This window comes from Natator depressus, chromosome 11 (assembly GCF_965152275.1).
Source record: "Natator depressus isolate rNatDep1 chromosome 11, rNatDep2.hap1, whole genome shotgun sequence".
NCBI lineage: Eukaryota > Metazoa > Chordata > Testudines > Cheloniidae > Natator > Natator depressus.
The window spans coordinates 55,140,282-55,641,985 of NC_134244.1; the positions used below are offsets into that span (position 1 = coordinate 55,140,282).

Here is a 501,704-nt window from a genome sequence, read left to right on the forward strand (position 1 = left end):
TTTTCAGGCTGGTACAGCCCTCTCTTTTTGCAAAGACTGTCATCAACAAAATGGGGAAATAATTTGGAACAACTGAGAGAATGCAGGAATAATTGTTCAACAACAGACTGTAAATCATGCAAAATCTTGTAACTTGGCTCTTATTCACAAGAGCTAACTAGTGATTGGACATTTTTTTTCAACTGCTTATTACACTGAGTAGGACTTATATGAATAACACTAAGTGACTTGCTTGAGTAAATATTACTCACTGTGAAGTAATGGTTGCAGAACTGGCCCCATTATATGTAATCAATAATTCCTGATACAGTGTGCCAGACAACGTACTATGTCAGGTAGTCAGAAGAACCTTGGATCTTGCTGGATCTTGGCAGTTCCGCTAGATTTCCCAGAAAGAGGAATCCCAGGTTTCTTCAGCACCCATCTTGAAGGTGAAGTGAAGGACCCTCAGTGCAGCTGATAATGAGTATATTAAATAACAAATGCACACCTTGGTGTTCTCACTAGTAAAACATGCAATAAAAACTAAACTTGGAACCTAATAACCTACACTGGATTTTGGCAAGAATAATGATGCAAACTAACATGCCTACTCTTGCAAAAGATTGCAAATAGCCATTTATAGTCAGAACTTTGATCTTGCATCCAAAAAAGACATTTCCAGTGGCAAAGTACTCTCTCTTAAAAACATGCTGGGGCATTGCTGTAGGACAGGCTCAGAGTATGTCATGGGATGCCACTGAATTACCAGTGCTTCTTTCTGCAGCAGGATTCTCCTGGGAATTCTCCCAAAACTTACTTAAATTTAATAAACTAAGAACTAACAGGAAAACGGCTCAAGGCTGTATGGCTACTGCCACTAACTAGTGTCAAGTCAAGCAAGCTCCTCTGCTGAATAGCTACTGTGACGACCTTTTGCTGCAAGGAAAAAGACCTCAATAGTGATGAGAGGCAGTGTGGTCTAGTGGAGTGAGAGGAAAGGCTTAATCCGAGCTCTGTCACTGACTCCTTCTGTGGCCTTTGTCAAGTCATGCAGACCAAAGTTTTCAGACTTGGATTACTAAATCTAGGGGTGTTGATTGTCCCAAGCTCCCAGTGTGGGAGCTGCAGATTCTCAGCTGCATTCTCTGAAAATCATTTAGGCCCCTACAAGTGGATTTTTTAGGTGGCTAGTTTTATACATGTACGCTTGAAAAGTTTGGCTTGAACCTCTTTGCCTCAGTTCCCACATCTATACAATGGAATAGTATGAAACAGGATTTACTTGGCATTTTAATAAGCATTAAAACGATTTACCTAACACTTGCCCCAATGAATACACCACACTACAGTGGCTGAGACCTAGAAACCAAACTTCTTTGAATGTGTCCCCTGCATAACTTTACTAAATGTTGGCAGCTAAGTACAGACCCCAACAAAAAACGCTTGAGTGGATAAGGGGTTCGGTGGGGGGAAGAGTGAAGGGAGGAAAAGGAGTGGTGGAACCATGGGTGGAGGGGGAATAGAAAAAAAAAGAGGAAAAGGTAGAGGAAAGACAATGACCCAGAAGGGGATAGATAAGTGTGAGTTACAAATGTAAGGGGACTGTTGCCCCCTTACTAACATTCAGTGGGGGTGTTTTAGTTGCTAGCTCCAGTACTCAAAGGGGAAGGGTTGATGGGGAATCAGGACCCTATGACTGACAGTCCCCAGGAATAATGGGGAGAGGTCAATGCTCCAGGTCAGCCTGAATGACAGGGTGGGCAGGCTAATCAGGGAGTCAGGAGGCCAGGGAGGTCCCGTCCTCCGTGTGAGCTGGAATTGCCTGGGTCAGACAGAGTGGGGCCAAGCTAAGGAGAAAGCAGGGGCCCAAGCTGAGCTGGGGAGCAGAGCTGTGCCTGATCCAGAGGGACCAGAAGAGCAGACCCTGTCCTGGGAGCTGAGCTGCAGCCCCAAAGCCAGAGGCACAGCCCAGTGAGAGCAGACTTGCCCTGGGAGGAGAGCTGCAGCAACCAGAGCCAGAGGGGCCAGAAAAGCAGCCCACGAAGCAGGTCAGTGCTGGGAGCAGAGTCACAGAAGCAGCCTGCAGAGCAGACCTGTCCTGGGAGCAGAGCTGCAGCACCCAGAGTCAGAGGGGCCAGAGAAACAGCCCAGGGAGCTAGAGGCAGGGCAGAGCGGAGCTGGAGCTGAGGCTGGAGCAGTCTGGAGCCGGGTGTCGGGAGCAGCTGGGGAGAGCGAGGGGGGACCCTGGGCAGTGGGCCCAAAACAGGGAGACGCCTCAGCCAGGAGGCTCTGCAGGCCAGGCTCGAAGGGGGATTGGTAACCCCGACAGGGCGGGGGCAACGCTGGGAAGAAGGGCCCTGCCACCTAGAGCCTGTGGCCACCACCAGAGCAAGTGTCCAACCCACAGCATCCCTGCAGCACAGCCAGGGCCTGAGAAGAAGGCCTGGGACTTACAAGGAACAGAGTGTGAACTGCCCTGACATTCCAGAGACGCTGTTTGTGATGTTCCCTGCCACAGAAGTGGGTTGATGTGTTTCCTTTAACCTTTCCCATTTCCCCTTATTCTTTTTAAAATTAATTGTTGATTAAATAACTTGCATTTGCTTAAAATTGTATGTAATGGTCAGTGGGTCAGAGAAGTGCCCAGTGCAGAGAGAGTACCCCGGAGTGGGGACACCCTAGCCCCTGTCCTGGGTGACAGTAGCAGGGTTGGGGGTCGAGCCCCCCAGGAATCCTGGGCCCAGCCTTGTTGGGGTTACGAGGACTCTGCCAGACAGGAGAGTGGAAGGGAGTCCTCAAGGGCAGGGAGGCCACTGGGTAAAGGAAGTGGGAGCGAGGACTCGGATCCTTTTGCTAGCCCACTCCACCGGGGTAGTGCAGAAGCCAGGAAAGTTCCCCACAATAGCAGGACTGTTCCCCCGCTTACACAAAGAACATTGTAGTGGAGTCAATAGAAAAAGACCAACTTAGAGCTAATGGGGGGCGTGTGAAGTTAGGGTGACCAGACAGCAAGTGTGAAAAATTGGTGGGGGGTAATAAGAGCCTATATAAGAAAAAGACCCCAAAATTGGGACTGCCCCTATAAAATCGGGACATCTGCTCACCCTAGGAAGAGTGGTGAGGAACAAGGAGAATGGGGTGAATGTAAAAAGATAAAAATATGAGATGGGGGAGAAGCTGTTACTCTTCAAGGAAACGATAGGAAATAGGAGGGAGGGTGAAGGAAGAAACATGGAAACAGAAGAACATTTTAATATAATTTTGGGCATCTATCACTATCGTACCTAAGCACTATAGCAAGAAAGGTAACAGTACAGTGGAAGAACTCTGAAAACCACATGGAAATTTACAAAATGCAAAGATCTTGGGTTTTATTCACTGGAATGTTTATGTATACATTTGGTTATTTCATTCAGAGGTAAAGTCAGTTTGGTAGAAACTTGCAGGGTTGTGTGCTGATATTCGGCTAAACAGCCCATTAAAGTTAATGAGAGTCAAACAACTAAATCTCTTTGTACTAAAATATTGAACGCCTACCCCTGAAAGTCTAACTGCTGTCACAGATCTACTTAAAATTTTTCCCCTGCTCATATGATTAATCCACTGGTTTAAACTAATTTGGTATTCTAAAAGAGCAGTTTGCATAGAATAATTGCTCAGTATTCTTGCCTCTGTGCATGCAGGTATATCACCCTTTTCTGTAGTCAAAAATGCTGTGTCATTTTTAAAAAACTGCAAGGTCAAACTCCGGGGGGTTCTCATCTCTTGTAGTGTTAGCCATTATAAAGCAAAAGCAGATTGCCAGTTTCTTGATACATTAATTTTCTTTACTGTTGTGGTCTTAAGGCCTGTCCTTGTGATTTTTTTTTTTAAACACAAAAAAATTCCTGTTGTGTTCTTGCTATTCATTCCTTGTGCCAGGGGAAATAAAATGCCACAGGCATGTTTCCCATCAGTATATCCTTACCTGGGGGATGCACCCTGGGTGACTAATTGCAGGCCTCTTTCAAGTAGTGCAGTTCTACATTAATTACAACAACGCTTGCTTTCAAATAAAAGAGCTACTGGATACTTTTGTTGTTTTTTATTACACATTAAAATAGTTTGGCTGGATCAGATTAAGCCTGCAATCTTTAGCTTTCATAAAAACAGAATTCTCTTCACAGGTATTTCTTCAGACAAGTCACTGAAACTGAAGAATTTTACAGGTAACCTTCAGAATAATGTAAACAGATGGCTTCCAGTACTAGAGTATTGGGCTACATGGTGCTATGCTGGACCAGCTTCTATGCCTTTTTTTAATTTGTGGATTAACGTCTGCACTGTCCTATCTTAATAGAGACCACTCCAAACTTTTCTTCTCTCTTTTCAGTGGATCTGTATCAGGACCAGGAATGGAATGTTTTTGTGTTTTTGTCCTCTCTGGGTTGGGGTTTTATTGGAGGGTTCTGAGTTTAACTCAAACTGATACTTGCTTGGAAAAACTCTAGCTGAAGTGTTTCCATTGCAACTCAACATTTCCAAGGCTATCTTCATAAGTAAAAAGGCTAGAAACTTTTTTAAATGAAAATTGAGATTCTGATTCATGTTTCTAGATCCCCTAATTTAGGAGGGGAAAGCTAGTTCTCTTTGCAATTTCTTTGTCCAACTAAATAGAATTCAACACAAGCTGCTAAGTAAAAGTAAAATTGGCTGATTGGACTGAAAAGTGTTTAAGGGCTAGAAAAGCATGTGCTTTGCTTCAGTATAGTGAATAGTTCCATGAGACTGCTCAAATTAAGCACATATGTAAGAGTTTTCAGGATTGGGACCTAACTCTCTCAGTAGGTATATGTGTATAAAAAATTTAAAAACATAATCTTAAATATCTTCCACTACCGTCTAATTTAGGATATTCAAATCAGACACTAAAATAAAGGAAAGAGGGAGAGTCAGCTGTGTTCCTCACTTACTTAATTGTATATACTAAATCTCTAGGAGATCTAGGACATCCTTGTAATCTTTGCCTTACACATTATTAATATACCCCAAAACGATTCTTGCATATTTTTGTATCATAAATACAAAATCATGCAAAGGAAGCAATCATACAAGTACTGATCCAAAGCCCACTAATGTTCCTAGAAAGACTCCAGTTGACGTCAGCTGGCATGTAGCTTGGTCTTTAGGCCTTCCTGCATTGGGGAACATCTCTTCTACAGTTTGCCTGCCAACAAAGTAAATGTAACCATAGCAAAATGTACCAAATCCTTTATCACCCTGCATTAATAGTATGTGTTTGCACCATTTATCAGAGTAGACGGTTTGTGCACTGATTTATATAAAAACAAATGGCAGCTGATTAACAGAAAAGAACTGCACTGTCACTTCCTGTGTGAGAATGTTTTTTCCATTGATCTTCAGTTGATGATTATGGTGGTACAAATTGTATCATGAAAGCAATCTGAAACCATATTAGGGGCTTCTGTAAAAAGACTATAAAATATGACCTAGAACAGCCAGACTTTAGCTTCCAACCATGTCTCTCCTAAAATGAGATCATAACTGCATATCATGAGAATAATTAAGACGATTAGCCCTTAAGAATGGTTTTGTAATGAGGGAAGTATAATTGGGTTCAGTTAACTGAACAAATCCAATTTAATTAAAAAATCAGTTGCGTCCGTTTTGAAGAAAAGAAAATGCCTGTATTTCAAATAAAATAACAAAACCCAGATTTGTCTATGTTTACTGAGTTGCTTTTAGTATTTATTGCTAAGGAAGCAAAATATACATCCTGTACACATAGGATACCTAACATGCATAGCTGGAAGTGATCCCACTAATCCTATTTTGTAAAGTGCACAGCTTGTTCAACAGACGCACAAAGAATATTGTTAGCGTAGCTGAGCTAATTAACCTGTAATTAGCTTGGTTTTCAATAGTCGAGGTATAAAAGCTAGGAAAAATGTAACTCCCTTGGCTTTTAAAGACTCAACATATTTCCCTCCAATGCAGAAGACAAGTTATTTGGTCCAATACATAAAGTCATTCACCACAAGGATGTAATACCTATAAAATTTAGATTTTGCTATGACAGGGATTAGTTTACACAGTGTATAACAAGGAACGCTGCACCTCACCTACACACCTTGCCAATGGCTTGTACTGAGGACTTATAGCACAGGAGCCGCAAAACAGCCGCTGGAATTCACAAAGGTAGAAATGTTACAGAGGAAAACTTTGGTGGCATTCTTGGTCTCAAGAATGTTCCATTTTACAAGCTGGTACTAAGCAAATGTTGTCACCTGTACTCTATTCAACTTAGTCTCCATCCTAATGGCCACTATCACCCTATAACTGAGAGAAGTTGGTGCCTCCCAATATGACAGCTAAATGGTTGTGGAGATTGCAATCGTAGTGAATTACACCGGGTTGCATGTTTCAGAGTAACAGCCGTGTTAGTCTGTATTTGCAAAAAGAAAAGGAGGACTTGTGGCACCTTAGAGACGAACCAATTTATTTGAGCATAAGCTTTCGTGAGCTACAGCTCACTTCATCGGACTGGGTTGCATGAAACTAGATTACTAAGTAAATGGTCTGTGATCTGTGTGTTTGTTTGCTTCTCCTTGTACCCCAAATGGTATCGAATCAACTTCTGTGGCACTTCTGAAGGTGAAAGATGGCAGTCTCATCTGTATGCTTGACCTATACACAGGCTTGTGTATTAATCTTTCTCCTCCTTATTTGAGGACAGAGTTCAGATTTCTCCTAGATAGCTAATAGGTATATAATGGGAACTAACAATTTTCCTTCTACTACAACTGCTGAGCAAACAGTTAGCAGTTGGACAATGAAATGATGACGGATGAGGCATAATAAACGTCAACAGAATTCTTAACTAAGTCCAGTTGCAGAGCCAGACTTTGTCCTTGCACCCACCCATTGTGATAATGTAAAATAATTGGACAGGGTAACTGTAACTGAGGGTGGAATTTGATCCGTGGTTATTAGTGCAGGAACCACAGGGAACTCAGCTTGATTTTTTTCACACTTTCAGGTTGAATTTGTGCCACTATCAGAAAGGGGGGGGGGGATATTTTCATTTGCAAACTGAGACAAAAACATGGAAACCCCAGAGGCCATTTTTAGAGGATCATGTTCCAGACTAGACCTCCATTTTTACAATTACTATGGACTTGCTAGGAATATATACTATAGGAACCAATCCTTTAGTAGTGGGAACCAGACTAGATGACCATCTAATACATTTCTTTCAACTCTATTATTATTATAATTTATTATATTTATTTTATTAATTCAGTAAATTTGCAAGTCCTGCTGAGCAACAAGATGCAATCTCCTCTTTGTAGCTTATGTAAGCTGGGTGTTGAAATTTCAAATTTGACTGAGATAGTATGCAACCCAGTTAGTAAATTACACAGTAGCTAAAACTGAAGTACTTAATTTAGCAGTTGGTATAAGTAGTTTGTTGCTTGGTCAGAAAAGGGTGTAATTTACTTTGTAAAATTGGCAATTTGATCAGTAAAGATCTGCTGGGTGATCCATACACTTATACATTCTTTCTGAAGTAGTGAAGTACGTAGTTGAATCAATGAAGTGTACATAATTGTGATGAATCAGAGAGATGCTGTTATTTCTAATAGCACATCATAGCCATTTGTCACACAATTCATACATTCAGAGATGAGGGCATATGTTCAGAAGTAGCTCAGAAAAAAAACAACTAAACTATATTAATGTCTCTTGAACACCTGTTCTATGGAGTGATTTTACAACTTAAAGCACACAGTAAGCAATGTGACACTGCAGGCACAGTGGAGGAAGCATTAAGTACCCAAATCTAATCCCACAACATTACAAATGCTAAAAAAATACAGTAGATTTTATTAGACTTTTTTAGACCATAATTTTAAGTCCCCTGGCAGGCCGGGCCAGTTTGTTTACCTGCCGCGTCCGCAGGTTTGGCTGATCACAGCTCTCAATGGCCGCGGTTCGCCGCGGTTCACCGCTCCAGGCCAATGGGGGCTGTGGGAAGTGGCGCGGGCCGAGGGATGTGCTGGCCGCCACTTCCCGCAACCCCCTTGGCCTGGAACGGTGAACCGCAGCCAGGGGGAGCTGCGATCAGCCGAACCTGCGGACGCTGCAGGTAAACAAACCGTCCCGGCCCACCAGTGGCTTTCCCTAATGGGCCGCGTGCCAAAGGTTGCCCACCCCTGAAATAACTACATATTATTTAGGCCAAAGCATTCTGTGCTTCCAATAGGAGCAGGAGTGGGACTTTATTCTGAAATTCCATTTTCTGTGATTGTGGGGAAGACATTTCAGAAGCACCTAAAAGTAGATCGGAACGAAAAAGTTTTGTTGGTATAGCTATGTCAGTTAGGGGTGTGATTTTTTTTAAATTCCCACCCTGCATACACCCCAACATAGCTATGCCAGTAAAAGCCCAAGTGTACATGCAATTATATCTGTATAAAAGTGCTTATGCTGGTATAGCTTACGCTGGTTGAGGGAATCATATTGTCATACGGATACAACTGAATCTATATTAGGAGGATTTTGCGGGTTTAGCTATACTGGTATAACTATACCAGCAAAACCCTATTAGTGCAAACTAGGCCTGAGTCCTGTGTTCAGAAGTGACATAGAAGCCCAAGTCATTTTTAAGTGCTTTTGAAATTTTATCCTTTGCCGACCATGCCGAACTTTGTCCAGACATGTGCCTGGTGTGATAAATTTGAAGAGCACCAAGAGCATAATTTCACCAGTAATATCTGAGTAACTCTGATGGAAATTAAACCACACAAAGAATGTAGGGTGTGATTCAGATCTTAAATTCACCAGAGTCTTTCCAGTAACTTCCTTGGGCTTTGAATCGGGTCCTTAATTACAAAGATAAGTAGAATGACCTTAATTTTTCCTGTACAGAGCATTGCCAATGATTTACATACTAGATAAATAAAATCTAATTTGCCCAGATATGTTTTAAAGAAAGTCTTACCAAAAAAATTAAATATGACTAAGATTTAAAGTACTTCTAAAGCTGACTTTTCACACTAACTTATTTTCTTGAAGTATCATGACTTTCTTTCAACCAGTAATATCTGAACATTACTCTTCTTTTCCTGTTCATTTCTGACATCCTTCTCCAAATTCCCTTGTGTAGTTTTTATCTCATATATGCATTTTTTTTAAATCCATTCCCATTCATCTAATTTTCCTCTCCATCTTTTCAGTAAGTAAGTATTCCAGAATAATTACTTCTCCCCTCACTTGCATTTCCTTTATCATCTTTTACTTGGTTCCTTCCACTGACATTTCTTAGCATTGTCAATTATTGTCCTCATTCTGTTTTGACCACTCTCATTCTCTATATTCTTTTTATTATGCTCTGACTCTTCCATTTTGCACACTCATGTATGTTACAAGTGCAGATGTGTTGAAGAAGCAATTGTCCCTAAATTGCTGAAAGCATTAGGCTGGGATTTAACCAACAGACTTTCTATTAAAGGAAGAATGGGAGTGTAGGCTAGTAGACAAAGCATGAGACTGAAAGTCAGAAATTCCAGGATATAATCGTATCTCATCACTGATTTGATGTGACTTTTGACAAGCCACCTCGACTTTCTGTGCTTCTGCTACCCCACCTATAAAATAGGTGTGATAATCTTAGCATTCATCACATGGGTGCTGTGATCCTTCATTGTTTATCTGTATAAAGCTTTGAGACTTGCAGATGGACCTTTTTATAAAATGCAAATAATTATTCATAAAGCAAATAGGAATGATGAAGCCACTGCATGCAGTACTGGGAAAAAAATTAGGTGTAAATGTTTGTACAATGGCCTATCTAATAAAAATAATAGTGACTTCTGCTCTTTTGAGTACGAAATTGTGCTAAACTATTTATTTTCCTCCTCCTCCTTTCTCATCTTTGGTTTTAAGTCATTTTTTACCTCCTCTGCGTTTGCATGTGTCATCTTCAGAAATGGCAGTGACAGAGTTGACTCTCTACTTCATCTGGTGGAAAGACAAACAATGATAATGTAGTTAATGTTGTTTGTTGTAGAGACATGGGCACCTCTGCCTCTAGTAATATGAAGTTCTGATTGATGAGATTGGTAATGGGTTCATTTTAAAGCTAAGGTAGACAAAAGAGCTTCTTGAATTTTTTGGGGGTGACAATGGATTCTGTTCCAAAGGATGAGGATGCACCAAAATGTACTCTTGTATCAGAACTCTAATTTCTATTAATACATTACTTTATTCCAGGAAATGACCTAGACTATGGGGCAGTTACTGGGTAATTCTGAGACTGCAGTCTGTGGAGGCTCACCCATCTGGAAAGGGAAAGGGAGAGGTTCTACTTCTGACACTTTGGGATATGGCCATGAACATTTCTTGTTAACAAACCTTTAACTTCTTCAGTGGTTATAATTTCCACTTTTCTCTACAGTTGGGCTAGAGATCTTTTCAGACTATTTTGACTACCAATGAGAAACTGATTTTGAACAGAATGGAGGGTTTTTTTTCCAGTCCATTTCCCACCCAGTCGTGCCTTCTTGGCTTGAGAAATAGCAATGCTTGTATCGTGCTTCTGACTGGACATTTTCCATAATACCTGTAGGGACTGGTCAGGTTTCTTTAGTTAGTCATGGTTTAGTAGAACTATTCATGAGAGTGTCCTGTTTAGTACTAGCTTATGTCACTTATGCCTTGATTCCGCATTCATATGTGGGTAGGTGAGTCCTTAGTCACTGCAGTTCCATGCAGGAGCAAGGTCCACCTGTCCAGCTCTGGTTGGAGGATAAAGGGCCACAGTCTTTACTGAGTGGATGTCCCTCTTCTTGCATAAGGGAAGAGGGGAACAGGCCTATATGGGAATAGGATGAGGAGTTCTGCTCCACCATGCTCTTATCCTTAAGCAAGTGAAGGCTCTTCCATGCATACTCCACACATGTGGGGCTCTCTGGCTGCATCAACACTGAGATTTTATTAAATCCACCATAGCGACAGCAACTTCCCAAGTCTTCTAAGAGATGCAATATTGAGAGAATGTTAGGGGTGGGAATCGTGAGGGTGTGTTTGGGAGAGACATATGCCCGTGACAAAAGAATGTGACCGTTCCCTTAACAGTCTGAAGATTTCCAAACTGTACAATAACTTCCCTCAAAGCCTGAGAGACACAAACTACTCCATAGCTCAGGTCATCTTCCAAATTTGATCACATGCATCAAATGAGTCACATTGTACAGTGTTCTCAACAGCTTTCTTCCTGGCATTCTTCAGACTCATAAATAGTCTCCAAAGCTTCATAGTAATGTTGTTTCAACATATCTGCCATCCACCTTTCCAAAAAATAAATTAAAAAGCAAAAAGCTTCTTGACGTTGCTCATTCCCTCAGGCACTCTTCTCTGTTCTGGATTACTTTCCATTTTCTCTCTCTCCAGCTGAAGCTTTTATTTTCCCATGATTAAAGCAGTGAAAATATAATGAGGTGTCATTTCTAGTTCTTTAATTTTGTTTTTAATTGCTCTGAAAGAATCTTGAGTTGCATCAAGGCTATTGTGAAGCAAGCCCATACCATACCTCTTAATTGTGTTTCTGAAGCTGAGCACTCCTGCGTGCCAGTCCTGAGATGTTTATACTTCAGCCAAGTCCTGAAATGTTTCTGTAGTCAAAGAACTTCCCAGCAAATAAATAAATAAAATAAAATTTTTAACCAGAGTAGCATTCCTGCCCAGTGTAACTTCAGACTCTAACACCGGACAGCCAGCAGAATTTTACAAAGTCAAGTCTGCAGAAATAAAATGAAGCCACGGCAGTGGCTCTGAGCATCTGATCACCAGTTTGTACATTGGTGCCATTTAAAATGTTTTAATCTTTTTTTTTTTTAAATGGGTATACATCGACACAGCCCTACAACATGAATTACATGCAGGAAAGTGAATACAGTGATCCCAGAGGGCACTGCCACCAAGGTGGGGGTTGCAGGTTACTTGAGCTTTGAAGCAGCCCATGGAGAATTGCCAAATATCGTGCCCGTAAACCCCACCATCCAACCCCAGGAAATATGGCGCCTGACTACTGAAACCACCAAGATGCCCTCCAGCATCTTAAATCTACAGTTTCCACCCTACAGAGCACCATGACTGAAACTGAGAACACTACAAGCTCTATCCAGGTAAATGAAGCAGAACACAGAATTTCTGAAATGGAAGATGATTTCAAAGAAAACAAATTGGAGGTTTATGAAAAACTATAATCCTATTAAGACCAAGCTAAAAATCTCGAAAAGCCACTCATGACAATGTAACGTCAGGAGTGCGGGGTGTCCCTGAGGGAATAGAAAAGTAAAGCCTCTGAATTTGCCTCTAAACTGCTAACTAAGATTTGCCAGTAGATTTTTGTTTTGATACAGAATGGGCACACCAGACACTGGCCCCCAAGCCACCTCCAGGAGGTCAGCCTAGAGCATTGATTGTGAAGTTCCTGAATTTTACCACTAAGGAGCTTTTATTGCAGAAATCCAGAGGGGAAAAGGAGCTGTTATGGAAGAACCAGAAACTAAAATACTGCTCTTTCAAGATTATCCCCATGTTTTGGTCCCAATGAGGTCAGCTTTTAATCAAGCAAAACAATTCGCCAGGAAGATGGACTTGACGTATTTTATTAAATACGTGGCTGTGCTCCGTATTAAGAATGGTGAGAAGGTAGTATCATTCAGTTCCCCTCAGGAGCCAGAAAAATACCTCAAAAATCTGTAAACTCATCCCTCACATCTGTGGAATGATCCAACTCTGTGGAATTTTATGTATTCCTCTCTGAGATCTGATATGGCTGCTTTAAACAAGCATGCGCTCTCTCTCGCGCGCTCTTTCTCTCTCTCAGATTGATGGGTTACAGGGTTATCTATTTACTTCCTGTTGCCTTAACGCATGGGAAAGGAGCATCAATGTAAATATCTATCATTAGACTGGTAATTATATATCACTGCTTTATTAAATTGTGGTCCTTATGGACTAATGTATGAATGTTCTTTTGGCATCAGGGATCCTAGAAATCCATTTCTACCAGGAAAAAATGCAGAGTTTGCCTTTTTACAGAGAGTCTTTAGTTTTTACATTTTTGTGAAAAAATAAAAACACGCATTAACTAAATTTTACTCAAAGTGCCAATGTCATTTATTCAATGTGCGCAACTTCCTCTTCTTGTGGTTGATTTTTGAATGCGCTTTAAATTTACAGTGGAACCCCATTTATCCGATCTAATTGGGGCCGGGACCAGATAAGAAAATAAAAAATTGGGATAATCTGGAGAATTGGCAAAGAGCTTTCTATCCTTTATTTTAAGATTGGCGAGGAGGGGGCTCAGGCCGCAGTTGCCCAAGCCCCAGCCACCTGGAACTGACCACCTGAGCTCACTGCTGTCAGCCCCAGGTGGCTGGTGGTTCAGTTAATATGGAGAGCCAGATAATGAAGGCTTGGATAAACAGGGTTCTATTGTATATCAATAAAACATTGTGATCAACTAATATTGTGGCTAGGGAAACTAAAGTTCAGCGTTACATTTCAATCACAGAAAAATGTGGATTTTTATGTTTTTTTAATCAGAGAATTTTGAGGGGGCTTTATCATGGAAAACAAGGATGCTTGGTGATTACTATAATTGTAATGCTTGGGGGCCCCAAGGGCTGTGAGGATCTCCAACTTTCACCAGATTCAGCCAACCCCTCTGGGTGTCAAGTGTATCTTTTTAGACTGTTTTTAACAGATTCTCCTTTTTGATTGTATGGTACTAATGTGTATTTCTCTCTCCACTATCTTTTCCAGTTTGTTTTTTCACTTATTTAATTCCTCTTTCTGCCCCCTCCTGTTACCGTCCCATGCTGGGAGTTTCCTTCTCACTCCTCTAGAATATGTACTGAAAAGTGGACACCCTACCCCAGGATTGTATAATTTTTGCTGCTTAGATAGGTAAGAACTGTATGCTGCTCTGGGAATTTGCAATTTTCTCACTTCAGAAAAAGAAACTTTATATTTTATTGGGTATACTTTAACAATGATGACTGAGATAATTAAATGTGTCTCTTGGAATAAAAAAAGGTTTTAATAACCCTATTTAAAGAGAAAATATATACTCTGCTTTAAAAAGAGAATGTTGATATTCCCATGCCCTAGGAGACAGATCTGTCAGAACTTGAAGCTTGTAAACTGAATAGAGATTGGGTAGGCCTCTCCAATTTCTAGTTGATTTACTTCTAAAGCAAGGGGTATTGCTATATTAATACATAAAAAGTTGAATGTTAATATTTTGAGCACAACGTCTGACAGTGATGGCAGATTTACTGTTCTCAAGGCTGAAATTGGCAATCCTATAATCATCTTTGCCAATCTCTGTGGGACAAACTAGGATGATCCCAATTTTTTTTCTAGTATAAATGACATGGGCCACCATCCCATTATTATAGCTGGAGACTTTAACAAAACTCTAGACCCAGTCCTTGATAAATCTTCTCCATCTCCATATAAAAACACACATACTGATCAGGTACTTCATATATACATGGCTGATTTAGGCTTACAAGATGTGTGGAGACTGAGTAATCCTACAACCAGAGACTATAAGGTTTTTGGTTTTTTTCTGCAGCTCATTCAACCAGTTCAAGATTGGACTATTTCTTAGTGTCACAAGACTTGATCAATTCTGTCACTGTTTGTGGCATTGGTACATTTGTTATATCTGACTGTGCTCCTATACATATGTCTTGTATGCACCCCCAACTAAAATGTGGAGATTAAATATCTCTGCCATTTGATACATCATTTGTTAACTCTATCGAGCAGGAGTCAGAACTTTTTTTTTTTTTTTTTTTAAGAAACAAATGCTCCCACCACTTTATCAGCTGCCACATTTTGGGAAGTCTTTAAAGCCTTCATCAAAGGCCCTATTATCTCTTATGCCACCTTTAAAAAGAAATGGGGAGAACATAGAATTGATACCCTTTTGAAGGCCTTGGAAGTAGACTGCCCCCTCCCCAGAGAAACTCAGAACCTTCATCAATCTAAGATATGAAATCAACAAACTTCTGTCCCAAATAACTGAGTTTGTTTATTCTGTTTGAATCAAAACTACTGGGAATCTGGCAAGAGAGCTGGCAACTGTTGGCATACAGACGTAAGCAAAAGTGTAACAGAAATAAGATAGCTGCTATTTGGTAAACAATTTATTGCTTGGATTAAGCTTTTGTACTCGACGTTACCAATGGTTGAGCTTTTATACTCGACATTACCACCCCATTTCCATTACAGAGAGGTATGAAGTAGGGCTGCCCGCCTTCTCCTCATCTGTTTGATTTAGCTCTAGAACATTTAGTCATTGCCATCCAAGCAAATCAACATATTCATAGTATCAGGGTGAGCCAAACAGAACAAAATTATGCTTAATGCGGATGATGCTCTTGTATTTATATCTAAGCCTGAGGTTACCATTCCTAACTTTCTAGCCACTATTAATAAGTTTGGACTCCCCTCAGGGTATAAAATTAATTATGGTAAATCAGAAGTCTTAGGCATTAACAAAAATGCCCCCAAAGGCCTTTTCTCAAACTGGGACTTTGAATGGCAATACTCTGATATGAAATATTTAGGAATACTGATTCCCCAAAAAATATTGGGGAATATATATCTCTAAGAGAAATATAGAACCAATTATTGCCTAAGTGGCTAACAATTTGGGGAGATGGAGTTCAACCTTTAGTTTGTGGGGTACAATTAATATATTGAAAATGAGTGTCCTTCCCAGAGGTCTTGCTATTTTTATTCCTCAAGCTTATTTTAAGAAATTCAATAGTATTTTCAGAATGTTCATTTGGGGCACAGTAAGAAATCAGACTGGCTATGCATAAATTACAGCTCCTCCTATCTGTGGGAGGATTTCATTTTCCCTACTCGGAAGATTATCATATCTCCTTTTTGTTAAGCCAGACATCTTTGTGACTAATAGCTATGAACACACAGACCCCACCCTGGGTTCAAATTGAATGAGAACTGATACACCCTGTCCCCTTTCAGGCATTGTAGCATCAAATTATTATAGACTTGATGGCTCCAGTGAGCTTCCATAATAACAGCTGTGAGGCAAGCTTGGTCAAACTTTAGAATCCATCCATTCTTCCATGTAGAGTTGGGCCTTCCTGTAGAGCCAGTTGGTCCTGTTGAGAAGCTGGATATGAGTCAGCAGTGTGCCCTCGTTGCCAAGAAGGCCATTGGCATATTGGGCTGTATTAGCAGGAGCATTGCCAGCAGATCGAGGGAACTGATTATTCCCCTCTATTCGGCACCGGTGAGGCCACACCTGGAGTATTGTGTCCAGTTTTGGTCCCCCCACTACAGAAGGGATGTGGACAAATTGGAGAGAGTCCCCAGTGGAGGGCAGCTAATTGACAATTGACCGGATGTACTGGGAGCTCCAGAACTTCAAGCTGAAAAACCTTGCTTGCTGCCTGTTGCTCGGCATGAGTGACACTGCAAACGCTCTGTGCACAGATTGTCCAAGTCTGCCTTCCCTCTACTTGTGTTATGGGAGGAGAGCATCGGGCCTAATGTTGCTCACTCCCCCTCTCTTAGTCCCTTTGGCACAGTTATCAAGCCTTTGACCTGCCTCTCGCATACCAAAGCACAGAAGAGGTGGATAGGCTTTGCCATTAGACACAGTTTCAGTTCTCTGCTGAAAGGCACTGCTACTGCAGGAAGACACCACACTGATATAGCGGGGAATTCAGTTACTCTCTGAACATGGTAACTGTGTCTGGCTAGCGTTCCTTTTCTAACAAAGAAATCACTGCTGGAGTTCAAAACCTGTCTTGACTGAAATCTGGAAAAGCACCTTTTTTTCTTTCTTTCTTTTTTTTTTAAAAGTGTACCACTCAGTCCAAAAATAAAACCAAAACATTCCAGTAGACTTTCAATAGTCTGCTCTGATGCCCATACAAACCTGTTTTCTGCTTCCCTTGCAGCAAGAATTCGCTAAACAAAGACTATTTTGTTAATGATGCTAGTGCCCCAACCAGGCTCAGGTGTTATGTAACTTAGTCATTATTAACCAAAACCAGCTATGTGAACTCCAGATTAATTGAAAACACAGGAGCCTGATCCAATGTCCACTAACATCATAGGAAAGAATCCCAGTAACTTCAGTGGACATTGGATCAGGCCAAAGGGAAGCAAAACAATGATCACCACAGGCGAAAACAAATTTTTGTGGACATGAGGAGGAAATTCTTGTGTATTTCTAAGACTGTATTAAAGTCAATGAAAAATCACTTTTTTTTAATTGACAGTATCCTTTTAAATGTGTGCAATGAGAGATGCTTTAGAAATGAAAACATAATAAATTTTCAGAGACATGAAATAGTAGACAGTGCTGCCACTAATTTTCATTAATACATTGACTGTTGAAATCAATTCTAAAATAGATTAATGGATTGCAGAATTTGTACCCCCACTGTGTAAGAGAACATAGCTATTTATCTGTACGAATATAGATTACAATGTGAGTGTTTCTCAGGTTGATACCAGCAAAGTTGCAAATGAGGTATGGCATCACATATTGTTGACCACTGTAGCCACTCTGCAAAGGCCAGGAACTTGCCAGCACAACAACTGATAACATAAAATATTACAGTCAAAGGGGACAGAATCTAATAACGAGCTGAAGATGTCTAATTAGGTTTGACTGAGCTAAATACTTTCTAAGCACGTCTTCTTGTGCTCTAGCTATAAAGTTGTCCTCAGGGCATAGTTTGCTTTCTGCTCCTGCTGTTCCGTCTTAATATGCTAAACCTCTGCCCCTAAACTCATTAGAATATTTTATTTCCTGGGTATAAAACACTTGATCCACTTATTTCTATGCAGGACCATCCACTTTGTGATGATAACATATCAGTATTGGATGCAGTGTGGTGTCTTTTTTTTTTTTTAACAAAAAAAAGGATAGAAACAATTTTGACTGTGATGTATAATAGGGTGTTCAATTTTGTCCCATAAAAAGGAAATTGTACAAGTATATCCTTTTAGTTGTGGGTTGGCCTCAAGAAAAGAGGTTTCTAATGGCTGTTCTGGCACTTGGTGGCGGGGAGGGCGGGACAAGAGTTTGTTACAACTATAATTAGAACAGGAAAACAGAAAGTGCCTCTGAACAAACAGCTCTGAAGATGTAAATTTAGAACCATAACATTTAGACCCAGATTGAATTTTTTCCCAAGTTAAAGGAGTTTTCAGATTCCAGGTTTTGGTGTAGTCAGTTATTGGTAGAGAGGTGAACTGTGAAAGTTAGATTTGCATCTGGTTTCTGAATTTCATATAAATTCATAGTTGTTCAGGTCTAGGTTTTGGGGTTTTAGCCCAAGTCTTCTGTAAATGGCTATGATGTTGTTTTCCTCTCGCATGAAAAATGGAATAAAAAATATTGGAGTTAAAAACAGACTTATCAAGGGATCTTACCAAGGTACGACTGAAGTGGTGTGATCTAAAGTCTGCTATGAAAATGAAACTATATGTCCATTATCAAGTCACAGTAATTCTTTTGTTCTATGGAGGCTAAATTGATCCCTGGTGTGGACCAGTATTGCTAAACTATTACCCCTGGAGCAAGAAAACTGAACATGCTATAATAGAAAAGCTATATGGCTATATAGTGGTTTTCATCTAAGAATTAGAAGGAGGAAAGAGAACTTGGTTGAGTCTGTTCCTTTGGCTATCTTTTAAAGAAAAAAAATCTCAAAAACAAATATAAATAGACAACTTTATCACCAAAAAAACTTTTCCAACTAGATATGGGAGAAGCCCTTGATGGTTTGAGTTTTGTAAAACTACCTAGAAGTTTTTATTAGGGCTGTAACTATTATGACTTATGAATCAATCAGCAAATACAGGCAAATCAAATAGTTAATGATGCTTTTTAAGGGCAGATACAATCCTTGGTTTCTGGCAGTATCTACCCTACATATAACTCTGGAACAAATTCTGACTTCCTTTGAAAGTAATGGAACACTATGCTGCTTTATGCTGATATATTTAATGGAATTTTTCTTTAATAGGCTGCAGAACTTAAATCTGATCCAAAATGCTTCACACATTTTAAAAAAGCCAAGCTTAGGGTATGTCTCCACTGGCAGAGTTACAGCGCTGGCACTTACATCGTCTCTCAGAGAGCGCTGAAGGGAAACCGCTGTTGTGTGTTCACACTTGTCAGCTGCCTGCGCAATTGTTGGATCATATTAAAGAAGTTCTGTATTAAAATCACAAATGAGTTTGATTCCCCATAGTTTAAATTCCAGGGTATTACTAATTAAGAGGTCTCTTGGGTTTTGGTACTGTTTCTCTCCCTCTATGTGTGAAACTTGCAAGCCGCTAATTGTGTTAGTACATTCTAAGACAGAGTCTGTTCTCAAAGCAATTCACAGAGACTCAAAGCAATACTCTAACAACAGAAACAGCACCCAGAGACTCCTCGCCCTTTTGTTGTATTAACAATTGTGATTAAAATAGAGATAGAGGATGTATGTGGATGGATGCTTGGTGTGGATAATAACTGAATGATCAGGGAGGTGCCAGCCTAAGAATCCAGTGTCCATCGGCTGAAGAAGGCGTCAAGTGGAAATAACCAGAGGACCCCCGGAGGGCAGACTGGAATCCACCCAACAGCCTCAAGAATGGGAGAACCAAAGAACAAGATAACATCTAGCAGCACGGAGCCGTCAGGAATGTGCCATCTGCTGATTGATTCAGCAACAGCATGATGAAGCAATTCCCACAGACTGGCCTAGGAAGAAATTCCTATAAAAAGAGACTCTAAAAAGTGAGAACTTTGGGGTCTGATTCTGCAAACCAACTTCCAGGAGCATCAGATGAGCATCTGACAAGGCCCTGCTCCCTCCTCATGTCCAGGCCACCTGGCCAGTGGCTTGGCATGAGCAACTCTAAGGCTGGTAACTATGATAACAACCTTGCAGAACCTGTGTGTGTGTGTGTGTGTGTATGAATGAATGAATGAATGTGTGAATAAATATGAGATTGAATGGAATGTTATAGCTATAACTAACTGCTAACTATGATGACAACCTTGCAGAACCTCTGTGTGTGTGTGTGTGTGTGTATGAATGAATGTGTGAATAAATATGAGATTGAATGGAATGTTATAGCTGTAACTAACTGCTTACTACGATTCTTTCTGTATTCACAATAAATGTGGTATTTTGCCTTTTTCCCTTTAATAAGATCCTGCTGGTTTTTAATTTATTGGTACAACATTTTGGTGGAGAATTGCGAAAGGGGGAATATTGGTAAAAAACCTCAGTTATTGTAAATATTGGTGTGCACACCGCCAGCTCTAGTGAGCTAGGCATTTCTATTAGGTTAACCAGACCTGCTGGCCTCCGAGAAGGTAGCAGGGGACCTGCTGGCCTCCGAGAAGGTAGCAGGAAAAACAGATTAAACCAGACCTGCTGGCCTCCGAGAAGGTAGCAGGGGACCTGCTGGCCTCCGAGAAGGTAGCAGGAAAAACAGATTAAACCAGACCTGCTGGCCTCCGAGAAGGTAGCAGGGGACCTGCTGGCCTCCGAGAAGGTAGCAGGGGACCTGCTGGCCTCCGAGAAGGTAGCAGGGAAGAACAGATTAAACTAGACCTGCTGGCCTCCGAGAAGGTAGCAGGGAACCTGCTGGCCTCCGAGAAGGTAGCAGGGGAGAACAGGTTAACCGGACCGGCTGGCCTCCGAGAAGGTAGCAGGGAGAAATAGGTTAACCAGACCTGCTGGCCTCCGGGAAGGTAGCAGGGGACCTGCTGGCCTCCGGGAAGGTAGCAGGGGAAAAACGCATAGATTAAGCTATGATTTCAGAATCTAGGCTGTGTCACTTGCTAAGTAATACCAGCAGTGACAAAGAGATTGAAATATCCATGTTAAGATGTTTAAAAGAAAACAGGGTAAGCCAGTACCAGAGGGAGGAATGGAGTCAGAAGGAACTCCAACCTCACCTTTTGTTAAAGAAATTACACCTTTTAAACAAAACCTTCAAAAATTTGGGCACAGTCCTTGGACTAAACAAGCCCTAGCTGATCTCTGCACTATTTCGGACCTAGAGGATAGATTGGCTCAGTATATCCTCATATACAAACCTTCTAGTGCTGCCAAAAGAGATGCAGCAGCAATTTGGTTGTTGTGGGAGGCATGTAAGGATTCTTCCCTCCGCTTGTCTTCATGTAAAGAGGAAAAGGCACAAACGGAAAAGGGAGCAGACAATTGGAAGGTGCTGGCTACAAATACCCAAAGCCAGCTGAAAATAGTGAAAGAGGCACTCCAGGAATACAAAAAGAGTGAAAAAGTTAACTCTGCAGAGGCTGGAGGGAGGCAGGTAAAGGGGGAGAAGGTCCTATGTATGGCACCCCCAGGCATAATTATAAAGAGAAAGAGTAAAAAAAAAAGTTAACTCTGCAGAGGCTGGAGGGAATTAAGCAGCTAAACTTTGTGAAAATGTTAAAAAGAAAAAAAAAGTGTTAGAGAAAGAGCATTCTTGGTTTCTTTGCAGCCATTCTGAGGGAAAAATGGGCCCTTTTCCAAAGGAATGTCTGTAAATTAGCCAGGCAAAAATAAACTGATTAAAATCATTTGACTGGACAATTTAGTCAAATTTGCTAAAAGAACATAAGAGGGTTCTATTGGAACTTAACTGCCTCAAATGTATAAAGGGAATGTAAGATGTAAAAAAACAGAGCAACGTGGAAGGGATGTTAAAGAAAAGAAAATGTGTATGTATCTATCTGTGTGTGTGTAAATATGTAAAGTTCTAAGGACCAGTTGGTTTTGTTTTTGTTTTAAATAATGCCACTAAAAATCCATTTGACTCTTTAATTCAAAGTTGCAAAACTGACAGACCTTTTTGCTAGACACAGGTAATTAGTGCTGTTTGGCTTTGGGATTTGGCATTTAACCCTTAAAAAGGTAACTCAATGCTTTACAAAATTTAAAATGTTTTTAAGTTGTGGCTGCAGCAGGGCAGTCAAAATCTGGAGAATAGAAAAAAAATTGGATTATTTTTGTTTGGTTGGTTGGTTTTTGTTTGTTTGTTTGATTTTGTAACAAAATAGCAGATGAAAAAAAATAAATAAATACGAAATTTAAAAAAGACAGTGGCCCTCTGAAGCAACAGCAGGGGTGAGGTGCACAAAACAAAAAGAAGCAATGTTAGAAACACTGAGTCTTAAAATGGCTCTGAGTAATCAGACTGTCACTTTGATAAAGGTACATGAAAACTCTGTAAGCAAAAAAAAAAGAAATAGTTACACCTTATGTAAAAATTGATATGGATAATGTTATAGAAGTTAAACTATGGAAGGAATGTGCATTTGCCCCAGAACATGCGCAGGGTATATTGTAGAAGGGGCAAAAGAAATGCAAACATACCATGCTACTTAATTAAAATGCTATTAGGGCTCCAAAGGGAGCCACAATAGGTTGGGTTTTCTTTTTCAGATTGCTGTGTGTTTTGGAAGCAGAAGTTAAAAGTAATCAAAACTCTGGTGAAAGCTGATTGTGTCCCTTTTAAGATAGAGTCTCTGAGCTGCTGATGGCTTTAAATCCAAAAGCAGGAAGCTTCTGTGAAAATGCAAATTACCTAAATGATAAAGGAAGGAAAGAACTAGCAGCACAAAGGAGCTGCAGATAAAGGACACACCTGGTCAGCAAACAAATTGCCTAAATAAAAGGCATGGGATAACAAGATAATTTTAATAAATTTAATGATAATAAGTATCCCTGTAACAACGTATAGTGTGTATGATTTTTGGAAAAACCCTTTAAGGTCGTATGGTAATGATGCTTCTCAGTTATTACCTGTAAATAAAACTTAAAGCTTAACACAGCAGGAAAAACATTATAAACTTGGTCTGCTGTATAAGAAGGAAAACTCAGGGATTTAATGACTAAACAGTGGGATAATTTCCCCATAACCCTTAAAAGATAAAAGCCATTGAAACCTGGCCCACCTATAGAACAAAAACAGGAAAATGTGGGGGCAATTCCTCTGTTTTGCCTGCAATCAGCAAGGGTATTTGTAAAAGAAATATTTTAAGCAATAATCTGCCACCCCAAAAAGGGGTAGAAACATGTTCTTTTTGTCTTTCAGAAAATCAGGAAAAGCTGATGCCAGCTGAAAAGCAACCCAATACCATGAATCTACTGTCACAATAGAAATTGTGTTTTGTGTTCTATGTTTTGTCTTGTTGCTAGCACTGTTGTGTGTTTAAAAAAAAAAAATACTAAAGACCTGCAGGTACTTAAAAATAAATTAAGCTCTCTGACCCAGCTACAGGACAGCCTGACACAAAAACAAGTACATGCCAATGTAGACTTGGTCCAAATTGGTCTGGGTAACCTAAAAGCCCGATGGAATCTTTGGCAATGGCTTAATACTACCACATGGCTTATGCATAAGAAAAAAAAAAAATATTAGAAATAGGAAACCACACAGCCATAGCTATGGGGTGCACTGAAATGCAGATACTTGCACTAGCTACTTTGGAACACGAAATGTTCTGGGTCATATTGGGAAATATTAAGGGTTTGATGCATTTGTTAAAACAAAGAAAGAGATCATTGTTTGACACTTATCAATATGAATGGATGCAATATGTTTCCAGTATTGTAAAACCAGACTTGTTAATGGGAGAAATTGTTGTCAAAATTGCACACCAACGGTCCCTGGAGGCAAAGGTATGGAAAGTTAGCCCACTTCCCATATTACACATGGGATCCTTCTGGCTACCCCAAACCTCGAGCCAATGGGCTGGGGAGGGAGGGAAGCTATTGGACACTAGAGGTTGTATCGAATGGACTCCTCAAAAGTGGGTGTGCCTCACCTTGCCTGTTGCCCCAGAACCTTGTAGTAAAGATACATCACTAGGATCATGTATGTGGGATGAATTGGAATCACAAACTCAAATTGCCTCACGGTACCTTCTCTTGAATAGGCTACATAGAAAGTGACACTGACGATTATAAATCTTAGTGTCAAAAGGGGGATTATGTTGGATCATATTAAAGAAGTTCTGTATTAAAATCACAAATGAGTTTGATTCCCCATAGTTTAAATTCCAGGGTATTACTAATTAAGAGGTCTCTTGGGTTTTGGTACTGTTTCTCTCCCTCTATGTGTGAAACTTGCAAGCCGCTAATTGTGTTAGTACATTCTAAGACAGAGTCTGTTCTCAAAGCAATTCACAGAGACTCAAAGCAATACTCTAACAACAGAAACAGCACCCAGAGACTCCTCGCCCTTTTGTTGTATTAACAATTGTGATTAAAATAGAGATAGAGGATGTATGTGGATGGATGCTTGGTGTGGATAATAACTGAATGATCAGGGAGGTGCCAGCCTAAGAATCCAGTGTCCATCGGCTGAAGAAGGCGTCAAGTGGAAATAACCAGAGGACCCCCGGAGGGCAGACTGGAATCCACCCAACAGCCTCAAGAATGGGAGAACCAAAGAACAAGATAACATCTAGCAGCACGGAGCCGTCAGGAATGTGCCATCTGCTGATTGATTCAGCAACAGCATGATGAAGCAATTCCCACAGACTGGCCTAGGAAGAAATTCCTATAAAAAGAGACTCTAAAAAGTGAGAACTTTGGGGTCTGATTCTGCAAACCAACTTCCAGGAGCATCAGATGAGCATCTGACAAGGCCCTGCTCCCTCCTCATGTCCAGGCCACCTGGCCAGTGGCTTGGCATGAGCAACTCTAAGGCTGGTAACTATGATAACAACCTTGCAGAACCTGTGTGTGTGTGTGTGTGTGTATGAATGAATGAATGAATGTGTGAATAAATATGAGATTGAATGGAATGTTATAGCTATAACTAACTGCTAACTATGATGACAACCTTGCAGAACCTCTGTGTGTGTGTGTGTGTGTGTGTATGAATGAATGTGTGAATAAATATGAGATTGAATGGAATGTTATAGCTGTAACTAACTGCTTACTACGATTCTTTCTGTATTCACAATAAATGTGGTATTTTGCCTTTTTCCCTTTAATAAGATCCTGCTGGTTTTTAATTTATTGGTACAACACAATAGCATGTTCACACTTGTGGCACTAGCAGCGGTATTCGGAGTGGTTCACTCTGGGCAGCTACCCCACAGAGCATCTCTTCCTCTTCTGCCGCTAAGAGTTGTGGGAAGGCGGAGGGCGTGGCAGGGCATCCTGGGTCCTGTTCCAATGCCCCATGATGCATTGCTTCGCATCCCAGCAGTCCCTGTGCTTCCGTCTGCATTTGGCACCATCTTTCAGTGGTTTGTGTACTGCGCGCTGTGCCTCTTTGGGCTGCAGGAATGGATCCCGCACTGTTGACCTGCCATTAGAGAAGTACGTGGTGATTGCACTGTGGAAGCTGGCTACTCCAGACTGCTACCGATCGGTTCATAACCAGTTTGGAGTGGGAAAGTCAACCGCTGGACTCTTGATGATGGAACTGTGCAAGACCATTAATCGCATCCTGCCCGTGACTCTGGGCAAAGTGCGTGACATTGTGGATGGCTTTGTACAAATGGGTTTCCCTAACTGCGGAGGGGCAATAGATGGCGCGCATATTCCAATTCTGGCACCAGACCACCTAGCCACCAAGTACATTAATCGGAAGAGGTATTTCTCTATGGTTGTTCTCCAGGCGCTTGTGGATCACTGTGGGCATTTCATGGCCATTAACGCAGGCTCTTCCGGAAAGGTGCATGATGCGTGCATCTTTCAGAACACTGGCCTGTTCAGGAAGCTGCAAGCAGGGACTTTCTTCCCAGACCAGAAGATCACCATAGGGGAAGTCAAAAAGCCCATTGTGATCTTGGGAGATCCTGCCTACCCCTTAAAGCCATGGCTTATGAAGCCATACACAGGGCACCTTGACAGCAGCAAGGAACGGTTCAACAACAGGCTGAGCAAGTGCAGAATGACTGTTGAGTGTGCTTTTGGCCATTTAAGGCCCGCTGGCACTGCCTATATGGGAGGTTGAACCTGGCCAATGACAAAATTCCTATGCTTATAGCCGCGTGCTGTACGCTCGATAATATTTGTAAAGGGAAGGGTAAAAGTTTCACTCAGGGCTGGACCGCGGAGGCTCAGCACCTGGAGGCTGAATTTCAACAGCCAGAGCCCAGAGCTATTAGAGGGGCGCAGCGCCAGGCCATAAGGATCAGGGATGCCTTGAGGCAACAATTTGAAGCTGAAAGCCACTAATATTTGTTGCTATGCTCGGGAGTGCAGTGCTTGTAATGCTACGAGGTGATTGTGATTCGTGCAGATGATGCACTAAGAAGGTTTAAGAAAATTGCCTGTTGCTTTGCAGACCTCTGTTTGCTTTCAGTTAATAGAATAAAGATGGCTTTCAAACCAATGCATTTCTTTTATTAAAAAACAACAACCGAGGGAGGGAGACAAACAAAGAAACATCAGCACTGAGGGGGATAGGGGAAGAGAAGGTTCCAGGAGGAGGTGGGTGTGATGTGGTTGACATGAACTGTGACTGTATAGATCATTGCTGCAACCAGGGTCCTATGGTTGCACCAGGTCTTGTGCAGAGGAGGGCAAGTGGGGTGTCTATGGAAAGGCTGTAGTTTTCTGGTTATGATTATGCTGTCTGTATGTGTGTATTATTTTTGTATTTGAAGTTATGAATATTGGCTATCTACTTGTATCTCAATGTGTTTGATTCTAAGTAGCCTCAGTGAAGCATTTGGTTAGCTTCTTGAGAAAGGTCTAGTCTCAGTAAGTGCCCAGTCAAGAAACACTTAACTGACAATGGACTTTGGGACACACCAATTCACATCTGAGCTTTCCTGGGAACGTTCAAACTAACATGTAAACAATGGCATCGGCCTGCAAAAAGCTGAATCATTCACAGACATGTGACTTGCCCAGGTGGCTACAAACTCCATCTTGTTGCTGTGACTTCGTACAGAACAAAGGGGTTTCCGCCCACAAGTGAGAAAATATAAAAGGCCCTGGAAGCCTCTCCATTTTGTCTTCAGCTGGCTTAAGAGATGGCCTCTCCACCCCCAAGAGATGCCTAAAAGAAACTGGAACAAAGGACAGTAACTACGGAGGTGTGAGTGATTGCTGGACCCAGACTAGGAAGGAGTCCAGTCTGTGAAAGAAGCTGACTGGAACATCTCTAAGGGTGAGATTTACCTGTATGCAGTTTCTTAATGTATTAGGCTTAGACTTGCATGTTTTGTTTCATTTTGTTTGGTAACTTACTTTGTTCTGTCTGTTATTACTTGGAACCACTTAAATCCTGCTTTTTATATTTAATAAAATCACTTTTTGCTTATTAATTAACCCAGAGTAAGTAATCGATACCTGGGGGAGGAAACAGCTGTGCATATCTTTCTGTCAGTGTTATAGAGGGCGGACAATTTATGAGTTTACCCTGTATAAGCTTTATACAGAGTAAAACGGATTTATTTGGGGTTTGGACCCTATTGGGAACTGGGTATCTGGGTGCTGGAGACCGGGGTACCTGCTAAGTGGTTTTCAGTTAAAGCCTGCAGCTTTGTGGGATGTGGTTCAGACCTGGGTCTGTATTGCAGCAGGCTAGCGTGTCTGGCTCAACAAGACAGGGTTCTGAAGTCCCAAGCCGGCAGGGAAAATAGGCTCAGAGGTAGTCTCAGCACATCAGGTGACGGTCCTAAAGGGGTCTTTGTGACCAAATGTGTCACAATGGAGGGGTGGGGGGTCCCGGAACGATTTAAGATTTGTGTATGTCCAGGGACCATATCCAACCTTCTCCTTTGGAGTACAGTGCAGCTGGTACTGTACTTCAGCAGGGCTAAACTGCAGAGGGACGGATGTAGAGTGCAGTGGGTGGTGGGAGTCCGCAGTGCTGGACTGTGACAGGGGAGGAGTGGAATGCTGCGGGTACAGACTGGAATCAGGAGGTTGATAAGAGTGTGTTGGCGGTGTCCATTTTACGGAAGCTGTTTGCAACACACAGATCACTGATTTAGTGATTTAAAACACAGCCACTATTCACATACCTGTCACTAACTGGCTGACCCAATGCAAGCACACATGAGCCCCAAGACCCCCAAAATGGTGAGTAGCCACAGGAGCAGGGGAAATCAGTGTTCCAGGACCGTACTGTACACTGGACATGTGGCTCTTGGGGAGAGCCAGCACTGTAGGGGTGGCCTTATAATCATTCCTGTCCCTACATTTTCCACAGGCTGTGTTCATTAAGGAAACAGGTTTCAGAGCAGTAGTCATATTAGTATGTATCAGCAAAAAGAACAAGGAGGACTTGTGGCACCTTAGAGACTAACTCATTTATTTGAGCATAAGCTTTCATGGGCTAAAGCCCACTTCATCAGATGCATGCAGTGGAAACCACAGTAGGAAGATTATACATACATACATATACATATACACACACACACAGAGAGAACATGAAAAAATGGGGGTTGCCATACCAACTCTAATGAGAGAAATCGATTAAGGTGGGCTATTATCAGCAGGAGAAAAAAAACTTTTGTATGATAATCAGGATGGCGCATGTCAAACAGTTGACAAGAAGGTGTAAGTAACAGGAGGGGGAAATTAGCATGGGGAAATTGTTTTTAGTTTGTGTAATGACTCATACACTCCCAGTCTTTATTCAAGCCTAATTTAATGGTGTCCACTTTGCAAATTAATTCCAGTTCTGCAGTTTCTCGTTGGAGTCTGTTTTTGACGTTTTTTTATTGAATAATTGTGACTTTTAGGTCTGTAATTGAGTGTCCAGGGAGGTTGACGTGTTCTCTGACTGGTTTTTAAATGTTATAATTCTTGACGTCTGATTTGTGTCCATTTATTCTTTTGTGTAGAGACTGTCTGGTTTGGCCAATGTACATGGCAGAGGGGCATTGCTGACATGATGGCATATATCACATTGGTAGATGTGCAGGTGAACGAACCTCTGATAGTGTGGCTGATGGGATTAGGTCCTATGATGGTGTTCCTTGAATAGATATGTGGACAGAGTTGGCAACAGGCTTTGTTGCAAGGATAGGTTCCTGGGTTAGTGTTTTTGTTGTGTGGTTGCTGGTGAGTATTTGCTTCAGGTTGGGGGGCTGTCTGTAAGCAAGGACTGGCTTGTCTCCCAAGATCTGTGAGAGTGAGGGGTCGTCCTTCAGGATAGGTTGTAGATCCTTGATGCTGCGCTGGAGAGGTTTTAGTTGGGGGCTGAAGGTAACGGCTAGTGGCGTTCTGTTACTTTCTTTGTTGGGCCTGTCCTGTAGTAGGTGACTTCTGGGTACTCTTCTGGCTCTATCAATCTGTTTCTTCACTTCAGCAGGTGGGTATTGTAGTTGTAAGAATGCTTGATAGAGATCTTGTAGGTGTTTGTCTCCATCTGAGGGGTTGGAGCAAATGCTGTTGTATCTTACAGCTTGGCTGTAGACAATGGATCGTGTGGTGTGGTCTGGATGAAAGTTGGAGGCATGTAGGTAAGTATAGCTGTCAGTAGGTTTCCCGTACAGGGTGGTGTTTATGTGACCACCGCTTATTAACAGTGTGTAGTGTCCAGCAAGTGGATCTCTTGTGTGGACTAATCCAGGCTGAGGTTGATGGTGGGATGGAAATTGTTGAAATCATGGTCGAATTCCTCAAGGGCTTCTTTTCCCTGGGTCCAGATGATGAAGATGTCATCAATGTAGTGCAAGTAGAGTAGAGGCATTAGGGGACGAGAGCTGAGGAACCGTTGTTCTAAGTCAGCCATAAAAATGTTAGCATGCTGTGGGGCCATGCGGGTACCCATAGCAGTGCCACTGACTTGAAGGTATACATTCTCCCCAAATGTGAAATAGTTGTGGGTGAGGACAAAGTCACAAAGTTCAGCCACCAGGTTTGTCGTGACATTATCGGGGATACTGTTCCTGATGGCTTGTAGCCCATCTTTGTGTGGAATGTTGGTGTAGAGGGCTTCTACATCCAGAGCGGCCAGGATGGTGTTTTCTGGAAGATCACCAGTGGATTGTAGTTTCCTCAGGAAGTCAGTGGTGTCTCGAAGATAGCTAGGACTGACTCCAACGAGAAACTGCAGAACTGGAATTAATTTGCAAACTGGACACCATTAAATTAGGCTTGAATAAAGACTGGGAGTGGATGAGTCATTACACAAACTAAAAACAATTTCCCCATGCTAATTTCCCCCCTGTTGTTACTCACACCTTCTTGTCAACTGTTTGAAATGGGCCATCCTGATTATCACTACAAAAGTTTTTTTTCTCCTGCCAATAGCCCACCTTAATCGATTACTGTCATTAGAGTTAGTATGGCAACCCCCATTTTTTCATGTTCTCTGTGTATATATATCTTCCTACTGTAGTTTCCACTACATGCATCTGATGAAGTGGGCTTTAGCCCAGGAAAGCTTATGCTCAGATAAATGTGTTAGTCTATAAGGTGCCACAAGTACTCCTCCTTCTTTTTTCATTATGGAAGATATCTCGCTGCTGAGGGTGAGCAGGGAATCAAGGGAGGGTCTTGGCACGGAAAAGTTACCCTTAATGGGGCAAGAAACAAATCAGCTCTGCCAAAGAACCTGTGGTGGTGGATTGCCCAGTATCTCCATGAGAGTTTCCTGGAGATCTCTGAGGCAGATTCCCATGAAATGAGGGAGTCAATCAACACCCTGTTTCGCCGCTCAGACTAGGCATGTGATGGTACACGCATCATACAGACATAAGCCTGCTTTCTGCACCCCTCCTGCCAACCAACAACTCACTTCAGCAATTCCCAAAAGCAAAGCCACTTACCAGGGGCCTCCTCTTCTGTTTGCACTTCGCCAAGATCTGACAGCTCTGACTGGCTAGCCTGCTCCATGGTAGAGAAGAGCTCCTGGCTGCATGTATCTCTGACCTCCGAATCGTCCTCTGCTTCCCCCTCCCCCTCACATCTTCTTCCAAAATTTCCTCCTCCTGGCTCGCTCCACTCACAACCAGCACGCGAGCCACCAAAGTATCCACAGTGGACTTCGCGGTGGAGGTGGGGTTGCCACCAAGTATCGCGTCCAGCTCTTTGTAGAACCAGCAGGTTGCGGGCGCAGCACAGGAGCAGCGGTTTGCCTCCTGCGCCTTGTGGTAGGTGTTCCACAGCTCCTTCACTTTTCATTGTGTCCCGGTCATGGCCCCTTTTTGTCATGCATCATGGAATCTGTCCGTAAGCATCATAATTCCTACGGCTGGAGCGCAGCTGGGACTGCACCGCCTCCTCTCCCCAAATGCCGATGAGGTCCAGCAGCTCAGCATTGCTTCCAGCTGGGGATCGCCTGGTGTATGGAGCAGGCTTGGCTACCTGGAAAGATGCGCTGGGACCACTGCACGCATCACTGAGCAAACGGGAGGGGGACTTTCAAAATTCCCAAGGAATTTAAGGGGTGAGAATGATGGTCACCTGAGGGCAGGGCAGTAGAGTTCAAACCCATGACCAGAGAGGCAAGAACAGGCATTGTGAGACACCTCCCGGAGGCCAATCACAGCGCTGTAATCGACCACGGTGTCTACACTGGAACTGCGCAGAAAGCTGTATGCCTCTCGTCAGGGTGTTGGGTTTTTGTTTGTTTGTTTGTTTTGTTTTTTTTACAGCACTGCAACTGTGCAGTTTCTGCGTGCTAAGTGGCTTGGCAATGTGTATACCTCGGGAGTTACAACTCAGAAAGCTTCTTTACTGCGCAGAAACTTGCCAGTGTAAACAAGTCCTTAGAAAAAAAAAACTTCAGCCATACAAAGATAGGATCTATAGAAAAACAGCAAGCCTTTTAATGACAGATGGCTGTTGTCTTGTTTAGTGAATCTCCTCTTTGTATTTTTTCCACTTACTTGTATTGGTTTTTGTATCAATACAAAAGGGCTGTTGAAACAGTCAACTTTACCTGTAGCTTGTCTAAATTTAACTTGGGACCTGCTCCAAACTCCATTGAAGTCAGTGGGTGTCTTTCCATTGACTTCAATGGACCTGGGATCAGTCCCTTGGTCCCCTGCAGTCACCATACACCCACATAATATTTAGGAATTCTGATAGATTTCAGGAAGGATTAAAGATTAAAATGTAATATGAAAACACAAAAATTGATCAATCTGGTGCCTTAGTTCATAACAAGTTCTACTTGTAGCAAAATTTTGTAAAAATCAGATTTATGGTGCTTTGGAAATAATTGTTTGAAGTATTGTAGCCATGTAGGCCCAAGAATATTAGAGAGACAAGGTGGGTACAGTAATATTTTTTTATTGGACCAGCTTCTGTTGGTGAAAAAGACAAAGCTCTTGAGCTTACACAGAGTTCTTCTTCAGGCCTGGGAAAGGTACTTGGTATTAGCTAAATACAAGGTGGAATAGATTGTTTAGCATATGTAGTTAACACACATTCCAAGAGACCATTAAAGGTGAAGTGTACAGTTAACACCTCCCTCAGTCAAAGGACAAAAAATGGGGGTTAGTGGATTGCAGGTTGTTATAATAAGCATAAATGCAGTGTCTCCAGTCCATTATTTTTAGTGTCTAGCACGTTATGAATGTAAATTCTCAGGCTCCTATTTTGAAGGTGTTGAGCAGGTTTTTCTTTAAGGACAAGGACTGAGAGATCAGCTATGTAATGATCACATTGTCAAGAATGTTTTCCCATGGGTGATATGGTGATATGTTTTTGTTTTTTATTTTTCTGTCTGAGTTCGTTCAAGAAAGAATGCGCATGATGTTAGAGGCCAAGATTTTTCAAAACTGAATGCTCAAACTTAGGCACTTCCCATTGAGGTGTTGGCCCCAGAAATTAAGCATATAGAACATGTATCAACTCTTGGCCTTGACCTGAGATTTCCTGTCAAGCTCAGTCTTCTATAGAATAGTGAGTGTTCTTTTTCTTATTTGGTTTAAGAGTTCACCACCATATCTCCCAATAGTGCATGTGACAGAGTCTGAAATTCAGGAAGGGGTTTAAGCTTATGCCGAACTTCAAACATGTGAATAGTCATGGTGTCTTGAATGGGATTGTTCACATACTTAGTCAATGGGACTATTTGCGTGCTTAATGTCTGGTACATGCTTAAGTACCTTCCGGAATTTAAGCCTGAATGAGGGTCTGTATAGTATTCCTTTACAAACCTGCTTGATCCTCATTTTCAAGGAAAAACTGAAACCAGACAGATTTTCACTGGGGCTTACTCAGAAACCACTGGAAATGACTGTTTCCAAATAATGGAAACCAAATAATCATTTCCCACATCCTCTTGGAACTTTGGTCAGCAGACTGATTTTCCTGAGTTGTATTTATGGCTCGTCGTTAGCTGAACAAGGTTTTGCCTCCACTAGTGAAAATCAGTTTAAGGATTTTTAACAGATCGGCTAAGTGGAGATTTTCTTTCCATCCTAGAGAGTTTATAAATTTTCAGTACATTGGGGAAAAAAATCTATTTCACTACTGTAGTTATTTCAAAATAGCATTAGGGGAAAAAATTACCATGCCAGCTTCCAACCATCATCTTCACTCTCACTGACATTTTTTTAAACAAAGGCAGGTGTCCAAAGTCGAAATAATTATCCAAAAATGTTCTAATAGTCAGCTTTTGTGGGGGGGGTGGGGTGGGGAGGGGAGGTTTGTGGTGTCTACTCTGTCCTTGCTAAAATATGACAGAGGAAAACTGAAGAAAAACATTTTTGCCTCCGGTCTTTCTAACCCTCGATTAACAAAGGTTTTGTAAGAAATGAGTTCCAAGACAAACTTCTTTGGGGTTAAAACTTGGCATATACAAATTTTAAGAAAAGTACAGAATCAAGCTATTATGGAGAACTGAGAGGGAATTAACTGTAATGACACTGCTGGGGACCATTGTAGTGTATGACTATATAACTTTTTTGAGTAGGACAGTTTTCTAAAGCCTCCTTGACATTCTGTGAAAATTTAATAATCTTCTTGGATTTTAATTTTAATATTATTAAAGTATTTATAATGTACCCCTCACTGTACCTGGGGGTACTTTATGTAGGTTAGAATGGTACCAAACAGCTTCTTAAGGACAGAAAGTATATCCTTTGTTCCCCTCTGCAGCAGTGAGGACATCTTCTCTGAGAGGATCTACGGGAACAGATAGTTAATAGATTCAGAGGCTTGCAGTGGGAAGATTGAAGAGGGAGAGGTGGCTTACTTACTTAATTTCACTTAGCCCTTATCTACAATCTCCTGCCATTGCTACCACTGCTTCAGCTCCACTATTGGGAGTGCAAGTATAGACAAGAAAGACACCACTAGACCCTTCCTAAAAATGGATTAAGTTGAGTTCAGAAATACATCGGACAGGACTGAATTGCAGAGACGGTGGTCTTGTTATTGGGAGCACTTTCCTACCTACTTCTCCACGAATCTCCCCATTGGCACATATAGCCAATGTATTTCTTCAGGGTGCAGTTTGCTGTGGGGAGGCATAGTGGGAGAGACAGGCTTTGAGACAATGCGGCCTACCATCAATCATTCTTTTCCCCACTGTTTTACTAAGGTTCTTGGAGTTCGAGTGACAGTAACCAGAACCCCGAGTTTCCACGCACTTCCCACCCCGGCTCCCGACAAACAATACAGATATAATATGCCAACTTTCTCTCCTCTGCCTAAAAGGTGGACAGTTATAACTTGCACTTGCTGGTGGTTCCAAATGACTTTCTGCATTAGACCCTGTCCAAGCACATTGCAATAAGCTAACCTCACGTTAATAAAGGCACATGGATGAACCTGGCAAAAAAAAAAAAAAATGCACGCTAGATTCGTCAACTGAAGGTGAAAGATTGTTTCTGGCTGTTGCTATCTGGGGATCCAGATATGTGTATCAGGATCCCAAGAACATGAACTACTTTGACAATAGGCAGATAGGCATGCTTCCTTTAAGTTCTTGAAGATGTTCACCCCACCATTTCCTCAGTTTTACCAGACTGAGCCTAAATTTAAGTGCCTTTCATGTGCATGTCCGTCTCTGTATATCTGCCAGACATTGGGAAAGCGGGATCTACTGAGGGAGAGGCAGAGCTGAGTATTGGTATTGTCTGCATTTGGATTGGATGTAACCCATAGCTATTTGCAGCCTTCTCTAACAGCTTCACTAATATGCTGAACTAGTGACATGGCAGGACTGAACCCTGTGTGATTCCATAGCTATGGAATCACATAGCATAGGTCAAGGCATGTTAATCTTGCATCAACCTATTTATGCATGTCTGCAGCCAAATTTCTCTCCCCCCTGATATAAGTGCCCCATTTTGGCAACACAGTAAAACCACCTCCCTGAACAGCATTGAGTCATGGTCAATGTACTGTGGTTGACACAGGGCAGGTGGAGAGACACTACGTGACCTATGTTGAACCTAGCAATCCTCCAGCAGCTGTCCCACAATGCCTGACACTGACAGCTCGGTCACAGTTGTGAATTACAGTGCCCAAGGGTCATGGAGACTGGAAGGTTCAACCCCCCTCTTCAAAACAACCTGGTGTATTTTTGAAATGCCTTTCCCTGGCTGCCCAAGTTGGTGAACACACCTAGCAGCTCTCTCCTGTTGTGTGCAGCTGCCCAACTGACCATGCCAGCTACACACTCCAGATGTGCGCCTGCCTGGAGTAGACTGGAGATATCGGATCTCCTGGGCCTGTGAGGAGAAGAGGCTGTGCAGGCACAGCTACGGACCAGCTGTAGAAACATGGACCTCCTTGGAAGGATTACACAGGGGATGCAGGTGAAGGGGTATGACAGGGATCAGCAGCGGTGCTGTGTGAAAGCAAAGAAACTGCAGAGGCAAACTACAAGGCCAAGGAGGCCAACAGTGTTGAGCCACAGACGTACTGCTATTATGACGAGCTACATGCCTTACTTGGTGGAAATCCCACCAGCACCCGTCACACCATTGTGTCTGCCTCAGTGAAGCCTGCGGCACAGACCCCTGCCATAAACAGCAAGACGGAAGGGGGGCGGTGTGGGTATGCTGCAAGCCAGGACCTGTTCAAGATTCCGCCACAGTCTAGCCGGTCCTTCCAGCCAAACATGGATAAACCAATGCAGGAAAGGAACCTCAGTAAGCGTATGTTTGTATTTTCCCTTCCAATGTTTAAATATAAAGACGGTGCTGGCCCATCCCAAGTTACCAAAGACACCTATATCGATTTTTCATTGTTTTATTCAGTGAGATCCTGCAAGCCAGTGCTGCTTCGAGCTGCAAACAAAGTGCCCTGTGGGCCAACGTGGCAGACAACATGGAGAGGGATAGAGAGGACAGGAGAAAATGGAGAAAGACTCAAGAATCCCATCCGGAAAAGGAGAGAGAGATGCACCAGGACATAACGGGACTTCTCGGGCAGCAAACAAGCTGAAGATTCTAGTTGACTTGTGTAGGTCCAACAATCACAGACTCACCACCCTTTCCAATTCCTGGACAACTCCCTGGTGGCAGCTCCCTACACCACCCAACAATCCACTTGGCAACATGGGTCACATCCATACCCCTACCACTCCATGCCGCAGATAGGAAGGACAACCACAGATGAACTATGTGAGGAAACGATATACACTGATCTACAAGAGGCACAGTTGGCGTATATGTAGCCAAAATGGACTGTAACTGACAGAACTGTTGCTGTGTTTCTAAATGTAAAGCTCTCTTGGAAGTTTGTATTGTCCTTTTTTATTTCTCCCCACTGCTTTTGTCAGTCAATAAAATTCCATATTTTGAAAATAAATTAATTTTTATTAGGTCACCACACATACTGCAGACTGCGTAGCCGTATTCAAAGCACCCAGTACTTGTACACGTTTAGCACCACAGAACTCAGAGGTTCAGGAAAACCCCGTCTTATATGTAAATGTACAGTTAGCATTACATAATTCATCATTTCAGTGAAAGCAGTGTAATAGTTACAAATGTACAGTACAACAGAATGAGTCCCCCGGGGTCACTACTGGCATTTCAATATCATCAACAGGAATCTGGCCGTCTTGAAAGAATGTCCCTGCTTGCAGCTTTCTGAACAGTCCCGTGTTGTTAAAGATCCAAGTGTCATATACCTTCTCTGACTAGCCCACACCAATATTGGTGAAGGATCCCTGTGATCCACCAAGGCTTCCATAACCATAGAAAAGTAGCCCTTTCTGTTGATGTTCTCTATAGTAAGGTGGGCTAGTGCCAAAATAGGCATATGCATGCCATCTATTGCCCCTGGAGTTCGGGAACTCCATTGCTGCAAATCCATCCACTATGTTGCAAAAAGTCACAGTCCAACATAGCAGGACACAATTAATGGCACTACACACTTGCATGACAACATCCTCCACTGTGAATTTTCCAGTTCCAAGATCATTTCTGGCATTCGTGACTGGTGGCGTTCTGGCATTGCAAGCTTCCAGAGTGCGATCGCCGCTCACTTCCCTAGTGTCAATACAGCTCTCATTCTAGTGTCCATGTGCTGGAGGGCTGGGGCAAGCTCTGCACACAGATCCGGGAGCATGGCCTTTCGCGTCCGAAAGTCCTGCAGCTGTTGCTCATCATCCCAAACTTACATTCCTGTAAGTACAGAGCTCTGCAGGCTTCTGTACTTCTGTCAGAGATGACAGACACTGAACAGCGCCCTGCAAGTTTGTGGGATCTTAAAAATTAAAAAAAATATTATGGGATATGCATGGCATTATGGGATGGAGAAAGTTACATGCTGGGAACTTGACCCTTAGCACCCAGACATCCCTCGGTAAGTTATCTGTATCCCACAACATATTGCCTAAACTACCCAGAAGGTACTGCGTCGGAGCATGGTACTTGGCACACTGGGATTCTTGTGCACCACACTTTGCATCAACACAAGCATTCCTGGTGAGTACACGCAGCATTTACACAAGCAGCCAAGTATGCGTGCACAAGTGATGCACTAACTTTGGCAGCTCTTTGCTGATATCACTTGCATTGATCAGTTTGTGATGTAGGCGTGGCCTATGAAAGAGTGTTGATATAGTCATATCTGCATGGATGTCTGACCTCTATCTTCTGCCCACAGGAGACTAATGACCAAAATGAACGTTGTTTCTGTGTTGTGTTATTCTGAAACATGAGTGGCATTCAAAAAACTGAAGACTCTCACTCATTTTCTTTTATTTAAAAACAAAAACTCTACTTTTTCAAGGCTAAACTTTAGATGAAATTTAAAACTTTCTGCATAAATTCCTGGAAAAAATTTGCCACTGCCTATTCCCAATAGCTGGCAGTTACACACTGCAATCAACTCAAGTCTCAAAAAGTTAGAACTGCTGTGAAGCAATTTTAACGAATGATCTTCTGTTTAAAAAACAAAAAAAAACCCAAAAAACCTGGCTTCACTTTTACCATGATATTGTTTTACTAGCTCAAGGTTCAAATTAAACGTAACAAAAAAGCTGTTGACACAACTCCTTCAAATACAGTCAGTTACAGAAGGAGCTGCCTAGATAGCAAACATTCCAATGGAGGGAGGTGACTTTATGGGGCAGTGCAGTTCCCTGTAATCCAAGGAGGTAGAAGGAAAGAGAGAATGAGGCCGGCCTCCTGAGCAGTTAAGTCTATATTCATGAAGTCTATATTCATACAGCTATGTAAGTGGATTGAGCCCTTCTGTATGCCTGAATGTTAATATCAGGGACATGCAAAAGTCTGATTCACAAGCCTGTAGTTATTTTCTGACTCACTGCATCTAAGGAGCTGCAGAAACAAGTCTGTTTCTGTCTAAGCAATGATAGTCACAGTATTGTTAACATCTTCTATGTTCTCATTTTAAGGCAAGTAGAATAGTTTTATAATGATAACAAATGTAACTCTTGACAAGACTCCATTTCATTCCAGCTGTTTCTCTATTGCTTTTATAAAAACTATGGAATAGGCATAGCCTAAAAATTAATTTTAACAAATAAAACAAGCTATTGCTATCTAAACTAAATACATTAGTGTAATTGGAAATGAGCTCAAGCTGAACTTCAGGATCTGAATCTTGGGAGGATGTTTTCAGAATCTATATAGTGATCCATGTCTGAATTTGACAATGGGCTGAACCAATGTGTGCACAGGCAGGGGACCACATGACCTCCATTGTGGTTGAAGGCAATCGCCATTTATAAAATGGTTGTCTATAATGTTCCTCTTCTAAACTTACTTTAAACAAGGCAGTAAGTCCTGACTTCTAGTTTAGTTTGAACATCTGTTTTGTTTTAGGAAACAACATCTAGAAACCTACTGTTCTCTCCTTCCATTCATCATATGTTCATTCACTAAAGTATATCACCTTGTCCTTCAGAAATCAATTATCAGCATTTTAGTGAACTGGAAATTCAGCAGATTAGGCTTTGAACTGTGTGCTTGAATTTCATTTGCAATTAACAAAGAGGCATTGTTTCTAACAAAGTTAACATTAACACCTTTAATCATAAAAATGATTCTATGCACTGTTTCTGGAAAGGTAAACCCCTCAAAAAGTAAGGCCAAGATTTAAAAAAATAAAATAAAAATACAGGTGTGTCACAGTAAGCTCCTAACGCACTATTTAGACCTTTTAAATAATCACAAGTTTTCAAAAGTGTTGAATGCCCAGCAGCTTTCACCAAGGTCAATGGAAACTGCTGGGTGTTGAGCACTCTTGGAAATCAGGCTACTTATGTAGGTTCAGAAATATGGATTTACTAGCTTAACAATGAGGCACATATTTCTAAACAAATCTGGGGCTAAAGAAATTATGTAAATCCATGCCAATTTCCTTAGGAATGTAAAATGGGAAAATTATATGTTGAGTTCAGGATCCTGACGCAGGGAAGAAAGGTAAGCAGCAGGATACGGACCCTGGACTTCAGGAAAGCAGACTTCGACTCCCTCAGGGAACAGATGGCCAGGATCCCCTGGGGGACTAACATGAAGGGGAAGGGAGTCCAGGAGAGCTGGCTGTATTTCAAGGAATCCCTGTTGAGGTTACAGGGACAAACCATCCCGATGAGTCGAAAGAATAGTAAACATGGCAAGCGACCAGCTTGGCTTAATGGTGAAATCCTAGCGGATCTTAAACATAAAAAAGAAGCTTACAAGAAGTGGAAGGTTGGACATATGACCAGGGAAGAGTATAAAAATATTGCTCGGGCATGTAGGAAAGATATAAGGAGGGCCAAATCGCACCTGGAGCTGCAGCTAGCAAGAGATGTCAAGAGTAACAAGAAGGGTTTCTTCAGGTATGTTGGCAACAAGAAGAAAGCCAAGGAAAGTGTGGGCCCCTTACTGAATGAGGGAGGCAACCTAGTGACAGAGGATGTGGAAAAAGCTAATGTACTCAATGCTTTTTTTGCCTCTGTTTTCACTAACAAGGTCAGCTCCCAGACTGCTGCGCTGGGCATCACAGAATGGGGAAGAGATGGCCAGCCCTCTGTGGAGATAGAGGTGGTTAGGGACTATTTAGAAAAGCTGGACGTGCACAAGTCCATGGGGCCGGACGAGTTACATCCGAGAGTGCTGAAGGAATTGGCGGCTGTGATTGCAGAGCCCTTGGCCATTATCTTTGAAAACTCGTGGCGAACGGGGGAAGTCCCGGATGACTGGAAAAAGGCTAATGTAGTGCCAATCTTTAAAAAAGGGAAGAAGGAGGATCCTGGGAACTACAGGCCGGTCAGCCTCACCTCAGTCCCTGGAAAAATCATGGAGCAGGTCCTCAAAGAATCAATCCTGAAGCACTTACATGAGAGGAAAGTGATCAGGAACAGTCAGCATGGATTCACCAAGGGAAGGTCATGCCTGACTAATCTAATCGCCTTTTATGATGAGATTACTGGTTCTGTGGATGAAGGGAAAGCAGTGGATGTATTGTTTCTTGACTTTAGCAAAGCTTTTGACACGGTCTCCCACAGTATTCTTGTCAGCAAGTTAAGGAAGTATGGGCTAGATGAATGTACTGTAAGGTGGGTAGAAAGCTGGCTAGATTGTCGGGCTCAACGGGTAGTGATCAATGGCTCCATGTCTAGTTGGCAGCCGGTGTCAAGTGGAGTGCCCCAGGGGTCGGTCCTGGGGCCGGTTTTGTTCAATATCTTCATAAATGATCTGGAGGATGGTGTGGATTGCACTCTCAGCAAATTTGCAGATGATACTAAACTGGGAGGAGTGGTAGATACGCTGGAGGGGAGGGATAGGATACAGAAGGACCTAGACAAATTGGAGGATTGGGCCAAAAGAAATCTGATGAGGTTCAATAAGGATAAGTGCAGGGTCCTGCACTTAGGATGGAAGAATCCAATGCACCGCTACAGACTGGGGACCGAATGGCTAGGCAGCAGTTCTGCGGAAAAGGACCTAGGGGTGACAGTGGACGAGAAGCTGGATATGAGTCAACAGTGTGCCCTTGTTGCCAAGAAGGCCAATGGCATTTTGGGATGTATAAGTAGGGGCATAGCGAGCAGATCGAGGGACGTGATCGTTCCCCTCTATTCGACACTGGTGAGGCCTCATCTGGAGTACTGTGTCCAGTTTTGGGCCCCACACTACAAGAAGGATGTGGATAAATTGGAGAGAGTCCAGCGAAGGGCAACAAAAATGATTAGGGGTCTAGAGCACATGACTTATGAAGAGAGGCTGAGGGAGCTGGGATTGTTTAGTCTGCAGAAGAGAAGAATGAGGGGGGATTTGATAGCTGCTTTCAACTACCTGAAAGGGGGTTCCAAAGAGGATGGCTCTAGACTGTTCTCAATGGTAGCAGATGACAGAACGAGGAGTAATGGTCTCAAGTTGCAATGGGGGAGGTTTAGATTGGATATTAGGAAAAACTTTTTCACTAAGAGGGCGGTGAAACACTGGAATGCGTTACCTAGGGAGGTGGTAGAATCTCCTTCCTTAGAGGTTTTTAAGGTCAGGCTTGACAAAGCCCTGGCTGGGATGATTTAACTGGGAATTGGTCCTGCTTCGAGCAGGGGGTTGGACTAGATGACCTTCTGGGGTCCCTTCCAACCCTGATATTCTATGATTCTATGATTCTAAGTGTTATGCAGAGATGCTCTTTACACATTTAAAATAAATGCATCTGCCACAAATGTTACAAGGACCATATATGTTTATTAAAAGATGACACCATAAAGATTAACCACCCTCCTACCCAAAGCCCTGAAATTTGCTACCACTTGGCAAAGGGGCAGTAGTATTTATAGTAGTAGTAATTTTCAGTCTCAAATTACCTCTCTTAACATTTGTACAGCTTTTCTGGTGTCCATTCAGGAATGCAAAACTATTAGACTATTATATTTCTCTCATTTAACATATTTTCCCTAAGATTTGGAATGCAATGTTTTTACCAATATGTAGTGTAAGTCTGGCTGATTTTATCTTCTTGAAAAGCCTCATGATGATTTCAGCAGAACTGCTACTGAAAAAAATTATTACTCAGTTACACAAAGGCTAAAATCAGGCATGAAGCTTTGTTCTTGGTTGACTTTTATGAAGAGATAAGTACTGAATTAAAGGAGGGAAGATTACAGGGGGGACATGGAGGTAGAGGGAAAGAAGATAAATGGTGTGAATGAAATGAGTAGGTGGTTTCAGCCAAGTTCCTTGTGGACAAGTGTTCACAGCATAATTGACATCATTATTAGCAGTCTCAGAGGACAAGCTAAGAATTGATACTCATCCATATGTACCTGTAATAGGGATCAGCAACCTTTGGCCCGCGGCCCACCAAGGTAAGCCAGCACATCCCTTGGCCCGTGCCGCTTCCCGCTGCCCCCATTGGCATGGAGTGGCGAACCGCAGCCAGTGGGAGCTGCAGTCGGCCAAACCTGCAGATGCAGCAGGCAAACAAACCAGCCTGGCGGGCTGCGTGCCAAAGGTTGCTGATCCCTGATCTGTAACATCCTTAACTCCTTTCTGTCTATTCTCTCTGTCTTTATCCTAGTAAGCTGGTGGTTCTACCTCATTTTCTTTCAGCTAAATGTTTGAGGCAGGAGGGCTTGGACAAAAAAAAAAACTTCTGCAAACATAACTCTGTCTCCTTCCTCAGCTCAACATTTTCAACCCTGGCATCAGCCTGGACCCTGAACTTTGCTTCGTTTCCCACATCTCCGAAACCTTCAGATTTACCATTTGTCAACTTCACCATTGTAGAAATCCTTCTGCATGCCTTCATCTTTTCTTGACTTAATTGTTGCAACTCCTTTCTATGGCAGCCCCAAAAGTCACCTCTCCGCCTTGACATCTCAGGAAAAATATGTGCCTATACCTCCTGCCATCCTTAAGCAACTCTACTAACACCGCATTCATTTGAGGAACCAATTCAAAACTGCCTCTTAATTTCCTAAAATGCTCTGTGGACTTGCTCTCACTTGCTGCACAAACTTTTGGTGTTGTAATGGAGTGTTTTACTCCCTTAAGGACTAGGGGGTGTGAGGCCAGCCAGCCCTGCTCATTTATCAGACCCAGCTGGGAAGGGAGAAGGTTAATATAAAAGCAAGCAAGTGGCTAAATTGAGGGGGAGCAGAAGGAGAGAGAAGGGCTCCTGTGAGGAGGAGGAGAAGAAAAAAACGAAAACTGAAGGTAAGTTTATGGCCTCCTTTGGCAATGAAAGAGACAAAGAGAAAAGCCTCATAGTGGGCAGAGGAACTGCTTCTTGTTTTGATGTTTTGCCTAAGTTTTATGTTGAATAAAATTGTGTCTTTAAGGAGACATAGGCCTGTTAGTCCTTTCTGGGTTGGGAAAACAAGCCAGGAGTTTAAAGGCCTTATTCACCCATGTGGTGTTTCAGTTTTACACCACTATAGCTCACTGATTTCAATGGAGTTTTATGCCAGGACAGCTCCATTGAGATCAGTGAGTTATAGAGGTGTCAAACTGCAATGGTGAAACATGCCTCTCATTTCTCTAATCTCGCCCCCACTCTGGCTGCTCATCTAGCTCTGGCCTTATTCCTGTCTTTCTACATAATCTCATTGCTGTCTTTCCAGTTAACAAGCCCTTCATTTTATTTCAAACTTAAATTATCATTGTTCTCCTTAGTTTATCACTCTTAACTTCCCTCACCTTCTGGCATTCTTAAACTCCTAACTATTCTCTAACCTGCAAAGTGTTTGGGGATATTTTACGTGAGGCAATGTTATGCAAAACATTGTTCTAGGGTGGTGGTTTTAATTAAAGATGAGGGAAATGTTGCTGTGCCCTAACACTGATTATCTTGATAATCCTCTTTGTTCTCTTTTGTTTATTTCTTACAGAGCTTAGACTCTAGTAGGCCTTTCTTTTATGGGGAGCTATATAGAGTTACAGTAGGAATATATGGGGAAAATGTAGGAATGTTAGACTGCTTCACAACATTTCAGGGCTACGTCCAAACAGCTTTGGTAATGGACACTTGGATCCTCTACAGGCCTGCAGACTGGTGCTTCAGCCAGCAACTCAGCCTGGATATGCATTTTTCATCTTTCTACAGGTGTGTGCTCTGCCACATCCTACAACTCTAAAGGCACAGGACATACTGTGTGTTACTGCAGAGAGTCCATATTAGCTAATGCTGCTTCTCCTTCCCAACATGGTACGCTTGAGGTGGGTTTTCAGGGCAGCCAGTAACTAGGGAAGCAGCAGCAGCCCAGTTCCCAGCTGCCCACAATAGAAGAATTGCATGAGTTGAAATTTGCCATTTCACTTACACATTATATAACAAGGGTGGAGGCAACATGGGACTTAGCCCCAGGAGCATAGTTAAAACCAGTTTTAGAAGAGCTGTGATTTTATTACTCAGTAAAGGATGAATGATTTAATTATATATAAAGGCTACCAATTGCCAGTTATTAAAAGTTTGCAAGGACGTGGACCAACTTGTAGGATTCTAGCATTCATAGTCTAACCACTCTAGATTTTGCCCATTTATTCTTTCCAATTACTCTGTAGTTTCTCAGTTTAAAGGACAGAATCAATAAAACTTTGTATTCATACTCTCTTCTCAAATACAATAAAGTTACTCAGTATATAAACAGATTAGGTTAAAAGACAACATTTTCTTTCCACAGAGGAATCACTCCAGTTAGCTTTCGAAGTACATTTCTAGAACTCTAATGTAATTTCCAGTCTGCCCTATCCAGCTAGCTAACACAGCCTTGGCCCGGCAGAAAATACCCAGTAACTATTGACACCTAGCTACTGCTGCACTCAGAACTCCTACAGACATCAGTGCAGAATTGGGCCTTGTGAGTGTCTTATCACAACACGTCCTGCATGGAGTCCAGTCCAGTGAGGTGTTCAATGCTCACGATTCCCATTGATTTCTCGGCACCGATTGGTTGGGCACTCAAAGAAAAGATGCTCATGGGATGCCTCATCCTGCTCCCACTGTCATCAATGGGCTGGGGGTTGCCATTGACTTAAACAGGAGCAGGGTCAGGCTGACTTTTATATATAGATGGTGCAAACTCGTATCTATCTATGCATGCCATTTTATGTTCACATGGATGTAATCAGAATGGAAAGCCAACACAGCAGAAACTTCTCATTAGGGAGATTGAAAGAAAATCCTAATGATTAGACTGTTCCAAAACTGAACCTAGAAGGTACCTAAGTGTATCTGAACCCTACTTTTTCTCTCTTGTCATTGGAAGTTAGTCTTAAACTAACTAGGTGACAACAGCCAGGCACTAGTCATATAAACTTGCCATAGTTGTGCAGGAAACATACTAAAGAAGTTGCTTCTGTAACTTTTGTGATTTTTTTTTTCTATGCTTAAAGAGGAAAAACAGGTACTTTCCATATAGAGTTACTTTGTATTTGATTTAGGGGAGACAAAACAAATGTGTCTGAGAGAAATTTGGGTGTGGGTCTCTTTTCTCATTCTGTATGATCCTGTATCTTGAATCCTGTGACAGTCCTGATGCTAGCAAAATGTATGTCTCCTAAAGTCCAATAAAAGCAAATTTGTAGTTACATTAGGCAAATGGGATATGAAAAACAACAAAAAAATAATTTAACAAAATAAAGTTAGCTCAGTGAGAAGATTCCTGTTCACATACTACGTCCAATCCCACTTACAAATAATGGCTAGCCCTGCAAACTCAAACTGGGTTCTTTTCAGCTTGCATATAACAAAGGCTCTGTAGCACAAATTAGTTCCTCAGTTACATCTGTGTATCCTTAAATCTTCACTGGAGTTTGCACAAGTAACTGATTGGAACATAGTAAATAATTCTGCTGAGGGACAAAATAGAATACAATCTGAAGCTCACTCAGTTTAGCAGGGCTAATAGAACTAAAAAGCAGCAAAAACATAATTTTGTCACTATAGTGAACAGATCTGACTCTGAATATGCGTGGGGAGTAAATTGTTGAAGGTGCCACTTTTACATAGTCACTTTTCAGAGTAGAATTTCACTTAAAAACTGATCACCAATAAGCCTACTACCTCCGAGGCTCTCACAATAATATCTGGGTAATTCCCAAAAAGGTCACCAGACACAGGTCTGTGTATGGCCCTCTCCAACTTTATCCCCGTCATTGTCCATTTCTTTGATGTCCCCTAGACTGAAAGTTTACAACCACTTGTGCAAGTAGTCAAGCTTCACGCTAGAGATTGTACACCCTGAAAGCCTCCCACCTACATGTTTCAGAGAAGCAGCCGTGTTAGTCTGTATTCGCAAAAAGAAAAGGAGTACTAGTGGCACCTTAGAGACTAACCAATTTATTTGAGCATAAAGCTTTCGTGAGCTACAGCTCACTTCATCGGATGCACACCTACATGAAAATTTTTAAGGGGACTCCCTACCTACCCTGTATCCAGTGTCCTCTCCCAGCATCATTCCCATCCTGTACATTGTGAAACAGTGTGCGTCACACTGCCTCAGTGAATGTTAGGAAGTGTAAATAAAACAACAGACCAGATACAACAGAAAATATATAGAAAGAAAACTGGAAATCTTATACTAGAACAGCATATTTCCAGCTACAGGCCAAGAAATTATTCAGTAGGGAAGAGGGAATGCTTTATATGCTATCCTCTGCTACGCTACTGATCAGCTATTGTCTACTTACTTCTGAGCCAAAGCTCTTTTAACAGATGATCAAGCATTTTACTAAATTCCTCTTCATGCTTGGCCAGTGTGGCTTGAGAAGGCTACAGAAGCGTTACCCATGTTTATTCATTTCCTTGAGCTTAAACCTGCCAGAGGACGTCTCTATGAAACTCTCTAACACAGTGGCTCTCAACTTTTCCAGACTACTATACCCCTTTCAGGAGTCTGATCTGTCTTGCATACCCCCAAGTTTCACCTCACTTAAAAATGACTTGCTTACAAAATCAGACGTAAAAATACAAGTGTCAAAAGCACACTATTAGTGAAAAATTGCTTACTTTTCATTTTTACTATATAGTTACAAAATAAATCGGAATATAAATATTGTACTTGCATTTCAATGTATAGTGTGTATATACAGCAGTATAAACAAGTCATTGTCTGTATGAAATTTTAGTTTGTACTGACTTAGCTAGTGCTTTTTATGTAGCCTGCTGTAAAACTAGGCAATTATCTAGATGAATTGATGTACCCCTTGGAAGACCGCTGCATACACCCCCAGGGTACATATACCCTGGTTGAGAACCACTGCTCTAGCAGGCTGGTTGACAGTGACTTACAGAAATTAAATATGTCTCTGACTTCTGGCTCAGTCTGTCACAATGAATAAAATACAACCAAAGATGTTTGTACAATTATTGTAAGTGTAGGAAAGGGCATGGGAATAGAAACAAAGAACTAATGTCGTATTTTATTTGAAAAAAGTATTCAATAGTTGTAAAAGGAAATAAGCGAAGGAGCAGACAGAAAATGAGAAGGAACAAAAGAAGCATAGGAAGAAAATTTTGTAACACCAAAATCCAAACTGTTTAGACTGCAACTGGTCATCTCTCATGTAAGCAAATCACAAAATTATTACAGTAAAATAAAAGTCAAATTTTATAGAAACAGATAACATTGCTTCTCAACTGCTATATATTTTCATTTAATGCTCTAAGAACATAAGAACGGCCATACTGGGTCAGACCAATGGTCCACCTAGCCCACTGTCTGTCAATGGCCATTCCCTCTGAAGCATCTGGCATTGAACAGAGCAATTTTGATTGATCCATCCCCTTTTGTCCAGACCAAGCTTCTGGCAGTTGGAGTTTTAGGGACACCTGGAGCATGGGGTTGCGTCTCTGATAATCTTGGCTATTAGCTATCGATGGACCTATGCTCCATGAACTTATCTAATTTTTTTTTTAACCTAGTTATACTTTTGGCCTTCACAACATCCTCTGGCAATGAGTTCCGCAGGTTGACTTTCCGTTGTGTGAAGCAGTAGTTCCTTATGTTTGTTTTTAAACCTGATGCCTATTGATTTCTTTGGATGACCCTTAGTTCTTTTGTTATGTGAAAAGGTAAATAACACTTCCCTATTCACTTCTCCATACCATTCATGATTGTATAGACCCCTATCATATTCCCCCTTTGTCATCTCCTTTTCATTCCAGACTGAACATCCCAGTTTTTTTAATTTCTCCCCAAATGGAAACTGTTCCATACCCCTAATAATTTCTGTTGTCCTTCTCTGCACCTTTTCCAATTTTAATATATCTTTTTTGAGATGTGGTGACCAGAATCACATGCTGAATCCAAGGTGTGGGTGTACTGTGGCTTTATGTAGTGGCATTATGAAATACTGTATTCTGTTTTAATATCTCTCTTTCCTAATAGTTCCTAACATTCTGTTAACTTTTTTGACTGCCGCTGCACACTGAGTGCTTGTAGGACTTAATGCTTTGGTTTCTCAGTTTCTCTGCCCCAATCAGCATTATGTAGCCATTGTTCAACATCTGGTCAGTGTTCTGCGTCATCCTCATTGAATCCAGGAAGTCTGGGATACATGTTTACATGTGACTATATACAAGAAAAATTAGCTTCCTTATAGTAAGGTAGTTACCTGATAACAAAATCTAATTTTATAAATCAATATCCAATACAAAACTACACACTCATTTATGAAGACTGGAGTTTTAGTTAATGAACACATTTGTTACAAGATATGTAGCTGAATTAAATTTCTTCCTACTACTCTATAGCAGGTGTATCCTTATGGCACTTAAAATATTAAGTGATGTGCGTAACATTTTGAGGGGGAAAATAAAAATGTATTCAATTAAAATGAAATTTTAAATTTTCTCTTTTTCTAAATGGCAAGCCTATTTTCAGTGGCTTTTCCCATCTTTTTTTCACCCTTAGACTTTTGGCTAGGTTGCCAGGTTTCTCTTAAAATCAGTTTTCTGTTTTGTTTTTTTCAATAATGTCTTTTTAGTTTTGTTTTTCTATCTGATTTCTATAGACCACACTTTTAGAAAAGCCTCTATGCAGCCTCTAAGGCTCCAAGTGTGCATATATATATTTTAAACAAATGAGTAATACCACTGACTTCAGCTTATGTGCATATTTTTCCCCCCTCAAAATTATCTGCATATTTATTGCTTAATGTTTGATGATAAAATTGTAATCATTGACTTCCATGGGACTATTTGCATGTTTAAGGATAAGCATGTACTTAAATGTTTGCCAGATCAGGGTCTAGTTTTACATGCATGATCACATGGCTATGCAGTGATGCACATGTTGTCCATTATGTGTCATAAATTAGAGGCCTACAGATGAAATCCTGGCCTCATTGAAGTCAATGAAAAGCAAAACTCCCATTGACTTCAATGGGGCCAGGATTTCACCCCATCTTTTAAAAATGTAGCCCTATGTCTGCAAGAATGTCTGGGTCTAAATTCCCCTAAACTTTGATGTGTGTATTTAAAATCCTGATCCACATTTAACAATTTGGGTCAGTCTTTCCAACAAGATCATTTTCTTTTTAACTGTTTTTTTCATATAGTCTTAAAAGTTTAAACTTGATTTAACCTTATATTGCAAGAAATGGAAGAGATTTAATTTTTAAAGATTTCTATGGTGGATCACTCTATGCTTTGATCCTTGGGTGCCTCTGGAGGCCTATATCCTTTGTGCTATTATCATCATTACTATTCATGTAATTATCACTCCTAATTTAAATGGAGAAGTTTTTAGTGGCTACTGTATCAGTGTTTGCCACCTGACTTCTTACTACATGTGTACCACGAACAGCATTATGTATTAGTACCTTCACTGTTAAAAGGAATACAAAAAAATAAACCCACTGGAAAGGACAGAGTGTAATCAAATTAGCTTACAGTTCCAGTTTTGTGTAAGTAAGGATGTACTGCACAGTTCCTGCTTTCTTTCCTAACTTGATTCCCTCAGTAACCAAGGAAAAGAAACAGTAGAGAGAGTGAGTTTGTGAAGCTTTTGAATTTTTAATAAATCTTATTTGCATCCATTTTTAAATGAATGTAAAAAATCCAACAAGCCTTGGATGGTCAATCCTTTATGTCTGCTGACCAATGTCATTTCCAGTTTCAGTCCAAAGTGTGGCATCTCTTGCTTTTAAAATAGCTGTTTGGGACTTAAGCTGCTTTGAATTCACTTAAAACAGCACTTTGAAAAAATCTTTCTAGTCGTGTGTAATGGGTGTGAACAGATTAGAAAGTTTCTTTTCAAGCCACTCAGGATGAACCAAGCTGCTTTAAAGGTGACATATGCTTTAGCCAAACACCAACTGAGCTCAATACAGAGTTAAGTGCGTGAAACTGAATGACCTGTGACATACAGGAGATCAAATGATTTAATGGTCCCCTCTGGCCTTAAAAGCTATGAATGTGTGTTTAGAAACTGCTTGTAGTTAAATTGGTGCAACCTCTTACTGTGATGGCAGTCATACTAGTATAGAGGTGCATAAGCTTATATGGGGTAAATCTGTGACACTATACTATACCCGTATAGGCTCTCCCCTTTATATCAGTGTAAATACCTTCACAGGGAGTTGCACCAATTTAATACATCAGTTAAACTGCTACAGCTAAATCAGTACAAAACTGGTTGCAGACCATCCCTTAAAAAAGAAAGGACCTGTCCACATTTGGTATATTTGTTTCAATTTACCTAATAGCAGCTTTGACCTGTCATGATTTTTTCTTTTTTTTTAATAAGAATGCTTGATGACCTGGACTTTAACTGGAAAAGCAACCATACCCAGACAAAAAATTAATCTTGCAATCACATACACATTGCAAATACCGAGTTATTGCCCAGTAACAAATTTTAATATCAGGTAGCAGATATAGGACTCCATTCTGCATTCCCTACTGTCAATGGGAATTTTGGTTGCAGAAGGACTGTAAAACAGTTTAATATCTATGCAATATTTAAATTAAATTTTCACAAAAGGACCAAATATTCTGCTGGTGCAAAAGGGCAAAACTTCATTTAAGGCTACTGAGCTGTACAACTGTACCCCAGCACACAAGAGTGTGATGCAGAGTTGCAGTGAGAAGCACAAATTAAGGGAGCCCGGTGCTGTGGCTTGAACGGGTCTCCAGTAAAACCTGTCGAAGGTGACACTACTCTCCTATTCAAAGTACAGAAAAGCAGAAGTTGCAGCCGTTTAATTTAAATGGATTGAACAACCCGATCTGCCAGATTAAAACAGCACTTTAGGGTCGCCACTCGGGCCGGGGTAAGGCCAAATCGCGGCACGCCAGGTTTAAAGTGATGTGTGAGTATCTCCCCCCCCCCAAGCGGCACCAGTTCAACCACCTTCGTTTAAAACCTCCCATTTTGCTGAACTCGGGCCGCAGACCAGGCGAAACTGAAACCCAGCCCCGGCGAAGGCGCCCGGCTGCGGGGAAGGCCGCAGCCTGGGTGGCGCTGCCCCGGGGGCAGGCGGGCGCCTCGCGACGCTCCGTCCCGCTCTCTAGCCCCTTCGCGCGGCGCCCAACCCCAGCGTCCCTCCTGCGGGCAGAGGGGGCTGGGTACGTTCTCTCCCGCCCCCCCCCCCGCGCGGCTGTACGGGGCCTGCGGGTCCCTCTCCCCGCCGGGGCCGCGCGGGGGGTCTCGCGCGCCCTGCCCGGGGGGCGCGGCACATGTGCCGCCCCCAGCAGGCGCGCCCGCCCCGCAACAGGGCGCCCTCCGGGCAGCGCAGCATCCGGCGGAGTTGCCAGACGGCGCATGCGCTTCTGCCTCCTGAGCAAACGGGCGATGAGCTCAGATGCCGAGGGGAGGGGGGGGGGGGAGAGAATAGAGGGTGTGCTACGCCGTTTACGTAGAAGGGGGCGGGGCGGGGGCCCGCATTGGCTAGGCCGAGCCGACAAGGTGGTTGCCTAGCCTATGCGCATGGTTGGTAGCCGTGTGAGTGCAGAGCGCGGCTGGCTCGGCGTAAGTGTTTTTGGTGAATGGCGTAGCAGGGGCGGCCGCAGCGGAGGAGGAGGCGCCCCGGCGGTTTGGTACCGAGCGGAGAGGGAGATGCACACGGCACTCGAGTGAGGTAGCTATAAAACCCCATTTGTTTACATTCCCTCCCCCACACAACCGGCCGGCGCTGCCGCGAAGGCGGCGGCCAGGCCCCGGGCCGGCTGGGGGGCGGGGGGCTAGCGGCCACCGTCCCTGCGCGGGCTACAGAGCCGCATATGGGGGGCACCGAGGCGGCCGCTGCCTCATCACGTGGCGGCGGCGGGGCCGGCGTAGTGAAGGGGCTTGCGGGGGGGCGCCGCTCTATTGAGTCTGTCCCAAACTGCTTCCGGCCGCAGTGCGGACTCCCCCTCATGCAAACGCCCCCCCCCCCCAGTTGCGGCCCGGGAACCCCCCTCCCCTGGCCCAGTGCAGCCGCCGCCGCCGCAGCCGCCCGGTAAGGGGGGGAGGGGGCTTCACAAAAGGCCTCTCCCTGGAGGCACCGGGCTGGCCGCTCTGATGTCGTGGCAAGGCTGAGCGCGGTTTCTCACCGCTGTGAATTGCCGCCCCAGGGGCTGTCTCGGGGGAAGGGCACCAGGCTCAGCTTTGCAAGCTGTAGTCACCAGGGTTGGGGAGGCTCCCAAATGGGGCTGAAACCCCAAGCGCTCCCTGCACACCCCGGAGCAATAAACCCAGCTTCCAGCCGGGGCTTCATGGGGGTGACTGGCCTGGGTGGGCCTCTTCCCTGGGGAACAAACGTTTGCTGTTGGCCTCCAGGCTGCATGCCCGTTTCCCTATGCTCCCAGCTCTACAGCCAGGTGTGCATAATAAACGTACATCACCATAGCTATGTTTTTCGGGGGTGTGAAAAATCCACATTCCTGAGTGTCACAGTTACATCAACCTAACCTCGGGTGTAGACAGCACTATGTAAAGGAGAGAGCTTCTCTTGCCGATATAGCTACTGCCTCTGGTGGAGATGGATTATAGGAACAGGAGATGCTTTCCCATCTACATATAGCATCTTCACTAACGTGCTGCAGCTGTGCCAGTGAAATGTTTTTAATTGTAGACCTGCTCTAAATTAGTGTGTATATTAGGCCTTCCCAACCAGCCATCATTATGTCTCATTTGCAGTACGTGCTTTGAAGGACTACCTTCCTTAGAATTATATAGAAGGGAACACTATTTTGGAGTCTGAGTTGGTGAAACTTAAGTATCATATCTAGGTCATGTTTATTTGGGGGGGAATGATGAAGTGGGTGGGGTGTATACTTTTCAGTTTAATATTCTTGGTTTGCTCTGTTGGGGAAATTTCTTATCATGAGGTGCATCTCAGGTAAATTATGTGTAACTTTGAACAGAGTCAAAAAAGCAAGATCTAAGTGGTACTGTTGAAGGTGAGGGAAACTTGGTTGGTCACTGTCACTGAGACAGCTTCTGAAAAATCACCCAGTCACAAGCGGTATACAGGAAAGAAAAATAAGGTTAAGTTGATACAGCAATTAAACACCTATTGCTAGCCTTCCACCTCACAGGGTCCCTGAGCTGCAGCCCAAGCCTGAGACAAGCTCTGTGTGGCTTGAAAGCTTGTTTCTTTCACCAACAGGAGTTGGTCCAATAAAAGATACCTCACCCACCTCGTCTCTCTAATATTCTGGGACCAACATGGCTACAACTACACTACATACAACTTTTAGAAAATGGTTAAAGGCTTTCCATTTTTCAGTGCCTGAACTGGTTCTTCTTGAAGCAGTACTCCCTGATAAAAAGAAAAGGAGTACTTGTGGCACCTTAGAGACTAACCAATTTATTTAAGCATAAGCTTTCTTGAGCTACAGCTCACTTCATCGGATGCATACTGTGGAAAGTGTAGAAGATCTTTTTATATACACACAAAGCATGAAAAAATACCTCCTCCCACCCCACTCTCCTGCTGGTAATAGCTTATCTAAAGTGATCACTCTCCTTACAATGTATATGATAATCAAGTTGGGCCATTTCCAGCACAAATCCAGGTTTTCTCTCCCCCCCGCCCCCCCCACCCAACTGTATTTTGCGAATATAGACTAACACGGCTGATACTCTCTGATAGTAAATCATGTTGAGATGCTGTGTGGGATACAAGTCTTTTAATAGTCTCTTCTCCCCCCCCCCTTTTTTTTTGTCTTCTCAGTTCTATCATTCTCAGCTATTTTGTCTGTGCAGCTCTTTTCTCACCTCTCCGTTCTATAACTCTTCCCAAAATGCTGCTCAAGTTAAGATAGGTACAGTTTTAGCTTCTAACACTACAAACGCTTCACACATCTAACCTAAATAACTACTCTTGTGTAATAATTACTCATAGTAGAACACCGTGGACTTGTCTACGCCACACAGCTTTTAGTGACAAGACTGTGTCGATGCAGCCTTGTCGCTAAACGTTGGCGTGTGTGCCGACAAAATACTTCTAGCCCTGAGAGCGGCTTTTGCTTTGTCAGCAGGACAGCGCTCCTGCCGACAAAGCCGCGTTCACACTGCCACTTGCCACAGAAAAACTTTTATCTTTCGGGGGTGGAGGGGCGCTTTTTAAAGTACCCATGAAAGACAAAAGTTTTGTCGACAACTTGGCAGTGTAGACAAGCCCTATGCCATGCTTTTTCCATGTGAGAGCGGCAGCCCGAAATAAGCACTGAAAAATACATATTGAAGGCACCTGGTTAGTGTTTAGGAGTTGAGAATTAGTTGGTCTTTCAACTGACATTAGTGGTTCAAAGGCAGTGTATGCTTTTTAATTTTTTTAAAAAATGTTCTTTTTGGGGCTACCATGCAGAATAATTAATGTGATACAAGATGATTAAAAATAGATAATATTACATTTGCAAAGTGAGTACACTCATTAGACTATCCAAGGAATTTTTTTCATTAATAGGTTCTCTTTTGGAGACAATAAGAGGTTGCCAAAGGAATGGCTTCTAATTTAAAAAGATTTAATTGTGTATCCTTGGAAAACCGGTTGATTTGGTTGATTTCTTTTGGGGGAAAGGAGAAGGGAGGAGGATAAATAAAACATACCACTCTAATCCCCAAAAAGGACTTCTAACTTGTTTTGTATAATTGTTAGTGTGTGAAATATTAGTCTAAAAGGAATGCTAATGTAAGAAAACTTTCTGAATTAATTAATTCATCCATGAGAATTGTCAAAGAACAAATGTAGCAGAATGGGTAGCACTTTCTCATTAACAAATTTGTTTTGAAATAGATGTCCTTGTCCAAAATATTTTTTAAATGTTATTGAATCTTAAGCCTTGTTGTTAGAACTTTAATTTTTATTTAGTCTCCTTGGTCAAACAATGCAACTATGTACTTTTGGAAGAATGAGTAGAAAAAACCCTGAAAACTGTGTGTAGATTTTCTTCTGTAAATCAGGGGTTCTCGACCCGGGGGTTGGGACCCTTCAAGGGGTCGCGAGCTTATTACATGGTGCGGGGGGGATGTCGAGAGCTGTCAGCCTTCACTCCAAACCCCGCTTTTCCTCCAGCATTTATAATGGTGTTAAATATATGAAAAAGTGTTTTTATTTAGGGGAGGTCACACTCAGAGGCTTGCTTTGTGAAAGGAGTCACCAGTACAAAAGTTTGAGACCCACTGCTGTAAATCATACATAGTTTACTTAGTTCATGTAGCTCATGTGGGTTTTTGGTAGGGGAAAGTACTTCAGTGTCTATGGAAGGTGGATGCAGTAGGTAACTAGTATCCCATCTACCAGAGTACTAAAAATAATTTAACATGGAAGTGTAAACCAGCAGGTGAACACGTTTTTAAGCTTACACAATGCTCTTCTTCAGGTTTGGGCAGTCTGAAGAAGAGCTCTGTGCAAGCTCAAAAGCTTGTCTCTTTCACCAACAGAAGTTGGTCTAGTAAAAGATAGTACCTCACCCACTTTCTCTCTCTAGCATTGTGGTACCAACATGGCTACAACAATGCTGCAAACAACCAATACGATGCTGTCAGCTCACATTTGGCCTACAACTTATATTTAACGGGAGAAAAAAAACTCTTAGGAAACAGAAGGCATTTAGGGATCCATTAGAAATGTACTTGCAAATGTGTTTTTAAAAAAGTCTAGTTCTGATGGTGCCCCTTAATCTACTGTAATACCTGGAAGAAACCCATGCTAATCAGTAGTCTTGAACCCAAATGAGTGTGGCTTGGATAAAAAGTATACCTTTTTCAGTATGGTGTCTTGGAAAAGGTTTCAGCAACAGAATATTGGGCCACATGTGGTAGCTAGTCCCCAAGTATAAATAGTTCATTCCCTTGGTATTTTATAGGAAATACAAATAATATATAAACAGATATTCCTAGTCAAACTGCAGAAAACCATAAATTGAGAAATGGGGGAGTCGGGCGGGGGGGAGCAAATCCAACTAACATGCATGTACAGGAATAATAGTAGTGGGTACTTTCTGTCTGATGCAGACTTAACGTGTGGATTTGGCCAAGTGAGGCAAGCAGTCACATTTAATACTTTAAATTGAATATCCGTGCATAGTTGTCTGGCTAGGCAGTATAAATTGGAGAAAATTCTGTAATATCTGGGGTTGAAACGTCATTTGGTTACATTTACTTTGATTGTCCAAATGGCTATAATGTGGTTAGCCCTAACTGTGCCTAAGAAAGATGGATTTGCAATATTCGCCTCAATTTCCGTATCTGTAAAAGGGAGATAATATCTACTGAAAGAATGACAGTGGCTGATAGGTTACAAAGTACTCTAAACGTGAAAAGAGGTATACATGTGAAATTTTTGTAAGACAATAGGAGAATGGTGTACATAAAAATAATCTGTTTTTGTGCTATTTTGCTCAATCTGAGTCATTAAATTTAATCTCCCATTTCAGTTTGCCTGTGACTGAAAATATGGGAGCCTAAATATCTTTAGCTGTCTTTTGGGGAGTAGTGAAAACATTAGCATAGGGACGAGAAGCAAATATTATTTTCTTTTCTATAGTAACTTTAACCATGCAGAAAGTATTTTCATACTTCCACAATTGTCTGGCACTTTCCTATAACAAGTATTCAGAATTCTCAAAGGAGATTACCCCTGCCCCCTTTCTCTTAACATCCTTGAGAATGTCAGTAATGTTGCAAAGAAGAAAAAGAAATTGCCAGTACTCCTGATTTGTGTTTTCTTTTTATAACATGTTTTCACAGAATCAAACTTCAGGGACAAAGGGAAACTCTTCCTTCGGTTTTAAGAATCCTTTCTGTGTGGAAGCTGTTAATGTGCACTGCTCCTGCTGTGGAAGGCCAATGTAACTTGTGTGTTTTATTTTGCAGAGTCCAACTCAGCTTTTAAAAACTTGTCCCTTAAATTTAGTTACCAGCGTATAGGGAGCATTCATCATGTTTTCTTGTTATAGTATTTGTCACAACAAAAAGTTCATATCCAATTAACACTTATTAATCTGTAGGTGAAAGGCCGCAAGCAATATCTAAGGATTCAAAAAGAGAGAGGAAAAGGTCTTATATAGTTAATGTAGAAATTTGTTTGTTCTTTTTCAAACTATAGCTGAGATTTTATATAAAGTGTACCCCGGGTCTTCAATATGGTGCCAGTTCCTGAACAAAGCACTTACTTGAAGCTATTGAAAAAAACAACAACAACAAAAACAAGTGTTGAGGTACCACTTAACAAAAGATGCCAGCAACGATGCGGCCTGAAGCATGTATCTGCCAAAGGAGAAGAGCTCTTTCATTCAGAGGCTTAGGTCACGTCTTCACTAGCAATATTAAAGTGCTGCCGCGGCAGCGCTTTAACATGGCTTGTGTAGTGGCGGGATAGCGCTGGGAGAGAGCGCTATAAAAAATCCACGTCCATGAGGGGAATAGCTACTGATGCTGGGGCACTGTCTACACTGTCACTTTACAGCACTGAACATTGCAGCACTCAGGGGTGTTTTTTCACACCCCTGAGCAAGAAAGTTGTAGCGCTGTAAAGTGCCAGTGCAGACAAGCCCTTAGAGAAATGATTTTGACTCCATACTGAGATTCTACTTTCGTGTGTGTGTTTCTTTTTCATATGGAGCTAGTCTGTAGTATGAATAAAATCAGGGGTGTGAAAGGAGAAAATGGTTCTTATAACAGCAGCATTTTTATCTTTTGTTTTTTAACGGGCATCTTCTAGGTCACATTTGCTTTAACCACATTATGTGATAATCAAGATGGGAAAAATCTACTAGACCTCTAAAAACCAGAAGCCAACGGAAGACTGGAAGGAGAAACCCCAGTGCCTCTCCCCTAGCTTCTGGAAGGGAGACTCAGTGGGATTGTTTGCAGGCTGGTGTATCTGGTCCATGCCCAATCTTGGTTTATAAGGGGCCTGACTAGATTTGGAACTCATTCTCTCTTCTCCGTTTACTAGCTGCTGCATTAGCCCTCTAAACCCCACCTCTCCATGTCCCATGTCTTTCCTTCTGACCCCCGCCTGCTGTAAAGGAGGAGGAACTACTCCAGCTTTCCTCCAGCTACTGGAAAAGAATGGTGAGTTTTAGGCTATGGCAATACTACAGCGTATATCGGCATAATTTATGTCACTCGGGGGTGAATAAACCACCCCGCTGAGCAACATAAGTAACACCAACATAAGTGATTGTGTGCACAGCGCCATATCGGAGGGCCGATATAGCTTCTGCAGTTCACGGGGGTGGTTTTATTATGCCAATGGGAGAGAGTGCTTCAGTCAGTATAGATCATCTTTACCAGATGAGGTGCAGCTGCAGCAGCACTGTACCTGTAGACATGCCCTTAGTCTTCCTCCTGCTATCACTTTTAATGTCTCTGCTAAAAGAAAAGGAGTACTTGTGGCACTTTAGAGACTAACAAATTTATTTGAGCAGAAGCTTTCGTGAGCTTCATCATCCGATGCAGTGAGCTGTAGCTCACCAAAGCTTATGCTCAAATAAATTGGTTAGTCTCTAAGGTGCCACAAGTACTCCTTTTCTTTTAGCAAATACAGACTAACACGGCTGCTACTCTGAAAAATGTCTTTGCTGTGGCTCATAGCTTTCAGAGGAGCAGTACCACGACGCTGAAGAGAATGAGTCCAGTTTTACTGAGGCAAAACAAAAAAAACCTGAAGCTATCTTAGTTTATCTTGTACCTTTCACTCTGCTGCTTCTTGAAAAACCATGAACATAAAAGTAGAGAGAATTTTCTGCCACTGCTGGGAATTCTTTTGGATGAAGGGAGTGGAGAAAGCAGACTCCCAGAACAGTTTGGGAGCAGCAGCAAAGTAAAGCTAACAGGCCCTTGTCAATTTCACTGCTGCTTTTCAGAATTTTTCAGCTATTGTGAATCTAATGAGAAAATCTGCAGGATCATTCTATTACTAATGGCTCCGCCTACTTCCCAGCGAAAGCTTTTTATTGTCACTGCCTAGTGAATGCATTTTTAGTGTCTATGCTTTAGATAATATGTGCTGTGTTTTGTATTGACACTTATACCTTCTTAACGTTAAGCAAAGTAAAAAAAATGATTTTAAAGATGTTTAAAACATATTAAACACTCTCAAACTAGGAAAATCAGTTTGGGCTAGAACTGTGTAACTCACAAAAAGAAAAGGAGTACTTGTGGCACCTTAGAGACTAACCAATTTATTTGAGCATGAGCTTTCGTGAGCTACAGCTCACTTCATCGGATGCATACTGTGGAAACTGCAGAAGACATTATATACACAGAGACCATGAAACAATACCTCCTCCCACCCCACTCTCCTGCTGGTAATAGCTTATCTAAAGTGATCATCAAGTTGGGCCATTTCCAGCACAAATTCAGGTTTTCTCACCCTCCACCCCCATACACACACAAACTCACTCTCCTGCTGGTAATAGCTCATCCAAAGTGACCACTCTCCCTACAATGTGCATGATAATCAAGGTGGGCCATTTCCAGCACAAATCCAGGTGATTGTTCCTTTATGTTGTGCCTCCGTAACCTTTCAGCTGCAAACTGTTCTTCAGGGACAAAGCTCAAGATCTTTAAATGGTGGGGAGACTTTTTTTTTTTTAACTAGTCATAACTGATATTTGTTTGCTAATCTAGGTGATCTGAAATCTAATGGTCACATTTTACTGGAAGTTGATGAATGACTATGCCTATGTCCAAAATATGTGACTGACTCACTCTGTTAGTTGAAATATTTCTAGACTTTTTTTGTGCCCAGTTGTAAGGTTACAATATCCTCCTAGATCTTTTTAAATAATTAAAAGTAAATATGTGGGGATTTTATTTATATAGAAGTCCAATAGCTTGTATAAAAATAGGTGCTTCAACGGAGGCCTGATGTCAGATTTTAGTCCAGGTTATAGACACTTCAAAAATAGAGATTATAGTGGAAACTGTGAGAGATCCTAACTGTTGCTGCTGGCAAATGCTACTAACTAAATGCTAAAAACGTGAAGTCCACATTGACCCTGTCATCATGTGAATGTGCAGTGATCACCCAACTTTCAGTAGTTATGTAAACAGAGCTCTGTTAGCCTTTCATTCAGGGCTACAGTGCTATGGTCACTACTGAATGGATTAAAATAATCATATGAGTTATGCATGATAACTGGAAATGTAATCTGATGTACTGCTGATAATTGATGAGTATCTAATAAATTAATAATTGATGAGTATCTAATAAATAGCTTTTCCCTATAGTAGATCTAATTGGCGATGATAGTGCATGTAGTCATTTTTAGTATTGATAGTCCAACCTATATGTAGCATAAAGAAAATGTAACATGCTTTAAATAAAATTAAAGCAGTCTTTAACAGAGATGTAAATAGAATGACCAAATTCAGTTTGTGATTTTTTTTTTTTATTTTATTTTTTTTTTTTTTTGAGAGCAGCATTAATGGGTCATCTTAATACTGGTTTTTCATTTGAAGTGGAGCTAAATAGTGCCATTCATCCAATGCTGTCTGGTTATGAAGTTGCTCATAATGGTAGCAGTATGTCTGTTCTACAGCTGTGAATGTATTAATTAGCAGTCTTCTCTACAGGGCAAGTATCCTACACATACAGCTGTATGTCTGTGATGGTGGCTGGTAGACAATCCTCTAGATCTACTTGGCTGACAGTGCCAAACAGTGGCACTTCCTCATTTCATACTGAATGCAAACTAAACCAAAAAAGCTTCATTAAATGCTTAAACTGAGTACTCTACATCTAGGTTTTTAATAATTTTTTTTATAACCTAAAAACCCTACCTATGAATTTAGTCCTGGAGGGTGCCAGATTGACAGTCGTGGAAAGAGAATTCTTCTACTTACTGCTCTCTTAACGCACCTGAGCAGTGATCTGTAGGGGGACCACTTGTAGGGGTAAAAGGATAATTCAGTATCCTACCATCCTAATTATTGGCCTCTGCTTAACACTTAATTAGTATGCTAGCTAGTTTCAGTTCCAATGGCTGTGTTTTGTGATGTGGACAGCTTGCCTCACTAGATTTTTATGCTAAAATATAGTTCACTTATTTCATATACAGTATGATACATTGGGGACATCTGTGACACAGCAGTTAAACACCTGTGGATGGCCTAGGGCTTGTGCTGTGGGCTGTAAAGTAAATGTGTACATGTTTGGACTGGAGCTTGAACTCTGGGACTCCACGAGAGGGAGGGTCCTAGAGCACAGGCTCCAGTCTAAGCCTGAATGTTTATGCTGTAGTTTTTAGCCCTGCAAGCCTGAGTTAGCTGACCCGGGCCAGTCCCAGCTGTCAGTGAGTCTCTTACTCCAATCTAGACTACCTGTAGACGAAAGACTTTCGTTCACTACTAACCTGGGCTGTATTTGAAGTACTAGTAGTTATTTAGAGGAGGCTCTATATTTTGTTCAGCAGTCTTTGGATTATTCATTTGTCCTTTACTCTCATTTACTTTTACATATCTTCATTGAAGTGAATGGAATCTGTATGCATAGACAATGACAGAAATTAGTTGTTAATGATGATCTGCCCTTAGCTAACATCTAAATGTTTGTGAATATATTGTACATTTGATTATTTTGTTCACATTTTCATCACAGGGAAACTCTCTTACTTAGTTCTTGTATTGAGACTGATTGCCATAGCATGAGGGGAATGTACATAAAATAAGACAAAATATATTGTGCTACTAGAATTCATAGACTCTTAGTCAAGAGGAAGGTATATGCATTTCTGACTCTTGAAGTATAAAAATCTAAAGTACCAAAAGAGGTTCATTTTTTGTTTAGTGGATTCATGGCACAATGCTTATGTCAAGTGACTTCACTGAGCACATGATATGTTTGAATAAAGCAGAGAGGAATGTGTAAAAGTGTTTATGATGCTTGGAATTAAGAAACTGCATGAATGCTCTTAGTGGGATGAGTTATGGTAAGGGGATATTTTAAGACTTTTAAAAATGACAGTAGCTGCAGCTAATTATTGTGAATTATATACTTGAAAATAAGTGTTTTTATTTTGTACTTATATAATTAAATTAGTGGTTTAAAATGATTGTATTACACCAGAAGTAAGTGGTTCTAGTTAAATATTGTAAAAATATTTTAGTTGTCTTCAAAATACATTCTTTGACTTCTGGCACTCTTTTTCAGGATTTCCAGTGCCAAAGGGCTACTTATGTTGATTTAACATTTTTCTTATAAGAGAGCAAAGAATTTATGGTACTTTTAATCTTTGGACAGGAATATTGGCTCATAAAGTAATAAAACTTAATCATTCATTAAGGGGCACTAATTTTTTGTATGGTGTGTAGAATGTTTTGTTTTGTTTTTTAAGTTCGTGCTTTCCTGTTATTACATATTAAAATTGAACTAGGAAAGTAACTCCAAAAATGCAGTTGTGCTTAAGACAACATACTACTATTACATTTTCAATCTAGTAGTAAAATTGAAATATACAAAGTGTCATTTCCTCGGAGAGTGTTTTGGCAGCATCTACAAAGGAATTGTACAGAAATTTAGATTACTCTTTTATTCTAACTTGATTAGTTTAAATTCACAATATAGGTTTGAAATTACCTTCTAAGGCAAGGTGTTAATTACATTTTATAACAAGGGGATTCTCAAAGGGAGATAGTTATTTCAGTTCAAGGAAGCAGACATATACCTAGCTGTGTGTCAGATAAATATTATACAAATACACAAGGGCCAGAACAATTATGGGATTGTTACTTAATTTTGGTCAGTATCATTTATGTAATCTTGTACTTTACAGTAACTTCCAGTAGTGATGGAAGAACACCATGATGATCCCTGATGTATTATGCTTTTCACTGAGTACACTTTCCAACCTTAGTCCACATATGCTTTTGGATGGGTGGGTAAGGGGGCGGTGGAGAAGGATGTTTGAATTTCTGATGCCTTCAACAAATACTTTCCTTTGACTGCCTGGTAATGACCAAAGTATTGTCCAAGAAATTTTCTCCTGCTACCATCTACTCCGAAAGGTAACTGTTTTTTAATACCGAATTTACTTTATCTGTAAAGGTGCAATCTAAATGATGCAGAAAATACAAGCAGCTTAACTGAGAATTTCTTAATATTTAAATCATTAATGAGAAAATATGAGACAGCAAGAGAACCTGAGGTGTCCTTTGTCTCCTATTATTTTTTACACTTTGTACTTAACACACTGTTACATTGGCTGAAGATATGATAATCTGCTAGGCATGTGAAATTTACTAAAAATAGTAGTCCAACCGTAACATAATTATCTAGGGCATCAGGTTATGGGATTTTTCCAGGCCTTGGAGTTAAAGTTCCATTGAGAACTAAGGTGTCAGTAGCTAGACTTTTGCTGTTTCTACTCCAAATAGATGACCTATGCAGAGGGACAGGTTGTAACTTTAATCTGGCAGTGACGCAGACTGAGGAGAGGGACAAATTATTTCAGTGAACAGATAGCACAAAAAGTTAATGAAGTGGCTCTGTGATAGGATGAGTAGAATAAAATAACCTATTGTGCACTTTAATACGTATAGAAATCAGAAAATATGGGTGTGGTACTCTCAGGAGCTGAGCACCTCCTACAACATGTTAAGCATCTTCGGCACCAGTGGTAGTTGAGAGAGCTCAGCATTTCTCAGGGTCAGACTGTAATATCACTTATATGTAATAATTAGACTAAACTTTAGATGTGTGTGTGGACTTATATTAAGAAGATTCTTTATGTGCAACGTTTGATAGCATCATAAAGATTGAACACAGGGCAGATTGATTGATTTAAATCAAAGCAATTTACATTACCAGTTTTTATTGTGATTTAAATCACCAGGCAGGAAACCTTGATTTACATAATGAGTTTTAATCATGTTTTACATTTGTACGTTTTAATTATTTTCCTAAAGGAAAGCTAATTCTCATTGATAATCATTAAAACATGTTGATTTGCAGCTAAATATAACCATTACATTAAATTTGGTGGTGCTTTTTGCCAGCCATGAGGATTCACGTTTATTTAAACAGTTATGTAATTTAACATACGTTGATTCAGATTCCTAATTTTTACATTTTTTATTATTTTCAAAGATGGTGAATAATGTGGTGGTTAATTTTTTTAGTTGTGATTAGTGTCAAGCTCTATTTGGATGGAAACACAAATTCAATTAAAATGCACAGAAGCATTTTAATTTTTATTAAATGAGCTGGAAACATCAGAAAAAACTTTATCAAAATGTGCTTTGTATTTAAAATTAAATAAAGGAAATATTGCCAGTAGTTAGTGAATTGAACTGATTATTTCTGATCAATGCCCTTAAGATTTTAAAACTAGTAAATCTCATCCTTTCACACTTAGGCAGGGCTGCACTTGCAGTTGTAGAGCGCTGGGAGTTAAACCAGCCTTGGGAGAACACAGCAGGGAAAACGCTGCCGAGTGTTTACACTCTCAGCTGGAAGCGCACTGGCGTGGCCAGATTAGCAGCTCTTGCAACGCCACAAAGGGCAGTGCGTTGTGATAGCTGTCCCACCATCCAAGTGGCTGCAATGTGCTTTTCAAATGCGGGGGGTGGGCTGGATTGTGACAGGGAGTGTGTTGTATGTATGTGGAGGGAGAGAGAGAGTGGGTTTTTGAGGGGCTGAGAGCGTGTCAGCATGCTGTCTTGTAAGTTCAGACAGCAGCAGGATCCCCCCCCCCCCCCCCGCCTATCACTCACTCAAAGCAAGCAGCATTCCTCAGTAATGGTTCCTTTGTCCTGGAGCAGATAAGCAGCCAGCTGTCAGAAATGGAGCTTTAAAAGGGCATATCCGCATTCCTACAGCGAGTTCAAAACAATGACAAGAGTGGCCACTTGACTTAAGGGGATTATGAGACTTTCCAGAGGTCAGTTAGAGCGCAGTAATGCAACACCTCGTTCACACTGGCGCCGTGGCGCTCCAGCGGAGGCGCAGCAAACGTTATTCCACTCAGGTTGAGCACCAGCAGTGCTGTAGCCGCGGAGTCAGAGCGCTCTACGTGCCTTGCCAGTGTGGTGGACGGGTAGGGAGCTAGAGTGCCCGGGGCTCCTTTATTGTGCTGTAACTTGCTGTAACTCGCAAGTGTAGCCAAGCCCTTAGTTTTTATGCGTAGATTGGAAGAAGAAAAAAGACTTTTTCTCCTTTTTCAACTCCAAATTGATTTCTTAACTTGAGTGAACTAGTCAACTGAACTAGTTGAATAAACTGAAATGAAGAAAATATTCTCTGTGCACCTGTAGAAGAGGTTACCACTGTAGAAAGTTGGTTTAGCACTTCAACAAACTCTGGTTTCAGGTGCGTAGCCAGTGACTTCACCATTTTCGTGGTTTGACTTTCTTTAAAACTTGGCAGCAACTATGTACTACGTGATTTTTTTGTATTTAATTTAAATGATTTTAATAGATGTAGGCCTTAACATGGGTTGTCAACTTCAAACCTAATTTTAATAGGCTTATTTTTTTTAAATAAATCTATATTTAATTTAAGTAAAAAAAAAAAGTTATCAGTTGTTACAGTTTAACCCATTGATTTAAAACACTTCTAAAGATGATTTGCAAATGCATCTGACACACAAGAGAACTGCAGAAAAGTGTGGTATGCGCTAAACAAGGGAAAATAATTAAGGGACAAAAAATAAACAGAAAAACCCTTCCTGTTTTTTTTAAAAGAAGGTCCATGAGATCCAGGCCTTTCTGATTTGCTGTTTGCTACTTGGAAAGATCTTTTCTGTTGTCTGTTATCATTAAACTGTAGCAGAGAAGAGTCTACCTATGGAATAATAAAAAAGTTTAGAATAATAGAAAGCAGTTCATGTTAAAGTTCTGGAATTCTTAAATATTTTGTGTTTAAAAAAGCTTTCAAATTATGCAATATTGTAATAAATAGCACACATGCCACTTAAGTTATGGTCAGACTCCAGCCTTCACGAAGTTTCATGATCAGTATGACATCAATGAAGAGCTTACAGGGATCTCTTTCAAAGCAGGAACTTGGTGATCCATAGGGGAAGTGATATGAAAGCTAAAAGATAAGGCAGGGTTTTAAACATGGCAAATTTATAGAATATGCCTCTGAAAGCTCCTGCTCACTTGGGATATTTTTGCTATGCTAACACATTTGACTTGTTTTTTAAATAATCTTGCCAATTATCTATCTTTAAAAAGAAGGAAATGAACTACTCATTGTACATGTTAGTTACAACATGTCTTGATGTTCTGCTGAAACAAAAATCCTTGAATTGTCGGGTTTAAATTTCTGTCCAAAATTGTCAGGCACAGTCTGTTATCAGTACCTATTCAGTTGTCATTGACTAAAATTATTAATGCCAGGCTTTGCACTGGGAACCACTGCCTGGTACTGTCAAAGTATTCGAGACTTAGTGGACAGTTGTCTTTCCCTATAGAACTGGATTGAGCCACTAATAAAATTGTATGAAAACAGACTAGAGATTTCATCTGGCCTTGGAGTAGGAGACAAAATCATGCAAAGTTGAGAAGGCCCCCAAAGTGCAAAATAATGACTGAAGGAGGGAAGAGACAGAGTTAAGTGGCTCCGGGAGTAGAAGAGGAAATATTTCTATGTATATCTTAGTATCACAGTCTCAGAAAGGCAATTAGCATGATGACATGGAATTACTTCAGCAGGTAGCCTTGGGGAACCAAAATCCTTTAAAAACGTGATCATAGTGAAGGGAGAGGCAGTTCATATCTGGCCTTTGTACTCTTATCAGGGAGTGCTACCAGAAGCAGAAAATGAATATACAGAATTACAGTATAAGCCAGCCACTTACAGTGGATCAAATTACATGCAGAAGACTAGTCTAGAATAGATGCATCTGATTATCTTACAGTTATCTTTCCAAATTGATCATATAAGCTAATGAATCATGATTAAGTCTACAATTTAGTCACAGGTATTTTTAGTAAAAGTCAAGGACAGGTCACAGGCAATAACCAAAAAGTCTAAAAATACGCGTAACTAAATCTTAGGTGCTGCGGGGGGAGGAAGGGGTGTGGTACTCCGGTAGTCACTGCTGCTTATGTGTGTGGAGGCACCCCAGGGCCCCATTACCCGGGCCAGCTCTAGGCACCAGCCTAGCAAGCAGGTGCCTGGGGCGGCAAACGGGAAAGGGCGGCACTGAGGCGGCTTTCGGCGGTACGGCAACTCCTCCACTTCTCTCTTCAGCAGCATTTTCCTTCGCCGCTTGGGACAGCAAAAAGGGTAGAGCCAGCCCTGCCCGCCACCACTGCACCAGGCAGGGGGCAGCCCGAGGCTCTACCGCCACTGCTCCTGGACCCGGTGCTCCGGGGCAGCACCTGGGACCAGTTGCCTGGGACCGCTGGAGCAGCTGCCAGTACGGCTGGTCCCAGGGCCACCCCAGCTGCTCTGGCGGCCCTGGGGTCAGCCACAGTGCAGCTGCAGAAGTCATGGAGTCCGTGACCTCTGTGAAAGACTCGCAGCATTAATCACAATGCAATGTCTAACTTGCTTTCTCCAACCAATCATGATGTGTGTCAATAGAATGGTACAGTAACGTGGTGATGGGCCCATGGGAAGTGCACGTAGGTAGTTGCATAGTTAAAGGAACGCTTAACTTGAATGTTTTTAAATTGACCAATAACTGCTCTGTTAGGATTTTTCCCAATCTATTTTTAAAAGAAAATTCTTTTTAAAAATGTGTGCAAGTTTCCTGCTTCACTGTTGTGTTTATAGGGTTCATTTCAGAAAGGGAGATACTGACTATACAGGGAAAATCATTGAAATTCGCCAGACCCAAAGTGCTCACATGTGCACAAAATAAACACACTGAAGAATAGAGTTTGCCATCTTTTTGCTACAGTAATCCTGTGTAATATAAGTAACTATAGTAGATATAACATTTTCAGATGATGACTTTCCAGTTTCCCTTCAAAGTGCTGTGTTCTGTAACTGAATATGGCAAGAACTAATGCTTGAGTGAAGTTGCACTTGCATTGTGGGTGTGTAGGGGCAAAGAACTGAGGCCAGAATAAACACTTGCCTCATATAGTTCTCGTAACAATCCTAAAATGGTAACCATAAAGCTTTTTTAAATAATCTTCACTAAAATAAAGCTAGGAAGAGCGAAGATATTTTACAGTAATCATATGGTTCTGGAGGTTGTCAGATATTGAGGTCTCAGTTGAAATGAGTTGTGATTGATAAAGGTTTGCTACGCAACTATTGTAATTACTGTCTCACACTACTCAGAGGAGCTCCAGGATGAAATAGTGTGACTCTTGTAGGTTGTAAGTCATAGGCCTGGATGGCAGTGTGTGAGGAGGCTTTTTCACTACTTTGATCACCTGTAGAGAAGAAAGATGGCCCAGTAGTTATGATTAGGGTGGTAGTCTGGGATTTAGGAGACCCAAGTTCAATTCTTTGCTCTGCCTAAAATTTCCTGTGATTTTAAGCAAGTCGGCTTCAGTTCCTCATCTGTAAAATGGGGATAATACTACATCCTATCCCCACAGGGGTGCTGTGAGGATAAATACATTAAAAAGACTGAGGCACTCAATACTATGATCATAAAGGCCATACAAGTATCTAAAATGATGGCTTTAAAGCGAATCTCAAAATATGTGATGGTGTTACCTTTTTTAAAAAGGTAGTACAATAGAACCTTAGAGTTATGAATACCTCAGGAATTGAGATTGTTCGTAACTCTGAACAAAACATTACTCGTTCAAAAGTTTACAACTGAATGTTGACTTAATATAGCTTTGAAACTTTACTATGCAGAAAAATGCTGCTTTTAACCATCTTTATTTAAATAAAACAAGGACAGAAACAGTTTCCTTACTCTGTCAAATTTTCTTATAAACTCTCCTTTTATTTTTAGTAGTTTACATTTAACACAGTACTGTACTATATTTGTCTTTTTTTTTTTTTTTTTTTGGTCTCTGCTGCTGCCTGATTGTGTAGTTCCAGTTCCAAATGAGGTGTGTGGTTGACCGGTCAGTTCGTAACTCTAGTGTTGTAACTCTGAGGTTCTGTTGTATATCTGTTGGGGCAATGAGGTAGTAGTGGTGGCTATAGCTTGTACCCTTTAATTTGGAAACAGATATATATTTATACACCATAATTGTTAGGAACTTGCTAGATCAAGGCCTAAAGTCCCATTTTCAAAAGTGATTTTTTGCACGTAGGATCCTGAAGTCATTTTTGAAAAATTTTCCTGAAGTCATTGGCGCTAATCACTTGCTTAAGTGCTTAGATGGATCAGAGCCTTACTGTCTTGTATAACTGGACATAAAATTTATTTAGCACTTACTATCTGTAAGTCTTGTGATAGATATATTTGAAGATTTTGTTAGAGTTTCTTACTCTTAAACTGCAGCAACAGAGGCATGTAAGAATTAAACACACATCCAAGACAATGCTGCCTTTCAGCCTATTTTTTTCCATGAAATAATTAAACATGTGCAACAGTTCCCGCTACTGATAAGAAAATAAAAATATCTCCATTACTTTTTATGGTTAGTGGCAACATTCACGAGTCTAGTTTAGCATTGAGAAAAAACTCTTTTCTATCATCTAGGGTAGGAAAACCCAATCAGATAATCATTCTGAAGTGACCATCTAACTCAAGGAACTGCTTTAATCTGTATTGCTCTGTTAATTCAGACAAATTACTTAGTTTTATTACACTGGAAAAACAATATTATTTACAGCACATATGTTTTTATGGTTCACATTCTTAAATAACACATGAGCACTAAGCTTTTGATAGAGCATTATTAGACAATAGAATATTGACACTTTACACTTCCGAATGTTTCAACACTACAGGGCTAAAAAAAGTATGCTTCCAAACACCATATGTAAATTGTCTCCCAAGTATTTTCCTAAGTAAATAAATATTCTTTTCTCACTTCACCAATTATTTCACCCTCTACACGTTTTTCACTGACACCTCCTACTTTTTATCTTAAGCTAAAATGTTAGCAAAATAGCTGTTCCAGAAAATTGTAACTTTTTAGCTCCTCAGTTACACTTCCAAGTCCATCTGCACAGAACCCACATTTGCCATACCAAATGGATAATTATGTCGGAAAATACTAATTTGTGGATGTAAATGTTGCTGAAGCCTGCTCAAAATTTTCTTTTCTGGTAGCTGGCTTTACTCTTCTTAAATTTTAGAGGTGGTGAGGTTATCTGGTGATTGGTGTGCTGTAAAAACAAGGTAAGTGCTAGATACCCAAATGGTGTAGCTCCATCAAATGACCTAGGGTTTGTTTTTGTTTTTGTTTGGAGCGGGGGATGTTCCCACAGTAAAGGGTAGGAAACTGCAAACTTCACTTTTTCTTATCTGAAAGTAGGAGTGCTCTATTAGGATCTAGAAATTTGACTAATTCTAAGAGAAATAATTCTGGTCTGCTGGACAATATTGTGACAGTTTTAACAGCAGTAATAGTACCTGTTTTACAGTACTCCTAACGTGATCTTTGGGGCCTTTCAGAACTCTTGGTTATAATTTTACCAATTATCTATATATAGGAATTCATAAATGAGCCTCGGAGTGGCGTTGTTTCTAGAGGAAGCTGGTAATAAGACCAACCCCATAAATTGTCCTTTTAATGACTCTTGCGCAGTGCACATGTTGCTGGTTATATATGGAAGACTTTGAGACTCTAATGATCAATCAATATGCACAGCTGCTAGTGGAAGAAAGAACTTGAAACAATCAAAAACATAGCTTGCAGTTATTGTGTTTGAGTATCGCTCTAAGGGGGTCATATACTCGGATTAATTATGGGTAATTTTTAGATAGCTGGGGTAGTTTTCTTTAATTAAAATAAATTTTAACAGCTATATGTAGTGATTTGGGCTAACAGATTGCTATCTGGGTTCATTTAAGATCAGTTTTCTGTGTGCTGGAACACTTTGCCTTTCGAATACTTCACAGTTTAATCTTTTTAAATGTTCATGGCATGTTTAGTTATGCATAAATGCTTCCTACATGTTCTAGGTCAGGGGTCTCAAACTCAAATGACCACGAGGGCCACAGGAGGACTAGTGCATTGGCCCAAGGGCTGCATCACTGACACACACACCCCTGCTCCCGCCCTGCCCCCACTCCACCCCTTCCCTGCCCCCATTCTAACCCCTCCCCAAAGTCCCCACCCCAACCCCACCTAACACGTTATCACTTGTTACATTCCCGTACTCCAGTATAGGTGATGGAAACCAAATTTTGTTTTCTTCTGAACCTATTTTAGTTTGTCAGCCTGAATCATAAGTTGTAATTGTGCAGTCAGTGTTAACATTGTATCTGTTTTGGAGGTGCTCAAGGACTCAGACAGGAACTCCCCATTGAGCCCTCTTAACCCTATTCTGTCTCCCAATCTGTTCTCCCTGTCCTCCTCCTCCCCCCATCTTGTGCCTTTGTACTCCTGGGGAGATTTGCAGACCAGTTTGTCAATTTTCCATGTTGGAATAAGCTGTGTGTACAGACAAACCCCTCCATCGCATTGAAAGGTGTTAGAATTTATACATACTTTAGTATTCTAGTATTTTATATATATGAACACATGACTATTGTGTGGAGCATATAGAAGCTGGGATCTGAGCATATTTTCTTTGATAAAAATAGGGCCTGATGGTAAAAACAAAATAATTTGAGAGCTGCTGCTGTAAATAGACTGAAAATTTGGAACAGAATAGATAGACATGTTTTTATGCTTGGGAGTTGTAAGCTCCTCTCTCCTATGTATTGAGACATCTACGTACTTATATAATTAATTCATTAGGAGTTGTTTGTTTTTCAGTTGAGTATTTATTGATCCTGATTTTAAATAATTTTATGGTGGCTAATGCCAGGTGCTGGAACTTCAGAAATGAAGCAGATTGACATGGGTGATTTGGTGAGGTTATATTGGCTTTAAGTTATGATCACAGGTCGCTTAAACTGTTTATCCTCTCAAAAAAAGGTACCAGTCAATACTAACCACTACTGTTAGAGATGCATGACTTGCATTTGAAAGGAATGTACTAGTAGCACTGTATGTGATGATCACATGAAAAAAGATCACAAGGCTGGCGAAAGGATTATGATCATGCTTTAGACATGAATTTCCTTGTAGGAATATTTTAGTCTTGATCACATTTTAAAGAAAAGGGAGAGTTTTGATGTCCCTTTGCTTTACTAGATAGACTGACTCTGATTGTAAACAAAAAAATTCTGATCTCAAAGAGCCTTCAGCATTAATAGATTTAAACATGCTATCCTTTGTTAGACATTCTCTTCAGTTGTATATTAAATTTTCAAAACAAATAATTATTGAGGAATTCGTATTTATTTTTGCAAAGATTCCAGCTTAAGCAGAATGTGATTGCCCACCTCTTTCACAGATTGGAGAAACGTGAGAGCCCATCTTTCCTTATCCTCCAGTCCCTCCATTGGCTTCCTGCCTGCCTTTGCTGCTTGTTCAAGACCTTGGATCTAATCTTCAAATTTAACAGGTCTTGACTACATTAGCGGGATTCGGGCTGAGCTTCAGTTGGTATAAATCCATTTACGTCAATTGACCTATGCTGATTTACCTCACCTGAGGATCTAGACCATTCTGATACACTTGTGCTTCTCTGGCTCAAAGCAGATTACAAAGTCCAGAATGAAGCATGTGAGAGCCAGAGATAAAGCTTTCTTGGTTAAAGGGTTACAAGTGTGAAATCAGCGTCTAAAGGAAATCACAGTAACACAAAATGTGACCATGCTATAAGGCCTTCCTCTTTGACAAAACCTTTCCACTATACCCAGAATGACATTTATAACAGCTTATTTCTTCCTCACCACCTTCGCTCCCCAAAAGAATACCCCAAGCAGAGCTTTCTGTAAATGGAGAGGGTAGAAGAGCCAAAGAAGCCTGCTAGAGGCATCACTTTTGCCAGTATCTTAACCTGAGAAAGTGCTTGGACATTATGATGGTGGACACTAATACAAAACCTTAAATAGATGAGTGTATATATAGGGTAGTAATGACACTTTTAAATGATTCTATGAGTCAGAAAGTTGGCTATGTGAAAATTACCCATCTTATTGATTGATCTGACCTCTGTGGGTCAAATTGGTCTCAGTGCAGGAGTGGGGTGTGAAGACAGATTGTTCCTCTCTAAGGGTTGCTGGAGGTGGTTCTGGGTATTTGACCAGATGACTAAAAAATTGACAGGCATTTGATTAAATGACAGAGCATATTGTCATTCTAGACAGGTGATGGAACAGATGTTTTATAAAAATCCAGCTACAATTTATTATGAAGTTCTAACCAAAATTTTATTGGAACCAAAATCTGGAATCCCATTCTAATGCAGAAGCGTCTTCCTCACTTCTAAACCCAGAGCTAATGGGAGCTCTCGTGAGGTTGAATCTTCACCTTTCACGTCTGTGGGGTTGGGAAGGGGGTAGGAATGAGCTTTTTCAGGGATTTCTGTGCACATGCATGCTCTGCAGTAGGCCACCAGAATATCTTCAGGGTTTGCTGCTCTGGCAGGGCATGTCTTTATGTTCTGCAACTAGATGATGGAAAGCTCAACTGTCAGGACTCCTGTTTGCAAAACTCCTTCTGTGGGTATGGAAGCTTCCAGCACTACTTTTCCTTTCTTAGCACAAGGCAGAACAGAAGATGAGAGAGGTTCTGTTACTCTAATCCTCATCTAGGACCCAGTCCTTCACAGTCAGGAAAGTTTCAAAGCTTTGTATATAAAATGTCACTTCATGCTGAGTCCCTTATCTCAGGGACTTCTGTGTCAGTGCTACAAGGCTCATACCAAGGTTTATCAGGGTCACCGGGCTAAATTATTCTGTGGGCACTATCAAGTAAAATTATCACTGTGGTTGCATACAGCTTTGTATCTTTGTGCTGGTGGGTGCCCCATATCTCCTCATAAATGACAGTGAAACATATCCTGTGATGGAAGGTGCTATGGTATAGATGTGCATTCATAAATATGTGCAATATAATTACCGTTTTTGTCATTTACCATTATTTAAATGCAGATATTTTTCTTAACCTCATCACTGTATGGATGTTATAAACACTTTGAATTTCTGCTATGAGTTTTCAAGGAGCCTACCTTTTTATAGGCTATGCAAATATAAATACATGAGTGGAGGCTTTTATAGAAAATACTAGAGGGTGTGGTTGTGTGTGGGTTTTTTGTTTTTTTAGTTCAGAATTTTATTGATTTAAAGTTTTTTTTAATCAAAGATAAGATTTACATACAGTTACAGAGATGGTTGCATTGGAAATATTTAAATAGCGCTTTTTTTTCTTCATTTTAAGTGTTTTCTTTTGTGTTTCTCATAGGAAACAGAGATGAAGGTACACATGCACACAAAATTTTGCCTCATTTGTTTGCTGACATTTATCTTTCATCAGTGCAATCATTGCCATGAAGATGGACATGACCATAGCGCTGAAGAGAGCCATGTACACAACCATAATGACTATCAGATCTCAGAGGCACCATATCTCCAGAATGGAGGAGCGGAATCTGCACCAAGTAAACTTTCAGTGCTGGAAGCTGAAAATGAACAAAAATACTACATTCAAAAACTTTTTGACCATTATGGTCAAAATGGAAGATTGTCATTTTTTGGTCTCGAAAAACTGCTAACAAGTCTTGGTCTTGGAGAGTTAAAAGTAGTGGAGATTAATCATGAGGATATTGGCCATGATCATGTTTCCCACTTGGATGCTTTAGAAGTACAAGAAGGAAAGCATTTTCATTCTCATAACCATCCTCATTCTCGTAGCCACTCAGGTCCAGAAAACCAAACTGTGAATGGTGTATCTACAAAGAGAAACCATAAATGTGACCCTGAAAAAGACACAGTAGAGTCATCTGTGAAACCTGCCATTAAGCGTGTTCGTGACAACAATCGTCGCCACCACCATCAGCGTCATCTGCATCATCACCTTGACCCTAATGGTACTACTCATACTCATAACGATTCAGTCACTCAGAGTGAACATGGAGAGCCAAGCCATGAACCTTCAACAGAGACAAACACTACCCAGGAACAACCTGAGAGAAAACTACAGAAACATAAGAAGAGACAAAAGGGAAAGAAATTCAGTGAGACATCAGTAGATACTGCACAAGGTTTTGCTCAAGACCATGATCCAGGTGATCAATATGAGCACAATCATGTTCATAAACATGATCATGTACACGATGCATCTCACTCACATGTACACGTTCACGAACATGATAATGACCAAGCCACCGGTCATGGACACCAAGATCCTAATCCGGGTAATGAGGATGGGCATCGCCATACCAGCAAGCGTGAAGCTCCTCATAAACGGATTAGTGTAAGAAAACATGCTATCTTTTCAACGCATAGTCACAAGGATCACAGTGAGGATGAACATCAGCATGAAGAGGTGAGTCTAAACCAGAACTGGTATGCACACAATTGTTATTGTGATACCATAAGAAGAGTAGTACTCACAGATAAAACTAGTACTAATAAATGGGTATGACTGTTATACACAATCTAAGTAACAGTATAAAAGCACTAAGAAGTTTACTACTACAGTTTTAGCCCAACTCCATGATTTTCCATCCCGTTTTGTCTTTACTCTGTATCTCCTCTGTCTCCACATTGATGAGATGCTTCAAATATCCTAAATGCTAAGTATATTGCACTTCATATATTTAGAATTATTTTTTCTTACACAGATTTCATAAGTATCATTTTACAGTTTTGCACGTCTTCCTGAATCTCTTGCATCTTTAATGATTTTCAAAGACCTTTTTGATGTTGAAAAAATCTCTCTCTCCTCTACGTGTCCCCAACTTCAATCTTTATGGTCATAAACTATGATGATGAAGTGAAGTAGATGTGTCACTAAATAAAAGTCTAGCTTCTATATTATGTACTGTATAGTTGTCTCTTCATACTTCTACCCATTTTCATTTTTGCTTCTTTACCTCTCTCTAAAGGCTATTATCTCTTCCATTCCCATTTAATCCTCAATGTTAATCTTTGTCCCTTAACTTTCAAAAAAAGGATAGTGTGTTTTATTGATTTAAAGTACTAAACAGAACAATGCAATATATTGGACTGTATAATCAATTTTAGGATTACATTTAAAGTGAAAACACCAAACACGTGCAGCAGGGAGTTGAGAAATGATGGGATTCTTATTTCAGGGTTATCCTCTCTTCCCCATGGCAGGCATTGTTTGTACTGCTGTTTTTCATTAATCTTCCCATGTAATTGAAAAATATGACATTTATTGGCAGTGACATTAAGTACTACTGAACACTGGAGGCTGTATATTATATATAGTTTCACAGCCTCTTTTTTTATTTTATTATTTTTCCTGGTTTAGTGTACACCCGTGTTTCAAAGGTGACAAGTTATTGGTCAACATTTCTCCCTTTTCTGTGCAAACCTTCAGAATGAATTTCTAAGCAGCAGACAAACTCTTTAATTTTCTACAGCTGCATATATTCTTCAGTGAAATCACTATTACATGTTTAATTTGTTGCATAAATTGCTTTCAGTGTTTAAATGTCACTCAGCTACTGCGGTACTATGGTCTTGGAACCAACTCTCCAATATCTCCTGACTTGTTTACGTACCTGTGCCCAGCATTGCTGTATCAGATTGACAGAAGACTTTGTATTGAGCATTATGATGATTTGCTGGTTGAAGACTTGAAGAAAGATAAAAGTGAAGCAGCTACAAATAAGGATAAAATAGGTGCATCAGGTAAGATAGTCTTCATAGGCTGTTAAAGAATGTTTTGTCTCTGTTATTTATTTTATTTGTATTATCGTAGTGCCTACGAGCCCTGGTCATGGACCAGGACCCCGTTGTGCTAAGTGCTATACAAACTCAGAAAAAAGACAAATCCGTACATCGGGAATTCAGTGGGTTTTTTAAATTATTAGTAGTGTTTCATTTTATTTGAATATTGATTCATAAGACTTAAGGTAGATTTCACAGTAAAAGAATGGTTGAAACTTGTTAACTGATCTTGTTTTGTAAATGAAAATTGAGATAAATACACTTTCAGACTTAGGGGAAGTAGCAGTTGAGAGGAAATGTGGCTGGAGTGCAGCTGTGTTCTCTTGCTGCCATGATAAACTGTTGAGCCCCCCCACCTCCCCAATATACTCTCATATCGGGGCACGAGGGTACCTAGGACACGTGTGGTCCGGTGGACACTGCTGATGGGAAAATCTCTGATCAGTAGCGTACAGGCGCAGTCACACCCTGATGTGGTGCGCGCATAGGGACACACATCTCAAAGAACTTCAGGTACTGTACAAGGAAATTAACCTCTCCTTCCACTTCAGTTCTAGCGTTGATCTTATTTTGCAAAATCAACAATTTTGGTGCAGCAAGATAGGAGAATTTAATTGAGGGTTTCTGGTTACAGTTTATACTTCTGTGATTTAATATAATTTCACAGTATCAAAATAAAATTTTTCCTTTAATTTCACTGCTGCTGTTTTTGTAATACATGTTAGAGAATTCCCCAATGAGATTCCTCAGCGGCATTTTTTTTAATTCTTCATTTTATCTTGAGGGGGAAAAAAAATATAGGCTTTTCTTCCCTTTTTTTGAAGTTAAGCTAAATAGCCTTTTTCTCATGGGTTTTAAAAGTAATCTGTTTTGATATCCTGACAAGGATTGTATTTTTAATTAGGGCTTACTGTGGCCATTATCCATGTAGTCTAATGGAACTGTAGTGTCTCTAGTAGGCATAATTATTATTTAAAAAAACTTGGGGAAAATTGTTTTGCTTTGAAAATAAAGATATTGTCAGAGTCACAGGGCCTGGGCTACAGACATGCCAGATCTCGCAAATTGATCACGAGAGTCGCAATTTCTGTGTAAAATTAAGAGCTAGTCTACACTGGCAATGCTAAAGCGCTGCCGCAGGAGTGTTTTAACGTGCCTTGTGCGGTCGCGGCGCAGTGCTGGGAGAGAAAACCACCTCAATGGGGGGCGTAGCTCCCAGCGCTGGGAGCGCTGTTTCCAGTGGCGCTTTACAGCGCCTCAACTTGCTGCGCTCAGGAGTGTGTTTTCACATCTCAGATGTCAGAATTAAATCCTAACATTTGAGAATGAGGCTTAATTTTACTTAGAAATACTGTCAGCCACCCTGGGCATGGCAACGGTTCCTGCTGTCAGTTTCCAGGGCTTTCTCAGTGAGCATGGGGTGGTGGGGCCAGGCTCCTGCTGTCAAGCCCCCGGCGACTTCTCCCCTACCAGCCTGGGAAGTGAGAGAGGAGACCCCACTGCAGCCTTCCCAGGCTTGGGGAAGATGAAGGACCCTAAGAAGTAGAGGTGAGGCCGGGAAGGCTGTACTACGGCAGGGGAGGCTGTATTGATGATAGATTCTGAGCAGATGGGTAAGTGCTGGGAGGGTGAACTGCGGGTGGTGAGTCGCTAGGGTAGGGAGGCTGAACCGATGGGGTGGTGATAGGGGCTGGGGGACTGAACTGGGGGGGGTTGGGTGGGGACAGAACTGATGGGATCTGTGGGACAGAATTATTTGCTGGCAGGAGACAAATGTGGGGGTGAGAGCTCCTGCAGCAGGGGCCAAAATCACCTTATACAGTACATGGGGAGTGGGCAACGCTAATTGTCACGTGCACACACCCTGGGGATGGGCAAGGGGAGCTCAAAAATCAATAGACTGACCTAAAAAAACAAATGTCATGATCTTTGGGCCAATCTCTTGATTTTTGGGGGTCCAACTCATGATTTTCAATCTCTTGAAGTTGGCAATACTGGGTCTATGTCCCAGCTGGTAACCAGTCTCTTGGGAGCAACCTTCTAGCAGGCCTGACCCAAAGGACCCACACAGGTTCCACGGGGCAGGCCCAGGGCCTCCAAGACTGGGCCTTTGGCACCAGCCACTCTATGGCTCTCTGCAGCAAATCCAGCCAAGCCATAATCCTGTGGGAGGTTTTGTATTGTACCCCTCAGTATTTGCAACTACACAGGTCACCTTTCCAGAACAAGGTAGCCATTTTATTAGTCACCTGGCCACAGAATCTGAAAGTCCTTAGGTTAGCACAGAGAGGCAAAAGTTAAGCTGTAGTCCATCCTGGCCAGCCCAGTGCCATGGTGACGCAGCCAACCTGTAAAGGACTCCATTTCTGGCTCGCTCCCTCTGTCTCCCTTTGTCTCCTCAGGTCTGTGCCTCTGAGTTCCTCCAAAAGGGCTGCCCTTTTCCAGTCACCTCATGCCTTGTTCTCCAACTCAGTTTGTATATCCCACCTGCTGGGGTTTCTTCTTTTTAGGTGTTCATTGTTCAGTCCTTTGGGGCTTTCCTTTGTCATGCTGGACTCTGTTGATTTGGGTTGGTTTGAGTTCTTTAATGACCCTCTTCATTCCACCCAGACAGCAAGGTGACATCAACACACTTACTGTCTTCTGTGCTGTTCTAGGGGCAGTGTTAACACTTTTGCACCCACATCGTAGCAATGCAGAGGGAAACAGAGGCACGTGTAGGATTCTTAAAAGTGTTACAGATTATTCCCACTTTGTCACAGTTACAAGTAGTGAATATTGGTTAGTAGTTTGCAGGTGCTTATTAGCATGGTAGAAAAAATCAGGCTTGTATTAATTATGTCCTGATAGATGTTGTTAATTGTTGGGAAGAGTGCCCTTCTAGTCATTATTTTTAATGACTGCAGCATCATTAAGAAACATTTACTTGTTCTATATAAATCTCCCATAGTGACACAGCTACTACCTCATTAACTTGGTTCAAAGATTGCTGTAAACCAAATGCTATACGGTGGGTGTGGTAGTAGATTGTTTCACAGGGTAGGCTCATTTTAGTCAGAGTTGACCCTAGCTTAATTCTCAAGAGGGTTTGTGAAAAGGCCGCTAAGCATTTTCTACCAATTACAATGTTGAAACAGTGTAGAAAACTGTCATCTTATACATGCTTTGAGCCAAGCTAATTAGAAAGCTTCCACAGATGAGCGCTTCTTTTTGAAAGTATTTTCTATTTCAATAATGAGAGAGGGAGCTGATGAATAACTAAGTTTGAAGACCTTTCCCGTTTTGAGTGACCTAATTTGCAAAATAAGTGAAGCTCATTGCAGACATTTAGCACTTCTTATGGCATCTGATATCTTAAGTATAAATAAAACATTTGCCAGTTGAATGTAATGGCCTGTGAATTGCTGGTTTGGGGTTGTCTGAAAACAAACTCCTTGTTTGTAAAACTGTTTGGCCTTGAGGCAGGGCAGCTTGATTAGATAAAGATGTATGTTCTTTATCTGTAGTAAATCCATTTATGTTATCCCACTAATTAGAGTTAAGTTTTACCAGATGGTATGGTGGCTGGTACCTTTATGAATAAATACATAAAGCACAAAATAAGAAATCTTCAGTACTTAGGGATAACTTTATTCTGTAGGTAAAGAGTAATAGGTTTTGTACTGAAATAAATCCCTGTCATAATTACATTTAGCTAAACTGATATAAACATTCTGAAAGTGATACAAATATGTGCCCAGTATGCAGGGATACACTGTTGTTTTTTTAAACTGTTTAGCCAAATATCTGAAAAGAATGTATAGACAAGTCCTTACTATGCTATTTTTAAGTTACAGTGAATGGTCCTCATTAGGGTTGATTTCAGAGGGTTTTTTAGTTAACTGAGCATTAAAAACTTCAATGGACTGTACTATAGGGACAGGTGGAGGGACAAGTGTGCCCCGTCCCCTCTTGGGGTGGGGCGGGGTAATTACTTCCCCGAGGTCATGTCCTTACAACCAGCCTTTTGTCTTGTGGTGGTGAGGACTAAGTGAAAAAGTCAATATGGCCGCTCTCCTCTCAAGGTTGGGTGGCCCAGTGGCCAGAGTCAACTACAGTGGTCCTTGCGTTCAGGGCAGCGCGGCCTAGTGGCCAGAGGCAATATCACAGCCTCCAGACACGGGGCAGAACATTTCCTTCTGTCCCCATATTCCTAGTCCCGTCTTTCCATCTTTGTTCCCTCCCTAAAATGTAATCAGGTGTGGTATGCTTTTAGTTAAAAGATTAATTTAGGAGGGGCTGGGATTCCTCTCAGTTTGAACAAAGTGGAACAAAAATGTATCAGGTTTCAGAGTGATAGCCATGTTAGTCTGTATCAGCAAAAACAATGAGGAGTCCTTGTGGTACCTTACAGACTAACAAATTTATTTGGGCATAAGCTTTTGTGGGCTAAAACCCACTTCAGATGCATGGAGTAAAAAATACAGTAAGCAGTGTGTGTGTGTGTGTGTGTGTGTGTGTGTTATACCAATAAAATAAAAACCAGCAGGATCTTATTAAAGGGGAAAAGGCAAAATACCACATTTATTGTGAATACAGAAAGAATGATAGTAAGCAGTTATAGCTATAACATTCCATTCAATTTCATATTTATTCACACATTCATTCATACACACACACACACACACAGGTTCTGCAAGGTTGTTATCTTAGTTGCCAGCCTTAGAGTTGCTCATGCCAAGCCACTGGCTAAGTGGCCTGGACATGAGGAGGGAGCAGGGCCTTTTCAGATGCTCGTCTGATGCTCCTGGAAGTTGGTTTGCAGAATGAGACCCCAAAGTTCTCACTTTCTAGAGTCTGTTTTTATAGGAATTTCTTCCTATGCCAATCTATGGGAATTGCTTCATCATGCTGTTGCTGAATCAATCAGCAGATAGCACATTCCTGACGGCTCCGTGCTGCTAGATGTTATCTTGTTCTTTGGTTCTCCCATTCTTGAGGCTGTTGGGTGGATTCCAGTCTGCCCTCCGGGGGTCCTCTGGTTATTTCCACTTGACGCCTTCTTCAGCCCATGGATACTGGATTCTTAGGCTGGCACCTCCCTGATCATTCAGTTATTACCCACACCAAGCATCCATCCACATACATCCTCTATCTCTATTTTAATCACAATTGTTAATACAACAAAAGGGCGGGGAGTCTCTGGGTGCTGTTTCTGTTGTTACAGAGTATTGCTTTGAGTCTCTCTCTGTATGAATTGCTTTGAGAACAGACTCTGTCTTAGAATGTACTAACGCAATTAGCAGCTTGCAGGTTTCACACACAGAGGGAGAGAAACAGTACCAAAAACCAAGAGACCTCTTAATTAGTAGTACCCTGGAATTTAAACTATGGGGAATCAAACTCATTTGTGATTTTAATACAGAGCTTCTTTAATATGATCCAACATAATGTGTGTGTGTGTGTGTGTGTGTGTGTGTGTGTGTGTGTGTCTATATATATATATATATATGACACACACACACACGCACATACAGCACATGAAAAGATGGGAGTTGCCTTACTAAGTGGTGGGTCAGTGCTAATGAGGCCAATTCAGTTAAGGTGGAAGTGGCCTGTTCTCAACAGTTGACAAGAAGGGATGAATATCAAGAGTGGGAAAATTACTTTTGTCGTGCTAACGAGGCCAATGCAATCCAGGTGGACGTCGGCCATTTCCGCTTCCAGTCTATATTCAGGCCTAATTTGATGGTGTCCAGTTTGCAAATTAATTCCAGTTGTGCAGTTTCTCATTGGAGTCTGTTTTTGACTTTTTTTTTGTTGAAGAATTGCCACTTTTAAGTCTTGTTGTTGAGTGTCCAGGGAGATTGAAGTGCTCTCCTACTCGTTTTTGGATGTTACAATTCTTGATGTCTGATTTGTGTCCATTTATTCTTTTGCGTAGAGACTGTCTGGTTTTATATATATATGATGGCATATATCACATTGGTAGATGTGCAGGTGAACGAGCCCTTAATGGTGTGGCTGATGCAGATGGTGTCCCTTGAATAGATATGCAGACAGAGTTGACAGCTGGGTTTGTTGCAGGGATTGATTCCTGGGTTAGTGTTTTTGTTGTGTGGTGTGTAGTTGCTGGTGAGTATTTGCTTCATGTTGGGGGGCTGTCTGTAAGCGAGGACTGGCCTGTCTCCCAAGGTCTGTGAGAGTGAGGAATCGTCCTTCAGGATAGGTTGTAGATCCTTGATGCTGCGCTGGAGAGGTTTTAGTTGGGGGCTGAAGGTGACGGCTACTGGTGTTCTGTTACTTTCTTTGTTGGGCCTATCCTGTAGTAGGTGACTTCTGGGTACCCTTCTGATTCTGTCAATCTGTCACTAATTCTGGGGATAGATCTTTTTTAACCTACAGGTGAGGAGAGGGGTTAGGGAGTCAAAGGGTATAATTCCCTTAAAAGCAAATTTCCATTTCAACAATTTAATGACCCCATTTTCTTTCTTTTTTTTATTTTTATTTTTTTCAGTACTTTTGTCTTATGTACATCTTGAACAGTGGCTCTCAAACTTTTTTACTCTTGACCCCTTTCACATAGCAAGTCTCTGAGTGCAACCCCCCTTATAAATTTAAAAACACTTTTTTATATATTTAACACCATTATAAATGCTGGAGGCAAAGCAGGGTTTGGGGTCAAGGTTGACCCCTCGCAACCCCCCATGTAATAACCTCGCGACCCCCTGAGAGGTCCCGATCCCCAGTTTGAGAACCCGTGATCTTGAAGCTTTCCTCCCATCTTTATTGCTGGCAAACAGTTTTAATTTTGGGGGGTGGGATTCGTGTTAACATCTAAATTTTCTCCATCAAAGGCTGAGCCTTGTTTCTTTTTCATAGCTGAAAATGTATGTATAAAAATAGCATGTCTTATAAGGATCATGTACCTAAGACTAGCAACCCTCACCTGGCAAAGGAGAAGTCTCTCTATTCCATAAAAATCTTGTTAAAATTAATGGCAGGTAGGAAATGTCCATAAAACACAGTAAGCTAAAAGAAATGAGGCTATCTTTCTGCTCCCCTGTGTTTTTATAAGTTTAATTAATGGACTACAGAACCAAGCTTTTGCAACTCTGCATTAGGAAGAATAACTGAAGTCTAGTGCCTCTCCTAGCTCATTTGCTTCCTTCATGCTCTCTAACATGTTTTATTGTTGAAATAAACCTTTGAACACTGTTTACCTGTGTAACTAAAGATAAAGTGAATAAATACAAGATTTTATTTCTTTCCATGTTAAAATATTTCAATACAAGTAGATTATCAAATTCTCACTACTCTTGTAAATGCAAAAAATTTCTAGCCCACATAAAGTATTAGCTGCTTGCTAAACAAATCAGAGGCTAAACTCTGCTTTCTTGCACCAATGTAAGTCCCAAATAATTCAGCAGTGCTTGGGGTGAGAATAGAATTTGGCCCTGAAACTTCCTCAGAGAAGTGCAAACATTGTTTAAAAGGTTTTAATAGATTAATTGTAAAAGCCCTGAAAACTTGAGTTTGTAATGAGAAATACTGATAGATGCTTAATTATAATTATTTTGGATGTTTATAAAGGCACAATTTAGGTTGACAGGTCACCTTCCTATCAGTTAATAGAATGTCATTCATCACTTATAGGAGTTTTCTTCATGTTCTGTTGATAAACCATTCTGTATTAATTTTTTTCCCTCCTACAGCCTGGCTTTGTGGTATCATTTCTATCACTGTCATTAGCCTGCTCTCCTTGCTAGGCGTGATCTTGATACCCATCATTAACCAAGGGTGCTTCAAATTCCTTCTAACCTTCCTGGTTGCTCTGGCCGTTGGAACACTGAGTGGAGATGCTCTACTCCATCTGTTGCCACATGTAAGTACCATTCCACTCCCACACCAGGGACTTCAGGTTTTAAAATTCCCAGAGGACTATTCAACATGAATATCAACAGTTAAAGCATTGATTATTTGTTATGTTCATTGACTGAGCTGTAGATTGGGACCGTAAAGGAAATTTTAAAGCAGCGTTTCTTTAAGTTAATTTGACCTCTGTGTGTTTCTTAAAAAACATGGGAGTGTTAAAACTACTGAAGTATCAAGAGTGTGCTGAATTTTTCAATACATGTGGTAAATGTTGTAGAGCTCCTATTTTCGTTTCTTGAAACTTCTGTTCTCAGAAATTTTGGAAAGGTACTTCAGGAAGATTCTGATTTGAAAACCCCTGAGGGAGGGTCACAAGCTACCAGTTCCCAACTGAATATTTGTGTGTGTGTGTGTGTGTGTGTGCTTTTAGTAACAAGGATGTAAGCCTGGTTTTGGATCTTTTTTGTTATAAACTGTGCCCCATCCTTCCTTCTTTTGTTTGGGTTTATATATTGTAGAAAACCTAACTCCGCAGGAGTATTACCAGGAAATGTCTCTTAAATCCAAGGAAGATGGGGTTTTAATGAGTTGCAGTACATTGACATTTATTTGAAGGGAGAAAATGGAGAGAATGTATTCTATGAACTTCCTTGGGTTCCTTGGGCATAATTCTTTTGCCCTAGACTATAAAGTTTACTTATTGTTTATTTTGCATAATCCATGATATACATGTTCTAGGGATGTATGTGGTGACAGAGTTTGGAAGTGTGTTTTGGGTTAGAGCTAAAGTTGTTGGATTGTTGTTCTTGCTACTAACAATGCAGGAACTGTAAGGATAATCGACTTTTGTATGTTAACTGGTTATTTTTAGCTTAGTTAATGAGCAGGGCCAGATTCTCATTTGCAGTTAGTTTCCTTCACACCTGAGTGGTACAAAGGAGCTGAAGTCTGTCCATCTAACTGCCCTGTTGAAACCTCTCTGGAGGAATGTTTCTATTGATAGCCATTGAAGGCAGGTCTTTCAGTGAAACAGTTATAATATTTGATGGACCTTTTTTGAAGGAAAGAGACTTTATTTTTTTTTTAATGGGTTTTTGGTAGGTGTTGGGGGGGGGGTTTTTGGTTTTTTTTTTTTGTTTTGTTTGTTTGTTTTTTGGCAGCACAACATCACATGTCATATGGACCTGAAGTCACTCCAGTTTGCTGAAATTGAAAATTCACGTTGTGGCTTTTTTTTCCTTTCCTAATAGTCGCAAGGAGGCCATAACCACAGTCACCACGAGGACCGCGGTCATATTCACGAAAACAGGCATTCTCATGGACATTCCCATGGGCATGGAACAGGAACTGAAAGGTTTCTGGAAAAATACGATGCAGTATTGAAAGGGCTCGTAGCTCTTGCAGGCATTTATCTTTTGTTCATCATTGAACACTGTATAAGAATGTTTAAGCACTACAACAAACAAAAGGTATGTGCCACGTTTTCTCATTCTGTATGTCATCATTTAAGATAATACTTGGGAAAATTGCATCCTATAAAAAACCCAAAGATTTTCTTAGGAAGATAAATTCTTAAACACTCTACTTGAAAAGTACTCTGCATGGTGCAGTTTGAAAGTTTTGTAAAAACTATTAGCTGTTACTCACCTATTTTCATTCTGGTTAGTAGTGTGTGAAAAACTTGACTGGGCCCTTTACTATAAGGGGTTGCTTTTCAAGCTGTAAATGACTCTGTTCTCGTCCACAAGATGTGGATATCTTGAATTGTCTCCTGCACGTAACAGTCATAGTAGACTAGCAACTAGCCAAGATGATGACTGAGGAGTTCTTAAGCAAGTAAGGATCACCGCACGTTGTTCCAGTAGCTGGTGATCTGCTTGCGAAAATGTGAACTGAAATATATGGAACATTCGGATACTATAGTAATAGGGGCCAGATATGTACCTAGGTAAATAGGCTAACTTAAGTGACAGGCTGTCTTATTTTAAGAAGAGATATTACTGGCACATTCAGCTGAGGGAGCTGTACTCCTTGTAGAGTGTATTCATTTCATATGGTAGTGACTTGCCTGACCATAAGATGGTGGTGTACAAAATTATGAGTCCATTTACAAGGCCTCTGAATCATTAGGAATTTCTCTCCGTAAGAAAATATAAAGAATTACAGACCTTAAATTTAAAACTTGAGTAGCACTCTTTCTATAACTCTCTTCATCTAAAAAGGATTTGGTTTCCTCTCATCATACTTTTTCACATGAAGGGCATTTCTGAGAAAATATGGCAGAAGGGGATGAAAGTGGAATATACTGAAGGGGTTGTGCCACCACCTGCCCTGCAACCTTGGGTTCCTCACAATTCTTCGTGTCTGTAGCTCCCAACATGAGCCTCTCACAAACAGTGTGTCTGTGTATAGCTACAGCCCTGGTCCAGCAATTGTGACCCCAGCAGCCTGTCAGCTACACACCAGCCACACTGGCTTCCAGCAGCCTTGATTACTACCTCCAGGGTAATCCCAACACACTCCGAGTCCTGGATTTTCCCCCAAAACATGTATTCTGCACTGCCCAGTTCTTTCCTGGACAGATATTAGAGGTCCATTGCCCCTATAAGGGGTCAGTGTAAAAGTTTGCTGCTTTAATTGGAGTTACCAAACAATTCAGTTTAAACACAATGCTGAATTCGTTTTGATTAAAGAATAAAACAGGTTTATTTAACTGTAAAGATATAGATTTTTAAGTGAGTACAGGTATAAGGCATTGAGGTCAGAAATGGTTACAAGAGAAATAAAGATAAAACACTTCTTAGCAACTGAAACTTAACAAACTAGACTTGGTTCAAAATAAAATTCTTACCACATGTTCCCAGCAGCATAGCTTACCAGATTCTCAAGTCAGGATCTGCTCTCAAAGTCCAAAGGGCTGGTTTCTTTGTCTTCTGAAATGAAAGAGTGAGAGAGGGATAGAAAGAGAGAATGCTTGGGGTGTTTTTGCCCTTCACTTTTGTAGTTCAGTAACCCTTTGAAATGGATCAAGTTCCTGTCTGCTGTAGGGGCGGAGACATGGAGTCTTGTGGTGAAAGAGGTTCCATGTTGTCTTCTAAAATGCTGATTGATCTGTTCCTGCTCCCCTTCCTTGCCAAAGAATAGGTGATTGTCTGTAAACTTTTGACACCTGGTTAGAGGCATCAGCTTGTCTTTTGTCTTTGAGAAACAGGTTTACGCCCTCCCCAGACTTGTCTGGTAAACACATTTCCATCACAATTTCATGTTATGTTCACAACTTTACATATAATGTTGCAACCGACATTTCAATATGATATTGACCAGCAAGTTATTAGTTTTCAAGTGATACTTCACAAGGTGTATTTTGTACAAAGATTATTTAAAATTGCATGTAGGGTGTCAATATAGGGTGCATGGATTTACATACATCTTCCACTAAGATTAATTAATTAAATCCTCCAAACTGGTGTGGAAAACCTGTGGTCCTAGCCTGTAGTATTGGTCATAAAGCACACCAAACAGGAAGGGAACAAATTTTCTTCATTAAATGCAAATTTAAAACGTGAACAAATTAAATGAATCTAACAGTTCTGTATGGGAAGTGTCTCTTGGCTAATACAACTGGCATTGATGATGTATTCTGTGTATGAATGGTGCTAATTTAGGAAATTATACATTATTTGATTATGTAGATCTGTGGTCTATCGCTGAAAATTCCCATAATCTGTAGCAGTGATGATCTTCTTGAATATCTGAAATTCTGTAGTTTTGAGAACCATATCCAAAGATAATCTTACTGAATATTAAAGTAATATGTATGACAAAACTACGGTGAACCTTCCTTTCCTTTCAGTTTTGCTACAAACTAGGCACTGACAGTTGTCTGTTTCAGTCTAAACAGAAGTGGTGCAAGAAAAAACAGAAGACTGAAGAATCACCAATTGGAAGGAAGCTTTCAGAACACAAACTGAATAGTAGGCCAAATGCTGACTGGCTTCAGCTCAAACCCCTGGCAGGTAGACATGAATGTTGACAATTTGTCCCTGCCATTTAAGACTCCGAGCAAAGAGAGTCATGGCATGTAACCTATGGTTTTGTATGTTAGCACTCCCTCTCTGTAAATCTGTGTTAATAAGACTGGCATTACCTAATCAACTGTCCTCATATAAGACTGCAAGCCCCAACTGTAGTTATAGAAGCACTTAAACACTCTGCTGTGAGAGCCTTGCTGTGTTAGATGGCTTTCCTTTCTTTTAATAGAAAATGGGAATTTGGCTTCTAAGAAAAAAAAAATTTTCACTTAATTGGCAGAATGCTGATTTAGACAAATGGGTTTGAAACCATCCAGTAAATCTCCCCCACCACCTCATAATAAAAACAAAACCATTATTTTGTTTAACTGTAGAGCCTACAGCTTTTTGAATTGCCATAGCAGTAAGGATCATTCCACTTAGATTAAGGTCCGTCTCTTGAAATAGTCTCAAAATAATGTGTCAAACGGTTTGTCCAGTAATTTTATCTGTCTGCATAAACTGAATTAAGAAAATGTCAAAGAACTTTTAAGAGTTGCTTAACTTTGATTTTGAAATAATGGGTTGTCGTCTTGGCCAGTGTGAAATAACCCTTATTATGTTTATCTGTTTATCATTCCTGAGACACCCTTCCCCCTCCCCCCAGCTAGATCATTTTATCACTTCGACCTGAGCTGACACCAGCAAACTTATTGCACCTGGAACATGCTAAATACTTCCCAGCGTTTAATTCACTTTTTTCCTTGTTCTTTGTTGTTGTTGGGGCTTCCAAGTAAAAAGTTGGGGCTTCCAAGTATAGGCACGCCTATAAAACTAGTCACACTGATGTACTACATTGTGAAACAAGCGCATATTTGTACTGCACCTTTCTTATAACTTTAAAAAGCTGCCATGTTCAGACACAGAGGTTGCTGCACTCCAGTGCTGGTTGGATGACCTGTGTGTGCGCATGCATACAGAAGTAACCAGGTTAAGTTTTCAGTGTACTTTGGCCTCAGTCTTTGGCCTGTGAGAGATTTTTATTACTCTATTCTTGACATATTTTTTTTCTGCTTTTTAGCTCTGCTAAAACATGAGCTTTGTCTAATTATGTCAGTAGCAAATTATCAGGTACAAGCTAGGTCAGGCTGAAAGTGGCTCTGTGTACTGCAGATGACTTGTTGTACAGAGCAGTTGCATTGCATTTGAAATTTCTGCATGACCTGCAAACATTCCACAGTAAATAATGCAACAAAAGAGAATTTTGTTACTCCAGCTGCATGTGGAAACAGTGATCTTTAGCTTGGGAAGTGTTGGCATGTTTAGTAGGCTTTTCTGTTTTCTTCTTCTGTTTTAGCAAAGCAGTTGAATATCTGAAAACATTAATATGCAATGGCATGCTTGCTGGTGGTTTCTTACTAAAGAATTAATGCGCCGTGTCTCTTTCTCTGGCTTTAATACAGGTGCAGATGACTCAGTTGTATCTGAAGATCGACTTAATGAAACTGAACTAACTGATCTAGATGGCCAGCTGGAATCCCCTCCTAAAAATTTTCTGTCTGTCGAAGATGGAAACAACATACACTATTCTCACAATGATGTCTCTCACTCTGTTCACGACCATGATCTTCATGATACAGAATATGATGACAACCATGGAGAGGATAAAATAGCTAGGAAACATAACCATCACTGGCATCACAAACATTCCCATCATTCTCATGGTCACTGCCATTCTGGAAAGGACCTGAAAGATACTGGGATTGCTAATATAGCTTGGATGGTAATTATGGGAGATGGCATCCACAATTTTAGCGATGGTTTAGCAATAGGTAAGTAAATACAAGGTGTTGAGTATATTCTCTATGGCTGTACCTGTCATAGGTAATTTTGGTAAAATTTCCCACTGGTGAAGCTCTATGGGTAACAGTAATATCAGGAGGATTAGTACAGATGAGGCTCCAGGTGGCCACTAGCATTTTGTTTAATCTTGCGCAGAGCAGGTCTAAGTACCTTGGTGTTTAAAAATGCCAGCAGCTGTGGTATAAGCCTTGTCTATGCTAATTTCAGAAAGGGGAACTACTCAAAAATGAGGAATCTAGCTAAATGGCAGTTAGAAGGTACAGTCATAAAAGTGAAATGCCTGCAAGCTGCATGGAAACTTTAAAACACCTCAACTTTAAAAGGCTCAAATTAAATGTATACCCCAAATTAAAAAACAGAGGACTCTTGTTAGTTTCTACACTACAGTGATATTCCCAATGACGTAAGTTGCCCATTACATTGACTTAATAACTCCACCTCTGTGAGAGGCATAGCACTTACATCGATGTAGTTAGGGCAACTCTGTGTCCGTGTAGACACTTTGTTACTTACTTCATTGTTAGCTGTCAGCCCCATGTGAGGCTGATAGCTGGGTCCACGTGCTCTCCCCCCCCCACCCGCCCTGAAGCTGACAGCCTGAGCTGTCAGGTGGGTGCTGGGCTCACAGCTAAATACCTCTGACCCCCGGTGCTGACAGCCCAAGCTGTTAGCCAGGTGCCGGGCTCACAGCTGGAATCCCCCCCTGCCCGGGAGCTGACAGCTCAAGCTGTGAGCCCTGCACAGGGCTCAGTTTCACAGCGGGAAGCCTACCAGCAGTGAAATTGATGTTCTTGTCAGTTTCACGGCTGCTATTGTTTCATGTTTTGTCTCCTGCTCCTGCTATGGGGGTGGGGTACCAGCTGTGAGCCTGGTGTCACATTGACAGCCAGGGCTGGAGTGGATATGTTAAATAATAGCAGCTGTAAAACTGACAAGAATGTCAGTTTCATTGCTGGTAGGCTCTCTGCTGTGAAATTGAGCCCCATGCTAGGCTCACATCTCTATCAGCCCTGGGGTGGGGCTCTAGCTGTAAGCCCCCTTTGGATGTCAGTGCCCACACTCTGGCTATCAGTACCCCACAATGCTCCACTTCAGTCCATGTAAGCACTTCTGGAGAGAACGCGCACCACCAGCAGAAGAAGGGTAGTGTGGACATCAACAGCTGAATTAATTGCTGTGGTGGCTATAGGTTGACCTAACTTAAATCGACCTAATTTTGTAGTGTAGACAAGCCTCTAGAGAGAAACTGGAACAGAAGTAAGCAGCTTTTGTGGCATTTTGGGTTCTGTTATAGCATCTTCCATCCAGATTCACCCAGAGCTTACCAGTGTCTTTGGAAGTAGAAAGTGCACTGTTCTGAATATTTCACATGGGAATAAAAATGAGGGAAAGTACTATCCAAAGTACAGCTTATTAGAGATGATTGCTGGGCTGGTTTTCTTAACACTAGGTGGCATTGTAGTGCAATAGATTCTGACTAAGTGGGCTTTGGAGTGGGTTGGGGAACATATTTGCCCACTAGATGAGGAGTGAACCAAGCTACTCATATGGCTCTCAGATAATCACTTCAAAAAGTGCTGCAGTTGGGGCTGGCAACTAAACCCTGAAAAACATATCCTGCAGTTAGACCCAAAAAGCCGTATTCTTTGCTGATGTGTTCATTGTGCTCCTGGAGAGATGAGAGATCAATAGAGTCATAGAGTTTAAAGACGGAAGAGATTGTATAATCTGACACTCTGTATATCACAGACCATTTAAATTGCACCCAGTTACCCCTATATTGAGCCCAATAACTTGTTAGGCTTTCTTTCTGGAAAATACGTTTAGCCAATCTTCAATTGAAGACATAAAGAGATGGAAAATACACCACTTCCTCTGTTCAGTGTTTAATCATCCTCACTATTTTAAAAACCTGTGACTGATTTCTAATTTGAATTTGTCTGGCTTCAGCTTCCAGCCATTGGTTCTTGTTATGCCTTTCTTTGCTAGATTAGAGAACTCTTTAGTACCTGTTTTTTCTCCCTGTGATGGTATTAATACACTAATCAACTACTTCAAAATCTTCTAATGGATAAGCTAAACAGATTGCTGTTTTAAGTCTCTCACTGTTAGGCATTTTTTCCAGGCCTCAGATCATTTGTGTGGTTCTTATCTGTCCCCTTTCCAATTTTTCATCATCCTTTTTTTGAAAATGTGGACACCAGACCTGCATGTGGTATTCGAGCATCAGTCTGACCACTGCCATATACAGAGCTGCAAACCACATCCTGCTCACTACTCCCCCTTTTATACATAGTCATCGTTTACCATTCTGCCAGTCTGTGTTAGTCAGCAGTGATTTTCTATTTACTTCCGGATCATTGATGAAAATGTTGATTTAACATATTCATACATAGTACTCATCCTGGCAAAACCTCACCAGAAACACCCCCGTTCAATAATTCCTCATTGAAAACTGTTTTTGAGATCTGTCAGTTAGTGAGTTCTTAATCCCTTTAATGTGTGCTCTCTTGGTATTGTATAGTTCTGTTTGTTAATCAGAATGTTGTGTGTTACTAAGTCAAATACCTTACAAAAGTCAAAGTATATTACGTCTATGCAGTTACCTATATCAAGCAAACTAGTAATCTCATCCAAGAATGAAGTTGTTTGTTGGACAAGACCTATTTTCCGTAAAATCTTATTTACTGACATTACTTATATTCCTATTCTCTAATACTTTATCAACTGAATCCCATATCATTTCCATTATTTTGCCTGGGATTGTCCTCAGTTATTGTTGGACTGGAAAGTACTTAATCATCCTCCTGTGATATAAGAACATCATTCTGCTTCTTTCCAAATATGGAACAGACTTATTTATTAATTGCTTCTGCCTCTCCTGCTTCATTATTCACAAGTTTACCATTTCCATTGAGTAATGGGCATTCACCGTTGCTAGAATTTCCTAATATACTTTAACAATTCCTTATTGTCTAGCTCTGGCAGCTAAGGACTTTTCCCTGGTCTTCTTAGGCCTGGTCTACACTTTGGGGTGGGGGACATCAACCTAAGATATACAACTTCAGCTACAAGAATAGCGTAGCTGACGTCAACGTATCTTAGGTCGACTTACCTTGCATCCTCACGGCGCAGGGTCGACTGCTGCCATTCCCCCATCGACTCCGCTTCCGCCTCTCGCCGCGGTGGAGTACAGGAGTCGACAGCAGAGCGATCAGGGATCGATTTATCGCGTCTACACTAGTCTCTTATACATTTTCTGCACTTCTTAACTTCTAATTTACATCAATCGCTATCCGTTCCCCCCACCCCCCCCTTTTTCCATTAGTTCTAGAGTGCTTTTTTGTTTGTAATTTCTGTCCTTGCTCCTTTGCTGTAATAGGGTTGTCTTTTAGCTAAAGTACTCTTGGCCTTCAGCTCCCACCCAAGGGCCCTGAATTCTTCTATAATTTGGAGCAGTGGTTCTCAACCATGGATACGTGTACCCCTCGGGATACGCAGAGGTCTTCCGGGGGTACATCAACTCATCTAGACATTTGCCTAGTTTTACAACAGTCTGCGTAAGAAGCAGTGGCAAAGTCAATACAAACTAAAATTTCATACAGATAATGACTTGATGTATACTACTCTATATACTATATGCTGAAGTGTAAGTACAATATTTATATTCCAATTGATTTATTTTATAATTATATAGTAAAAGTGAGAAAGTAAGCAATTTTTCAGTAATAGGGTGCTATGAAACTTGTGTATTTTTATGTCTGATTTTGTAAGCAAGCAGTTTAAGTGCGGTGACAGTTGCGGGTACACAATACAAATCAGACTTCTGAAAGGGGTACTGTAGTCTGGAAAGGTTGAGAACCACTGATTTGGGTAGTTCTGTGTGGTGCCAAGTCAATGTGTAACATCAGCAGTGGAGATTTTCTGGATGACTTCATAATCCCATCCAATTTTGTGGTTGCATTTCATATTTTCATTCCCTGGAGACAGCACACCATTCTTTTTTGTCCTTGGGTCCCTTGGTAAATTCTCTGTCTGCTCTTCTTAATATGGAGTTGCTGATGACAATTGTTTGCCTTAAGGTGGCTGAACAGTCTCTGATAGTACTTGCTTCATACTGCAAGAAAAATCACCAGGTACATCTCCTGTAGCTTTCTTTTCCATTCATCCAGAGCTACATTCTCTGATAGTTGACTCGCCGAATAACTGATAACAATTTGATGCTTCTGGCTGGGTTGTATGACTCGCCCCCACCCCCTGCAGGTTCCAAATTGCCAGTCTGCTCTGGTTTCTATTCTCTCCAGTTGTCTTATCACTGATCCTTTCCCTTGTGGCATATCTGACCACAAATTCCAAATGTGGTTGCCCGAGCAGTCTTTTTTTCCCCTCTGATGTGCAGTGTTAAAACTTGCACTACCGGACCATGTATTTTCTAGTCCAGTATGGGAACAAATCTTGTCTTTCAGAAGAAAGGAAAACATGCACATCAAAGCAGATCACAACAGTTGTTCCATCCATTGTCTATATCTGCTACCTGATGTAGAGCCAGACCTAAACAGTAGGAGCTACGCTCCCTCCGAAACTCTCCTATTTTCCATTTCTGTATGCTTGCTCAGGAGTTTGCCTGGCAAGTGATTTATATTAAACCTCATGGCTCAACCCTTGTTAATAGGGAGGAATTAGGTACTCAGACTTCAAACACTCTGTCTGTTCAAAGCCACCAACACAGACTTGTCTCACCTGGCCTGATCACAACCTTCATGGAGAATAGACAGACTGAATGCAGTACTCACTAAGTCCCTCTGCTTCCGAGCACAGGATCTGCAGTTAGGTGTTTGCTGCCAAAGGGTGGTGGTTTTTTTTTTTGCTTGTTTGTTTTTTTAATAAGAGCAAGGAGAGGTGCGTTAATAGGTGACCTTTAGCCCCTCATTAACAGCTGTTACTGCCAATATCAAAGTGTAGGGGCCAAAATCTGGAGAAGTCTCCTTTCTTATCTCCAACCTCCTCCCAAAATAAGACCTGAGCTACACTAGCCATATTGTCCAAGATAGGGCACAAAAATTTTCCCGATGTAATGTAGTTGACCTAACTCTCATTTTAGATGCAGCTCAGTTGATGGAAGAATTCTTCCTGCAGCCACCTCTCAAGGGAGTGGATTTACTATAGTGATGGAAAAAACCTTTCTGTTGCTGTAACAAGTGTCTACTCTACAGTGGCTTGGTTGCAGCACTCTAACTGTGGAGTTGTAATGTTTGTATTGTACACACATAACCTAAATTAATATTGTTGTTGTTTGGTATCCAGGGGAAAAAGTAGTAAAGCAAGCAATAGCTCATGGATTAAATATTATTATGAACTTCCTGTGTGGAAAGGAAGAACAGATAACTGGGTTGTCCCTTTCACCCACTGTTATCACCTTTGTGTGCTTTTCACATTCTTTAAAATGTAAAACTGGTGCAGTACGTTTCATGAGAATATAAACCCTTTGCCTCTTTCCAGTTTGTTCTCAAGTCCATACCTTTTCCTAAAGATCTGTTTTTTCAGATGAACTGAGCAGCATGGCATGCAGCATAATGCCAATCCAGTAAGCTACAATGCTTTTGCACACACCTTTTACACACACTGGATACACACTACTAAGAACAAATATTTAAAATAATAGTCACATGTAGGCTGAAAAATATTAGAATCTCTGAAAAGGGAACTCTGTACATTACCTATCTATTGATGTTTAACGTAGCCAATAAAATTAAAATGCCATTATTTGCATCTTATTTTTCCAGGAGCAGCTTTTAGTGCCGGACTGACAGGAGGAATTAGTACATCTGTAGCAGTGTTTTGTCATGAGCTTCCCCATGAATTAGGTAATTAATTCTGTAAACTTCAAATGTAGATGTTTTTGGTCTCTTTGACATTGAATGAAAAGGTACTATATGAAAAATATATCCACAGGTTATCACAATAGTAATGAGGGTAAACAAAATGCAATGTGAAAACCATTAGGATGACCATTTACACCAGAAGAAACTCACATAGAGAATATGATTATAATATGCCATTATTCAGTGTGTATAATCAGAACATTAACGTGTATTTTAGTAGGAATCTAGCGTCATCAGTATACGTTCCATTCTGTATGTGAAACTTTCAGAACGCATGTTGTTAGAATGTTCTTACTGAATACATTTGAGTACGTTGTTGGTTGGTCATGTACTTGTGAATGTATTGTTCTGTCAGGGATAGGCATCTGTGAATTTCATTCAGCTAGGAGTCATAAGGAGGCTTACTGTATCCACAGCCAGTCAAGCCTGTTTGATACGGGGTCCTGCAAATAGAAGAGGTGTGCTGCATCACATTGCATATGGTGATACTAGAGAAAAAAATTGCATAGGCAAAAAGGAAAGTTTTATGAACATGACTTTTTAAACTGCAGCCATCTTGCTGCTGAACTGCTGTTTTGGCATGTGCTATGTTGGGGAGTCGGTATGGATTATCAGGATCCATACAATTCATAGTAGACTGAGTATATGGGAGAATATTTTGCTTCCTTGAAAATTAGGAGTTCCAGGCAGGTATGTGCATCTGAAATCCATTGGCACTAGGATAGAATTTTTAAAGCAGTTATTCTTTAAGGCTAGCGTTATCATCGCCATTTTACAGATATTTTTTCACAGCTCAGTGTGGGTAGTGATATGTTACAGTCCACTTCTCCTTGACTATTTTCCCCTGCTGAATTACAGTTCTGCCACTTGCAGTCTTCTCCATCCCCTAGAAGTTTTGTAACTGGAAGACCTTTTGAGACACTGTTTTCTGAGGCCCTGGTTTCACTTCTAGAGATTTTTAAGACTGGGGGAAAGAATAAAATGATCATACCAGGAATTAAAAGAATGTTGGCAAGTTTTCTCTCTTTAAAATTATCCTTTTGTCTTTACTCTCTGTTCTTGCTTTCTCCAATACACCATACTTTTGTAGTAGAGGTCACTTCTAGTGTTTCAAACAAGCATATATAATGAGTGACGTGTCCCGCTAATGTCTGTTATTACCCAGAGAGGACCTAGCTAGGGGCTTGTTTGTGCTCCTCCAAGAGAGCAGTAAAGCCACAAAATACTTGTAAAGCTTTTAGAGATCTTTGGATGAAAACCACGATAGAAGTAAAACAGATTTAGCCTGCCACCATCTCTCTGAGGCAGGTAGGAGATTACAGATGGGGTAATGCAGAAGTTTTTAGTATTGGACAGCAATGCTACACACAACAGTTTAGGACAAGAAGTGAAACTGCTGGAGAATTTAAGGAATTGGAATGTATGTTATTGGAGTTGGAATTTGTACAGGATAATGGAATTTAATTTAGCACCTTGTCATAACCATACAGCTAAGGGTAGCCTAGAATTCCTCCTTACTTGTAAGGGGTTAAGAAGCTCAAATAACCTGGTTGGCACCTGACCAAAAGGACCAATGGGGAAAGAAGATACTTTCAAATCTGGGGGGGGAGGCTTTGTTTGTGCTTTTGTTTTTGTGTTCTCTTGGGAAGCAGAGAAGCACTAGGTCAGAAAACTCCTTCTCCTGTAAACCATCCTAAAGTGAGTCTCAGTATTGCAAAAAGAGTAAGTAAATAAGGCAGGGTGCGTTAGATTACCTTTTGTTTTCAACTTGTGAATTTTCCCGGTGCTAAGAGGGAGGTTTATCCCTGTTTTTTGTAACTTTAAAGTTTTGCCTAGAGGGGAATCCTCTGTGTTTTGAATCTGATTACCCTGTAAGTTACCTTCCATCCTGATTTTACAGAGGTGCTTCTTTTACTTTTGTTCTTTATTATAAAGTTCTGTTTTTTTAAAGAATCTGGTTTACCTTTTTGGTTGGTATGTTATTCTCAAGCCTTCCCAGGAAGGGGGTGTAGGACTTGGGAGGATATTTTGTGGGAATAGGAATTCCAAGTGGTCCTTTCCCTGATTCTTTGTCGAAATCACTTGGTGGTGGCAGCGTACTGTCCAAGGACAAAGGATTTGTGCCTTGGGGAATTTTTTAACCTAAGCTGGTAGAAATTAGTTCCTGGCAAATGGGAGTGCGGAACCAGTGCTTGGGGCAGCACGCGGAATCCTGTGGGCCCCTCTGCCTAGGAGCCAGACCTGCTGCTGACTGCTTCCGGGGCACAGTGCGGTGTCAAAACAGGTAAGGACTAGCCTGCCTTAGTCAGGCAGGATCACCGACTGGGACTTTTAATGGCTGACCAGAGCCACGGTGACCCAGTGTCTTGCATTCCGTGACCCAGTAGTGGGTCGCGACCTGCAGTTTGAAAACCACTGCTGTAGGTAGCCTCCTCTTAGAGCCCCAGCTCTGATGGAGGTGGCGGGCAAAGGACCTATACTGAGTTTTAACGGATCACTCACAATTGGTTTCAGGCAAGCTGAGAGAGTTGCAGTCAATATATGTTGCTTCTGTTGGTGCTCACTGTATGAGAGAGGAGACTTCTATATACACAGTTAAAAAGGTGGGTTAAAAATTAACAAGTACTTTTGACCTACCTTTAAAGAATAATACTGAACCATTCCACTCATGTTATTTACGACCATTACTTGAATACGTTAAGGCCAAGTTTACACTACAGGCGTATATTGGCATAACACCGGCACCGACGGAAAAATCCACACCCCTGAGCAATGTAATTATACTCACCTAACCCCCCCATGTAGACAAGCACTGTCTTGATCACAGAATCATAGAATATCAGGGTTGGAAGGGACCTCAGGAGGTCATCTAGTCCAACCCCCTGCTCAAAGCAGGACCAGTCCCCAACTAAATCATCCCAGCCAGGGCTTTGTCAAGCCTGACCTTAAAAACTTCTAAGGAAGGAGATTCCACCACCTCCCTAGGTAACGCATTCCAGTGTTTCACCACCATCTTAGTGAAAAAGTTTTTCCTAATAACCAACCTAGACCTCCCCCACTGCAACTTGAGACCTTTGTTCTGTCATCTGCTACCACTGAGAACAGTCTAGATCCATCCTCTTAGGAACCCCCTTTCAGGTAGTTGAAAGCAGCTATCAAATCTCCCCTCATTCTTCTCTTCTGCAGACTAAACAATCCCAGTTCCCTCAGCCTCTCCTCATAAGTCATGTGTTCCAGTCCCCTAATCATTTTTGTTGCCCTCAGCTGGACGTTTTCCAATTTTTCCACATCCTTCTTGTAGTGTTGGGCCCAAAACTGGACACAGTACTCCAGATGAGGCCTCACCAATGTCGAATAGAGGGGAACGATCACATCCCTCAGTCTGCTGGCAATGCCTCCTACTTATACATCCCAAAATGCCATTGGCCTTCTTGGCAACAAGGGCAGACTGTTGACTCATATCCAGCTTCTCATCCACTGTAACCCCTAGATCCTTTTCTGCAGAACTGCTGTCTAGCCATTTGGTCCCTAGTCTGTAGCGGTGCATGGGATTCTTCCATCGACATAGCTACCGCCTCTCGGAAAGGCAGACCGACAGGAAAAGCTCTCCAGTTCACCTAGGAGTGTCTCCACTAAAGTGCTACCATGGCATAGATGCACTGGTGCAGCTGTGCCACTGTGGTGCTGCATGTGAAGACAAGCCCAAAATTAGAAACTTTAATCCCAGGTGGATTGAATCACTTAACTGGCTGTTTCCACCCTCTTGTGCTCAGCCTTCAGTTAATTTCTGTCTGTAGAAGGCTTTCGGTGATCTATGAGCATTGGTTGAAGTGAAATTTCCCATTTTTCTTTGAGTGCTTTTCACGACAGTTCCAGTCAGGTGTGCGCCAATCGTTGGAAAGTTTTCCCTTAGCAGCACCCGTCGGGTTGGCCATGGAGCCCCCTGGAGTGGTGCCTTTATGACGCTCAATATATGACGCTGCCAACCCACCCCCTTCAGTTCCTTCTTACCGCCCATGACGGTTGTTGGAATGGCATTTGCTTGCCTCGCAAGTGCTTCCCTTAGCTTGTGCGTTAGGTCTATAGTTTAGCGGTTTCAGTTTTTAGTTTATAGGTTTCATTTCTTAGTTTAGCATAGTTTATTATATTTTTGGTTAGGGACCATGGTTCCACTCTATTCCTTTCCTTCCCTCGGCTCCGGGGCATGCCTTGGGGCCAAGGGTTTAAACCGTGTGGGACCTGTAGTAAGCCCATGCCAATTGGCAACTCCCACGATGCGTGCGTGAAGTGTCTGGGGGAAGAGCACCAAACAGACGTGCAAAATTTGCAGGTCCTTTCGACCCAGGACGAAAAAAGAGGGGGCTTCCGTCTGAAACAGCTTTTGATGGAGTCTGCTCTCCATCCTCAACCTGTGTTGGAGCGCAGGGTCCCGGGGCTGAGCGAATCAGTGTGCAGCGCTCTGGCCTCAGTGCGCGATATGGCACCAAAAAGAGTCCAGAGACCCTCAGCACGCCTCCCCGGCACCGCAGACTATCTGGCACTATTCCCACTTGCCGGTACTGCACAAGCGGAAGAAAACTGACAGAGGCCGTTCACAGAGGCCGAAGGTGTCTCAGCTTCTGGGTGCATCCTGGGAAGGAGCACTCAGCGCTCAAGGGTCAAGAGTCAGCACCATTGACTTCAGTTCCCGGTGGGGGACCACTGAGTCCAGCCCCCCGTGACTCCCTGCACAGGCAGTACCAGGTGGAGGAATTGGAGTTACCCTCCACCCCAGACACTTTCGAAGCTGCCTGGGAGTTGATAGAACTGGCGGCATCGCAACCCCTGGCGGTCAGGGACAAGCCTCCTATACCTCCATGCCCAGCGCCATCTAGAGGGAAGCCGGCTATGATGTGGCATTCTCCTGCACGGCACCGTTCTCAACACCGCTCACAATTGCCGAGGTACTGGCAGCCATCTCGAGACTCCTTACACTCCTCCTCGGCGCCGCCCAGGTAATCCAGATCTCCAGCATCGCTGGAACGGCATTGATCTCTGCCATCGCTGAAACCGCATCAATCGCCGACACCGTTGGAGCACCGACAGAGTGGCACCAATCTCCAGCACCCAGCTCTCTGCACCGATCCCCTGTGCAGTGTGGTCATTGTCCCTCGCCGTGGTCGTCCAGGTCCAGATTGGAGTCATCAGACTCAGAGGTGGAATCATTCTACTCCCGCCACAGTGAGCACCGTTCACTCAGACATAGAAGCGAGGCACCTGTAACTTGGCCTCCACACTTGCAGCCTCAATCGCAATGACTTGGACCCCCTCGGCTTATCAGCAGGCCCAGGGTTCATTCTCCAGGGGCTCTCGTTCGGTTGTCTCCAAAACCAGAGCACCCCAACCACCTAGGGATCGCCTGGCCCCTAAGGGATTGGATACAGCTACTTCCCATGAATGGGCTTCCAGGTCATCACAGAGGTTGCTGCAGTGACAACACCAGTTGTGGACCAGGCTACCATCGCTGCAACGAGGGTCAGCCCACGGGTCTCCAGTATCAACCAGGAGGAGGCCAGAGAGGTTGAGGGACAAGAGGACCCCGTGCCACCTCTAGCCTCTTCATCCTCGTCGCCTGATGAGGCAATGGCAGGGGCCTCAGCTTCTGGACCTCCACAATAGACCAGGGCATACCAGGACCTCCTGCACAGGATTGCCCGTGACATGGGGTTGAAGGCAGAGGAGATTATCGAACCTGAGGACCCTATCGTCGATATCCTAACACCAGAGGGCCCATCCAGGGCGCTCTGCCCCTGATCAAAACTATACAGAGGAATGTGAAAAGGCTCTGGCAGACCTCGGCATCCATCCTTCCCCCCACTGCAAGGGGTGTCGAATCGTCCAAGGATATGAGTACTTGTTTTCTCATCCGCAGCCATGTTCCCTGGTGGTCACCACAGTTAATGAGAGAGACAGGGACCAACTCCAAAGTCAAAGGAGTCAAAATGGTTAGACCTATTCAGTAGGAATGTCTATTCAACTGCGGGCCTGTAGCTGAGGATAGCTAGTCAACAAGCTATCCTTAGCAGATACAACTTCAACTCATGGGCCTCGATGTTGAAGTTTAAGTAGCTTATACCATTGGACTCCAGAGCCGAATTTACGGCTATCATTGAAGAAGGTTAGTCGGTGGTGAGAACCTCCCTTCAAGCTTCCCTGGATGCGGCAGACTCTGGCCATAAGAAGGGGTGCATGGCTGCAGGCGTCTGGTCTACCTGCAGTACTGCAGCAAGCCCTGCAGGACCTTCGGTTCAAGGGTGCAGGGTTATTCTCAGACCACACTGATTCTAAGCTGCACAATTTAAAGGACTCCTGGGCAACGATGAAGCCTCTGGGGATGCATACCCCAATGAAAACATTTCAAGTCCCAACAGCAACAGTCCTACCCTCCTCATCCTAGACAAGACTTTTTTTTTTTTTTTTTTTTAACAGACAGAAGGCTAGAAATTCTAAGTGCAAACCACCCCACTCCGAGTCAGGGCAAGGCCAGGGCCCGACCAAGCCATTGTCAAGCTCAAAGCAGGCCTTTTGAAAGTGCGCCCGAGGACGGTGTACACGCCATGGCACCGGATCGTCCCCCTTTTTGAATCGTCTGTTCCACTTCTACCATGCATGGTCCCAAATAACATCGGACCGCTGGGTTCTGTCTACAGTAGAGGTGGGATATTCTCATGCAGTACCCGACCACTGCGATGCGGGGTTGTCTGGCCTTCCTCGGCCACATGGTAGCCTGCACTTATGTGGTCAGGCATGCCAGACTCAGACTCAGGCCACTCCAAGCATGGTTTTCTTCTGTATATTGCCCAAGGCGTGACAGGCTGGACTCAGTACTTCCGTTGCCACAACAAGTACTCCAGTCCCTCCAGTCGCGCCAGGTGGCGCGAACCCCGTACAGTGTGTGTGAGGGAGTTTCTTTCAACAGCCGACCTTGACCCTAGTACGGACACACCATGGTCAGGTTGGGGGGCACACCTGGGGGACTTCCAGACGCAGGGGCTATGGTCGCAAGACGAGCTCTCTCTTCATGTCGATATCGGGGAGCTCAGAGTGGTATGATTGGTGTGTCAAGCGTTCCTGTCCATACTGCAAGTCCAGTGCATGGCAGTGACCGACAACACCACTGCCATGTTTTACATCAACAAGCAGAGGGGAGTATGTTCCTCTCCACTATGTCAAGAAGCCCGTCAACTTCAAGCCTAGTGCATAGCCCACTCCATTGACCTGGAGGCATCTTATCTCCCAGGAGTGCAGAACGAGCAGACCACCTTAGCAGATCATTCTTTAATCACAAGTGGTCCATCTGACCGGATGTCATACACTCCATCTTCCAAAGGTGGGGATTTCCCCAGGTCAGCCTGTTTGCCACCAGGAACAACAGGAAATGCCCAATGTTCTGCTCCTTTCAGAACCACAGACCGGGGTCCTCCTCAGACACGTTTCTACTACCCTGAGGAGACCACCTCATGTATGTCTTCCCGCCAGTCCCTCTTGTGCACGGGGTACTGCTCCAGATCTGCAGAGACCAGGTGAGGGTAATCCTCCTTGCTCCAGCTTGGTACACCACACTTTTGGTGCTGTCAGTGGACGACCCAATCTCTCTACCACTCTGCCCCAACCTAATCACACAGGACCATGGTTGCCTTCAGCACCCAGACCTTCAGTCCCTCCATCTCACGGCCTGGAAGCTTCATGGTTAAATCCAACGGCGCTCCTGTGCTGGAGTCCTGTCAGGAACGTCCTTCTCGGACGAGCAGCAGGAAACCATCCACCAGCAGAGTCGCTTATTTAGCTAAGTGGAAAAGGTTCACCTGCTGGTGTGAGGAGTATCATGCACCTCCCCTACAGGCATCATGTCTACTCATCTTTGAGTACCTCCTACACCTGAAACAACAAGGCCTTGCACCATCCTCTATTAAAGTACACCTCGCAGCCATCTCGGCCATCCATCCATTCCATATTCGCAAATCCCATGGTGGGGCGTTTCTTGAAGGGGCTGAAAAGGTTATACCCACATGTTCGTCAGCCAGTACCCGTGTGAGACCTTAACCTGGTATTATCCATTGTAACAAAGCTCTGTCCTTGCCTCCATGGGTCCCGTGTGTCCTGGCGGATTTCGCTAGCCTCAGAGGCTCACTGTGACCCTCCACGTAACCCTTCTTTCTCTAGAGACAATGGTCACAGTCTACTGAGCCATTTTCATCATAAGCCAGCGAGGGAGGTGAGAAGAAGTTATCCTTCCTTGCACAGTCTCTGTTGTCTCCCAGTCTCAGTGATTAATCAGGGGGCAAAGGTGCAAAGTTCTTAACTGGCCCCAGATGTCTTAATTGACCTGGAGCAGCTTCCATTTCACTTAACCTGGTACCAGGGATTTGTTTAGCCTGGAGCTAATATATCTATCTCCCACTAACCAATTTATTTGAGCATAAGCTTTCGTGAGCTACAGCTCACTTCACTGGATCCGATGAAGTGAGCTGTAGCTCACGAAAGCTTATGCTCAGATAAATTGGTTAGTCTCTAAGGTGCCACAAGTACTCCTTTTCTTTTTGCAAATACAGACTAACACGGCTGTTACTCTGAAACCTATCTCCCACTACTTTTCTATAGCCATCTGGCCTTGCCCCGTCACAGCAGGCTCATGGGGCCCCACTTTGAGCCATTGGCAACTTGCTCTTTGCTCTGTTTGTCCTGGAAGGTGGCCTTCCTGGTTGCTATCACATCAGCTAGAAGGGAGTCTAAGCTGAAGGCACTAACTTCTGATCCACTTTACACAGTCTTCCACAAGAACAAGGTGCAACTCAGGCCTCACCCAGCTTTTCTTCCCAAGGTGGTGTCTCATTTTCATACCACCCAAGATATCTTCCTGCTCGTTTTTTATCCCCAGCCTCACATCAGTGCCTGGGAAAAATGGCTTAGTTCACTGGATGTTCTGAGGGTGTTGGCATTCTACATTGAGCTTACTAAACCGTTCAGAAAATCAAACCAACTATTCGTGGCAGTTGCAGATCGGAGAAAGGACTCACGATCTCTTCTCAGCGTATTTGTCTTGGATCGCAGACTGCATCCGCACGTGCTCTGAGCTGGGCCAAGGTCCCAGCTCTGCCTGTTACGGCACACTCCACAAGAGCTCAAGCTTCTTCAGCAGCATTTTTGGCCTAAGTCCCGGTACAGAAGTGCAGAGCTGCTATTTGGTCATCGGTGCATACATTCACCTCTCACAACGCTGTCACCCATCATGCTGGAGATGATGCAGCCTTCAGCAGAGTGGTGCTCCAATCAGTGGTTCCTTGACTCCGACCCCACCTCCATGGTAGAGCTTGGAAGTCACCTGATTGGAATTCATGTGAACAAGCACTCGAAGAAAAAATGGTTACTCGCCTTCTCATAACTGTTGTTCTTCGAGATGTGTTGTTCACGCCCATTCCAATACCCACCCCCCTTCCCTTTTGTCGGAGTAGCTGGCAAGAAGGAACTGAAGCGGGGGTCAGGTTGGCACGGTCATATATTAAGCGCCATAAAGGCGCCACTCCAGGGAGCTCCGCGGCTGACCTAACGGGTGCTGTTAAGGAAAAACTTTCCGACAATCATGCACACGGCGCACGCTCTCACCTGATTGGCATGGACGTGAACAACACATCTCGAACAACAGTTATGAGAAGGTGAGTAACTGTTTTTTTTTCCTAGCATGATTTGGTAATCTTGCACCTGAGAAACGTTATCAGTGAAGTTAGTCCCAGAGTAAGTGATTAATAAAATACAGCAATCAGAACACTTCAGGATATTTTAGTTTCCAGTGTTCTGCAAATTTATGAAAATCTGGAGTGGTCACATTCGTAAGACATTTTGTCTTGTCCTCTAATTTTTGAAATAGTGCTTACTGCTGAAAAAGCACTGAATGCTAAACAGTGCTGAAACTGATAATTTATTTGAATTTGCATTATTAAGAAAACAAAACTGAATTTAACTTTCTAAAATCAGAGTAATAAAATTGGAATATGCCACAACACTTCTTCTGACAAATGTTCTTAATCTCCAGAATCCTCATTCTGGGCCTGATTGTCCTTTTATTAAAGTAAATGGCAAAAAGATGCTGATGCAAGTGAGGAGAAGGATTATACTTTAATGCAGTTTTGGAAAGTATGATGTAAATACCGGGCATCATATCTCACTCTTCAACTACTGTTTGGGTTACCCTAATCTCTGCCATAATGCGCATAAGAAATCAGTCAACTAAAAATAACTTCAGGCAGATGAGGACAGTCAGACTTACTTTTCTTATTATAAATAATGTTAAAATATTGTGTGTTTGTGTTTAGATATATATTTTGAATCCCTGCCCCACCGCACTTTGTCTGTCACTTGTCTGTGTGGCTTGTAAATGCTTTCAGATGGGGACTGTGTGTGTTGCCTATTTGTACAACACATAAAACAATGAGGTCCCAATCCTGATTGATAGCTCTGTTACCACTCAACAATAAGTCAGTGGCTAGAAATGCAAAAGCAGATAGGACTACTGTGTTCGTAAGCATTTGGGATGTGATAGCTACCTGGTAGAAATCTGTTTCCGAGTGGGTAAAATATTTAATCTGGGGGAAAAATTCATGGAATTAACAGATTAGCTGTGAATCTGTCTCTTGGAAAAACAAGATGTTCTAGAGGTATGGATGAGATTTGTGCTGAAAACACAACAATTCACTGTACACGGTAGCAGGAAAGTAGTCGGTAGATCAATCTGCTTTGAAACTATGGGTTTCAGAGTAGCAGCTGTGTTAGTCTGTATTCGCAAAAAGAAAAGGAGTACTTGTGGCACCTTAGAGACTAACCAATTTATTTGAGCATAAGCTTTCGTGAGCTACAGCTCACTTCATCGGATGCATACTGTGGAAAGTGTAGAAGATCTTTTTATACACACAAAGCATGAAAAAATACCTCCCCCCACCCCACTCTCCTGCTGGTAATATCTATCATTATATCTATTATATTTATCATTATATCTATTACCAGCAGGAGAGTGGGGTGGGGGGAGGTATTTTTTCATGCTTTGTGTGTATAAAAAGATCTTCTACACTTTCCACAGTATGCATCCGATGAAGTGAGCTGTAGCTCACGAAAGCTTATGCTCAAATAAATTGGTTAGTCTCTAAGGTGCCACAAGTACTCCTTTTCTTCTTTGAAACTATCTTACTGTATCCAAAACTGCATGTACATCATAGTATAAAACCTTCCACCAGATGAACTAGATACTGATTCTATCAGTTTCCTATTTCTCTAAAGCCAAAAGATTGTTTGTTCCAAATGAAGAATCATAATAATACCTAGCTGTTATATAGTGCTTTTCATCAGCAGATCTCAAAGCTTTACAGAAGAGGCCAGTTTTTTCCCTATTTTACATATGGCAAAACTGAAATACAGGAAGGGAAAGTGACTTTCCCTAGGCACAGCAGACCAGTGCCACAGCTGGGAAGAAAACCTAGATCTCCTGAGTCCAAGTTTAGTGCTCTCTCTACTAGGCTTCTTCTAGAAACTTCAGTGTTATGCAACATAAAATCTTCTTTTAAATCAGGGAAATACATAATCCTACCACAGTTTGTTACATCAAGATGCACTTAGGAGATAAAGTAATTTTAATAACAATGTATAAAAGTCAGCATGACTGACATGCTCTGAGTAGATGAGAATTTTTAGCATCATCATGTGTTCAGCATCCTGAAGAAGCTTATAAAAGCAGACATGAAGCAGAGAAAATAAAGATTTTTTTTTTTAGCTGTAAAAGTAATTGGAGAGGGAGCTAAGTGGCTTAGTATATGCCACACTTCTGGCAAGAGTTCAACTCTTGAAATACAAGATGAGTCACATATGGAAAGGAACATTAAAATAACAGTAATCCACATTTCAGCTCTGCATTTGTTATGCTTAGGGGAGGCATGGTATGGTGGAATTCTGGAAGAGCTATATAGGGAAACTTGTATAGCATCTGTCACTCTTTGGTTGGGTCACATCAGCATTCAGTCATTCAATTTCACATTGCAGTCAAATGATAAGTTGGTGATTTTTAAGGCATTTTGGAAGAAATGAGGCCTAATTTAGAGGGGGGAAATGCAAGTTGGAATTTTGGATGCTCTATGTAAAATCTAGGTGAGAACTGTTCTGTTAGCTAAAGATCTATTTTCTACAGACTAAAATGCTGAAGACTTAGTTATACCTTAAGGGTTCCACACAGCTGCGTTCAAAGCTTTTTATCATGTCACACTTTCACGGTGGTGTCCTTAAGATTGCCGAGGCCCTCTGGCAACTCTGTCGTCCATCCCTTCCCCCCTCAAAACGGTCTGGAAAGAAATATTTTGTCCCAGCCAAAGGGTTTGATTGTCTTTACACCGACCCTCCCCCAGGCGCGCTGGTGGTTTCTGTGGCCAATGAAAGAGACAAACGGGCATACCAGCTGGACCCCCAAAAATAAAGAGGCCAAACGGTTGGACCTGTTTGGAAGAAAAATTTATTCAGCGGCCAGTTTGCAGTTCCATGTGTCAAACAATCAGGCCCTCTTGGGCTGATAAAATTTTAACTTATGGAACTCCATCCATAAATTCAAGGAGTGCCTCCCGCAGGGTTTGCCCCAAGAATGTGGCACCCTGGTCAAGGAGGGCACTGCGGCTGCCAGGTGCTCCCTCCAGATGGCATGGGACACAGTGGACCTGGCAGCCAGGGTGGTCACATCGGTGGTCGTCATGAGGAGCGGTACCTCGCTTAAGACGTCCGGACTCTCCCAAGAAATGCCAACCTCCATCCAGGGGGCAAAGGGAGTGGTCTCTTTTCGGACCAGACGGATGTGATGCTTCATGGGCTAAAAGACACCAGGGCCACCTTTCGCTCTCTGGTCATGCATACACCTCAGCCTGCGAGAAAGCAGTTCCGGCCGCCACCTAGGCCTTGGCAGAGGGTCTGCAAGGAGAAGGGACAGAGTCATTAGTTTCAGCTGCTGTCACCCTTCCTCCAGCTCACCTTCACAGCCCGGCCCAACAAAAAACCCCAGGGGCCAGAAGCACTCATTTTCAGGGTGCGGCTGAGAGCAACACCCCAGTCACCTCCCAGGATCCACCCCACTCTTTCCTCAACCGTCTTTGTCCCTTCTGCTTGGCCTGGTCCCGAGTCACCTCAAACCGTTGGGTGCTGGACATAGCGTCTCGAGGTTGCACCCAGCAGTTTTCGGCTGCCCCTCCTTTCCACCCTTCCCTCCTTCCCATCCATTTTCAGGGACACTTCTCACGAGCAACTCGTCAGCCAAGAGGTTGAGAACCTCCTGCCCGTGGGGGCGGTGGAGGAGGACCCTTGGGACATGACAGGGAAAGGATTCTGCTCCCATTATTTCCTAATCCTGAAAACAAAAGAGGCCATCAGACCCATTTTGGACCTGTGACACCTCAACACGTCTCTCAAAAAGTTGAAATTTCCCTGGCCTCCATTATCCCCTCCCTGGATCCGGGAGGCTGGTACACTGCCTTCGACTAGAAAGGTACCTATTTCCATATTTCTGTATTCCAAGGTCACAGACATTTCTTCTGTTTTTTAGTGGGCAAACGCCCTTTCCAATTTACGGCTTTCCCCTTTGGGCTCTTATCAGCTCCAAGGGTCTTCACGAAATGTATGGCACCAGTGGCCGCTTACCTCAGATGTCGAGGGGTCCAGGTCTTCCCGTATCTCAACAATTGGCTCATCAAGGGCAGGTCTCGGGAACAAATGCAGAGAAACCTCGATCTGGTGCATTCCATCTGTTGCGACCTGGGCCTATTGATAAATGAGAAAAAAATCCACCTTAAGGCCAGTCCAACACAGAGTTCATTTGGGAAGTTCTCAACTCCACGCAAGCCAGAGCCTTCCCTCCAGAGGTGCTTTTTCCGGCCATGTCAGACGTGATCTCCCATGTGAAGAACCACCCACTCACAACAGCTCACACATGCCTGCGGTAGCTGGGCATGTACGTGGTCAGTTCTCTTCATGGCCACTGCCTTGTCGCAGACCCTGGTCTCTGATGCTTCGGACCTGGGCTGGGGAGCCCACCTTGGTTAGCTCAGCGCTTAAGGCTGCTGGCTGTGGCACGATCTGGCCCTTCACATCAATTTCAGGGAGCTACGGGCTGTTCTTGCCCCACCTGAGGGGCCAGATAGTGCAGGTCCTTACTGACAATACCACCACGATGTATTGCATCAACAAACATGGCAGAGCCAGGTCGTCAGCCCTTTGCCAAAAAGCTCTCAGCCTTGGGGACTTCTGTGTGTGGCATGCCATTCATCTGGTAGCCATGCACCTGCGTGGGACCAAGAATGTGCTAGCACAGCAGTTCTCAAACTTTAGCAACCCAAGGACCCTCATTTTGATTTTAAAATTCTCAGGGACCCCGCCTGCACTCCACCCTTGCCCCACTTCTTCCCACCCCCACTCACTCCATTCCCTCCTCCACCTTCACTTGCTTTTACCAGGCTCGGTCGGGGGGTTGGGGTGAAGGAGGAGGTGTGGGATCTGGGAGGGAGTTTGGGTGCGGGATGGAGTGCAGGGTGCAGGCTCTGGGTTGGGGCAGGGGGTTGGGGTGCAGGAGGGAGTGAGGGGTGCATGCTCTGGCCTGGGGAAGGGGGTTGGGATGCAGTGTGGGGTGCAGGCTCTGGGCTGGGGCAGGCGGTTGGGGTGTGGGAGGGAGTGAGGGGTGCGGGCTCCAGTAGGGTTGTGCTTTCCTTGAGCAGCTCCTGAAAGCGTCTGGCACTTTAGCTGCAGCTCCTATGTGGGGGGCAGGGTGTCTCTGCGCACTGTCCCTGCCCACAGGCACAGCCCCCACAGCTCCCATTGGCCGCAGTTCCCTGCCAGTGGGAGCTACAGAATCAGCACTCAGAGCAGGGGGCAGCGTGCGGAGACTCCCTGCCCTCCCCCCCCACACACTTCCCCAGTGGCCACAGGTACATGCTGGCTGCTTCCGGGAGCAGCACAGAGCCAGGACATGCAGGGAGCCTGCCTTAGTCCCACTGCACTGCCGGACTTTTAGCACTGGGAGAGGGGGAAGAAGTTGATCGGTGGGGCCCGCAGACCGCAAGGAGTACCCTTAGGAACCCCCAGGGGTCCGCGGAACCCAGTTTGAGAAACGCTGTGCTAGCAGATCGCCTCAGCAGGACTGTCTCGTCTCCCCACAAATGGTCGCTCCATCCGGAGGCAGCCAGTATGATCTTCTGAAAGTGGGGGACTCCCCAGGTGGACTGCTTCGCATCTCACCAGAACAGGAAATGCCACGTGTTCTGTTAGCTCTGGGGGATGGATAGGAGTTCCCTGTCAGATGCTTTCCTGCTTTCATGGTCAGAAGCCCTGATGTACACCTTCCCGCTGGTGCCATTGATCCAGGAAGTCCTCGTGAAGATTAAACAGGACAAGGCAAAGGTTATCGTGATAGCCCCTGAATGGCCTTGTCAGCACTGATTCGGCACACTGCTGCACTTTTCGGTAGCCACACGGCTGCAACTCCCTCCCTGGCCCGACCTGCTGTCCCAGGACCACAGCTATCTCCTGCACCCAAACCTGGAGGCATTGCACTTGACAGCATGGCTGCCGCATGGCTGAATGCAGAAGAGCGGGAATGTTTGATCTGGGTGCAACAGGTCTTGCTGGGTAGCAGAAAGCCATCCACCAAAGCGACTTACCGTGCAAAGTGGAAAAGATTCACATTCTGGGCTTCGGATCAATGCGTCTTGGCCACACAGACCTTGCTGCAGGTGATCCTGGATTATCTTCTGCACCTCAAACTTCAGAGCTCATCCCTGTCATCGTTTATGATCCACCTAGCTGTTATTTAGACTTTCCACCCTCTGTTCCAAGGCAGGTTGGTCTTTGCTCACAACGTGATGGCCCAGTTCTTGAAAGGTCTGGAGCGTCTTTATCCTCACGTCCGGGATCCTGTTCCTCCCTGGGATTTGAATCTCATGCTGTGGAGGCTCATGGGGCCTCCCTTCGACCCTCTGGCTTCCTGCTCTCTTCTCCTCTCCTGAAATGTAGCATTCCTGGTGGCGGTTATGTCCACGCACAGAGTGTCTCAGATCAGGGCACTTATGTCAGAACCACCCTATATGGTGTTCTGCAAAGGATAAGGTCCAGTTACAGCTGCACCTGGCGTTCCTGCCCAAGGTAGTTTCCCAGTTTCATACCGGCCAGGACATTTTCTTACCAGTCTTCTTTCCAAAGTCTCATAAATCCGAAGAGGAGCACAGGTTACATGCCCTGGACATCCGGAGGGCACTGGCCTTCTATATCGACAGGACGCGGCCATTCCGTAAATCATCGCAGCTGTTCATTGCGGTGGCAGACAGGATGAAAGATCGCCTAGTGTCTGCTCAAAGGATTTCATCCTGGATCACAGCCTGCATACAATACTGCTATGAGCTGGCGATTGTGCCTCCGCTGGCGATAGTCAAAGCGCACTCGACTAGAGCACAAATGTCATCAGCAGCCTTCTTGGCTCAGGTGCCGATCCAAGAGATCTGTAAAGCTGCTGCCTGGTCATTGGTTCACACGTTTACACCCCCATTATGTGCTTACCCAGCAGGCCCAGGATGGTGCTGGCTTCAGCAGGGCAGTGCCGTAAGCTGGAAGACCGTAAACACCGAGTCCACCTCCATGGACACTGCTTGTGAGTCACGTAGAATGGAATCGACATGAGGAAGCAGTCGAAGAAGAAACAACCGTTACCTACCTTTCATAACTGTTGTTCTTCGAGGTGTGTTGCTCATGTCCATTCCATTACCTGCCTTCCTCCCACTCTGTTGGAGTTGCCGGCAAGAGGGAAACGAGAGGGTGTAGGGTCAGCAGCACCTGATATACCGGCACATGAGCACGGCACTCAAGGGGGCTCCATTGCTGACCCTATGGATACCACTAAGGCAAAAATCTCTGAAGACGTGCATGTGGGTGCACGCACACCTAAAATGGAATGGACATGAGCAAAGCATCCTGAAGAACAACAGTTCTTCGAGTGATTGCTCATGTGTATGCCACAGTAGGTGTTGCGTGCTCGCCGCGTGCACCGGTGCCGGAAGTTTTTCCCTTAGCAGTACCCGTACGGGGGGAGCATTGCTGCGATCCCTGGAGTGGCGCCTCTATATCGCGCTATAAGGGGAGCTGTGCACTCCCCCCACCCTCAGTTCCTTCTTGCCGCCAGTGAAGGTGTCAGAACTTCTTGCTCCAGCTCTGGTGCAGCCTTTCCAGTTGATCTTAGTGGTACTTTTAGCTAGTGTTAGTAGCTCGTAGAAAGTAGTTTTCAGTTGTTAGGCTCGGGGCATGCCCAAGGCTTCAAGTCTTGCAGCTCCTGTCACCGTTCCGTGCCAAGGAGTGATCCGCATGCTGAGTGTTTCCGCTGCTTGGGCGAAACTCACGTGAGTCAATACTGCAAGATCTGCAGGTCCTTCAAGCCACGAACTAAGAAGGAGAGAGACGACATCAGGCTTTGCGCTCTCCTCATGGAATCGGCGCTGGCTCTAACTCCAGCACGCCAAGCGGACTCGGTGCCCGGCACTGCGTCATCAGGGTACAGCGAAGCCCCCTCCACCAGCTGGCACTGCTCCCCCTCCAAGAAGCAGGGGAAGGGCTCCACCTCGCAGCGGCGCCGAGAGAAGGAAAGGGGAGAGACTGGTCCTGCGTTGGGCAGCTCTTTGTGTCCGTCCCGTCCAGTGTCTCCCCCCCCCCCCCCCCCCCAGGCCCAAAACCTCTGACTCGTGCTGAGCGGAGTAGCCTGGCAGTGCCAGCACGCACATCTCCTGTGGTCAGGAGGCCATCGACGCCGGAGGCTCTACAGGCTGCACGAGACATTCTGAGCTTGCCAGTACCCGGGGCTCCGCCACTGATGGGCCCTTGGTCCCGAGGCAAACCACTGCCAGAAGCTCGTCAGACCTCCCCGGCGCAGCACAGCTCCCACTCCAAGGACCACTCCCTGCCTTGTTCGACACGCAGTGTCTGGTCAACTCGCAGCTCGCATCCACCACCGTCGACGCCAGCCAGACTACCCGGTTCGACACCGTCTGGGTAGGAGTCAGAGGGTCCCTCCACGCTGCGTGGTAGCACTGAGACAGGCACCGGAGACGCTCCTCCTCGCGACGCAGTTACCGTAGCCGGTCTCGGCACGATTAAGTTCTTGCTCTGCCAGACGTCGCACACGGGACTCTCCTCGCGCTTCATTGGCACCAGGGCACCGTAGCTCCAGGCGCCGAAGCGAGTATCAGAGCAGCACTTCTGGCGGGTACCGGTCCTCAACGTCGAGGTCCCGGTCCCACAGAAGACGGTGTCACAGGCACCGTTGTTCCTACCGCTTCTACAGGATCGTGTGCTTGGTGGTGACCTCGGCCTTGGCACCCAGCCGTCCATCACTGGGCCGGACCAGGTAGCGCCATCGGGGCCTTAACATGGACAGTGGCAAGGGGCCCCGTGGCAGGGGCAGTGGTGCCAATGGGCATCGTGGCTGCCGATGCCCTCCCAGACGGGAACCCGCTTGGTGGCCGGGGCATCCGAGGCTTCATTGGCCTCTCTATCTCGGCCGAGGAACAAATCAGCAGATCATGAGTCCATGAATCCAATGCACTGCTACAGACTAGGGACCGAATGGCTAGGCAGCAGTTCTGCAGAAAAGGACCTAGGGGTGACAGTGGACGAGAAGCTGGATATGAGTCAACAGTGTGCCCTTGTTGCCAAGAAGGCCAATGGCATTTTGGGATGTATAAGTAGGGGCATAGCGAGCAGATCGAGGGATGTGATCGTTCCCCTCTATTCGACACTGGTGAGGCCTCATCTGGAGTACTGTGTCCAGTTTTGGGCCCCACACTACAAGAAGGATGTGGATAAATTGGAGAGAGTCCAGCGAAGGGCAACAAAAATGATTAGGGGTCTAGAGCACATGACTTATGAAGAGAGGCTGAGGGAGCTGGGATTGTTTAGTCTGCAGAAGAGAAGAATGAGGGGGGATTTGATAGCTGCTTTCAACTACCTGAAAGGGGGTTCCAAAGAGGATGGCTCTAGACTGTTCTCAATGGTAGCAGATGACAGAACGAGGAGTAATGGTCTCAAGTTGCAATGGGGGAGGTTTAGATTGGATATTAGGAAAAACTTTTTCACTAAGAGGGTGGTGAAACACTGGAATGCGTTACCTAGGGAGGTGGTAGAATCTCCTTCCTTAGAGGTTTTTAAGGTCAGGCTTGACAAAGCCCTGGCTGGGATGATTTAACTGGGAATTGGTCCTGCTTCAAGCAGGGGGTTGGACTAGATGACCTTCTGGGGTCCCTTCCAACCCTGATATTCTATGATTCTATGAGTCATTGGATCTGCGCCCGGACTCTGACCTGGGGGTCAGTCCCCCCAGTACTGACCGAGGCCCACGGCTCTGTGCCGGCCTCCTCTCTGGCACTGGATGATACCATAACAGCACCGCCACCCTCTGCCCCGCAGGAAGATTTCAAGGCCCATCAAGACCTGCTAAAGCAGATGTCGTGCAGCTGCCAGCTGCAGGTCAAGGAGATGGAGGGCCCATCCGACTCCCTCCTTAATGTACTGTCTTCCTCGGCTCTGGGCCACCTGGCTCTACTCCTCCACCAAGGAGCAGCCAACATCTCCAACACCTTGTGGCAAACTCCCGCCTCTTTGGCCCTGATTTCCAGGAAGGCTGAGAGGAAGTACTTCGTGCCAGCCAAGAACCACGAGTACCTCTATTCTCACCTGGCACCTAACTCTGGTGGTGGAATTGGTGAACCACCAGAAGTGACAGGGCCAGCCCGCACCCACCTCCAAGAATAAAGACGCCAGGAAGAAATTTTGATAGGAAATTTTATTCCTCTTCAAGATTCCAGCTTAGGGTGGCCAATCATCAGGCCTTGCTGAGCCGATATGACTTTAACCTATGGGAGTCCCAGCCAAAGTTTGAACCACTCCTCCCGGAGCGGTACAGAAAGGACTTTAAGGCTCTAGTGAATGAGGGGGCGACGGCAGCTAAAGCAGCCCTTCATGCAGCATCGGACGCGGCCGATACATTAGCTCGCTCGATGGGTTCCACGATCTCTATGCACAGGGTGTCATGGCTCCTCCTGTCCGGGCTATTGGCGGCGGCCCAGTCCCTCATGCAGGACCTGCTGTTCGACGGGAAAGCCCTGTTCACAGAGCAGATGGACGTCAGGCTGCACGGGATGAAGGACTCCCGTATCACTTTGCAGACCTTGGGCCTCTACATCCCTACGGCTAAGGACAAAACCAAACCGCAAACGTCGGCTCAACTTGCAGGGAGCAGATACAAGCTCCCGTACAAGAGTCGGAGAGACCAAAAGCGCCGGCCTTAGCGACAGTTCTGCTTTGCCTCACAGCCCAGGCCCTCTCAGGGAAAGAGGCAGTTTTGACTATTTGCAGGGGGGCACCAGGGCAGTTGCCAGGGAAAAACCCCTATTAATAAAGTTTATGTTCTGTAACCGATTGTCTGCCTTTCAGGTGGCGTGGTCCCGCATAACATCGGACCAATGGGTCCTCAACACCATTTCCAAGGGCTACACGTTGCAGTTCAGTTCACCCCTGCCCTACCACCCCCAGTCCCTGGTAGGTCCTGTGGACCCTAGGGCAGGAGATGGAGCGACTACTGCACCTGGGGGCGGGTACCAGTAGAATTCCAGGGCAGGGGCTTCTACTCCTGATATTTCCTGTTCCCAAAGGTGAAAGGGGGTCTCAGGTCCATCCTGGACCTTCGGGATCTCAACCGGTTTATGGTCCGCTCCAAGTTCCGCATGGTGTCCCTGGCCTCTCTTATCCCCTCCGTGGACCCAGGGGTTTGGTACGCGGCCGTGGACCTTCAGGACGTGTATTTCCACATCCATATTTTTGAGGGGCACAGGCGCTTCCTCCGTTTCTTGGCGGTACTACATCACTACCAGTTTATGGTCCTCCCATTTGGCCTATCCACAGCATCCAGGGTTTTCATGAAGTGCATGGCGGTGGTAGCAGCCTACCTCAGACGGTAGGGGGTACAGATCTTTCCATACGTGGACGATTGGCTTCTCAAGGGCAACTCTCGGTCCCAGATAAGGGCGCATGTGGAACTGCTCCTGTCCACATGCGCTGATCTCAGCCTCGTGGTGAATGAGACCAAATCAGCGTTAGTTCCGGTGCAGCACATACAGTTCATAGGGGCTCTATTGGACTCCGTAAGGGCCACAGCCTCTCTCCCTCTGAGCAGGTTTGAGACCCTCAAAGATTTAATCGCCTCGGTGACGGCCTTTCCGGTGGCAACGGCAAGAGCATGCCTTCAGATCCTGGGGCACATGGCGGCATGCACATATGTGGTCCGCCATGCCAGGCTCCAAATGAGGCCCCTCCAGCTCTAGCTAGCCTCCAAGTTCTCCCAGGCCCTGGACGGGCTGGACAAGGTTCTCACAGTACCATCCCTGGTAGTTGCCTCCCTACAATGGTGGTCTTACCCAAGCAACATTCTGCAAGGAGTTCCTTTCTGGGAAGTGACCCCATCATTAGACCTGGTGTCTGATGTGTCAGACTTGGGCTGGGGAGCTCACACAGGGAACGTGCAAACTCAGGGGATGTGGTCAATCTCAGACCTGTCCCTCCATATTAATGTCAGGGAGCTCAGTGTGATACGGTTGGCATGTGTTGCTTTCAACATGCGCCTTTGCGGCAAGGTGGTCAGTCCTTACGGACAACATCACCACAATGTACTACATCAACAGGCAAGGCGGGACATGTTCCTCGGCCCTCTGCTGGGAAGCGCTGAGCCTATGGGAGTTCTGTATAGCCCACGATATCTCTTTGAGGGCTTTCCACCTACCAGGTGTCCATAATACACAAGCCGATCGCCTCAGCAGGTTTTTCTTCCCCTAGTACGAATGATCACTCCACTCAGAGGTCACTCACCGGCTCTTCGGAGAGTGGGGAGTTCCCCATGTAGACCTGTTCGCAATCCACCAGAGCCGGCGTTGCCCCCGGTTCTGCTCTGGGGAGGCTTGGGGAGGGGCGCAATCTCAGATGCCTTCCTCCTGCAGTGGTCAGGCCAGTCTTTCTATGCTTTCCCACCATTTCGCCTCATCAGCAAAGTCCTGCAAAAAATAAAAACAGATAAAGCACGTATCATCCTTATCGCCCCAGCGTGGGCCCGCCAACACTGGTATGGGACCCTCCTGGACCTGTTGGTGGCCCCTCCGAGGAGGTTGCCACTTAATCCGGACCTCCTCTCCCAGGACGGGGGCCACTTCCTCCATCTCAATCTGGCCGCTCTTCTACCTGACGGCGTGGCTGCTCAGTGGCTAGATGAGGTGGTGTTTGGAAGAAGTCAGGTGGGTCCTCATGGAGAGTAGGAATCCACACGCCGGATGTACCTGGCGAAGTGGTCCAGATTTTCCAGGTGGGCGGGGAGTCTCCCCATCGTCCGCACTGCTCCAGCTTATCCTCAACTACCTCCTGTCCCTTAGGACCCAAGGACTGGCACCCGCCTCTGTCAGGGTGCACTTGGCGGTCATATCGGCCTTCCACCGGCCAGTGCAAGGGCACTCAGTCTTCTCCCATACTATGACCGCCCACTTCCTGAGAGGCCTTGACCGCTCATTCCCATGTGCTAGATCCCCCATACCGTAATGGGACCTAAACCTGGTGGTGTCCCGCCTCACAGGACTTCCTTTTGAACCACTGGCCATGTGTTCCTGGTCTCACCTCTCGTGGAAGGTAGCCTTCCTTGTAGCAAACACGTTGGCCCAATGTGTCTCGGATCTCAGGGCCTGGACCTCGGAGCCCCCATCTACGGTTTCCATAGGGATAAAGTCCAGCTTTGCCCACATCCAGCATTTCTCCTGAAGGTGGTCTCCACCTTCCATATGGAACAGGACATCTTTCTTCCCGTCCTCTGTCCTAAGCCCCATTCCTCCAACGGGGAACGCCGCTTTCACACGCTCGGTGTGCATAGGGCACTAACCTTCTATCTGGATCGGACCAAGCCGTTCCGGAAATCCTCGCAACTTTTTGTTGCCTCAGCCGAGCGTGTGAAGGGGCAATCAGTTTCCACCCAGAGCCTTTCTCGCTGGATCACCTCGTGCATACACACGTGCTATGATCTGGCAGGGGTTCCGCCGCCACCGATCGTCAGGGCGCACTCAACAAAGGCTCAGGTCTCATCGGCTGCCTATGTAGCCCATGTCCCAATCTAAGACATCTGTAAGGTTGCCACTTGGTCCTCAGTTCACATGTTTACTTCGCATTATGCGATCGTCTCCCAAGCTAGAGATGACGCCGAGTTCAGCAGGGCAGTACTGCGTCCTGGGAACTCGTGAACTCCTACCCACCTCCAACATATATAGCTTGGAGTCACCTACTGTGGAATACACATGAGCAATCACTTGAAGAAGAAGGGACAGTTACCTGTTCCTTAACTGGTGTTCTTCGAGATGTGTTGCTCATGTCTATTCCACATCCTGCCCTCCTTCTCCTCTGTCGGAGTTGTCCGGCAAGAAGGAACCGAGGGTGGGGGAAGTGCGCAGCTCCCCTTATAACACGATATAGAGGCGCCACTCCAGGGGTCACAGCGGTGCTCCCCCCGTACGGATACTGCTAAGGGGAAAACTTCCGGCACCGGTGCACGTGGCAAGCACGCAACACCTACTGTGGAATAGACATGAGCAACACATCTCGAAGAACACCAGTTACGGAACAGGTAATTGTCTTTTATGAGAGACAGGTAAACATTTTTTTTGTTTTCATCAGACTGTAAACTCTGATTAAATTGTCAGTGGGAGATGTTTGCTACTTACTTTCAGTTTTAGGTCACTGTGAATAATCCCAAAAATTGCATTACATCGGACATGAAGTCTTCTTTTCTCATGGGGTGCATCAGTGTCACTTTTCACCCCAGAATTCACAAATAATATGTTTGACGAAAACAGAACTGTTGAAATAGAAATTAAGTCCGGGAATTCTGTTGTCCTGTATCTTTAGACACAGGTGATTTCTACTAAACCTAGCTTAAAAATAAAGCAACAAAAGGAGGTGCAAACCCCACCTCTCTACACCTATATTAGTGTTGGAGATAATTATAGTGTAGCAAATACTTAATACTGACATCACAGTAGGATACAAGGTTAATGTAACACATTTCGAGCCAGTAATGTATAAATCAGTGTGGATTTGTGTAATCTAGCCTTCTCCTGAAAATCTGTTTGACCATCACTCTCTTCCCTTCCCCGGTGGTACATTTTCCAACTTCAGATGCTGTAGCTCCCTCCTGGCACTAATGCCCGTTCATCGTCCTTCCGCACATGCGAAGTAGAATCTGTGAAGATGAGAGCGACGCTAATAAGCCCTGAGGGACTGGTCAAGAATGAACCTGCATTTCTTTTATTAAAAAGCCAGCACCCCGCTCTCTGAACATCACTGCTTTTGTACACACAAACCTGACGGACTTCACAACTGCACTCTAACTGGGAGGGCTGGCTTGGGATCCTTTCAGAGCTCTGTTAATGCCCCATATCAGCTAGTATGAGTCATGATTGCCTTTGAAATCAGATTTTAATCCAGGAAGTGGTACGTATTGTAGGCTATATAGTCATACACTGTTGCCCCTTCTCCCCTCAAAGAAAAGCCTCCAGTACATTTGCCACAATGATAGACACTTGAGTAGTTCCTTAGCTAGATTAGATAATATAACTGAGGGCAAATGCATCTATTCAGTCTCTTGTGAGATTATGACAATTAAAAACTTTCATTATTCTGTCTCAATTTCAGGTGACTTTGCCGTGCTGCTTAAAGCAGGTATGACAGTAAAGCAAGCCATTGTGTACAACCTCCTGTCTGCTATGATGGCTTACGTAGGGATGCTGATAGGCACAGCTGTTGGACAGTATGCCAATAATATCACTTTATGGATCTTTGCAATCACCGCGGGCATGTTCCTTTATGTTGCATTGGTAGATATGGTAAGATTATCATTTTGTATTGCCTTATTCTGCATGTATGAAATCTGTGACTTTAAATAACCCACAGTGTAACTTATTTTTTTGTGTTGCACAAAATAAAGCAAACCACCTACAGGCAACTCTCTAGACAGCCATTCGTACCTTGCCATCTCTTAAAAAGTATAGTATAGTAAATTCGTGGGGAAAACCTCCAGTGTTTTGCAGTGTCCCACTTGTTTGGGGTTTCATCTGACCAAATCCATTCACTCTCAGGGTTGCATGTTAAGATATAAAAACTTCTTTAATACCACTTGCTGCTCTCCCAGTGACAAAGTCACCCTTCTAGGCTATCCTTTGTTTTTTGCTGCTTTGTGAGGATGTGTTTGGATACTCTAAGGCAGTCCATGATTGATTTTAAGTGGAGATCAATCCTAAAACTGGTTTCAGAGTAGCAGCCGTATTAGTCTGTATTCGCAAAAAGAAAAGGAGTACTTGTGGCACCTTAGAGACTAACCAATTTATTTGAGCATAAGCTTTTGTGAGCTACAGCTCACTTCATTCAGATGCATACATTTGGTCTCAAACATATCCGTTTGGATGTTTAGAAAAGGTTGTTGGTAAATATGGCTATCAGGTTAATTCGTGACGAATGTCAAATTTAACAAATGTTGCTTCTTTGAGTGATGATTAAGGCTAAGGTTATGTCACGGAGGTCATAGATTCCATGGACCTCCATGACATTTTCTGCTTCATCCTAGGGCAGTGGGGCCGGAGCTGTCAGCTGGTGGGGGTAGCCCTCAGCTGCACAGGCTCTCTCCCCTTCCCACCATGCCGCAGGGCTCATTCTCTCACATACACCCCTCGGGCTTCAGTCATCCCCTGTCATGCGCCTCCCTTATTTTTAGTGAAAGTCAGGGACAGGCCACCAGCTTCCATAAAATTTTTTTTAATGCGACCTGTCCCTGACGTTTACTTAAAATAACCGTGACAAAATCTTAACTTCAGTGATGATTGATGTGCGTTCCACTTTTGGTGTGGAGTCTTTTGGCCCATGCCTGCACGCTAAGTGCCCTCGCACCTAAGAGCACAAAAGGGTGGAGCAAGGACAACCATCACTCAGATCTTTATTATTGCACATGGCTGAAAAATGTAACTGCTGTTAGTGTCCTTTACTCTAGAGCACCAGCATAGTGAGTTTGCTCAACTTCTAGCTAGAGCTGACTGTAGGCTAGTTTTAATACCATATTTTGATGGTTTTGTGGTTTTGGTTATTAAGCTAATTTGTTAGTCAGTCTCTCTTCTCCCCCCCCCCCCCCCCCACGCGATTTTTTTTGTCTTTGTTACCTGGTACCAGGTCTTCATCCTTTATGGCTGAACAAAAATCCCCCTGTTTTAAGTATTGTCCCTTATGCAAGATGGCTATATATCTTTTAATACTGGCCACTCAAAATGTTCATTTTGTTTAGGTGAGGGCACTTCACTAGCCAAATGTTCTATTTGTGGTTCATTTTCAAAACAAACTCAGAGTAAGAGACGCTCACGTAAACTGTTTCTCTGGATAAATCTAAGACCTGCTTCTGATCCAATACACAAGACTGACTCAGATCTGAGCAGTCTTCTTCTAAGAGTGCCCCAGCCACTACCAGTTCCCAGGCTCCAGCCTCTTCCTGTCAGTCCACAGAGGTTTCTGTTCCCGAATCCTTGTCTGACTGTGGGTGGGGCCTCATCATTGCTCTTCCAAAGAGCATAAGAATAGATCACTGAATAGGACCTTCTAAGAAAAAAGGGCAGAGATAGCCTTGCTTAGCCTTGTCTTAAGGGTTGCTCAAAGCCTGAATATGAATATGGTTTCCCATGGCACCCTAGTACCCATGTCGGTACCGACGTAAAAACAGCCCACAGCAGTCACCTACACTGATGCTGCAGTATTGTTTTTAAGGAGTTCAGCAACAGTGCTTTCTGTAGCAGTACGAGCTTCATCAGTATCATAGTCATTGACACTGTCTACTCCAGTCCTGAAGATTTCTAATTTATTTTCATCAGTACTGGCTGTATCAACACTGAGCTTTGTGGTACTGAGGGATTTGGTGGTGTCTGAATTTCCCGTGTCCTTTACTATCTTCAGCAGTTAGAATATCAAGCTCTGGCAGGCTGTTGGCACAGATTGTACGTACAACACCAGTGAGGGAGATCCCTAAACAAATCTTAGGGACTCCTACGAGGTCTGCTCCACTTCTTCTGCAGCAGGACTATTCATTCTCCATCAGTCTCAAACAAGAGCTGGGAGAGTCTGTTCTTGACAGGGAGTCCAAAGGTGCATGCACAATCAAAACAGGCATAGACATTATAAGGACTGGGGTTTCACCTGGTGTGTACACACACACACACACACATTTTGTAGACAACATGTCTGTGGCCCTCATTCCTGGTCCTACTAGGCTCCTAGGGCCTTCCTCACTTTAGAAGACCCATCTCCTCTATCCACTCCAGGGTAAGATTCCGCTCCCTTGTTGAGTCTGAGAGTTCAACCGCGTCAGTAACCTCAGGAGTTTCCTGCTCCACCGCCACAACTTCAGAGCCCTGAGAAACATCACCACCCTTCTGAACTTTCTCCAGCTGCCACTTCTTCATCTTCCCCTGATGAGGCTGTAGTGCTGTCTGCTCCATCACATCTAGAGTGCAAGACAGGCCAGGATCTACTCAGAAGAGTGGCCAAAACATTCTGGTAGAAGTAGTGTGTGAAAAATCACACAGGTTGTCCTCTTGCACACCAGCTGCAATGTAGACATACTCTAAAAGGGTCTTGAACCTGCTGTTTGTTTCTACAGTTGTTTGGGGGAGTGGGAGGGAGCAGGGATATGTGACAGAACTGTGAATATATAGAAAATAATGTCTTCTCTTCCAAGAACTCAGCTCCCATTTATTTGTGCTCATGAATGAGGAATGTATTTATCTTCTATGGCCACACAGCATTGCATTTTTCCTATATTTTAAACGAAGTGCTAGAATATAGTTTGGAGAATGAGTAGCCTTGAAAGTGGTTATGGATGTGGAATACCAGTGTTGTCTCTTTGTAGAAGTTGATTACAAAACTTGAATTATGGATGCTTCTTCCAGATAGTGCAGATGTGGAAGAGAGAATTGGCAGTAGCAGTTCCCACACAATTCTCTGATTAGGTTTTTGTATTACTTTGTGAACAGAACTCACTCGTAATGTAAATTCATTTCTTCAACAAATCTTGTCTGCTAACATGAATAGGAAGTTTGCGATCTTTCACAGTGTGAGACTGGGACTCTCTTCATTATGCTTCATGACCTAGGATATCCTGTAATAACGCCATAGTATGACTTATTGATAGCTGTTTGCTCAGCTGTCTAGCCTACTGCAGAACTAATTAATGAACGTTTTGGTCCAAAAAGTATTTTTTTTTAAAGAAATTTAAGGTCTCAACGCTTTTTAAAGTCACCAGATGCCTTGTGCTGTCTACTGCTACTAGGAGAGTGTTGTATAAGATGGGTGGGCAATATGCATGTCCGGTTAGAAGCCACAGGCTTGACAACATGTCACATTCTTTCCTGATACTTGTAGTGTATTCAGGTATTAAGAATAACCAATACACAGAAAAGCAGTGCCTACCATCATAAAGAATTTATAAATCGGAATTCCGGATCAGCAAGCTTGATTTCTCTGTGGATTACTTAAGTCTTCTAACTAGAAGACAATTCCTTTATTGTATTTTTCTCCTGCATTATGTATGAAAGTCTCTTCTTGAGGTAAGGAGTTCCTTGGATGGAGGAAAGAATTACATTTATTTTTCCTCATGCTCTTCTTGTGTAGGGATTTGAAATTGCATTATTAAAAAACTATTTCTTTGTGGTTGTGCTAGAAAGTGTCCCATTTAATTTCAGAGCTTCCAATGTTAAGTTCATGATTCTTTTAGATACAAGTGTTCAGTACTGTTTGGATTTCATCTCTAATGAGGCAAGTCAAGAAGATCCACATTTTTTTTTTTAATTGCTTACATGGAATTTCTCTTGAATTGACACAATTACATGTTGTTTCCTATTACTTTTATACTTTAGAGGTATTGATAAATAAATGTAATTAATTAGTCATACGTCACTGTTAAACTTGAGTAACAGCTTTGGATGCACTAATAAAAGTAGATTTATGGAATTTTCTGAGAACTCATAAGGGGAAAACTTATCTTTCCTACCAATAAGCTTGCAGTATGGCAAAAAATGTCAGAATTCATAAGCTCAATCTGTATAAAATCCTCAATATCAACAATGTATTTATATCAGTTTAATTACTGGGGCAATATACAAAGCATTTTTACACTTCCTTTGTAATAGAGGTGTTTACCTCAGAGAGTGTGTGGGTTTTCTTGAATAGAATTATTTAACTTTTAACTCAAAGGAACAAAACTCAAAGGAAGTAGGCATGGTTCCTATCCGAAGGGTATGTCTACACAAACTCTTAGGGTGCAGCAAGCTGGGGTGTTTCAAACCACAGTACATTAATGCACACTAGGGAAAATTTAGTGCACATCAGCAGGTCCATACAGACAGTCAGCGTGCAGCATGCTGCACTTATGTCCCAGCTTGCCACACAGTAAGAGTTTGTGTAGACGTGCAGTGAGGAGCTTACATTCAACATAAGCAAGCAACACAGTGGCCAGAACACTGCATTGGAATGCCCAAAGGAGGATGCTGTAGCTTACTAGTCTCTTTTTAAAAGTATAGAATTGGTTGGTGACAACGGTTTTATAAGATCAAGGTCAAGATCCGGTGGTGTTTTATTGACTACCTCTGGGCATGCTGCTACTCCAGTTCCACTTTATTTAGTTGATGATTTTTCTAACTGAATCTCGGTATTGCTATTACTAAGTACCTTGTTATGAGCTAGACAGTTATTGCACTTCCATCACAATATTTGTAAACTGTTGTAAAATGTTTCCTTTTTCAGCTTCCAGAAATGCTTCATGGAGATGGCGATAATGAAGAACATGGATATTGTCCAGTGGGGCAATTCATTCTCCAGAATTTAGGGTTGCTCCTTGGATTTGCTATCATGCTGGTGATTGCACTGTATGAAGATAAAATTGTGTTTGACATCCAGTTTTGACCATTTCCAGAAACTGCTGTGGTTCCAATGTTACTGTATGGCTTTGAGTCTGCACTGTTGTACTGTATGCACATTGCTCAGCGAAAAGGCAGTGGCTTGCACTACTACACGAGTACAGTCTGTTTGTTTCCGCATAGATTAACTTTTGCTGCTTGCTAACTAAAATAAGACGTGGTGCACATACTGTACCTTCCAAACTCAAGTGACAGACCTTAAGTCGGAAATGTTGCATATGAAAAGACAAAGTTGTGTGTGCTGTACGTGAAGCATTGTGCAACTGTTTACAACTCAGCATGCAGCGAAAGACCTAGTCTGTTCTGGAAATGTCTTTTCACGTTACAGTTGAACAGAATCCACGAAACTTTAAAGGTGAAATCCATCCCTCTGCAATGGGCCTGCACAAGGTCTTTGTGCTGTGTAATTCCCACGTAAGGCTTACATGCAATGTATACCTCATGCTGGCCCTCTGCACAATGGTGGATGTTACCCTCAGACAATTAAATGCTACACTTAGCACCTGACTGGAAAAACTGTGCTTTTTTAAACTTAAAAAAATCTGTTTAAAACATGTTGATATACACCTTAAACTGCATTTCATCGTTCTAAAGTTTGTGTTTAAGGAGGCAGACTGTTGCAATATGCACAGGCCTGTGTAATCGGCTGCAAAGAGCTCTTTCCATTGAGGATCCGTTTTCCTGATTAAGATTTATTTGATGTTAGCTCCTTGCTATTGGTAGGAAGATGAAGTAGAGTTAGTATTAACTTGGGGAAGTCCCTGATGTCAGAAGGTTAATGGGCTATTCCTGATTCTTTGCTTGAGAAGCTAAACATGCTGAATATTGGGCGCCAGTTAAAACCTAAACTACTGATAAATTGTGGCTGTGAGTTTGTGCAAACGCACCTCTAACAAACGATCCATAATGGAATTTCTCAGTTTTAACAGTTGAATTTATTTTGGGATTCAAATTTTGTCTCCTTTTTACAGTAATAGCTTCTGAAATCCAATGTACTGAACCCAGGTACAAAGATTATATTAAAAAAAAATAATGCCCTGTATATGTAGTACTGGTGGGTCATTTACAATGCTGTAATATCAGGTCTGAATGTATTACTTCCATGCCCTGGCATCAGAGTTTATAGCACCAGCCATTGCAGGCAATAGACTGTGTGCTAGAAGATTCCCATTTCCAGCATAAAGGAGTTAATATTTTTTAACATTTGTTAGATCTTAGGTATCTAGGGTATATAAATGCAGCTGTCATTAAATTACCGGTACGTGTGAGTTAGGAGGATAGGGTGAACCATCAAAATCCTTAAACTGATTCTAGCAGGTTACCTTTGCTTACTGCCAAGGTGCTTGTATTGCCAGATGTAAATTAGTTTCTTTTCTCCCCGGCTGTCCTAGTAAAATTGTGAATTTGTGTGATGTACAAGCCCTGTTAATTCTGCAGTCTGACTTGATAATCTAGGACCAATCCTAAGCATGGTGGTGGTCTTCTTTTAACTTGCTGTCCTAGTTTTCATTTTTATGGATGCCAGATAAGCTGTATTTTGCTGCACACTGTCAAGTTTTGTTTCAGGCTGCTTAGCATCAGTGTAGCTGCTAAAATTGCATTGGTTTAACATCTGAGTGAGCCAGTCAGCAGCGTCATTCTGGTTTAAAATTAATCTGTGTTCCTGTTCCTTTTTACTTTTGACCCTTCAGTGTAGTGATATAGTTGTTCCTTTTTCTCAGCCACTCCCTTCCCCCCCAGAACAGTCTGTACATTTTAAAGATATAAGTTGGCTCCTGCCAGTATTTGTTCCTAATGCAGTATCAAGGAACTTGCATATACAGTATTAAGTGTCCATTCTATGAAAGGTGTGGCTTCCTCAGTGAAGACATCAAAGTCAAGGGTACAATTGTGCAGTCCTTGGTGCACAACACACACTGAAGTCAGTGGGAATTTTGCACATAAAAACACTAGATCAGACCCTAATTAGCACAGACATCATCTCATTTAATGTTTAGAGTGGATTTTTGTAACAAATATGCTAGGTAAAATGTTCAAAAGCAACTAAATGACTTAGGAGTATAAAGATATGTCTACACTGCTGTTGTGTAGACACTTGCTACAGTGGTGGTTTTTCTGTCACTGGTAAATCAAGAGGCAGTGGTTAGGTCACCAGCAGAATTCTTTTGTCAAGCGAGCAGTGTCTATACCTGTGCTTAGACCCGTCTAACTACGTCTCTTATTTCACACCCCTGACCACTGTAGCTAGGTCGAGCTAAGTTTTAGGTGTAGAACAGGCTTTAGGAGTGTAAATGCCACTGAATTTCAGTGAGACGAAGGTCCAGCTACTCAAAGGTATTTAGGTGCCTAACTCCTATTGAAATCAATGGGAGTTAGGTCCCGATCCTCAAAGGTATCAAGGGGTTTAAGTGCCCAATTCACATTTGAAAATGGTACTAAGGTACTAACTTTCCAGAAGACCTTTTTCCCACTTGGAAAAACATGGTCATATTAAAAGCATTAGGTATTGCATTTTCCACTAAGAATGGAATTTGTTTCCTTGTTTGCTACTATTTATTGTGATTGTGAAGAGCAATATAACAGCTGTGGCTTCTTCTGTAGGTTTCCACCAGTGTTTAATTTCAAACCAATTCAATGTAGTTTTATGTCAAGTTACAGACTATCTGAATTTCAGTGTACTTGGCTTCAACATTCCATTCTGCTTGAATACAGTCTCATTTAACATGTATTCGTTGGAGGGCATAAATGTTACTTGTATATTACAATGCTGTCACTGTGTGACATCCCATATGAATTTTGATGTAGATCACATTGCACTCAATCAGCAGTGATTATGCTTAGAAAATACTGTAGTAGCTAGATGCAGTGTGAATTTTTTCCATTACAGTTTATAGTTTAAAAATGTGATTATGGTCCTACAAGATACTTGCTGAGCTATAAATCTTTTTTTGTTAAACTAAATCATTTAAATAATTTTTATAAAGCTGGGAATGATCAAATGCTGTTTTGTTCATTGTCAGCAGTGTTGTGTTCATTTTATGTATGTTCCTTATTTATAAGGAGCTTCAGAAAATAAAATTATTCAATGAGCAAACATACTGGTTGGTTTCATAAAGTTTTATGACACAGCTTTATTTTACATTTTAGTCTTTTTTAAATCTCTTGAAAGGCAGGAGTGTAATGGATTTATTTAAATATTTTGATTTCACTAGACAGTACTATTTAAAAATTGAAATGCCTCTTACACAAATGATTCATCTCAAAAATAAGCATCTACAAGTGTCCATGCTAAATTTAGGAATTAAGCTGGCATAATAGTGCCACACCCCGTCCAATCCAGTGTTGTTCCGGTTTATCCGAAGGAAGAATCATTGCTATCACGAAGTTGGTCGAATGTCCTGTTGTGGAGAGGGTTCCTCTTCTCTCACTGGTCTTGTACACTGGAGCAGTGTAACTTGGTCGTTGTGAAATGTCTGACCTCTTGCAAGGCTTTAACCACATCTATGAAAAGTACAGAATAAACCCTTTACCTGTCTGGATAAAGTTTGTAAGTCTTTACATTGGGTCACAACTCACTAAATACTTCCTAAACTTGTAGTTCACCAGTAACTTGTGCATAATCCAGAAAAGTGCTGAGTGCTCCTTCCCCTCCCTACAAAAAGTCCTCCCCTTAACTTCAGTATGAACTGTGGATGCTCAGTACTTCTGTCGCATACAAATTGCATGATCTGCTGCTCAAAATATTTTCAGTTCAATATATGTAAAAAAAAAAAATATATATATATATATATTGGTTGCCACACAGCCATGTGGTGACTGACTGAGGTAGCTCTGATGGCAAAAGTTTTTACTTAGAAGAAAAAAAAAAAAGTGTTGTTTTGTACTCCTTTAAAACATTATTGTGAGAAGCTAAGCCTGCCATGTTAGACTGTCATATGATTAGGTCTGGAGTGAAGAGTAGTCTAACACACACACTGACCGCAGGTACTGTATCATAGAGGATTTTCGGATAAGATTCTGCGAGCTTCTTAGTTTTTCTGTCCCAGCGAGCTCCATCCAGGAACAATCCTCGAATGTAGACCCCTGCAGAAAGTTATAAAAAGATGTTTGGGCACAGAAACCAAAACATACTAGAAGTCAGTGTGAAATTAGGTCCACTTTTTTTAATCATACACTGTTTAGATCATGCAGGAGGCTTTCGTGCAACTGAATAATACAGAAATCCGTGTGCCAGTTTTTTGACTCAGTATCTCTCAGGTGGTACAAAAGTTGAGACTGCCCATGTCCTCTGAGGGGGGTAGCCTTGCTATGTTGGAGTCCCTAGTAGGAATGGGGCTGACTTTTATGCCTCCTTCCTCATAATCCCTGATTACTTTGGACTCCAGCCACAGCCCTTGACCGTCCCTCCTTGTAGTTTGGCAATCTTCAGTTGGGTATGGTCTTTTTGGTTCCTCATTCTCCATGTTCACTTAATGTAGGTGTTTCTTAGTAACTATACTGTATCCAACTCTCTGAATGTTGGCTGGCACTTAATAGCTACTCAAAGATAAAACTCAAGCCAGGCAGGGGGCCTGTAACCTAAGCCCCACCATCCAGGGCTGAAGCCCTCATGCTCCAGCCCCAGGTGGTGGGGCTTGGGCTTCAACTTCAGCCCTGGGTCTCAGCAAGTGTAATCCAGCCCTGGTGACCCCATTAAAACAGGGTCACGATCCATGGCTGGGTTAGTGAAATGTTCTAAATACTGGGGCACAGAACTAAAGTAATAGGGTGAAATGAAGAACAGCAAAATTCAGGATAAATATCACTTGAGATCTGTTAGATAGTGGAAAAGTTTCTTAAGGCAAGTGGTAGATACTGGTAAAGCACTTGACCAGATCCTCATCTGGTGTAAACTGTCATAGCTCCACTGAGGATCTGCCCCAGTTAACATAACATATGGAACAATCCTGCTTCAGGAGGTCCACTGACCAGACACTAGATAAGCTGAATGGTCTTGCTGATATTTAATTTGTGATGTTCTACTAGAGTTATTCAAAAGGAATTTTGTTGAATGTTGTCATTTCTATGCCTTTAATGTGCAAGCCTCCACTGTGGCTTATATTTTCCAGGATTCTGTGCATTAAGTGCTTAATACCTGTTAATGCCAGGAATGTATCTACCTGTAACCCCTAAATAACACTTCCTACACCAGTGTAGGTGGCTAATAAAGTTGGTTTGTTTACCATCTTCAGGAGCATTTTTGTATTCCTTGTCCTCCAGCACTTCATAGTCAAACCCTAGTAGATCAATTGGAATGGTGTATTTTCTGGCATAGTTCTGCTGGGCACCGGTTAAGAAGGCTTGAGTGAAGAAAAATCCTGAAAGCCAAAAGACTGGTGGAGTTCCATGTTCATACCATAGCTACAGCAGAAAAACGAGAGAGGAAAAAATGTACCTTGAAATCATTAGGAGGCAAAAAGTAATTTAGGATAGTAGTAAAAGCCATATCACAAAAAGTTGTCTTTTTTTGCAGAAGCCAATGGTATTTTAGACAGCCAACAAAAACACTGTTTTAACGACCACGTTGTCCAAGATGCCACTGGCTACTGTTCCTCAAGTGGCTTTTAATGTGAGCATTAGTTTAGAATCACATAATCATAAAACATTTTAGTCAGTGTCAAATCACACTTTATGTGAACCAGCAACCTAGAGGGGAAGGCCTCCATAGTTTGTGGCTACTCTCCTCAGCCATCAAATTCCCAAGCAATTTTCTGTAAGTACAGTATTGGGTATTAGAAAGTGAGCATTAAAATGATTTCCTAACTTCAGCAATTCAGTGGAAAGGTCCATCAACAGTATTTTCTTCTTACGCTTTAATAAATGTAATACTGTTATTTATTAAACTTCACTGAATGCTGCAACACCGTGTGTGCCAGGAACAGTTGGCAGTTAAGAGGCCTTTAGAGAATCCACTGTGAGCACCAATATTGCCCATCTGTCAGGCAGGCATTTTAACAGACAGCAGCTATCTTAATGAGGGGTATGGTACATAACAAAGTGTAGTGGTTTATTATATGCACTGATGAGCAGACTGCTGTACACAACCATTGCAAACTAAACTCCTTATACATTCATTGTGCAAACATACATACTTGTGTGTTTCTATTCTCTTCTGGTATCACATGCCACCGAGAGAAAAATTTATATAGCAATCAAGAGCAGATTTGCCTAAACACAGTGTGCTCACCTGTAAGAACTTTAATCTGGTAAGAAAGTCATTCACATAGCTGCCAAGTGGTTTGAGGCTTGGGTAAGATTTATTCATCCACATGCCTGGAATTCTGCCTTTCAAGATGCTGCTTACCACTTCTTCTAGTTCAGAGGACATCACCACCAGTCCCTAAAGCAGATGTGGGGAAGGAAACAATTACCCTGCCCTGTCTGCTCAGACACCCCCCACCCCACCCCCACCCCCAAAAACCCTGTGCTCTTACTCCAACAGCTCTAATTCAAGTTTTAGCCACACCAGACTGGGAGAACCTAAAAACATAGGGATTGCCATACTGCGGCAGACCAGTGACCAGTAGCAGATGCGTCAGAGAGAGGTTCAAGACGCCCTTATAGAATAAATAGCCTGTAGGGAAAGATTCTTCCTAGAGTCCTGAAATGTGGGGGTTTATATCCCTTCCAATGCTCTACTGGGTTTGGCAAGCCTTACTATTGTTATTCTGGATGTTCTCCTTACCAATATAAATGTTCCCGCCCTTTCTGAATATTCAGAAGTGCCATACCTATGTCTGTGTGACTAAGAATTTCCGTTTTACTCACTTTAACTTCCTTTCAAATTTTTAAAGCCTTCTTGACCTTGTATTATGTGAATCCAAGTCCCCACTGCATCACCCCTATGCCTTTCATTATTTGACATGTATTTATCCTGTCCCTGCTGACTTGTCGCCTGTCTAAACTAAGGTTTGAAAAGGGATGCTGATACAGTTGAAAGTTACTATTGCTAAGGGCCCAAGGCAATGCAGGGCTGAGCACCCTCAACTCTCATTTTAGGTCAGAGCACTCAGCAGCTTGTGTGCGGTGCCTCCGTGTTCCTCTGCAACAATCCCAATTGCTGTTACACCCAAAACTAGCTTTAATTTTTCTTGCCACATTCACTAAATATTGATATGTGTTTTTAGACAAGATGTCACGCTTCCCAAACCCTTTGGCTTTCCCTATGGGATCCTGCAGTGAATTCATACTGACTGGGAGAAATCACATTCATGTCCATGGATAAAGTGACACTGGAACCTAAAATCCCATTTTCAAAAGTAACTTTGGGCCAGATATTCAAAGGTGCCATTGAGATTTTTCAAAACCACTAACCCGTATGTGCCAAAAGTCTCTTAGGCCCAGACGTTTCTGCTTGTAGACAGGAGCAAAGCCCCTAAGTGCTGCTGCAACTCCACAGCTGATCAGCACTCTTGCACAAGCTGAAGCCCTCGCCCAAGAAGGCAGTCCAATACCTCTGCCTCCCTTGTGGGGCCTGAGACAACAGGCATGCGGTGAAACCAGATAAATGCAGCTGGGGGTGAGTAGAGCAGGATTGTGAGATGTCCTGGCCTCGTGATAAGGGTACTCAGCTGGGAAGTGGAAAACCTGGGGGTCAAATCCCTGCCCAAATCCCTGCAGCCCAGGTCCTAACCACCAAGCTATTGCCTATAAGCCAGTGGATTTTTCGCTCTGTTTCTTGTTGAAACTGTTCCGCTTTGTATACATAACTAGTCACTGGGCTAGAGAGACTGACTCTACTACCTGGTGGTTTGGGCAGTGATGTGGGAGATCCATTTTACTTGCCTGCTCTAATTACTTATACAAAGTGAAACAGCTACAACAAGAGGGATTCAGAGACACCCCCTGCCTGGGATTAGAAGGCTCACCTGGAAGGAAGAGATAAGTAAAAGTCCCTGCTCCAAGGCAGGTAGAGCAGGGACTTGCATACAAATCTCCCACATCTTAGGTGAGTCCCCTAACCGCTACGCATTAATTGTAGTGATGGCTCTTGTTTTTGCAAGCAGAGGCTGGCTTTTAGCGGTTAGGGCAGCTGCCCCAAACTCCAGGACTAGGTTCACAGTTCAGACTGGACGACAGCACCCTTCTCGCTTTCTCTCTGCCTCAACATGTTTTACTATTAATACACCATGGAACCGCTGAAACAGGAGAAACTGAGAAAGCCCAACACTTGTCCAGTGATTAGGGCGCTCACCTGAGAGACCTAAGGTCACATCACTTCTTCAAACAGGGAATCCAATCTAGGTCTTGCACATCCCACTTGAATATCCTAAACTGCTGGTTTAAAGGAACCGTCCCCTTTCATTCTGTGTGAGGTTGTGTGCCTAAGAATGCCTACTAGTTTGGCCAGGCAGGTACGGAAAAGTCTCATTTGAGCATCCTGTGGAGGTATAAGCGTGAAATAGGTGCCTCACGCTATGTGGCTAGGCACCTAGGAGATAGTAACAGTGAAAACTCAAACTCTTAGGGATTTTATGGTCCTCCATGATTAGGCAGCAGCTGAGCAGGGGTTCTCAGTGTCACCTAAATCTTACTGTAATAACTTCCACTTCAGCTACGTCCACATAAATCCTATTTTCAGAAGAGACCTAGATGCTTAAGTTGCTTAGGACCAGAAAAAAAAATTACCCCAGAGCTATAATCTGCTAACACAGAAGGCGAGTATGGCTTCTCCGCACTATGCAGGACAGTATTTTGCTCGTCCATTGTACATATAGACAATTGTGTGATACAAATGTATTACATCCATTTGGCACCTGGACTGTTGAATAGTCGATAATATAGGAACTGTCATAGTGCATCAGACAGATGGCTCCATCCTGCAACTGAAGGTGATGGCGCAACAGTTCACAGGATTTAGCCCCTAATAATTTGCTTTTTTAATATTTGGTGCAGTGTACCTTGATTGCTTTCTGGATGTTAACACAGGAGTCTCTTATTGTCTGCAGTAACTTGTTAAATCGACCCATCTCTTGGACAAGTACAGTGTTCATGCTCTGTGTGTAGGTGGTCGGATATCTCCTCATTGCAGCCTCAATGCTGAAGTCTGAGGGAAGTTTGCTCAGGATGTCACCTGCTACTTCATTAACAATTTCATCTGTTGATTTTGCACCAGCACCTGAGGCTCGAGACTATAAACAGCCAAAGGTTAAAAATGAGGTCTCCTTATACATACCAGTAAATATTTAAACACAGAAACTAATTAAATCAGTATTGTTAAAAATATTCTTATTGCTCAAAAAACCATCTTGGGATGAAAGAATCACGCAGTGCAATGACCAAACTGGAGATTTCCCCATTTGTAAGTGTAGCGTATGTGACACCTTCAAAACGCTTAGTCCAAAGGACCAATATCCTGCCCATTAAGTATGTTTAGGCAATGACCATTCTGATGACCTACTCATTCTATATCAGTGGCAAAGTGGGTTTTCATTCAGCATTTTCGTGTGTTTGGAATTACTCTAGAATTTGCCTAATCACAAACTCTAACATCACAATTCTCACCCAGGATTGTTGCTAGTCATGAAAGATCAAGCCTAAATGTGTCAAGAAGTGAATGGGCAGGGAGATTAAAAGGCAGATCTTGCTCCCATTCAAGTCCACATGCCCAGTGACTTCAATTAAAACAGAGGGAGCCTCGCACTCCTCCCCCCCCAGCTGATTCACTCCAGTCTGTGATCTTACACAGGTGATAAATGAACATGCTGCAAATGTTAAGTGAATGAATAAACATGGGACTTGCTGATGTAAACATGAAGATTTTTCTATGCACTAAGTAAGGAAACTGTATAACTATGAGGCCAGGCCAGAGTTCACATAGAACAGAGCACAGTACATGTGGGTAGTCAGAACAGAACCATTTACAAATATTTTCATTTCAATTCCTCCCCCAACTGTACACATTAGGATGCTGACAAATGAACATATGAATGGCCAGACTGGGTCAGACCAAAGGTTCATCTAGCCCAGTATCCTATCTTCCACCAGTGGCCAATGCCAAGTGCCCCAAAGGGACTGAACAGAACAGGTCATCATCAAGTGATCCAGACCCTGTCGCTCATTCCCAACTTCTGGCAAGCAGGGGCTATGGACAGATTGTCATTTAATAGGATGTTTTGCAGTGTCTTCATGAGAAAGTAGCTCTTTGATGCTGCGAAGATAGCAACAGCCATCGTCCTGTGAGTAAAGTCATGCATATGCTTAAATCTATGAAAAATTGGGGCCCAAATTAATAATTCTTCTCCTCCTATAAGAACAAAATGAAAATAACCTACAGCTTTAATAATGAGTGTTAGGGGACTGATTATTACATTAGCAATACCAAGAACAAACGTTCGTTAGGAATGTTCAGCTCAGCTAGTGCTCTCGCCTTCAATCCTTTGCATTTCAAAAAAATAATTCTTTGTAACATCAATTCACAAAATTATGAAACAAGATTAACTCAGCATCTTCCAGAAAAACAGTGAGTTTTGTAATCACAGTGGGGACACAGAGAAATGATATGAAACTTCCTGGAAAACTTTTAAATACAGCACAGCTGAACAGTAAACTTAAGTAACGTGTACAGTAGGTAGGCAGTATCTTTAATGTACTGACGAATTGACATAATGGTCATTTACATACCTGAGTAAGAAGAATGTTATCAAATAGCAGCTGAGTTTCTGACTGATCTTTGGTAATATCAGCATTAGCATTCATCCCAAAAATCTCTGGGGAAGGGTTCAACGGAAGGGTCTTTGTATAGTCGATGTAGCTTTGGTACTTAAAAGATTAGTGACAGGAGGTTAAAAAGGCTCTCCAGTCTATGCCAGTTGCAGCTCAAAGAAAACACCCCTACATGCCTCTAAAGTGATCAGTACAGTTCAAAAAACAAACCAAAAACCCCAACAAAACAAGCAGTATCTCCTCGCTGTCCAGCCGTCCTGAGCAAATAGATCATCTAGTGCCAGATTTACCAAATGCAATGGGCATCAATGTTAGAGAAGAATTTTATTCTAATTAGTTTCTTGTACCATGCCCATCATCATGAAAGCTGAGCACCTCAGGCTCTGAGGTAGTGGCAGGATTCTATCTAAGTGCAGGTTTGGTGTTTTAAAAGTGCTAGTGTAAATAGGACAACGGCCCAGCTTTTTCTGAGATATTTCGGCACCTAGTGGAATTTTTCAAAAGCATCTAAGAGCCTAACACTCATAGAAAATTCCACTAGCCATCTAAATACCTTAAAAAAATCTATCCTTAATTCTTATGAATTCAGTGTTTCGATATCACAGCAATAAGCACCTTAGAAATATCACAAATTAGATACCAGACCCTGAAGTTACATTGCGGACGATATTTTCCACATTTTACAGAAGTGGAAACTAAAGGGCTTGTCTACACCAACATTTAGTTCATGGCAAAGTGGGGTTGGGGGGGGGAAGGGGGTGTGACTTCACCCTGTACTAGCTTGCCATGCCTTAACTATCCATGTGGCCTCTGCTGCTGTGCATTAAATGTTCACTTTGGTCTATGGCTCAGTTCATTTATTTTAAAATACTTACATCTCCTTCAGGCGGGGCAAAATAAAGACCACTGTTATCAAACTTATATTCTAAGTCCGTAACAATTTCAGAATTGTAGAATTTGTTTAAAATGCTACGGAGCGTGCGCCGATCCCAATCATCAGTAACTCTGCCACCATAATTGCATTCTCCAGTCATATAGCGTATGGCATCATACGGCAGCTCCTGAAACATAAAACCAAGGGGCTACCTGCATAACTGCTTAACATTTGTCAGCATAGCTGTGCTTGAGCTTTTGTAATTTATTTGAAAGATTTACAAAATTCTCACTTTAAATATTATTCCGTGGCTGATATTTTAAGTTTCTCCACCAAAATTCCCCCCTTTCTCAGCCATTAGGCCAAATTCTGCTCCCCACTGCATGCAACTGATGTTATTCAAAGGCAGAATTTGGCCTGTGTACTTATAACACAGCTTAAGTTACCCAATAATGGTTGGGTAAAAGATAATAACTATGCTTTGTATCCACCCAATATACACTGGGTATGGCACCTTTTTGTACAGCATAGTAAGACTAGACCAAGTGATTCAATTAAAATAATCTATTAGTACTTTTGTTATAGTGGATCATATTAAAGAAATTCTATATTAAAAATCACAAATGAGTTTGATTCCCCATAGTTTAAATTCCAGGGTATTACTAATTAAGAGGTCTCTTGGTTTTTGGTCTCTTATTTTTACTGTTTCTCTCCCTCTCTGTGTGAAACTTGCAAGCTGCTAATTGTGTTAGTACATTCTAAGACAGAGTCTGTTCTCAAAGCAATACTTTGTAACAACAACTACTGACACAGAGAGGGACTCAAAGCAATACTTTGTAACAACAGAAAAAGCACCCAGAGACTCCCCGCCCTTTTGTTGTATTCATCTCGCTTTGTTAACAATTGTGATTAAAATAGAGATAGAGCATGTATGTGGATGGATGCTTGACGTGGATAATAAATGAATGATCAGGGAGGTGCCAGCCTAAGAATCCAGGTTTCAGAGTAACAGCCATGTTAGTCTGTATTCGCAAAAAGAAAAGGAGTACTTGTGGCACCTTAGAGACTAACCAATTTATTTGAGCATAAGCTTTCGTGAGCTACAGCTCACTTCATCGGATCTCCTCCAGTTCTTTGGCCCTTGCCTCCATTTCTTTGGCCCTTGCCTCCATTTCTTTGGCCCTTGCCTCCATAGCTCTCCTGTGAGCAGCCGCTTGGTGTTGTTCTGCCTCTTTCGCTGCCTCCCTTTCTTTTTCCTTCTCCTCCTTCTTCAGCCGCATGAGTTCTATCTGTCTTTCATGTTCCCTTTGTTTTTCCTCAGCCTGAAATCTGGCTAATTCCAGCTTTTGTCGAGCCATGGATTTTGTCATTCTAACCTCTCTGTTTTTAACTAACTTTACACCCGAGGTTTAGAAATAAACAAACAAAACTTGGCTGTAAAATATTGCTGTGCAGGAATAGAATACCTATTCTCTGATAGTGATTGTCAGCCTACAGAAAAAGACAATTCCCTTGTCTCTGCTCTGGGCCCAAATCAAAGCAAAAAACCTCCAACTACTTGGAAACCTGCTTACCAGCAGCCTAAAGGGAAAAAAAAATTCCTTTTCAAACTTTTGCTCCTTGTAAAAAAACAAAATCCTAAAAAAAAAAATCCCTGCCACTTTTGTCTCCAGGCAAATGGGTAGAACACCCCCCCTCCCCGTTTACTTTTAGGGGGAAAAAAAAACTCTGGGTTGGAAGACTGTGAATTTCTCTGCAGGAGTTAAGTTCCCTGCCTCCAGGCAAAGAAAACCTGCAATTCACAAAGATAATCCCCTTTTGTCTCTGCTTGGCCACAAAGCAGAGAAAAAACAAGCTGCTTTCAGTTTCAGCTGCTTTCTGGACTTCCTTTCCAAAGGAAAAAAAAATTTCCTTTTTAAAATCTGTATTTCTAGTTCAAAAAATCTCAACTGGATCTCAAAATGATTTCAAGTTAATCCCACCATGCATCCGATGAAGTGAGCTGTAGCTCACGAAAGCTTATGCTCAAATAAATTGGTTAGTCTCTAAGGTGTCACAAGTACTCCTTTTCTTCTTCCTAAGAATCCAGTGTCCATCGGCTGAAGAAGGCGTCAAGTGGAAACAACCAGAGGACCCCCGGAGGGCAGACTGGAATCCACCCAATAGCCTCAAGGATGGGAGAACCAAAGAACAAGATAACATCTGGCAGCACAGAGCCATCAGGAATGTGCCATCTGCTGATTGATTCAGCAACAGCCTGATGAAGCAATTCCCATAGACTGACATAGGAAGAAATTCCTATAAAAATGGACTCTAGAACCTGAGAACTCTAGGGTCTGATTCTGCAAACCAACTTCCAGGAGCATCAGATGAGCATCTGACAAGGCCCTGCTCCCTCCTCGTGGCGTGGCAGGAGGAACTCTAAGGCTGGTAACTATGATAACAACCTTGCAGAACCTTGCCTTGTGTGTGTGTATGAATGAATGTGTGAATAAATATGAAATTGAATGGAATGTTATAGCTATAACTAACTGCTTACTATGATTCTTTCTGTATTCACAATAAATGGGCCATTTTGCCTTATTCCCTTTAATAAGATCCTGCTGGTTTTTATTTTATTGGTATAACACTTTGGCACTTAATCCTGCTAGATTTTGATACAGAGGGTTTTTTTGTGTAAACATTTTTCTCTTCCTTATGCTTTTACACTTGGATATTAAACCAACAATTACTGGGGGCGGGGAGAAGTGGGGGGGGCAAAATGTGTGAAAAAGAGTTTTCTTGATTTCTTATTGTAATTTCAAGTCACAGCTTTCTGTAAACTTTCACTTCTGTCAAAATGTGAGGTTGGAAATTTAAATAGACTCAAATCTACTGAGAATAACCTGAAATCAATGAATGCATTTCACTTCAAAACATTTACAGCCAACTAGTCAGATAGATGTTCACTGTGGTCAGTATCTAGACCCAGTATCTGGGAATCGTTCAAGGTTCAGCAATCAAAGCACTGAGTCACCCAACTGAATTCTCCTATAGGAATAAGAAAACTCAAGTGTTTCATTTATAATACATATGAAACTAACATATAGGCAAGAGTGATCGTAGCCTTTTGCAAACTTTTTAGCTATGCAAATTAAGTCAACCTTTTCAGAGAGTCATCCATACTTTTTTTCAGCACAGTGTCACAAGTCAAGTCCCTCATCCCATTTTATCCACCTGCCTTTTAACTGCCCAGTTAGAAGCTGACTGAGATAGTCATTTGGGCTAATTTTAACAATAGCCAACTTTACTTAAATACACCCAAAGTGTCATACAGAAGTTTAAAAACATCTTCCTTCTACACATAGGAACATAAACCAGTTCCAGCCTGGCACAGAGGGAAGGGATTTTATTCCAAGTATTTTCTGGTTCAAAAAAATATGTAGAATGGAGATCAGTATTAGATCCCATACTTCTAACCACTGTTGTGAAACCACAGGCGTACTTGTGGCACTTTAGAGACTAACAAATTTATTTGAGCATAAGCTTTCGTGGGCTAAAATCCACTTCATAGGATGCATGCAGTGGAAAATACAGTAGGAAGATTTTATATACACAGAGAACATGAAACAATGGGTGTTACCATACACACTGTAAGGAGAGTGATCAGGTAAGGTGAGCTATTACCAGCAGGAGAGAAAAAAAACCTTTTGTAGTAATAATGAAGATAGGCCATTTCCAGCAGTTGACAAGAATGTGTGAGGAACAGTAGGGAGGGAAAAATAAACATGGGGAAATAGTTTTACTTTGTTAAATGACACATCCACTCCCAGTCTTTATTCAAGCCTAATTTAATGGTGTCCAGGTTGCAAATTAATTCCAGTTCTGCAGTCACACACACCCCAAGCGATGTAGCCTTCAACAACCTAACACAGTGTCTATGTCAGCAGGAGACGCTCTCCCACCGACTTACCTTCCATCTCTCAGGGAGGTGGAGTACTGAAGTTGATGGGAGAGCCCCAAGAGTAGTTATCAATGGTTCACTGTCAAATCGGGAGGGTTATATAGCAGAGTCCTGCAAGGGTCAGTCATGGGTCCAGTATTATTCAATATTTTCATTAATGGCTTGGATAATGGAGCAGAGAGAATGCTTATAAAATTTGCAGATGACACCACGCTGGGAGGGGTTGCAAACACTTTGGAGGATAGGATGAGAATTCAAAATGACCCTTGAGAAATTGATAATTGCTCTGAATTCAACAAGATGAAATTCAATAGAGACAAATGCAAAGAAGCTCACTTAGGAAGGAAAAATCAAATGCACTCACAACTACAAAATGGGGAATAACTGGGTAGGTGGTAGTATTGCTGAAAAAGATCTGGGGATTATAGCAGATCAGAAATTGAATACGAGTCAACAATCTGTTGCAGCTGCAAAAAAAGGCTAATATCATTCTGGGATATATTAACAGGAGTGTTATATGGAAGACACAGGAGATAACTGTCTCATTCTAGTAGGCACTAGTGAGGCCTCTGCTGGAGAATTTTGTCCAATTCTGGGGACCATGTTTTAGGAAAGATGTGGACAAACTGGAGAGAGTCCAGAGAAAAGCAACTGAAATGATAAAAGGTTTAGCAAACTTGACCTGTGGGGAAAGGCTAAAAAAAAACTTAGCATATCTGAAGACTGTTATCAGGTCCAGTCTTCCCTTCTCAAGGCTAAACATGCCAAGAGCTGTTATAAAGTGGACGGTGACCAATCATTCGCCATGTCCACTGAAGATAGGACAAGAAGTAATGAGCAGCAAGGAGATTTAGATTAGATATTAGGAAAAACGTTCTAACTACAAGGGTAGTTAAATTCTGGAATAGGCTTCCAAACAGAGATGGGGGAATGCTTTCACTGATGGGTTTTAAACCAAGATCGGACAAACAACTGTCAGGGATGGTCTGGATTTACTTGCTCCTGCTATGATGCTAGAGGCTGGACTTGATGACTTCTCAGTCCCTTCCAGCCCTAGGTTTTCATGATTTTTTTTTCAATTGTGCAGCTCATTAAACTTATATGCATGCATAAAAATGCCCCTTTGTAGACCATGAAATAAGCCTATGTATAGGCGTTTTAGAAATACAATAGTAACAAATTAAGGTTCGACAGAAGAGCATTTTTTTCGTGGGGAGGAGGTATATACAAGAAGCTTCGAAGAGAGCAGCAAACTTCCAAAGTCAGAGCCTAAATGCCCAAAAGTCCAAGAATACTACAATTTGAAATCTACTACATTTAAAAAAAAAACCCTTAAAAATACTTCCAGATATTACACCAAGCCCTTGAGTTCCTCCATCAATTTTTCTGATTTTACAGGTTTCAGAGTAACAGCCATGTTAGTCTGTATTCTCAAAAAGAAAAGGAGTAAACACCACCCTATACCGGAAACCAACTGACCGCTATTCCTACCTACATGCCTCCAGCTTTCACCCTGACCACACCACACGATCCATCGTCTACAGCCAAGCTCTGCGATACAACCGCATTTGCTCCAACCCCTCAGACAGAGACAAACACCTACAAGATCTCTATCAAGCATTCTTACAACTACAATACCCACCTGCGGAAGTGAAGAAACAGATTGATAGAGCCAGAAGAGTTCCCAGAAGTCACCTACTACAGGACAGGCCTAACAAAGAAAATAACAGAACGCCACTAGCCGTCACCTTCAGCCCCCAACTAAAACCCCTCCAACGCATTATTAAGGATCTACAACCTATCCTGAAGGATGACCCAACACTCTCACAAATCTTGGGAGACAGGCCAGTCCTTGCCTACAGACAGCCCCCAAACCTGAAGCAAATACTCACCAACAACCACATTCCCCACAACAGAACCACTAACCCAGGAACCTATCCTTGCAACAAAGCCCGTTGCCAACTGTGCCCACATATCTATTCAGGGGACACCATCACAGGGCCTAATAACATCAGCCACACTATCAGAGGCTCATTCACCTGCACATCCACCAATGTGATATATGCCATCATGTGCCAGCAATGCCCCTCTGCCATGTACATTGGTCAAACTGGACAGTCTCTACGTAAAAGAATAAATGGACACAAATCAGATGTCAAGAATTATAACATTCATAAACCAGTCGGAGAACACTTCAATCTCTCTGGTCACGCAATTACAGACATGAAGGTCGCTATCTTACAACAAAAAAACTTCAAATCCAGACTCCAGCTAGAAACTGCTGAATTGGAATTCATTTGCAAATTGGATACTATTAATTTAGGCTTAAATAGAGACTGGGAGTGGCTAAGTCATTATGCAAGGTAGCCTATTTCCCCTTGTTTTTTCCTACCCCCCCCCCCCCCAGACGTTCTGGTTAAACTTGGATTTATGCTGGAAATGGCCCACCTTGATTATCATACACATTGTAAGGAGAGTGGTCACTTTGGATAAGCTATTACCAGCAGGAGAGTGAGTTTGTGTGTGGGGGGGTGGGGGTGAGAAAACCTGGATTTGTGCTGGAAATGGCCCACCTTGATTATCATGCACGTTGTAGGGAAAGTGGTCACTTTGGATGAGCTATTACCAGCAGGAGAGTGAGTTTGTGTGTGGGGGGGGTTTTTTGGGGGGGGGGGAGGGGGGAGTGAGAAAACCTGCATTTGTGCTGGAAATGGCCCACCTTGATTTTCATACACATTGTAAGGAGAGTGATCACTTTAGATAAGCTATTGCCAGCAGGAGAGTGGGGTGGGAGGAGGTATTGTTTCATGGTCTCTGTGTATATAATGTCTTCTGCAGTTTCCACAGTATGCATCCGATGAAGTGAGCTGTAGCTCACGAAAGCTCATGCTCAAATAAATTGGTTAGTCTCTAAGGTGCCACAAGTCCTCCTTTTCTTTTTCTGATTTTACAGTTGCATTTTCCTGTATTTTTAAATGCTTTTCTCTCTGCTGTCCCTGTTTGAAAGGCTCACTGAAGCAAATGGGAGAACTAACAACACAAAACCAAGTGAAACTGACTATAACACAAAGTGCTCTCTAATGCAATGTAAACCAACAGAAAACATTGAAAAAAGCTTTTTCCTGATCTAATCTCTTTTATAATAAAATAAAATCTAAATCTTATAAAGAATGTTTCATCCACAACTGTCTAAGTACTTTTCAAAGGAGGGTCAGTATGATTATCCCCTTTTATAGATGTGGAAACTGATGCACAGGAGGGGAAAATGACTTGCCCAAGCTCACTCAGCAGGCCAGTGAATCTCCTGAGCCCCAGTCCCGAGCTCTAGCCCCTATGAAGCACTACCTCCCCTCACCCCCCCAAGAAAAAAGAGGCTCAGAGAGTGGGAGTGACTTGCCAGATTTACCCAGCAGGTCAGTGACATAGCTAGGAATAGAACTCCAATTCCTAAATGCTAATCAAGGTCCCTAGCTGCTGAGCCTGCCACATTTAGTTATAATAATATTTGGTACAACATTTTCAGACACTAATATGATTATTGTGTTGGTAGCACTCTTTAAGTCCTTCAGGGACAAGATAAAGGTGCCAAAGAGTGAACTGAATATGCAGAACAAAACCTGTTCCATTTTGCATGGAATAACATCTGGTTTGAATGTCTTCTGAATTAGTTTCTGGACTGGTATGAACTTTGATGTCCGTATAAATCCCTGAAAATACAGGCTTATAACAGAAATACTGACACCTTAATAATCAGAATTAGAACTTTGTTTTTATGAAGTACTATCTAATAAGCTTTCTTGTACAATCTTTTCCATTAATTTTGTAAGAGCAAAATTAATGAGAAGGTATTGTTGCATGCATTTACAGTGCCGTACAGAGCAAAATGGGTAACATCCTTCCTGTGATCCATTACTTTACCTCATATTGGTTCAGGAACATGTTCAGCTGCTGCACACTAATTCGCATATCAGTCTCATTAAATTCATAAGGAATGTTCCAACCCAGTGGCCCAAATTTCCGCCTTTCTTGAACCAATGCATGGAAGAAACAGAGGCCATACAGCAACTTCTTGAATTCAGCCTTTTAACAGAACATGACAATAAGAATATAATCCATGGAATATGCTCTAAACACTTTCACTTCCCCAAAACCCATATAACAGCACAAAGAATCTTTCTAGCACACATAGGTGTAGAATCCCCCTTTGCGGTCTCTCCACAACCTGGACCCTCCACAGTGGTTATATATATTTCTGTTTTATTACAGACCTTGCCCAGGCACACCTTCAGAATTTAGCCATCAATTTGTACTACGTATGCCTTTGTCACAAGCAATGGTTTTAAAAATTCTCTTAATGCTTCAAGTAACCTAGAAGCAATCCAGTTACAACTTTTTATACAGTACATATGAGCAGCAGCAATGTATATGTAATCCACACATAGTCCCCCAATCTTATTTGCTGCTCTGGTCTTAGAAAAGCATTGGTTCTACTGTGTTTTACTTTTTTATGATCCAGATAGGCTTTGGTCCTGACATATCTTTCAAAAAATCTTTACAATTAAGAAGTTGTGTTTTTTAATTGAGAAAACTTAGCAAGGCATGCAATCTCAGTTAAAAGCAATTATCTACCGTTTTTAATTATAGCAAAATACTGCAAAACAATTTTATTCCAAAGCATTCACAAAGTAAAACCTAATTATGGAAACAGTAGGTGGTTTCCCAGTCTGACTAGTCATTCTAAAAAGGGCACTCATGATTCCTATCAATCAACCTGTCAAATCATTTGGCTCCCAAAGTTCTACGAAGGAAACATTTTTATGCTTAAGATTAACTATATGACTCTGAACAGCATAGGCCTGAGTTAATAATTCTTCCACAAGATTCCCTAACCTTGCAGATTTGTATCAGGAAATAACTTGCTTCTGGCTTCTTAAATAGAAAGCTGTATTATTGATGGCATACCACAAAATCTCTGCTGAGACAGAGCGAAATTGGTAGTAAAATAAAAATAAAATATTAATAAAATTCACTTCAGTGAAGTCACTATTCAAAACCAACTTCACTGCAGTGCAGGAAGACTAATATGGTAGTTTCTACCCAGCAATCAATCACATATGTAACTGCTAGGGTTTACGTTAACTGCTTTATAAGTAATAAAAACAGAAGTAACAAGGCTAATAATACAATACTAACAGGCTTCTTGCAACTGTTGAAAAACTCAGGGTCAGAGATTGGATCCATCAGGTATGAACGGATAATATTAGCCCGTAAACCTTTTGGTGCTTCATTGGTCATTTTCACTCCATTCTGAAGGACAGAGACGGGAAAATTTGGAGATGGGTAACTGGTGAGCCAAAATCGGAAATCTGGATGTGTTGTATCAGGATTCAGCTCCTAAAAGAAAACCACACCAAAACAATGAATGAAACCCAAGAGGAATAATAAGGATTGTACATGTCAACATTTGTTATTTAAGCAAGTCAATCTGTAAATTGTGAAAATACACCAGTGTAATGTTTATGAATTACTAGTTTGAAGCATAACTATAGTGGTAGCCACAGTTATGTGTGACAGTTGCCATTCTAAAACTGCTCTATTTTACTCATAACTCTCTGAATCTTTAGTATTTCACGCTAAAATTTTTCACGGTTGGTCTCTATATGAAGGTAAATGACTATGGAATGTATGAGCAAAAACAGTTCAGCCATATCTAAGTACAGGAAGAATATAAACAATTTGTACTTTCTCCATTAATAAAATCTTCCTACAACTTTATTTTGAACAGTTCTAAAGTCAAAATGGCTGATGGTAAACATCTGAAATTCAGTATGGACTTTGTTTGGATTTGGTAAGATACTGTATGGTTCGCAGAGAAGAGACCCACTCGAATACCCTTTTGCAGCTCTGTAACTGGGCAAAGGTGCAAACGTCCTAAACATCCCAGTTTCTGCAAAGACTTACCTGTGTGTTTAACCTTAAGCATGGTGTAAGACTTTGCAGGATTGAGGCCATTTGCAGGAGATATGATATCTCTTTCAGATGTGTGGGACAGAGAAAATGAGTAGAAAATCTGGTTTATTTTCATAAGAATATTAAATGTGACTTTCAACACCAGGGACTACATCCTTAGCTGCAGCTGAAATACCACTAATGTAGCTGGAGGAAGGGGGTAAAGGTGGTTGCAAGACTGAGGGCTACTCTAAATTTACCTCTGCTCTTTAGGAGATGCTTCAGGTCCACACTCTTTCTCCGGAAAACACCTCCTACACTAGGAGTCAGGAGATAAGCATTGGTGCAGAACCAGTATGAGGGGATTCCTTTAAGGGGAATCCTCAAGGAGTAAGTTAAGTAGGCTTCTGGCTGCTTTGCACACCAGAGTGGATCTGAGAGTCAGGCAGTAAGTTTTTATAAAAGAAAATATGAGTGATTTTTACCTCACAGACTTTTTCCAGTGTTGGCATCCATGAAGTTGCTAGGTGGCAGTTTTGCAGAACTACCCAGCTGCCCTCCTTTACTGCCTTCTCTATCATTCGCATGGCTATAGGACCTTGGCCCTGTCCCAGCGACAGAGAGCTCAGCTTTGATCCACCATATCCCTGTACATAGAGAACACTTTTAGAGTGACAAAATATTATGAAAGTTTATAGAAACACACCAAACACTGACATAATTAACATCCACATTTTTGTTTGTTAAACAAGTATAAAACCACATTAAATTCAAACTAATTAAATAATATAAAAGTATTAAGTAAATTCTACACATAAAAAATTTCTAAACTAGAAAAATCTTATCACCTTTGGATAAGAAACCATATTTAGTTTGTTTTGAGGACAGCATCTTTGGGATTGTAAACTAGATTTAATTTGGTTTCTAAAGGCAGAAGGTTTTCAGTTTCCATATGAACTGGCCTAACTATCAAACCCTTCCTTTTTGATACTACTTCTGACAAGAAAGAGGAAACCTGAGAGTCTAAGCAGCCAAGAAGATGAGACAGGCACAGATGAGTAGAGAAAGGTGGATTTGTGAAAGAGACCCACAGTAGCACATACAGAGAAAAGGACAGATGGTTAAAGTAACTGAGCAGGAAGTGGAAAGAAGACACCAAAGAACCCAGGAATTCCTTGTACACTGCCCACACCATGAAAATCTATAAAACTATATAGTCTTGTTTTAATGTGTAAAGTTTCTTCTTTAACATTCTACAAGGAAAATTCTGCCTCACCTTCTCTCTTACGTGAAATTAAAACTCCCCAATTAAAGAAGGAAACCATATGATACATAAAAACTTCATATTAAGATAAATATCTTTTAGATTATAAACTCTTCATGGCAGGGGCATGATTTCTATTACTGTATGTCTAGAAAGCACCTTGCTTATCATGGATGCTGCCATAAACAAATACCGAAAAATAATAATAGCAATTATACTTAGAATAAAGGGTGTGTCAGCCTAGCAGTGTAAATGGTCTCTGGAACTTGGATTGGCAGGACTAAAGGTACTGGTCAGGCAGTGCGTTTTGCCCTTGGTGTAAAGTAGAGTGTGCTTCACTTCACTTGCTAACCCCCTCTGGTCAACTAAAAAAGTAGCATCCATGAAGCCTCCAGTCTTGAGGCTTCATGGATGAAGGCGTGGTGTTTGAAGGGACTGAGAAAAGGGGGAAAGAAGGTAAGACCCTGGGTTTCCCATCAACAAACGGGAGGGGAAAGCTGATCTTGAGACTCACCCGAGTTTCTCAGGCCTATTCTTTTTTAGTAAATATGGAAGATGTGATCAAGAAAAGCCTGAAAACTGGTTTTTCTAGTAATACCATTTCATGAACAGGTATCTGATACTCAGGGAGATATGTGGATTGAAATGAGGATTTACACCTACATATACATTTCAAACATTTAATTTGCAGTGTGTTTTAAACCCAGCTCAAATCTTCTTTTCATTCCATTCCAGTTCAACTTAATCTCATACCAGCCAGCCATTGGCTCTAGCTACACATCCATTTAATCCTGTACTGTAAAATTCTGAATATTTAAAAAGACTTCTCCAAACAGCTTATTGTTTGAGGCTGTAGATGTCCTATTACAAACTGCAGGATATATTTACAGCTTGGTGAGTGGGGATTTACAGTATGCCAGTCACTCCCAATAGCACAGAATTCTGACAGAGTAATTGCCAAGAAATACAAGTCTTTCATCTTACTGGAAAAAGGCAATTTTCTGGTATTACTACAATATGATGTTTTTTATGAGAACTTTTTTCTTGTAACGTCATGTTGCTAATGGCTAAATCAAATAAAAATATATTTGTACAAGTCCACCCAAGGCCATTGCACAAAACTTCTTTATTACTACATTAGGTTTTGTAACAAAGTGGTTTTTACATTCATATTTGCAAAAATTAACTTCAGCTTTCGGAAAAGAACTAATTAGAATTTCAAAAGCTTTAAACCACTATTTTTGACTCTCTTTTCCCATTTTCTAGTAGAGATTACATAAACTAATCATTTTAACAGTTCTTAAAATCACAATGGGAAAGAAGATGTAGTAAATAATGAATGCGTAATTTCTTACAAATAATGACCCAGTTGGACAACCTTCATTCATACAAAATATTCACCAAAGTTCATTAGTTCTTTGTGTGACTAAGGACCACATAATCAGATCTAATGCATTTTAAGAGTTCAAAAGTATACTCTATGAACTTACTCGACACTTCAACATTTAGGGTTTAAAAAGTATTGCTTCACATACACAAGAATGTCATCAAAACGAAGCTTAGAAATGCTAATATACCTGGTCATCAGCAAACTTGAGAAGGGCAGCCATAGGGTCTGCACCAGGAGACAGCACAAAAATCAATGGTGCACAGCAGTGGCTATCAGAAAATGCCTTTGACAAATCAAATGGAGGTGGTTCAATAAATGGACGGCCCAGATTGTCAATGATAAATTCTTGCACCATAGGGATAATCTAGAAAAGCAAATATGTGCTGTATGAAATATGTGTGTTAAACATCAAGATTTGTCATTCTGAATATTTTAATATAAATGTCAAACAAGCTACTCCTATTTGTAAAATTATGCACAGGAATAGTCCCATTGAATTCAATGTGTAAGTCTTGGCAGGATCAAGGTTCAAGTGGCAAGATTCAGGAAAGAGGAGGACTAAATAGTTTCAAACAATGAACAATCTTATTTCTGGAGGTCAATTATTAGGCAGATTGGTAGGTCAGAGTAGGAAGCTGGAATTGCTACTGCTCATGTTTTATCTGTACTATGGAGAGGATTCCAGTTTCCAGGGCTAATCAGTCAAGCCACTTTCACTAGTCCTAAACCCCAATCCTATATGTTATTCTGCACAGAAGTCCCCTACACTGAAATCAATGGCAACCTTACAGAAGCAAAGCCAAAGATCCTGATCCTGCAAACACATATGGATGTGCTTCCCATTAAAATAATGGTACTAGTCATGGTAGTAAAATTAATCATGTGTGTAAGGATTTGCACAAACACAAACTAAATGTGGATACAGACATTCAAATCACAAAACTAGTGGCTAATTTGAAAACAAATATGACATACATTTAAACATTTGCTTCTGAGTATACACAGTAAAAAAGATTTTCTTAAGATTTCAGTTTCATAATTGCCTGTGGCACTTTTGATTTGCCCATCTCCATTGTGCAACAGATAAAAATCTCAGCACATCTCTAGAGTGATGCAGTTTAAAACACATGCTAGAACATTTTTATATTTTTTCTTTTGTTGTCTTGAAAAGAAATGCAAAATCTTTTGTTAATGCACTATTAAAGTTTGAACTCTGAAAGTGAAACTGTCAAGAAATGCAAAAGTTTTTCTTTTGTTGTTTTAAAAAGAACTGCAAAATCTTTTGCTAATGCACTACGGTATTAAAGTTTAAACTCTGAAAGTGAAACTGTCAAGAAATGCAAAAGTTTAAGTTTTTTAATAGCAGTGTTAATTGAGCCACATTATATACTATTTCTGTAGCATTTTTGATTACTACTTACATTGTTAAATGCAAGAGTCTGTATTAGCTCAATATTAAAGTTACAAATTTAATCATTAAAGTATCAAGAAATACAAAGATAAGCGCCAAATATCTGTATTAGTTCAGTCCATTTGCACATACTATACACTAAGTTGTACATTTAACAAAGATATATCTTTGAGTGCTAAGAATGTGACAGATACAGAAATTTCATTGTGACCTGACTTCTCTTATTCTGCTGCTCATAGACTCACCTGCCTTTACTTAATTGAAGCACCTTCATTATTTACAGGTGAGAGCCATGAAGCCAATGAGTGAAGTGTCTTTAAATTTGAGAGGGAGAGGCAAAGCATGGAGTATTACATTGGTTAGGGCAAGGATCAGACAACAGGATTTTTTTGTTTGTTTTCTTTCTTTCTTTCTTTCTTTCTTTCAGATGGAGACTTTTTTAAAAGAGTTAAGTTTAGCCTGTAAGCATTTGATTGAGTTTAGAGACATGTATGAGTATGAGAATCGCATAAAAACCTTCAGAGATTGGCCTTTTATGGAGAATTGCAAATGTACCCCTGAGCATGTAAGTCTGACCATGTCTAATTTTATCTATACGTAGGAACTAGAAGACAAAAATAACAGATTATATAAAACTTCATTAAAACTTCCAAATACTTCATTCTCTTCCCTGATAGACTCTGTTAATTAAAAATGCTCTTAAACAACATGTGCAAGTTAAAGCAGAGTTAGGAGTCTCAATTAAGCCTACAGAAGTCAGGGAAGAAGAGATAGGTACTTTAATGTCCTACACATGCTGCTCTGAGAAGGCAGTGGGATGAGTGGCTAGGTACCAGGTCTGTTGGGAAGCTTACAGGCATAAGGAAGAGGGGTTTATATTTAAAAAAAAAAAAAAGTCTCTCTCCTAGAACTTCTGGATTAATTTGATGCTTGATTTCATGCTGTACAGACTAAAGTGTTTCACTCACTCCTGAACCTAAAGTTGCATGCTATAGCAATGGCTACCTATGCACATGCTAGAATTCTCTAAGTGAAGAACTCTTGCTATTTAGATTCCATTGTAGCAAGCTAAATTAACTATGAGAATATGGGGATGGTGGGTTTTATTGTTTTTGGGTTTTTGATGTATTAAAAACCTGTAACTTTCAGAGTTATTGACTAGCTTGACATCTGAGAAAGTGTCCACTAGAGCTAGGTGAATAGTGGAATTTTTGGGTGTGGGGGCCAAACAGAAAAATTTGAAAAACTATTTAAAACTCATACTAAAACAACTTCTTAAAAAGCTTTCAATCAAATCTAAAACACTCATTTCAAATAACCCATAACACTTGAGCTGACATAAAATGAAATTTTTGAGTTGTATTTTTCTCCCAATTCAACCATTTTAGGTGGTGGGGGTGTGTGTGTGTGTTAAATTGGCCAAATTTAAAATCAAAATGCATTTTTCAGGATTGGAAGACCCAAATTCAAAGAACCATTTTAATTGGGGAAAGAATCAAAATGTTTCATTTCAAATTTGAAACTGCATTTTTTTTTTTGGTCTGGGGGGCAAAAATTAATTGGGGGTGGGAGCAATCCACACAGATCTAGTGCTCATTATCTAGCAGGAAGGATAAATATCAGACAATTCATTATTGGGCCTCTAGCACTTATAAAAGTGAATCATTTAAAATTAATGTCCACTCAGTGCTTTGAACATATAAAGTACAATACAAATGCTACAATAATATTATAGCCTGTAATTCTTTGAAACGGACACTTATGAGTCATGCTTGGGTACAGCTGCTGTATATCTTGAGGGTTACACCTCAGATGAAGCATACTTGGAGTTATCTGAGCAGGTGTGAAGGAAGTTGAAACTACAACACATATAGGTATACTCACGGAAGCTTATGCTCAAATAAATTTAAGTCTCTAAGGTGCCACAAGTACTCCTTTTCTTTTTGCAAATACAGACTAACTCGGCTGCTACTCTGAAACCTTCTAAAGATGAGTAATTGTAGTTTTTAACTCCTTAGAGTTGATTTAGCCATGGCTCTAATACACCTAATGGTGGAATATAACTAACCTAAACCCTGACAGTGGGATATAACCTATTACTTTGGAAACTCGCTTGCTAAACTTTCTGTACTAGGAAGCTCACTATAATGAGGACTACAGAGTTCTAACTTCATATTTGTGTGACTCTCTCCTTTTGTGGGGTTGCCTGGACAAAATTATATTTGCAAAAGACAGGTTAGTTCAACAAACTATGACCTCACCACTGACTATTCCACCCTGAAATATTTGAGATGACAATTTCCCTTAATTTTTTTCTCTAAGAGAAAACCTTGCATATTGTAGCAGTCAAATGTTTTTCTTGCACTTATGCATTAATACAATGGCAAACTGCCTTGCTTATTTCTGGATAAACTATTACTTCTAGTATTACTGTTCAGGCTAAAATTAGCCCTTGATTAGTTCCTGGGAAATATATTGTGAATAACTAGCTCTTACTGTAATCTCAAAAATGGGTACCTGCAAACACCTACTCCATGCAAAAACATATTTATTGCCTTTAGCCTCTTTTCTCACCCTACAGCTTGTCTGTTACACCCTCTTGTTATCAGTTTTAAACATAGGTTCCTTATCAAACCAGCTACTCCTTGCTGGAAGACCCCAATGTTTGTGAAGCCTTGCAGGACTGAGACTTTAGACTGTAAAATCTTTGGGGGAGGGACTATTGTCTCATTATATATTTGCACAGTGTATATTACACAAGGGCCCAATTTGTTGGGCCCTTAAGTACTACCACAACTAATTCTCCTCTGCAGATGGCCAGGGCTGGCTTTATCCACTGTCCAAGTGCAAATGAACCTGATGTGGCAAAGTGTTTCTTCTGCCTGATAGAGCTGGAGGGCTGGGAGCCAAATGATGATCCACAGTAAGCAGTAGTCTGCCTATATTCTTCCCCACTCTTTACACTGTGAAACTACTCAAATTTCTTGAAATAGTCCTCCACGTTATCTCTGGACTACTCCCCTAATGTATGAGTTTGAGCATTATTTCCTCTCCTATGAGTTGTGTGTGTGTTCTGGTTTAGTTATCAAAGCAGTCATGTAAACTTGACCAGCAGACTTCAATTTTCCATTACTATGGAAAACATTTATTTCTTTGCATTCAGTGTAGCTATATCCTGAAAAGTAACAAATACTGCTATTGAGGGTTCTTTGCCTCTCAATGTTTCAATATAAAACTCTTCCCCATTTTAAAATTTGAAAAAGTTCTGTCATCACTGCAAACTCAACATAAAATCTCACCTTACCTGATCACTCTCATTACAGTGTCTATGGTAATACCCATTGTTTCATGTTCTCTGTGTATATAAAATCTCCCCACTGTATTTTCCACTGAATGCATCCGATGAAGTGAGCTGTAGCTCACGAAAGCTTATGCTCAAATAAATTTGTTAGTCTCTAAGGTGCCCCAAGTACTCCTTTTCTTTTTGCAGATGCAGACTAACACGGCTGCTACTCTGAAACATAAAATCTGACACTCTAGCTGTATTCTTTCTGGCTTACAACTGAAATATAACTGTATCATTGGAAGCTAGAAAAACATAGCTCTTACCTTTTAGCTGTATTGCTGCTGCAGTGCTTACATAAGTAAACTTGCCTGTCCTAAAATAAGCAGCTGATTCTGAATAAACACAGGTTTATCTGAATAAAGAAGTCCTGGTTTTAATATAGCCCATATTCTAACTAGGCCACTGGAGTGTACATCTCCCTCAACTCATGAAAACTGGTTTATGTCTATATATTCTGTAGTTTAAGGTTTAAAAACTAATGTGGGTGGGTGGGGCATGCAGGGGGAATGGAAGAAATGAAAAGAAGTGCTTTAGGCTGCTTAATTTTGAAGCCTAGGTACCAGGTCTTGCGTTAAGTTTGCCAGCTATTCCGAAACATTCATACAGACCATAAAAGATGCTTGCTTTCCCTCTTGTTGAAATGAATATTCTGGTGTGGTGGGAATATACATAGCTGGGAGGGCTGGGGGGTGCACTAACTTGTGGGTCTCTGCCACATGTATCTTAAAGAATTTACTTCATCTCTTCCATCTGCTATTAGAAGAAAAGAGGAGTTTCACAACTCTTGACACTTTATAAGTAAAAGTTTGATCAATGCTGCTATTTAGGGGCAAAAGAAAACATAAAACAAGTCTGTGGAAGTTATAGAACATCTTTCATATTAGAGAATTGTATCACTCTCTTCCATCTCCTCTCAAATGCTGTGGAAGACTGACTATTCCCAAAATGAAACTCTTGTGTTTGTGCTGCAGGGTAGAGCACTCCAAACGTCCTAGCAACTGTGGGTTTTTATCCCTTACTAAGAACTTTGATGATCTGACAATGGAGGAGTACTATATGCTGGAGATGGACCGGCTCAGGACTTTTCTTGTAAGTGCTCGTGCAAATATTGTTTAATGGCTTTGGCTTAAACGGAGGATGTTGTCTGAATAAAAATTTGCCCCCGAGAGTGGTTACCATATAGGAGAGAAGGCAGAAATCTCTCCTGAAGGAACCTGCCATGGCTGCAGTGTCTAGGAACTCAAGGCCAGATTTTTAAAAAGTGTCAGGCACTTAATGGGATTTTTTCCAAAGTGCCTTTTTCTTTTCTTAAGTGCCTAAACATTTTTTAAAAAATCTGACCCTCTGTGCCTAACTCCTTACAAAACATCACTCCCCTGAACGTGTTTAATCTAACACTCAAGTGGCAGAAAGAGTACTATCCCTTCTGTGTATAATATAAAAACGGCCTTTGGAAGCATCACCGAGTATTAACCATACTCGGTCATCTTGAACTGACAGGGCTTCAAAGAGGACACACCTAAACATAGGCATAACTCTTGTCAAGCACTGTACCTTCCCCTTGCTTCAGTGTTGTTGTGCCAGCAGCTTTCCAATAAAACTGCAGAAGACAAATTGGAGCCCCCCTCTCACAAGTTCTGCAGTTATCCTGTTCACTGAGAGATCATCTCTTTGGAATTCAAAGGAAAATGGTATTAATATCACACCTTAGAGAAGCCTTCCTTCTCCTGGGGTTACTGGAGTTGCAGTTGTCATGCTGTTGAGGTGCATAAAGTGATAGCTGGTCCCAGGAACTGGACTGCTTTAGGGTAAAAATTGACATTTGATAGATAGGTACCATTAGTGAACCTAATGGGAGACTTAATTAGAGGCTGTGCTTGTTCCCCATTAGGGTAACAATCACTGATGAAAGTTCTATATTCCAGTTCCTGGGTAGCTTTTGAGTGTCTAGGTCAGAGGTGGGCAAACTATGGCCCATGGGCCACATCCAGCCCGCGGGACCCTCCTGAGCTCCTGGCCCAGGAGGCTAGCCCCTGGCTCCTCCCCTGCTGTTCACCCCTCCCCCGCAGCCTCAGCTCACTGTGCTGACAGTGCGATGCTCTGGGTGGCAGGGATGCAAGCTCTTGCCGGCAGCGCAGCTGCAGAGCCACGGCCTGTCCTGGCGCTCTGGGCAGCGCGGCTGTAGCACCGCCAGCCACTGGTGCTCCAGGCAGTGTGGTAAGGGGGCAGAGAGTGCAGGGGAGAGAGGAGGGTTGGATAGGGGGCAGGAGTCCTGGGGGAGTCAGGAATGAGAGGAGGGGCAGGAGGACGATGGGGCAGGGATCCTGGGGTGGCCATCAAGGGACAGGAAACAGGGGGTTGGATAGGGCAAGGATCCCGGAGGGGCAGGGCAGGGGGGTCGGATAGGGGGCCAGGCTACGCCTGGCTGTTTGGGGAGGCATAGCCCTCCATACAATTTCAGAAACCCCATATAGCCCTCAGGCCAAAAAGTTTGCCCACCCCTGGTCTAGGTCTAACACTTCAAACAGTAAGTGAAAACTCTGGATTTACTTAAAGTGCAAAACCGGCAGAAGCACAATGAAGTCCTTTGAAGAAGAAGTTGATGCAACCAGAAAACGCCTCATTGATCACTTTGTCAGCAAACATCAGTACACTCCAGAGCCAAAGATGCGGCTATCAGAGTCTCCCTCAACTTGCTGATTTTACTGCACAAAGTTCAGGAAGTCACCGGGACCCCCAAATGCAGCCCACTGGGCAAAAAAAAAAAATGCAATATCCACAGACTTTCAGGAAGGTTTGTTCATGTCTAATTTTCATGTAGCCTGTCCTAAACATTGATCTTATTGGTACTTGGAATAGATATCACAGATTCAGTTGTCTGAATAATAAAGTACTAATTTCTGTAGACACTTACAAAGTACATAGTTCATATTTACTACAGGTATTATATTTTGAGGTATATTTGATCACTATGGCAGATGTGGACCAATAAATCTCCCAATAAACTGCTTTATAAAATAAAATGTACATTGACTTGTTAAGCAGAATACTTCTGTACTGTTTTTAGATGGTCAAATATCTGTATTATTAAATAAAGATTTACAGCTGATTGTGTGCACCTGACCTGTGATATATACCCAAGCTTTGGGAATGTTCAACTCAACAGATTTACTGCTGGGCTTTTTGCTGCCTTTCAAGTAGCCATGGTATCTGCCACTTATCAGTAAATATGTAGCTTGTGAAGGTGACCTTATCAGCCAGTTCCCAATACTTGTCGTAACCTTCAGAAGGACTTGAATAAAAACTATTGTTGGTGACAATTTACAATATTGTGTACTTATTACCCAGGTGACAACTGTGACTTTCAGTAGCTATTGACAAGCTTCTATTGAAGCACAAAAACTGCATAAACTATCTATTTCTCTCATAACAGAACTTGATTTTATGTTCTAAATTCTAGGTCTGTGGTAAGTGAAATATGCAACATCTTGTATATCTACACTTGGTAGATATATAAGCCTTGTACTCAGATGAAAGGACATGGAGGCAGAAGGCAACACTAGCTATTATATACTTGTCAATAGCTCACACTTATGAAGGGTAGAAGCTGATTACTGGTGTTGTGTCTGGTCAATATCCATGGTAGATACAGAGACGGACGACAAGGCACTCTTGTCTAATGGTACAGTCCCAGCAGGGCATGCCTCTGTGCAGCCTCTCCTTATTTCCTCTCCCACATAGGGGTAAACTAAGTGGACAACTACATGGGACTTCAGCCTACACCAGGAATCTGGTTTTTGGTGGGTTTCTCTTCCTGGCTAACGCTACATAAGATCACCTGGACAGCAATTTACAGAAACTAGTCTATAAGTATTTGTTGAAGTGGTGAGGTTTAGGGTTTCTAACCTTGTAATTCCCTGGACTAAATAAACATTGAACAGTAGTGATAAGTGTATTCTCATGCATGATTAGAATATGAAGTAATATAAATGTACATTGCTGAAGGGTACAATCCTGCTTCCATTGAAGACAAAAGTTTTTGACTTCAATGACAGCAATACTAGGCTCCAAGTGTGCAATTTTTTTTAATGCATACTCAAAATTAGCAGACAAAGGGAGTTGTTCATGCTTAAACAATTTGAACTTGCAGAGGAATTTGACAAACAACTGGCTGGCTTTCCACTTTCAAAATGGAAAGACTAATGGAATACTTCCAGTTACTTCCTTTCTTGATAAATGGAAACACCTACTTACAAAAATGCAGATTACATTCTGTCACAAACTACAACCATGATCTGTTTCTTTTAAGGTAATCAGTGAATGCTTGCATAGCTTTGAAATGCATAAGCATCTGACAATTCTTTGGTTTTTAAGCCCCACTTCCCTCAAATTACAGAAAAAGACAATTAGTGGAGAGCAACAGAGAAAGAAATTGTCTGGCTTTCCCCCATTTTACTCTAAGGGAGGGGCAGTATGTGAAACCTGTGATACTGTCCAACAGCAAGTCTTTGCACTTCCACACTTACTTTGTCAGGCCTCAGGCAGCGAATCATAAGCATCCTCTGGAATGGGCCCATTTTGTTTTGCCACTCTTCAGGGAAATCCTCATGGTGGGGTTCCTACGAGCATACATGCAGATTATAATTTGAGTGGTAATTAAATAAAGCTAGAGTGAGACTAATCTAACTGCTCTACTCTTAGGAATCCTTGATACAGGTGAGACTGCAAAAAATGGTGAATAACTGTTACAACATATGTACTAATCAGTGTTTCATGCAATGCAGCAACCGATACAGGTAGACTAAAATATTTAAAAAGAAATGGGACAACAAAAAATTCCTTCCATTCCTTGCTTTGGAGTAATTCTAAAAGTACTATAATTTCCTTTTATTTTCCCCCCACTACATAAATGTGTAACAATGCCTCACGCCGAGACTGGGGTGTAAGTATGGCCATGTTGCCAATTCATGATTTTATCATGTCTTATGATATTGGACATCTATCTTAAACCCACGGTGTTTGGAGTGATGTGAGCACACACAAATGCCAGCTTCTATATTTTAAAAAAGTTTTGCGCCCTCATGACCAAACAGAAAATACAAACTCTAAAAGCTCAAAGATCTAAAGGTGAACAAAAACAACCCGACATTTTTCAAAAGTCTTATGATATGATCTAATGACTACTTAAAGTGTCCGTACTGTTATTGCCAAAAGTACCAGCCTATTTCGGTGTGGGGATGGTTTGTCAAGGGATAATATGTGAGCTCCTAAAAGCACTACCAAATTAGTGCTGCAGCTGAAAGAAACAATCCTTATAAGGGTGGAGAGAGAGGTGGGCTTAATTATGACGACTTCCTGGTAGCCTCTTCACAGCTATTAGCCCCACCAACACAAAAAACCATCCTGCTTTCAGAATTGTCTCTTTGAGCTCCTGAGAAGATGTCTTTTGGTCCATGTTGAGAGCTCTTGATTTTATTACCTGTGTCTTTAGCATATTCCAAAGTCAATAGTAAGTGCTAGGCCCTCCTTAAATGTTGGTTTGGTTTTGTGAAGATTGTTTTAACTAACCAAGAGCTGGTTATCTACCTTCAGCTAATTTTCATAGCAGTGCTTAGGAACATAGCTGTGCAACTACAATGCATGTCAGAGGGAGTTGGGCAGTTAGTTTCTCCATACCCATTTGAAAATGTATCCTTTAGAATACTCTAAATATCCATGGCTCTTTCTTTTAGTTTTCACATCTGTCTTTTCTATCTGGCTGGACCAATGTATGCTGCATAGCATTCTACATTGCAATATTAGAAACAGTTTCAAATGGATACCAGCAATGAAGTTTCAAATAGTAATAGGAAATGCACCTTTTGAATCATTTAAGGTACATGCTGCTTTACCGCTAACCAAGATTTACAAAGCAAATTTACTTTTAAAATGTAGGGAAACAAAGGGCTAGATTCAGAAGGACTTAGGTGTTGCAATGCTAAGGGTCCAGTGCCTAACTTTAAGGACCCTGTTGATTAGTGGAATACACAACCCTAAGTTAGGTGCCTATGCTCCCTATATAGTAAAGGGTGAGAGGTAGGTGATTAAAAAAGGGATTCACAGAAGCCAGCACACTGAGTAGGGATTTGAGATGTTGAAGTGAGCCAGGAGGAAATGCTGAGGGTGCATAGCCTCATCCCTACCCCTTAAAGCAGAGGTGGGCAAACTACGGCCCACGGGACCGTCCTGCCGGCCCCTGAGCTCCTGGCCTGGGAGGCTAGCCCCCAGCCTCCCCCTGCAGTGACGCCGCCGCACGGGCAGCGCTCTGGGCGGTGGGGCTGCGCACTCATGCAGGGCAGTGCGGCAGCGTGTCTGGCTCCGGCCGGGTGGCACGGCTCCCAGACATGCTGCTCTAAGCAGCATGGCAAGGGGGCCAGGGCTGGGGGTTTGGATAAGGGGTAGGGGGTTCCAGGGGGCAGTCAGGGGACAGGGAGCAGTGGGCGGTTGGATAGGGTAGAGGTTCTGGGGGGGCAGTCAGGGGGCAGGAAGTGGGAGGGGGCAGATAGGGGGCGGGGACCAGGCTGTTTGGGGGGCAGAGCCTTCCCTACCAGGCCCTCCATACAGTTTCACATGCTGATGTGGCCCTCAGGCCAAAAAGCTTGCCCACCCCTGCCTTAAAGGGTGTTAGGAATCTATCTTAGCTTGGGATTCACAGACATGAAACCTCTCCTGGAGTCAGGGACTTAAGCCAGGTCAGCCCTTTCTCAAGAAAAATGGAAGAAATGGAGGTGGCGTCCTCCTTCTACCCTGTGGCCTAGGGGTTGGAGCACGCCCTGTGACACAAGAATCTCTTAATGCCAACTGGCAAAGGGATTACAGGAATGTCCTGAGTCTGGTATGTACATTCTTGTTCACCAAAGAGTGTCATGTGAGGATTTAAATGAAAGCTGAGGTCACACTGGTCATTACTATAATTGTGGAATGTATGTACAGATAGTACATAAGGAGTTATATACACATACTGAAAATACACGCTTAGAGTCTGTATCAAGGTATGAGTCACAAGCAGAGGTGACATAACAGCTTTTTTGTCAGACAATAGATGTTTATTCACCAATCTCTCTGTTGAGATGTAAATCAAGCATTATAAGCTAACACAATGGATGCCTATTTACATACAAAGTCAACAAAAAGATGTGAAGTCAACAGGGAAGCAGCACATAGAAAAAATAAGCCATGAGTGGTTATCCTGTCTCTGAATACAGACAACAAACTTTGGGAATATGAGAAGACGGCAAAGATCACCCCACATCACCCTACACCTAGGAAGTTAATGGGTAATGCCTTTACATCAGTGGTTCTCAAACTTTTGTACTGGTGACCCCTTTCACATAGCAAGCCTCTGACTGCAACCCCCCATTTAATTAAAAACACGTTTTTATATATTTAACACCATTATAAATGCTGGAGGCAAAGCAGGGTTTGGGGGTGGAGGCTGACAGCTCACAACCCCCACATGTAATAGCCTTGTGACCCCCAGAGGGGTCCCGACCCCCAGTTTGAGAACCCCTGCTTTACATTCATGAAAATGGCATCTTTGCCAACCTTGGTTGAAAAGCTGCAAAAGATGCTGGGTGAGAAAACTTCTTTAGACAAAAAGAAAAGGAGTACTTGTGGCACCTTAGAGACTAACCAATTTATTTGAGCATAAGCTTTCGTGAGCTACAGCTCACTTCATCGAATGCATACTGTGGAAAGTATAGAAGATCTTTTTATATACACAAAGCATGAAAAATGGGTGTTTACCACTACAAAAGGTTTTCTCTCCCCCCACCCCACTCTCCTGTTGGTAATAGCTTATCTAAAGTGATCACTCTCCTTACGATGTGTATGATAATCAAGGTGGGCCATTTCCAGCACAAATCCAGGGTTTAACAAGAACATCTGAGGGGGGGGGGGGAGGGTAGGAAAAAACAAGGGGAAATAGGTTACCTTGCATAATGACTTAGCCACTCCCAGTCTCTATTCAAGCCTAAGTTAATTGTATCCAATCTGCAAATGAATTCCAATTCAACAGTCTCTCGCTGGAGTCTGGTTTTGAAGTTTTTTTGTTGTAATATCACAACTTTCATGTCTGTAATCACATGACCAGAGAGACTGAAGTGTTCTCCGACTGGTTTATGAATGTTATAATTCTTGACATCTAATTTGTGTCCATTTATTCTTCTACATAGAGACTGTCCAGTTTGACCAATGTACATGGCAAAGGGGCATTGCTGGCACATGATGGCATATATCACATTGGTGGATGCGCAGGTGAACGAGCCTCTGATAGTGTGGCTGATGTTATTAGGCCCTGTGATAGTGTCCCCTGAATAGATATGTGGGCACAGTTGGCAACGGCTTTGTTGCAAGGATAGGTTCCTGGGTTAGTGGTGGTTCTGTTGTGTGGTATGTGGTTGCTGGTGAGTATTTGCTTCAGGTTGGGGGGCTGTCTATAGGCAAGGACTGGCCTGTCTCCCAAGATTTGTGAGAGTGTTGGGTCATCCTTCAGGATAGGTTGTAGATCCTTAATAATGCGTTGGAGGGGTTTTAGTTGGGGGCTGAAGGTGACGGCTAGTGGCGTTCTGTTATTTTCTTTGTTAGGCCTGTCCTGTAGTAGGTGACTTCTGGGAACTCTTCTGGCTCTATCAATCTGTTTCTTCACTTCCGCAGGTGGGTATTGTAGTTGTAAGAATGCTTGATAGAGATCTTGTAGGTGTTTGTCTCTGTCTGAGGGGTTGGAGCAAATGCGTTTGTATCGCAGAGCTTGGCTGTAGACAATGGATCGTGTGATGTGGTCAGGGTGAAAGCTGGAGGCATGTAGGTAGGAATAGCGGTCAGTAGGTTTCCGGTATAGGGTGGTGTTTATGTGACGATCGTTTATTAGCACTGTAGTGTCCAGGAAGTGGATCTCTTGTGTGGACTGGACCACGCTGAGGTTGATAGTGGGATGGAAATTGTTGAAATCATGGTGGAATTCCTCAAGGGCTTCTTTTCCATGGGTCCAGATGATGAAGATGTCATCAATATAGCGCGAGTAGGGGCGTTAGGGGACGAGAGCTGAGGAAGCGTTGTTCTAAGTCAGCCATACAAATGTTGGCATACTGTGGGGCCATGCGGGTACCCATAGCAGTGCCGCTGATTTGAAGGTATACATTGTCCCCAAATGTAAAATTTAAAAATGTAAAAATCTTTAGACAAGAGATTAACCTGTTAGTTAAGTGTAGTCTCTAGAAAGTGTGTTCTGATTTTGTTTTATATGTAACCTTTTGTTTCCAATATCCTTACCTCACTTTCACTTGAATCTTGAATATCTGATGGATATATTTATAGTGAAAAAAATAATAAATTTAAGTACCGTAATGTTAAACAAGGTGCAGAACCACAGTTGACTCTTACAAACTGGTGTTAAATTTGTTTGAGGCCAGCAGAGCTGATATTTCTGTGAGTAGCTAGTGACAGGGTATGATGGAGTGTTTTGGGCTCTTTAGGCCCCAGAAAAGAAGCAGTAAAGGTGGGTCCTCCAGGCCTGCCTTGAAAGGCTGCAGGGAAGCAGCAAATCAGAGCACAGTCAAAAGACGCTGCTGGACCTGAGTAGCTCAGTTCCTGGCTGGGACCATAAGCGATAAGACAGAGGAATACTTCAGACAAGGAAGCCTGGGAGAGACCCTACTCTAGCAGGGAACAGACAAAGAACCCAAGGACTGTAGCCCTAAGGTAATGGGACAGAGTGGAAAGCAGCCTAGGGAATGCAGCAAGAGCAGCTATTAAAGAAAGCAGCAATGTGGCTGCTATTAGTAGGATCCCTGGGTTGGGAGCCAGAGTAGTGGGCACGCCCAGGTTCCCCCACCAACTGCTGGGGAAGTGGCCTAAAGCCCCAAGAAGGGGACAAGTTTAATTTGGAAGCCCAAAAAAGGGGCTGGAAGTTTAAACAGGGACAGGGCTAAAGACCCTGAAGAGGGTCAACCATTTGTTGAACTTCATATTTTGTGGTTTCCCAGCTCTCTACCTAGATCACTTCTTAACTTCACTCCCCTTCTGGGTGGTAACAAATAGCTTCCAGGGAAAAAGCCCTGGAGGCACCATTTTATAACAGGGCAGGGAGACACTTAAAGCTAGCCCACAAGGGACTGAGAACCGAGCCCAGACGCAGGGCCATGGTTGGACCTTTGTTACCCTGCAAGGGTTTCGGCGGTTTGGACTACGTGTGACTTAGATGGAGGGCTGAGCAACTGAAGACCCCACCTGATGAGGGCAACAGCAATGGGGGGCACCGTGAGCGTAGAGAGAGTGTGCAGATTTGTACCCAACCAACAGGAGGCGCTCATGAGTGGCCCCCCCTCACATAGGGGCTGGATATCAGAGAGAAACACTTCAAAGGGATTTGGAGACGAGGGCATAACTATTGTTAATCTGCAAGACAAACTAAGGGCAAGCATAGCTCAGAGGAGGAGGGTGCTTGATTGGCTAGAAGGCTGCCAGTGTTAGGAAGATAACACCAGCTAAGCACAGCCAAGATTACCGCACATTGGTAGCAGAGGGTAACAAGGTGAATCTCAGTCTTCGGTACCCTGAGAACCATCACTCGCCCTCATGTTCAAATCCCCCCCTGGCCTGATGAGGAGCAGGGACTTGAATTCAGGTCTCCTACCTCCCAGGTGAATGCTCTAGCCAGGCAGCTATGGGGTATTACTGAACCTGGTTTACAGCAGATGTGAACCAACCTTGAACCTTATTTTGACTAGTTCTTTCTTGAGCTGACAAATGGATACAGTAGCTGGATTTTTTGACAAACCACCTTTGTTAGACACACATGTTTTTGATAACTTTGATACTTTCTGGGAATCAAAAAGTAGCAAGAGCTATGTATGGAAGCTAATGGTTAGTGGTTAGTCACCTGAGCAATCCAGGTTCCAGTCCCTGCTTTCATCAGTTCCATGCACACCTAATGGACAAGGTCTCACAGGTGAGACATACAGGGGAATGTCTAGTTTGTGCATCCTATTGGACTTTGGCAGAAGACAGGTGCTGAGCTGCTCGGTGATGCTGGGATGTAGGCAGCCGTGTCACACAACCGAAACATAGGCACCATGGAGACTTTATCAGTGGAAACTTAGGAGCCTGCAGTAATAGGTGGCAGCTGAGTAGTGGTTTTATGAATGCCTAAATGTTGGTCTTAGGCACCTAAAGTTGCAATTAAGTTCCTATGTCCCTCTTGTGAATCTAGCCTAAAGTGCCTATATAAAATAAGGGTGCTAAAACTTCCTTGATCCCCCTCACTACAGAGACTATAGGTCTGCCAAATGAAACACAGCTGCATTCATGTTGTTAAAGTACTAGGATCTGATTCACGAAAACCTTAAGCATGTGCTCAAATAATGGGATTTTCCTAAGTGAGTTAAGCTCACAGGTCCCAGTGGCTTTCCATGGGATTTGTGCTCCTGGGGCACCCAAGGTGGGATTTTCAAATCATTGTAACTATTTTGCTCAATTGGAGCCTTAATCTCTTCCTGATAAACCCAAAGGAAATGTTAAAACATCCCTTGACAGAAATACAATTCATTTTAAAATACACTTTGCAAATGTTTACTAGAACCAAAGTGACAAAGTGGATTTTATGGAGAAAACAGAAAATGATTTAATACACTGAATGGCCTAGCACCCTTATTGTGTACTAACGAATACTGAATATGTCAAACCTGGGTCCAAATTCTCTGCTGGTGTAAACTGGTACAGCTCCATTGAGCTCCATCTCAATGATGCTTCACCAATTTGCAACAGTAGAGAAATGGTCCCTGATTTATAATAAAATATTGCAACCTAAGGCTCACTGCTGCAAAAGATTACATACCATTATACATGTGACTTCAATGAGACTATTAACATATGTGCTTACGTCTGTGCTGGATTGGAGCTAAGACAGTCACTATCTCCTATGCCTGGTATCAGTTAGTTTTTGGTCTTGTTTTTTTTTTTTAAAAACCTCCATATTAACCTCCAGTGTTATTAGACTTATGGTTACTTGGGGTTCAATCATCTTTCCTCATCTCTCCCTCAACCTGGTTGCCACAGATTTTTGTAACTGTGTCCTAAAGTCCGATGACTTATTTTTCTTCTCCTGTATTTGGTTTGCTTACTTTCCAGTAGATGAGACTTTTCCAATATACAACTAAGGCAAAAACTCTGATTTTTAACTGTTACAGATTTTGCAATCGATTCTGATTCATTTTGCAAACATTTATTCTTCATTTTAAAATAAACAGATAGCGACACTATCAATGCCGTTAACAAGAAAACATGCAAATACAGTAGAAGAAAGACTGCAAATACAAGAGAACTTTGGAAGGAAAATTATTAAATATCAGTTTGAATAAACACTTTGAACTTCATTCAGCACAAATATACCCCTAACTTTAGTCACTACAAACAGTATGATTTTGCTGATAACTAGGATTGCCAGGTGTCCAGTTTTCGACCAGAATGCCCGGTTGAAAAGGGACCCTGGCAGCTCCGGTCAGCACTGCTGACGGGGCTGATAAAAGTTCGGTTGGTGGTGCAGGCAGGCTCCCTACGGGCTCTACGCGACTCCCTGCTCCTAGGCAGAGGGATGGCCATGGGGGTTCAGCGCGCTGTTCCTGCCCCCAGAGTCAGCTCTGCAGCCCTCATTGGCCAGGAACTGCAACCAATGGGAGCTGAGGGGACGGCACCTGCAGGTGTGGGCAATGCATAGAGCCACGTGGTCGCACCTCCACCTAGGAGCTGAAAGGAGATGTTGCTGCTTCCCAAGAGCCACCTGAGGTAAGTGTTGCTGGAGCCCTCACCCCCTTCCACACCCCAACTCCCTTCCCCAGTCCAGAACCCTCTCCTGAACCCCTCATTTCTGGCCCCACCCCAGAGCCTGTGCCCCACCCCCCACACACATCCCAACCCCCTGCCCCAGCCCAGATCCCCCTCCTGCACCTTGAATCTCTCATTTCTGGCCCCACCTCTGAGCCCGCCCCCAGCCCAGAGCCTGTACTCCCTCCCAACCTCCTCCCTCAGCCTGGAGCCCTTCCCACACCCCAACCCCCTGCCCCAGCCTGGAGCCCTCTCCTGTACCCCATTCCCCCTCAACTCCAGCCCCACTCCAGAGACCACACCCCATTCAGAACCCTCACCCCCTCTCACACCCTTGCCCCAGCCTTCTGCACCCCAAGCCCCACATCTCTGGCCCCACCTCAGAGCCCACAGCTGGAGCCCTCACGCCCTCTCGCACCGCAACCCCCTGCCCCAGCCTGGTGAAAATGAGTGTGTGAGGGTGGGCAATAGAGTGAATGGGGGTGTGGCCTCAGAGAAGGGGCGGGGCAGGGTAAGAGTGTTTGGTTTCCTGTGAATAGAAAGTTGGCAACCCTACTGAAAACACATGAATTACACATGAAACCTACTAACCATCATGCCGTAAATTGTCACACATTTAAAAAATAGGCTCTGAACTCAACCTTTTACCATTATTTTCATCAGCATTATCTTGTCGTCTCCCAAACTCCCTAACTTTGATATAGATAGACTCTCTCAGCTGGCAAGTATTATGCAAACTGAAACATGACAAATGTATGTCTAGCTTCATTAAGAATATTCTACCACATTAAATGGATTTCTTTGTGTGTTTGAATCTTGTATCAGCAGCTGTTACATTTATCATAGCAAAGGGAATACAGAAACAGTCCAATATATTCGAATATCTATGTAGAACATTTCCTTCAGTGATCAGGTGGTAGTTCTTTAACATGTATATTATATTGAGTAGTTTTTAATTATTTTGAAGGAATGGGATTTAAAAAACAATCTCACTCTAAACACAATGAATATTACAATGGAACATGAGGTTTCTTCTCCCACCGTCATGCTAGGGAACCTATTAAGAAAACAACCATTCACACCAATTAGTTTATATCTAGATCCCCAGGCATCAATGGGAGACTAAACAGAAGTTGCCCTCCCATTTCAGTACTGTAAAGAAAGTTATATTACCTTGTCTATCTTTTACTGGACTGACTTCTGTTGGTGAGAGAGACAAGCTTTCGAGCTTACACAGAGCTCTTGTTCAGGTCTGTGTAAGCTCAAAAGCTTATCTCTGTGACCAACAGAAGTTGGTCCAATAAAAGATTTTATCTCACCCACCTTGTCTCTGTAACATGCTGGGATCAACACGCCTATAACACTGCACATAGTTATAGCCAAATCAGTTAGAATTATATATCTAATCCTTAGTCACAATATATAGAGAATCAATTTAAGATACATTCTATAATTCTAGCACAGATGTCAATTAAATAGATAAATGTAGATGACTAGGTAGATTTTATAAATGTAGATGACTATGTAGCCAAATGATGGATATGTAGACTTTTACTGTGAAAAAATATATTCTTGCATCAAAGCATAAATAATTTGGGTAAACCCCATTTAAAAACAAATCACTATTATGTGAGCATAGCACTCAGATGTTGAGGGGAAAATAGACCCCAAATATGTGCCAAAATCATTACCCAAAAGTACTTTCACTTAATGGCTGCTCATGGCAGAGTAGCTCTCAGAATGCTTAATGACAATACAGCAACTGTTATGCTCTCAAACAAAACCACTTCCACTCAGATTAAAGTAATTTACATTATAATGTGACATTTTAACATAACAATTTTATTGTGGTATAAACTACTTAAGTAAGAAACAGGATACAGCAATCCTGATAAAAGAATCTTTTATTTCTCATGGGTACTCTTATCCCATTTCCCTAAGGTTCAATTACTAGAGTATCTAAAAATTCCGCTCTATGATGATAAATATAACATTACTAAAGGAAGATATGTGAAGGATAAACTTTTGTCATTACCTCACTGAATGGCAGAACAACTTTCCCATTTTAGTACAGTGAGACAAAATATTAACTATGTGCCCCATCTTGCCCTCACTGAAGTCAATAAAAGTTCTGCTATTGACTAAAATGCTAACATTTATCAGGCCCCGTATCAGCAAACTGATATCCTGATTCTGCAATCCTTAATAACTAGCATTTATTCACAGAAATCTTTATTTACTTCAGGTAGCCTGCGTTGAGTATATAAGTACCATTCGATAAACTAGATTTTGGCTTTTAAGCCACAGCCTTGCATAGGCGGAGGGGCAGAGACTCACACAATCTCATGCAGCGCTGCTGCTTGTTATTGGGGGTAGTCTCTTAATCACCCTCTTTTCTGACCCCCCCACCCGCTTTTCCAGGTGGCTTCTTCCCAGATAAGAAACAGGAACCAGCAATTCCTGTGCTTCGGGAGTGCCACTCTGAACTACCCTTTCAATGAAGGGTGAACTTTTTTGTCTACCTTCCATTGCTGTGTGCAGCACAAGAGCTGCTCAGAATTTGGGCCAATGAAAGGGGTGCAGAACTGGGCCATGGATTATTTTCCGTAATTTTTCTCATTGAGCATACCTGACCAGATTAATCCAAGGTTTACAAATTAAAAATCCATTCAGGTTTTTCCTAACTCTTTTCATAATTTCCTACCTATTGGTGAATCAGACAGTTAATCCATAATTTCCTAAATGATGGAAATTTCCAATGTCTAAAACACATATATAGTCAACCCTTTCTAGATGGGTTTCCTGAAGTTCCTGTGCCATCTTTTTGATGACTGAATGTTGGTGATATTTTCCACCATTATAGTGGTGGCATAAAATAAAAATGGGGACAATTTAGCCTAGTATAAACAGGTGCAACTTTTGTAAGTCTCTTAGCCAAATTCAGCACTGATGTCAGTGGTTGCATAAACTACAAGTTGGGTGTAACATGGTCAGAGTGGTGTAAGTGGTAAAGCAGTATATTTTTGCACCAGTAACTAAACATGGTGAACAATTCAATGTACATTTTGTTTTTTTTAAGATTAGCAGACTTTCCCCGCACCCGTAATCATTTAAATAATTTTTATTTGAATTTGTTTAAAACTTCAATCCAAACTGTGACTCACTACACAGAAGTTAGCTGACAAACTGGAAGTACTGTACTCCTTCATACCATTTGCCTTAATATTTACTACAAGAATGTAACAGTGCAAAATTATATAATTTTCTGTTTTTCTGAATTAATATTTTAATGTGATCAGTTAACCTAGAGAAACAGAAAATCAGTAATGAAACAGACTTCAGTTGTTTCTGTTAACATACCAAACTATCATACACTGATTTCCATCCATCCTTCAGTCGCATAAAATCCTTACGAATGTTTCTGAAGCCTGGCAAATCATCTAGTCGACAAATTTCATCCCACGCTTTCTGAGGAAGCCAGGTGCAGGGATTAGAGAAGGGATTGTCCAGGCCTATGCCACCAGTTAGTAAAAACTTCCACTCATTTTCATTAATCTGCAGTAAAAGAGAGCACTATGAGACAGCTCAACAATGAAACCTAATGAGCGGACAAATACCATGTCAGCACATGAAGTAGATAATTGATATACTTCTCTGAATTTCTGCACTAAAAGTGGGTAAAGCTTTCATAGCAGTACTTTTGGAGGTACACCTCCAAAAGATTAAGTATTTGACTTCAATTTAATTAAAAATCTCATAGTCTGGAGCTGAATTCTGTATAATTGAAATTTTAACTGAACTTGGTTTACAGCAGATGTGAACAAACCCTGAACCTTATTTTGACTAGTTCTTTCTTGAGCTGACAAATGGATACTGTAGCTGGATTTTTTGACAAACCACCTTTGTTAGACACACGTTTGTGATAACTTTGATACTTTCTGGGAATCAAAAAGTAGCAAGAGCTATGTATGGAAGCTAATGTGTTTCAGACTCTTTGGACCAAATTTCAGGTCTGAAAATGAAAACCAAATATTAGTCTCCAACAAGCCCCATCCCCTCACCAACATTTTACCCAGTTCCAAATTTGTTTGAGGGCTAGAACTTGTAAACCAAGGTCCCTGAAAGGAATTTTAAAAGACTGTTTGATTTAGTAGCTTTTCAGTATTCTGCTCAACAAAGACTGCCACCACTTCTCCTAGTTCTAAAATCAAGTACATTTCACTTCACTGTATTCATTATTTAAAACATAGATTCCAGTAGTACTCAAAATGTGCTAGGTGCTTTCTGAACGCACAAGGAGACACAGGCCCTGTCCCAAAGAATTTACATTCTAATATATTTTCTTAATGCTAAATTAATACTGTTCCCCAGGAGATATACATTAAAAGGGCTCCTTTTCCCTATCAGTTTAAAACATTATTCTGCAAAATGACCAGGTACAACTTATCAGCCTTAAAAGACACAATTGTGTCAAAAGGGTTTGATTCTGAGAAATATATGTGTAATCTGTATTAAAGTAAACATATTTGGCATCATAAATGAATAAAATAGGCACTTTTCCCTCCTCCATCGTAACAATTAATAAGAAGTGAAACTTCAGTTTTGAAATGCTCCTAAAATTCATATTCTAAACTAGTCAATTTCATCTATTCTAAATGGATAAAAGCTTTACCACTAATACAAGTATTGACAACTATCTGATAAAAAAGTCAATAGATAAATAACAATGTTGCAAAATATTTGCAATATGATAGGCTGGGTTTTATTTTAAATAAGATTTGAAAAATGGCTATCATATTTATGTTTGCTAGATCACTTTATAGTTTATTCTATTACTCTCTAATTGCTCACTAAAACATGTAAAAGCAAAACATACCCAATTATGGCTTTTTAAGTTACATGTTATATATTCCTTTTTTGGTATATTGGTATGTCATTTAATATATACCATACAAAATAGCAAATAACTTTAAAATACTGACCAATTTTTCATGCTGCAGGAGATTTACATTTAGACAAAAAGAGAAGAGCAGCTTGTCCTTTTCAAAGAGTGAGCGACAGATATTAACATAGAGTGAGTAAGTAAAATGATCCTTGAGAATCTTCAGCCTGCAAGTGTCAGAGAAAGAGAGAACTTAAATTCGTACCACTTTAAAGCCCATACACTTAAGCAACCATATTACAGCTCGTTTAGACCTCTGTTATTCTAATAAACTTTCTGGTCAATTACCCAAAAACAATCAAGGATCCTCATTAAACGTGTACACCAATTTGTGAGGAAAACAATGCAAAAACATTTCAACAGAATTACATTTTACTATTGACACAGGTTTTGTTTTGTTTTTTTGCAGGCTGCGGGGGGAGGGGCGAGCTGAACCTTCCTGTTGAAAAAAGCAGCAATAATCTTCTATTTATATTAATGAATTTTATAAAGCACAGACAAAATAGACTATCTTCAGTGGTTGCATGAAAGAATTTTTCAGTGTTACAGTGTATTCCTCCTAGTACAATGTCATAAGAAAACTGTGCTGTATTACCAATTACTTCCTTTAAAAAAATCAAAGCCATCTATTATCAAAACAATCATGAAGGGGCCAAGAAATGTAGTATTTGAGCTTCCAGAATTCCTTCACATTTTTCTGTCAGGGTAGAGGTTGGCCTCACTAGGTGGAACAAGCAGGATGTATGATCCTCCTACCCTCCAGATACCAGTGGAGGTCAGAGGTATTTGTAAAGAGGCCCAATTCCTTGCATTTCTCTCTAAGACCACTTTCCCTTGTCAGGAGAGCATCTTCTGGAGATGTGGCACCATGATCTCTGCCTGCTGACCAGGAAGAAATTTCAGACCCTATTTGTGTAGTGTAGACTGGGCAATGGAGAAACACTGGATCGAATCAGGATTAGAGGAGAAGCATGCTGGAGAGCTGCTGCTCTTCCTGCATCCTTGGTTTTCATCTGTTTTTGCTCCCCTCCACTCACATAGGAAAGAAATGTCCATATCAAATACTAAATGTACCTTTCAATCCTGACTTATTTAAATATCAGATATTAATTTCCTGGCAGTAAATAATACAGCAGCAGTTCAACTGAAATTGATTCTACACATGAAGCTTTGAAGTAAAGACAGTGCCAAAGGGCAAAATGTGAAATTTTAATAAAATGTTATCTTGTTTACATTAGAAAAGGATTATAACAATAATAATCTTATCACAGAACAGCAGCACAAGAGTCAGCGCAGGTCCAGAGCTGAAAACAGTGGAGTTTGAATGAAGATCTGTTAGAGGAGAAGGGAGACAAGCCCCTGTTTTTTAAGGATAGCGAGTGAGTTCTTGAGTGTGTTTGTTTGTTTGTTTGCTGGTTTGTTTTCAGTTTTCAAAATCTGGGACAGGTCAGTGTGTTGTGACAGAAGCAGACTGTCTGATTACAACTGAACCTTGATTAGAGGGCGGGTTTCCCTAATCAGTAGGCCTATAAGGCAGCGAAACAGCAGCCGGCGGCACAGGAGCAAGCAAATAGAGGAGTTTGGGGAAGGATGTGCACACACACACGCTTTTGGGGGGTAGGGGTTGTTTTTTCTTTCCTTCTTGACAGAAGCTTAGGAAGAAAGGCTATGACAGCTACAGATGCAGCAATGGTAGTGACCAGAAGAATGGAAGAGACAATGAAGATAACTGGATGTGGAAGCTGCAGAATGTACATTGCTCTGGAGAGGGTACCTGAAAGGTGCTGCTTTTGTGTGAACTGATGCCTGATAGACCTGAAGGAAAAGAAGATCCCAGGTTTGGAGATGCAGATAGAAACTATGGCTATGTTTCAAAAAGGGATTTGAGCAGATGATGGAGGAAAGGCGAGAGGAAGCTGAAGACATGCAGATACATGCTGGCCCAGAGAACTGTGAGGGTAGACTGCTGGACGAAGAAAGCAGGATCTGATTTGGATATAGAGAGAGACCTCTTTAATATTTTTAATGAAATAAATATTAATGGGAATGTGTGTTATTATGGGGTATTTTCCCAGATATTTATTGGACAACAGGTGCTACTAATAATGGTAGGGCCCAGATATTCCTAGGTGTGATAGCCTACAGATTTCTTCCCCAAATAGTCACCAAACCAACTAGAGGTGATGCCATTTTAGATGTAGTACTGGTAAGTAGTGAGGACCTCCTAGAAGAACTGATTAAAAAGGACAACACCCTTCCCCCTTGGCTCCTGACTGGAACTGGGTGGCACACTGACAGAATCCCTTCCCTGCTGGCATGATAGAGGGGCAGCTGGGCCAAATATAAGTGAGTGGCTTCATGACCTGGAACACAGGATCACAACACTACTCAAATTTGGCCCATTATTCTTGCTTGCCCCCCACCCCCACTTCTGCTATACTCCCCATGGCTATACTCACCAGACCTATTAGGAAATAAAGAAGTATAGAAGTGATTAAAAGCTAGAGAAGGAGGTTAAGTGTAGTCACTAGTGAGTGGATATGAAGGCGTGGCTACTGGATGGAATCAACTGTGATTGCATATTGAAGAGAAGAGAGTATATAGAGTTATGAACAGTTGGGAGAACTTCATTTGCTAGAATCTAAAAATTCATTAAAGGTGGAAAGGGTATCTGCTAATTTGTTTCTATAGAAAGTTGTATAGTTCATTTAGCTGTTATGGGACTTGGTGAATAAAGGAAGGTAATATAATTGATGCCAATCAACATGGGTTTAAGGAAAATAGATCCTGTCAAACTAACTTATTTTTTGGGGGGTTTACATGTTTGGTTGATAAAGCTAACAGTATTGATGTAATAATCTTATACTTCTGTAATGGGTTTAACTTAGTACTGCATGACATTTTGATTAAAAAACTAGTACAATATAAAATCAACAACATATTAAATGGATTAAAATCTGGCTAACTAAAAGGTCTCAAAATGTAATTGTAAATGGGGAATCATCATCTAGTGCACGGATTTCTAGTGGGGCCCTTGTATTTCACATTTTTTTAATCAATGCCCTGGGAGAACCCATAGAATCATCACTTATAAAGTTTGCAGATGACCTAAAGTTTGGGGGAGTGATAAATAATGAAGAGGACAGGTCATTGATATAGAGCAATCTGGATTGCTTAGAAAGAAGGGCACACACAAACAATATGCATTTCAATATGGCTAAAATATAAATGTATACATTAGGATCAAAGAATGTAGGTCAGACCTACAAAATGGGGGGGCTCTATCCTGGGAAGCAGTGATGAAGATTTGGAGGTCATGTTGGATAATCAACTGAACATAAGCTCCTCATATGACACTGTAGTCCAAATGGCTAATGCAATCTTTGGTTGCATAAACAGGGGAATCTCAAGTATGAGTAAAGAGGTTATATTATGTCTGTATTTGGCATTGGTGTGACAGCTGTTTGAATACTGTGTCCACAATTAGAGAAGGATGTTGATAAACTGGAGCTTGTTCAGAGAGCCACAAGAATGACTAAAGGATTAGAAAACATGCTCCATACTGGTAGAATCAAGGAGCTCAATCTATTTATTTAAAGAGACGATTAAGAGGTGTGTTGATGCCACTCTGTACATACCTACATGGGGAACAGATATTTGATAATAGGCTCTTCAATTTAGCAGACCAAGGTACAGTAAGATGCAATGGCTGGAATTTGATGCTAGACCAATTCAGACTGGAAATAGGTGTAATTATTAACAGGGAGGGCAATTAGCCATTGGAACAATTTACTAAGTCATGACAGATTCTCCATCACTTGCAACTTTTAAATCAAGATTGGATTTTTTTCTTAAAAATATCTGTGACAGATTGCAACTGCATGCAATATCTTTGGTGACTATTGTGATAGGGTTGGGCCAGATGGCTACAGGAGAGTAATAGAAGGCAGATATATTAGCCCCAGGTTAAGTAGGTCCCTTTTCCCTGGGTAAGGTAACAGGGAAGGTTTTTTTTTTTTTTTGAAACAGAAAAGAAATTTATTTGTAACAATTACAGAGATTACAAAAAGATAAAGAAAAACTTAGCAACAAAACAACGCAATCAGAAGGTATAACACAACAGCTTTCAGGAGGGAGAGGTGGTCAGGCTAGCCCAGGCCCAGAGCGGGGGGGCTTCCTCGACACTCGTGGTCTTCCACCCTCCTGAGTTACCTGGTGGCCTAGAGCGGGGGGGCTTCCTCGACACTCGTGGTCTTCCACCCCCTCGAGTTACCTAGTGCCGCGCCCAGGGTCACCGACCCTCCCTCTCCTGAGAGTGCCCGACAAGATGGGCACGGCTGCGGGGTGGGTGGCTGGGAGGGAGGGGGGCACATCCATGTATTATAAGACCCCTCCTAAATAACAATAATGATGGTATTCACAGCAGCTAACGGCTGTGGCTGGCGTCTCTCGCTCTGTCCCTCAATCAGAGGGTCAGACGGAGGGAACCGGACGGGGTCACCGAGCAGAGAACCCCGGACAGCGCCCACCGTTCCTCGAAGGTGTCAAGGGAGTCGGTGGACGCCGCCCAGAGGAACTCCGCCCGGATGCGTGAATGTACTGAGGATCGGAAAACGGCCCTACAATCGCAGGACGCCTCATGAGCCAACCTCCGCTCTCTGGTCTTATAAATGGCTGTCTTAGCCAAGGCTAGGAGGAGGCTAACCAGGAGATCCCGCGACTTGGTGGGGCCACGGATGGGGAGTGTATAGATAAAGAGGTGAGGGGAAAAATGAAGCCAAAAGCGCAAAAGAATGTTTGTGAGGAGCCGAAAAAGAGGCTGCAATCTGGCACACTCTAAATAGACGTGCGCCAGGGTTTCCCTCACATTACAGAAGGGGCAAGTCTCTGGAACGGAGGTAAAACGTGTCAAAAACACGCCCGTGCTCACGGCCCCGTGAAGGAGCCGCCAACTGATGTCCCCGACGGGCCTCGGGACCAAGGTGGAGTACAGGCTGGCCCACCGAGGTTGCTCCCCCTCCAAGGGTGGTAGGAGGTCTCGCCACTTTGTGTCGGGGCGGGACACCAGGGTGCGGGCGTGAAGGGTATGGAGCGTGAGTGTATATAAATATTGCCGTGATGCAACTTGAAAACCGACCGGTTGCAATTCATGCAGCCGGCTTGCAGTGAAAGGATGAGGGGTGTGTTGGGATCGGCAGGGTAGGGGCCCGATGGAAAGGTCCGGTGGGCCTGGGGTAAAGGATGGGCGGGGTGCGCCCTCGCGCAAGGCTCGGCTGACATAAGCCCGAGCAGCGGGGGTCAAAGCGGCCTCCACCTCCTGAAGCACGCGCCGGGGGGTGCGAAGGCTGGAGAGCCCCATGCGTCGAGCGAGCGTCAGGGGATCCAGCCAGTCCCCCCGGTCGTAGTCCAGGAGGTCCCCGACCCTCGTAACTCCCGCCAGGACCAACCTCTGGCGCACCGTGCGGGACTCCGCCGCCTGCACACGAAGTTGGGGGTTGTGTAGCAGGGGCTCCGTGAGGAGATCTGCCCCCACGATGGCCGCCACAGACCTGGTGGTTGAAAACAGTTTCCAGGTCCGGAGGAGGTCCTGGTAGAAATCCGGCAGCCCGGAGAGGTCTCGCGGAAAACCTCTCGGACAAAGATAAAAGAGCTGCCGGTCATATCGGAGCCCATGGAAGCGGCGTAGGAAGGCGTGCGCCAATATGCTCCACGTCGAACTACCTGCACCATAAAGGAGCCTCTGCAGGGCCTGGAGGCGGAAAACGCGGACCTGAGTGTACAGACACTTCAGGCCCTGCCCTCCTTCCTTCAGGGGCAAATGAAGAACTCCAACAGGGGCCCAGTGCAATCCTGACCAAAAGAACTCCAGAATCAATCTCCGGAGGTGGGACAGGAAACCCGGGGCCGGGGCTAGGGTGTTGAGCCGGTACCAGAGCGTGGACAGGACTAGTTGGTTAAGCACCAGTGCTCTCCCCCGAAGGGAGAGACAGCGGAGTAGCCTCGTCCATTTCCTGATCCGCTCAATCACGCCGCCTTCCAAATTTTGCCAGTTCTCCGGCGGAGAAGGGTGCGTGGCAGAAAGGTAAACGCCGAGATAGAGCAGAGGGCCGGCACTCCACCGGATGGTCTGAAGCGCGGGTGGGAGGGAGCTTACCTGCCGCCAGCCCCCCACCGCCAAGCCAGAGCTCTTGACCCAGTTGACTCGGGCGGAGGAGGCTGCTGAATAGATGGCTTGGCATGCCTCCACTCGCGCCAAGTCGCCCGGGTCCTGGACCACGAGGAGGACGTCATCGGCGTACGCCGACAGGACCAGCCGCAGCTCCGGCTCCCGCAGCACCAACCCCGTCAACCTCCTGCGGAGGAGACAGAGGAAAGGCTCGATCGCCAGAGCGTACAGCTGGCCTGAGAGGGGGCACCCCTGCCGCACCCCTCGCCCGAAGCTGACCGGTTCGGTCAGGGTCCAGTTGAGCCTAACCAAACACTCCGCGGAGGCGTACAGCACCCGGAGAAAACTCACAAACTGAGGTCCGAATCCAAACGCCCGCAGGGTGCTCAGGAGGTACCCATGATCCACTCTATCGAACGCCTTCTCCTGATCGAGAGACAGGAGGGCGAACGACAGACCGTCTCTCCGCCCGAGTTCCAAAAGGTCTCGGACTAGAAAGAGGTTGTCAAAAATGCTGCGACCCGGGACAGTATAGGTCTGGTCTGGGTGGATCACGTCCGCCATCACGGACCCTAGCCGCAGCGAAATTGCTTTCGCTACGATTTTGTAATCCGTGCTAAGGAGTGAGAGGGGACGCCAGTTTCGTAAGTCGCGGAGGTCCCCCTTCTTCGGCAGCAAGGCAAGCACCGCTCGCCTGCACGACAGAGGGAGGACCCCGCCCTGCAAAGACTCAGCCCAGACAGTGACTAGGTCTGGGCCGAGGATGTCCCAGAACGCGCGGTAAAACTCCACGGTCAGCCCGTCCATGCCCGGAGATTTATTGGTGGGCATGCGGCGGAGGGCTTCCGAGAACTCGGCCAGGGTAAGAGGCAGCTCTAGCCGGTCTCGGTCGCCCACGCTGACCGTGGGGAGTTCCTCCCAGAGCACCCCGCGAGCGCCAGGATCGGTCGGATCCGGGGAGAAAAGGCTTGCGTAGAAGTCACGGGCCCTCCCACACATCTCCTCCGGATCCGTGAGGGGGGTGCCGTCTTCCGCTAGAAGGCAGGTGACATGTTTTTTGGCCCCCCTCGTTTTCTCCAAGGCATAGAAGAAGCGGGAGCCGCGATCCATCTCCCGAAGGAGGCGGATGCGGGACCGGACAAAGGCACCTCGGGCCCGGTGGTCCTCGAGGGCTCGAAGTTCCTCCCGCTTCTCCCGGCACGCTCCGCAGAGGGACGGGTCCCCGGGGCTGGCGGCCAGGCGCCTCTCCAGCTCTAAGACCTCCCGTTCCAACTGCTCTATCGTTGCATTTCTCCGTCGGCTGGCGCCCCGAGTGTAGTTGCGGCAGAAGAGCTTGGCGCGCGCCTTCCCTAGATCCCACCAGCGCCGCACCGAGGGAAAGGCACGCCACTGCTCCCGCCAGGCCAGCCAAAACTCCCGGAAGGACATCACAAAGCTCTCGTCCTCCAGCAGGCTGTTATTAAAGTGCCAGTAGGCCGGCCCCGGTCCCTCCGCACGGAGGGAGACCGTGACGGTAACTAAATGATGGTCGGAAAAAGGGGCCGGCCGCACGGTGGAGGAGTGGGCCTGTGAAAGATGGAAACGGGATAGGTAAATACGGTCTAACCGAGAGCGGTGTGACCGATGGGCCTCCACCCGGACAAAGGTAAACGTGGAAGTGTCATCTGGGTGATGGTCACGCCAGACGTCCACTAGGGAGTGATAATCGACTATGTCTCGGAGAATGGTCGCGGCGGCCGGGCTCGGCTCGGCCCCCGAGCGGTCCCGCTCCTCGAGGGTAGTGTTAAAGTCCCCTCCCAGGATCAGGCACTCGTGCGAGTCTAGGGTGCCGAGAAAATCGGACACCTGCTGGTAGAATTGTGGCCGCTGTGAACTCACTTGCGGGGCATAGATATTAACAAGATTGACCACGAGCCCCTCCAGACGAACTCGGAGGTGCAACAAGTGGCCCGGTACGACCTCAGTGACCCCTAGCACCTCGGGCCGCAGGGCGGGGGAGAACAGGGTCGCCACTCCAGCTTGCCAGGTCGTGCAATGGCTGAAGTATACCCCGTCCCCCCACTCCAGCCGCCACCTATCCTCGGCGGTTGGGTCCGTGTGGGTCTCCTGCAGGAAAACCACAGAGTACCCCCCCTCCCGAAGGTAGGAGAGCACCTGGGACCTGCGGAGAGCCATCCTACAGCCCCTGGTATTCAGGGTTACAATAATGAGAGGTGTCATGCGGAGGGCCGGGGGGGTGGGGAGTTCTCATTGGTGGGGGTGCTCATGGCCCCCGGCGGGTCGCGTAGCAACCCGTGTCCCATCCCATAAGTAAGTAGCTCTTTCCGGAAGCCGCGGGCCCGCTCGTAGGCCGCAGCACCGCGCCTCCCTTGCCCTCTGCCCTCCTTCATAAGGGCCCTTGCGGCCTGAACAAGTCGATCGAAGTCCCCCCATCGCTGGAGAGCCAGCTGTGCCCTATTGCGGGCACCACGGGTGTGCTCTAAGAACTGCCGTAGTGCATGCCGCAGCTCATGGGGGGATGGGGTTACGGTTTCCGGGGTACTCCCCGATGGGGTTCTTAATACAGCCTCGAGGTCCGCTAAGGCGGGTAGGCAGGGTGCGGACCGCCGACGGGGCGTCTGACAGGCTGGGGTTATTAAATCCATCTCGTGCCTTGGAGTGGAAGGGGATGGCAGGGGGAAAAGCGCAACTCCTAATGAGTCGCAACTAGAAAACGTAAAGACTGCTCCCTGGGGGGGGTCTGCAAAAGGCGGAAAAGAAATAACCCCAGGGGCGGCAGTAGCCTTGCAGGAGGAGGGAAATTGAACCGGGACAGGGGTGGGGACAGGGGCAGAGGTAAGGCCCTGGGCTTCAGGAGGCGAGCAACAAAAAGAAGATGCCTCCTGAGCAGGGTCGGGGGTTAAGGGGCAAGGGAGGGGGCTCCGAGCAATGCTAGATGCTGGCTTCGGGGTGGTCGTGGCAGCCATGGCATCAGGTGATAAACCACTTTCCGTGGGGTGCTCACCCGGAAAGGCAGTCAGGGGGAGAGAACATGGGGAAAGGGGGCCTGGGGTGAGATTGCCTAAAACGAGGCTGGCCGGCAGTAAATCATCCCCTCCCTGGGTGACCGGGGTCAAATCTAGGGCCTCAATCTCTGCATACACAGAGGAGAGGCCGACTCCTACTACCCTGGGGGCCTCTCCGCTAGGGCCCGCCTCAACGGTCACGTCGGGGTTCGTAGGGAGTTCAGGTGGTGTCCGGTTAGAAGGGGCTTCCTCCGGGGCTTCGGAGGGGAGGGTCCCTCGCGGAGGGGGGATTCCTCCCTCCAATGCCAATCTATCTTCACCTCCCAACACCAGCGAATGGATCTCACTCGTGGCCGAGGCGGGAGGCTCAAGGTCAGTACCTCCCTTCCTGGTCTTCCGGGGGGCTTCCGCGTCAGATGGATGCAGCGGGGCTCGAGCCCTCCGCTTGCCTCGCTTCCCCTGGACTACAGTCCAGCCCTCCATAGCATCATCTGGGGGTTGAGTAGCAGGGGGCGGAGCGGGGCGCGGAGGCAAAGGTTCAGGGGTTCGGGGGGATAGCGGTGAGGCAGCAGGAGGGGCGGGGGGTTCTCCTTGGGGCGAGCCCTCTCCTGCACCTGGTAATAGCTGTGCCACACTCTCCTCCGGAGGCTCTGCCGAGGTGGTTACAGCAAGAGCGGGACTCCCGTGGTCGCCCGGGCGTTGTTGGAAAGATACCTCTTGGGCCCGGACGGGGGCAGCGTTGGATCGGGTGGGAGGAGGGGTGGTTTCAGGTGCCGGGTGGCCAGGGGTGTCGGCAACGACAGGGCCGATATCCTGCCGGGTCTCGGGGGTCTCAGGTGCCTCTCTCCCCCGGGCCAAAGGGCAGTCCCTACGGACATGCCCCGCCGAGCGGCAGAGGTAGCACCGGGCCTCTCCGGTGGAATAAAAGACCCTATAGCGGGCTCCCTGGTAGGGAACTAGGAAGGACCCCTCAAGCGCCTCTCCGTCACGCACCCCCGCCGGCAGTGAAATCTGCACTTGCCGGCGGAACGAGAGGACGTGACGGAGGGCGGGGTCCTTGCAGCCTAACGGGAGAGGGCTAATAGCAGAAACAAGTTTTCCCAGGGCAGAAAGAGCGGGTAACAGGGCAACATTAGGTAAAAAGGGAGGAACGGAGGTGAGGACGAGGCGAACGCCCAGATCTTCTAGCGGTTCTAGGGGGATAAACACCCCTCCTACCACTAGGCCCTTCTCCACCGCCTCCTGGGCGGCAGTCTCCGAAGCCAGAAAGAAAACGACCTTCCCATACATCTTGGAGGCCGCCACAATGGCCATGGGTCCTACCACCTTCGCCAACGCCTGCACGTATGCTTCCACGTGGGGCGAGGCGGGCACCAGGAGGCAACGGACACCGTGCTTCCTGGTCAGGGCGGGAAGAGGGCCCCGGGCGCTAGTGATGGTAGCGGAGGTGGTGGGTGGGCGAGATGAGGAGGCGGCAGGCGAGGGGGAGCCTGCCGCCGCCCGGGCATACGTCCTGGGGGCCGGGGGAGGGACGGTCGCAGAGCTGGTGGAGGGAACAGCTGGGAGGGGTGCCACGATCGATGATGAGGCCACAGTGGTGGGGGCGGCCTCTGCCATGGAGGGCCCAGCGGCTTTAGCGGGGCCCTTTCCTTTCGGCCCGCCCCGACCCTTCCGTCGAACTGGGGGGGGGTTCCTAGAATCTAATGGGGCAAAAACCAAAGCAGCAGTAGTAATTGCCCCGGTGCCTCCCACTGCCGAGGCCCCAGCGGGGGCGGGGGCAGGGGTTCTAACAATGGAGGCGGTGGGAAAATCTTGAGGGGTGGGCAGGGGGGTAGATGGGGAAGGGACAACCAATTTCGTTGGAGGGGCCTTGCGTCTCTCCATCTCTGCCATTGTAAGCAGGGAGAGACAGGGAGACACCGGAAGAAGGGGGGGGGGCAAAAATCGGGGTCCGGTAGTAGGGGTAAACTATGGGATAAACAATCCGGGGGGTGGGGGTGGAGGGAGGGCGACCCACCACACTTGTCCAAAGAGTCTCGTTTGGTTGGTTGTTATGTCCGGTCCGAAAGGCAAAGTCCAAAGCAAACAGCTGGATCCGAAGGCAGATGGCAGATCGCCAGCAGGGACGAGGCAGCGGGGGCCGTGATAGTCGTAGTAGTGGTGGGGGGGTTGGGGGCACCGGTGGATCTGGGGGTAGCTCCCTGCTACACCCCTGTGCCGCCACAGACGCAGCTGGAACGCAGTCAACTCCCCCCCCCGAGGGTATAATTCAAAGGAAATCCCTCAGTCTTACGGCTTCTCTCCACGATGATTTATAACTGCTCGGGCGAGTTCTCCGGCCTCTGGCATCTGTTGCAGCTGTTGGCTCTGTCCCAAGGCTCTCGGCAGCTAGGAATGTTGTAGTGATAAGAAAAAAGTCCAGGCAAAAAACAAAACGGCTGGGTCTGGGGGCGTCCACTCCCCTCTCTGGACAGCGGGTCGGCAGTCCTCCCCCCCTCTTCTGGGGGTTTCAATTAAGCAAAAAGCAAAATCCAAAAGCAGGCGTCTGGGGGGGGGTGCTGGCAACCGGCCAGCACACTGACGCAGCTCAGAAAAGCGGGAGAAAACGAAACCAAAAAAACAAAGCGTCCGGCCCAAACGCGGGGGGGGAACTAAGCAAAAGGAAAAGTGTGAAAAATCTGGGCCAGGGGGCTGCAGGAAAGAAAGGAAAGCAGATAGCTCAGGAGCGAGCGAAAAAACGATTCCGTCTCCTAACAGGGAAGGTTTTTTTTTTTTTTTTTTTTTTGAAACAGAAAAGAAATTTATTTGTAACAGTTACAGAAATTACAAAAAGATAAAGAAAAACTTAGCAACAAAACAACGCAATCAGAAGGTATAACACAACAGCTTTCAGGAGGGAGAGGTGTTCAGGCTAGCCCAGGCCCAGAGCGGGGGGGCTTCCTCGACACTCATGGTCTTCCACCCTCCTGAGTTACCTGGTGGCCTAGAGCGGGGGGGCTTCCTCGACACTCGTGGTCTTCCACCCCCTCGAGTTACCTAGTGCCGCGCCCAGGGTCACCGACCCTCCCTCTCCTGAGAGTGCCCGACAAGATGGGCACGGCTGCGGGGTGGGTGGCTGGGAGGGAGGGGGGCACATCCATGTATTATAAGACCCCTCCTAAATAACAATAATGATGGTATTCACAGCAGCTAACGGCTGTGGCTGGCGTCTCTCGCTCTGTCCCTCAATCAGAGGGTCAGACGGAGGGAACCGGACGGGGTCACCGAGCAGAGAACCCCGGACAGCGCCCACCGCTCCTCGAAGGTGTCAAGGGAGTCGGTGGACGCCGCCCAGAGGAACTCCGCCCGGATGCGTGAATGTACTGAGGATCGGAAAACGGCCCTACAATCGCAGGACGCCTCATGAGCCAACCTCCGCTCTCTGGTCTTATAAATGGCTGTCTTAGCCAAGGCTAGGAGGAGGCTAACCAGGAGATCCCGCGACTTGGTGGGGCCACGGATGGGGAGTGTATAGATAAAGAGGTGAGGGGAAAAATGAAGCCAAAAGCGCAAAAGAATGTTTGTGAGGAGCCGAAAAAGAGGCTGCAATCTGGCACACTCTAAATAGACGTGCGCCAGGGTTTCCCTCACATTACAGAAGGGGCAAGTCTCTGGAACGGAGGTAAAACGTGTCAAAAACACGCCCGTGCTCACGGCCCCGTGAAGGAGCCGCCAACTGATGTCCCCGACGGGCCTCGGGACCAAGGTGGAGTACAGGCTGGCCCACCGAGGTTGCTCCCCCTCCAAGGGTGGTAGGAGGTCTCGCCACTTTGTGTCGGGGCGGGACACCAGGGTGCGGGCGTGAAGGGTATGGAGCGTGAGTGTATATAAATATTGCCGTGATGCAACTTGAAAACCGACCGGTTGCAATTCATGCAGCCGGCTTGCAGTGAAAGGATGAGGGGTGTGTTGGGATCGGCAAGGTAGGGGCCCGATGGAAAGGTCCGGTGGGCCTGGGGTAAAGGATGGGCGGGGTGCGCCCTCGCGCAAGGCTCGGCTGACATAAGCCCGAGCAGCGGGGGTCAAAGCGGCCTCCACCTCCTGAAGCACGCGCCGGGGGGTGCGAAGGCTGGAGAGCCCCATGCGTCGAGCGAGCGTCAGGGGATCCAGCCAGTCCCCCCGGTCGTAGTCCAGGAGGTCCCCGACCCTCGTAACTCCCGCCAGGACCAACCTCTGGCGCACCGTGCGGAACTCCGCCGCCTGCACACGAAGTTGGGGGTTGTGTAGCAGGGGCTCCGTGAGGAGATCTGCCCCCACGATGGCCGCCACAGACCTGGTGGTTGAAAACAGTTTCCAGGTCCGGAGGAGGTCCTGGTAGAAATCCGGCAGCCCGGAGAGGTCTCGCGGAAAACCTCTCGGAGAAAGATAAAAGAGCTGCCGGTCATATCGGAGCCCATGGAAGCGGCGTAGGAAGGCGTGCGCCAATATGCTCCATGTCGAACTACCTGCACCATAAAGGAGCCTCTGCAGGGCCTGAAGGCGGAAAACGCGGACCTGAGTGTACAGACACTTCAGGCCCTGCCCTCCTTCCTTCAGGGGCAAATGAAGAACTCCAACAGGGGCCCAGTGCAATCCTGACCAAAAGAACTCCAGAATCAATCTCCGGAGGTGGGACAGGAAACCCGGGGCCGGGGCTAGGGTGTTGAGCCGGTACCAGAGCGTGGACAGGACTAGTTGGTTAAGCACCAGTGCTCTCCCCCGAAGGGAGAGACATCGGAGTAGCCTCGTCCATTTCCTGATCCGCTCAATCACGCCGCCTTCCAAATTTTGCCAGTTCTCCGGCGGAGAAGGGTGCGTGGCAGAAAGGTAAACGCCGAGATAGAGCAGAGGGCCGGCACTCCACCGGATGGTCTGAAGCGCGGGTGGGAGGGAGCTTACCTGCCGCCAGCCCCCCACCGCCAAGCCAGAGCTCTTGACCCAGTTGACTCGGGCGGAGGAGGCTGCTGAATAAATGGCTTGGCATGCCTCCACTCGCGCCAAGTCGCCCGGGTCCTGGACCACGAGGAGGACGTCATCGGCGTACGCCGACAGGACCAGCCGCAGCTCCGGCTCCCGCAGCACCAACCCCGTCAACCTCCTGCGGAGGAGACAGAGGAAAGGCTCGATCGCCAGAGCGTACAGCTGGCCTGAGAGGGGGCACCCCTGCCGCACCCCTCGCCCGAAGCTGACCGGTTCGGTCAGGGTCCAGTTGAGCCTAACCAAACACTCCGCGGAGGCGTACAGCACCCGGAGAAAACTCACAAACTGAGGTCCGAATCCAAACGCCCGCAGGGTGCTCAGGAGGTACCCATGATCCACTCTATCGAACGCCTTCTCCTGATCGAGAGACAGGAGGGCGAACGACAGACCGTCTCTCCGCCCGAGTTCCAAAAGGTCTCGGACTAGAAAGAGGTTGTCAAAAATGCTGCGACCTGGGACAGTATAGGTCTGGTCTGGGTGGATCACGTCCGCCATCACGGCCCCTAGCCGCAGCGAAATTGCTTTCGCTACGATTTTGTAATCCGTGCTAAGGAGCGAGAGGGGACGCCAATTTCGTAAGTCGCGGAGGTCCCCCTTCTTCGGCAGCAAGGCAAGCACCGCTCGCCTGCACGACAGAGGGAGGACCCCGCCCTGCAAAGACTCAGCCCAGACAGTGACTAGGTCTGGGCCGAGGATGTCCCAGAACGCGCGGTAAAACTCCACGGTCAGCCCGTCCATGCCCGGAGATTTATTGGTGGGCATGCGGCGGAGGGCTTCCGAGAACTCGGCCAGGGTGAGAGGCAGCTCTAGCCGGTCTCGGTCGCCCACGCTGACCGTGGGGAGTTCCTCCCAGAGCACCCCGCGAGCGCCAGGATCGGTCGGATCCGGGGAGAAAAGGCTTGCGTAGAAGTCACGGGCCCTCCCACACATCTCCTCCGGATCCGTGAGGGGGGTGCCGTCTTCCGCTAGAAGGCAGGTGACGTGTTTTTTGGCCCCCCTCGTTTTCTCCAAGGCATAGAAGAAGCGGGAGCCGCGATCCATCTCCTGAAGGAGGCGGATGCGGGACCGGACAAAGGCACCTCGGGCCCGGTGGTCCTCGAGGGCTCGAAGTTCCTCCCGCTTCTCCCGGCACGCTCCGCAGAGGGACGGGTCGCCGGGGCTGGCGGCCAGGCGCCTCTCCAGCTCTAAGACCTCCCGTTCCAACTGCTCTATCGCCGCATTTCTCCGTCGGCTGGCGCCCCGAGTGTAGTTGCGGCAGAAGAGCTTGGCGCGCACCTTCCCTAGATCCCACCAGCGCCGCACCGAGGGAAAGGCACGCCACTGCTCCCGCCAGGCCAGCCAAAACTCCCGGAAGGACATCACAAAGCTCTCGTCCTCCAGCAGGCTGTTATTAAAGTGCCAGTAGGCCGGCCCCGGTCCCTCCGCACGGAGGGAGACCGTGACGGTAACTAAATGATGGTCGGAAAAAGGGGCCGGCCGCACGGTGGAGGAGTGGGCCTGTGAAAGATGGAAACGGGATAGGTAAATACGGTCTAACCGAGAGCGGTGTGACCGATGGGCCTCCACCCGGACAAAGGTAAACGTGGAAGTGTCATCTGGGTGATGGTCACGCCAGACGTCCACTAGGGAGTGATAATCGACTATGTCTCGGAGAATGGTCGCGGCGGCCGGGCTCGGCTCGGCCCCCGAGCGGTCCCGCTCCTCGAGGGTAGTGTTAAAGTCCCCTCCCAGGATCAGGCACTCGTGCGAGTCTAGGGTGCCGAGAAAATCGGACACCTGCTGGTAGAATTGTGGCCGCTGTGAACTCACTTGCGGGGCATAGATATTAACAAGATTGACCACGAGCCCCTCCAGACGAACTCGGAGGTGCAACAAGTGGCCCGGTACGACCTCAGTGACCCCTAGCACCTCGGGCCGCAGGGCGGGGGAGAACAGGGTCGCCACTCCAGCTTGCCAGGTCGTGCAATGGCTGAAGTACACCCCGTCCCCCCACTCCAGCCGCCACCTATCCTCGGCGGTTGGGTCCGTGTGGGTCTCCTGCAGGAAAACCACAGAGTACCCCCCCTCCCGAAGGTAGGAGAGCACCTGGGACCTGCGGAGAGCCATCCTACAGCCCCTGGTATTCAGGGTTACAATAATGAGAGGTGTCATGCGGAGGGCCGGGGGGGTGGGGAGTTCTCATTGGTGGGGGTGCTCATGGCCCCCGGCGGGTCGCGTAGCAACCCGTGTCCCATCCCATAAGTAAGTAGCTCTTTCCGGAAGCCGCGGGCCCGCTCGTAGGCCGCAGCACCGTGCCTCCCTTGCCCTCTGCCCTCCTTCATAAGGGCCCTTGCGGCCTGAACAAGTTGATCGAAGTCCCCCCATCGCTGGAGAGCCAGCTGTGCCCTATTGCGGGCACCACGGGTGTGCTCTAAGAACTGCCGTAGTGCATGCCGCAGCTCATGGGGGGATGGGGTTACGGTTTCCGGGGTACTCCCCGATGGGGTTCTTAATACAGCCTCGAGGTCCGCTAAGGCGGGTAGGCAGGGTGCGGACCGCCGACGGGGCGTCTGACAGGCTGGGGTTAGTAAATCCATCTCGTGCCTTGGAGTGGAAGGGGATGGCAGGGGGAAAAGCGCAACTCCTAATGAGTCGCAACTAGAAAACGTAAAGACTGCTCCCTGGGGGGGGTCTGCAAAAGGCGGAAAAGAAATAACCCCAGGGGCGGCAGTAGCCTTGCAGGAGGAGGGAAATTGAACCGGGACAGGGGTGGGGACAGGGGCAGAGGTAAGGCCCTGGGCTTCAGGAGGCGAGCAGCAAAAAGAAGATGCCTCCTGAGCAGGGTCGGGGGTTAAGGGGCAAGGGAGGGGGCTCCGAGCAATGCTAGATGCTGGCTTCGGGGTGGTCGTGGCAGCCATGGCATCAGGTGGTAAACCACTTTCCGTGGGGTGCTCACCCGGAAAGGCAGTCAGGGGGAGAGAACATGGGGAAAGGGGGCCTGGGGTAAGATTACCTAAAACGAGGCTGGCCGGCAGTAAATCATCCCCTCCCTGGGTGACCGGGGTCAAATCTAGGGCCTCAATCTCTGCATACACAGAGGAGAGGCCGACTCCTACTACCCTGGGGGCCTCTCCGCTAGGGCCCGCCTCAACGGTCACGTCGGGGTTCGTAGGGAGTTCAGGTGGTATCCGATTAGAAGGGGCTTCCTCCGGGGCTTCGGAGGGGAGGGTCCCCCGCGGAGGGGGGAGTCCTCCCTCCAATGCCAGTCTATCTTCACCTCCCGACACCAGCGAATGGATCTCACTCGTGGCCGAAGCGGGAGGCTCAAGATCAGTACCTCCCTTCCTGGTCTTCCGGGGGGCTTCCGCGTCAGATGGATGCAGCGGGGCTCGAGCCCTCCGCTTGCCTCGCTTCCCCTGGACTACAGTCCAGCCCTCCATAGCGTCATCTGGGGATTGAATAGCAGGGGGCAGAGCGGGGCGCGGAGGCAAAGGTTCAGGGGTTTGGGGGGATAGCGGTGAGGGAGCAGGAGGGGCGGGGGGTTCTCCCTGGGGCGAGCCCTTTCCTGCACCTGGTAATAACTGTGCCACACTCTCCTCCAGAGGCTCTGCCGAGGTGGTTACAGCAAGAGCGGGACTCCCGTGGTCGCCCGGGCGTTGTTGGAAAGATACCTCTTGGGCCCGGACGGGGGCAGCGTTGGATCGGGTGGGAGGAGGGGTGGTTTCAGGTGCCGGGTGGCCAGGGGTGTCGGCAACGACAGGGCCGATATCCTGCCGGGTCTCGGGGGTCTCAGGTGCCCCTCTCCCCCGGGCCAAAGGGCAGTCCCTACGGACATGCCCCGCCGAGCGGCAGAGGTAGCACCGGGCCTCTCCGGTGGAATAAAAGACCCTATAGCGGGCTCCCTGGTAGGGAACTAGGAAGGACCCCTCAAGCGCCTCTCCGTCACGCACCCCCGCCGGCAGTGAAATCTGCACTTGCCGGCGGAACGAGAGGACGTGACGGAGGGCGGGGTCCTTGCAGCCTAACGGGAGAGGGCTAATAGCAGAAACAAGTTTTCCCAGGGCAGAAAGAGCGGGTAACAGGGCAACATTAGGTAAAAAGGGAGGAACGGAGGTGAGGACGAGGCGAACGCCCAGATCTTCTAGCGGTTCTAGGGGGATAAACACCCCTCCTACCACTAGGCCCTTCTCCACCGCCTCCTGGGCGGCAGTCTCCGAAGCCAGAAAGAAAACGACCTTCCCATACATCTTGGAGGCCGCCACAATGGCCATGGGTCCTACCACCTTCGCCAACGCCTGCACGTATGCTTCCACGTGGGGCGAGGCGGGCACCAGGAGGCAACGGACACCGTGCTTCCTGGTCAGGGCGGGAAGAGGGCCCCGGGCGCTAGTGATGGTAGCGGAGGTAGTGGGTGGGCGAGATGAGGAGGCGGCAGGCGAGGGGGAGCCTGCCGCCGCCCGGGCATACGTCCTGGGGGCCGGGGGAGGGACGGTCGCAGAGCTGGTGGAGGGAACAGCTGGGAGGGGTGCCACGATCGATGATGAGGCCACAGTGGTGGGGGCGGCCTCTGCCATGGAGGGCCCAGCGGCTTTAGCGGGGCCCTTTCCTTTCGGCCCGCCCCGACCCTTCCGTCGAACTGGGGGGGGGTTCCTAGAATCTAATGGGGCAAAAACCAAAGCAGCAGTAGTAATTGCCCCGGTGCCTCCCACTGCCGAGGCCCCAGCGGGGGCGGGGGCAGGGGTTCTAACAATGGAGGCGGTGGGAAAATCTTGAGGGGTGGGCAGGGGGGTAGATGGGGAAGGGACAACCAATTTCGTTGGAGGGGCCTTGCGTCTCTCCATCTCTGCCATTGTAAGCAGGGAGAGACAGGGAGACACCGGAAGAAGGGGGGGGGGGCAAAAATCGGGGTCCGGTAGTAGGGGTAAACTATGGGATAAACAATCCGGGGGGTGGGGGTTGGAGGGAGGACGACCCACCACAATTGTCCAAAGAGTCTCGTTTGGTTGGTTGTTATGTCCGGTCCGAAAGGCAAAGTCCAAAGCAAACAGCTGGATCCGAAGGCAGATGGCAGATCGCCAGCAGGGACGAGGCAGCGGGGGCCGTGATAGTCGTAGTAGTGGTGGGGGGGTTGGGGCACCGGTGGATCTGGGGGTAGCTCCCTGCTACACCCCTGTGCCGCCACAGACGCAGCTGGAACGCAGTCAACTCCCCCCCCCCGAGGGTATAATTCAAAGGAAATCCCTCAGTCTTACGGCTTCTCTCCACGATGATTTATAACTGCTCGGGCGAGTTCTCCGGCCTCTGGCATCTGTTGCAGCTGTTGGCTCTGTCCCAAGGCTCTCGGCAGCTAGGAATGTTGTAGTGATAAGAAAAAAGTCCAGGCAAAAAAACAAAACGGCTGGGTCTGGGGGCGTCCACTCCCCTCTCTGGACAGCGGGTCGGCAGTCCTCCCCCCCTCCTCTGGGGGTTTCAATTAAGCAAAAAGCAAAGTCCAAAAGCAGGCGTCTGGGGGGGGTGCTGGCGACCGGCCAGCACACTGACGCAGCTCAGAAAAGCGGAAAAAAACGAAACCAAAAAAACAAAGCGTCCGGCCCAAACGCGGGGGGGGAAACTAAGCGAAAGGAAAAGTGTGAAGAATCTGGGCCAGGGGGCTTCAGGAAAGAAAGGAAAGCAGATAGCTCAGAAGCGAGCAAAGAAACGATTCCGTCTCCTAACAGGGAAGGTTCCAGAACAATCAGGAACCTTCTGGAGACAATTAAGACAGACAGGCTGATTAGAACACCTGCAGCCAACCAAGAAGCTGTTAGAATCAATTAAAGCAGGCTAATTGGGGCACCTGGGTTTAAAAAGGAGCTCACTTCAGTTTGTGGTGTGCGTCTGAGGAGCTGGGACCAAGAGGCACTCGGAGCTGAGAGTGAGAACATGGACTGTTGGAGGACTGAGAAGTACAAGCATTATCAGACACCAGGAGGAAGGTCCTATGGTGAGAATAAAGAAGGTGTTGGGAGGAGGCCATGGGGAAGTAGCCCAGGGAGTTGTAGCTGTCACACAGCTGTTCCAGGAGGCACTCTAAACAGCTGCATTCCACAGGGCCCTGGGCTGGAACCTGCAGTAGAGGGTGGGCCCAGGTTCCCCCCAAACCTCCCAACTCCTAGTCAGACACAGGAGGAGTCGACCTGGACTGTGGGTTCAGAAAAACGGCCAAGCTGAGGGCTGCTGTGAAGCTCCAAGGCGAGCAAATCTGCCAATAAGCGCAAGACCTACCAAGGTAGAAGAAGAACTTTGTCACACCACATTGTATTATGTTTATGAACAGTTTATGTATGATTGTATTGTATTTCATGGAGAAGGATTACCGCAGTTCCCACAGGAACTAAAAAACAGTATGCGGTGGGTGATTAATGCAAGTCACTAAGACAAAACAACTCCAGAGACATTCCATCCCTGGGGCTGGTTTGCATGTATTTGTTTTGGAGTAAAAGGATGAGTTTGAACTATGTCATGGCCTTCTTTCTGAGCCAGCAAACAGACAAGACCTTCTGTCCAATGAAGGCCACAACCCCTGCAGAAGGTTTCGAAGACTTTGGCCTACTAGAGCCACATAAGACTAATAGACAACTCCTAGTACGTTTATGTGTGTTTAAATCTGTTTTTTATATGTTTTCTCTGTAATGCTTTTACTTTTAGAATAAATGTGCTTGGTTAGAAAGAGCTGTGTGGTAACTTTTAATTAATGTCAATATATTGTTCATAGCCCTTGGAGAGAAAGCAAAGTACAGGTGCTGGCCTTTTTGCAGACTGGCTTGCTGGGGATATGACTGTGTAAGGCAGAGAGTTAAGCAACCTTAAAAGAAGGGAGTGGGACAAAGGTTATGGCTAGAGACGTGAGACTTGGTGGGAACTCCTGGTGTGGACTATGAAGGGAGGAATACAGTTGCAGTTACCCTAAAACTGTGACATGCTCTTACTCAAAGAGAACTATTTGGGAGGAGTCTATGGCCTGTGCTATACAAGAGGTCAGAATAGATTATCACAGTGGTCCCTTCGGGCGTTGGAATTTATTCATCTTATTTTTCAGGCTTCACAGTGTTGAATTAGTGTTTACTAAACAACTGATTTTCATCCTAATGTAGTAAATGAGAAAACTACTGATCCACACTACAATGATTACCAAACATAAATGTACAGTCCCTTCTTTTGACACCAATCTATGGAGTATTGCAGGTTGGCTTCCAAGTGGATGACACAGAAGCTGGGTATACTCTAAGTGTCACTTGCTTTATTTACACATATAAAGAAGTCCTTAAATTAGATGATCAAACAGCATTCAGGGCAATCTGTCTTTCCAGGAATCTCAGCTCAACACCAATGGCCAATTCCTAGGGAGCAATTTTGCCTCAGGAATGGACTCTAATCATAGCCTAAGTTAGACAAAAAACTTTCCTGATGCTCTCACAGGTCCCTTTCTCCTGAAGTTGCCTCTACACCAAACTTTGCATACCCCCAAAACTAACTATAATTGCACATCTTCTCATGAATTAAAACTTGCTTGCACACTACAAAAAAAGAACTTGGAACACAGTGTAACAACACCCCATGGTAAACCTTGCCACAACAGTATAAATTGATCTGATGCAACATGCCTAAAGTTGAAGGAAATGATGGAAAATGAGCAATTGAATGGACTGAAATAATTAAAACTGACTTTTCCAATGTAAGATATAAGCATCATCAAAAGCTATTAAGCAGCAAGATAGAGTAGATCACAGGTCACTTCAAAGAATGCAGGAAATTGCTTTCTTCAAGAACAAATGGGCCACGGAATGAGAATTTATCTGTTGATGTGGAAGAGCAGAACACTGATGAATTACCATCTTAAAAATATTCTTAACATTTTGGCCATATGTAATTTGACATAGAGGGCTAGAGTTTTGACTAGCCTAATAAGAACATAGGCTTGCACATGACTTAGGACCCTGCAAGTTTGCCAGGTATGAGTGGGAGAGCAAGCTGCATCCCAAAAAGTGATGAAATAAATTATCTGCTCACTTGCTATCTGCAAGCAAAACCGTGAGTCACCATTCCTCTCCAGAGCTACTCTTGGGGCAGCTGTAGCTCCAGCTCCACTATCGTCCCTCAGCTGCAGCTGAGGGACTAGCCCAATGTGTGGATTTCACTGGTGTGATGCACTGGAAGCACGTGTGCAACCCACTACTGGTAACTGCAGGTGTATAACAGAGCAGTAAACCTATTATTATTAGTTACATATTGCCAAAAATTTGCAGGGTACTTTACAGACATCTACAGGTTCTATCCAAAACTGGGTTAAAATCTAAAAAAAGACAAGACACACACAGCTGGTAAAAGGGATACAGCATGAAAGCGAAGTGACTGGCCAATTACTGTGTGTCTTGCATGTATCTTTTTAGTTCCACACAGGACCAGAAATAGTAATAAATAAAATAAGAAATAATATAAAAAATAACACTTACTAGCATATTGTACCCTATTTATACCTGTAAAGAACTTGTCCTCAAGGAAAGTTGATAAGAATATATGGACCTTTCTGCTTGATTCAAGAGTACCAAACAATATTCCAAGAGTAATTATAAATACAATATACTTTGGAGAAATGTCTGTGACTCCTTCTTGAGTAACAATGAAAGCCAATTACCGTACTTTTTTTTTTTAAATTAAGTGAGAATGGAGAATTATCTTTCTTACCTTGTTTGTAAGTCTTCCGATTTCTCTGAATTATCTATAGACATGACAAAAAGGTTAATAAACCACGAAAGAGAATACTGGTACATTGGCTCAATGTTGGCTAGATCAGCAATTGAAAAAAACAGGATTGACGAATGAATGGCAATAGGACGGTAACCCATCCGGGTAGTATCAATCTTTTTTTCTGTCTCTTCGGCTATAGCTTGCTTCTCAGAAATCTCATTAGCCAGAACTTTGGAAGAAGACAATATCTTAATGGCAGTTTCATCCTCTAAAATATTTCCTTCTGAGGCTGAGAGAACTTCTAAAATCTTGTCTTCTATTTCTTTTAGTTGTCTAAAATAAAATACAAAATTTTCATATAGAAAATGTGTAGGTGTTGTCCACTAAAGTGTACAATGTGTACAACACATGCAATGTGTATTCAAGATATGTAACCTGATGATTAAAGACATATTTTTGTTCTTACAATTTTTTTTAAAAATTAAGCTATTTTCTAAACACCTGTGGTCATACAGGGCTCACTTATTCTTCTTACAAAGCAAAATGACTCCAAGGGAATGCAGTGTACAGTAGGTATAGTATAGCCAGCCTTCCCCCAACTTTGCACACTTCATGCTCTGCCTTCATGTGGAAAAGGATCCTGTGCACACCCACCAAGTATAGGCCAGACCAAAAATGGCCCACAGTGAAGATTCATTTCTAAAAACATCAGGCAGGAGAACAAGTAGCAACCTTTGCCCCCAGCTCCTGCTCTCCCCAAAATTTGTTAAGACTCCTCAGAAAACAAAGCAACCAAGGGGACATTCAAAAACAGCATTGAAGGACAAGGGGTAGAGTCCCCAACAAAATTAAGTTTTTTGATACCTTTTATTCTGAGCTCCTTGCAAGATTAGGGCTTGCTTTTCTTCTTCAAGATCTGGTCTCTCTCTTGCTACTACAATTCCAAGAAGCTGATCTTGCATTCCTTCTGGAGTTATCATGAAGTTCAGTAAGGTTACCTGTAAATGAAAGGTGTTACAAAGCACAACACAATTAGGGACAGATCAAATTAAAATATTGTTCCTCTTCCATGCTCAGGAAGTCTGCAAAAGACCAAGCAAAGCTGAAAACAGATGATTCGGAGGGCAGAAAAATTGAGGCTGAGGTTCTACAGTCCTCTGTGCTATGGAGTTTTTGTCCCATAATTATGATCAGTAAGAAAGAAAAGGTCCATCTTATCTGTGAATTTTCTTTTTCTTTCCTCCCTCCATCACAATATGGCATTCCCCAGTTCCATAGGAAATGGAAGCAGACAAAAAACTCTGGCACTCAGTCTGGGCTTAGAATTGCCCCTCAAAAAAGAACTCTCCAGAGTGATAGCTTTCAAAGTTGAAAAAATACTAATTATAAAAAAGGTTAAAAAGTGCTATTCAACTCAAATCATTTGCAATACAGCCTGGACAAGTAATTTAAGGATGTCCTAGAAGAACATGCTATTCTTCCAAATTACTTAACATGCAAGCAATAGCCAGAAAAACTATGGACATAATGCTCCGAGGGAGTGTTCTCAAAAAAAAAAATCACAGATAAGACAGAATTTTCCCTTCTTCATCCCCTCCCCTCTGCTTCACAGAGGAAAGCAGAAACCCTAGGAAGGGAGGAGGGATTCAACTATGCACAATTTGCATAGAAATGTAAGGGTTCCAACAATCTAACAAATTTTGCATCTACAAAGGAGAGGCTGTTGACAGTCACCTTCTGAAAAAGTGTCACTAGAAGACCACATAGTGCAGATCTCATTTTAAGATGTATGTGATATATCCACCCATTAAATCACTGCTCCTTTCACAAAATGAGTGATAATGTGCTAGGGAGGAGTTATATCCAAGGTTTTGAATGCCTGTACTATACTCACCTCTATCCACTTGATAATCCTTATCATTGTCTACCATGCCTTGACAGAATATGCATAATTGAGGTTCCATAGAGAGCATGCCAAGCTCCAAAATCCAAGTGGTTGAGCAGATGGCAAATAGACAAGATATTGAAACACAGGAGAGGGGCATACTGACTGCAGGAGGCTAGAAATATGTTTTTTATGATTTATTGCAGCATACAGGGCAAGATCATGACAGGAATCTGCATACCACTGGAAGACTGATGAGCGTGGTGGTCTTATGATATCAGTTATGTAATGGTGTTTAGAGATTTCCTTTGGTTTCTTACAGTGCAATACACATATAAGGTACCATATATCTCCAGTTACACTCACCAATCAGAATGTGAAATTAAACCTCCTTTGATCTTTGAGAGACAATACTGAAATTATGGATTTCAGTATTGTTAGTTTATTTTAATTTTTGAGAAAGGATAAACTTGTCCTTGGGATACAAAAAGAGTTCTATTGAGTATTCATCTTAGATTACTTCAAGACCAATTTTTTTTTGACTCCCAGAGGAGGGCCTACCCAGAAGCTCCCTTCCAAGAAAGGAGATATCTTCACACTTGTGAACACAAAGTGAAGAGGAGTTTCTAAATTGGATAATAATCTCTCAAGTGGGAAGAGGGAAAGATATCTTGAGAACCCTGAGAAATGTTATGTACTTCAAAGGAGTGTACTGAACAATGTGCCAGACAAGAATGGACTTTTTGGACAAAGAGTCAAGTGATTTACGTGGGGAATCTCCAGGTGGATGTGAATGCAAATTCCCCACCTCTGGTTATGGAAAAAGCCAGCCTTTTGAAGTTACACACTGAGGAGAGGACCGTTATCTGTTGATTACCTGTTCCCTGACTCTCAAGATCAAAGGCCTAAGCTGTATGAAGGAAAGACTAACCCATTCATGGGTGTTCTGCTTCTGAATCTGAAATAGTTATGAGCTTGTAAACCACAGAAAAAACCCAGTTGTGGGTTCTGAAGGGCTGATACCTACCAGAGCCCAAGGCCAGAGTCAGGGTAAGGTATTTAGCATTTGTGTACGTTCTTTTATTGTTTTTAGTATGTTTTTTCTGTAATGCTTTCACCTTAAGAATAACATGCTTGCTTTGTGGTAACTCATAACTGCTGGCAATTCTTGCTTGTAGCCTTCAAAGAGAAAGTAAAGTGCACACGGCCATTTGAGAGTCTGGTTTGGGGGGACTATATCACAGTGAGGCCAGGAAACTTCGCAGTCTAGAAAACCCCTGGTCAGGAGGAAGAGGGATGTTGGTCTCTGTTCAAGAGAGGTGACAGCTGAGGAGATGAGAGCCTAGAGTGGGTGCCCTTGGTGGACCACAAGGAGGAAATACCACTGAAGTTGCCCTGAACTGTGACAGCTGACTTTCAGAGGATGGCCTACCTTGAAGCTCCTTTCCAAGAAAGGAAGTCTTTTCAGACTTGTGAAACCCCAAGTTAAGAATTCAAGAGTTTCTGAATTTGATAATTTTCCGGAGGAGCCCAGCCTGAGTCTTCTGACTCTCAGAAATGGTTACACTGGTCTTGTTCTAATGTTTAATCTTGATGCTGGTCCCTGAAGGAGTAACAGTTTTAAAGGGAACATCTAGTGAGGTAGGATAGCCTGAAGTTTCTCTCACTGGAAGGAGGAAGGGCCTTCTTTCCTCCATGGCCTCTTAGACTGCTTTGTCCCTATGCTCCCTAAAGTGCTTACCAACAGAATATTTGGAAGGATGTTGTCAGAAGCAACTGATCTCCAGAGTCTTCCATGCTGCTACATGGAGACTTTTGAATGTACAGAAAATCTTACATCAAGTGCAGCACTGGTCCTGAAAGAAGCTGCTACAGAAATATAAAGTAGATTTTATGTGGGTTTTTCCACAAAATTGTTCCAGTGGCCTCCCATTCAAGATAAGTCCTACAAAATAAGAGGGTGCCACCAATAATATGATAGCTGAGGCCACTTCATTCAAGTTTTGTTTAAGTGATGATTCCATTCTCCTGGGATATTAATTCTTCGCAGCTTTACATCAAGCCCCTCCCAGGCCACCTTGCCAGGAGACTTTCCCTGCTTTAGCAGGCCATGTTCTATCTAGCTAGAGTCTTTTTCTCCCTGGTATCTCAGGGTCCTCAGCAGGAACCTTTCTGCTCTCTGCAGCCTTCTCCAGGCCTTTGCTGAAACTCCCTCTGATGTCTCAGCATCAAGCTTGCCAGCCTGGAGTCTTTTAAGCCCCTCCCAGTGACTTGGAACTCCAGCTAAGCTGTTTAATGAAAGTCCACCTCTTCCAGGGTATACTTGTCCAAAAAGACAAACGCAAAAACCCCACAGAGTCTTTGCCTCAGCTCCTCCATCCTGAGGATTTAGTCTGTCTTTTACTCAGACATTAGTTTTTAGCCCTTCTTGGGCTCATTTTTTCAGCCTCTCCCCATCGACTCCTTGGGTCACTGCCTGCTCTTTTCCTGAGCAGACCCTTCCAGAATTTTCTTCCTGGAGTCTTCATTCTCTCCCCCACAACCTTCTTCCCCCAGAGAAAGAGTACCTTTGCTTCATCCTGTTGGAAAGATAAGAGGACCTAGGGAATCTTTTTCTACTGCGTTTTAAAACCCACAGCAGCGAGCCTCAGAACCTGGGTCTACAGACTTGAACAGGTGTGTACACTCTAGAAATTCAAGCTCGGGCTGGAGTTCAGGCCAGCCACCTGTGGCAGAGAACTTTCATCTCTCTCCCCCACTCCTTGATAATAAAAGGCCAGATATGAGAGAGATGAGGGGGGTGTTCAGAGTCAATTACCCAAGAGTGGTAACTCTCTGTGTATGGAATCACTGAAATCTGGAGATGAACAGGTAAATATGATCAATTGTTGACACAAGCGATAGTGTGTAAAAGATTTATATATAACCAAAGTTGTACAAATGAAGGCCATTACTGAACACAGGGAAAGGTGGTTTTTTTTGGTATTAGATATAGGACTTGAGTCTCCACTTCATTACATGAGTTTGATGCTGGTATAACTCCATTAAAATCAACAGAGTTCAACTATTATAAAACTGGTGCATAAAACCGAGATTCAGGCCTGAAGCATTGTCGTCTCATTTAACTTGGTATGATACATGTATCAGATTTTTAAACTTTTTCTCATGAAATTCATTTCTAAATGTATATGTGGCATAATAGTTTTTGCTTTTGGATGCTTTCTTATATTTCATCTTTGCTTTTTAACTTGTACTTAATTGTTTTATCTTTGATTAAAAAAAAATCAATGTCTGGGTGCTTTGAGGTGTAATAAAGCGAACAGAGGTTCTTTATTTTCATTAATTTCTTTTTCTATCCTTTCTTTCTATGTCAGTGCTCCTTGTCAGTTGGAAGTTAAGTTATTGTTCCATTCTGCTGATTTTCAAATTAGTTTAGAGACAAATTTCAGATCTAATTTTCAGGGCTTCATGCTCTAATAGAAGCAACGTTCAGCCTAAATATATGTTTGAGCCACTAACATACACATTTTTTAAAAAGTAACAGTGATTAAAAAGTTTAATAGAGCTCTTGAGTAACTGCGAGGAGCAAGAAAACACTAACTTTATTCTGTGAAGCAGGAAATATACCTCTGCTGCCTAACTTGCAACAACCACAATAACTCACTTAGTTCCTTATAGTTTGATTCACAAGGGAAGTCAGGTGTGAGTGGTGAAAGCTACTGTTTTCACATTATAAAAACCTGGAAAAACTATATGGTGGAAACAGGAATAATTTTGTCACTTCTCTGTAAATTTGTATTCTTGTATATACCCAAGGCACAAAGCCTGGCACTGCTTGAAGTCCTGCCAACAGCAGTCACCATGGAACCAACTCTCTAGAAGATTTTAGAAGCCCAATTTGTAGCCTGTATGGGCATTGGGCTCCAAACTCCCAATAGACAACTCAGTAAAATTGGCACAAAAAGTAATGGATAGGGGAGGAAGTTAAATACCAGAAATTAATGTTTAGATTAAATTCTTCAAAGTATGAATGACTGTTTTGTGAAACAGTAATGGTTTGTCAACTCTAATATCAGCAGTTAGAGATTACTCAGAGATTATGCCAATATTTTCAAAAAAGGAGAAGGAAAACAACAACTTAGATATGAGGAACTCCTTTCTATCTGCAGCCTACAGGGTAAGTATTGTTAATATTAAAACAAAACACATTAATTTTCAAATCTCTCACCTTAACAGATGTTTCAGGAAGATAGTGTGGGTTTCTCAGCTTGGTTGTAATATAAAAGCGAAAGTCAGGAGCATATTCGATGGTGGAGTCCCCAAGACGGATGCATATACTACCAGACTGCTTAAATGTCTGTTTGAGTAGAAGTGGTTCTAGGATAGGGTCCAGTTCTTCTCCAACATTTTCCAGCAGCACTTGAACACAACAATAACTAGATTTTGATTAATTTTCTTGGCAAGAGATATCTCTGTTAAATGTGTACTTACGATGTGCAAACAGGTACTACTACTTCCACAATACCAATATGGATCTAAAAGGATGTGGTAGAAATATGGTAAAACTTTCTTAAATACATTTTTTAAAAGTTCAAGGAAGTTTATATTTGCTTTGTGATATTTATCAAGTTTGAATAGGGCAGTGAAGATTCTCTGAACTGTAGTATTGCTTGAGTATACTAGCGTTAGGCTGGGATTTTCAAAGGGTCCTAAAAGAATTATTGAATGTCAATGGCTTTGGGGCTCCTAATCCCAATTTTGAAATCAATTTTTGTTCCCCCTACAAAGGAAATAAGGAATTAAAGGATATATGAGTTGTTTCTTTACTTGTAGTTAAACTTTTCATTGAAAATAACAATCTAAATAACTCAAATAGTTAACTGTAAGTAATGATTTTCTGATTCATTTACCTTGGATCAGATTTGGTATATAAGAATGTCAGTAAAAGTACTATACTGAATACTATCTATTTGTAAAATAAGCATAGCCATACAGGAACAGACAATTTGACAGATAGTGTGTTATACATTCTTTGGAAGGTAAAAGTAGAATTATTGTAACATGAAAACAAGTATATGGCAAAATCTCAAACAATTAAAAGAGCCAAATTAAAGAGAGGATTTCAAATTGATATTGGAGATGAAAAATCTCACAACCTGCTGTGACTTCAATTACTAAAGATCTAATTTGATTAACTATCAATAAGCAATGAGGTATAACAAAATCTCCCTTTTTCTATGAATCTGACAATATTTGGTACTCTTATCATCCTTATTTTTGAGTTAATTGTGCCCTCTCCAGGTTTTTTCAGAAATCAACATTTTCATTATTCAATCACTTACCAGGAGTGCCGAACTGAATGCAGTTTTCCAGTGTTCTCACAAATTCAGGGTCACTGAGTTTAATTATGTGCAAACTATTGGTTTTTTCCATATTCTTTATCCATTTGTTTGCTTGGCCCTGGGGATCTATCATCAGAGGCCATCTTCTTGCATTTCTGGAGGAAAAAAATTGAGATAACTAAACTTTCAGAACTAGATTATATACCCTTAAAATGTTTACCATACGCTTGATTTTAATGCAGTTTACTTTATGGTGCCATTTAAACAGAACCTTCTAATCTATTCTATAAAATACTTAGGGACAAATTCTGCCTTCAAATGCTCGTGTGAGAGTCCCACTGACTTGAACAGACACTTTGACCACAAAAATTATTAAAATATTTCAAGAAGCATACTTAGAATAAAGTTTCATCTGATTTAATTTTACAAATCTTTTAAGTTTAAAGATCTATACTGTACTTGTAGCATTTCGAACAGCTATAATATATTTGTGATACAAATGACTTGGAAATTTCTAATGAATGAACTCAGTTTTCCACCAAAGATAGATTTTACATCTAAGATAACAGAAATGAAGCAAACAGAACGAGGAGTTCTTGTGGTACCTTAGAGACTAACAAATTTATTTGAGCATAAGCTTTCGTGGGCTAAAGCCCACATCATCAGATGCATGCAGTGGAAAATACAGTAGGAAGATATATACATACAGAGAACATGAAAAAATGGGGGTTGCCATACCAACTCTAATGAGAGTAATCAATTAAGGTGGGCTATTATCAGCAGGCGAAAGAAAACTTTTGAAGTGATAATCAGGATGGCCCATTTCAAACATTTTTTCATGTTCTCTGTATATATATATATCTTCTACTGTATTTTCCACTGCATGCATCTGATGAAGTGGGCTTTAGCCCACGAAAACTTGTGCTCAAGTAAATTTGTTAGTCTCGAGGGTGCCACAAGTAATCCTAGTTCTTTTTGCTGATACAGACTAACACAGCTACCACTCTGAGAAATGAAGCAGATAGTCAAGCAAATTCAGACTTAGCACAAGTGGGTACAACTCTTGAATTTGAGCTGTTATCTCAAGGGTATAGCGGCCATGCTTTAAAACTTTTGAATTTTGCCTTACATAAACGAGATAACCTTCAAACAGCATTTGCAGTATTCCCTATATGATTTAGGTAAATTATTTAGATATGTAAGTGCAATCACATCACTGTAATTCTCACATAAAAACCCACACCACTCAAACAACATCTTTCCTGTAACATTTTGATTGGCTACTAAAACCTAACATTTTGGCACTGCCATACAGTTCTAAACTTGATTCCTCCCATCCCAAGACCTATATTGGCAGCCCAGTCAACCATGAGCTGGGGAATTTGAGCATGAGTGGAGGAACGAGTTTTTTTTAGTTTGCTCTTGAACAACCCCAAAGAGTCAACTGGAGAAATGCCACTCCCCCGCCACCCATACTCCACCTCTGTCTCAGCAGTGGGGATGTTTGATAGGATTGGCAGGAGATATACAACCTCTAATGTCCTGAGAGGAGTGGGGAGGGATGACAGGCTACTCTGGAGCCTTCCTCTGTCTCCCTGCTACCCAGAATACACAGTAAGAGCATGCCTGCTCAAGGAACAACAGCAGAGAAGGAAGAATGGTTTCTCTGCCACCCATTGGCTAGGCCGAAAAGAAAGAGGAGAGTTGATTGTCTCTCACACCCTATCCCCTTCTTGCATGTGAAGCCCTCAGGGCATGTAGCATCCATTCTCCTGCTCCAGCCCTACCATGGAGGCCTAGTTTCCAAGATGCTGTGGATCTGGCTAATTACCAGTTTTGGGGATCAAGAAGCAATTTTTCCCTCGAGACAAGATTGAGAAGTTGTCCCGTGGGTTTTTCACCTTCCTCGCAGCATCATGAGTTTGATGTGGCTGCACTCAGAGGGTATGTCTACACTACGAAATTAGGTCAAATTTATAGAAGTCGGTTTTTTAGAAATCGTTTTTATATATTCGAGTGTGTGTGTCCCCACAGAAAATGCTCTAAGTGCATTAACTCGGCAGAGTGCTTCCACAGTACCGAGGCAAGCTTCGACTTCCGAAGTGTTGCACTGTGGGTAGCTATCCCACAGTTCCCGCAGTCTCCGCTGCCCATTGGAATTCTGGGTTGAGATCCCAATGCCTGATAGGGCTAAAACATTGTCGCGGGTGGTTCTGGGTACATATCGTCAGGCCCCCGTTCCCTCCCTCCCTCCGTGAAAGCAACAGCAGACAATCGTTTCACGCCTTTTTTCTTGAGTTACCTGTGCAGACGCCATACCACGGCAAGCATGGAGCCCGCTCAGGTAACCGTCACCGTATGTCTCCTGGCTGCTGGCAGACGTGGTACTGCATTGCTACACAGCAGCAGCAACCCCTTGCCTTGTGGCAGCAGACGGTGCAGTAGGACTGGTAGCCGTCATCGTCATGTCCGAGGTGCTCCTGGCCACGTCGGCCAGGAGCGCCTGGGCAGACATGGGTGCAGGGACTACATTAGAAGTGACTTGACCAGGTCATTCTCTTTAGTCCTGCAGTCAGTCCTATTGAACCATCTTATGGTGAGCAGGCAGGCGATACGGATTGCTAGCAGTCCTACTGTACCATCTTCTGCCACGCAGGCAAGAGATGAGGATGGCTTGCAGTCCTTCTGCACCGTCTGCTGCCAGCCAAAGATGTAAAAGATAGATGGAGTGGATCAAAACAAGAAATAGACCAGATTTGTTTTGTACTCATTTGCTTCCCCCCGTCTAGAGGACTCATTCCTCTAGGTCACACTGCAGTCACTCACAGAGAAGGTGCAGCGAGGTAAATCTAGCCATGTGTCAATCAGAGGCCAGACCAACCTGCTTGTTCCAATAAGAACAATTACTTAGGTGCACCATTTCTTATTGGAACCCTCTGTGAAGTCCTGCCTGAAATACTCATTGATGTAAAGCCACCCCCTTTGTTGATTTTAATTCCCTGTAAGCCAACCCTGTAAGACATGTCATCAGTCGCCCCTCCCTCCGTCAGAGCAACAGCAGACAATCGTTCCGTGCCTTTTTTCTGTGCGGACGCCATACCAAGGCAAGCATGGAGGCCGCTCAGCTCACTTTGGCAATTAGGAGCACATTAAACACCACACGCATTATCCAGCAGTATATGCAGCACCACAACCTGGCAGAGCGATACCGGGCGAGGAGGCGACGTCAGCGCGGTCACGTGAGTGATCAGGACATGGACACAGATTTCTCTCAAAGCATGGGCCCTGCCAATGCATGCATCATGGTGCTAATGGGGCAGGTTCATGCTGTGGAACGCCGATTCTGGGCTCGGGAAACAAGCACAGACTGGTGGGACCACATAGTGTTGCAGGTCTGGGACGATTCCCAGTGGCTGCGAAACTTTCGCATGCGTAAGGGCACTTTCATGGAACTTTGTCACTTGCTTTCCCCTGCCCTGAAGCGCACGAATACCAAGATGAGAGCAGCCCTCACAGTTGAGAAGCGAGTGGCGATAGCCCTGTGGAAGCTTGCAAAGCCAGACAGCTACCGGTCAGTTGGGAATCAATTTGGAGTGGGCAAATCTACTGTTGGGGCTGCTGTGATGCAAGTAGCCCACGCAATCAAAGATCTGCTGATATCAAGGGTAGTGACCCTGGGAAATGTGCAGGTCATAGTGGATGGCTTTGCTGCAATGGGATTCCCTAACTGCGGTGGAGCCATAGACGGAACCCATATCCCTATCTTGGCACCGGAGCACCAAGCCGGCGAATACATAAACCGCAAGGGGTACTTTTTAATAGTGCTGCAAGCTCTGGTGGATCACAAGGGACGTTTCACCAACATCAACGTGGGATGGCCAGGAAAGGTACATGACGCTCGCATCTTCAGGAACTCTGGTCTGTTCCAAAAGCTGCAGGAAGGGACTTTATTCCCAGACCAGAAAATAACTGTTGGGGATGTTGAAATGCCTATAGTTATCCTTGGGGACCCAGCCTACCCCTTAATGCCATGGCTCATGAAGCCGTACACAGGCAGCCTGGACAGTAGTCAGGAGCTGTTCAACTACAGGCTGAGCAAGTGCAGAATGGTGGTAGAATGTGCATTTGGACGTTTAAAGGCGCGCTGGCGCAGTTTACTGACTCGCTTAGACCTCAGCGAAACCAATATTCCCACTATTATTACTGCTTGCTGTGCGCTCCACAATATCTGTGAGAGTAAGGGGGAGACGTTTATGGCGGGGTGGGAGGTTGAGGCAAATCGCCTGGCTGCTGGTTACACGCAGCCAGACACCAGGGTGGTTAGAAGAGCACAGGAGGGCGCGGTATGCATCAGAGAAGCTTTGAAAACCAGTTTCATGACTGGACAGGCTATGGTGTGAAAGTTCTGTTTGTTTCTCCTTGATGAAACCCCCTGCCTCTTGGTTCACTCTACTTCCCTGTAAGCTAACCACCCTCCCTTCGATCACCGCTTGCAGAGGCAATAAAGTCATTGTTGCTTCACATTCATGCATTCTTTATTCATTCATCACATAAATAGGGGGATGACTACCAAGGTAGCCCAGGAGGGGTGGTGGAGGAGGAAAGGAAAATGCCACACAGCACTTTAAAAGTTTACAACTTTAAAATTTATTGAATGCCAGCCTTCTGTTTTTTGGGCAATCCTCTGTGGTGGAGTGGCTGGTTGGCCGGAGGCCCCCTCACCGTGTTCTTGGGCGTCTGGGTGTGGAGGCTATGGAACTTGGGGAGGAGGGCGGGTGGTTACACAGGGGCTGTAGTGGCAGTCTGTGCTCCAGCTGCCTTTGCTGCAGCTCAACCATACACTGGAGCATACTGGTTTGATCCTCCAGCAGCCTCAGCATTGAATCCTGCCTCCTCTCATCACGCTGCCGCCACATTTGACCTTCAGCCCTGTCTTCAGCCTGCCACTTACTCTCTTCAGCCCGCCATTTACTCTCTTCAGCCCGCCACCTCTCCTCCCGGTCATTTTGTGCTTTCCTGCACTCTGACATTATTTGCCTCCACGCATTCGTCTGTGCTCTGTCAGTGTGGGAGGACAGCATGAGCTCAGAGAACATTTCATCGCAAATGCATTTTTTTTTCTTTCTAATCTTCACTAGCCTCTGGGAAGGAGAAGATCCTGTGATCATTGAAACACATGCAGCTGGTGGAGAAAAAAAAAGGGACAGCGGTATTTAAAAAGACACATTTTATAAAACAGTGGCTACACTCTTTCAGGGTAAACCTTGCTGTTAACATTACGTACATAGCACATGTGCTTTCGTTACAAGGTCGCATTTTGCCTCCCCCCACCGCGTGGCTACCCCCTCAACCTTCCCCCCTCCCCGTGGCTAACAGCGGGGAACATTTCTGTTCAGCCACAGGCAAACAGCCCAGCAGGAACGGCCACCTCTGAGTGTCCCCTGAAGAAAAGCACCCTATTTCAACCAGGTGACCATGGATTATATCTCACTCTCCTGAGGATAACTCAGAGAGATAAAGAACGGATGTTGTTTGAATGCCAGCAAACATACACTGCAATGCTTTGTTGCACAATGATTCCCGAGTACGTGTTACTGGCCTGGAGTGGTAAAGTGTCCTACCATGGAGGACGCAATAAGGCTGCCCTCCCCAGAAACCTTTTGCAAAGGCTTTGGAAGTACATCCAGGAGAGCCGCGAATGCCAGGGCAAATTAATCCTTTCACATGCTTGCTTTTAAACCATGTATAGTATTTTAAAAGGTACACTCACCGGAGGTCCTTCTCCACCTGCCAGGTCCAGGAGGCAGCCTTGGGTTGGTTCGGGGGGTACTGGCTCCAGGTCCAGGGTGAGAAACAGTTCCTGGCTGTTGGGAAAACCGGTTTCTCCGCTTGCTTGCTGTGAGCTATCTACAACCTCATCATCATCATCATCATCTTCTTCGTCCCCAAAACCTGCTTCCGTGTTGCCTCCATCTCCATTGAAGGAGTCAAACAACACGGCTGGGGTAGTGGTAGCTGAACCCCCTAAAATGGCATGCAGCTCATCATAGAAGCGGCATGTTTGGGGCTCTGACCCGGAGCGGCCGTTCGCCTCTCTGGTTTTCTGGTAGGCTCGCCTCAGCTCCTTAAGTTTCACGTGGCACTGCTTCGGGTCCCTGTTATGGCCTCTGTCCTTCATGCCCTGGGAGATTTTGACAAAAGTTTTGGCATTTCAAAAACTGGAACGGAGTTCTGATAGCACGGATTCCTCTCCCCATACAGCGATCAGATCCCGAACCTCCCGTTCAGTCCATGCTGGAGCTCTTTTGCGATTCTGAGACTCCATCATGGTCACCTCTGCTGATGAGCTCTGCATGGTCACCTCTGCTGATAAGCTCTGCATGGTCACCTGCAGCTTGCCACGCTGGCCAAACAGGAAATGAGATTCAAAAGTTCGCGGTTCTTTCCCTGTCTACCTGGCCAGTGCATCTGAGTTGAGAGTGCTGTGCAGAGCGGTCACAATAGAGCACTCTGGGATAGCTCCCGGAGGCCAATACCATCGAATTGTGTCCACAGTACCCCAAATTCGAGCCAGCAAGGCCGATTTAAGCGCTAATCCACTTGTCAGGGGTGGAGTAAGGAAATCGATTTTAAGAGCCCTTTAAGTCAAAAAAAAGGGCTTCATCGTGTGGACGGGTGCAGGTTTACATCGATTTAACGCTGCTAAATTCGACCTAAAGTCCTAGTGTAGACCAGGACAGAGAGACCAGAACGGAGGAGGCCAAGAACTTGGCAGAATTCAAAAAGGACTGAATATTTAAATGAATAATGAGAACAGCCACAGTTCTCTTACATAAACTATTTAGAAAGGATATAATTACTTATGTTTCAGGGCCTAAGACAACCACTACCTAAGTAACTTTATGAAGAAACTTTCATTATTGGAATGTGTTTCCATAGTTGGCCACTATGGAGTTTCTTGCACCTTCTTCTGAAGAATTAAGCAGTGGCCACTGAGAGTTTGCTAATTCCTATGTCTCCTTCAGATCTTACAAGAAGTGTCTTCCTTCCTTACAGATATTTTACTAGTATCAGGAAAGATGCAGAATTTCTTACCATTTAAAAAGTTCTGGTGATCTCAGCTACACTAGAGGTTCTAGCTGACTGACGTATTATAACCAAGTGCCATGGGAAATTAAGTATCAGCCCTGGAAAAAGGAAGATCAAACTCCCCATCTGAGTATTATCAGACGTTTAATCAGTCAGTCTGATTAATGTGAACAAGCTTGTTACTGACATTTCTATTTGGCTTTACTTCATGAAGCCAGGTTTTGGAACCAGTTCCCCTATCTATACAAGTACCACGCTGCTGTTGCCACGAGGAAAAGGTCACTCTTATAACTCCAGAAACCTTTCTGTTCAATGTAAGTTCTTCTTTCCTTAGTTCCAGAGAAACAGTGTTCCCATCATTCTGCACCCATCTTTAGCATCTCTTTAAAAGGTTGTAGCATGAATAGGCATTCCTAGAGTTCGAAAGAGATATCTGAAGCACATGCAATATACTAGCCAACTGTATCCTGTTCATCTCACTCTGTTCAACATGACAGAGCCTTAGGGCCTCAAAGTTGCTGCAGGCAAGATGTTAAAATCAGTTGGTGTGCTGGGCATCCAGGAAACTATTTAAAGACTAGGAATGAAGACTTCATCTACAAGGTCACTAGTGGCATTGGTGGGTAAGGTGTATAAGCCTCATCTCAGCAAGATTTGCAAAATAGCTTCTGCAGACAAATGGAAACCTTCTATTGGTAGGAAGGTGCCCAGAGTCGGTTCCCAAATAATTCTTTGAATCACAAAGCTCTAGCTTTATATGGATTGGAGAGACACTTTCATTTCTACCCAATATTCTACCACAAAACTCCTGTACTTAAACTCTGCTTCTTCTCCCACTCCACCCTACTTTATTCACTGCTCACTACTTCCCAATAGTGATGAAGGAGGAGAGAAGCTGTGCAGCAGAATTTGTTATTTGATAATTTTCCATTAGAAGCTCCCCACCAAGGTAGTCTGCTAAGTGATGGGAATAAAATGTGTAGCAAATTGAAATTTTTATCTAAAGGGAGAATTCAACATATATTTGCCTTAAGGTTCATTAATTCATTATACAAAAGTTTGTTGTTTTAATGCTAATAATTGGTTGCTGGGGTATTTCTACAGCTTCGGAAGAACTCTACTGGTGGTGTGAGGCATAATCCTGGAGCGTCCAGCAACAACGTTGGACTGCCTCTGAATTCCACAAGTGCGGGGTATTAATCTATTAAAGCTTCAGAATAACAGTCTCATTTCATAGAGCTGAATGTTTCCTGCTGTTAGTCTACTCCAAGTTTACTCTATCAAGAGGAATCCAAAATTTGCTCTGGCATTTACAAGTAAAATTACTACTTGTGTTCATAAAATGTAGTTTATTGCACCCTTCTAACATCAAAAAAGTTCAATCCCTTTACAGCAACTCATGAGAATTAAAAGAGGGGAGTGAATTACGTTACACACTAGAAGCCTTGAAAAAAATATATAGTAAAAAATAGAAACAGCCTTGTTTTTGTTTAGTTTAATTGTTGAACTTGCCACAAAGTAATATAATGTGTCCATAAAAGTAATAACTGAAAAGTATGCTGTAAGAAGCTATTTAATGAAAGCTAGCAGATGTGAATTTTCTACTTACGAGATAATGATACCATTATCAACAGAAAACATGTCAGATGGTAATCCAGCAATGTTCCAAGCTCTGATCTTAACAGGTTCTCCCAAAGTATTTGTTAGGGAAAAATCATCTGAGCAAGGAATATCTCTCATTTTACACACTGATGTCCACTCATTTGTTTGATTCTAGAAGACAAGAATGCAAATGTTAACCAAAGTTTTGTCTGTTCCCTATTATATTTATAAGATTTATAAAACTGTCAGTACATTTATCTATATTTTTTCAACTCTTTCCCCCAAACCACTGCTACAGTAAAGTCATTTCTCTACTTGTCTAAACACTAACAAAGAAACACACATAAGAAATTAAAACAGTAACCACTGTTCATGTAGAACATACAGGGCCAGTTCCTTCAGTCACGCTGAGCAACGCTCAGTGCAAGAAAGAAGAGATGAAGCAACATATCTGGTTTTAGGCTATATTTGCATTCCTCTGTTCTTGGGTTCAGTTCTACACAGGATGCTTTTCTGGCAGCTGACTGCCATGGCATAGGGATGCTCCAGACACATGCCATTTTCAGACACATACCATACAAGGGCCTGGAGAATGGATGATGTAGGAGTTGTTATGACAGCTTTTTGACACTGGAGAATTTCCCTACATAACTGGAACCTACTGGGTCTGGATCTGCTGGCATTTGAGGGGGGTTTGTTTATATTTTAAACAGAACATGTTTTAAAATTCTGCTCACTAGTCAAACGTCACTTTGAGATTACACTACTTTCCCTAGCTAAGCATAAGATTTTGTTCCTAAGCTAATCAGATTTTAATAATGGTCTGTGAACTCTTAGCTGCGGCAAACATTTTCAGCTTATGCAGATTTGTCAACTGCATCTTTTTATTTTTCAAAGATACATTAGTGACAATAGCAATAGTACAATATTTATTCCTATACAAAAAACTTCATTCACTTGAAATGAAGGTTACTCAAGAGCATTTCCTCTTAATGCAATTTAAAAAAAAGAAATTACCAGTTAAGGCAACATTAAAAGCCATAGTGGCCTCAATTCACATGACTTACTACCCAAACATCCTAATATCCAAATGCACTCCATCTCCTCATCTCCACAGAAAAAATCCCTTTCAATTCCAACAAATAACGATGCACACATCCAATTCTTCACAATCCCAATCAAATGCACAACCTGAATTTTGACCACAGCGCCCTGCAGAGCAGAAGCCCAAAGACCCCCCTTCCCTGCTGGGTAGAAGCCCCTATGCCACCACTCCACTGCAAAGCAGAGTCCCGAGCTCTGCCCTCTCCTCCCCCAAGTCTGGTAGGTGGAGAATGAGCCACTGTAGTGTTTTAAGTGTAGATATAGCCCAGGGGTAGGCAACCTATGGTACACGTGCCAAAGGCAGCATACAAGGTGATTTTCAGTGGCACTCACACTACCCGGGTCCTTGCCACCGGTCCAGGGGGCTCTGCATTTTAATTTAATTTAATTGAAATGAAGCCTCTTAAACATTTTTAAAACCTTATTTACTTTACATACAACAATTTTAGTTATATATTAAAGACTTATAGAAAGAATCCTTCTAAAAACGTTAAAATGTATTATTGGCATGTGAAACCTTAAATTAGAGTGAATAAATGAAGACTCGGCACACCACTTCTGAAAGGTTGCCGACCCCTGATATAGCCTAAAACAAACGGACTGTTTCACATGGAATTGAGACACAACCTTGACTGAAAGCTTTGGATTAGGCCAAAGCATTTTATTGTCCTTACAAAACACAGCACTCTTAAACAAAAGAGTGAACATCAAAGCCTGAAGTTTATTCATGTCCCTTTCCAAGGCAACAGCCATCACAAATTTAGAATGAAAGGAAATGATTCTCAGGGGATAGAGAACATTCACAGAGATGTCAACTGAAGGCTCTAGTACTTTATTCAAAACCAAGGTGCCAAAAAGATATAAAAGCTTTGTTCTTTGAAAAACTGGAGGAAATAAAGGAATTAGCTTCCTGAGAGAATGAGAAACTGCAAAATGAGCAAATGTGAAAGTACTATCCAGAGTCTCAGGAAAGGCTGAAACAGCCACTGAATGAATACATAATGATAACACAGACAACGACAAAGAGGCCATATATATATTAAAATAAAAAATAGCTGTCAGGAGGTCACAGCTACTGTTATACAAAGAAGGAAACACTTTAGTTTCATATCAGACAATGAGTTCCCACCACCAGCCCCACAAGGCTACACTAAACTAAATTTCTTGAGTAAAACCAGTAAAGTTTAGTTATTGCTAAACGAATAAGAATAAAATTGCCTTTGCTTGTCCAGACTGGCAGGCAGGATCCCCCAGTCACCACTTTTCAGAACCCCAATAATCTTTTACCAAAGGTCTGATACCTAGCCATACTATATATGTCTGATAAATGGCTGCTTTCATCCAATACACAATTACATTCTCTCAAAATTCAGTAATTGGGAACAGGAAAAAACTGTAGGCAAAATAAGCTCTTGCAAAGTAAAACTCTAAAAGAATAATGTCAAAATATGGAAATGATGAAAAAAATAAAGTTTGGGAGATCTTACAGAATTTTCTAAAGAAAGAAAGATAAGGGAAGATAAGACAGTAAAAGTAGGTAAGTGGAGATAAGGAAAAAAAGATTTAGGCTCAAACGTTAGACTCAATTTTCAAAAGTGGTCATTGATTTTAGATGCCTCTATTTTTGGGTGCCCAACTTGTGACAACCTGGGCTTGATTTTCAGCTGTGTTGAGCAATCATTTCTTCAGCTGAAGCCAATGAGAGATCCAGCTGTTCAGCAAATCTGAACATAAGAGCAAAAGTGCATCAAATTAGGCATCCAAAAATGGAGGCATCCAAAATGAGCAGCTAGTTGAAAATTTTGACGTCAGGTCCTAATCCTGTAGTTATTTTACACACACAACTTCCATTTATATCAATGGGAATTAAACACACAAATTGATTATGATATTAAGTCTACTTTATTTCCCTGCTTCTCCTTTTTCTAAAGAATTATTACACTTTAAATACATTTACACTCTAGTTGCTGACCAGTGATTCTGCAGACATAGGACCTGCTCCTGCTCCCACAGAACTCAGTGTGAATTTAGGCATTGACTAGAATGGTAGAAAATCAAGGCCATGAGACATAAAGTTACTTGCAGTCATTTTACAGACATTTGAGAAAACCAGCCACAAGGTTCAGGTATTTTACAATTAATGTTGTTAGCAAATAGTAAAGAAATATGAATGAAGAGTTCCCCTGAGTTCTTCTAAGTGAAGTTCAAAGCCTTATACACATGCGCGCGCGCACACACACACACACACACACAAAGAAAAACCTGTTTTTTCGATTCTTGAAATTTTTGAAGTCAATTAAAACATGTTTTTAAAAATCTAAATATTTTAGCAGGAGAAAAAAATGTTTGGTTGGTTTAATACAAAACCATTTAGATAAAACACTGTATTCATTACTTGTCTATAGCTGGATGTGAAGGCTCCCAGGTAAGCCACAATTCCTGAAGAAATGAGGATATCTCCAGTCAAATTGATGTACTGCCTCCCCAGCTCCAGAGCAGTCTGGCTCCAGCGAGTTTTCTCACCACCAAGGCCTCCAATCAATTGTTCTGCTCTCTGTAGCTTTTTGCTGCACAGGTCAACCTCAAAAACAAAAAATAAATTGTATATAATGGCAGCACTTGTGCTGTGGATTATTAACATGTTTTGATTTATGTCATATGATGAACAGACTACATGGCTCTGGGAAGAAGGATAAAGGAAGTTTGAGGCGCAAGTCATGTTCTCGTCCATCCTCCCTGTTGAAGGAAAAGGCCCTGGTAGGGACCATTGAATTGTGGAGGTGAATGTGTGGTTACACAGGTGCTGTGGGAGAGAGGGCTTTGGATTTTTCGACCATGGGATGTTGTTCCAGAAAGAAGGATTGCTAGGAAGAGATGGGATTCACCTAACAAAGAGAGGGAAGAGCATCTTCGCAGGCAGGCTTGCTAACCTAGTGAGGAGGCTTTAAACTAGGTTCACCGGGGGATGGTGACCTAAGCCCAGAGGTAAGTGGGGGAGTGGGATACCAGGAAGAAACACAAGGCAGAGGGTACAAGACAGGAAGCCTCCTGATTCATACTGAGAAAGTAGGGCAATTGGCTAGTTTTTTTAGGTGCAAGTACATGAATGCAAGAAGCCTGGGAAAAAAGCAGGAAGAATTGGAAGTCCTGGCACAATCAAGGAACTATAATGTGATTGGAATAACAGAAACTTGGTGGGGCAGTTCACATGACTGGAGCACTGTCATGGAGGGGTATAAACTGTTCAGGAAGGACTGGTACAGGAGGAAAGGTGGAGGAGTTGTATTGTATGTAAGAGAGTGGTATGATTGCTCAGAGCTCCAGTTTGAAACTGGAGAAAAGCCTGTTGAGAGTCTTTGGGTTAAGTTTAGAGGCGAGAGCAACAAGGGTGATGTCGTGGTGGGCGTGTGCTATAGACCACTGGATCAGAAGGATGAGGTAGACGAGGCTTTCTTTGGACAACTAACTGAAGTCTCCAGATCACAGGCCCTGGTTCTAATGTGATCTGGGTACTTCAATCACACTGACATCTGCTGGGAGAGCAATACAGTAGTGCACAGACAATCCAGGAAGTTTTTGGAGAGTGTTGGGGACAACTTCCTGGTACAAATGCTGGAGTAACCAACTAGGGGCCATGCTCCTCTTAACCTGCTGCTTACAAACAGGGAAGAATTGGTAGGGGAAGTAGAAGTGGATGGCAACCTAGGCAGCAGTGACCATGAGATGGTTGAGTTCAGGATCCTGAAAAAAGGAAGAAAGGAGAGTAGCAAAATACGGACCCTGGACTTCAGAAAAGCAGACTTTGACTCCCTTAGGGAACTAATGGGCAGGATCCCCTGGGAGGATAATATGAGGGGGCAAGGAGTCCAGGAGAGCTGACTGTATTTTAAAGAAGCCTTATTGAGGGCGCAGGAACAAACCATCCCGAAGTGCAGAAAGAATAGCAAATATGGCAGGCGACCAGCTTGGCTTAACAGTGAAATCTTTGGTGAGCTTAAACTCAAAAAGGAAGCTTACAAGAAGTGGAAATTTGGACAGATGACTAGGGAGGAGTATAAAAATATTGCTAGAGCATACAGGGGTGTAATCAGGAAGGCCAAGGCACAATTGGAGTTGCAGTTAGCAAGGGATGTGAAGGGTAACAAGAAGGGTTTCTACAGATATGTTAGCAACAAGACGAAGGTCACGGAAAGTGTGGGACCCTTACTGAATGGGGGAGGCAATCTAGTGACAGACGATGTGGAAAAAGCTGAAGTACTCAATGCTTTTTTTGCCTCTGTCTTCACAGACAAGGGCAGCTCCCAGAATGCTGCAATGGGCAACACAGCATGGTGAGTAGGTGAGCAGCCCTCAGTGGTGAAAGAATAGGTTAAAGGACGATTTAGAAAAGCTGGATGTGCACAAGACCATGGGTCCAAATCTAATGCATCCAAGGGTGCTGAGGGAGTTGGCTAATGTGATTGCAGAGCCATTGGTCATTATCTCTGAAAATTCGTGGCGATCGGGGGAGGTCCCGGACAATTGGAAAAAGGCAAATATAGTGCCCATATTTTAAAAAGGGAAAAAAGAGAACCAGGGGAACTACAGTCCGGTCAGCCTCACTTCAGTCCCCGGCAAAATCATGGAGCAGGTTTCAAGGAATCCATTTTGAAGCACTTGGAGGAGAGGAAGGTGATCAGGACCCGTCAACTTGGGTTCACCAAGGACAAGTCATGCCTGACCAACCTGATTGCCTTCTATGATGAGATAACGGGTTCTGTGGATATGGGGAAAGCGGTGGATGCAATATATCTTGACTTTAACAAAGCTTTTGATACGGTCTCCCACAGTATTCTTGCCAGCAAGTTAAAGTAGTATTGATTGGATGAATGGACTATAAGGTGGACAGAAAGCTGGCTAGATTGTTGGGCTCAACGGGTAGTGATCAATGACTCGATGTCTAGTTGGCAGCCAGTATCAAGCGGAGTGCCCCAGGGGTCGGTCCTGAGGCCGGTTTTGTTCAACATCTTTATTAATGATCTGAATGATGAGATTAATTGCACCCTCAGCAAATTCGCAGATGACACTGAGATGGGGGGAGAGGTAGATATGTTGGAGGGTAGGGATAGGGTCCAGAGTGACCTAGACAAATTGGAGGATTGGGCCAAAAGACATCTGATGAGGTTCAACAAGGACAAGTACAGAGTTCTTCACTTAGGAAAGAAAAATCCCATGCACCGCTACAGGCTGGGGACCGACTGGCTAAGCAGCAGTTCTGCAGAAAAGGACCTGAGGATTACAGTGGACGAGAAGCTGGATATTAGTCAGCAGCGTGCCCTTGTTGCCAAGAAGACCAATGGCATATTGGGCTGTATTAGTAGGAGCACTGCCAGCAGATTGAGGGAAGTGATTATTCCTCTCTATTTGGCACTGATGAGGCCACACCTGGAGTACTGCATACACTTTTGGTCCCCCCCACTACAGAAAGGATGTGGACAAATTGGAGAGAGTCCAGTGGAGGGCAACAAAAATGATTAGGGGGCTGAGGCACACAACTTACGAGGAGAGGCTGAGGGAACTGGGGTTATTTAGTCTGCAGAAGAGAAGAGTGAGGAGGGATTTGATAGCAGCCTTCAATTACCTGAAGGGGGGTTCCAAAGAGGATGGAGCTAGGCTGTTCTCAGTGGTGGCAGATGACAGAACAAGAAGCAATGGTCTCAAGTTGCAGTGGGGGAGGTCTAGGTTGGATATTAGGAAACACTGTTTCACTAGGAGGGTAGTGAAACACTGAAATGGGTTACCTAGGGAAGTGGTGGAATCTCCATCGTTAGAGGTTTTTAAGGCCTGGCTTGACAAAGACTTGGCTGGGATGATTTAGTTGGTGTTGGTCCTGCTTTGAGCAGGGGATTGGACTAGATGACCTCCTGAGGTCTCTTCCAACCCTAATATTCTATGATTCTATGATTGAACTCCTAATAACTTTGTATGTGATATAGAAAATATCAATATTTGAGGAAGTGACCCAGCACTCATGTTCCTTCTCTCATAAAACATCCTTATGAATTCACATTCTAGGTTGTTTTTTAATCAAGTAGTCTTTTAAAGTATTTTTCTACTTTAACAAAAGGTATGATTTAATAATAATTTAATTCAATTCTTTTACATTCACTTCTCGACTGTGGGGGGTTGGGACTCTGCAGAATCCCCACCAGCTCCCAATTCAAGTTGTTTACAATGTCCTATCAACTTGTTTACAATGTCGTATCTGGATTCCAAATGCGAATGTGCATGCATGCCATGTGCCGGAGCTGGAACAGTTCATAGTAGTGTCCATTGACTTGCACATGTATTGGCCACGTGGTGCATCCCAGGCTTTAAGAGGCCACTCCAGTTCCCTTTTACCCAGCAACAGAGGGGCCGGGAGCAGAGGGGAAGGAGGGCAGGATTGGAATCCAGATAAGGACCACATATCTCGAAGAACCTCCACTTACAGTAAGTAACTTTCTCTTCTTCTTCGAGTGCTAGTCCCTATGTGGATTCCAAACATGGGAGAGTAACAAGCAGTGGTCAGGAAGGAGGCGGGTGCGAGGGCTCTCGAAAAGATCAAGTCTGTAGGACAGCGTGACCAACTGCAGCACCCGCTGTTGTGGAGGAAGCAATGGCGCAATGAGTGGAGAAGGTGTGGACAGAGGACCAAGTGGCAGTTCGACATATGTCCTGCTACGGAATGTCCATGAGGAAGGCTGACATGGCGGCATACGCCCGTGTGGAGTGTGCCATGATTCCCAACAAGAGTGGAGTGTCTGATAGCTCATAGCAGGCCTTGATGCAGCAGTAGAGCCACTTGGAGAGACATTGCAAGGAGAGGGCAGAGCTGCGGCAGCACTCCACGATGGCAACAAAGAGCCAGGGGGATGCACAGGTGCGATGGAGATAAAAGGCTAGTGCCCAACAGATGTCAAGGGAGTGGAAGGCGCATTCCATGGATGAGGCATGGGGTTTGGGGTAGAATAGTTTGGGGTGTGGGAGGTGTATACTTCGGTTGAGGTGGAAAGAGGAAGCCATCTTGAGCAGAAACTTGGGGTGTGGGCAAAAGGAGATTTTGTACTTATGAAAGATGGTGAATGGGGGATCCGCCATCATGGCTGCCAGTTCACTGACACAGAGTGCGGAGGTGATGGCCACCAAGAAGATAACCTTTATGGAGATGTGGGTGAAGGAGCAGGTGGCTAGGGGTTTAAAAGGGGTCTTGTTGAGAGCCTAGAAGACCAAATTGAGATCCAAAGGTGAGGCAGGCCTTTGTACAGGGGGAAAAACATTGAGGAAGCCCCGGAGGAATCGAGAAGTTGTTGGGTGAGTAAAGATGGAGAAGTCATCCACAGGAGGGAGGAAGGGACTGAGCGCAACTAGGTGAACATGGATAGAGGAGCATAAGCTTTCGTGACCTACAGCTCATTTCATCGGATGCATACAGTGGAAAATATAGTGGGGAGATTTTATATACACAGAGAACATGAAACAATGGGTGTTACCATACAGACTGTAACAAGAGTGATCAGGAAAGGTGAGCTATTACCAGCAGGAGAGCGGGGGGGGGGGGACCTTTTGTAGTGATAATAAGGTGGGCCATTTCCAGCACTTTACAAGAACAGTAGGAGGGGAAATAAACAAGGGAAAATAGTTTTACTTTGTGTAATGACACATCCACTCCCAGTCTTTATTCAAGCCTAAGTTAATGGTGTCCAGTTTGCAAATTAATTCCAATTCAGCAGTCTCTCATTGGAATCTGTTTTTGAAGTTTTTTTGTTGAAGAATTGCAACTTTTAGGTCTGTAATCAAGTGACCAAAGAGACTGAAGTGTTCTCCGACTGGTTTTTGAATGTTATAATTCTTGACGTATGATTTGTGTCCACTTATTCTTTTATGTAGAGACTGTCCAGTTTGGCCAATGTACATGACAGAGGGGCAATGCTGGCACATGATGGCATATATTACATTGATAGATATGCAGGTGAATGAGCCTCTGATACTGTGGTTGATGTGATTAGGCCCTATGATGGTGTCCCCTGAATAGATTGTGGACGCAGTTGGCAACGGGCTTTGTTGCAAGGATAGGTTCCTGGGTTAGTGGTTCTGTTGTGTGGTGTGTGGTTGCTGGTGAGTATTTGCTTCAGGTTGGGGGGCTGTTAGTAAGCAAGGACTGGCCTGTCTCCCAAGATCTGTGAGACTGATGGGTCATCCTTCAGGATAGGCTGTAGATCCTTGATGATGCGTTGGAGAGGTTTTAGTTGGGGGCTGAAGGTGATGGCTAGTGGCGTTCTGTTATTTTCTTTGTTGGGCCTGTCCTGTAGTAGGTAACTTCTGAGTACTCTTCTGGCTCTATCAATCTGTTTCTTCACTTCAGCAGGAGGGTATTGTAGTTGTAAGAATGCTTGATAGAGAACTTGTAGGTGTTTGTCTCTGTCTGAGGGGTTGGAGCAAATGCGGTTGTATCGTAGAGCTTGGCTGTAGACAATGGATCGTGTGGTGTGGTCTGGATGAAACCTGCAGGCATATAGGTAAGTATGAAGATGAAGTGAGCTGTAGCTCACGAAAGCTTATGCTCTAATAAATTTGTTCATCTCTAATTTGCCACAAGTACTCCTTTTCTTTTTACGGATACAGACTAACACGGCTGCTACTCTGAAACCATGGATAGAGGAGGGCACTAGGCCCAATTGGCGGAGATGGAGGAAGTAGTCCTGGAGAATAGGAATGGAGATGTCTGTTGAGATGTGGCAGTGATGTGCCAAAACAGTGAAGCGGCGCCACTTAGCAGCTTAACAGGTGCAAGTGGATTGGTGCCTACTGTTAGTGAGGATTTCGCAGACAGGCGTAGAACAGACCTGGTCTACATGTGATCCCCAACCAAATACCAGGCCATGAGGTGAAGAGGGCGTGGGTTGGGGTCACCTGCAGTCTTGTGTCAGGAGATCCGGGACAGTGAGGAGAAGGATTGGGGGGGTGAGCAGAGAGGTGGAGAAGTTCAGTGTACCAGTATTGGCAAGGCCAGGAGAGAGCTACAAAGATTAACATTGCCCGGTCCTTGCGTATCTTGCATAGGACCTGGGGGGAAAGGGGAACAGGTGGGAAGACGTAGAGAAGATCCAAAGTCCAGGGAATGAGAAGGGTGTCGCCCTGAGATCCTGGGCCCATGCCCCCCCTGGGATCAGAACAGAAGCTTACGGTTTATTGGTGTTGCAAAGAGATCCCAGCATGGCGTGCCCCACTGACAAAAGAGGGACTGGAGAGTGGGGTCGTGGAGCTCCCATTTGTGGTTTGCGTGGAAGGATCGGCTCAGTTTGTCCACCAGAGAATTGTCGGTGCCCAGGAGGTGTACAGCACGTAAGGTGATCTTGTGTCGGAGGCACCAGTTCCAAAGGCAGATGGCTTCCATACAAAGACCCTGCTTGTTGATGTATATGACCGCTGTCATGTTGTCTGACAGTATTTGAATATGGTGGGAGCGGAGGGAGGGTAGAAAGAATTGACAGGCAAGAGAGACTGCGCAGAGTTCTAGGATGTTGATATGCATCTGTTCTTCCCATTGTGACCAAAGGCCCTGTGCCATGCGATCCCTGAGATGGGCACCCCAGCCCACCAAAGATGCATCTGTGGTAAGGGTGCTGGTGGGTGTGGGGGGTTCAAACGGTATGCCTGCTAGGACTGCGGATGGGTTGCACCACCAGCTGAAGGAAACTAACACAGAAGCAAGGAGGACAAGAATTTGTTTAGGTGGTCCGACGCGGCTCATAGACATTGTGAAGCCAGCGTTGAAGGCAATGCATACGGAGGTGGGCATACAGCATAACAGCAGTGCAGGCCGCCATGTGGCCCAGGAGGGAGAGGCACTGACAGACGCGTGTGGGTGGACAGTGTTGGAGTGTTGCAATAAGGGAAATGAGGGCAGCGAAGCTGTCCTTGGGGAGAAAGGCATGGGCGGCAACAGAATGCAGGTATGCCCCTATAAAAGTAAGTGTGCGGGTAGAGATGAGGATTGACTTTTCCTCATTGATGCAAATACCCAAACTGTGGAGGAGGGCACATAGAGTCCATATGGTGGCAAGGAGGCAGGAGCAAGAGGGGTGCCATGAGAAGCCAGTCGTTCAGGTAAAGAAAAAGGGTATGGCCCAGTTGGTGCATGTGGGCTGCCAAAACCACAAAGACCTTCGTGAAAACACAGGGTGGGGGGCGAGCAGTAGAGATCCCAAAGGGAAGGATGCAGAATTGATAATGGGCACCGCCCACAATGAAGAGAAGGAATTTGTGATGAGCGCATTGGAGGTCTACGTGGAAGTATGCATCTTTCATATCGAGAGCCACGAACCAAGCTCCATGAGGGACTGAGGGGGAGGGTGACCATCTGGAAATGAAAGTTGTTGCGAATAAACTTGTTAAGGGAGCAGAGGTCCAAGAGGGGGCGAAGACCACTCCCTTTTTTCGGAATGAGGATATAGGGGGAATAAAAGCCACGACCATGGTAGCGTCATGGAACAGGTTCTATGGCACCCTTGTGGTGGAGCACGGTGGCTTCGTCATGGAGAAGATGGTCTTGGGAAAGGTCTGGAGGGTGGCCACTGGGTAGGTGGTGGGGAGGGAAGGAAAGGAATTCAATGAGGTAGCCCTGATGGATGATGTCCAATACTCAATGCTCAGAGGTGATTCTGCCCCAATTGTGGGCAAAGAAGGCAAGAGGACCCCTGAAGACAACTTGTGGCATGGCTGGAGGGGCCAGAGAGAGTTCATAGATCTCAAGAGAAAAGTCAAAGGGGTTGTTTCGACGGTTGATAAGAGGTGAAGGTGGCAGAAGAGGAATGTCAGGGTCACTGGGAGTGAGGGAGGCGGTGAGGTGGGTCAAGTGGTTGCTGGGGGTATGGTTGGTAAGTGGTCTGAGGGCGAGGGTGGAAGGATGGATGTTGGTGTCAGCAGGTGGGGGTTGGAGTATAGATGCCCAGAGAAGGGAGAGTAGCTCGAGATTCCTTAAGGGAGCGAAAGGACTCATCAGTTTTGTTACTGAATAATTTGTTAAAATCGAAAGGGAAGTTCTTGAGGGTCATCTGGACCGCTTTGGGTAAGCTGCTAGACTGGAGCCAAGAGTCATGATGGAGAACTATGCTGATGGCAAGGAGTGAAACGCGGTGTCTGCTGCATCAACCATGGCCTGGAGAGCAACCTTGACTACCAGTTTGCTCTCATCTAGCAGGTGCTGGAACTCCTGCTGTCAGTCTGATGGGAGACAGTCTTGGAAGTCTGCCAGTTTAGTGTAGGACAGGAAGTCGTATTTGGCAAAACAACCTGGTATCTGGCAATACGGAACTGTAATCCTGCTGATGAATAAACCTTGCGACCCATGAAGTCTAGTTTCTTGGCAGCACAGTTCAGGGGGTAGATTTGAAATGTTCTTGATGGGCACGTTCAGGGAGTTAGGTGGTGGGTGGGTAAAAATAAAATCAGTGCCCTTAGAGGGAATGAAATACCAATGTTCTTCCCTTTTTGGTGTAGGGGTGCAAGATGGTGGCGTGTGCCACACTGCCTGGCCCAGCTGTACTGTGGATGGGTAAGGCTGTACAAGGGGGTCCAGGAGGTTGAAGGATGTCCAGGAATTGGTGCTGGGGTCCTGAATATCTTCCACCAGAAGACTGAGAACAGTAGCCATGCGACCGAGCAGGAACTGGTACTCTGCGTGGTCATCTGATGGTGAGAGGGAAGGCGGAATAAGGGCACTGTCCAGTGACGACAAAGTGCCTGTAGGGATGGTTGGCTCTGATGGTGCAGCCAGGGCCGATGGAGCAGGAGAGTCCAAAGGGTGGTGGTAGGAGCAGGAAATGAGCTGAGCAGATGATGCATATCGTGATGATGGTAGGTGTCCCCTGAGGGCCAGCAAGGCCAGGAGTACGGGTCGCCATGCATCAGCAGTACCCATGGGTACTGGAACATAGATCAGCCGCAAGACCATAGTCTGGAGGATAAGGCTGGTGTTGAGGGCCTGGGCTGTATAAGAGCGAGTTGGGGAAAGGGCCATGTCCAGGTTGGAAGAACAGTCAGACTCTGAAGGGTCCGGGAAATGAGGAGCCATTGGCACTGGTGGGACCGTCAGTGCCAGGCGTGGAGCAGGAAGATGGTCGATGAGAAAAAGGGGCTTGTCCGTCACCGTAGCCAGCAGAGAATGATGGAAGACAAGGAGTTCATTGGCTGGAGAAAGAAGTCTGGAGCCAGTCGGAGGTCCAGTGCATGGTGGAATGTCTGCAAAGGGCAACATCAGCTCTGCCAACGGTATCAAAGGTGATAAACAGCTCAGAGTATGTGGAACCGCGTGAGTCAAGCCCAAGGGTCCCAGTGGAGTTGATGGTGCTAGGAGTGAAGTAGGAGGCCCCGATTTTGGGATAGAAGGTGGGGCTGATGGTGAGCGACAGCGTTTGGAGCAGTGCTCCATGCGCGCTCTCTTCAGGACCGGAACCGAAGTCGAAGCTGAATCTTCTGTTGTGAAGTGCAACTTCTTACCCTACCTATCACAGCTCAGGGAGATAATGCTGAGTTTTGAGGCGGTCCCCATCAGGGAGACGCCTTTGTGCCCATGCTTCTTGTGCATGTGTTGGGGCTTAGGTGGATGTGGCAGTGCCGCACGTGAGGAACCCCGGTGAGGTGCTCGCTGCCAGTGATGGACGCTGCTCCAGTGGTTCTGTCAGAACCGAGTCCAGTTGCGTATGCGGGCGCATTGCCTCCTCTATTAAAAAATTACAGAAGTGAAGTTCAGAAGCTGCTCAAGTCTGCGATGGGAATGAGCAGCAGATGGAGCAGCAGGAACCTATATGGGCGTCACACAGGCAGTACAGGCAATGGGTGTGTTCGTCGCTCACTGAGGAATGAAGGCATGAGGCACAAGTTTTTAAGCCGGCTTGACAGGGCATAGTGCCTGTGCCAGAAGGGAGAAGAAGTCCCCAAGAGGGAAAATCCACTGAGAGAACCTAACTAACTATGATGAATAACGGACAACTAACTAACTAGGTAAGAAAATATATACAATGAAAGATTTGAACACAGTACTCTTAGGTGGCTAAGAGCACAGAAGAACAGGGGATTCCAGCTCTGGTCATGCACCAGTAAGAAGGAACTGGAGTGATGTCAACTCGCACAGCCTCTCTAAGCCTCATGGCCAATGCGTGATGTTACGCATGGATCAACGGACACTGCTATGAACAGTTCTGGCTACAGCACATGCACACCCATGTTTGGAATCCACATAGGGACTGGCACTCAAAGAAGAATGGAAGAATTACTTATTGTGTCTTGCTTACAATACTCCTGCTAATACATCCCAGAATGATGTTTTCTTTTTTTGCAACAGTGTTATACTGTTGATGCATATTTAGCTTGTGATCCACTATGACCCCCAGATCCTTTTCTACAGTACTCCTTCCTAGGCAGTCATTTCCCATTTTGTATGTGTGCAACTCACTGTTCCTTCCTATGGGCTTCAGAGACTAATCATGGTTCAGGGTGAAATTTCTGCTGAGGTAATCTGATAGATGATTTTGGATCCCAGGTGAATGATCAGCCACAGGGGTAATGTTTTCCCCAGTACAAAACTGCCAGAACCTGACTGCCTCTTGACACAGCACTTTGGAGTATGCTCCCCATGTCTGTTCACATAATACATCATGGTAGTATTGTCAGTGAAGTCCTGAGTCCCTGACATGATCTCGAAGGGCCTGTCAGGCACTGTAGATGACACAAACTTCCAGGACATTAATATAAAGAGAAGTTTCCTGTTCTGCCCAAGGGTTTGAACGTTCAGCAACTCCAGGTGAGCTCCCCAACCTATTAAGGAGGCATCAGTGACAATAGTCCTAATTGTTGGAGACCAAGCAAAGGGCATACCCTGGACACATTGCCCTGAACCGTCCATCACCATAAGGCAGTGGTTCTCAACTCTGGCGTGCCGGGCTGGTTTACCTGCCACGTCCGCAGGTTCGGCCAATCGCAGCTCCCACTGGCCGCGGTTCACCGCTCCAGGCCAATGGGGGCTGCACATCCCTCGGCCTGCGCTGCTTTCTGCAGCCCCCAATTGGCCTGGAGTGGCGAACCGCGGCCAGTGGGAGCCGCGATCGGCCGAACCTGCAGACGCAGCAGGTAAACAAACTGGCCCAGCCCACCAGGGGCTTTCCCTGAACAAGCAGTGGACCAGAGTTGAGAACCACTGCCATAAGGAGTCCAGGATCAGTGGAGGAAGTCAGACAGTGTGTCCAAGAGATGACAATTCAGACGATAGACCAACTTCAGCCACATTTGTAGAGGCACAATCTGTCAAATTGGACTATCTGTGTACATACAGCCTAGGGTGACCAGATGTCCCGATTTTATAGGGACAATACCGATTTTGGGGTCTTTTTCTTTTTTCTATTACCCCCCATCCCCATCCCAATTTTTCACACTTCCTGTCTGGTCACCCTAATGCAGCCACATGACCTAGCAGCCTCAGGCATATGCAGACTGTGGCTGAGGGCTGACACTGCATTTCCAGACATAGGTAGTGAATCACATAGAATCAGTCAGTCAGCAGAAATACTCTCAAACTCATAGAGTCTATCAGGATCCCAATGAACTTGATTCTTTGATTTGGGACTAGTGTTGACTTTCTATTGTTTAGGATAAGACATAGATGGTCTTGTAAGCACAACATGAACTGTACATGAGAGAGGACTTCTCTGGACTTTTCCCATAGTAACCAATTGTCCAGATATGGGAAGATATGAATTCCCTTCTTCCTGAGGTACGCTGTCACTACAATCATGCACTTGGTACCAGGGAGTGGAAGACAAAAGGGAGCATGGTGACCTGATAGTGCCAGTCTGCCATGACAAATTGGAGAAATCTCCTGTTGGTCAGGAGACTTGATACATGGAAATAAACATCCTGATTCCTGAAGGTCCAAGGCAGCAAACTAGCTATTATGATTTAATGCAGGGGAAGAGTTGCTTGTGTGACCATCCGGAATCTCATGTATCTGATGAATTTGTTGAGGGTTTGGGAACCAGGAAATAGCGGGAGTAGAATCCCTGTCCCCAGTGCTTCAGTGGAACTTCCTCTACAGTCCCCAAAGCCAGTAGAGACTGAACCTGCTTGAAGAGCAGTGTCTCATGAGAGGGCTCCTGAAGTGAGATAAGGTAGTAGATGGGGAGGAGGGATGGAGAAGAACAGTATGGCATAACCTAATTTGGAGGTGTTTAGGACCCACCTGTCTACAGTAATTGAGTCGCAAACACTGTAAAAACAAGCCAGCCCGTCCCTGAATGGGGGGAACAAAGATGGGGAGGTCACCACTGAATCACTGCCCAGGACACACAAGTCAAAATGGGTGCTTGCTGAATGATGGGGGAGGATGAGCCTGCTGGTTAAATCCAGAACCAGAGGGATTTCACCTCTGCGATCTATGCCACTTCATGGGGTAGTCCTTCTGCCTTACAGGAAAGGGGAACTGCCCAAAGAAATGCTGCGAGTGGTATCACTGCTGTTGCTGTTGACCACTATAGTGGGGTCTTTGTACAGCTCAGCATAAACAAAGTAGCTCAGGGATCCTTAAAAGAGTGCAGGGTCTTGTTGGTCCTTTTCAAAGACAAAATCTTATCATCAAGGTAAGTCCCCAATGATCTGGTGCACATTGGGCACAATATCCAAATTCTACAGCCATGAGGCCCTGCACATAGTCACAACTGATGCCAGAATTCTGGCCAAGGCCCCTGCCACATTCAGAGCTAACTGTAACAGAGTCTTGGCTACCATATAGCCTTCTGCAACAAACACCTTAAACTCTTCCCTGGAGGCGTCTGGAAATTGTCCACAAACTTAGATGTGGCCATCCAATCAATAAAGCGTATTTAGAGGGCAACACCTTCTGGTTTGCAATGTGCATCTTCAGGGAAGAGGAGGTATAAATCTTCCTCCCCATCAAGTCCATCCTTTTGGACTCTTTGTCCTTATGGGCCCCTGCTGATCTCAGTGCAGTACTGGAAAGTGGTTAGGCAGCCACCTGAATCCTCTTCTAGAATGACTTACAGATTGAGCACCGCTCCTTAATGTGTTCCTCACCAAGACACAACAAGCACCTTGTGTGGGGATCACTACTAGGGATGCCCCATCCCACACACGACAGACAATGGTTGAACCGTGGTGAGGACATCACACAGGGCAGTCAACTACTCTAACACTAAACTAAACCTAATATGCTTCTAACTAACGAATATCTAGAGGAGGGGTTGGCAACCTATGACACGTGTGCCAAAGACGGAACACGAGCCGATTTTTAATGGCAGGCTGCTGCCTGCTGGGTCCCAGCTGCCGGCCCCACTCAGCCCATTGCCGAACCCAGGCCGAGACCCTGGCAGGCCACAGCGTGCCATTAAAAATCCTGCCCACCCCGGCCCACTCTTCTCTGCCTCCCCCCACCTGCCCCCCACCGGCCGGATGAAGAAGCTTGGTCCTGCTGGCTGCTGCTGCAGAGAAGGAAAGCTCCCCCCTCCTCCGCCTCTTCCCCCAGCGTGCTGAATTCCTGCCCCTCCTCATCTCCCTGCCACCGATCAGCTGATGGCCCTTGTGAGGGAGGGAGAGAAGCTGAGCCGCAGCGCGCTCCCTGCTCCGGGAAGGAGGCGGAGAAGAGGTGGGGATGGGGCCTTGAGTAAGGGGGATGGAATCAGGGCATAATCCCTCCAGCTCCCTGCCGTGAGCCACTTCTGGGCAGGGGGCTGGGAGCACCCCCATGACCCCAGCCCACGACCCCAGACTTCTGCCCTGACCCCTACCCCCCCACACACACACTCCCAGCCCTCTGCCCTGACCCTTGCACCGCCCCACACACACCCCAGCCCTCTGCCCTGACCCCTGCATGCCCCACACACCCCAGCCTCCTGTCCTGAGCCCTGCACCCCCCCACAACCCCAGCCCTGACTCCAGTACCCCCAAACATACCCAGCCCCCCCACACCCCATGCCCTGGCTCCTGCACCCCCCCACACATACCCAGCCCCCTCACACCCCATGTCCTGACTCTTGCACCCCCCACATTCCCACCCCCACCCTGAGCACCAAACAGGAGCTCCTGCACCTCCCCCACCACCCCACATTCCCACCTGCACTCCTTGCACCAAATGGGAGCTGCCCAGGTAAGCACTTCACACCCAAACCTCTTGCCCCAACCCTGAGCCCCCTCCCTCATTCTAGCTCCTGGCCAGACCCTGCACCTCAACCCCCAGCCTGCTCCTTCACCCCCAGCCCTGTGCTCAGTGCACTCCCACCCTCAGCTCAGTGCAGACAGAGAGGAAGAGAATGGGCTAGAACCAGGGAGAAGGTAGGTACCCACTCTACGTGGGCAGGGCCGGGATCCCAGACCGGCAGCGGGCTGAGCGGGGCCAGCAGCCAGAACCCTGGCTGGCAGGAGCCGTGGACTGAACCCCAGACTGGCAGCAGGTTGAGTGGCAGCGGGCTGAGCCGCTCAGCCCACTGCCAGTCTGGGGTCCCGGCCGCCGGCCCCACTCAGCCCGCTGCCGGTCTGGGGTTCTGGCTGCCGGCCCGGGGTTCTGGCTGCCGGCCCCTTGCCAGCCAGGGTCCCGCTGCAGGCCCCACTCAGCCTGCTGCCAGCCTAGGTGAACGGAACCCCAGGCTGGCAGCAGGCTGAGTGGGCTGGCGATGTAAGATCAGCATTTTAATTTAATTTTAAATAAAGCTTCTTAAACATTTTGAAAACCTTGTTTACTTTACATACGACAATAGTTTAGTTATATAATATATAGACTTATAGAGAGAGACCTTCTAAAAAACGTTAAGATTTATTACTGGCACACGAAACCTTAAATTTAAGTGAATAAATGAAGACTCAGCATACCACTTCTGAAAGGTTGCTGACCCCTGATCTAGAGGAAAACAAACAAACAAAAAAACCCTCAGAAAACGGAGACTGAAAACTTGAGGTGAAAACACCACACCGAGCTCTGACTCTAGCCACGGGTGGTCAGAAGGAACTGAGGGGAGTCAGGGCAGTGCCATCCTTATATAGTGACAGGAGGGGGTACGGCCACAAGGTGTGAGTGCTGCCCCTATAGATATGGCTTCAGTGTGCTGGGCATACATACACCTAAATGGAATATATTGCTATATCTACTTGAAGAAGAACTTTTGCTCTGTTGTTTACAAATATGCATGTAATCTTCTTTTTTAAAGGGAGGACACATTATTTTGTAAAGTACTGAATTACTGAAAAGGGAAAGAAACCAAGCTTTAGAATTTGGTCTTACTAGACAAAAGGGTACTGATTCGAAACATTACCAGTTTCTATATCTGATGGCTGTTTAGTGATATTAGTGAACAAGCAATGAATTCACAAAAACCACATATGACATTAACTGGCAATCCTGAATAACTATGAATAGTTAACTACACTCACCCCAGTCTAGACGTGGTCAGTCCAGGTTAATGTAAAGTAAAATTGCCAGGGCAGTGTTGAAAAATTTATCACCTAAAGATTTCCTTTCTGGATCACCTGATGTTTTCATTTCTGTATTTCAGTCTGCATTCTCAAGTCACATATGAATGGAGATATACGGGATATAATATAATGTGATATTTTGCATTTATGATTCTCATAATTATCACATACTTATTCTCCATGCCACACCTACGCTATGGTTTAATAACCATATGAGAGTGAACAAAAATGATGGTAGCCTAAAACTGGGGGTTTTATTTAAGCTTTGGCAGGGTTGAAGGTTAAAAGCAGAAATGTGATGGGCAAAACCCCCTTATTTTTAAACAACTTTTTCAATGCCCCAGTATTAGCAATAGTTTTATTGATGTGTATTATATACCTGATTCTCCAGATCAGCCTTCTCTTGCTTCTTTGATTCCAAAGTTTGTTGGAGTATAGCCAATTTGTCCTGAACTTCCTTTAGGGCTGCTTGTTTTTTTCTCAGACCATCCATGGCAATCTTCAATTCCCCTTCAGCCTGATTTAGCTTTATCTTTTTGGGGGCAACAACTTTTGCCACTCTAAATAAAATAAATTAGTAAATTAAATTTATCACAATTATACTGTGTATGAATATATCTCGATACCTATGCATATATACTCACATCAGGGTTGCCATTAAAACCCCAACATGTGCCAAATTAGAGAAAAATGCAGTATACCAAATAACAGTTTGTCAGAAAATGTTAACTTTTTAAATGTCTACTACTGTAGATTTCATTACATGCTTCTATTTTTGTCAGTCTTGATTGGCTAAAACAGCATCAACTGACAGAACAATTTTTGCAATATTTCCTGGAATAACAGGCAATATTTTTTTTAAAAAACAGCAAAAATACGTTCATCATACATCCAAAATATGAGATGGCTGAGGCGATATACACCTACAAATATTAGACGCTTTGAGCCAATTTTTTAAAAGCCACTATAGATTTTGTGCCTGAAAAAATATTTTGCATTTATAAGATTATATTCACAGGTGTTTTACACATGCAAATAGATATTTGTGTATACAACTAAAGCTGATAATTTTTATCTGCTTTTCACACATTCGGATCTATATGCAGGGATAAGCCTTTTTTTTGAGGACTGAAAATAATTACACACACATTTTTGTGCATTTTGTGCATTAGCTTGAAGACTACTGTAAATATGGCCCTATAATTTTAAAAAACAATGGACAATTGCAAAATGAAATAAAAATGAACAAGTGATGCATGTATTTTCAAGTAATGGCTAGACAGTAGTAGGTGATATTTTTACAACTATTCCACTCAAAATCATACAAAGTCAGATCCTCAGTTGGTGTAAAGACGCATACCCCCATTACATACCACAGGCTCAGGACCTGGCCCACTGTTTTTTTTGTTTTTGTTTGAGCTAACCTGCAATCTGTCTGCAGACATTTATGACGGATACAGCTGTTCCTTGGTGTTACAGTCTGCACCCCTATGTTCACTCCTTTTATAAAACTATCACACATTTTGTATAAAGAATGCCTTGGGAGGTATCATTTGAAAACTCATAATTTGTTGATCATTATTGCCCTGGTAAAATATGTGTGGCAAATCTTATATCTAAAGTTATAAAATTCTACTGTATGACATTACTGAGACATGTTTCAAGAAAAGCAGCCACAAACCAGTTCCTCAGAGATAAAAGGCAAACTGATGCCTCAGCCAGGTGTCAACAAAATCAAATGGACCAACACCTGGTAAAGTGGCCATTCCTCGGCAGGAAAAAGGGTGTGCGTGAGAAATTTACATCTTGGCAAAGAAACAGCTGGAGGTTCCCATCCCCACAGACTTTCTGTCTCCTGAACCCCAGCTGGAGATGATTCTCAACGAAGAGGATGATTCTCAAAGTATAAGAATGGGGAACAGACGCCCCAAGTTATTCCTCCCTTTCTTTCTACCCACAGCAGCCACAACACCTGAGGAACAAAGAAATAGCTTTGGACTGAGGGAGGGATCCTGTCTGAAAGGAATTAAGCCAGTAAGGCTACTGAAGTGTGTGGTGAGACAGATTTTTGCTTTGAATTCACTTAGCTTGTTAAGTTAGGTATTCGTTGCATTTTACTTTTATTTTCTTGTAACCAATTCTGACTTTTATGCCTCATTACTTGTAATGACTTAAAATCTATCTTTCTGTAGTTAATAAACTTTTTTTATTGTTTGATCTAAACCAGTATGTTTGAGGAAACTCCATTTGAGATAACAGGATTTTTGCATATCATGTTCTATTAACAAAATGACAGCCTTTATATGAGCTTATGTTGTCCAGAAGACTGGGCAGTAAGACCCACATTTCTGGAGGAAAGTCTGAGATTGGGAATATTCTGGCTTTGCTTTTCAGTATAATTCAAGAGTGGCTGACCATAGATCTCATATAGTTTTGCTGGGAGTAATTTACATGGTGGAGGCTGTGTGTGAGCAGACCACCCAGAGAAGCAGAGAAAAGGCACCCAAGGCTGGGGAACTGAGGGGACACAGCTGTTCAACAGTCCAGATTATACCCTGGGGAATGTTACACTCTGATAGGAAGCTTCAGTAAAGAAAAATGTTACCTACCTTTCATAACTGTTGTTCTTCAAGATGTGTTGCTCTTGTTGATTCCAAGTAGATGTGTGCGGGCCACCTGCACAGTTGCCGGAAGGTTTTTCCCCTAGTGGTATCCATCTGGTTGGTTTAGGCGCTCATGGCTCCGTATATAGGGCCCTGCCGACCTGCCACCTCTTCAGTTCCTTCTTGCTGGATTACTCCGATAGAGGGGTAGGTAGGCAGGTCTTGGAATGGAAATGAGCAACACATCTCGAAGAACATCAGTTATGAAAGACAGGTAACTGTTTTTTCTTCTTCGAGTGCTTCGAGTGCTTGCTCATGTCGATTCCAAGTAGGTTACTCCCAAGCAGTACCATGAAAGTGTGGGCAGAGTTCATGGATTCACTGATTGAAGCACTGCTCCACCCTGTCTGTTTATATCAAACACCGCTGTTGTATTGTCTGTCATGACTGATACACATCTCCCCTTCAGGTGGGCTTGGAAGGTCTGGCAGGCTAGACGAACTGCTCTCAGCTCCCTGACATTGATGTGGAACGCGAGTTCTGCTTGGGACCATAGGCCCTGAGTTCTGAGCCTTCTTAGATGTGCTCCCCACCCCACCGCTGACGCACCCATGACCAGGGTTGTGGCCTGGAGAAAGATATTCCTGTGCACACGGCTTGCGGGTTGAGCCACCATATGAAAGCCTCAAGCACCACATCCAGGCTGTCCTTGCTTGGCTGATACACTAATGCCAACCAAGCCTGGATGGGCCTGAGCCTCACTCTGGCATGCTGTACTACATACGTACAGGCAACCATGTGTCCAAGGAGCTTCAAGCAATTCCATGCCATGGTGGTAGGGTATCGTCTGAGACCCTCTATAACGCTGCAAAGCATCTGGAACCATGATTCTGGTTGGAATGACCTGGCTTGTCTCAAATCTAACAATGCTCTTATGAACTCGATCCTCTGAGGGGGGGATAGGGTTGATTTTTGCACATTCAGCAATAGGCCCAATCAATCGAAAGTTGACCTTATCAAGTTTACATGTGCCTCCACCTGTGCTCTGGAGTGGCCCTTGACAAGTCAGTCGTCAAGGTACGGAAACTCCTGCACCTGCCGCTTTTTCAGGAAAGCGGCCACAACTGCCATGAACTTGGTGAACACCTGAGGTGCCACTCAAAGGCCGAAGGGGAGGACTGTAAACTGATAGTGAGCGTGGTTCACTATGAAACCGAGGAATCTTTTGTGGGATGGGGCTACCAAAATATTAAAGTACATGTCCTTCAAGTTGAGGATGGCATACCAGTCCCCCAGATCCAGTGAGGGGATAATGGAGGCCAAGGAGACCATGTAGAACTTCAATCTCTTCATGAACCTGTTGAGGTTTCGGAGGTCCAAAATGGGCCTGAGACCATCCTGGGCTTTCGGGATTAGGAAATAATAGGAATAGAATCCCTTGCTCCTTAGTTCCTGAGGAACTTTCCCTACTGTCCTGGTTCTTAGGAGCATCTGCACCTTCTGCATTAGAAGTTGCTCATGAGAGGGGTCCCTGAAGGGGGATGATAGGGAGAACTGGAGAAAATATTCCAGTTCTACCGTGAGGAACACCCAGTGGTCTGACGTAATCTGGGCCCACACAGGGTAGAAATGGGATAAGCCGTCAGAAAAAAAAGGAGGGGAAGGATCCGGATCCTGAATTGGTGTTTCACCCTCGGGCACACCCTCAAAATGCTTGTTTGGGGCCAGAAGATTGCTTTGTCTGTCTGGAGCCCTGAGAAGATGAAGGAGGAGGCCTCCTCCTATGGTTCTTGTTGCACCTCCCAGAGTAATCCTGCCTGTTCTGGGGCTGATAAAAATGAGGCATAGGTTGAGGTCTGAAATGTTTCCTTTGTGTTGCCAGAGTATGCAGATGAGGGTAGCTCTCGAGTCTTTAATGCTGTGAAGCCATGTGTTGGTCTTTTCCAATAAAAGAGTAGAACCCTCAAATGGGAGGTCCTGAATGGTCTGCCGGACCTCATACGGGAGTCCTGAGGCTTGGAGCCAGGAACTGTGCCTCATTGCTACAACCGAAGCCATCTAGGTAGCCGAGTCAGCCACATCCAGGGCTGCTTGTAATGAGGCCCATGCCACCAACTTACCCTTTTCCACCATGGCAGAAAACTCTGTCCGGAACGCAGAGGGCAACAGCTCTGTGAACTTCAACATAGCTTCCCAGGAGTTAAAGCTATATCTACTAAGGAGTGCCTAATGGTTCTAGATCTGAAGCTGGAGCCCCCAGTAGAGTAAATTTTTCTACCGAAAAGGTCCAGCTTCTTAGCGTCCCTAGCTCTCAGAGATGGCCCTTGTTGCCCTGATCACTTGTGTTCATTTGCCACAGCCACCACTAAAGAGCCTGGTGGTGGATGAGAATCGAAATGTTCAAACCCCTTAGACAGCACAAAATACTTTCTCTCAGTCCTCTTCACAATCGGGGGCAGAGAGGCAGAGGTTTGCCACAACAATTTAATGGTGTCCTGAGTTGTCTTAATGAGTGGCAGGGCAATTTGGGATGGACCTGAGGGAGCCAGGATGTCTACCATGGGGTCCGAGGACTCGGCAACTTCCTCAACCTCGAGCCCCAGGTTCTGGGCCACTCTCTTTAGGAGCTGTTGGTGGACACTGCTGTCCTCGAGCACTGGAGCAGAAGAGGTTCCTGTGATTACTTCGTCCGGCAACGAGGAGGATGAGGCCCTAACAGGAACAGGCTTGTGCTCTTTCCCTTCCTCACTGAGAGGGTAGCATGGTGCCAGCTCTTCTGGTGTGGTGACCGGTTCAGCGTTGAGCAGCTGGTCCTGCACCGAAGGAGGTGGGGGAGGTGCATAGATTTCTGAGCTTGCTGATACTGACCTCCTGGAATAGGACCCTTGGGCTTGGTGGAACGCCCACCGCATCCAAAAAGGCCATTGCACTAGCACCTGCCACTGTGTGGGCCAGGGCATACGGGGAAACTGCTGTTGCTGCCCATGTCTAACTTCGAGCACCTCCGTTCTGACCTATGCCGGCTCCGTCTGGATGCGTATGATTCTGCCTCCAAGTCCAATGGAGAGGACTCACTATGTGAGGAGCATGGAGGAGTGGTGCCAGTCGGTGCCAGGGACCGGTGCCGAGAAACAGGAGACTGGTGTGGCACCATTGCTGGTCTGCTCCCGGAAGGCACGGGGGAGTGGTGCCGAGGTGACAGTGACCGGCAAGGTACCATAACCAGTTTGTTAAGGGATGATGCCAAGGATCTTGTGGTGCCAGTGTTCTCGGGCCTGGTCTTGCCTGGTTGGAGAAGGTGGTACTGTGAAGCCAATGAGCTCTCTAGCCACCTCAAATGTCTCAGACAGCAGCAGCTCTAAAGCCTCTGCATGGTTCTCCTGAAGAGGGGAGTCCATTGGTACTGGACTCAACCGACCCCTTGTTGGGGCACGAGTCAACAGTGCCAAGCTAGGTGGTACAGTGCTTGAGTGGCCTGGTGTGAGTGGCACTGCACTCAAGTCCTTTCACTCTGGTTTCGGAGTGGGTGAGCACCCCCTGTTCGACTTCTTTTTCTTCTCATGGGGCATTGGAGATTGGGAGCGGTGCTGCACACACTAGTAGGAGCTGAGCTCCTCTGCAGGCAGCCCTCCTGGGGCTGAGAGTCTCTATCAGAGTCCTTTCTTAGCTCTGAGGCCTCCCTTGTCGATGCCAGCATGCTCTGGACCGATGCGGACATGCTAGGTATAATTTTGGCCGAACTGAGCTCTGAGTGGGGGCAAAGGGCGGCCTCCATCAGAAGAATTTTCAACCGTTGAGCTCTCTCTTTTTGGGTCCTGGAGCGGAATCCCCTGCAGATTTTACAGTGGTCCTTCTGATGAGATTCCCCCATACACTTCAGGCAAGAAGCGGGAGGGTTGCTCCTGGGCATAGGTTTATTACAAGCTGCGCAGGGTTTAAACCCTAGAGACCGAAGAAGTGCCGGGGTTGGGTGGGTGGTAGGAAGGGGATAACCCTGAGAACTATATATATTTAAACTAACTATCTAGTCAATTAGTACTATTATAACTATTTATAGGGAATGATCAGAAGACCCCTAGGGAAAGGGCTTACTGAAGCAAGAGAGAACGAGCATTCCGACCAACTGTCACAGTCAGTAAGAAGGAACTGAAGAGGCGGCGGGTTGGCAGGGCCCTATATATGGCACAATGAAGGCATGATTCCAGGGCTCCTAAACCGACCAAATGGGTACCGCTAAGGGAAAAACCTTCCGGCACATACCTACTTGGAATCGACATGAGCAAACACTCGAAGAAGAATATGTACTTGTACATTAAATTTTGTTACATTTAGTAAAAAGATTCTTCTCCATCTCAGGCCTTTGCTACTTATTTTCAGATTGTAGGCTGAGTTTAGGCACTTAAGTGTGGATTTTATAGATTTATGCAGGCTCTGGGGATGTGTTATAATGATACTGTAAATTGGTGGGTGACTCAGCACATATAAGATATGGCAGAAATCAGCAAGGTTTTTTTCATCAGGGTAAGCAAATACAAACAAAACAATTTCTAATGTGGGGTTTAACCCAGTCCTCAGAAACTAAATGACAGGTTTCAGAGTAACAGCCGTGTTAGTCTGTATTCGCAAAAAGAAAAGGAGGACTTGTGGCACCTTAGAGACTAACCAATTTATTTGAGCATGAGCTTTCGTGAGCTACAGCTCACTTCATCGGATGCATACTGTGGAAATTGCAGAAGACATTATATACACAGACACCATGAAACAATACCTCCTCCCACCCCACTCTCCTGCTGGTAATAGCTTATCTAAAGTGATCATCAAGTTGGGCCATTTCCAGCACAAATCCAGGTTTTCTCACCCTCCGCCCCCCCACAGACAAACTCACTCTCTTGCTGGTAATAGCCCATCCAAAGTGACCACTCTCTTCACAATGTGTATGATAATCAAGATGGGCCATTTCCTGCAGAAATCCAGGTTCTCTCACCCCCTCACCCCCTCCAAAAACCACACACACAAACTCACTCTCCTGCTGGTAATAGCCTATCCAAAGTGACCACTCTCCTTACAACCTGCATGAAAATCAAGGTGGGCCATTTCCAGCACAAATACAAGCACAAGCTCTGCGATACAACCGCATTTGCTCCAACCCCTCAGACAGAGACAAACACCTACAAGATCTCTATCAAGCATTCTTACAACTACAATACCCACCTGCGGAAGTGAAGAAACAGATTGATAGAGCCAGAAGAGTTCCCAGAAGTCACCTACTACAGGACAGGCCTAACAAAGAAAATAACAGAACGCCACTAGCCGTCACCTTCAGCCCCCAACTAAAACCCCTCCAACGCATTATTAAGGATCTACAACCTATCCTGAAGGATGACCCAACACTCTCACAAATCTTGGGAGACAGGCCAGTCCTTGCCTACAGACAACCCCCCAACCTGAAGCGAATACTCACCAACAACCACATACCACACAACAGAACCACTAACCCAGGAACCTATCCTTGCAACAAAGCCCGTTGCCAACTGTGCCCACATATCTATTCAGGGGACACCATCACAGGGCCTAATAACATCAGCCACACTATCAGAGGCTCATTCACCTGCACATCCACCAATGTGATATATGCCATCATGTGCCAGCAATGCCCCTCTGCCATGTACATTGGTCAAACTGGACAGTCTCTACGTAAAAGAATAAATGGACACAAATCAGATGTCAAGAATTATAACATTTATAAACCAGTCGGAGAACACTTCAATCTCTCTGGTCACGCAATCAGAGACATGAAGGTCGCTATCTTACAACAAAAAAACTTCAAATCCAGAGTCCAGCGAGAAACTGCTGAATGGGAATTCATTTGCAAATTGGATACTATTAATTTAGGCTTAAATAGAGACTGGGAGTGGCTAAGTCATTATGCAAGGTAGCCTATTTCCCCTTGTTTTTTCCTACCCCCCCCCCCCCAGACGTTCTGGTTAAACTTGGATTTATGCTGGAAGTGGCCCACCTTGATTGTCATGCACATTGTGGGGAGAGTGGTCAGTTTGGATGAGCTATTGCCAGCAGGAGAGTGAGTTTGTGTGGGGGGGGGTGAGAAAACCTGGATTTGTGCTGGAAATGGCCCACCTTGATTATCATGCACATTGTAGGGAGAGTGGTCACTTTGGATGAGCTATTACCAGTAGGAGAGTGAGTTTGTGTGTGTATGGGGGTGGGGGAGTGAGAAAACGTGTATTTGTGCTGGAAATGGCCCACCTTGATTTTCATGCAGGTTGTAAGGAGAGTGGTCACTTTGGATAGGCTATTACCAGCAGGAGAGTGAGTTTGTGTGTGTGGTTTTTGGAGGGGGGTGAGGGGGTGAGAGAACCTGGATTTCTGCAGGAAATGGCCCACCTTGATTATCATACACATTGTGAAGAGAGTGGTCACTTTGGATGGGCTATTACCAGCAAGAGAGTGAGTTTGTCTGTGGGGGGGCGGAGGGTGAGAAAACCTGGATTTGTGCTGGAAATGGCCCAACTTGATGATCACTTTAGATAAGTTATTACCAGCAGGAGAGTGGGGTGGGAGGAGGTATTGTTTCATGGTGTCTGTGTATATAATGTCTTCTGCAATTTCCACAGTATGCATCCGATGAAGTGAGCTGTAGCTCACGAAAGCTCATGCTCAAATAAATTGGTTAGTCTCTAAGGTGCCACAAGTCCTCCTTTTCTTTTTGAGAAACTAAATGATGAGCCCTTCCTTCCCACTGACATTCTAATACCCTTCTGCTGCAGACCTGTGCCAAAAGGATGGGGAAGAGAAACCATAATTAACTCTTTGCTTACTGGAGATGGGCTATTGCCCCCTTCATCCTATCCAAGGTACTCACATTTGAAAATCAGACACTATATGTCCCTTTCAACAGCTGCCTCATAATCTTTACCAGTAAATATGTCAGGCCAGTTAGAATTTCCAACAAACTTTAAATCCCTCTTATTATTAGAATAAACTCACTTGGTTTTTATTTTTACACGAATGCTTACTTACTTATCATAGGAATCCATGGCTATGACCCATTTGCACAGACCTTCCGCTGCTGTGGAAGCATTTCGAATCTTGTCTGGTACAAACTCAGGATTTGAGATATATTGTTTCCTGATGATGGCCATGTAAGCTGGAGGAATGTTGTCCTTATCATACTCATGAAGCGACTGCAGAAATCTTATATCACCTAGAACTCTCTTTGCTGGACCCCAGAAATCCTCTATTTTTTTCCCTGAGCCTGATGGATCTGGAATTTTATCTGATTTGATGCCTTTCAGGATGCATATTGCTTCCATAACTAGCTTGACACCAGAAGGAGGACTCTTCATTGACTTCACAACTGTGATATCCTTAAAATAAATGACATAAATATTACTGCTTCAGAAATAGCATTAGACCCACTTTTCTAACGTATCACAATCATTCTATGTATGTTACAGTACTACTTTTCCATATATGTTTGCTAGAATCACACTTGGTATTTTAAACTTAATGTGATCTCAGGATCACAGACAAAAATTAACGTACACTGTACAAATATACCATATATTCATTTTTAATAGTATCTGTCTATTAAATCTTTCATTTTTAAGCATAGGAAGACAATACCCCAGTGTTTTGTCTGCTTAGCCCCTTCTTCCAGTATATGCATTATGGCACTACATGGGTTGAAATAATACTGACATTTAAACAAAGATCATCACACCTGAAATCTGATCAACAGTTAGTTTAGAGAATGAGAAATTTCTTACCTGAGTTTTCTCTTTAGATTAGCAGCTTCTTTCCTCATTCATCATTAATGGTTAATGTCTACCCACATACCTATGAAATTCAGAGGCAGTCCAATATTGTTGCTGGAGACTCCAGGCCTAAGTTCCAACATTTGGTTCAGGACACCAGAAGAGTTATTCCAAAGAGACAGAAACATTTCAGCAACCCATTATTAGCACTAAGACAATAACTTGATATAATGTCGTAATTAACCTTAAAACAATCATATTTTTAAGTCTCCCCTTTGAGAAGAAAATTCTATTTGTATTGTGGTCAATTATCAGACTATCAGGGTAGTCTGAATGAGGAGGGAAGCTACTAACAGAAAAAAAATTATCAGGTAAGAAATTTCTCGTTCTTTTGCACAGCTTCTCTCCTCATTCATCACTAATGGGAAGTAACTAGAAGTGAATCAAAGAAGTTGGGGGGGGGGGGAAGATAAGCAGCATTTTATTTATTATTATAACAGAACGATAAATAGGAATGGAAGTTCCCCCTTATAAAGCAAGACATTATGTGGGAGCCAACCCAGTAGCACATTCCGAACAAAGGATGCCTATGCAGAGGAATGGAAATTTACACTGCAAATCTTCCTCTGATGACACTTTCTCCCCAATAGCCCTAGAGACTTTTATGGATAGTTTCCCAGATGTCTAGTATGCCCACTGGTTCAGGATTTCAACATCTTGCTAGCAGCCATTTTGAGGCAATAAGGCCTTTTCATTTTGGATAGAATGAGATGAACAGCATACAATTGGCAAGTGTACTCCATATACTTCAGATATATCTTTAGAGCACTAGGACTGCTCATTTGTGGCATAAGCTTCCGAAGAAGTGACCAGGGTTTGAACAAAATGATGGGAAAACTATTTCCCAGGAATTATACAAAGAGGAATTTACCTTTAATAGAAATTTTTCTGGAGCTATAAAAATAATCTTTTCCTCACCGCAAGAGCAGATAATGGTGACTGGAAAGGCCAGCTCCAGGCTTGTCTAATCTGTCATTCTGATTAATCTTGGCACCTTATGATACTCAGATGGAATGTCCAATGTACCTACCTACTGCTAAGTAGGACTGTTACCCACATTTCTATCATACTTGGTTGTAGGACTCCAATCAACCATTCTGGAGAAACTCCAATGTAATGGAAATCATCCAAACTTTATGATTAACATTATATTTGTATTACAGTACCATCTGAGGTCTGAGCCCCATTGTGACGGACACTGTACAAAGAGAGAGAGTCCCTAACTCAGAGAACTTTCTATTTCCCATCACAACAAAAATATAAATTTGACCAGATCAACTGATCCCTGCTGAACTACACTTCTCTTCCAATGCCTACACTATTAACTGTAGGTGTTCCCGGTCTGGATGAAGAAGTCCCTGGTTGAAGAGGTCTGGTCTTTTCCGTAGATGCAATGTAGCCATTCAAATGTGAAGTGCCTCGTGGGATACTGTGTAAGATCATGCAGGATTAGAACCTGGGACCATGGGGGTTCCGTGTTGCCATTGAAAGTTCAGTCTGGGTGTCCACTGGGGGACTAACACCCAACCAAGCCTGAGTGGCAGACCCCAGGCCCACTGATTGGTATATAAATCAGAAGTATAAACACTCATACTTCAATCATAAGCCAACCTCTAATGGGAGCGTGGCAGGGCGCACTCTCCTGGGTCTGTTCAAGTCCACAAACCACGCAGAGACTTTTATGCTGGTAAAATACCCAGCAGAGTTTATTTACAGTGTTGGTTCCCATCATCCTTGTACACTATATAGCCTTACTCCTACAGTGTTAGGGGGCCCTCAGCACTTCAGGGAAGCAGGGAAGAGCAATCAATCAATCTCGCTCTCTGTCTGCTTCCCCCAACTACTTCCTTCCTGTGTGTTGTTGTATCCTCTGCCTAATGGCTTAATTAGCCTCCCAGCTCTCCTCCACCCACCAATTAGGCACAACTCTCCTTAATAAGGTCTGTTCTGCAGTATTTAATTGGAGCTGCAGTGACCAGAGTGCTGGCTCAGCTGCTGTTGTCCAGCATTCTGTCACAGGGAGGTAGGAAGAAACTTCCCCTATGCACACAATAATGGTATGTTACATGATTTCTTACACCTTCTTCTGATGCAGACAGTACTGACTGCCATCCTAGACATGACACTAGACTTGATGTATCATTCATCTGATCTCATATGGCCATGTTTGTGGGTTTCCTTGTTTTTTTGTTTTGTTCAGACACGTCACTGGTACAACTGTCAAAGTGAACTAAAGAAATGTGTAGTCTGTGATTTTGGAAATTTGTCTTGTAAGTATGCTTCCAATCCTGTGAGGCTTGCTTGCATAGTGAGTATCCAAAGGTCTACAATAAAAATTGTGCTGGCTTTAAGCATGCTGTTTGTACTTACCTACCCCCAAAGGGACATTCAGATGTGATCTAACAAGTCTTTTGGGTTTCTCAGCTACTAACTTCTCTACTGTTTCCCCAAACAGCTTCTCCTCTGTAAGTCTGAATTCACAAGACATCTGTTTAGGATGACTGATTGCTATTCATGGATGTAACATGGCTTCCTTTTAGCCACCAAGTTAGAAGGCATTGCTCTTGTCACATATCACATTAAGAGTTAGACCAAGACAGAACCCTAGATGTCTCACTCCAAATAAGGATCATATCCTTAGATTAGGAGCCTCCTGCTTGCCATAAAATATTCTTTACTGAGTACATGAAAACCTTTGGTCTCAATGGCTATACCTGAAGCTTTGAAACTTCTGTGCAGTATGTCTTCTTTTTTTATGGTTTCTAGAGTAATTTTGAAGGAAGTCATCTTCTGATGGCATGTGTAAGGATCCATGAATCTAGAACCCAAGGTTGTGGAGTCCTGGGCAGCCAACATCTCCACATCACCACTTGGGAACCAGTCAGAGCAGCATCTAACAATTACTGGAGGGTTAGGTACCGCAGGAAGTACTGCCCAAAGAGGCCGGTGCAACAGAACCCCACAGCTGCCTGATTAGTCCACACCAACTATTTAAATTTGGAAGCTACCCCAGGGAGCTTTCTGAGGAACAATGCAGACTCTGGCTTGCAACTCCTACACACCTCGCCTTTCGCTCTGTCTTGCTTCTGACTCCTGCTGTCAACCCCAGCCTGACTTGACTTTGGTACCTGTCTTCTGACTTGGCTTGGTAACTAGTCCCAACTTTTGCCTTGTACCCTGGCCTGGATTGACCTTGGTACCCATCTCCTTACTCACCTTGGTATCTAGTCCCAACTCCTGCCTTCGACCCTGGCCATTACAGGATGGCCAGGTGGCCAGACACCACCAAGGCAGCTGCCTATGCCCTGGCCAATACAGGATGATTATCTTTCACTGGTGGTACTACTGCTGCATCAATCTTAAACTCCCCAAATTTATGAAATTTCTTTGTTTTTATATAACATTTTAGTTTGGTTTTTATCAGAAGTCCACAAAAGAGGTGTATAGCTAATAAAGCTTGAAAAGGGAGATATTAGTATTAATGAGTTCCTTACAAGCCAATGGCATCCTGCCCTAGAAAAGTTATTTATTTTGTTTATTCAGTGGGAAGGGTGCACACTATTATTCTGGCCTGGGGGCCATTCAACCAAAAAGAGACAACTGGTGCAAAACCCTTGATTGTGGAAATAGTTTGCTAGATGTCCCCAGGAGCTTGAAATGTTCTTTGCCTGCATGGCCAGGCTAGCTATCACTGATGGACATATTGTAGGAGCAACCTAGTAACACATAGGACTTTATTCAGTATATCAGGAGTCATCTGAAACATGGGAAGGGATTTCTCTCTTATCCCCCTGTAATTCCATGATAGTGCAGCTTCCCGAGGAATGGAATCTTCATATGCCTCTGTTCTGGTCACAGACTGCCTGGAGTGTTCTTTATTCTTTAAGGCAGAGCCAGCCTATGGAGCGGGGGAGGGGTGGAAAGTCTTTTTCCCATTGTTCAGACTTGGAGCTCCTTTCCCAACTACAGCATGGGTTTATGGCTGATGACAAGAAGGCACAATTCCCATTCCACTGCTTCCTGGTATCTGAACCCCTTTCCGGGGCAGAGCAAGGGCCTTTACACTGAAAGTCGGATAGGAACAATTGCTATTAAACTACAATCTGAGTTAGCGCTACACAGGAGTGAAAGGCTTCCCTGAATGTCCAAGATGCAGGAGGGATGGTGAGCTTGATACAGGGCACTGTGAGTGCCTCTGTATAGGAGATAAACCCAGCAAATACTCTCATGAGGGGAGACTTGCAAAGGGAAAGAGGTTTAACCCCTGACTTTCACCCTCACTTGTTCATTAACAATATTAATTATTGCCTGGTGAAGGTGATGCTTGTTTTTGCCTTTCTGGGACCTGGAATTTCGAGGTTTATAAGACTTATCCCTGGAGATCATGAAAATCCCCCAATTCATAGGGGGAGGAAGGGGAGCTGTGTAAGGGCACTGCTTCTTGGCTCAGGGATCTGAGGATCCACTTCAGTATTTGGGGAGAGGTGAACAGGAGGATTTTGGATCCTTTCAGGGTTTTTTTTCCTGCTCCAGCCAAGTCTATTGCAGGACTTACCCCCTAAGCTGTCCTTAGACTCCCTCCCCAAAATGCTCAAAAGCCTCCAATCAGGCTTTTCTGCACTGGACCTGTGGCTTCTCAGGGAAGGGAACCAACATGCATCACTGGAAGGGTTGGCTGGCTGTGAACAGCCAGGACATAATTCATGCTCTGCAGTGCCTGTAAATGCTGCCTCACTTAGGGAATACTGCTTAGATTTAGCCTTGTGTTCGCACGACAGTTCTGCCATGCCTGAGGGAGAACAAAGGAGTCCCAAGGAGGAGGTGCTGCAGTGACAAATCCTGATAGTTGAAACCATCATGCTGCCAAATACCAAATCCAGAAGAGGAGGAGGAAGAAAGAGTATAAGTCACTACTGCAAATAAAAAGTAAACTTATAAAACAAAAAGGTTGAGAGAAACTGAACCTCCAATTTGTTCCACCTTGGAGGAGCATGTTGAAGGTCAGAGCTTAATCCTGGAGCCTCCAGCATCAACACTGAACCACCTCCAAATTCCATAGATGCAGGCAATAACTGTAAGTGATTAATGAGGAGAGAAGCTGGGTAACAGAATCAAAAATTCGTTAAAAGTAGTTTCAATACTATGTCTGACCCTAACTCCATTTTTGTGATTTTACAATTGCTTTTTCCTTTTTTAAGAATGGTTTTTCTTTCCTATGCTGCTGAGTGAAAGACCCATAAAAATAAACAGTGAAACTGACTGTACGGTGGAAGCAGTGAAACTAACTATAAACAAAGTGCTGTCAAAGGCACAAAGTAATCAAACTGAAAAAATATAGAAATATGTTTCTCTTTCTCAACGGCTTCTGTTATAGTCATCTTAGACACGGTATTCTTATAAAAACCCTAGGCACAACCTTTTTAGACAGAAAAGTAATTTTAAGATTACCCTATTCCTGTAAACTGTTCAGACTTAACTGAACCCACTTTCTTTGGAGATTATCAGACCCAGATAAAAAATTTAAAACGTAAATAGGCATCTAAATTCCTGTTGAGGCAAGTAAATGAAAGTGGCTTGAATGTCAGAGCTTGTGAACACCCTTCATTCCCACTTCGCCCATTTTTACTTTAGAGAATATATTCCGGCACCCAAGTTTGAAATTTTGCCATCACTGTGCAGAGGTGACTTGCATTTGCACTCTGCATTTGAGACTTGAGATGCAACAACTTTAAATACCATTAGAGTATTCCCATTAGCATAATCATTACCCAAAATATTAATGAACACAGTCCCTATATAGAATCATTAGGGATTCCAATCCTCACAAGCTTCTATGAAGAATACACACTTTTAATTTATAAGCAGTTTTTTGACTATATTTATAATTTAAAACTAAAGCCATAATTAGAGTTAATAAAATCATTATAATGTGAAACAGTCAAAGGATTTCTGAAAATCTAACTCCATTAAAATTTGTTGGTTCTGTTCTAACTAGATTATTTTATTTTTAAAGTTATCAGCTTTATCTGACATTATTTAGCTTTCACAAATCTGTGCTGACACACACATATTAAATCTTAAAAACTATCCATACAAAATGATGTCAGGAAATTTTCCTAATTCAGTGCTCAATAGGCCCTGAGTTAGGATGTACAAGTCTGTAATCTTCATCTTCTTTCCCCAGAATTTCTGTGTTTGAAACCTGGTACTATAGTTGCTGTTTTCCAATCACCTAATACTTCTTCAATAGTAAAATATTTCCTAAAACTAGTTGTTAATAAGTCAACTATTTGAACCCTAATGTCAAATAGCATGTACAGAGATGTAACCAAGCACATCCTGTGCTCTGTCTAGTTTTAATTTATAGAAATACTTCTCGATAAATGTTATGGTTATTTTGATATATTATTAATATTCACCTTCCAAAAAAAATTGGAAAGAAATTGTGCAATTTCCTTTTCAATAACCAACAATTTCTTACTTTACGAGAGAGTGAGTGGAACCATGAATAAGGTAGCAAAATTCTGCAGTTCTAGGCAAATATAGGACTAGTCAATTTCTCAGAACCAACAGCACAGAAGAAGGTACTCACTTTGTGCAGTAATTATGGTTCTTTGAGATGTGTTTCTCTAGGGGTGCTCCATTGTAGGTGTGCTTGTGTCCCTGCGCAGCTGAATGGAGAGCTTTGGTAGCAGTGTCCGTTAGGCCTGCACATGCGCTGTGTCTCCTCATGCTGCTCCACGAGGCTGGTCAGCGTGCATGAGCTAATCCCCCTCAGTTTCTTCTCTACTACAGAGTCATTGACAAGAACTCTGAAGTAGAGGGGAGGAAGGTGGGTTGTGGAGGACACATACGGGGACACATCTCCAAGAACCATCGATACTGCACAAGGTGAGTAACTTCTTCTTCTTCTTCAAGTAGTGTCCCTATGGGTGCTCCACTGTAGGTGACTCCTGGGCAGTACCCCTTCTGGAGGGCCAGAACTTCGGAGTCGGGTCTCTTACAGATGACAGCACTGTGGAGCCGAAGATGGCGTCGGTGGTGGAGTCCCCAGTGATCCATAGCGTTCTGCAAAAGTGTGGGTTGACGCACATGTCGCTGCTCTACAGATCTCTGAGATAGGGACATTCTTGAATAAGGTGACGGATGAGGAAATTGACTTTGTGGAGTATGTACAAACAGAGTCTGGAGAGGTCATATTGCAAACCTGGTAACACTGTCTGATGCAAGTCGAGACCCACTTGGAAAGCCTTTGGGGTGATATTGCTGAGTCTCTGGATTTTTCCATAATGGAGAGAAAAAGCTTAGGGGACTTCCTGAAGGTCTTTATCCTGTCCAAGTGGCCAGGGCTCTCCTGACATCCAGGATATGCAATATAGCCTCCCTGTTGTCTCGGTGAGGCTTAGGGTAAAAGATTGGAAGGTGACTCAGTTGATTCATGTGAAAGAGGGAGGTCACATTAGGGATGAATTTTGGATGCAGCCTAAGCGTAACATTGGCCAAGAAGAATACCCTGATAGTGGGGTTATGCCATCAGAGCAGCTATCTCTCCTATTCTCCTGGCTGAGGTAATCGATATCAGAAAGGGCATTTTCATGGGAAGTTACGTCAGTGAACAGGTGACCATAGTTTTGAAAAGAGGCCTAGTTAATGCTTTCAGTACCAGGTTTAAGTCCCACATGGGAGACAGTAGTTGAGGTTGAGGGAAGAAGTTTATTATATTCTTGAGGAATCTTTTACTAGTTGGGTGCGACAGCATTGAGTAACCCTCAACAGGTTTTTGGAAAGCGGATATAGCTGCTAGATGGACCCTGAAAGAACTTAAAGATAGACCCAATTTCTTTAGGGTCAATGCATAGTCCAGGATATGTGGAATAGTCACGGATGTTTGGGAGAAGCACCAAATCTGAAACCTGGACCATTTTTTCAGGTAAGTATGTAGCGTCGAGACTTTCTGCTGTGCAACATAACCTCTTGTACCTCCCTTGAACAGGAGCTTTCTAGGTGTTGGAACCAAGCAGCAGCCATGCCTTGAGGCAGAGAATCCCAAGTTGGGATGCAGGGTACATCCTCTGTTCTGTGAGAGGAGGTGCGGAATGGTTGGGAGAGGGATCAGTGGGCATGTCGTGAGCTGTGACAGGTAAGGGTACCAGGTCTGTCTTGGCCAAGTAGGAGCAATCAGAATGATGTGGGATCCCGCTCTTTATTTTCAGTAGGACCTTAGACAATTGAGGAAATGGAGAAAAGGCATTGAGAAGGTCCCTGTTCCAGGGGATGAAGAGAACATCACCTGGGCAGTGTTGACCCATCCCTGATCAGTAGCATGGACAATTCTTGTTCAGGTGAGTGGCGAACAGGTCTGTGGATAGTGTCCCCCATCGTCCGAATATGTTGTTAAGTACTGTCAGGTGTATCTCCCACTTGTGGTCGTGTGGGTAACCAGTAAGGAATTGTAGAAGCTGTTTTGCTGCTGGCTTGGTAAATAAGTATTAGAATAGCCACCAGTTTTGGGGATCATCTGCCCCATTCTTTGCAATTGCCCTGATTGAGCAATCGCAGAGTGGCCCCCTAGGACCCGGGTCACAGATGCAAAGCAGAAGGGAATTAGGGCAGGTAGTGGAAAACAGATAGGAACCACATATCTTGAAGATCCTCCAGTTACTCTACAGTAAGTAACTTTCTCTTCTTCTTCGAGTGCTGGTCCCTATGTGTATTCCACTGTGGGTGACTGACAAGCAGTACTCAAGTAGGAGGAGGCTTCAAGAATGCAAGCAGCACAGCCATTTGAAGAACGACCATCCCAAAGGATGCATCAGTGGAGGAGTCCTGTGTTGGAGCATCATGCCTCAGATCAGTAGAAGGAACCCCACACAGCTGCTTTGCAAATGTCAAGTAGAGGTATTTCTTAAAGTTATGCCATTGACGTCACTTGTGCTCTCACCCCAAAATGGGAGGGGGAAATCAGACAACTGACAGCAGGGTAAGATACAGCCTGAGATCCATTTTAGAGATCCTCCGAGAGGAAAGAGCCTAACCATGGACTCCGGTATGGTGATAAACAACCTGGGAAATTTTCTGACTGGCCTTGTCCTTTGTAGATAAAAGGCTAAAGCTTGTTTCATGTCAAGGGAATGAAGTCTCCTCTCCTTTTCAGACACATGTGGTTTTGGAAAAAACAGAGGTAAGCAGATTGACTGATTCAGGTGAAATTCTAAAAAAACTATGGGGGTGAACTTAGGATGTAAACACAATGAAACTGTCTCTATGGAATATGATGTAAGGCAGATCCCACCATCAGTACTCCAAGCTGACCCACCCTCCTGGCTGAGGTGATGGCTACGAGGAATACAACCTTAAGAAACAGGAGAGACATGGAACATCTGGTCGCTAGCGGTCTGAAGGGCAGCTTGGTGAGCACTGATAGAACAAGATTTAAGTCCCATTGAGAGAAGGTTTTCTTACTGCCAGAAAATTTCTAACTAGGTCGTTCCAGAACCTGGTAGTCAGCAGGTGAGCAAAAATTGAGTGACCATGTGAAAGTCGGTGGTATGCACTGATTGCTGGCAGGTGAACCCATAAAGAGTTGATGGAAAGACAAGTTGTTTTGAGGGAAAGAATCAGATGAATACCAGTTGGCTAAATAACATTTCCTAGTAGAATCCTTTCAACTTTTAGTAAGAATGTTTTGCATGTTCTAGAGTTAATGGCCACCCAAAACTACCCCCTGAGCTGGAGTGGTTGGAAGTTGAGATGCTTGATTCTGCCCTTCCCCTTTGTCAGGTTATTGGAAAAGGAATGAGTGTTGATCAGTGACCAAGAGGACATACATAGGAGACTCGGGAACCAAAACTTTATGGGCCAGTTGGGGACAAGGAGGATGATTGGAGATCTGGCAAAGCAAAGATGTCATCAGGTGGAATGTAAGACTCTGCTCTCCCTGGAGTGTGAGGGGTCCTATCAGCCCAGATCAACAGAGCAGACATAGTCTGTGCCTCAGCTGTGTGAGGCAGAGCCAGTACAGCTGTTGATTGAGGCTGGCAATGGCTGCCTTTTGGTAGTACTGTTGGTTTCCAGAGTTTAGGCTTAGTTGGTATCAGTAGCACCATTGCTGCCAGAGCATAGTCTGGTCCCAACTTATGGGCTTTTTGTCAAGACCCTAAGATTTAGTACGCTCTAAGTCTTCATGGGAGGATCAGAAAGATTTGTTCAACTTAGGCACGCCTGTATCTGTCTTCTTTGAAGTAGATTTAGAGGAGAATTTGCTCTTGTGTTTATGAGAGTGCTCCCTGTCCCCATGACAAGACTCCAGTGGGGGATCTGTATGGGTAGATTTCCTTACTGCTCAGTCAAACCTTACATAAGGAGGCACACTCTTTGCTGAGTCAGCCCAATGTATGGGAGGGGGGGTCCCCCTGGCCTGGGTCAAAGTGCAGCCTTATGGCCTTCTCCATTAAGTGCTTCTTAAGGTATGAATGGGGAAAGAGCAGCAGATATCATATCTTGCTGCAACCTGAGCTTCCCTAAGGCAGTGCAGGCAGCGTTGATGGTTGTCACTGACTTAGAAGGAGCATGTGCAAGAAACCAATTTTGAAGCCTAGAGTCCCGGCCATAGTCCAGTACTCATATCAAGATGTGTATGTGGGGGCAGGGGGGTTGAATTCCCTACAGTGGGGAAACTATCAAACTACAAAACTTAGCTAAAAATAATGGATAAAATTCTAAAAACTATTTACAAAATATATACATATGTATTTAGAGGTTGAAGAATAAAGGAAGACTAAGCTTCTGACACTGGAGGTTCCAACCCAAGCCAGGAAGCGGAAAGAAGGAACTAGAGAGGCAGTTGGTCTGCTATACCCTTTATCTCCTCAGTTGGAGGCACAAGCAGAGCAAGGGTACCTGTGCAGACCAACAAATGCTGCTTTCAAAATTATCTGATTCTGGACACATGGAGCGCAAAGTGCACCAACAGTGAGATACACAAGGACCAGCACTCAAAGAAGAATGTTGTTTTCTTGGAATTATTCTCAGCCACATGGATTTACTATGGAAGGATGGCTTTCACTAGAACCTTTATATTGACACAGAGTGAGAGATCCTTTCCCCCATGCAGTCCCCTTTCCACTGGGCAAAAGGTCTGGAGTGTTATAAAGGGGCATTACAAGCCCCAGCTCTGGTTGGAAGAGGATTCCCCTAGCACAGGTACTGTGGAAGATTGCCCTCCAGGAGCCCTTGTGCAAGTCCTGGTGTAGTAAGGTGTGTGTTGGAGACAGAGCCACTGCCTGCAGTACTGCAGAAATTCCAGACACAGCTGTGGCCCAAAGAGTGGCTGCTGTCATTTAGACTGACCCCCAGGCAGTGTTCCCTCTAATTTTTCTCACCCATGTGTGGAATGAATTTTGTTATGTGTACCAATATGGAGGTGATGTGTGACACATCACCTTCATATTGTTGCACATAACAAAATTCATGTGGTGGGGGTGGGGCCAAAGGGTTCACAGTGTGGGAGGGGGCTCAGGGCTGGGGCAGAGGGTTGGGGTGGGCTGCAGGGGTGTAAGGGGTCTGGCTGGGGGTGTGGGCTCTGGGAGGGGCTGGGGATAAGGGGCTCAGGGCTGGGGCAGAGAGTTGGGGTGCAGGGGTGTGAGGGCGCTGGCTGGGGTGCGGGCTCTGGAGTAGGGCTGGGAATATGAGGGGTTTGGGGTACAGGAGGATGCTCCAGGGCTACGGCGGGGAGAGAGGACTCCCCCCAGCTCTCTCTCCCTGCAGCAGCACCTGGGCTGGGAGGGGACACCTCTCCCCGCAGCTAGGGCTTCAGGTTAGGTGCCCCAACCCCAGCAGGTCCGGGCCAGGGCTGGGTTCAGGCCAGGGGAGGGGCACTGTAGTAGGGGCCAGGCCGCGCCTGGAGCCGGGCTGGACCGCCCCGGCTGCGACTGCGGTGGGGGCCGAGAGAGGAGGGCCGGGCTAGGTTGGGGGCGGGGGGAGGGGTGTTCCTCCTCCGGCCGCAGCGGTCCTCGGGCGGGTTCCCTGAGCGCCTGCGTGGTGCTAAATAGGCTGCGGCCACGCAGCTTGCAGGGAACATAGCCCCCAGAGTTATATAAGTTATGTCTGGGGCCTCTTTCTTTCCAGCACCAGAGCAGCTGGGGAGGGCATAAAGGTGGCATAAAGCTACCTTAGCCCTCACTACTTCCCCTTGGGCTGCAAGTTAAAGGTGTAGCACAGAAACTCAGCCTCTGTTTCTAGTCTCTGAAAGGACAGATATCTATGTGAATATATCAAAACAATTACATGGCAAGTATGCAGTTTTGCTGAGGAAGCAATCAGGAAGATTCTTTTTAACTTGCCATTTGTTGATTCAGAATATTATTATGTTTATGAATTTTAAAATGACTAGTGAGAAATGTTTGATTTTATACCTCCTGAGCATATAAGTGTTATAGTTCACTAGCTTATGTTGTAGCTGTCCAAGCAGGGAATGAAAATAAAAGAATGCCTTGATTTTGAAACTAAATGTTTTAAGAAATTTCAGATGCTACAAAATTATGCAACTTTTAATTCAGTAACAATGTGAAATCTGACAATTAATAGCTATGTAGCATATTCAAATTTTCTTTGAAGGCAGACATGGTTTGTTTTTGTTAGTCTGAATACCTGGTCAGTGTATAAATACATATAGTTAGCTTTACCTGTGCAGTAAGAGTGTCAAGAGCAGCCAGAGCACTTTCCAGAATCGGCAAGGCTTGTGCCAAATCAGCATCACATTCATCTTTGATTGCTTTTGCAGCCATAGCTTGCTCATTCGCCACAGCTTCATCAGCTTTCACTATTTTTTCAGTTTTAGCTACCTCCAAGGACTCCTTTTCAATAACCAACATCATTTCATCAACTTGTTTGCTAGCTTCCTTTAGCTGAGGCTGTAGGGCTTCCAGCTCATACTGCATCAAAGCCACCTGTGATGCAGCAGAATTCAGTTTCTCCAAGCCAACTTCATATCGTTTTTTCATTTTCATCACCTCACTAAAAGTAATATCAAGCAGTGCTTAATTTTACAGACATTTTTATAAATATATTATCAATTTTTCTTGGCCCCATTCCCCAAATTTCTAATTTCCCACCATTCTTGAAATTTAAACACCATGCCGTCTTGTTTTATTTGCCCATCAGATGGTGCAATATAGTACTTGTGCCTGATTCTCATTTACACGCAGACTCTTTTACGCTACTTCAGTTATGTGCAAGCTTCTTAAAGGTATGAAAAATGACAAGTGAGTGATCAAGGCTGGATTTACTGTAAGAACAGATGTGGAGGCAGGGTGACAAGATAAAAAACAAGAGTGGGAAAGTAGATGGGTGCAGAGTTATGAAGGCCCTTTGGAATGAGAAGTTGGAATGAGATGTGATATGATGGAGGAGTCAGTAGAAGGACACAGAAGGAATATTATTTTAATAGTTGTGTTTTATATGGAACTGAGGGGAGTAATCTGTGTATCAAGAAGTTCAGAGAGGAGGTGGTTACACTAGTCAAGAGGAAATAATGAGGTTCTGGACAAGTAGGTACTGAAACTTCCTACTCTTTTCACTAAGACATGAAAGAGTCTTCTGATGATAATGACTTTCAATCACTACTGACCTAGGCACACTGGTGACCTAGAGGAATATCCCTAGATTTCTGCATGACTATACTAAGTCCCTGAGCCCTTTTATTTTCCCTCAGAGCTTACATTCAGTCTCGGAGACCTAAAACTCCACCCATCATGAAGGAAGGGAGTGTCTTTATACCGCAACTCAGAGTTACTCAGTGGTATTCACCCTGCAGAACAGGTGTAATTTCTAGGGTCTGGGACTGCATCAGAAGAAAAAAAAATTGATATTTTAAAGTATCAATAGGCATTAACTTAATAATGAATATTAGAACTGGCCTAATGGAATACAAGAATTAAACTAGGTCTAACTTGCTCTTTAATCCACTGAGTGCAAATGTAGCCAAGAAATGGCAATCTAAGTATTCTTAACTTTTTTTATTAGTTTAGCTACACAAATTAATTACGTGTAGAAAATAATATTTTCAAGGAACTTTGGGCTCCCCTATCAAAATGCATGTTATATATCCTTACGTGCGTTTCTTTTCCAGTAAGGTTTTGAATGTGGAGATTAATTCCAGGTATGAGGTAGGTGTAACATAGTTGTGCCTTTGAAGCTCAGTATGGAACAGGTCAGACAAAGCAATGGTAGAAGTGTGAAAGCTTTTACACATATCAATACAGCCTTCGCGTGTTGCCTCTGACATTTCAATATCTTCCAAGAAGCGAGAGGCAACAGCTTGCAATGCATCTTCAGGCCATGTCTAAATTGAAAATAAACATAATATTACTTCACCTATCATACAAATAGTTATTACACGGAGAGTTTTTCATTTCTACATTCACATACAAAAGGAAAACCTAATACAGAACAACTCTAGTTTTCTGAAAAGCCTTCCCTCAATATGAAACTTCAGAAAAATGAAGCTCCAAATAAGTAGGATGAGTGCAATGCAGGGCACACAGTATTGCCATAGATGATCTGACCAACCTTTGATTAAATTGAAGTCAGATAATTGGGGCTTTACTGTGAAAAATGAAAAGACTCAGATTCTGCCTTTGGTCATGATGGACAACTGCCACTAAAGTCAAAGAGTTGCCAGGGCTCAACCAAGGGCAAACTTTCCTCAACTCATCCAATAAGCAAAAGCACAGTATGTTACCAATTTGTCAGAATGTTATTAAAATAAACACATATATGCTCTCTTCGCATAAACTTTCCATATAAAGAATGGCTATAACATTATCTAATGAAAGCTTATTTTCATTATTTTTGGAGAAAAAAATCCTGAATTTTTGTTTAATCATCAAAATTTACTGCAGAGAACAACTGCTTTGTTGTTTCTATAAAAAGTAAAACAGTCTTTTAAAAACATATTTAGTTTAACATTTATTTCCAAAACTTGTAAAGCTGGATATAAAGCAAATAAACAGAATTCAAATGTAAACTGGGGTACAGAAGAACTCTGAAATACAGTTGCACTTTGAAAAGTGACTCCATAGAAGTGTCATTGTGGGATTCTTGGTTAATTGTTTTTTCACTGATTTCCATATTACCAACACTGAGTTTACAAGTAAAAAATTGTCTTTTTTCTAACTGCTAACACTACAAACTCAATTTGGGCCCTGCAAGTCCATTTGGGTTCTTTCCTTCTTGAACATCATTGTCCAAATACAGATTTTGCTAGCCAAATTGGGCTCTCAGTAAAACCCCATTTTTTTCAAATTACCTCTGTGCAACCTTCAATGGGTTTACAAAGGTGTCACCAACTGGAGCTTAGATAACAATACTGCTGAGAATGCACAAGAAGGAATAATACTCTCTTAGTAGTTTTAACTCTTCATAGTTAAGAGGTGTAAAAAATAGTAAAATCTTATTTTAATTACTACAATCAAAGGATATGACTGACACACAGGGAGACAGCTTATTAAGTAAAGAGTTACCATGTTTACAGTCAACTTTTCAGACCAGAATCATACTTTAAATCAACAACTGCAAAATTGCATGAGAAAATGCACACGATAATACCAATACATTCAATTATTAGACTGAAATATGAAAAACATATTGCATTACACAGATTCTTGCTTTCTGAGTATACTGAAGTTGGATACTATCCCTTATTAAGATTTATTTTTAATTTCATTATTATCATGAGAAAACTAAACTTTTAACTTTTATAGAGGGCCCAGTGCTTACCTAGCAAAATGAAGAATCTCAGAGGAACTTACCATGCTGATATCAATCAGTGCTTACACTTTTTGCTCTACAGATTGTGGAGGAAGGATGTGTGAATGACACACACTATTTATGCCTCACTTGTATCTGTGTACATAGAATTTACAGAATTTTCTATTGCTCTAAACCCGATAAGACTAACTGATAGATTAACTTTATACATGAGTTGTTCCATTGATTAATCACACAAAAAATTAAGCGTGTGTGCAAGTTAGGCTTTTCAGGATTGTGGCCTATATGTGCATGCACCCTGCAGTCACAAGTTAAAGAGATCTAAATACTAAACAGTATTTTGATGTGAATATTTAAAAATATGTTTTCAGTGGCAGATCTGCAAGACAAAGTTACAACAATCAATTTTGGATTATAACTCTTGATTCATTGCTTCTTAGAATATAGTAGGTCATAAATGAAGCATGTTGAGTTTGTCAGTGTCCAGCACAACACTAATTAAAAACATATTCAGCAACTTGTTTTTGTTTGTTTGCATTTTTAAAAAAATATTCATATCAAAATATCAGTAAGCATTTTACAGAATTCCATAAATTCCAAAATTCATAAACCACTTCTCAGATGTTAATATGTGATTTATCAATTGACTGCAAGCTGGCAAAATTAATAATAAGGATTTCAACTTAAGTGCACTCGTCACTGTACATGCTCTGTTCCTTACCAACAGTAAGACTCTGTGCTGGTAAATAGGATTCTGCAAAAAGTCTATATATCTACTTGTGTAAATAACTGGTGCTAAAAACTGAAAAATAAAGAAGTATCTTCATTTTTACCCACACTTAAATTTAACTGTAGTAAACATCCTGAGTGGCTTTTTAATTACTCACCAAAGTGAATATTTAATTCATTTTAAATGGTTTTTCACCACTTCAAAAGGTTGTGAAAGATGCTTTGCCACTAAACTTTCTCTGGGATTCAGGGTGAAAGAATCCTCCACCTCCAAAGAAAAACAGGATTTAGGTATTTTTAAAGATTAGTCAAAAGCTGCCTAGAATTTACCGTTCCTCTCCCTTTGAGCTGTACAGGTGTGTTAATATAACCCAAGGACTGGAGAAACTTCAGAAGGCTGCAGAGCTTCAAAGAGGGAGAAAGGGCAGGATCAGGCTAGGGAGCTGAGGAATGTGAAAGATGGGAGCTTATTTGCATGAGCTCTCTCCCTCCTCTAGACAGCTTGGAACTCCCTCAAGTTCTCAAGAAGAGGCGGGAAACAAGAGCTGTATCTAGCCAGCTCTTCCCTCTCCCTCAACCCTTTTTGGGGGAGCAAAATCCTTTGCTCCAGGAGGGACTTTTTGGCCTGAGGGCCACATTGGGTTTCCAAAATTGTATGGAGGGCCAGTTAGGAGAGGCGTGGCCCGGCCCCTGACCCCTACCCAACTGACCCCTATCCCCTGCTTCTCGCCCCCTGATGGCCCCCCTGGGACTCCTATCCCATCCAAACCCCCATTCCCTGTCCCCTGATGGCCCCCCCGAGACTCCTGCCCCATCCACCACCCCCTGCTCCCTGTCCCCTGACCGCCCCCGGACCTCTGCCCCCTGCTGCCCCATCCAACCTCTCCTCTCATTCCTGACTGTGAGAAAAAAGTAAATAACGGAAAATGAAAGAAGATAACTGGATAAAAACCTTGAGTCTAAACGCCTCTGATATTAGAAGCTTATTGAAAGTTAAAAAAAGTGATGCTCCAGTAGGGGTCATTATGACCTATGTTTTTTCTAGAAGTTAGCTATAAAAAGTATAAAAAGATAATAGAGTGTACTTTGGAACAGTCCTCTGAAGCCATCTTGAGAGACGCTTTTTCTGACACCTTTTCTCCTCAGTGGATGAGCAACTGGACACTGTGAACCAGCTGTTAATTACTCAATACTGTTCCAGATGTTATGTAAATATCTGGGATGTTCTAAACTTATTACTTATGTCTATGTGTGCTTAAATCTAATAAACTACAGATTTAGATAGAGCATGCTTACTTGCATGAATCTTTTATCAGACAGAATTGCTGTGTTCCCACTGATTTATTCCTGACACTGCCTTATTTATGCTCAAATAAATTGGTTAGTCTCTAAGGTGCCACAAGTACTCCTTTTCTTTTTGCGAATACAGACTAACATGGCTGCCACTCTGAAAACTGCCTAGAGTGAAATAGTTAAGTTACCACTGTTGGGGGTTCTGAAAACCCTGGATAACAGTTATGGATCAGCATTCATGTTGCACTCCCCATCAGACCCTGGCCCAAGCCGGGGAAGCTAATGATCCAACCAGCGAACCAAATTCGGTGGTGAATCCCAGTCATGTGCCACCTGAGGCACACTGCGCATATGCTAAAAAGTCTGGCTATAACTTACCCTCTTCTCTTTAAAATGAGGCTCAGGGATACAGCTATGCATTTTAAGGATAGCATAAGTCTGAATTTCCTAACTTGTATGATCAAATTTTGAACCTTACTGTTACATACCATATAGATAGATTATAGTAGTTAGTAGGGAAAAAGGTCATGCTTGGGATTGGGAGATTTCTCTACTAATTCTTGCCAATCCATACCAGACCCAAACTTTTTTGGGTACCTGGCAAATCATCACTGAGATTTTGCAAGCCGAGTAAATTGGATAGGTCATTCTCTAATTTCTACTGTACTGTATTTACTCAGATATTAATCTCAGTGATTGTGACATTCTGGGCAGAATCTTGACCTTATTTACACCCTGTGCAATCCCTCTGAAGTCAGTAGGGCAGAGTATTACCATCTAATTCTAGGAAAATCCAGAAAATGTTTTAACTGTTAACAGAATTAAAGAGCAAACTACTTGACATGAAAAGAACTGAGGCCATATTTCGAATAATGCATTTGTGGTGTCCCATCAGAAAATGTGTAAATAGTAAATAACTCTACCTGAAACCAGTCAAGTGTGCAGCAGTTAACAAGAGCTGGAAATTTTCGAAGGCGATTACGAAAAGCATCTCCAATGGGACTCATTGCCAATACCACATGGAGCTGGTCTCGGCAGCGATCAATGAACATGTTAAAAAGGGCTATGGGGCTACCATCAGTTTGCTTTGTTTTATCTCGCTGGCGGTCTATCTGACGCATTCGTTCACAAATTTCTTGTTTCTCATCTAGTGCAAAGAGGTTTGGTACCTCCCCCGCATTTAGTAAGTTGTTAATGTCTTCTAAAAATGACTCCTTCTTTATCTGAGAATCAGTGAATAAGAAAACTCCTTGCATCTCACCCTCAGTAGATTTCCTTAGGATGACTTTTAAGTCTTCATGCCACTCATTGTTACCATAGCTCTTAGATATTTCAACCTGGAAAAGTGTATAATCAGCCATATGTGCTGCTAATCGAGTGAGGGACTGCCTGCCACTGCCTCCAACACCAACCAGAAGGGCATGGCTGCGAGGTTGTTTCAGGATCCGTGAAATTCTACAGACGTGTTCAATAGCAAATCGGAACAAGACAAGTTGCATAGGTTTTTTGCTCATGTTATTAAATTCTTCCAAGTGGCTCTCTACAACTAATCTCAGTGTGTCCACATCCTTGATCTCCCTATAGTTGGTGTCCTCTCGTTTGGGGTCATGAAAGTCACAAAACATCAGGCTACGTAAGTCATCCTCTTCCACCTTGCCATCAAAATTGAAGTCCAGGCTCTGGAAAAGTTCATGAAAGTCTTCACCTAAATGACTTTTCACTACTTCTTGGATATAACCAACAAGCCAGGCTCGATCTGCATTATCCACTAAGCGATCATAGTACACTCTAAGAACCTGCATAATAAATAATAATGTCATAGTTTTAGTAGTTGATGCTAGCATTCTGTTCATTTTATACTGGCATTAATCTAAGTGAAACACACACACACACACACACACACACACACACACACACGAAAAAATGGTTTCAAAGTGCAAAGTCTCTTAAATTTCAGCACAATGAAAATTAAAATAAATGTTCAGAAGCAACTGGAACCGTTGATCCTTTTATCTTCTAAATGAAAGCTAAGCTCCATGTGGGAAAATAAAACATTTTCCACATACTGTATGCATACTTTAAATATATTAATTGTATTCTGAAGACATTTTGTAAAGAGTGGTAGGTGTCACTATCCTTACTTTTATGTAAAGTCAGAAAGACCAGACTTGGTATATTTTTGCTTTTTCTTCCTATTTCTAAATAGATGAGTTAACGCCACTCCTCTGATCAGTTAGCTTGTGATGTTATCATTAGGGGAGAGGTAGTTACAGTTGCTGAAGATTCAGGAGTTCCTACTGAAGAAGATCCACAGGGAGAGAGGAACAAGAACATGTTCTTTCCCCACCCAACCTTCCAATGACCCTGGCCCACTGCTGGCTCTCTCCACTGACTCTTTGTTCTGCCATTGGGAGGGAGAGGAGAGGAAATGGAGGTAGGTACACTGTGTAATAACTTATGGCAGGAGATGTAGTCTGGATAATTGTGAATGGAAGGAAAGGAGCCCACAATACATTAAGATGTGGTTCATACTTCAAACAAGTATGCATAAAATCCCATTTCTAGCTAGCAAAAAAACCTTATGACTATGGCATCATTACATAGCTATTAGTCATAAGTCTTACATCATAGCTGTGATATAAGATAATTCAACTAAATTTTATTACTAAAGAAAAATAAATGTCTAAATCCAACTTTGACTGTTCAATTATTTATCATAAATATCATATACAATTTATTACTAATATGAGATTTACCTCGTGAACCCAAAGACGTTTTATCATTCCTACAGATTCTGTTGTTTCAGGTCTTGACAGACATACACCTTGAATAACGCGGGAGAAATCACGGAGGTTGAACAAGTAGTGAGATTTGGCTGGAGTGGGCAGCAGATTCTTCATAGCTTCTTTATACACTGTCATGGTACCACTAATAATTTGTGGAGTCAAGTCTAAATATTCGGATGTGAAGTTATAACTGACAAATTAAAGAAAGTGCTAAGAATGAAATGATTTTCACAGTTCCATCATACTAAGAATATATACTTAAATACTGATTCACTTCTCAATGCCAATTTTAAGTCTCAAGATAATACTTTCTTATAGACAATCTTATAAATTCCACTGCTCTTGCTGGATTAATGGAGTTTCCAGTCAAGTCAGCTTGTGAATCAAAACTAATAATTGTAGAAAATATTGAGGATTCAACCACTTTCTTTTTCTTATTATTATTGTGGTACTGAATGCACCATTATAATCAGGGCTTTCCCCATTTTACAGTACATCTTGCTGTTTCAAATAGCACCTAGCTGAAACTTTCATAAATTGCCCTGTAGTTTGAGACTTTAACATGGTTTGGATAGGTGAATATCCTTTGCAGTAAGTTAAACTTATCATATTCAAGGATGGTAACAATCCAATGAGCTTCTCCTCCCAGGACCAAAGTGCTCAAGGTAACGGCAGCTTCTGTGCTGCTACTTTTAGGGGACACAGCACAGAAAGTGCAGTCCTGAAGAAGCAGGCACAAAGTATCTTTAAGCTAATTGACTGGCAGCCATTGTGGCCCCTGCACACTGCTAGAGCAGCATGCACATGCTTCAAAGCATGCTATAATCAGGCCTCACATCTAGATATGCCACTGACCTTAAGACAAATAACACCCACTCTGATTATCTGAAATCTCTCTGTTACAACTAAGGCACCATTTGAAGTTACTGGGCCATTTACATGAAGAAAAGTAAATCTCACCTCCAAAGAAAAAAACATATTTGCTTGCTTATAAGGCAAAGATAATTAAAGAGAGCTTTGAGAGGTAGAAAACTATTTTATTTTTTGAAAAATTCAAGATTTTCCCCAGAAAAGGAAGTTTTCCATTTTAGCCCAAGAGGGTTATTTTTGTTTGTGAATATTATATATTTTCATTTTGTATAACATCTGCAAGACTCTGCAGTACCAAAAAAAATAAGTTATATACTTGTACGGATGCATTGTCCATATACATTCTCCATATCTAGTTGTACACAGATGCCTGTGTGCTCAAGATCAGAGTCTTTTGGTCAGCAGTGTCCATTGCTGCCACACATGTGCCATGAATGTCCTTCTTGTGCTCTGCTGAGGGAATATAGAGTGGAGTAGGCCAACTGCCCCTCAGTTCCTTCTCCAACACAGAATCTGAAGGCTATAGGACTCAGAAGCAGGTGGCAAGGAGGGAACATTGTGAAATATGTTTATGGAAATGGAAAACATCTCAAAGAACTTCAGTTACTGTACAGATAAGTAACTTTTCTTTCTCCTTTCTTTCTCCTGTCCATATACACATTCCACTTTTGATGATTCACAAACACTAGTCAAGGGATGGTAGCTTGGAGTCTAAGTGAATAAAGAAGGAAGCACAGTTTTGCTGAATGTATCATCTAATCTAGAAGTTTCAGTAATGGAACAGTGTTTCATGAATGTGTGCACAGACTCCCAGATGGCTACTTTGCAAATATCTATGATGGAAATATTTCTCAAGGATGCTGTAAGAGCTCTAGTGGAATGAACTCTGAGGAGGATCCAATTTTGCTATTTCGTAATAGGTTCTCACACAGTTTGACATCCATCTAGGTAGTCTTTGAGTAGAAACAGGTTTCTGTTTCATAGACTCACAGACTTTAAGGCCAGAAGGGATCACTACGAGCATCTAGTCTGACCTCCTGCACATTGCAGGCCAGAATCTCGCCCACCCACTCCTGTAATAGACCCATAACCTCTGGACAAGTTACTGAAGTCCTCAGATCATGATTTAAAAACTTCAAGTTACAGAGAACCCACCATTTACACTAATTTAAACTTCTCTGCTACTGCCATGGATAATCTCAGTGTAGCCCTAAATGGCTTTGTTCTTTGTAAATAAAATGCCAGAGCCCTTCTGGTCTCCAAAGTATAAAGATTAGCCTCTCCCTTGAAAGAGTGAAGCTTGGGAAAAAATATAGAGAAAAGGACCTGTTGGTTGAGATGAAAATTAGTGATGACTTTAGGAAGGCACTTTGGATGTGTTCTCAGAGATACCATGTCTGCATAAAAAACAGTATAGGGTGGCTCTGCCATAAAGACTTGAATTTCATCAACTCTCCTTCCTTATTTGATTGAAGTTAAAATTCCAGTTTCATAGACATGTATAACAAGGAACATGTTGCCATGGGTCCAAATGGTGGGCCCATCTGGGCAGATAAAAGCCAAGTTAATGTCTCATGGAGGGAGTGGTTCTCTGATGGTCAGAAAAACCTTGACAAGACCCAGCTCCTCAAAAACTTATACACAGTCAGGTGAACAGTCAGAGTTTTTTCTCCCCATTAATGCATTCGAACTCTACCTTTTCCCCCAGGAGCTTCACTAAGTCCCCCTGGATCAACAAACATTGCAAGGCAGCATCCACAATTCCCCTTTGGCACCTCCTTCTCACCTTTATAGGGATGGTAGTTGTTTTCTTTTTTATCCTTCCTTGAGAGTCCCAATCCATTTGCACAATTCTGCGAACCCACATTCCACCTTGGGGAAGTCTTGTTTTATATGTCCAGGCCTTCTATGTTGATAACACACTTTCCCCCAATTCTCTAAAAGAGTTCCTTTTGCCTCCTTCCTCTTATTCTCCAGGCTTTTCAATTCACCATTCCTCCTCCTCAGTTCTGGACCCGTAAGTGGCCAGACCTCTCTGCTGCACATTTACTGGGGATGTGCAACTCCCACAAACAAAAAAATTATATCAAGTATGTCCATTGTTAATTGCACCCTTGCGTGATGGGTAGTACTTATATCTGGTGGATTTAGGATTGGCCATCTCTAACCCCTGGTACCAGGAGAGGATTTTTTAAAATTCCTTATTGAAAGTAAACCTATCAAATAAATTGCAAATAAATAAGGTAGGCAATCTTACTATGAACTGATTATGGGGATAAGAGTATTTACAAGTGTGACACTGTATACCTGGGTGGGTAGTCTGTAATCCCCATATTCATCATTTATATATAATTGTGATATTTCATATAAAGCATGCCATGTAAGGTATCATGGAAAAGGTTATGATCCACTGAAAGCCATTGTTCTGTCTAAACATGTATATCTCTGAAATTATGAGACTGTGTTGTATGGCTGTCACTAAAATATGCTCTGAGTTAGGGAATCACCCAGATATTAGATCCCCAGATATAACAACAAGGGAGGTAACCAATGCCTGGTGGGGTGTTGAACAACCATTAAACAGCCATTGTCCAGCAAGGGAGTTACAATTCAATGACTCACTTGCACAAGGACACACCAGGGGAATTGCTCAGCCTCATCCACAAAACTCAGCAATGCTCACAAGACATGCCAGAACTTGTGTTCTCCAAGTAGATGGACTGAGGATATAAAAGAGAGGACAGAAGCCACATGGTTGGTCCTGTCTCTTCCCCCACGTACGCTGAAGGCAAAGAGAATGCTGGAGAGGAGGAGACTGGTCCCCAGGCTAACAGCAAGAGCCTGTGCATGAAAGATTGCACCCAACTTGCAGTATCCAGAGAGGTGAGAAAAACTGCTTAGTCCAGATATGGCCTAGTCTATTAAGGTTGAGAATTTAGACTATGTGCTTATCTTTTATTTTCCTTTGGTAACTACTCTGACTTTTGCCTATCACTTATAATCACTTAAAATCCATCTTTTGTAATCAATAAACTTATTCTAATGTTTATCTTTACCAGTAAGTTTGACTGAAGTGCTTGGTAAATCTGCTCAGGTTACAAAGTCTGGTGTATATCCACTTTCCATTGATGAAGTGGTGAACCAATTAAGAAAGAGTTTTGAGCAGTGCAAGACGGTATATTCCTGAGGTACAAGGCTGGGCGCTGAGGGAATCTGACTGGTGCCTTGCTCTGCGTGATTTTTGAGTGGCTCTGGGAGCATTCATGCAATCTAGCTGGGGCTCCACTTATACTGAGTGGTAACAGCAACTGGAGGGGTTTGCTACTTGTCACCAGTAAGGCATTGTGAGAGACAACCCAGATTAGTGAGTTAAGGGGGCACAGTGGTCCCACAGTCGCAGGTTGCATCCCAGAGATCCCGTCAAAACAAAGTTAAGGTAAGTAAGCTAGTAATTTGTAGGAAATGGTCAGCAAGCAGCTCTGTCTCATAGCCTGAAGCAATGAGAAGGAACTGAATGGCAGTTTGCCCACTCTGGACTACATGCCCTTGGCACAAGACACAAAGAGACTCGGGGCACATACGCAGCCACCACAGACATTACTGGCCAATAGACTCTGAACTGGAGCATATGGGGTGCATGCACACCACCAGAAGTGGAATATGTACATAGACAACATATCTCAAAGGAGAACCCTCAATTCCCACAGAAGTGGATGCTCAGTATTTCACAGGATCAGACCCAATAGTGAAAACTGGTATTTAAACACAGGTCGAGCGTTAAGAGACCTGAATTAAATAAAAGAAGAAAAATACTTTCACAAAAAAGCCCCCCAAAAATCCATTTTTTCTCGACAGTGTGTAAATGAGATACTAGTAGATGAAATTCAGATTCAACAATAATTTATGTTATCGTTATTTTAATTAATCAAAAAGTATACTGTAATGACAATTAACAGATGAATTTTTCATTAGAATTCTATTTTCCACCAATTGACTAACTTTCTATTTTTATTGACTTCTGACAGATACTAAAATGTTAAAGAAGAAGCTAATAGTATTCTAAGTTATAATTTGCTAAGAGTGGTAAGCATAGGTGAGGACTAGTATAATATATTACAGAAAATCTTAGGTTCTTAGAATAATCACTGATATGACTGTATTTTTATTTACTTTAAATTGAAATAATATTTTCAAAACATCTGAATTAACTGAAGCAACATGAATGATTCTAACACACAATGAAAAGCTTAGGTTTATGAACAGAAATATTTTCCATGGGAGTTTCCTAATAAGAAGCCTTGTCATAAGAAATACTGAGAATCTGTCAAATCCATCGGAACCACAGATGCTCAATTCCACTCCAGAACAGGGTCCTAGAAAGGTCTTTTGGTAGACTTTCCAAAGACACAGTTTAAATATTTACTTTAGCCTTTTGCAATATACAAAAGTTACTTACCAAGTAGAGAGATGCCAGTCTAAAATTCTAGAGAAAATCGTATACATGGAATCATCATCAAACTCATTAATAGTAACTGTATTGAAATGTCGCAAGTATCGAGGAGTTATTGGGTTTCGGCCACCACCTAAAATGAGAAAGCACAAATACTGAAAATAAAATAATGAAACTAGCATTAAGCTATAAATATTTAACACTTTTCTACTAATCATCCTGGGTCAGATTCTACCACCCTGATTCACATTAAAAAGTATCTTAACTCCAAGAATAGTCCCAGCGACTGCAATGGGACTACTGGTAGAATAAGGTACTATCCAACCTGAATGAGGGCATCAGAATCTCGCTTTCTGAAAGTGAGAATAGTCTACAAAATGCATATTGTCCTATTCTAAGTAAATTTTAAACTACTTTAAAAGGTGTCTCTTACAGAATCATATAAGTGTAGGACTGGAAGGGATCAAGGCAGGACTAAGTATCATCTAGACCAGAGGTGGGGAACCTTCGGCTCACAGGCTGGATCCATCCCGCTGCTTAATTTAATCCAGCCTGCAGCAAGTCTCCCCACAGTGGGCCGGAAGCCCCGAGCCTTGGCACCTCCCGTAGCTCCCGGGAGGAGGGACGATCAGGGGAATTCCGCGTGCTGCCAATGGACATGCTGGCCGCTTCCGGGAGCAGGGAGTTTGCCTTAGCCCCGCTGTGCCACCGACCAGGAGCCACGTCAGGTAAGCACCACCTGGCCGGAGCCCACGCCCCGAACCCCCTGCTGCATCCTAACTCCCTCTCAGACCCCGCACCCCAGCCGTACCCTAAACTACAGCCCTGAGCCCCCTCCTACACCCAAACTCCCTCCCAGACCCTGCACCCCATCTGTACCCCAACCCCCAGCCGAGCCCCCTCCTTTACCTAAACTCCCTCCAAGAGCCCACACCCCTACCCGCACCCCAACCCCCTGCCCCAGTTCGAACCGTCCCCACATTCTGCACCTTAACTCCCTCCCAGAGCCCACACCCCTGCCCCAACCCCTGCCCCAGGTCAGAACCCTCTCCTGCACCATAACTCCCTCACAGATCCTGCACCCCCACCTGCACCCTAACCCACTGCCCCATCCGTGAGCACCCTCCTGCACTCCAAACCGCTTGACCCCAGTCTGGAGCCCCCTCCTGCACCCCAAACTCCTCATCCCCAGCCCCACCACAGAGCCTGCACCTCCAGTTGGAACCCTCACCGCTTCCTGCACCCCAACCCCCTGCTCTATCCCAGAGCCTGCTCCCGCACCCTGAAACCCTCATTTTTGGCCCCACCCCGGAGCCTAGGGGAAGCCCCAAACATTCACAACGCTCACGTAGTTGTGTGTCGCCCACAACTGATTTTTTCTGTGGGTCAATGGCCTCTGATAGAAAAAAGGCTCCTCACCCCTGATCTAGACCATCTCTGACAGGTGTTTGTCTAACCTGCTCTTAAAAATCTCCAATGGCAGAGAGTCTACCACCTCCCTAATTTATTATACCCTGACAGTTAAGTATTTCCTAATGTCCAACCTAAATCGCCCTGGCTGCAATTTAAGCCCATTGCTTCTTATCCTATATTCAGAGGTTAAAGAGAACAATTTTTCTCCCTCCTCCTTGTAACAATCTTTTATGCACTTGAAAACTGTTATCATATCCCCCCCCCCCCCCCCAGTCTTCTCCAGACTGAACAAACCCAATTTTTTCAATCTTCCCTCATAAGTCATGTTTTCTAGATCTTTAATCATTTTTGTTGCTCTTCTCTGGATTTTCTCCAGTTTGTCCATATCTTTCCTGAAATGTGGCACCCAGAACTGGACACAATACTCGAGGTGAGGCCTAATCAGCGCGGAGTAGAACAGAAGAATTACTTATCGTGTCTTACTTACAACACTCCTGCTAGTGCATCCCAGAATGATGTTTTATTTTTTTGCAACAGTGTTTCACCATTGACTCATATTTAAGCTTGTGATCCACTATGACCCCCAGATCCCTTTCCACAGTACTCCTTCCTAGGGATGGGTACCGTATCAGGGTCACCATCTAGTCCCAAAACCTGGTAATACTCTGACTGGGATAGTATTTCAGTAGAATAATGTAAAATCTACTACATAAATTATAGAGCATGGTGTGCTTGAAATTAGTAAGATACCTTTAGAATCTATGATATGAACTTTCCAGTATACACCCGTTTATTTCTGCATGTGCTAATTCCAATTACTAATTTCCAGTATACACCTGCTAATCTCTGCATGCCAGAACACAATGGCATCCTCCACCCAGCATGACCTTGCATGCAGCAGGAAATTAGCCCTGTCTTCCTGAGGCAGTTTGTCCTTAAAGTAGTCCAGAAAATTATGTTTGGAGAGAAGGGCCTGATAATTTGAGATCCCTTTTGGCTATGCCTATGCGGCTTAGGAGAACATAAATCCTTAAGGCTTGAACATGAAGGCTCACCAGACAAATGGGATTGGGATGGGGTCTCTCAGAGATTCTAAAAGCAGATTTGCTTTTGTGTTTGTGAGTGCACCCTCTGCTCCTCTTCTCTCTGGATTCAGACACGGAATTGGGGGGATGCGCACTTTGGATGATGTATGGGGGAGGCGGGTGACCTGGATCCCTGATCTGGATCTGGATCTGACTGAAGTCTCATTGAAGGTGTTTTTGAAGCTGGAGCTCTTGCACTTGCCATGTTCAGCTGGGGAAGGAGCAACAGATACTGCACTTGGCAGGGATATGCACTGCCCAGGACAGTAAATGCAGTCACTGACTGAAAAGAAGCAGGGCCAAGAAATACATTTTTGAAGCACAGAATCCTGGACATTATCCAAGCCCCACACTGACCAGGAGTGTTCCGCAGGGTGGGGATTCTAACACTAGCCAAGTATAACCATCTAGTAGAACACTAACAACAAACTAGGAATAAAATAACTTTGAATATATTTATAGGATAAAGAGAAAGGAGAAGTTCTGGACAGTGGAGGATTCTGACTCAGATCATGTGGCAATAAGAAAGAACTAGAGAGGGGGTCAGTCCACCCCACCCCTTATACTCTTGGTGCAGAGCAAGAGGACAGCTGGGGTACAGGCATGGACCAACGAACACTATTTGCAAGAATTCTCCAGTCTCAGGCATATACACAGTGGAACACACCTATGGACCAGCACCTGAAAAGTAACACATTTTCTTACAGGTACTTAGAATTTTATTCATGTATAAAAGAACATATGATGCACATATCTTACCTGCTGGTCCCATCGCACACATAATTTGAACATCCACAAGTTTAATCATGGAGCAGTCTTTAAGGTCATACCAATTCCAGTGATCTAACCACTGGCGAAGTAACTCAACTGGAGGCTGAGCACCATAGACTTCTCGTGCTGGCATATTTACATCATCTACAAATACAACCTGAAAATGAAAATATGAAGGAAATTTGCTTTTCTAAATTTATTTTTAATATGCTTTCTAAACCTGTGGATACTCTGAGATCCACATGGATCTTGAAGGATCCATCAGAAGCCGGGGCAAAGAAGATTCTGGCCTGGATCTTGCTGCCAGATCCCTACAAACTCTGGACATCAGAGCTCCTGCAGGAGTTATGCTGGAAGCAGCTCACCTGAACATGGATGACTCTAGAATATGCCTTTGAGGGTGAAGTTACACAGTGTGGAGGGGGAAACAATTCTGGGTACCATGGATTCAGTTTGCAATTATTTGCACTGGTTACTCCTGTGGATATGGGACAGGGAAAACAGCCAAGATATATATCACTCGGTTCTGAGGACATCAACTCCCTTACATTTACATAAATAGAATAGGGAGCGAGAAAGTCTAAATGTGGAGAATTAGAACTCTGTCGCTCTAGAATTACACTATGTTAATTATTCCTGCTTAATTTTACTTCTGGTTACAGTTGAGAAATAATGCATTTAAATATTTATTTTGGTTAAAAAAAATAGATTTCAGTTACCATTCGCTTCCCAAGAGGAGGACCATAAACTCCCTTCCTCCTTTTATCCAGCTTTGACATGATAATATTCTGAGTCTGAGCGGCTGTAGTTTGTGCTGAGAAATTAATGAGGAGTGGTTTATAGACTTCTTTATTCAAGTTATTTAAAAGAAAATGCTGAAAGGATGGTGAAGAGAAAAACATTAAACCACATGTGTACATAGATCTGACAGTTTTTCCAGTATTTCAGCAAAAGGCACAAGACTAACATTTATTGTGAAACATCCATAGGGGACAGTTTCCACATCAACTTTGCAAGTCACTGCTTAAAAATGATGGAATGATAAATAATCCCTGATCATTAACATTCAGATCTCTAATTTTTTATTCCAGAGATAAAGCAACATTCTCAGGATAATTCAAAGTGTTAGGACTCAATTTGTTAAAAGGAAAAAAACAACACCTAGAACTCATCATATATATTTCACATTTTCTCAGACTGTCTATATACTTACAGTATATCATACAAATTCAATACATGAATCTCTCTTTCCAAACACAACATCTCATAATTCTCAAAACAATCACAGCTCCTCCCACAAATTTTGTATCACTGTCACCATCCCTTCAAGGAAAACTCACAAAGCTTCTTCTCAAGAACCAGTGTGAATTGGTCTTTAAAAGTCTGAACCTACTCCTATTTAAGTCAATGAGAGTTTTGACATTGACTTCAGCTGGAGCAGGACTTAATAGATTACTATTGTGCAGTAAAAGACATTCCCTCTTCTTAAGGGTGGAACTGATCTGGGTGCAAGAGACCAAGAAAGGGAATGAACTGATTTCAATTACAACACAGAATACAAAGTGTACGGTGCTCACTTTATATTATTTTTATTACAAATATTTGCACTGTAAAAATGATAAACAAAAAAATAGTTTTTTTCAACTGCAAATTTGACAAAATGCAAAGAAGGTACCAATGTGAAATTTCTAAAGATAGCTATAGTACTCAACCCAAGGTTTAAGAATCTGAAGTGCCTTCCAAAATCTGAGAGGGATGATATGTAGAGCATGCTTTCAGAAGTCTGAAAAGGGCAACACTCTGATGCGGAAACTACAGGACCCAAACCACCTTCTGCTGGTGGCATCTGACTCAGATGATGAAAATGAACATGTGTCGGTCCACACTGCTTTGGATCGTTATTGAGCAGAACCCATTAACAGCATGGATGCCTGTCCTCTGGAATGGTGGTTGAAGCATGAAGGGACATATAAATCTTTAGTGCATCTGGGACGTAAATATCTTGCAACACCGGCTACAACAGTGCCATGCAAACGTCCGTTCTCACTTTCAGGTGACATTATAAAGAAGAAGCAGGCAGCATTATCTGCTGCAAATGTAAACAGACTTGTTTGTCTGAGCGATTGGCTGAACAAGAAGTAGGACTGATTGGAATTGTAGGCTCTGAAGTTTTACATTGCTTTATTTTTGAATGCAGCTTTTTTGTACATAATTGTACATTTGTAAGTTCAACTTTCATGATAAAGAGATTACATTACAGTACAGAACTGAAAAATATTATTTCTTGTTTATTTACAGTGAAAATATTTGTAATAAAAAATATAAAATGCGCACTGTCCACTTTGTATTCTGTGTTGCAATTGAAATCAATATATTTGAAAATGTAGAAAACATCCAAAAATATTTAAATAAATGATATTCTATTATCATTTAACAGTGTGATTGAGTGATTAATTTTTTTTAATCGCTTGACAGCCCTAATATATATAAGAAACAGGAATTGTGTTTGTGAGGACTATAATTACTGAAAAAAATGCATGAATATATGAGAAACTATGTCATCTTATTCTAAAACAATCTGTACTCATGCTGAAGGGAATTTATCAAGAAATATATTACAAATTAGAATCTCTGTAACTACTGTCCTAGACCATCTTAATTTCCAATTTTAAAATATATTATTATTAGAATGAAAATGCATGAAAACTAGAAAGCAGACTTTACCTTTCTATATTGAATAAGAATTTTGAGGGTTGCCTAAATCAGACACATTCCTTCAGTTACAGGAAAGCCGAATTTACTTACAGAATAACAGACTTTGTTTTGGGCCAAATCATGCTTTGTCAAAGAAAAAGGCTGGGAAGCTTCATGAGTTTTCACTTTCATAGTTTCCTCCAAATTATGCTGCAAGGGAGATGCTCTGATATGAAACAGGCAGGTAGTGGGTGGCTTCCACAGAAAGTCATGACTCTAATGAAATAGTACTACTTCCATGGCTTCCCTGATGGAATGACTCCTTCATTAGTCATGTTTACATTTATTCTTCACCTTCTTCTGCCTCACAAACCCATTCTAACATGGTCTGAGAATGCATCAGAGTATGTATCAAATAATAAGAGAACCTAGATTCCCTAACACCCAGTACTGTTCTTTGACCAGAATATTATCCTTTTGACAGGGCAAGCCTCATTTTATCCATGGAAATCCCTGGGGAGGGGCTGTGTGAAACCATGGTGAAAAGTTATCCTTGGGTTCCACCCTCCCAAGCAGCCATGCTTCTGTCAAAACTGCAAAGCCACACGAACCAAGATTGTGCATGGGGGCCTTTTACAAAGTCAAAAGAAGGAAAGGGTAATGTTGTGTTTGCACAATCTCTTTCCTTTGACAAATGTGGTTCAAACAAGTGGATTTTTTTCCTCCTTTCATCACCTCCATGGGACTATAAAAGGATATAATCTGGCCCTCTGTAGTCAAATAATGTAAAAAACTATACTGCACACATTTGCAATGAGAAATATAAATGTTTTTGAAAGAGCCCAACCATTTTTTGGTTTTATACAGCTTCAAATGTCTGTTTTAATCTCTGCCAACAGCTATTAGATTTGTCAGATTATACCTTTTAGATCTAAATCATAATAAACTCAACAAAAAGAATATTTAATCCCTACCCTGGATAGAAAAATCTGAACTTTTATAAAGGCAAAGATAAAAGATAACAGAAAAAATAATTATTCAACTCAAGGAAACTACAGAGTATTGTGACTGAACAGGTGATAATCTTCATGCAGGGTAACAACCATATTTACTTTTCTCTTTTGATCATTTCAAAATTCCCAAAGGAGGAGTGCATACCTATCAAGTCTGTGGATACAGAACTAAACACTATCTTTATCAGATAGAAGCTTGTCATATACTGCATTAGAGAGAGAGATTCTATGATTTAACTTTTGTATTTCTGTAGTAGGTAGTAGCAGCATTACCTGCTCTACTTCAAAGTGTAGTCATCCCTGCCCACACAAGCCTCAGCTTCAGTTGGTAGCACACAACAAAGGCCTCAGGGTAATGAGTGAAGGCCAATGACAGACCCAGACGATAAGGGCTAAATTTCCCAATGATGGTGAAGGTGGATGGGACATGACTGTCAGTGCATGGATTGTACAAGGCAGAAAAGGAACTAGATCTTCCAAATGGTCATTCACACCTTCAGGAACCAATGGCATTTGGCAGAAGAATTCTTGAGAAGGGGGATGGTTACCCCTCTGAAAAAACCTTCTACGTTTCCCAATACCCAAGTAAATAAATGGGCAGCCAGCCATGACAGCACCAGGGTTAAAGGCCCTGTTATTGCCAGATCCAGAAGAAGGGGCATGTTTCACATGCATATAGTGGGCAAGACCCAAACCCCACTTGGCTTATTGCATGTCTCTACATGAAACATGTTAACACTGATGGTACTGAGTACAAGACAGCACTTGTCAAAGAACTCACTTGCTACAAGATCATAATTACTGGCATCATAGCTCACTTGCCATAAAGTGATCAAATTACTGTGGAAGCAGCAACCTTTCTCCACTCCAGTAGTCCAGATAGTAGTCAAGGTGTGGCAGTTATCAGTCGACCTCTAGCACAGATCTTAACCACATAGAACCACATCTTCTTATGGTTACTTTATGCTCAGCTTTAACCCTGCTGTCTGTTGCTGTGGCCAACAGAAGATGCATCACCTGTGGAAAAGGATGCATTCTTCCACCAGCTGGCAGTAAAAATCCAGTCAAATTCTACCACATGACACACTGTTAGTGCTCAGAGATTTCAATGGTGTAACTGGTTGTGGTTGAAAGGGGTGTGAAATCGTGATAGGTCACTTTGGTTTGGATCCCCCAAGTGACCACACCATTCAGTTTCTGACATCGTGTGCTGTCGAGAGTTTCTCTGTCATAGGCTCCTGGTTTAGGCACTTCAACAACCATTGCTGAACCTGAATTTCAATCAATGGACATGCCATGAAAGAAACTGACCACATAGTGAAATTTCACCAGCAAACTCAGAAAATTGACTAATTGCTGCTGAGCTCTCATTGCGTTATCCAACCCCTCGCAAACCAGATATCCACAAAGTAATCTCCATTAGCTTTCCAAGCATCCTGTTGAAGCCATAAAATATACACAGGCTGTCAAAGATCACATAAGTAATCGCGATGCCCTCTTGGATGACATAGAGATTGCCTGGAGTTGATATGTAATGCTATATCATATGCCACCACTGAAACAATCAGCTTCAGAGGGTTGTGCAGAAACCTTGGCTTTCTGAAGAGCCCTTTGATATATTAGGGGGAAAAAATCAGAACACCCAAGCAGGGAGATGTCCAAGAATGTAAGTGATTGAAAGGCATTTTTCAGGCCATATCAAAATGTGACTGTGAAGTCTACATTAAATTCCTTGACCAATAAAGCAGAGGACATCCCAAAGCACAATATTCTGCATCCTGTCTACAGGGCTATCTCATGTGTGGTTGATAGCCACAAACAGCCTTCTAATATTCTCAAGATGAAACCAAATGGCTCTTCCTGCTCATCAATGGACGAAGTCCTGGGAAGATGGAAAACACATTATGAAAGTGTGTAGAACCATGCACCTGCTGATGACTGCCCAGAGCGATGTGATCTGGTAAACTGTATGGCTGAAGACCTAGGGACCAAAACAGAGCCTCCATCACTCAAGGCAATATGAAAGGCCTTCCAAGAGTTATGGAATGGATGTGCTGCTGGAACTGATGGTATTCCACATGAGCTGTTCAAAGGTTCCTTGGAATCAGTGCGCACTGGCCTGAATCAAATGTTTTTAAAAGTATGGGCACCAGACATTGTACCAGCAGAATGGAAACATGGTATCATAATACAAGGGTTAGAGATCTGACATCAAGTTTGGCAACGACAGGCCAATCTCACTGCTACTGGTCCCCAGAAAGGTTTTCATTACTGTTCTGCTTGGCAGGACATCACTTAACAGACACCACTATCCACAGCAATCAGGTTTCATTCCTGGGTGGTCGACAGTGGATATTGTCCTTACCCTCCAGTTTCTGGTTGAGCTGCATTGAGAATTGAATTGCCTGCTTCACATGCCATATATAGACATTGAAGCAACTTTTTATTCTGCTGACGGGTCAACACTTTCACTGTCACTGAAAGGATTTGGTGTCCCAAATGTTCTGCTAAAGCTGGTGCACTATCTTCACACTGGTTTCAGAGTAGCAGCCGTGTTAGTCTGTATCTGCAAAAAGAAAAGGAGGACTTGTGGCACCTTAGAGACTAACCAATTTATTTGAGCATAAGCTTTCATGAGCTACAGCTCACTTCATCAGATGCATTCAGTAGAAAATACAGTGGGGAGATTTATATGCACAGAGAACATGAAACAATGGGTGTTACCATACACACTGTAACGAGAGTGATCACTTAAGGTGAGCTATTACGAGCAGGAGAGCGGGGGAGAAAAAACCTTTTGTAGTGATAATCAAGGTGGGCCATTTCCAGCAGTTGACAAGAACGTCTGAGGAACAGTGTGTGTGTGTGTGTGTGGGGAGGGGAATAGATTTACTTTGTGTAATGACCCATCCACTCCCAGCCTTTATTCAAGCCTAAGTTAATTGTATCCAGTTTGCAAATTAATTCCAATTCAGCAGTCTCTCGTTGGAGTCTATTTCTGAAGTGTTTTTGTTGAAGAATTGCAACTTTTAGATCTGTAATCGAATGACCAAAGAAATTGAAGTGTTCTCCGACTGGTTTTTGAATGTTATAATTCTTGACGTATGATTTGTGTCCATTTATTCTTTTATGTAGAGACTGTCCAGTTTGGCCAATGTACATGACAGAGGGGCAATGCTGGCACATGATGGCATATATTACATTGATAGATGTGCAGGTGAATGAGCCTCTGATACTGTGGTTGATGTGATTAGGCCCTATGATAGTGTCCCCTGAATAGATATGTGGACGCAGTTGGCAACGGGCTTTGTTGCAAGGATAGGTTCCTGGGTTAGTGGTTCTGTTGTGTGGTGTGTGGTTGCTGGTGAGTATTTGCTTCAGGTTGGGGGGCTGTTAGTAAGCAAGGACTGGCCTGTCTCCCAAGATCTGTGAGAGTGATGGGTCGTCCTTCAGGATAGGTTGTAGATCCTTGATGATGCGTTGGAGAGGTTTTAGTTGGGGGCTGAAGGTGATGGCTAGTGGCGTTCTGTTATTTTCTTTGTTGGGCCTGTCCTGTAGTAGGTAACTTCTGAGTACTCTTCTGGCTCTGTCAATCTGTTTCTTCACTTCAGCAGGTGGGTATTGTAGTTGGAAGCATGCTTGATAGAGATCTTGTAGGTGTTTGGCTCTGTCTGAGGGGTTGGAGCAAATGCGGTTGTATCGTAGAACTTGGCTGTAGACAATGGATCGTGTGGTGTGGTCTGGGTGAAAGCTGGAGGCATGTAGGTAGGAATAGCGGTCAGTAGGTTTCCGGTATAAGGTGGTGTTTATGTGACCATCGCTTATTAGCACCGTAGTGTCCAGGAAGTGGATCTCTTGTGTGGACTGGTCCAGGCTGAGGTTGATGGTGGGATGGAAATTGTGGAAATCATGGTGGAATTCGTCAAGGGTTTCTTTTCCATGGGTCCAGATGATGAAGATGTCATCAATGTAGCGCAAGTAGAGTACGGGCATTAGGGGACAGAGCTGAGGAAGCGTTGTTCTAAGTCAGCCATAAAAATGTTGGCATACTGTGAGGCCATGTGCGTACCTTGATGCAGAAGGGATTAAGCACGATGGAGAGTGCTGAGGCATCTGTCTACCTCAGCTGCAAGAATTGTTCAAATGACTGCAGCAAATCAGATGTCCTGTGACAATTAAGTATCACCACCTCCTCCATGAAGTCCATGTCTCTCCTCTGGATGCAAAAATGCACTGAGACAAAGTTCAGGATCTATCAGACCTGTGTACTGCCTGTACTGCCATTTGGGTCAGAAACCTGGACCCTCTTAGAGGCAGATTTGGAGAGGCTAGAAGCATTCCATATGCATTGTCAGCACTAAATCCTGAGCATAAAGGGTTCAACTTTGTCTGAAATGCCATAATCTTGCAGAGACATGGCCTTCCTCCAATAACCCAATACATTCAAAAGTGGTGTTGTGTGCTCTTTGGCCATGTTGCCAGGATAGACAAAAACACCCCAGCACAATGTGCTCTCAAACTCTTATTGACAAGTGAAGGGGTGCACACCTTTACCCTACCTAGTATCGCCCTGGGGCTGCCCCAGAGATTTGCAGGACTGAGCCAGATCTCGTAACTTCACTCCGCAATGCCTGGTATGGTGCCACCAACTGTGATCACTCTGACTGGCACAATGGTCCTCAGTAGACTATGCACATTTGATGATGATGATGAATTTCTGTAGAAAATATTGCTATGTACATTTCAAGAACACAGTGGTGTATCCAGAGTTTTTTCCACTCTTAGCCTATGTCTACACGACTGCGATAAGTCGACCTACGCTACGCAACCCCAGCTACGAGAATAATGTAGCTGGAGTCGACGCACTTTAGGTCGAGTTACTGCAGGGTCTACACCCCAGGGGGTCAATGCGAGAAACTCTCCCGTCAACTTACCTTACTCTTCTCGTCAGAGGTAGAGTACAGGGATCGACTGGAGAGCGATCTGCTGTCGATTTGGCGGGTCTTCACTAGACCTGCTAAATCGATCGCCAGTGGATCAATCTCAGAGCATCAACCGCAGCTGTAGTGTAGATATAGCCACAGTCTTCCTTCCCTTTCACAAAAGTTCTTCAGTAAAGTTATTATAGAACAAAACTAGGCCATTAATGTTGAGGCAGGATCTTTTATCATTTAGTGAATTTTATCATGCTGAGGGGGGAGGGAAGGAAGAGGAGGAAAGACATAAAATTTAAAGACCATAAAATGAAGACTTCCTAAACAGTTTCATTCCATCATAAAACTAATAACCCGTGAATATTTTTTAATCACAGACTAAATACCACTGTAATTAATACCACAAGTATTCATTTTGTTCTTAAATATCAAAACAGATACTCACATTACAAGTAGAGGTTGTCAGCCTGGAAGGACATAAAGGACTTTGAGGATATCTCAAAGAGACTGGTAGGGGGAATGGGCATTGGAGCTTATTGACTCTTCCAAATACAAGTATTACGCTCACATCTCTGGCACATTATGTCAACACCAGTATACAGAGGGGTCAGATTGTGCCCCCAAGCCTTCAGGATATAACTTTAGGGGCATGTTAGGCTAAGATGCATAGTAGCTTCAATGTAGTGCTCTCCCAAGTGTAAGTTTGCAGTTCTGTGCAGAATTAAGAAAACTTTCCTTCTCCCTCTTCTCCCATGTAAGACATCAACATAGCACAAGGAAGGAGTTTATCCAGAGCTACAATAGGTTAATTCCTGAACAACAAAACTGCCATAGAAAACTAATAGACCATTGCCACCTTAGACTTAAATATTGACACACCATCTCCCCCTCTCAAATCTCAAATTTAAAGGCTGTGTGTAGGGGGTTCTGCAGTGATCAGGAGGTGCCAAGTCTCCCACTCCAGACCACGCAGCACAAGCAGAGTCACTCGGAGGCTGCTCCTGCAGCAGCCTCTGTGATGGCTGATTTCCCCTCCCTTTTCCTGATAGGGAGATTTAGTTGGTGAATCCATACAGCTGTGGATTCGACAGACACACTGCCACCTCTCCCTGGTCCCATCCCTGCTCCATCCCATATGCTGGTACATACAGAGCCCTGTGAAGCATGCAGCACTGGAAGTCCCTTTAAGCGGACTGCATCCTGCCCCACTGCCTAGAGCAACAATACTCCATTGTACTAGTTCCATTGTCTATCATGCTTTACATGTCTGCAAAAAGAGTGGTGGAGGCAGGATTTGCCCCATAATTCTTGTCAATTCTGTATGATGAATTAGAGTTGATCCAACCATTTCATCATGCAAATTAGGATCCTTTTAAAACAGTACCCAAAGACTATTCTTTTGATAATCAAATGACAAAATTAAGATGAAAAAGGTACTACTCAGTGACTGAAGATAAAAAAAAAACTACTGTATCCCAAAATAATGAGTCAATAATTTCAAAATGCTAACAAAATCTGCCTTCCATTACACAGCCTGACATCTCTTTAGACAGATGAAATAACATTTATAGATATATAAAAAAAAACTAGCTTGCTTTCTCATTCAAGTACAGAAAGTTGTATGCTTTTGACAAGACCAAGCTTCCTTTTGATTATAATTCATAAGCTTTGGAAAACATACCCTACCCTATACCATCACTTACTTTAAATGAATGTGTTTCTATTATTTATGTTTCTAATTTCATGTGTTAGGCACTTATGTACTCAAAACTAAAAGCCCCTGCCTTATTCAGTGCACAGGATGGATGGTGCCCATGTAATGAGTCGCTATTACATGTTTTATCTTCATTTCAGTGTGCTGAGCGATTTCTTATTTATTATACATTATTCTAACCCTGCTTTGAAGACAGTTATTAATTTCCTCATGGGCTTTTCTATGGCATTTATCACTATATACCTGAGTACTTCACAACATTAATTAATTTATCTTCACAACACCCCTGTGAGATGAGGGGGCAGTAATATCCCATTTTACAGATGGGGAATTGAGGCACAGAGAGACTGAGGCCTTGTCCACACTACGAAATTACTCCGATTTTACAGAAGTCGATTTTTTGGAAAAGATTGTATAAAGTTGAGTGCATGCATCCACACTAAGCACATTAATTCAGTGGTGTGCGTCCACAGTACCGTGGCAAGTGTTGACATTCTGAGAGGTGCACTGTGGGTAGCTATTCCACAGTTCCCGCAGTCCCCACTGCCCATTGGAATTCTGGGCTGAGCTCCCAGTGCCTGATGGGGCCAAAAATTTGTCTCGGGTGGTTATGGGTAAATGTTGTCAGTCAACCCTCCCTCCGTGAAAGCAACGGCAGACAATCATTTTGCACCCTTTTCCCTGGATTGCCCAAGCAGACGCCAAAGCACAGCAAGCATGGAGCCCGTTCAGCTCACCGCAGCAGTTATGACCATTGTAAACACCTCCCGCATTATCATGCAGTTTATGCAGAACCAGAACCTGAAAAACCAGGTGAGGAGGCGACGGCAGTGCGGGGACGAGAGTGATGAGGACATGGACACAGATTTCTCTAAAACTGCAGTCCCCGGCAATTTGGAGATCATGGTGTTAATGGGGCATGCTCATGCCATGGAATGCCGATTCTGGGCCCGGGAAAAAGCACAAACTGGTGGGACCGCATAGTGTTGCAGGTTTGGGATGATTCCCAGTGGCTCCGAAACTTTCACATGTGTAAGGGCACTTTCATGGAACTTTGTGACTTGCTTTCCCCTGCCCTGAAGCACAAGAATACCAAGATCAGAGCAGCCCTCACAGTTGAGAAGCGAGTGGCAATAGCCGTGTGGAAGCTTGCAACGCCAGACAGCTACCGGTCAGTCGGGAATCAATTTGGAGTGGGCAAATCTACTGTGGGGGCTGCTATGATGCAAGTAGCCAATGCAATCATTGAGCTGCTGCTATCAAAGGTAGTGACTCTGGGAAATGTGCAAGTCATAGTAGATGGCTTTGCTGCAATGGGATTCCCTAACTGTGGTGGGGCTATACACGGAAAGCATATCCCTATCTTGGGACCAGACCACCAGGACAGCCAGTACATAAACCGCAAGGGGTACTTTTCAATGGTGCTATAAGCACTGGTGGATCGCAAGGGACGTTTCACCAACATCAACATGGGATGGCCGGGAAAGGTTCATGGCACTCGCGTCTTCAAGAACTCTGGTCTGTTTAAACGGCTGTGGGAAGGGATTTACTTCCCAGACCAGAAAATAACTGTTGGGGACATGGAAATGCCTATAGTTATCCTTGGGGACCCAGCCTACCCCTTAATGCCGTGGCTCATAAAGCCATACACAGGCACTCTGGACAGTAGTAAGGAGCTGTTCAACTATAGGCTGAACAAGTGCAGAATGGTGGTAGAGAGTGCATTTGGATGTTTAAAGGGTCGCTGGAGCAGTTTACGGACTCACTCAGACCTCAGCAAAACCAATATTCCCATTGTTATTGCTGCTTGCTGTGTGCTCCACAATCTCTGTGAGAGTAAGGGGGAGACATTTATGGCGAGGTGGGAGGTTGAGGCAAACCGCCTGGCCGCTGAATACACACAGCCAGACACCAGGGCGATTAGAAGAGCACAGCAGGAAGCGCTGCACATCAGAGAAGCTTTTAAAACCAGTTTCATGACTGGCCAGGGTACTGTGTGACACTTCTGTTTGTTTCTCCTTGACAAAAACCCGCCCCCTTGGTTGACTCTAATTCCCTGTAAGACACCCACCCTCCCCTCTTTTGATCACAGCTTGTTTGCAAAGGAAATAAAGTCACTATCATTTAAAAAACATGTATTCTTTTTTAATTGATTATAAAAATAGGGAAATAACTCACAAGGTAGCCCAGGTGGGGTGTGGGAGGAGGGTAGGAGGGAAGGAAAAGGCCACTTCAAAACTTGTTGAATAAGAGCCTTCTGTTGCTTGGGCTGTCCACTGGGGTGGAGTGGTTGGGTGCCCGGAGCCTCCCCCCACCCACGTTCTTGGGCGTTTGGGTGAGGAGGCTGTGGAACTTGGGGAGGAGGGAGGGTGGTTAAACAGGGGCTGCAGCGGCAGTCTGTGATCCTTCTGCCATTCATGAACCTCCACCAGCTGCCAGAGCATGTCCGTTTGATCCTGCAGTAGCCCCACGTTGCATCCTGCCTCCTCTGATCTTCCTGCCTCCACCTCTCATCTCGATCGTCCCTCCTGTCCTCACGTTCATTGGCCACTTTCCTGTACTGTGCTACTGTGTCCCTCCACACATTCTGCTGAGCTCTGTCAGTGCCAGACAACTGCATGAGCTCAGAGAACATTTCATCACGCGTGTGTTTTTTTTGCCGCTTTATCTGAGATAGCCTTTGGGATGAAACATTTGCAGCTGCTGGAAGAAGAAAAGGGAGTGAAGTATTTAAAAAGATACATTTTACAGAACAATGGCTATACTCTTTCACGGTGAACAACACTATTCACATTACATTGCACATGTGATTTTGGTACAAGGTCGCATTTTGCATCTTATATTGAGTGCCTGCGGCTTTGGTGTTAGAGATCACACACGCAGGGCCGGGCAACAGAATTCAGCTTGTGGCGGCCATGGTAAGCCATAGTCTTTCAGCTTCTGCAACCTTCATAACAGCAGCGCCCTCCTTTCCCATACCAAGCAAAGCCCGTTGAGTTGGCCATTTAGTGCTGTGGTTTTCATGTTAACATGCAGCAGCAGAAACCAAACTAACCCCGCCCCATCCAATTCTCTGGGATGATCGCTTTATCCCTCCCCCCACCACGCGGCTGGTATCAGGGAAGATCCCTGCTAGCCAAACATGAACAGCTCAGCGCCAATGCACCCCCCCATCGCTTGGCTAACTGTGTGGAGGATTTCTTTTCAGCCACAGGCAAACAGCCCAGTAGGAACAGCCACCTCTGAATGTCCCCGTAATTAAATTCCAGTATTTCAACCAGGTTACCACGAACGATATCACTTTCCTGAGGATAACACAGAGAGATAAAGAATGGATGTTGCTTGAATGCCAGCAAACACCGGGACCATACGCTGCCAGGCTTTGTCAGGCAATGATACCAGATTACTTGCTACTAGCATGGCGTGATAAAGTGTCCTACCATGGAGGACAGAATAAGGCTGCTCTGCCCAGAAACCTTCTGCAAAGGCTTTTAGAGTACCTCCAGGAGAGCTTATGGAGATGTCCCTGGAGGATTTCCGCCCCATCCCCAGACACGTTAACATTGTTTTCCAGCAGCTGTACTGGCCACAAATGCATCCCAAGTACTCAGGGCAAATTAATCATTAAAAAAAACTTGCTTTTAAAACATGTATTAGATTTAAAAAGGTACACTTACCAGAGGTCCCTTCTCCGACTTGGTTGGGTTGGAAGGGTATTTCAGTCAGGATAATAAAAAGATCCTGGCTGTCGGGGAGAACGGTATGCTGTGTGCTCTCCTCAAGCTCGTCCTCCTCCTCCTCCTCATCTTCCCCGTCCGCAAAATCGTCAGGCATGGGGAGAGTACCCCATCATCGGAGTCCACGGACAGGGGTGGGTAATGGTGGTGGCCTCCTCTAGAATTGCATGCAGCTCAGCATAGAAGCGGCATGTCTGGGGCTCTGTCCCAGAGCGTCCGTTTGATTCTTTGGTTTTCTGGTACGCTTCTCTGAGCTCCTTAAGTTTCACGCGGCACTGTGTTGCGTCCCTGCTGCAGCCTCTGTCCATCATGGCCTTGGAGATTTTTTGAAATGTTTTGGCATTTTGTCTTTTGGAACTTAGTTCTGATTGCACAGATTAGTCTCCCCATACAGCGATTAGATCCAGTACCTCCCATTCGGTCCATGCTGGAGCTCTTTTTCAATTCTGGGACTGCATGGTCACCTGTGCTGATAAGCTCGCCTGGCCAAACAGGAAATGAGATTCAAAAGTTCCCGGGGCTTCTCCTGTCTACCTGGCCAGTGCATCCGAGTTCAGAGTACTGTCCAGAGTGGTCACAATGGTGCACTGTGGGATAGCTCCCGGAGGCCAATACCATCGAATTGCGTCCACACTAACCCTAATTCGAAACGGCGATGTCGATTTCAGCACTAATCCCCTTGTCGGGGAAGAGTACAGAAATCGATTTCAAGAGCCCTTTATGTAGACAAAAATGACTTCGTTGTGTGGATGGGTGCAGGGTTAATTCAATTTCACGCTGCTAAATTCGACAAACTCGTAGTGTAGACTAGGCCTCAGGTCCAAAACATCCACTAATTTTGGGTGCCCAATTTTGAGGGCCTGATTTTCAGAGTCCTTAGCATTATATAGCTCTTTATATGTTCAAAGCTCAGCTCCTATTGACTTCAGTAGCAGCTGTAGCACTCAGCACTTCTGAAAGTCAGACCCCAGGGTCTCAAGTCAGGCAATGAGAAAATGAGAAATACTAGTTGGTTAGTGACCACTGGTGAAAAGTTTGGTTTAAGTGACTTGCGTAGCATTACACAGGAACTCTTTGGCAGAGACAGGGATAGAATCCAACTCTCCAGGGCAGTGCTCAACTGCATTAACAAGAAGACCATCCTGTCTTTTCTTGCAATCCCCTGCCTCATTCATGACATGTTCCAACTTCGGCAACAAATGAGGCAGGGATCCTACAGATAATCTCCTTCACTACACATCTGTGATTCATCCCTGAACAGGTCCATCCTGTGTACTGAGTGAGGCTGGAGTTCTGTGGGAAAAATAATAATACAGATCATGTAACTGAAGACTGTATTGTAAGGCATACACAACATGGGACATTTTCAAACTTTTGAGTGCTTGCCACCTCATTAAGAGTGAGTGAGAGTGTCTGTCTGTCTTGAAGTCCCAGTCTATGCCATGTAATTCTAGTAAGTATTCCAGAGCTGCTGGAACTCCTGCCTTCTATACTTATATCAGAAAGAAAGTCTGGTTCAGATGCTGGTGTATACTTGCTGAATAGAAAGATGTTTTAAAAAATAAAAAGTCAGTGGAGCTGGATGAAAATTCCTTGTTCGCAGACATTTCCCTTTCAAAAGGCAGGTTATCAAGTTTAAAAATTCTGAACATGAATGAAGTCCTTGGCTGAGAAGATCTTATCTAACAAATAATAATAGAAATTATGCTGATATTTCCACTAGATCCAAGAACTATGGTCATCTTGGCATCCTTACAGTGACCATTACTATTTTGGTTAGTTTCTTCTTCATTTTCTGATTTGGAAAGACATATATCATGAGTTTGGGGCACTTATGTAACAATACATGTACTTCTTTTGCTTCCAAATTCTCTCTCTCTTGAAATGTAGAGTTGTTTTCCCTTGTAGTGAGCAGATCCAGCCAAGAGATATTTGTTTGATATTTGAAGGAACCTGCCTGGACGGTTTGCTTTCTCTTTGCGTAGCCAGTCCACTTTTCCATTGTGGACTCCTGTAAAGAGTTCTTTGGGAATCTAGATTTACTTTGCATGATTTCACCTATTACTTCTTTGTTTCAGTGACTGGATCCTTTCTCCTTCCTGTTTATGTTGGTACGCAACTGCTGAAATGGTATCTTATTAGACAATGTCGTTTCCTCCTTCTGAACTTTCCACGAATGCTAGAAGTACATTTTTTTTTGTTGCCTTTAGGTCAAAGAAATGTGTTTCTTCTCTTCTTGTTTTCAGCAGTTTTCCTTATTGATTAGGTAGGCTCCAATATACTTATATCTATTGTGAACACTTTGCATTTCCTTTTTGTCAAAATTTCTCCAGCCAAGGCTCCTTGCTGTTGTGTCCACCATCTCAGAAATTCTAGGACTGGTGTGCATACTTGTTTCTGTTTGTTAACTGTAGTGAAGGACTTCATAAGTATTTGCATCTGTTTCTATGTCATCTTTCACAAGATGTAATCACAATGCAGAATAGACAAATGTAATATTGAACAGAGGAAGTTCCGTTTCTTCAAATCTGACTTTGAAGTTCAAGCCTTTCTCATGGGAAAAAAGGACTCGTCTTTGAAGAGTGTTTATTCTACTCTCCCATATAAGTAAACCCATGAGCTGGAAATAGGAGAATATTTCAAGTTTGTGATGTATCTGTGTTACTGAACCTTAGTTAAGGGTCTGCAGTTGCATCCCTAAATTCCTGAGGTATACGAATGGATAAAGGTTGGTGCCATCAGCCCTCAACTTGGCTATTATCACCAATATTTGTATGAACACCCTCAATGTAGACGAAAGAACAGAATAATTTTGTACTGGTAGTGTTTGTTACTGTGTAAAAATCACAGAAATAAGTTATGACATCTTTGTTGGGAACATGGGGGAAAGGACGGCTTTGCTATGTTTTAATTAACTCCTTTGGGGTTTGGAGGTTTAAAAGACAGAATTTATGTGTCCGTTTATTATCTGCTGCCACTCCTACCCTAATTTTGTCAAATAATATTTAATTTCTGAGGATTCCTATGTGAGTTGCTGCTAACTTGGAAAGTGGATTCCCCTCATCTCCAGTAACCACTATTTTATCCTATATGCTCGATTGGAGGCTACTGAGATACAATACTGCATCCCCAGAGTCTGCTTTCTGGTTAGGGAGGTGGAGTTTGTCTCCTAGGCTCCATGCAAGCTCGATTACTGAGATTTTATACAAGATTAGACAACTGCATGCATACTGTGTTTCAGTTTACTACATTTCATCTTATTTCTGCTCTTCTAGCATCACATCAGAAATTTTCTGCAAGCATGTAATATTTCAAAAACTTTTCCTTTATCAGGTTATAAAAGATTAAACAGACTTGTATTTTAAATTAATAAATCTAGCTGAATGTTCTTAATTACACATATACTTTTGTTTTTGTGATCTTTTAAAATAGCTATGAAATGTAGTGTCAAATATTACTGCGCCAATTTTAGTGTAGTGTGCGCAAAACACAAGAGATTACTTTTGAGTTAATTAACAATGTGGCTAAAGAGATCCTAAATATAGTAATCAAATATGAATTTGTCCAATGTAGCTATGTGGCACAGCTTGTTAAAATTGCTGCTGTTCCGCCTCCAGAATGCTCAAGTTCTAGTATTAATTTGTATACCTGTAACATGATTTTCACAATATCATCATAGTCCATTAGATTGACTTTCACCCCAGGTAATTCCAGGACAGAATATACCTCCACATAATTCATAGATAGGACCAAGGGGCTGTATCATTGGCCATCTGTTGCTGCAATTATGGCCTATGGGATGGAACAGTGGCCACCAATTCAGAGGTTTGGGACTACTTAATCTGAATAACCATTCATCCAATAGCTCCTCTCCCAGCCCACTCTAATGGCCCCTTCGGTACTTATTCTGGGACCAAATAAGTCTCTGTAAGTCTCAGAACTCCGCCTCTACAGAGCAAGGCGGGGGGGGGAGTCCTCTCCTGGCTATTTTACCAATGCACCCTTACCACAAGAGGAGTGGTTTCAAGAGATTTAAGTGGGGCAGAGAACATTAAACAGAGCCTCCCAAAATGAGGGGAATTTTACCCTTTGAGAGCTCAATACATTGGCAGGATTGTCATTCTCTACCCAGCGAAGGTCCATCATAATAGATGCCAGTCAGGAATGAGAGAAATAAGCAAAATTTGTTTGGAAAAACCTGTATTGTACAGGTCAGCGCTAGACAACACTATTACACATCCATTTTCACCAGTAATAAAATTTCAGCAACCGTATTTCAGAGACTTTCATTGATTATTCATTTACACTTTCCTAATATTTTAACAATATGACAACATAAAAATTAAATTAAACAAAGCCCGCTATATTCCTAAATTGTAATTTTAATTTTCCAATGTTGTTAATGAATAGTAAGTGAATTTATAAAAATCAAAATCAGCACTAATGAAAAAAGCCACTTTCCTGAATAACTCCAGTGAAGAGTTGGTCTAATCACAGATAGCATTAGCACAATGATTAATTGCATTAACAACACTTCAATTATGGTGGGGGGAGGGGACGAGAGAGAGAGAGAAATGTTTGTAGGTTAACAATAAATCTTCAGAGAATTTTAATAGAGGTTTGATTGAGATCATAAAGATACATGTCCTGGATAATGAATCTATAACTTCATGCAATGTAGTTGTAGCTATATTGGTCCCAGGATATTAGAGAGAGAAGATGGGTAAGGTAATATCTTTTACTAGACCAACTTCTGTTGGTGAGAGAGGCAAGGTTGTCTCTCTCATCAACAAAAGTTGGTCCAATAAAAGATATTACCCCTCACCCACCTTGTCTCTCTCTAACTTCATGTAAACGGCTAACTGAATTTAACTCAAAGGAGCTTTGCTGGCGAAAAAGTATTCCTTTGATATTTTTGTTTAGTATTTGCACTCCTAAAGGTAAGCAACACTATAGTGAAAATAATTCTATTTTTATATTTATCCAAAGCAATTATAATAGAGTAATGTATTTTAGAGTAATGTAAAGCATTCTGATAATTTGTTTAAAACAAAATTCCTCTTTATACCAAACAAATTATGATGTATATTGCAGTAGATATTTTCCACAGTAAACAGTGACATACTCTTCAAAGTTGAATACACTATACCAGTTCAACTGTAAGACCTTATATTTTTTCTTGAAACCATGTTTATTCTCTATTTTGAGTTTAATTGCAGAATCAACATGTGTATCACTATTTTGCCTCTCAGTTACATAAAATTTTTGATAAACAAAGCCCTGATAGACAAAGATCTTGTTTTTACCACCTTGTATACTTCCAATAAACAGAAAACAGACTTATCAAGAAATCTGAGATATAATCAAGCACTATATAATAGACCATTTGCTAAAAGTAATCCATAGGATTATTTTGACAAGGAACAAAATCATTATAAACTGTTTTTGTCAGTCAAGCTCTCTTTGGCTCCCTCAAGTGAGCCTAAATGCCCCAAAAATCATGTCAGATGGAATTTGCTGTCTACTCTGCACACTCACTTTACTTGGTGAATTAGTAAAGTCTACACAGTTGCACCAATGATACACTGGAATTTTAAAGGATCTTGTGATCACAATAATCAAAGGAAAGTTATAATAGAATAATACAACAGAAGCAATAATATAAAGTTAAAGTTTTATCAGCATGTTCTGGTGATGCCAATAAATCATGACACCAGAGCTTAAGGCCTCAGTTCAGCAAAGCACGTAAGTATCTGCTTAACTTTAAAGTTGACAGGATTTAAGATTATGCATGTGCTTACATTCTTTGCTGCATAGGGATGATTTTCTGAATCAGGGCCTAAGTGGTGTTTTAGCAGAACCCCAAGGCTGAATTTCTTTGCTCAGAAATATTTTGCATAACATACAAGTATAATTCAACAAATTATATTTTTATATACTGGATTCACACCATATCATTATTATTTATCTCACTGCCATTAGGGGTGAACACCAAACTTTAAAAGCAGCAAAAGCCAAGCTGTGTATGAGGAGCAAAAGATTTTCCTTTTCCCCCTCACAGTTACACAGGATGAACACAGTACTGTTACTTGACCTTAATAAAAACTGGTGAACTTCTCTGATCTACATGTTTAATAAATAAAACTAATATTAGCCATAATTTCACATCTTAATATCCAGTAATTTGTTTCTTGATTTGATTTTATCCACAATTTTGGCAGTTTAGTCTTCACCATACACATTTTAAACCATATAATTTCAAAAAACCCACTTACAATAATATAGATACTCTTTCCAGTTCCTGTTGGCCCCACAAATATGGAAGGTTTTTGATGCACTGTCAGCAACTCCATTAGCGCAGAGTATCGAATAGTATCCAGAGTTGGAACAATGATTTCATTAAACGTCACATCTCGAGATATGGGAGGAGCTGATTTGAGTGTTTCCACCCAGGGTTCCCATAATCCTGCTCCCTGTTTTAAATTATATGAATATTCAAACATTTAATAGTAAGCAATAAAACCAAAAAGCTCTGTATTAATATGGTGGATTGTATTATACATAAACACTTAAAGGATAATCACTACTAAAAGTTGTTATTTTCATGTTTGTTTCAGTATCAAAAATTGGACTACACACTTAACCAATTTTGTGCTTTCAATTCAGAGTACTTAAAAATACAGAGAACCAGCTGTTGCTTATATGAGCAAAGACATAAAGATAAAGATTTTGTCCTAAAGAAAATAAACAGTTACTGGAACTTTTCAGGCCAATTTATCACTAAAAAAAATAAAATAATAAATTTCTTACCTGATAATTTTCTCTCTTTTAGAAGCTTCTCTCCTAATTCATCACTAATACGTAATACCTCTCTGTGGAACTCAGAGTGGAATGTGGCTGGAGTCTCCAGGACTAAGACCCACCCTTCATCTCAAGCCACCAGACGACTTCGTTAAAGGTGCAGAAATACTCCAGTAACCAATTATTGTCATTATGACAACAATTTGTAATTATTGACTAGCCTTAAGGAAATTATTGTGTGTAAGTCTCCCTTTAGAGAAAGATTTCAATATGTTAACAAATTATATTCCTGACATTTACCAGACTACCAGAGTGAGATGAATAGAAAGAAGTTGCTAACAGAAAGAAAATTATCAGGTAAGAAATTTCTCATTCTGCTGCACAACTTCTCTCCTCATTCATCACTGAAGGAAAGTAGTAAGTAGTGAATCATACAAACAGACAAAAAAAGGATAAGCAGAGTTTTAATTATTATCAGAGTAGAATAATAGACAGAAATACGAATTACCCCCATAGAGAGCAAGATATTTGCAATTTAAGGAATTATTGGGGAAGCCACGGAACACCACCTTTCTATCAAGCGATGCCTCTGCAGAGAAACGGAACCTACTTTGGTCCATACACTTTTCCGCACAGTACCACTGGGGAACTTGTAGAGGGAGCATTAACTCCTCCTTCAGCATTCCCAGATGCTTACCATGCCAACTGGTGCACGATTTTAACAGATTGTCTGCAAAAACTTTGAGGCCCTCAAGTTCTGGCATTTTGGACAGAATCAGTTGAACAGGGTACAACTGGCAAATGTATTCCATACACTTGGGATATATCTTCAGAACACCAGGAATAATTATTTATGCCACAACCTTCTTAAGGGGTAGTAAGGATTGCTACTCTTATGAGCTGGATGAAACCTTGATATGGCTTGAGCTAAAACCTCTTTAAACTGATGCATCCACCATTTAAGTCAATGGTAAGAGACAGTTAAGGGGCCAAGCCTAATACAAAGCCTAACAGAGTCTTCCCAGAAACTAGCACCAGCTAGGCAAAGGGTTCAGTTGGCTATTGAGACCAGGTGGTTATATGGTGGAGGTGGGGAGAGAAACACAGAAACTGAAAACAAACTGAAAGAGACACCTGAAGGAACAGCTGCAATATGTGGCTTATCCTGGAAGAAACCTGGGGAAAGGTTTTTTGGGTTACAGTGTAGGCTGAAAAGTGTGCTCTTGGTGTAGTGAGCAAAAGAAGCTATTTTCTGCTATTTGGTTCAGACACACAGAACTTTGTACATTCTTTGTAAACAAACAAAACTGCTTCAAAAATATCTATCGCCAATTTCTCTTCCAAACTATGACTTGCTGCTCAAGTAGAAAAGGGTCAACAGTACAGATTGATGGGAGAACTATTTTCCAATAATTGTGGAAGGAAGAATTTACCTGGAATGGAATGGTTTCTGGAGCTATACACTGAAAAATTATGAATGGGCCTGTTTCTCTGATCACATGGCACTAACTGACGTTATCTATGAACATGTACATATGCATAACTTGTGACCTAAGCCTTGATGTAACAACTAAGAACCTTTTCTTAAGACTCTGGATGCAGAAGATAGAGCAAAAGGAAGAGTCTTGTACAGGAACTGTGAGCTCTCAGATACAAATGCTTTGTCTTTGTAATGCTGAAAAATTTGTTGGTTTGAAGGAAAACTTAATCTGGGTTTCTTTGGAAGCTTCTTCTCCAGATTTTTTCCTTGGGTTAGGGTAAAGCTAACCCTTGGAGTTAGCAGTTACCAAAGGATTCCTATGCTGGCTTTCATGGTGAGAGTTGAGGCTTCCTGCTACCTCAGCTACTAATTTCTCTGTTTCCCCAAACTGCTCCCCTGCACATTTGGATGCACAAGATGTTTGCATGGCTTCTCTTCTGCTGGGATGAGGAGCAGAGAGACCCCACTCGAGCAGTGCTGTATTGGAGAAATCAGAGGGTTAGAGCCTCAATATTCCAGTGCTTCCTCAGCTGATGAGTGGCAGCAAAGATTCAGGAACTGAAATGAAGCCATTACTGCAAGAAAATTAATTAAAATTAAAAAATTATAAAACCAAGTGGTTGGTAGAAACTGAACTGCCAACTGGTTCCACCACCAGAAGTAGAAATTCTGGTGACCTGAGTTGATGGACAGAGCTTAGTCCTGGAGCAACAACAATGGAATGCCTCTGAATTTCACAGGTAGGAGGTATTGTTACCCATTCATAATGAATGAGAGAATCTGTGCAACAGAAATGATACCATATAATCTTAAACAAAGATTACTTAAGAATGGGTGTCCCCATTTTGTTTTGTAATCCTCACCTTTTTGACAAACCGATATTCATAAATTGTTCCTTCTGTAGGAAACGGAACTGTGAAGTTCTTTGATGATAGTTGATCAATACCACTCAGCAATTTATATTTTTCTCTTGTTTCCTCACTAATTGGTCCACCAAGTAGTTCTCGCACGATCTTGTCAAATTTTAGTCGATCATCCTCCTTACAGCTAGCTCCTACAGACCAGATCAGTGAAAACAGGAAAATACCCTGGAGTGGGGGCGGGGAGAATATAAAGTAGTTCTTCAGTAGCTGTGTATTACAATATGCCTATCCTTTGCTCACTGAAATCAATGAGATCTTTGCCATTGATTGCAGTAAGAGCCGATTGGGCCAAATGTCTTAACATATAAATTAAACATATAATAAAAATATTATAGAAGTAATGAAATATGACAGGGAGTGTATTACACAGATATGACAGCTCAATCTGTGTTCTCTTGTGCTTTCCAGTACTTGAGAAAGCCTTTTATAGGAATGCAACATGTGATCTTATTTATTCATTGGTTTGTTCTTTTAAAACAGCAATTAATTTCTTTATTTGCTGAACACCAACAGCTCAACAGAAAATAAAGGAGCTTAGCCTTCTGACTCAATGAGCTTACACTGTTAAATAAATAATACAATATCAATATTTCACGAGATGACCTTCTATGGGCCCTATTCATCATTGCCTTACTTCCCCTTTGCATCAACTAAGGCCCCAATCCTGCAAACACTTAGAGATATGCTTAACTTTACTCCCATGATTGAAATCAATAGAACTACTCACAGCAGTAAAGTCAAGAGTAGGCATAATTGTTTGCAAGATTGGGCTTTCAGCAGGTGCAAAGGGGCTGGAGAGCAGAATAAAGCCCCACTGGAAACATCCTTGGTGAAGAAGATCCCTGAATAGGAGAATGTTACACTTCTGTCCTGCACCAGCACCAGGCACTATAGATTTACCTGAAAGCAGGGAAAACATTTTTTCAAGTTTTATTTTCAATATAAGACCACCCTATGTATAATGAAAATTCTTTTGTTGGTTAGTTAAGCTCACATTCAAGGATCAATCTATATCTATCATCAGGTGGACAAAAACACCCTTATGAATATACTGTCAAAAATAAGTTACCATTACAGCTGGTTAAAAAAATATATTTTATTTTTTGTGAAAAATTTCAAATTTTCATCAAATTTTTTTGGATTTTGGAAAAAACCCTTTCACTTTTTTTATTTTGATTTTTCCATGAAAACCTGACAAATTTTGACAAGGACAGAAATTTTCTCATTAAAATTTCCATTTTGTCAAAAGGCATTATTTGTTGTAAAAAAGTTTCAATGAAAACATTTCAACCATCTCTAATTACTACGGCGTAATATTGATATCACACTGGGAAACTGGAGTTACTGTTCAAACTAATTGGTAATGAACAGTAAATGATAAGTTAAAACGTTTTCAAAAGATTCATCAGCATGACCACAAAAAAAATGTGTGAACTATGGGCCACATCCTCAGCTGTCATAAATCAGCATAACTCCTTTGAAGTTAATGGAACTATGTTGATTTATATCAGCTGAGGGTTTTACCCTTTGTCTACTATAACAACTGCATCTGTGTAAGCAACATATGAAGCTCTATGGCTAGGAAGGACCTTGTGCCAAAATCTTCACTAATAGTGTCCAGCATCATAATCAAAACGATTTGTATCTTGCAAAATTGCTACTGTACAATCCATGTGTTTGGAGGTAGAGAATTAGTAATATTCACTGCACAGTGAAGCACAGAACTGAATAGTATATGAACAGGTTCTTATCTACTTATAAATACAATATCAACCTGCAGTTATATTTAGAATGTACTGAAAGCATGGAAAAGACACTATGGTAGATAGTGGTGATGTAGGTTTGTTAGCAGGATTTGGGATTGAGGGGTGGTGTCTACTTTCTGTACTGTCCATATGAGTATTATACCCACTCATCCCAAAGAATGCTTGCAAGGTTCTACTTTCTCTGCCTCCACCACCAAAGCCGAAGAAAGAAGTGCAGCAGATGGTCCTATTCCAGGAAAGATCCCCTTGTTATTTTATATACTTCTTTCTGTTTAAATCTCCAAAATTTTGGTTCCAGAGAAAGAAAAGGGGGAAAGAGTGAACTGCTCACTAATGCATAACAATTGGCTTTAAAAGCCAAGAAATTACAAGGAAAGGAGAGAAAGCTAAACCAGTAATTATGTCTACATTGCAGGCTTACCCTGGGCTCACACCTGGGTTGTAGCCAACTCCCCTCCCCACCCCACCCAAACCGTCTTCATACAAAACCGTTATGCCTAGGCTCACATGTGCTTTGAACTGGGGCATAGGTTACAGCCCAGATTTTGCTTTAAGGTAGGCTCTGAACACAAACTTTGAAATTCAAGATTAAGCTAATGTCTGGAAAGCAAAGCTCAGCTTTTGATAGTCCTCCAAGGCCACAGATCCTGGGCCTGCATTTTCCTGCCCTTCTACCTATTCACTTCCCACTTGTCTCCCGTACACTGTAAGCTATCTGCTGCTTTATATACACCTGATCAGTGTTTAACCCTTCATTCCACATGGTCTGCTCTATTTCTGCAGTATTCAGCTCACCTCAGCCAAACAGTCCTAGAAGCTTCCATCTCAGCTTGCTGGCCAGAAGATCATACCAGGGTTCTGGTTAACCTCTGGTGTGACTAAGCAAAGAACATGAGTTTGGGAGATGTACTCAAAATCATAGATTCATAGATATTTAGGTCAGAAGGGACCATTATGATCCTCTAGTCTGACCTCCTGCACAACGCAGGCCACAGAATTTCACCCACCACTCCTGCAAAAAACCTCACACCTATATCTGTGCTATTGAAGTCCTCAAATCGTAGTTTAAAGACTTCAAGGAGCAGAGAATCCTCCAGCATTGTATCATTGGTATAAAAACATCTCAAAGAGGTTTGCTGAGGTGAGGATCAAGCGGACCACTGTACAATGCAGGGATCACATTAAAAACCTAAATATGGCCTACCACAAGGCAAAGGATGGGAATTGCAAGTCTGGCAACTCCCCATCTACCTGTCCTTACTACAAGGAGTCTGACTGGGACTGTGGCAAGCACCCAAGTATAGAGCCAGATGCTACAAAACTTATTAACAATTTATTTCAGTAAATCAGACATGAAAGACTAAAATGTGTGTTAATTAAAAAAGTACCTAATAAGGAGGTAACAATTTTTCCCAGACAGAATTTACAAGATGTTTATTGTGATGACCAAAGATTGTCGATTTTATTGTTTATGGGTCCACTCCTGGCTGTGAAGTCCAATTTGGGACTTACCATTCTATGTGTTAAAAAGATGAATGTTGCCTACCTCAAGCCAAGAGAAAACATCACGTTCACTCATGGCTTTAATTTTGGCCTCATCAGCAAACTCATCCATCATGCAGTCCATGAGATTCATCAAGGATCGAATTAAGTTTGTGTCTGAAGTAGGAGACAATTCCTGAAATAACAGAAATGTTCTCTATGGCACATGTATTTAACTAACTGAAAAGAATCCAGTGTACATTTATTTATTACTTCGTACAGACATGACAGTAATCCTCTATGGTGTATGTGCTAAAAACATATACTAGAGCAAAATAAAAATATAAATGAAAAAAAACATTCACAGGACAGAATTTCTAATATACATGATCTAAAAATAATAAACATAAGTTGATAATGTTCTTTTGAAATGATTGTCTTGTTTGACACTTTTGAATTACCGCACTCAAATTTGTTTTGCTTCTCATAAAAGCACTCTTTATCCTACCTTTGTACATTTTCTAATGAACTCAATAGTAAGTGGAACCATTCTGTCAAACAAGCCTACTATAAATTCTTTATGCATAGAGCTGACTCCAGGTGGCATTAGATTTAGCCAAGACACCATCAGTGGTCTCCAGCCTAACATGTGAGGCTCCATGTAGATCATGCCACATCTAGAAACCTATTTAAAAAAAAAAAGGATATCTGTTACCTTTTGTGACCGCTGTAGTTTTTCCTGCTAAAAAGAGCCTTAAACAATATTAAATGTTGTCCTATCCAGATTCTGAGGTCATTAGAAATTGGAGACAATTATACTATGCTGAACATAAAGATACATACATACCACTTATCTTGTCAGAGTGTGCTTTGGTGAACTCTGAGGAAAACTTCAAACACAACTTCACCAGTGACTGGCCTGGTGGGGAAAGTGGGAGTATTCTCTTCTTCAACTGATTTAGACCACAATAATCAAGTTTCAGCAGAGCATAAGTCGACAACTAGTAGTACCCAGCCTGCCCTCTCATTGACTTAAAATTGAATAAAAGATCAACAAAGTTCCTGATTATGCCAGATATCCTGTTGGGCTTCCAATATTATACGAGCTACAGCTGATTGCACTTGCAGACTGGCCCTGAGAAGGAAGCTCAGACCTTCCCCTGCTATCCATCTGGCAGGTGCAATTAGATAGTGAGCCAGAGGTCCACTGATCTTTGGTTTTACCAGAATTTGCCTGGTTGTTAATTTAAAGATTTGCTTCACAGCTGTTTCTTTTTCCTTGTCAGAAATTCAAAAGGGCCTGAATGCTCTAGGTATGCTTTAAGGGACATACATAACTTATCTCAGATAACATTCTTTGTCATTATCAACAATTTAAGAGTAATGACTACAACATGTTTTTGTTTTTTGTTTTTTAAAGTTGCATAAACACAAACTGTCACACAGGACATTGTAAATGCAAAGAAATCGGAAAAGAAGCTCCTTCACAATATTAACTTGCCACAAAGCTTCAGAATAATAGACTACAATTGATAACCACTCTTTCAAAACTGGATACTTACAGTAGCAGGGGAAGCAACTTCTAAATCCATTGGTTCAAAAATAAGACTCATTTGCTGTGACATCTGAATGATCTCTCCACTCATGAGACATAGTTTCTTGTTATCATCCAGCACAGTATTCATATTCTCAATCCATACTGCATCTACTGGTCCATCAAAAATCAACCATTTCCTGTCTGGTGTCTGGTTTACAGAAAATATTTCGAAAGAATATTTAGCCAAGTAAATTCGGAATATTTTAGATCTAATATATTTCCACAAATCATATTTCTCTGAAAATGTGCTGAGAGCAAGGCTGTTATATTCAGAATTTATTTTTGGAAAATGAACAAAACATATGAATATTATCTAGTCTTAAAACTCTTACAAACATATACTATGGTGATCCTTAAAAGCTTGCTATCTGTAGGCCACATTCTGCCACTCTTACGCAGACTGCACAGTACATTATTCCTCAAGTAGTATCACTGATCCAGATTCTGATATTTTTGTTCATGATGAGCAGCATCTTGAAATCAATTGGACTACTAATAGAGTATGTTCCTACTCAGCATGAGTAAGAAGATTCCAGTCTTAGTCCCATTGACACCTGTATGTACTTGAGGAGTAAGGTATATTCAATAGGACTAAGTGTGCAGAATCCTGCCCATAGTAAGATACTACACAACATGTGTAAATAACCATCAGCAGTATTCAGGGTATTTCCCATGGGAAGTATTGGGAAGTACAAAGAGCCCACTTCCTCAAACACTTACACGTGTGTAACTTGACTCACGTGAGTAGTTCCATCAACTTCAGTAAGTTACTAATATGCTTCTGATGTGCTTAAGTTTATACAGGATCAGAAGCTAATAGGGCAGATACTTGAGGTAACCTGCTCTTCATGTGCCAGATCCACCTCTCATTGTAGTCAAGGCAAAGATCATGAAGCTGTTTCCACTGAGTCAATAGCAACACTCTCATTCACTTCAGTAGTGTAGGGGCAGGGATACCACGTATAAGACTTAAATATTCTTTGGAATACGAATGACCATATAAAACATCTATTAACATTCCTAAACATCAGAGTTACTCTTTAGGAACAGTTTCCTCCTAATCGCTACACAGGTGTGCACCAAGGGAAATGATGCAAGGAGCCTCCCACAGGAGTACTACAGAAGGAGCACAAGAAATACTTGCTAGGAATGTGCAGAACCAGGCCAAATTGCAGTCCTTGCACTCAGTTCTTACAGTCAGGGGAGCACAAACTGCTCCTTCCAGTGTGACCAATGAGGTCACAGGTCCATGTCTGACTGCTCAGGGTGTACTAGGCTGCCATAAAGGTGTGTTGCAATAGTTGTCTCATTACAAGTTGTGCATACAAGGCACAATCAAGCCCCTACACATCAATATTGTACGTCTATCATAGAATTATTTTTACATAGATCACAAAATACATTAATCTTGTGTATACCAAGGAAGAAGCAAATGATCTAAAGCTCACTGCCAGGATGCCATCCGACCATTCATGTGAGACTGGATCAAATTGTCCATACAGCTGCCCCATGGTTATAGACTTGGGATTTATAACAGTGATCTGAACCTTGTTTTCCTCCATCAGCCCCTAGATACACAAAAATAAAATGTATTTAATTTATACAGAGTTTAATTTATAGTGTCATCTATTTTATTTTGGTTTCTCCTATTTTATATAATTACATCTTAAAACTCCCAGTACTGGGGCCAAGAAGGACAAGAACTAATCTGTGCAAACTGAACTTTAAAGATGATCTGAAAATATTTTAAAGAAAAATACCCTAACTGTATCATAAGGAGCTGGAGGTCAAATTTTGTAACTAAACAATATCCTGATAAATGAAATGTAAAGAATGGCAGTACTGTCCAGTGAATGTGGCACTAGATTGTGAGTTGGATGATCTGGGTTCTATTTCCACACCAACTGTGTGGCCTTGGACAAGTCCCTTCACCTCGTTGTGCCCCAGTTTCCCCATCTCTAAAATGGGAATAATGATGCCTTCCTTTGTAAAGTGTTTTGAGATAAACAGATGAAAATCACTACGTAAGGGCTAAGCACTATTGTTATTTAAAGCATATAAGGAGCTCTAATTTTATTTCTGGTTAACTGAAGTTGATCCTTTTCTTCTGTCTCTGACATGATGTAACATTTTACCCTACATGTATCTTATAGTTCTAAAGTGATAAGAAACCACTGTTCCATAGGAATGCATGGCAACCAAAAGTTACAACTCCCATCAGTTTGTCTGAGCACAGTCACGCTAGAACCTGATAATATAGAAAACATGCATCACACTGTGCTTTCTCTGGGAAAAATTCTGTCTTAATTCTTTCTGGAAGTGAACGCTATTCCTCATTCCAAAAGCAGCACAACAGTATCAATTTCAGGATATCTTTATGAATCAGGAGTCAGGAATTCATTCATTCATGTTTAAGTGTTTTAACAGCCCTCCCCCTATGGAGAAGACATATCTTTCATTGGTTATGTTCCCTCTGTGAACTGTAAAATCTGGGAATTTTTATTATACTGTTTCAAAGGAAAGCCAACTCTTTCTGAAAGGATTTATGTTACAGCTCCCCTCCTTTCTGACAAGCAGTCTGTATTGGATTATAACTTAACCATGTTATGCTTTTTTTAAAATTTCCCAAAGAGAGAGTTGGGGAAAACTGTAGTAAGTTAGTCAACCAGGCTTTTAAAGCTGTTCATCTAAGCCAGTGGTGTTCAAACTTTTCCAGTCATGCCCCCTTATCATTAACAGAATCTGTCTGCACACACACCCTCCCCGCCCCATTACTGCATAGCCAAGGCTTCCTCAGCAGCAGAGCTTGGGCTGAAGGCAGAGCTGGGAGTGGAACTGGGGATGGAGGAAGAGCTGGGAGTGGAACTGGGGATGGAGGAGGAACTGGGGCTAGAGGCAGTGCTGGGCTGGGGTTAGAGAGGGAATGAGAGCAGAACTGGGCAAGGGGAGGAGTCGAGCTGGGGCTGGGAGTAAAGCGGGGGTGGGGTGGAGTGGGACGGGGGACAGATCTGGCCTGGAGGTGGAGCTGGGCCTGGAGGCAGAGCAGGACTGGGGGCTGAACAGGATTGGAGTCAGAGCTGGTTTGGGGGCAGAGCAGGGCCCCACTAGACCATCCCAAAGTTTCTCCATGCCCCTTAGAGGGTCCACCCCACAGTTTGGGGATCACTGCTCTAAGCAAAAGAAAAGAGCACACTGACTATATTTCTGAAGAGGCTTCACTCATCATATCTATGAGAATATCAGAAATGAAACAGTAACAAAATATGATGTCAGTTCTAGAATTTAACTATAACCACATAATATGGCCAATTCTATCCTTGTCTAATATTATAATAAATAATTTAAAAATATATAAATAAAATAAATAAATAAACACGAATAAAATGCTAAAGCAACTAAGTTTGGGTCGGGACTTCAGAATGACAAATTCCTTACCTGATAATTTTCTATTAGCAGCTTCCCTTCTAATTCACCAATTAAATCATCAATTCAAGCCAATCAGAACAGTTCTTCCAAAGATGTAGAAACATTCCAGTTTTTTATTAGCATTAAAAACACAACTTAAATTTATATTGACTAGCCTTAAGGCAATTATGCATGTAAGTCTCTCTTTCAAGAAAATTTTCAATTTGTATTCCAGTCATTTACCAGCTACCAGGGTGAGATGGTTGAGAAAGGAAGGTGCTAATAGAAAGAAAATTATCAAGAAAGAAAGTTCTTATTCTGCTGTATAGCTTCTCTCCTTATTCATCACAGATAGTGTGACAGACCCAGGCCAGTTGAGTATGGCGGAGTAGTCCTGTTGGTATCCAGGAAGTGGGTGGGCGGTAAAGCGGCCCTCACCTCCTGAAGTACGCATCGGGGAGTACAAGATCTGGAGAGCCCCATGCACTGAGTGAGCGTCAGGGGATCCAGCCAGTCTCCCCGGTCGTAGTCCAGGAGGTCTCCGACTCTGGTGACTTCTGCCCAGACCAACCTCTGGCGCACCAAGGGGGACTCCGCCCCTGCACATGGAGCTGGGGGTTGCGTAGCAGGGGCTCCTCGAGGAGATCCGCCCCCTTGGCGGCCACCACTGACCTGGTGGCCGAAACCAGTTTCCAGGTCCGGAGGAGTTCCTGGTAGAAGACTGGCAGCCCAGAGAGGTTTCACAGAAGACCCCTCGGATGGAGAAAAAGGAGCTGCCAGTCGTATCGGAGCCCTCTGAAGCGGTGCAGGAAGGCGTGCACAAGTACGCTCCTTGCCGGACTACCTGCACCATAAAGGAGTCTCTGCAGGGCCTGGAGGAGTAAGACGTGGACCTGGGTGCGCAGGCACTTCAGGCCCTGTCCTCCCTCCTCCAGGGGCAGGTGACCCAGTAGAGTCCTGGCCAGAAGAACTCCAGAACCAACTTCTGGAGGTTGGCCAGGAAAACCAGGACCGGGACCAGGGTGTTGAGCTGGAGCCAGAGCATGGACAGGACTAACTGATTGAACACCAGACACCAGTGCCCTCCCTCGGAGGGAGAAGCACTGGAGTAGTCCTGCCCATCTCCGGAGCCGCTCTACCACCCTGCCCTCTAAATCTTTCCAGTTCTCCAGCGGAGACGAATGCATGGCAGAAAGGTAAATGCCAAGATAGAGCAGCGGACCCGCACTCCACTGGTGGCCTGAAGCGCAGGTGGGAGGGAGCTCGCCTGCCACCTGTCCCCGACCACCAAGCCATATTTATGACAGCCCCCTTTTTTTCTCCAGGGCATAGAAGAAGTGAGAGCCATGATTCATCTCCCAAAGGAGGCGGATGCGGGATTGAACAAAGGCACCCCAGGCCCGATGGTCCTCGAGGGCCCGTAGCTCCTTCCGCTTGTCCTGGCATGCTCCGCATAGGAATGGATCCTCGGGTCTGGTGGCCAGATGCCTCTCTAGCTCTAAGACCTCCCGTTCCAACTGCTCAGGACAGGGGAACATGAATGCCTCGGAGCATGCAGGGAGTTCAGGTGGCAAGGGGGCAGGAGGGGTTCTAGCAGATGGGATGCACCCGGGGGCAAGGCAGAAGGCTTGATGTCGGTGGCCCCATTCCTGGTCTTTCAGGGGGCCTCCGCATCAGATGGAAGGAGCAGAGCTCGAGCCTTCCACTTGCCCTGCTTCCCCTGTACTTGGACTCAGCCCTCCATGGCATCATCTGTGGGCTGGCCAGAAGGGGTCGGGTCAGGGGGCAAGGGCGATGGCATGGAAACACGAGGAGGTAGTGGTGGGGCAGCACGAGGGAGGGAAGATTCCCCCCGGGGCAGGCCCTCTCCCACGCCCAGCGGTAATCCCGCTGCACCCTCCTCCATAGGCCCCGCCAGACTGCATGCAGTGGTGGCGGGACTCTCCCAGTTGTCTGGGCGCGCTGGGGGCGGTACCCCCAGGGCCCAAGCAGAAGCAGTGGTGGGCTGGGAAGGAGGAGGGGTGGCTCCGGGCGCGAGGCAGTCAGGGGCACCGGAGATGACAGGGCCAGTGCCCTGCCAGGGCTTGGGGGTCCCGGACGCTCCTCCGTGCCGGGCCAAGGGGCAGTCCCTCCGGACGTGCCCCCTCGCCTGGCAGCAGTAGCACCAGGCCTCCCCCATAGAGTAATGCATCCGGTAGCAGGCCCCCTGGTAGGGGATCAGAAAGGACCCCTCGAGCACCTCTCCGTCACACGCCACCGACAGCAGTTGAAGCTGCACCTGCCAGCAGAACAAGAGGACGTGACAGAGGGCGGGATCTTTGCAGCCCAGGGAGAGAGGGCTGACAACTGACAGCGGTTTCCCTAGGGCAGAAGGGGCGGATAATAGGGCAGCATTAGGGAGAAACGGAGGGACGGAGGTCAGGACCAACGGGACGCTCAAGTCCTCCAGCGGCTCTAGGCCCCCCCACTGCCTCCTGGGTGGCAGCCTCCAACGCCAGGAAGAAGACCCCTTTCCCATACATTTTGGAGGCCGCCACGACAGCCGTGGGCCCCACCACCCTCGCCAACACCCGCATGTAGATCTCCATGTGGGGCGAGATGGGCACCTGGAGGCAACAGATGCTGTGCTTCCTCGTCAAGATGGGGAAGGGGCCCCAGCTGCCAGAGATGGTAGCAGAGGCGGTGGCCAGGAGAGATGATGTAGCAGCAGGCGGGGGAGCCACTGGCAAGGGACATGGCAGTAGTGGAGTTCACCCCGTTGTCCACCGCTGCTGGTGCCCCAGCGGGGGCAGTAGCAGGTGGTTTGGCAGCGGCGGTTGAGGTGGGAGCCACAGGGGATGACGGGGGGGCAGGTGGAGGAGGGGCAGTGGGGGCTGCCCGAGGGGTCTCACCCACCTTGTCCCCTGCCATAATGAGCAGGGATGGAGAAGAAACACCGGGGGGAGGGTAGTAGGGAAAGGGGAAGCAGGTCGACCACTCCTCCTGGCTAGGCTACAGGCAGGGGAGGAGGGCGCCAGAAGGGGGGGATGGATGCGAGGGGCTATCAAGGACTTGGGGGATTCAGTCACCAACACAGGATGGGATTCCGGCTCCTCTAACTGCACTGGGGGGGAGCTATAATAGCATTGGGGGGTGCAGTGAGACAGAGGTTCAAACTGAAGCAAGGGAGGGGTCGCAGTCAACCCACATAAATATACAAGGCAGGTAAATTTGGATGGGGTAGAAACCATGGTACTCATAGACTCAGGGAGTGCTATCATCCTAATTTTGGGTAAACTAGTGAAGAACAGCCAGTTAATGCAGACTAAGCATACAGGGGTAACCTGTATCCATAGGACTGTTAGTTACTACCCCATCATACCAGTGAAAATTGAAATTCAGGGAAATGCCACCGGGGTGAAAGCAGGAGTAGTCCCAAACCTCCCATATCCCATGCTCATAGGTAGAGATTTCCCCAGGTTTGGAAACTGGAATCCTACCAGAGGGATTGGAGGGAGAGGAGCTCCCCAAACTTCGGGAGGCTTCCACAGCAGAATGTCACCTCCCATTTTTCACAGAAATGTCCTAGGAACTATTCCCTGTCCCGGGGAAAGGCAGGAAGACCAAGAGAGAAAAAAGGCCAGCCAAGGCCTTCTGCTACAGGGACAGAGGGCCACCTGTGTAGACTGACGTACACAGGCAACTGAAGGGGAGGGTCCTGAGATGGAGGAGGGGTCAGAGACTGGTTCCAACCCCAACCTCATGGAACCGGCTGAGAAGGCGGAGACAGATCCCTCAGAGTTCGGGCTGATAAGCCTCGGGAGAGAGACTTTTGGATGGGACCAGGTGGAAGACCCAATATACGAGAATGCCAGGAAGGAGGTGGCCGAGATAGATGGGGTACCTATAGAGGGAAAGGCCTAGGATCTTCTGGCCAGGGGTACATGAAGACGTCCGGTGGTACTGTGCCTCCTGCCCCGAATGTCAATTGCACAACCCTCGTCCACATCTAAGACCCCCTTTGGTACCCTTGCCAATCATCAAAGTTCCATTAGAGCAGATAGCCATAGATCTTGTGGGGCTGCTAGAGAAAACGACCCAAGGCCATTAGTATGTGCTTGTCATCCTGGACTATGCAACCAGGTACCCAGAAGCTGTCCCCTTATGAAACACAGCCTCCAAGAGCATTGCCAAAGAACTAGTGGCAATCTTTGCCCCGGTAGGGCTACCAAAAGACATCCTCTCAGACCAGGGAACACCGTTCATGTCCAAGCTCATGAAGGACCTGTGTTCCCTGCTCCACGTCCAGACACTGCGGACCTCAGTTTACCACCCACAAACCGATGGTCCGGTGGAAAGATTTAACCAGACCCACAAGGTCATGATAAGAAAGGTGGCAAGCAAGGATGGGAAAGATTGGGACAACCTACTACTGTACCTCATGTTCGTCATCCGTCAGGTCCCCCAAGCTTCTACCGGATTTTCCTCCTTTGAGCTGTTGTATGGACACAACCCCCGAGGCATCCTAGACGTAGCCAAGGAGATTTGGGAGGAGAACACAGTGAGGGGAAGAACGTAACAGAGCATGTGTTACGGATGAAGGACAGGATAGCCCATAGCCCATAGCACCTAGAGAAGGCCCAAGAGGCCCAGCAAACCGTCAAGCCAAGGTTCAACAGTTTCAACCCAGCGACTGAGTAATGGTACTGGCACCCACCGCTGAAAGTAAGCTGTTGGCCCAGTGGCCAGGGCCCTACAAAATAGTTGAACCCGTAGGGGAGTAAATTACAAGGTGCGGCAACAGGGACGTTGAAAACTAGAGCAGATATACCATGTCGACCTTCTGAAACCCTGGCATGCCCGAGAGGTGTGCACAGTGGTTCGAGAAGACCTGCACTCAGGGAACAGGTGAGGGTGTCTCCCGATCTAACGACAGCCCAGAAGAAAGAGGTAACTGAGATGATCGCCCAATATCAAGACGTATTCTTAACAAAGCCAGGTTGCACAATCGGGACATATCACCACATCATCACGAACCCTGGGGCCAGAGACTGTGGGAGTTCTGTCACCAACCTCCTTGCTGACTAATGATGAAAAGGGCTCAGTAGATTGTAACCCTGGGCCTAGAAAGAGAAGGGCTACCTGGAGGGTCGCAGTGAGCCTCTGATGCCAGCATAAACCGCCTGGAAGCATGGGATCCACAGGGACAAAGTTGGAACGGGGAACTGCAGCCGATGGGAGCTTCGGTGGAGGTACCCTCAGGCAAAGGCAGCGCACAGAGACCTCTGTCCCCCCTCTCCCGGAGGCCGCAGGGATGTAGTGCCAGCCGCTTCCAGGAGTGGCGTGGGGCCAGGACAGGCAGGGAGCCTGCCTTAGCCCCACTGCGCACCGCTGCCACCCTGAAGCTGCTCAAGGTAAGCGGCGTCAGGCCGGAGCCTGCACCCTGAACTCCTCCTGCATCCCGCAACCCAACCCCCTGACCTAAGCCCCCTGCTGCACCCCTCCTGCACCCCCTCTGCACTCCAAGCCCCTGCCCTGAGCCCCCAGATGCACCCCGCACCCCTCCTGCACCAAACCCCCTGCCGCACCCCTCCTGCGCCTCAACCCCGTGCCCTGAGCCCCCTGCTGCACCCCGCACCACTCCTGCACCCCTGCCCAGAGCCCCCAACCCCTTGCACCCCCTCCTGCAACCCAACCCCCATCCTGAGCCCCCTCGTACATGCTGCCCCAACCCCTTGCCCTGAGCCCCTTCCTGCACACCGCACTCCCTCCTGCACCCCAACCCCTTGCCCCAGCCCTACATTCATGACCCTGCATGAAATTTCCCCACCCAGGTGTGGCCCTTGGGTCAAAAAGTTTGCCCACCCCTGCTTTAGTAGGTACCAGAATGGGTGACCTATGCCTGTGCTTGCTCTTGGAATGTTGTTTGTTCTTCCTTCCTATCCCTTTCTGATGACTGGGTGGAACAGACTGTTAGGATATAGATATTCAGGCCTGTCTGTAAAGGCCTATACTCTAAGAATTTAGATGTATTCTTTTCAGTTGGCTAGTTATAGAGGTATAAAAGAATCAATCAAAATCACTGTCTGCCAGTGTAAGAGCCTTCTCTTACTGTGACAGTCTGAGGCCCTGTTCTTAGGCTAAGGCCTTTTGGCTAAGCCGCAGAGGCAGCCATAAGCTGGGAAGCGAACGGTCACATCCTCACATTCCAAACTAGTCACATTGAAATAAGGTGCTATTGGGCTGTTAGGAATACAATTCTGTCCTGATAGTGCCTATCGCCTCCAGAGAAAGGGAAGTGCCTAGAAGATGTAAAAGGAAACTTAGTTTGATAGCATCCTGTCTGGCAAGAACTCACTTATCAATAGCTGGGATGTGAAATCCTCACTTCTGTATTGTTTTGTCATTATAGTTCCCAGTTTGCTATTGTTTATTTGCATGGTCTCTGTCTGGTTCTGTGATTGTTTCTGTCTGCTGTATAATTAATTTTGCTGGGTGTAAACTAATTAAGGTGGTGGGATATAATTGGTTACATAATCATGTTACAATATGTTAGGATTGGTTAGTTAAATTTCAGGAAAATGATTGGTTAAGATATAGCTAAGCAGAACTCAAGTTTTACTATATAGTCTGCAGTCAATCAAGAAGTGGCTGTGTGTGGGGGGGAACAGGGCATGGGGATGGGAAAATTGGAATCATGTTTTGCTAAAGGGGGAAATGGGAACAGGGACACAGGTAAGCCTCTGTGGTGTCAGAGATGGGAAGGGGGACACTAAGGAAGGAAACTGGAATCATGCTTGCTGGAAGTTCACCCCAATAAACATCTAATTGTTTGCACCTTTGGACTTCAGGTATTGTTGTTCTCTGTTCATGCGAGAAGGACCAGGGAAGTAAGTGGGTGAAGGAATCATCCCCCTAACACAGACCTTGAGTGCTTTGCTGGACTCAATAGTTGAAAGGTTTGATAACTTTGATGAAGAATTAACCTGGATGCTCAGAATAATGCTGCAGCTTGCAGGATCAGATGAAGACTGTTCAGGCATGGTGGGATCTTTTTTCTCATGCTCTGAGACTCTCAATGAGCACTTCAGAAGAAAAAGCTTCATGTGAGCCTCTCACCAATTGCTGCCTTATGAAGGAGACACTTCTTTTTGTCTTTTTGGAACCTGGAGTCTCTGGAGTTTGCAAGACTTACCTTTGAGCAGGCTGTAAGGCATTCCCAAGGAGAGGAGAACCCTCTTGCTCCTGGTCAAGCATTCCCATGGTGGAATCATAGCTTCAGATGGGGGTCAAGGCCCTGGCATGCCTTTCTGACTCAAAGCCCCATGCCCTTGAAGAGCAAGGGTCTGCAGCTTAGGTGCTGGGCCTACCTCACCCTCTGAAGCTCCTAAAAAGTTGCCTGCAGCACCTCTTGGATGTTGCTCAATGCTTGCAGGGCTCCTCTGCTGCTTGGGGTGGCAGGCAGAGGGAGCCCACTCAAGAGGTGCTGCATCAGAGAAATCTAAGTGTTAGAGCCTTGGTGCTCTGGCGATTGCTCACATCAAGAGAGGGAGAGAACAGCTATAAGATGAAACAAAGTTGCTCCAACATAAGAGCAAATAAAAATTAAAGTTACAAAACAAAGTGGTTGGGAGAAACTGAAGTGCTCATTTGTTCCACCACTGGAAACAGAAATTCTGGTGCCAGAGTTGAAGGGTGGACTTAGTCCTTCCAGTAACAACAATGGAGTACCTCTGTACTCCACACGAGAGGCATTACCCATTTGTGACGAATGAGGAGAGAAGCCATGCAACAGAATGGATCTGCAATTTTGTTTCAATCCATTCCAAACATAGGAACTATTGGCAAAATTAGGATCCTGATCTGGATTTTGTTCAGATCCTGGTTTCGCTTCACACATGTCTCTATTTAAAGTATTACCTTATATTTGTAATAAAACCTTCACCTGGCAATCTTGTGAAAATAGATCAAGAAAATCACTACAGCCATAGACTGTACTAACTTGTTTCAGTGCACTTCCTCTATGCTGAGGAACCCCAATTAAAGAAGGGTTCAGGGGGCCGCCTCCCAGATGAGGAATCCTTGACAATGTGTGTCTTTTGGAGCGATATTGCCAGGAAGCCAATGGCTTCCATACAGGCATAGGGCTTCCATACAGATGTGTTATTGGACCCCTGATTTTTCCTAAGAGGTCAATTCTCTATTCACCCAACCTTCAGGAAGAATTTGGAGGAAACTCCATGTGGGCAAGGACACGGAGTTTTCCTTCCACCTCCCCACTCCTGTAAGTATTGTGGACCTTCAAAAAATGTGTCACTACCTTACTGCAAGTTTACAAGTACATCTGTTCTACCAAATACTTTGCTGTATAAGTATTGAATATGCTGTAGCATTTGCTTACTTTGCAAACTGTTTTGATCAAAAATATCTGGCAAAATATTTAGTTACCTTCTCACACAAGTCGCCCAAAGCTGTTGCCAAAACTCGATAGGCACATGTTTTCCCCCCGAATGGTTCTCCCACTATCATAAAACCATGACGGACAATCATCATTTCAAATATCTGTAAGATCTTCTCAGCAAACATGTCGGTCATTTGCAAATTCATAGCATCACAGTTCATTTTGATTGCTTCTAGTAAGTCATTGTAATCCGGTTTTGGAAGCTTCACACCAGGAAACAAATCTGAAGTAATGCCCTGCCAAAGAATGAATTACAATGTATGTTTATCTTCTCTTCATAGACATTCAGGATATAATCTTTGAATGTACTCCCTTTATCCTGTGACTCTAAACAGATAAATATGTACTTATACTCTTTGATTCAAATAGTATAAATCACACCTGTGGTAGTGTTAATAGCACAATTCATTGCTAACAACTGAATCAGTAAAAACATTTGAATTATGTGAAGAAGATGCAACTCCAAAATATACATGACCAATGGTTTGATGTTCTAACTCATTACTACTATATATTTTATGCATTCCACATCACATATTTAACAGTGTCAACAGAATGGAAACTGGCTCTGTGAGATCATATATTTCTCTCTTATAAACATTAGCTTTTATCAGAGCAGGCTTAAACTAGTTGGTATGATTTATAGTTTGAAGGTTGAGAAAGCAGTTATGTTTCTCTCTCAATACCTCATAGTAAGTGGAGAATTATTTAAATCATTTTAATGTAAAAGCAAAGATCCTACATTTTTACCTCTAGTACTTCACATTACTGAAACAAAACAAGAATGATGTTGAACATATTTAAGAGACAAAGGAAAAACAGATACTGCAGGCAATAATTTCATTCCTACAATGTCAACTTACAAAGCTTAGTGAAATTACATCCATAGAGATTCCAACCTATTATTTCAGAAATGACCATCTTCTTATGTTATACCCAGGTGTGAGTATCATTGGGGGAAATTAGTTTTTGTAGTGACCCATCCACTCCCAGTCTTTATTCAGGCATAAACTAATTTCCCCCTGATGAGACTCACACCTTCTTGTCAACTGTTTGAAATGGGCCACCTTGATTACACTGAACTCATTAGCACTACAAAAGTGATTTTTTCCTCCCTTCTTGTCAACTGTTGAGAATAGCCCATTTCCACCTTAATTGTATTGGCTCGTTAGTATTGACCCATTTCTTGGTAACGCAACTCCATCTTTTCATATGCTGTGTATTTATACCTCCCTAATGTATTTCCCACTCCATGCATCTGATGAAGTGGGTTTTAGCCCATGAAAGCTTATGGCCAAATAAATCTGTTAGTCCCTAAGGTGCCAAAAGGACTCCTCGTTGTTTTTGCTGATACAGACTAACACGGCTACCACTCTGAAACCTGACAGTGACCAGTTTTCCCACCCCAGTTGACCACAGCAGAATCTTGGGAGAGAAGATGAAAGCTTTTCCACTTAAAGACAATCACATTCCCTACAAGGAGAAGAATTTGAGATATCAAGCTTCCCACAAGGTGAATAGCTCCTCTCCTTTGAAATGTACTTACCCACATTCCCTCTCCATTAGTCATCTATCTCTTTGCTTGCTCTCCTGATCATCAGAACCAAAGCATTCTGCTTGCCTTCACATTGTATATTATAGTACTGTGCCATTGGATTTTATAATTTAGATAACTGAAGTTTAAGAAAAAATATATATTCTCTGTGCCTCAATTTACCAATGTTTCCCCAAAATTCTTAAAAGAAATGGCTCTATCACACTTTTATTCATCCATGAATTCCCTACCCTGAAATCCTTCCTGTCCTTTTAATTCATTCTAAAATAACACAAAAGTAAGTGTTATGGGCCAAAGTGTGAAAATGCACCTACAAAATGCAATCTATGCACCTACAAAATGACACATACTCCTATCACAAACAGATGAAAATTACATTTGCATCTGTATTTTGGATAATTGCATACAAATATCCATGTCTGTGTGTGACATCTCTCACTTTAGCACCACACATTAACTCAGATTCTCTTTTCCTCTTTTAGCCATATGAGAATACCCACAACACAGGGGAGCTCTAAGATGGTGTAAAGCATTGTAGCCTGCTCCTGCACCAACTGCCTCCCAATGCCGGCGCGGGGCATGTCTAGTCACATCACAGATAGAGACAAACATGCTTGTGCACTCCACTAATATTCATCTTGTGCGATCCCATGGGGACCACAGACAGCTTGCGTAAATTAGAACAGCCTCTAGGACACAGGGGCACAATAGCTCCACCCTGAGAAGGTTACAGCTAACTTGTTGTGTCCCCCAACCTAGTCCTGCACCAAGATCCACTCAGGGCAGGAGAGAATCTGGGCCCCTGAATCTATATGACTCTTTTCTCTGTTCATTACACTAAAATCTTGGTTGAAACAATGAATTTCCTCATCTAAAAACGGGAATACTATTACTTACCTATCTCACATGATTGTTTGTAAAGTGTTTTGAAATCCTTGAATAGAAGGCATTATAAAGTATTATTATGTTATCATTTTTAGTTGGAAAATTGTGTTGGCAATTTACATTAATCTGAACTATTAAAACCAGAAGCAGCATTTCCTAGAAAGAGGACTAAATGCATTGCCTGGGGGGAAACTGTTAAGACTAAATTTTAAATTGCTTATAGGTAAGATTAAAGTATTCCTTGGACCATTTGTTTGACATCCTTGCTTTATGCTAATTACATCAATGAGCATCTATAAAAATCTTATTGCCTTACTAAAACTACTTTAGCTTCTTACCTCAAAAAGTGGTAAATCATGGGACAAAAACTTAGGCAGGTTTACGTCTATAATGGATCTTAGTAGCAAAATTTCTTCGTTCTCTGATGGATATTTCAGCTAAAAAAGAAATTACACTGATGCAAATATGTTCTTAATTTATTTTTATGGTTTCAGAAAGTACATGCTTGTTTTACAAGTTGTGCATTCCTGTTGTCATCTTTGTACTTATTCATCACAGATTTCAGGTCCACTGACAATACTATATGTTCCAGCTGTAGGTTTATAAACGTACATCAAGTCTTTACAACCTAACACTGATCTTATTGTTTGGGAACTGGCTGCCAATCCACTTTCATATTAACATTCTGTTGAGAGGTGAGGATCGGAATTTGACTTTGACATTCTTTCTGTATTGCAAAATGCATTCTGGGATGTGTGCCAACTATCTCCAAAGATGGGTAACTTACCATACTGTCAGGTAAAGTTAAAGCATTCAATGCAGTGGACATTCTTATAAGCCTATACTTTAAAAGCTCTATCAGGCTATAAAAAAATCTAGAGTGAATATGTATGTATTTCTCTTTTGAACCACAACATATTTATTTACTATTTTTTTTCCTGTGTATTAGGATATACAGGTAGCAGATTCAAAAAGGTAGGCATGTTACTGAGTAAGTCTAAATATAAAGAGTCAGATTTACAAACATGGACACCTAAGTTATGCCCGCAAAATGTATGCATTCATGCACTGAATAAACCAAACCCACATTTGCACACAAAAAACCCAGTTACTAACGTTCCATAACCGTTCTTCAAGATGTGTTGCTCATGTCCATTCCACATTAGGTGTGTGCGCCTTGACAGGACCAGGTTTACGTCCCATGGACGGATCAGCTCATGAACCTGAGGACAGAGTCTGTCCAGACCCTTGAGAAATCGGACTGTTATCTCATAGGAGAACACTGATTTGCCATTCACCGGCAAGTGGAAGGCTGAGATTGCTGCTAAGTGCACCTGGACAAATACAAGGGCCAGTCCTTGCTGCTTTAGATGGAACAAGCCCAATATAGCCTGCAGGGAAGAACGAACTGGAGAGAGACCTCACTGAGACACCCATATTGAGAAGTGCTTCCATTTGGCCAGGTAGGTAGCCCGAGTGGACTGTTTCCTGCCACCTAGCAAGACCTGTTGAACTTGCTCTAAACAGGCTGCTCCCCTGGGTTCAGTGATGTAACATCCACGCCATTAGGTGAAGGGAGGCGAGGTTCAGGTGGAGCAACTGGCTGGGTCTTGTGAGATCAGGTCCAGATGGATTGGGAGCAGAATGGGGGATGCTACTGATAGATCCAGTAGCATGCTAAACCAGTGTTGGTGTGGCCACACTAGGGCTATAAGAATAACTCTCACCTTGTGATACAGAGGGACTGGGGGAAAAACATAGAGCAGGAAGGTGTCAGAGAGGGAGCCTGGACTGTGCCCACGCAGTGAGCAAAACTGAAAGCACTTCCTGTTCTGCTTGGTGGTGAAGCTGTCTACCTGGGAGACCCCCATCTTTGGAAGATGAACCTGGCAATCTCCAGGTGAAGGGACCACCTACGGTGAGAGGAAAAGGATCTGCTGAGGTGATCCACCAGTGCATTTCAGGTTCCCAAAAGATGTGGCACCTTCAGCTGGACGGAGTGCACAGACAGATAGCCTCCTGACACAGGGCAGAGGATCGAGCACCTCCCTGTTTGTTGATCTATAACATGGCTGCGGTATTGTCTATCAGAACGTGCACAACCTTGCCTGAGATCCAGGAGTGGTACACTTGGCAGGCTAAGCATACAGCCCTGAGTTCCCTGATATTTATGTGCAGGGATAGTTCTTCTTGGGATCATAGGCCCTGAGTCCTGAGGCAGTTGAGGTCGGCCCCCCAACCTAAGTCTGAGGCATCTGAGACCAGGGACACTGAAAACTGAGGGACGACAAAAGCTACCCTATCTTTACCAACCTTGGGTCCTTCCACCAGTCCAAGGAGGCAAAGACCAAGGGAGGAACAGTGAGCACCGAGTCCAGGAGGTGTCTGTTCAGGGAGTATACTGATGCTAGCCATGTCTGTAGGGGCCCGAGATGCAGCTCTGCATGCAAAACCACATGGACATGTGCCCCAGAAGATTAAGGCAAGCTCTGGCAGTCATAACTGGATATACCTTGATTTTGATACCGGGTCCAACATAGACTGGGATCAAGCCACAGGAAGGAAGGCTCTGACCTAGGTCAAGCTGAGCACCGCCCCAATACATTCTATTCTCTGAACTGGAAAAAGAGTCAACTTTTGCTTGTTTATCAACAGGCTCAGGTCCCAGAAGGTAGACCGTGCTGATGCTGTTCCGCACGTGAGTCTCTGACAGATCTGTGACCAGACAGTTGTCAAGGTATGGGTAGACATGGAGTCCTCGCCATCTGAAGAAGGCCGCTACTACCAACTAACACCATACACTTCGTAAAAACCTGAGGGGCTTCAGACAGGCTGAAGGGAAAAGCGGTAAACTGGTAGTGGCACTGATTCACAAGAAACCTTCTGTGGCCACAGAAGATAGAAATATGAAAGTATTTGTCCTTTAAGTCAAGGACAGTGTACCAGTCCCCTGGATTCAGGGAAAGAATGATGGAGGCCAGGGAGACCATGTGGAACCTCTAGTTTCTTGAGATATCTGTTGAGGCAATGGAGGTCCAAAATGAGCTGATGGCCCCCTCTGGGATTATGAAATATCAGGAGTAGAACCCCTTCTATCTCAAGTCTTGAGGAACCCCTCTACAACCCCCATGCGTAGGAGGGATTGCACCTCCTGGAAGAGGAATTGCTCGTGAGAAGGGTCCCTGAAGAGGGATGGGGATGGGGGGGTAGGAGGAAAGGTGTAGCCCATTCTTACTGTATTTAGTACCCAGCGGTCCGATGTTATATGGGACCATGTCAGGCTGAAATGGGACAGACAGTCCAAAAATAAAGAGGAGGCAGGATCTGAAGTGGGAACTGGTATAGCACCTTTGGGTACCTTCAAAAGGCCTGCTTGGGCTCCCTAGAGCACCTAGAGACTCCAGCTGGGAGGTTGAAGTGGATGGGAGTGGTTGGCTCCACTTATAACCTCTCCCTTTTCTTTTGTAGGGCTGTCTCAAAGATGGTGCCAAGAAATGTGGTTGCTGTTGAGGCCTGAAGTGCTTCCTGGAAGCAGAGGGAGCGTAGAGGCCTAGTGACCTGAGCGTGGCTCTGGAGTCCTTGAGGCCATGAAGCCTTGTGTCTGTCTGCTCCGAAAATAGTGAGGAGCCTTCAAAGGGGGGGTCCTGAATGGACTGTTGAACCTCAGAAGGAAGTCCCAAGGACTGGAGCCAAGAACAACACCTCATGGTGACAGCAGAGACCATTGTCCTCGCTACCGCATCTTCTGCATCCAGAGCCACCTGTAGAAAGGCCCTTGCCACATTCTTACCCGCCTCCAACAGGGCAGAAAATTCCTGCCTTGAATCTTGAGGCAAAGAGTCTTTGAACTAGGCCAAGGAATCCCATAGATTGCAATCATATCTCCCCAGCAAAGCTTATTGGGTGGAGATACACAGTTGAAGGTTACCCATTGAATAAACCTTTCTCCCAGTTTTTTTGTGTCTTTTTGTTTGGGGGTAGCACTCATCTAGCCCTGCCTGTCCTACTCGTTCGCTGCCGACACAATGAGGGACCCTGGGGGAGGGTGCAAGTACAGGTACTTGAATCCACTTGCTGGCACATAATATTGCTTTTCTGCCCTCTTTGAGGTGGGAGCAAGGAAGGAGTTTGCCAGAGGGCCTTGACTGGACCCATTACAGTGTCATTAGTGGGAAAGACCACTTTGGAGGGAGTTGCTGAAGCCAGAATGTCGATCAAGCTGTGGGAGGTTTCCTTAAGCTCCTCAATTTCCAGCCCTAGGTTAGCTGCTACCTGCTTCAGGAGGTCCTGTTATGCCCTGCGGAAGTGAGCTACTGGGTTCCGAGATGGCCTCATCTGTGGAGAAGGAGGAGGCTTGCACCAGAGGAGGGGCTCCTTCCTCTTCCTCAGCCTCAATGACATCCAAAGGAGCCACATCCTGAATGTCAGTACTGGAGTTGAGATCTGGGGCCGAGCAGAAAGGACCGGTAGCCTGCTTCTCCAAAGCCACCTAGTAGGAGCGGTGAGAGGGAGGACCTGGTAAGGGAAAAAAAACCCAAAGGTTGCAGTATGACCACTGCATAGGCTACTGCCGGGCTGGCCAGGTGCTGGCAGGTGGAACTGCTCTGAAGTCTGGTGGCATGTAGGTTGGGTACCAGTGGTGAACCTTAGGTGGCATGTAGGGATTCCCTTCTGACTCCAACAAGGAATCCTCCCCTGCTGACCACGGTGGAGGAATACCCCTCTCTGCCTCCCTACGGTATCGAGGGTCCAGGGGGCAGACCAGAGACCATCGTGACAACAACGAGATCAGGGCCAGTTTGCTCTAGAAGGTGCCAATGGACCTGATGCCAGGAAAGAACTTGAGATTCCCTGCTCCTTCCTGTTTCTGTCATTGGAGCCAGTGGCTGTCCCATCAGATTCGGGGAGACTAGGAGTGACAGTAAGTCCCCGGCCACTGCAAAGGTCTCTGGGGTCGAAGGGACAGTCAAGCCGCTGGTACCGTGGTGGCTTCCAGGTGTCAGCGGAGGGTCCTGCACCGAACTCATGCTCTGGATGGACTCAACGGTGCCACCATGAGACCAGGGGTGGTGGAGTGGCCCGGAGTGGGTCGCACTGTGCTGCCTTCCCCATGCTTGTCCTTTTCCTGTACCATCAAGCGCCCTCTGTCTGTGCACTACTTCTTGTGCTTTTTCCTTGGCACTGGAGATGGTAAATGCAGTCGGGAAGTGTGCGGTGCCAGAGGAGCACTTCACACCAAAGCTGAAGTGCTCAGTGCAGAATCAGAGTGGCTTTGCTCTGAGGCTGGTCTGAGAGCGGCCTTCATTAGGATAGTCTCGAGCCATAACTCTCTATCTGTTTTAGTGTAGGGTCTAAAGTCCTTGTGACAGATCTGGCACTTGTCCCTCACGTGAGTTTCTCTCAAGCATTTCAAGGAACTGGAGTGTGGGTCACGGACATAGGTTTGCCACAGAAGGCACAAGGTTTGAAGCTGGGGACTGGGGCATACCTGGCCCCTGGAGTGAAGAGAGTCCTTCAACGACAGGGACTAACTATATACAATAACTATTTACACTACAACTAACTACAATATCTATATATACTAAAACTATGTTTAAAACAAAAACTAAGAAACAGAGTCCAAAAATCACTGGGAAGAAGCCTGGCCAAAGCAAGAGGGGTTGTTCCAGCAACCATCACGGGCAGTAAGAAGAAACTGAGGGGGAGCAAGGCCGGTGACATTCTTTATAATGGCATATGAGCATGTGGCTCTAGAAGGTGCTAGAGCCAGCCCAACAGAGAGCACTAAGGGAAAAATCTCCTGCAACAGTGCATGCAGCGCACACATGCCTAATGTGGAATGGAGATAAGCAAGCACTCAAAGAAGAACAAAACTCTACACTGCACACACAGCTCTCCCCTTGGAATGAGGATGCGAGCGAGGTCAAACCCACATGTAGTAGATGTTAGTCACATTGCTTAATGCACTACTGGAAGGTGCTCAGATACTACGGCGAAGTGGGTAGGATAAGAACCTACATAGCATTGAATAGAATAGAATCAAGCCTCACTCCCCAATACCTCACCAAGTCAGTGGAAGATTGGTTAAAGTCTCCTGTATGCACAGGAGGTAAAAGAACCACCCAAAAGTGGACTGAGCTAGTACACCTTGAATTGCTGTCATGGGACAAGTTCATTGTGCATGGACAAAGGTCCATGAAATTTGCAAGGACAGCAGCTAGCATAGCCATAGACAAAGCCTGACTACAGTTACACAGGAATGTATTTTGCTTTCAATCAATATGTAATTCTCATTAGTTATGACATGGACATCAAAAAGTGATTAGTCCCTGGAATGCTCACAGCAAGTTAAATTGTGCCCTGTAATATACACTCTCACCCCTAAATTTTCAGAGTCACACAGCGTTTTAGCTATTTATATGACTGATACTAACAGGACTCATATGGAAAAAAACATAAATATCTATTTGAAAATGTATGGAACAGTGTGAACAAATTCTTCTGCTACGAACATGAAACAAACTTTTCTGATTAAAATACTGGATACCAAAGAAAATGCAAGAAATCTTTTACCTTCAAGTTACCAGCTGCAGTAAGCACTGACTTTACAGCTCTCATTCCATAATCATAATGATGCTGGGAAGACAATTGCTCTGAACATAGACGATATGTAGCTACAATTTTCACTGACAGAGGTCGAGCAGTAACAAAACCACAAGAATACAAGACAATTTCTGCAATCATGGCATAATCAGGAACCATCATAGCTACTGTTCTAAAGAGAGCCTATTAAATAAACATTAAAAATCATATCAGCCACAGTGACATACAGTATCACAATACTTTGTATAACTTCTTTTACACATGCATAAAATGATATCATTTTTCATTATTTCACTGTAGCCCACAAAAGCTTATGCTCTAATAAATTTGTTAGTCTCTAAGGTGCCACAAGTACTCCTGTTCTTTTTCCGGATACAGACTAACACGGCTGCTACTCTGAAATCTTTCATTACAATGCCATGCAATTAAATTCCAGTATCAGTAAGTCAATGACTATACTATATGTTTTATTACTTTCCATAAATATTTATAGATGCCTAATGTCAGAGTGAAAATTCATTTTTGTAAGGTTTTTTTATTCAACATAAACCAGAAAAGCACAAAAAATACCACAAAGCTGCAGAAGGAATGACTGAAATCTTGGTGCAAGTGGCTTAATAAGCTTTGAAGCAGCTGTTGCCAGAACTGTTGCTGAAATCATAGTTGGGCTGTAGCCTGGGTTTACTGATATTATTGCTGTTTCTTCCTAAATAGCATCAAGACCTGTTGATATAGCATGAACTTACTGCTGTTTTTGCTGTTCTGCCAGCCATTTCAGGACATCTTTCACTTTCCATTTCTGTACAGAGGGTCATTTGTTTTCATCCCATCCTAACACCTCATGTAACCATATAAAGGCCCTATCCTGTTTTGAAAAGAATCTACAAACGCTGCATATAACAGTAACTCAAATTACAGTAACAAAACATAAGCCTCAGTTTTCTCCCTGGATTTGCCAATTCCTAGGGTTCCTGTAGGAATTGCTCTGATCCTCAGAGAGACACTCCAACTCCTCTTGTATTAACCTATATATCACCTGGGTACTTGCTAACACCGGATTTTAAGATGGCTCAATAGAGGAGTTCCACATTCCTACGTAGCTTTTAGAATGTGACATGTTACAATGACATTATTTGTGAAACCGTCAGTAAAATGCACAATAAGATTTTTCTCTTACTTTAACATTCATATCTTTTTGCTTCAGAGAAGAACACTTGGGCTGAAATACTGACCCCCAATGATGTCAACAGCAAAACTCCCCTTGACTTCAATGGGGGTTTCACAACTGGCTCCCACAGACTTCAGTGGTAGTTGTGCATCCATATTCAAAGTAAGAATATGTCTGTTTATGTTTAGAAATCAAGCGATTTGAAAAATAGTAAACAGTACAATTAATTCTGATTCTTAACTTGATATTAAAGCTGGATAGAAACTGGTTTGCAATTTCTCACATCAAACACTCTGGCTTCCTGTACAACAAATCAAGTTACCTTTCAACAAGTAACAATCACCAGCAATAACCAATTTAAAACTCATATTTATAAAGATTTTTCACAACTTATGAGATATGAAGTGTTTCTTTTACTTTCTGAACTTTCAGCATTCTGGGCTGAGAAAAAAATGCAGCAATTTCCTTTAAATATTCTGTTTCGTATTCAAAAGGGCTGTTAGCACAGCAAGTTGTAAAATTTACGACAAAACATCATTGCACTAGAAAACACCAATTCAATAAAAGAAAATGTTTCACTAAATATATAAGCGATTCAACAAACTTTTGTCAAAACACAGGCAGATCTCTCCACCTCCCACCTTAGCCCCCTGCTCCTAGGGAGGAAGAGGCACAGTGCTGGGCACTCTGCCTCTCCACCTGCCCCCTTGTTCTGGCCATGGAGAGGCTCAGCACCAGGGCAGTCTGCCTCCTTATCTCCCATCTTGCTCCCAGCCATGGAGAGGCACAATGCCAGGAGCTCTGCTTCCCTGCCTCCCCACTTGCTCTGGGGGATGGGCAGCAACCCTCTCCAGATCTCCAGAGCTGGGGATGAATTTCACAAGTGAAATTGATATCTTCTTAGAGGGCAGCTGGGAAGCTGAAAAATTTCATTTTGGCTCTCCTGAAGCAGAATATTCTTGAAATCCTTTTCCATTGAAATGTCATGATTTTGATGTTTTGTTGTGCTTCGAGAGAAAACTTTTTTTTCTCAAAAACACAAAAATATTCATGAAAATGGATCCCCCATTTTCTACTAACTGTACGTGTTAGATCCTTCTCTTAAAACTACCTCTTGACATTGGCAATTTTTCTAATTATTGCACTGTCTTCAGGCTAATTTTTCTTTTTTGTTCCTCTTCATGAGAGGAGATAATAATAATTGGTTTGAATATTGAGTTTAGAGCAGTAAAGGTTGATTTGATTAAATATTCTCAGTAATGTATGTATTTGATGAGAGCATTATTTCTTCTGTATTAACTTCAAAAATTAATAAAACTAAAAGTGTAATAGTTATTCTAACTACTTTCTACAGTACCTTAAGATTATCTGGAAGCTCTGAACGCCCAGCATAACCTGGATTCATGGTTATAAAGACAGCACACGTGGGATTTAGTTTCAGTTCAGTTCCTTCAAATACTAGTAAGTCAGACCCTGAATTGATACCTATGGACAAACGAAAATTAATGTAATTGTAGTTACTAGTCAAATACTACTTTTTCTTACTCTTTATTTTATTCATATTTAGCATAGAAGATGTGACTGAAGCAATAGATTACCTCTCTGGATAGTAAGAATTTGTTGAGCAACAACAGAAAGTACTTCCAAATCAATTCTGTTAAATTCATCAAAGCAAGCCCAGGCTCCACAAGATAACAAACCCTGGAAGGGTATAACAGACAAACTATTAATTCATATTCATTATTTATTTTCAATGTAACAGTGATAACTGAATAATGAAAAATATGTATTTACATTTAATATACAAAAGATGACTATACTCAAGCTTTGGGCATGTTAGCAACTAACCAAACTCACAACTCATATAGGAACATTTTCCAGAAGCATTACAGTGTAAAATATATTAATTTATCAGCCGATAACTCAAAACAACAAAATAAAATAATATCCCAATTTAACCCAAACACCTATCAAATAGATGGATATCCTGAAGGTCAGCACATTTTGACTATTTCAGACCAGGAAGCAAGTTTCAACTCCAATGAGCCTATATGGACAACAATATGTCTGCAGACACCCTCTTATTTCTAACAGGAGAGCTTCAAATCAAATGCCTCCACTGACTCCAGCTGGCACCATGGCACGGAGAGAGAGGCATTCCCTCAATCAAAGAGGTCCCATTCCCCCTGGCCATTCAGGGTTTTGTAGGTTAAAAAACCCCAAACACCCTAAACTCCACCTGGAGACCAATAAGCTGCTAATGCAGGTCCCAAAATACTGGTGGAATGTGGTCCAGATGACATACTTCATATAATAAGGGGGATGTGGCATTCTGCACCAGCTTCAGTCTGCAGTCGATTTGAGTGTATTTCAGTAATCTAATTTTGAGATGACTAGGATATGGATAACAGTAGCAAGGATCCGGAAAAAAAAGTCATTAATTTTGGATGACATTCACACTCTCTCTCATAAAACCTGAGTAATATGGACAAATCAAGAAACTACAGGGCTGAAATTCATTCCCAGGCCCTCAGTTAGTGGGTTGGCAACAATGCACTCCTCCTTGGCAACCATTACTTTTTTGAAGCAAGAGTAAATGTCACTATCCCTTTACATACCTATGCAGGGGTGCCACGTTACAGAATATGTGTAACTGGATTCATTTGCCCTTTCCCCCATGATCCATTCTTTACTGACCTATTTGGAGCCAAGACAGAAACCCCTCCCAATATATACAATATCTTCCAAAGATGCTAATACAGGGGTTCTGCAGCACACGCTGTGGTAAATTTCACCCTCTCTGAATATTTTTCTGTAATTTAATATGTTTTACTTTTCACATTTTAAACACAGCATTTTGTTTTTTCATTATGGATAGATTATTCTAGTCAAGCACCAGTGTTTCAGACAAATTTGGATGAACTTTTGCCAGGGTGAACTTTGGAAACCACAGGTTTCTTATATTTATAGATTTATTTATATAACCCTACTATAGGTTATATATGTTCTACGCCATTTCACATGCCAGAGTGAAATAAAGAGGCCTTAGTGTAAATGAAAATCCAGCCCTAATGATTAATCCAAACCTTAAAGAATTTTCCTAACGCAAGGTAATCCAATCCATCAGAACAATTGAAAACCACACATTGCTTCGCTACAGCCTTTGCTAAGTCTTTCGTAGTTTCAGTTTTTCCAGTTCCAGCAGGACCTTCAGGGGCACCTCCTAGATGAAGGTGAAGTGCTCCAAACAGGGTTCTGAAATTTAAAAAAAAAAAAAGGTTGATAAAAGTGTGCCATTTTCCTTACTAGCATTGGTAACACATGTCATTTTTCCAGCTATTCCAGCATTTACAGGAAACTTTAAAAACTGCTGTTCAATGTCTATATATCCATATTCAACAAATTCTACTGGATTTCCTCCCAAAATATTCTTTACTACAGTACCAGCAGTCACCAATACTAGTCAGTCATACATGAAGTAATTTACCCAGAGTCCAAAATACTGCTTCTTTCTAGTCACTTTCCAAAATCTCACTCCTGTAATATAAAATGGGGCTACAGACAGAAAAGTGATGTAATAAATTACACCAATGGATTAGAATATTGATTTAATCTCACGTTTGTTCAGTTTACAATTTAAAATAGGATTTCAAACTAGTGACACTTTAAACTACACTGGGGTCTGAAAAGATAGCTGCATCACCGATAAAAAAAGCACCTCAGTCAAAATTTAGCACATGATTTTGTTTTTGATTTATGAGGCAGAACAGCATCTAACACACTCCACCTTAGCAGGTATTTGCTCTGAAATACTTACAGTAGTAAAAACATTTTTTGTTCAGTAAAACCCCTATCTAAGTACTTATATGGCTCTCATCACAGTGGTATCAGAGCACCTATGTCCAAGCAGAAATGACCTGAAGCCATAAAGGAAACATGTTGAATGAGAAACTGCCATTTTTATAGTTACTTTTGTGAGCACATCTGTTCTTTAAAACAGAAATCTATAGATAATTAAGTTTTCCCAAAATGTCAATTATATCACAATAAAATATTAACAAATACCCTAATCTAATAAATAATCAAAAAGCATACCATATCATCATGCCTAAAAGAACAATAGAAACAAGTAATAAAGTAGAATTATCCATTTCATTGTGGCAGACATCTATTCTGAGGACTCAATTAAATTATTTCAGTAACATAAATTCATGTCCCTAACACATTCACTAATTTGTGGTTTTACCTGTAGCATCTGTCTGTAAGTGGAGTAATAACCAATCTTGGGGTATTACCAAGATACTCATACCCATATTTCAAACCAGCATTGATCATCTTTGTTTGTAGATGTCCTTCCTATGGGAACAAAATATATAGTTTATGTAGTACAGGAAACTAAAATAAATATAACTAATTAGGATTATTCTTTAAACGTTTAGCTTGGCATGCTGCTATTAGAAACAACTACTGAGCAAATCACATGGCTTATGGTATATAAATGAGATGAGCAGGCTTTCATCTCTTGATCCTCTAAGCAAAAATCTCTTCGGGACAGTGATTTTCTCTTATTTCTTTACACAGCAAATGGCATCATGGAGGCCCGATATTGATTGGGGCATCTAGGTACTACAATAATTCTAATTAATAAATTTAAAGACAGACAGTAGTGTGACACTTTCAGGGTTAACTACGAATAGAGGATAAATCACCACCTCCTGTTTACAGCATGAGGAAGCCTTGGGTGTCTGTACCCACCAGGGAAAACATGTCCAAAACTACTAGCTGCTGGCAACACAAGCACTGCCACTCCAGGTTTTGCAAGCCCCGCTCTTTTCCGCTGCAGGCTAGCAATTTCCACCCCCCACCCCAGCCCTTAGGCTCCCTAATTAAGTCCTTAGGTCAGAACAGAGACAACCTGTAGCTAAATCTATGGAGATAGTTAGCCACCAGAGCTCTGCTCTGGCCCTGAGGCACAGACCACTCCAACCTATGTGTACATTTCACTTTGTTGCACTTGACTGTCCAGGTCCACAACTTCTGGACATCCACAATACACACAGATTTGCTGACTCCATGGAATTCATGCCCCCCAGTTCACCAGTCTCATTAGTTCAGCACTCTCCTTCACACACAGAACTTAGTCATGTGTATAGAAGAACCAAACAGAAGTTTATCTGACAAAGCTTAAGATAAAGATTCAAACAGAAGCAAATACAGTAACTCCTCGCTTAACGTTGTAGTTATGATCCTGAAAAATGCGACTTTAAGCGAAACGATGTTAAGAAAATCCAGTGTCCCCATAAGAATATATATATATATATATATATATATACACACACACACACAGAGTAAGTTTTTAAAAAAAATTTAATACTGTACACAGCAATGATGATTGTGAAGCTTGGTTGAGGTGGTGAAGTCAGAGGGTGGAAGAGGGTGGGATATTTCCCGGGGAATGCCTTACTGCTAAATGATGAACTAGCACTCGGCTGAGCTCTCAAGGGTTAACCCATTGTTGTTAATGTAGCCTCACACTCTACAAGGCAGCACAAATGGATGGAGGGGAGACAGCATGGCAGACAGAGACACACACCCTGTGTGTGAGAGAGAGAAAGATGTGCATTGCCCCTTTAAGTATGCTGACCCCACCCTAAGTACCTGGTCTTCTTAAGTAGATCAGCAAGTTGAGACACCAGCTGCTGCCAGCAAGCTCCTTCCGTCCTGAGCCCCATCGTGTCCCCCACCCCTCCTCTATGGTGATGGGGTAAGCGGGGGGCAGGAGCCGGGTGGAGGAGGACACCCTGACATTAGCACCCCTCTTTCCCCCACCCCTCTGCACAGCGAGCAGGAGGCTCCAGGGAGCAGCTCAAAGGCAGAGGGCAGGAGCAGCACATGGCAGTGAGGGGAAGGACAGCTGAACTGCCAGTAACTGATAGCCTGCCGGGTGGCTGTCGCACAGGGAACTTAGGGGAGCAAGGAGCTGATAGTGGGGCTGCCAGTCCACCCTGGTTCCAAGCCCCCACCAGCTAGCTCCAACGGGCTGCTCTTTCTACAAGCAGTGGACAAAGCAGACGACTGCCAAACAACGTTATAAGGGTGCATTGCACAACTTTAAACAAGCACGTTCTCTAATTGATCAGCAACATAACAACGAAACAACGTTAACTGGGACAACCTTAAGTGAGGAGTTACTGTATAAGGACTGGAAACATATGGTTACAGATTAAAGGAAAACATAAAACACAGTCTAGAGCCTATACTTATTAACAAGTTTCTTTACTGTCTAATAAGGTATTTCTCACCCAATGGTCCCTATAAAGCTTGTCCAATCAAGAGAGCTGGGATCCACTTTTCATGAGAGACACACACTGACAGTGTTGTCTCCATAATGGATGCCATCTTGTGCCCTCCTTTCTCCTATTATACAGTTCCATACCTTTTGTCTTTTTTCATAACCATGGCATTTTGTTAACTTTAGTTCACCCCGATGGTCTCCCTCTTCAAGATCTTTTGCTTGGGCTCTTTTGTGATTTGTAAAGGCCCAAGCCACCATTTTGTCCAGATTGCCAACATTTGGCTAGGCTGGGTCAAAAGAGGTCAATTTTTTCAAACTTGATTGTATTAGCACTGAAAGCCACGCCACCTCAAGTGACCAGTTTCACTTCCAGCAGCTTTGGAACATAATATTCTACATGTGACATAACTCTTAAAATATTTTACATACATACATCCTACAATAACCATGACAACCAGCAAGTTCTTAACTTTCAGCAGAGACTGCACATGTCCCTCTTCAGCAAAATAGTGTGAAGATGCCAATCAGAAGAGAACATGCCCATCTGGGCATGTCTAAGCATGTCCGTGGGTACAGACTTTTAATTGTGTACCCCGCTGTCATAAATATAAAGGGAAGGGTAAACACCTTTAAAATCCCTCCTGGCCAGAGGAAAAACCCTTTCACCTGTAAAGGGTTAAGAAGCTAGGATAACCTCGCTGGCACCTGACCAAAATGACCAATGAGGAGACAAGATACTTTCAAAGCTGGAGGGAGGGAGAAACAAAGGGTCTGTCTGTGTGATGCTTTTGCCGGGGATAGAACAGGAATGGAGTCTTAGAACTTAGTAAGTAATCTAGCTAGATATGCGTTAGATTCTGTTTTGTTTAAATGGCTGAGAAAATAAGCTGTGCTGAATGGAATGTATATTCCTGTTTTTGTGTCTTTTTGTAACTTAAGGTTTTGCCTAGAGGGATTCTCTGTGTTTTGAATCTGATTACCCTGTAAGGTATTTACCGTCCTGATTTTACAGAGGTGATTCTTTTACTTTTCTTCTATTAAAATTCTTCTTTTAAGAATCTGATTGCTTTTTTCATTGTTCTTAAGATCCAAGCGTTTGGGTCTGTGTTCACCTATGCAAATTGGTGAGGATTTTTATCAAGCCTTCCCCAGAAAAGGGGGTGTAGGGTTTGGGGAGGATTTGGGGGGGAAAGACGTTTCCAAGAGGGCTCTTTCCCAGTTATATATCTGTTAGACGCTTGGTGGTGGCAGCAATAAAGTCCAAAGGGAAAAGGAAAATAGTTTGTACCTTGGGGAAGTTTTAACCTAAGCTGGTAAAAATAAGCTTAGGGGGTTTTCATGCAGGTCCCCACATCTGTACCCTAGAGTTCAGAGTGGGGAAAGAACCTTGACACCCGCTCTGTTGCCAACATGGGTTAACAGGGGCATAAGTGGTTCTCAAAATGTTGGCTAAGGAGCAGATCTATGTAGTCCCCAAAGCTATTTTGATCACAATTGTGTTGTATCTGTCAGTTTTCATGCAATAAGGATTCTTCCATTGTTCAGGGTTCTCAGAATGTTAAGCAGTTTTTCAATGAACTAAACTCAAAACCAGCCCTTCTCTGCACCCTGTTTCAAGTATGTCTCTGTCAGATGTTTCTTTGAAATATATTCAGCAGTGCCCAACTTCTGGAGAATACCAAAATGGAGGGTAGCAAACACAAAAAATAAAACATGCCTGGGAGAAATTACTTCTGTGAGAACCATTGGCAATGGGTGAGATTCAGTATCAATAAATGTAAAGTTTCACGGCTAGAGAGAAGAAATAAATAGTACAGATACAAAATATGGAGATGTAAAACTGCACTAAAATAAATTATTTCACAATGTCCCTTTAGTTTTACCATAATATTACTTATTCATAAAACCAAACAATGTAGTTACCCACAGTATAGGGTCATGTTTAGGAGGTGAACCCATAAGAGCTATCTGCAGTTACATGCCCCAGTATGAAAATGTTTGACAACTGCTCTAGGACAATAGCTCAAATATGACTCACGTGAGTAGTGGTAACTGATAGACGTTAAACGACCTACACAAAAATAAGATGCAGCTAGATTTTTTTCTATTATATACAAATTTCTCTAATTAAAAATGAAACAATAAACGTTCGCAATGCACATGATTTTATCATCCCAACAGCGGAAACAGCATTAGTACTGTTGACCTATAAGTCCTTATAGCGTGCCTGCCAGCCAGAGTCCCATAATGCTCTGAGGTCATGCTAAGACAAGGTAAAAAATACTAGCTTGCTAAACTTATCAGAAAAGTTGTAGTAATCTTTGGAATATTTTTGCAAGAAATAAATGTTTTTAGCAAGGTACTAACCACATAACTAAACAGGAGCTTGAGCTAAAACAGATGTTTATTATGCAGCTGGAAATGTATGAAATGTAACAGAAAACTAGGAAAGATACTACAAAAGATATGTCTGTATGTGAAAAAAAGGAAATAATGAGAATGAAACTGTAAACAACTTAGGTATAAAAGTGCCAAGTTGTAAGCAAATAAGCAACCTGACAGCACTATACCTGACTGTCATCTGCTGCAAGGATTGGTTCAGCACACTTTGGTAACGTATACCTCCTTTCTGTTATGCCCTGACTAATCATTACCTAAAAAACTTGATCAAAATAAGTTATCTGAGATCTCTTTATTTATTAAATAATTCAAAGCCATGAAAACTCATCAATCCTTATAGATTATTATTGACTTAATTTGTAACAGTACAGTGCATTCATACATCTTATTGCAGCTCAAAACAGTCCACGTTTACATGTCCAACTGGCATTTCGAAAAATACTTTAGTACATCTTCTGGACAAGGCCAGTATACTGATTCTAGTCTTCTGGTAACAACTGTTCCCAACAGATTTCTCTAATTACTGATACAAGCTGCTCTTATATTGGAACATCTCCTCCTGATAAATATAATGTTTAAAAACATGGCATCTGAGACAAATATTTAGACCTTTGCCAAGAAGTGTAATGTGCATTCTCATAATACAGAAATCTTGATAAGTCAGACTAAAGCCCTTAACTCAAAACTTAAGATCACTAAAAAGTTCTCTACCTAGCCAGCAGTGTCAGGGAATCAAACTATACTATTAGACCAAATTAGTTTTTATCTCTAAACCTGCAGATTCAGCAAGTGCACTGACAGTCAACAGTGATGAAAAAAGTAATTTTAATTAAAATCATATATTTATGGCTACTGGCCATTTTATCTTGCAATCGGCAGAATGATTGGATAGATATATTTTGTTATCAGCAAAAATTCTCATATTAGTGTAACTATTACCTGTGTCAGCAAGCAAGCACAAATTGAAAAGCTGTGAACAGAAATTCTCTTCTAATAGGATTCAGTGACATTACTTACCTCCCAGTAGTACCTAAGCTGACTTAACCATTCAAAGTCACTTTCATCACTGACTTTCTTGCTTACTAGAGATGCAAGAACATCCCTAGCATGAACATCCAGCACAACAAGTGCTCCAAGAGTCACTCGATTCTGCTTAGACAGCTTTCCTCGCACCAAGGTAACAATGTCATCAATCTGTCTAGTATTCTGTTCCAGATAATCCTCGAGTGCCTGAGAGAATTAAAAAATGAATAGATTACATTGTTAATCTAAAGAACTACCACAAATTCTGCTTATTTTACCATGAATTGTGTGTTTTTAAGATGTACTCTGACAAAGAATAATAGTACAAATTTTCACTGGTATATTTCACATGAGATTGTTACTTGCTTTTAAACTCTACTTTTAAAATACATGTAACCCTCACTTGGACTTTGCAATCTCCTGGAACTCTGGACTGAGCCTCTAGTGGGTCCTACCCTAGGATCTTCAACAATAATGGGTACCAAAGCTCTCTGACACTATTTCCCAGCTTGCTTGGAGTCAGGGCTGTGAACAGAATCAACTAGAAGCTCCTCCTGAGGCTACTATGGAGGTTCTATAGTGGATGATATGAACAAGCAGTTTGCTGAATCAATGATGGGCAGGAGACTGGTTTCTGGGATCCCGCAAGCAAGAGGGTCCCAGAGCTCAGGCTCCTGACCGAGTCTGCACATCTACACTGCAATTAAACAGCCCCTTAGCCTGAGCCCAAGTCAGCTGGCATGGACTAGCCATGGGCTTTTAATTGTAGTCTAGATGTACCCAAAGAGACTAGCTTTAGTTTCAGTTTGAGCTTTGAGGGGGAACTGAGAGAGAAAAGAACAGCTCACAGACTCTCCAATTAATTCCCATGCCCCACAAAGGGAGCCTGAACTGCTGTGGGATCTAGCGCACGGGCCAGGCAGTTCCAGGCCTGCAGAGACCAGCATCCAGAGTGGCAATGGTCTGATCCAACACTGACTAGCGAGGGCCAGCTGAGACCTATGAAAGACTCCAGATCATGGAGCTAGGAGAGGATCCTGCCCCACGCGGGGTGAAGACATAGTAAGGAGGCCCTTTCTGTTTAATCCAGCCGACATTTACAGAGCTGTAGCACTCATCTCAGGACTCAACCTCAGCATACCATCTGCTTGGGAAGCTGATGGGTGGATCTGGGGGCTGGGAAGAGTTGTTAGTATTGGGAGGTGGAGAATAGGTTGATTTGTTAATGATTTATTAGTTAACCCTGACCCTTTCCTTCCCCAGATCCTATTTTCCTGTTCCCAGTAAAGCCACTCCTTTGTTATACTGTTATTTTTGGGTATGTCATGCATTTGCTGGGGTTTGTATCATAGAATCATAGAATATCAGGGTTGGAAGGGACCTCAGGAGGTCATCTAGTCCAACCCCCTGCTCAAAGCAGAACCAATCCCCAATTAAATCATCCCAGCCAGGGCTTTGTCAAGCCTGACCTTAAAAACTTCTAAGGAAGGAGATTCTACCACCTCCCTAGGTAACGCATTCCAGTGTTTCACCACCCTCCTAGTGAAAAAGTTTTTCCTAATATCCAACCGAAATCTCCCCAACTGCAACTTGAGACCATTACTCCTTGTCCTGTCATCTTCTACCACTGAGAATAGTCTAGAACCATCCTCTTTGGAACCACCTCTCAGGTAGTTGAAAGCAGCTATCAAATCCCCCCTCATTCTTCTCTTCTGCAGACTAAACAATCCCAGTTCCCTCAGCCTCTCCTCATAAGTCATGTGTTCCAGACCCCTAATCATTTTTGTTGCCCTTCGCTGGACTCTCTCCAATTTATCCACATCCTTCTTGTAGTGTGGGGCCCAAAACTGGACACAGTACTCCAGATGAGGCCTCACCAATGTCGAATAGAGGGGAACGATCACGTCCCTCGATCTGCTCGCTATGCCCCTACTTATACATCCCAAAATGCCATTGGCCTTCTTGGCAACAAGGGCACACTGCTGACTCATATCCAGCTTCTCGTCCACTGTCACCCCTAGGTCCTTTTCCGCAGAACTGCTGCTTAGCCATTCGGTCCCTAGTCTGTAGCTGTGCATTGGGTTCTTCCGTCCTAAGTGCAGGACCCTGCATTTATCCTTATTGAACCTCATCAGGTTTCTTTTGGCCCAATCCTCCAATTTGTCCAGGTCCCTCTGTATCCTATCTCTGCCCTCCAACGTATCTACCACTCCTCCCAGTTTAGTATCATCCGCAAATTTGCTAAGAGTGCAATCCACACCATCCTCCAGATCATTTATGAAGATATTGAACAAAACCGGCCCCAGGACCGACCCCTGGGGCACTCCACTTGACACCAGCTGCCAACTAGACATGGAGCCATTGATCACTACCCGTTGAGCCCGACAGTCTAGCCAACTTTCTACCCACCTTATAGTACATTCATCCAGCCCATACTTCTTTAACTTGCTGACAAGAATACTGTGGGAGACAGTGTCAAAAGCTTTGCTAAAGTCAAGAAACAATACATCCACTGCTTTCCCTTCATCCACAGAATCAGTAATCTCATCATAGAAGGCGATTAGATTAGTCAGGCATGACCTTCCCTTGGTGAATCCATGCTGACTGTTCCTGATCACTTTACTCTCGTCTAAGTGCTTCAGGATTGATTCCTTGAGGACCTGCTCCATGATTTTTCCGGGGACTGAGGTGAGGCTGACCGGCCTGTAGTTCCCAGGATCCTCCTTCTTCCCTTTTTTAAAGATTGGCACTACATTAGCCTTTTTCCAGTCATCTGGGACTTCCCCCATTCGCCACGAGTTTTCAAAGATAATGGCCAATGGCTCTGCAATCACATCCGACAATTCCTTTAGCACTCTCGGATGCAACTCGTCCGGCCCCATGGACTTGTGCACGTCCAGCTTTTCTAAATAGTCCCTAACCACCTCTTTCTCCACAGAGGGCTGGCCATCTACTCCCCATGTTGCGATGCCCAGCGCAGCAGTCTGGGAACTGTCCTTGTTAGTGAAGACAGAGGCAAAAAAAGCATTGAGCACATTAGCTTTTTCCACATCCTCTGTCACTAGGTTGCCTCCCTCATTCAGTAAGGGGCCCACACTTTCCTTGGCTTTCTTCTTGTTGCCAACATACCTGAAGAAACCCTTCTTGTTACTCTTGACATCTCTTGCTAGCTGCAGCTCCAGATGCGATTTGGCCCTCCTGATTTCATTCCTACATGCCCGAGCAATATTTTTATACTCTTCCCTGGTCATATGTCCAACCTTCCACTTCTTGTAAGCTTCTTTTTTATGTTTAAGATCCGCTAGGATTTCACCATTAAGCCAAGCTGGTTGCCTGCCATATTTACTATTCTTTCGACTCATCGGGATGGTTTGTCCCTGTAACCTCAACAGGGATTCCTTGAAATACAGCCAGCTCTCCTGGACTCCTTTCCCCTTCATGTTAGTCCCCCAGGGGATCTTACCCATCTGCTCCCTGAGGGAGTCAAAGTCTGCTTTCCTGAAGTCCAGGGTCCGTATCCTGCTGTTTACCTTTCTTCCCTGTGTCAGGATCCTGAACTCGACCATCTCATGGTCACTGCCTCCCAGATTCCCATCCACTTTTGCTTCCCCCACTAATTCTTCCCTGTTTGTGAGCAGGAGGTCAAGAAAAGCTCCCCCCCTAGTTGGCTCGTCTAGCACTTGCACCAGGAAATTGTCCCCTACGCTTTCCAAAAACTTCCTGGATTGTCTATGCACCGCTGTATTGCTCTCCCAGCAAATATCAGGAAAATTAAAGTCACCCATGAGAACCAGGGCGTGCGATCTAGTAGCTTCTGCGAGTTGCCGGAAGAAAGCCTCATCCACCTCATCCCCCTGATCCGGTGGTCTATAGCAGACTCCCACCACTACATCACTCTTGTTGCTCACACTTCTAAACTTAATCCAGAGACACTCAGGTTTTTCTGCAGTTTCGTACCGGAGCTCTCAGCAGTCATACTGCTCCCTTACATACAGTGCTACTCCCCCACCTTTTCTGCCCTGCCTGTCCTTCCTGAACAGTTTATAACCATCCATGACAGTACTCCAGTCATGTGAGTTATCCCACCAAGTCTCTGTTATTCTAATCACGTCATAATTCCCTGACATCACCAGGACCTCCAGTTCTCCCTGCTTGTTTCCAAGGCTTTGTGCATTCGTATATAAGCACTTGAGAGAACCTGCTGATCGCCCCCCATTCTCAGTATGAGACAGGAGCCCTCCCCTCACAGACGTTCCTGCCTGTCCTTCCTCCCGGTATCCCGTTTTCCCACTTACCTCAGGGCTTTGGTCTCCTTCCCCCGGTGAACCTAGTTTAAAGCCCTCCTTACTAGGTTAGCCAGCCTGCTCGCAAAGATGCTCTTCCCTCTCTTCGTAAGATGGAGCCCGTCTCTGCCCAGCACTCCTCCTTCATGGAACACCATCCCATGGTCAAAGAATCCAAAGCCTTCTCTCCGACACCACCTGCGTAGCCATTCGTTGACTTCCACGATTCGACGGTCCCTGCCCTGGCCTTTTCCTTCCACGGGGAGGATGGACGAGAACACCACTTGCGCCTCAAACTCCTTATTAATGTACTTTAATGTATTAATGTACTTTATTGTTTTTCATGTACTGGGCTGTATACGCCTTGCCAGCAGTGGTAGCATAATTTATTTTCCCAAGGGAAAACACCCCTTGTGTCTTGGGCACAGTGAGGAGTCACCCTGAGTGGATGGATCAGGCATTCACAAAAAAAGGAACCATGACCCAACCCACGTGAGGAGAATGGAGAACCCAAGCAGTAAGTACCAGGAAGGAGCCTTGAGCCACACATTAAGAAAGGGACTACATACAATATGTAAAAGACCAAAATATATTACTAGAAGTATAAGAGCATCTATTATTTTCTCCCATGGATATAAGAAATGGTCCTTTTCATTTTGTAGTTTTTATATTATGAAAATGCCAAGCCCTCTCTCAAAAGTTAACATTATCAACCAGAAAATCACATTTGTGTCTGCAAATTTTTTACCTACCATAGATACAAGTAACAACTAAGATGTCTGTAACTAAAAGTAGCTAATGAGGAGAAAATATTTTCTTCCTTTTTTTTAGTTAAATAAACTTTAGTCTTAGTCAGTGCCACTGTTTCTCCTCTACAGAGTTCGTGTCTTTCTTGCTAAAGAGGAGTTAGTAAACATTAAGGCTTCTGCTGGTCGAGAATTTTTCATCAGAATAATTTTGACAGAAAATGCCCTTTTTGCAAAAATAAAAATTTCTTCTCCCCCCCAGCTCCAGGCCAGGGAGGCTGAACATTCTGGCTCTTTGCCTCTCCTCTCCAGAAGCCAGGCTGGAAGATGTCAGTTTCACTTAAATTTCTGACCCATCAGCCCAAAAGCTGAAAACATTCTGGTTTTGGTCTCCTGAAAAAGAATTTTTCTTGATTTTTTTTGTCCCAGTTCAAGATGAAATTTTTCAGAACTGGAATTTTACATGGGAAGGTATTTCCATTTTCAGGCCAGCTCTAATTAAGGCCCCAACTGAGGAAAACACTCTTATTTAGAACAGTATTTAACATGTAAGTTCTTGACACTTAATTGGTTCTTTATTTTAATTTCAGGATATACTTTTAAAAGGTGCTCTATATGAAACATCATTTTTTTAATTAATCCATTTAAAAATGAATTCAAGTTGGCAATGTCCCTTTAACATGTTAAAGTTATGGTCACTAGAAAGTTTCAAGAAATAAGTTTGTTCTCTTATATACCAAAAGCTGTGAAGATTATGATTTTTCCCCACAAATCACCAAAGTAATTCTAGAAAAAAAGATTAATGATTAATATAATGCAAAGTTGTCATCTTTTTGTTGTTAATAGTTTCAAAGTTATAGAGCTGTATTAATATTCACAGAGACAAGTTTTGAATGTATATGTAACAGAGGAGATTTTTGCAGCACATATTAAAAATTCCTAAAAGAAATACATACTAGAAAATGTATAATGCTTTATTTTTTTGTGAAAAATTATCAGCTACGAATTCTCAGTTGTTGCACTAGTAAGGGCCCAATTCTGGCCTCAACGCAGAAATCAATAGGAATTGCACATAGCTATGTGAGATAAAATTTGTCCCCAGCCATAGGATCGCAAAATTTAGATCCAGATTCTGATCCAAATACAAACATCTCCAAAGGTCGGGGGATGATAGGAATCAGTATTTCATTTTGGCCTGTTAGAGAGATTTTATTTATTTTATTATTTTTGTAGAGGTTTTACTATGGCTAATAACACCATAATTATCTTCATAATTATTACTGGATTTATCCTCACAACATCCCCGTGAGGTATGAAAGTATTATCTCAGTTTTACAGATGGGAAATTGAGACAAAGGACTTGTCTACACAGTGCATCAGTCAACACCAGCGTGCCTTTCAAACAGTACATTAACATAAACTAGAGAATATAAAATGATTAGGGGGCTGGAGCACATGACTTATGAGGAGACGCTGAGGGAACTGGGATTATTTAGTCTGCAGAAGAGAAGAATGAGGGGGGATTTGATAGCTGCTTTCAACTACCTGAAAAGGGGTTCCTAAGAGGATGGATCTAGACTGTTCTCAGTGGTACCAGATAACGAGGAGTAATGGTCTCAAGTTGCAGTGGGGGAGGTCTAGGTTGGATATTAGGAAAAACTTTTTCACTATGAGGGTGGTGAAGCACTGGAATGGGTTACCTAGGGAGGTGGTGGAATCTTCTTCCTCAGAGGTTTTTAAGGTCTGGCTTGACAAAGCCCTGGTTGGGATGATTTAGTTGGGGATTGGTCCTGCTTTCAGCAGGGGGCTGGACTAGATGACTTCCTGAGGTCCCTTCTGTCAAGGTTCCTTCCCCACTCTGAACTCTCGGGTACAGATGTGGGGACTTACATGAAAACCTCCTAAGCTTACTTTTACCAGCTTAGGTTAAAACTTCCCCAAGGTACAAACTATTTTACCGTTTGCCCTTGGATTTCCACTGCCACCACCAAACGTCTAACCGGGTTTATTTTTGAGAAAGCGTTGTTTGGAAACGTCTTTCCCCCCAAAATTCCCCTAAAACCTTGCACCCCCCTTCCTGGAGAAGGTTTGATAAAAATCCTCACCAATTTGCATAGGTGAACACAGACCCAAACGCTTGGATCTTAAGAACAATGAAAAAAAGCATTCAGTTTCTTACAAGAAGAATTTTAATAGAAGAAACAGTAAAAAGAATCACCTCTGTAAAATCAGGATGGTAAATACCTTACAGGGTAATTAGATTCAAAACATAGAGAATCCCTCTAGGTAAAACCTTAAGTTACAAAAAGCCACAAAGACAGAAATATCCATTCTATTCAGCACAGCTTATTTTCTCAGCCATTTAAACAAAACAGAATCTAACGCATATCTAGCTAGATTACTTACTAAGTTCTAAGACTCCATTCCTGTTCTGTCCCCGGCAAAAGCATCACACAGACAGACCCTTTGTTTCTCCCTCCCTCCAGCTTTTGAAAGTATCTTGTCTCCTCATTGGTCATTTTGGTCAGGTGCCAGTGAGGTTATCCTAGCTTCTTAACCCTTTACAGGTGAAAGGGTTTTTCCTCTGGCCAGGAGGGATTTTAAAGGTGTTTACCCTTCCCTTTATATTTATGACACCTTCTAACCCTGATATTCTGTGATTCTATGATTCAGTGTGCACCAGCCCGGTTCACATAGGCCAGTTAATGCCTGACATGCTAGTGCTGATTAAAATTGACACCCCTGCTGGTGCAGACAAAAGCACCATGTACACAAACCCAAAGAGAGGTCAAATGACTTGCCTAAGCATGCAGTGTAGTTGTAGCCACATCAGTCACAGGATATTAGAGAGACAAGGTGGGTGAGGTACTATAAAAGATATTATCTCACCCACCCTGCCTGAGCATCAAATCTATGGCAGACCTGAGTATGGACCTGCGAAATTTCTTAACTGATAATTTGTTGTTAGCAGCTTCTGTCCTCCTTCATCACTAATATGTAATATATCCCACCAGTGGAATTTAGAGGCGGGCCAATATCATTGCCAGAGGCTCTAACACTAAGCCCTGGCCTTCAACTCAGGGCAATTGAAGAGTTCTTCCAAAGCTGTAAAAACATTCCAGCAAATAATTATTAGCATTAAGACAACTTGATATAATGTCTTAATTAATCTGAAGACAAGATTTCCCTAAATCTCCCTTTAAAGAAAAAATTCAATTTGTATTCTGGTAATTTACCAGACTAGTAGGGCGGGTCGAATGAGGAGAGACATTGCTAACAGAAAGAAAATTATAGGTTAGAAATTTCTCATTCTCTTGCACACCTCTTCTCATTCATCACTAATGGGAAGTAGTGAACAGTGAATCACAGAAGTGTGCAGGGTGTGAGATAAGCAGAGTTTTAATTATTAGAATAGAATAATAGGCCGGAATGGAAATTCCCCCCATATATAGCAAGGAATTATGTGGCAGCCAACCTAGTACAATCTTACTACCAAAGGATGCCGCTGCAGAAGAATAGAAACTTGGTTTGCAAATCTTTCTCAGATGAGGTTCATACACTTTCCCCACAAACCCTCTAGGGACTTCTGTGAATAGTTTCCCAGATTCCTAGCATGCCCACTGGTGCAGGATTTTAACATCTTACCTGCAGTCACTTTCAGGCCATAAAGCCTTTGGTATTTGGGGTAGAATGAGATGAACAGGGTACAATTGGCATGTGTACGCCATATACTTCAGATATATCTCTATAGCACTAGGAATACCCACTTATGTCACAACCTTCTAAAGGAATACCAAGGCTTAGAACAAAATTATGAGAAAACTATTTCCCTGGAATTGCAGAAAGAGGAACTTATCTTGAACAGAAAGGTTTCTGGAGCTATAAAAATAACCTTTTCCTCATGACAAGAGCAATGTGGTTCTTGCATAGATAGGGGAACAAATTCCTAACACTGCATTTCAAAGGTAATGGCAACAAGAAAGGCGACCCATAGGCTTATCTAATGTGCAATTTGAATAAACCTTGGCATTTGAAGATACTCAGATGCGAAGTCTGATGTGCCTTCCTACAAAACACCATTAGGACTGTTACCCATGTTTTATGGTGCTTCATTGTAGGACTTCAATCAACCATTTTGGAGAAACTCTATTGTAGGTGAGATCACCAGAACTTTGTGATTAATATTAGATTTGTATTGTGGTAGCATCCAGGGGTCAAGGCCCCATTATTCTCGGCACTGAACAAATAAAGACTTAGTCCTTGCCCCAGAGAATTTTCTATCTTCCTCCCACGAGAAACATCAATTTGACTAGGCACAGTCAAACATTAATTTGACTAGATCAATTAATTTACTGGTTGAGGTCTCTCTAGATACCAAAATGTATCAAAGGCTAATGGAGAATCCTTGCTGAACTACACATCTCTACTGATGCTGTTAACTGTAGGTGTTCCTGGTCCAGATGAAGGAGTACCCTCCTTGAAGAGGTCTGGTCTTTTCTGCAGGTGAAATGTGGGTTCCTTTGCTGTCTAGCAAATCCAAAGTGAGCAACATAATTGCCCACTATGTGGTTTCTTGCATCTTCTTCTGATGCAGCTGGTACTATCCCCTGTCCTAGACAGGATATTGAACTCGAAGGATCAAAGTCCAATCTCTTATGGCCACATTTATGGGTTTCCTTTTGGTTTTTTGTTTTGTTCTGTTCAGACATGCCACTGATATAGTTCACTTTGACAGCTAAAGTATTTTTGACATTGAGATTTTTGACATTTGTCTTCCAAGTATGCTTCCGATCCTGCAAGGCTTGCTTCAATAGTGAGCTGGTATAGAGTGCAAATTGGGTTGGCTTTCAGCATGTTTGTACTTACCAGTCTACAAAGGGGCATTCAGATGTGATCTAAAAACTACTTTTAATCTTGCATTGCATCAAGCGTGGTTCCATGTTCTCAGACGGAATTTTTGCAGAAGCATTTTTGAGAAACCCACCCAGAGAATAATGCTGATACATAGCACCAGCAATCCACCCATTACAGATAATTAGCTGTGGATGTCCACTGTCATGAAATGACTGATTAAATGAAGTATTGGAACTTTACAAAATTTTACCATGATGGTAAAATTATGGCCAGGGCCATGCCTGGTTTGACCTCTGGTCAACCAATGCTCTGCATTGGGTTCACAAGCTTGTCTTGATTTTGAACTTATGGCTATGAATCCTGTCTAGTTATGAATGGTCTGTTTCTCTGGACAGGACACTGATTGGCATGTTGTCTAGATGCACAGCTTGTGACCTGTGCGTTGCTGTGATTACTACCAGCCATATCTGAAGATTCTGGATGTGGAGGGTGGATCAGAATTAAGGATCTTATACAGGAATTGTTAGCTCTTGTATACAAATTATATTTTTCCCTTTGTCATGTTGAGAATGTGTTCATTTGGAGGAAATTTTATCTAGGTTCCATGCGATACTCCTGCTCCAGATGTTTCACTCTGCAATGGCAATCATTTCTAATTCGATACCCTTGGTATTAGTAGTGATCAAAGGACTGCTATTCTGCTTTCACTGCAACCTAGTACCACTCAAGGCTTTACTTAATACATCTCCAGTCATTCTGAACACAGGAAATGATTTCTCTCCGACCATTCTGTAATCCCACAACAGTGCAGCTTTCTGGGTAATGGAATCTTCATATGCATCTATCCAGGTCACAGATTGACTGAAAGTGCTCCTTATGCTTTAAGATGGAGCCAGCCTGTGGTTCAAGGGAGGGGTGGAAAAGTGGACCCCTTCCCACCTTTCAGAATCTGAGCTTCTTTTCCAGGTGGAGAAAGGGTCCTTGCACTGAAAGCTAGATAGGAATAATTCCTATTACATAGCAACCTGAGTTAGGACGTCATAGAAGTGAATTTTGGATCGTTTCAGAGGGTTTTACCACTCCAGCTCAAGTCTATTGCAGGACCTGTCCCCTGAGCTGGCTGGATAGAGTCATGCTTATCCTCAGAATTCTCTCCTGAAATGTTCAGAGGCTCTTGATTGGGCTTTTCTGCACAGGAGTCGTGGCTCCTCAGGACATGGGAGATGAATCCAACATGCTGGCCAAACTCAGAGCTCCATGTCCTGGCAGTGCTAAGGTCAGTTAACTGTGAACAATACGGTGTAATTTGCCCTCTTTAGGGCCTGTAAGTGCTGCCTCATATAGGGAATAGTGCTTAACTTTAGCCCAGTGTTTGAAGGATAGAATCATAGGACTGGAAGGGACCTCGAGAGGTCATCTAGTCCAGTCCCCTGCACTCATGGCAGGACTAAGTATTATCTAGAACATCTCTGATAGGTGTTTGTCTAACCTGCTCTTAAAAATCTCCAATGATGGAGATTCCACAACTTCCCTAGGCAATTTATTGCAGTGCTTAACCACCCTGGCAGTTAGGAAGTTTTTCCTAATGTCCAACCTAAGCCTCCCTTGCTGAAATTTAAGCCCCTTGCTTCTTGTCCTATCCTCAGAGGTTAAGAAGAACAATTTTCTCCCTCCTCCTTGTAACAACCTTTTATGTATTTGAAAACTGTTATCATGTCCCCTCTCAGTCTTCTCTTTTCCAGACTGAACAAACCCAATTTTTTCAATCTTCCCTCATAGGTCATGTTTTCTAGACCTTTAATCATTTTTGTTGCTCTTCTCTGGATTTTTTCCTATTTGTCCACATTTTTCCTGAAATGCGTCACCCAGAACTGAACACAATTCTCTAGTTAAGACCTAATCAGCATGGAGTAGAGCAGAAGAATTACTTCTCATGTCTTGCTTACAACACTCCTGCTAATACATCCCAGAATGATGTTCACTTTTTTTGCAACAGTGTTATACTGTTGACTCATATCTACCTTGTGGTCCACTATGACCCCCAGATCCCTTTCCGCAGTACTCCCTCCTAGGCAGTCATTTCCCATTTTTATGTGTGCAACTGATTGTTCCTTCCTAAGAGAAGTACTTTGAGTTTGTCCTTATTGAATTTCATCCTATTTACCTCAGATCATTTCTCCAGTTTGTCCAGTCATTTTGAATTTTAATCCTATCCTCCAAAGCTCTTGCAGCCCCTCCTAGCTTAGTATCACCTGCAAACTTTAAAAGTGTATTCTCTATGCCATTACCTAATCATTGATGAAGATATTGAACAGAACTGGACCCAGAACTGATCCCTGCGGGATCCCATTCATTATGCCCTTCCAGCATGACTGTGAACCACTGATAACTACTCTCTGGGAACAGTTTTCCAACCAATTATGCACCCATCTTATAGTAGCTCCATTTAGGTGCATTTTCCTAGTTTGTTTATGAGAAGGTCATGCGAGACAGTATCAAAAGCTTTACTAAAGTTAGGATACACCACGTCTACTGCTTCCCTGCCATCCACAAGGCTTCTTACCCTGTCAAAGAAAGCTATCAGGTTCGTTTGACATGATTTGTTCTTGATAAATCCATGCTGACTGTTACTTATCACCTTATTATCGTCTAGATATTTGCAAATTGATTGCTTAATTATTTGCTCCATTATCTTTCCAGGTACAGAAGTTAAGCTGACTGGTCTGTAATTGTCCTTATTTCCCGGATTGTCCTTATTTCCCTTTTTATAGATTGGCACTATATTTGCCCTCTTCCAGGTTTCTGGAATCTCTCACGTCTTCCACGACTTTTCAGAAATAATCACTAATGGCTCCAATATCTCCTCAGTCAGCTCCTTGAGTATTCTAGGATGCATTTCATCAGACCCTGGTGACTTGAAGACATGTAACTTGCCTAAGTAATTTTTAACTTGTTCTTTCCCTATTTTAGTCTCTGATCCTACCTCATTTTCATTGGCATTCACTATGTTCGACGTCCAATCTCCACCACCCTTCTTGGTGAAAACCGAAACAAAGAAGTCATTAAGCACCTCTGCCATTTCCACATTTTCTGTTGTTATTTTTCCACCCTCATTGAGTAATTGCCTACCTGTCCTTGGTCTTCCTCTTCCTTCTAATGTATTTGTAGAATGTTTTCTTGTTAGCCTTTATGTCTCTAGCTAGTTTGATCTCATTTTGTGCCTTGGCCTTTCTAATTTTGTCTCTACATACTTGTGTTATTTGTTTATATTCATCCTTTGTAATTTGGCTTACTTTCCACTTTTCCACTCTTTTTTATTTGTATTAGATCATTGAAGATCTCCTGGTTAAGCCAGGGTGGTCTGCCATGACTGAGTGGAGCAAGGGATTCTGGAGACAAGACACTACAGTGGTGGACCCAGGTGGTTGAAACCACCATCCTGTCAAATACCCAATTCAGGAGGGAAGCAAAAGAAAGAAAGATAATAAGTTGTTATTGCACAAAAATCAATACAAATTAAAGTTATAAATCAAAATGGTTGGGAGAAATTGAGCCACCACCTTGTTCCATCATTGGAGTCAGAAAATCTGGTGACCTGAGCTGAAGGTTGGGATTTTGTTCTGGAGCCTACACAAACATTAGACCACCTCTGAACTCCACAGTTGGGAGTCTTTAACCCATTAGTGATGTATGAGGAGAGAAGCTGGTCAACAAAATTACATATACTGAATCCTAGTTCAATGCCTTAAGCAACCTTCCCCCCATTGATGGACCCAGGTCACAAGTTCTGATCCAAACTTTCCCAAAGTTGAGGGTAGTTCAGATCCACTTTGCTGGTCCCACGTCGTAGCTTGAACAAGTACTAAACACTTTAAATTAGAGACAAGTAATGCCAGATCATAAAACTATGCCAATTTACACCACCTGAGAATCTAGAACATAAAGAACATGAGAGCTGCCGTACTTGGTTAGACCATAGTCCAACTTGCCTAGTATCCTGTCACTGACAGTGGCCTAAACCAGAGCTTTGGGGTGAATGTACAGTACCACGCAAATTTGGAGTGATCCACTCCTGTCTTCCACTCCCAGCTTTTGGCAGTCAGAGATTTAGGGTCACCCTGAGCATGGGATTGCATCCCTGATCATCTTGGCTAATAGCTATTGATGGCACATATCCGGCACATACATGTCACTGAGATATATGTTCAGTTGTTGAAGAATCTCCATTCCACTATAGATTGAATTCTGAAGCATCTTTACATATAGTAGAGAAGAAATATTTCCTTCATATTCTCCCAGCGTAAAAATTCAGGTACACCTTTCAAGTGGATATTCCAAAACATAATAATTACTCCCCAAATGGATATCTATCCAAATATTTCTCAACTCAACATGGACCCAATTCACCACTGTATTACTCTAGTTTTATGTGAGAGTAACTTAAATTGTTGTTATAAGCTTGAACAAATGTTTACCTGTTGGCCATTTCTAATAGATTTTTGTACCTCCGAAGTCCAGAAAATCTGGGATACACAAAGAACTGTCTGTCCAGGCCAGTCCCTCACCCAGTTAATACGCAGAGTTCTTGGATAGGCTTCAATTGCTTCTGCAATCACCTAGTCATGGGGGAGAGGGGGAGAAACATAGTGTAGAGTTGAGACACACAGACAGCATTCAGATCTTGAATTAGTTTAGGATAGGCTTCAGTGTTGAGAGTCAGAGCCAAATCAGAGCTAAGATTCAGGTCCAAGTCAGTTCCATAACATTAATCTCACAAGAAGTCTCTAAAAATTTCAGCCCATGATGGTGGAAACCTCAAGAAACCAATCAACTGATCCAACAAAATTTCCAAGATCCTAATAGTGGGAATTTCATTAGATAGTCTCATTGGATTTTGCCATCAGGAACCAAACATCTCGCAAAAACAGCTCTTACTGCAAACTAAAACTGGAAAAAAGCCCCCTCCCCCTTCAATTTTAGATCCAACACAGAACTAAAATTGAAGGGGTATTTGTGCCTGGACATTTTAGTCCCAAACCCGATTCTAAAAAATGAAGAGGTTCAAAGTTGAGGTTCATTTGGACTTATCTCTGTCAGTTTCTTTTCTAATAATGGAATAATGGTCCTGATCCTCCTCTAATTTACACAAGGGTAATCCAACTGAAATCAACATAGCTGCACTGGAGATCACAGTCAAGGCCAATAGCTTTTCCCCCCACCAACAAAACTTACAAGCAAAGCTGAGGCCCTTTACTGATTAAATCTTTACATTTTTTAGCATTCTGCAAGTGATCTAGAGCAAATGCAATGATAAATGATGAAGCATTTGAGCTAAAGTCTGTTATTAGTTTTGTAGTTGTAAAAGTCCCAGTGACATCAATAGAAACTAAACACATAACCAATGGCGGAATTTGGCCCATAGATTTGACAAGCTTAACATTTAGCTCATCTAAATAAAATATATGAACTCAAGTCAATGTAAAAACCAAGCTCGACATTCAAAGAACCCCAACAAGCCACTAACAGATTTAAATCTAAGTGAAAAACTGACGTAAAACTTTCAGTTTTAAGTTTCCTTAAAAAAATCATGTGTTGATACCAAAGAGAATTTCAAAATAATATAAAGCAAAAGAGTGGCTAGATGGGATTCTGAGATGACTATATTAAATTATACAATGAAAAGTCAGTGTGAGAATTACTAATTTTATCCTAAATTTTCTGCAGTTCTTTCTCTCTCATGTGAATGCTGACTGTAACAAACAAAAGTTGGGAACACAGATGTGTCCATCATACTAAGCATATACTGCACCCAAAACTGAAATCTTTGTGAATTAGAAGTGAATAACAGAATTGTTTAAAAACCAATAATAAGATCCCGTATTAAGAATTGATTCTGTGCCCAGGTGTACACTTGCACATAATCAAAAAGTAGAACAATCTATATATTTGAGGAGACAGCACACTCAGTGTTCTTCCACCGAGAAAATGATGAGGTTTGTTAAGATATTCTGATCTACATTATCTATCTTCCAAGATCCCCCAAGTGGGGTGCAGCCATTCAAAACAGGTTTTCATCTTATACAATAGTTACTTGTATATCATCTACAGAAATGGAGAAGTCAATAACAAAATCACAAAAAACAATGTATACAAACTTCCACAAATACACTGAAGTAATTGACACCTTCTGCATATCCATAAGATAGGGATCTAGAAGAAGAAAACTTTGCAAGGTTCCTACTTGTGGAATTTTTCTTTAAGTGTTCCATTTTAGGTGAAGGTGCAATCTTGCAGATTTGGAAGAAGTTTTGCAGCCAAATCCTGTGAATCTCAGGAATCCACAGGTGGCTAGGTTCATCCACACTTATCCTCTGGGCTTTTGTGCTGACTCTATAACCTTCCCTACCCTCTCTATGGTGCTCATACTGCAGGGATCCATTAGAGTTGTGCTGCCAAGGAATCCTTAGCTTGCGTTGCCTCTGGAACCCCCTTCAAAGGAAAATTCCTAGGCCAGAGGGAGAGTAGTGAAAAGTTAATAGAACCAGCTGCCTTGACTTTACACTAGATTCTCGAGGGGCCTCAGAGTTACAGACTATGTCCACACTTCCAGCCCCATTCTTTCCACAACAGATTCCTGACCCAGCTGAGAGCTCTCCATAGGTCAGGATGGTGCCACAGAGGTGAGCGATTTCCCCTGCTCTATTGGGATGGAGAGATCAGGGCTGAAAGTCTGCTTCCCTATCAGTGCTGCTCAGTTTTGGGGAAGAATCTGGCAAGAATTAATACGGAATCGTCAAGCTTCTGTTACCCAATCCTGAGATCCAAATGTATCATTTAGCACTAAAAACAGCAGATAAACTTATGACCCTCTGAGGAGGAATCTCTCTCCATAAAAAATGAATGTATTGCATTCATACACATATATAGTTTTTTTCATCTGCAACAGAATACGGCTAGCATTTTTCATTTAGAGTAATACATTCTCTATATTAAAATACATTAAAACTATTTTTAATTATATCTGTTTCAGAGCACCATAATAAAGTGAAACTACTCTGTAGCAACCAGTAAGACCGCACCTGGGAATACAATGTGCAATTTTAAACCTCACATTAAGAAAGATATAGCAAAAATTGATAAGATCCAGAGAAAGGCAACAAAGACGGTTGGAGGTGTGACAGGATTTGCATATGATGAGAGATAGCAAAGACCAGGATTATCTAGCCTGGAAAAAAGAAGAGTAAAATGGGTCTTTACTGAGGTATTCCTAATTAACAAGACCCTAATGAAAACTTGTCAGTCTCTCCATTTAATACAGTGGTCCCCAAACTGTGGGGTGCACCCCCTTAGGAACATTCGAGGGGATGTGGCGGGGCCCAGGCCAGCCCCCACAGGGCACAGGGAGGGGAGTACCATCCACCCCGCTTTGCCCCCAGCTCTGATCCAGCCCCAGCCCCAGCTTGGGCACCGGCCTCAGCCCCTGACCCCTGCTCCCTGCTTTGAGGGGGGTGAGAAAACCTGGATTTGTGCTGGAAATGGCCCAACTTGATTATCATACACATTGTAAGGAGAGTGATCACTTTAGATAAGCTATTACCAGCAGGAGAGTGGGGTGGGAGGAGGTATTTTTTCATGCTTTGTGTGTATAAAAAAATCTTCTACACTTTCCACAGTATGCATCCGATGAAGTGAGCTGTAGCTCACGAAAGCTTATACTCAAATAAATTGGTTAGTCTCTAAGGTGCCACAAGTACTCCTTTTCTTGTTGGAAGATAGGATAATGGGCTATTTGGACCCATTATGTCCATTCTTATGTTCTTATAATACCAGACCAAAAGGACCAATGATTTGATCTAAATATGATAAATCCTTCAGAACATCCCATCATGTATCATCACCATTTTACAGACGAAACTGAGATGCAGAAAGACTCGTATGACCAAAGTCACACAGGAAATTAATTGAACCTGAATCTCCTGATTTCCAGTCTAGTGTCTTAACCAAGACACTTTCCTCTCCACCTCTTATGTGAAAAAGCAAAACAACAGAATGGAAATTAATTGTTCATTCAAAATCTGAGCAGGGTTTGCATTATTTTAAGACTTTGGATGTCTCTGAATGAATCAAAAAGCATTTTACTCTTCATTTTTAACTGTTGGAAAGACTCTTTTCATAATAACTAGATTCAGACACTGAAGTATTAAGTATGGATGAAAGAAAGAGCAATACGTACAATTAAGGCTCAAAAAATCTGCTAATAACTTACAATATCTTTATCCAATACAAGTTGTACAAGCTATCCTAAGTAGCTTACTAATCACCCTGTCTAGTCTCAGTATTATCCTACAATATTTAGAGAGTCATAATATGAATAGAAGAAAAATTAAGACTATAAAATCTTTCAGAATTGAAGAGATTCTTGTTTAAGGCTTCACCATATACTTTTATTAAGATTCTTTTCCAAATAAGGCCCTGTCCTGCAACATGGTGATTGAAGAATTTGAGCATGTTCGGCATCGCCCAGCACCAGACACTTAGGGTGTGTCTACACTGCAATTAAACACCCATGGCTGGCCTGAGTCAGCTGACTCAGACTCACAGGGCTGTTTAATTGCAATATAGATGTTGGGCTCGGGCTGGAGCCCAGGCTCTGGGAGCCCAACCCCAAATGTGTACACCGCAATTAAACACGCCTGAGACCAAGCCGTTGCAAACCTGCCTCAGCTGGCATGGGCCAGGCCCGGGTGTCTAACTGCAATGTAGACATACCCTTAGCATCTATAGGTCTGGGAATTAGAGACAGGAAATGTCATACCAGTATTTCAGAGCACTCCCAGTAGAACCACCAGTCCAGGTCAAAACAAAATTGCCACTATGTTGTGCTTAAATGCCATATTTCAGCAAAGTACATGTTTAAGAACATAATTAAGTACATGTTTAACTGTAAGAATATGGTTAAGTCCCACTGACTTCAAAGCACACTCTTAAGTGCTTTCATGAATCGGGGCCAAGTGAATATAGTAATTTTGTACTACATGTAACACACAATGCCATTTCTACACTGGATTACCTTGCTTGATTGTTCCACCAGGAATGTATCGGTAATGGTACAGGCTGCTTTGTCATGTTTTATTGTACACAGAATAAAACAGAATATATTTTATTACCTTGTGGATAGAATTTAACATAGCTGTCTCCAATTCAACGAGCCACTTTTCAACTTGACCTCTAGCTTTAGACGTTGAGATTGTGTCTATGAGTTCCACAACCTCTCCTTCACTACTCTTTATATGTGTAATGTCTAAAACTTCAGTAAACTCTACACTTGCAATTCCTTCAAAACACTTTTTCAAGTGAGGGTTGACCCTGCAGAAAACAAAACAAAACATACAGAATTTAAGACTACATAAATAACCAAACTTTACTTTAAAGCTCAGCCAAACTATTTTTCACCAATACTATAAAAGAAAAAAGGGATGTACTTCTTAAAGGTATTTTTGAGGAATTTACTTTAGAAAAACATGTTTAACCTGCTAATGTTCAAAGAGTTACACACACACACACACACACACACAAACACACGTACATTTAAAGATTTACATACACACACACACAATGTTTTTAAAGAGCAATTTAAAAAAATTAAACATTGTTCAGGTCCTCAGCAATTCAAACATTGTTAAGGCTCAGGCACAACTGGTGTAAGTGGTAATCTTCCTATATGATCTAAAATCCTTTTTCACTTAGTTATACATTCCATACAAATAGATACATTAAAACAACACTGCAAGTGAAGCAATCAAACAAGTTGCAAGTGAAGTGATTAAATGCAACCTTAATTCTGCTCCTTGTGCATATAAATTACAATAAAGTCTTTCATTATATGATAGGATATTTCTTTCCTTTTTTTTTTTGGTCCCACAAAGTCCCCTGTCTCATTCACTGCATAGTATGTACACTTCTGAGTGAGTAAGTCAGTTGTTCAACATTCATTTTTATCCTCACTGTTAAGTGAACAGTCTTCTGGTGCACTCACTGCACACTGAGTGCCAAACTCCAATGCTCTCACCCACAACTGAGTATCACCTTACCTAACAAGTATTTTCACTGACTTCAGTGGAACTACTTGTGGGGTAAGATACTATTTAGTATAAATGAGAATTTCACAATCTAGCCATGAATGAGGCAGCAGACCTACAAAGTATGAAATCCATTATGAATATACAGTTTAAGCTGTTCAGAGGGCACTTACAAACCTTTGCATTGGGGTGAACTGTTCCCAAAACACCAATGCTTAGTATCATCACAGGTTTCCCAGTCCCTACATCAAGCTCAGTCCTCCATAGGTAACAGCAGGAATTCTATGCTCTTTTTCTAACTTAGCTTTCAGTCTCTACCTTCACTCTCACTTTACTGAATTGCTCTAGTGTGCAACCAGGATGACAAGTTTGGCAAAACATACTGAATTTAATTAATACATATTTTAAAAGTAACCACTTTTGGTTTGGATTCTTCCTTGATAACTCAAGTAACTTGTAGTTACTTGAGATGCATAAGTCTCAGTGAATAAAATGAGAGCTCTATGAATGGAGCAGCTACAGGATCATACCCTTAAGATGCATGTATTAGGAGCCTCACACATATATCAAATATTACTGTACCGTGTAGGATCTTTGGTCTCTGAAAGAATCTCAAGGAGTTCATCGTTAGATAAGAAAAAAAATCTGGGGAAGAAAAGGCGCTTCTTTTCTAAGTATTCATTAAGTCCCTTAAGAATTAGTTCCAGCAATTCATTGCACTTTTTCAGCTTTTCCAACATCTTGTCTATCATCACCACTGTCAGAACATGTCTGTCCTGAAAAACAAAATGAAATTATTCCACTCAAAAAAGGTTGATATCATACTGAGTAGTTTGCCACTCTGACATGGAAAGAAAAATCTGGAACAAAGTTACCTTTGAAGTACTCTCTATTTTGTTTGAAATTTTGCTTTAACCCATAGCATTATCTAGTGCATATTTTATTCTAAATGTTTTATGTTAATCTTCTTTAATATCTGATTTTTTGAAGCGGGTGGGTTAATAGAAGGTATTAAAGTGAATTTTTCAATCATCCACAATTACTATATGAAAATACAATCCAAAACATAGGATCCAATTCTAAACTGATCTACAGCTCCATAGTTTCATTGACTTCAATGCAGCTACATATATTCACACCAGCTGGGGATCTGGCCCATAATCTGTAGTCAGCCTATATAATTCACTAACATAGAAAATCAAACAGATGCCGTTAGATAGATTTTTTAAGAAAAGCCTCTGGATAATTTTATGATCAACTACAACGTAGATCATTACACTTTGTGACACTCTGTAAGACAAAGTCACATCCTGGAACCCCCATATTCACCCTGGTGATATGATTATATGTTTTGTACAAAGTATATCTTGTGAGGTATCATTTTAAAAGTCTTGATCTGTTGAATATTAATATCTTATTGCTGTGCCCGGCCAATGGGGGCTGAGGGAAGTGGCGGCTGGTACATCCCTCGGCCTGCGGTGGCGAACCCCCATTGGCCTGCGGTGGCGAACTGCGGCCAGTGGGAGCTGCAATTGGCCGAACCTGCGGACGCGGCAGGTAAACAAACCGGCCCGGCCTGGCAGGGGCTTTCCCTGAACAAGCGGCATCCCAAGTTTGGGAAACACTGTCCTATTGGATTGTATGTACTATCATTGTTTGTGAAGTTATGAAGCATTGCTATGTGTGTTAATGAAATATGTTGTGAGGTTGAGAGATGCTCACAGCCAAACTTGCAACAAAGTACCAGCCAGATGTGCTGATGGACCATTAAAGGGAATCCACGCTCCCATCCCAGAGACTTCTCAAAGAGAGCAAGTATGCAAGAGAGACTGTTTGACCAATGAGGACTGCCTGATCCCCACATCCCAGCAAAGATCTGTCCAGCAAGCTGGAAGAGAATATAAAAGAGGGGAAATGACATCATCACCTGGCCTTTCTCCACCTTCAACGCAACACCTGGAAGAATGTCCGGAGGACAAAGACTTCAAACTGGAGAAGGGTGGTCCCATGCTGGAAAAGAGTCCCAGCCTATGTATTGAGGATCTGTAACCTGCTTGTACCATCTGTCAGGGTAAGACACTGCTTGATTCAAATCTTATTTAGTTTGTAGAACGAATTTATTTTTATTTTTTAAGCAACCAACTTTGATCCCTATGCTTGCTACTTATAATCCATCTTTCTATAGTTAATAAATCTGTTTTATATTTTACCTAAAACAGTGCGTTTTGGCTGAAGTGCTTGGGAAATCTCAGCTCAAGTTTACAAAGGCTAGTGTGTGTCCATTCCATATTGAGTAAATGGTGAACTGGATACTGAACTTATACTGGCCAGCCTTCTGGCCAGTGCAAGACAGTAAAATTCTGGGTTGCAAGGCTAGGGAGCTGGAAAGAATTGGCTGGAGCCTCTATTGTTGGTTCATGAGTGGCTCGGAGAGCATTCAGGTAACACAGTTGGGTGTGTCCCTGCCTGTGGATGTCTGTGTAAGTGCAGTGCCTATCATAGCTTGACAACAGCATCACAGTGTGAGAGGGATATCCCAGGCTGGTGGGACAGAGGATTCAGCGGTCCCACAGTCCAGGTTGCACCCTGGGGATCCCATCACACCCTTTCTAAGAGGGTAATCAAATCTCGTGGTTTACAGCACCAATAGATTTCTGCATAGATCAGAATTCCTTTTATCCCTTGCGTAAAACATTACGTACACTCTGTCAGAAATACTGAGATGGGGAAGTTGTGGGTGGCAGGTGTTTTCCTACCTATGAAGGGTCAATATGGTTAAATGTCAGAGTTAGAATACCAGACTTGATCACCCATTACTAAATATTAAAGGGTGCTGTTGCTTTTTAAAATATAAAACATAGAGAAATATTATAGGGTTTTTTCACATTCTGTAATGTGTAGCAAGAGCCACTGCTGAACATGAACTGAATTTCTTATTATATTTTTGTTCTGTATAGAAGATAAAATAATTCATGTCAGGCATTTTATCGAGCCCTTTCTAAATTAATCCAGAATTTCAGCAAACAAAATTAATTCAAATGCTTAGTAGAGCTACTGTAATTATCTGAGTTATCTAATTTACCATAAATGAAAGAAAATGAGAGGTTTTGCAGACTTGTTAGTTCTAATGAATGTTATACTAATTGCAAAGAATGTGAAGTTGCTTGTGCATCAAGATCTATCTTTTAATAGGTCTTATGGTCAATGTATAAGCCAAAATAATACTCACCAAATACCAGTCTTTAAAAGCAAATTAAAAATCTAAATAAAAAGCATTAAAATTATCCCATTCCAGTTAGCAATTATTTTGACCAGACATTTGAGTACTTGCAGTCTACCTACCTATGAAACACCAAATTAGTTGGTTATAGGTTTCAGAGTAGCAGCCGTGTTAGTCTGTATCCGCAAAAAGAAAAGGAGGACTTGTGGCACCTTAGAAACGATCTCTAAGGTGCCACAAGTCCTCCTTTTTTTAGTTGGTTATGTAGTTGATTTTGTTAGAAAGCACATATGCATAATACCTGATTATAATGTTCCCCTGTAAATGAAGTATACTTTACATGAGCAAAAAAACAAAAACAAAAAATACCTGAAATTACTTGGCATTCTGTTATTTGCACCTTTAATTATATCAAACCAGAACACAATCTGAATTAAATAACTATTCATGCTTTTCAACCCTATAAAGATAAACTGAGCTGTCAAAATTCAGACACAGCTAATAATTGGTTTTATAAGACAGCATTTAAAAGTGCATATTTAAGTACACTCTATAAAACTGTCAAAGAATAAAGTCTTTGGTTTCCTTTCTTAGTATGTAATCATCAGCAATTTTTCTGAGTACAATTGATCTTGCAATTCAAAACTGAATGTTGCCAAATGTGAGAAGGGAGATCTTCCCTGGTTATGTTTAGATTCTTTTCATATGTGAAAAAGAGGTAAGACAAAAATAAACATTTCAACTTTCAACATGGGTTTCCTATCTACAGTTCCGGGGAATCATCAAGAATAAATGAGAATGCCATTGTTCTTACACATTCAAAACATCAGTGTCACTTGTTTGATCATTTGCAGGAAAAGAAACTGTATTACAAACATAGTGGTTCAGCTAAACTAAGTGTACATAAAGAGACCTGTTACAATAATCATATGCCAACAACTGTAGTTCCTATAAATTACTTTTAATTAAGACTACGTTTTAGTCATGGGTATTTTTAGTAAATGTCATGGACAGGTCACGTAAACAAAAATTCACAGGCCTATGACCTGTCCATGACGTTTACTAAAAATACCCCTGACTAAAACTGGGGAGGGGGGCGCTGCAGATGCTGGGGAGCTGGGCACAGCCCTAGGGAAGCACCACTGGTGCTGGAGAGAGGGGTGTAGGTGCTTGGGGGGAGAGTCACGGGCCGGGGGGACACCACAGTGCAGGGGAGGGGGTGTGGCTGGGGGGGGCACTGTGGGTTCTGGGGAGGGGGGCGCGGGTGATTGGGGGAGAGTCACGGCCCCAGGGGGGCGCCGCAGGTGCTGGGGAGGGAGGCACGGCCTGAGAAAGCACCACAGGTGCTGGGGAGGGGGGCACAGGTGCTGGGAGGAGTCACAGCCCATGGGGCACACGAGTGTGGGGGGGTTGGTGGGGCTGGGGCAAGTCCCCTACCCAGCTCCTGGGAAGTGGCGACCCCAACTCCCTAGCTCCACATGCTGCCTCTGCTCCGCCCCAAGCCCCGGTTCTGCAGCTCCCATTGGCTGGGAACCATGGTCAATGGGAGCTATGGGGGCAGTGCCTGGCTGCCAGCAGAGGCAGCATGAGGAGCTAGGAGAGAGGAGTCCCCCACTGCAGGTAAACAGCGGCCCCAACCCCAAATCCTGAGCCCCCCCCACACAAACTCCTGCTGCTGGGGGGCAGGATGTCCCGAGACTGCCCCAGCAGCAGTCAGTGCGACTGACCTGGGGGCTGCCCGAGCTGCTCAGGCGGCTCCTAGGCCAGCCGCACGGTGCTGCCGCAGAAGTCACGGAAAGTCACAGAATCTGTGACTTCTGTGACCTCCATGACAAACAGAGCCTTACTTTTAATCTACCATAGACTTTTGTCTCAGATGTTTTAGCACAATCTTGAATTTCTTCCCCACAAAAATTTAACACTCCTCTTTTCTAGTTATTTAATTTATGAAAAGTAGAAATTAAATCACAAAGTACTTTCATTCTCATATGTCTTGCTTTAAAAAAGATATGTTAAAGATGCCTAATCTATGATTATTCAAATTTGTGATGAAAAGTGAGGCAAATAAAAAAAACAGTTGTATTACCTCTCACATCAATTGTATAACACAATGGCATCTAAAGGCAAAAAGGCAAGGAGCAGAGTCAAGTTTAGTATTGTGATTTAAGAAGAAACATTCATATTCATCGTGGAAGTGCCTTCTTCTAAACCATAAAATCACGACACTATATTTCTGGATACAGAGTGCCATCTTCTGGGAAAAGATTCCTTTCTGTTTAATGATTATGAAACTTCAGAAAGATTTGAATATTACGTGGTACAATGGGTTATCACAATGCTCTGAAAAATATACTAAATATAAATGGATGAGTCTGATTTTTGTCATTGCAAAATATATTGCATTCCAATAGTTATTTATATTTGGTTCCCACCTTAGAACCAGAAATTCCATATATCATCAAAATAGTAATTTCCCATAGAATTACAGGACTGGAAGGAACCTCAAAAGGTCATCTAGTCCAGTCCTCTGCACTCAAGGCAGGACTAAGTATTATCTAGACCATCCCTGACAGGCGTTTGTCTAATAGAATTATAGGACTGCAAGGGACTTTTAAGATTGGATTTTTAAAAGCAGGTTAGACAAACACCTGTCAGGGATGGTCTAGATAATAATTAGTCCTGCCACGAGTGCAGGGGACTGGACTAGATGACCTCATGAGGTCCCTTCTAGCTCTATAATTCTATGATTCCACAACCTCCCTAGGCAATTTATTCTAGTGCTTAACCACCCTGGCAGTTAAGAAAGTTTTTCCTAATGTCCAACCTAAACCACACTTGCTACCATTTAAACCCATTGCTTCTTGTCCTATCCTCAGAGGTTAAGAAGAACAATTTACCTCCCTCATTCTTGTAACAACCTTTTATGTATTTGAAAACTGTTTTCATGTCCCCTCTCAGTCTTCTCATCTCCAGAGTAAACAAACCCAATTTTTTCAATCACTCATAAGTCATGTTTTCTAGACCTTTAATCATTTTTGGTGCTCTCCTCTGGACTCTCTCCAATTTGTCCACATCTTTCCTGAAATGTGGCTCCCAGAACTGGACACAATACTCCAGTTGAGGCCTAATCAGTGTGGAGTAGAGCGGAAGGATTACTTCTCATGTCTTGTTAACAACACTCCTGCTATTACATCTTAGAATGATATTTTCTTTTTTTGCAAGAGTGTTACACTGTTGACTCATATTTAGCTTGTGATCCACTATGATCCGCAGTACTCCTTCCTAGGCAGTCATTTCCCATTTTGTATGTGTGCAACTGATTGTTCCTTCCTAAGTGGAGAACTTTGAGTTCGTCCTTATTGAATTTCATCCTATTTACTTTAGACCATTTGTCCAGTTTGTCCCATCACTTCAGTCATGGGGGTGAAATGAGGGGTGTTAACCCATCACTTCACTTTGAATGGTCCCTTGAAATGCGTTAACTTCTTATGCGAAACAATCTGGTCCATCTTATATTTCCAAGACCTGAAGAAGAGCTTTGGGTAAGCTTAAAAGCTTACCAATAGAAGTTGGTCCAATAAAAGATATTACCTCAAACCCCCCCCCCCATCTCTCTAGATACTCTATTTTTTTACTTTGTTATCATTGTATACCTTATCAATATAACACACGTTAAATTTAATTAAAAGATGGCAGCATGTGAGATCCTGATGAAAATGTGTAAGGGTGCTAATATTCTGAACACTGTTCATATTGGGAATAACTTCAGAAGCTGCATGACTGCCAATTCAGAAAAGAGAAATATATCCCAAATAGAATTGCTAGGAAACTCAGAAAATGCCTCATTTTGTACATTATACTGCAAATGCTCCTCCCAACCTGTTGCTCAGAAAACAATCATTGGAGTTTGTGTATCCCTACATGTTATATATATTTGGGCTTTTTTCAGGATATATATCCTGAAAAAAGCCCAAATCAAAATACTTTTTAGACTATGATACATATATGTTAACATTTATCCTGATTATACAGTGGGTCTCAAGAAGATACACAAAGGTTTTGACCATGTAAAAATGGAACTTCACACTTTCACCTCCAAGCAGTAATTTCACAGTCAGCACAATTTTAATGGAAAGAAATGGATATTCATATATCTTTAAAAGATTTGACAATACAACGAATTTGTTACAAAGTCAGGTGGAAAACAAGCATTGGCAATGTCCCCATACCACGGAAATCATTAAGGCTGAATATAGATTTCTCTTTTAATTTATTATTTATTTCCTGATAGTTAACCGGTTATTTCCCTGATGTACCAAGTTCGTAAAGCATGTATTTCCTTCTTGAGCTACAGGGGGGCTAAGATAGAATATTTGATGCAGGTTTATCATCTGGGGTTTTAGAGATAGAGATATTGCTCCTGTTCATTATGTGATTAGATAAAACCCTTTAAAATGAGCAATGCACAGTTTAAAATGCACAGTTTCAGTATACACTTAGGAATGTTATAGCAGTCAGTCTTTAGTGCTGAAAGAAGTGAATTGTTTTTATATTATTTTGCTTTACATAGTGTTTAAATTGTTTAATTTTACTTGTCGATATACTGTCCTTCTAGATAGCTGAAACAGGTTTGACAACCAACATTAACAAAAAAAAATAAAGAATCAGGAAAAGAGTTAGTATGAAATATACAGAACACATTTTTATCTCGCCAGAAGCAATTTTCTGATACATACTACAAACATACCCACTTTTTCTTAAGAGAGTTGTCATTACCTGCAAGGCAGATTTCATTAGATCTTTCCAGGTTTTATCCACAGCGGTGAATCGCCTACTTTCCTCGGGCATCTGAGCCATAATATCAGGAGAGCTGAAAATTGGCTCCAAATACAGCCAAGTAGCTTGAACCTTCAGCCATTCATCCAGGATTTCCTGTACCAACAACAGCTTTCCTTCCCATTCCCTATAAACAAAAAGCATTGGTTCATCGATTGTATTAATACTAACATTAAATCTTTTTACTTAGAATGTTAAGTTGTAAGACTTTTTTACAAGACACATACAAATTACAATCACTGAGGACCAAAACTGGATAACATAAATAATAACTTCAATTTATAAAGTACTTGCCAACATTATAAGTTTTTCTTCATATTAAGGATAAATTATGGTGACTGTTCTCCAAAAGTACAATAGCTTTTTTTTAACACAGATCCTTATTCCTCACTTCCCATACAATGCCTTTGCAGGCAGACTGGGGAGTATGCTCTTATAAGCAAGAAATATATGCAACTCTTAAATGAAGGATGCCATCTTTGGTCAAAATGGGTATATAAATATTGAACTACAGTTTCCAACAATTAATTATTTGTGACATGGGTCCTAAACAAGGCCCAAAAACTGATGAAACAGAAATAACTCAACTGGTGTAGTTTGGCTTCTAAATAAGGACTTGATCCAAAGCCATTGAAATCCATTGGAATATTTCCATTGATCTGAGTGAGTTTTGGATCAGACCCTGAATGAGGATCTATGTACTTTCAGGAATGTTACCGTGAACAGAACTCACAGTTTCAGTATGTGCTATTACATTTACAATAAGGAAAAATTAAGGAATAATGTACCCCACAACACACACACAACTGTACATAGTCTGCAAGTCCACCAAAAGTGGTTTTTCTGTTAATATCATAAATCATTAGAGAATGAGAACTCAAATTCTGGTAATGTCACTGAAACCCTATTATGGAAAAACAGCCTTAACCTATGTACAGAATATTTTGGGCATGATCTGGAGCCTCTGCTCTTTTGACTTCATTGGAACCACACACATAGCAAAGCTATGGGAATTCATAGATCTCATAGATTTTAAGAGGTTACATAGGAACATTCTGTTCACCTAGTTTTCATTACATAGGCCACAAAATTTCAAATAATGATTTCTGCATCTAACCCTGCAACTTGTGGTTGAACTAGATAGTTTCTTTTAGAAAGACATTAAAAGTCTTCATTAAAAGACTTCAAGTGTTGGAGAATTTACTACATCCTTTGGTAATCTCTTCCAATAGTTAATTATCCTCACTGTTAAAAATTTGTATTTTATTTCTAATTTGAACTTTGTTGACTTAAATTTTCAGTCACTGAATGTTGCATGCCTTTGTCTGCTAATGAGACCTCTAATATTGGATATCTTCTCCCTTTGTACACATATTGACCGCAGTTAAATTCTTTGTAAATTTTCTCTCTGATAAACTAAAAGGATTTGAGCTCTTTTAGTCTCTCATTATATAGCACGTTTTCCAGACCACAGGTCATTCTTTTAGCTCTTCTCTGAACTCTTCCCAATTTTTCAACATTCTTCTTAAAGTGCTGAAACCAAAATTGGGTCCAAAATTTCAGTACTCGTCTCACCAATGCCATAGGAGGTAATATTACTATTAGGGCTGGTCAAAACTCAAAATTTCCATTTTGTGGGAAATTCTGACTATTCAAACTTTGTTTTCATTCCAAATCAAAACAAAAGCAAAATAGTATCAAAATTTTCCACAAAATGGAAATTTAAAAAATGTGTTTCCAAAATTTTATTGTAGACAAAATTTGATATTTTGTTCTTAAATGAAATGGTTTTTAAATTTATTTTGTTATTATATTTACATTATTTCATGATGCCTGTAGTAGTAGTGTATAATATGACAGTTCATATCATGTCATATTGATATAACAGCCAAAATATTATTTTAGTTTAGTTTTTAAAAATACATTAAGAGCAGCTGTTACTTAGTACAGATTGAAATATCTTGCCTTATTTTCTAGATCAAAATGTCTCCTGGTTGTGTTGTAATTAAACAGTTTGCCACTAACACAAAAGATGTCAGTCTGTACTAAATAGCAGTGGTCCTTGATGTTTTAAAAAAAATAAAATGTAAGAGTAAAATATGTTGACAATTTCATATCATATGATGACTTGACATAACATGTCAGATTACACACTACTACTACTGACATGTCATGAAATAATGCAAACATAAATATAAATAAAAACAAATTAAAAAAACTGGAAAAAAATGTTTCAAAATAAAATTTGAATTTTTCCCCCAAACTAAATTTTCAACCACAAATCTGTTTATAAAATATTTGTTTTCATGGGAACTTTCATCCAAATCAGTATAATTTCATACACAAAAATCCTTTTTCTCACAACTGCATTTTGCGATGGCAAACTGTTTTGACAAAAAATTTCCAACCAACTCTAATTACACAAATGGTATTAATACCCTGCCCTATATTTTGTGGGACCCTATGTGAAATGACATAAAAGTGGACCACATCTAGTTTCTTAATTCATCCTATACCACTGGCAGCTTTCTGCCTGCATCTGACCTCTCCACCCTCCAAAGGCTGTGACAACCTCCTATTTCACCTACTCCAGTAACTTCTCCATCCAGAAGGTGGAGACAAAAATGCAATTTTGCAAGTAAGGAATCAGGGAGAGCAGTTAAAGAATTCAATCTATCACAGTTTTCTGCCACCAACATCGGACAGAACTGCAGGAAGGAATCTGGGATTGTACTCTGACAAGTGAGCCAGAGTTATAAATGTTTTCCTGTATTCTTGGAAAAGGGGGCTTTATGTGGGGTTACACAGGTCTCACAGACCTTAAAGCCTACACTACACTATTATAAACCTTGTCAATGTCATCAACACCATGAGATGGAATTACAATGTTATACTGTATGCATGGACATTTCTTTCACCGTTGAAAGCACCACAGAAACACATCACAATAAATAGTAAACACAACACACATGCGTCATTGGCCAGCACACGTCATTGGTCTTTCTACACAGTTCACGGTCTTCAGAGCCTTGAGAAGCGCACCTTTCTGTACATGCCATCCAGTCAGCCACATCATCAAAATACTTGTTGCCGGCATTCCCTACATCTGAAACCATAAAAGTTTGCTTTGGCAATCTTCCTCCACTCATCCAACCCATATGTCCCACAAACTCAAGTTATCTTCATCTGATTGTCTTGATGATACCAGATATCATTCTGGTTATGCTGTAAATTTAAATGATTGCCTCCTCATTAGTCAAGTGTGAAATATACCTAATGTGCAGCAATCACTTGTAGCATTTCAATTTGAAGGCAGAAAGTTTCTTAACTTCCTGTTTCCTTCACGTCTATGTCTCATCTGCATATAGCAAGATGCTGAAGACAAGAAACTTCGGCAATTTCATTTTACACTTTGTGGTAACACCTTTGCTTCTCCAAATGTCTGAGTGTCTCCAGACCAGCAGCTGTGAGTCTAATTCTATGTCAGATCTCTAAGTGATGTTTTATGTCCCTTGTAATCATACTACCCAGGTATTTGAAGTGCTCAACACACTCCAATGCCTCCTCAAGATTTGGGGAGGAATATCTTCACCTCTTCAAAAGAGATATCACCACTGTCTGCGTCTTTTTGCGTGATACCTTTAGACTTAATTTGTCTACTCCCCCCACTACTCTTTCTAGCAGTTTTTGCACCTCTTCTTGCAACGAGCCAATCTGGTCACTATCATCAGTGAAATAAAAATGACTAATTTTTTGTCCATGGATTGGGACACCGTTCTGAAGGTTTTCATCAGTGGCTCTTCTTAAGATTTCTTCAAGATGACAACTGAAGAGGGTTGGTGATAACAAAGCAGCTCTGGCTATCAACTATCCTCAAGGCAAACCAATTACTTTGCACATGCCCCACAAAAAACAAAGCCATCACGCTTCCATAGAGATTTTTGTATCAGACTTCGTACATTTTCACCAAGTCCCACCAGCCACAGGATTGCTCAAAGAGATTTGTGCCATATGCTGTCAAATGCTTTAACTAAATCCACAAAGACATGGACCACCTTCCCATCATTCTCCAGCACTTTCTCAGATAGCACATGAAGATTGAATATTTGCTCCACTGTATCTCTTTTGGTCTAAACCTGGCTTGTTCTTCAGCCAGAAAGTTCTCTACCTTGGATGCAATTCTCTACAGGATGATGCGCAGAAGTATTTTCTAGGTGTGTCAATAATGAGATTGTGCAGCAATTTCCACAAACAGCTGGGACCCCCTTTTTAGCAATAAAAACCATCAGTGACTGTGTCCAAGTCTTGGACCATCTTCCAGATGCTGAAATCACATTGGCAAGCTTATGATACACCCAGATGAGTGCCTCTCTTAATTAATTCCGCTATGTTATCCACTCCAGTGACTTTATTGTTTCTCAGTGTTTGCAGTGTTTCAGTGTTCGCACCACATCCTCAACTTCTTCAATAGGGATAAGTCAACTTCTCCAGTAGATTTCCTTTGCCTCTTAAACTTTCAGCTTAGAATTCATTTGTTGCTTTGTATAGTTCTCAGCAATACCTGCCACAAGTGCTGGGTGAAACATTATAAACCTTTTAAAAGAGTCTTGAAGGTTGGTAGGCCTTCCTACTGGCATTTGCCACAAAAGAGTTCTGTATATCTATGCACTGTCGTTCAAGTCACTCTTCTTTTGCCACTTTAATCAGTGCATCAACCTCTTGCATTGTACTGGAATATTGCTCTCTTGCAGTTTCATCCATCTTCTTTTGTGCTCTTAGCTTCCTTCATTGACCACACAACTCAATAACTATCTCCGTGATCCAAGGGTTCTTTGTAGGATCTGTTTCCCCAGGAGTTTATTCACAGTCTATAATGCAGAAGATGTTGTGCTCTGTCTGATCTACACTACCTATGCAGAGGTCAGCAGTTTGAACAAAAGCTGCAAGCATCTTCCTAAATTCCATTTGTGTTTCACAGATTTTCTGTTTGTCGACATTATAGCAGACTCTGAGGGTACTTGCTAGTTATTTCTTGCTTCACAGTTTGATCTTCATGTTGGCTATAACTAGGTTATGATTAAATAGGTCAGCCTTCTTGAAGGACTGAATCCCCATCACACCAGAACACCATCTCTTCAAGACCATGATGAATTTGATCTGGTTCCAAGTCTGCAAAACCAGCAATATAAAAGTCCTTTGCCTTCACAGTTTGTGCTTGAACAAGGTATTCATTAATACTATGTAATTTCCAGTCGCAAATTGCATGAGCCACTGTTTGTCTTGCCCTACCCCAATCTCCAACACAGCTGCAGCATTCTGGGTAATTCTTAGGACCAATACTATATGTACTTTATGATATATGTAATTATAAATAATTATTGTTTAATATATTTCAGTGGAAATTTTCATTTTTTTTGACATTAAGAGAGAACCACCATTATACTACAATAAATCAGGAATTCCATGATGAATATTTGACATTATATATATTTGTTGAATGGGTCAACTCAAACAATATTTTTCAATTTAATATCAAGTAAGGATGCTCAAAGATTAGAAGATTCAATTTAAGTTTAAATATTTTATTTACATATATCATTGTAAATGTAAGATTTTCATGTTTTTTCCAATGTGTCTAAGCCTGCTGGCTTTAAGAACAGAGCAAATTATTTACTGAGGAAACTGGGTAGGAATTAGGGAAAAAAACAAGGCGAGAGTGTAAATAATTTTGTACTTGTTTTGGTTTTTCATTTTCTTCATTCCCTTTACGTAGAGTTTACTGACTCCAATTTATTTAATATTCAGAAACATTACAATTTAGGTAAAGATAACACTTTTCCCATTGGCCCACTACTTTCCCAATTATGCAGCCATTATTTATTATTAGGCCTTGTCTACACTGCGGAGGGAGATCGATCTAAGTTATGCAACTTCAGCTACGTGAATAACGTAGCTGAAGTCAGTGTACTTAGATCTATTTACCGCAGGGTCCACACTATGCTATGTCGACAGGAGAGCATCTCCTGTCAACTCCCCTTGCGCTTCTCATTCAGGTGGAGTACAGGAGTTGACAGGAGAGTGATCTGCAGTCAATTTAGCAGGTCTTTACTAGACCCGCTAAATTGACCACCAATGCATCAATCGCCGTGCGTCGATCCCCCGGTAAGTGTAGACAAGCCTGTTGAAATAAATGGAATGCTAGGCTGCATCTTGTACATTTGGCAGCACAGCATGTGCATCCTAAATGAACATATTAAAAGCATCCACCAGCTATCAAGTGGTTAAGCAGTTCCCTCACTTTTAATTAAAAGTAAAAACCAGCTATGTGGAATTAAATACTGGTACCAGTAAATGGTTTTAGCCCTTTTAAAATGAGATTACCACCCTTATTAGGGTGGATTACCAAAACACACAAACATACTATTCCAATCATATCTTTAGGTTAATGAGAATAACTCATTTTGACTTGTTAAAGTCACTGGTGCTTTCTATTAGTAAAAACATTTTACCTTATTTTTTTTTCATAAGGCTTAATGAATGGAGATCCTCTCATGGTTTGTGTTTTGACAATGTGGTCATCCAATAACATCTGAATATCATCCACTGATGACAAAATATAGGTTCCTGTTTCTCTATAAGAAAGGAGGATAAATTCCATTGTATCCCATTCAGATATCATTTTCATCATGGCCTTCTCAAGTGAATGTTCTTTGCTGGCTGCTTCACTGATAGCCTCAAATTTATCCAAGTATGGATCAAGTTGCATATCAATATATGAAGAGACAGTTGAGTCTTCTGAAGGATTCAGTGAAAACCCAACAATTTCTGACATGGCCTCCCAGTGTCGTTCTTGCAAACCAGGGTTACAAATCACCTGGATTAGAGGAAGATGTTCTTTGAATTCTTCCACTTTTGCTTTAATCTTTGTTGTCACTGATAATGCATTTGGGGAATCATGGAAAGTTTTTTCTAGTTTATATAGTCCACGCCAATAGTTTCCTACATCTATCTCTACTTGGTCTGGATTCACCTTTGTGAATAATCCTTCCATCCAGTTTCTGTGTTTGGTAGTGAACTCCACAGTCATATCATAGAGACGAAGATATGGGTTAAGAGTGTCTTGGATTTTCTTACGCTGAGGGTACTGAGAAGCTATCCATCCAAAGGCCTCTTCTTCTGCATTAAACTGATCAATCTGTAGAGGCAAAAGTGAGGTATGAAATATAGAACAATTTGTCCACACCCACAAACCATTTATACATTAATATTTATACATATATATTAATAGAAAACATCTAACTGTATATTACAAAGATTTAAAGATGATAAAGAAGCAAAGATTTTTAAAAAATCTAAAATACAAGGACATGCCTATCTATATAAATAAAATCACAGTATAAATTAACAAACAACCACCCTTAATCACCTCTCTCAACCCATCACCATCAGTGATTCACAAAAATAGATGAGCATTGAAGCATGCTCTTAAGGTCAACAAATTCACACTCGGATGCAAGACTAAAGAGTGAGCAAGTTCCAGAGTCAAGTATCTTTCATAGAAAACACTCTACCACCAGCCTCCTCTCTTTTAAAATGAGACTGTCAGCTCCAGCTTTGTATTTCTCCAGTGCTGGGAAATACTCGGATAACATAAAACTAGCAATATCTATAGAGGATATGTCAGAGAACAGGAAGAGGCAGGGAAAGGCAAGACTAGAGCACACAGCACTCCATCTGATCCTTAGCTGGCACAGCAGTCCCTAGGAGACAGTTTAATATGAGCAACTTTAAAGAGCTTTTAAAGATCAACTTTAAGATGCTCTAGATTATACTGACAGGCCCCATCGGCCAGACAGAGGCACAGAGAAGAGAAGTGACTTGCCCAAAGTCACCCAATGGGTGACTGAGCCAGAAATGGAACCTGAATCCCTGTCCAGCCCCCTCTCCATTGCCTCCACCGAGATAGGTGTTATTACTATTAAGGTAACAGCTGATCATTCCCTAACAATTACCACATTTGCCAGCACAAATTAGAATAGCCATGATGCTATAATAATGGGCCCTAGAGACTTGTTCAGACCCTTCAGTATCCAAGATCAGGGAAAATTGGTAAATATCTTACAGAATGAAGCAGCAGTTGAATTGCCAATAATTTTTACTACTTGTCAATAACTGTTTCACCGTCAAAGCTTTTAATTTTATACAAATTCATCCATTTACATTTAGGACAAATTTTAAATCTATACCTTATCAGCAGCCACATCCAACTTTGTATTCAATGCCTGAGCTTTTTTTAGATATCTGTTGACTTCCTGAACGTCTCCAAATGTGTAAAATTCTTCAACTTGCTTAGAGTAACTCTCCAATTCCTCAACAAATCGTTCACAACGTATCTAATAAAGTGACATATAATGTTAGATACTTGGGTTCAAGAGGTATTTCGCCTCCCTCCCCCCACTCCTAAGTCCCACTGAAAATCAATGGAAAGTCAATAGCACTTAGATCCTAAGTGTCTCGGTCACTTTTGAAAGTGGGACTTAGCTGTCTAAGTCACTTAGGCCTTATGTGCTGAGTGGAGAACACCTAAATACCATTAAAAATCTGAGCCTTGGTGTATGTTATGTTAAAGTATCAGTACAGGTCAATGCCTGTGACAGAATATAAAACTATATGGACCATTTACTTGATCCAGTGTAGTAAATTCTATGCCACCTTCTGACTAATTACCATTTTCTTAATTTTTGAAAAACACCAAACATATATGTGGAAAGTATGATACTAAGATCTGATTTTCAGTTTTGGAATCAAGTCTTGTGCCCATAATGCCCCTTTCCAATTACATCCAGATTCCAACCAGTGGTCACCAAACCTAAGAGTTTGCATCACGTCATGCAAATTCTTCAAGTACTCCCACTGAAGTCAGTTTGTGGTCCACACATTGGTTTACCAGACACTGAAGTCAACTGGACTACTGCAATGAGTAATGTTTTGCAGTCTTTGTGAACATACAAATAATGCACCCACTGAAGCAATAATACAACTGACATAAATTAAAATAATCATACTTACTTTAAATATTGATAAATAAAACATTCACTGTTTACTTTTATGTGAAAAGGTTTTCCATTTCTAACCTGCATTTATGCACTACAAAAATCAGTGACACCCTATAAAACCTTGTCAATAGTATAAAGAAAAATATTCGAGAGATAAAATACTATATGTAAAATAACTGATTTTTTAAAAGTACAAATAAAATAAATGTGGTCCACAGTAAATCTACAGTTACAAAATTGAATTATTTTAAAATGATCCTAGAAGCAATATTCACTTTTGTTATTGAATGTAGATAACTTTCTTGACAGAACTACATTAGCTTTTTATTACAACTGGCATATTTCTGTTGACGTCAGTGGGGCTACTCACATGCTTTAAATTAAGCAGATGCACAAGTATTTTCAGGATTAGGGCTTTAAAAGTTTCATGCATATAACTCTCATCAACATCTATGGAGGTTCTGTACAAAGAAGGCTTACAGGATTGGACCCAAACTGTGAAATATGGTTTAGATTATATAAGTCATTCATTATGTTGGATCATATTAAAGAAGTTCTGTATTAAAATCACAAATGAGTTTGATTCCCCATAGTTTAAATTCCAGGGTATTACTAATTAAGAGGTCTCTTGGGTTTTGGTACTGTTTCTCTCCCTCTATGTGTGAAACTTGCAAGCTGCTAATTGTGTTAGTACATTCTAAGACAGAGTCTGTTCTCAAAGCAATTCACAGAGACTCAAAGCAATACTCTAACGACAGAAACAGCACCCAGAGACTCCTCGCCCTTTTGTTGTATTAACAATTGTGATTAAAATAGAGATAGAGGATGTATGTGGATGGATGCTTGGTGTGGATAATAACTGAATGATCAGGGAGGTGCCAGCCTAAGAATCCAGTGTCCATCGGCTGAAGAAGGCGTCAAGTGGAAATAACCAGAGGACCCCCGGAGGGCAGACTGGAATCCACCCAACAGCCTCAAGAATGGGAGAACCAAAGAACAAGATAACATCTAGCAGCACGGAGCCGTCAGGAATGTGCCATCTGCTGATTGATTCAGCAACAACATGATGAAGCAATTCCCACAGACTGGCCTAGGAAGAAATTCCTATAAAAAGAGACTCTAAAAAGTGAGAACTTTGGGGTCTGATTCTGCAAACCAACTTCCAGGAGCATCAGATGAGCATCTGACAAGGCCCTGCTCCCTCCTCATGTCCAGGCCACCTGGCCAGTGGCTTGGCATGAGCAACTCTAAGGCTGGTAACTATGATGACAACCTTGCAGAACCTGTGTGTGTGTGTGTGTGTGTGAATGTGTGAATGTGTGAATAAATATGAGATTGAATGGAATGTTATAGCTATAACTAACTGCTTACTATGATAACAACCTTGCAGAACCTGTGTGTGTGTGTATGAATGAATAAAGATGAGATTGAATGGAATGTTACAGCTGTAGACTATGATTCTTTCTGTATTCACAATAAATGTGGTATTTTGCCTTTTTCCCTTTAATAAGATCCTGCTGGTTTTTAATTTATTGGTACAACATTTTGGTGGAGAATTGCGAAAGGGGGAATATTGGTAAAAAACCTCAGTTATTGTAAATATTGGTGTGCACACTGCCAGCTCTAGTGAGCTAGGCATTTCTATTAGGTTAACCAGACCTGCTGGCCTCCGAGAAGGTAGCAGGGGACCTGCTGGCCTCCGAGAAGGTAGCAGGAAAAACAGATTAAACCAGACCTGCTGGCCTCCGAGAAGGTAGCAGGGGACCTGCTGGCCTCCGAGAAGGTAGCAGGAAAAACAGATTAAACCAGACCTGCTGGCCTCCGAGAAGGTAGCAGGGGACCTGCTGGCCTCCGAGAAGGTAGCAGGAAAAACAGATTAAACCAGACCTGCTGGCCTCCGAGAAGGTAGCAGGGGACCTGCTGGCCTCCGAGAAGGTAGCAGGGAAGAACAGATTAAACTAGACCTGCTGGCCTCCGAGACGGTAGCAGGGAAAACAGACTAAACCAGACCTGCTGGCCTCCGAGAAGGTAGCAGGGGACCTGCTGGCCTCCGAGAAGGTAGCAGGGGAGAACAGGTTAACCGGACCTGCTGGCCTCCGAGAAGGTAGCAGGGAGAAATAGGTTAACCAGACCTGCTGGCCTCCGGGAAGGTAGCAGGGGACCTGCTGGCCTCCGGGAAGGTAGCAGGGGAAAAACGCATAGATTAAGCTATGATTTCAGAATCTAGGCTATGTCACTTGCTAAGTAATACCAGCAGTGACAAAGAGATTGAAATATCCATGTTAAGATGTTTAAAAGAAAACAGGGTAAGCCAGTACCAGAGGGAGGAATGGAGTCAGAAGGAACTCCAACCTCACCTTTTGTTAAAGAAATTACACCTTTTAAACAAAACCTTCAAAAATTTGGGCACAGTCCTTGGACTAAACAAGCCCTAGCTGATCTCTGCACTATTTCGGACCTGGAGGATAGATTGGCTCAGTATATCCTGATATACAAACCTTCTAGTGCTGCCAAAAGAGATGCAGCAGCAATTTGGTTGTTGTGTGAGGCATGTAAGGATTCTTCCCTCCGCTTGTCTTCATGTAAAGAGGAAAAGGCACAAACGGAAAAGGGAGCAGACAATTGGAAGGTGCTGGCTACAAATACCCAAAGCCAGCTGAAAATAGTGAAAGAGGCACTCCAGGAATACAAAAAGAGTGAAAAAGTTAACTCTGCAGAGGCTGGAGGGAGGCAGCTAAAGGGGGAGAAGGTCCTATGTATGGCACCCCCAGGCATAATTACAAAGATAAAGAGTTAAAAAAAAAAAAAAGTTAACTCTGCAGAGGCTGGAGGGAATTAAGCAGCTAAACTTTGTGAAAATGTTAAAAAGGAAAAGTGTTAGAGAAAGAGCATTCTTGGTTTCTTTGCAGCCATTCTGAAAGAAAAATGGGCCCTTTTCCAAAGGAATGTCTGTAAATTAGCCAGGCAAAAATAAACTATCTGATTAAAATCATTTGACTGGACAATTTAGTCAAATTTGCTAAAAGAACATAAAAGGGTTCTATTGGAACTTAGCTGCCTCAAATGTATAAAGGGAATGTAAGATGTAAAAAAAACCAGAGCAGTGTGGAAGGGATGTTAAAGAAAATGTGTATGTATCTATCTCTGTGTGTGTAAATATGTAAAGTTCTAAGGACCAGTTGGTTTTGTTTTTGTTTTAAATAATGCCACTAAAAATCCATTTGACTCTTTAATTCAAAGTTGCAAAACTGACAGACCTTTTTGCTAGACACAGGTAATTAGTGTTGCTTGGCTTTTGGATTTGGCATTTAACCCTTAAAAGGTAACTCAATGCTTTACAAAATTTAAAATGTTTTTAAGTTGTGGCTGCAGCAGGGCAGTCAAAATCAGGAGAATATAAAAAAAAAAAAATCTGGATTCTTTTTGTTTGTTTGTTTTTGTAACAAAATAGCAGATGAGAGTTGTAGTAAAAAAAAAAAAAAAATTAAAAAAAAGACAGTGCCTATCTGAAGCAACCGCAGGGGTGAGGTGCACAAAACAAGAAGAAGCAATGTTAGAAACACTGAGTCTTAAAATGGCTCTGAGTAATCAGACTGTCACTTTGATAAAGGTACATGAAAACTCTGTAAGCAAAAAAAAAAAAAAAAGAAATAGTGACACCTTATGTAAAAATGGATCTGGATAATGTTATAGAAGTTAAACTATGGAAGGAATGTGCATTTGCCCCAGAACATGTGCAGGGTATATTGTAGAAGGGGCAAAAGAAATGCAAAAATACCATGCTACTTAATTAAAATGCCATTAGGGCTCCAAAGGGAGCCACAATAGGTTGGGTTTTCTTTTTCAGATTGCTGTGTGTTTTGGAAGCAGAAGTTAAAAGTAATCAAAACTCTGGTGAAAGTTGACTGTGTCCCTTTTAAGATAGTCTCTGAGCTGCTGATGGCTTTAAATCCAAAAGCAGGAAGCTTCTGTGAAAATGCAAATTACCTAAATGATAAAGGAAGGAAAGAACTAGCAGCACAAAGGAGCTGCAGATAAAGGACATACCTGGTCAGCAAACAAATTGTCTAAATAAAAGGCATGGGATTACAAGATAATTTTAATAAATTTAATGATAATAAGTACCCCTGCAACAATGTATAGTCTGTATGATTTTTGGAAAAACCCTTTAAGGTTGTATGGTAATGATGCTTCTCAGCTATTACCTGTAAATAAACTTAAAGCTTAACACAGCAGGAAAAACATTATAAACTTGGTCTGCTGTATAAGAAGGGAAACTGAGGTACCCCACCTCAGGGATTTAATGACTAAATAGTGGAATAATTTCCCCATAACCCTTAAAAGATAAAAGCCATTGAAACCTGGCCTGCCTATAGAACAAAAACAGGAAAATGTGGGGGCAATTCCTCTGTTTTGCCTGCAATCAGCAAGGGTATTTGTAAAAGAAATATTTTAAGCAATAATCTGCCACCCCAAAAGGGGTAGAAACATGTTCTTTTTGTCTTTCAGAAAATCAGGAAAAGCTGATGCCAGCTGAAGAGCAACCCAATACTATGAATCTACTAGAAACTGTGTTTTGTGTTCTATGTGTTGTCTTGTGTTTTGTCTTGTTGCTAGCACCGTTGTGTGTTTTTAAAAAAAAACAAAAAAAAACTAAAGACCTGCAGGTAATTAAAAATAAATTAAGCTCTCTGTCCCAGCTACAGGACAGCCTGACACAAAAACAAGTACATGCCAATGTAGACTTGGTCCAAATTGGTCTGGGTAACCTAAAAGCCCGATGGAATCTTTGGCAATGGCTTAATACTACCACATGGCTTATGCATAAGAAAAAAAAAAAATTAGAAATAGGAAACTACACAGCCATAGCTATGGGATGCACTGAAATGCAGATACTTGCACTAGCTACTTTGGAACACAAATGTTCTGGGTCATATTGGGAAATATTAAGGGTTTGATGCATTTGTTAAAAAAGAAAGAGATCATTGTTTGACACTTATTAATATGAATGGATGCAATATGTTTCCAGTATTGTGAAACCAGACTTGTTAATGGGAGAAATTGTTGTCAAAATTGCACACCAACAGTCCCTGGAGGCAAAGGTATTGAAGGTTAGCCCACTCCCCATATTACACATGGGATCCTTCTGGCTACCCTGGACCTCGAGCCAGTGGGCTGGGGAGGGAGGGAAGCTATTGGACACTAGAAGTTGTACCGAATGGACTCCTCAAAAGTGGGTGTGCCTCACCTTGCCTGTTGCCCAAGAACCTTGTAGTAAAGATACATCACTAGGATCATGTATGTGGCATGAATTGGAATCACAAACTCAAATTGCCTCACAGTACCTTCTCTTGAATAGGCTACATAGAAAGTGACACTGACGATTATAAATCTTAGTGTCAAAAGGGGGATTATGTTGGATCATATTAAAGAAGTTCTGTATTAAAATCACAAATGAGTTTGATTCCCCATAGTTTAAATTCCAGGGTATTACTAATTAAGAGGTCTCTTGGGTTTTGGTACTGTTTCTCTCCCTCTATGTGTGAAACTTGCAAGCTGCTAATTGTGTTAGTACATTCTAAGACAGAGTCTGTTCTCAAAGCAATTCACAGAGACTCAAAGCAATACTCTAACGACAGAAACAGCACCCAGAGACTCCTCGCCCTTTTGTTGTATTAACAATTGTGATTAAAATAGAGATAGAGGATGTATGTGGATGGATGCTTGGTGTGGATAATAACTGAATGATCAGGGAGGTGCCAGCCTAAGAATCCAGTGTCCATCGGCTGAAGAAGGCGTCAAGTGGAAATAACCAGAGGACCCCCGGAGGGCAGACTGGAATCCACCCAACAGCCTCAAGAATGGGAGAACCAAAGAACAAGATAACATCTAGCAGCACGGAGCCGTCAGGAATGTGCCATCTGCTGATTGATTCAGCAACAGCATGATGAAGCAATTCCCACAGACTGGCCTAGGAAGAAATTCCTATAAAAAGAGACTCTAAAAAGTGAGAACTTTGGGGTCTGATTCTGCAAACCAACTTCCAGGAGCATCAGATGAGCATCTGACAAGGCCCTGCTCCCTCCTCATGTCCAGGCCACCTGGCCAGTGGCTTGGCATGAGCAACTCTAAGGCTGGTAACTATGATGACAACCTTGCAGAACCTGTGTGTGTGTGTGTGTGTGTGTGTGTGTGTGAATGTGTGAATAAATATGAGATTGAATGGAATGTTATAGCTATAACTAACTGCTTACTATGATAACAACCTTGCAGAACCTGTGTGTGTGTGTATGAATGAATGAGTGAATAAAGATGAGATTGAATGGAATGTTACAGCTGTAGACTATGATTCTTTCTGTATTCACAATAAATGTGGTATTTTGCCTTTTTCCCTTTAATAAGATCCTGCTGGTTTTTAATTTATTGGTACAACAATGGTATGTGCAATCAAATGAATAAGAAATCAATACAAATTAGTTAATATTATATATTCTGATATGTGCTGTGCCATATGTTTATTTAATGTAATTAATTCTGCACTGTTTTTAAAAGTAGTGGTATAAATAAATTTTAAAAGATTATGCCCATCAATATGATTTTTTATGTCAACTGTATTATTTAAAATATTCAAATAACACAAAGGTTTTGAAAATGCTTTCACTACTAACCTTAAGTCCCTCTTGAAATTGCTCTGTTTTTTCTTTAATTATCTTTCTGTGCTCTTCAAAAATATCTGACATTCGAGCATACCACTGAAAGACACTATTATTCAGTCGAATATCTGCTGGTGAAAAGTTTGCACACTCTATCAGGAAAGCAAGGCAATTTTTAGAGTCCACTAATTTCTGTTCCAACTCAAACATGTCCCGTGTTTCCACTTTCTGTATATATGCCTAGGGGATACAAAATTAAACAACATAAATGTCTTCCCATCAAACCCCCCAATTTCTTTAATCTGTCAAGATATCTAAAACAGTCCTCACATAGTAAACATGAAAAGTCTGTGTTCAAGATGAAGTGGCCAGTAAATAAGTCTACAGTCATAGGACAAAGAAAGGTTCATTACAGATTGCTGTAATGAACCATAAAAATCCAGTGTCTTTATTAAGTCCATGATTTCTGGTGTCTAGCAACATCAGAACCTGCACACCTTCAAAAGATGAGCCTGGAAACTTAAATTCATAACTCTGCTAGACACCAAAAATCATGGATTTAATAAAGACACTGGATTCATGGCTCATTACAACGATCCGTGACCTACTAATCCTTCTTTGTTTTAAGACTATAGTGGTGTTAACTGCCCACTTCACCTTGCATGGTCTCTTGCAACATGTGTTAACTCCTTATCTGTTCCACCCTTGGTTTTAGCAGTGACATTCAAGTACCTTTTCCAGACCTGAAGAAGAGCTCTGTGGAAGCTCGAAAGCTTGTCTCTATCACCAACAGAAGTAGGTCTAATAAAAGGCATTGCCTCACTCACTTTGTCTCTAATATACTGGGACCAACATGTTTACAACACCACAGCAAAAATAATTAATGTGATGACACAAATTAATCAATGAAATAATATTTAGAAAAGTACAATCTGTCCAGTAAAATGTATACCACCACTATCTTTTAAACAATAGTTTATATCCAGTAGAATATATTAATGACTTCTGGCTCTAGGGAACACTGGTCTTTTCAAAAAATAGCCTATATAAAATTTAAAATAGCATTGTAGCTAAAAGACAAAGGAGTTATCAGGAGGGATTTGATCTCAGTGGAAAATAATAAGCCACACCTGGGAAAACTTAATATGGTGTTTATCTGACATAAAACTGCAGCAATAGAAACTCAATGCTTTAAGATGGCACACGTTTCATGTCTTTTAAAGCTTTTTTTTTTCACTTGAAAAAGTCTCAGAATGTTGCCATTGTTCAGCTAGACTTTCAGTGTAAAAACAAAGCATTTAGATTCTGATTCAGCCAAGCATTCATTTGCTTGATTAACTTTAAGTACACACCTATGTCCCTCTGACTTAAAATTAAGCACCTACATAAGTGCTTTGCTGAATAAGAATGAACTTAAGCACATACTTAATTTTAAACATGTGTTTAAGTACTTTGCTGAGTTGGAGCCTGAGTATGCCAGAGTGGCCACTGGGACTTGATCATCAAACTGGTATCTATAATGTGGTGGGATTTTATAGTTATTGAGATGGATGATCACACACAAGCCACACATCTGACACATTTTAAATGACAGCTCAATACATGACTTATAGGCAGAAGTACTTTATATATAAATTACAGGCAGAATGTTTCTGAAAGTTGTCTATGCAGTACCAACTCCTCTCTAAGTTCTAATCAGACATTTGTCTGCTTCCCTGGAAGTTCATGTCTCTGACTAGCTCAGAATATTGTGAATGGGACCCAGTGTATTTCACCTCTAATAAACTGTCTGAATCCAGCCCAAAAGATTTCACCATTTGATCACATTATCTGTTATAAGGCCTGTATGGTTAAAATATAACCATGCAAATCATTATTGCTACCACTGTTATATAATTGCAACAAATCTTAAACAAAGTGTAACACATGGCCAGAAAGAGTTAAACAGCTTGTAGGCTAGTTAACCCAAAGCCAACCTTTAAAGACATGTTAGAAATGGTAATTAGGGTCATTCTCTGGCTAGGTAGGCTAGAACTTTGAAATGCAAACCTATATTGTTAGAAGTTATACTAATTGTGTGTATCTTAGATGCTACCCATGTAAACAGACAGTTCCTGTCTGTCACTATAGCTACTAATTCAGAGATCAAAAGGGAATATTAACATTTAGATGAATCTTGGGTGAAATACTGTCATTGTCTATATGTCTCTTTGAAGTTTGTGATAGACTGCCTCATGGATAAATTGCCCTATGTTAATTTGTATAACTAATTACTGGTGGTGTTTAGAAAACAGAAGGTTACATCAAAAGCCTATTGTTTACCCAGGTCAAGTGGATGCTAGAACACTGTATAAAAAGACCCTTGCATCCTGATCCTTTTTATCTCAGATCTGCTTGAGGTTCCATGCAGAGGAAGCCTAAGCCACAAGGACTGAGATCCCTGTTCTGACTGGACACCCTGAAATATAAACATTGGACTATAACCTATGGACTAATTCTAAAAGAACTCTTTGCAACTACAAAGCTCACCATCTCTCCTATGTATCTGAACCTCAAGAATTGAACTCCTGTCTGTATGTATATTGATCTTTTAACAATACTCTCTCTCTTTTCTTTTTTAATAAATTTTAGTTCAGTTAATGGAAATAGGCTATTAGCATGTATTTGGGTAAGATCTGGAATATTCATTAACCTGGGACGTAATGTGTCCAATCCTTTGGGATTGGTAGAACCTTTTTTTTTGATATGATAAAATAAGATTTTCATAAATCTTCATCATATTTGATTTGGGTACCTTTAAAGGAAATGTGCTGTTGGTTTCTGGGCAACCAGGTTGAATAAAGAAGCTGTTTTGTGCTGGTTTGGTAAATCTAAGTATTAAAATATCCAACAACTTTGGGGATTGACTGTCCATTCTTTGCAGTTCACCTTAATTGAGTGACCTCAGCTGGCCCGCACTGGGACCCCGGTCATAGCCTGTATGAAAGAAATTATGTTCTCAATCCAGTTTCTAACAGGCATGTTCTCTATAACATATAAATCACTATTGGCACCTACTAGCACTAACTGGAAGGGCATAGGAATCTAACTGTCCACTTACTAATAAAAATGGGGTGTGCAATCTTGATTCTATTGAGATCAGTGGCAAAACTCCCACTAACTTATAGACTCATAGGTTTTAAAGTCCAAAGGGACCATCATGATCATCTAGTCTGACCTCCTGCAAATTGCAGTCCACAGAACCTTGCCCATCCACTCCTGTAATTGATCCATGACCTCTGACTGACTTCCTGTAGTCCTCAAATCATGATTTAAAGACTTCAAGTTACAAAGAATCCACATTTACACTAGTTTAAACCTGCAAGTGACCCATGCCCAATGCTGCAGAGGAAGGCAAAAAAAAAAAAAAAACCAACCCCAGCATCTCTGACAATCTGACCTGGGACAAAATTCCTTCCTGACCCCAAATAGGGCCATCAGTTAGACCATGAGCATGTGGGCAAGACCCACCAGCCAGACACCTTGAGAAAGAATTTTCTGTAGTAACTTAAAGTCCTCTCCATCTAGTGTCTCATCAGGGCCATACACGAGGCAACTTGGTTAAGCTTACACGGTCATTGTATATCCAAGATCAGATCAAGATATTGGTAATTATACCTTGCTTGTAGTATATAAGAAGAAATGTATACCTTAAGTTCCATTAACTCCTGTGTATTTGATGGAGTGGTAAGAGCTTTCTCGGCTATATTCTCAAATTCATCACATAACCTGAAATATATAAAAGAGAGCCAAAGTCTGATATGTGTGTCTATACATGTAACATGCTTCTCTGCCTATATATTCACATAAGGGCAAAAAATCATTAGTTTGTTTAAGTAAAGACTGAATGAAAAACTAACTACAAATAACATATCTTAACATCTCTGTGTAGTATAGATTATAGTAAAAATATAGATTAAAGATACTTTTCAAGTGTTTACAAAATTTAGCACTCGAAATAAAATAATGTACATTTATTTATGAAATTTTGAGATTTACCTCAGGTTTATATCTTGATGATCTTTGAACATTTTGGCAACAATTTTTCCAAAAATTGCATCTGCTCGCTTTGCCAAAGCCCTAATCAATTCATCACAGTGCAGCTCAAACATTCCTAGACGAATGTACTAGAACACAAGTGTAAAAATTAACATACTTGACACATGGTATATGAAAGAAACAATAAATTATCCTAAATAGCAGTATTTATAATGCTTTCTTTGTTGATCTGTTACAATCTTACAGTACCAGTTTTTAACTAAAGAAGAATATGTAAGATGTGGAGATCTTGACACTCTTTTCAGTAAGAAATTACTAGTCTTTTGCTCATGGTACAGAGAAAAGATTGTTAGCAAGGGATGCCTTCTACCATCAGTTCTAGAGGGCAGTTCCTGTATGCCTCTTCACCAACGTCTTTAGTAGCAATGGTTTTGATTCAATTTAAATTTTGCTCTCATTTACAATAATATAAATCCAGAATAACTCCACTGACTTCACTTGAGTAGTAATGTAAGCAAGAGACGCATCAGGCCCTAAAAGTGTTTGACTGTATACTCACTTCCTATCCACACACTAGTGGTCAAATAAACCTGTGGTGTAATTTCATTAACTTCAATGGAGTTACACTTGGAATGAATTTGGTCCAGGGGTGGGGGAAGAATCACACATTTGTGCACTTCAGTAGGGAGTATTTAAAGAAAGCTATTGTAGAATTTTATTTCAACCTGAGTTCAAATGTTGCTAGAATTAACTCTCTAAGCCTAATTCTTCAATACCTAAAATTGCTGAATAAGAAGTTACTTACCCGTACAGTAACTGGAGTCCTTTGAGACATGTTGTTCATATGCACATTCCACTAATGGTGATGTGCTTGAGTTCTGAATCTTTGTGCCAGCATTGTTCATATGACCACATGCAGCCTAAGAGTCCCTGTAGTCCACATCAAGGGCATATAAGGGCAGTCTGCTAATACCCATTCAGTTTCCTCTCCACCACAGAATCCCAGGGATAAAGGACTCCGAGTAGAGGGGGATGGAGGAAAGTGGTGAAATCTGCATATGGACAACACATCTCAAAGAACTGCAGTTACTGTATAGGTAAGTAACTTCCCATTCTCCCTTACGTGACTGCCCACATACACATTCCATTAATGGTGACTCCACAGCAGTGAAACTGTACAGTGCAGGCGGGAGCTCAGAGTTTTTAGAAAAACAAAGACTGCAGCACTACTTTGCCAAACACAGCGTCTGACTTGGAGGCGTCGGTAAGGACACAGATTCTTGACCACCACTGTCACCACTGATCTCGAGGCGGTATGGACCACGTCAAGGGCCACCTGAAAGCTGGTTTTGTCCAACACAGAGTCATAGAGTTCAAGGCCAGAAGGGACCACTAGATCATCCAGTCTGACCTCCAGTACATCACAGGCCACCAACAGCACCCAGGACCCACATGCTAAACTCAGCAACTGAAATGAAACCAAAGAATTAAAGCTCATGTGAGACTAGACTATTATATGCTATGGGGAGAGACCAAGGGGAACCAGGATCAAGGCCCTCACAATGACAGGGAATGATTAAGTGAGATATACCCAGATAATTCTGGCAAGTGACCCACATCCACATCCTGCAGAGGAAGTCATAAAACTCCCAAGGTCACTACCAATCTGATCTGGGGGAAAATTCCTTCCCGACCCCACATATAGCAATCAGTTAGCCCTTGAGTATGTAAGCAAGAACCAGTCAGCCACGCACCTCAAAGAGAGAATGCTTGGTGCCACGTCAGAGACCTGGACCACCCTACCAAATGATCATCTGTAGCCATGGTCACCCCTTATGCTTCAGAGGAAGAAGATTAAAAAAAACCCTCCCAGCATACGCTGGGGGCGGGGGGAATGCCTTCCTGATCCCCAACTGAAACACTGAAGCATAAGCTTTAGGAACATAAGACACAAACCAGAAGTGAGCCCCAGGGCTGTTGAGCCCTGCCGCCTGCCATCACAAGAAAATCCATCATACATTTGCACTTAAATTTGTCAGTTCTTTCTTTAAACTAATTACTTTCTTTGCCCCAATGACTACTATCAGGAAGCTGCTCCAGAACCTGCCCTCTCAGATGGTTAGAAATTTTCTTCTATTTTCCAGCCTGAATTTGTTGCTTGCCACTTATATCCATTTGTTTTTGTGCCAACATTGTCCTTTAGCTTAAATAGCTCTTCACCCTCCCTAGTATTTACCCCCTAATGTATTTATACAGAGTTATCATATTCTCTCTCAGCCTCCTTTTTCTTGACTAAATAAACCAAGCTCTTTCAGTATCCTCTCATAAGATAGGCCAGCCATTCTGTTGCTCATCATAGTAGTTCTTTATTCTCTGCACCAGTTCCAGTTTAAATTCATCTTTCTTAAACATGAGTGACCAGAATTATACACAATATTCCAAATGAGGTCTTACCAGTGCCTTGTAATTAATACTTCTCTATCCCTACTAAAAATTAATATGGCATTAATACTTCTCTATCCTTGCGGGAAATGCCTCACTGAATACATCCTTGGATTTCATTTGCCTTTTTCACAGCTGTATCACATTGGTGGCACATAGTCATATCCTGTAATTGACCACACATTCAGGTCTCTCTCCTCCTCTGTCGCTTCCAACTGATGAGTCCGCAGATTATAGAAGAAATTCTTAGTATTAGACCCTAAGTGCAGATATACTTTGTAGTTCTGAATTTCATCCCATTTTAGTTTTCAAAGTCATCCAGATCTTTCTGTATAATATTCCGACCCTCCTCTCTTTTGATGATGCCTCCCAACTTTGTATCATCAGCAAATTTTATAAGCACACTCCTACTTTTTGTGCCAAGGTCATTTATAAAAATATTGAATAAGATTGGTTCCAAGTCCAGTCCTTGAGGAACTCCACTAGTAAACTTCCTTTAGTCTGATAATTACCTTTCTGCATATCCATTGCTCTCTCCTCTTTAGCAAATTCTTTATCCACCTTACATTGCTGGTATTGATCCCCACCTTCCCTAATTTAACTAATTTCCAAAGTTTCCAATGTGGTACTGTGTCAAATGCTTTACTGAAGTCCAACTATTGTACTTCCCGTTATAAAAAATAATCAGTTATTTTCTCAAAGAAGGAAATCCAGTTAGTCTGATATGATCTACCTTTCATAAACCCACGTTGCATTACACCCATTTACCATTTTTTTCTATTAATTTAATTATTCTTTCCTTCACAATTTGTTCTAAAGCCTTGCATACTACTGAGGTCGAACAAACAGGTCTGTAGTTGTCCAGATCACTTTATTTCCCTTTCTTAAATATAGGTATGACATTAGCTTTTCTCCAACCATATGGTCCTGCCCCCAAATAGATAAGACTTATTAAAAATCATTGCTGCTGAACTAGTTGTCTCATGTGCCAGTTCTTTCAACATTCTGGGGCGAAAATTATACCATTGCACTTATTTGAAAGCATAAAGCACTTTATGTTTTTCTTCCACCTCAGATATGGTCATTTCCATTTCTAGCATTTCCACCAGCCATTAGTTAAATACTGCCTTCATGCACATGTTCCATATTATAGCCCTCACTGAAAAATGAGGCAAAGTATTCCTTTAGTTTTAGGGCCATATCTAGATTATCCTTAATCTCCTTCCCATTTACACTGCATAGCAGTCCAACCTTATCCTTCCTTATTCTGTTTTTATGTAACTAAAAAAAACCCTATTATTTATTTAAATTTCCTTGGCAAGAGCTAATTCAGCTTGAATTTTAGCAATTCTCATTCCATTTAGTAATCTCAATGATGTAGCTCTCTTTGCTGATCAACTCCTTTCTCCATTCCCTATAAGTTCTCTACTTACTTCTCTTGATCTTTTTAAGGTTGCTATTCATCCAGCTAAGTCTGAAGCCTTTCCCTACAAGTTTTTTCCCCTTGCTTGGGATGCACATTTCTTTCAGATTGTTTTTCCACAGTTGATTTGAAGAAACTCCAAATCTCCTCCTCATTAAAATCCTTGTGCTCTTCAATCCAGCTGATTTCTTTAACTAATTCCCGTAATTTCCCAAAGTGTGCCCCTTTAATATAAAAAAATCTTAGGTTGACAGCCTGGTTTTGATTATTCTTCCATTTAATTTAAACTGAATAAATTTGCTATCACTCAATCCAAGGTTACTAAAAGTAAGACTAAAATTGCATCACTTCTTGTTGTTTCAGTGATGATTTGATGAAAAAAATCTGTCATATGTTGTAACAGGGACCGCTAACAAGGAGTTTCAAGAGGGAGTTCTCCAGGTGAAGGAGAAGCAAATATGGGACCCTTGGGGTAAGTGGCTGTCTGTAGTGTGTGTTTGTGTTTGGGGGTTACTTACTGTGTGCTGAGCTTGTGTCTGTCTGTCTGTCTCTCTGTTTGGTTGGTTGGTTGGTTGTTTGAAGGACCATGTGCTGTGGCCGGCAGTTGGAAGCTGTGAGCTTCTAAACAAGGTTTGAAATCTAGAAGCCTCTGTTCATTGGCTGAGCCTTAGTCAGGGGGCAGGGCTATCAAGAAGGCCAGGGCTTTATAAAGCAATGAGCAAGCGACCAGGGAGCTTTGCGACCAGGGACCGCTACCAGGGAGTTTCGAGAGGGAGTTGGGAAAGGGGCGAGGTACACTTGCCATTCTTTAAAACCTTTAAACTAAACTATAATCAAAACTTCTTGATTTATACAAAAACCCTATCATTAACCTAGGTAGCTGTACGAGAAAATGCAGGCAGAACCCCAGCAGCAGAGTGGGGTCTATCCTGTTTATTGCACTCAGTGTAGCATGTATGATTACCTGTCCTGTGGGCGGGTGGCATGTGTGTGCATTCAGTGCATGGAGCTCCTGGACCTCAGAGACCATGTACCACCACCAAGTGATTTAACAACCAATCAGGGAAGGACCATTTGGAGTTCCTATTTCCCCAAAATATTCCCCCAAACCCTTACATCCCCTTTCCTGGGGAGGCTTGAGAATAAACAAGATGAGCACAGACCAGCCTTGGATTTTTAACACCCAAAAAACCCAATCAGCTTCTTAAAAAACAGAACTTTATTAGAAGAACAAAAAAAAGATAAGAGAACAACTCTGTAAGATCAGAATGGAAGATCATCTTACAGACAGTCAGATTCAAACATAGAGAATCCCTCTAGACAAAACCTTAAGTTACAAAAAGATACAAAAACAGGAATACACATTTCCTCCAGCACAGCGAATTTCACAAGCCAAAAAAAAGAAAACCTAACGCATTTTTTAGCTAGATTACTTACTAACTTTACAGGAGTTGGAGGGCTTGCATCCTTGATCTGTTCCCGGCAAAGGTATCACATAGACAGACAAAAGCCTTTTCCCCCTCATCCAGATCTGAAAGTATCTTGTCCCCTTATTGGTCATTTTGGGTCAGGTGCCAGCTAGGTTACCTGAGCTTCTTAACCCATTACAGGTAAAAGGACCTTGCCTCTGGCCAGGAGGGATTTTATAGTACTGTATACAGAAAGGTGGTTACCCTTCCCTTTATTTTTATGACAGGGGGCTATCCTGTTTATTGCACTCAGTGTAGCATGTAGGATTACCTGCCCTGTGGGCGGGTGGTGTATGTGTGCATTCGGTGCAAGGAGCTCCTGGCCCTCAAAGATGGTGTAAGGGCTTTGGAGGCCAGGGTGGTGGAACTGGAGGAGCTAAGGGAGGCAGAAAGGTATGTTGATGAGGCTTTCCAGAACTCTGTAGATTTGTCCCACCTCTGGTCAGACAGCCCCTCCACTGTTAAGGAGGATGAAAGGCCCAGAGAAGGAGAGCAGTCAATGGGAAAAGAGTTGGGACCCTCCTTCCAGATGATGTTGGGATATCCTCTCGCACTGAGGTTACCTCTCTGGGAGAGGGAACTCCAATCATTAGGAAAAGGCAGGTGTTAGTAATGGGAGATTTGATCATTAAAAACATAGATCGCTGGGTTTGTGATGATTGGGAGAACCGTATGGTGACTTGCCTGTCTGGTGCAAAGGTTGCGGATCTCTCAAGGCATCTAGATAGACTTATGTGTACAGCTGGGGAGGAGCCAGTGGTCGTGGTACATGTAGGTACCAATGACATAGGGAAGAGTAGGAGAGATGGCCAAATTTAGGCTGCTAGGAAAGAGACTGAAATCCAGGACCTCTATGGTGGCATTCTCAGAAATGCTTCCAGTTCCACGCGCAGGGCCAGGTAGGCAGGCAGAGCTTCAGAGTCTCAATGCAAGGATGAGACGATGGTGTAGAGAGGAGGGGTTTAGATTTATTAGGAACTGGGGAAACTTTTGGGATAGGGGGAGACTATACAGGAAGGATGGGCTCCACCTGAACCAAAGTGGATCCAGACTGCTGGCACTTAACATTAAAAAGGTTGCAGAGCAGTTTTTAAACTAAGAGATGGGGGAAAGCTGATTGCTGCAGAGGCGCACGTGGATTGGACAGAGAATTCTCTTAGAAGAGAGTCTATTGATAGAGATTCTCTAGGTATTACTCAGGAGGAGGGGATGGAAGAGGATAAAGTATGGGCCAGATCAGATGAGAAACATTCACAGAAAGAATCTGACACATCAGAAAAGGGCAGACAAATAAACAGTGACAAGTTTTTAAAGTGCTTGTACACAAATGCTAGAAGTCTAAATAATAAGATGGGTGAACTAGAGTGCCTCGTGTTAAAGAAGGATATTGATATAATAGGTATCACAGAAACCTGGTGGAGTGAGGACAATCAATGGGACACAATCATTCCAAGGTACAAAATATATAGGAAGGACAGAATAGGTCATTGGGGGGGGAGGGGCCGCGTGCAGTGGCACTACATGTGAAAGAAAATGTAGAATCAAATTAAATAAAAATCTTAAATGAATCCACATGTTCCATAGAATCTCTATGGATAGTAATTCTATATTCTAATAAAAATATAACAACAGGGATCTATTATCGACCACCTGACCAGGACAGTGATAGTGACGATGAAATGCTAAGGGAGATTAGAGAGGCTATCAAAATAAAAAACTCAATAATATTGGGGGATTTCAATTATCCCCATATTGACTGGGTACGTCACCTCAGGACAAAATGCAGAGACAAAATTTCTCGACACTTTAAATGACTGCTTCTTGGAGCAGCTGGTACAGGAACCCACAAGGGGAGAGACAACTCTCGATCTAGTCCTGAGTGGAGCGCAGGATTTGGTCCAAGAGATAACTATAACAGGACCACTTGGAAATAGTGACCATAATACAACAACATTTAACATTCCTGTGGTGGGAAGAACACCTAAACAGCCCAACACTGTGGCATTTAATTTCAGAAAGGGGTACTATGCAAAAATGAGGAGGTTATTTAAACAGAAATTAAAAGGTACAGTGACTAGAGTGAAATCCCTGCAAGCTGCATGGACGCTTTTCAAAGACACCATAATAGAGGCTCAACTTAAATGTATACCCCACATTAAAAAAACACAGTAAAAGAACTAAAAAAGAGCCACCATGGCTTAACAACCATGTAAAAGAAGCAGTGAGAGATAAAAAGGCTTATTTTAAAAAGTGGAAGTCAAATCCTAGTGAGGTAAATAGAAAGGAGCATAAACACTGCCAAATTAAATGTAAAAATGTAATAAGAAAAGCCAAAAATGAGTTTGAAGAACAGCTAGCGAAAAACTCAAAAGGTAATAAAATGTTATTTAAGTGCATTGGAAGCAGGAAGCCTGCTAAAAAACCAGTGGGGCCCCTGGATGATCGAGATACAAAAAGAGCGCTTAAAGACAATAAAGTCATCGCAGAGAAACTAAATGAATTCTTTGCTTCAGTCTTCACAGCTGAGGATGTTAGGGAGATTCCCAAACTTGAGCCGTCTTTTGTAGGTGACAAATCTGAGGAATTGTCACAGATTGAAGTGTCACTAGAGGAGGTTTTGGAATTATTTGATAAACTTAACAGTAACAAGTCACCAGGACCAGATGACATTCACCCAAGAGTTCTGAAAGAACTCAAATTTGAAATTGCGGAACTATTAAATATGGTTTGTAACCTGTCCTTTAAATCAGCTACTGTACCCAATGACTGGAAGATAGCTAATGTAATGCCAATATTTAAGAAGGGCTCTAGAAATGATCCTGGCAATTACAGACCAGTAAGTCTAACATCAGTACTGGGCAAATTAGTTGAAATAGTAAAGAATAAAATTGTCAGACACATCGAAGAACATAAATTGTTGAGCAAAAGTCAACATGGTTTCTGTAAAGGGAGATCATGTCTTACTAATCTATTAGAGTTCTTTGAGGGGGTCAACAAACATGTGGACAAGGGGGATCCAGTGGACACAGTGTACTTAGATTTCCAGAAAGCATTTGACAAGGTCCCTCACCAAAGGTTCTTATGTAAATTAAGTTGTCATGGGATAAAAGGGAACATCCTTTCATGGATTGAGAACTGGTTAAAAGACAGGGAACAAAGGGTAGGAATAAATGGTAAATTTTCAGAATGGAGAGGGGTAACTAGTGGTATTCCCTAAGGGTCAGTCCTAAGACCAATCCTATTCAATTTATTCATAAATGATCTGGAGAAAGGGGTAAACAGTGGGGTGGCAAAATTTGCAGATGCTACTATACTGCTCAAGATAGTTAAGACCAAAGCAGACTGTGAAGAACTTCAAAAAGAGCTCACAAAACTAAGGGTATGTCTACACTACGGAATAAGGTCGAATTTATAGAAGTCGGTTTTTTAGAAATCGGTTTTATATATTCGAGTGTGTGTGTCCCCACAGAAGTGCATTAAGTGCATTAACTCGGCGGAGTGCTTCCACAGTACCGAGGCTAGAGTCGACTTCCGGAGTGTTGCACTGTGGGTAGCTATCCCACAGTTCCCGCAGTCTCCGCTGCCCATTGGAATTCTGGGTTGAGATCCCAATGCCTGATAGGGCTGAAACATTGTCGCGGGTGGTTCTGGGTACATATCGTCAGTCCCTCCTTCCCTCCCTCCCTCCCTCCGTGAAAGCAAGGGCAGACAATCGTTTCGCGCCTTTTTTCCTGAGTTACCTGTGCGGACGCCATACCACCGCAAGCATGGAGCCCGCTTGTAACCGTCACCGTATGTCTCCTGGGTGCTGGCAGACGCGGTACGGCATTGCTACACAGTAGCAGCAACCCATTGCCTTCTGGCAGCAGACGGTACAGTACGACTGGTAGCCGTCCTCGTCATGTCCGAGGTGCTCCTGGTCGCCTGTGTGAGGTCGATCAGGAGCGCCTGGGCAGACATGGGCGCAGGGACTAAATTTTTAGTGACCTGACCAGGTCATTCTCATAAGTCCGGCAGTCAGTCCTATTGAACCGTCTTATGGTGAGCAGGCAGGCAATATGGATTGCTAGCAGTCCTATTGTACCGTCTTCTGCCGAGCAGCCATGAGATGTGGATGGCATGCAGTCCTTCTGCACCGTCTGCTGCCAGCCAAAGATGTAAAAGATAGATGGAGTGGATCAAAACAAGAAATAGACCAGATTTGTTTTGTACTCATTTGCCTCCTCCCCTGTCTAAGGGACTCATTCCTCTAGGTCACACTGCAGTCACTCACAGAGAAGGTGCAGCAAGGTAAATCTAGCCATGTATCAATCAGAGGCCAGGCTAACCTCCTTGTTCCAATAAGAACAATAACTTAGGTGCACCATTTCTTTATTGGAACCCTCCGTGAAGTCCTGCCTGAACTACTCCTTGATGTAAAGCCACCCCCTTTCTTGATTTTAGCTCCCTGAAGCCAACCCTGTAAGCCGTGTTGTCAGTCGCCCCTCCCTGCGTCAGAGCAACGGCAAACAATCGTGCATCTGAGTTGAGAGTGCTGTCCAGAGCAGTCACAATGGAGCACTCTGATTGGGCTAAAACATTGTCGTGGGTGGTTCTGGGTACATATTGTCAGGCCCCCGTTCCCTCCCTCCCTCCGTGAAGGCAAGGGCAGACAATCGTTTCGCGCCTTTTTTCCTGAGTTACCTGTGCGGACGCCATACCACCGCAAGCATGGAGCCCGCTCAGGTAACCGTCACCGTATGTCTCCTGGGTGCTGGCAGACGCGGTACGGCATTGCTACACAGTAGCAGCAACCCATTGCCTTCTGGCAGCAGACGGTGCAGTATGACTGATAGCCGTCCTCGTCATGTCCGAGGTGCTCCTGGCCACGTCGGCTGGGAACGCCTGGGCAGACATGGGCGCAGGGACTAAATTTTTGGTGACTTGACCAGGTCATTCTCTTTAGTCCTGCAGTCAGTCCTATTGAACCGTCTAATGGTGAGCAGGCAGGCAATACGGATTGCTAGCAGTCGTATTGTACCATCTTCTGCCGGGCAGGCAAGAGATGACGATGGTAGCAATCGTATTGTACCATCTTCTGCCAGGCAGGCAAGAGATGAGGATGGCTAGCAGTCGTACTGTACCATCTTCTGCCGAGCAGCCATGAGATGTGGATGGCATGCAGTCCTTCTGCACCGTCTGCTGCCAGCCAAAGATAGATGGAGTGGATCAAAACAAGAAATAGACCAGATTTGTTTTGTACTCATTTGCCTCCTCCCCTGTCTAAGGGACTCATTCCTCTAGGTCACACTGCAGTCACTCACAGAGAAGGTGCAGTGAGGTAAATCTAGCCATGTATCAATCAGAGGCCAGGCTAACCTCCTTGTTCCAATAAGAACAATAACTTAGGTGCACCATTTCTTATTGGAACCCTCCGTGAAGTCCTGCATGAAATACTCCTTGATGTAAAGCCACCCCCTTTCTTGATTTTAGCTCCCTGAAGCCAACCCTGTAAGCCGTGTCGTCAGTCGCCCCTCCCTCCGTCAGAGCAACGGCAGACAATCATTCCGCACCTTTTTTCTGTGCGGACGCCATACCAAGGCAAGCATGGAGGCCGCTCAGCTCACTTTGGCAATTAGGAGCACATTAAACACCACACGCATTATCCAGCAGTATATGCAGCACCAGAACCTGGCAAAGCGATACCGGGAGAGGAGGCGACGTCAGCGCGGTCACGTGAGTGATCAGGACATGGACACAGATTTCTCTCAAAGCCTGGGCCCTGCCAATGCATGCATCATGGTGCTAATGGGGCAGGTTCATGCTGTGGAACGCCGATTCTGGGCTCGGGAAACAAGCACAGACTGGTGGGACCGCATAGTGTTGCAGGTCTGGGACGATTCCCAGTGGCTGCGAAACTTTCGCATGCGTAAGGGCACTTTCATGGAACTTTGTGACTTGCTTTCCCCTGCCCTGAAGCGCATGAATACCAAGATGAGAGCAGCCCTCACAGTTGAGAAGCGAGTGGCGATAGCCCTGTGGAAGCTTGCAACGCCAGACAGCTACCGGTCAGTTGGGAATCAATTTGGAGTGGGCAAATCTACTGTTGGGGCTGCTGTGATGCAAGTAGCCCACGCAATCAAAGATCTGCTGATATCAAGGGTAGTGACCCTGGGAAATGTGCAGGTCATAGTGGATGGCTTTGCTGCAATGGGATTCCCTAACTGTGGTGGGGCCATAGACGGAACCCATATCCCTATCTTGGCACCGGAGCACCAAGCCGGCGAGTACATAAACCACAAGGGGTACTTTTCAATAGTGCTGCAAGCTCTGGTGGATCACAAGGGACGTTTCACCAACATCAACGTGGGATGGCCGGGAAAGGTACATGATGCTCGCATCTTCAGGAACTCTGGTCTGTTTCAAAAGCTGCAAGAAGGGACTTTATTCCCAGACCAGAAAATAACTGTTGGTGATGTTGAAATGCCTATATGTATCCTTGGGGACCCAGCCTACACCTTAATGCCATGGCTCATGAAGCCGTACACAGGCAGCCTGGACAGTAGTCAGGAGCTGTTCAACTACAGGCTGAGCAAGTGCAGAATGGTGGTAGAATGTGCATTTGGACGTTTAAAGGCGCGCTGGCGCAGTTTACTGACTCGCTTAGACCTCAGTGAAACCAATATTCCCACTGTTATTACTGCTTGCTGTGTGCTCCACAATATCTGTGAGAGTAAGGGGGAGACGTTTATGGCGGGGTGGGAGGTTGAGGCAAATCGCCTGGCTGCTGGTTACGCGCAGCCAGACACCAGGGCGGTTAGAAGAGCACAGGAGGGTGCGGTACGCATCAGAGAGGCTTTGAAAACCAGTTTCATGACTGGCCAGGCTACGGTGTGAAAGTTCTGTTTGTTTCTCCTTGATGAAACCCCCCGCCCCTTGGTTCACTCTACTTCCCTGTAAGCTAACCACCCTCTCCTCCTCCCTTCGATCACCGCTTGCAGAGGCAATAAAGTCATTGTTGCTTCACATTCATGCATTCTTTATTCATTCATCACACAAATAGGGGGATGACTACCAAGGTAGCCCAGGAGGGGTGGTGGAGGAGGGAAGGAAAATGCCACACAGCACTTTAAAAGTTTACAACTTTAAAATTTATTGAATGACAGCCTTCTTTTTTTTGGGCAATCCTCTGTGGCGGAGTGGCTGGTTGGCCGGTGGCCCCCCCACCGCGTTCTTGGGCGTCTGGGTGTGGAGGCTATGGAACTTGGGGAGGAGGGAGGTTGGTTACACAGGGGCTGTAGTGGCAGTCTGTGCTCCAGCTGCCTTTGCTGCAGCTCAACCATACACTGGAGCATACTGGTTTGGTTCTCCAGCAGCCTCAGCATTGAATCCTGCCTCCTCTCATCACGCTGCCGCCACATTCGAGCTTCAGCCCTCTCTTCAGCCCGCCACTTACTCTCTTCAGCCCGCCACCTCTCCTCCCGGTCATTTTGTGCTTTCCTGCACTCTGACATTATTTGCCTCCACACATTCGTCTGTGCTCTGTCAGTGTGGGAGGACAGCATGAGCTCGGAGAACATTTCATCTCGAGTGTGTTTTTTTTTCTTTCTAATCTTCACTAGCCTCTGGGAAGGAGAAGATCCTGTGATCACTGAAACACATGCAGCTGGTGGAGAAAAAAAAAAGGGACAGCGGTATTTAAAAAGACACATTTTATAAAACACTGGCTACACTCTTTCAGGGTAAACCTTGCTGTTAACATTACATACATAGCACATGTGCTTTCGTTACAAGGTTGCATTTTGCCTCCCCCCACCGCGTGGCTACCCCCTCAATCCTCCCCCCTCCCTGTGGCTAACAGTGGGGAACATTTCTGTTCAGCCACAGGCAAACAGCCCAGCAGGAATGGGCTCCTCTGAGTGTCCCCTGAAGAAAAGCACCCTATTTCAACCAGGTGACCATGGATTATATCTCACTCTCCTGAGGATAACACAGAGAGATAAAGAACGGATGTTGTTTGAACGCCAGCAAACATACACTGCAATGCTTTGTTGTACAATGATTCCTGAGTACGTGTTACTGGCCTGGAGTGGTAAAGTGTCCTACCATGAAGGACGCAATAAGTCTGCCCTCCCCAGAAACCTTTTGCAAAGGCTTTGGGAGTATATCCAGGAGAGCCGCGAATGCCAGGGCAAAGTAATCCTTTCACATGCTTGCTTTTAAACCATGTATAGTATTTTAAAAGGTACACTCACCGGAGGCCCCTTCTCGCCTGCTGGGTCCAGGAGGCAGCCTTGGGTGGGTTCGGGGGGTACTGGCTCCAGGTCCAGGGTGAGAAACAGTTCCTGACTGTCGGGAAAACCGGTTTCTCCGCTTGCTTGCTGTGAGCTATCTACAACCTCATCATCATCATCATCATCATCTTCTTCGTCCCCAAAACCTGCTTCCGTATTGCCTCCATCTCCATTGAAGGAGTCAAACAACACGGCTGGGGTAGTGGTAGCTGAACCCCCTAAAATGGCATGCAGCTCATCATAGAAGCGGCATGTTTGGGGCTCTGACCCGGAGCGGCCGTTCGCCTCTCTGGTTTTCTGGTAGGCTCGCCTCAGCTCCTTCAGTTTCACGCGGCACTGCTTCGGGTCCCTTTATGGCCTCTGTCCTTCATGCCCTGGGAGATTTTGACAAAGGTTTTGGCATTTCGAAAACTGGAACGGAGTTCTGATAGCACGGATTCCTCTCCCCATACAGCGATCAGATCCCGTACCTCCCGTTCGGTCCATGCTGGAGCTCTTTTGCGATTCTGAGACTCCATCATGGTCACCTCTGCTGATGAGCTCTGCATGGTCACCTGCAGCTTGCCACGCTGGCCAAACAGGAAATGAGATTCAAAAGTTTGCGGTTCTTTTCCTGTCTACCTGGCCAGTGCATCTGAGTTGAGAGTGCTGTCCAGAGCAGACAAAATGGAGCACTCTGGGATAGCTCCCGGAGGCCAATACCATCGAATTGTGTCCACAGTACCCCAAATTCGACCCGGCAAGGCCGATTTAAGCGCTAATCCACTTGTCAGGGGTGGAGTAAGGAAATTGATTTTAAGAGCCCTTTAAGTCGAAATAAAGGGCTTCATCGTGTGGACGGGTGCAGGTTTACATCGATTTAATGCTGCTAAATTCGACCTAAAGTCCTAGTGTAGACCAGGGCTAAGTGAATGGGCAACAAAATGGCAAATGAAATTTAATGTAAAGTAATGCACATTGGAAAAAATAACCCCAACTATACGTACAATATGATGGGGGATAATTTAGCTACAACTAATCAGGAGAAAGATCCTGGAGTCATCGTGGATATGAAAACATTCACACAGTGTGCATCAGCAGTCAAAAAAGCAAACGGGATGTTAGGAATCATTAAAAAGGGGACAGAGAATAAGAGAGAGAATATCTTATTGCCCTTATATAAATCCATGGTACACCCACATCTTGAATACTGCATACAGATGTGGTCCCCTCATCTCAAAAAAGATATACTGGCATTAGAAAAGGTTCAGAAAAGGGCAACTAAAATGATTAGGGGTTTGGAACGGGTCCCGTATGAGGAGAGATAAAAGAGGCTAGGACTTTTCATCTTGGAAAAGAGGAGACTAAGGGGGGATATGGTAGAGGTATATAAAATCATGAGTGGTGTGGAGAAAGTGAATGAGGAAAAGTTATTTACTTGTTCCCATAATATAAGAACTAGGGGCCACCAAATGAAATTAATAGGTAGCAGGTTTAAAACAAATAAAAGGAAGTTCTTCTTCACTCAGCGCACAGTCAACCTGTGGAACTCCTTGCCTAAGGAGGTTGTGAAGGTTAGGACTATAACAGGGTTTAAAAGAGAACTGGATCAATTCATGGAAGTTAAGTCCATTAATGGCTATTAGCCAGGGTGGATAAGGAATGGTGTCCCTAGCCTCTGTTTGTCACAGGGTGGAGATGGATGGCAGGAGAGAGATCACTCAATCATTACCTGTTAAGTTTACTCCCTCTGGGGCACCTGGCATTGGCCACTGTCAGTAGACAGGATACTGGGCTGGATGAACCTTTGGTCTGACTCAGTATGGCCATTCTTATGTTCTAACCTCTGGGTGAGCTAGAGTTCACTTCATTGCTCTTTTCCAGTCTCTAAAAAACCCAACTCTCATAGAAAAGCAGCTGGAGACCCAGAATTCAGTTTCTAATGATTTTCAGCAAAGATTGCACAGGGTCAACCTCCCCACATTCAAGTCCCAAAAAGAACAAAAGGAATCAACTTAATTAAGTACCAACTTTATAAAATCTTATAATAAAGGAACATAATAAATAATAATTTTACAACATAACATGGCTATTTTATAACCCACATACATTATCTCCACGGTTATACATAAACACAAATAAAGAAAACAAATTAAATCTGAACAGGTCATTCCCCACAGAAACACAGTGAGAAGAAAGTCAGAGTTCCCAGAAGCTTAGGTTGAGTTCACCTGAGTCTAAGTTAGAGTCTTTGATCACCAAACTGTACAGTCTACTGAGTCAAAAGCAACATCTTCCCTCCACTTGCTTGTAGGAATCTTCAGTGGGAATCCACGCAAACTCTTATTCCTCCTCTGCTAAAATCACTGCTAGCCAGTCAGCTAACTGATTAACCAACTACTCAGTTAAGTATACAGATTTTTTTAAAAACCTGCTGCAAAATGCTTCAGAGTTAGGTAAAACAGCCTGCTTTCTGCTCCTGGGCTCAGCTTCTTCCAGTCCACATAGAGCACATAGCCTTTTGTGAAGCAGCTCCCCTGACTGCTTGCCCTCAGCTAGAGGGAACCTATTGAGACTACCCAAAACCACCACACCCAATTCCAGAAATGTCTGGATGTGGAGTGCTAATTGTGCATCTGCCTAGCAATAATGACTCAGACATAACTCACTCCTACCCACAGTAAGACCTCTTAAAGACATATCTCCCTATCCATGTAGGTTACACTATCACATCCAGGAACAGGCCCTACCAATATTAGTAGCCTTTATTCTTCAATCTATATCTGGGAAGTTAAATTCTCCCATTATGATGCAATTCCCAAAAGTATTTCTCTCTCTCATAATATTAAAGAGATCACTTCAGAAACCATGGAAGCAATCTCCTCCCTTACATCAGGTGTCTGTCAGCAAACGAAGAGATAATTGCTTGTGGATCCAGAAATCATACCTAGCCAATAAACCTGGTGAGTGGCTGCTCGGAATTATAAACTTGCTGATGAATGAATTTTTTCAGTCAAATAAATCTAATTATTTTGGATCCCGTTCTTTTGATGTGGACATATATTGCTTCAATTTTTCATTGGCTATGGTAACTACCAACATGGAGAGCACAGGGTGGATATAAAAGAATTAAGCTCATTTAGATGGAACTTGGAATTTCTTATCTACCTTATGGGGGTGGGAAATATCGTGTCTGGTGTTTACCAAAGCACCTTGGCTGGTCCGTGATAGTCTCATTGACTGGTAGGGCTATCTTTCCTGCTGAGAAGGATTGCAGGATGTCCACTAGTTTATGAGCTGGTCCTTGAACCTCTTCCATTAAGTGCTGCAGAGATTCTGGCATCCTCTTAAGGAGGTCTTGGAAGCAGTTAAGTCATCCATCTCTAGGGCACTAGGTGGAACTACAGCCTCAACAAAGAAGGGAAATGATAGTCGCTGGTCCTAGGAGATCTTTATGGTTCTTCCTCATACTCAGCCTGAGGTCGGATTGGGAGAAGCTCCAGTGAAGCGTGGGTGGCTGAAGACAATGGGAGAGGTACCTTAGGGTGATGAGATTTGTCCCAATAGTTTGCACTGTTCTGAGTAGACCAAGGTCCTCAGTACAGCAATACTGGCATAAATTGGCATGGTTCCAGTGGCGACGGTGTTGGGAACCAGGGCCAAATCCTTGGATGTCCCAGTGTCAGTCACAAGGATAAGTGTCTGGATCTCCTATAGAAAGGTGAGGCCTGTGGAGATCCTCTGGACGAGATTCAGGAAAAGGCATATTCTATCTCCATAGGAGGGGCAATAGGCTGCAGCATGGATGGCCGGTTTATTGAGGTGTCTGCCATACATGAGGAGAGCTGCAGCACTGACAACTGGATGGAGAGTCAATAGCAGGGTAAATTCGGGCTCTGCAATAACACTAAACTACTGGTGCCATGAACCTTGATGGTACCAACTGGACTGATAACACAGCTAGTCAAAGTGGTGCCAGATATTCCTCTGCCATAGCTGATGTTCCTGAAATGGTTGTGGATGCCACCCTAGAGTGATGTGTCAGAAGCTGTAGTACCAGAGAAGTCTTCAATGGCACTGGTGCAGTGGGGTCAGTCGTTGCTGGTGCTAAGCTCCTACTGGAGAGGGGGAGCCTTTGGTGCTGATCTAGATGTTCCCAACACTTGTGTTTTGGTGCCAACTGTTCAGTGCCAGCATGTAGGTTATCTCATGGTGTGGCAATGTGTACTATGGTTGTGATTTCTAAAGCACACTATTGTATTGTGCACTGTTACAGGGTGGCTCGCCCCTTAAGAGCGGGAGTGCTTCGGCTAGCGAACCCTGATTACAGAATGAGCTGCACCTAAGAGAGATCAGGATGACTGCTCTATAAAGTAAGGAGGAGGGAACGCTCAGTGATTAGAGACTGCTAGGAGTGAGTCGGTTCTAGCAGAGAGTTCTGGGAGTTAGGTCTGAGACTCCAGTCAGATAGGGCTGGGGAGTGACCAGCAAATCAGGAGAGGCCCCAGGCAAAAAGGCCTGGAATGAGGAAGAGAAAACTGTTTGTGTAGACTTTTGGATGGATTTGAAAACTTGATTTTGAATATTTGTTAATTTAATAAAGCACAACCTGGGAAGGGGTGGGAATAGACAAAACTGTTTTCTTGAGTTTCCTGAACAGTTCAAAAGGGGAAACAGAAATAGACTGATGCTGGGGTTCCAAGACCTCTTCCATTCAGTTCCCCAAAACTCAGTTTGACTCCAATCTCATCACTCAGGTTCCTTTATCTGGCATAAAGCAGAGCTAAGCTAAGTTGATCAGACTCAAGCATACGGCATATCACACATCCAAAATCACACTGCAAATCTCTTCCTTTATACACATTTGCACATCATACTTCCCTTACTACACATTGCATTACACATTTTCGGACTATCTTTGTAGGAACCAATCCCTGTACAGCACACTCTGTCCATGTATGACTTACTCTTTACCTCATTTTATGTTCCAGGCTTATCTTATTCATTGTTATCTTGTCCATTGTAAGTGGCTCCCCGGGTGTTCCCCCTTAATTTAGCTAGTACAGACATTCTGTTTCCACCCTGCTGATTCATTTACCTCCCTAATCCTGTCTCCCAAGAAATGTGGCCTCACCCATGTGCAATGACATATGTCAAGACAGGACTACTGCTGCTTGTAGAGTGGCCCTAGGCCACAAGGCATCCAAGAGGTACCTGGCCTGGTTACATGTATTAATTGGCCTGTGTAGACCCCACTGGTTCACACTACAAGTTCCCTAGTGCACTTTAACAAAGCATTAAAGAGCAGTACGGAACGGTTAGTGTGCACCAGCAGGGTCTACATGGAGTAATTAGTGCAAAACACACAAATGCACTTTACAAATCCTGCCCCTCAGTACACATTGCTCTACACAAGTCCTAAGCTTCACCAGGAATCATGCAGCACCATTAAGTCTCAGAAGATGACTTGTCCTGAGGGGAAGACTTTTGTCTCAAAGAGACCTTGGTGGGAGATCTCTCTCTTCAGCTGACGCTTTTCCACTGAGAGACTTTTGGTGATTTTTGTCTGAGCTAATAAGTGGGCTGACAATGACAAGACTCTGTGGGTTAGCTCATACTCTTCAGTTCTGAGGGCTCATAGACAGGAGAGTCTGGAGATCCCACATCTGAAGTCAGTCTCATAGACTTCCTCATATCGGTAAGTGAGCTTCCCTATCCTTCCTGGTTTTCAAACGGAAGGATTTTCAGACAGCAAATTTTCCAAGAATGTGCAGTTCTCCTAAGCATCATTTACAGGCATTGCTCCCTTGCATGACAGCAATATTTAAATTCAAGGAACCTAAAAGATGTCATCCCTAAGTCTGAGGTCTAAGTCAGAAAAACTAAAAAATAAAGGCTTCCCAAAAGGCAATAAAACTAACTAGCTTACTAAGAAAATCTATCTAAACTGCACTAAGTTTAAAGGCCAAAAGGGGGTTGCTAGCAGTGAACTTGGACAGGGAACCACTCTATCTAAAAACCAAAAGGCAAAGAGTAAAATGAGTTGGCATGAGAGGTTGGCATGAGAGGCCCTTACACATCTTCGATGCAGAACACGAGAATGCCATACAAACACTGCTGGCCAAAAGATTCCTTAAGCACATGTTCACCATTAGTGGAATGTGCATATGGACAATCATTCGGAGATTGTCCATATGATTGTCCATAAGATTTTACTCTTAGTTGTGATGAGCTTCATTCAGGAAAACTCAAATCTGTTATAAACTTTCAGCGTACTACCTTTTTACACTTGTACATTTTAAATTGTAATTACGCACACACACAAAACTATGTTAAAAGAACGTCATTTACTGACTCTGTAGGAATCCCTCCATCCATGCTCCAAAGAAACTGGATTATTTCTGTGTGTTATACAAGGGCTTGCTGATAAGAGGACTTACCATGGAGACTGATGCTTTTGAGGGTTATTCTCTGTCAATTCTGCTGGAATTTTTGGTGACAATTGATTTTCAGTGTTAGTACTGACCTTGCCAGTGTTAACTTACTTCAGTTCTCTTTGCACCAATAGCACTACCCCCCTAAACGTGGGGAGAGTAAGGTGGCAAAGGCTGCCTGGAGAAGAGTTCTGCTCCAATAGAGCTGGGACACAGTGCAGAGGCACAGCTTCTCTGTGTGATAACCTTGGCCCACACAGATATCTGAAGATCTAGAGGCTTTAGGGTCTTGCACAATGGGAGAACGTAAAGAAATCTTCTGAATAGAAATTCATATAATGGAAGATTTTGATTATATCATCTTTTCCTTTTCCTGCCAATGCAGAACTGTTTTCCTACAGCATATACTGTATTGTGTTATACAACTAAGTTTCAATGGAGCTTCCACCACTTTCCTTGAAAGGAATTTCTTCGTTTAGATAAATATGATTAGGGGACTAATCTTGCTGTCATTGAAGTTTATGGCAACAGCAAAGCTTTGAATGCAAAGGAAGCAGGATTGGGCCCTGTTAGTGAAGAAGCAGGGAACTTTATACTCATTCAGAAATATACATAAAGAACGCTTACTACAGTAACTATGGTTCTTCCAGATGTATTGTCCACACAGATCCTACTTCTGGTGTGCACACACCCGGGTGTGCGAGATCAGATGATTTTGGACGGTGGTGTTAGTTGGGTTTGCACTTGAGCCCTCATGCCTCATTCCCGTTCCTCAGCCAACCATATAAAGGGCAGAAAGAGCCCAAATGTCCCTCAATTCCTTCACCAATACAGAATCCCAAAGCCATACAACTTGGTAGAGGGAAGAAAGGAGGACAAGTCATGAGATCAATATGGACAATACATCTCAAAGAATAACAGTTACTGTTCTTTCTTCAGGTAATTATCCACAGGGGCCCCACTTCTAGTGACTAGCAAGAGTTACCTTCTTGCCTGAAGATGAGTGCTAAGAATCCTATTTAAACAAAGAGCGCAGGACAGCTCTACCAAAGCTGGCATCTGACCTGGAAATATTATCTAAGAAATATTGCTGGGTGAAAATATGGACCAATCCCCATGTTGCTGCCCTGAAACAGGGATGCTTCTTAAGGAAGCAATATAGGCTGCTTGAGCTCTAATGGAATGGGCTGTAATGTGCATAGATGGATTTAAGCTGGGTAACTTGTAGCAGGATTTTATAATGTTAAATACCCATTTAGATAGACATTCAGATGGGCTAACCCGTAACCCTGTCTGCAAAACTCATAAAATCTAAGGATGTTCCTGAAAGGCCTTAGCCTATTAAGATAATACGATAGAGCCCCCATCAGAAACTTGCGGACGCAAGGAAGGTAGATGTACCTAATGATGCTAGATCTGAGTACAAGATCTGGCAATGATTCTGTAAGACTATTTCAGGCAGAACAGGTAATGTGATTGGGGGCTGCAGTACAAGATCAGATTAGATCCAGAACTGTCTGGTCTATGCTGGGGGTATCATATTCATTGAGCATCTGTCCTATCTCAGTTTCCTCAGGATTCCAGGGGAATTAGCAGAAAGGTATATGTCAATCCAATGTCCAAGAGATGAGCAAGACTGCTGATCTGGTCGAGATTTCTGAATGCCTGGCAGTTACAAAGGCACTGATGTAATATGATGACAAATACACCAAGTCCAAAGACAAACAGCCTTCTGACAGAGTGGAGATGACCTTGCTCCCCCATCTGTTGAGACAGTGCATGGCTGTAATGTTATCTGTCAGAACTTGGACCGTAGATCCCTGGAATGAGGGAAGGAACATCAGTGGCAATGAATGTTGGCTTGTGGGAATAGGACTGCATACCACAGAGTGCCAAGTCAGTTATGAAGGTGGATTTCGCTGCTCTGGAGTTTCAGAATCTGACACGTTCTTTAACAAGTGAACTTGACAGCTCAAAGTTGAGCCACAGCTCACAGGAGCACTCAGGGATGAAGCACACTCAAACCCGTTAGAGACTTTTCCTCCAGATCTGATGAGGCCCTCATTGAACGCTCCAAGAGAAATGGTTTAAGCCAAGTGTCTCTCACCTTCTGAGTTCTTTTCAAAAAGGAACAACAAATTGAACATGTATTGAGGATATGCCCTTCCCTGAGGCAAAAAAAGTGCTGTGAAATAGCTGCATCACAAAAGGGGCAAATTTTGAACCATAGGAACTTCACTTCAGCCACAGAGACTAAATCCCAGTACTGGGGAAGTCCCTAACACTAAGAAGTTTTTTTTTTTGTTTGCTTGTTTTAATCTTTTTAAAGCCAATGGATGTAAAAATAATCAGAAAAACTAACAACTATACTATCTAGTCTAAAATACTAATTCATTATACATACAGTACAGAAGAGAGTTAAGTCAAACAATCAGTGTGTAAAAGAAGCGGACACTGTCACAGCACTGGACAGTTAGAAGGAAATGAAGGACAGTTGGGCCCACTCTGCCCTTTATGCTCTCACGTGAAAGAGGGGGCATTAGAGCATTCGGGCTGTGGGAGTGGCCTCAATGGACACTGCTAGCCAAAACAATCCAATCCCACATGCACGGGGTACATGCACACCAGAAGTCAGATCCACGTGGACAATTACGCGAAGAACCACCAGCTTCTTGTAGGAAACTGATGAGATCCAACTCACTTTAAGTACTGCTAATAATTATAAACTTTGATAAACAGCATACCTAGTACAAAACTAACTTTAAAATAAACTCAATGTCTTTTTATGAAAATCAATATAATTTACCTTCCTCGAAGTGTACTGTATTTCCTCACTGAGGTTTTGGTACTTGACAGCTTCTCCTGTTATTTCTTCAAAGTTATGTTCCTCTGACAGGAATCGATCAATATCCTCTTCAGCTTGTTTGTTTATCAAGAAGCTGTACTTATCATACAGTTTGAGATGCTCCATGGGTGCAATGCTTTCTTTGGCAATCTCTTCTTTGATCCTTCTCTTATGCTCATCCAGGATCTCATCGAGGATAATAGGTTTCAAATTAGTGGATTTAGACTTGCTTTCTGGCTTTGGAAAAACACATTGTTTCTGTAACTTGTTTTATTATGTTTATCTCATGAACAATAAAAATTGTACAAAATAATCAATTAAATGTTACATAATCATGCAGCTTTCTAAACTGAATTTAATTATGTAGGTCTTGTCTAGACAAAAGCGAATTTGTGAAAAACTGGAGTATAAATCTACAGAGCTCCAGCATGTTTCATACTAAATGTCTGCGTGGACTCTGCATACTAAAAGTTCCCTAGTGTGTTCTGACCTACTGCCAAAGGACAGTTAGCGTGCAGCACCACAGCTTACCTTGTACTAACTGTTTGTCTACACATGTCCAAAAGATATTTCTACTGTATGGCTACTCAAATTTAGCATCAAACTCCTTTCTAGTTTATAAAATGGTAGTTTGAAAAGTCTCACTGGCTATCAAGAATATAGAAGTGTATAATTCAGATATTGTTAGAGAATGTCAATATGCTATTTAAAAAAATAAAAGATGTTTATTGCTATTTCAAATTTAATCTGTATTAATTTTATTTTATCTGGAGAGTCACAACAACTTCAGTCTAGATAGTCTTGCTATCAACTGATGAATCGGTGACGTTCAAATTAAACTGACCAACTTCCTGCAAGTCCCTAATGACTCCCAAGCTTGGAGAACACTATTTATATTCCTTAAAAAATAATCTTAATTTTATCCTTTTCCAACATTCATTCTAAAAATGAAATGAATTATATTTGGCAGTCAGCCTCTTAATAACCTGATTATCTGTTTGAAAGACATGTTATTCTGTTTTATTTGTTTGTCACCTGATAGCTCACTGAGTAGAAACCTGATTCAGGAAAGTATAATTATTCAGGATAGCACTTTAAACATGTGCTTAACTTTAGGTATATTGATAACAACATTGAAAGCCCTACTGTCTCACTTTCTCCTCAAGTTCCACTATCACAAGTCTCTGGAAACAATCAGAGAGAGGAATGAGGAAGAAGCATCAGAAGGCAACTCCGTTAACCTTTGCCAGGTTATGGATTACATCCTTAAATTGTAAGTAAGATGCAATTTAGAATCAAGCTGGAGAAAACTAATTAAAATAGCTTTTCATGGCTTTGTTTAGTGTTCTTTAGCCTGGGTAGCCTTCCTATTTGGGCTATTATTTTAATTTGCTTCATAATGTGTAGATGATTAAAACAATTTAAACTTAGTGAGTTCCTTAAAAGATATCCTTTAAACTCTATTAGTAATAATCAGTTCACAAGAATTTATATTTAACACTAGACTACCCTTTGCATTACCAAAAAATGAAGGCAGTTCTCATAACATTAAGGTCAGAAATGTTTTAAGAAATAAAAACGTATTACCTGTTTTCTACTATATATTTACAAAAATAATTACAGAAATTGGATTTTTAAGAGAATGGTTTAAATATCTTAGATTAATAAGGTTAAAATTGTTTCAAGTGTTCTACAATGCACTAAAAGAGCAATATTATACTACTGTGAAAGATATAAAAGGAGAATTATTAATCAAATTACCTATGATCTAAATCTAGCAACAACAGAGTGAGAAAATAAAAACAAAGTTATAAAATAGTAATTTCTTACCCACTTAGAATACAATTTGGTCTCAACTCTTGGCACAAGATTGATAGCTTTAATCATAACATTATAAATATTCAGAAATATAACTTCATAATCATTAAACTCAGGTTCAAACTTAATACAGTCTTTGTCAAGGATCAGCCTCATGATGAAACCTGAATGCTCATAGGCTTGAACAGATTTCTAACAAAAACAGAATGAAATATATTAGTTACCTCAGCTCATACAGAAAAAAATCAAAAAAATATGATTTCAAAACCATGACAGCTTAAGCACTAAAATCCTTAAGGGTGCTAATTGCAAATGGCATGCTTTACATAAGGTAATCGTGATAAAAGTTACATGTAAAATTGCTCTGATCAAATTTACGAAACATTGACATTCATTAAGACTACATTCAACTTGTTATTTTGTCAGTATGTGGCAGGGATGTATATACTATGTACTACTCCAAATCAGAACTTTATAAAGTTGGTTACACAAGTCAAGGTTGTAGCAGCTTTACTTTATTAGCACTCACACACGTAACGCCACATGCAAGGTGAGATCCTGCTCTCAGTTGCAGAACATAAATCCATTTACTTTAATAAAGCTACTGCAGATATACACTGGTGTAATGTAAGCACAATCCACAAAAACTAACCTGAGAGTATTACAGGGATAGTATTTGCACCACAGAACACTAGACTACTCTTTTTTTCCTGTGGTGGGGCTTCCAAGGAATCCAACCATGGGATCTCTAATACTGTATTAATCCCTGATGAATTCCGTGGGCTTTTCACCACCCCTTCAAATTTGGAACAGCTTTCTCTTTCCTGTTAAAACCCTTCTTTCATCTCTCTGTCAGACTGCCAGCATTTTAATAACATATTATAAATATGTTGAAATCACCATTATGAAGGGATATATATTTAATTGAAATACAGAGAAAATTATCCATCAGACAACAAATATCACTTAATGAATGAGCAGACAAAATAACAGGAACAAAGGGGAGCTGGATTGGGCACAAATTGTGAAGGAAAAAGAGGATCATTCCAGCTCCACAGCATGCTTCCCTGGGATCCTGTGGATGTTCCTCCACCAGCATTCTCTGGGAATGGAGGTCCATGCAGATTTGAGGGCAAGGCTGGTGTCCGATGGAACAGAGACAGGGAACTACACTCCACAAGGTTTGGATGCACATCAATGTCTTGCAGTTATAAATCTAATTACCTACAACTACAAATTATATTTTTGATTGATTGGATCCAAAATATGTTAATATTTCCCTTTTCACTTAACAAAAATAAAGGTGCTTTTGCTTTATTTTTCTCAGATATTTTAACAAGATTGTAGCTTGCCATCACAATTTTTATTACTTCTTTTTGATAAATCTTTTCAGAAGAAATAGATTAAACATGGAAAAAGTCATTTTATGTACATGGACTAGCAACGCTGCCTTATTAGTATCTAACCCTACTTACTGGAGGCTGTACAATTAAATCCGTAAAGTCCTGCATTGAAAGTAAGGCTAAGTTTTGCAGTTGTCGAGTCATTAAAGTAGCAGCACAGTCGAAGAAAGATTCTAATTTGGCACTGCTGGCATTAGTGGGCACCTGCTTCCTTTTATTACCTTGGTAATAGATATTTTGCACTTCTGGAAACCACCTTGAAAGAACAGAAGAGGGTGTTTTAAGTGATTAGAATGAACAAACTCAGGTTTTTAAATAAATTTTTATATTATATCTCTTTTAATAATTCATAAGACACTGTAGTATATCTGAGCAACTATAGGTTAACTTGAGTGGTGTCATATGGCTGAGTGACTTTAACAGGAATGTTTACCTGAAATATTATCTGCTATTATGGAATCAAATTTCAAATATAAAATGTGAGAGAGCTAAGTTTGTTATCTTGTTCTGGTCTTTTATTTCTCAGGCAGAAGGGAACAGAAGTGTTGCATAGGAAGAAATAGTCCCTGGAAGAAATAGTTTCTTGTGTCACTCATGAATATGATGTCAGTAGGTATTAATAAAGAGAATTGACAGAGATCCAAAGGGAATTCTGTCCAACTGTTGCTGGCCATGAGATAGAGGCCTATGAATAGGGAAACCTAAAGCACAAACACAAAAGAGTCTGTAACTCGAGGTTCTCCCAAAGATGCAGAGGAACCCTCTCCAAGATGTGGGTGGAATATATGTGACTCTAGCAGAGTAAAACCAATATGTAACACAGAACTCGTAAGATATAACATTTAAAGTTGATGACATAAACTCAGTTTTCATTTTAAAGACAAAGGTAAGAAACTGCTCACTCTGGAATATGTAGATAAAAATCCAGCACTTCAAATAACAAAAAAGAAGGGGAAAGTTTTGACAGTTTCTTTATACAAGTAAAAACTAAAATGGTAGCAAAAATAGTAATGATTGATTGTAGGAAGCCAAAAAGCAAACAGATTATAGAATGTTCACCAATGTGGGGTACACTGAAACAATACAGCCTCAAAATAGGATTTTCAAAAATGAAAAAGTAATTTTGGGTACTACAACAGAGACCCTGTTAGAAGACTGATTTCCACAAAGTACTGAGTATCCACCCTCTGAAAAACAGGCTCTGTAAAGTGTCTCATATTGAACACCAAAAAGGCATGTCACCCAAAATAATTGCTCATTTTTAAAATCCTATAATATATCCATAATATCAAGTCTCCTAAGGTCTTCAGGTTTTTGTAAATATAATATTCCTTAGTTGATTCATTACTGTAACAACTACAGAGCTGAATGTGTAAGTAATGAAAGAACAAATTCAACATTGTCTTCAGAGACAGTGCCACTAATGCTACAGTAAATTAATCTGAGTTATAGACCTATATTTTTATTTGAATCCACTCAAGAGTAACATGGTTAGGGCCTGATTCTTCTGCCAAAAAAATCAATGAGGAAACTCGCTTTGAGCTCAGTGAGAGCAGGAGTTGGCCTTATTGTATAGAAACTTTTAAATGCAAACTACACATTTTTAACTTAAATTGTCATAACTTATTTACTAGGCAGTGAAAATAGATATTCTTTTTCCTTTACTAATCTTACAGTTCTTCAACATTCAAAACTGACTTCAGTAGGAAGCTACAAGCATAGAACAAAGACAGGATTGGGCCCACTGAAGTGTCTTGCAAGAATAATATTGCCAAACTGCTCAACAAAGCTTAAATAGCAAATCAAAGGAAGCAAAATACTAAAAAGTAGGTCTTCATTAAATTAAAATTGCTAAACAATAAATTATACTCATTTTGACCGTGATCCTTTAATGGAGCTCCACAGCGGGTCTGTGCTAATGAATTCCACTGCAAGATTAGGGCCTTTTATAGCAGGGGTTCTAGATATGAAACTAAAGGCTCTGGAACTATGCTTTTTCATCTATACTCAAGCAGTATAAGGAAGGCTGCTTCTGGAGATCTGTGATTTAGATCTGTAGTACTGGAATAATATGGGACTAATGTGAATTAGTATTATTCCATACAACCTTCAGAGCCTATCAATAACAATGTCTTTATGACAACAAACCAAAAACACAGGCATTTTAAATGGATCCTGTAATCGGTATGTTAAAAGCTTACAGTCTTCACAGAATGACAACTAAGTGAGCAAAGTAGACCATTTCAAACTTCAAGTACAGTTTCTCATCGTTGTCTAAAATCCAGAGTAAGCATTACTGCATAAATCAGTACGATATACTTAGCATTTATACATCTCTTTTCATCCATAAATCTCAAAGCATTTTGCAAAGGCGAATAAGCATCATTATCCCTGGTTTATACAACAGGAAATGAAAACAGAACAACGATTTACCTTGATACATTTTAATTGTACATATTAGAAAATAAGATGCCACTTTTTCTCCTTCCCCACAAAAAATAAAAAGGCAAACCAATAAAATAACCTTCCAAAGATATATAGAGCAGAAGTTAAAGATTTCTCTCTGTGCAACATAAACAAAGATATATTTGATCATACTTTTTAAGCAGAACATCTTTGGCAGATTCCATGTGCTTCAGGGCAATATTCTGGAAGAATGAGAGTTCCATTGCTTCCTGACGATTGTGAAATGTTTCTTTATCAACTAAGCGTAAATTTCTGTAAGACAGTCATAAAATGAATATTTTAAGTATATATACTTTTCACTTTGTATTTCTCTCTCTGAGTTATTGTTTGTAAAAGAAAAATTACCAGATGACATAGTTAAAAATTATAACTAGGACTAAACCAAATTCACGGTCCATTTTGGTCAATTTCATGGTCATAGGATTTTTAAAATCATAAATTTCATTATTTCAGCTATTTAAATCTAAAATTTCATGGTGTTGTAATTGTAGGGGTCCTGACCCAAAAAGGAGTTGTGTGTAGGGGGGAGGTCACAAGATTATTGTAGGGGGGATTGCAGTCAATGTTCCCTCTAATTTTTACATCCACGTGCAGAATGAATTTTGTTATGTGCACCAATATGGAGAGTGAGGGCTCTCCCTGCCCACCCCCTACTTGTCTCCCCTCCAGGTCCCTGTGGCTGCGTGCCCCTTTATAGCCTGCTGCTATAGAAGAAACCTAGGTTGCAGTACTGCTGCACTTACTTCTGCGCTGTTGCCGGTGGCGGTGCTGCATTCAGAACTGGGCAGCTGGAGAGCGGCGGCTGCTGGCTGGGATCCCAGCTCTGATGGCAGCGCCCCGCCAGCAGCAGCACAGAAGTAAGGGTGGCAATACCGTACCATGCCACCCTTACTTCTGCGCTGCTGCCTTCAGAGCTGGAGAGTGGTGGCTGCTGACTGAGGGCCCAGTTCTGCAGGCAGCAGCACAGAAATAAGGGTGGCAATACCATACCGTGCCATCCCATGTTGGCGTCCAGCCAACAGACACTGCTCTGCAGCTGCCCATTTCTGAAGGCAGAGCAGAAGTCAGGGTGGCAATACTATGACCCCCTCTCAATAACCCTGCAACCCCTTTGCAACTCCTTTTTGGGTCAGGATCCCCAATTTGAGAAACGCTGGTCTCCCCAGTGAAATTTGTATAGTATAGGATAAAAGCACATGAAAGACCAGATTTCACAGTCCGTGACATGTTTTTCATGGCCGGGAATTTTGTAGGGCCCTAATTATAACCTACTTCTTAAGTTTGATTTTAAAATTATTTCACATCTATGATTTTAATTAAAATAGCAAGTTGCTATAAGATATTTGCTACTATTATTCTAGGAAAACAAAATATAAATTTAAAATAAATATTGCAATATTGACTACAAGTTTTGCACATGCTTCATATGTGCAATGAGATGGCCAGGGTTTCAGAGAACTTTAAATATGATATTAAGTTGAAGATAATGGAACTACTCACATGAGTAAAGTTAAGCATTAGAATAAATGTTTGCAGAATTGGGGCCCATGTGCAGGTCACCAATTCTATTTACATTCAGGAAAAATACCCTGTGTGTGCTTTAAATGATTCCCTTCTAGTAAAATTCAACTCAAGAAGCTTCACAAATATACAAAAACACAAATATAAGACAGAAATAACATTTTAGTAAATTTAGTAATGTGAGTCAGCTAGCAAAATTCTTTTTAACATTTGTAAGGTATTTAAAGCCAAATAAATTGGGTACTTGTCTGATAGTTAGCAGATGTAAAAACAAATGTGTAACCTACTACTGCAATTGCTTTCTAGTTGGCAAGCCACTGTGGATGCAGTGTTGATTCAATCCTCTGGTGTCAGTCAAAAAGAGCAGGATCAAGCAATTTTGTCTACTCTAAGAAGCAAAAAGGAAACTCTGGACCAATTAACTGACTGAGCACAAATAATAAGGTGAATGAGGAAGAGGGTTGAGCAAAAAGGGGAAAAATACCTGCAAGTGCCCTGCTGAGCAAGATAATAACCCTTTCCTACTTGGAAACAATTCTAGTGCAGACTGACTGACTGACTGAAGTACTCCTTATCCAAATGCCACATCAACTAGTGTGGTCAGGCTCACATGGAGGTGCTTGGTGAAAAGGTGGACAGAGCTCCATGTGACTACCCTGCAAAAGTCCATCCATTTTCAAACAGAGGGCTGGACCAAGAGAAGCTTGTATGAGGACCTCCCACAATTTAGGAAAAAAGATAATTCCACTTCCTCCTGCTGTATGGAAGAGGTCTTAAGGGACTGAGTAATATGAGAGAAGGTACAAGCGTAACTGTCTGAGAAAACATGCCCGGGGCATCTGCAGAAGGAGGGGGAGGACAAATTGAGAGGCAGGGGTAATAGGCAAAGGTATGGGACCCAAATCTCATGTCCCCTCTTCAAGGGGTCTGGTATTAGGGGTATGTGATAATTGCCTTCAGTTGCAAAGAGCTCCCTAGAGGCTACAGAAGAAGGAATGGGGAAAAGAGGAAGCCATTGAGAGGAGGATCAATTTAAGAAGTTCCTTGTAGGGGACAGAGGTTCCCTGACACTTGAGCAGAGAAACTTTGTATACTCTATTGACTGAGGTAATGACCTAAGGTATAAGGAGCTCTTCTTCTCATACAGAGAACAGGGAGTCACTGAAGGGTGGGCCTGAAAGGAGTCTCCCAACTCCACTCCTTCCCCATTACTGATTATCTGACTGTCCTGTCCAAAAATGGGCAGAGCAGAGGTGCTCCAAAGCAAGGTGAGGATGCCTGGTTGGAGTCTACTCCTAGTGGCAAATAAGCTGGGTGTAGAGAACCACAGAGCTACTGCTTAATTGGGTATTGCAGGTACACTAGCCATGAGATGGGTGAGAAGAGGGAAACCAAAAACTTGAAGGCTTGATCTCCAATCATATTACAACAGATCATTACAAAGATCATTACAATCATATTACAAAGATCATTTTTCTATAGAAAATGTATTTGGTATAAGGACAGAGAAAGATGGGATACAAAAAAACTGGAGATTTGATATGCATATCAGATAATCTCCATTTACGTGGTAAGAACAGGCATGTTGGGGCCTGATTCTGCATTCACTGTACAGTCAATACTCCAACAAACTTAGAGTTTTGGGCGCAAAAAACTGCTTTCAAAATCTAGTCATAACTGACCCAGTTACATATGGTTCAATTTGTTGTGTACATAGAAGCTTAATCATGTTCCACTGCTAGGCTAAAGTTATTGAAGAAATTACCTTATCACCCTAAATAAGTATCTCCAACACCCAGTTGGGGACTGGTCCCCCTCCCACTGAAGTCAGTGGGAGTTTTTGATCAGGACCAGAGTTCCCAGTCACTGAGGCCTAATGTTTCCAAAGAGGAGACCCACTGCCAAAGCCAGGGAGCGATTTAACAAAGGAGAGATCCTTGCTGGTGATGATCAAAGCAGTGGGGAAAAAAACCACCACAAACAACAAAAAACTGGACATGTCCATATCAAAGATGCCTCGGAGAAATCCAGAACCCAGACAGGCGCACTCTGTATCCCCTTCTTCAACAGAACCCAAAACTACTGGGCGGGCTGCCTCAAACTGCTTCTGATGGAGGCAGCTCTAAAGACCTATTTGACTGAGACTGGAACTGTCAAAATCAAGAGGCACCTCAACTTTGAATACCCACTCAATGAACATGGCTGTATGCATGGCAAAAGTAGTGTCAAAGGCCCAGGCCAAAGAGTCACATGAAGATTGATGTTGAAAGCTCCTCACTGCTAAATCCTGCAGATTTAAGAACCCACCTCTGCAACAGCTTCTCTACATCAAAACTTTTCCTTTCCTGTTTGGAGAAAAGAGACATAATGCCAACTGGTCCTCCAACACATACTCCCACTTGACAGTGAGGAAGGTGATGAGGCCTGGTGCCAGTTGTGTCTTCTTCCAGCAGTGTTGCAGTGATGAGTCCATGCAGTATGATGAAGGAAAGAGGGTTGAACAGCTCTAAATGATTTTGCTTACTAGAAGCTTCCAAGAGCATGTGACAAGGGAACATATATCACAACAGTTATCTATACAGAAAATTCTCAAAGCAGAACATCAATTTCAGAAGCCCAAGATAAAGATTTTAAATTCTGCACCCTATTTGCCCGAGTATATGAAATTTAGTAGATAAGTGAAGAATATTTGACAGAAATAGTTTATTACCCCTTGATTAGTTCCTACAATTGAACAAAAATATCTATTTAATTAAATTAATCAGTTTTAGTATCTTAAAAAAGATGCATTTTATTTTACTAAAAAGGAATCTTACTAGAATAGCTTGCATTTCTGATTATTACAGAATCTGATTAACTATCAAATGCTGCTTACTGGGTAGCTGAAGAACTCCCTGTCACAGAAATTGGGACAGTCCCCACTAGCCATATCTGTAGATTTAGAGGACAACCCTAAATTTGACAAAGAAAACCTTATAAAAGTTTTTTTTTCCATTGTCTTTTTCTTGCCTGTAAAAATATACATTTTAAAATTAATTGGATTTCAAATCTGAAAATTTTCACTTGGAAGTTGATTCAACTGAAGATTCAAATTAATGTCATGGTTATTGGAAGGTCCTGAATCATCAGAAACAGAAATAATATCCTGCTCAACCACAACTTTCAAAACTTTTAAAGATCATTCCCTCTGACAATATAAAGTTACTTCAGGACTCTTGCCGTCAAAATGAGGAATTAACTAACCAGAATCAGCTATATTAATCAAGTAAGAGGATTCTTCTTTGCTTTCGTACCTCCTACACAATGAGAATATTTTCAGCTGTTAATCTCTTAGTTCTCTTAAATTCTTAAAATTGAGGTTCTGCTATACATATGCACTTTGTCCCCACATATCACAGTTCCCAGCAAACCTAATCAGCAAGGTATAATATGTGAACTAAGGCAGTGATTTTCAAGGAACCCAAGGGAGTTAGAGTGATCTGCCCTCACATTACTAATGTGACTCATGAGAATATCAGAGACTGATAAGACAGAAAACATTTTTGTACATTCAACATGAATCTGTGGGACTGCCATACTTGCATAATTCTCTCAATAGCTCACATGGTACTCCTTCAACTGTTGCTTATATCCCACAAGAATGGGAATATATGAATTCCTCTTATCTTAGCCTAGCATTTAACACTGTTGAAAGCCTGAAAGATAACATTCTGAACTATGTATTGTGATGGGGCAAGGCCAGATGGCTATAGAAAAGTAGTGGGAGATAGATATATTAGCTCCAGGCTAAACAAATCCCTGGTACCAGGTTAAGTGAAATGGAAGCTGCTCCAGGTCAATTAAGACACCTGGGGCCAATTAAGAACTTTCCAGAAGGCAGGGAGAATGCTAGGTTGATTGAGACACCTGAAGCCAATCAGGGGCTGGCTGAAACTAGTTAAAAGCCTCCCAGTTAGTCAGGTGGGTGTGCATGTCAGGAGCTGTGGGAGGAAGTTGTGCTGTTGGAGAGACTGAGCAGTACACACCATATCAGGCACAAGGAAGGAGGCCCTGAGGTAAGGGTGAAGTGGAGCTTGAGGAAGTGAGGGCTGCTTTAGGGGAAGTAGCCCAGGGAATTGTACATGTCACGTTTCTAAAAGGTCAGCTACCATAGCTGATACTATTAGGGTCCCTGGGCTGGAGCCCGGAGTAGAGGGTGGGCCTGGGCTCCCCCCCACCTTTGCGCCCTGATTAATCACTGAGACTGGGAGACAACAGAGACTGTGCAAGGAAGGATAACTTCTCCTCACCTCCCTTGCTGGCTTATGATGAAAATGGCTCAGTAGACTGTCTCCCTTGTCTCTAGAGAGAGAAGGGTTACGTGGAGGGTCACAGTGAGCCTCTGAGGCTAGCGAAATCTGCCAGGAAATGTGGGACCCATGGAGGCAAGGACACAGTTTTGTCACAGTATCCATTGGTAGCAAAATATTCTGAGAGTCCTGCATAAAAGTATGTCAAGGCAGCCATCAGTCAAATATTATAAATTTGTGGGGCTAGATGGCTGAGATCATAGACACTTTTTTCCATTCTGGAATAAGCCTTTTTGCATGTTCCTTTTCTGAGTAATCTAACTTTTTTTTTTAAGACTATTAAACATTTTTCTAATGCTGAGTTTTTGCCCTTCACTATAGACTCAGTGGCAGTCCTTCTGGTCTCCTATTTGGTCACAATGATGGAAGCAGAAAAGTAACAAAAATATGTTTGGAATGTCTGACTGGTTCTAGGACATTCTTCATTAACCAACTTTCAGATTTAGCAGAAGTAAATCAAAACAGGTTCCATTTCCCCAACAGAAAACATGTAAGTCAGTGCAACTTCAAAATGAAAGGAGGCAATGGTCTGCCCATGACATGGGTATATAACCATCTCCCTCATTTTCAGTCCCAACCCATGCACTGTATCAGGAATGTGGCCAGCTATATAGAGTCAACAATCACTTGGAAGAGTTCCATAGTAGCCTTAAATCCTATGATGACACAATAAGTAGGTTTTGCACATTTTCTGTCAGAAAAGCTTGAAATCTACAGGGCCCACACTTACTTAAAAGAAGTCTCCCATAAGTCCAGAACAGCCAGCATTGTGGGGTTCATTGCATACAAATTTTCCTTTATGTAACTACAGGCTGATAAGAAAGATTTGTTCCAGAATTTTGGCACAACTTCCATTCTAAACAAAACAGTAAAATAAAGTCTCCAATTAGTCATGCTAAGAATCCAAAAAAATGTATATTTTCCTTATTAGTTATAATTGTGTTGCATGCCACTGAGATTTACAATTTTGGAAATAAAACTTTTAATTTCCTCTTTACTCTTCAGAAATTAAAAATATTGTCCTAGAATACTGGGGAGTACATATAAAATTAAATATTGAGATATAACTTTATGCTAAAACTTAAGCAGAGATATGCAACTTATTCATGGTCCCTTAGAGCTCATCAAACTAATTAGATTACATGCATGCTGCTTATACAGGTAATTAACCAATAATTTTTCTAAATGATCTTGAATATGTAACAGGTAAGGCTGGATGTCTGTCACAACCATGATTTCTGTCACAAAACCCATGAATTCTAAGGTCTTTTAATAAAAAGTCATTGCCTTTTTCACCTCTGTCTGCCTGCTACTGAGTACAATTTTCATGCATTTTTACATATTTGGCACTTTGTGGTATCCTGCTAACTTTACATACTTTAAAAACTGTTAATCACAGTTATGTAACACTTTCTAATGGAAAATAGATTTAATAGTTAAAATATTTTGTGCCATGACTTTTTAAAAAACTAAAATTGTAACAAACGTTTTTTATTGTGACAGATTAACGTTTCTCGCCTGTAACCAGAGTTCTTTGAGGTGCACTCTGCATGTTCACATTCGTGGGATGTGCTAATGGTGCAGCTCTGACTGTGGAATCTTTTGATAGCAGTGCCTGCTGGAGCACTTTTGCGCCCCCTCCCTGCCTCTCTATTCACTGTTCCTAAATGTTATGAGGGTCAGGGTACAGAAGGGGACATGGTGTTCCAGCCACCTCATTTCCTTCCAACAATCTCCTCAAATCCAAGTTTGGAATTAGGACTTGGAGAAAGAAGGAAAGATGGTCTGGGAGTGAGAATAGAGAGTACCTCTAAAAGAACTTAAGTTACAGGTGAGTAACCTTCTCTGCTTCTTCGAGTGGCCTCTGATTATTCTCATTCATGGGATATTTTGACAAGCAGTACTGACCTTGAAAAAAGGTGGGACATAGAGTCCTAATTAAAGAGGGATTGAAATACTGCTCTGCCAAACTGAGCATCTGATCTAGACTCTAGGTCCAACGTATCTATGGATCTCCACATTGCAGCCCTACAAACTTCTGTACGTGGAACATGTCTAAGGCATGCCATTGAGTTCACCATCGTTGTGGTGGAATAAGGATAGGGATGGATGCTAGTGTGTATGCCCCTATATGCATAGCCTAAGCCAATTTGATAATGCATAAGAGGTGATCATTTAACCTTTTTTATTATTAGCATAACATGTGAATAGATTAGGAAACTTTCTTAACAATTTAAAAAATAAACTCAAGCCCTTATTATATCTAAAACTAAATTATGCAATTTTTCACCTGCATGTGCATGTGGGCTTGGGAAAATTACCGGCAGGTTAATTGACCGATTAATGTGAAATTGGGTTACCAAAGTAGGTAGGAACCTGTTGGTGACATAGCACAACTTTATCTTTTTGGAATACTATAAATCGCAGGTCAGCCATGAGAGGCTGCAGTTCACTCACTTTTATAGCTGATGTTACAGCTATGGTGAAAGCTGTTTTAATTGAAAGGTGAAATAAAGAGCACTCTCTCAGAGAGACTTCATAAGTTGTGTTAGGACTATGTTAAGATCCAATGCTGGTGAAGGGTTCTGGACTGGTTGGTAGAAGTTCATCAACCCTTTCATAAATCTCTTTACTGTCCCATGTGTGGAAACAGATTGTTTTCTATGAGTGATAAATCGATATGGTTGCTAAATTAACTTTAATCAATGATAAAGAGACTTGAAAATTTCAGCTGTACCATGTAGTCCAATACAGCCTGAATGAAAGCTGTGGTTGGGACTATATTGTTACTATTTGCCCAGAGGAAAAAATCTCTTCCACTTGAGGCTACACCACGTATGGGTTGAGTCTTTCCTGGGGTTAATTAAGACATGTACCTCTAATGAGAAGATTTTTCTAATTCTGCCCGAGCCCTATAGCCCAAGCTAGCAGGCACTAGTAGGATATGAGTAATAATCTATTCCATGCTGTAGAGCCAACAGATGTGGAGTTAATGGAAAGATTGCTAAATTCCTTTGGATAGCTGAAGAAGGTCTGGGAACTACTGTTGCCTCAACTATTCTGGGGCAACCAGAATTACTTTGTCTTATTTTATCTTCCTTATTATCCTCTGGATGAGGGGAAATGGAGGGAAGGGATAAAGAAGAGGTACTTCATACCCATTTGATAGCCTCACCCTCAGAACTTTCAGGAACAGTAAGAGCAGGGTCAGGAGGGGCTGTGAGAGTGTGCCAATCAGCAGTGTTATCAAAAGGTTCCATTTCAGAGTTGCACCATCAGCACATCCCATGAGTGAGACTATGCAGAGGCTACTCGAAGAAGAATCAAGACTTTTCCCATTTTTTTTCCATGGCATACAACCAGCTTAGCCATTTAGCAATTAACAATTTTTCATCTCTCAATAGTTGCTTTCATAAAAGACAGATTTAAAATGTCTTAAATTGAAGTCCAAAATGAAAAGAAAAAACAGTAAAACAAAGTGGAATTTTAACTACATTACTGAAGAAAATGCTTGCTGCTTCATAGAGACATATGAGGCCTGAGCCTATAAAATGCTGGCCACCCTTGACTCCCACAGAAGACACCACCACCCCAGGGCTCTTGGTGCCTCACAAGAGGCACTTACAAATCCCGACGATCAAATCTGATGTTTCCATTTTAAAAGCCACGCCTCTCTGCTGTGCAAAGAGGAAAACAGAACCATTAGTAAGAAATGTCCCATATTTCTTGTGAATACTCTTGTTTGCACCCTCAGAATGGACAGCTATAACAAAAAAATTTCTGTCTACAGGGGAAAATACTGCTTAGTAGTTTTTGTAATTAATTTTGTGAGACTGCAAAATAGCTATTTGAAATGTATGTAACACCCAGCTAAGAACGGTTCCTATATTAATTTGATTAGAAGAAAGTTTCATGCCTCAAGTACATTAGTGGAAGAGAATTGTTTTGCCAAATGGCACTAGTCTGAGACAGAATTTTGCACTTATGGTAAACAAAAGTAAGTGTGCAACTGCAACGTAAGATACATATGTTCTACCATAATGTTCTCCCTTTTATACACACCTCACCAGGTGACAGACAACATGGTAGTTCTGCACAGAATCAGGACTCATGGGATAGCCCCTATGCCCAACCATCAGAAAATTATACTGGACCTTTCCCTCATATATTGCCACTCTCTTCAGAGTGTGAACTGACTAAGCAACACATAACACAAAATTTGCAGAGATTACAGACGTACATCTGATTATATTTCAGGTATCTTAAGCACAGGCCAGAAATGTAAATTACAGCAAGACCTTTTTGTTAAATTATTTTCTGGTAATTTTCCCCACAATATACGGCCCAGTCAATGGAAAGAATTTTCATGGTCTTCAGTGGGCTCTGGATCAAGTCCATACTGTACTACTGGTGTCAAAGCCATTTTAGGGGCTGCAGTTAGAAGGTAGGGGAGGAACAAGCGAGGAATACAACAACAACACAAAGCATAGTCCTTATGTATTTCAAATACCAAAGATAAAAAGGTAGAAATTGTAACTAGTTACAGTTTTAAAATAACTATGTGCATTGCCTTTATATATCATAATACAAATTAATGTAAACACTAATGCAATATGCAAGATGTACTAATGAGAATTACATCTCTATCTACAAATGAAAACACTGCATGTGTCTCATGTCGTGGAAGACAAGGATTAACATGAAGCAGCATAGCTCTGTTGCTATGGTAAGTTTGGCTATTTGGAATGAGGCTAATTTTGTCAGTTTTTCCCCACTGATTTGGCTGCAACTTAATTTATAGTATAGAACTCTGTATTTCTAGGTCTCTTTCAAATCCTTGACAGCTATAGTTAGGATTGGACTATTTCACAAGGAATATGATGGGCAAATAAAAGAGCATTTGACAAGTTAACATAAAAAGCTAGACTGCAGACCAATGGATGGGTTAGTTAAAAAACAAAAAACTGAACTCTAAAAATGGAAGTAACAATGTTGCCAGGGTGTCTGTGGGGTTCCTTTCAACTAAAGGCAACTGGTTAGCCAGTTTATGCTTAAACCTCCACATATAAGACAGACTGCAACCACTTCACTTTCATATCCCAGAAGGGCTGAAAACACATTCTAGAATTGGATCGTTTATGCTGCTCTTCACCAAGCAGATCAAATTTCCACTTATGTGACATTGATTTTAGAGCTACAATGACTGTTAGCTGATTCTACTCTTTTTAAGGCAGGTGTGAAAGGAATGCATACAGTCCATTACTGTATACAAAGATATCATAGAAGATTAGGGTTGGAAGAGACCTCAGGAGGTCATCTAGTCCTACCCTCTGCTCAAAGCAGGACCTACCCCACTAAATCAAGCTCTGGCTGGGATGATTTAGTTGGGGTTGGTCCTGCTTTGAGCAGGGGGTTGGACTAGATGACCTCCTGAGGTCTCTTCCAACCCTAATCTTCTATGATTCTATGGTATCTTTGTATACATTAATGGACTGTATGCATTCCTTTCACACCTGTCTTAAAAAGTGTAAGATCAGCTAACAGTCATTGTAGCACTGAAATCAATGTCACATAAGCGGAAATTTGATCTGCTTGGTGAAGAGCAGCATAAACGATCCAACACATTCTAGAATTGGATCATTTATCTTTCACCTTTCTTTTGCCTGCTTGCCAACTGATATTCTCCTTTAGCTATGCTGGTAGAGGCTTATCTGATAATTTCTACATGCCAATTCCTAAATGTTAAATATATTATTTGTATGCTTCTCAATAATATGCTTTGTAATATGACTGAAAGTTTAAGAAGTGTACAAATTGTTGAATTGTTTTGAGAGGAAAGAAAGTGTTTGATTACTGTTGCTATATATTGTATTCTTGAACTAAAACTTAACAAGATGGATCCTTAGCCATTGTAAATTGGCATAGCTACACTGAAATCCATGCAGACTGTGCACTAAAAAGCAATGTCAATTTACATCAGCTGAGGATGTGACCAGTTATCTTATGATCCCTTGCTGTGGGACTACATCCAACCTTACTATAATCTATAAATGTTAAATGCTCCAACAGAAAACTTGTTCTCAAAAGTTTGTCAGACTAACCACATTTTTCAGCACTTTAATATGCAACTATGAGGTTATGCAACAAATAACTAAATATTTCTTTTTAGTGATAATTAACATGCTCCAGTTTGGATCAATTGCCTTTGTCTAATAAGGTTGCCCTACATACAGTATTCTCTCCTACTGTTGTCTAGTCAGTGTTCTTGAAGGAATATGTTTTCTTACTCTGCACGATGAGGTGGAAGAAAAGCTTCCTTCTTGTCTTCATCTTTTCCCCTGGGATCTCTTAAAACAAAGTCAACTAAAAGAAAGTATAAAAAAAGCCAAAACATAAATATACTTAGCAAAGGAAAAACAACACTAGACTAACAGATCCAAACAGTTGGGCAACCCCAGTGAAGTGAATGCTGATGCATGGGTGTAACTGTACAGGGTATGTAATTCAAAATTTTATTTAAGTGAGATTTACAAAATAAAAGCAATTTTTATGAAACAGCAAAAGTATTGAATGATGCCATATTTCTCCCTTAAGGGAAAAAAATATGAAATCCTGTAGAACTTTCCTATTAAAAATATGTACCCAACATCTCAGTCACCTACAAACTTCTAATTTATTTAAGGATGGGATTCACAATGAACTTATATATTTCAATAACTCAGAATATTCATATAACTAAAAAGAACAGTCATCATCATCATCCTCAACTTACCTATAGCTTTCTTTACACTCAGAAGATAGTCTTCTCTCATTTCATCAGACAGTAAATATATACTTTCGCTGAGTACTTTCAGATGCTGTGGAACTAAATCCAAGACATGCTCCAGCCAAGAGTCTTCCATTGGAGCAACATGTTCTGTATCAATTCCATGGTGAATGTAATAGTAATATTTCTGTACAATAAAGGCATTAAATAAGTTGGCTCAGTTTGGCATTATAACAAAAAGATAAAGATGTCATTGCTAGTGCTGCTTTTGATGGAAGCATAAGTACATTTCAGGAGTATTAAGAGTTGGTTTACATTATATATATATATTTTCTATCCAGTACATGTTTTCTTTGGATTTTACTAGTCCATCTGTAAGGTCTGATTAGCTTGCTGTTTCATTTTGTCTTTAAAAAGTTAAGCAAATTAAGAGCTCTTTGATGGAACTAATTATTAATAGTTTTCTACAACAAAATAAAACACAGACAGCTGGGTCAGACTGAAGGGGAAGTACTGGTGAAACTCAAAGCCATTCACCATGCTGCAAAAAAGGGAAAATGCAGTTTTTAATCTTCAAAGGAAAGCCACAGATGTGGGTTTCACCAACATTTATAGATAAGGTCAGAAGGGACCATTATGATCATCTAGTCTGACCTCCTGCACAACGCAGGCCACAGAATCTCACCCACCCACTCCTGCGAAAAACCTCTCACCTATGTCTGAGCTACTGAAGTCCTCAAATCATGGTTTAAAGACTTCAAGGAGCAGAGAATCTTCCAGCAAGTGACCCGTGCCCCATGCTACAGAGGAAGGCGAAAAACCTCCAGGGCCTCTTCCAATCTGCCCTGGAGGAAAATTCCTTCCCGACCCCAAATATGGCGATCAGCTAAACCCTGAGCATATGGGCAAGATTCCCCAGCCAGATACTACAGAAAATTCTTTCCTGGGTAACTCAGATCCCACCCCATCTAACATAGTTTCTGCATAGTCCAATAGGGTTGTCAGTTTTATTTTGAATTACAAAAACTACCTCAGGGCATGAAGCAGGATAAAATTAACTTTTTAAATAAATTTTAAAACAGACAAGCTAATCAGGCTGCAGATGTGAGGTAAAAGTATAATTATAGAGAGGCGGAAAAAGGGATACTAAGCAGTGTAGGCAGGAACAAAGGACAAAGAGCTATACACTCTGCTCCTATTAAAAGGCAAATAGCAGAAATCCGACCAGAAAACAGACCTAATTTTTAGAAGACAGGTGTGGTAGTTCCACCAAATGTCCCACCCACTCTGCAGAAACCCTGCTGTGGTACAATCAGAGGGTTAGAATTCATGGGGTGTCAAGAAGCATTTTAGGCTTACAGTAGATCAGCAGGAATAAGAAGCAGCTACTGCAATGTATGCTTCTCTAGCAAACTGTTAGATGTTCAGGATATCCATGTAAGTTAATTCTTCTTGCAACATTAACTACTGCTCTATACTTTCATCCTTCGTGGAAATGGCAAAGGCACCAGTGGTAGAATGGCTCCACAGTAATTTGTTCCTAGCCCTCTCTGTAGAAGCTCCTAAGATCAGTAAGGCTACACCTAGATTTTCCTATCAAGTCTCTGCCTCCGTGTGGTATGAAGCCCATGACGCCACCCCTTAAGCATGGCCTTTAAAGGTCAGTCTATTTTGGAAGCATTTTCTCCCTTCACAAGGGTTATTCTGTGAGAGGAACGAATAAAGTCCATACAATGGAAGAAGAGTGGGGGGGGAACAGAGTGGGAGAAAATACAGATCAATGCAGACTGATAGGAAAGACTATCCCAAGAAGTCCAGCTGGACAGAAATAATTTTAAAATGTGCAATTTGAGAAATTTTATAAAATAAAACTGGAAACTTATCTTTAAACATATTTTCAAAAATGCACACCCAAAGTTAAGCTCCTATATTCATATTCAGGTACCTTAAAAATGACCTAATTTTAAGAAATGCTGAGAACTTTTGAAAATCAGTTTGCTTATTTAGGTACCTAAATATGGTTCTCGGAATCTAACTTTGGGTGCCCATTTTTCAAATTCTTCAGCTGTATTTTTAGCCTGTTGGCTTAATCAAATGTCAGGTGTTTTGTTCCTTATTTTTATTCATTAGTGAGATGAGGTTACCTGCAGTATATAAACCGATAATTCTTAAATTCTGTGGTAGTGCATTGGTTTAATGACCCATCAATAAGGACTTCTTAAGAACATTTATAAACATAGGACACACTTTCAAGGACATAATTTAGAGTGCATCCTAAGGAATTTTGGTATAATGATTCCACTGACTGACAAACACATCAGTAGATATTTTACATTACACTAAGTGCACTCAAACAGCCACACAGTGTATTTATTCGATGGAAGAACACCCACCGACATCAAAAGGAGTTGCCAAATAGACTGCGGATAATATGCTGCCCAAGAGACCCTCAAATGATCAAAATTCTACAGGGACATAGATAGTACAATTTTAGACTTTGTCCACACTGGCAAGTGAACAACAAAACTTTTGTCGTTCAGAAGTGTTAAAAAAAACACACACCCCGAAAGACAAAAGTTTTATTGAGGAAAAGGGCCAGTGAGAAAAGCGCTTTGTCAGCAGGAGCATTCTCCTGCCAACAAAGATACCACCGCTCATTGGGGGGTGGAAGTTTTTTGTCGGTGAGAGAGCTCTCGCCTGCCAACAAACAGTGGTTACACTGCGTGCCTTTTAGCGGCACAGCCATGTCACTAAAATCTGCATAGTGTAGACAAAGCCTAATTAGATTTTTATTGTTTTGTATCTTCAAGACTCTTTGTGTTATTAGGACTTAAAATATGTATGCAAAATGAGACACTAATGTATTTTGTTTAATAGTGATATTTGCTTAGTTTTTAGTCTGAAAGCTTGAGAGACAGTTACTGAGGAATATAATTTACCAACAGGACAGGGAAAAAAAGCTGTTGGACTCTGTTTAAAATGCCAATCATTAAAGGGGAGAAGGAAGAAAACAAAGATCTGCTTTAGCAGATTAAAAAAAAATTATTTACCATCTAAATTAACCACCAGATAACAAAAGTTGTTCATAATAAAACTCTTTGCTGTGATCTTTAAAATCTAGATTTTAGCAGCTAGGTAATATGGTAATTAGGTGATGACTTTTTCCTCACCCATAACTATTTCACATTTGGGGACAATGTATACCTTCAAACCAGCGGCACTGCTATGGGTACCCACATGGCCCCACAGTATGCCAACATTTTTATGGCTGACTTAGGGTACGAGAGCTGAGGAAGCGTTGTTCTAATGCCCCTACTCTACTTGCGCTACACTGATGACATCTTCATCATCTGGACCCATGGAAAAGAAGCCCTTGATGAATTCCACCATGATTTCAACAATTTCCATCCAACCATCAACCTCAGCCTGGACCAGTCCACACAAGAGATCCACTTCCTGGATACTACGGTGCTAATAAGCGATGGTCACATAAACACCACCCTATACTGGAAACCTACTGACCACTATGCCTACCTACATGCCTCCAGCTTTCACCCAGATCACACCACACGATCCATTGTCTACAGCCAAGCTCTATGATACAACCGCATTTGCTCCTCAGACAGAGACAAACACCTACAAGATCTCTATCAAGCATTCTTACAACTACAATACCCACCTGCTGAAGTGAAGAAACAGATTGACAGAGCCAGAAGAGTACCCAGAAGTCACCTACTACAGGACAGGCCCAACAAAGAAAATAACAGAACGCCACTAGCCATCACCTTCAGCCCCCAACTAAAACCTCTCCAACGCATCATCAAGGATCTACAACCTATCCTGAAGGACAACCCATCGCTCTCACAGATCTTGGGAGACAGGCCAGTCCTTGCTTACAGACAGCCCCTAACCTGAAGCAAATATTCACCAGTAACCACATACCACACAACAGAACCACTAACCCAGGAACCTATCCTTGCAACAAAGCCAACTGTGTCCACATATCTATTCAGAGGACACCATCATAGGGCCTAATCACATCAGCCACACTATCAGAGGCTCGTTCACCTGCACATCTACCAATGTGATATATGCCATCATGTGCCAGCAATGCCCCTCTACCATGTACATTGGTCAAACTGGACAGTCTCTACGTAAAAGAATAAATGGACACAAATCAGATGTCAAGAATTATAACTTTCAAAAACCAGTCGGAGAACACTTCAACCTCCCTGGACACTCAATTACAGACCTAAAAGTTGCAATTCTTCAACAAAAAAACTTCAAAAACAGACTCCAACGAGAAACTGCAGAACTGGAATTAATTTGCAAACTGGACACCATTAAATTAGGCTTGAATAAAGACTGGGAGTGGATGTGTCATTACACAAAGTAAAAACTATTTCCCCATGCTAATTTCTCCCCTACTGTTACTCACACCTTCTTGTCAACTGTTTGAAATGGGCCATCCTGATTATCACTACAAAAGTGTTTTTTCTCCTGCTAATAGCAGCCCACCTTAATTGATTAGTCTCATTAGAGTTGGTATGGAAACCCCCATTTTTTCATGTTCTCTGTGTGTGTATATATATATCTTCCCACTGTATTTTCCACTGCATGCATCTGATGAAGTGGGTTTTAGCCCACGACAGCTTATGCCCAAATAAATTTGTTAGTCTCTAAGGTGCCACAAGTACTCCTTGTTCTTTTTGCTAAAAAAAAATGTTATTCTAAATTATCAACAATAAAACCTCTGTACTGTATGCCAAAATAAAACTAATGTCAATTAAAGTGCCTACTGCCATACAAATTCAGAATATTAGTCACCTCCTCACTATTTCAGTGACATAAAAAGCAATCATTTATAATAATATTGCAAACAACACTGTCTTAATTACCAAAATGTCTTTCTCTATGGGTGTAGGAGAACCCGTTCTTGGAGGCTGGGTTTCATCTAGTGAAACAGGCTGTTCCAGAGTAAAGTCTTGCTGCCTAACAAAACAAAAATGACATAATATGCATTATGCAGTGTTGTTGTAGCCATGCTGGTCCCAGGATATTAGAGGTAATATCTTTTATTGGACCAACTTCTGTTGGTGACGGAGACAAACTTTTGGGCTTTCACAGCTCTGTGTCTCTCACCAACAGAAGTTGGTCCAATAAAAGATATTACCTCACCCACCTTGTGTCAGTACTATGCACTATGTTTTTCAGACAAACTGTATTGGCATCTCTAAAAGCTACCATATCATATCTCAGCAGTGGTCAACAGAATGATGACTGCCACCATCTGAATCATAAGTATAATCAAGAATTCTATATGGACCCAAATATTTTTCCAGACAATGGAATAGTTTCTAAATACCTTTTCTTTAAGGTTTCACAGGTGTAGTTCTCAATTCTGCCTTTAATGTGCATAGGGAACTGTTGTGCCAATTGACCATATTTTGAAAACAAATCTAACTGTAAGATTTAAGCAAGAAATACTTCTAGAATTTCAGTTAAGGTATCTTTATTTAGTAATTTCTTTCAAATCAAGGGACTAGTCATATTAGCAAGGACTATTCATGTAAGTAAAGTTGGCAGACTCGAACCCATGGTTTGTGAAAAAATGGTCTTATAATTATGAGAATGTTAAATATATTCTAAGAAGTTATTTAAATTAATCCATTGCAATCAGTTGACAATATTAAAGAAAACAAGAAAGCTCCTCAAGAGGAGATATGTCCCTCATTATCCAACATTGCCACAACTTTGTTATTATAATTGCACTACGCTAGTCAAATATTTTTTATATTTACACAGTTAATAAATTCTAACCCATACATTTTTGTTTGTTTGTTTGCTTTATGCTAAACTATGGGATTAGATTCTGGCTTTCTGTTTTATTGAATTTGTCAACATTTTCATACCAGTATTCAGCTGGTCCATCTCATTCTCACCTTAGTAGCAGGAACACATAATGAAGAATATATTCAGTTAGAAAAACTAATATTTATAATATATTTAGTTTACAAAATTTCCAGATTATGTTAAGTAACAGGATTTATCAAACCAGTTCTTTTCATTTTGGAGAATGGTTTATCAGAAGGATAGTTTTATTCCACAGTTTACCATATTATAATGGTTCATTTATGGCAATAAAATATTGTCAGTCATGCTGTGGGCACTTCTGCATCTGTGCAGCCAGATAAAAAGATGGTCAATGCCCCAAGAAACTCTCCCCAAACTGCTAAATATTTAAGAAACAAAACACAAAACATGTTTTTTATAAAAATCTTCAGGGCATTGTAAAGGTTGATGTATTTACGAAAGAAGGAAAATATTATGGAGTAGCACAAGCTTCAGGGTATCTTACTACGATTTTAAAATAACTTTAAAATATTTTAAAGATCCATTTTAATTATAGTGACACATCCTTACAGTGAACTAATTTAGCGATTATCTTTTTTTGGAAAATCATTTCTCATTAGAGGATAAAAGTGACAAAACAAATTTAAATATCTTCCAGATTCACGAACTGCTGATATACAGAAATTTTCCAGGATATCACTCCTTGCTGTATTATAAAATAAGTGTGACTTCAGTTAGTCAACTGGGAATATTCTAAATGCAGTTTAATAATACCAGTATCAGAGGGGTAGCCATGTTAGTCTGGATCCACAAAAACAATGAGGAGTCCGGTGGCACCTTAAAGACTAACAGATTTATTTGGGCATAAGCTTTCGTGGGTAAAAAACCCACTTCTTCAGATGTACGGAGTGACCACTTCTTCAGATGCATGGAGTGATCACATGCATGGAGTGATCTCACTCCATACATCTGAAGAAGTGGGTTTTTTACCCACGAAAGCTTATGCCCAAATAAATCTGTTAGTCTTTAAGGTGCCACCGGACTCCTCATTGTTTTAATAATATCAGTGTCCACAATCACAGCTTTCTGTCCAAGTTATGAAACTACAGTGGAGCTCAGCTGATAATTATGCTTAAAAAGTGTCACATGAGAAATAAAAAATGTCAGGATGTGCATTTCTGGGTAATTTCATCACTCTTGAAACAATGTTTCAAATAGGAATGAACAAGCACTTTCTGAAAAACTAATAAGCAGCCCGAATCCATCACATATTCCCTGCTGAATCCAACACAAATCTTAAAAGATTTTGATCACCTAATAAACTCCAGCTACCAAATCTACTCTTAATCCAAATTCTAATACCTGCCCTTTCTTTCCCCAAAAGAATAATATGGTAAAATCCCAGTGTTCACAGTTCACTCGTATTACTCGTATAACCTCCCTATTTTAGAGGAATCAACAGAAGTATAGAGAAGAGCATTTTATCTGATAGATTTTATTTCTTAAACTGGGGTCATTTTTTGCATTCATATACATAATCTGTTATTGTCTTGCAATCTTAAACTTTTTGTTATATTAACTTTTTTAAAAATTTCATTTCACCTTTGAAAAGTAAAAATGCATTTATACAAACACAAGAAAACTCACATGATGATGTTAACAAGAGTACTTCTGAAATTTTCACGATCCTTTTTTGGATGATAGCTGCTCCGCGCTTTAGAAGTTGATGTTCCAGCAACTGGCTCATTAACTGCAGAGTCCTGTATCTTGCGTCTCTTATTCCTCTCCTCCAAATATTCTCCTTCCATGAAATATATATATGCAAGTTGCAAACTATGAGCCCAAACATGCAATGTGCTGAGTACCTTCTAAAGGTTTTGAGAGTTCTCAACTCACATTTATTTCAGTGAAAGTTGAGATTTCTCAGCATCCTTCAGGATCACACCCTACATCATTTGCAGCAAAATTAATGAAACAAAACTAATACCTGCTTGTACTGTAAAACTCTTAAAGAATATTTCTATAAAATCTATTTCTAGATCTGTAAAGTTACTATTTTAAAATATTTCTTAATTTTATTTCCTGTGAATAGGTCCAAGTATTCTTGACCTGTGGTTGGTTGGTTTGTTTTTTTTTATCATGGATACAGAATCCCGTTTCTGTTAACTGCTAAAGTAAAGCTATATTCTAACTATATTTCTTTTGTAGATTTTGGGTGAAATTCTGGCTCCACTGATGTCAACTGGAGTTTTGCCAGTGATCTCATTGGGGCCCAGATTTCATCCATTGACTATATGCAGCATTTTACTGACTACTGTGCTGATTTTTACATTAAAAAAAATCAAACAACACAATTCTGCACCACTGAAGTCAATAACCGTTCTTCCATTGCCTTCAATAAAAGTAAGACTGGTTCCATAATTTACTAATATGAAAAGTTGGATTTTTAAGCAAATTTTTAATTTTTAAAGCAAATATTCTGGTTCAAAGGATACTTGATAAGAAAAAACAGTATGAATTACAATTAAGGATTTCTAATATTCAGATATACTAAAAATGAATCTGACTTTTGGAAACTTACATCATTGTATAAACTCTTTTTATACTAGATCTCAATACAATCTTTTAAGTGAAGTATATTAAAATATGCAAATATTGTAAGGATTCTCTTTGCTGTTCGACTAGTTATGGCAAACTAGTTATGGCAAGTTATTTCCTAAACTAATGGCTTTTCGGTAATGTACAATTGTATGCTAGCAGCTGGAACTATTTATTTTCTGATAAAGAAAATATTAAATGAACAATGTTGAACTAAACAGGCAAGTCACTTTTCCAGCCCTAAAAATACTAATAAAATAATAAACAATATTTTGCACTTCTACAGCATTCTTCATCCAAGGCGATTATGGCACTTTACAAAAATTAATGCATTTACCTGCACCATGTTTGTAAGATAGGTAAGTATCATTGTACCCATTTTACAAAGGAAAAAAGAGGCACATAAAGATTGTGACTTGCCTGAGATCATATAGGAAGACTGCGGCAATCTGGGAATAAAATTCTATTCTCCTAACTCTATAATCTTGTATTAACTCAATTTTACACTATTTTTTCCTCAATTTTTTGTTGCTCATTAAATACTGAGTGGTAATCTTACCAGGTGAAAGCTCATTTTTGAAAACAAACTGATCTGGCTCATCATCTTTCTGTTCTTTTCTCAGATGAAATGAAGGAGAAGCTTGCTGCCATTGTGGCTTAGAGCTTACCTGAAATAAATATTTTATTCTTTAGCTTTATAAAATAACAATAGCAAGAGACAGCTACATGTCTTTGACACACACTTAAAAACACAATACATTACAAAAGAAAACAGCAGCTGCATAACATACAATAATAGTAACGAAGCAACACAAAAATAAACCAAATGCTCTATTTTTTTTTAAATACAGGAGATAATCATTCAGAACCCCAGAATAAAATATTATGTTTATGCCTATTATAAATTATTAGTAATTTTTGGAGTAAGTTAACAGTATATACCTACTACTAAGACAGACCCCAGACTTTTATGAAGATGAGAGCAATATGGAAAAAAAAGCAAAAGGTAAGAAAACGGGGGAAAGAGGTTTAATAAAATCTTTTTCTGGTCGAGTACCGTAGATATCAACAGTTTCTCCCAGGTGAAATCTACAATCAATTTATGTAACTGCTGCTGCCAAAAAAATAGTATTTGGGATCCAGGATACCTATCCCCTTCAACGTTTTTGTTTTGTTGTTTTTTTAACACAAAGAAAAGGCTTCTCTTCCTGGTTCTTGCCCATTTTGGAGGTCCTAACTGCATGGCAAGATAACATAAGGTACAATATTCAGCCATCAGTAGCTTAGCAAATCTCACACTGCTTACAAAAATCCAGTACTACCTTTCTCAAGTGTAACTTATTTAAACAGCTCCTTCGGCCTAGAATTTTTTTGTTATTATTATTCCCAGGCCAATGTCCCTGGAAATATGTTTGTAAAGGAAATGGCTTCTCAGCCTTAACTACACTGCCCTCACAATTACTCAAAAGCATTGCCTTTATCTTTTCAAGGGGCAGCAATATTCAAAAATTAAGAAACCTTATTAGTGACTGTTTACACTGCAACTGGGAGGTGTGATTCCCAGTGCAGATTGACAGATACACTAGCTCACCTTGAGTTAGCACCATAACAATAGCATTATGGACATTGCAGCATGGGCAGTGGTTCAAGATGGGCTTGGACTCAGGAGGGTAGCCCAAGCCTCTACCTGTGCTGTAATGGCCACATTGCTATTTTTAGCATGCCAGGTTGAGTGAGCTAGTACGAATCAGTCTACCCGTGCTGGGAATCGCATCTCCCAGATAGCGTAAACATACCGTGACAGAGAACCGATAGCCAACATCTAATTCCCCACAAGCCCTGATGGAAGGGCAGAAGACTTAACTACCTAATCGGACTGTCAGCTGATGACTAAGAGGTTAATTATCCCATCAGCTGAGAAGGTAGTTAAAAAGCACAAGAAGGAAGTGAAAAAGGAGACAGAAATCTTCCTAGCCAGAGTCCCTTTCTTTTCCCTGGAGACAGGGCTGAGGATTGAAGGATGCTTCAGGTAGAAGAGCTGCATGGGGATGTGATGGTGGCAAACACAAATAAAAACTCACAATGATGTTGACAATGAAGAGGTATCCAAGATAGTTTGTGAGGAACTCCAAGATGGGAAAGGAACCTGCCCTGTTACACATACCTATACCTTATTGGCACCCTCAGGCAGAGATACGATTCTGTACTACCTTTGCAATTTTAGGCTGTCAGAAAATTGAGGGAGAGGATCTTGAATCTTTGTAACTTTTTAGTCTACAAAGACATGCCAAAGACTAAATCAGAGCTATTGTACAGCGATATCTGGCAGTTTTCATACAAAGAAGCAGAATTAACTTCCAAATATATCTCAGTTTTTTTGCCCTATTAAGTTTCCCTTTCTTATTCAGGCATATTAAAATAACTTATATGTCCTCTCTTGCGAAATCCTACCCATGGTTAAATGTTAATCCATAAATGCTTCTTCTACCCATCATCTGTCTGAATCCAGGTTTTTTCCCCCAAGTTCAAAAGTTAAATTTTGTTTTTGTTTGAAGGAGTAAGATTGGGGCTCAATTAAATCCTTTATTTAGGTCTTCTTCATCCAAATGTGATAGAGTTTTATTTTAAACAAGCTCAACATGACCTAAATTCCATGTTAAAATTAAATATACACAAAAGGTTAAAAATGTCAGGTAACAATGTAAGAGATAAAGTGATTAAAATTTCATTTAATATAGTAGTAATTATACGGTGAAACTTGCATTAAGAATCACCTCCAATATTTAATTTGTCGTCTTAAATGACCACTTTAAAATATTCCCAAATTTCCAAGAAACTTTTTTACCTTTAGTTTAATTACCAAGCACTACCAGGTGACCAAGTTTTGCTAGTCTCTTAAGATTTTCTTTAAAAAGATTTTCCTGAATTTTGCCTTCTTTTTCTATTCTCCTGGACACATTTGAAAAGATCCAACACCAGATATTTAATACATGCAGAATTTCTGACAATTGTATACAAGTTGTCTTTCATTATGGTTTTGTGCATCCTGTGAAACGTATCATACACATTACCACATATCGATGTATCACATACATTTAGCACAAGCATATACGATGGTTTGACTAATCTGGGGAACGGACCACATTTTTTCCATTTGGGGCAAGTATTAAACTGAGTTTTCACACATACTCTTTTTATTAGAATAAACCTTTAAAAAATGACTGGGCTACATTTCCCATTTAACTACTTGAAACCAATTCTGAATAAACATTGTGAAATATCCATTCCTAACAAGACATTTTGAAAATCTTGATATCTTTTGAATTAGAAACACTGAGCCTGACTCACCAGTGCATTATTCCAGTTTCAAGCCAGTCTGAAAACGGCCAATTTCAGAAAAGTAGCACTGGCATAAAACTAAAGTAATACAAGGATGAATCCGGCCAATTATTCATGCTCTGTAGATGTCCCCTGTTTCACTGAAATATGGAAGAGGTTTTTGCAAACATTTATCTCAAAACTGTTTGTCACTTTACATTGACTGCAACAAATGTACATGCCTGAAAAGAGACTTAGGCCCTAATCCTATAAAAACACATGTGCTAACTTCACTGCAGTGAGTAGTCCCACTTAATGGGATTACCCATGGTAGTAAATTTAAGCAGATGCATAAGTGTTTGAAGGATTACTTGTATGTTGCCTTTCCACTCAAAACAGCTAGATTGTGGAGGCTTCAAGATATTAGAATGAATTATATTCCAATTTTTCTATAACATTTATTTTATAGCTTTCGTCTGTATCTTTTATTCTTTTCAATATTTTCTGCTCATCTAAGTTAACTAGTTTAATTGTTTTCCAAATACTTCTTGTACATATACGTAAAACCTCGTTGTTTTCAATGTATACATTGCAATGAGGTCCAGTTTTCTATGTGGGATCTCCCATGCTTTGCTGCACATTTGAAAATAAAAAGTTGTTAAAACAAAAAATTTTAAAAATATTACCTGAGCCAACTGGGGCAAAAATTTTACAGTCGTCTTCAATAATTTTCCTTTCCCAGTTGGTCTGGGCTACAAAAAAGAACAAAAAGAAAATAAATTATATAAATATTTAAACTAATAATACTAAACTTCTAAGCATGCTAAAACTTATGATTTACACTATAATTTTGTTTTTGTTTTCTGTCCAATAATTTTCACAAATATACTCACTTCATTTCCCCTAATATCTGTAGATGATGGTTTCAAAAGATATGACTACACTGTAGCTGGAAGCATACATACAGCTGGGAGCCTGGGTAGACAGACTTATGCTAGCTCCTCTAAAAATAGCAGTGTGGCTGCAGCAGCTAGGGTTACCACCTGTCTGGGTTTTCCCAGAATTGTCCCTTTTTTGAGGTAGCTGTCCCAGGATGTTCAGTACACACTACCGGCTGTCCCAGGAAATACGTAAGGGTGCTCAGTACATCATGCCAGCTGTGCAGTGTTAAGGACTCAGGAACATCCCAGATATCCTGGGTTTTTTTGTACCTGAGAGGTGGCAATCCTAGCCACATCATGGGCAGAGGCTCAGGCTAGCCACATGAGTCAAAGCCCACCTGGATCTGAGCTTGGGTGGCAAGCCAAATTGCCACCCATGGCACAATGTCCATATTGTATATTTTTAGCATGCTACCTCAAGCAGAGCTAGCACAAGTCTGTCTACCCAGAGCTGGGAGGTACACTCCCAGCTGTACTGTAAACATACCCTTAAAGAGTCACTTCATACCAGCAATCATTCATAATAATATTTTGTCAACATATACACAACATACCTTTCTCCACACAAGATAACAGAAACAACCCTATGCTGTCTTTGATGTTTATCACAGACTTTCAGAAATGTAGAGGTGTAAGGGGCCTCAAAACAGAGGTGCTGACTTTCACAGTTCCTGAGGGGTGCTCGACTCCTGCTTCGCCCCAGGCCTCGCCCCCACTCCATCCCTTCCCCCAAGCCCCTGCCCCTTCCCTCCACCTCTTCCTGCCACCCTCCTACCCCATGCCTCCTGCATGCCACTGAACAGCTGATCATGGCGGGAGGGAGATGCTGGGAAGGAGGGGGAGGCTCTAATCAGCAGAGCCACCAGTGGGACGGAGGGCTGTGGGGGTGAGGGAGAGAAGCTGATTCACGGGACTGCTGGTGAGTGCTGAGCACCCATTATTTTTTTAGTTCCCATGGAGTCAGCACCTATGCCTTGAAAAGCCATCAAATCCAGCCCCCTGTGCTGTGGAAGGACCAAGTAAACCTAGACCATCCTTCACACATGTTTTTCCAACCTGTTTTTCAAGACCTCCAATGATGGGGATTCCACAATCCAGGGCTTAACTATCCTTATATGTAGAAAGTTTTTCCTAATATCTAACCTACAACTCCCTTGCTACAGATTAAACTCATTATCTGTCCTACCTTCAGCAAATATGGAGAACAATTGTTCACTGTCCCCTTTATAACAGCCCTTAAGATATTTGAAAACTTATTGTTTTACTCAGTCTTCTTTTTTCAAGATTAAACATCCCCAGTTTTTTTAACCTTTCCTCATAGGTCAGGTTTTCTAAACCTTTTATCATTTTTGTTGCTTTCCTCTGGACTCTCTCCAATTTGTCCACATCTTTCCTAAAGTGTGGTGCCCGAACTGGATGCAGTACTACAGCTGAGGCTTCACCAGTGCTGAGTAGAGTGGGACAATTAGCTCCCATGTCTTACATACAACACTCCTGTTAATTCACTCCAGAAGTATATTAGCCTTTTTCTCAGCTGCATCACATTGACTCATATTCAATTTGTGATCCACTATAACCCCAGATCCTTTTCAGCATACCAGCACTTAGCTAGTTATTCTCACTTTTGTAGGTGTGCATTTGATTTTTCCTTTCTAAGTAGAAAGTGCTACTTGTCTTTATTGAATTTCATCTTGTTGAATTTAGATCAATTCTCCAATTTGTCAAGGTCATTTTGAATTCTAATCCTGTCCTCCTAAGACCTGGCAACCCCTCCCAGCTTCGTGTTATCTACAAATCTTATAAGCATACTCCCCACTCTATTATCCAAATCATTAATGAAAATATTGAATAGCACTAGACCCGGAACTGACCCAAACAGGGCCCCACTATATATGCCCTTTCAGTTTGACAATGAGCCATTGATAACTACTTTCTGAGTATGGTCATTCAACCAGTTGTGCACCCATCTTACAGTAATTTCATCGAGAACACATTTCTGTAGTCTGCTTATGAAATTGCCATGCAGGACTGTGTCAAAAACCTTACTAAAATCTAGATACATCTCACATCTACCGATTTCCCCCCTATTCACTAGACCAGTAATCCTGTCAAAGAAGAAAATTAGGTTGGTTCGGCATGATTTGTTCTTGACAAATCCATGCTGGCTATTCCTTATAACAATATATTCCTTCAGGGGTTTACTAATTGATTGTTTCACAATTTGTTCCAGTATCTTTCCAGGTATCTGTGACACACTGTGCTCCATGTTCACCCCTGTTTATGATATGATATATTGTGTACGAAGTATGCCTTGTGAGGTATCATTTGAAAACGCACAATCTGCTGAATATTATTACCTACTGAAATGTGTGGAATATCACTGCATATAAAACTGTGAGATGTTGCCATGATTGTTAGTGAAATATGCTGTAGTTCTAGGTAACGTTATCAGACCATTTTCTCGAAGACAAAAGCACACTGGCATGCCAGGTAGGTGCTAAAAGACCATCATCTGATTAACTGGATATTCACCAGTGGGCCGTAGTTTTCCCACCCCTGCTCTAGACACCTCTCCTCCCCCATCTCTACTCATGGCAACAAGATTTCTTGAAAGACAAAGGTGCATCACTGACCTAGGGGAGAGTGGTCCTGGCCTGGAGGTTTTTTCCATCCAGTACAGACTGTTGAAAGCTTTTTTCTTTTGTAACCAACTATGATTTGTATGCCTTATCACTTGTAAATCACTTAACATCTATCTTTCTCTAGTTAATACATTTCTTTATTGTTTTATTTGAACCAATATATTTGGATTGAAGTGTTTGGAAAGCCTCCACTTGAGACAACAAGGTTGATACATATTCATTACACTTTATTGGAATGATGGACTAATTTATGAGCTTCTATGGTCCAGTGGGCTACTGAACAGTACAAGATGCACATTTCTGGGGGGCAAGGCTGGGACTGAGGGATATGTGGTTGTTGCTCTGTATCTATTCATGGATGACTGGGCATAGAATTCATCTACTCAGCTGGGAGTGACGTTGCATGCTGGTGGCTGTGAGTGATCAAAGCCTGGAGAGGTTTGCTGTTCACTAGCAAAGCAGTGTAAAAGGCATCCCAGGCTGGAGAGATAAGGGGACACAGCAGTTCAGGTTTCACCCTGGGGAATGTCATAGTATCAAAGTCAGGCTGACTGGTCTATAATTCCCCAGGTCTTCTTTGTTCCCTTTGTTAAAGATATGTACTGAGTTTGCACTTCTTCAGTCTTGTGGGACCTCACCCTTCTTCCAGGAGTTCTCAAAGATAAGTGCAACCAGTTCCAAGATCGCTTCAGCTAGGTTAGTTCCTTAAGTACAGTAGGATGAATTTCATCAATACATGCTGACTTGACAGCCTTGCTGACTTGAATACATCTAACCTATCTAAATATTCTTTAACATGTTCTTTCCTTATTTTGGCTTGCATTGCTTCCCCTTTGTTGTTAATATTAACTGCACTGAGTATCTAGTCACCATTAACCTTTTTAGTGAAGACAAACAAAATAGGCATTAAGCACCTCAGTTTTCTTGATGTCATCAGTTACGAGCTCTCCTTCCTCAAAAAGTATCTACACCAGAGGTGTGCAAACTACAGCCCGCGGGCCAGGACTGTCCTGCCCAGCCCCTGAGCTCCTGGCCGGGGAAACTACCCCGGCCCCATGCCACCATGCAGGCAGCACAGCTTGCACCCGCCCACCTCCCAGGCTTTCCAATAAGCCTGTCCTGCCGCTGTGAGCGGCATGGTAAAGGGGGTGAGGGGAGGGGAGATACGATAAGGGGCAGGAGGTCCCGGGGAGAATCAGGGGACAGTTGGATGGGGTGGAGGGGCAGTCAGGAGACAGGGAGCGGGGGGGTTGGATAGGGGGTAGGGTCCTGGAGGGTTAGTTAGGGATGGGGGGTCCTGGGAGAGGTGGTCAGGGGACAAGGAGCAGGGGGAGTTGGATGGGTTGGGGATTCTGAGCGGGGCAGTCAGGGGGCGGGAAATGGGAGGGGGTGGATGGGGGCAGGGGCCAGGCTGTTTGTGGAAGCACAGCCCTCCCTACCCAGCCCTCCATACCATTTCGTAACCCTGATGTGGCCCTTGGGCTAAAAAGTTTGCCCACCTCTGATCTACACTTTCCTTCATCTTCTCTTCTCCTAATGTATTATTGCCTTTGATGTCCTTACTAGGTGTAACTCATTTTGTGCTTTTCCCTTTCTGATTTGTTCTTACATGTTTGTACTATTCTTTTGTACTCCTCCTTAGCAATTTGTCCATGTTTCCACATTTCATAGGATTCCTTTTTGATTTTCCAGTTATTAAAGAGCTTCTGATGGAGCCATACTGGCCTCTTCCTATTCTTCCTTCTGTGTTGCTCTGTACCTCAGGGGAACACCCTGCACTCCCATGTTCATCCTTATAATATGATTGTATGGTATCCAATGCAAAGTTTGTCATGTCAGGTGTCTTTGGAAGGCTCATGATGCACTGAGCATTGTTGTTATAGTAACGTTATAGGTTGTAATTTCATGTATATAGTTATGAGCCTGAAAATGTGCCCTTATGGCTTAAAACAAGCCCAGGCAAAACTCTCCCAGGAGCAGAGGGGCAGTTCACACCTCATTAGGGTATATATGGGACAAACCCAGCCCAGCCTCACAGGAACAAAGGACAGTGGCCTAGGCAGCAACAAAGGATCTGCTGGACTCTCAAGTGAGCCATCCTCTTCCCTTGGTCAGTTTGGGACTACGATGAGATAATGCTCACCTGACTCTGAAGGAGGAGCAAAGCCAAGAGGGAAGAAAGAACGTGATAAAAGGGAGAGACGCTTGCCATGCTCTCTCTCTTCCACCTCCATCTACAGACACCACCACCAAGCGACTGATGCACTGATCAAAGCGGAGAGCCTTGCTGAAGGGCAACCAGCCAGCCTGTGGTGAGAACCATCTAAGCTGTAAGGACACTGAAAGTGTTAAAATCAGTCTAGAATGCATTTTGCTTTTATTTCATTTGACCAAATCTGTCTTGTGCTTTGACTTATAATCACTTAAAATATATCTTTTGTAGTTAATAAATTTGTTTGTTTATTCTACCTGAAACAGTGCATTTGGTTTGAAGCATGTCAGAGACTCCCCTTGGGATAACAAGCTTGGTACCTATCAATTTCTTTGTTAAATTGACAAACGCATAGAAGCTTGCAGCGTCCAGCAGGCATAACTAGACACTGCAAGACAGAGATTCCTAGGGTTGCGTCTGGGACCGGAGATATTGGCTAGTGTCATTCGGTTGCACAATCCAGGCAGTGGCTGGCCAAAAGTGCTCACTCGCTTACATGCTAGAGGCATCGGAGCAGCTTACATGCTAGAGGCTGTGCGTGAACAGCCCGGGAGTGGGGGGTTCTCACAGCAAGCCAGGGTAAGGCTGGCTCCAGGAGTCTAGGACTGGGGTGACCTAGCAGATCACCAGTCTGTATAGATATCTAAGATATTGAGCCGATTCCCTCACTGATTTCCCTCTTGTTGCTCCTATGACGCTACTGTTTTTCATGTCTTCCCACAACATCTAAACCTCTGTTAAGATCACCTTTTTTATATTTCCCTCTGGGCTTTTGTCACCTGCCCCCTTTGACACCGCTTAATCCAATTATGATTATAAAATAGTGGTCAAAAATTTTCATTCAAAACTTTGATGGAAAATTGCCTTTTTCTAAACCAAAAACTCTTGCAAAGTACTTTCAGTTTTTCCCAAATGTTCTGATTTTAAATAAAAAAATAAAATGATTTTCCACATTGTTTACCCCTTTATTTCCCGTTTTCCACTGAACGCAACCCAATTAATGATGTTATGTGGTCAGGGGGTTTCCTCATTTTTTCTGGTTGTTTTTTTGTTTGTTTTTGTTCTTCAATTTTTCACTCTAAGTTTTCCAAACCTAGAGAAGCTTTTAAAAGTGACAGAATAGCAAAAGGAAAAATTAAAAGAGTGAAAAAAACAATTCTTCCACCACAGGACTGGATTTTTCACCCTAGACCAATACAAGTGGCTGATGGTTCCACCTATAAGCCCTTGAGAGCCACACAGATCTTGCATCTGCGCCTCTTCAACACTGCTGGGCAGCCCCCGAGTCTTGTTTTAGCGTTGGGGCAGCAAAGTTTCCACAGGCCATACTGTCAGCCAGTTTCTCCACCTACAGGAACTTCCATGAAGGAAGTTACACCTCTGCATTATGAAATCAGCACAAGTTACCGCAGACTCTTCCCCCATATTTTTTTTGTGGGAAGAGTCTGTCAGAGCCCAGCCAGCCTCTCAACCTACTAACTCTTTAGAGCCCAAACCCTGCATAGGGGATTCCACAGGGTTAGGGGAGACACCATTCCCTCCTCTGCATCTCTGTCTCCCAAGCCTGGACACATACAGGCAGATGCCCATTCACATGCATCTGCAGACTATAGTAAAGGGGCCTTGCTTTTTAATCTATTTGCCATTCAGTTCTGATAGCATTCCTAGAATAAATCAGTGAAACAGTGGCATAAATTCAAAAGTTAATTGCTGATCTCCAGCCCACTGCTATTAACTTTTCACAACAATTATTAAGAATTAATTTATGAACATTTATTTAAATTCAAACCATAAATGTAGATTCACATTATATTTAATTTTTTTTCTTCTTGAGAGTGAGAAAGGTGCTCTGCTGAACAGGGGACAGGCTGCAGGGCAAAAAAGTATAGTAGTTCTATGCAAGCTCTTCCCACAAATACATAGTAGCTGGCTTTTTCTGTTAAAATGATCGCAGTAAAAGAATCAAAGGTGACCTTTAAATTATCAATGAATTTCACAGTTAATACTCCCCTCAGATGAATAAAGGCAGCCAACATCTCTCAGAATTATTATTTCAGTCTTTCTGTGTGCAGATTCATTAAAATAAAAGATCCCAATAACAGATCTTTCCCAATGTGAAAGATTTCTTCATGGGCAGAAGAGCACCCTGCGTAGCCATTTTTTTACACCTGTGAAAAGTGGATTCAAAACACTAGCAAAAATAAGAATAGCAGCATTTTACACCACAAGTGTAAATGACTACACAAAGAGCAAGATAGTACAGAATTTTTTTTATGTAAAAAATTAAACTGATAATGCAACCAAAGAAGCGCTGACAGTGCCATGCATAGGCTAAATCCAATGTTCAGTTATAGTGAAAAAAAATGTATGCCTCACTATTCCTTATCCAGTTTGCTGTGTATATTTACTATAATAAACCAAACCCCAGAAGTCCCTAAATATGTGGGTTATAGTGGAATTATTTTAATATTGATGGTATTTCTATTTAATCTTGATTGTGTGAGATGATCTTTAACAGGTATTTAGATATATAATTTCACTATGGAGCCACCTGCTAACATTCATAGCTGAAGTTGCAAATCAGCACTCCATTATATATGCAGTGTTTATACCCTGCATAATTCTGAAAATAATTTAATTTAATCTTAAACTGTTCATGCTCCCTCCCTCATATAAGAATTCCCATATGCAGCAAACTGTACCAAGCTACCATCGAACTTGTTTCTGCAGTTTATAATGTTATACATTTTATAATGACTTTAGAGAAAGCTCTGCCCCTTAAACATGCTGTAAGAACAGCAACCCTGAAACAAAATGTCAGTTTATGTTTACATTTCAAAACTAATTTTAAAATTACATGAATAGCTGCAAGGAGGATATCATATCACTTTTGAATACCTGATTTAAAAGAATTCAGAGTACAGACACTGCACTTTCATTTTACTAGAGGATATCATCCTGCAATCAACTTTCCACTAATGAGATGAATGTTAAAGTCTCCTTCAACAAATATGGTTATACCACCTGCTCTGTTATTCAAAAAGTATGCGTGTTTAAGTGAATGTCAGAGAGGAAAAACAAGTCATTTAAAAAAATTTAATCCAGTCTGTTTACTTAAGCCAAAACATAAAAAAATTCCATCCAGTTCAAAAGAAAACCCCCTAAATATGCTAGATTAGCATAAATTTCAGTAACAAAGCTAGCCTGAAACCATACATAAGGAAATTACTGAAGTAAAAGAATGCCCTCCTCTGTTTTAAAGTATGCACACATTCTGCGTATGATCCTATGCTTCTATTATCAGGCTATTTGAAAAACAAACACTCTAGGTCTTATTCTGGCTTGTCTTGTATGGAGTTACCAAGTGGAGGGAAAGAAATTACAATACTCCCTATGTTCCTGATCTTGCAAAGACTTATGCATGTACTTAACTTTCCCACTGTGAGCAGTAATACTATTGATTTTAGGAGTATTTACACTGGTAAAGTTAAGACCATGCATAAATATCTGCCAGATGAGGAGTACATGTGCAATCCTAAACCATTCACCTCTTCTCTCCTCCTTAAATCCTACTTTCTCCATGAATCCTTAACACCTTGTTCTTCTTAGCTATAGCTCCCCTCACTCTTTCCTACTGGTGCCCATTGTCTTGCCTATCCTAAACTTATAGGTGTAGGGCACATATCCTATTCCATTTGTAAAATATGGAATAGGATATGTGCTCTGTTTTAAAAAAAATCTGATGAAACATGGCAACATCTGATTACGCACTGAAATCTCATCACATTTGGGTGTTGTGATATAAATTAGATGGTGATAGTGATAGAAGCCTGGCTGAAGTGATATAAAGAGAGAGGCAGTGACAAGTACATACACAGTCATTATGGCAACTGTGGCAAGCACATGCAGGGAACAAGGTAGCAGTGGGCAAGAGTAATGCCAAGTGGTGATGGCAAGGGGCACAAGAGGTAACCACAATAGTGGTGGTGGGCACATGAGTTCCTCGAGGCTGCAGCAGCAATAACAAGGTGTCACAGATTATTGCAACAGCAGAGAAATCATTGTAGAGTGGAGGGTGAAATCAGTGCAGGGGCGGGGGAGGTGAAGTCAACACAGAGGCAGAAGGTAACTGTGGAGGGCAGATGTTGAGGCCACCGTAGAGTCAGGGGGTGACAGAGAGCTGTAGGAGAAGGAGCTAGGTCAGCGCAGAGGCAGGAGGGCTCACTGCGGGCAGAGAGAGTAAGCGGGTCAGGGCAGTGGCGGGGGGGGGGGGTCACTGTGGAAGTTAGCGGGAGGCCATGATGAGCCGGGGGAACAGCGGTGGCTGACACAGGAAGGTCAGTGCAGGATGGGGCAGGTCAGAGCGGGGGTGTCTCTGAGGGGGTGGGGGGGGGGCAGGGGAGGCCAGTGCAGGGCGGGCTGTTGCTTTTGGCGGTCGGGGAGAGCAGTACAGGTCGAGCGGTCACTGGGGGCATAGGAGAAGGCAGTTAAGTGGGAGGGTCGCTGTAGCGGAGCAGGGGGTCATTGCGGGGGAGTGCGGGGCCGGGAGTTGCTGTGCAGGGCACAGGGACGCCAGTAGGGGCGGCGGCCAGCACAGGCCTGGGGGGTCGCTGTAGGGGGCATGGGGCAGAGCGGGGGATGGAAGCCGCTGCGCAGGCGTGGGGAGGTCGTCCCAAGACCCATCCCCCTCACCTGCTCGCTGCCCATGTCTGCGGCTCCTCCTGGGTCGGGGCTCCGCTCGCACGCACGCTCCTGCCAGCTCCCTTGGGGCCCAGTCGCCGGCGGGAGGAGGAGGAAGAGGGGCTGTTGTGTTGAAGGAAGCCCCGTTGCTTAGCAGCGGTTCGGGCCCAGGCTCCGCCTCCGCCGCGAGACGCAGAGCGAATCCCAACGGTCCCCACCGGGAGTGCGCGCGCCTGATTGGCCCGGAGCTTCGGAACGCCCCTAGGAGGCGGCTGGCGTTGGGCCGTAACGTTAGCGCCCAGTGCCGGTAACCCCGCTCTAAGGCCCGCCCAGCAGCCAGCGCGGCCCGGCTTTAGGGCCACCCCCAAACTCTGTGACGGCGGCTCGGGGTTAGGGTATTTCGGTTGTTCAATACCTGCCTCAGACGCAGCCGTGCGCCTTCCTACCGGCCGCCGAGGCGTAAACAGCAGCTGGGGTGGATGTACCTGGAGCAAGCTGCTTGGGCAGCCCTGCGGTCAACCACACTGGCCCCTGCAGAAGTCACGGTGGGTGGTCGTGGAAAGTCATGGAGTGTGAGAGGTCCCTGGCAGACACGGAGCCCTTCTGATGGCGAAGGAGACTAACGTAGGCGCCCAGGCACACAGTGAAGAGTTCTGTGTCAGCTTGTCAGAAGTTGGTCCCTTAAAAGACGTAACTTCACCCAGCTTGGTTCACCTGTCAACAAGTATTGTTAATATTCCTGGTGAAATATCCACCTCCCCTAACAGTAAACAGTCACAACAAAACAAAACTTTCTGCTGTTCTGCAACATTCAAAATAATTTTTTGTATTGATTTTGGAATGATTCCTAGAAAGTCAAAGAGAGCAAACTTAACACATTGCCTGCAATTAACAGGTCAACACCAAGCAAGGAACAAAGATCGTATTTAAATAAGAAAACAGTTCTGTATAAGTTCTTATCGACACCTAATTTCCTTGATAATTGCATTAGCTTCTTTTGGCCACTGAGGGGTGTACGTTCAACATTAAAACTGAAATGCTCTGCTAAAGGAAAAACAGTATATTCAGGAATGAACACCAGAAACATGACAACGTACTCCTTTGCTACTGATTTCTAGTTACAATTTTCATAGTCCCACACCACCACAATTCAAGCATTAACATGTGAAGAAGTGTTTTCTGCTTGGTAAACTTGCGGGTCTGGTCCTGCTTCCCCTGAAGTCAATGGAATGTTGCTATTGTCTTCATTGAGATTGAGGACAAAAGTGAGACCTTGTGCTGGACTATGCCCAGAAATTGCACCAATTTAACCAAATCTGGTACTAAATCAATATGGCTAACTCAATTCAACTCTTCTGTGTGGACACTCTTAAATCAGTTTGTATCCACACAAGGATTGTACCAATTGAACTAAATCAATTTAGAAACCAAATTTAGTTAAATTGGTGCAGTTTCTGTATGTAAGCTGAGACCATGTTTTGTTTTCATACACTCATAGACTTTAAGGTCAGAAGGGACCATTATGATAATCTAGTCTGACCTCCTGCACAACACAGGTCACAGAATCTCACCCACCAACTCCTGTAACAAACCGCTTACTGAAATCCTCAAATTGTGGTTTAAGACTTCAAGGTGCAGAGAATTCTCCCGCAAGTGACCCGTGCCCCATGCTGCAGAGGAAGGCGAAAAACCCCCAGGGCCTCTGCCAATCTGCCCTGGAGGAAAAGTCCTTCCTGACCCCAGATATGGCAATCAGCTAAACCCTGAGCATATGGGCAAGACTCACCAGCCAGACACCCAGGAAAGAATTCTCTGTAGTAACTCAGATCCCACCGCATCTAACATCCATCACAGGCTATTGGGCATTTTCAACAGGATGACAAAATAGTTTTATATTAAACAACCACATACTAAAAGGAAACCAATTTCACATATGCTTGCTTTATATCATTTTTCTGATACTATAGTTTCTATAAAATCATTCTTTTGAACAGTGTGTGTGTTCTTGCTTATAGTGATATTAAGTGAAAGTTTCATCCTTAGAAATAGGATGAAATTGATTTTAATGGAGCTATGCTGATTTATATGAGCTTAAGATCTGGCCCATTCTTTTTTAAACAGCAAGGCCCAATCCTGTGAGTTCATGGCAGTCCCCAAGACTCAGTGAAGTCAGTGGGTGTTATAACTTGCAATATGAGTCACCAAATTAGACAGCTGCTTACCAAATTGATGCACAGGAGGATGGGGCTGAGAGCACTAATCAGTGGAAGACGTTCACTTGACTTTCAACCTTGTACGTCATATGCTTCAGATGCTTATGTTATTTATTTGATCATATTTTGGTTTTTATCAGGTAAGCAAAAAGCTATCACTATCTAAAGTGCTATGACTATCTAAAGTAATACTTCATCCTTTTATTTGTCCAATAAAACAGCTTGTCCTGTTTTATTAGTCAGTGACTTCCTAGTTACATAACTATATTTACATTATTGCTTGGGGCAACAGAAAAAAACTTTCCTTATTTGATCTGCCAGTTCTTTAGAAAAGTATGTTGTTACTATATCAGCAACCAGTTCTAATTTGACAAAAGGTTACAAGTGTGAAACAGAGCATACAGTCTGAACATTTCAATAAGTAGAAGGTTTTACATTAATAATTACAGTTACCATATTTATCCAGAAAGTGACCCTTTCTGCTCTTTCAATGATAAAGAATTTGTGGTCATGAGAGGAAGTCTCAGTTGCAGGTACAGCTTATCAAGTGGATGGCTCAATATAAAGGGGAGTGTGTGGAATTGCAAATTCAAGAAAGGCTCAGAGCTAGGCACTTAAACCTTTGTGGCTCTTACTACTACTTAAGGTACCTAAATCCAAAATTTAGATCCTCAAAAATCCCCACTCAGCTGCCACTTAACACAGTAGTTGCCAACATTTCCTGGACACCTAAGTTTCTGCTAATAAAGTCCCCTGGTGCCTAAATTTCTGTCAAAGTGCATGCACAAAACTGTCTGAGCTGCTTGGTGCCCAGCTCCTGCGTAAGTCCTGGTGGCATTTACAAACTGTGCGTACCCTACCTATCTGACCTGCAGGTCCTAATCTGATAGATGTTCTCAGAGCATGCCTAATCCACAAAGAACACAGCTGAGGAGAAACAGCTGCTGTCATCCCAATACCCTAATGGTTAAAGCATTCACCAAGGATGTGGGAGACAGATTCAAATTCCCACTCTGCGTGATATGGAGCAGGGAGTTGATTCCACATTGCCCATCTTCCAGGCGAGTGCCCTAACCATTGGGTATTCGGACACACACATCCCTGCCTGCTCCAAATATTGCCAATCTGGTCATCCAGAAAATGTAGGAAGGGAAATCCGTAGAGCAGATTGGATTCAGCTATTGTGGAGCAAGGGTAGATCCTAAAGGTAGCAACATATATTAAGCACATTTCCATGTCTCCAATAATTCTCCTAAAGCATACAATCAAGCCAACATAAGTTGTAACAATTTTTATTTTCAGTGATCAGTAAATGCTCATTCAGCAAATTCATATTTATGGTTCAAAGAATCAATGAAAAGCCATTAGGAGTCTCACCTAGTCATATTTTATTTAGTCCTTAATCTCAGGATCTGGAAAGCATTACAATTTTTTCTATAAATAACTGTTCCTTTCACATTGTCCATAGGAATTTCCTCCTTTACACAGAAGTCCCTAAGAAGTTCAGATTAGGTTATGTTATTGTTTCCTACTCTTTCCCCCCCCTCCACACAGGTTTACTGATCTCAAAAATGCAGCTGCCTTGTCTGTCACTTGCAGAATGTTTGAATCAAATTCCTAAAGTGACAATTAAGTACTCAAAAATGCAGCTGCCTTGTCTGTCACTTGCAGAATGTTTGAATCAAATTCCTAAAGTGACAATTAAGTACTCTTAACTTAAACAGAACCTATATTAACTGAGTTAAAGAGTCTTGCCCAAGGCCATAGAAAGATTCAGTACCAAAAGTGGAAGTCTTTGGCTCCCAAGTCCTGAGCTTGGTCCACACCTCTCTTTTATGAGAAATCCAACAACCAAGCTGTTAAAAATAACTCAGCTAAATGCAAAACAAAAAACAGAACAACTTCATCACTCAATTAAATCTCTTATAAATAAGCGGGGTGGCAGGGAAGCACCAGAGTAAAAACAATGAAAGGATGAGGGAAGAGCCTATACAGTAAAAGTTTCTACTGCAGAATGTATGTTAAAAAACAAACCCTGCACGCCCCCCCCAACACACACACACACAAGGAAAAACAGAGTCCACCTTTAGCAGCCAAAGTACACACAGTATATATTGTAACCTATAAAAAGACTAGATTAGAGGAATTCACTCCAAGTACAAAAGGGTAGGGTAGAGGGCAAGGTAGAAGATGGTTAGGGAGCGGAACAGAGGGAAATGGCAACATTTTGAAGACAGGAAAACTGAGCAGTGTTCCATTATTTGAAGACAGTTCTTACTGGTAGCTCTGCCTACTATTAAAGTTTAATGAAATAAGGTAGAAAACTTTATATTCATGTACATTTAAATTCACAGTAAAATTTAAAACAAATGCAAAAGTTACAGTTCCTAAACCATATTAGACATGTTTGGGACTTTAATAATAAACAACGAATATAAAACTAGATTGTAGCTGGCCCTACTCGGGTTATATAAGAACCTTACATTTCTTTTGTGCCCTTTACACAGGAATCTCATTGAAACTGAAAGGAATAAACTCCTAAGTCACTTAGAAACTTTAAAAAATGTACTCTATATCAGTTTCTCCTCCCAGGCTATTTTGTTTACCAAATTTCTCCCACCACCTTCTTGTTGTCTTATCTCTTTTAGAAATTTACAATTGTAACTTCTTTGGGACAGACACCTTTTATTTTTATTTATCTTTAAAATAATATGCACACCCACAGCTGTGCTTTGCAAATTAATAATATGGTCCTCTGATGCTAGTGCATCAGCTATATCTCAGGTGTCTGCAACACCCAATGAAGAGGGCAATTTTTGGTCTTGGATTTTGCTTTTTTTTTTAAAAAAAACAAACCTTATTTTCAGTTTTGTTCTTTGCTTCATTAGTTAGATAGTTTGCAGGCCAGTAGCACTACTGAGTTGGGAAAATTATGATGTTGAAAAACACACAAAGGGTGAGACTTTTTTTTTTTTTTTTTTAAGTGACTAAGTCATTTGACTTCCAATGTGAATTGTGCTCCTAATCACTTAGATGCTTTTGCAAATCACACCCAAACTGCCTAGGATTATAAAACAGATCGCTGCACCCACATCTCTACTTACCTTAGTGCACATGCTCTGCCCCTTTTGGAATTTCTTTACACTATATTCTTGTTCTTAAGAGATTTCAGCATAGTAGCCGTGTTAGTCTGTATTCGCAAAAAGAAAAGGAGTACTTGTGGCACCTTAGAGACTAACCAATTTATTTGAGCATAAGCTTTTGTGAGCTACAGCCCACTTCATCCGAGTAATTTCCAGAGGTTTTTTTTTAAAAAACATACTGGACAAACTGACTATATTAACTGAAGTTAAAAATCAAAAGATTTGTGGGTACTTCAGAAAGAGACTCCAATTTGCCCAGTAAGGTAAGAGTCACTATTGTGTATGGCATGAAAATAGTTTAAGTGAATATACAAGCATTTTGGTAACTGTTGTTCTAAATTATTATTTCTAGTCCCTAAGTTTAAGTTTTCACATATTTAAAGTGATCTTTCACACAGTCAAAGTTTGTGTTTTTGGTTTTTTAAATGCGGTTTACTCTACATTTAGATATTAAGGTAACTTTCATATGGTCTATTCTTTCAAATTACTGAGTGCACCTTTCAAGGTAGCAGCCGTGTTAGTCTGTATCCGCAAAAAGAAAAGGAGTACTTGTGGCACCTTAGAGACTAACAAATTTATTTGAGCATAAGCTTTCATGAGCTACACCTTGTGACATGCTGAGCTGCACCCTAAACTCCCTGACTTAAGTTGGAATTGAAAGTACTTGGCACTTTGTCATATCAGATCCTTAGTGGGGGAAGGGGGAAATGAAGTAGCGTTTCCACTTATTGAATCCATTCAGTGCAAGTTCATGTAGCAAGCTGAATTAAATCAAATCATTTGGTAAGAACACTTCCATAATTGTAGCCCTCTAGCTACCCTTATGCCAGCAGTATGGTGCATATTCATTTATTCAATGAATTTTATCTCTGAGCTACATGTGCATATCCCATTAGAACTTTAGTTCACAATATGGTAGTCACAGCTGATTCACTGAGAGATTAATGGAACTATTAAAAATGAGGGTCAAGGATTTTTGCACAAATATGGGATCATTGTTACCAAAAGTCAAGTAAGGGATTTAATAATCTGAAGTTAACAGTTGAGTTGATTTATGTTAAAATAACAGGCATGACTTTTATATACATTTTGTACAGTATCATAACTCCAAGGTTCAATTAAATGAAGTTAGAATTTCAAACAGCCATTAAACTATCACTTTAAATCATAATACATGCAGGAAATTACATATGGAAAGGTTGGTGAGTTAGCGAATGGTAACCATGGTCTTTCAGTTCAAGGATTGTTTGCTCGTTTTATACAGCAAAGTAGGAGATGATGAGATTAAAGTTGCATGCAATATTCATATACTGTATATAGAAACTTGGTAAAACTGAATGGATGCATGAAATATGTTTGTTTTGCACAATCATATTTCTGAAAAATTGCTTTATAATGGTAGGAAGGACTATATATCACATAAGTAATTGCATCCTTATCTACAAAAGTCAAACCCTTCGCATACTTTCACAAACACTACAAATAAACTTCAAGAATTCTGAGAATAAGAGAATGCAATCAAAATCAAGTTATAGCAGTGACTCAGTGCAGTCATATTTTCCTTCCTCTACAAGGAGAGAGAGATACACTCACACTTTTGGTAACAATGATCACATATTTGTGCAAAAATCCTTGACCCTTATTTTTAATAGTTCCATTAATATCTCAGTGAATCAGCTGTGGGTTCTGTAGTACAATGTAGCCCTCCTAGTGTGTATTCACACTTTTGGAAATTTGGTATCAGCAAACAGACTAGAACAGATCACTATGGAAGGGACATTTTTGAAAACTTGGGAGAGACTCATTTCAGATGGGAGCAATTTGATTTACCTCAATTCAGTCTAGGGAGGGAAGGATGGGGAATGGCCCAATGTTTACTGCCCTGGGTAAACTGTCAAATGATTTGGTGCCTGATTGTGAGAGATGCTGAACACCTGCATTTCTGACCGAAATCTATAGAAACTCTGCAGATTCAGCACTTTTGAAATCAGGCCCTTTATCTGCAAGTGAACATCACAGATGCAACATAGGACAGCAAGGGGGTTTATAAAGGGACAAAATAGAAGGTCTGCTTATCTAAATCATCAGCAGTATAGGGCAATAATCCAGCCAGCATTTTAATGCTGGTGATTTAGCCAAGTACACCATTAGATTTTACAGGGTTTTATTCTGACTTTGACGTATGCTACCACACTGGCTCTGCTGGGTCTCCAAAATAAAGGACAAAATAGTCACTGTTACTTTATCAGCTTCAGTAGAATTACACCAGCAATTAATTACTGAGTGTATTTATCCTCATACCAGATTTTTTTTTAAAGCAGCTTTGTAAAAGCATCTTTGAATTAATTCCCTCATATCCATAAAGGCCATTAGCTCCTCTCTGCAGTAGAGCAGAATGAGAATTAGAAATAGTCCAAATGGCAAAGATGAGACGAGCCATACTAGAGGTTATAATTACACAGTAAATCTCTAACACTACATAATGTTCACACACGAGAATATATGCAGCATAATGTGAAAAAGGTTTTAGCAGTATACATTTGGAATAGTTATATTACCCAAGTGACTCACAGGCTAGTGAGCATGACTAGAGAATTGGTCAAATAATCATTCATGAGCTAGGGACTGGGCTTTGGTATGGAAATTGAGTGTGTTTCAGTGTGTATGGGCACATATGAAATGTTCACTTGCAAAATGTAGGAGCATGGTGCTGGATTTTAAGGTAAGTGCCATTAGTATGGTGCTTGAGATTTTCATGTCCATTAGTAGTTTTCCTTACCAGGTGCTGTAGATTGAATCTCCCACTTCCTAACCTCTGTCGGAGTGCTCCACAGGAAGGAACTGGAAAGCTCAAGAGACTAGATATGGGATATAGAACTTTCCATCTCTAAATTGTCAGCTCACATCCAGGCCAACTTTCCACAGATATAGAATTCTCTCCCAGAAGGTACTGAACAGCTACAAATCGCTACCTTCAGTACCATCCAAATCTCTCTTTACAACAGCATTTCTACAGTGTACTCCTCCCACCCTCCCCAGCCATGCTAGTAAAGGAGAATAGGAAGAGAAGACATGGAAGCTTACTTATATAATTCTGTCAGGCATGCTGATACATGGTAATGTTCACTATAAAATGACCTAGAAAGCCTGTCCGTGCCAACATCTCTTAAAAATACCCTTGGCTATTTGGATTGTGATTAGATAAAATATAAATATTGAACTGAGACTTAGAATGAACACTTGATGGTAACCATCTTAACAGGAATTTTAGATTGATCATTGTGGCTGAATTCTGCCCTGTGATAATGTACTCCTGGCCAGAGAAGTTTTGCACTTCAATCTTTCCCAAGATTTCAAGGGTAAAAATCTTTGACCCTCTGAGGTCAATAGGAGTTTTGCCGCAGTCTTCACTGGGGTCAGGAATTCACCGTGTTTTTCCTTCTGCTCTAAAAGAAACCACAATTTGAAGTGTTGTCGCAGCAAAGGCCTGATCCTGGAAACCTTACTTAGGAGGAGTTCTATTGACTTATTAGAGCTTATCATGTCAAGGTTTAATAAAAGTTTTCTGAATCAAAGTTTTCTAAGATATATCTTACACATTTACAGTTTGTCACTGTATAATTCAACTCAAAATTACATATTTATGGATTTTTCTATATTGAAATATGGGAATTTTTCTATATAATGGTTCATCAGTACAGCAGGCTATCCATTTGTCTAATATACAGAGCTGGCAAAGAAGCACTTCCAAGTTTGATAGTTGGCAGAAATCAAGGCACAATTTCCCCTCACTTCTTTCAGCAGAGTCCAGCAAACTTGTTATCCAGTTCTCTCTGCTATGGGTTTCTGAAAATGTTATACAATTAATTTCTAGTTAGCAAAACATTTGTGGTTGAATTTACAGAGTTACCAACTGCTACCTAGAACAGAGATTATTCTGCTAACATCACATTTCTCAGGGAGACCAAAATCAGAGCGGAGACTCACCATTCTTGTTTTATTTCAAAATGAGCTCTACAATGTTGCTAATGGGGGAAACGAGTATTTAATAAATAGGATTTTGTTTTTAGTATATGAAGCACATTGGATAAAAGTTTTATGGGCAGAAAATTTGAGAGATTTGAAGTGAATACTGCAGTAATGCCAAAACAAATACATGGGGATACTGTTCCCTTCACAGAACACACAACTCAGTCATGAAGTTCTAAACACAAACAGAACAACACTTATGTCAATGGGATCTTTATGTAGCAACTGCAGTATCCAGCCTGTACTAGTGAATTACTACCCATTTATTACACACACACTATATGAAGTTCTCTAGAAGAGTATAATTTATTTTTAGACCATCAGCCTATTAACATTCAACTTAACTTTAAGGAGTTTACAGCCTTGAGAAAGGACAACCATCTGCTAAATAAACAACATGGATATTACATACCTGTTTATCTTATGCTGTTGAGGTATGCAGATCACCACTGGGTTAGTGTTTTAAGTCAAGACACTTAATATTTGGACTGGCCCATTTCATGTGTTTGACTCATTTTGCTTCTTATCTTCTCTCTTTAGCTGGTTGGCATAGTGCTGGTTCTCTACAGAGAGACTAATGAAACCTGAACACCAGCATTTCTTTCTTATATAATATTTTAAAATGCCTCTCCTTTCCTCTAAACATTTTACACCTAAAATTAAACTATAAAAGGACAAGAGTTCTGTCCCTCAATGTACATTAAGCAGAAACACCTTTTTCCCTCATAGATTTAATCCAGATTCAAATGTATGCAGCATTCCAGATATGAAATTAATAAGTGTAAGGATGTGGTGGCATTTCAAAAAGCTACATTCACTAACTTATCAGATGAACTTTACACAGAGCACAAGACATTAGCTGGAAAGCCACTTTTTCTGATTAGAAAATACTAAGTGTACAAATTGTTGAATAAAGTCACATTTCAATACAAAATGTTTGTTTATACAAAATAATTCAGGAATTGCATAGAAATTACATCAGTTATCTTAATAAAATATTACTATGACCATTTACATTCTGTTTTTGCTAGTCCCCAATAACATGACACTAAGCACAATGGGCTACCAAAGAACAACTGTACCTTAAATGAAATTACATATGTTAAAGAAAATGATGGCATGCACAATACAAAATTCTTATAAAATTAAACATTTATATTAATCCAAACAATTTAAAATTCTGGCTCCAGTTATATTTGAATTTACATACAAAAATACAGATGTCTACAAAATTTGAAAAAGCTCTATTGGATAAAACCAAAATTCACTTATTCAAACTTAAAAGATAACTTAAGACCAGAAAAAAGCAGTAACAAATGTAAACATTTATCAAATATCATGGTGGAAAGTTTCTTTATGGAATATTTCCTGTATTTTGTTTAAAGTGCTGACTTTATACTTTACATAACCTGTATCATATGTTAAAAGAAACAGTAATATTAATGTGTGAGCGATTCCAGTTTTAAAATTAAGAATTTAGCAGTAATTTGGACAGTTTAAATTATATTACAATTATTTTTTGTAAACAACTTTTTATAGCTGAATCTGTTGTACTGTTTTGACATTTCCTCTCTTCATCTTAAGTGAACTTTCAATTCTGAATGTATAAAAATACTTTTATTTCACTACACTGTAATTAGATTAAGTTCTTCTGAGAAGAAGATAGAAATACCTTAGTTTAAAACTATTGGGTAAAAGCAAGGCCTTCCAAAATTTAAAAAAAAAAAAAAAAAACTAACTTGTTTATTAACTGCCTCCACAAAGTCGACTTATTTCTCAGTTATCGATTCATAGAAAAGAATAATGTATACATAACATTAATATGTAGAGATGAGATAGTGGAGTCCCCTAATAACTAGGTAGCTCAGCTTGTTCATGGCTGAACACATACTGGTATTAAAAACAATATCACATGGATATCAGTCTCTATAAAGAGAACAGAAAAGACTGGATTTTAACACATAAAAAGTTAAGGCCTGATCCTGCAAACTTTACTCAGCTGGAACTTCCATTCAGATCAACAGGAGTATTAACCAAGTAAAGAGAGCATTATTGGACTCATTTGTCTGTTAAGATGGATTTAATATACAAATTGCTTAAAATATTTTTTATTCCATCCTCTTGTTATAAAGGTACTTAAAATACAACATTTTATTACATATTAATAAAATGAGCATTTACATTATTTCAGTGTTTGATATTTTCTCTTGAATTTTAACGAGAAATTGCTTAAATATGACAGGGTCAAAATGCACATTTGAGGAAGCATCTTGCAACTAACTAAATATCAAAATTCTCATTATGTAAGACAAATGAGACATCCACACTGAGGAGGATTCAGTCTAAGCTATGCAGACTCGAAGATCCAGGAAATAGTTTAAAGTGCCATTTACTTTCATAATATTTCAAAGAGCTTTAATTACTTCCATTCCCTATCTGAAAAGGCTCCCATTTTCACACTATTAATAAACTCAGTTAGGACCTGATCAACATTTGCTCCAACCTGAAACTTGGCATAATGCAGTGGTTTTTCTCAGAGCATGGGAACAAGAGGAATAAAAAAACCCCAAAAAACCCGCGTTTATTTTTTGTAAGATGGAGAGTGCAAAACAGAATGTTTTCAATTAACCAGAGCTCTGAATTTTAATTCTGAAATTTTGAAGCCAATTTCTCAGCATGAGTAAGTACTTTGAGGAAAAACAGTTTGGTTGTAAAAATTATGCAAGCAAATTAACACACTCTCCATCCCACATCTATCAACTTTTTAACACATCCTTAATGTGGATGCACAGGCAATGACTATGCGCTGCTATTAGTCTCATCATCTCTGATGTTTTTAAGAGGTATGTACACTAAACTATTATGGGTATTGGAATATTTATAGTTTACTGTGCAATCTGTATTTCAATACAATCCAGATATATGTATATGGAGACTGATATATATGGAGACAACTTTTGAGCATGTACACTTGTTTCAATATGCACTTCAGTGCAAGACTTTTCACACTCTTACAATTAGATTTGTTTATGAAGCAAGGATCTTCAGCAATAAGACTGGCAACCTACCCTTATTCTATTCTAGTATTCCAGAAATATTTATGCTAGCATATTAAAAGTACATGCAGTACACTATCCACAAGTAACCAGTCAGCTAAGGCAGAAAGATTATCCTTAACCACAGCTAAACATTCTAAGTAAACAGTATTTGCTGAATGCATCCAATATATCCCAATATTCTGCTGATTTTAAACGCTTAGTTAACAAATGATGGCACGGTCACTGCAGTGAAAGGCTGTCAGAAATTATTAGTTTAAATTTCTCTGCTTCAATCCATTATCAAGTCTTAGTCACAAAAATGTGCTTATATTATTAGATCACTGTCTTGAGCATTTTTATAAGTTGTTTAACTAGAGTCCATTTATTAACATTCAAAAGTTTTTATATTTTTATTCTCTATTATATTAAACATTTTTTGGACTAAAACTTGAAAAGTGCAAATATATTCAACTAAATCGCCTTCAAAACATAAGGCTCTCCCCTGATGACAGAATTCCAGTTTCTCAGGAGTAAAAGCCATTGCCAGCAATGGACATGAAAGGAAGTACCCATCAGAGGATCACTCGAAAGTGCATTTCAGTATAACCATGCTGCATGAATGGACAAGCCATAATCTCACAATATTCACCACTGGAATAGATTAGAATCCTAAATTCAGTTCAGAGGACCTGCACAGACAGACATATGTTAACATACTAAGTCTGTCATGAAGTCTTGAGGATGTTGCAATGAATCATCAAACCGAAAACGTTTAGACACTGTACTGCTGTCTTCTGGAATGTTCTCTTTATCTGCTCGGTCACTGCAGGTACCGTTACAAATTGGTTTAGTATTCCTTTCCTCTGAACACTTTGTTGTGTGTTCCTGCATTGGAGAAGGACAGGAAGATTCTTCAGGACTACGCAATAATATGAATTCTCCCTGTTTCAGCCAAGAATGAGAGAGACAGGCCTCTGCTGTTGGTCTTTCCCTTTAAAAAAAATAAAGAAAAAAAAAAAGAAAATCAAAAGTAAGCTGTTTTATTTAAATAAGTGAAAGTACTAACCTCTTATATGGAATGCACAGCTTATTTCACAAAAAAAAAAAAAATCAAGAGTTTGGACATGTGAAAGATGGACAGCCTTGGAGAGTGAAGTCTTAGCCCCACAACAGGTATTAGGAAGGGCAACAATTTTACAGTATCCTCAGACTGTTGCCTTCTTACTGCCAACACAACTACAGAGGACTGCCTGGATTCTAGTCTGGCTCAGGTTTCAGAGTTGTTAACCAAAATGCAAATGGAGGGTCAAACTTTGCCCTCCACATCTTAAGATCATTTACTTATAGGTAAAATTTGGCCAGCAGAACTATTATTTACAATGCATATGCAAAAAATATATTCAAGACCAAGTATGCGATCTGGCAGTTAGTTTATTTGCAAGTTGAGCAAATTTGATTTGGAAGCCATGATGGCATTTTTTGAAGTAAAATTGCTTTTAAGCAAATAGCATCTTACTACATAGAAAAGTCAGTTACAATTGGACATTACCACCAGATAATCTGATATACAGTCAGAATATCTGATAACTTTACAATTCAACATTTAAACAGAATTTCCATTATTGGGATCTCACTGGTCAACTCAGATTTTCCATTTGAATCCAGCACATTCTAAATATTTATACCACATAGAATGTATCCATATGAAAACAATTTTATGTTAAATGGTCACTGGTCTTATCACATTTATACTACAGTAGCACCCAAAGTCCTCAATCAGGATCAAGACCTTTGCCAGATGCTTACAAACAAATAGAAAGATGCACCAAAGAATCTGCTACCTACTCTGGGTTTTTGACAAGAAGTTTTTCAATGAAGTCTCTGGCCAGGTATGAAACTGATGCAAAAGTTTCTTCTGAATACTCCACATTGATTTGAGAGATATTGAGGAAAGTTTCTTGATTATCTGCCCCCACAAATGGAGATTCTTGAGTTAGCAACATATATGAGATTACACCAATATTCCTGAAATGAAACAAGATGTAATTTATCTTTCATCCTAAATTATAATTAAAATAGACAGCAAAATGAATTATCTCCCTTTATCGTTGGTGCTATGGTCAGTGTTCCTTGTTATTTCTCATTCCACTGGCAACAAAAGAACCAAAACAAGCCACAGTTCTAAGCAATTTGATTACATATACATGCAATACCTGATATGTGTTTCTTAATGCATCATTCAGAGCATTAAGTGATTTTGCTGGTATGCCACTTGCTCTTCCTAGCAGTCAAGAGTGAAAGTTGCTCGGCTACTTAAATCTGCTCCAGCCATTTCTTTCTTGCAGCCGCCATCACTCAATTACCTTCTACTTTGGAGGGTAGGGTAGAGTGTGTTTTCCAAAATCAACATTAACGCTTTGTTTTGAATTCACCAATACAGGCACACAAGAGGAATGTGGTTAGCAACCCACCTGATGTCCAGACACAGCATCATCCCACAGTTATGTCACCTTTATCCCAATTGTACAAGAAAGCATTAGAGGGAATCAAGAGTATTCAATCTCCTGAATACAAAAGTTATTTAGCATAGAACTACACTACAGCTGGGTAATCATGGCTTTCAGTTCACTAGCAACTCCAATTTAAAAAAAAAGTTTAGGTTCAGGTCAAAAACAAAAAACAAATTTTTCAGCAAGTCAAAAACTCAAAGTGTTTGGTTTGATCTGGCTCAGTTTCTCCTTTTGAATTTGGGTATTTTAACAAAAAGGAAGGGAAGACACACATATTAGCCAAAAGTGGTGGTGGTTTCCATATAACTTTTCACTCAGTGGTTGGGGATATGGGAGACTGATGTGAAGAAGGGATTTGAACTTTTTGTCCAATACTGCAGAACAGTACCCTGGCTACTGCACTATGGAATATTCTGGTGTAGGTCTGTCTCAATCTCTCCTGTAGAAGCTGTTCCACTTTTTAAAAATTAAAGTCATTGAAGCAGGTCTCCTACATCCTAGGTGAGTGTTCTAACCTCTAGACTATAGAGTCATTCTCAAACTTGCTCATGTGCAGTGACTATGAATTGCCACTATGGCAAGGCCTGGAGGTCAAGATTGTCCTTACCACAAAGTTGAGTCTTAGTGCTGTGGAAATAGAATGCCTAAAGAAGCTTCTCCCTGACTGGGTGATATTACCACTACTTTCTACCGCAGATTATGGAGCAATTCCTCAGTAGTTATGACATTTCCTTTGCCAGAAACTGGATATTCATTTCCTGATTCAAAAGGACTGTGTAGCTGAATTAAGAGATTGCTATAGATCCAATACCCTACTAATTTTTAAAAGATGCACCTATTTTAAATATATCTTGCAGGAAAGAGGAAACTCTTTTGTTCTTTATTCTTAAAATAAGAGAAATTTCCTTTTTTTTACCTCCCCACTCTAAACACGGTTTTTACAGCAAATTGCATCCCCCGTAGTTCACATTTTACATAGTTTTGGAGGATAAAGTAAATGCATTTGACCAATAGCCAGCTACTGTTCTGGCATGGTATGCTGTCAAAGGCAATCCGTTCCTACTGTCCTAGCACACCTTTTCAGACCGTTTTGGAGCACTAGACACTCCTGGTACTGTTGTTGCTCCCCTGTTGTTGATCCCCATGAGCTCCAGCTCCAAGGCAGAGGGTCTCACTTGGTCCCAAGGCAAGGGGGGAAGCTGCCCTCTTCTTAAAAGACTTATGGAATGGTTTTCCCTCCTTCCTGTGAGGGGTCTTCTCCTTATCCTCATCTTTTGAGAGGAATCACTGGATCTGCTGGAGTGTTCTGTCAGGGCACTGCTCAGCAGCTCCAGTCAAAGAGATAGGGAGCAGAAAGATTCCAAGGCTTCATGGTGAGCTCCACCAGCTGCTTGCAAAGTCTGAACTCCCAGGACTTTGCAAGGAGAAGGAGAGGAATGTGAGAGTGAGGGGCAGGGGATGGAAAAGAAAAGGGGATAGTGCAAACGCAGCTCTCGTGTGGGTCACTTACTGGGACGTCCCAAGGGCAGGAAAGGTAAGACTTGAAGCCTGGATCTTGGGCATAAATGCCTCAAACATTGGGGGATTAGCGAAGGTGGGAGGAAGAACCTCTGATCCCCATGATCTAAATGATGACTATACGCTAAATATGAAACTTAACTAACAATACATTATATATATATATATATATATATATATATATATTATATATATTTTTTTTTACAAGAAAGTTGAACTGGCAAAGCTACAGGAGGTTCCATCCCAGACAGCCAACGGTAGAAAAAGAACTGCAGAGGCAGTTGGTCTGTGCTGCCAATGAGGCCATCGGTTCACAGCAAGAGGTGTAAGGTTCAGACCTGGACCAACACACACTGCCACTGAAGAACTGTCAGTCCAAGGTTCATGGAGCGTGTGCGCACCCATAGTGACCAGCTCTCAAAGAAGGGCAAGTACCATGTATAAAAATTTAAAAATCCAGACAGCAGAAGCATAACATTTTTAAATTCATGGTAGAAGTGGAAACCCACACTGCAACATAAAGATGCACATAAGATTCCCACGTTGTGACTCATACAAATAGAAAAAATAAACTTGTTTTTCCAGTTTCATGGAGAGCTGTGGAGAATGTGGAAGGAGGATACTTAGTCACACAGACATATGCTATTATACTACAGTAGTATCCTAGAGATAAAGTTTGGGCATGAGAAAGTAAAGTTGAACTCCACACCATGTAGTTTATAAGAAAATTAAACAGGTGAGGTTTCTTGGTGTGAGGAAAGACTTCTATATTAGGGCACATTTGGAGTTGCCCAGAAAAAAAACTTACACAATGAAAAATTGTGAGGAAACAGGTTATTTAATGTGCTCCAGGCTCAGGAGCAAATTATATGTAAAATAACTCCAGAAAAATAACAGGCGGTAAAGCTATGTGGAACGAGATCAAAATAATAAGAACTTCTTAATATTCATGAAGATGTGCACATGCAGTTAGCTTTCTAGATTACGAACTTTGAAAGAGAAAGAAGGGAAAGGGGGTGGAAGTAAAACTCACAAACGTGAGATTTTTGGAACACATTCATGGGCAACGTTCTTTTTTTTTAAAAAAAGATTTCACATGTATAGGAATAAGGCTGATTTGGAGATATGAACGTCTATTTGGTTAACTGTATTCACATTAATCCACATTTTTAGTATATAGCATAAGATACTAGATTGTTAGATACTAGATTCAGTGTTTGATGGTCAATGAAAAGATTAATGTAGGCCTGAGAGGCCAATTAGTAGTGGGCTGCACCTGCCAGGTGAGTAGATCTTAACTGATGATGAAGCCCACCTGGAGAAATGCTGGGAGAGGACTATAATCAGAAGATGTTTGTAGCAGAAAGGAGCTGTAGGTAGAAAGTGAGGAACTCTGCAGTAACTCTCTGGGACTAGAGGTTGTGATGAGAGTCCAGGAGATGGTTAGCCCTAGGATTCTCTCCTAAGTAGAGTAGAGAAGTCTAGGAAGATACCCAGGTAAAGTGGACCAGGCTCTGGGGGGAAGCCTTGACAAAGGCAGTATCTGGACTTCCAAGGAGAGCACCCTTGGAGATGTTCAGCTGTTGAACAAAACAAGGAAAAGAGCAGAAGAGAGAGAGAGGAAAGATCAAGCCTAAAGGCAGGAATACGTTTGAGTTTATAGTTTTAAACTGGGATTTATTGGGGGATTCCAGGGGAGCGCCTTGCAAGAAGGGTGAGATTAAAGAGGCTGTGGAGAGACCTGCTGACAGGCTCAGGTAGGTAACAGGGGGTAGAGAAGTATAGCTGTGTCTACATTCAAAAACTATAGGGTCCCTGTGCTGAAACCCAGAGGAGAGGGAAGGCCTGGGTTCCACTATCAAACACCAGATAAAGTGGCACAAAGAACCTGAAAAAGAGATAAGGACAACCAGAAGGGTATGATGACCATGAGGTAACATTGGGGCTGAAAACCTTTTGTGACAACATGAGATTTTTATTTGTTGGCCTCTCTGTACCCCAGAAAGGGCGGAGCCTGACCTGACCAGAGGGCTGATTCACAAGACAGGCAACACAAGACCAGAACAATCACTAAGAGGGGGCACTAGACAAGACTGAGCTGCTATGCCACACCCAGCCACAAGAAGTGCACTCTTCTGCACAGTGCTACAAGGTTTATATTGTTATTGCAGAGTAACTTTTAAATGCAACATATATACAGTGCTTTAAATGTAAATAGTGGAAAATTAACATTTTGGCTAAAGTGTTCCTGCCATATCAGATAATGATGGAAAAGTAAAGGATTTTTTTAGGAAAAAAAAGTGTGCAAGAGTAGCTGATATCTGAATTATTTAATGTCCAATTTATTTAAACTTAGTTACTATTATCTTTAGAAGAAATAAACTTACCACATATCTGTAGCCGTGGTAATAGGATCATAGTTTAAGATTTCTGGAGCTGGGAAAAAAAAAGCGATACCCTTCAATGCATGATTAAAAATATGTAATATGCTATGTCCTATTCAAACAACATTGGTCATACTATGGATTTTTGGCAAGTTTATGCTAAAATACAAGACTATAGGACTAAACATGTAGTTTGTGAAGTGAAGTCTCTATTACTATTATATTTAACTACAAGTCTGAAGATGAAGGAAATACATTGCATGTCTCTGAAGAACACTAAAATCACTTATGGATTGGCAGTTGCTTACACACAGCAGGTTTAGAGTTGTAACACTAGACTGGAAGCTTCTTTTACAGCCACCTGACCCATTTACATTTAGACAGTTCAATTCTTTGTTGAACCAAAGAGATGAAGCTATTTTAAACACAAACATTTCAGTGCACTCATACTATGATGCTACTTGCTGAATCAGTTTGTGACCTGTCCTGTATCCACATTAGTGCTGTTCTAAACCAGTTCAGCTGCAATGCCTTCTAGGTGCCTATCCCAAAGTTCCTGGTACAGCTCCCAGAGCCAAGTACTCTATTGATACCAAAAAGGTCACTACAACATAGCGTGGGACAGCAGTAAGGAGACCTGATTGATGCATATTGGCTTGTCCACAGCCACAATAGCACTGAATTGGTTTTTAGAACTGCTGGAAGTCTACTCTACTTCAGCCCATTCTTAGAATACTTGTAAATTGGTTGAAACACTTGTGTTGACACCAAGCATTCTAAAGAGTTAAACTGATCCTTCGAGTGATAATTTTCTTTACATAAATAAGATCTTAGGCTGAACGTAAAGGACTGGCCTACACTAGGAAGTTTCACAGATATTCTAACCAGTTTTAAAACTGGTTTAGCTAAAGTGATTTTTAAAGTCAGCGGAACCCATTCTATGCTGTGGCTCCAAGCAGCCTTAACTGTTCACTACAGCTCCACTGAACCAATTTTAAAGACAGAATTTGAAGGAAGTTTCCTCAGAGAAGTAGGTCTTAAAAAAAATCTGGATGTTTCCTCTCCACTTCCTCTCCAGAGGATAATTTAATCTTACTGATCAGCTTCACTAGAATGCACACCTAACATAGACAACTTTTTATCTTTCTCCACCACAAGAATTTAATAGCAGATGCTTCCACTCATCTCTCATGAAGATTTTAAAAAGATATAATAAACTAGTAGTGCACTGTAGAATCAAATTAGAGCTAAACCCCAACTGACTGTGTCTATAAGTTACATTAAACTTGTTTTATTATTTGCTCACTTTAATGAAAATTTTGCATATTAGCATGTATTTGCATTGGGCCACCTAGTCATTAGAGAGAATTAGCAAGGTTCTAACTATGCAATTTCTCAAAATTAAACACCATTTTAAAAAGAAAACAGTACGACTTTATATACCACTTCTGTTTTCAGTGCGCAAATATTTTTAACTTTTAAAAAGAAAATGATTAAGTCTCACCTGGTCTACACACTACTAAAAAAGACAACCCCACTCAAAATACAACATGTGGCCACCATTAGCAGACACAAGACACTACGTACAAGAGTCTCAGGACATGGAGCTTATATAGCACTGTACACGTCTAGCTTTCAAATTCAGTGAACTATTGTTTTAATTTGCATACAAGAATTTTAAAAGGAAACAGCCCTTCCTTACCTAGATATTCTGTAGTTCCTATGATTTGCCGCAGTTCACTAGCATTCTCGATCTTCCGAGACATACCAAAATCTACAATTTTTATATCACCAAGAGGATTGAAACTGCTCAGCAAGATGTTCTGAGGCTAAATGGAGAAAGATTAATATTTAGTCTTTAAGACATAAATATGTAAGTATGATTTAAATGGTAAACAGTGTATACCAAAGTGACATTTAGGTTGTATTTAAGCATTCTGCTAATATTACTTTGTTAAAACAGAATCCACAAAAAGCATTTCTGATGCCCATCTGTAACATTCTCTGACCAAAGCCAGACCCTGATATCTGCAGCTCTTACACTGTTGCTAAAAAACACAAAGGTGGAAGACTAATATTTTACTCAGATAGTACAATCCACTCCAAAGTCACACAGTCTTATGAGGAACAGGAGAATAATCATTTTCAAGAAAACACAAACTGTGGCATGCTCAGAATCCTTCTGCAATTATAGCTGCATTTTTCCGTGTTCTGTAAGATAATATTTATTGTAAAAGTTTCTTTCAGTTGCCAAGATACAGCCATTAGAGTGTGAACACATTCCGCTTCCCTGTTAAACCCAGCCTTGCAAAAGACTGATTCAAATAGTAGTAGCAAAAGGTATTAATTCTCCCCTTGCAGGTTCTTTTCATCTCAGTGACACGAACTTCAGAGGCCTGACTGGGTCCATTTAAATACTAAGGTTAAGTACAATTAATTTAATATAAAAAGGGATATATAATGAAAAAACTCTACATTACTGAAGAGTTCAGTTTTCACATTGATAAAATTGAGAGTTTGGAAATGCAAGTGCTAGTTCCTACATCAGTGTTGACTTGGTCAAGATATACAGCCTGTTTTTGGTTTTTAATCACAATGTATTAACTGGAATATTTAACAAGCAACTACTACATACAGTAAAATTAACTTGGCTATATTGAATGTAAGAACCTTGACTTTGCATAAGATACTGTCATTATGTGCATTTCTAAGGTGCCTATATCTATTGTATGTGCGCTAAGATGCAAGTAATTAATCACACCCTAATACACATCTTAAAATTGCAACAGTTATGCCAGTGTGCTTCCATCACGTCTTCCAAACCGTTTTGATGTAGCCATATCCCAAACCTCCTTTTTATACAGACTTGATTTTGGTGCTGACATATTGAATCAACCAGCAGAACGAAAAAAGGTAAGTTATTGGAATAACGTGTAATTTTACCTTTAAATCAAGATGCACAATATTGTTTTCATGCAGACAGCAGAGTCCTTCAAGTATTTGTCGAATAAGTCTGATAATATCATTTTCTTCGATTCTCTCATCTAAGTCAGGGACACACAAATTAAAGATTTCACCTCCGGCAGCACTGAAACAAGAAGATAAATATACATAAGCCACATTAGATGTACTAAGCTTAATCATTTTGACATAAATGCCGAATTTAAGAAGAGTATTAGAGTAGTAAAACTGCCCAAATGTCTTTACAATTCAAATTATTGCACATTTAAAGAGAGGCTGTTGAGAAAGTTAAAAATCCTAAAACTTTATGGTATTTTTAATGTATTCATCAGCCTGTTGATCTACAAAAAAAAGGTATAAAATGCAAACAGGCAAAGACAAAAAGGAATTTCATAGTAGGAAATGTGTGTTGAGATTTCCAAGTGGAAGGTGTGGCTTCCTTGCACCGATCTGAAAATTTCAACCCAGGTTTCTAAAACTTTTACACCAAGTCACAGGAGGATCATCTTTAGTTCTCTTCCAGCCCTCCACAAAAGGATTTACTTAACTGAAAGTCAAAACCAAGAATCTCCTGAACAAGGCAAAAGCCTCAATTAAACCAGTTACTAATGCTAATCCTAGTTGGAAATTAACAATATTCTTGCTGGTTGAACTCCTTCGGGGCAAAAACGTTGCAGTCCATCACTCAAAATACATACAAGAAGAGCCTCTAATGAAATAGAAGGAAATTAATGTGGTGGTAGAAGAAAGTGAAAAAACCACCACCCGTGTTGGGCTCTTGGTCCCGCTGAGAAAGAACTAGAGATAAAATTCTATCAGCAGGAAAAAAAAAAAAAAGCGAGTCACTGGGAAAGAAGTCTAGTAATGTTGTGGTATTGGTGTGAAATCTTATTCCTTAGTCAATGTTGCTCAAGGTCAATGAATCAGCACCCTCACTAAGAAACCCAGCAACTAAAGGTCTAGAAAAAAGTGAGTCAATGAAAACTGACTGAAAACTGACAGCATAAGGCACCCCCAGAGCAGAGGATTTTTTTAAATAAAAAAATCAATTGATTTTTCCAAAGCTATAGTGGGGATATCAGCAAGCAATGTTCCAAGAAAACTTATCTAAAAGGAAGAGTCATAATCCTTGCCATGCCTTAAACCATTCGTCTAAAGCCAATGACTTCTAGCAAGAGCCCTTATGTCATGGGGTGCTCAAATATTCTCACTATGGATCACTGTAGAAGATCCTATCCAAGACCACCTATCCAGACATCTAAAATCTGCAACTGTACAATGCCTGTGTGCTACCACCACCATGTAAAAAATGCTTATGCATACTCCATGTATTTTTCTGGATTGCACACTATTTAAAAAACTGAGATTTTGTCAGATTTAGGTTTTGGCAAACCAGATCCATGCTTTCCCTGAAGCAACTACATCACTTAGTTCTATGAAAATAAAACCAACCACTGGGATAGCATAAAGAAAACAAGATGAAAATAAAGTTCAATAAATGTGATGCATGTAGTTTCTTGGTTACAGCATGCACTCTGTATCTGTGCCATTGTTTCCTTCTCCATGCATGTACAGCTTGAAATTAGCACTAAATCTCTCCTCAGTGCTTCAGTCTTCTCTGTTCTACTCTCTCTAGTTTGAGATGAATGATGAATTTAAAAAAAAAAAAAAGATGGATTTGAAGATAAGCTTCTATAGCTGCCAGGTGCACTCTAAGTAAAATTAAGTAGCTCAAAAGAGAAAATTGAGGAAGATACAGGCACTTTTTATCTGCTGTTTGCTTGTATTATTAAATATGAACTTAACAGATGTATATGAAAGATACACATTGTAATATTTTAGATAATATTGACTTCTGGTAGCCTGCTTCCTAGATTCAGAAGATCTTGTGGCACCTAGAGCAAAAAACTGAAGATTTGCATCTCATAGGCTGCCAAAAACCATGCTGCTAAGTGAAGAATTTGGCTCCACTTCCAAAACGAAAGGTCCAGGCACCCTGGAAAGAAGGATAGTGTATTAAACACTAAAACTGATGATTCCAAGCCAAGATCTGGGGACAAGATGAGCTTCACCTTTCTGTTGACTCAAAAATACAAGGGAAGGCATATCAATACATGACTCCAGTATAATATGAATGCTTCTGTCAGGAAGTCTGGATCCTGCTAGCACTTGGGCAGCAGAGAAGAGATGTGGTGTTGTCCCTGAAGGATAGAAGATCCACTTTGGATGTCTCATTTTCTCAGTATGATGTTCACAAATGAAGTTACAAACCACTTGTGCACCATTTGCAAAAGATGCCTTCTCTTTGGGTGCAGAGTGGAGGAACCTGCCAACATATCTCCAACACAGATGACAAGACTAATGACCCTGATACAGAGTTGTTGAAGAAACATTCAAATCCCTGTTACAGCACTCCTTAAGGTTGCCTATGAATCAGCATCCCCTTCTCTCTCTCTCTTTTGAGTGAAGTGGGGAGAAGGTAGAAACTACAGCTCAGTATACAATCCCATGTAACCTCAATATTCAGGTCTTCAGAAAACCTTGCCAAGATCCTCCAAAGTAAAAGCAAGGACACTCAGGGTATGTCTACACTGCAATTAAACACCTGTGTCAGCTGACTTGGGCTTGCAGGGCTCAGGCTGCAGGGCTATAAAACTGCAATGTAGACATCCAGACTTGCACTAGGACTCTATGAGGGGGGGCAGGTCCCAGAGCCTGTGCTCCAGTCTGAGCCCACGCATTGCAGTTCAATAGCCTTACATCCCAACTCAGATGTCACTCAAGTTAGCAGACCCAGGGATTGTTAATCTAGGGCTCAAGTGTCTATACTCAATTGTAATCCCAGTTTACGAACTGTTGAAATCTGGGTCCCAACCTAGTTTCTACACTGCATTATGCAGGCCAAAGTCCAACCACCCATATCTACTCCTGGGGGGGTGGAATTCTGCGGGACTACACTCACACAGAAAACACTCCTCCCCCCCCCCCCCCCCCGCAGAATTCCTGTGCTTCCCTGCAGAAAACAGCAGGAAAGCAAAGGGAAGCCATGCAGGGAGGGGAGGCGATGGTGGTAATGGGGAAATGACCCTGCAGCACAGTTTTTTGGGGGGGATTGCCCCCTAAACAGAGACGAGGCATGGAGGAGCACACAGGGTTACTTGCCACTGCCCTCTCCCCATTTCTGCAAGCACTGAGTTGCCCAGCTGAAGCAGGCTGTCTCCACTGACTCTGCAACCGAATGCTGCCTCCTGGGTCCTAACGCCAGTTGTGCGACCCTTCTGTGTGCTGGAAGCCTTCCTGTTTTCTGTGCAACAGTGAGTGCCTGTGGTGCAGCTGAGGGTGGGGAGGGGGGAGAAAATGAAGGAAGCGGGGATGAGGGGAAGAAGACGGGTGGAATAGGGCAGAAGGAGAGGAATGTGAGAGTGAGGGGCGGGGGATGGAAAAGAAAAGGGGATAGTGCAATCATGGGGGGAAGCGGAAGCCTGGCATGTGGTGCCCGCTTGGCAGTGGATGGGGTTCCCTTGTTAAGCAGGCTCATCAAACCCTCACCCTGACAAGCCCTATCCCCACATCTGGACCCCTCTGACGAGCCTCCCCGCACCAGGAACCCCACCCAACTGAGCCCCAACCAGCTGCACATGGACCCCCACCCCATCAAGCCTCACTCCCCCAGCACCGGACCCTCTCACTGAGCCCCTCCATACACAGACTCCCCCAACCAAGCCTCATCTCCCCACACCCAGACACCCCTCTCCCCTGCTGAGCCCCAACCACCTTCACCTGGATCTCCTGCAGAGTCCCATTGCCCCTTTGGTGGGAACATCCACAATAAGCCCCTGTGCATCCAGATCTCCCACTGAGCTGCCAGCACTCGGATTACCTTACACAGAAACCTCTCACTCCACATAGAAACCTCTCATACCACACTTGGACCCTGCTGGGCTGACCTGGTGTGTCTGGCACAGAGGGGCAGGGCCCCAGGGTGTTTCTGGTGCAGGTCCAGCCCTTGCATTGTGTCAGGGTCAGGTGCAGCCTCACTGCCAAGTCCCTGTACCAGGGGAGGTGGGGGCATCAGGATGATCTCCCATCTCAATGCAGCCAGTGCCCTGTGGCCCTCACGGCCATGCTGAAGCCACATTTATTTATTGACAAACAACATTTGCAGAATTTTAAAATACTGTGCACATAATTTTAATGTTTTGGAGCAGAATTCCCTCAGGAGTACATATCTCATACTACCCAGCTGCCCCCCACAATGTGTCCACTCTAGCTCTAAAATATTGTGGCACAGTGTGGGAAAACTTGACTGTCCAGAGGACAAAGACCGTTGGAATACGTTTGACACAACGTGAGAGCATATGTCCAGTGGCACTGCATCGACACTGCAGAACAACAGGGCTTGAACCATGGGTCCTGCTTGACTCAGGCTTGGACCCTCCATTCTCATGGGATCCTGGGACTCTGGGTCCAAGCACTGGGTTGGCAAAATGTGTGTGTAGACAGAAGGCTCAAACCTGAGTTTGAACCCTGGGCTTACCGTATGTCTAATCTGACCAAACAGAAACTAAAAGACTTTTAAGAACAGTCTGCCATAAAACAGTATGACTTTTTTGCTTTGCAGTTGGTCTGTGAAAGAACTGTCTAAAGAGTTAAATGAATGAATGGACATGTACTTAACAGGATACCATTTAGTTCTACACTAAAGACTTCACAATTAAAAAGTGTAAGTAGCTCGTCACCTCAAAAAACATAAGAAAATAATCAGGTAAAATCCTGAAATTATTAAAGAAATTGAACTAAAGGCTGCTGAACCCTTCTATAAAATAGCCGGTTAAGATTAACTCTGCTTACCATGAGTACCTTGTTGCAGCTCATTAGTGATACAAGTAAAACAAACAGCTGTTGAGCTGAAATAGAAGCATAAAGATAAAAAGATAAAAGCTAGAGAAAGCAGAAAGTCCAAACTTTGTCAGGACTTTGTCCCTAATTCCAGTTTGACTGATTAAGCTACTTGAGCCATCAGGATGTGTTGGGAAACAGACAGTCTGATAGAAAAAGCACTTGCCTTTGACATCCAGCAGCACAGTTTGATACAAATTTTAGAACCTATATTAAATGAGTTTGGTGATCTTGACACACTCTAACTTGGAAAAACATTAAGAATCAATGAAGCTACTAAAAATAAAAAACTTGATTTGCTCAGAGAAACTTAGTCTAGTCGGTAGTATTTATTTCACACCCTGGACACTATTGTTCCTATAAAAGTGTGTGTGTTTTATACACAGCTAGCAAGAACTGATAAATTTCAGATATCAAAATGGTCTTCGACAACAGCCACCATTTTCCAGACATGGGTACCTAAAATAAATGGCCTGATTTTCAGAGGTCCTGAGCAACCAGAGTGGATATTCAGCACCTCTGAGAACCAGGCCTCTAAACACCAGTTGGAGTCAATAGGAACTGCAAGTGTCCAACACTTCTCAAAGTCAGGAACAAGGTGTAAGAGAGTTACTAGCAAAAAAGCATGCATGGAGTATGCTAGTAAACCCAGACCTCTTACATGGGATCAGTGTACATTTTCTCTTGGTGGCCTGACATTAAAAAGACTGTTCTCCTAGGGAAATGATTATTTAAAAAAAAGTCTACTTACACAAACACTAGTCGAATTTGATCTAATATGATTATACAGAAGATTTTACAAAACCCGATTACCAACAGAAATACCTGTTTTGTGTATTTAAAATTGACAGAGGTATTTTTAAACAAAAAACATTGCCTCTACAGTGTTTGCAACATTATGAGTGCATGAAAACCTGAAAATAATATTGATCAGAAACTGAGACAAAAGTGGAACTGACAAAAAAAAAAAAAAGGATCTTACTTTTCTTAGCTAGATAGGATGTGGCCAAAACACAGCACAATCTGATAAAAGCAAGCAGCATAGGAGGATGGAGGGAGGATAAGTCATATTTAAAACTTTTGGTTTCAGAGGTCTGTTCTTTTTAATATCAGTAAGGAATTTTGTCGTCCCCCCCCCCGAATACAGAACATTTAACCTGAATATCCATATTCAGCAATAAGTGAACAGTCATTAATTAGTTGCTTTAACGTTAGGGTCTCTCCACAATTTTGTCTTAAAGATGTCTGTCACAATATAAACATACAATGTTTCCCCATTAACTTGAATTATGAAGAACATGAAGAAAAATGTACCTATGCAAAAAAAAAAAAAAAAAAAAAAAAAAAAAAAGAGTGGGAACTCATTCCTTCTCCAGATAAATCCCTTTCAGAGGATCAATCTTCAAAACCTACTTGGGTTAATTTAAATATCATATATTAAGCACCAGTAATTTTTTTTCCCTTTTTAAAAAAACAGAATAAAAGATGCAAAAGTAAAGGTCCCAACTCCAAATGTTTTCACAATCATTTTCTACTCTTGTTTTTCCTGGTGAAATATGTAACTAGCGCTGTGTGTGTCCCAACATGTATACCATAAAACACAGAAGTTGCATAATGCAACCATGTTAATTCTGTCACTCAAGTCTTAATTTTTGCATTTCCTGAATGCAGTTTTAAGTGTGCATGTTTATTAATCTAATTATATTCATTTATTTTTGAACTTTAAGTATAGCACTATTATATATATTGTTCAATTTTCTTGATTTATGTCACTATAGCATAAATTTTATTAAAAAGAAAAGGAGTACTTGTGGCACCTTAGAGACTAACCTATTTATTTATTTATTTTAGTCTTTAAGGTGCCACAAGTACTCCTTTTCTTTTTGCGAATACAGACTAACACGGCTGCTACTCTCAAACCTGTCATAAATTTTATTGTTTCTGCAATATTTATCTTGTATTAGTTATTTATAATTGATGATGAAAAACTGTCATTTACAAAGCACAAAAGCATGTAAATTAACTATGATGGTTTCAACACATCTTTTGACATGAATATAAATCATACCTGGAAAATTCTAGGTCACAAGGGACACAAGGAAATATTAAACTACGTTGTATATACACTTATATGTTGTTCTCCCGATTACTTTTGGTCAACTGATACAAACAATGAATGTTAACAAATCTATTATAAATAGTGAAGTTGATGTAATGCATACTTACTATTCCAACACTAAGATGATTTCATTTGTCATTTCATACACTTCATGGAGATTAACTACACGAGGACTAGACTTTGTTAATTCGAGCACAGCAATTTCATGTAAAATTTCTGCTTTGCAGTCCTGTCCTCTTCTCCTCTTCTTTAGAAATTTAGCTGCATATTCTTGGCCTGTGGATTTAGCTATACATTTTCTAACCACAGCACATCTTCCTCTGCAAAGAGAATGGACAAGATTAAGATTTCTTTAGTGAAAATTATGACAGTTACACTGAAGCTTAGGTATGGGCACTTCACAAATACTTAAGATAAATAGCTGTTTGCAGTGTTGTTGTAGCTGTGTTGGTCCCAGGATACAAGAGCAACAAGGTAGGTGAGCTAATAGATTATTGAGCCAACTTCTGCTGGTGAAAAAGACAAGCTTTCAAGATCCAAAGACCACTTTTTTTGGGTCCTGAAGATATGTTAATATTTTTCTAGTACATTATTCTCCAAAGAGAATTGCATGTTCAAAAAAGTAGTTAGACAGCACCTATATAGCATGGTTTCACTGTGAGCTACAAAACCAAATGGCAGGTTCTTTCAGGCATCTAGGAAACTTTTACTGCATTTCTTCAATGTTTATGGATTAAAACATTCTCAGACAAGAAACCATGGTAATACAATATTTAACCAAAAATGAAGGTTCATATGCAATCAGGTTGCAGTAATGAACTAAAATTAGTTATTTTTCCACATAAGCAATTGTTGTTACTACAGGGATATTATGCAATCGGGAACAAAAAGGGAGGTAATCCACAAAAGAATCTCTTCCACAGGTTGGACCACATCTCAATAGTTTGAGAACCCTGGCTAGTGTACTGTTTCTTTTAATAGATCAACACCATCATTTCAGCAAACATCGGATGTACTAATATTATAGTAAGATTAGAAATCACTTCAATCTATTAAGGGTCTTACAATGTCCAGTTCAAATTAGCTAAAAAAAATTAAATGTGCACAAAATTTTTTTTTTGCATATGCAGGGCATTCGATTCCAAGATCTCAAAGTGCTGCACACACATTTAAGATTCACTCCCCTTCCTGTGACACAGCTTAACAGTTATAAAAGTTTCTTTTATTTGTCATGTTTATTTTTAGACAATTTATTTCTAATTTAGGATTAAGTAATTTCTGGGAATTACAGATAGCCTCCCTTGATTTATATTAAGGTTTCACTAAAAGTGTGCCTTATTGGGAAGAAGCTCCCATTAAGTGTAGGAGATTTTCAAGGCCCACAAATTCCCTCCATAAACAATTCTCAAGATTGCAAACAGAAGCTTCAGCTTTTGTGCATTTTTACAAAAATCAATTCTTACATGTTTTATTTGTCTATTTTAAAAACAAACTGGAAAGCGGAGTTACAAGATGAACTTTTAGACGGCTAAACTCAGGCATGGAAAAGCAAGAGACTTGCCCAGGTTCATGCAGAAAGTCAATGATAAAACCAGAAATACAATCCAGTAATCTTGTCACTCAGTCCTATTTTTTTTAGCTGCTAGACATCACTCCCCTTCTTGAATATAGTACAGAGACAAAGCATTCCGTTTCATTTCCTTGACAACTGCTTAAGTATAGAAGCAAAAATGTTTTGGTAAAGATAAGTTTTTAGAAGAAAGCCACATACTGTTTCTAAAAACCAAGCTGACCTTTTAGAAAATTAGAAAAAAATGTACTCCCTAAGCCAAGTTACAAACTCTTGAAAAAGCAAGTTTTATGATCACAAGGGCATTTCCAAAAGTGCCTAGTTCCACAATTATGAAGTATTTTCAGAATTAGACAAAAAACAGCATGAACCTTTAAGAACTTAAGATAAAATTAAAATTACACCACTTGAAATAAAATGAAAAATTTCAAATGGTGTAAATATGAAGAACATTTCTATAGTTTTATATACAAAGATCACCATACTGTATATTTTCAGAGTTACCTCCATTTGTTCATATACATCACTGAGTGTGTAGGTGATGTCTTTCCACATGTAAATTCTATCACCTATGCACACAAAAGATAGTGCTTGAAAAGGTCATGTGCAAAACTGGATTCTGGATTGAGGCCCCTGTTGAAGTCTGAATCAAACTCACTACACAAAATATGTCCATGCTGTTCATCAAAACAGTTTCCATTTGCAGGTAATATTAAATACACCTTCCAATTAGTATAAAATCTGATGAATTATGAAATGGGGTAAAATTCCACAAATTTCTAGTATTTATTGTTAAAAATATTGACTAGATACTTCCTCACTATCTTGCAACAGACCAGATAGTAAAATAACGAAGAACAAAATGTTGCTTTAAAAAAAACAAAGCCACACACAACGTGCAGACAGATAGTGGTGCATATCATGAAACTGTCAACAAATGAATTAGTTAAAAGAAAGAGGTAGAGGTATGCTCTTAACCTGACATGCACACCCTCTTATGAGAGATAATTTGAAATGGGTAACTGCTTTCCCAGCTGTGAAAATGCTTTGCAATAATCTGTTGTTTAACATGAATCAATTGAATTCTATAACATATAATAAAATTTGAAGATACGCACCAAAAGCTTATATTTTATTTGTCTGACCCTACCAACCACAACTTAAATTTAAAAAAAGAAAGAGGAACCATTTAAGTTTTATCGGGGACTCGAACCCCAGACAGCACGGTTCGTTGTCTGACCACAGAGAGACAGGCAACACCAGCAAAGTCCAAGTATAAGCTCTTTACATGAAACTGTGTGCACTCTTCAATAAACAGATCTTTCCTGCTAATTTCCTGAACATCTTCCTTTCACTTAGAGCAGAGGTGGGCAAACTATGGCCCAGAGGCCACATCCAGCCCACGGGATCGTCCTGCCTGGTCCCTGAGCTCCTGGCCCTGGAGTCTCACCCCCAGCCCCTCCCCCCGCTTTTCCCCCTCCCTCGCAGCCATGCCGCCACGCAGGCAGCAGGGCTGCGAGCTCCTGCCGCTCTGAGCGGTATGGTAAGGGGGCAGCACACAGCAGTGGGAGGGTTGGGTAGGGAGTCCAGGGGGCAGTCAGGGAGCAGGGGGTGGTTGGATGGGGCAGAGGTTCTGGGGTGGTCAGGGAACAGGGGGAGTTGGATAGGGTATGGGAGTCCCAGGGGCCTGTCAGGGGGCAGGGGTGTAGATAGGTCGGGGAAGTCAGGGGGTGAGAAGTGGGAGGGGGCGAATAGGGGGCGGGGGCCAGGCTGTTTGGGGGACACAGCCTTCTCTACCCGGCCCTCCATACAGTTTCGCACCCTGATGTGGCCCTTGGGCCAAAAGTTTGCCCACCCCTGACTTAGAGTGAACACTAGTTTTGAAAAGTCAGTGATAGTATTTCATGAAGAGATGATACAAGAGTTATTACTAATAAAAGTTATTGCTTTTGATTTGCAATGCACCATACATTTAAACTTGTGCTAATTAAGAAAAAAAAAACCTGTAAGATGAGTTAAGACACAATATATCAGTAAGTTCAAGGAAAGATTTTTTTTTTTAATTGAAAAGTATCTGTAGAAACGCAGGAAATTCATTACATTTTAACAATGAAATAAAGAAATGGATAGTTAAGATTATCCCTGGTAAACCACCACCATGCACACAGGGTATGCAGAGATTCATTTAATGAAGTTTCATTAGATATACATGAATGTACTTTGTCACACCTGACATGTGAAGTAGAAACATTTTGCTAAAGACTTCCTGCGGAATATGTCATTTCTTCACTGTCCCCCTTGTTAACACCTTTGTCACATGCAATGAATAGTGCAGCCTCCTCCATCTCTCATCTCTCCACTCCAATCTGTCTAAAACAGGACTACTGGCATCACACACTTCCTCTGCTCCAAGCACATCACCCTATCCTTAGAATCCCTTCCGTGGCTATGTGGCCCTTACCATAACAAATTCAAGCACTTCCTCGCCTACGAAACCTGACATTCTACATCTCCACTCTTATTTCCCATTCTTCTCTCCGAACTCCTCCTTTCATGTCCTTCCTACACTTGGCTTTGTGCCTCCTAGCATGCTGCTCCCAACCCCCAGAACAGACCAAGGTGTCCTTCCCTACTCTTTAAAATCAATTTCTTCGAGCAATCTATACATCAATGCTTCCTCAGAGCGTGGGCAAAGACTAGCGGGGGAGGACGGAGAAAGGGGGCAAACAGGCCTCTCGCTTTGTTCTCCAGATTTTCAGCTTGCATTTAAAAGAGTAAGGCTCTAGATAATGGGATTGCAAAAAAATCTTGGAAATTATGATCAGAGTAACTGGTGAGCTATGTTTGTTTGAGATTCCAGTATTTCACTAATACACAGAATGTATAAAAGGAGAAGTAGTATCATACAATGAAGAGCTAGACAGTCTACTTCAAGTGATTGTCCATTTTGGGTAGCCCTTTAACACCATGAAATGGTAGGGCTGAAGGTGGGACTCAGCTTTCAAAACTTTGGGAAATGCTGCCTTCCACCCTTCCTTATAATTACTCCTCATACTATCCACCTTTTGAAATTTTTCCATGTCTTATTTAGATTATGACTACTTCAGCATCTTTCTGAAGTATGTGTATAGAAGAAAAAAATCATGCTCCCTGATACACATGTACACACAAATCTACATACACTCGTGTGGAAAGGGCAGACAAGCCATCTATATTGCATCTTCCCCTAGACCCCACATAGACCTTTCCACTGGTCTGGGGATATGAACAGAGGAAGAAATGCACTTCATTTCTTCCACATGCTCCACCTTGTGAAGTCTACTAGAAAAAACAACACAGGCTGGGGCTATATTGCTCTTTCAACAAATATCCCACTGCAGCTCGGATTTCTTTTCCATGTGAAGTTACATCCCTTTCCCCCCAAAACCATCATGTAAATAAATGTTCTTACCTTCCTAGCTCTTTAGGATCAAGCATGTAAAAATTGTAAAAATTATCCATCTTGATTTGTGTCTGAAGAGATGTGGACAACAAGCCTAAAAGGCTTTTGCTCTCCGACTTTCTCCTGGACATAATTAACACAAGGTCTTCTCTCTTCTGCTGGTTATCTATTTTCACCTGTCAAAGCAAAATACGCATTTAAATATGACCAATACTACAAAAATCCCACTGCTACACAGCAGGAAAAGTCATCTCATAAGGCTATGTCATCAAAAACAGCTGCTTTAACACCTTTGAAATATGAATGGTTTTTCACATCTCTTAGAAAAAAACATTTTAACCAATAAGAATAAGGACCACTTATGAACTGAAGTCAATAGATAACAGGCTGAGCTATGGCCATATAAAAACTGTTTGTGACACATTTGTTAGTACAGCATCTAAAATGTCCTCTCTGTTCTTACCATGTCTATCAAAATAGCAAAGAAAACAGGAAAGCAGAGGAATATTTTGTATAAGAGTTTCATAAAATAAGTTCTCATTATTAAGAGTTGTGGTAATCCTTTAATATACAACATTAAACCAGGGAATAAATCTGCACACCTTCCCAGGCTTATGAGTTACTAGCTATGTTCTTATAATTAGGTGAGGTCATTTAAAACCTACCGATGTGCATGTAGCATCTCAGCTCTGTTACCTTGGTAATATACTGCTATACAAGTTTAAGATACACCCGCCAACATTATTTCCATTAGCTGCCTATAAAACCCAGTAGATTATAACCCAGTACTGCAATTTTCATAGCCTGTGTTTGTGTAGGCCATAGCTACATTCAAAGTAATCTTTGGGCCTTGTCCTACACTTCCATACTATGTGCCTTAGAAATCTCACCATCGTGGTACCTCTCAGTCATGTCAGTACCCAGCAGGGAATTTCTTATCAAAATTCCTTGGATGAAGGAGGGTGATACCATGGTTTGGAAGGTTGGAACCAAGAGTCTTCATGCTACTCTGGAGGATCCCTGATCCATTCCCTGGGAGGGGAAAGGCAAGGAAAGCTATCAGGCTGATTGTGGCTCAATTCCAGATCAAAGCATAGATTGAGAGGGCTTCCAATGGTGAGAACAATGACTTGATTAAGCAAACAGCTCAAAGGGGTAAAACATTTCCTGGAAAACCAGTAGGTGTTCAGGGGGAAGTTCAAACTTCTCTGGTGAGATTTATGTCACTAGGGAAATGGGTTATCCACATAAGTTTTTTCCATTTTCTTTCTTGGAAAAGGAAAAGAAGAAACCAGCTTGGCACCTGCATTATTGTTCTTTCCTTAAAAAAAATAAAGCACTGAGTACTACATATCCAGTGCTGCATGAGGGGCAGATTCAAATGAGGATTATCCAGTGGCTTGATGCAATGAACCTGAGCCATCACAGTAACTATGGTTCCAGTAAGAATCAATGGCTCCAAAGAAGCTGCAAGCAACTTAAAATGAGGTTTTGGGCACTGAACTGATGGCCTTGAATCTGGGGCAGGGTATGGTTCCATAATATGGCCCTGGCCCTCAATGTCACCCTCTGCTGTAGCTCTGACTTCTGCATAGGTTTGCTTTTCACTTCAATATGCAAATCCAGAAGTGCTGGAACATTAAGGCTATGCTTTCAAGGACTGGCTCTTTCATCAGATACTGACACGTAAGGCCAAGCTTTTATGCTCTGCCACAGCCAATCTCCGCCAATTCACAGTGACCAGCTTCTTAGATTTTCCCCAAGCCAGGGAGTCTAACAACTGATCTGAAACTTTGCCAGACTTTTTAACCTGGGTATCAGAGCTGAGGCTGGTCTTCCAGCACTTACAGACACCTGCATTTCAGACCTGGAACGTTTAACTAATGGTTCCTACTACAGCATAGGTTGCAAGAGATTCTGATGCTCCTTTCTGGTCCCAGGGTCAAAGGTGTTGCATATGAAACAACAGGAAATTAGATGACCTTCCCCCACACCAACCCAAGCAGGCCAGATGATGCATATGTGCATCCAAAGTAGGAAGAACCAGCAAGTAAGAGGCACACCTCAAACTCTGGTTTCTCTGTCTCCAATTCCAATGTGTTAGAACCAAGTACTTATGCCAGAGCACTAACAGCCTTAGACAAAAAAACAACAAGAAATATAGAGAGCTAGCTAATTAAAACCTAACTAAACTAAGGCAGATGTATCACTGGGAACACTCCATTCTAACAAACCTGGGTCCATGAACCTGGTAAGATTTCTGGTCTCTTTGCTACTGCAGTTGGAAGAGACTGAGGCAGCCAGCGCTCAACCCCATTCCACCCCCCCCCCTTTTTTTTTTAAAATAGCCCATCCTTCAAACTGCCCTTCCTAAAATTTAAAGACTGAAACATCCAGCCTATTTCAGGGGAAAATATGTTCTAAATCACGTGAAGCACTATAAATGCATGCAATAAGAGTCTTTGACATAGTTTGAGGAGTCATTGCAAACCAGTTTCTATGCTACTCTGAATATCTTAAAGTTTGGTTTTTAACAGCTGAAACAAAAATTTAAGTTGAACATGTAAATCCTGATACTGCAATCAAGTCTGCACAGGCTGCCCTTTCACCTGAGGGGCCTACCACAAAAGGCAAAAGGGGTCAGCCACATAGATCCAATTGCAGCACTCGGGGCTTACTTTAAATGTAGAAGTCTTTTACAGAGACATCAAGGTTATTGAAATGACGGCATTTGAGATATTCAGGCTGCACTAAAAGAATAAGTTTCCCAACGATTCCCTGCTTGTTGAAGGATACAGCCTCACACAGTTATGCCAAAGTCTCAGAACAGCAAGTAGTGATCTTTCACGTCATATGGTAAGCGTGATGCAAATCTGAACAGAACAGGGTTACTTAAGGACAATAGCAAACAACAACAACAAAAAGAGTGAAGTTAAAACATGATTTTGAACAGTTAAAAATGTAAATCAATAGAAATTTATACTATTTTTGAAAGTTCAATAGTATCTAGTGGAGTCTTGAAGGGGTCTACCTTGAGACCAGTACTATTCAATATTTTCATTAATGACTCAGATAATGGGGTGGAGAGTATGCTTAAAAAAAATTGTGGATGACACCAAGCTGGGAGGAGTTGCAAGCCCTTTGATGAAAAGGATTAGAAATCAAAATGACCTTGATAAACTGGAGAATTATTCTGCAATCTACAAGATGAAATTCAATGCAGATATGTGCAAAGTGATACACTTGAAAAGGAAAAAAATCCAATGCACCACTACAAAATGGGGAGTAACTGGCGAGATGGTAGTATTGCTAAAAACAGTCTGGGGGTAATAATGGATCACAAATTGAATGATGCAGCTGCAAAAAAAAAAAAAAAAAAAAAAAACTACACACACCCTAACATCCTGGGGTATATTAACTGGAGTGTCATGCGTAAGACAGGGGAGGTAATTGTCCTGCTCTGTTCAGTACTGTAGAGGCCTCAGCTTGACTACTGTGTCTTCTTATAGGCATCACACTAAGAAAGATGGGAACAAATTGGAGAGTCCAGAGGAGAACAACAAAATGATAAAAACTTTAGAAAACCTGACCTATGAGGAAAGCTTAAAAAACTGGGAATGTTTTAGTCTTGATAAAAGACTGAGCGGGTACCTGATAACAGTCTTAAAGTGTGTTAAGGGCTGTTATAAAGAGGACAGTCATCAGCTGTTCTCAATGTCCACTGAAGGCAGTACAAAAAGTAATGGGCTTAATCTACAGCAAGGAAGATGTAGGTTACGTAGAAGGAAAATTTTTTCTAACTATCAGGATAGCTTAGTACTGGAATAGGTTACCAAATGAGGTTGTGGAATCCCCATCACTGGAGTTTTTAACAACATATTAGACAAACACCTATCAGGGATGATCTGAGCACATTTGGTCCTGCTTCAGTGAGGAGGGCTGGATTAGATAACCTCTTGAGATTTCTTCCAGAATTACATTTCTATGAATAGATGATTAAATAACTTCAGTGTCAGCAGTTTATCTTCCAATTTGGGGGTGGAGGAGGGAAACAACAAAAGAAGTATTGTTTCCCTCCTCCAGTTATCATTCATATCTAACACATGCACACCAATAGTGTGAAATCACCAGTTCTCTGAATTTATACATTCAGAATGGAACTACTTTGACTCATGTACTTATTGGCTATAAGAAATAACACTCATTAAATCCAGTTTGTGGATTTTTCAAAGAAGACTGTATCATGGTTTCAAAGTTTTGACAAGTTTTTTAATTAAAATATAAAGGGAACACAATTTAGGCCAAACACAACATATTAAAGGACAACTTCAAAAGTTATGTTATATACAAGCCTTTATTTACCCATTTTAGTAATAGCAACTTAAATTATGAAAGTGAAATAATGCTGAAAATCCAATTGCTCACTACTTATACTGGGTGTACCTTTAATAGCCCAAATGGAGCAAAATGTAGTTTTACTTTTAGGTTCTTATTACTGCATTGTTTGGCTTTCAAACTTGCAGTGTGTGCTTGTTTTAAAACTACTTTTTTCACTAGAATTTTATAAATGGTGGAGACATAGCTATAGTTCTGTGAATCTCTTTAGGATTAAATAATTTTTAAAAATTAAATTGTGCCAAAGTTGGCACTCCTTTTACACTGTTATGATTAGATAACAAATGCAGCTTTAAAAAAAAAATAGCAGTTACTTGAGAATATGAAGGGGAAAAAAGCACGCCATTGTTTATGTAAGACCAATAGCATCTTGTGCTCTGCTTCTGAAGAGCCAGTGGGGAAACACAAACTAATTTTAAAAAAATAGGCAGCAGAATAATGCTAAATATCATCACGATATTGGTACAAGAAAAGAGAGATGCCACATGATGGCCCAAAGCAGATCTGTGCAATCACAAAAGTCATAGAAGTGTAGGACCTCAATAGGTCACCTTGTCCAGTCCCCTGCACTCAAGGCAGGACAAATATGCAATGTGTTCACAGGATCAGGCTCCCTAGTTTTTTAAACTCCAGTGGAAACAAAGGCAGTTAAGTAAAGAAAATTTCAAATTCATATCCATTTAATGTCTTCAAAAAGAAAAATTCAGAGTAACAAAACATTAGAAAACATAAAGGTTCAAGCATTTCATTTTTTTGCTACAGTGTTAGACATATTTCAAGCATGAGTTGTGGGAGTAGGCAAAAAACCTGAGAAAATACAATAAAGTGTCATTTATCCAACTAAAACTAAAGAAAGACATTTTTTAAAAAAACATGCTATACTCTGGAGCTGTGAAGCTGTAGTTTCAGCAGAGAAGAACACAGGCATTTGTGAACTACATCAGGACAGCATATGAAATGGTTTGTCTAGAATTAGAAGAGAGATCTGAGTGCATTCTCAAGGGAGTAAGAAGTAGGACCCACAGCACCCATAGCCTTAAAATGATGCCCAGATGCCCAATCCCTCAATCTAAACCTCTCTATATATGTAAAACATACCTTTTCTGAGTTTGGGTTTACATTTGTACATTTGTAATACGTATTTTACATATATGGGGGTTATACTATGAATGGAAAGCTTCACAGATGGTGAAGTCATTAACCCTGCCTCCCACCAAGCTCCATCCTCTGCTAAGTTTTGTTTCACCCTTTATGTTAGGGCCTGTGTTGCCCACTTCACGTGCCAGTAACAGAACAAAGTTAAAAACACGGGAGTATTTTTACACTGGGTGGGAAGAACGGAACTAAGGATATGGGAACTCCTCCAGCCTTCCCAAGTAAGTTAGTTTGGGCAACCTCTCTTAAATACTGAAAATTAACAGGGCTTAACCCCAACAACCCCCACCTGAACGCCCCCCTTCGTACCTAGGGCTTCGCTCGCCGGCGGCGCAGCCCTCCCTAGCTCTGACAACGGCCTACCGGGAGAGGCACCTAACGCGCTACAGAGGCCGGCGCTCGGCCCCAGAGAGGTTCTTCCTTCAGGCCGGCTCGCCGAGCGCTATGGCTGAGCCCGCTGCGGGCCCGGGGCGCGCCGCTGGGAGGGCGAGGGGCACTGAGGGGGCAGCGTGCGTGGGAGAACGGCCCGCCCGGCTGCCCCCCTGCCAGCCACGGAGCCGACGGCGAGAATCCCAGCGCCCCGGGCGTTCTGCCGCCGGTTCCCTGGGCGGCTGCCACCCGCCGGCAGGGTGACAGGGCTGGGCGCCGCTCGCCCCGGGCTTGGCGACGCTCTGGCTGTGCCCGCCCCCACCCTACGCCGCGGGGGCTCCCCCAGTCGCTGAAGGAGGAAGGTGCCACCCGGCTCGCTGGCGCTCGGGGACGTACCCCGGGGGCAGCCTGAAGGCGCCTCTCTCGGGGCGTCCCATCCGCGCAAGGGGCCAGGGTCCCCCGGGCACTCACCGCGAAGCACCCCGCTTCTCACGCGCCCCCACAAAGAGACGGCGCCGCCCTCGCGCTCGGCTCTGCCCGGCGCCCCAACCGCAGCCCGCACAGTTGGCGTTTGAAAAGCGCAACCCGGCGGCGGCTGCCCCCCAGCCCCGCCCCGCCCCGCGGACCCAGTGTGGAGCCAATCCGCGCCGGCTGTGGGCGGGGCCTTCCCTCGCTGATTGGCAGGAACTCCCCCACAGAGGGAAGGGCCCAAGCAGCCACTCACTTTCGAAGGCACGCGAAGGGAAGCCCGAGGGGTGAGGGAGGGGGCCAGAGGGATGACGGGGAAATGGAGGCACGCGAGAGGGAGCAGAGAGCACGGAGCGAAAGGCCCACTGCAGCCCCGGCTGTGAACCTACGGGTGCAGTGCAACCGTTTAGTATCAGCTCTGCCCCAGGGGCTGGGAGTTACTGGCCCCAGGCAGGAAGCTGCCCCACTGCCCGTAGGGGCACTAGGGGCCAGAGGCAGAGGTGATGCCGCCGCTGGTGTGACAGCATTCACTGCTAGGACACAGGACGGTGGTGTAACTTGGGCTGAGTGGGAGGAAAGGTGAGGCTGGGACTGGAAAAACCACCAGCAGCTCGGTAGATGCTCTTTCTTCTACCCTTTATTCACCACATTTCTATGTCTCCTCCTACATTTTTGCTCCCACCTGCCCTCATACCAATTCACTGAAATTTACATTGTCATGTCACCTCTGACATTGGCCCTACACATTCAGGGAAATATCAAACCCTCTCAGTAACTAGTCAGCGAACAAAAAAAAAAAAAATCAGTAAAAAACTAGCAGCAAATCTAGCTTTATTAACCTGCATCTTGCTGGTTAGGGAGACTATCCCAAGGAAGATAACACTATATCATGAGCCCTGTCATCTACACCCTCAGAGAAGAGATGAGGCAGCCACTTTAAAAACTGGAATGTTTTAAGGCATTTAAGACAGAAGGGCGTTACTCTAATTTACTGCATATCGCTGTAGCTTCGTGCCTGTTGTTTAGGTCCAAAGTCTTAAAACTTTATCCACCACTTCATTTCCCTGCTCTCGTGGAGGGAAGTTAAAGACCGTGATTGCTATACATTTTTTCCTTTTACTTATTTACTTTTTTATAGGTTACACGTGTGCAAATGCAATAGCTAAGGGCCATATTTCCAAAGCTTCTAGAGATAAGGCAGAAGAACTGGTAACTCCTCCCCTCCGTACTTGCTATGTGTATAGTATTAGATCCACTAAAATACTCTTCACAGACAGAATATATCTACCTCATACACACGTATCATATATTTCCTTGTCAGTTAATCATTTTTAATCTTAACATTTGAATAAGGTTTAACAATATGTACACAAATGGTAGCTTTGGAGTCCTAGAACTTGGAAAGAACAAAAAATGACAGTGTTATGGAGGAAATATAAGGTGAAGACCACTAGGGGATGCTAAGAAGTGCATAGCACACCAGTTGGAGGGCATATCATTTGACAGTCAAGTCTAGGCAAAATCATTCAGTATTGTGGACTGGAAGTTTTCTTACCTGATCATTTCCTTTCTGCAAGCAGTGTCTCCCACAATTCTGCTACATATGGGTTATTCCCCTCCTGTTTCAGATTCCAAAGGCAATTCAAAACTGTAGCATAACCTGTGCTAGCTACACCCCCTTCTCCAGCCTGCTGCCAGATGATTAATTCCAAAGCTGTGTAAAAATTTGTAGAAAATAATTAGTAACAATGATTCCAATGCTAACCAAGTAACTACGTACAGTAAGTCCTTGTTTATATGGTAACTATCCAAATAGTTGGAGAGCTGTCCAGGGTGGGTAGAACTGTGGGAGATGCTGCTAGCAGAAAGAAAATTATTAGGTAAGAAAGTTTCCGTTCTGCAACCTAACATTTCCCACAATTCTCCTACATATGGGAAGTAGCAAGCAGGGGACAGGAATGGGGAGGGATAAGAGAACAAAGAAAATAAACCCTTCAGGGGTGCTCAGATGGCAAGGTTATTGCTGGACCACCACCTGCAGTACCCTCCTGCCAAAGCAGACCTCAGGAAGACAGAAAATCCACTTTATAGCATCTGATAAAGATGTTAATTGATGTCTAGGTTGCTCCTCTGCAGTGGAAGCGTATGCTCTTTCGGTCCCTGAGGTTGCCATGGATTTTGTGGAATGCACCTTGATTCCTTCTGGAACAGCCACACTGGGGAGGTCTGCAAGGTCTGAGGAAGTATTTCGGTTGTTTTTCATTCTTGCAATTGGCAAACAGCTCTACTGAAGGAAGACTGTGTCTGTGGTTTAGGCACCATTCCGAATTGTTGATATTGCCATGATTGAGCCAGTCTGCCTTTGGGTTCAGCTCCCCTTTCAAGTGGATTACCTTTAAGAAAGGGAGAGTCATTTTTGCCCACAAATTTTCTCCTGTGTTAGAAAGCCCTGAATATCACCACATAATTTTTTTGTGCTTCTGCACAAAGACCTACTTTCCTTGTCCTTCCTTAACCTAGTTCTTGTGTTTATGTGAAGGGGTAAATAACACTCTCTTATTTACTTTATCCACATCATTCATGATTTTACAGACCTTTATCACATCCGTGGTCATCTCTTTTCTAAGATGAACAGTCCCAGTCTTTTTAACCTCTCCTCATATGGAAGCTGTTCTATACCCTTAAACATTTTTGTTGTCCTTCTCTGTACCTTTTCCAATGCAAATATCTTTTTTTGAGATGGGGAAACCAGAACTGAAGGCAGTATTCAGGTTTGTATGTGCAACCACTGCCATGTTGACTGACTGGACCAGGATGTGGTTCTTTGCATGTGGTTCTAGAATCTCAGAAGAGCTAGTTTGATTGTGGTTCCTTTCCTCAGGGATCCAGATGCCCTGCACCTTCTTCTGGGTCCCAGAGGTGCTCTCCATCCTTCAAGACTGGTATTGATGGTGAGAACCTGAAGGTCTAGAAGGTTTATGGAGAGATCCCTGTGGATATTGCCCAGGACTGTCCACTGTCTCAAGGAGTCGCTGACCTGGTTCGAGATCAGTATCTGATCTTGAATGTGCTCCAGGGAATGGTCCTATACTTTCAGAAGCAAAGCTTGGAGGCTGTGGAGGTGTGATCTCACCCATGGGGTGACCTCTGTGCACGAGACCAGAAGGCTCAGTAGTTGAAGGCACTAAGCTATGGTTGGGCTCCTGCACTTAACCAGCATGAATATCAGATTCTGAATCTTCAGGAATGTGTCAAGTGATGGGTAGATCTGTGCTACTGATGTGTCTATCTCCACATCCAGGTGAATAATCCTTGTCAAGGGAATCAAGGAACTTTTCTTAGCATTATCATGAATTGGTGCACTTATAGAAGATTCAGAGTCTGGATCGTGGCACTGTGTGATGTGGTCTGGCATGGGATTCTGATTAAGAAGTCACCCAGAAAGAGATACAGGTGAATACCTGGGATCTGAGTCTGGCTATGATCACCACCGGCATCTTTGTAAATACCCAGTGGGCTAACGAGACACTGAATGGCAGTGTTCAGTACTGGTAGTAATTTATGTTGCAAGCAAATCTCAGAAACCTGCAGTAGCAGGGGTGCACTGAATTGTGGAGGTACACATCTGCAACATCCACTGAGGTTAGGAAGTCCCCTTAAGACAGGGATGTCACTATCAAAGCTAGATTCTCCAGCTGTAACTTTGTTTTCTTCATCCATTTAGTGAGTCTTTTGAGGTCAAGGATGACCCTGACTCCTTTGGTGCACTTCTGAACAATTAAGAAGATGGAGTAAAACCCTAAGAACACTTTTCTGGGGGAACTCCTATCACTCCTCTGTCCAGGAGATGGGAGAACTTGTTCTGGACAAGCTTGCACATGGCAGGGTTGCTGGTGATGGGAGACTGGATGAAGAAAGGATGGGGTGGAGCCCTTACCTCAAGGGAGTATCCCTGATACATTATCCCTCACTGTCTGTGGTAGAAGCAAACCAGTCATCTGGAAAGTGGGAAATCATGGCTCCCAAGCTCAGGTCTGGGCAGACTCGGCAGAGGCACATTCGCCCATTGTCATAATGAGCCCTTGGATGACGCAGGAGTATCTCTAGATTTTCACTCCTCAGTTCCAAAGTTTTCCTTTGACATATCTTTCATCTTTCCTTTGGAACCTCTGCAAGTGTGTCTGTCTGATAATGGCTTTGTAGTCCCTTTTTAAAGTATTAAGTGGAGAGGGGAAGAGACTGTTTAGGTTTGCCAGTGTTTTCAGCCACTATCTTGTCCAATTTTTTTCCAAAGAGGAGAGATCTTGTTAATTTAGAGGAGCACAGGACTTGTTTGGAGTGGGTATCTACGTTCCATGGACAAAGCCATACGTGTCTCCTGGCTAGTGATCTAAATTCCATGGCTCTGCCAAAAAACCTCATAGCATCCATTGAAGCACCAGCAACAAATGCTGACGATAAGGAGGTTTTCTTACGTATAGACTTAAAACTAGGTTTGTCTCTGCCCCTATGGGTTTTAAGGTCCTCCAGTCATGTGGCTTTAACAAAGCACTTGGCTGCCAGAGATGCTCTGAGGGTGGCTAAGGAAGCACCAAAGTCCCTTGTAAGGGTTGCTTCAACCTTCTTATCCATTGGATCATTGGGGGGAAATGTCCCCTTTGGGTGGAATAACCATATCCTTTGTTAGAAATGCCACAGCTGCATCGACCTTAGGCATATCTGAGAGAGAAACTTCTCCCTCAGAGTTCTCCCTTGTAGACTCCCGCTCCCCCAGGTTGGGGGATGGAGACTGTCAGAAATTCCTGACTCAATTCCTGACTGTGAGCTCTGCTTCTCTCTTTAGAGCACTTAGGACCCATCTCAGGGCTTGTGGTGGTACCAGAAGCCATGCTAGGATCTTATTCTTGTGCTCCTGAGTTGCCACAGTCCTCCTCATCCTTAGAGCAGAACAGGGAGAAGCTCTGTTTCCTGGTTGGGCTTTTCTGTGGTGGAGTCGCAGCTTCTTGGGAGGGATAAGGGTCCCAACATACCTGTCTGACTCACAGCTCCATGCCCGAGCAGTACTAGGGTCAGCTGCTGAAAACAGGCAGGGCATGATTTGTCCTCTATAGAGCCTGTTAAAGCTAGCTCACAGATGAAGCATCTTTTAAGTTTAGCCCAATGTTTGTGTGCCTGTGTAACACCGACAGACCCCCCCCCCCCCCGGTCATCGGCGGGCAGAATCAAACCAGGGACCTCTGGAGCTTAGTACATGAGCCTCTACTGCAGGAGCTAAAAGCCAACTGGCTGTTAGCTAAGGCTGTAGAGCAGACTCATTAATTGCTCTCTAAGTGATCTCGGTGCCGCTAGATGGTACAGAACACCACACCCAGAAGGTGTGTGGGTTACACCTGCTCTGCCATCCCTGAAAGGGGCCAGAGGAGCTTGGCAGAGAAGTGCTGCACAGGGACTCCATGTGGCTTCAGCAATGTGCTACTAAATACCTGGTCCAGGAGTGGAGGAGAGAACAAAGAAGACTGCCCCCTACTGTCCTCAAAGGGAAAAAAAGGCATAGGAAAGATCAGGAGCAAAGACAAGTGCCGCTGACTGATGCCCCAGAAGCAAAAGATCTGCAGCAGGCTCGAGAATGGGGCGTGACTAGCACAGGCTGTGCTACAGCTTTGAATTGCCTCCTGAAACCGTGGACAGGAGAGAAATAGCCCACACACAGCACAATTATGGGAGATGCTGGGCTGCAAAAATGCACATTGATTTCTGAGATATTGTAAACAACACAGCAAACATGCCGGCATCATTCTCCTCTTTGTCTAGTTGTAATGCAGTTTCTTATTGGACAAGACATTCAACCCATAGCTATCACATGGGGACTGGGCCTAACCACGTCAACACTAGTTGTATATGATTATGGTTCTCTCACTGTGTTATAGGCTAAAGCAACCATGTCACTGAAGAGTCATAGTCACAAGAATTACTCAGTAGTCTCTGACAATTTTTTCTAGTGCTTGTATGAGTGAGCCCAGAACAATCTGCAGGACCTCACTGGAATAGCACTGGATCTGCACATTGCAAAGCGTGAGAGAGCTATTACTTTGCATTTAGTAATCTTCACACCAGGAGATAACCACATAGGAAAGACCCATATGATAATAGTTTATAAAAAAATTATGTGGTGATATTCAGGGCTTTCTAACTCATTGCTTGGGAAGACTAAAATAAAAGTTGAAGATATAAAAGCTTCATTTTGGTTTCCAAGAGCTTTTTTGCGGACAGACAGTGGCTCTAAGGGCTTTTTGAAAGCAGTTGAATCTTTTAAACAGTTTGAAAATGTCTGTGACTGATTTGATTGGTTGACAAGTTGAGTTCCCTTTGTGAGGAGGCAATCTAAGCAGTTGCTCTAGAATTTGCAGACTTTCATTTTTGTTCTATCTTTGGTGTAAGAGCAACAACATTAATGTAATATGAAATTTTAACTCCAGTGATAAATGAGCTAACTACTTCATTGCTTCAGTTTATTTTCAGCAGCTGACTATTATTGGAACCTTATTTGGCTAGTGGCACTGTAAAATGAAATGGCAGCCACCTACTCCGGGATAAGTCATCCAGCGGAGGTGATATTTATATCAGAACCTAACAAATAAGGAACAGAAGTAAAATGCATGATTTTGATAAGGTGGAACCATTTCTGAAAAATATAGAATGTGTTATACCACTTGGTTGTTTGAATCAGAGCCACATTTTACATCATAACTCACTCAGGACCATCCATCTAGATTTTAGAACTGTAAGTAATAGAGATTTTTCACTATTACAGTCTTAAATCTTTAAGAGGCTCTTCTCAGAGAGCCATTACCATCTTAAAAAGAAAAGGAGTACTTGTGGCACCTTAGAGACTAACCAATTTATTTGCACATAAGCTTTCATGAGCTACAGCTCACTTCATCAATGAAGTGAGCTGTAGCTCACGAAAGCTTATGCTCAAATAAATTGGTTAGTCTCTGAGGTGCCACAAGTACTCCGTTTCTTTTTGCAAATACAGACTAATACGGCTGCTACTATGAAACCTGAAATTACCATCTTATGCACTGAGTTCATTATAAATAATTTCAAGTAGCTTTGACAAACAAAATAGAAATGTGCAATGCATGGAGAGATCCATTTGATTAGGAGTGCTCTCTACACAGTACGAAAAGTAAACAGCATTCCAAACATACCAAATGGTCCACAAGATGAAAATTAAAAGATGGATGCAATTAAGAGGCTGTAGGTTATTATAGAATGTGGTGCCAAAAAAGTAAATGACAGTGCTTATGTCTTTCTTTGGCTGTTTGTATCTCCTCACATATTCTTTCAGGGACAGAACTGCTATGTTTTGTGGTTATAAAAGCCAAATAAACACTTAAAAAGCCAAGAGATATGGGAGTATTGTTGTAATATTTAATATTTATTTATATCATGTCATGGAGGCATGCATGGCACTTTAGAGAAAAATATAATTGACAGGACTTTGCCCCAAGGACTTTGTATCTAATCAAAATTATAAACAGCAAAAGATATAAACGGAGGGTGGGGTAGGAGGATGGGAGGATGAAGGTTACAATAATGCTGGATCATGAAATATGCTTATTGTTATCTATGCATCAGGTTAGTTCATTTAAAAAAATAATAAACTATGATAAATTCCAGGGTGGAGGTCTTTAATTGCCAGTTACTATCCTAACTGCCTGAATAGGAATTCTGCTTATCAAAGGCATCTTTACAGACCCCGGGGACCAGTACAGCCTGACCATTCCTTCCTGTCCATGTCTTGTTCCTCCATTAAGCCCAGCCTGGTCAGGCCCTTTGTACGATGTCTGGCCATCTAGTCGATGGTTGGCCTTTAGGTCTGACAGACCTTGGTTGGCATTTGCATTTTTTTTGGTAACCTATCATCTGACTCCTGCAATGTCCCCACTATCATAATCTTTTCAATGTAGCCAATCGTATACCCTGATGTCACATTCTAGTCTCCTTTTAACTTCTTCCCCTGGCTCTGTTTGGTGCAAGAAAGCATAGCTGGCTTGCAGCACAACACACAGTGGGCAGGGCCAGCGCCTGACTGGCTGAAATGTGCTAATTCAATGCATCTCCAGTTGGAGTTTAAAGTTGCCTTCCTCTGGGATGACTCCTTACAGTGTGGCCATCTCCACAATCACAGGGGTTGAATCTGGCCTTCGGATTCTGTGAGGCCGAGGTGGGTGAGTAAGTTCTAGTCAAGGGACTTCTCCTGAGAGCACCCAGCTCCCCAAACACATCTAGGGTGTGTCAGAAGCAACCCAGCTGATCTCAAATCCTAGGTTAAAGCATGAAAAATACCTTAATTAAGTGGACAGTTACATTTTGCACCGGGACACCACAGCCACTACGTGGTTGTCTGCTGTAGCTGCAAGTAGAGCATACTGCAGTAATCTATTCTGTAGATGACATGCTTATTGATAACTGCAGTGAGGTCCACATGCCAACGGAAATATCACAACATCCTCACCAAACACAGATGGTAAAAAGCATTCTTGGTTTCTGCATCTAGAAACAACCAAAGATCCAACAAGACCCCCACACTGTAAACCAGAGTAACAAAAAGGTACGCAAAATTCCTCAGATGAGCAGACAGATATGACCTCTGAATTTCATCCAGCTGTTGCACCCAACCTGGCAGCATGACCTTGAACTGAACTTTATCCAAGCCCCAATCTTGGCTAGAAATTGGGAAGAGGGATCAATTCCTCACCATAGAAGGTTAATTATTATTTATTTAGATCAAAGTGTTTCATGATAAGTCTGAATGATGACTGCCTAGAAAGGAGTATTGCGTAAAGGGATCTGGGGATCATAGTAGACCACAAGCTAAATATGGAGTTAACAGTGTAACACTGTTGCAAAAAAAGCAAACATCATTCCGGGATGTATTAGCAGATGTGTAAGCAAGACATGACAAGTAATTCTTCCGCTCTACTCCGTGCTGATTAGGCCTCAACTGGAGTATTGTGTCCGATTCTGGGCACCGCATTTCGGGAAAGATGTGGACAAATTGGAGAAAGCCCAGAGAAGAGCAACAAAAAAGATTAAAGGTCTAGAAAACATGACCTATGAGGGAAGGTTGAAAAAATTGGGTTTGTTTTAGTCTGGAAAAGAGAAGACTGAGAAGGGACATAACAGTTTTCAAGTACATGTTATAAGAAGGAGGGAGAAAATTGTTCTTCTTAACCTCTGAGGATAGGACAAGAAGCAATGGGCTTAAATTGCAGCAAGGGAGGTTTAGGTTGGACATTAGGAAAAACTTCCTGTCAGGCAATTTATTCCAGTGCTTAACCACTCTAGGGAGGTTGTGGAATCTCCATCATTGGAGATTTTTAAGAGCAGGTTAAACAAACACCTGTCAGGGATGGCCTACAATACTTAGTCCTGCCATGAGTTCAGGGGACTGGACTAGAAGACTTCTCGGGGTCCCTTCCAGTCCCTTGATTCTATGAATTGAAGAGCAACAGCAGAAAATGAATCTAAAATGACAGTATCCCACCATTACACCACCATTTGCATACACACTTCTCTTTAATCCTTTACACTAGCTTCCTTCAGGCTTCCTTTAATACTTAGACCCTGTAATACCAAGAATTCTTTCAAAAGAAATAATTCCAAGGTAGTAAGAAAATTATCTTAACACTAAACTATAAAAGTTATTGTATATAAGGTGTTACATAAAGATAGCAACGTTGTTATCAAACCACTACAGAAAGTGGGTTATTACCTATTTCTGACCTGGCAGAAATATAGAATTGGCTCCAATAAATAATGGACAATATCTCTTGCTAGAACTAGCATAATAAATTATAAAAACTGCTTGAATTCTTTAGCAGGGGACCATTTACTTTTATTATTTTGGAAGCCAGTTTTTCAAGAGTAACACTCAGCAATTTCTCTGCCAATAATCTATACTAATCTATTGATTATCTGGATTTAAGAACAACAATCATCATGATCTTAAACATTGGAAGAGAAGTGCATATTTTCCCCAAAGATTTATACCTATTAAAATATCATTCTATCTCATCATAGGCCATTGTCAATCAAATGTACCTTTGCAGCTTTCGATCCTCTGTAGAATAGACATTGAAACAATTTAGTGAATTCTGGTCACTTTCCAAGGTGGAGAATCCAGGGCATTGTCCTTTGGTAATTTCATTTATCATACCCTTGGTTTCAAATGTGGTTCTTTTGCAAAATCTGAGGCAGAGCGTTGCAGAGTCTTTACTTTTCTCTGTTGCTGAAATGTTGTTCCCTTTAAGATATGTCACTTTCCAGAACACACGGCAATTAATGTAAGGTGATGAAAGTGTCTTTGAGATTCTCTAAAAGTTTAAACCTACTGGCCCGGATTTAGAACAATTCATATATGAGAACTAATCTTTTTAAAAAATTAGACCAAAATACTTTCAGATGCATACAGAAAAAGTTAATTTCCAAAGTTATTTACAAGAAGATTTATTTTTGATTCAGTGATTTCATGATGGAACAAGGTTTTAAACAAAATAGAGATCAGTATGAAAATAAAATAAATTGTATACAGTAAAACTCCTTCCCTCAACACATTTTTAAATAATAAGAAATACAACACAAGAGACAGGTGTTCATCTGAGTAGATAATTATACAAATCTGTAAGCAGCCAAGCATTTAAGTACATTCCTCAAGTACAGCCACTATGTAATGCCATCCATGTAACATACTCAGTCAGCTGCATTATCTGCTCTTTCTGCCTTGAAACAAGAAGATGACACATAGCTGATGCAATGTGAAATGGAGAAAGAGACATACCTCATCCTAACTCTTGAAGTATATTCCCCCATTCCCCTCCTCCCTCATTTTGTCTCTTATGAAAGACACACACTAAACCCAGATGAAACAAACTGGTTTGTAGAAAAGTAGAAAAATTGGTATTGCATTTGATACACAGTCTTGTGGACACTCTCAACATAAAAAAGCATGGAAAGGCTTAAAAAATATACCATGTACCCTACTTAACATTTAGAATCTATGCTCTTTTTACAGTGCCTGAAATCTTTTTAAAACAAAGAACTAGTATAAAATTAGATCAGGTAACACTGTCAAAAGTAAGGGAGATGCATGTATATACCTGTTTGGTTCTGGATGCTCGCATCCCCATTATAAAAACTTGTAATCCTATGTGTTTTCAAACATACTAACAGCTCACATTTAGTAGTTTTGGTTAAGAAAGAGCTAGTACATACAACACATTGGGGTTCCAGTGTTCCTCACAGCACACACTGGTAACTGTACTCCTTCCTCCCCTCCCCCCACACGTTCTCCAAAGTATTCCCTTTTCTCCCCACACCACCTTTTGCAGTTAGCAATGTTCAGCCAGTTACACTGAAGATACCCATACGTATAGCTCAGTAATTGCTGATCCAGGTTCATGGATACCCCCAACATTACAGCATTTTGAAGAGAAATGGAGTACAAAGAAACAGTATCTTTCTATGATTATTTACAAACTTACTAACAATACCATTGTGATTCCCAGTCCCATCTGTGATGCCAATAATAAAACGGCAGTCTCCTGAATGTTGAAGGCTAACTGCAAAATAATGTCCAACTATGTAGAACTATGGCAGTCCAATAAACTGTATTTTTTCTATATGAAGCTCTGACCAGCTTGACTATCTTGTTGAAGAGAAATGGAGAAAGACTTTCAGGGAGTTTTTGTTTTTTTTATAGCAAACTTTTTCCAATGGTTTTTTTTTTAGATCACAATGGCCAAATCCCAAAATCCTTACGAAGTCCTTACTCAGCAAGCCTCCCACTGACATCAGTGGAGTGTGACGGGAGTCAGGGTCCATGCAACGGAGCCTGATCCAAGGCCCACTGAAGTCAATGGGAGTCTTCTTATTCACTTCAGAGGGCTTTAGGTCAATCCCCTGGAGAGAAATTTCACAGGAGGCCCAGGTTAGCAGAAAGTCCTTGGTGGAGTTTCATGATTCTTGTGCTGCAACCAAAATGTACCCCATCCCATCCCAAAATACATACAAACAAATAAAATCCACCGCATGGAGTTTCCCAAATAAATACCGATTAAAAACTGTGTTTGAACTTTAGCATTCAGACCATCATATCTAAAATGCAAGTTACTATCTGGAACAATGGCTTAAATAGCTTATCTGACACTATTTCACCTGCAAATATATCCACTAATAAGCATAACAGTTATTATTTGTAAACTAAAATAAAAATAGACGCACCGCCCCTTATACAAGGCTCCATTATCCTGATAACAGTTCAATTAAAAAGAAAAAAAAAAAAAAAAGACATGTAAGCTAGATTTCTGAACCTCCAGGTCAGACTATGAAAACTTTTAATACTTCTTGGCTAAAATAAGCCTTACAAGTGCAGGAAATATTAACTAACTTATTTATAATTTATGGTACTTTTCCATTTATGTGTATTATTTGGTGTGCATTTTCAAGCAAATGCCTCACTTCACAATGCAGGCTTTCCTTTTGTTATTAGTAACTGCGTGTGCACTGCACAGCATACTCCCCAACACGATTCACAAAAGTCAATGTCATCCCTTCCTCTTCATTTTTTTTCCCTGCCCTTTCAGTTTTGTCTTCACTCAGTAGCATTACTCCATGGCTGCTGTTGCGTTGTTCAGCTCCCACTGCATTTTTCATGCCATGCCCACTGTGTGTGATTATCATACATTATGGTAACAGCTGCTCAAGAGCTACAATTACATTCCTGAACTGGCATGACTCAAGAGGCATCAGTAGTTACTTCTTGTTTGTTTATTTTTTAAAAAAATATCCAGCTTCAGGCCCCAATGGGAAACCGGGAAATCAGCAGCCAACAGTACAATCACATCCAATGTCTCAGGGAAAATTTTCATATTGTATCAGTTACATCTGTACAGTGGGAGAACATGGTACAGTCCTAATATACATACCTACCTCTTCAAAGTATAATTTTCATGATGAAAGATAAAGATGCTTAACTGCTGACTCAGTGGAATGTGCCAACACCTAATTATGCCACCAAACAGGAAATGGAAACATGGGAGGAGTGCTAGAATCCCAAGCTGTCCTTCTAGAAGAGCCACCTTTAAGTACTGTGTGGGCAATGTACTCCATCTATGGAAGGAAATATTTTGGCTGTAATCATATATATCACACCTTCCCCAGAAATCTCGATCAATATTAACCTATGCTCTGGTAAGGGGCTTTCACTAATCTCTTAGCCAAAGGTAGTTGCACTTAGTAGCAATTCTTGGAGGCGAGAAAATAAGTTAAGCATGTGCACGCAGGGCCGTCCCTGGGGAGCGGGGGGGTGCAGGGCCCGGGGCAGAAGTGACAAATCCATCACTTACGGGACTGACCCATCACTTCTGGGGCCAACTGCGCCAGCCAGTTGCACCGGGGCCTGGAGCGGTTGCCCAGATTCACTGTACCAAGGGATGGCTCTGCGCACAAAAAACCTGTTAACTTCAAGAAACTAAATTCAAACAACATTTAGCTCCTTGGATTAGCAGAGCTAGACTTGTAGCAAAGGAAACGTGTTTAATTCCTGAGGAAAAAGTGCAGGAAGCCATAATCTTAGCTTCGCTATCCTGACTCTGACACTGCAGTATCATAAATGGTTGGTTGCTCTTGCTTGTTGATTGTAGGTTGGGTGCGGCAATAGTCCAAATCATATGCAACTCAAGTGGGAGAAGAGAGTTGCTGGGAGGCTGCCCAAAATAAGAAAGTGAATGAAAGCACAAAGAGCTCCACTTTGACTAGTCCCCATTTTAAGAGTCTTGTTGTCTCATAGATTTTAAATTAGAAGTTCCCAGTGGAGAACTCTGGTAAATTAGTGGCATAATATGGCTCTTAGTTATTATTTATGGGGAGGTAAGGATTTTCTAGTTGTGGATGAATGAGAAATTCCTGTCTGTACAAAGAAAAAAACCACCATATGCTGAACAAAGAAGCAGTACTTCCATTAGAAACCTTTTTATTAAAGAAGTTTTAGGCGGTGATAACTGAAAGAAACAAAGCTTGGATGCATTTTGCCTTCATCATAATATCAAACAATTTCTTAGAATATTTTTCAGTGGCTATTCTGTGATGTACTCTAATTACATTTGGTATTTAAAGAAAGTTAAAATTGCCAATGTAATGATTCAACATGGGGCTAATTCACTGTTACAGTAACATTTTTCAAATAATTTCAGAAGGTGTTTCATTACATTTTAAATATGTACAGATATATTACACTATATCTGTAACAAATCCAAAGGAGGCTTTACAATGTGTTGCCATCTTTAAACTGCAGTCAGACCGTGTACTCAAGGGGAGTTTTCTGGAGTACTGATGAAGAGTCATATGATGCCACTGATTATGAAGCAGATCTTCCCAATGAAATTAATCTTGAGCTCAGTTTAAAACACCCAGGGTATAACATGGCCTTGACAAAGGCCTGTTAGGATGGCACTCCTGAATTTTTAAAGGGACACAGCCAGGCAGTTTAGACCCTCAAATTAGGTTTCTTTAAAATAAAATGTTAAAAAAATGAGAAATATTTAAAAATTCACTAAGCTAGTTCATGTGAATAGAAAGTGCAATTGACCAGAAACTGACCATAAGCAACCAAACTGACCACTCTGTTTGCATTGTGCATGTTGAAAAATATGCAAAAACTAAAACAAAAATTGCAAAGTGTATTTAATTTTATATGCTTAGTTTTAACAATCTAAAGTGTTATTAGTAACAGAAAAGGATATTTTAAAAATATAGCTCTGAATCTGACAGTATCCATTTAAATATATATATTTAAATGCTATATAATCTATTTTTCTAAGAGACAAGAGCAATTTCAAATCAGCCTTTCTAGTCTGTATTTTATGTTAAAAATATTTAACCAAAGGACTAGAATAGTTCTATAACAGTCATTGTGGTCACTCAGATACAATTTTAAAGACCTCTCATTTGCAATCTGTTAACAAGTCATCACTGAAAATTTCTGCCAATGCCCCTTAGATTGGCTAGTGGTGCAGTCATTGGATAATAATCCAACAATGGCTGGTCGCTTGGGAAACATTTAAAAATCAGGTGTCAGTAATAATTTTGTTTGGGATAGAGAGGTGCTGGAGGAAGGAATAGAAAACTCATTTTTGGGTGATGGAGTGGGTTTTAATTAAAAACAGGTCCTACCTTGTAAGACTGATGTTAAGACAGATGTCTATTATCTCTCCAAAGAAGATATTTCCATTAGTATTACTAGGAGCAAATTTTCCTCTTTCCCCAAATCAATGGCAAGATAGATAAATATGAGCAACAGTTCTAAAAACTACCATAATTCAATACAAACAAATTTAAACCTTTAAACATGATTCAAACTGCTTTGTATTACATTATGGAAATATCAAATTAGAAAGACTAGTCAAACACAGTTAATACAGATTTACCATTTGTGCGTAAATTCTCTCAATCCAGAACACTGCCTCTGCAAACATCTCAATGACTATCTTCAGACAACACTGTAGAGATTCATTAATACTGCAGAGACTACATGGGCATCTGCAATTAAACACTTCAGAGACTACTTTAGCAGCCACTTGATACCAGTCTTAACATTTAAATTTGAAGCCATTTTGGACTTCTAGAAGCACTGAAAAAGCATAGCAAACCACAAACCCTTTTAAATTTCTGTAATCTAAAAACAAACCAACCACCAGTTCAATGTTCTCTGCCAGTTTCCATCATGCCAGACCCTTTCTTTTAGATGCTCTGCCACAGTGCTACTGCCTGGATTTTCAACTTCCTTTGAAAATTATATATTACGTACAGTAGAACCTCAGAGTTACGAACACCAGAGCTACGCACCGACCAGTCAGCCACACATCTCATTTGGAACCCGAAGTACACAATCAGGCAGCAGCGGAGACAAAAAAAAAAAAAAAAAAAAGAGAGAGAGGCAAATACAGTACAGTACTGTGTTAAACTAAAAAAGCAGCATTTTTCTTCTGCATAGTAAAGATTCAAAGCTGCATTGTCAAGGTTCAGTTGTAAACCTTTGAAAAAGAACCACAACATTTTGTTAAAAGTTATGAACATTTCAGAGTAATGAACAACCTCCATTCCAGAGATGTTCGTAACCCTGAGGTTCTACTGTATATTCCCTATATAATGTAAGACCTGGGGTGAACAACTTTACCATGAGGCTTGTGTGTTGCATCGCTGGCTCCGAGCACTGAGATGATTTCACCTCAGATGCACTCTACCTCTGAATGATGTCAACTCCTTTATTTATGGTATGTCCCTGGGCCACAACATGGATAATGAAAATAATTTAACTATGAAAAGTTATTTTTTTATTGTGAAAGTATAACAAAGATTAACTGGGAAAAAAATCTCTGTCTCCATTTTGCAGAGTGAAGGTCATGTTACACAGAAATTTATTTTGGGCTGAGAGATTCCTTTAATAAATTAATATACAATCTGCTGCTGAGGGTATTTCTTATCATAACAGAAGGCTGTCTCAGGATTTCAGTGGTCGAGAAAACTGCTATAATAAAGTAAAAGGTTCTGACATACATACCTTGAACAAGAGAGTATATATGACATAATAGGCATCCATGCCTCTGATAGTTGGGATGCGTTCATTAATTAGATGCTATTCCGACATATTTGGCAGAGATAATGATTAAGTTCACTAGAGCTGTGCAAATTACATCCCATCTTCCCGTTAGGAGAAGCTGTGCTTCAGGGCACCCAAGATTGGGACTTACCCCAGAAGAAGAGAAGAGACCCCTTTCCCTGGCAGTTCTGCCAAGGGAAGAAGCCTACCTGCACCACTTGCTTTCTGTGCAGTGCTCGCTGGCTCAGAGCCCCCTGTCAGAGCAGGGGACAGGGCGGTAGGTGCCTTAAATTGGCTACTGTGAGCAACCATCCAATGGGCTTTCCACCATATAAGGGTACTGGCGATTATGTTGGCACAAGTCAGTATCATGCAGTGGCTGAATGGGGCCCATTATTTCATTCTGCTCTGCTAAACTATTCTGTTTCCTTCCCAGAAGGAAAGCTCCTTATCAGCCAAGTAAGATCTTCTAAATGATATATTGCTTTAAGCCAGGGATTTTCAAACTTTCTCCCCATCCACAACCCCCACACCAGACATAGTCTCTTGTTATGAGTTCAACCCCCCACAATCCTTGTAATCACACCCTGTAATCTTCTGCAGAAACACAGGGCTAGCTTTTTTGGAAGGGATGTTGAATGGGCGGGTGGGTGAGTGCTGCTGCTGGTGGGGTAATGGGTGTGTGGGGCTGTTAATGCTTCTATGCTCCTTCCCTTCCACTTCCTTTTTCAGGGACGCGTTTCTTAAAATACAGCAAGAAGCTAGCCGAGGGCTATGATCAGAAGGGGCTGCAGCATCAAGGCAGCCAGCTCCCCATCACCTTCAGGTGGCACTTCCCTAGAGTCCAGTGTGGTGCAGGCAAGACAGGAGGAGGGAGCAAAACTTCTCCCCTCCCCTTAGCTTGCTCCTCCTGGATCTGAGTGGTTGCTGCGTTTTGTCTTTTTTGCTGAGACCTGCCACCCTTGCTGATCCTGCTGGAGCTCTGCAGAGTCCTGGATGGTCACCGACTGGTGAAAAGGGCGGAATACAGAACAAAAGTAAGTAGTACATCTCATTTTTTAAATAAAAGATGACAAATGCATTTATTACTTTTGGTTTGTACAAAAGCATAGCTCAAATGCAGCCTGATGTAAACTTTTGTGTCAAATATTTAACCCTTTTAATTCCAATGAGTTTCTGGATTGATGTTTGTAGATCTGTTCTCCTGCTAGGATCTCTTTTTAGGGAAAAGATACTGTAATATTACAAGATCCAAATTCTGCGGTTCTTAGAGCCAAATGAAACTTTTGATTGGCTAAGTGACTAGAGTGTCAGGTACTTAATGAATTTGATCATATGAAACATGAGCCATGCTGAAATGACCTGCTCACAAGTAAATTTATCTACTGTGTATCAGTTCTTTGATACAACACATGCATTAGCAAACCCTGGACCATTAATGTGATATCTTAGCAAACACTGATAAACTTGGATGTAAAAACAGAATAATACAGCTTGACTTTTCTTTGCCACTTAGTGCAAGCCAGGAGCAGTTTAAGAAAACTCGTGTGATTCCTAGATGTCATTGTTTTAAGGAGGAACCCATTATTTGTGAAGTCAGAAGGTATTTTCATTTTATTTTTGACAGTCGGGTTTCCTCAGTTATCTGAACACAGGCATTATTTCCTATATCGTTTGGGGAATGGAGGGGGGGAGGGATC

General features: G+C 42.3%; 4 protein-coding genes across 8 annotated transcripts; 2 read left to right on the forward strand and 2 right to left on the reverse strand.

Annotated features, from left to right (window-relative positions):
- The first annotated feature begins 51,675 nt into the window (after positions 1 to 51,675).
- On the forward strand, positions 51,676 to 129,793 carry SLC39A10 (solute carrier family 39 member 10). 3 transcript variants are annotated; one of them, XM_074967799.1, is made up of 10 exons: positions 51,676 to 51,697; positions 75,166 to 76,248; positions 77,378 to 77,585; positions 85,319 to 85,488; positions 86,729 to 86,947; positions 89,371 to 89,494; positions 90,952 to 91,320; positions 97,135 to 97,215; positions 122,032 to 122,222; positions 127,171 to 129,793. In XM_074967799.1, the coding sequence occupies exons 2-10, from the start codon at positions 75,175 to 75,177 to the stop codon at positions 127,327 to 127,329; spliced, it is 2,595 nt and encodes an 864-aa protein (XP_074823900.1). In that variant the 5' UTR covers positions 51,676 to 51,697; positions 75,166 to 75,174; the 3' UTR covers positions 127,330 to 129,793. The 3 variants fall into 3 exon arrangements, with proteins under 3 accessions (XP_074823900.1, XP_074823899.1, XP_074823898.1); XM_074967798.1 differs by lacking the exon at positions 51,676 to 51,697 and adding an exon at positions 52,271 to 52,465; XM_074967797.1 differs by lacking the exon at positions 51,676 to 51,697 and adding an exon at positions 58,793 to 58,893.
- A 683-nt stretch (positions 129,794 to 130,476) lies between these two features.
- On the reverse strand, positions 130,477 to 443,304 carry DNAH7 (dynein axonemal heavy chain 7). The gene is made up of 64 exons (XM_074967796.1): positions 443,141 to 443,304; positions 433,340 to 433,405; positions 429,895 to 430,003; positions 428,385 to 428,538; positions 425,783 to 425,876; positions 420,891 to 421,071; positions 420,406 to 420,481; positions 414,849 to 414,974; positions 408,381 to 408,500; positions 405,855 to 406,038; positions 404,392 to 404,571; positions 402,523 to 402,798; positions 379,697 to 379,824; positions 379,348 to 379,426; positions 375,674 to 375,898; positions 368,196 to 368,342; positions 366,459 to 367,144; positions 359,890 to 360,076; positions 352,476 to 352,669; positions 350,982 to 351,180; positions 346,290 to 346,430; positions 331,926 to 332,138; positions 326,460 to 326,569; positions 325,300 to 325,468; positions 323,812 to 323,914; positions 323,571 to 323,698; positions 321,016 to 321,228; positions 314,781 to 314,879; positions 311,990 to 312,238; positions 301,576 to 301,725; positions 300,123 to 300,305; positions 299,069 to 299,245; positions 298,625 to 298,756; positions 295,253 to 295,477; positions 292,384 to 292,581; positions 272,736 to 272,891; positions 272,005 to 272,173; positions 268,754 to 268,880; positions 263,398 to 263,617; positions 261,565 to 262,437; positions 256,963 to 257,192; positions 255,535 to 255,865; positions 242,055 to 242,401; positions 232,793 to 232,973; positions 216,317 to 216,502; positions 212,825 to 212,988; positions 204,127 to 204,281; positions 203,013 to 203,203; positions 197,764 to 197,897; positions 196,897 to 197,232; positions 174,065 to 174,191; positions 172,443 to 172,637; positions 160,751 to 160,843; positions 151,655 to 151,831; positions 149,299 to 149,460; positions 148,058 to 148,258; positions 146,783 to 146,944; positions 138,923 to 139,108; positions 138,006 to 138,143; positions 136,283 to 136,513; positions 133,570 to 133,722; positions 132,566 to 132,743; positions 131,323 to 131,426; positions 130,477 to 130,844 (listed from the first exon to the last, which is right to left on the reverse strand). Exons 1-64 carry the CDS (start codon positions 443,153 to 443,155, stop codon positions 130,638 to 130,640), a joined length of 12,030 nt encoding a protein of 4,009 aa, XP_074823897.1. The 5' UTR covers positions 443,156 to 443,304; the 3' UTR covers positions 130,477 to 130,637.
- On the forward strand, positions 153,306 to 159,194 carry LOC141996084 (baculoviral IAP repeat-containing protein 5.1-like). The gene is made up of 4 exons (XM_074967800.1): positions 153,306 to 153,443; positions 155,692 to 155,801; positions 157,196 to 157,313; positions 158,781 to 159,194. The coding sequence occupies exons 1-4, from the start codon at positions 153,306 to 153,308 to the stop codon at positions 158,922 to 158,924; spliced, it is 510 nt and encodes a 169-aa protein (XP_074823901.1). The 3' UTR covers positions 158,925 to 159,194.
- Positions 443,305 to 452,840: 9,536 nt separating the features above from the next.
- Positions 452,841 to 483,466, reverse strand: STK17B (serine/threonine kinase 17b). 3 transcript variants are annotated; one of them, XM_074966872.1, is made up of 9 exons: positions 483,345 to 483,428; positions 477,845 to 477,986; positions 476,964 to 477,130; positions 472,050 to 472,262; positions 464,907 to 465,051; positions 463,666 to 463,792; positions 461,967 to 462,015; positions 457,397 to 457,576; positions 452,841 to 456,542 (listed from the first exon to the last, which is right to left on the reverse strand). In XM_074966872.1, exons 2-9 carry the CDS (start codon positions 477,845 to 477,847, stop codon positions 456,260 to 456,262), a joined length of 1,167 nt encoding a protein of 388 aa, XP_074822973.1. In that variant the 5' UTR covers positions 477,848 to 477,986; positions 483,345 to 483,428; the 3' UTR covers positions 452,841 to 456,259. The 3 variants fall into 3 exon arrangements, with proteins under 3 accessions (XP_074822973.1, XP_074822974.1, XP_074822975.1); XM_074966873.1 differs by lacking the exon at positions 477,845 to 477,986 and having other exon boundaries at positions 483,345 to 483,466; XM_074966874.1 differs by lacking the exons at positions 477,845 to 477,986; positions 483,345 to 483,428 and adding an exon at positions 482,814 to 482,948.
- Positions 483,467 to 501,704: the final 18,238 nt, after the last annotated feature.

What these genes read in the sequence shown, in the direction of transcription:
- STK17B (XM_074966872.1), bottom strand. An exon ending in TTGTGCATCTTGATTTAAAG is followed by an intron (nt 463,793 to 464,906) that starts GTAAAATTACAC and finishes TTCTCCATTTAG; the next exon opens with CCTCAGAACATCTTGCTGAG. An exon ending in CTTCTTGTCAAAAACCCAGA is followed by an intron (nt 456,543 to 457,396) that starts GTAGGTAGCAGA and finishes TTTTTTTTAAAG; the next exon opens with GGAAAGACCAACAGCAGAGG.
- SLC39A10 (XM_074967797.1), top strand. An exon ending in TACTCCATCTGTTGCCACAT is followed by an intron (nt 85,489 to 86,728) that starts GTAAGTACCATT and finishes CTTTCCTAATAG; the next exon opens with TCGCAAGGAGGCCATAACCA. An exon ending in TAGCGATGGTTTAGCAATAG is followed by an intron (nt 91,321 to 97,134) that starts GTAAGTAAATAC and finishes TTATTTTTCCAG; the next exon opens with GAGCAGCTTTTAGTGCCGGA.
- DNAH7 (XM_074967796.1), bottom strand. An exon ending in ATGTTTTCTCTTGGCTTGAG is followed by an intron (nt 295,478 to 298,624) that starts GTAGGCAACATT and finishes CCCCCACTCCAG; the next exon opens with GGTATTTTCCTGTTTTCACT. An exon ending in CAAGGAGCTCAGAATAAAAG is followed by an intron (nt 197,233 to 197,763) that starts GTATCAAAAAAC and finishes ATTTTATTTTAG; the next exon opens with ACAACTAAAAGAAATAGAAG.
- LOC141996084 (XM_074967800.1), top strand. Translation starts at nt 153,306, where the DNA reads ATGGAGACTTTTTTAAAAGAGTTAAGTTTAGCCTGTAAGCATTTGATT. An exon ending in GCAAATGTACCCCTGAGCAT is followed by an intron (nt 153,444 to 155,691) that starts GTAAGTCTGACC and finishes TCTCCTCTGCAG; the next exon opens with ATGGCCAGGGCTGGCTTTAT. An exon ending in ACCGGCTCAGGACTTTTCTT is followed by an intron (nt 157,314 to 158,780) that starts GTAAGTGCTCGT and finishes ATTTACTTAAAG; the next exon opens with TGCAAAACCGGCAGAAGCAC.